This window comes from Pongo abelii, chromosome 1 (genome assembly GCF_028885655.2).
Source record: "Pongo abelii isolate AG06213 chromosome 1, NHGRI_mPonAbe1-v2.0_pri, whole genome shotgun sequence".
NCBI lineage: Eukaryota > Metazoa > Chordata > Mammalia > Primates > Hominidae > Pongo > Pongo abelii.
This window is the reverse complement of record NC_071985.2, coordinates 123,684,270-124,224,880: the sequence shown is the minus strand read 5'-3', so window position 1 is coordinate 124,224,880 and position 540,611 is coordinate 123,684,270. Positions and strand designations below refer to the sequence as shown.

At 40.3% G+C, this 540,611-nt stretch overlaps 10 protein-coding genes, 2 long non-coding RNA genes and 4 pseudogenes across 45 annotated transcripts; 8 read left to right on the top strand and 8 right to left on the bottom strand.

Moving 5' to 3' along the window:
• Nucleotides 1-18,788: 18,788 nt before the first annotated feature.
• On the bottom strand, nucleotides 18,789-46,598 carry LOC129049826 (uncharacterized). The gene is made up of 3 exons (XR_008513194.2): nucleotides 44,331-46,598; nucleotides 40,649-40,758; nucleotides 18,789-19,585 (listed from the first exon to the last, which is right to left on the bottom strand). It is a non-coding gene; the product is annotated as an uncharacterized LOC129049826 (long non-coding RNA).
• A 158-nt stretch (nucleotides 46,599-46,756) lies between these two features.
• On the top strand, nucleotides 46,757-128,465 carry EEIG2 (EEIG family member 2). 2 transcript variants are annotated; one of them, XM_024230753.3, is made up of 11 exons: nucleotides 46,757-47,245; nucleotides 83,259-83,379; nucleotides 88,957-88,986; nucleotides 94,911-95,027; nucleotides 99,312-99,358; nucleotides 107,240-107,343; nucleotides 110,788-110,883; nucleotides 111,016-111,205; nucleotides 111,298-111,425; nucleotides 112,206-112,275; nucleotides 117,764-122,006. In XM_024230753.3, exons 1-11 carry the CDS (start codon nucleotides 47,109-47,111, stop codon nucleotides 117,804-117,806), a joined length of 1,083 nt encoding a protein of 360 aa, XP_024086521.1. In that variant the 5' UTR covers nucleotides 46,757-47,108; the 3' UTR covers nucleotides 117,807-122,006. The 2 variants fall into 2 exon arrangements, with proteins under 2 accessions (XP_024086521.1, XP_024086529.1); XM_024230761.3 differs by lacking the exon at nucleotides 117,764-122,006 and adding an exon at nucleotides 128,075-128,465 and having other exon boundaries at nucleotides 47,002-47,245.
• LOC134760501 (tigger transposable element-derived protein 1-like) lies at nucleotides 61,463-65,699 on the top strand (annotated as a pseudogene).
• A 936-nt stretch (nucleotides 128,466-129,401) lies between the features above and the next one.
• Nucleotides 129,402-146,985, bottom strand: HENMT1 (HEN methyltransferase 1). The gene is made up of 8 exons (XM_054530426.2): nucleotides 146,536-146,985; nucleotides 145,705-145,803; nucleotides 143,448-143,576; nucleotides 141,584-141,696; nucleotides 140,712-140,846; nucleotides 132,142-132,321; nucleotides 131,323-131,500; nucleotides 129,402-130,103 (listed from the first exon to the last, which is right to left on the bottom strand). Exons 2-8 carry the CDS (start codon nucleotides 145,723-145,725, stop codon nucleotides 129,678-129,680), a joined length of 1,182 nt encoding a protein of 393 aa, XP_054386401.1. The 5' UTR covers nucleotides 145,726-145,803; nucleotides 146,536-146,985; the 3' UTR covers nucleotides 129,402-129,677.
• Nucleotides 146,986-175,989: 29,004 nt separating this feature from the next.
• Nucleotides 175,990-184,922, top strand: PRPF38B (pre-mRNA processing factor 38B). The gene is made up of 6 exons (XM_002810514.5): nucleotides 175,990-176,592; nucleotides 179,433-179,501; nucleotides 179,774-179,925; nucleotides 180,008-180,068; nucleotides 182,343-182,566; nucleotides 182,901-184,922. Exons 1-6 carry the CDS (start codon nucleotides 176,317-176,319, stop codon nucleotides 183,757-183,759), a joined length of 1,641 nt encoding a protein of 546 aa, XP_002810560.1. The 5' UTR covers nucleotides 175,990-176,316; the 3' UTR covers nucleotides 183,760-184,922.
• Nucleotides 184,923-196,655: 11,733 nt separating this feature from the next.
• On the top strand, nucleotides 196,656-226,606 carry FNDC7 (fibronectin type III domain containing 7). The gene is made up of 13 exons (XM_002810513.4): nucleotides 196,656-196,718; nucleotides 197,231-197,249; nucleotides 201,462-201,716; nucleotides 202,475-202,735; nucleotides 206,058-206,315; nucleotides 209,457-209,711; nucleotides 211,501-211,758; nucleotides 212,325-212,579; nucleotides 214,383-214,637; nucleotides 216,702-216,962; nucleotides 220,932-220,961; nucleotides 225,198-225,266; nucleotides 225,350-226,606. Exons 1-12 carry the CDS (start codon nucleotides 196,656-196,658, stop codon nucleotides 225,227-225,229), a joined length of 2,202 nt encoding a protein of 733 aa, XP_002810559.3. The 3' UTR covers nucleotides 225,230-225,266; nucleotides 225,350-226,606.
• Nucleotides 226,607-229,753: 3,147 nt separating this feature from the next.
• Nucleotides 229,754-298,022, top strand: STXBP3 (syntaxin binding protein 3). 2 transcript variants are annotated; one of them, XM_002810512.4, is made up of 19 exons: nucleotides 229,754-229,887; nucleotides 239,206-239,255; nucleotides 240,009-240,090; nucleotides 243,705-243,781; nucleotides 245,527-245,605; nucleotides 247,008-247,108; nucleotides 258,623-258,777; nucleotides 262,212-262,302; nucleotides 265,171-265,295; nucleotides 268,458-268,553; nucleotides 268,685-268,742; nucleotides 282,323-282,388; nucleotides 283,569-283,649; nucleotides 284,975-285,113; nucleotides 285,362-285,468; nucleotides 286,894-286,986; nucleotides 288,975-289,060; nucleotides 296,152-296,300; nucleotides 297,546-298,022. In XM_002810512.4, exons 1-19 carry the CDS (start codon nucleotides 229,839-229,841, stop codon nucleotides 297,638-297,640), a joined length of 1,779 nt encoding a protein of 592 aa, XP_002810558.3. In that variant the 5' UTR covers nucleotides 229,754-229,838; the 3' UTR covers nucleotides 297,641-298,022. The 2 variants fall into 2 exon arrangements, with proteins under 2 accessions (XP_002810558.3, XP_024101282.2); XM_024245514.3 differs by lacking the exon at nucleotides 296,152-296,300 and having other exon boundaries at nucleotides 229,756-229,887.
• On the bottom strand, nucleotides 253,933-254,677 carry LOC103891903 (N-acylneuraminate-9-phosphatase-like; annotated as a pseudogene).
• Nucleotides 298,023-304,661: 6,639 nt separating the features above from the next.
• On the bottom strand, nucleotides 304,662-347,348 carry AKNAD1 (AKNA domain containing 1). 15 transcript variants are annotated; one of them, XM_054530251.2, is made up of 16 exons: nucleotides 346,794-347,348; nucleotides 340,421-341,516; nucleotides 338,287-338,326; nucleotides 337,648-337,796; nucleotides 337,488-337,550; nucleotides 331,874-332,007; nucleotides 326,282-326,438; nucleotides 323,656-323,783; nucleotides 323,175-323,256; nucleotides 319,280-319,371; nucleotides 315,942-316,039; nucleotides 312,286-312,408; nucleotides 312,090-312,197; nucleotides 309,288-309,369; nucleotides 305,811-305,940; nucleotides 304,662-305,066 (listed from the first exon to the last, which is right to left on the bottom strand). In XM_054530251.2, the coding sequence occupies exons 2-16, from the start codon at nucleotides 341,411-341,413 to the stop codon at nucleotides 304,935-304,937; spliced, it is 2,511 nt and encodes an 836-aa protein (XP_054386226.1). In that variant the 5' UTR covers nucleotides 341,414-341,516; nucleotides 346,794-347,348; the 3' UTR covers nucleotides 304,662-304,934. The 15 variants fall into 15 exon arrangements, with proteins under 15 accessions (XP_054386226.1, XP_054386230.1, XP_024101245.2 ...); XM_054530255.2 differs by lacking the exon at nucleotides 346,794-347,348 and adding an exon at nucleotides 345,661-346,762 and having other exon boundaries at nucleotides 304,662-305,335; XM_024245477.3 differs by lacking the exon at nucleotides 346,794-347,348 and adding an exon at nucleotides 345,661-346,757.
• A 1,532-nt stretch (nucleotides 347,349-348,880) lies between these two features.
• LOC129049822 (uncharacterized) lies at nucleotides 348,881-365,769 on the bottom strand. Its single transcript, XR_008513184.2, has 4 exons — nucleotides 363,965-365,769; nucleotides 352,619-352,795; nucleotides 350,694-350,755; nucleotides 348,881-349,478 (listed from the first exon to the last, which is right to left on the bottom strand). It is a non-coding gene; the product is annotated as an uncharacterized LOC129049822 (long non-coding RNA).
• Nucleotides 365,770-365,789: 20 nt separating this feature from the next.
• Nucleotides 365,790-422,454, top strand: GPSM2 (G protein signaling modulator 2). 10 transcript variants are annotated; one of them, XM_054530329.2, is made up of 17 exons: nucleotides 365,790-366,051; nucleotides 374,120-374,423; nucleotides 374,927-375,020; nucleotides 385,759-385,980; nucleotides 386,389-386,524; nucleotides 386,846-386,988; nucleotides 387,524-387,647; nucleotides 387,761-387,876; nucleotides 390,689-390,844; nucleotides 392,024-392,132; nucleotides 393,023-393,152; nucleotides 403,485-403,555; nucleotides 407,762-407,938; nucleotides 411,571-411,730; nucleotides 413,138-413,352; nucleotides 420,155-420,428; nucleotides 421,762-422,454. In XM_054530329.2, exons 2-16 carry the CDS (start codon nucleotides 374,411-374,413, stop codon nucleotides 420,392-420,394), a joined length of 2,106 nt encoding a protein of 701 aa, XP_054386304.1. In that variant the 5' UTR covers nucleotides 365,790-366,051; nucleotides 374,120-374,410; the 3' UTR covers nucleotides 420,395-420,428; nucleotides 421,762-422,454. The 10 variants fall into 10 exon arrangements, with proteins under 10 accessions (XP_054386304.1, XP_054386310.1, XP_002810554.2 ...); XM_054530335.2 differs by lacking the exon at nucleotides 421,762-422,454 and having other exon boundaries at nucleotides 420,155-421,364; XM_054530345.2 differs by lacking the exon at nucleotides 374,927-375,020 and having other exon boundaries at nucleotides 365,809-366,051.
• Nucleotides 422,203-453,980, bottom strand: CLCC1 (chloride channel CLIC like 1). Of its 6 annotated transcripts, XM_054530397.1 has the most exons (13): nucleotides 453,842-453,931; nucleotides 452,800-452,960; nucleotides 440,344-440,483; nucleotides 439,854-439,955; nucleotides 437,650-437,757; nucleotides 433,879-434,100; nucleotides 433,519-433,659; nucleotides 431,451-431,544; nucleotides 430,055-430,152; nucleotides 429,646-429,792; nucleotides 427,105-427,446; nucleotides 424,676-424,999; nucleotides 422,203-422,845 (listed from the first exon to the last, which is right to left on the bottom strand). In XM_054530397.1, exons 3-12 carry the CDS (start codon nucleotides 440,470-440,472, stop codon nucleotides 424,721-424,723), a joined length of 1,662 nt encoding a protein of 553 aa, XP_054386372.1. In that variant the 5' UTR covers nucleotides 440,473-440,483; nucleotides 452,800-452,960; nucleotides 453,842-453,931; the 3' UTR covers nucleotides 422,203-422,845; nucleotides 424,676-424,720. The 6 variants fall into 6 exon arrangements, 4 of the variants coding, with proteins under 4 accessions (XP_054386372.1, XP_009245273.2, XP_009245276.2 ...); XR_002914668.3 differs by lacking the exon at nucleotides 452,800-452,960 and having other exon boundaries at nucleotides 424,671-424,999; nucleotides 453,842-453,973; XR_010138014.1 differs by lacking the exon at nucleotides 452,800-452,960 and having other exon boundaries at nucleotides 424,671-424,999; nucleotides 440,344-440,473; nucleotides 453,842-453,929.
• Nucleotides 453,981-460,645: 6,665 nt separating this feature from the next.
• WDR47 (WD repeat domain 47) lies at nucleotides 460,646-531,219 on the bottom strand. Of its 4 annotated transcripts, none has more exons than XM_024230989.3 (15): nucleotides 531,087-531,219; nucleotides 512,403-512,569; nucleotides 506,532-506,615; nucleotides 502,848-502,932; nucleotides 499,902-500,704; nucleotides 493,818-493,944; nucleotides 491,432-491,610; nucleotides 484,725-484,982; nucleotides 481,025-481,100; nucleotides 476,991-477,148; nucleotides 473,747-473,916; nucleotides 473,074-473,244; nucleotides 472,198-472,329; nucleotides 464,957-465,175; nucleotides 460,646-462,008 (listed from the first exon to the last, which is right to left on the bottom strand). In XM_024230989.3, exons 2-15 carry the CDS (start codon nucleotides 512,558-512,560, stop codon nucleotides 461,866-461,868), a joined length of 2,763 nt encoding a protein of 920 aa, XP_024086757.1. In that variant the 5' UTR covers nucleotides 512,561-512,569; nucleotides 531,087-531,219; the 3' UTR covers nucleotides 460,646-461,865. The 4 variants fall into 4 exon arrangements, with proteins under 4 accessions (XP_024086757.1, XP_024086759.1, XP_063574284.1 ...); XM_024230991.3 differs by having other exon boundaries at nucleotides 493,818-493,941; nucleotides 531,087-531,199; XM_063718214.1 differs by lacking the exon at nucleotides 531,087-531,219 and adding an exon at nucleotides 530,457-530,654 and having other exon boundaries at nucleotides 493,818-493,941.
• LOC129049818 (NADH dehydrogenase [ubiquinone] 1 beta subcomplex subunit 3-like) lies at nucleotides 477,160-478,676 on the bottom strand (annotated as a pseudogene).
• On the top strand, nucleotides 513,515-519,836 carry LOC112132568 (small ribosomal subunit protein eS27-like). The gene is made up of 2 exons (XM_054548986.2): nucleotides 513,515-513,519; nucleotides 519,488-519,836. The coding sequence occupies exons 1-2, from the start codon at nucleotides 513,515-513,517 to the stop codon at nucleotides 519,792-519,794; spliced, it is 312 nt and encodes a 103-aa protein (XP_054404961.1). The 3' UTR covers nucleotides 519,795-519,836.
• Nucleotides 531,220-536,392: 5,173 nt separating the features above from the next.
• LOC100436952 (GTP-binding nuclear protein Ran-like) lies at nucleotides 536,393-537,050 on the top strand (annotated as a pseudogene).
• Nucleotides 537,051-540,611: the final 3,561 nt, after the last annotated feature.

Here is a 540,611-nt window from a genome sequence, read left to right as displayed (position 1 = left end):
CTCTTACACTGTAATGAAACATTGTGAAATCAGATTACTTTAAAATGATGTATCACAAAGTCATGGGAAAAAAGCAGTTGTGAGTATGGAAGCCCAGGGCTTACATCCCAGCTCCCTCTTATACTAAATATGGGTACAATGTTTCCACTGTTTGTCTGTAAAATGGGAGCTAATATCCTCTAGCCTGTCTGTCTCACATGGTAATTAAAAGGATTAAGCAAAACAATAGTTTATAATTCATAATTCTATACAAATAAAAGATGTTATTATTTAAAAAATAAATCTTGAAGCTTGTAATCTGGTCTCTGGGGAAAAACTCATAAATCATAAAATACAAATTTGGTAACATTGAAAACACCTGTGCGTCAAAACACATCATTAAAAAGAAGAAAAATAAAAGCCACAGAACAAAATACAAACCTTAGAACTAACAAAAGATAGTATTCAGAGTATATAAGAAATCCTACCAATCAATAAGAAAAAGACAACGTAATGAATAAGCAAAGAATATGAAAAGGGACCCATAGGACCTATAACTTATTCATGTTTCCACATTATCACAGTCCTCACCTCATTGGGCTCTCATTTCTTTCCTTAGTCCCACTTAGATTCCGTGATCCATCAACTTAACCAATACCTTACATATCCCTTTACTCCCTGATGCCTCTTTTATTTCCCTTATTCATTTGGCAAAACCATAACCTTGAGTAAATCCCTGCAACTTCACCTCTGTGGCTGACTGGAGCTATAGGCACACTTCTTCCAATGCAGCTGAAAAACGGGTACAAATTCGGTTAAGAATTTGCAGATATGTTAGCGGAAAGATGAAGGAGGCCTATAAAATGGCTTCCATGTCTTCAGTGAAGAATGAAGCACTGTGGTAAAAGTGAGGATGTAAGGATGTGAGGGAGAGAGGATCAGAAAGACAGGATGTGAGGACCAGAAGTTTGAAGAGATTTGAAAAAGGTATAGCATCATTTTTATGGAGACAGGGAGACGATGTTACCAAAGAAACTGGGCACTATGAGTACCAATTTGCAATCATGATTTTTTAGGATATCAATTTGTGAAACTTGCAGTGCATCAAGTAGCTCACAATTGAGCACACTGACCTTATGTAGCTTTAGTGGACCACTATTTCAGAACCTTTTGTCAGAGTATATCAGCCTCCACTCTGCTATGACATGCAGTTATTCTAGTCTACACTCCAGAGGCTCTGTGCCGATCTATTCCTCTTAGTGTACAGAATTTAGGCATTATGGAGCTGAACAACAGAGGGAGCCAGGATCCTGATTACTATGGAAACTTCATGTCATCCTGGATTACACAGGTTTATGTGTGACAGAAATAAACTAGGATCGGAACTTAAGCCACTGGTATTTCAGGTTTTCTCCACCACCCCCAGCTGATTGTAAATCTAACCAACAAAAAGCTCCAATGAATAATGTACAACTATTCAGAATAACGGATCACCACAAAAATGCTCATGTTAAACCATAGTAAAAATGACTATCAATATAGGGTTTGAAACTGTTAATTATATTGAAGTCAAAATAACTTTCGCATTTATATGAAATCAAGAGATTAGAAATATCTGTTTTACTAACTTTTATAAATCCACATAGTAATGATATTTATGAAATAAAAAACTTTGTAAAAATGATAAATGAAAACAGCAATAATTGTGCAAATTGCCTCAACATTTCATTTAGCCAATATTTATGGAGTATATAAACGATGCTACACAGAATGTTGGCTGCTAGGGATATGAACATAAAATAGTCTTTAACTTCCATTAAGGAGCTAACAGAGACATAAACAGATAACTTTCTCTCTGTTTATCTTCAGTGTGATTTTTTATTTATGAACAAATTTTATAAACTTAGCAAATGGACAAAACATATTTTTTTAGCCTTGGAAAAGATACCAATTTTGGTGGGGAAAAAAGGCTAAATGTAATTTGGCTTACTGAGCAGTAGAGGGTGATAGAACATCAAAATGACAGCTTGAGAATGCCTTTAGACCACGTTGTATTTTTCTATAAACAATTCATTCAATTGATATTTTTCCACAAACTCAATGACATATTTAGCTATGAATATACAAGTGCATAAGGAAATTATAAATAAAATGCATTCATAATTTGGGAAAAGCAAGGGGAAAAAATTAGCAATTTTCAGTTATTCCTGTTTTATTTATTATTCTTTATTACATTTTTTCTTCCATGTTACAATATCAGGAAAGCTCATCAACCGAGGAAATACATTGCACCAGTTTTTTCTCATAAGTGTTACAAATACAGGTTGTCTTATTGGTATCTTTCATGTTAAGGGTCAAGTTAATGAAAGCCAATGTGATGGGTGCATGGCGACAGCAAAAGACAAAAGAATGATAAAATCTTTATATCTGTGGGTAGCAACTTTTTGAAGCATGAAATTTAATAACCCTGATTTACATCAGTTCTTTTGACAGTAATATGTCATATATAATATTCACATGATAAAACTCTTTAAAATGCAACTACAGCAAAGTGGCGTTTCCTCATCAGAATATATTTTGTTTAAAATTATTGTGAAAGTGCCTCTTATTTATGTTATTATAATGTATTTCCTACAAAAAGAGAAAGTGGCTTTTCTTCATCCGAATATATTTTGTTTACAATTATTGTGAAAGTGCTTCTTATTTATGTTATTATGGACAATTAACTCTCCCTTTTCAAGGGTATAAATGAGCAGTTATTTGTGGAGCACACACTAGGTGCTCAATTTATGTATGTTCAGAGGAAGAGATTTTTGAAACTTTGAGTTAGGCTAGAGTGCTGTTTTAGTTTCCTAGGACTGACTTAACAAATTGCTAGAAACTGGGTGGCTTAAAACAATAAAAATTTAGTTTCTCACAGTTCAGGAGGCCAGAAGACCAAAATCAAAGTGTTGGCAAGGTTGGTTCCTTCCAGAGGTTCTAAGGGAGAATCTGTTCCCTGCTTCATTCCTGGTTGCCAGCAATCCTTGGCATTCCTTGGCTTCTGGCTGCATCACTCTAGTCTCTGCCTCCACCATACATGGCATTCTCTGTGGGTGTCTGTGACTTTTTTTTTATATATACTTTAAGCTCTGGGATACATGTGCAGAACGTGCAAGTTTGTTACATAGGTATACATGTGCCATGGTGGTTTGCTGTACTTATCAACCCGTCATCTAAGTTTTAAGCCCCGCATGCATTAGGTATTTCTCCTAATGCTATCCCTCCCTTTGCCCCTACCTGCCAAAAGGCCCCAGTGTGTAATGTTCCCCTTCCTGTGTTCATGTGTTCTCATTGTTCAACTCCCGCTTATGAGTGAGAACATGTGGTGTTTTGTTTTCTGTTCCTATGTTAGTTTGCTGAGAATGATGGTTTCCAGCTTCATCCATGTCCCTGCAAAGAACATGAACTCATTCTTTTTTATGGCTACATAGTATTCCACAGTGTGTATGTGCCACATTTTCTTTATCCAGTCTGTCATTGATGGGCATTTGGGTTGGTTCCAAGTCTTTGCTATTGTAAATAGTGTTGCAATAAACATACATGTGCATGTGTCTTTATAATAGAATGATTTATAATCCTTTGGATATATACCTAGTAATGGGATTTCTGGGTCTAATGGGATTTCTGGTTCTAGATCCTAGAGGAATTGCCATACTGTCTTCCACAATGGTTGAACTAATTTACACTCCCACCAACAGTGTAAAAGCATTCTTATTGTTCACATCCTCTCCACCATCTGTTGTTTCCTCACTTTTTAATGATCACCATTCTAACTGGCATGAGATGGTATCTCATTGTGGTTTTGATTTGCATTTCTCTAATGACCAGGGATGATGACACTTTTTTCATATATTTGTTGGCCACATGAATGTCTTCTTTTGAGAAGTGTCTGTTCATATTCTTCGCCCACTTTTTGATGGGATTGTTTGTCTTTTTCTTGCAAATACGTTAAAGTTCTTTGTAGATTCTGGATATTAGCCCTTTGTCAGATGGGTAGATTGCAAAAATTTTCTCCCATTCTGTAGGTTGCCTGTTCACTTTGATGATAATTTCTTTTGCTGTGCAGAAGCTCTTTAGTTTAACTAATCCCATTTGTCAATTCTGGCTTTTGTTGCAATTGCCTTTGGTGTTTTAGTCATGAAGTCTTTGCCAGTGCCTATGTCCTGAATGGTATTGCCTAGGTTTTCTTCTAGAGTTTTCATGGTTTTAGGCCTTACATTTAAGTCTTAATCCATCCTGAGTTAATTTTTGTATAAGGTGTAAGGAAGGGGTCCAGTTTCAGTTTTCTTCATATGGCTAGCCAGTTTTCCCAACACCATTTATTAAATAGGGAATCCTTTTTTCCATTGCTTGTTTTTGTCAGGTTTGTCAAAGATCAAATGGTTGCAGATGTGTGGTGTTATTACTGAGGCCTCTGTTCTGTTCCATTGGTCTATATATCTGTTTTTGTACCAGTACCATGTAGCATAGTTTGAAGTCAGTTACTGTGATGCTTCCAGCTTTGTTCTTCTGACTAAGGTTTCTCTTGGCTATATGGGCTCCTTTTTGGTTCCATGTGAAATTTGAAGTAGTTTTTTCTAATTCTGTGAAGAAAGTCAATAATGGCTTGATGGGAACGGCATTGAATCTAGCTTGATAGGAACAGCATTGAACCTATATATTACCTTGGGAAGTATGGCCATTTTCACTATATTGATTCTTCCTATCCATAAGCATGGAATGTTTTTCCATTTGTTTATGTCCTCTCTTATTTTCTTGAGCAGTGGTTTGTAGTTCTCCTTAAAGAGGTCCTTCACATCCCTTGTAAGTTGGATTCCAAGGTATTTTATTCTCTTGGTAGCAATTGTGAATGGGAGTTCACTCATGATTTGGCTCTCTATTATTGGTGTATAGGCATGCTTGTGATTTTTGCACATTGATTTTCTATTCTGAGACTTTGCTGAACTTGCTTATCAGCTTTAAAAGATTTTGGGCTGAGACAATGGGGTTTTCTAAATATACAATCATGTCATCTGTAAACAGAGACAATTTGACTTCCTATCTTCCTATTTAAATACGCTTTATTTCTTTCTCTTGCCTGATTGCCCTGGCCAGAATTTCCAATACTATGTTGAATAGGAGTGGTGAGATAGGGCGTCCTTGTCTTCTGCTGGTTTTCAAAGGGAATGCTTCCAGTTTTTGCCCATTCAATATGATATTGGCTGTGGGCTTGTCATAAATAGTTCTTATTATTTTGAGGTGTGTTCCACCAATAACTAGTTTATTGAGTGCTTTTAGCATAGGGGGTTTTGAATTTTATCGAAGGCCTTTTCTGCATCTATTGAGATAATCATGTGGTTTTTGTCATTGGTTCTGTTTATATGATGGATTACGTTTATTGATTTGTGTATGTTGAACCAGCCTTGCATCCCAGTGATGAAGCTGATGAAGCTGACTTGATCGTGGTAGATAAGCTTTTTGATGTGCTGCTGGATTCAGTTTGCCAGTATTTTATTGAGGATTTTCACATCAATGTTCATCAGGGATATTGGCTTGAAATTTTCTTTTTTTGTTGTGTCTCTGCCAGGTTTTGGCATCAGGATGATGCTGGCCTCATAAAAATGAGTTAGGGACGAGTCCATCTTTTTCTGTTGTTTGGGATACTTTCAGAAGGAATGGTGTCAGCTCCTCTTTGTACCTCTGGTAGAATTTGGCTGTGAATCCGTCTGGTCCTGGACTTTTTTTGGTTGGTGGGCTATTAATTACTGCATCAATTTCAGAACTTGTTATTGGTCTATTCAGGGATTCGACTTCTTCCTAGTTTAGTCTTGGTAGGGTGTATGTGTCCAGGAATTTAACCATTTCTTCTAGATTTTCTAGTTTATTTGCACAGAGGTGTTTAGAGTATTCTCTGATGGTAGTTTGTATTTCTGTGGATGAGTGGTGACGTCCCCTTTATCATTTTTTATTGTGTCTATTTGATTATTCTGTCTTATATTCTTTATTAGCGTGGCTAGTGGTCTCTCTATTTTGTTAATCTTTTCAAAAAGCCAGCTGCTGGATTCATTGATTTTTTGAAGGGTTTTTCATGTTTCTATCTCCTTCAGTTCTGCTCTGATGTCAGTTATTTCTTGTCTTCTGCTAGCTTTTGAATTTGTTTACTCTTGCTTCTCTAGTTCTTTCAATTGTGATGTTAGGGTGTTGATTTTGGATCTTTCCTACTTTCTCTTGTGGGTATTTAGTTCTATAAATTTACCTCTAAACACTGCTTTAGCTGTGTCCCAGAGATTCTGGTACATTGTGTCTTTGTTCTCATTGGTTTCAAGGAACTTATTTATTTCTGCCTTAATTTCGTTATTTACCCAGTAGTCATTCAGGAGCAGGTTGTTCAGTTTCCATGTAGTTGTGTGGTTTTGAGTGAGTTTCTTAATCTCGATTTCTAATTTGATTGCACTGTGGTCTGAGAGACTGTTTGTTATGATTTCTGTTCCTTTAAATTTGCTGATGAGTGTTTTACTTCCAATTATGTGGTCACTTTTGGAATAAATGCTATGTGGTGCTGAGAAGAATATATATTCTGCTGATTTGGGGTGGAGAGTTCTGTAGACGTCTATTAGCTCTGCTTGGTCCAGAGCTGAGTTGAAGTCCTGAATATCCTTGTTAATTTTCTGTTTCATTGATCTGTCTAATATTGACAGTGGGATGTTAAAGTCTCCCACTATTATTGTGTGGGAGTCTAAGTCTCTTTGTATGTCTCTAAGAACTTGCCTTATGAAACTGGGTTGTGGGGAAAAGAGAGATCAGATTGTTACTGTGTCTGTGTAGAAAGAAGTAGACATAGGAGACTCCATTTTGTTCTGTACTAAGAAAAATTCTTCTGCCTTGAGATGCTGTTAATCTATAACCTTACCCCCAACCCCGTGCTCTCTGAAACATGTGCTGTGTCAACTCAGGTTAAATGGATTAAGGGCTGTGCAACATGTGCTTTGTTAAACAGATGCTTGAAGGCAGCATGCTCGTTAAGAGTCATCACCACTCCCTAATCTCAAGTACCCAGGGACACAAACACTGCGGAAGGCCGCAGGGACCTCTGCCTAGGAAAGCCAGGTATTGTCCAAGGTTTCTCCCCATGTGATAGTCTGAAATATGGCCTCGTGGGAAGGGAAAGACCTGACCGTCCCCTAGCCCAACACCCGTAAAGGGTCTGTGCTGAGGAGGACTAGTATAAGAGGAAGGAATGCCTCTTTGCAGCTGAGACAAGAGGAAGGCATCTGTCTCCTGCCCGTCCCTGGGCAATGGAATGTCTCGATATAAAACCCGATTGTATGTTCCATCTACTGAGATAGGGGAAAACCGCCTTAGGGCTGGAGATGGGACATGCGGGCAACAATACTGCTCTGTAAGGCATTGAGATGTTTATGTGTATGCATATCTAAAGCACAGCACTTAATTTTTTACATTGTCTATGATGCAGAGACATTTGTTCACGTGTTTATCTGCTGACCTTCTCTCCACTATTATCCTATGACCCTGACACATCCCCCTCTCCAAGAAACACCCAAGAATGATCAATAAATACCAAGGGAACTCAGAGGCTAGCAGGATCCTCCATATGCTGAACGCTGGTCCCCTGGGCCCCCTTATTTCTTTCTCTATACTTTGTCTCTGTGGTCTTTTTCTTTTCCAAGTCTCTCATTCCACCTAACGAGAAACACCCACAGGTGTGGAGGGGCAATCCACCCCTTCACTGGGTGCTCCTGTATTGGGTGAATATATATTTAGGGTAGTTAGCTCTTCTTGTTGCATTGATCCTCTTTACCATTATATAATGCCCTTCTTTGTTTTTTTTTAATCTTTGTTGGTTTAAAGTCTGTTTTATCAGAGACTAGGACTGCAACTCCTGCTTTTTTTTGCTTTCCATTTGCTTGGTAAATATTCTTCCATCCCTTTATTTTGAGCCTGTGTTTGTCTTGGCACGTGAGATGGGTCTCCAGAATACAACACACTGATGGATCTTGACCCTTTATCCGATTTTCCAGTCCGTGTCTTTAAATTGGAGCATTTAGCCCATTTACATTTAAGGTTAATGTTGTTATGTGTGAATTTGATTCTCTCAACATGATGCTAGCTGGCTATTTTGCACATCAGCTGATGCAATTTCTTCATAGTGTCATTAGTCTTTATATTTTCATATGTTTTTTAGCAGTGGCTGGTACCAATTTTTCCTTTCAATATTTAGTGCTTCCTTCAGGAGCTCTTGTAAGGTAGGCCTGGCAGTAATAAAATCCCTCAGCATTTGCTTGTCTGTAAAGGATTTTATTTCTCCTTTGCTTATGAAGCTTAGTTTGGCTGGATATGAAATTCTGGGTTGAAAATTCTTTTTTTAAGAATGTTGTATATTGGCCCCCCACTGTCTTCTGGCCTGTAAAGTTTCTGCCGAGAGATCTGCTGTTAGTCTGATGGGCTTCCCTTTGTAGGTAACCTGACCTTTCTCTCTGGCTGCTCTTAACGTTTTTTCCTTCATTTCAACCTTGGTGAATCTGATGATTACGTGTCTTGGAGTTGCTCTTCTTGAGGAGTATCTTAGTGGTGGTGTCTGTATTTCCTGAATTTGAATGTTGGCCTGTCTTGCTAGGTTGGGGAAGTTCTCCTGGATAATATCCTGAAGTGTTTTCCAACTTGGTCCCATTCTCCCTGTCAGTTTCAGGTACACCAATCAATCGTAGGTTTGGTCTTTTCACATAGTCCTATATTTCTTGGAGGCGTTGTTGGTTCCTTTTCAGTCTTTTTTCTCTAATCTTGTCTTCATGCTTTATTTCATTAAGTTGATCTTCAATCTCTGTTATGCTTTCTTCTGCTTGATCAGTTTGGCTATTGATACTTGTGTACGCTTCACGAAGTTCTCATGCTGTGTTTTCAGCCCCATCGGGTCATTTATGTTCTTCTCTAAACTGGTTATTCTAGTTAGCAGTTCCTGTAACCTCCTATCAAAGTCCTTAGCTTCCTTGCATTGGGTTAGAACATGCTCCTTTATCTCGGAGGAGTTTGCTATTACCCACCTTCTGAAGCCTCCTTCAGTCAATTCGTCAAACTCATTCTCTGTCCAGTTTTGTTCCCTTGCTGGCAAGGAGTTGTGATCCTTTGGAGGAGGAGAGGCATTCGGTTTTTGGAATTTTCAGCATTTTTGTGCTGGTTTTTCCTCATCTTCATGGATTTATCTACCTCTGATCTTTGATGCTGAGGACCATTGGATGGGGTTTTTGCTTGGGTGTCTTTTTTATTGATGTTGATATTATTGCTTTCTGTTTGTTAGTTTCCCTTTTAACAGCCAGGCCCCTCTTCTGCAGGTCTGCTGGAGTTTGCTGGAGGTCCACCCCAGACTCTGTTTGCCTTGGTATCACCAGCAGAAGCTGCAAAACAGCAAAGACTGCTGCCTGCTTCTTCCTCTGGAAGCTTCATTCCAGAGGGGCACCCACCAGGTGTCAGCCAGAGCTCTCCTGTATGACGTGTCTGTTGACCCTTGCTGGGAGGTGTCTCCCAGTCAGGAGGCACGAGGGTCAGGGACCCACTTGAGGAGGCAGTCTGTTCCTTATCAGAGCTCGAGCCCTGTGCTGGGAGATCCACTGCTCTCTTCAGAGCCTTCAGGCAGGAACATTTACGTCTTCTGAAACTACACACATAGCTTCCCCTTCCCCCAGGTGCTCCGTCCCAGGGAGAAGGGAGTTTTATCTATAAGGCCCTGACTGGGACTGCTGCCTTTCTTTCAGAGATGCCCAGAGAGGAGGAATCTAGAGAGGCAGTCTGGCTATAGCAGCTTTGCCACACTGCAGTGGGCTCTGCCTAGTCCGAACTTCCCAGCGGCTTTGTTTACACTGTGAGGAGAAAACCGCCTACTCAAGCATCAGTGATGGTGGATGCCCCTGCCCCCATCAAGCTTAAGTGTCCCAGGTTGACTTCAGATTGCTGTGCTGGCAGCAAGAATTTCCAGCCAGTGGATCTTAGCTTGCTGGGCTCCATGGGGGTGGGACCTGCTGAGCAAGACCACTTGGCTCCCTGGCTTCAGCCCCCTTTCCAGGGGAGTGAATGGATCCGTCTCACTGGTGTTCCAGGTGCCACTCAGGTACAAAAGAAAACTCCTGCAGCTAACTCAGTGTCTGCTCGAGTGGCCACCCAGTTTTGTGCATGAAACCCAGGACCCTGGTGGTGTAGGCACCTGAGGGAATCTCCTGGTCTGTGGGTTGTAAAAACTATGGGGAAAATGTAGTATCTGGACCGAATAGCACCAACCCTCATGGCACAGTCCGTCACTGCTTCCCTTGGATAGGGGAGGGAGTTCCTCAACCCCTTGTGCTTCCCGGGTGAGGCGACACCCCACCCTGCTTCAGCTCACCCTCCATGGGCTGCACTCACTGTCTAACCAGTCCCAGTGAGATGAACCAGGTACCTCAGTTGGAAATGCAGAAGTCACCCACCTTCTGCATTGGTCTCACCGGGAGCTGCAGACCAGACCTGTTTGTATTCAGCCATCTTGCCCAGAACCCCCATCTGTGTCTTTATATAGCCTTTTTATAAGTATACCAGTCATTGGATTTAGGGCCCACTCTAACCTAATATGACCTCATCTTAATGAATTATATCTGCAAAGACCCTATTTCCAAATAAGTTCACATTCTGAGGTTCCAGATGAATATGAATTTAGGGGGACATTATTCAACCCAGTACAAGTATAGTAATGCTATTTAGTATGTCTTCAAATAAATTGTAAAAGGGAAGAAAATTCCTTTATGGAAATATAATATGGATACTGAATATGTTATATTTAGAATAGACACATCCCAAAGTACATTCAACTGAGTCTTTTTATTTTACATTATTTTTATATTTATGTATATTTATATTTATACCTTGCCTTGTTCTATGAGGGTTTTGGGGTGTCTTACAATAAAAACACTTAGTTTATAATATGCACAGCATAAAATGTATGCTGCTTATTGTCAATAGTGTATAGTTTTTATTAACACTATAAAATTAGAGATTCAGTAATAAAAGAAGATATAGTAAAATCCTTACTATACGTGCAGTCCACAAAGTTTAATCACATAAAATCCATGGCTACATTATTGCAAAGTTAAAAAAAAAACTGCTCAGTCTTCCAGTTAATGTGTGCTTTATTTGTTTTCATTTATGAGCTGTGTAAGAAATAGACCAATTATTACAAAATATGTAGCATACACTGAGTTGAGAAAGCCCCAAATTATCACAAAGTAGTCACTTCCTGACTCTTCACTGTGCAAAAGATAATACCTTTAGCTGGTCTTCATTTGAGAATTGCACCCAGGAAAAGAATGGGAGCCAATTGCCAGTTGAATTCCATCTGAATTTACATTATCTCAGAAACATTATCACAGTTTTAACATAGTCAAGACCAGAGAATGCTGAAATACAGATGATAAAAGGAAACATAGTCTGTTGCACAATTCTCATTATCAGAAAAAAGAGAATGCATCAGCTCCTTTGGAAAAGCCAAGTTTTGCTATGAGTTGTTTAAAAATGTCTTGCTGAGTGATGAAGGGAGTAGATAATGTCCTTTTAAAATTGCTAAAGTAATTGCAAAATCAGCTTTATAAGGCTGCTTCTTATCAATTGTTTTGTTATAGTAGAGGCCATAATGCTAAAACATAACTCAGTCAAGGCAGTTATGGGAAGGGCCAAGATAATACAAGCCAATGATTCCAGCTTTTTCCAAGAATACAAGTTAAAGTAACTAGAATGTAACTAAAACAAACACCCTTCAAACTCACCTCCCCAAATATCACCTGGTCCCACCTAGCCTTTCGTTAGGTATGGGATAGTAGACTCTACCTTCCTGTGCTCACTGATGAGAACACAGAAAGCTAATATTCAGAGCTGTTAAATCTATACATGCTTTAAAAACAAGTGAACTGACAGATACATTACGTATTTCTTTAAATTTTACATTTGGGGGTACAAGTTCCAGTTTGTCACATGGATATATTATGTAGTGGTAATGTTTGGGTTTCTAATGAACCAACCAGCAGTAGTGAATATTGTACCCAATAGGTAATTTTTGAGCCCTCATCCTCCTCCCATTCTCCCCTTTTTTGGAGTCCTCGGTGTTATTTCCATCTTTATGTCCACGTGTTCCTATTGTTTAGTTCCCACTTACAAGTGAAAACATGCATAATTTGATTTCTGTTTCTGAGTTATTTCACTTATGGCCTCCAGCTCCATCCATGTTGCTGCAGAGGACATGATTTTATTCATTTTTATGGCTGTGTAGTATTCTAATATATATATATATACCAGATATATATATATGATATATATATATATATATGACATTTTCTTTACCCAGTCAACCACTGATGTACACTTAGGGTTGAACCTATGACTTTCCTATTGTGAATAGTGCTGTGATAAATACATGAGTGCAGGTCTTTTTGATATAACAATTTATTTTCCTTTGGGTAGCTTCCCTGTAGATTGCTGAGTTGAATGATAGTTCTATGTTTAGCTCTTTGAGAAATCTCTATACTGTTTTCCACAGGAGCTGTACTAATTTTTTTCCCCATCAATAGTGTATAAGCATTCCCTTTTCTCTGCATCCTTGCCAACATCTATTATTTTTTGACTTTTAAATAATAGCCATTCTGACTGATGTGACATGGTTTCTCATTGTTGTTTACTTTGCATTTCTGTGATGATTAATGATGTTGAGCATTTTTTCATGTTTGTTGGCTACTTGTATTTTAAGAAATGTCTGTTCTTGTCCTTTGCCCACTTTTTTATGGGTTTTTTTTTTCTCGTTGATTCATTTTAGTTCCTTATAGATTCTGGATATCAGTCCTTTTGTTGAATGCATAGTAAGTAAACATTTTCTCCCTGTATTAGTCTGTTCTCACACTGCTACAAAGAACTGCCTGAGACTGGGTAATTTATAAAGGAAACAGGTTCAATTGACTCACAGTTCCACATGACTGGGGAGGCCTCAGGAAACTTATAATCATGGCAGATGGGGAGGCAAACATGTCCTTCTGCACAAGGCAGCAGAAGAGAGAAGTGTGGAGCGAAGGAGGAAGAGCCCCTTATAAAACCATCGGACCTTGTGAGAACTCACTCACTATCATGAGAACAGCATGGGGGATACCACCCCCATGATCCAATCACCTCCCACCTGGTCCCTCCCTCAACACACGGGGATTATGGGGATTACAATTTGAGATGAGATTTGGGTGGGGACACAGAGCCAAACCATATCATTCCCATTCTGTAGGTTGTCTTAGTTTATTCTGTTGTTTCTTTTGCTGTGCAGAAGCTCATTCATTTAATTATTTGTCTATTTTTGTTTTCGTTGTATTTGCTTTTCAGTTCTTAGTCATAAATTCTTTGCCTAGGCCAATATCCAGAAGAGTTTTTCCTAAGTTTTCTGCTAGGATTTTTGTAGTTTCAGGTCTTACTTTTAAGCCTTTAATCCATCTTTTTTTGTATATAGTGAGAGATATATACAATTTTATATATAGTGAGAGATAAGGGTACAGTTTGATTCTTCTGCATGTGGTTAGTCAGTTTTCCCAGCACCATTTATTGAATAGGGAGTCCTTTCTCCATTGTTTATTTCTGTCAACTTTGTTCAAGATCAGATGGTTGTAGCTATATGGCTTTATTTCTGGGTTATCTATTCTGTTCCATTCATCTATGTCTATTTTTGCACCAGTATCATGTTGTTTTGGTTACTATAGCCTAGTAGTATAGTTTGAAGTCAGGTAATGTGATGTCTCCGGCTTTGTTCTTTTTGCTTAGGATGCTTTTGCTATGTGGGCTCTTTTTTGGTTCCATATGAATTTTAGAATTGTTTAGAAAAGTTACATTTCTAAGACAATGAAATATAAATGCAGCCTGGGCAACATAGTGAGATCCTGCCTCTACAAAAGAAAAATGAAGTAACTAGCTTGTCAAAATAGAACTCTAGACAAATACCTGAATGGTTCCTGCAGAGAAACTTGGGATTTCCTCAAGAAAAGGTTCTGGGGACTTCAAGTCCAATACAGTAGACCCAGCACAAAGCTTTTTCTTCTCTACCTTCTGAGACCTAATGATAACATAGAGGTTAACTCAGAACAGTAAATAGAACAGTAAGAGGGTCACCAGTGGATGAGAGTTTAAAACAATGGAAGACGGAAAGAGACTAGAAGCCTAAGGCTAGATAAGAGAGAACCAGCAGCCCAGAATGTGCAGGAAGGGATTTTAATGTCAGAGTGAGTCTGTCTCTATGGCAGAAACCCACAGAAGCCCAGGGCTGAGCTGGCAGGTGCCTCAGAGGGCAGGGGCAGAGGAGAGGTAAAATAGAAGGGTTAATTGAAAGCCTGCCTAGTGCACAGTCTACACCAGACACCTACCTACACTCCCAGCCGTCCTCTCCCACTCCTAAATACTCAGAATACCAACTAGTATGAAATCCTGACCATAAAAAAAAAAAAAAAAGTTTCTTTTCTTGAAAAATTGAGTAAACTGGCTGAGAAGAATCAGAAATGGTGAAAATGGATGCCAGTGCCCCAAGTAAAGCTCTCTCTATTCTTGCATTTTGTAACCCCATTCCTCCCCGCAAAAACTAAAAGTCTCCAGCATTCTAACCCTAAAGTGAACACAACTAGTGGATAGGTCTATTTTCAAAAGCAATGACTAGAACTGAGTGACAAAAATTTGTGTTCCTCATTCCTTACTGTGATGCCTCTTCTGGTAGGTGACTTCCAGGCCAGGGACTATATTTTCCAGCCTAGCTTGCATTCCAACGTAGTCATTTAACTACATGGGATATAAGTAGAAGTGATGTGTATCACTTCCAGGCCAGGGCTTTTAAGAAAGTAGGTGTGCCTTTGCACTTTCTTATTTACTCTTCTGCCAGCCAGAGGCAGAAGGCACCAAGGCCTGCAGAGATGCTAGTGGTGCCAGGGGAAAGAGCCTGGGTCTCTGAATCACCACATGCAAGAAGCCACCTGCCAATCAGGCATTGGACCACAATACAGATGACAAACAAACATCTATTATGTAAAGCCATTGAAATTTATATAACTAGCATTACCACAATCAATTATCGGCACCCCCCACCCCCCCACCCCAGCCCACTGCCCAGGTACACAGAGCTCCCAACTACTGGCAGATATTCCATGGGAAAACAGACTTATATACATCAGAGTAAGAAACTCCTAAAAGCTACTTAGAAGTCTCATTCTGAAATATGATGGACAACTAAAGATCACAAGAAAGAAAACAAGCAACATAAAAAAGAAAGGCCAAGATAAACAGTATTCATCCTAAGAAAAGAACAGAGATTATCTATGGAATAGAAAAAATTACATTTTTAATTACTGTTCTCAGAGACATTTGAAAAGATACTGCTTTCATGAAACTACGACTGGATACTCCCACACCCTACCCTGACTTCACACACACAAACCAAAATAAAAATCCAAAAGAAGAAAGAGTTCTTGGAAATTAAGCATATAATTGCTGACATTTTAAAAATCAGAAGGGTTGAAAGACAGCCTAGACCCTCTCCTAGAACATAAAGCAAAAGATGAAAAGAGAGAAAATGTCAGAAGAAAGATGAAACAAAGAGAATAAATCCAGAAGATCCTATATCCAGCAAATAGAAATTCCAAAAAGAAAAAAACAGGGAATGAAATCTCTTTTAAAGCTTTAGTATGTATGTGAGTACACACACACACACACACACACACACACACACACACACTATATATATATATATATATATGTCTCATCGAGAGTTAAAGAAAGATGTAACTATTCCTAGTGAAGGGTGTAAATGAGTGCCAGGCAAAATGAATGAAAAAAGATCAACCAGACATCATATTATGAAATTTTAGAAGATTAAATATTAAGAGATTTTTAAGTTAATTAATTTCTTTACTGTGGTAAGAACACATAAGACCTACCTTCTGAAAAAAATTTAAGTTTACAGTACTATTAACTGTAAACACAATGCTATACAGCAGATCTCTAGAACTTAATCATCTTGCATAACTGAACCTTTATATCCATTGGACAGCCCTCTCCGTTTCCCACTCCCTCAGCCCCTGGCAGCCACCATTCTACTCCCTGCCATAGAAATGAACAACTAGCTTATTTCACTTAGCGTAATGTCCTCCAGATTCATCTATGTTGTCACAAATGACTGGATTTCCTTTTTTATGACTGAATAATATTCCATTTTATGTATATACCAAAGTTTCTTGATCCATTTATCTATCAATGGAATGTAGGTTGTTTCCACATCTAGGCTATTGCGAATAGTGTTGCAATGAACATGGGAAGACTCTAGAGAGGAAGAGAAAAAAGATCACCTACCAAGGAACAATAATACACCAGCATCAAGCTGCTGCTTCTTTTCGCTTTTTCCTCCAAGACACAGTCTTGCTCACCTCAGCCTCCTGCGTAGCTGGGACTACAAGCATGAGCCACGACACCCAGCTAAGTTTTGGTATTTTTTGTAAAGACAGGATTTTGCCATGTTGCCCAGGCTGGTCATGAACTCCTGGGCTCAAGCGATCCTTTCACCTCAGTCTTCCAAAGTGCTGGGATTACAGGCATGAGCCACCGCGCCCGGCCCAAGCTTATTAGTAATACTCCACGCTAAAGACAGCGGAACAATTCCTTCACAGTTCTGAGGGGAAAAAATGTTTGAATATAGAATGCTGTACTCCACCTAACTATAAATCAATGTGAAGGCATACTAAAGACATTTTCAGATTTTCAAGTATTCAGAAATTTCATCTCCCATCTGTTTTTTCTGATGAAGATACTTTTGGAGATACTCCAGAGAAGTGAAGTGCAAACCAACAAAGAGGAAGATATGGAATACAAGAAAGAGTAGAACTCGCTCAGGAGTATAATGAAAAATCATTTCAGAGTGACAGCTGTGCATAGGGTTTACAAAACAATCTAAATCAGGAGAAGGAGTCAGTGGGTCCCAAGTATAACATTAATACTATCTTCAGGAAGAAAAATGAAATGTAGTTTACACAAAACATAGAATGACCATGAAAATAGATGATATCAGTGACATGGTGAAGAAAACATATGTTTCTTCTCTCAGCAAGATAAAAGAAGGATAACTGGGAATTCCAGGAAAAAAAAACAACAAGAATTATATAGAAAAGTCAAGATACAAATATGAAGCCAGCTAAAATGTAGCACAATTTTCAGCAATTTCTGTAACTATGAAAGAGAATTTATTTAATTTAGACTCTAAAATATCCTTCTTCAAAGAGACCAAAGGTCATGGTCTTGGACCTATAGAAAAGGAAATGTAATTTTTGCATATTATTTGCCTATGCAATGAATATTAATTAAATAGTCATAATAACATAAATTGGGGGGTTATGTTGATTTTTAACTCCCAGAATCAAACTGTAAGCAACAGTTTATAAAAGATGGCTTACAATAAAGAAAGAATTTGGCATTAACTCTGAAAACATAAAAACAAAAGTCTAGGCCAGACCCGATGGCTCATGCCTGGAATGCCAACACTTTGGGAGGCCAGGGTGGGTGGATCACTTGAACTCAGGAGTTCAAGACCAGCCTGGGAAACATGGTGAAATCTCATCTCTACAAAAAATACAAAAATTAGCCAGGCATGATGGAACTTGCCTATAGTCCCAGCTATTTGGGAAGCTGAGGCAGGAGGATTGCTTGAGCCCAGAAGGTGGAGGTTGCAGTAAGCCAAGATCACGCCACTGCACTCCAGCCTGGGTAACAGAGCAAGACCCTGTTTCAGAAGAAAAAAATAATAATAATATTCTTGACAGAATATTATGGTAGGTGGAAGGGTAGAAGGTGGAAGAAAGGAGAAAAGGGCCAATAGTCTCATCAGCATATCTCCAGAATGTGACCTCTTCTCACCAACTCCACAAGTATCTCCTGGTCAGCACTACCAGAATCTCTGTCTTGACGACTGTAAAAGCCTCCCGACTACTCCCCTGCCTCCCACTATGCCTTCCTACAGTTCTCAACATGGAAGCTATACATGTGTATATGCACAAGTCAGACCGTGTCACTCCTCTGCTCAAAACCTTGCAATGGCTTCTCATTGTACCCAAAGTAAAAGCAAAAATCCTTTATACTGATCCACATAGCCCTATATCATCTCACCCTGTTATCTCTCTGACCTCATCCTCCACCACGCTGCCCTTTGCTCACTCCATTCTAGCCCTACTAGCCACCTGTAATCCTTGAATGTGCCAGGCACACTCCTGCCTTGCAGCCTTTGCTGTTGCCTCTGCTTGGAACTCTCTTCCCTAAAATGCTTACATGAATAATATCCTCCCTGCCTTTATGTCTGCTCAAACATCATCTCTTAATGAAGTGAAATCTGACCACCCGATTTAAAATCATTATTCCCACTTTCCAGACTCCTGAACTATCTTTTCCTGTCTTACTTTTTTTTCTATTTTGAATGTATCAATGTCTACTATATAATTTCTGTATCTGAACACCCCTACCCCCAACTACCATGTAAGTGCCAATGAGCCTGAGAGCTCTGTTTTGTTCACTGAGCACTTAGAACAGTGCCTGTCGCCATAGTAAGTATCCAATAAATAATCATGATTATATAAATATAGCTTGGGAGCCAAGAGGTATTATATATGGCTAATGGGACAAAAACTAGAGGTTTAAGTGTTTTATTTAAAGGTATAAAAGCAACCAAGAATAAAACTATAATAATAGCTATCAAAAACTGGGAGAGAGTAGCTAAATCCTTGTTTTTATTATAGAGAATAAGTACAACACATAGAAATAAAGTCTTGAAAGATACACACCAAATTACTTTCAGTTGTAACTTTGCAGGAGGCAGTTTAAAGGAATAAAGGGATAAAAATCAGTGATTAAAAATTTTAATCTTGGCCAGGCACAGTGGCTCATACCTATAATCCCAGCACTTTGGGAGGCAGAAGTGGGAGGATCGCTTGAGCCCAGGAGTTCGAGACCAGCCTGGGCAACATAGTGAGACTCTGTCTCTACAAAAAATGAAAAAATTAGCCAGGCACGGGGGCACACACCTGTAGTCCCAGCTACCCAAGGGGCCGAGGTGGAAGCATCCACTAAGCTTGGAAGGTCAAGGCTATAGTGAGCCATGGTCACACTACTGCACTCCAGCCTAGGCAACAGAGTAAAACCCTGTCTCAAAAATATGTAATTTTTTTTTTATCAAAAAAGGGAGGCGGTTTTCCTCTGGAAAGTGGGACTGGGAAGTGTGGCAGACAGCTGTTGTTTTTCAGTATAAACTCCTCAGCACTACCTTATTTTTACTATGTATACATATTACTTTGATGAAAATTAAAAGACAATAATTTTTTTTTTTTTTTTTGCTAATCAGCTGACTTTAGAAAATACATTTTTAAGGAAGCAAAGGAATAAGCAGTTCTAGGTTCACTCTAGTACATAAACAAATATCCAACAGATTCCCCAAAGTACCATAATTCATGACTGAGATGATGTTGGCCTTGGAAATTTTCAAAGCGGATGTTACCAGCTGATCACTATGGCTCTAAAAATAAAAGGAGATATAACAACATTAAACATTTGGTTTTAGGCACTTTAACTTCCTGATATGTACCTGTATGGATTTCAAATTTTTCCTCTATTATCTAAGATAGTCACTGTTTGAAAGCCAAGGCCTCCTCTCCCATCCATCTGTTATCTGCTAGGGGATTAGTATAGCATTTTAACATTTGATCTTATTTTCTCCCTTCTGGATCATGTGGATTTGCTTCGCCACCATATGAGTTTGCCAAAAGCAAGAGTAACATTGCCAAACCAAACATCTGTCACTAAACTGCAGGAGGTTTATTATTTTTACCTAAAAGAATACTTGCTACATCAAGAATACTGTAGTCATTAAGCCAGATGAGGCCCCAGGCCAGGTGGATGGTGTGACCATGGACACCAAGGTCTCAGAGAACACCCTGCTCTTCCCACTCACAGAGCCCTGAAGGACTCAGCCTTTCCTAGTGGAGTGCTGTCAAGAAAGACAACTAAGAGGAAAGTTCTGATGACCCCTCATGCAAGTCTACAAAGTGTTATTCGAGTCACTTTTATAGTTCTTACAAAATTTAAAGACTGAGAATAAAAATGGCCCTCAGCCACTTGTTCACTGGTCAGCCCTAGCAACTAATATAAATGCTCTTCCACAACCCCTAGCAAGCCAGGACGGGGTAATAAAGACAGCTTTTGGCAAGACCTCAGGAGAAAGAGAAATTCTGATTCTCAACACTGTATCCCAGGAGGGTAGGGAAGAAAATAGAGAATTAATACCAAAGGACAGTATTTCTATACCTCCACAGCATATCTTTAGGATGGGAATCAGGCTGTTACCTAGTTTCAAAGATCAACTTCCAATAGCCAAGGTAAGGTGACAAGCCATTCAAGGTATTTAAAACATAAGCACTAAAATTTTATCCATGCATTTATGTGTGTGCTTTTGAAAAAAAAGGCCTGTCACTATATTGCAGTCCCCACTGGATAAATATATTTTTTACTGAGTTTATTAGACATATAACAATTTTAGAAGACATCTGTCAAAGACAGTAACTTTAGTTTTAGAACTGTTAATATTATGCCATTTATTTTCTAACAGTGTTTATTATGCAAGGACTGATTGCCTGTTGAGGTCATTCTTGGTTCTCAAAACAAAAACCATATTATTACATAATTACCTAGACTCCCCCCGCACCATTATCTAAAAGAGTGGGACAAAGGATCAGAAGGTGACCAAGCAAAACAAGTACTTTGTTTTAGAGCCTTTACACTTCAGAAAAATCACTCCCGTGATACTCAGAGCTTTCAATGCTATTAAACCACAGACTTTTGGCCAGGCACAGTGGCTCATGCCTGTAATTCCAACACTTTAGAAGGCCAAGGCAGGAGGATGGCTTGAGGCCAGAAGTTCAAGCCCAGCCTGGGCAACATAGTGAGAACCCATCTCTACAATTAAAAAAATGCAAAAATTAGCCAGACATGTGCACCCATCAGTAGTCCCAGCTACTCTAGAAGCGAGGTGGCAGGATCACTTGAGCCAAAGAGCTCGAGACTGCCGTGAACTATGATTGCATCACTGCACTCCAGCCCAGACAAGAGTGAGACCTTGTCTCTAAAAAATAAAATAAAATGCATACTTTTTAAAGCATCAGTAACCAGGAATCTCTATTAAGCTTGTATACCATTCTTGTCATCCTCAACCTCAGTCATCTCAATTCCAACCAGATGTCCAAACCAGAACCCTGGGAGCGATTCTTGTCCTCTCCCTCTGCCTCAGTCTCCATATGCAATCATCCCCCACAAAGCCCTGTTGAATATCATTCTAAAATACATCATGAGCTTTTTCACGCTCTCTGGTTAAAGGTAGTCCAAGTCAACACTGTCTTACATTGGGGCTGCTACAATCAGAATTTTTAAAATAAAAATAGTAGCAAACACCTTATAATCCTTACTATGGATCAGGTACCCCTCTAAGTGCTTTAAACGCATTAGCTGATTTATTCTTCTCAATAACCCTATAAAGCATTCTAGCACCACTTGAAGATGAAGAAACTGATGCAAAGAGAAGTTAACTGACTTTCCCAACATCACACAGCTAGGAAGTGGAGGAGCCAGCTGTCCCCTCCTCACTGACCCTTTGCATTCACACCTGCCATCCTCTGGTCTGATTTCCACACAGCAACCAGTGTGATTGTTTAAACAAGTAACTTTTATATAGAACCAGAAACCTTGAAGTGAGAACAGAAAACAACTTTATTCTTTTCTTCCCAACAGCCTGATCAAACCGGCTCTGCAAGACAGGTTCTTTCCTGGTGCCTGGGGCAAGTCCCTTGACTTTTTTTTGGTGCTCTCATACAAATTCTGTCTTTTAGTCTCAAAATGGTCTCATTGCAATAATACAAATGCCCAGTTCAGCGTGTTGGTTGAAACACTGAATTTCATTACAGTTAATGCTTCCTCCCCACCACCCACCCAAACCCCAAACCTGCTAGGGCTGGCGGTTTGGGGCTGGCTCCTCTCTCCTGGCCTCCTCCTCTTATTGTCTCAGCCGCTTCAGCCAGCCAAGGTTGGAGGGGCCAGGAAAGAGAGATAAGAAACAGAAAAGATCTTGTGTGACAGACACAGGCGTAATCTACCATTGACAGACTCTGGCCGTGGCAGGTGTTTAAAGCTGACTCTTGCTCTCAGGACTTTTTTTATTTTTTCGAGACGGAGTCTCGCTTTGTCGCCCAGGCTGGAGTGCGATGGCGCATCGGCTCACTGCAAGCTCCGCCTCCCGGGTTCACGCCATTCTCCTGCCTCAGCCTCCCGAGTAGCTGGGACTACAGGCGCCCGCAACCACGCCTGGCTAATTTTTTGTATTTTTTAGTAGAGACGGGGTTTCACCGTGTTAGCCAGGATGGTCTCGATCTCCTCTTTTTTTATTTATTTTTTATTTTTAAATGCACCCTAGATAGTCCTCTGTAAGTTCCTCTGATTGGAGCTCATTGAAATAGGCAAAGCCTCGACTTAGCTGGGTGCTTACATACCCACTCCAGCCCCACGTTCAGCTTCTGAATCTGAAGACACGTCTCCAGCCTCTGTCTGCTAAGGTTGTCTGGTGTGGACAGAAGGTCTCTTAAGCATGATCCCCTTTTAAATGACCGCATGTATATATTCCTCCCAAGGATTTCATACCTTGGGGCTGCCAATGCAAACTGTCAATACTAGTTAACTTTCCAAATGCAGTTCCTTACTTTGATGACAGTAAGCTATTTACCAGGTATTTGTGTGACCCATGGACTCCAGAGGCTACAGGTCAAACCTTCCATGTGGTCTCCTTGGAGCACCCCTCACTAGCACACCTGAGGCAAGGTAAAAATACCTGTCCTACCAATCTCTCATGGGGTTGTAGGGAAGACATGATGCATTGGAGATTCTTTAAATGGGAATTTCCAAATCTCAACTATCTCCTTGGCCTTTTCAATTTTAGTTCCTATATAGCCTTAAGATAGGCAGAGGGGTGAAGATCCACAGAAGTGGTTTCAGCACCTCTTTCATAATTCTGCCATAGATGATCTCAGTCACTGCACTTTGAAATGTGGGGTTAATTAGGCCCTCAGCTGCAGTGAATCAGGAAGAGTCCCATTTTAACATTCTGTTAGAAATACCACATCATGCCTTTCCATTGCTATTAGCATTAAATACTAAAAAACACTAATCATATTATGTCCTTCCACTGCTATTGCAATTAAATGCTAACTCTTTACCAATTCTATGGAGCACTGCATGATATGGGCCTTGCCTACCTGTCTAGCCTTGTTTCATAACTCTCTTTTCCAGGTTCAGCTGCATGGGTCTTCTTTCAGGTCCTTGGATTCTCTAAGCTCTTTCCTACCTCAGGACCTTCATACATGCCTAGAAGATTCTTCCTCCTACCACTCTTGTCCTCATTTGTTAGGTCTCAGCTTAAATATTATCTCATAGCAAAGGATTTTCCTGAAGTATTATAGCTCTCTGCCCCCAGCCAACTATTCTCATTCGTATATATTATTTTACTTTACAGCATATACCACAAATTGTAAATGTGTGATTGTGTATTTTCAAGTTTATGGCCATATGGCCAGAAACTGGTTAATGATTTACCAAATTATTTCTGTTTTCCCCCTGGACATACAGTTGAACTACATATCCCAGCCTCCCTTGCAGTTAGGTACAGCCATATGACTGTTGTAGTCAATGGAATGTAGGTAGAAAAAGAACACTTCCAGGCCTGGCCTGTAAAATCTTGCCACATCTGATCCCCCATTCTTTTTTTCCATTCACCACCTTAATAGAGAAGATTTCAAAGACCCAGAGGAAAGTGATCTGAGTTAGTGCGTAGAGGAGAGAGTCCAGTATAGTCAAGACATCAGCGGCAGCCTCACTGGACTATTGCTTGAGCAAAAAACAAACTTTTATTAGGTTAAGTCATTGAATTTTCTCTTACAGAAGTATTCCAGCAAGTAAATTGAAGAAAGAATGACAGAATTAGATTACCACTATATTAAACCCTAATGAATTCATGAATCTAGACAATGATCATCAATGGCTATTATTTGTGATGGGAAGAAGAAGCTTTGAGAATATTCACAGAATATTAAATATATTTCATTGCATCCTGGGCTCTCCTTTCTTTCTTTTGTTTTTCAATTTTTATTTTAGATTCCAGGGTACACATGCAGGTTTGTTAGAAAGGCATATTGCATGATGCTAGGGTTTGGAGTATGATTAAACCCACCACCCAGGAAGTGAGCATAGAACCCAATAGGTATTTTTTCAACTCTTGCCCCCCTTCCTTCCCACTCTTGTATTTCCAAGTGTCTATTGTTCTCCTCCTTATGTCCCTGTGTACCCCATGTTTAGCTCCCACTTATAAGTGAGAACACGTGTTATTTGATTTTCTGTTTCTTCATTACTTCAGCTGCATCCATGTTGCTGCAAAGAACATTGCTTCATTCTTTTTTATGGCTGTATAGTACTCCGTGGTATATAAGCATTAATACCACATTTTCTTTATCCAATCCACTGTTGATGGGCACCTGGGTGGGGTCCATGTCTTTGCTATTGTGAATAGTGCTGCAGTGAACATAGAGGTGCATGTGTCTTTTTAGTAGAATGATTTATTTTCCTTTGGGTATAAACTCAGTAATGTCATTGCTTGGTTGAATAGTAGTTCAATTCTTACTTCTTTGAGAAATCTCCAAACCGCTCTCCCCAGAGGCTGAACAAATTTGCATTCCCAGCAACAATGTATAAGCATTCCCTTTTCTCCACAGCCCCACCAACATCAGTTATTTTTTGGCATTTTAACAAAACCCATTCTGACAGGTGTGAGATGGTATCTCATTGTGGATTTGATTTGCATTTCTCTGATGATTAGTGATGAGCATTTTTTCATGTTCGTTGGCTGCTTGTATATCTTTTTTTAAGAAGTGTCTGTTCATGTCCTTTGCCCATTTTTAATAGGGTTATTTTATAATTAGGCCCTCAGCTGCAGTGAATCAGCTGAGTTCCTTATAGATTCTGAACATTAGACTTTTGTCAGATACATAGCTTGCAAATATTTTCTGCCATTCTCTAGGTCATCTATTTACTCCATTGATAGTTTCTCTTGCTATTCAGAAGCTCCTCAGTTTAATTATGTCCCACTTGTCAATTTTTGCTTTTATTGCAATTGCTTTTGAGGACTTAGTCATAAATTCTTTGCCAAGGCTGATGTTGAGAAGGATATTTCCTAGCTTTTCTTCTATTATAGTTTCAGGTCTTACATTTAAGTCTTTAATCCATCTTGAGTTAATCTTTGTATATGGTATGAGATAGGGGTCCAGATTCATTCTTCTGCATATGGACAGCCAGTTATCCCAACACCATTTATTGAATAGAGTCCTTTTCCCATTGCTTACTAGCGGTAGATGTGTGGCTTTATTTTTGGGTTCTCTATTCTGTTCCTTCCATTGGTGATTTTCTATTTTTGTACCAGTATCATGCTTTTTTTGGTTACCATAGCCTTGCAGTACAGTTTGAAGTCAGGTAATGTGATGTCTCTGACTTTGTTCTTTTTGCTTAGGATGCTTTGGCTATGTGAGCTCTTTTTTGGTTCCATACAAATTTTAGAATAGTTTTTTCTATTTCTGTGAAAAATGAAGTTAGTAGTTTGATAGGAATAGTGGGCTCTCTTTTCTATTTATATTCACCTCCAGATGATCACATTTGGTCCCAGCCTTTTCATACATCTAGCCATTGACAACTTCCACATTTTTATCTCCAGAGCTATTAATTCCAGTGAAGTTCTGGATTTCTATATTCAACTGCCTCCTCAAAGTCTCTACTTGGCTGTCTAAAAATTTCTTAAGTTTAACATGTACACAACAGAACACTTTATTTCTCTCCAAAAACCTCCTCCCACAGTCTTCCACATGTGAGCAGATGAATCTAAGCCTCCACCATATCTCATCCAGTGATAGCTGATGTCCATATAATGAGTTCTTCACACAACATCTAGGGTGAGTGAACTTTTCAAAATTCAAATCAGATAATGCCACTTCCCTGTTTGAAACCTTTGTACAGCTTTCCGATACACTCAAAAAAATTCAAACATTTTTTCATGGCCTCCTGCTTCTATGGCTGCTCTGACTTCATTTTCTACCACACTTTCCAATGCACACCCTTCTCAAATCTTCTTATTGTTCCTTGAAAGAAGCAAGCTCATTCCTGCCTCAGGGCTTTTGTATTTGCTATTCCCCTGCTTGGAACTCTGTTCTACCATCTACTTATGGCTTTGTCCTGCACTTCATTCAGACATCCTTGAGAAGGCTTGTCCAATCTATCAAAAATAGCACCTTGCATCCTCCCACTGTCCCTGCCCTGACTCTTACTCTATTTTATTTTTTTTCATTGAAGTTATTACTATTTGATATTACATATTTGCTCACTTGCCAGAATGGAAGCTTCATGAATGCAGGAATTTTGTTTGCCTTGTCCATTGCTGTTTCTTCAGTGCATAGAAGAGTCATTACCAATGAGTAGGAACTCAATACATATTTGTTAAATAAACAAATTGATTAATGGATTATTGTTGCGGGAAGTCAGGGACCCCAAACAGAGGGACCGGCTGAAGCCATGGCAGAAGAACGTGGATTGTGACGATTTCATGGACATTTATTAGTTCCCCAAATTAATACTTTTATAATTTCTTATGCCTGTCTTTACTGCAATCTCTAAACATAAACTGTAAAGATTTCATGGACACTTATCACTTCCTCAATCAATACCCTTGTGATTTCCTATGCCTGTCTTTACTTTAATCTCTTAATCCTGTCAGCTGAGGAGAATGTATATTGCCTCAGGACCCTGTAATAATTGCATTAACTACACAAATTGTACAGCATGTGTGTTTGAACAATATGAAATCTGGGCACCTTGAAAAAAGAACAGGGTAACAGCAATTGTTCAGGGAATAAGAGAGATAACCTTAAACTCTGACCACTGGTGAGCAGGGCGGAACAGAGCCATATTTCTCTTCTTTCAAAAGCAAATGGGAGAAATATCGCTGAATTCTTTTTCTTGGCAAGGAACATCCCTGGGAAAGAGAATACGTGCTGGGGGTATAGGCCTATAAACGGCCCCCCACGTGTGGTCGTCTTTTATGGTCTGTGGACTGTAGGGGTGAAATAGACCCCAGTCTCCCATAGCGCTCCCAGGCTTATTAGGAAGAGGAAATTCCCGCCTAATAATTTTGGTCAGACCGGTTGCTCTAAAAACCCTGTCTCCTGATAAGATGTTATCAATGACAATGGTGCCCAAAACTTCATTAGCAATTTTAATTTCGCCCCAGTCCTGTGGTCCTGTGATCTTGCCCTGCCTCCACTTGCCTTGTGATATTCTATTACCTTGTAAAGTACTTGATGTCTGTGACCCACACCTATTCACACACTCCATCTCCTTTTGAAAATCCCTAATAAAAACTTGCTGGTTCTGTGGCTTGGGGGGCATCACGGAACCTACCAACATGTGATGTCTCCCCTGGATGCCCAGCTTTAAAATTTCTCTCTTTTGTACTCTGTCCCTTTATTTTTCAAGCTGGCTGACACTTAAGGAAAATAGAAAAGAACCTATGTGACTATTGGGGCAGGTTCCCCAATAGATTATAAACAAGTGACCATAAAACCTTCCAAGTTTGACTCAATCACAGTTATGAGCCACATTTAGGAAACCCTGACATACAAGCATTCTGTCATTTATTGACTGGGTAACCTTAAGAGAGATGCCTGATCTCCCTGTGCCTCAGTTTTTTCATCCGTATAATGGAGGAATAATATCATCTGTTTCATAGAGTGCGAGGCTTAAATAAATGAATACATGAGGTTCTTAGTCTAGAACAATGCATAGCATAATACATAGTAGGTACTCAATAAATGTTTGCTGACATTATTATTATTACAGAATTCCAGATTTTCAGTGTTTAAATTAAGAAAATAGAGGAAAGGGCCATTTTTCACATTAAAGGAATGTTTAAAGTCATAGCCAATAAATAGGTATTGAGATTTACAAAGCAGGCCTTAACTGCGTGAGAGGTAAGAAGTAGCAGAGAAACTTAGAATGAAAGTATTAAAAATCGCTTCCAATTACAAATCAATATGAAATAAAAATAATTATGAAAATATGAGGTAGTCATTCAGATTTGATTAACAACCAAAATAAATCAGTTTATATACAACTTTTCAGGAATACACCTACAGGGTAAATTAAAGGACATCTGAATTATTCAATACTTAATGTCACCATAATCAGCAAAGACAGATGGAGCCCTTTCCTCCTGCCCTTTCCCCTCTATTCCACATAACCACTATATCCCTCTCTTACTAACAACTTCTATCTTGAAGGCAGCAATATGATTCATACTATAGCCCAGGCTTATCATATTAGGGCAAGACCAATATACTTAGCCTGAAAACAGGGTTCCACAAATGAAGGTGCTTGATTAGCTAAGCTACATGTTAAGAAATCACTTCTGCACTAAAAGTAAAGCCAAAAATTGAAGCCAAACCTGAATAATTTTGATAAAACTTGCTTTTAAGTAAGTTGTTTCTGCATTTATCTCAGCTTCATTTCCCACATGTCACTGAGGGGAATTTCTCCTCTTTTTATCATCCACAATTATTGTTCTGGCATTTTGTTGTTGTGTTGGCTTGTCTGTTCATTTGCTTTCTTGCTTTGCTTGCATCCTGATGGATTAAAACCATCAGGGTGAGATTCTGCTACAATCTTCTTCAGCCAAACTTACTTGCCAAGTATGCAGCAGTCTTCCTGTTCCCACATAGCAACCTCCCATTTTTTCTTAGTATTTTGAAGCATGCCAAAGAAAGAAAATGATACTGGGTGTCTCAACATACCTTAAGATTTGGCCCTCCTGTCCCTCAAACAACCTAACAAACAAAATATAGCCGTTTACAAAGCCCACCACAGCTCAGCAAGGCCTACTACCTCTGTTGACTCCACCTCTGGGGGCAGGGCATAGCTGAACAAAAGGCAGCAGAAGCTTCTGCAGACTTAAACGTCCCTGTCTGACAACTCTGAAGAGAGCAATGGTTCTCCCAGCATGGCATATCGGCTCTGAGAACGGACAGACTGCCTCCTCAAGTGGGTCCCTGACCCCGGTGTAGTCTAACTGGGAGATACGTCCCAGCAGGGGCTGACTGACACCTCATAAAGGCGGGTGCCCCTCTGGGACGAAGCTTCCAGACGAAGAATCAGGCAGCAATATTTGCTGTTCTGCAATATTTGTTGTTCTGTAGCCTCTGCTGGTGATATCCAGGCAAACAGGGTCTGGAGTGGACCTCCAGCAAACTCCAACAGACCTGCAGCTAAGGGACCTGATGGCTAGAAGGAAAACTAACAAACAGAAAGGAATAGCATCAACATCAACAAAAAGGGCATCCACACCAAAACCCCATCTGTAGGTCACCAATATCAAAGACCAAAGGTAGATAAAACCACAAAAATAGGGAGAAACCAGAGCAGAAAAGCTGCAAATTCTGAAAACCAGAGTGTCTCTTCTCCTCCAAAGGATCACAGCTCCTCCCCAGCAACAGAACAAAGCTGGACAGAGAATGACTTTGACAAGTTGACAGAAGTAGGCTGCAGAAGGTTGATAATAACAAACTTCTCTGAGCTAAAGGAGGATGTTCGAACCCATTGCAAGGAAGCTAAAAACCTTGAAAAAAAAGGTTAGATGAATGGCTAAGTAGAGTAAACAGTGTTGAGAAGACCTTAAATTACCTGATGGAGCTTAAAACCATGGCACAAGAACTACATGACTCATGCACAAGCTTCAGTAGCCGATTCAATCAAGTGGAAGAAAGGGTATCAGTGATTGAAGATCAAATTAATGAAATAAAGCAAGAAGACAAGTTTAGAGAAAAAAGAGTAAAAAGAAATGAATAAAGCCTCCAAGAAATATGCGACTATGTGAAAAGACAAAACCTACGTTTGATTGGTGTACCTGAAAGTGATGGGGAGAATGGAACCAAATTGGAAAACACTCTGCAGGATATTATCCAGGAGAAATTCCCCAACCTAGAAAGGCAGGCCAACATTCAAATTCAGGAAATACGGAGAACACCACAAAGATACTCCTCAAGAAGAGCAACCACAAGACATGTAATTGTCAGATTCACCAAGGTTGAAATGACGGAAAAAATGTTAAGGGCAGCCAGAGAGAAAGGTCGGGTTACCCACAAAGGAAAGCCCATCAGACTAACAGCAGATCTCCCAGCAGAAACTCTATAAGCCAGAAGAGAGTGGGGGCCAATATTCAACATTCTTAAAGAAAAGAATTTTCAACCCAGAATTTCATATCCAGCCAAACTAAGCTTCTTAAGTGACGGAGAAATAAAATCCTTTACAGACAAGCAAACGCTGACAGATTCTGTAACCACCAGGCCTGCCTTACAAGAGCGCCTGAAGGAAGCACTAAACATGGAAAGGAACAACCGGTACCAGCCACTGCAAAAACATGCCAAATTGTAAAGACCATTGATGCTAGGAAGAAACTGCATAAACTAACGGGCAAAATAACCAGCTAACATCATAATGTCAAGATCAAATTCACACATAACAATATTAACCTTAAATGTAAATGGGCTAAATGCCCCAATTAAAAGACACTGACCAGCAAATTGTATAAAGAGTCAAGATCCATCAGTGTGCTGTATTCTGGAGACCCATCTCACATGCAGAGACACACATAGGCTCAACATAAAGGGATAGAGGAAGATCTACCAAGCAAATGGAAAGCAAAAAAAAGCAGGAGTTGCAATTCCAGTCTCTGATAAAACAGACTTTAAACCAACAAAGATCAAAAGAGACAGAAAGGCCATTAAATAATGGTAAAGGGATCAATTCAACAAGAAGAGCTAACTATCCTAAATATATATGCACCCAGTACAGGAGCACCCAGATTCATAAAGCAAGTCCTTAGAGACCTACAAAGAGACTGAATTCCCACACAATAATAATGGGAGACTTTAACGCCCCACTGTCAACATTAGACAGATCAATGAGACTGAAGGTTAAGAAGGATATCCAGGACTTGAACTCAGCTCTGCACCAAGTGGACCTAATAGACATCTACAGAACTCTCCACCCCAAATCAACAGAATATACATTCTTCTCAGCACCACATCACACTTACTCCAAAATTGACCACATAGTTGGAAGTAAAACACTCCTCAGCAAATGTAAAAGAACAGAAATCACAACAAACTGTCTCTCAGACCACACTGCAATCAAATTAGAACTCAGGATTAAGAAACTCATTCAAAACTGCACAACTACATGGAAACCGAACAACCTGCTCCTGAATGACTACTGGGTACATAATGAAATTAAGGCAGAAATAAAGATGTTCTTTGAAACCAATGAGAACAAAGACACAATGTACCAGAATTTCTGGGACACATTTAAAGCAGTGTATAGACGGAAATTTATAGCACTAAATGCCCACAAGAGAAAGGCGGAAAGGTCTAAAATCAACACCCTAACATCACAATTAAAAGAACTAGAAAAGCAAGAGCAAACAAATTCAAAGGCTAGCAGAAGGCAAGAAATAACTAAGACCAGAGCAGAACTGAAGGAGATAGAGACACAAAAAACCCTTCAAAAAAATCAATGAATCCAGGAGCTGGTTTTTTGAAAAGGTCAACAAAATTGATAGATCACTAGCAAGACTGATAAATAAGAAAAGAGAGAAGAATCAAATAGATGCAATAAAAAATGAAAAGGGGATATCACCACCAATCCCACAGAAATACAAACTACCATCAGAGAATACTATAAACACCTCTACACAAATAAATTAGCAAATCTAGAAGAAATTGATAAATTCCTGGACACATACACCCTCCCAAGACTAAACAAGGAAGAAGCTGAATCTCTGAATAGACCAATAACAGGCTCTGAAATTGAGGCAATAATCAATAGCCTACCAACCAAAAAAAGTCCAGGATCAGATGGATTCACAGCCAAATTCTACCAGAGGTACAAAGAGGAGCTGGTACCATTCCTTCTGAAACTATTCTAATCAATAGCAAAAGAGGGAATCCTCCCTAACTCATTTTATGAGGTCAGCATCATCCTGATACCAAAGCCTGGCAGAGACACAACAAAAAAAGAGAATTTTAGACCAATATCCCTGATGAACATCAACGCGAAAATCCTCAATAAAATACTGGCAAACCGAATCCAGCAGCACACCAAAAAGCTTATCCACCACGATCCAGTCAGCTTCATCCCTGGGATGCAAATCTGGTTAAACATATGCAAACCAATAAAGGTAATCCATCACATAAACAGAACCAATGACAAAAACCACATGATTATCTCAATAGATGCAGAAAAGGCCTTCAGCAAAACTCAACAGCCTTTCATGATAAAAACTCTCAATAAACTAGGTATTGATGGAATGTACCTCAAAATAATAAGAGCTATTTATGACAAACCTACAGCCAATATCATACTGAATGGGCAAAAACTGTAACATTCCCTTTGAAAACTGGCACAAGACAGAGATGCCCTCTCTCACCACTCCTATTCAACATAGTGTTGGAAGCTCTGGCCAGGGCAATCAGGCAGGAGAAAGAAATAAAGGGTATTCAATTAGGAAAGGAGGAAGTCAAATTGTCCCTGTTTGCAGATGACATGATTGTATATTTAGAAAACCCCATCATCTCAGCCTCAAATCTCCTTAAGCTGATAAGAAACTTCAGCAAAGTCTCAGGATACAGAATCAATGTGCAAAAATCACAAGCATTCTTATACACCAATAACAGAGAGCTAAATCATGAGTGAACTCCCATTCATAATTGCTACAAAGATAATAGAATATCTAGGAATCTAACATACAAGGGATGTGAAGGACCTCTTCAAGGAGAACTACAAACCACTGCTCAATGAAATAAAGGAGGATACAAACAAATGGAAGAACATTCCATGCTCATGGGTAGGAAGAATCAATATCATGAAAATGGCCATACTGCTCAAGGTAATTTATAGATTCAATGCCATCCCCATCAAGCTACCAATGACTTTCTTCACAGAATTGGAAAAAACTACTTTAAAGTTCATATGGAACCAAAAAAGAGCCTGCACTGCCAAGACAATCCTAAGCAAAAAGAACAAAGCTGGAGGCATCACATTACCTGACTTCAAACTATACTACAAGGCTATAGTAACCAAAACAGCATGGTACTGGTTCCAAAACAGAGATATAGACCAATGGAACAGGACAGAGGCCTCAGAAATAACACCACACATCCACAACCATCTGATCTTTGACAAACCTGACAAAAATAAGAAATAGGGAAATGATTTCCTATTTAATAAATGGTGTTGGGAAAACTGGCTAGCCATATTTAGAAAGCTGAAACTGGATCCCTTCCATACACCTTATACAAAAATTAATTTGAGATGGATTAAAGACTTAAACACTAGACCTAAAACCATAAAAACCCTAGAAGAAAACTTAGGCAATACCATTCAGGACATAGGCATGGGCAAAGACTTCATGACTAAAACACCAAATGCAATGGCAACAGAAGCTAAAATAGACAAACGGGATCTAATTAAACTAAAGAGCTTCTGCACAGCAAAAGAAACTACCATCAGAGTGAACAGGCAACCTACAGAATGGGAGAAAATTTTTGCAATCTACCCATCTGACAAAGGGCTAATATCCAGAATCTACAAAGAACTCAAACAAATTTACAAGAAAAAAACAAACAACCCCATCAAAAAGTGGGCAAAGGATATGAACAGACACTTCTCAAAAGAAGACATTTATGCAGCCAACAGACACATGAAAAAATGCTCATCATCACTGGTCATCAGAGAAATGCAAATCAAAACCACAATGAGATATCATCTCACACCAGTTAGAATGGCGATCATTAAAAAGTCAGGAAACAACAGATGTTGGAGAGGTTGTGGAGAAATAGGAACGCTTTTACACTGTTGGTTGGAATGTAAACTAGTTCAACCATTGTGGAAGACAGTGTGGTGATTCCTCAAGGATCTAGAACTAGAAATACCATTTGACCCAGCCATCCCATTACTGGGTATATACCCAAAGTATTATAAATCATGCTACTATAAAGACACACGCACACATATGTTTATTGCAGCACTATTCACAAGAGCAAAGACTTGGAACCAACCTAAATGTCCATCAATGATAGACTGGATTAAGAAAATGTGGCACATATACACCATGGAATACTAAGCAGCCATAAAAAAGGATGAGTTCATGTCCTTTGTAGGGACATGGATGAAGCTGGAAACCATCTTTCTGAGCAAACTATCACAAGGACAGAAAACCAAACACCGCATGTTCTCACTCATAGGTGGAAATTGAACAATGAGAACACTTGGACACAGGGTGGGGAACATCACACACTGGGGCCTGTCATAGGGTGGGGCCTGGGGGAGGGATAGCATTAGGAGAAATACCTAATGTAAATGAAGAGTTAATGGGTGCAGCAAACCAACATGGCACGTGTATACCTGTGTAACAAACCTGCAGGATGTGCACATGTACCGTAGAACTTAAAAGTATATATATATAAAAAATAGCCTTTAAGAAAGATGGCTCTTAAGATATAAAGGAAAATTAAAAATTAGTAAAGTTAAATATGGCATTATGATTATCATACTAAACAGGCCTACTGCATATTCCTACTGTGATTCTTTTTAGATTGAAGATGAAAAACCATAGGTGTGGATTAAAGTACTGCTTGAGACATTATGTCTTTTAGGGACTCACTGGTAATAACATATCTTCCCTATCCACCTATTGGAGAAAATGCTCCAGTAAAACAACTGTTAAACCCTTAAAAAAATTGTTTAAACCAATTCTACTGAAACCTGAATGTTCCTTCTTAGAAAGGTTGAATAAAAATTATGCTTTCCAACTGAGAAATTATATTTCATTTTATGACAGTAATTGTCTGCAGGCTATTTGTTTTAAATATATTAACCATATCAGATTTAATCTGGAAAGCTCTTCAATTTAAGTGTTCAAAAAGCGTGTAAGCTAAAAGCTTAAATCAAGGCCATCCATGGATGGGAACTTTTTGTTGTTAAAGAGAAAGAGCTTTTGTGCTATTTTAAGAATCTCCTTGTTGAAAGATCTTGAATGCAGTAAGAAAATCTATAAACCTCGGACACTTGGCTAAACCAAGGTCAGGTTAAGGTTACGAGAGGGATTTATCCAACTCATCAGTCTGAGAACATAAATATACTTAAACAATAAAAGAAACAACATTGAATATAAGTAACCTAGCTACTCAGATTACTATCACAGCGCAAAAATTCAAGATATCTCCAGTGCACTTCACATTTTCATCACTAGCATCAGTTAAAGTTAGTTGAATATATACGTACATATTCAGCCAGAACGTAATACATTTTTCTTCCCTACAGAGTATATTTTCTACATCAATCTAAATGTTTCTCTTCCTCCTCTCTTATGAAGATGTATAATATTGGAGACATTTTTTACTTCTTCTTTTCCTTATCCTGTCACTGTATGCCGTAAGTTGCCAGGTCTTATTGATTCTACTTTTACAATAACCTCTCGTGAGCCCCCTCCTCTCTAATCTCCTGATAGTATCCTAATTCAGGGCCTCATAGCAACCTATCCTCTGCATGGCTGTAATAACTAGCCCAATAACTGGTCCCTGCATTTAGTCTCTCCCTACCCCAACATATCTTAAATACTTCTGTCAGATTAATTTTCCTAATGAATAACTCTGATTTTTCATCCCCTTGCCCAAATGCCTTACAATCTACAACATAAAGTCCAGACTCCCCAGCCTAGCATTTAAAAGCAGGATCTAGCCACAATCTATGTTTAAAATCGGATTTTCCTCTACTTTTTCACAGCTATTTTTTCCTTTGTTTTAACTCACATTCTTCTCCTCCCTAATTTTGTGCTTTCCTGACTCGGAAATGGCCTTTCCTTCCTTCTCTGCTGTTGCAGATTCTACACTTCCTTCAAGGCTCAAGGTCTAGCTCAGTGCCACATCCTCCACAAAGCCTTCTCTTAATGTCTCATTTGGAAGTAACTGCTTCCACCTCCAAAGTACTCTGAAGGACATTTTGAAAATGCCTCTTTCTCAACTTTCTTCTGTTTCTTATTTTCTTTATCAACTCCTTAAGAAGACAATCCAACTCTTATTTGTTTTTGTATTTTCCAATTGAATAGCACTATTTGCTATTCAACCAGCAATATTTGCATGCTGGTTGACTAAATAAATAATAGTTGAAGAAATAAATATGTGTCTATCCAAAAAATAAGAGGCAACATCACATCAGTTTTATGTAAAAGAAGACACGATCTAACACATAGAAAAATACTGTACTTGATACTGTAGCTAGACATCAGCAAAAAAGAAAAAAGTACATTGAAAAGGAATAAATATTTATATCTAGGTAAAAATATAAAAGAATCTTTTCTAAGAAAGATCTCAGAGTATTTACTTTAATCAATATATTTTATTGTAAAGCGTGTGCATAGTTTTTAATGGCCAGATATACCCAATTCTTTAATTTTCACTTTATTTATTACTAATACTAGGAAATGCTGATGATTTGGCTCTAGAAAGTTGAAATAACATTTGAAACACCATCAATTCTAAATATGGCCAAAGTGAACCCAGAATCTGGTAATTCATCTCCTGAAAAATAGAGTTAAAGTCGATGTTTCACTATGAATCTTTGAAATCACCATCAAATTCATTTTTCTAATGTGTGTCTAGTGAAGTGCTTGGTACATAAACACTCATAAACACTCACCAAATATTGAATGAATCAATCAATCAATCAACAAGAGTGCTGATAGTAGTTGTAGCTACTACCCTCTGAGTGATAATCCTGTACCAATACATTGAGCTGACAAACAGCTGCACAGAAAATAGGTGCTCAGTAAATATTTGTTGAGTTTAATTCATATAATTTTAGAGCTGGCCAGTCACAGTGGTTCATGCCTCTAATCCCAACACTTTGGGAGGCTGAGGCAGGAGAATCACTTGAGGCCCGGAGTTCAAAACCAGCCTGGGCGATATAGTAAGACCCCCTTCTCTAATTTTAAAAATAGACAGATAGATAGATGGATATCATGTACATAAATAGAGATTCATAAATACATAAATATTAAAATATATATTTGAATGTATAAATTTATATATTTAAATATACATATGAATGCATAAATTTATATATTTAAATATATAATTATATATATGAATATATATTCACAAATATATGGATATACCTCTGCTATCCACTATTTTAATATAGAAATATGTTTAAATATATGAATATATGAATATATAAATATAAATACATATAAAATATACAGAGATAGATACATATGAATATGTATATCTATGTATATATATTTAGATCTATCTAAATATATATCTATCTAATATATATAGATATAGATATACATAGATATGTATACATTTTAATATATATTTACATTTATATATTCATATATTTATATATTTAAATATATTTATATATTAGAATATTGGATAGCAGAGGTATATCCATATATATTTATGAATATATATCCATTTAGATCTAAGTATATATCTATCTAATATATATACATAGATATAGATATACATAGATAGATATGTGGATATATAGATGCATATATATCTATATTTATATAATTTTAGAGCTGAAGAGGACCTTAGAGATGATATACCTTCTGGTTATTGCTCTCTCCTCTATGAGTACACAGAGCTTTTTGCATATGCTTATTGAACCACATGTACTAGCAAAGTACTTAGTTTTCTTCAAGTTAACTCCTTGAAGACAAAGATGTTGTGATGACGCACCTTCCCCACCTATCCAGATGCTTGCTTGGCAAATTGTAGGCACTTGAATGCTTGCTAAGTGAGTGAATGAGAGTGAGTCTAGACCTCTGCTATCCAAAATAGCCATTAGCCACATGTGGCTATTTAAATTAATTAGAATTAAACAAAATTTAAAATTCAGTTATTTAGTCACACCTACTGCATTTAAAGTGTTCAGTCACCACATGTGGCTAGTGACTACCATATTGGACAGAGCAGAGAATATTTCCATTATTGCAGAAAGTTCTATTGGACGGTGTTGATCTAGAGTATTTCCCTCACTTTGCAGAACAGAATGAGCTCAGGGAAGTTGTCACTTGCTCAAAATTAAACCATCAGAAGCAGAACTGAGATTAAAACTGGGAACTCCTAGATCAATATCCGTTGTTGTTGAGTCATACCTCTGATTCATTTCAGAATTCTAACTGTATGGGTATGATATTAGGGGAAACATCGTCTTTGTGTTATGATTGTCATAGAAGCGATTTTATTTTTGTATTTTACTTGATCAATTTACATGTTTGATAAAAATATATATAACAGGTAAAAAAATGTACCTGGAAGTTCTGTACCTCTGGTATAAAAAGAAAAAATAATGCGAATTTTAAAAATACTTTCCAGGTATCTAGCTAAATAAAATATTATTGTATTCTGGTCTTGTGACAATTTACTTAGAAAATGCATAGCACAGGCTCTGGTTGAATGTGCTTTTTGCTTTGGTTTTTTAAAAGCATTCCTCTTTGGTTTATTAATTTTTGAAAATTATTTGGATCCAAATCAACAAGTTACTTTTTTCAAAAAACAAAGGGGATTTTTTAAATTTGAAAACAAAGGCCATATTTTAATACAACATCACCAGATATTGAGTGCGTACCAAAGAACTGCAAGAAAATTGGTCTTAAAAAAGAAAAAAGTACAATGACAGAAAACATGATATAGTGCACCTCTAAGGAGATGGGAACCAGACTAATTGGAAAAAAACACACACATTTCCCAAGCATTTCCACATACACATATGTACAGGTTATATAAGCAAAGTAAATCAACAAATTACTAAGATTTTCCAGATTTGGAATTTAAGGTGGGTTTGGTTTAAATTCTTAAAAGATTTTCGCAACTGTTTTAGAAAGCATCAGTATTTTCTAAAATGCTCTTTCTTAGAGAAAGAGCCTCATTTTCTACAACTTCCATAAATGTATGTGTTTATAAAATTAGTATTTAGTATTTCCCAGAAAGAGATATCCAGTTCTGCTTGGTGGGACAGGAATAATTATATGAGGTTAGGAAGCGATCATCCCTATAGCTATCCTAACATTAGAATGTCAAGGAGGCAAGGAAGTGGGGAGCAAAATTGGAGTTGAGATCACCGGCATGCTATCAGTCTAGAGTTCTTAGGGATATTACAGTTGCTCAAAGAACACTTTTTGATCCACTCTAGATATGTCTTGACTGGAAAGAAGTTATAGAACAAATATTGTGGTTTCTGATAGAAAAGCATATAATCTAGTGTTGCTTTTAAGAATTACAAAGGCAATTTGCCATCTTTCCATAGAAATTTGAAAATTAGATGAAAAAGAACTAGTTATGAAAGAGGTCAAGTTTTAGAATTAAAGGAGGTGCCTCAGAAAGTATCTGGTTCTTTCCTTGAAAGCCTTTATTCTCCTGTCAGACAGACTAGTAATCAAGATGACAAAATGTCAGTACTTAGGTATCAATAACATCCCTATTCAACCATAGGCCAAAGAGAGAAGTTTTTTTTGTTGCTGGTTTTTTTTATTTTAACTGTCAAATTTCCTTTGATGTAAACTAAAAAACTTTTTGCTTGCCTGGGAATGTAATTATTCAAGCTCCTATGTCATTATCTGATAATGAATCCTCAACAACTCTAGTCGAGTTTGGTTTTAGGCAATGGAAAATTAAAGCAAGTACTTGATTCAATTTTCTTAGAATATATGCTTTTTCAAACAACCCAATATAGCAGTTTTTCCCAAAAATAAATGATGTATGGGGTAAAAAGTCATGGACTCCTGATGTTGATTTAAATGATCATAATTATAATGTTACCTAAATGTATATTACACATAAAATTAAATATCTTATAACTTTTATATCATTATAAAACAATATAAATTTATAAATTAAATACAACATAATGTCTTAAACATATGTTTCAAATTAACAATATTTGAATGTTCACTTACTCAGCAAACATTTATTTGAGGATCTACTCTGTTCCAGGCACACAGTATGTAATTCTAGCTGTTATAACAAACACATTCCAAATTTCAGTGGCTTAAAAGATTAAATGTTTAAGTGAATAAGCCAGTTACAGAAGGACAAATATTGTCTTATTCCATTCATAGATATGCAAGGTAGAAGAGTGGTTTCCAGGTAATGGGGCGTTATTGTTAAATGGGTACAGAATCTCAGTTTTGCAAGATGAAAAGACTTCTGGAGAAGGATGGGGGTGATGGTTGCACAACTATGTGACTGTACTTAATGCCACACAACTGTGCACTTAAAAATGGTTAACATGGTCAATTTTATATCATATGTATTTTTCCACAATCTTTTAAAATAGTAATGTTTAAAATCACACACAGCAAATTAAATGCTAATTTCTCACTTACCTCACAGACCAATTTCCTGGTTATAAATTGCCAATAGGGACCCAGGCAGGTAGAGGCTTTTCTATCTTCCACATCTGGCTTCTAGCATCATCCTTGACGTCAACATCCAGCTATCAGATGGGAGAAGAGTGAAAGGGTCATATGCAAGAGGTTTTTATGGGCCAGGCCTAGAAGTTGCACACATTCCACTGGCTGGAACTCAGTCTTGCAGCAGCACCTAATTGCAAGGGAAACTGGAAAAGATAGTCAAACTGTGTACTCAAGAAAACAGGTTTGGTCATGACCTAGTAATCTATGCCATAGTACATCCATTTGATACCAAAAAAAAGCCATTTCACTCTTCTTCCCAAATAAATAATACATTCATTATTGTCACCAAATGAGATAACCTAAAATCCACCCAGTCACTGCATCAAGTTCAAAGTGCAGGATTTCCATGTAATGCACAGAATTCTCCGTCAGATCTGAATATAATTCCACATTGTCCTGTGACCCAGTTATTCTCAACTAAGAATGATTTTGTCCCCCAGGAGATATTAGGCAATGTCTGAAGATATTTTTGATTAACACAACTGGGAGTGAGGGGGATGATACTGGCAACCGATGGGTAGGGGCCAGGGAGGCTGCTAAACCTTGTACAATATACATGACAGCCCCACTGTAAAGAATTATCCAGTCTAACATTTCAATTAGAGCTGTGGCTTATGAACTAATAAAATATCTTCCCTCACTCACACCCAATATATACTGATAGAACAAATATAGTAAATACTTCCAGGTAGGAAAGGGGGAAAAGTGGGACCCTGGCCTATCACAAAAATGAAATTTTGCAGGGAGGCATTGTAATGGCTCTGAGCTGGCAGTGGGAGCTGTTTCTCAGCTAGACCCTGTTTCCATTATCTGTGAGGAATCTGCTTATCTGTTGTCCTCTGTGGTCCCTGGCTCTGCCCTCTGGAAATTTTTCCTCTAAGACCACATTTAAAATGAGTGTCGAGGAACATGACTTTCTTGAGGAGAGTACAACTTTTAACGCAGTCATGATTTCTTTAGCAATACAGTAATTCAAAAACTGAAAAGTGTTTGATCTTTTTGCTTCCAGTCAGTTCCATATGCCAGAAACACTGAGGTTTCCTAGAGATAATTCTCAATCCTGATTATTTCTTTGCTTCTTCACTCCTCTCTTCCTCTCAATTTAAGGAGGCTACTTTGAGAGCATCAGACTTAAATGTGAAGACCCCACCCTAAATATAATCTTTGTTTCACGGCTGAGTCTTAATGGGCCCTTGTTGCTCAAGAGCTTTTTCAATCTTATTTCCTATTCTTTGAGGTATGGAGCAGTTAGTTTTTCCCATCCCTTGAGGCTCCAAATTTCTGGACTCTTTATATTCCTTTTAATTTATGCTTGCAAACCTGCTAATTATTGCATGAGTTCACCTTATGTTTCCAATATCTTACTGAATGCAGCCATAAATATAACCTACTAACATTCCATTTTTCAACATCTTATAGAACTATGGGTTTCATAGATATCTTACTTTCTTACCAAATTATTGTAGGTATAAGGTTGATGGGAAAGCTTCCCCTCTGCCTTCTGAAGCTTTGCTGAAATGACTGACAATAGACAGATTAACAGGAGAAAAGGCATACAAATTTATTAATGCACATGGACAGAGTAGTCCTGCAAATATGAGACTCAAAGAAAGACCAGACGGTTGAGACTTAAATATCCTTTTTGTAGGGGAGAGGTAAAGGGGGAGTGTATGCATTTTTAAGGGGTAGTAAATGCTTTTCAAGGGAATTGAATAAACCTGTAAGAATTGTCACACCTCTGGCAGTAAGCAGTCTTAGCACATGTCTATTCACTCTATTGTTAGTTAGTTACCTGAGAGTTAAAACACTTAGATAGGTCTATAAATACAGATCATTTCAAGAAACATGTATTGAATACCCACTAGGTACTGGGCTATTTAGAAAAGATACAAAGATGATCAGCAAACCACCCCTGCCTTTGAGAAACTTGAATTATAAGTACTGGAGTAGATACTTAGCCTCAACATTCATTCCACCATCCTATCTGAAGAAGTTGGAAAGCTGAAAATTACATTTCTCAGACTCCCTTGCCAATCAATTTTTGGGTGCAAATAAGGCCTGCCAAATAAATTTCCTTATGAAAACACAGGTGCAAGTGAAATGGAGGCTCTCTTCTTGCTGCTATGTCACTTGCAAGCAAGGTGTGATGACATGCCTGTGGCATTCAGACTCCTCATAGTCTTGACGGGTGTGAGAGCCAGTGGTGGTGGCAGCAGCAGTAGCAGTGTTCTAGTGTCAGCTTCCCATCCCAGCTACAGTGTATGTTAGTCAGAATAAACTAGACTTATGCTGTAGTGACAAGCATCCCCCAAAATCTCAGTGGTTTCATATAATAAAAGTTGCTTTCTCACAGACAAAACGTTTCCTGCAGGTGTGGGCAGTTGCTCTCCATGTGCTGACTTCAGAAATCTGGACTGCTTCAATCTTGTGGCTGCTACATCTTAATCCAAGGTCTCCTCTATAACTATTGTGGCAGGGAAGAGGTAGTCTAGAGAACTGCTCAAAGGCTTTTCACTGTTTCATCCTGGAAGTGACATGTTACTTCTCACATTTTATTGGCTAGACCTCATCACAAGGCCCCACCTAACCGCAAGGGAATTGGGAACTGTAAACTCCCATATGCTCAGAAATCAAGGAGGACCAGATACTAGTGAACACTAGTAATGTTTACCACAAAGCATGTGACTTTGAATTCGACAGTCTGCTGTCGAACTCCTTCAGCCCTTCCACAGATTTCAGAAGCAGTGAAGTGCCTGGATGAAATCCCTTTGTTTTTTCGTTTTTTTTTTTTTTTTTTTTTTGAAATATCCAGAGTGGTTTCAGCTTCCTATGGTGAACCCTGACTGTATCATTTGTGTGCTAGTGGCTTTCCGTCCCCTTACCTCCACCCATTCTCTACCTTTCAGTGCCCTACTTTGTGCCCCAGGAGTCTGTCCTCTATGAACTGCATGTTCCGCGCCCCTCTACCCTCTGGCCTTGGTTGGTTTTGGATCATGGGAAGCACCACCAAGAGATCAGAAAGTAGGAGGTGAGAGAAATCAGGATATTTATCCCTTCTTCCTTTCAACCTCTCACCAGACTGTGGGTCCCTTACCCTGTCAACTCTGTGAAGAGTCCTTTCATGAAACTTTCCTCATTTAAACACATTGAATATGATATCTGTTTCCTGCCTTGACTATGACTCCTATCAGGGGTTTAATAATCAAACCATGAATCTAAAAAAGAGTAACAGACTGTCTCCTATCTTCCATTTTATAAAGTAGAAGAGCTTTACAAAATGTAAATCTGAATATATCATGCTTCTGCTTTAAAACTTCAATGGCTCTTTGTTAACCCTTGTCACTGTACCCGACTCTAAGTTGCAGCCAGACAGAACTAATTTCAGTTCCCTCTGCAACATGGTCTCTCTTCCTTTGAGCCTCTGCACAGGCACTACCTCCTTCCTGGAAACTGCTCCCCACCCATGCTCATTATTCAGGCCTCAGCTTAAAGGCCTGAATTCAGGCTTCACTTACCCTAGAAAGCATTCCATAAACCTACTACTTATCCCTGTTAGATGCTTTTATACTCTCCCATAGCAGTCTCCACTTACCATCATACACAGACAGCACTCAGTGTTACATTGTACTGCAACTGCCTGCTTACTTCTCTGTGTCCTCCAGTAGACCGTGAGATCTAAGACAGGGACTGCATCTCAAATCCATAGGACCTATTAAGGTGCTTGGCACCTAATAGACACTCATTAAATATTGGATAGTTCCTGAATGTTATTGAAAAAGCTTGAACTGTCCTCATCTGGTCACCATTCTCTCCCTCTTTTCATTCACTGACAAAAAAATCAGAAAAATATCAATAAAAATACAATTTTTATTTACCCACCTTACTTTGTCACTATCTTACTTTTCACTTACTTTGTCACTTTTCATCTTACTTTGTCACTATCTTTTAGATGACTTCTCTTGCCAAGATTACCAAAGACCTCCTAGACCTTCAATTCAGTAGCTTCTTTTCAGTCCAAATCCTCTGGGACTGCTCTGCAGCACTCTCTTGAAATGGTCCTCTGTCCTACATGGATCACAGATTGCTCTCTCTCTTTCTCTCTCTCTTCTCTCTCACACACACACATGCTCACATACACACACACACACACACACACACTTTAGTTGATTTGTTTGCATATCTCTGTTTTTCTCCATTCCTTTATAAGCCCCTATGTCTTATTCATTTGCATCTCTAGTACCCAGCATAGTGCCTGGCACACAACAGAACTTTGTAACTACGAATGTTACATGATTAAAACCCTCTGGGCCTCCAGGCCATCTCTTTCTTCATCTCCTTTTTCTCTTGACTGCTTGTTCTTAGGCACCCTCACAATCTCCTCTTTGTCTACCCTTTAAATATTCTTCAGAGTAACTCATCCTTATCCACCTTTTGGGCTTCAGCCATCAGCGATTACCTCAATTCCCAAATGTATATTTTCAATTCCCAATGCATTTCTATGAGCTAAGGCTGCCTCTCTCTCCCTAGATGTACTGCAAGCAGATCCCATAAAGACTCATTATCTCTTCCATTCCCAACCTGCCCTCCTCTTGCTTTCAATGTTCAGTCAATGAAATTAACATTCATCCAGTGCTCTAAATGACAAACCTCAAAGTCCCCAAATGTGTCTCACTGTCTTTGCCCCATATCCTCCAGGGTAAGAAGCTTTATCCATTACCAAATCCCCACCCCCGAACCTGCCTCTGAATCTTTATTTATTTTTTTTTATTTATTTCTCCTGGAACAACTTACCCCACTTTGTCCCAAATCATTTTCATCCTTTGAAATTCAGAAAACTGATTAACTTCAATTAATTGCTTCTCTGAGTTCTACATAGCTTGGTGCTAGGTTGTGTTTTTTTAATGACCTGTCTAAACATGTCTTCCTCACTAGATTGTAAAATTCTTGAGGGCAGTTATTGGCTTTTGGTTATGGGGTCTAGCCAATGATTGACATTTTAAGCAATTTTTTATATGAATGAATGAGTAAAGGAGTAAACTGAGAAAGAATATATTTTCAATTAAACCCTTTCAGAGATTACTGTGGCAGAATCTGAGTGAAAATGACAATAACTCAGTTTAAAAACACGAACATCACGTAACCAACTTTGTAACATTCATTGTAACAATATATGCATGATTATAGAAGGCAGGTAATTGTTATTCCCCTAGGGAGATTTTTTTAAAGCCTGTCCTGAAGATTTTGTTTTGTTTTTAAGACAGGGGCTCGTTCTGTTGCCCAGGCTAGAGTGCAGTGGCGCGATCTCCGATCACTGCAAGCTCCGCTTCCCCGGCTCAGGCTAACCTCCCTCCTCAGCCTCCCGAGTAGCTGGGATTACAGGCGCACGACACCATGCCAGGCTCCCTGCAGAATTTGATTTTAAGCATTTCGGTTCTCAGTATAGACAGACAAATTTTTAAAGGGAAGGTATTATTTTAACTGCTTCTTTGCTCTTTTATCTTTTGTCCTGGGTGACAGGAACTAGATAAGCTACACCCGAGAGAAAGCGCCTGCAGCAGTACGGTGCCTGGGCACTTGATAGGCCCTCAGCACATCATTTTCCTTTTTCCTACCTTATCTTCCTTTTATATTTGAAGGCTCGTGAATTTAGAGTACTTAAAGGAAATTTTAGTTTTAGGATTTCAATTTGACCAAAACAACGCTGATATTTTAATTGCCTCTATTAACCCATGGCTCTCAAACTCAAAGGAAAGAAACCACAGGAGGGGGTGGGGGAGAAAGGAGGCGGTGCAAAAACTGAAAAGAAAGGCGGAGAGGAAGCGGTAGAAGGAAGCTTTCTCTGTCGGATTTGTCTTTTTTTAACCCCAGAAAGGCGTGACGTGCTAACTGCCGTCGCGGGTTAGAGTCCGCGGCCAAGCCCGCGCCCGCCCACAAAGTCCCCGCCCTCCCTCCTGCTTCCGCCCGGCGGTGCGCTGCAGGCCGCGGCCGCTGGGGGCGCCCCCGACCCCCGAAGAGCTGAGGCGGCGGTTCCTCGAGCCTCGCCTCTCCCGACTCCCAGACTGGCGGCGGAGGCGGCGGCGGCAGCGAGCTGCGCACCAAAAGGGCGCTCACCTCCCCGGGCGAGCTGCAGCACGACCGCTCCCTGAGGGCGGTCGGGGTCCGCGCCGCAGCTGCCGCCGCGTTCCGGCCCAGGCTGCCGCGAGAGGCGGCGGCAGCGGCCCCGGCCGCGGCCGGCCTGCGGCGCCCCCCGGCCGCGCCCCCGCGCGCAGCTCGCGGCCCTGGCCATGGGGCTGGGCGGATCCAGGGCTCGGCCAAGCTGAAGCGGCGGCGCCCGGCCGTGCGCCCAGCTTGCAGGCGCCTGGCTCTCACGATGATGAAGAAGAAGAAGTTTAAGTTTAAGGTGGACTTCGAGCTCGAGGAGCTCTCCTCAGTGCCCTTCGTCAATGGGGTTCTCTTCTGCAAGATGCGGCTGCTGGACGGCGGCAGCTTCACCGCCGAGTCCTCCAGGTAACTCGCCTCCCGCGCCTCCTCGCCCCTGTCTGCTTGGCCAGGGCTTGTTGGATGGGCAGCATCTCTCCTTGGCCCGTTTGCTCGCCTTTCCCTAGGGACTGCTCTGAAATCAGTCGAATTTATTGATCTGCAAAGTGCTTTGCAAATGGGTTCTTCTCAGCTGGCCTTGACTCCTGCGCTCCTGACTCCAGATGGTGCCTGGTATCTGCTCTTCTCTCCCAAATCCTCTAGGAATGGGAGCAATGGCCAGAGAGGGAGGATGCTTCTGGTTTCTCTTAAGACATTTCCATATTTGTGAAATGCAAAGTAGAACTTGAGCTGTTAAAAACTAAAATAACCCAAACTGTTGGAGTTCCAAGAGCCCAGCTCTGAACAGAAACCTGTGCTTAGCACAATTCCTTCTCCCTTGTAGGTTACAAGGGGACTTGGCCACCCAGTCTGAGGTTGGGGTAGACCTGGCCAGGCTTGACTTGAGTCAAGTGCTTCTGGCAGACGAGACAACGGTCTGTGCCTCATCAGGGAGCGGCGTCTCCAGTTAGGCGCTAATGCTGGATGAATTAGTCTTGAAGTGGCCACTAGTAGGTCTCCTTGTGGAGGGCTTAGAGCCAGATGGGGAGCCCAGGCCCTGTCCTCATTTTAAAATGAGCCCCTGGGCACTCCCAGAGAGAGGCATTAGCAGGTTACAGAATGAAGCTATTAAATAATAGGTGTGGCATTAATAATAGGTGTGGCAGTGTTTCTTGAGTAATTTCAGAGCTACTCACAGGTTGACAGATGTACCCTAAGGTGCTTTCTTTAAAATATATACATAGAGAGAGAAAACAGTTTTTTTAAATGAACTTTTGAGTTCCTGAGATCAAGAAGGGTTAAAAGTTAATGTTATTCTGCCCGTATATACTGGTCTTAGACTTTATTTTTGCCCTAAAAATATTCTACTTAAAAAAATTCTGTCATTCCATTTATAGTATAAAGGAAATAATGTCACTGGATTGTGGAATTGGGGCTAGAAACTTGTCTTCTGGGGCAATATTGAAGCCTATGGAAGCCAGAAAATGTCTAGTTGGCTAAACCAAAGGATATATGAAATTAATAGCTTGCCGAAGACAGTTTTTAAAATTAAACTGTGGTGACACATCAGTGGATATTCAGCTAAGTATTTTAAACACCTGTAAGAGAAGAATGTAACCTATTTTGGTGCAAAAAAAATATTGGACCGTCTCTTACTTGTTGAAAAGCCTAAGCCGATTGGTGAAGGTCCTGTTGGTGCAGGTGACAGTCTTGCCCTGAGGCCTAGACTTTTGCTGCAGGGTCCCACCCCCGACGCCAGGTAGTTAGACTGGCGCTCCTGGGCCAGTGGTGACACCTGGTGGTCAGGGCACTTGTCTACGGGGCTTCCTTCCTACCTCAGTTATGTTTATTTGGCTTACTTCCCACAAGTCACTTGTTCTTTCGTTGTAGGCAGTCATTTATTCAGCAAATATGTGTTGGCTTCTAAATATATTATCTTATTTAATTCTCATAGCCAGTCTATAAGATAGGGGTCCCATTTTGTAGATAAATAAACTGAGGCTCAGAAAGCATAACTAACTTTCCTAAGGTCCCCTCAGCTGGTAAGTGCGATGCCGAGATTCTGATCAGGTCTGTGTAACTTCAAACAGGGTGGTGCCAGATAAAGGAATAAATCGTGTGCCATATATGAAAGTTTCTGAATAGGGAGCTTCCTAATGACTTTAATGAGCAAGGGGTATACTCCGCAAGACTTAGAAATGAAAAAGTTGAGTATCTTGGGCTAAACTCACCCCTTTTTCTTCCAATTAAAATTTGACTTTGATCAATTTGATTTTAAGTAAGATTAGGAAGAGTGCTCTGTATAGCCAAACCAAAAAGCCATATAGTATGGGGGAAATGACCATAATAAGGAGCCTGTGCCCTTGACATTAGATAGAGATAGTTGGTGTAAAGCTAAGAGCAAGGATTTGGAATGTTGTGAGTCTAAGCCTAAACCCCAGTTCCGCTGTGGTAAACCTGGATGGGTTACTTAGAGTCCCAAAACTTCTGTATGTAAAATAGAAACCATCACTGACATGTGGCGGTGTGAGGATTTAGTGAGGTGATGTGCCCAAAACACCTAAACAGTGCTTTAGCACCCAGTTGGCATTTAAAGAGGAGACCAGGAACTTGTCCAAGAAGGTCCATTTGCTTTAGATGTTATATTTGATTCCTTTATCCTAACAACTACAAAATTGTTGGTTTGAGAAAGAGACCTCATTTTACAAGGAAAAAAAAAGGAAAATCAGAAATATCTAAAGTAAGTGAATTATTTCAAAATCACAGAACTTTTAATTAGTGGGTGCCAGTCAAGGCAGTGCATCTCTAATTGAACACTAGATTTTAACTTTTAAAAAATTGCTGTATGTGCCCCTTAAAAGTCAGGTATAGTTAACACTGTAACATTTCTCCTGTAAAAATATGAAATGAATTACATAGAAAAGAGGTAACATAGCAGGCCCAAGACCGCTATTCTTAGAAAGGCCTATGTACAAGGCTGGCCCTTGGCTGGCATCTGGGAGCTGGAATGGTAAATGGTTCCAAACATGATACAAAACTTTACCTAAATGATACGACTGGCTCACTGTGCCTAGACTGTACAGAGTGGTTTATGCTAAATTCCATCTGGAATTTTGGTTCTTGCTAGGCAGCCTACGTGACCAGCCCTAATACAAATTTTGGGCATTGAGTCTCTAATGAGTTTCCCTGGTAGATAGCACATCACAATTTAATGCTAGAGAAATTAAGTGTGTGCTGATTCGACTTTGTATCTTTTCATTGTAATAAACTTTAGCCATGAGTAGGACTGTATGCTGAGTCCTGTGAGTCCTAATGAATCACCAAACTTAGGATTGGTCTTGGAGACTCCCTGATGGATGAACCTTTATAAAATAATACTCATCTTGCTACAGAAAAGCCTTAGAGGCACACAGAAAATTACATATATAGATATAAATAGAGAGACCCAAATATATATAGGTCATATGTGTTTGATATATATATTAATATATTTGGCTTTGTACAACAACTAAACATGCAGATCATTTATTGTTCACCAAATATTAGTTGAGCATTTACCAGGTTTCTATTAACTGCTCTCCATCTGGGATTGTGAGAAGTACAACAAATATAAGGATCCACAAGGGAATTACTTCTAATGAAATTAGATCATAGATGTATAATTGCTTGACAGTAGAAGACAGTGTGACTTAGTGCCCAATCAATGGATCAGACAATATATGAGTGTTGTTGAAATTCTAAAGCAAAAGAGTTTATTTACAACTGTAATGGTTACTGACAACCACATTGGCATTTCTGTGGAGCACTCTGGGAGGATGAATTTGCATTGACAAAGTGAGGGTGGGAGGACAGCTTGAGCAAGTCATCAATAGGAGTTAATAATACATCAGCCTGATTGCAGAGCGTTCATGTTGAACAGAAGCAGAAGATAAGATTAGAGAAAGACTTTGAATACTGTTGTAAAGAGTTTCTTTCTACTCTCTTTCTATAAATGAGAGTTGCTTTCTGCTGCTCATAGGGTAAAATTAAACCTAAGATTCTTGAACTGAGTTGTTGTGTGGTTAAAGTGGTGTTTCACCTGGCTGATAGGCTGATGCTATTTGTATTCAAGGTTGGGTGGGGGGGAAATTAGAGATGGGGAAACAAATTAGGAGGCTATTAAAATAACCCAGGCAGGAGCTAATGAGAACCCGAACTCCAAGTTGTCTCATGTAAGTGACTGATAAATGATAATATTATGACAGATGCCTTGATGCCACGACAGAAGTGAAGAAGTCAGGAAAATTATTTGTTTTGTTTAAGGGGAATATTGCATATGGTGGTGGAAGATATGGTGGGTTAAGTTGTATGCTTAGCACGCTACATTTGAGGTGACAGTGAGCCTGATGAGTAGTTGGAGGTATTTGTTGTGGTATGTAGATTTCTTAGATGTTGTCTATTGGAGCCATGTAGGCCTGCTTACTAAACTTATTTAGAATTTCCTTACATTGTTTTTACCCTTTTAAAGATTATTAGTGAAAAAAGGCCAGGCATAGTGGCTCATGCCTGTAAATCCCAGCACTTTGGGAGGCCGATGCAGGCAGATTGGTTGAGCTCAGGAGTTTGAGACCAGCCTGGGCAACGTGGCAAAACCCCATTTTTACAAAAAACATACCAAAAAATTAGCTAGATGTGGTGGTGGGCACCTGTAGTGCCAGCTACTCAGGAGGCTGAGGTAGGAGGATCGCTTGAACCCGGGAGGCAGAGGTTGCAGTGAGGTGAGATCACCGCCACTGCACTCCAGCCTGGGCAACAGAGTAAGACTCTGTCTCAAAAATAAATAAATAAAAATAAAGATTATTAGTGAAAATTAATTTTAGAATCCAGTTTTTCTTGGTATTGTTTTCAATGAAGAGACTGGAAAAATATAAAGACTAAAAGGTAATTATTTGTAATAAATGTTATTAAAATGGTCAGGGTAAATTGTCAGATTTTTACATGCCATAGTTAATAAAATATTTGGAAAATACATTGTACAATTATAGTGGTCTATTCAACTGAGGCTAAATTGTTGCCTAATAAAATACAGTCATGTATCCGTTAACAGTGAGGATCTGTTCTGAAGAGTGCATCCTTAGGCGATTTCATCATCGTGCAAAAGTCATAGAGTGTACTTACACAAACCTAGATGGTATAGCCTACTACGTGCTTAGACTATATCGTATAGCCTGTTGCTCTGACCACATTGTGTATTTGGTCTGTTGTTGACCAAAATGTCCTCATGCAGTACATGACTGTATTTCTGAAGATGTTTCAAAAGGACAATATTATTGTATTTAAATCTTTTCACAGTACTTCCTTTGCAAAAGCATTTAAATCACTTTTGAGGTTTATTAAAACTGGCAGGGCAGGTTTAATTCTGGCCTACTTAAATAAAAGAATAATAGGAAGAAATTTTTTCTATATCTTTTAGAATTCCCTAGTTTGCCTTATTTTGTTCATCTTTTTTTTTGTGCTGATAGCCAAATAGTTTTCTAAGTTTCACATGAGGCTGTGGCAGAAACACATGTGAATTTGGGGAGTGTCTGGGATGCTGATGAGCACATCTATGTATTGGACCTTTTACTCTGTAAACAAGCAGAAAGGATTTCTTTCTTTTGGCCAGAGTACATCCTTCTGTTTTCAAGATTTTAGTTCACTGCACATTGTGTATTTCTTTTTAGTAAACATTTCTTTATTGAAAAAGTAATACAGATTCATGTGGAAAACTTAGAAAATAGAAAGGCAGAAAGAAAGGAACAAAAATTGCCCATAAATGAACCACCCAGGGATAATCACTATTATAAATATTTTAGTATAGAAATTAGGAGCCTTTATTGATCCGTACACATACATGTATACCCACACTCCCCCACACAACTATCACGTACCCTCTTTAAGCCAAAATGAGATTATACTATGCTTAGTATGGTTTTTTACTTCATGTATCTTTTCATATCATTAAATATTCAATTACAAGATTATTTTAATAGATGCATATTATTCTATTGTATGAGTTTCCATGATTTATTGAACCAAATCACTTTTGAAAGTCTTTCTCCTTTCCTTTCTTTTTTATTAATAGTTTTATAAATAAACTACAATAAACATCCTTATAACCAAGCTTGGTATACATCCATTATTATTTATTTAGGATTAACACTTAGAAATGGAATTATAGAGTCACAGGGCATGCAGATTTTTAAGGGTTTTGATATATATTACCAACTTGCCCTTCAGTGCATTACATTGATTTTTTAAGATTAATAATCACTAATAAGCAGCAAATTATCAAAAGTTACTAGTAGTAGAAAGTACTATCTGACCATATGGCACAGAATTCTTTATACACTAGATCCAGCAACCCCACTTCTGGGTATACATTCGAAGGAACTGAAATCAGTGTGTTGAAGAGAATTCTGTACTCTCATTGTCTTTGCAGCATTATTTACAATAGCCAAGTTATTGAAACAACCTAAGTGTCTGTAAACAGATGAATGGATAAAGAAAATGTTGTATATACAATGGAAATTATTCGGCCTTTTAAAAAAAAAAGGAAATCCTGTCATTTGTGACAACGTGGATGAACCTGGCGGACTTTTGTTTAAAGTGAAATAAGCCAGGCACAGAAAGGCAAATACTGCATCATCTCACATATATGTGGGATATAAAAAAGGTGAACTCATAGTGGATGAGGGCACGGAGAGATGGGGAACTGTTGGTCATAGGGCACAAAGTTTCAATTAGGTGGGATGGATGTGTTCAGATCTGTTGTACAGAATGCTGACTACAGTTAATAATAATGTATTATACTTGAAAATTGCTAAGAGAATGGATCATAAGCATTCTCCAACAGCAAAAAAAATAAATATGTGAGTTGATGGCTATGTTAATTGGCTTGGTTTAGCAATTTCACAATATATACACATATCAAAACATTACATAGTACACAGTAAGTATATACAATTTTTATTTGTCAACTATATTTTAATATAGATAAGTAATTAAAATAAAAAATTTTTAATTAAAAAATTCCTTATACCCTGACCAGAAATGGAGTCATCAATTCACATTATTATAATACCTGTAATAATAGTAGCTGACATTTATTTGAGCACTTTCCCAGTGCATCAGGAACTTTTCTAAGCCTTTACATTTAATCTTCAAGATATTCCCGTGAGGAAGGTGCTATTATTACGTCATTACCATTATTAGTACCCTTGCCATTATTGCTGCTATTACTGTCATTTTATACCTGGGGAAACAGAAGCACAAAGAGATGCTAAAAGTTACTCAGCTAGTAAGTGGTAGAGCTAGGAGTCATTCTAGCTCCAAGGACCACTGTTAATCACTAAATTCTACTGCCTCTGAGGCTTTGTGTTGTATGCTGTCTCATTTTTATGTTTTATAAGAATGGTAGACAAATATATATAGTATAACTTTTTCTGAATGTCAGTTTCAGAAAACTGGTTCCAATATGTGACATCACTAAACAGATTACAAGACCTGGCCCCTTTAGATTTTCCCTGAGGCAATTGTATATGAAAGATAAGTAAAATGCAGCCAGGCATTTTTATGGGCTCATGCCTGTAACCCCAGCACTTTGGAAGACTGAAGCAGGAGGGTGACTTGAGCCCAGAAATTAAAGAACAGCCTGGGCAACATAGTGAGACCCTGCCTTTGAAGAAAATTTAAAAATTAGCTGGGTTTCATGGCATGCACCTGTGTTCCCAGCTACTCAGGGAGACTGAGGTGGGAGAATCGCTTGAGCTTGAGAGATTGAAGCTGCAACGAGCCATGATTACACCACTGCACTCCAGCCTGGGTGATGGAGCAGGACTCTGTCTCAAAAAAAGAAAAGAAAAGAAAAATGGTACTCATGCCACTTTTTTTTCAAGATGTGGCTTTGTACAACTAAGTTCACAAAATTTAGTCACATTATTGGATAGTCGTATCTTATAAAAATAGTATTAATGCCATTTTACACCAGTAAGTTAATATTCACCATTGTATCACTGAGCCTTACATAGCCAGCATTTTGTAAATATTGAAAGAAAGCAAATATTCAGAGAAAAGATCTGTTGTAGTTTTGCTAAAGATGACACACATACAGAGATCACTAAATTAAATATATGGGGAAGTATATCATGTTTTATCTACACAGCTTGTAAAAAATTATGTTCGGTTTGGGGTGTAGGCCTTTGAGGGTTATCAAATGGAGGTCCAAGGAAGATATTGGGATTCTTAAGAATCTTGAACTATGCTAATAACAGGAGACTGGGGTTAGTTTTGAGAAGATAATGGTCTTCAAATACTAAAAAATTGACTTGTATATATGTATATTTTACATTCCTAATTTTATTTGATTCTTACAAAACCGCTTTAATAGAAGTAGGAAACCATTGTCACCTGTTTTTGGTTTAGGATGAATGTCAGGTGCTATAACAAGGTATTTTTAAAAAATAACAAGTGGCTTAACCAAGATAGAAGTTTACTTCTCTTTCATATGAAGTCCAACCTAGTGTGGTAGCTGTGCTCTGTCCAGTTGTCAGGGGCCTGGACTCTTTTTGTCTTGTTGCCCTCAGGGTATTGTTCTCATCCACAGGGACTGACTTGGCTCACCCCACATCCGAATTCCAGCCACTGGGAAGGAGGAGAGGGGAAGGGGAGGTCCCTTGTGCTCACAGTCCATTGACCAGAACATCAGCACCATGCCACATCCAGCCCCAAGGTTGAGAAATTTAGTCTTTACTGGGTGCCTGTATGCCTAGTGAAACACTCAGTTAGAATAAAGGGAGGAGAGGACAGATATCAGGATAATTAGCCTCTGTCATACCACTCTTTTAGACATGAGAAAGTTGATCCTTAGAAAATAACTTGTTCAAAGTCACATATCAACTAATGAAAGATATTTGAAAAATTGTGCCATAAAGAGGGAATAGACTTATGCTGGGTGCAGCTGAGGACAGAACTAGGACCAGTGGGGAGATGTTAAAGAAGGCATGTTTCTATTCAGTATAACATTAAAACAAATAAGTTCTAATATTTAGGAGAGTACAATAGTGAGTAGGCTACCTCAGTACTACTAACAGTTGAATGACCTCATCCATTTGTCAGGAGTGTTATTCATCATTAGGAGGATGGGTCATCTAGATGATGATGCTGATTATTCTTTTTAGAGACAGTCTTACTCTGTTGCCCAGGCTAGACAGGCTTGAGTGCAGTGGCATGATCATAGCTCATTGCAGCCTTGAATTCCTGTGCTCGAGCGATCCTCTCTCCTCAGCCTCCCGAGTAGCTGGGGCTACAGGTGTGTGCCACATGAACATGCTAAATTTTCTATTTTTGTAGAGATGTGGTCTTGCTATGTTGCCCAGGCTGGCCTCAAATTCCTGGCCTCAAGCAATCCTCCTGCCTCAGCCACCTAAACTGCTGGGATTACAGGTGTGAGTCACTGTACCTAGCCTCACCTAAATGATTCTTAAGGACCTTTATAACTCCAAAATTCTATGATTAAGCTTTCAATTTTGTCTTTTAAACCTTTCATTATAGCTGGGACTGGACAGCTTATATCAGCCAATTATATGTGCATTTGTGTCTCCTTGATATCCTCTCCTTCACCCTTCTTTTAGTCAATCCACATTTCAGCCATTCTTTAAGATCTAAATCAGATATCTTCTCAGTTTTATACCCATACGTGTCCAACCTACAGTCCACCCACGGCTCCTAACATTACTATACATACTGTATCCTTAATTAATGTTAGTTATTTGTTGAATGAATGAAAACTTTTCTCACCATCCCACTGTGATTTCACTTGTCACTCAGTTCTTACAGTTCTTGTTGCTACAGTCATTTCACACCAAATTTACTCTTTTAATTACCTTCATGAAAAATTACCATACAGTGTACAATTTGCAGTAATAAAAATAAACTCAAGAATAGGTCGAAAGGAGAAAGTGTTTAAATGGGATTTTTTGTGGGGGTGAGGTCAGGGGAAGTGTCATGGAAGAGAGTTCCTTAGCAGGGTGTTTTTAAAAGTCTAGCTGGAGGAGAAAACGGAATGATAAAGGGAACAGAAGACACAGTGACATGAAGCAGCATGTTGTGTTGAGGGCACAGTGGGTAGAGTGGTGTATAACTGCTGCCACATAGAGGGAGAGAGAGGAAGTGGTCATTTCAAGGAGCCTAGACTTGGTTCTGTGCTGTAGTCTAGGGAACCAAAAGTAGGGAGTGATATGCAAAGTTAGTGGTTTGGTTTAAGGTTGGAATTGAAGAGAATTCTCATCTGACACATGACCTTAGCTTTCTCAGTAGCAACCAAGAAAGGTAGAATAAGGGATATGAGGATAATGATGAAAGATCAGAAAAGCTTCCACAAGGAATGGGAGAGGAAGCTGACCAAAGACAAGTCCAAAAGACCCAACTGAAATTTAAAAACATGAATTTTAGTGATGGCAGTATACGTGTTCATGCAGTTTTCTCCAGCAGTGCTTGTATGTCAGGGATAGGAGGCAATGGGTAGTAGAATTGATTCAGGTTTGGAAGTTTATGGGTATGTGGAAAGGCCTAAGGCAATTGGGAGTACTGGTGAGAAAGGAATCTAAAGAATCAGTAATGGGGTCCAGATTTCATATGGAGCAAAACCAGGCCAGGGAGATAAATAAGGAAAATATGGAACAGTTGGAGGATGAAGGCCTCAGTGATGTTAAAGGAAGATATGTGCAGAAGGAAAGACACTGTGCAGAATTAGTTGGTGGGGAGGGGCTGTACTCAGAGTGGGATATTAACGCTTGGGATTACTTCAGTAGAGCAGTCCACAGTTGGCAGGGTATGGATGTTGCTGAGATGGTGTGAAGAATGGCATAGGGCAAAGAACCCTGAGTCTAGGGCGTGTTGTTTGCATGGTATTAAGATAGCCAGAATGATTGCAGGTGTTGGAGTGAAGAGAGAAAAATTGCAAAACAGCTACTTCCCTGTCACATCAACCTGGAGGGGAGGAGTGTGACATAAGCCAGACATCACGTGCCTCAAGCTTTTAAACCCTAAGCTTGAAAGTAGAAGAGTTACAGCCTGCAAGTGTCAGTGAGAGTGCTGGCACTGCCTCTGGACCTGTGGAAGATGGGGGTGGAGAATAAACATCACCTCTGCTGTAGGGGTACAATACAGCTAGTGTCCTCGTGAGATAGCCAGGTTTCAGTTAGACAATGAGAGGAGTGTTCTATGAAGAGACTGAAAGTATGAGGGTTTGTTTAGTCCTAGAACAGAGGTTTCAGGTGGTGTCGTGGAATGAGTTGGGAGAGAGAGGAGCAACAGAATGAGTTGGAGTGAGGAAGAACAGAACAATAGGACAGAGAAGATTGAGGATTTAGGGAGAATAGGTGAGCAAGACTTTCATCTTAGATTTTTCCTACAGATTACAGGGATGAAAGGTATAATTTGAACTGACTGGCCTCAAAATTTTCAGTGTGGATATGAAATAATTTAGTGTCAAGTGATACAAGACAGTTTCTCTGGCTGCTACTTCTTGGAGTGTAAAAATGAGGTTGCGTTAGGTCCTGCCGCCCACTTCCTAGGAGGTCATGCCTTCTTTTATCATCCGTCCCTCCTCCTTACTGTCTCACACCCCTCTACTGACAAACTTAATCTTCATCCTCAGCAGTCTTTTCACTATTATTTCAGAGGATGAACTATTCTTCCTCCTGTTCCTCGCCATTTCTCTGTATCTTTGATCCTATCCTTGTTTACCTTCCTTCTCTATACAATTCTGATACAAACTTCATGAGAAAAATAACTACATTTCCTGTCTCTTAAGCATTCCTCCTCTCCCCTCAATCCTGCACTCTGACTGCTGCCCCAGCACTCAACTGAAACTGTTTTTGCTAATACCATCAGTCATCCCTGATTGCCATGTCTAATCAGTATTTTTTCATTTCTACCTTTGTACTGTGTTTGAAACACTCTGAAAATTACCTATTTCTTGAAACTTGACTATCTTGACTTCCATGAATCCTATTCTTCACATCTCTAATTCCTTCTCTGAATTGCTTGAAGGCACTTCTTCTGCCTGCCTTTTTTTATAGATTTTATTTTCAGAGCAAAATTGAATGGAAGATACACAGTTTCCATATACCCACTGCCTCCCACTCACATAGCCTCCCCCACTAGCAACATCCTGCCACACGGTCGTACATTTTTGCCAGTAGAGAACCTACATTGACACGTCATTATCACCCAAAGTTCACAGCTTACATTAGGGTTTACTCTTGGTGTTGTACATTCTAGGGGGTCTGCAAGTATCTAATAACATGTATTCACCAATCTAGTATCATACAGAATAGTTTCACTGCCCTAAAAATCTTGTCTGTTCCACCTTTTCATTCGTCTTTCTTCTCTAATCCTTGATTTATTTTATTTTTTTTATTTTTTTTTGAGACGGAGTCTCACCCTGTCGCCCAGGCTGGAGTGCAATGGTGCGATCTCGGCTCACTGCAACCTCCGCCTCCCGGGTTCAAGCAATTCTCCTGCCTCAGCCACCCAAGTAGCTGGGATTACAGGAGCACGCCACCACACCCGGCTAATTATTTTTGTATCTTTAGTACAGATGGGCTTTCACCATGGTTTTGCCTTTTCCAGAATGTCATATAGTTGGAATCATGCAGTATGTAACTTTTTCATATTGGCTTCTTTCACTTAGTAATATGCATTTAAGGTGCCTCTTCCTTCACGGCCTCGTAATTCATTTCTTTTTAGCACTGAATAATAGTAATTACCTGGATATACTATGCTTTACCCATTCATCTACATATTAGTTGCTTCCAAGTTTTGGCAATTATGAATAAAGGTGCCATACATTTGTGTGTGCATGTTTCTGTGTAGACATAAGCTTTCACCTCATTTGGTTAAACACTGAGGAGCATGACTGCTGGGTCATATCAGAAGAGTATTGCCCACCCGTCTTTAAAGGCTTCCACAGGATTTGTGAGGCAATGAGGGCAATTAGGATTCTAGTTTGCAAATAAATAAAGATCAGAAAAGGCAAATGATTTACCCAACATTATACTAGTAGTAAGTGATAGAGCAGGTCTAAAATTCAAGATTCCTGCCGATTCGTCCAAGACTTTTTCATTATCTTATGTGACCTCTTTATTACGTAACAGAGAAATAGAGTTTAGATTTCTCACCTGGAGGTCCAAGCCAAAAACTGCTACACAACCCTTGAAAAACTACAGTACCTCGTATAGCCTTGGCTGGGAAAGGGAATAGGCTGGAAAAGTAACTACAGTCTTTGTTAGGGCCTTTAGTGATGAGGATATTAGAGTCTCCAATAAATCCAAGAATTTGTTTATATTTACAATGTATTAGGCCAAGAGTGAAAAGGCAACTCATAGAATGGGAGAAAATATTTGCGAGTCATGTATTTCATAAGAGATTGATATCAAGAATAAGTAAAGAACTCCTACAACTCAACAACAACAAAAACACCAAACAACCCAATAAAAACTGGACAAAGGACTTGAATAGACATTTCTCCAAAGAAGTTATACAAATGGCCAGAAGCACAAGAAAAGGTACATAGCATCACTTATCATAAGGGAAATGCAAATCAAAACCACAGTGAGGTATCACCTCTTACTCATTAGGATGGCAACTATTAAAAACAAAAAACAAAAACAAAAAAATAACTAGTGTTGGCAATGATGTGGAGAAATTAGAACCCTTTTGAATTGTTGGGAATGTAAAATGGGTTTCCACTATGGAAAACAGTATGGTGGTCCCTCAAAAAACTTTAAACCAGCAATTCTTCTGGATGTATACCCAAAGAATTAAAAACAGGGACTTAAATATTTGGACACTCATGTTCATAGCAGCATTATTCTAAATAACTGAAAGGTGGAAGAAAACTAAGTGTCCATCACAGGATGAATGGATAAACAAAATGTGGTATATACATACAGTGGAATACTATTCAGCCTTAAAAAATGAAGGAAATGCCAATACATGCTATAACGTGGGTGAACGTTGAGGACGTTATGCTAAATAAGCCAATCACAAAAAAAAGACAAATACTTTATGGTTCTGCTTAAATGAGGTACCAAAAGTAGTCAGAGTCATAGAGATAGAAAGTAGAATGGTGGTTGCCAGGTGGTGGGGTAGGGAAAAATGAAGAGTTTAATGGATATGGAGTTTTGGTTTTGTGAGATAAAAAGAGTTCTTGACATTGGACCCTACTGAACTGTACACTTAAAAATGGTTAAGATGGGCCAGGTGTGGTGGCTCACGCCTGTAATCCCAGCACTTTGGGAGGCCAAGGCAGGCAGATCACCTGAGGTCAGGAGTTCAAGACCAGCCTGGCCAACATGGTGAAACCCCGTGTTTACTAAAAATACAGAAATTAGCTGGGTGTGGTGGCAGGTGCCTGTAATCCCAGCTACTCGGGAGGCTGAGGAGGAGAATCACTTGAACCCAGGAGGCGGAGTTTGCAGTGAGCCGAGATCGCGCCATTGCACTCCAGCCTGGACGCCAAGAGCTAGACTTCGTCTCAAAGAAAAGGGGGGGTTAGATGGTCAATTTTATGAGTATCTTACCACAATTTTTTAAATAAATAAATATTTCAGCCCCTCCAAATTTTTATTAGGCCAAACCAATTATTTGTACATTAGTATATTCAACTAATGTAGACTCCATTAAAAAAAAGTTTTCTCTTTTTTAAACTTCATAATTTAGGAACATTTCATTGTGAATTTTTCTGCAGTAGCAGTGATGAGTTCCTGCAATCATTCTATCAACTAATGTGATTTAGTAGAATATACACATATGGGCTTAAACAGTAATTGATTTTTATTTAACAGTTTTAGAAAAATCCCTCTGTCATATGATAACTGTTTAACATCAGAGGAATTGCCAGACTGTTTTTCAAAGAGGCTACACTGAAAAATGCTTTCCTGATGAAGATTCATTGTTGCTATAGCACTCTTTAAAGTGGTTTTTCACAATAAGCACAAGTCAAAATGTTATTAGAGTCAAAATGTCTGACATTCCATCATCCCATTTTTCCCCTTCCTGGTTAAATCCTACTAATCCTTTAATGCTTATAGATGCCACCTCTTCTAAGGAGTCTTCCCGAATTTCTCAGCTAAAATTAATAACTCCCTTCCTTCTGGGAACTTTCAGGGATTGGTAGGACTTAAACAGAAAAGGGAAACAGTTACCATATGACTCAGCAATTCCACTCCTAGGTAGAATGAAATTCAGTATTCAAGAGAAAAGAAAATACAATGTCACACAAAAATGTGTACATGAATTTTCTTAGCATCATTATTCATAACAGCCAAAAAGTTGAAGCAACCCCAGTGTCCATCAACTGGTGAAAGGATGAATGAAACCTGATGTATCCATAGCATGGAATATTACTCAGCAATAAGATGAAATGAAGTACTGCTAAATGTAGCAACATGGATGAAGCTTGAAAACATCATGCTCAGTAAAGAAGCTAGTCACAAAAAAACACATATTCTATGATTCAATTGATATAAAACATCTGGAATAAGCAAAATCTACAGAGACAGAAAGTAGGTTAGTGGTTGGCTAGGGCTGAGGGACTGGAGAGAAATGGGCAGTGACTGCTAGTGGATATGAGGTTTCTTTTGGAGGTGATGAAAATGTTCTAAAATTGACTGTGGCGATAGTTTCACAAACTGAATATACTAAAAGCTATGGATTTGTACACTTAAAATGAGATATGATATGTGTATGATATGATATGTGAATTATATCTCAATAAAGCAGGCTTTTCCATTTTAATGTTATTTGTTTTGTGTGTGTGTGAGATGCAGGTGTCACTGTTTGCCCAGGCTGTTCTCAAACTCTCAGGTTCAAGCAATCCGCTCACCTCAGCCTCCCAAGTAGCTGGGACCACAGGCACATACCACTGTGCCTGGCTCCTAATAAAGCTTTTTTAAAAAAGCATTTTCTGACAAAATTCCCCTAAACTAATATAATTCCTGGGCAAATTCATTTTTTAATTTAGCAAATACCTGCTTATGGTAATATCTTGTTTTATCTATTTCACTTTATTATGCTTTGCAGATACTGCATTTTTTTTAATTGAAGATTTGTGGCACCTCTACACCAAGCAAGTCTGTCAGTGCTGTTTTTCCTTGTTTTTTTTGGTGTGTGTGTGTGTGTGTGTCTGTGTGTGTGTGTGTGTGTGAGAGAGAGAGAGAGAGGGAGAATGAGAAAGAAAGAAACAGGGTCCCACTCTCTATCACCCAGGCTGCAGTGCGATGATGCATTCATGGTTCACTGCAGCCTTGAACTCCTAGGCTCAAGCAGTTATCCTGAGTAGCTGAGACTACAGGTGGATGCCACCACCCCCAGATAATTTTTAATTTTTCTGTAGAGACAAGGTCTTGCTATGTTGCCTGGGCTGGTCTCAAGCACTTGGCCTCAAGCCATCCTCTCACCTAAGCCTCCCAAAGTGCTGAGATTTCAAGTGTGAGCCACCGTGCCTGGCTCAGTGCTATTTTTCCAACAGCGTGAGCTCACTTCATATCTCTAGGTCACTTTTTGGTAGTTTTTGCAACATTTCAAACTTTTTCATTATTGTTATAGCTCTTATGATGATCTGTAATTAGGGATCTTTGAAGTTACTGTTGTAATTGTTTTGGGGAGCCATGAACTGCAGCCAGAGAAGGTGGCGAACTTAGTGTTGAGTGTGCTCTGACTGCTCTACTCACTGGCCATTCCCTCATCTCCCTTCCCCTTCTGGGACCTCCCTATTCCCAGAGACAAAACAATATTAAAATTAGGCTAATTAACCCTACAATGGCCTCTAAATGTTCAAGTGAAAGGAAGAGTTGCACGTCTCTCACTTTAAGTTAAAAGCTAGCAATGTTTAAGCTTAGTGAGGAAGGCATGTTGATAGCTGAGAAAGGCCAAAAGCTAGGCCTCTTGCACTGAACATTTAGCCAAGCTCTGAATGCAAAGGAAAAGTTGTAGAAGGAAATTAAAAGTGCTACTCCAGTGAACACATGAATGATAAGAAAGTGAAACAGCCTTATTGCTGATATGGAGAAAATTTTAGTGGTTGGACAGAAGGTCACTCCAGCCACAATATTCCCTTAAACCAAAGCCTACTCCCTAACTCTCCTCAGTTCTATGAAGTCTAAGAGGTGAGGGAAGTGCAAAAGAAAAGTTTGAAGCTAGTATAGGTTGATTCACAGGGTTTAAGGAAAGAAGCCATTTCCATAACATAAAAACCGCAAGGTGAAGCAGCAATTGCTAAAGTAAGAGCGCAGCAACTTATCCAGAAGATCTAGCTAAGATCATTGATGAAGGGGGCTATGCTAAACAACAGATTTTCAACGTAGACAAAACAACCTTCTATTGGAAGGAGATGCCATCTAAGACTTTCGTAGCTAGAGAGAAGTCAATGCCTGACTTCAGAACTTCAAATGACAGGCTCACTCTCTTGTTAGGAGCTAATGCAGCTAGTGACTTTCAGTTGAAGCCAGTGGTCACTTATCAATGTGAAAATCCTAGGGTCCTTAAGAGTGATGCTAAGTCTACTCTGCCTGTGCTCTATAAGTAGAAGAACAAAGCCTGGATGACAGCACATCTATTTACAGCATAGTTTACTGAATATTTTAAGCCCACTGTTGAGACCTACTGCTCAGAAAAAAAAAAGATTCCTTTCAAAATATTACTGCTCATTAGCAATACACCCAGTCCCCAAGAGCTCTAATGAACATGTACAAGATAAATATTGTTTTCATGCCTGCTAAAACAGCATTCATTCTGTACCTTGTGAATCAAAAAGTAATTTCGACTTTCAAGTCTTGTTATTTAAGAAATACGTTTTGTAAGGCTGTTGCTGCCTTAGATAGTGATTCCTCTGATGGACCTGAGTAAATTAAATTGAAAACCTTCTGGAAAGGATTTACCATTCTAGATGCCATTAAGCACGTTTGTGATTTATGGGAGGAGGTCAAAATACCAACATTAACAGGAGTTTGGAAGAAGTTGATTTCAGTCCTCATGGATGACTTTGAGGGAGTCAAGACTTCACTGGCTGCAGATGTGGTGAAAATAGCAAGGGAAAAAGAATTAGAAGTGGAGCCTGAAGATGTGACTGAGTTGCTGCAATCTCATGATTAAAATTCGAATGGACAATGAGGTGCTTCTCTACATATGAGCAAAAAAAGTGGTTTATTGAGATGGTATCTATTCCTAGTGAAGATACTGTGCAAATTGTTAAACTCACAGCAAAGGATTTAGAATAGTTCATAAACCATAAGCTTAATAAAGCAGCAGGGTTTGGGAGGATTTTTAATTTTGAAAGAAGTTCTACTGTGAGTAAAATGCTGTCAAACATCACATGCTACAGAGAAATATTTTATGAAAGGAAGAGCCTATTGATGCAGCAAACTTCCTTGTTCTCTTATTTTAAGAAATTGCCACAGCCACCCCAACCCTTAACAACCACCACCCTGTTAGTCAGCAACCATCAACATCAAGGTTTGCTACCAACAAAAAGATTACTACTCACTGAAAGCTGAGATGATTGTTGGCATTTTTTAGTAATAACATATTTTTAAATTAAGGTATATACATTTTTTAGACATAATGCCGTTATACACTTAATAGACTACAGTATAGTATAGACATAGCTTCTTTATGCACTGGGAAACCAGACATTGAATGTGACTCACTTTATTGTGATATTTGCTTCACTGTGGTGGTCTGGAAGTGAACCCATAATATCCCTGAGGTATGCCTGTATTCCAGGCCATTGAACTATTTATATTATTCTTCACTGTAATTTTTTTACATTATGAGATTATTTTTTAGTGTTTATTCTATTATCTGCACAAAGTATAAAGATTGTAATATCTATCTTAATTTGTATTCTGTCATAATATATATAGTGGCTGTAATTTTTATTAAATTCAGTTTTTCAGGACTAGATTTTACATATCTAAATTCTGTTAAGAATTCTTAACTTTTTTGTGGCAATTTATAATCAAGAGCAAATGCTATCATGTGTCATTTTAGCCAGTGAGTTTTATGTTTGTTATTACTACCAATAATAATCATCCTGGATTGGATAAAAGACTTAACAGAATTTTTTTCTTTCTTAAGCAAATCCAAGAGAGAATTTTGAGCATTGCCCTCCAGCTCTGTAGCAGGGTTCAGGCAGCAAAGATCTTCAGGGTAGAAATGTCCTGCTTTGGGGTAGGACAGAAACAGACTTGATAAGCACATGAACAGATACATTGCAGAGAATATGGTGGCTGAGTGGGGGAGCAGAGTAGAGCATATTTGAGGGATGCAGTGAAGGACAAGACTGGAAAGGTCCATTGGGAACCAGAATTTGGCAGGCCTTGGATGCCATCACATGAAGACTGGATTTTATTCTTTAGGTAATATGATTTGCCTGATAAGCTTTTTCCTGATAAGCATACAAAATGTGGAAAATATATAAAATTAGAAGAAAATGTTATCTATCAGAGGTAATCACTGCTAATATCTTAGAGTATAGCTTTCCAGTTTCGTCCATTTTGTGTTTTACACAGTTGAAACCAAATTACATACATAATTTTTTATCCTGCCCTTTTTTTTTTTTTTTTTTTTTTTTGAGACAGGGTCTCACTCTGTCATCCAGGCTGGCGTGCAGTGGCACAGTCATAGCTCACTGCACCCTTGACCTCCCCGGGCTTAGGTGATCCTCCTGAGTAGCTAGGACTACAGGTGCACACCACCACACCTGCTAATATTGTATTTTTTGGTAGAGATGGAGTTTCGCCACATTGTCCAGGCTGGTCTTGAACTCCTGAGCTCAAGCAGTCCACCTACCTCGACCTCCCAAAGTGCTGGGATAGGAATGAGCCATCGTGTCCAACCCTCCTGCTTTTTTTTTTTTTTTTAACTGAACATTGTAATATAAGCATGTCCCATGTTACTGAAAACTTTAGTATATTTATTTCAATAATACTATGCATATTCTTTAATGGATGGAGTGTAAATTAAGTAACAGTTCTTCTGTTTTGGTTATTACTGTTGTTTCCTATGTATTCCCTTTATTGCTAATTCTGAGCTGTTAAACATTTGAGTGTAAGAAGCAAGCAAGGTGTATATGACAGTATATGGTAAGTGGCTGAAAGTTTAAGTCTGAAAACAGACATGAACTGTTAGGATTGCAGAATAGTTAGGATCGCAGACCTAGATTTTGAGATAATCCACTGGTACAAGATAATAAAGCCAATGATAGTATGCAGAACAAAACACAAGGGCCAGAGGACAGAACCTTGGTAGAAAAAGACCTAACTGGGGCCAATGAGACCAAACATTGAGGAGGTATGTGGTATCACAGAAGCTAACTATGGAAAGTACATTAGAGGACAGGGTGTTCAGCTCTGCCATAGTGTGGAGAGATGCGGTAATATGAGAAATGCTCTGTTTATTTGGCAATCGGCAAGTCTTCAGTGAATTCTGAGAGAAAAGTTTCAATGGAGTGTAGGAACAGAAACCAGGTTTCAAGGGGTTAGAGAGCAAGCAGGTGGTGAAGGAGCAGAAGCGTGGAGTGTAACTTCTTTTAGAAGCCTTGTTAATGAAGAAAAGGAGAAAAATGCAGTTGGGTAAAAGAGACAAGAATAAACAGCAATATTTTATTTATTTTTAGGAGAGAGACTTCAACATGATTATACGTTGAGGCAAAGGATTAGTGTAAATGAAAATAGGGATACAAATATTAAAAACAAACTCATGATTGAGAGTCTGTATGCTTTCTTAAAAAATATTTTTTTTCTGTCTTAAAACCTGATTACTAGTTTAAGAAGAAATTCCCAGACTTTTCCTAATCAAATGCTGTTTCCAAGCATTGTGGCTTAAAAACTGGCTTATACCCAAGACTTATTTTATCTTACTGAAATGAGGAACTACCTATAGTATCGATTTTGGACTTTTGCATGTTTGCTTTGTTTTATTTAAGTGAGTCATCGCTAGCATAGCATGAGAATAAACGCATTTAGTGACATTTTATTTCTAGTTAACATTTTCTGTATTTCCTTGTTTGCAGATTACAACCACCTTTCAATGGCAATTTCTGAGAATTCTCTAGTGCTGGTGTCTAAACATGGTTATTAACATTTTGTCTGCTATTGTTACCTTTTTGAGGCCAGTTCAGGTTACCATAAGGTTTTGTATTGTTAAAGTATCACGTCTGTGTACCATCCCAGGCATCTTTGTGGTTAGGAAATGACTTACAGGAAGTGCACCTGAATATCTTATGTGGACAGTTCTGTGGGCATCACTATTTCCTTTATGTATGAGGCAGAAATACATAGAAATAGCTTTAGAAATAGCCTCAGGAAGTAGTTAGAAAAGATTATTCGTAGTCCTTCCAAAAAAAGGTAATTGGTTGCAAGATTTTGCTTTAAGCTAAATTAATAATCTTATAAGCAATCATAAATTACCTTTATGATTTCTGTTAATAGAAAAGTAAACAAAATCATCAAACTAGTAATACAGATAATGTGCATTTGTAATTATACACAGTTGAAAACTGTAACTTCTGTCATTGTGCTAATCAAGTGTAAGCCTTCCTGAAGCAACTAGGAACTCAGTAATAACTGCAATATTAGCTCTTACTGTTTGCTCATTCAAGAAACTGAAAATTATTACCAACTGGTAGTAAGTCAAAATGAATTTAAGAGCTATTTTTGCTAAGATAACTTATATAAACCCTAGCTGCCACATGACTCTCTGCTGGTACTGTATTGCCTTCAAAGGAACATCAATTGGCATTCAAAATAATTAAGAAGCTATTTTAACTGTTTGTTAGAGTTTCTCTAACTCACCTACCCTGCTCCCTCTGGAGTTTCCTTCTATGTGAGGAGTGGTGTCAGATAGGTCAAGTAACACAATATAAGGCATAAACATGAAGTCTGTTTACACTAGCTGTAATCAATATCAACAGGAGATACCACAGCAGGTCTGTGCCACTCAAGGAAGGTCCCAGCATGTATGCTCACTACAGTCCTTTTATATACAGCCATCTATAATCTCATCCTTTTACCAATGCATATGATCCCTTCCATCTCCTCCCCAGACCTTCCTTCAAAGTAGAGCTATATTAATAGTGGGCTCTGCTGCTGTGCCTTTGATTATAAGTTACTTCATCCGCATAAGTTCTGAATTATTGTAATATCATTAGTATAAGGATAAGCAAGACAACCAGAGCAGAGCCTTCATGGTACAGTTTGTAGTAACTCTTTGTGCTGTTTTTTCATACCCTGGCCATGTCGTTGGCTCATTTCTCTCTTGATCTCAAGAATGTAAACACCCTGCCATCTTCTTACCTATATTTCCAAGTATGTCTTGGTGACCCGAACATATTCTTTTGAACTTACTGCTTAATATTCCTGTTCCAGAAAACTGATACATTTTCCTCCTCTGATATTATAGAGTTCCCTTTTGATAATTATACTTGCGAAAATACCAGTGGAGGAATACTTTCATAATATGTAGCAATATTTTTCACAGTACTGGAGGATGGCAAAATTAATAATAATACATAGCAAAAATTTCATTAAACTCCTATTTCCCTTACTCTCAGTAGCTTTCATTTGCAAGGCAGCTACTCCAGACATGCATGCAGAAGACTCTAGGAGTTTATAGGAACCAGAGAATCATTTTACCCAAGGACTCAGGAAATGCATCATAGGAAAAGCTTTTGAGCAATGTCTTGAATTATAACACTTGGTGGTTTACGCAGAGGGGTGTGTGTGTGTGTGTGTGTGTAATGCCATTTAATTTAGTAAGTTTTTATAAGCATTTTAGATTCAGACAACATATGTTTACCAATTTGTACCTGACTGTAAAACATTTCATAAGAGGAAATTTATACAGAGGAAAATAATTACAGATTACTTTCAACATCCCTTCAGTGTTGAAATTAAACTTGAGCTCAGATCTGCTGAGTCTAAAATTTGTTCCCTCCTCTTTTTACCATGTGGGTGAGGCTGGATACTAGGAAAGGATAAGAAGACATTTGGGAGGGCATCCTAAAGGATGGGAAAACCACGAAGGCAGACATGCAGGTGCATAGTGCCAGAGCAGAAAATAGTGAAGAACTGTAGGGGCGCAAATTTGAGAGGTTGAAGGAAGAAGATTGAATACTAGCTGAAGAGTTTGGTTTTTCATGTACATACATAAGAAGCCATAAATTTATTGATCTGGAAACTGGCTGATTGGAGCTGTAATTGAAGAAACTGTTTACAACTATTATTTTCCCACATCTTTTTAGAATGTTTAGAAAGAATAAAAAGTCTTTTTGTTAAAAAGTAAAGTCTCTTTGGAAGAACAAGTAACCTACTAATTTGGTTTCTTGCCTTTTCTTGATTTGTTATTTAAATTTCCTACACAACACCAATGTACCTTTTCCTGTTTCTTAACATCTAACTTGTAATTCATTTTTCATTTCTTCAAGTGTTTTATTCAGAAAGGGTACCTGGGTGATAGTTTTTTGCCTAAGAGTTATCTTTCTTTCTCCTTCCTACACAGTGCTTAGTTTGGGCTGGGTGTAGAATCCATAGTTCATATCAACTTCTGGGTTTTGTGAAGTTATTTATTCCCTGTGTCCTTGTTTTTAAGAGTTGTGGAGAACATATTTTCATTTCTATGTGCATAATCTGATTTTGAATAGACTGTTTTTTAGAGCAGTTTTAGCATCACAGAGAAATTGAGTGGAAGGTACAGAAATGTCTCCTATACCTCCTGTCCCCACATACACACAGTATCCCCCAGCTATTAATATTCCTAACCAGAGTGGCGCATTTGTTACAGTTGATGAACCTTCCTTGACGCAGCATCATCTAAAGTACTTTAAAGTTTACATTAGGCTTCACACTTGGTGTTGTCCATTCTGTGTTTTGACAAATGTATAATGACATGTACCCACCATCATAGCATCATACAGAGAAGTTTCACTGCCCTAAAAATCCTCTGTGCTCCACTTGTTCATCCTTCCTACTCCCAACCCCTGGCAATCACTGATTCTTTTCTATCTGCACAGTTTTGCCTTTTCCAGTATGTCATAGTTCATAAGCTAATTTTAATTTCCTATATCCTTGCAGGATTTTTACCTTATCAGTAGGAAAATTTTGTGTAGCTTTCATCAAATTTCCCAGTCTATGATGTGTATTCTGAAATTTTCAGTATGAAGTCTTTCCTTAAATTAATCTAGGAATGTTTTTTTCTCCTGTTATTTCATTTTTACTGTGTCCTCTGCATCTGTATTGTTCTTTCTAGAAAGTGGAGAGGTGGTGCTATGTAGAATTTGCATAGTTAGAGCAAAATAAATTTTGTGAGTTTGACTTTTTTAGGTTCCACATGTAAGTGAGATTATGTGGTATTTGTCTTTCTGTGCTGGGGTTATTTCACTTAGCATAATATCCTCCAGGTTCATCTATGTTGTCACAAATGGCAGGATTTCCTTCTTTTTTAAGGCTGAATAATATTCCATTTATGTATATACACCCCACATTTTCTTTATCCATTCATCTGTTGATGGACATTTACATTGTTTCCATATTTTGTCTCTTGTGATTAATGATGAAATGAGCATGGGGGTGCAGATATCTCTTCAAAAACCTAATGTAATTTCCTTTGGATATATACCCAGTTGTGGAATTGCTGGGTTATATCATGGTTCTATTTTTTATTTTTTGAGGAATATCCATACTGTTTTCCAAACTGTACCAATTGACATTCTCACCAGCAGTGTGCAAGGGTTCCCTTTTCTCCATGTCCTCACCAACACTTTGTCTTTTGTCTTTTTGATAATATCCATTGTAATTGATAGGAGTGTTAACTCATTGCGGTTTTGATTTGCATTTCTCTGATGATTAATGATGTTGAGCATCTTTTCACATACTTCTTGGCCATTTGTATGTCTTCTTTTTTTATTGTAAATTGACAATTTGTAATTGTGTAAGTTTATGGTATAAAAAGAGATGTCATAATTTATGAATACAATGTGGAATAAACTAGTTAATGTATTCATCACCTCAGATACTTGATGTTTTTTGTGGTAACATTTGAAATTTATTCTCTTAGTGTTTGTCTTCTTTTGAGAAATCTCTATGTGGGTCCTTAGCCCATTTTTTAATCAGGTTATTTGATTTTTTTTTTTTTTTTTTTGCTATTGAGTTATATGAGTTTCTTACATATTTGGGATATTAACCCCTTATCAGCTATATGGTTTGTAAGATTTGTAAATATTTTCTCCCCTCTGTAGGGGACATACGTTCTTTAATGAAATTTTTCATCAAGACATCTGTCAGTCACTGAATAAAAATCCTGCATGAAGCTGTAAGACTTTTTGTAATATAGAAGATTATAAACAAGTATTCAGCAAGTATTCATTTGAGGACCTACTGTGTGCCAATTAGTGCTATGTTTTTATATGAAATTTCTCATTAGAACAGTTCTAGACAATGAACAGTTGTCTGCTGACAAAGTTCCCTGCATTAGAGCTCACTCTTTTCTTTTTGTCTCCTCATGGTGGAAGAGGAGCCTCTTCTCCTGTTCAGGGCCAGTCCCTCTAATTATCACCTGGATCCCATCCTCTGGCATTCTCAGGGATGGACCTCCTCTGGCACCATTATTCATACCCTCTCAAATCTTTTCTCCTCACTGTTAGTGCTGACAGATTCTTTACTATCAGCACTAAACCATGCTTAAGTCTCTTCTTGTATGTTAAAATGAAATCCTCACTTTATGCATATCCCCATTTGGCTGCCACCCTAATTTTCTCCACTTTATTACTAAAATATTTGAAATGTCTGTGTTCCCTGTCTCCACTCCTGATAGTAATCTGGCTTCCATCCCTCCTTTTACTGAAACTACACTCACTAGTGTTATTAGTGAATTCTTTATTGCTATTTTTTTTTTAGCCTTTATCTTACCTGACCTCTCTGCCACATTTGATAATTCAACAATTCTTTCTTTAAAGGTTTTCCCCTTGGCTTTGGTGACAGTGTAATATCCCTTGCTTCTCCCACTGTTCACGTGTTAGCCTCCTTTGCCTGTGCCCCTTCTTCTCCTATACCCTAAGTGTTCATGTTCCTTGGAGTTCCAAACTCTGCCCTCTTCCCTTTCTCCTCTCTCCTTGAATGGCCTTATCCATTCCCATAGCTTCAGTGACTATTTACATGCTGAGGTCTTTTGTCCTTTTTTTTTTTTTGAGACAAGATCTCGGTCTGTCACCCAGGCTGGAGTGCGGTGGTGCAGTCACGGCTCACTGCAGCCTCAAACTCCCAGGCTTAAGCAGTCCTCCCACCTCAGCCTCCCAAGAAGCTGGGATTATAGGTTTGAACCATCATGTACAGCCGGTCTTTTACATTTGTATTTTCAGCCCTTACCACCTTTGAGTTCTAGGTCTGTGTATCTGTCTGCCTCCTAGACATTTCCAAATAGGGGACCCACAGGCTCCTCAACCTCAAAATATCCAAAACTGGATTATCATTTCCCTCACTCCCTAATCCCACTAGCAAAATCAATGAGTGAATAAATAAGAAATAAATAAAACAAAATCTTCTTGTGTCCAGTTCTTCCCAATGAATTGATATTACTTTTCACCCATTTACTCAAGCCAAAAATATCTCTGATGTATGAGATGTTCATTTATCCTTAGTGTTGTAATTAAAAGTCACAATTTTATAGATCTCATTTATCCTTGGAGTATTAAAATACTTGTTTTTGCCTCTGTTCCCACAGGTTTCTTTTTTCTCAAGAGTCTGTATCTTTTAAGAAGTAGAAATCTTCATTAATATTGAAAAAAATCTTTCCTTATAAATTTGACCATTATTTCACTGTGGTGGGCAAATTGAGGTGGACTATATACATGCTTGATAATAACTTGTAACATTTATTATTGAGATACATTGTAAGCCAGGCACTGTTCTAAACTCTGTGTGTAATAATTCATTTGGTTTCCCCAAATTTCCATGAGTTGTAGAAATTGTTACATCCTGTTTCACAGAGGAGGAAATGCAGAATGCAGAGAGGTTAGGAACGTGTCCAACGTGACAGTTGGCAGGGAGCAGAGGCAGGATTTGAACACAAGCAGCCTGGCTCTGGATCCTTTAAGCTCTTAACCTCCATGCAATACTATCTGGCAAACAGTTTGCATTCTTCATAGCAGTTTCTTGTCACTGTTTTTTAAAAAGTTAAAAATACACTGAATTACCAAGACATGGCATAATTTTAAATGTGTACCTAGGGTATACATATGCAAGTTATTCTGAGAATAAGTAATGCATTTTGCTGGTACAGTAATTAGTCACAAAAAAATGGATCCATAATTTTCCTTTTATATTACTTTTATTTTTTAAAGACTTTCTAGATTTTCTTTGACTGGTTTGAAACACAAGGCCATAGCAACATTATCTTCTTCTGAGTCCTCTGCTTATTTTATGTCAGCAGCTGTATCACTTTATCTTAGAAATACTTGGGTTTTCACAGTATCAACACAAATCCTATTCTGTTGCTTTGTTTCTGGAAAGTGGTTAAGCAACTGTATAAAAGTCATAGGAAATTAATGACTCACATAACGGAAAGCATTTACTAATGTGACTTTTGTCTCAGATGCCAAGTAGTCTGAGTTTGTTTCCATGGTAACCCATCAGTATAACAAATGGTCGCAAACTAACTTTGCTACTTTTTTGGTTGTTTGTTTTGTTTGGACAGCTTTCTGACAGCTGTGTGTGTGCGTGTGTGTACACATTAAAGATTATCACACACACAAAAAAATCTGAGTAATTGCCTTAGTTGCACAAACAAAACCTTTTTTTAGAGAGATTGTTTGAGAATCCAAGGCTATTATTTTGATGTTACAAAACGAAAAAGATTACTTAACATATCTTTCTACTTCAATTCCTATTAAGAAAGGGCACAGTCATCAATTTTTAAGCCCATACATTTAAAAAATTCATTTATAATATTTGTTTATTTGAAATATATCAATCATAGGAGACTCTGCCAGAAACAAGGCAGAGAGAAAGGGAAATGAGGACGCTGTCTTGGGAGACTGAAGACTGAGTGAATGATGGAAGAAGTGGAGGCAGCCAGCTCTTCCCTGCCCCTCCCCGGGGGACAGTGCTCTAGGGTAGGGAAAAGAGGACACTGAGAAGGAAACCAAGGCAGGCCTGGTCATATGGGACACCGAGTTGCAGAGAGATTTCTAGAGGAGGTAATGACAAAACTAGATGCGTTAGAATTAAACTGGTGAGTGCAGGAAGTTGAAAGGAGAGTGGATGGAATAGAAGGGAAAGAAAAAATCATGAACAAAGGCATGCAAATGAGAAATAGTGTGAAGTAAATGGGAATGACAAACAGTATGAGACAGAAAGAAAGGGTCAAGAGATAAGACTAAAGACAGGCAGGGGCTTCATCATAAAGGGACCCCATTAAGGAGATTGAACCTAATCCTGTAAGAGGAAGCAGTGAAGGATTTTAAACAGAAATGACATTATCAAGTTTGTATTTTAAAAAGAGTTCTCTGGTAGCAATGAGGAAGATAGATCTAAGTGGGGACCATTAAGGAGGCTGTTGCCATGCTTCAGGAAAAAGATATTGAGAGTCTGAATTGTAGTGGTGCTAGACACAGGAAAGGGCTTGATTTACAAATAGTTAGGAAGTAACACAGGCAAGAATTGGTAGCTGGAACCAGTCATTTGTGGCCCATGCATGACTTCAGTTATTCGTTTGGTCAACAAATCTTTATTGTTTCCTGTGTCTGGCAAATAATGATTAGTGTTATGCTGTACTCTTTCCCACCTTCATCATTTCTGGATTTCTTCTCCATTAAGGATTCTTTGTTTGCACATCATGAGGTAATTAATAGACAGTTGACTTTGCACAGCTCTAGTTTATCCCAACATGATCTCTTGTCTTGGCTTATTTGACTTTCTTACTCACATAAGAACCTGTTTCAGAATCCTAGCACATTTGTCAGTCTACTACTTGGGAGGCAGTATCTATGTGTTTGGATAGGGGCTTATTGCCCAGGAAGTGAATCAGAGCTTATTTGTGTCTTCATTGGGTGGGACTCTACGGGTCATGAAAAATATGTACAATAGGTTCCAATGTATTTCGTCCGTATACTTAAATGAGGGGAACAGGACTCTGGGATAGACCACCTACAACAATGTAAATAACATTTGAACTTTGCAGATTCCTTGGACATGGTAAGACTTAGTCTGTGTCAGTTAGGATTTAGTTCAGCTGCATATAACAAAATCCAAAATAAGCATTTTAAGATTGAAGAAGTTTGGACTGGGTGTGGTGGCTTGGCCAGGCATGGTGGCTGACGCCTGTAATCCCAGCACTTTGAGAGGCCAAGGTGGGCGGGTCACTTGAGCCTAGGGGTTTGAGATGAACTGGCCAACATAGTGAAACCCTGTCTCTACAAAAAACACAAAAATTAGCCAGGCATGGTGGCACACACCTGTAGTCCCAGCTACTCAGAAGGCTAAGACAGGAAAATTGCTTGAACCTGAGAGGTAGAGTTTGCAGTGAGCTGAGATCACACCACTTAACTCAGCCTGCGTGACAGAGTGAGACTCTGTCTCCAGAAAAATAGAAAATAAATTTTTAAAAAAAGGAATTTGGTGGGAGACAGTCCAGGGCTACATGTTTCTTAGAGACCCACCTTCCTTCTGGCTCTGCACCATCATCACATGGCTTTTTCTTAGGGTAACCTCATGGTCCAAAATGACTGTTGAGAATCTGATCATCATCATGACAGTTTTCCAGGCAGAGGAAAGAATAAAAGGTAAAAGGGTACATTTCAACTATCGCTCTCTTACTCTGCCTTTCCAGAAGTTATACCCAATAACCTCCATTTATATCTCATTAGCTTGTACTTCATCCCATGCCTACCCTGTAGCTGCAAGGGAGGTCAGGAAAATGCAGTCTTTTAACTGGACATATTGCCAGTTTGAGTAAAATCAGTGTTCTCCTTTTAAGGTAGAAGAGAGACTGCATATTGGATAAGTAACTGAGTCTTTGCCACATACGTTCCTGGGCAAACCATTTGACTAGTCAAGCTGGTAGGTTACTTACTAGCCTGCTGGGAAGTACCATGATAAACAGATGTCAGAGACCTAAAGCCTTACCTAGAGGCTAGGACTACTAGGTGGGTTCACCAGTTAACATGTGTTGATATATGAATCTGAGGACTAAAGAAGAAGACTTAGTTTTGTTTGTTTGTTTTGTTTTGTTTATTTTTTTGTTTTTCAAGATAAAGCCTCGCTCTGTTGCCCAGGCTAGAGTGCAGTGGCGCAATTTCGGCTCACTACAGCCTCAACCTCCTGGGCTCAAGCAATCCTCCCACCTCAGCTGCCCAAGAAGTTGGGACTACAGGCGCACGCCACCACGCTCGACTAATTTTTATATTTTTTTGTAGAGATGAGGTTTCGCCATGTTGCCCAGGCTGGTCTCGAACTCCTGAGCTCAAGCAATATGCCTGACTTGGTCTCCCAAAGTGCTGGGATTACAGGCATGAGCCACCACGCCCAGCCTGAAGACTTAGATTTTTAAGTTCTCAGTACATGCATAATAGTTAAGTCCATCAGAGTAAAAAAATGAGAAAGCCAAGGATAGAAGCTTGGTGGACATCAACATTTTAAGGAGACAGAGGAACAAGAAACTGCAAAGAAATAGTCACATAAATAGCAAGGACAAGAATATTGTAAGAATGTATAAGAAAGGTCAAGTATGATACTAAAAAAATCACCAACTGGTGAGCAGTTTCAATGGAATCGTGGGGGGTAGAAGCCTGATTAAGAGGGACTGAAAAGTAACTGGAAGGTGAGGAGATGGAAAATGTCTATACTGTAGAGACAGTTCTTCAAATTTCAGTTCCAACCGTTCCTGCTGAGTGACCTTTGACAAGTCACATAATTTCTGTGTATCTTAGTTCCTTTATCTATAAAATGGAGTTAGTAGTACCCTCCGCATATAATTGCTTTGAGGATTTAGTAGTTAATATGTGTAATTTTTAATATGTATATTTACAACAATGCCTGTAATAATAAACACTCAGTAAGTGCTGTCATCGTTATCCTTAGTATCATCATCTTCAGGGAGCTTGGACCTGAAAGCAGAGTGATAGTAAGTAGATGAGGACATGGAATTGCAGGAAGTGTATTTTTTCCCTTAAGATTAAAAGACATGTCCTGTATGAAAACCAGTTCTCTATCTCTGTTTTACACTGTAATTCCAATTACCTGCCCGTATTTATAATGCTGTGCTGAAGTTTCTTAATCTCTTGTTTTTCCCCCAAGCCCATCAAACTTAATGTTGGCTTCCTCCACTCTCTAGCTAAACTAGATTAATATTTCTGCAAATACTTCTTTCCTGCTTGTCTGGTTTGTTTCTTAAAAAAAAATTCACATATAGAGTTTACTTGATTTCTTTGGTTTTTATTACTCAGGCCAAAGCTGCCCTCCATTTGTGCAAATAATAACATATATGATTAGGCATGTAAAAGCTACTACATTATAAGGGCATTTAAAGTATTTATATAATTAGTACTGCCAAGGAATTCCACTTATTTCACAAACAAATGAAAAGTGACAGTCATGCCACTGTACTTCAGCCTGGGCAACAGAGCAAGACCCCATCTCAAAAGAAAGGAAGGAAGGGAGGGAGGGATGGAGAGAGGGAGGGAAGGAATAAAGAGAAGGAAGGAGGAAGGGAGGGAGGGAGGGAAGGAAGGAAGGAAAATGTAGTAGCTTTTACAGAGGGAGAGGGAGGGAGGGAGGAAAGGAAGGAAGGAAGGAAGTTTCTTAAGAAACTTCAGCACAGCATTATAAATACGAGCAGGTAATTGGAATTACAGTGTAAAATAGAGATAGAGAACAGGAAGTAAGGGAGGGAGGGAGGGATTAGGACTTTGCTTTTTAAGATACCATCCAATTTTCATATATTAGACACTAAAGAAAATTCTTAGTGAGTTTTTTTTTTAGCAGTTAGGAAAAAAAGGCTTATACAGTTATATACTTCTGTTCCCATTTTTAGATTATTCAGTACTTGACCGTGTTTTTGAATTTGTTTTTATTTTAACAAAGTCATAAATACAAATAATTTAGAGTCTAAGTGCTACAAGGCATATTATGGAAAAGCACAGTCCCCAACAACCGACCTGTTTCTCACATGGCCCAACAGGGAAGGAGCCAGGAGAATAAATGCATCAGCTTCCCTCTCCTCCTGCCCTCTATCCTTGCAGTGTTTGTCACTTTAGCACAATCGGAGGTAGAGGGCAAGGGAGCTTGGTTGATGTAGTTCATAAGACTGGCCTCCTGGACCACAGAGAAGGGTAGAGTGAATCTGGAATGACAAAATGTGAAGCCCAGTAGTTTGGATTTCCATGAGCACTTTAATTCCCTGTATGCTTTTTTTTAAATATAGCATCCTATTCCTGTATGGTAGATGCAGTTTCTTTTTTATATCACTCAGAATTTTTTTCTTCTTCAAGCACAAGCTCTGTTTTGTTCAAGTTGCTATTTTTCTCTCTTTTTTTTTTTTTTTTTTTTTTTTTTTAAAGATTGTGTCTTGCTCTGTCACCCAGACTGGAGTGCAGTGGCACACTCATGGCTCACTATAGTGTTGAACTCTTGGGCTCAAGTGATCCTCCTGCCTCAACCTTTCAAGTAGCTGGGACTACAGGTGCACGCCACCATAAGTTTTAAATTTTTTGTTGAAACAGGGTCTCCTGTTGTTGCCCAGGCTGGTCTCAAACTCCTGGCTCAAGCAACCCTTCCACCTTAGCCTCCCCAAGTGCTGGGAATACTTGGCTGAGCCCCTGCAACCAGCCAAGTTAGTTTTTTTCTATTCATCTTGGTTTCTTTCATATTAAGAGACTTTCCTCACTTATCTGCACATATTTAACTGTGAAGCACTAAAAGTTAATTAGGAGCTTTGTGTATGTGGTGGGTGCTTGTCATCTCAGGTTTTTATTGTAGGCTGATTTGGCTAGCTGTGTCATTGGGAACCCTCAACATCCGTCTCATGAAATCTTTTCTTTGAGGCTGGTTGGATTCCCCAGAGAATAGTCTTCCCACATCTTGAAGAACAGGTGTCTGATTCTGGCATTGTGAGAAGCCAGGTTAGGGGAATAAAGTTGGAAGTCTCAGCATTAAGTCATCTTTCATTACCCCAGCCAGCATTCTTTTGTGCTGTTCGTGCTCTTTCTGATACCTGCCCTCACTTCAGGCTGTCCAGAGATCCTTCTGTTTCATCTTATCAGGAGACTACATCTCAGTCATCTGCAGGAGTCAGGGAAGGAGAGGTCTGCAGTCTGACTTATTTCTAAAACAGTTTTTGATCAATCCTCTGCTGTGTCCCTCCTTCATTCGACTTCAAAACCTGTTTAAGTTTCCTACTCTTGGCTTTTACTATTGCCAGCATGAGGTTCAAATTTCCTCAGTATGCTAAATTACTTACCACTTGTCTGTCTGTCCCTGGCCACTTATTTTTGTCTCTAGTTCTCTTTGTCCCTGTGAGATAATGCCTTTGCTTGTTTTTATTTAGTAGGTTTGAGGAGGGAGCAGAGGCTAATACATGCACTCAACCTGCCATGTTTAACTATAAATTTGTATATAATTTTGTAAGAAAAGTAAAAGAGTTTTATTGTAAATGTTATTTCTGGATCTCTGATCATGTATCAGTGGTCTCAGTGACAGCAACAACCAAGTGCCTTGATGCTCAGTGGACCCTGAAGGGTCCAGGACATCAGTGTTTCTATCTACATCTCCTTGTTGGGAGCTCCAGACACCACAGCTGATGCCTCCAGCAAGTCTTGAGGCCAAGAGATGTTGGGAGAGAAGCAAAAATAAAAAATTCTAGGCCGGACACAGTGGCTCACGTGTGTAATCCCAACAATTTGGGAGATCGAAGTGGCCAGATCGCTTGAGGCCAGGAGTTTGAGACCAGCCTGGCCAACATGGTGAAACCCCATCTCTACAAAAATACAAAAATTAGCCAGGCGTGCTGGTGCACACCTGTAATCCCAGCTACTATTCAGGAGGCTGAGGCATGGGAATTGCTTGAGCCCAGGAGGCGGAGGTTGCAGTGAGCCAAGATCACACCACTGCACTCCAGCCTGGGCGACAGAGCAAGACCCTGTATCCAAAAAAAAAAAATCTGGATTTTTTTTTTCTTGCTTATTTTTATTACTATTCACAGTTTTGTAAATGTATTTATTTTTTAGTGTACAGGTTAGCAACTGCCCTGCTTGCCAGGGGGTCCTCCAGCTGCCTGACAAGTACCTCCAGGTCCATCCTTTGTCAAATAACACTCATCTTGCCTGCATTGTGACCGTACCAATAAATTACACCCTGCCTGGATTTCAAGGGAGACTCCACTGTGAACCCACACATACATTCTTCATATCATGATTCATTAAATCTCTTAAGGGTTCCTAAGGAAAAAAAAATGGCCAAAGTTATCATAGTAGAACTGATGGTAAAATGCATGCCCTCCTCTCCCATTTGTGTGTCTGTTTAGAATATAAAAGTAAACACAAGTGCACATATGACACACAAATACATACTTGATTTTTAAATTGTGTTTGCTTTTTTTTGTAATTCCTGTTCTTGGATTCTGTGTATTGATGGAGAAATCAGAAAAACCAGGCCAGGTGGCTTACACCTGTAATCCTAGCACTCTGGGAGATTGAGACAAGAGTATTGTAATCCTGGCACTTTGGGAGACTGAGACAGGAGTATCACTTGAGCCCAGGAGTTTGAGACCAGCCTGGATAACAGAGAGAGACCCATCTTTACCAAAACTACAAAATTAGTCAAGTGTGGTAGTGTATGCCTATGGTCCCAGCTACTTGGGAGGCTGAGGTGGGAAGATCTCTTTGGCCTGAGAGGTCAAGGCTGCAGTGAGTTGTGACTGCACCACTGTACTCCAGCCTGGGTGACAGAATGAGACCCTGTCTCAAAAACAACAACAACAACAACAACAAATAACTGATAGATCATAATAAAAATCTATTTTATTCCCTGAGGCAGCTATAAGTTTGACTGCCTGTCACATTCACCACAGCGGTTTTCCTGTCTCTAAGCCTTTATCTAAATTTTCAACTCACCTACCAGTCCTATCACTCCATAGACATAACTTATTACTCCCCTAAGAAAATCAAAACTATTCAACCTGGGCTCTCTTGCCATTCTCTTTTGCTTTCTCTAGTTTTCTCTTTATTTCATCCATTATCTTTGTTTCCTTCCTATGTTAGAGGAATGGTTATCCTTTTCTAAGGCTGAGCACCCCCCTCCCCAATACCTACAAACGATAGCAGAGAGAACAGTATGTACAAAGTCCTGGGAGCTTGAAAGAGCAAAGTTGTGGAAAAATACAGATTCTCCTTTGTGGACAAGTGGGCTTTAGAGTTAAACAGGCCTAGTTTGAATGCTAGTTCTTCTCTATCACCTCCTACTTAAATGACCTTGAGTTCACTTCTCTCATCACGCTTCATTTTCCTTATCTTTAAAGTGACGAGGCTCACGCCTATAATCTCAGCACTTTGGGAGGCCGAGGCAGGTGGATTACTTGAGGTCAGGAGTTTGAGACCAGCCTAGACAACATAGCCAAACCCTGTCTCTTAAAAACACAAAAAAATTAGCCTGGCGTGGTGGCAGGCGCCTGTAATCCCAGCTACTCAGGAGGCTGAGTGAGGCAGGAAAATCGCTTGAATCCAGGAGGCGAAGGTTGCAGTGAGCGGAGATCATGCCACTGCACTCCAGCCTGGGTGACAGAGCAAGACTCCATCTCAAAATAAATAAATAAATAAAGTGAAGAAAATGCCAGCTACTTCACAAGGCTGTTGGGAGATTTCATAGCATATGGTAAGCTCTCAATAAATGGTAGCTGTTCTTGCTGTTATGGCTGGAGTAAAACTATGACAGTAGTTAATCTTAAAATAAGAATTTGCTTATTCCTAGAATAAGCATTTGTTCTTATTTATGCCTCTTGCATTAACTGTGAATATAATCCCTACAAGGTCAGGAACTCTGTCCTCGTCTTTATGTTTTAAACATGTATCACATGCACAACATATAAAGTAAATGTACATTATGTGTTGAATGAATGAATGGTGTAGCCTAATGTATATTTTGATTGAATTGATAAGTAAATTCAGTTTTTTTCCAGTTTCCTGTGGATAATTGAAACCTTCCAAAGATTTTCAGATCACATTTTTAGGAATTTGCTTCCTTCCTGTTACACTGTTTACAAATACTGGCTTTTAACACATTACTTCTGCATGTTAGACTTGAGTGAAAGTATGAATGTGCTTTTTAACATGTCATCAATAATAGTTAATTAATTGCTCTTTTTTCCTTTCCTTCAGGGAGGTGGTACAAGCAAACTGTGTTCACTGGAGAAAGAAGTTCTCATTTATGTGCAAAATGAGTGCAAGTGCTGCCACAGGCATCCTAGATCCTTGTATCTACAGAGTATCTGTGAGGAAGGTATAAAAATAGCCTATTACTTCTTCCCTTTCAGAAACCGTAATTAGTTCCATAGTCACTGGCTGGCTTTGTTTAACTCTGCTTTATCTGTTTCATTAGAACTGTATATGCATTTCACTTCACACTTGCTGCAGTAATTCAAATACCATGGCAAATATGATGAAGAATCCCAGGTTATACATTAAAATTATTATTAAAGAACCTTCATCTCACTGTCACTATACATATAAGTATTAATCTTATTTGTATTAGTTTGGGGACTATATATATCTATATCCACTATTTGTTAAATTCCTAGTTTTTATTAGGCATTGTTCTGGGAACTTTATGTGTAATATATCTAATAACCCTGAAATTAGGTGTTATTTTCTCCGTTATCAGGAAAACCAGGGCTCAGAGAAGTTACTTGCCCAAATTTACATAGTTTATAAATGGCAAAGTAGGGACTCAAACAGAGTTTTCCGATTCCAAGTCTGTTTTCTTTCCTGTATATTTTCTTTCCCAGTATTAGGTTGAAGCAAATTACCAATAATCTAAAAAAAAAAAATGGTAATTTCATATGGTTCAACTTTGTTTGTGTGTGTGTTGTGTGTGTGTGTGTGCATATGTTTTACTTACCAAAATAATACATATAATGGTCAAAAATTAAATAGAGAAGAAAGATTTAGAATGAAAGCAAGAGTCTCTGGCCTTGGTCTTTTCCACACCAGTTCTGCGTCCTTCTGTATCAGAATACCATTGCCATGGTATTTTAAGTATTATATAAAATATTTAATATAATATACTAAATAATATTTTAAGTATTATATAAAAGAAGCCATAAAAGAAAAATTAGTAAACTCAACTATATAAACATTTTATGCATTGCAAAATATAACATAAACAAAGTCTTAAATTAGGGGAAATAGTCACAAATTGTGACAAAGGACTACTTTCTTTAGTATAGAAAGAGCACCTTCAAATAAATTAATTTTAAAAATCAACAACCCTTTAGAAAAATAGGCAAAGGGCAAAATGAACACTTCACAAAAAAACTATAAATAGCTTTTAAACATAAAAATATGCTCAATCTGACACAAATTAAAACTACAAATAAGATACCATTTTTTACCTATAAAGTTGACAAAAATAAAAAAGTTTGATAGTGCGCTCTGTTGCCTAGGACACAGGGAAGCAATCAGTGACCAGCCAGCGGTACTATTCCAGGCACTGGGAGGACAGTGGTGAACTGGAATGAGTTCCTGCCCCCAAGGACTTTACTTTCTGGATGGAGTTGGGGGAAGTGTGATAGGAAAGACAGAGACCGTAAACTTGTAGCCAAATAAGATTATTTGAGGTCGTGATTAAGTTTTATGTGTAGGAAACAATTCAGTAATGGAGAATAGCTTAGGCAAAGGAGATTATTTTAGAGAACTGAGGCAGGAGTCAGTGAAGACTTCTCTGAAAGGTAACATTTGAAGAAGAGGCAACCATGTAAAGGTCTAGGGAAAGGCCATTTTAAAGGAGTAGGACCTGAAAGCAAAAAAGCCCCTGTATTAGTTTCCTAGGACTGCTATAACTAAATAGCACACTCTGGGTGGCTTTAAACAACAGAAACTTATTGTCTCAGTTATGGACGACAGAAATTCAAAGTCAAGGTGTCAGCAGGGCCATGCTCCCTCTGGAGGTGCTGTGGGAGAAACTCTAACACCTCTCGCCTAATGTCCAGCAGCCTCAGGCATTCTTTGACTTGTGGATACATTATTCCATTCACGTGATTGTTTTCTCCCTTTGTGTCTTCACATCATTTTCCCTCTGTGCATGTCTGTTTCTCTGTCAAAATTTCCTGTTTTTATAAGAATACCAGTCATATTGGATTAGGACCTCATTTTAACTTGAGTACCTATATGAAGACCCTATTTCTGGCCAGGCGTGGTGGCTCACGCCTGTAATCCTAGAAGTTTGGGAGGCTGAGGCAGGCAGATTTCTTGAGCCCAGGATTTTAAGACCAGCCTGGGTCACATGGAGAAACCCTATCTCCACAAAAAATACAAAAATTAGCCAGGTGTGGTGGCACGCACTTGTAGTCCCTGCTACTTGTGAGGCAGAGGTGGGAGGATCACCTGAGCCCAGAAGGCTGCAGTGAGCCACGATCATGCCACTGTACTCCAGCCTGGATGACAGAGCCATACCCTGTCTCAAAAAGAAAAAAAAAAAAAAGAAGAAGACCTTACTTCCAAATAAGGTAACATTCTGAGGTAAGGACTTCATGTCTTTTTTTGGTTGAGGGAGACAGGGGACATAATTCAACCTATAACAGGCCCTAAAGTATAATAAACATGGAGATTATTTTAATACTTCTGAAATTAATGGACTAGCTTGTTGCAGACCACTGCTCCCTCTGAGAACTATTAGAAAAGCTAGACATAATATCCAAAAGAGCTGCTTGAAGGCATCGGAAGCTACTGAGGTAGTAAGGACTTGAAAGGCTTAGGATCCATAGAGAAGGGAAGCATAGAGATAAGCCTGACATTTGGCATTGCTTTTACCCTCAAAGCATTTGCTGATTTGCAAGTAGTGGTGAAGAAACTGAGCACAAAAGAATGGCTGAGCAGCAAAGACACTGAGTTGAGATTGCAGCAGTCTTACGGGTCTAAAGGAACAAAAACTGGAATCTGGGGACCACCAAAGAGGAGGGGCCTTGATAAACACCTCAGGCTTTCGGTTGGGACTCACTCTCTGAGAGTTTCAACCTAGTAGGAAGAGTGTAATACATACAGATCAGCCTTACAAAGACTGAAACCCAGCCTCCAATCAGCTCAATCCCTTCTTGGATGAAGGTGATCTGCCTCTTCCTTACTACTTGCCAAAAGCAAATGTATGCCTTCTCCTATATCACATCACTCTGAACCTCAAATTATTTCTTCAAGTTTTCATACACAGTTATCAAGCATATGAAGAGACATGACTACATGACCAAAAATCAAAAGGAAAAGTATATGGTAAAAAGAGACCCATGGAAGATACAGATTTTGGAAAGATCAAAGACAAACTTTTACAATAACTATAATTAGTGAACAAGATGGAGAATTTCATCAGAGAACTAAAGTTGTTTTTAAAAAACAGCAAATTAAATTCTAAAACTGAAAAGTACATTAACTAAAATTTAAAGCTAAGTAAATGAATAAAACTTCAACAGATGGATTTAACAGCAGGTTTACCATAACTGAAGAGAGGATTGGTAAATTGGAAAATAAGACAGAAGAAAATATTCAGGCTAAATCACAGAGAGAACAAGGGTGGAATACACAAGACAGAAGGTAAGACATGTAGGAGACAGTAGAAAGGTCTAACTGTATAAGCCCTAGGAGGAGAGACAAGTGAGTGTGTCTGAGAATCTTCTAAAACCGATCAAAGATATCAAACCACAGATTCAGAAGTACTGTGAACCCTATGCAGTGTAAACAGCAAGTCTGGCATGTTTAAATGACAAGACCAGCCTGGCTGTGGCATGGGAAACAGAGAGGCAAAGTTCTTGGTAGTGGGATTGGATGCAGTAGATCAGGCCGGGCCTTATGAAGAGTTTAGATCTAATTATAATTGGAAGTATTGGAGGATTTTAATAAGGAGAGACATCACTTTCTGTAAGATCACTTTTGCTGCTGTGTTAGATGAATCACAGAGACCACTTAGGTGGTTTGTGATAGTTGAAGGGAGAAGTGCTTATGTTTTGAATAGAGTTACAACATATAAATGGTCATTATTGTGCAGCCAGATATCCAACTAAAAATAAAGGATTCTGTTACTGTGGAGGGGGGAAATGGATGATTGGGATATGACTAGCATTCTTTCTGCAGAGGTTGAATGAATAGGTCCAGCAAACGAGAGTGAGGAGTTACCAGTGAAGTAGGAATAAAACCAGGTAATTGTGGTACTGTGGAAGTTTAGCGAAGAAAATGATGCAACAAAGGAGGTGGAGTGGCCAAGCCTGTCACCTACTACTGAGATGTTGAATAAGATGAAGATCAGGAGCCTTTGGCTTTAACAAAATGAAGATCATTGGTAATCTGAAGAGCTATTATAAAGGGCCAAGTACAGTGGTTCACACCTAGAATCCCAGGAATTTGGGAGGCCGAGGAATGAGGACTGCTTAAGGATGGAAGTTTGAGACAAAACTAGGCAACATGGCAAGACCCCATCTCTCCAAAAAAAAAAAAGAAAAAAAAATTAGCTGGATGTGGTGGCATGCACCTGTAGTCTTAGCTACTCAGAAGGCTGAGGTGGGAGGATCTCCTGAGCCCAGGAGTTTGAGGTTTCGGTGAGCTATGGTCATCCCACTGCACTCCAGCCTGGTTGGTAGAGAGAGACCCTGTCTCTAAGAAATAAAATAAATAAAAAATGAAAAAGAACTATTGCAGAGGAAAAATAAGGATGAAACCCCAATTGGAGTGGGTTGAAGAGAGAGTAGGATATAGCAAATATAGATAAATCTTTTGATGAGTTTGGCTATAGAGGGGAGCAAAGAAAATAATTAGCTAGCAGAAACAAGGATCATCTGGAGAAAATTTTGTTTTCTTACGGAAGGGCACTATTAAGGAATATGACAGTGACCTAATGAAAATGTGATCATTCATAATGGGGTAGATGTGGTGGGATGGCCACACCTGAAATCACTGAAGCAGGGAAGGGGAGGAACAGCAGATATTCATGAATGATAATAGAGTTTATCATAGATTGTTCGTTAACATATTTGTATTCACTGCCTGAAAGATGGTCATAGATTGTTCCTTAACATATTTGTATTCACTGCTTGAAAGATGGAAATGATAGATAATGCATTATGTATCTGATTTAGCAAGAAAGATAGGAGACAACACCATCCAGCAGATGGCATTTTTAAAAGTAGGTAGGGAGTGGGGAGTTTTGGCCCTAATAATAATGACAAAGACATATATACAAACACATACCATGTGCTAGGTATTGTTCTGAGTGTTTTACACTTAATTCTCACAGCTGTATGAAAACAAATCTAAAGATTTGGCAAATTTATGTACAGTGACATATTTTAAGTTAAAAAAGACACCATCTATTATTTTTTATTATTTTCCACTTTGGCCAGCCTTTTCACGTTAGGTAAGAGGGTTTGTACTATACTAAATGTACACTTTTACATGCACAGAGTATCTCTTCAATGATTCATAAAAACTGGTTGTCCCTGGGGTGTGGTTTCAACTCCTGTTGAAATCTTTCTATATTATATTAGTATGCTTAACTGAGTAAATAATTTAACCTTTCTTTGGTGATTCAGGTTTTTGCAGTGAGTCCACACTTTTTGACCATTTCTTCTTCAGCAAATAGATAAAATATTAGCTTATATTCTCACCATTTGTCTCATTTAGATTAAAGTTAAATGCTAAATAAAAATTCTGGTCATTTGGGGGGCTTGTGGGAGTCTAAATAGTTGGATTTAAGATCGTCAGAATTTTACTGTCTGATATTTGCCAGCATATATATGTCTGCTTCAGAATTATTTGACATGCATTTAATTTTAAATCTTTCATTATATGATATCCTTATAGTATTTTCTGTCTTTGGCAGGAATTAAAAGGTGGAAAAGCTTATGCAAAGGTAAGCAGATGTTTTTTAACTGTTTTGGAACATGTAATGTTGCTTATTGCTACTTATAGGCTTAAAAATTAAATTGTTTACTCTTCTAATATCTGTTCAAGCTTGGCTCTTTTTGTATGCAACTTGGAGATTGAACAGTTGGATCCAACAGTAAATTATAGGCATATTCTTTCTAAATGCTGATTATGGGATATTATTCTTCAGATTCAGCCTCCCTGCTAGAGGATGATCTCTAGTTTGCATTAAGCCATAGCATGTGATAATTCAAAGGATCTCACCTGGGAAGTGTTGCCAGGCCCACCTCCCCCCACTGTAAGAGGACCTGTCCTTTATGCTGTCTTAGCACTCTGTGTATACATGATCAGTACTGCTCGTTTTTACTTTTACTAGCTATGTGGAATTACTAGTGAATGTGCTCACCTTTTTGCTGACTAGAAGGAATTAGTAACAACATTACCAGAAATTCACATAGTCCTTTTGTATTTCCAGTCTCTGTGAATAGTACCTCCATCAATCCAGTCACCTGAGCTGAGAGATTGTACACTAGTCTTTTTTTTTCCCGTAACTTTTTAAATTTTGTTTTTTATTTTTGTAGAGATGGGGTCTTGCTATGTTACCCAGGCTGGTCTCGAACTCCTGGCCTCAAGTGATCCTCCTGCTTTGGCCTCCCAAAGTGCTGAGATTACAGGCATTAACCACCATGCCTGGCCCCTGTACACTAGTTTTAACTTCCATATCTACCGAACACCCTAAATCTAGTTGGTTGCAATGCCAGGATGTTCTTTGTTAAAGTAATAGAAAACCTTCCTCAACTAGAGATTTTTCCAATGTTACAAAACAAGGAGATGTGAGATAGACTTGCTTAAAAACTGGTCAATCCACTGACTGAAGAACATCATCAAGAACTCATATTATTTTTCTCTTTCCATTCTGCCATTCTCTATGTGATGACTTTGTTCTTGGCCAGCTCCCCTCCTGGACACCAGGTGGCTGGCTGCTTAATTTTAAGTCAACACATTCACATATGACAAAAATCCAGCTGCTTCTCCCTGTATTACTTTGTTTTGAGTGAGGAAACATTTCTTAGATGGCCCTCAGAGGGTTTTCCCATACCTTTCATTGGCTGGAACTGGATTATATGCCCACCCTAAACTAGTTGTAGGCAATAAGAATGGATTGCCGTGGTTAGCTTAAACTAATCACAATCTAACAATGAGCTAGGGTTTGGGTTTCTTTCCTTGTACACATGGATGAACTGAGGCTGGACACCTGAATAAAACCAGGGTTTTGTGGCTGGGCGTGGTGGCTCATGCCTGTAATCCCAGCACTTTGGGAAGCTGTGGTGGGAGGATCACTTGAGCCCAGGCATTCGTGACCATCCTGGACAAGATGGTGAGACCCTGTCTCAGTAAATAAATAAATAAATAAAATAAATCAAGGCTTTGCTATCAAGGAATAGCAGGGCATTGATTCTGGGCTAGGCAAACAACAAGGTCTGCTGTAATTGACCAGTCCTCTTGATTTTTCACCTCTAAAAAGGTCTTGAAACCATACCTTCTCTCCATTCCCAGGGCCACTGCCTCAGGTTATGCCTTTGTTATTTTTTATTTACAGCCTGCACTGGCCTTCTAGAGTCTGTCTCTGTTATCTCCCTCCATCCTCCATATTATTGCCAAAGTAATCTTTCTAAAATTAAAACATGATCATATCATTCCCCCATTTTTAGTCCTTTAGCAGCTATTCATTGCTTATAAAGGAAAATGAAAATTTCTTAATTTACATGTGTCTGGCATGTAAGACACATCTTGTCATCTCTACTGTCATCTGCACATGAACACACACATAAACACTCATACACTCATCCTTATGCCTCACACATACCACCCTCACAAACCTCCTGGAGTATCCCATGCTATCTTAGCCTTTTGATTTGTAACTTGATGTTTTTTCCTGCCATGCTTATATTTCTCCCTCCTCTTGTCCTGTCAACTCATGTATCATTAAAGACTCAACTTAGGCATCCCTCCCCACTGAGAACTTTTCTTTTCCTCTCTTTCTTGTAACTGTGTCTTCCTCTATCACAGCACTTTCAAACGCATTAAAGATCTGTTCACTTTTCTGTCCTCCCCTATTAAAGAGTAGGAATGACTTCCATATTACCTGAAATGTGGATGCTGAAGATTATTTCATGAATGAATTAATATCTGGGACAAATACAGCTAGTGTTTATGTATATATGCCATTTCATGAGACAGTTACTCAGTGAAGCCAAAGAAAAAATCATAAGGAAACAGACTTTCTGGTTCTTCACTAGAATGGAAGCTCTTTCAAGGCAGAGTAGGTGTCCTGTTCATCACTGTTTCCCAGTGTCTACAACTGGGCCTGTCATATAAAAGATGCTTGATAATATTGACTTCACTCATTAGTAACTTTTAGCCTGAAATATCACATTGACATGCCCCACCTTTTAATATACTTTTTAATAGGGGCTGTCTTAGTTAGTTTGGGATGCTATAGCAGATTACCGTAGATTAGGTGATTTAAACAACATTTATTTCCCACAGTTCTGGAGGCTGGGAAGTCCAAGATCAAGGTGCTGGTGGATCCAGTCTGGTGAGGGCCTGCTTTCTGCTTTGCAGATGTCTGTCATCTCATGGTGTCCTCAAAAGAGCAGAGAAAAAGGAAGCAAGCTCTCTTGTGTCTTGTTAAAAGGGCATTAATCCATTCTTGAGGACTCCACTCTCATGACCTAATTACCTCTTATAGGCCCTGCCACCTAATACCACCCTTTTGGGGGTTAGGGTTTCAACATATGAATTTTGGGGGGACATAAACATGCAGGCATAAGAGGCGCTGATCAGATTCTCCCCTTTTTTAACTTATTGACATTGTAATATACCAACATTACAATAGTAGATGGTAAGCCAATGGGCTATTCTTTTATTCAACAAATGTGTATTAAGTGCCAGGCACTGTTCTTGGTACTATTCTAAGTACTGGAGATACAGCAGTGAACAAAACAGACAAATCCCCTGCATTTGTGGAGCTTACATGCTAATGGGAGCAGGGGTTGTTGGAGGGACAGACAATAAGCAAATATGAAATATGTGTGTACATGATGTGATGGTAACTACTAAGGAGAAAAATAGAGCAGGTAAGGGGTGGAAGGCGGTAACTACAGGGTAAGGGAGAGAAGAGGGATGTGATATAGGATGGTCAGGGAAGGCCCCTTTAGAGAGATGACTTTTAAACATTGACCTGAATGGAGTAAAAGAGAAAGCTATAAGAAAATCTGAGAGACAGCATTTCCCGCAAAAGAACAGTAAGTGCTAAAGGCCTTGAAGTGATCTTGGCATTTTCAAGAAAGAGGACATCGTGGCTGCCAGAGTAAATGAGGAGGAGGAGGAAATGAAGTTGGCCAGGTAGCCAGGCACAGAGGAATAGGAGACCGCAGAGAAAACTCTTTCAAGAGGAACGAGATCATGACCTTTTCAGGGACATGGATGGAGCTGGAATCCATTATCCTCAGCAAACTTATGCAGGAACAGAAAACCAAACGCTGCATGTTCTCACTTATAAGTGCAAGCTGAACAAATGTTGATCACATGGACACAGGGAGGGGATCAGCACACACTGGGGCCTGTCAGGAGGGGGCGGGGGGAGCAAGAGCATCAGGAAAAATAGCTATTGCATGCTGGGCTTAATACCTAGGCGATGGGTTGATAGGTGCAGTAAATCACCATAGCAAACTATGTGACAAACCTGCACGTCCTGCACATGCACCCCAGAACTTAAAATAAAATTTAAAAAAAAACTCTTACAAGAAATTTTGCTGTAAAGAGGGCCAGAAAAATGGTTCAATAGCCTGGAGAGAGACAAAGGGTGAGGTTTTGTTTTGTTTTCTTTTGTTCATTAAAGTAGGAGAAAATCCAGCATGTTTGTGTGGTTTTGGGAACGATCCAGCAGAGAAGGGAAATTTTAGAATGCACAAGAGCAGAAAGCATAACTGAAGTGATTAACTTGAGTGGGCGAGAGGAGAGTGGTTGGCCTCAGACAGTACTGTAAGTGGGAAAGCAAGCATGTGGGCACAGATGCAGGTAGGTGAGTGGATGTCACTGGCAGTAAAAGCTTATGGAAGTTAAGTGCTCTTTTGATTGCTTTAATTTTCCGATTGAAATAGGAAGTAAGGTCATCAGCAGAGAGTGAGGATGAGAAAGCGATGTTGGAGGGTCAACGAGAAGGATAATGTATGAATCATAATAGGGTGCACTGATAATGTGTGATCAGTCATGTAAGTATTCACATGCCCAGTTGGATATGGCTTTGTCCTGGACATATCCAAGCTTTTTCTGCTGATCTTTTGCCCCTCTAAGAGAGGCAATAAGACAGCTGGGTGCAGTGGCTCACACCTGTAATCCCAGCACTTTGGGAGACTAAGGCAGGCGGATCACGAGGTCAGGAGATCGAGACCATCCTGGCCAACACGGTGAAACCCCATCTCTACTAAAAATACAAAACAAAAATTAGCCGGGCGTGGTGGTGGGCACCTGTAGTCCCAGCTACTTGGGAGGCTGAGGCAGGAGAATGGCGTGAAGCCAGGAGGCAGAGCTTGCAGTGAGCCAGAGCTTGCAGTGAACCAAGATCGTGCCACTGCACTCCAGCCTGGGTGACAGAGCGAGACTCCATCTCAAAAAAAAAGAGAGGCAATAAGACAAGAGTAACCATGTGCAAATTAGGTGGATATTACTCCTGCCTGATGTGTGTCTGACTTATTGCATTTGGGGCTTGTGGCCCTTCAGCTGCTCTCTGGGTTCTTATTCTTCATTCTTTTTGTACCAATTAAAAGCTATTAAAATAATGCTCCAGCCTGCAATTAAAATATTCATCTTGAATGCCATTTATATGTGCCCACTGTGTGTTTTAAAACCCTAAGGGAAACAACTTAGAATCACAGCAGTTTTTGAAATGTATAATACTTTTTATTGTATATTTATGGAAATATGCTTAATAAGTTGCAACTCAATTCATTTTTTGTTAATAAAAAGACTGTATATAGACTTAGCTTGCTCAAAAAATGATATAATGATATAATGGGGTTGATTTGTTCTACCACATGGAAATGAGAGACAGGGTTGAGCAACAACAGAGGAAAGACTATAGGGCAACCTTTGGCAGCTGCAGAAAATGGGGACTGAACCTGGGCAGTAATAACAAGAAGGAACAGGTTTGAGCTGAACTTCTGACAGCAGCAGAGGGGATTGATGTGGGGCAGAGCTCTGAGAAAGGGAGGAATTAGGTTTCATAAAGAGAGATTCAGTTCAAGGATGATCAGCAAGGCAAACGTGGAAGGTAGTGAAAGAGAAGGCACTGGTACCAAAGAAAATAGGTGATTCACTGAAGTCACTCCAGTTCTTGCATGGGGAGTGAAAACTTAATAACCTGCAACTATCTGCCTTCACCAGTGGTTAACTTGGCATAGAACCGGACCCAGAATAGGGAGAGAAGAGTCTAATCATTCTTTTCTATGTGTATGCAAATTATCACTCTTGGTTTGCTAGTATTTCCCACAGGGTGATGTAAATACCACTACTTGCAATGATTTTAGCTGTTTGATGTACATTATTTTTACTTTAACAGTAATATATATTCTTTAATGTATATAGAAAAAATATATTTACCACATCAAATCTGATTTCAAAGATCCTGTTGCTGAACACAAGAGTAGAATAAATAAATTCATATAAAAGGTGAACCAATTTAAAAACACAAAGCAAATAATAGAACAGGTATTAAGATGTCAGAAATTGCAAATAAATGAAGTTGGAGAAAACCTGTCTAGGGTATGGGTTGAATATTTATTTTCAGGAGCATATGATAGAAGCCTACTAGATAGTCTATTAATATAATTCTCTTTCTTTTCATAGCTGGGCTTTGCAGATCTAAACCTGGCAGAGTTTGCTGGATCAGGAAATACCACTCGCCGCTGTTTACTGGAAGGCTATGATACCAAAAATACAAGACAGGATAATTCCATTCTTAAAGTAAGCACGTTTCAGGATTTACTTGTCAAGAATAAGATTATCTGCCTTTAAATAAGTAATAAAGACTTATTAAATAAGCCTTTAAATAATTAAAGGCTTATTATCTGCCTTTAAATAAGATTATCTGCCTTTAAATTTATATTTAAAATATAATAAAATTTATATTTAAAAAATATATAAATAAATTTTTTTATTTATATTTAAATAAAAAAAACTTTAAATAAGATTATCTGCCTTTAAATACTTGTCCACATATGCTTAGGACAAGATGTGAATCAATGCTGATATAGTAAACTGACCATACCACTGAAGTATTCGTCACTTAGGGAAAAACCCCATCTAAGTCACAAATGCAGTGAAAAGTAACAAATGTTCACCTTCATGGTCCTAAGGTGTTTTTCTTTGATGTTTTGAACATTCAGAGAATACATACACCACTGCAACATAAGAGCTCATTGGGAGGAAGGAGCATGATGAATTAAATGAATACCTTAAAATGTTTGTAGCTCCCATAAGGTGATGTACAGAGCAGCTGTGATAGGTACATAGAAGCCACTGGGTTCTCTTGTAAACTAGTGAAGTGACAGATGGAACCCACTTCTGGGCATCTGCCCGGCTTTTTCCAAGTACCGTCAGGAGCTATGTGCTCTAGTAATGAGTACAAATGTATACTTCATAGAGTTAATTGTAGTATTAAATGAGATTAATTGAGAAAATATTTGTAAAGTACTTTGCACCTGGGAAACCCCATTAGATAGACCTTTTGCAGTGTTTCAGTTAGGTTACCCCATGATGGTAAGTTATCTAATAAGAAAGGAAAATAATTCTGAGTAAAAACTGGTGTTCAAAAGTTAGTGAAGCAAAGAATTACCTTATACTCTACAGTTTTCAAACTTTTTTGCAACAAATCTTAAGCTCTGAACATACGAAAATGTGTAAAATGGTTATTATGGCCAGTCCAATGCATAAAGTGGTTTTTGTAACCCTCACACAAATTTAGCAGCTGGAAAGAAAGGTGGGACAGCGAGTTGATATGGGAAGGAAAATGTTCAGAAGACAAGGAAGAAATTAGAAAAGTATCACAATATAAACTTCTGTATACATCATTTGATTGCATAGTTTTGTGGTTTTATAATTCTAAAAAGTTTTCAAAGCACTTGCCCATATCTCCATGAGATGAACAGGATTAGACAGATGAGGATAGATTGTTATTCACATTTTATAGATGAAGAGCTGAAACTAAAGTATCTCACAAAAGTAGTCAGTGGCAGAGCTGGGACCACAGTGCATATCTTCTGCTGCCTGATCAGGGTTCTTATTTCCTCGTATTTCTTACATGAAAAGATGGATAATTCTTCTCAGAATGACAGTGTTATCATTGGAAGTTGAAATAACTTTTTAATTTCAGGCCCTCACTTTCGTAAGAGCCAACTCATGGAGTAGTTTCCTTCTGGCTTCCCATTCATCCTTCCACACTGTCTCTCCCACTTTGTCCTACAAAAAAAAAAAAAAAATGCTCTTTGAAGATCGTGCCATTCAGTCATAACACTCTCTCCTTTCCTAATCTGTGCCATCTCCTGACCCCTTAGGTACCTTCTCGCTCCTATCCATTGATGACTTAGCTCCTGGCTCACAGTTTTTCTCTATAGTTCTTCTCAGGTCATCATTTTTCCATAGCTTCACCATCTGTGCAGGCGAGCTAGCCCTGTGGACTATCTTATCTATATTTTCTCTCCTGATAGCTGATCTTCTATGAGTCTAAGGCTTCTCAGTTCCTTAAACTCCCTGTCTCCAGCAATATTTTCCTCCTCCTCATCTCAGTTCCTACTCCCATGGTCACACTCTAGAGTCTAGACCTTTTTACTCCTAGAAACTTCGCCCCCAAAAAAATTTCAATTTGAAGTTTTCTTCCTCCTACCACTATCCCTTATGTTTCCAGTCCTCTTAGTCTCCTACTCACTTAGCTATCTTTAACCTTACCACTTTCCCACTATCCATCAGCCCTGACTTGCTTCTGCTTCCCTGTCTATCCAGCTTAAATTTCATGGGTCCTTATATAAGGGCAGGAGTTCGAGACCAGTCTGGGCAACATAGTGAGAACCCCATCTCTAAAAAAAAAAAAAAAAAAATACTCCTGGCTCCTCTGTCCCTGTCTCCCTGCATTGTCTGAATAATCCCCAACTTTTGTTAACTCAGTTATTAAATATCTACCCTTGCATGCTGAGCATTGCTGAAGAGAATCATACAACCAGACTAGCTGCCGTTACTAAAGCCATGCTCACTGCCATCTGGCAGTCATACTCCACTTCCTTCATATGCTTCCTTTCTCAATTTTAGATATTCTGTCTCATACCTTTTTTCTCCTCGTATCCCAACACATTATTCTTGCTCTCAGATACTGACCTTGCCTTATCCTATTGAGAAAACAGAAGCCATTAAACTCAAATTCCTCATCTTCCCATCATAGACTTTACCTGCCTCTCCCGCCTTATCCTTTTTGTCTCCTGTTACAATGGATGGCATGTCCCCTCTCCTGTCAGAAGTCAGTCCTTCCTCTTGGCTTCTGGAATCCAAAGTTTGCCTAATCAAGAGCTTTACCCCTTAGATTATCCCCTCTTCTCATCATCTCTACCTCGAATGAACTATCCTCATCAACATATAAAGAAACAGCTCCACTGTCTCCCATATTTATAAAAAAAGACAAAAATTAACCTCTCATCTTCTCCAACTACTGTCCCACATCTCTGTTCTACTTAACTATTCAGTTCCTTAAAGCTGTATGTGCCGTCTCCATCTCCTTTTTGAGACATCCATGATATTCAAGAGTGCAGTTTTGATGGAGTTGGAAAGCAGACCTCAGGGTTCTATGAAAGAAGAGATGATGAGGAAATCAGTGCAGCAGGATAGATTTGGCATTTAAAGAGAAAAAATAGTCATGGAGGTGCTGGGATGAGGAGATAGGAATGAAATAAGGCTATATAAGATACATGTCATCCATTAGCTGCAGAACATACAACAATGTACATATTCTTGTATTCATTAAGACTATGAATTTTGCTATGTGCAGCCCTGGGATCACATCTCAGCTCTGCCCTTTACTAGTTATCTGGTTTTTAAAATATCACTTAATCTCCCTGAGGTTAAAATGAAAATAATTGCTCTCTCCTAGGAATACTGAAAATTAAAGGAAATAATGCATATTAAACACATAGCTTATGCCTGGCACATAATGAATTCTCAAATCATGATTGTTGTTAATGTTGTTGTTACTATTACCATTATCATTATTATTCCCATAAGAACATAAAGAGGTCCTATGACTGACTGTTAAAGGTAGTCAGCAACTAGAGAATAGCAGCATCTTAGAAAATATTTGAAAAGCTTTAAATCCTGGCTGGGCACAGTGACTCACACCTATAATCCTAGCACTTTGGGAGGCCAAGGCAGTAGGATCACTTGAGGCCAGGAGTTCAAGATCAGCTTGAACAACATAAGCAAGACCCCATCTCTGCAAAAAAAAAAAAAAAGAAAGAAAAAAAAAGAAAAAGCCAGGCATGGCGTCTTATAGTCCCAGCTACTCAGAAGGCTGAGACAGGAAGATCATGAACCCAGGAGTTTAAGACTGCAGTGATCTGTGATAGCACCACTGCACTTCAGCCTGGGTGACAAAGCAAGACCTTATCTCAAGAATTTAAAAAAAAAAAAAAAAAAAAAAAGCTTTAAATTCTGATCTAAAGCTGGAACAAAGGCCAGAAGCTTTTTACTCTTAGAAGCCACCAGCTGGCATCCCTTGAAACATCAACGTGGCAACTTGAAGGAAAACATTACCAGACACTTAGGTACCACAGGAATTTGGGAGTAAAGACAGATAGATTAGCACAGCCACACCCCCACAGGATTATTACTGGTGAACTATTATTGCTATTTGTTTCCATTATTTCCATTCTGATTTTTGCAGTTTTGAGGTTTTGAATGTTAAAAATGATTTTAATCTATATGGAGCAGTAATTGAATATTGAATAGAACCCACTTCTTTTTTTTTTTTTTAATAGATACAGGGTCTTGCTCTGTTGCCTAGCGGGAGTGCAGTGGCATGACCATAGCTCACTATAACCTCAAACTCCTTGGCTCAAACAGTCCTCCTGCCTCAGCCTCCCATGGATATAACCCAATTCAACAATCATTTTATTTAATGCTTTCCCAATAGAAAATATCGGACTAAGTGCTGTGAAGGAAGCATTTTATAATTTTTTATAATCGTGATATTTCTTTTTTTATGTTTAGGTTTTGATCAGTATGCAACTGATGTCTGGTGACCCATGTTTTAAAACGTAAGTTGATACCCAATAAATGGATTATGTATCTAAAAGTATAAGAAAGATTTATTTGTTTAAATTTTTACATTAATATTTTGTAGTGCTTATAGGAAAATACCAGTTAAGGGATAGTTTCTTCCCTGGGAGACTGACCTGACCCTCTTAGAAGTTATGTTTACCTATTACCAAATGAGTTCTCCATACTCTAAATTATTAATGCTATAGGTCTTTCATCATCTTCAGGTTTTGGGTAAAATTATATAAGCAAAAATTTTTAATATAGCTTCTGTGAACATATTCATTTCTTCAATAAACACCTATTAAGTGCCTTACCATGTGTTAGGCCATATTCTAGATACTAGAGAAACAGCTGTGAACAAAATAGATTAAGTCCCTGCCATCCTGGAGCTTATATTCAGGAAAATGGACAATAAGCTAACAAGTAAATATATAATATACAAACAGTCATAAGCACTTTGGAGAAAAAGGATGGGAGGGCCATCGTGAAGAGAAGTGTTGCTATTCTATATATAGTAGTCAGGGGAGGCCCCCCCCAGTAAAGATGATATTTGAGTAGAGACCTGAAGGAGGTGGGAAGCAAATCACACCGGCATTAGGGGAAAGAGTATTTGAGGTAGAGGAAACAAGGACAAAGACCTTGAGGGAGAAGTGTTCTTGGCACGTTCAAGTAGCTGCCTGGAGAGCAGCGGGTCTAAAGCAGAGTGAATGAAGAGGCGGGTGATAGGAGATGAGGTCAGATGATAAGGAGTCTTGTGGCCATTATAAAAAGGACTGCCACTCACACTCTGAGTGAGATAGAAAAGCTATTGGAGGTTTTGAGCAGAGGAGTAAAATTATCTGACTTGTGGCTGCTAGATAGGGAATAGACAATCTGTAGGAGTAACAAAGGGGACAGGGACACAAATAAGTAGATTAAAGGCTGTTTTCAGTAATCCAAGGTTTTGAGCCTGAGTAACTGGAAGAATGGTGCTCTCATTTGTTGAGATGAGAAAGACAAGAGGAACAAATTGGGAGCTTGGGTGTTAGACGTTTTAAATTGGAGATCCCTATTTAACATCCAGCGGGGCATGTCAAGTAGGCAGTTGGTGGATAGATCAACTAGAGTCCAGTGGGGAGATCTGGGCAGGAGATAGAAGTTTGGAAATTATTACATCATCAGCATACAGGTAGTAATTAAAGCCATGAAACTTGAATAAATAACTAGAGGGAACGAGTAGAAATGGAAAAGGACCAGAAACTGAGGTGGGGACACCCCAGCGTGTTAGAGGTCGGGAAGATTGGGAAGAAGAATGAGCAAAGAAACCACCAGTGTGATCAGAGGAGGAAAGCAAAGCAGAGTCCTGTCCTGAAAACCAAATGAAGAAACGGCCTTAGAAAGGCACGAATAAGCACCTGCGTCACACGCTGCTGGAGTGGGTCTCAGAAAATGAAGACTAAGGATTGACCCTTGGAATTTGCAGTATAGAGACCGTTGATGACTTTGGCAGGCACTTTGGTAGAATGCCCTTAGACTAAAGCCTTTTGAGCGTGGGTTAAAGAGAGTTTGGGAGGAGAAAAATTGGAGACAGTGAGTATAAACAATTCTTATGAGGGGTTTTGCTATAAAAAAGGAACAGAAAGATGGGGTCATAAGTAAAGAGAGGATTTGGAGTAGGGCAGGTTTTGTTCATTTTTAAGATGGAAGATGATATAGCATATTTGAGTACCGATAGTATTGGCTCAACAAGAGGGAAAAACTGATGATCCAGAAAAGGGACTGTTGCTAGAACAGCACCCTTGGATTGTTGGAGGGAGGAAGGCAGAGAACATGGCTACTGATGCAGGTAGAGGAGAAATGGAAGCATATAGAAGTTCTTTTCCAGTTGCTTCAGATTTCTTAGTGAAATAGGAAACAAAGTGCTCATTGAAAAGCAAGGACAGGGAAGATAGAGGAAGGGGTTTGAAGAAAGGAGAAGGTGTGCAGAAGTCCTCGCAGAGAGTGAGCGTGAAAGGAACAGGGAAACGCAGGATTGCCTGTCAGCAGCCTTGAGGACACTTAATGATTAAAAATGAAAGTTCATTGATATCATTGAAATATCTGAGAAAAATACACATAGAAAACTAAAGAAAACATTACCTCCCTATGTATCAACTTCATGTTTTTAAGAGCTGTAACTTAGAAAGCAACATCTGGCCAGGCGCGGTGGCTCACGCCTGTAATCCCAGTACTTTGGGAGGCTGAGGCAGGAGGATCACTCTACAAAAAATACAAAAATCAGGCGTGGTGATGCACACCTGTGGTTCCAGCTACTTGGGAGGCTAAGGGGAGGATTGCTTGAGCCTGGGAAGTGGAGGTTGCAGTGAGCCAAGATTGCACCACTATACTCCAGCCTGGGTGACAGAGCAAGCCCCTGTCTCAAAAAAAAAAAAAAAAAAAAAATCAATTCTTGATTAAAACCACACATCTTCCTATAACTTAGTCTTCCTGTGCTGTCTTCTCATAAACCATGGTTTCCTGACTCCTTTATTTTCTGCTTTCTTGGGATTAAACCAATATTGCTATACTATTTTTGGTGTCTCAGGTAACTGTTTTTCTAGTGGAGTAAGATTTAGGGTAAAATAAGAAAATGAGCAGCAAAACTTAGTAGAAGAAAATAAATTGATCATTCCTTCTCATAAACTTTTTATGGATATTCCCTTTGTTGCCCTTTCTCTTCCCTTTTCTGTCTACTTAAACTCACATATTGAAGAGCTTGAAAGTAGATCATGTAATGTTTTATATTATCTCCATAAATTTAATTCTGACAATCTGGAGTTTATATTTACAGAGAAAGACTTTTGTAATTCATAAAAATAAGCAGACATTACCTAATTCCAAATACATAAAAGTATTTTTCGAGAGAATCAAACCCTCAGTAGTTTTTCTTTTCTCTTTGAAATTGTTCAAATGTCATTGAAAAAGGGGAAATTCTAACACATTCATACACTTGCACATACTGAATATGTACTGAATAGAAAAACATTTTAACTACTGATGTAAAAAGTAAATTAGTTTTATCAAGTTATATTTAAATATATGTCAAATATGTAAAATCACATTACTTTAGAGCTGAAAAGAATGTTGGAAGTTGTCTAATCCAGTGATTGTTTTTTAGACTATTTAGCTACAAAATCCTTTGCTCACATATATTATGAAAGCCAGACACGGTGGCTTATGCCTGTAATCCCACACTTTGGGAGGCCAAGGCAGGTGGGTCACTTGAGCCCAGGAGTTCACGACCAGCCTGGGCAACATGGTGAAACCCCGTCTTTACCAAAAAATAAATTAAAAAATTAGCCAGGCGTGGTGGTGCGCCTGTAGTCCCAGCTACTCAGGAGTCTGAGTTGGGAGGATCCCTTAAGCCCAAGAAGCTGAGGTTGCAGTGAGCCAAGATCATGCCACTGCACTCCAGGCTGAGTGACAGAGCAAGACCTGTCTCAAAAATAAAGCAAATATATTATGAATCCTAGTATATAAAATTTTACTCTATATCCCCTCCAACTTAGGTAAGATAAGAGTAGATTTTCCATTGAGCACACTCCCCTACCTACTTCCAGAAGTCCCTAAAGGAGATCATGAAACCAGTTTTAAAAGTGTCGGTGTAATCCAAGTTCTCATTGTACAAATGAGGAAACCGAGTAACAGAGCAATTGCGTGACTTTGCTCAATATCTTTGTCCAGAACAAAGATGTAAATAACTGCTGGAGGGCTTCATTCTACTATTCTCTCCTTTTGTCTATCTTTAAATTTTTCATGATATAAATTGTTTTAAATTTACTTGAGAAACAAGAGTACAGCAGATCCTTAGTCTCAAGTTTAAATCCTAGTTTTAATATATTCTGAGCAGAAGATCTGTGACATAGATTGTATAATTCTTCTGAAGCACCAATTATATACTATAAGGCCAGAATTTATGAAGAAGACAGCTGGTAAGTCAGCCTAACCACCTACCCTAAACTTTATTGCATAGTTCTCTACAACCCATTAAATACCCACCAACTCTTGTAAAAGAATGAAACTCACTCTGAAAAGCGCTAATAAAGAAAAAAGATATTTTGAGAGAGAAAGTGTATACTCAGCTTGCATTTGGAAATCTGGTGGCAAAGCAGATCTAGGGGTGATATAAGTCTCTTGAATAGCAAGGTTCTGACGCGTTCATACTCCAAAAGGAAGGAAATTATCATTTGTGAAAATGATTTCACGAATGTTACTGTCTCTCAATTCTTAAAACAACTCTGTAATATAAATATTATCCATATTTTTGAGTGAGGACATTGAGACTAAGAGGTTAAGGAATTAATTCTTCCAGGGTCCCAGGATGCAGTCATTCATTCAGTACATGTGTATTGATTGCCTGCCACATGCCAAGACTTAACAAGCTAGAAAAGACCAGCCCCTGCTCTGAAGGGATTCACTGATTATGTGGGAGACAGGCACACAGCATACAATGTCACTGGGGCACACAGGATAGGATCCCTAGCCACAGTTCTTTCAAAGCCAGGGAAATCTTTACTGAGAAGGGGACACTGAGCTAAGTTTAGGGGATGACTAGGAATTTACTGAGCACAGGAGGTAGGTAGGGACACCCTAGGAGAGAAAACAGTGTGCACAAGTTTATGCCATCGTTACAGGGCATTGAGTATTTAAGAAATGTCAGGTAGGTAATGTTGTCATTTTATGAGGTCATTTTTCACATATTCTTAACATTACTATAAAGCAATCAAATTAAAGTAATCCCATCTCTTTTTCTATGCTTGATCCACATTAAGTGATTTCAGATGAGGGATGTAAAAGCGTTTTCAGAACAAAAGGGGTAATAGAACGGAAACTGGCACATGGCAAGCACTCAGTGATTATTTATTCAACAAGACTGAGTTGTCCAGGGAGGTAAGAGAGCTGCCAGCCCCATTAAAAGGGTAAGAATTTTTAGACATGCAGGCATGAGTCAGCCATCAGTGATTAATGACTATGACTATAGGCTCCATTCTTTGTGTTTCTTCTGTATATTAGTTTTTCCCATGAAATATTTAATGCAGGGTGTTTTTTTTTTTCCCCCACAAAGCTATTTTACATTATTTGAAAATACAGGCCAGGCGTGGTGGCTCACGCCTGTAATCCCAACACTTTGGGAGGCCAAGGTGGACGGATCACCTGAGGCCAGGAATTCAAGACCAGCCTGGCCAACATGGCGAAACCCTGTCTCTACTAAAAATACAAAAATTAGCCAGGCATGGTGACGGGCACCTATAATCCCAGCTACTCAGGAGGCTGAGGCAGGAGAATCGCTTGAACCTGGGAGGCGGAGGCTGCAGTGAGCTGAGAGCACGCCATTGCGCTCCAGCCTGGGAAACAAGAGCGAAACTCCATCTCAAAAAAGAAAAAAGAAAAAAGAAAATACAGCTGTTGGTAATTGAAGAGGCAGGTCTAGGCCAGACTGCAAATTCTAAGAGATTTGAGTTTTGTGCCGAAGGAGCTATGGAAAGGTTTTAAATAAGAGAGTAACATGTTCAGAAGCAAGTTTCAGAAAGACCACAGTGATGGTAACATGGAGTAGAGATTGGCAGACCAGCAAGGAGACCCTTGCAGTCAGCCAGGAGAAAGGTACAAAGGCCAAAACTCAAGTAATTAGTGGAGATGGAGAAGAGATGATGAATAGGAAAAATACTAAATGAGGATCTGAGATTTGGAAATTGATTGGACATGGGAAAATGTTATTAGGAAGGAGGCAGAGGTGATATCCATAATTCTAGTTTTGGTGACTTTGTGGATTGCAATGACATTTACAGAGAGAATACAAGAAGAAAACAGTTTTGGGAAAGATGAGTTTAGTTGGGGATATATTGAGTTTCATGTACCTGTAGGACAAATACTTGAAAGCGTCTCAATAGGATATGTAAGTCTAGAATTTAGGAGATCCTAGGCTGGAAATAGTCAATAAATGCAATAGATTTAATAGCAATCTTAAATGTCTCTATCCCCAAGAATCCGAGTAGTCTGAGAACTCCATTAAGAATAACAGGGTAAGAATTTAAGAATTGCCATAAAGCAGGTTAGCTGCCTGATTCCTTCAACCAGCTCCCTGTTTTATCTCTGGTCACCAAGGGATAGTTTCCAGGAAGATGTGGTTTTCCTCTGCAATATCAGCCTCAAAAGGTTAGGGATTGGCTGGGCATGGTGGCTCACACCTGTAATCCCAGCACTTCGGGAGGTCAAGGTGGAAGGATCACTTGAGACCAGGAGTTAGAGACCAGCCTGGGCAACATAATGACACCCTGTCTCTAAAAAAAAATGTTTTTAAAAGGTTAGGGATGTTTTCTAATAAAAATCCCTATGTTAAAAAGAAATCACAATGGGATCACTAGTCAACAATAATTTATTGTACATTTTGAAATAACTGAAAGAGTCTGGGCACCATGGCTCACATCTGTCATCCCAGCAGTTTGAGAGGCTGAGGCAGATGGATTGCTTGAACCCAGGAGTTCAAGACCAGCCTGGACAACATAGGGAGACCCCCATCTCTACAAAAAAAATTTAAAGTCTCTACTAAATGTGAAAAAAAGCCAGGCATGGTTCTGTGTGCCTATAGTCCCCGCTAACTGGGGGGGGCTAAGGCAGAAGGATTACTTGAGCTGGAGAAGTGGAAGCTGCAGTGAGCCATGATTGCGCCACTGCACTCCAACCTGGGTGACAAAGCGAGACCCTATCTCGAAATAAATAAGTAAAAAATAAGAGTATAATTGGACTGTTTGTAAGAAAGGATAAATGCTTGAGGTGATGGATACCCCATTTACCCTAATGTGATTATTATGCATTGCATGCCTGTATCAAAATATCTCATGTAACCCATAAATATATATACCTACTATGTATCTACAAAAATAAAAAAAAATTTTTTTTTTTTGAGACGGAGTCTCGCTCTGTCGCCCAGGCTGGAGTGCAATGGCGCGATCTCAGCTCACTGCAACCTCTGCCTCCCGGGTTCAAGTGATTCTCTTGCCTCAGCCTCCCACGTAGCTGGGACTACAGATGCATGCCACCACACCCGGCTAATTTTTGTATTTTTAGTAGAGACTGGGTTTCACCATGTTAGCCAGGCTGGTCTCGAATTCCTGACCTCAGGTGATCCACCCACCTTCGCCTCCCAAAGTGCTGAGATTACAGGCGTGAGCCACTGCACCCGGCCAAAAATTTTTAAAGAAAAAAAAACTGTTAGAAATTAAATTTACCCCTCCTTGCTTCACAGCTTTTATGTGGAATAGGAGTATGAATTAACCAATGAAAATAGGTCCATTACTACTCCCAGAGAATCCAATCCAAAAAACAAATCTAAACAACTGGGCCTCTCTGTAGACTCTCCCTGGGCAGGTGAACTGTTTACAGAGATGAAAGTAGAAGATAAAACCATGGATACTATTTAAGAAGTGAGTGGAGCCAGCCAGGGAGCACAGTCTCTGAAGCAGGAGGCACGAGGCATTCTCCTCCCAGCCTGATTCAAAAGGGCTTGGCACTGCCTTCCTCAGCTGAAAGGTGCCGTCCTGAGTTGACAGTTAGAGCAACCCTCCCTTGACCAGTGCTGGGTTCACACTGACAGAGGCCTCTCTTTTTAGGACTCTGTGGAGACAATGCCCTTTTCTTGTTATGTGTTAAAAAAAAAACACCTTTTTCTCTTATGAATTTTATTCAAGTTTTGAAAAGACGCTTATGCGTTATTTGCTGATCTTTATTACTTTCACCCTCAAAGGGTGACAACATCACCAAGCAGTTTATGCCAAGGCTTACTAAGCTCACCAATCAATAACAGTATTGTAAACTTTGAGGCTCCCCCACAACTCCAGTTCGTAAATGTTTATTTACAGGCCTCCCTCCACTTCAATGTCTATACCAATTGCTGGTGAATCTGAATCTTTGCAAGAAGATAGAAAAGGTGGAGAGACTCTCAAAGTGCATCTTGGAATAGCAGGTATGGATGTGTGGCTTACTGGTTTTTTAATTTCTGAGAGACTACTTGATGCCCTAAAAATTCCCAAAGCCCTTCCACATTTAAAATTGTGTGGGTATTTGACTTGAAACAGGCCAATAAGAATCAGCAGTTTTAATTTTGTAATTCTTGGCTGATCCAGTGCTTTATTTTGTCTAAAGTATTGTGCTCTGACAGATTAAAAACTAGATGTTACAATGACACTCCCCTCACTGTATGCATCTACTCCCCACAGGTACAACAGGTACTACAGGATTTTTTCCATTTTTCCCATTCCGTTACCCTGCAACTTCTGCCTCTCGGGTGTCGCTTCTCTTCCATGAATCGCTTTCCCTCTGTCAGTGGTTCTCAGGCCCTAGTGTGCATCAGAGTCACCTGTAGGGCTTGTGAAACCACAGGTTGCTGGCGGCAGCAGCCAGAGTGTTTGATTCAGTACATCTGGGTTAGAGCCTGAAGTTTTGTATTACTAAGGCATTCCCACAAGATGCTGATGCTGCTAGTCCCTGACCACACCTTGAGATCCACATTTCCAGACACACTTCTGGCAGCAGTCAGAATCTGCTCCGGAAGTAAAAACATGGTGGTGGGGATAATGTCAAGGTTGCAGGAGGAAAAGGACTTAGGAGCTTCCTTCTTTCGTCAGTATTATGTGAACAGGATGTATTGTTTGAAAGAAGGGAAAGGTGAAGTGATATAATTAACCCTTTCACTACCTTTTAAAATATGCAAATATTTGGTTTCTTATAAATAATGGTGACTGAAATTTCCTGTTTTGGGATCAGTGGATCTTTTGGGAACTTGTAACCATTCCATTAGCTCCTTCTCTTCAGCATGTAAATATTCTGAATTCTTTCTCGTATTGAACAAATGAAAACAAAAACTCCTTAGCCCTACATCCTTCTCTATCTACTGCACTTCCTTAGGCTCCAGCAGGCTGGCGCATGTGCTCATATGCTCTCTCTCTTCCCCCACTCCGCCCCAAATGTATAGAGAGACATCTGTCTCTCTCTCTGTGTGTGTGTGTGTGTGTGTGTGTGTGTGTGTGGAGAGAGAGAGAGAAAGAGATCAGCAAGAGATGATATATGTACCACACACTTCTTATAGCGAAACTTCTAGAAAGAATATACTGTCCATTTATTCCTAAACACATTAGCAATCTGGCTTCCATCATCTGCCCTCTCTTGCTGCTATCCCCAGATACATGATTGTCAAGTCCTGTGGACATTTGTTCTGGTCTTATCTGATGGCCAGTTATTCATTCTTGATGCTTTCTCTTCCCTTGGCTCCTACCTCTCTGACCTTTCCTTTTCTAGCTTCTTAGAGGCTTCTTCATCTTCCTCCAACTTCCCTTTACATATTGATGTTCCACAAGGTTTGGTCCCCTCACTTCCTTGAGCAATACCATCTATACCCTTGGCTTTATCTATCACATAAATGTAAATGTGATTGTGTGATGTAAATGTGATCAAATGCTTTGGGGAAAGGTCCACTTCATACCAAATGTAACACTGAAATCCATCTGTTTCTCTTTCTACCCAGCCAGAGTCTAACTAAGTTCTTCATGATCAGGTCTTATTTATCTCTGTATCCCGAGCAGAAGGCCCGGGACACAGTAGATGTTGAGTGACTGTTGAATAGGCATCCTCAGGTGTCTCTAATTCCACACATCTAGCACAAGTCTTCCTACCTTTTCCTCCTGTCTTTTCTACCTCAGTTTTCCTGACACAAACTTCTGCTTTCTTATTGAGTCCTGCTATTTGTGCCTATGAAACATCTCTCACTCTCAGCTGGATTATGAAAACCTTCACTCTTATGCCCCCTGTTTATCCTGTTGCCAAAGTGTTCTTCCCAAAATGTAGATTCGATCATGTCACACCCTTTCTTAAAGCCACTGAACTGTTTTCTTCTTTAAACTCATAGAAGGTTCTTCATCAACAGCCATCTACTCATCTTTCTGGCCTCTTTTCCCTCAGTTATTATACTCCACTACCCTATATGCCAACTTTTCCAAATGATCTGCTTCCCTACAAAGAAGGCATGCTCTTCCCGGTGCCTTTCCTTGCTCATCTAGCTCAGGAGTTCCCATACGTTGTTCAAGTCCTGGGGTTAACCTCCTCTGTGAGGTCTTTCCCCCATTACCAGGTTGTGTCAGATGCACTGTCCTTTGGAGCTCTTAATAGGTGCTTTTTGGTGCTTGTATTTTTGTACTTACCATATTGTATAAGTTTTGCTTCCACCTCTAAACTCTAAGCATGTATTTTGTCTTATTTATTTTGTACTTCCTATATCTTGTACAGCATTAGGCACCTGACTTGGTAAAATATTAATAAATATTGATTGAATGAATAAATTTTGGAAACCAGAAGATATGTGGATGACTTAAGATCTGGGCCAAACCCAGAAGTAAAGAGCGCTGCATAACTCGATATGAACCAACTTTTTGAGTTCAGATTTTGCTGAATGTTTGCGTTTGGAGCACTGTAGAGATGCTTGGGCCACTTATACTCTGTCCAGAAATGAGAAGCCTTTGCAGAAGGACCAGGTTACTCCAGTATTTTCCTTGTTTTGCAGCATTTGTTGGTCCAACTACATGCAGTATCATTTATAGAATAGCTGCTATAATAGCTATGTTACTCAGTTGCTTTCCTTCTGCTTCTAAGTTAAAAACAGTTCTTGTTTCCAAATATGATTGTGCCCTAGGGAAAATGGTCACAGTTCTGCATTCTCTGGAAGAAGCCTGGTTCTGAAAATATATGATTGGCACCTGGAACATACACATGATCAGAAACTATTAGAAATGGCTTTGACACTGCCTTTTGTACATTTACTTTGAATCTGAATACTATAATCACTTTCTTAAGAACTTTTATTCTCAGTGCTACATCCCATGCTGTGTTGATTTAAGCCACAGACATTGCCCAAATTATAGCCTAGCACTAGCAACACTAACATTAAAGTAATAGAGTACTCTTTAGCTTGCTGTTGTGATGGATTTTTAAGGAAGCAGTATTTCCTTAGAAACCACACTAAAACCTACCAATTTTGTGAACATTTATAAGAATACATCTGAGTCATTTTTATTAGAGAAATACTGAACACTAAAACTATAGCAGTTTTAAGATAGAGTGCTGTTAAATGTTTTGAAAAACAGGAGTTTATTGCACAGACTGAACTAATAAAGGACCGAAATAATTTTTTTAATGTTATGAAAAATATAATTCTTCAGCAAACTAAGGTATTTAAATACTTTGTATATCTTGCAATACAGTTGTTTCCATTGTACTGACTTAAAAGGATGTCCCTCATTTTGTAACTTATTGTTTTGATAATGAACTTGGCGGAGTTTATAAAGTCTGCAGATTAGAATACAAATTGACCATTAACTTTTTGGCAATAAGAATGACATCATGTTATGACATATTACAGATCTTTCAGCAAAGAGTGCCTCTGTTCCAGACGAACTTGGTGCCTGTGGACATTCTAGAACATCAAGCTATGCAAGCCAGCAGTCAAAAGTATCAGGTAGAGGCTAACAGTGAAGTTGAATTCCTTATTGTTCCAAAGGGACTTGAAACTTTTGTGATGTGGGGGAACGATGTCAGATTGCAGAGTGTTTGATATGTGTATTATATCCAAGGTGATTTTCTCTGACAGGGTATAGCACCTGTCACTCCCGGTCATCTAGTTTCTCTGAGCTCTGCCACAGGAGAAATACCTCAGTGGGAAGTACATCAACAGGAGTTGAAAGTATTCTAGAGCCATGTGATGAAATTGAGCAGAAAATTGCTGAGCCAAATCTTGATACAGCTGATAAAGAAGATACAGCTTCAGAAAAGCTCAGCAGGTATCCTTTTAGTTTAAAGAATAAATTTTAATTTTTAAAAAACTTTGTTTTCATAACATAATAAAAAGGAAAAAATGTAATTCTTTTCAAAGATGCCCAGTGAAACAAGATTCTGTAGAATCTCAGCTGAAGCGAGTTGATGACACCAGGGTGGATGCAGATGACATTGTAGAGAAAATATTACAAAGTCAAGACTTCAGCCTAGATTCCAGTGCGGAAGGTGTGTAGATAACTGTTAAGCATAGATTCCTGCAATCCAGGTTTTTGTAATCTGTGTAGTCAGCAGTAAAGAGGCTCAGAACATCATGATACTGACTGTTGCATATTTGTATAGTGAATTTCATGCCTGTAAAAATCTCAAGATAACTTTATAGCTCATTTATTAATGAGAATGAATATTGAATTTAGAAAAAGAACAAATTTTAGTTAAAAGTGATCAATTTTAAATAAAACATTTATTGTGTTTTTAATTATGCCTAGATGTCTACAACGTTCGTATACCTAATGATAGGTATCTACATCTGCTTTTGTTATAAGTGCTTTAAGCCACTGTTGTAATTTGGAGGTGGTCTTAGAACAATAGTGAATAATGGAATCCTTCATTCCCTCCTTAGAATTTTCACTGAAACTGAAAATTTGTATGCCACCAATTTGAAAGGTATAATTACTCATGTTGATGTGAATAGAAAGCACTTAACAATGGACTTATTTTCATTATATAGCTGGGTGTAAAGAGAAGTAATTAAACCTTACTTTGGAAATTTGTAGGAAGAGCTATCTCCATTACTCAGTTAAAAGAAAAAGAGCTTTGGAAACATTGATGAGAAATAACCTTTAGAGTATCTTTTAAATTGCCTATTTTAAAACATGTATGTAACTTTGGTTTTTAAGTTGTTTATTTATCTAATAAACTGAATTGTAAAATATTATTACAATATCAATACTATTTGACAACAGTCTAATAATTGTAATGTAACAACATTTTAAATGTGTATTGCAGAAGAAGGACTAAGGCTATTTGTGGGTCCTGGGGGAAGTACAACCTTTGGCAGTCATCATCTTCCAAATAGGTAAGTAGTACAAATAGTGTCTTATTAAAATATAGACTAATTTTTTTAAAAAAATCATGAGTAGAGGATGATGGTTGCAAAGTTTGTATTAGGCTGAAGCTAGGAAACACAGATAGTAGTAGTTACATGAGAAGAGTTACAGCTCTTAGTGTAGCTCTCAGTTTCCTTAATTCTGGGTATGTTTGACATTATATTTTATAAATTAGTTTTTAATTTCCTTAGAAGTATTTTTAAAGTGTATTAGTCAAGGACCAGTAGACCATTGGGAAAGTTGCAATATAAAAGGACATTTAGAAAAGAGTTCTTAGTCTTTTAAAACATTAATTTTTTATTAATTTATTTTCTAGAGACAGGGCTGTTGCCTAGGCTGGAGTGCAGTGGTGCAGTCATAGATCACTGTAGCCTCAAACTCCTGAGCTCAAGTGATCCTCCTGCCTTAGCCTCTTGAGTAGCTAGGACCATAGGCATGCGCCACTGTGCATCGCTAGTCTGATATTTTAGGAAGAGCAAAGCAAAATTACATTTTCAGTCAATGGTCTTATCTTTTCTGAGCAGTTACACAGCCACTGAGCAACTTAAGCTGCTGTTAACCTTTCTTGTACTCTCCTTCTCTCCACCCAACTGCCATACATGTTAAAACCATCATTCTCAGCAAACTATTGCAAGGACAAAAAACCAAACACCGCATGTTCTTACTCATAGGTGAGAATTGAACAATGAGAACACATGGAGACAGGAAGGGGAACATCACACACCGGGGCCTATTGTGGGGTGGGGGGAGGGGGGAGGGATAGCATTAGGAGATAAACCTGATGTTAAATGACGAGTTAATGGGTGCAGCACACCAACATGGCACATGTACATGTAACTAACCTGCACGTTGTGCACATGTACCCTAAAACTTAAAATATAATAATAAAAAAAAAGAAAAGTTCTGAAAAACCAAATACCATTTTGCTAGTTCAGATGCAGATGAAGAAAAGTCACCTGCCAAACTTACCACTGATTATCAGCACTGCAGCAGATAATAGGGAGCACAGACACCAAGGACAGTGTAGGAATTCTAATCACTCCCTTGCTGCTTAACAACCTGCTCCCCACACTTCTGTGCACTCCTAATTCCATTCCATGTCATATTTATGTAGAGTCTCTGCACAGCTACAGAGTGAGTCACAGTTGCAGGCGGGGAGCCCCTTGAACCAAGACAGTTACTGTATTCTCTCGTGGTCAAAACCTAAAAGGATTTTGCATTCATTTCTTTTACTAATACTCATTTTAATGAGTACCTCCCATTTGTCCAGCACATTACAAGGCTCAAAAATAGAGTAACAGGAAAAACCTACATCAACAATTAATTACAATCAGATATCATAAGTAGGTAAGAGAGAGACATATAAAGCTACTTTCAGGGAGTAATGTGAAAAAGGATTTACAGAAGATGTAACACTATTTAGATCTTTGATTGACTCATCTGCTTATTAAATTCAGTAACTGTTTCTTGGGCCAATTTGTGGGTAAGGATGCAAGTAGAAAAGACCCAGCTCTTACCCTCTGCTGGCTTATGGTCTAGCACATGGGGCTGGCAGGCTATATAGCCCGTAGGCCAAATTGGCCTACTGCCTGTATTTATAAAGTTTCATTGGAACACAACCATGCCTGTTTATTTGTATAGTGTTTACGGCTGCTTTGACGCTACAGTAGCAGAGCTGAGTGGTGCGGCAGAGACTCTGTGGCCCGCAAAGCCTAAAATATTTACTGACTCTTTTTTACAGATGAGATGGACAAACTAAAAGTCATAACATTATAATAAATACTGTAATAGAGAGAATTAGAGGGAAGTTTGAGAGAACAGAAACAGGACCTCAGAGTTCACACTTGAAGAGAGACTTTGGGAGAATAAAAAATAAGTGGGGGGCTTCCAAGGTGAATATGATGAATACAAATACTCCTGGTAACAAATAGAATGAGTTTATAAGTATAGTAATTATAATATATAATTATATCATAATAAACATATAGCAACTATAGGTAGCATTGAGCATTTATTAGTTATGTGCCAGGCACAGGTACATATATATTTTTTATTCAATTCTTATGTAGTAGTATCTTTCAGTGCTCACAACATACTACAATTAGTTTGGTGTTTTTTTAATGGAAACAAAGATACGAAGAAGTAATTTTAGGCTGGACCTGGTGGCTCACACCTGTAATCCCAGCACTTTGGGAGGCTGAGGCGGGTGGATCATTTGAGATCAGGAGTTCAAGACCAGCCTGGCCAACGTGGCAAACTCTCATCTCTACTAAAAATACAAAAATTAGCCGGGTGTGGTGGCGGGCGCCTGTAATCCCAGCTACTTGGGAGGCTGAGGCAGGAGAATCACTTGAACCCAGGAGGTGGAGGCTGCAGTGAGCCAAGATTGCACCGCTGCACTCCAGCCTGGGCGACCGAATGAGACTGTCTCAAAAAAAAAAAAAAACAGAAGAAGAAGAAGTAATTTGCCCAAGGCCTTAAAACTAGTAAGTGGTAAAACCAAGATTAAAACTCATGTCTTTTTGAGTCCAAATCCCATTGTACTTAACCAGTATATTTTACTGGCTCAATAATAATATAGTTCAGGTTCTTCTGAGGAGAGGGAGTTGTGAAAGGGTATTTAGGGCATGAGGTTGGCAAGCATCTCTGAGCTAGGTTGTAAAGGGCCTCACTTGCCATAACAAAGTTTCTTCTTCTCATGTGCACAGTGGGGAGCCATTGGCCATCTTTGCAGGGAAGTAACCTATCAGATTGGCATTTTAGAAAAATAACTGGCCATAATTTGAAGGGTAGATCAGAGCAAGGAAAGACCAGTAGCAGGGGGAACCAGCTAGAAAAGTAACATTTATGAGGACAGTGGTATGAATGATGGAGAGAACATGTGTTTTTGAGTTAGAGACTTGGGTTCACATCCTAGCCAGACCACTTTTGGGGCCTGAGTAAATCACTTAACTTCAATAGAACTTTAGTTACCTCTGCTGAAAAGTAGGAATAACCATGCCTATCTCATGGAGTAATTTTAAAGGGTAAATGACATAATATACTCAGTAAGCCCTGGCTTTATTAATTTAGGTAGAGGAACAGCAGAAAATATAGTTCCAACCAAATGGAATTTTTTTTTCTAAGAGATAGGGTCTCACCCTGTCACCCAGGCTGGAGTGCAGTGGCACAATCTCGGCTCACTGCAGCCTTCAACCCCGGGCTCAGCCTGCTGAGTAACTAGGACTACAGGCGTGCACCACCATGCCCAGCATTTTTTTTTTTTTTTTTTTTTTTTATAGAGACAGAGTCTCACTGTGTTGCCCAGGCTGGTCTTAAACTCCTGGCCTCAAGTGATCCTCCCACTCCAGCCTCTCAAAGTGCTGAGATTATAGGCATGAGCCATTGTGCCAAGCCTTCAGCCAAAAGGAATTTAAATAGTAAATGGTCAAAAGCATGGGCTGTCTTATCAGACTGCCTGGGGTCAAGTCCTAGCTCTTCCACTATTGATTGATACTATTGACCTCTGTAAGTCTCAGTTTCCTTGCCTATAAAATGAGAGTGATAAATAAGATACTGAACTCATAGGATGTGAGATTAAATTAGATGACTTATGTAACGTTTTTTGGTTTTCATTTTTGAAAGACGAGGTCTCACTCTGTTGCCCAGGCTGGAGCACAGTGATGTGATCACAGCTCACTGCAGTCTCCAATTCCTGCCCTCAAGCGAACCTTCTGCCTCAGCCCCTGAGTAGCTAGGACTACAGGTGTGAGCCACCATGCCCAGCTTTTCTTTTTTAACTTTTTGTGGAGACAAGGTCTTGCTGTGTTGCCCAGGATACAGCCTGGCCCACTTGGGTTTTCTTACTGGGACTGGCATGCACCTGCCTGCTTTCCTTTAGGGACGTTAAATTTTTTCTGACAAGAAGTCTGCCTGTATTTTTATTTTATTCTTCTGTATGTGATTTGTCTTTTATATCTGGCTGCTTTTAAGATTTTCTCTTTATTACTGGTTTTTAGCACTTTGGCTATGATGTGCCTTGATATGTTTTTCCCTGTGCTTATTCTGCCTGGGGTTCATCAAGCTTTTTGTGCTTATTCTGCCTGGGGTTCATCAAGCTTTTTGGATCTATGGGTTTACAGTTTTCATCAAATTTGGAATTCTCTAGCCATTATTTTCCCCAACCCCTCCTTGTGTTATTCTCATCTACAAATTCTAGTCCCTAGCCCCTCTGAGCTTTGATCTCTGACTCCTCCACTCAAAGAGACCAGCAGGCTGTGTTTGGGGTCTTCCTCTCTGCACTGCAGGTTTAGAAGATCCTGAAGGAAACTGCTTCAGGCAGCTAGCTGGGGCAGTTGTCGGGCTCTCTTCGTTTATTTCTTGTTTCTTGGGACCACAGTCCTGCACTGCCTGTTGTCTAGTATGTGCAAACTGTCATTTCACTTATTCTATCCAGTTTTCTAATTATATAAGGCAGGAGAGAAAGTCTGGTTCCTGTTACTTCATCATGGCCAGAGGCAGAACATATTTAAAAGGGCATCTAAAAGCCAGTGTGCCATGCTGCCCACCATGGTTTCTTCAAATTCTGATCTTCTGTAGGTATGAATGGGTGCTCACTGGCATTCTGTTGAGGAAGTTCCTATTTCTTCTGTAGAATGAATCTGTGAGAACAGGAGTTTCTGGGCAATCAACTGAGAAGTCCAGCCAAGTCCGTGGTGGGCTAGTAATCACTACCTTACTTCTGTTGTTTACAATTTCCTCTTAAAATGCCATTAAGGGGAGACACTAGTCATGGTGGTTGCTTCTGGGCTTACTAAACTCAGGCACACTTATGGTAAAATGACAAGTAGTAGGGTATACCCTAACACCTTGACAAATTGGGAAATGGGTACCTGGTGATAACTTCAGGCAGTAATGGGCCAGGCGTGGTGGCTCATGCCTGTAACCCAGCACTTTGGAAGGCTGAGTTAGGAGGATTGCTTGAGCCCAGGAGTTCTGGTTGCAGTGAGCTTCAGTCATGCCACTGCACTTCCGTCTGGGCAACAGAATGAAGACCCTGCCGTGAAAACGCCACAATATTATGACAGCTGAAGACCATCATCATTAACTCAGTGCAAGTTCTGATGCACTGCCAGAGTCAACATATGCTCTTGGATGAGACCTATTTTGGAATGAATAGATAAACATGTTCGAAGAGCATTTCTTGCCACCATTTGTCGATAGGTCAAGAATTGGGGAATTCTAATAGATTATTGTGGGAATAAGTGCAAGAGAATCAGGATCTAGGCTAATCCAATGTATTAATGGTAAACATTTAATATTTCACATAGTTTCTATCCGTGATGCCTTTAAACCTTGTGGAAATCAAATCTAGTAGAAAAATACCCAGTGCCCCATCTCTCCAGGGGCAAGGTTACTTGGAAAAGTTTCAAACACTACGGCTCAAAATTTTGAAGTTTTTTTCCACTGCTGTTTTAGGGTGGGGTCTGGAGCTTATGAACAAGTTGTGATCAAACGCTAGAAGTCAAGTTGGTGAAAACATTTCCTTGTGGATTTAAGATGTGAGTAGTTGATGTATCAAGGCATTTTATTCAGGCACTTAATAGAAAATGAACCTCAACTATCAAGAGGAAAGCCAATGCTGGTTTCTTCTCTGGAAAGACCCACCGCCATCCTGTACCAGCCACCAAAGGGGAACATCTGCATGGCAGTCTCCAGGCACTGTGCCACTGTGTGCCTTGGAAGCACCTGGCTTCTGTGGTCACTGCACATCATAATGAAAAGCCTGCTTTTTCTTTCAGAACACCCCAGTGGAGAAAACAGCATTATATACATCGGAGTATCATTTTAGGATTCAAGTGTAAAAATCTGTGATCAAGAGGCTCAATAGATTTGAGCTCTATGGTTTGGTTTTTTTAGTTTGAGAGACAGTACATGAATATAACTTAAACCCTATAGATTTTGTCAAGATAGTTATAATTCCTGTTCTGGAAATCTTCCCTATTACACTACCTACAGCATTGTATAAAGTGTGGGTGTTCATGCTTTGGGAAAATGTTAGACTACAATTTAAACATGTGATGTGCTTATTCATAATTCTCAGTGTATCAGTCATAAATGAAATAACAAGTGCATTTAAGTCTGAGATACGTGAATGGATGTAATGCCATTATTATGCAGTATGTATTTTTAATTGTCATTAATATTAGATGAGCTGCAGAACCACCCCCAAGCACTACATAAAAGACTCAAAATAAGTTTAACACTTACTGTGTTGGGCACCCTAACAGAAGAGCTATCTTAACTCATTGAATGTTAAGATCTGCTGGTTTCAGGAGTCAAAATGTAGAAAAAGAGGAGAATTGTAATATGGTCAGAAACAGAGAAGCCTTTTCTATGTAAATTCAGACTTATCTGAGGCTAACAGTTTTCCGAAGTGGTGGTGGGTAGCAGCATGACAGCTGCTTGCCATGACTGATGCAGACTGGTAGGTTTCCATTTTAGCTCTCTGTAGGTACTGTTTTCTTCCCCACTGTGTCGAAAGTGATTTGTGTTGAGGCAAGAGTAGAATATAACATATATCAAATATAGTTTTTAAAATAAGAATACCTGGTCTGGATCCAGTTGAGCAGCACAGCAGATAAACCTTAGAGTTTTTCTGTTCTTAAATGACAGTTTCCATGTGGAAAGATCTAAACTTTCGTGGAATCACTATTAGTGAAGAAAAATGTAGAATCTGTATAACAAGTAATTCCCCAATTCTTACTTTCAAAGTCATATCCAAGAAAGACAATATGTCAGAATAGAATGACTGTGGTCTAGGTGTTTTCACGTTGGCAAAAATAAGGAGGAAATTATATTATTTTAATATCCAAATTTAAAGGTTTGGAAAATTTTGAATAGTTAATATTAAGACTTTTGTTGCTGTTTTTTATATTTCAAGGATTGAGTATTCTGCATTAATCCAACAGTATTCTAACAAAGAGATTCTGGAAGTTTTTAAAAGATGATACCCTGTTTTATATTTTGAATGTAGAGAGACTCTGAGAGAATGTTCTGAGTTATTATACTTTTTATTTTTTAAGATTTATTTTTAAGAATAAAACATTGACCTGAACATTTTAGCCTAACCAAGGGACTTAAGTGGTAAAGGCTTGCATTGTGTCTTCATGTGAACTGATCCGTTCATTATATATTATGGGAAAAATCAAAGAAAGTTTTTTATAGAGATATGAAGATATTATTTAGAGAGATATTTATTGTGACATTTTTTAAAAACATATTTTTCTATTTTCAAAATATTATTTCTAGGCTATATTTTTATTGGTGCTGTGCAAATGATTTTGCAGTTTTGAAAATGATAAAACTAGATTGTAAGTGGGGTTCAGTGAGGACATTCATCAGACACGTAAGAGGTGCTGCAATCAGGGTGATGCCCATCTTACTCATCCTTGGGTGCCCTTGGTCCAACACCTCTCTATACAAGACTGGTTCTCAGTATTTTAAATGGTACGGAATTCTTTTTAAAAAGTAGAGAGATTTTGAAAAGCATAAAAATCATGCCTTTATAATCTTAGCAGCCATCAGATACACCTTGATTTATGTAGTAGTAAATATAACAAATATTTTAATAAATAGAAACACTGATAAGGAAGAAAAAAGAACTAATGTCTATGTCTTCTGTAGTCAGCAAAAGTCTGGATCCATTTTGTTCTATTTTGCGTTCCATTGGCACACTTTGTGTTCAAATTTCAGTGCAGTCCTTTCAAAATACTCGCTAAGGGTTGCCTAAGTGTCTGCCTTACTTTCTGATTTTCCTTTTCTGAGAGCATGGTTAAGAACATCTTAACCATATAGCTGTTGAAAAAATCTGTTTATTAAATAGCAAGTTCACTTCTGTTTATGTTTTGAGTTTAGAAAATTTGACTTGAAAATTTAGATTATTAATGAATTTATTTTTAAATATTAAAGTCAAATTTCAAATCACCCAGTGTTGAAGAATTTGCAGATGTATACAATACTTTTTCTAATTATATCTTTTCTATCTCCATGCCTGGCTTTTTCTAATTATATCCTAGAGAAAAAGACTAATGGTATTTCAAAGCTGTGTATTTGTGACGAGATAAAGAAGAGTCTTAAATATCTTGTTTGGGAGAATGCACAGGCCAGTCAGGAGACCCACCTCCTGTGCCCTGAGCTGCTGACTGAGACCCGACAGATCATGAAGTCTAGTAAAGGGCAGAGAAGGCCCTGAGCCATCAGTTTACACTCGAATGGTTGACTCCCCTTTGTGGTGTTTTTGAAGGCTGCTTATATCAACAGCTAATGTGGATTAGTGCATATGATCTTGAAAAAGTCTTGACCAAGAATCCTAAACTCCACCACTCCTCCCATTCCAGCTTAACACTATCAGAATAATATCCAAATTCCAGATTCTTTTTTCCTTTTTTCTTTTTTTTCTTCCCTTTTTAAGAGAGACAGGGTCTTGCTCAGTCACCTAGGCTGGAGTGTAGTGGCGCAATCGTTGCTCACTACAGCCTCCAACTCCCAGGCTCAAATGATCCTCCCACCTTGGCCTCCCAAAGTGCTAGGAGCACAGGCATGAGCCACTGTGCCCAGCCTAGTTTCTTTTCTGTATGCTTTTTTTACAAAACTGAGCCACAGAGGTTGACCACTTAGCCAATTTGTTGCTAGAAGGGAGAAAAAAATCTCCAACTAGCCTCCAGACAAAACATACTCAAATTCAAACAGCAGTTAGTTTTAATTAACATACCGAAGTAATTTTAGACTTTCAGATTTCTATGCTGACTAGAACACTTTGCAGGCTGAAGCTGACATTATTACCAAATACTTCATTTAAGTATTAAACGAAGTATTAAATGAAGTGTCAGGCTTCCAGTATATATAGCAACGCTCTGAGAGACAAACTGGGCTCATATGACGGGGTTGCATTTTATTTTCTTAACAGGTCTTTTAAATTGGGCAGTTCTGAAATTCTGTTTGGTCAGTTCTAGATGGTACGTCATGTGAATACAACCAAGCACTGTAGTTGAAATTGTGTTATGCCACTACTCATATGTTGTCTTAGGTACTATGCATAATGTTAATAGCTGAGATGTTAAAGAATTTGAAGTCTAAAATATAAAAGATGAATATACCCATATTAATCCTATGTTAAGATGCTCTGGAAATAAAGGCCTTATTCCCTTACATATGCGATTTTTGTAAGATAATATATACACAGTATATTTTAAATGTTTGTGTGGGTGGTCTATGTAGTTACTCCCCATACAACAAAGCTGACAAAATTTTTAATTTACACAATGTATTCTGCATTTTCAAATGTTTATCTTGTGTATATAGCAAAGAAATTATCTTACTGATATGCGTTGACCAAATCCCATGGAGAAAGGACATTTAGATACATCTCATTTGAGGCTCCCCTTCCTCTCATGTGTTTGATTTTTTGGAAGGTGATACAGTGTGTGGGTAACCATGCAAATGTTTATGAATAACTTTACTGAAGTGATTCCATCAGTATTCTGTTCTAATACTTGGAGAATGACCTTCATATTTATATATTTTATTTCTTTGTTTCAACTATACAGTGATAATTCAGGAAATGTTTCTTTTTTTTTTTTTACAAAAACCAATTTTTTATTTGTAAAATGTTTGTAATAATGTAAAGGTGAACATGTTCAATAAAAATCATATATTAAAAGTTTAGATGTTCTTTATCTTTTAAAATATCAGTTAAGATTCTATCAGAAAATTGTGCCAAGGTAAGAAAACAGAAATGAAAGAACCAAAATAACTTATCCCTGAGGGTTTCTTTATTTATTACCAGGGAGCATGGGACAGATTTGAACGCCCCCAGTGGCGGATTTGAACCCTTGGGCAGCCCATGCAGTGGCATGGACCTGGGCTTTGGGAGAGACAAACCTGAGTCTGAATACAAACTCCCCTCTGAACCTGGCCTCAAACTCCTGAGCTCAAGTGATCCTCCCACCTTGGCCTCCCAAAGTGCTAGGATTGCAGGTGTGAGCCCATGCACCTGGCCTGAACCTATTTTCTAATCTAGGATGGGCATAACACCAACACTCTATTGGGTTGTGATGAAAGACATGGGCATTATTGTTAAGAGTATGCTACTTTCTAGGCACTCGGTGGTCCATCAAGTCAAAATTTGCCTTCATATAGCATCTATACACATATACTAATTTCTAGTGTTGGACATACAGATGCTTATTAAATGTGCCACTATTAGTGTATACCCAAAAGAAAGGAAATAAGTACATTGAAGAGATATCTGCACTTCTTTTACATTTATTGCAGCACTATTCACAATACCCAAGGTTTGGAAGCAACCTAAGTGTCCATCAACACTTAGATGAATTCATAGAGAAAATGTGGTACATAAATGCAGTAGAGTACCATTCAGCAATAAAAAAGAATGAGATCCTGTCATTTGCAACAACATGGATGGAACTGGAGGCCATTATGTTAAGTAAAATAGGCCAGGCACAGAAAGACAGACTTCACATGTTCTTACTTATTTGTGGGAACTACAAATTAAAATAATTGAACTCATGGAGATAGACCAGAGGCTGGGAAGGGTAGTTAGGGGGTAGGGTGTGGGAGGTGGGCAAAAAAAAAGAATGAATAAGACGTAGTATTTGCTAGCAAAAAAGGGTAACTATAGTCAAAAATAATTTAATTGTACATTTTAAGAGTATAATTGGGGCAGGCGCAGTGGCTCACGCCTGTAATCCCAGCACTTTGGGAGGTCAAGGCAGGTGGGTCACTAGAGGTCAGGAGTTTGAGACCAGCCTGACCAACATGGTGAAACCCCATCTCTACTAAAAATACAAAATTAGTCGGGCGTGGTGGTGCACGCCTGTAATCCCAGCTACTCGGGAGGCTGAGGCAGGAGAATCGCTTGAACCCAGGAGACAGAGGTTGCAGTGAGCCGAGATCGCACCATTGTATTCCAGCCTGGGCGACAGACAGAGCAAGACTCCATCTCAAAAAAAAAAAAAAGTATAATTGGATTGTTTGTAACGCAAAGGATAAATGCTTGAAGTAACAGATACTGTTACTTCACATTATTAATGTTAATGTTAACTGTTAAAACACATTTACCCTGATGTGATTATTACACATTACATGCCTATATCAAAATATCTCATATACCCCCCATAAATATATACACCTACTATGTACCCACAAAAATTTTTTCACTATTACAGTTTAAGATCATCACTTAACAAATGGTATTTAGTGTCACCTATATCCTCGTACAGACTGTTCTATTCCTGTAGACCAGAATGTCCTCAGAGAGCAAAAACAATGCCAACAGTGTACCTCTGCTGATATTCAAATTATAATAGCAATTTAATATTAACAAAGAACTATGGTTTAATGTCAGTTTGAACCCAGCATCTTCTCTGCAGATTGTCAGGGCCTCCCTGGACAGTACAGATTTAAAAAGGTTATGTGACTAAAGAGAAAGCACCCTGTCTCTTGTCAGGACAGAGTAGGGTATGGACACTCTAGGGGAAACCCTCCACACTCCTCCCTAGTACAGAGGATCACCCAGAATAAGTGTACCAGATCACAGCAAAACCTGGTAGGATTCTGATCTGCCCCCTCAGACGCTGCCCACATCTCCAACATGGAATTCTCAGACCCAGCCTTCTTGTTTCGACTTGGTCCACCTTTCTTCAACACCTGGTGGTTTTCTTCCTCTTTCTCTGTCTGTCTTACCCTTTCTCTTTCACCTGTTTTCACTTCGCTTCCTGTACCTATGCATCACTTATCTGGTAGCAGCACATAATGAAATCTTTCCTTCCATTTGTATGATAGGTAGGAAATCACTGGTGGAATTAATCCATTCCACATTATACAAAATGTAACAAAAAATTAAGAAACCTAGGCTGGGCGCAGTGGCTCACGCCTGTAATCCCAGCACTTTGGGAGGCCAAGGTGGGTGGATCATCTGAGGTCAGGAGTTTGTGGCCAGTCTGACCAACATGGTGAAACCCCGTCTCTACTAAAAATACAAAAAAATTAGCTGGGCGTGGTGGCGGGTGCCTGTAATCCCAGCTACTTGGGAGGCTGAGGCAGGAGAATCACTTGAACCTGGGAGGTGGAAGTTGCAGTGAGCTGAGATCATGCCATTGCACTCCAGCCTGGGCGACAGTGAGACTCTCTCTAAAAAAAAAAAAAAAAGAAACCTAAACAGGCATAAATTTAGACATTCCCTGGGTCAGTGATCTCTATTCCATGTGAACCTATTTAATAGGAAATGTCAGAAAATTTCCCAAATGAATGTTTAGACCTCCTTCCCATGCATTTATAACCCAGCTAGGTTGAGGTATTACCTCAACCATTTCTTAAGAGATTGACTTCACCGCAGATCTTCAAACCATTTCAACACTGTTTTTTCTTAGTGTATGCATTGCAGAAAACCTCAAACCTCTGCAGAAAGTTGGCATGCTAAGCTTTTTCGGCATCTTGCTTTTTGAATCTTATATTGGGGAATCCTTAAAGGGAGTATGTGCAGCTACTTAAAATAGGAAAAGTGTGCCACCTTCTGGCCTTGAACGTCTGTTGATTCAGTTCAAGTCTACCTGTCTCAAGTGATCCTATCTGCTCCTATTTCACATATATTTCATGACATTTAGACCAAAGGAAAAACACATTTTTTATCTTGTCAGTAATTTTTAAAATTTGAAATAATTTCAACAGACTTTGAAGCATTGCACATTTTGCTTAAAGTAAAATTGTTTCCTTTGGTGTAGGATTAATGAAAAATTCTGTAAGTACAGTTCCATGAAGATTTCTACCCAAAAGCACTGCTTGGGCAGCATGGTAAAGAACATATGTACAGGGCCAGGTGGGACACAGCAGTGAGAACACACAGAGCCTGTTCAGTGAAAGCAAAGGCTCTGATGGGTCAAGGGTGATGTGTGGGAGCAGGGAGTCGTGTTGTTGGGTAAGACAATACAATCAGATCACAGTTTAATCTGACTAATTCTAGCTTGAGTCTAGCATGCAGGATGAAGTGGAGCAGGTAGAAAGAAATAAGATTGTTGCAGCAATACAGGCAAAAGTGTGCAGGCAGAGTACATACAATTCAGCAGGAACATTAAGAACCCAACAGAGAAATAGAGGACATGAATTGTTAACTTTCAAGATAAAAGGTATTAACACATACTGCTGGCTTCAAAAGCTAGTATTTAACATTTACTATACACGTTTCCGACTTCCAGCTCCTAGCAGCTTGTTTGCTAGACCTCAGCAATATTCCCAGCTGTCCCCTTTTTCTAGTTATCGCCAAGGATGTGCATGATATATGTGAAAGGAAAATATCTTGGACCCCTAAAATAACTAAGCTGAAAGGAAAATTCAACCTGGAAACTACTCAGAGCAAACCTACCTCCCATTCTATTCAAAGTCATCCCTCTGCTCACTGAGATAGATGCATATCTGGCTGCCTCCTTTGGAAAAGCTTATCAGAAACTCAAAAAAATGCAACCATTTGTCTCTCCTCTACCAGTGCCCTGGAAGCCCCCTCCTTGCTTTGAGTTGTCCCCACCTTTCTGGATGGAACCAATGTACTTCTTACATATATTGATTAATGTCTCATGTCTCCCTAAAATGTACAAAACCAAGATGTGCCCCGACCACCTTGGGTACATGTCGTCAGGACCTCCTGGGACTGTGTCATGGGAGCGTGTCCTCAACCTTGGGAAAATAAACTTTCTAAATTAGCTGAGACCTGTCTCAAATTTTCGAGGTTCACAAATGTAATAAGCCATGTTTGCTGTAGTTAGCACCTAGCATCCTTCATGAAGGCAGAAACCCAGAGTTCTCAGTCTTCAAAAGACCACATTGCCACTGCTGACGCTGCTCAGTCCCTGACTTCCTGTCAACTGCTTGACACACAGTCTCCACAGGACCAGGCATAACGAGATAAAGATTTAATGTTCTTGGCACCCAAACTCTAGTTGAGGAAATTGCCTTTATTTGGAGTTCTCCCTTGATAACCACTGGCAGAACTGAGGGCTGAGAACACTTGAAGGGAGCTGAACTGCTGGGCGTGCCGTGGGGCGGCAGGTTGGCAGTCACAGGAAAGGAGGGGAGAGGGTGGGGCAAGCGAGGGGAGCTGGGGAAGGTGAGATGGGAGCTGCTGCCAGGTGAGGAGGAGGGTAAGGTGGGACGTGTTTGAGGACCCTCGTGGCAGCATAGAAGGGACTGAGATTCACATCTCAGTTGTATGGAACTGAACTTGAAGGCAGGCAGTGCTGTGATAACTTAAGCTTTTAGGAAATCATAGAAGTCTCAGAGTTTTGGAGTTACCCAGACTATGGAAATAGGAGTTGGCGGCAAATTGTATTCAGATCTCAAGGACCAGGGAGGTTTCAATACCTGGTAGTGCAGATTTCACATCTAGTCTGGGAGGTGGGCAGTGGCAGTGAGAACCTTCTCTCAAAGAAGACTGCAGATTAAATTCTGTCTCCTGCTCAGCCCACTTGTTTTCACATTGTCTGTGGTAGCTTTGACTCAAGCAGAGTTGAATAGTTGTGATAGAGACTGGATCACCTGCAAAGATTTACTATCTAGCCCCAAAAGCACGTCTGGCAACCCCTGACCTCGAGTATCAATGAGCCTTTCAGTGTGCAAAGAAAGGCCTGTATCCAGGTTGGGGGAAAGACAAACTTCTCAAGAAGAACGTAGGTACAGAAGCTGCAGAGAGCAGGAAGGCTATGGGAAAGAGTGGCTCCAGCCCCCATGGCAGTCATGAGCATTTAAAATGTTTCCACGTGGGGGCTCCAGTGATTAGGCTCGAACAAAGTTAACTGATTAATTTTCAAGAAAGATCAGAGAAAGGGCTGGTCTTGGCTAGAAACCTTGGCTCTACCACAGAAGAGCAATGATGAGAAGGGAACTCTAGAGTGAAAACTGCAGAGGCCTAGAAAGGTGAGGACAGAGGGCCTTTGAGAGCAGGAATAGGGTGGGGCTACAAATCTCTTGTTCATGTGCACCTTTGAGCATTCATGGGGGAAGTCTGATAGCAGTATTAGAAATTCAAGGAAAAAACAGCTGGTTTACCAATGGAATGTGATTAAAAGACGGTTCTCATCAGAATCCCTTAATTCTCTCCCCCCTCACCAAATCCCCTTCCCATCTGCTTAATTATTAACCCTTGGAAACTCAGCTCGAGAATTACTCCCCCCAGCCCTCTCCCAGGCACCAACTCTGCATCTGCATAGCCCCCATTCCAGACCGGTCAGGATGTCCTAGCTGTGGCACAGATGGTTATTTGCCACAGTGTTCCTTCTCCCCTTGTTCCTTGGCAGACCAAGTGGACACATGACCTCCCAGAATAAAAACTACATTTCTCAGCTGATACGGTTTGGATCTGTGTCCCCATTCAAATTTCATGTCAAACTGTAATCCCTGATGTTGAAGGTGGGGCCTGGTGGGAAGTGATCATGGGAGTGGATCCTTTGTGAATGGTTTAGCACCATCCCCTTGGTGCTGTTCTCCTGATAGAGTCCTCCCAAGATCTGTTTAAGTGTTTAGCACCACCCCCTCGCTCTATCTTGCTCCTGCTCCCACCATGTGAGATGCCTCGCCCCGCCCCAACCCTTTGCCTTCTGCCATTACTGGAAGTTTCCTGAGGCCTCCCCAGAAGCAGAAGCTGCTATGCTTCCTGTACAGTCTTTGGAACCATGAGCCAATAAACCTCTTTATTACCCAGTCTCTGCTATTTCTTTACAGCAATGCAAGAACAGACTAATACATCAGCTTCCCTTTGTGTGGCCTGAAGACTTCATTCTGATCAACAGGAAGTAAGCAGTCGTGTTGCGTAACAACCCACAGCAAGCCTTACCAGACAGCTTGTGTGTGCCCTTTGTCCCTTCTCTTCTTTCTGCTGTTTCAGAATATGAAAGTAGTAGCCAGAGCTCAAATCTCTCTCTCTGTCCCTGGGTGGCATGCTAAGTAGCCACAACATGCAGGATGGACGTCTGGGTCCCTAAAGTGGCAGAGCTCCCATGCCTGGGACTTACCTCTGGATTCCTGTGCCTAAGAAATGCCTCTCATTTAAACTACTGTTTTCCCCCATGAGGTGAAGCCATGTTTCTTTCTCCCGTTAGTACTACCACCCCAATTCCATCCTGAGAAGAGGGTGCTCAAAAAACAATCCCAGCACTTTGGGAAGCTGAGACAGGAGGATCACTTGAGCCCAGAAGTTCAAGACCAGTCTGGGCAATATAGTGAGACCCTATCTCTACAAATTTTTAATTAGCTGATGGTGGTACATGCCGGTAGTTCAAGCTACTGGTGGGGAGGAGGTGAGGTGGGAGGATTATTTTAGCCCAGAGTCTGAGGCTACAGTGAGCCATGATTGTGCCACTGCACTCCAGCCTGGGTAACAGAACAAGACTCTGTCTCAAAAAAAGAACAACAACAAAAAAAACATGGACAGCAATTACGTCATGAAGAGGCTTCTATGCCCTCCAACCACCTCCATTCCTGTTTTATTGATGTTCTAGACTAAATATTACACAGGTTAGAATTTGGCATTAAGGAGATGGAGAATCCCAGAAAAATTTTAAAGCTACTCTTACCCCAAGGAAAAGGTTTTGAACACTATTTGATAACTTTCTCTTAAATTTTTAATATCACAATTGATATGGTTTGTATTTCTGTCCTTGCCCAAATCTCATGTCAAATTGTAATCCCCAATGTTGGAGGAGGGGGCTGGTGGGAGGTGATTGGGTTATGAGGGCGGATTTGCCCCTTGCTATTCTTGTTATTAAACCTGGTTGTTTAAAAGTGTGTAGACCTCCCCAGGCTCTCTTCCTCCGGCTCTAGCTATATAAGACGTGCCTGCTTCCCCTTCGCTTTCCACAAAGACTGTAAGTTTCCTGGGGCCTCCCCGGCTTCCTGCATGCTTCCTGTGCAGCCTGCAGAACTGTAAGTCAATTAAACCTCTTTTCTTTATAAATTACCCAGTCTCAGGTAGTTCTTCACAGCAATGTGAGAACAGACTAACAACAATCAACTCACGGCTCTAACACAAAAAATATAGGTAAGTTCAAAATTAACATATTACCACATCCAACTTCTTTATTCTTGAGAAAACAAAAAAGTCCAAGATCAAAGGAAAGCACCTGTTTTTAGTTAAACCCTAATATCTTTCTCAGGGCTCACTACAGTCTGGCCATATGTCAAGCAGGTCTGTCCAATGGCTTGGAACATAGACTTTTGCAGTGAAACTTTAAAAACATGACTTGAATTAGGATTACACAAAAAAACCTAAATTCTAAGTGAGCACAACTATCACTGAGACCCTGAAATTTCAGGAAATAAACATGGTTCAAAACTCAAACTGTTCATCAAAATAATTACGCAGGTCAGCCACCACTGCAGAACCATCACTGCTCAGAGGAATTGAGTCAGCAATGACCGATCTCATCATCTCTTCATTAGCACATAAACGGTTCAACTTGGGATACGCAAGGAGTCTCTGCAGAGGTACGAAAAATTTATCTCCAACACAGAAGGGTGTAGGAGAGTTCTCAATCTTGGCCTTCTCAACCTCTGTGAAGACTGGTCCAAAGCATGGGACAGGGGCCTTTGAGCCGCCAATGTCTTTGGGCTTATCACCCCGTTCCCCAGCCTGTTCTTTCCGCCTTGGCAGGTGGCTCACTCTTAAGCTTTCCACTTGTTGGGACACCTCATTAACCAACACAAGTTTAAAGAACCTTTCCTGCTGTAAGCTCGGGTATGAGGTGGTAAAAACCTGAAGGGAAAAAACAAAACACTTATTATTATAAGTGTATAATAATATAAATATATATAAATTTTCAAAGCCATCAATAACTTTTTTGCCATGTAAGAACAAACGTACATATTGAATATATGTCAGATCCTACTAATCGTAAATGCCTCAATTATAATGGGAATCAAATCATTGGCACATAGAAATTAACTATCTGATTTGCTTTCTAATGCTAATGCCCAATATCTCCCAGCCAGGCTTCTACCAAGTCACATGAACCCAGTATTTCTACTTGATATTACAGGGGCAAGGGCAAAAAAAATGAAAAATGGTTCAGTTAAAAGGGAAAATGTGGGTAAGGGCAGTGGCTTACAACCTGTAATCTCAGCATTTTAGGAAGGTGGGGCAGGAGGATTGCTTGAGGATGGAAGTTCAAGACCAGCCTGGGCAACATAGTGAGACCCTGTCTCTACGGGAAGAAAAAAAAATGCTGAGCATGGTGGTGCACGCCTGTAGTCCTAGCTACTCAGGAGGCTCAAGTGGGAGGATCGTTTGTGCCCAGGAATTCAAGGTTACAGTGGGCCATGATTGTGCCAATGCACTCCAGCCTGGGTGACAGAACAAGACCCTGTCCCTAATTAAATAAATTTTTTAAAGATGGGGAGGATGGGGAGGATGTGTTTCTTCTTCTTCTCTCTTTAAACCAAAAGGGTCTGAGAAGTTTGTAGGCTCAAAGAGTAATGTCCTAAGCCAAGCTGGGGAGAAACTGCTGCTGGCTTTCCTTTTTACTACGGATAATCCTAACAGATTACAAAAAGAGGTTGCTCAACTATTGCTTTGAAGTATTCTGGGTGTTTTTTTGTAGAGATGGAGATCTCACTACATTGTCCAGGCTGCACTCGAACTCCTGGGTTCAGGCAATCTTTCTACCTTGGCCTCCCAACATGCTAGGATCACAGGTGTGAGCCACTGTACCCAGCTACTTTGAAGTATTCTAAGACAACCCCAACAGATCATTCCCTTTAACATGCCTTGAAACACACCAAAAGGCCAGGCAGTCTCAAAGGACACCATAGGCTAAGTCGGACAGTAGTCATGGGGCCTGAAGAATTCTCCTAGAGTGAACCACAAAGCAAGGTCATTTACACTCATCTCTACTTTGGGGATTCTTACTCCCCAAAAAAGTTAACCATCCTAATGTACCTCTAGCCCTGATAGATATCTCACAAAGAATACTCACAGCTTTATAAACATGCTGATCATGCTGCTCTGAAAGACATGATTCTGTTGCCTTTCCTTCATTTTTCCGGAAGATTCCTATCTGGGTACAGTATCCAACATTCTCAGCTCCAGCTGGTGGTTCCCCTACACCAGTAAACTCCACAGAGTAATCATAGCGATTTGCCACATATAAAGCCCTGAAACCAAAACAAGGACAGCAATCATTTTTCTAAATGTAGAGCTACTGTTAAATAAGGAACCATTTCTGGTCAGCAGTAAAATAGAACATGAAAAATACAATGAACATAAATACTTCTAAGTTACAAATTCCTAACCACCTGTGTATTTATTTCTAAAACAAGTCAAGGCAAGGATATAGTGTCAGTTTCCAATTTACCCTAAGAATATGGAAGAGGAAAGGAACATTATGGGCAGGGTGTAGGGGTGGACAAGGAGGCCACAAGGGCTCAACCCAACTACCCATTTGGGTTTGCAATTACACCAGAAAACATGACTAAGCCTCAGGAGATACCCCAGGGAGGGGCATGAGGCTCATTCTCACTGTCCCAAACATTCCCTCTGATTTGTTCCTCATCTCCATGCCAGTACTACAGATGCCTTCACATAAAAGGTGCCCAGTGACCACACCCCCTTTCCACACTTGCCCAAATGCAATGGTTCCTTTGTGATCTTATTACATACTAAGTCACACATTGGAATCAATTTTATTGGAAGAAAGTACAAAACAATTTAGGTAATGTATGTATATCAATATTTATTTCCTAAGATTTTAAACTCCAAAAGGATCCCAAATAAACAAAAACCCTTCTGAACTTACCAGGTCTGAAACTCCATTCTGGTCCACTCAAATTTATGATCGGAATCTCTTAAGGTCACTGATGGAAACAGGGGATTGAATTCAGAGTTTGGTGTGCTGATGACAATCATGGATGGAGACAGGTACCCAAATACCACTTCAGGAAATCTGGCCAGATCACCTGAATCCAAATGTTCTATTCTAAAATGGTTAATGAGAAAGACATAATAAAATCTAGCTTCACTTGCACCTATTTTTCTAATTTATCAAAAACAATTTCCATCTGTATATCAATTTCTCCCTTCTTTGAATATGTAATAATGCTTATATGACCTAGGAACAATTATTCGGGCCAGGCACAGTGGCTCACGCCTGTAATCCCAACACTTTGGGAGGCCAAGGTGGATGGATCACCCAAGGTCAAGAGTTAAAGACCAGCCCGGCCAACATGATGGAACCTTGTCTCTACTAAAAATACAAAATTTTGCTGGGTGTGGTGGTGCATGCCTGTAATCCCAGCTACTTGGGAGGCTGAGGTGGGAGAATCGCTTGAACCCAGGAGGCAGAGGTTGCAGCAAGCCAAGATTGCACCATTGCTCTCCAGCCTGGGTGACAAGCAAAACTCAGTCAAGAAAGATAGAAAGAAAAAGAAAGAAGGAAGGAAGGAAAGAAAAGAAAAGAAAAGAGAGAGGAAAGAAAGAGAGAGAAAGAGAGACAGAAAGAGAGAGAGAGAGAGAGAAGAGAGGAGAGAAGAGAGGGGAAGGGAAGGGAGGGGAGGGGGAAAAAGAACAACTATTCATATATTCTCATCCTTTCCTACCCCTCAACTCCATCTATGATGCTCCCTTACCCAACTAAGGTCCTTTGCTGTGCTCTATGGCCTCATTATCAATACCTCTAAAAAAAAGTCTCTGAGCTTATACCTCCCTGATATAATGCATCAAGGAGGACAAAATCACTTCTATGATATTCTTGTCAAAAATGCATGCCCTGAATCTAATAATGAGGAGACACTCAGATAGAGGGACATTCTAGAAAATAGCACATATTCTTCAGAAATATCAAGGGCAAACAGGACCAGGCAGAAAGGCTGCACAGACCTGCTTCAGATTAAAGGAGCCCAGGCAAACATGACAAATGCATTGTGTGATCTTGGGCCATTTTAAATTATGGCTAAATTTTAAAATAGCTATAGAAAGACATTACTGGAACAAATGATGAATGCTAATGTGGACTTAGATTAGGTAATCGTACTGTATCAATGTTCAATTTCCTGATAGAGTTACATGGTTATGGTAAGAAGTCTTTGTTCTTAGAATATATATACCAAGGTATCTAGGGGTAACAGGACACAGTGTATCCAACCTACTCTGAGATGGTTCAGATAAAAAATACACATAGAAAATTATATTTAGGGAAAAAGACAAAGTAAATAGGACAAATATAAACAAGTGGTAAATCTAGGTAAAGAACAGATGAGAATTCCTTGGACCATGCCTGCAACTTCTGTAAATTTGCAATTATATAACAATTAAATGTTACCAAAACCGGGTCTGACAAAGTCTTGCTGCCATCCCATCTAAGTCAGTGTGTCCTAAGGAAACTAGACATTGACAAAAATGCTTCACACAGGCCTGAGCTTCTATGCAATTCACAAGAAAATTGTGAGCCAGCCAGGCACAGTGGCTCACGCCTGTAATCCCAGCACTTTGGGAGGCCAAGGTGGGCAGATCACAAGGTCAGGGGTTCAAGACCAGCCTGGCCAACAGGGTGAAACCCCATCTCTACTAAAAATACAAAAAATTAGCCAGGTATGGTGGCAGGCGCCTGTAGTCCCAGCTGCTCGGGAGGCTGAAGCAAAAGAATCGCTTGAACCCAGGAGGCAGAGGTTGCAGTGAGCCGAGATCACGCCACTGCACTCCAGCCCAGGCGACAGTGCAAGAATCCGTCTCAAAAAAAAAAAAAAAAAAGAAAATTAGGAGCCATATTGAGTAAGCTGTAGAGAGACAATCTCCTTCCCCAGGCTGCAAGGACATCCCCATATCACCACTGGGCCTCTATTTCTCAGCAGGATGGTGATGGGCAGAAGCATCATGACCTTCCATCCAGTTACAGGGAGAAGCACTGAAGGTGAACTGATGACCTGTTTCACTAGTCAGTAACGGTCTCCAAGCTGCCAAATCTAGCCATTTCTTGAGTCTTCTTATTCTACTTGGCTTCTTTGCATCACCAGTGCAAATACTACCTATCATAACCACAACTTGTGGTTACAACATAGAGGGAAAGTTATTGCTTTACCACACACTAGAAAATAAGAAAAGCTGAAAGTAAATGAGCTGAGTATTTATTTCAAGAAGTTAGGAAAACACAGCAAATGAAACGCAAAATGAGCAGATGCAAGGAAATATAGAGGACATTTTTTTTTCTTTTTTGAGACGGAGTCTTGCTCTTGTCGCCCAGGCTGGAGTACAATAGCATGATTTCGGCTCACTGCAACCTCCACCTCCTGGATTCAAGTGATTCTCCTGCCTCAGCCTCCTGAGTCCCTGGGATTACAGGCACTCACCACCACCCCTAGCTAATTTTTTGTATTTTTAGTAGAGACGGGGTTTCATCATGTTGGCCAGGCTAGTCTTCAACTCCTGACCTCAGCTGATCTGCCCACCTCAGCCTCCCAAAGTTCTGGGATTAGAGGTGTGAGCCACCATGCCCAGGTCAGAGGGAAATTTGTAAAAGCAAAACATACACACACTCTTAAACCTATGACCTACCCAGTAATCCCACTCACAAATGAAGAGAAATTTATCTTTGCACAAAACCTATATGTGAATGTTTATAATCATTCTATTCATAATCACCCCAAGCTGGAAACAATCCAAATATCTTTAAATGGATAAAGAATAAAAGGTGGCACTTCCATACAATGGACTACTACTCAGAAATTGTGAGGGACCAACTACTGACACACAGAAGAACTTAGATAACTCTCAAAGCCATCACAAAGTGAATGAAGATTGTCTCAAAGGTTACAAACTGTGGCCAGGTGCAGTGGCTCACGCCTATAATCCCAGCACTTTGGGAAGCCGAGGTGGGTGGATCATGAGGTCAGGAGTTCAAGACCAGCCTGGCCAACATGGTGAAACCCCGTCTCTACTCAAAATACAAAAGTTAGCCAGGCGTAGTGGCACACTTCTGTAATCCCAGCTACTCGGGAGGCTGAGGCTGGAGAATGGCTTGAACCTGGGAGGCGGAGGTTGTGGTGAGCCGAGGTTGCGCCACTGCACTCCATGCACTCCAGCCTGGGCGATAGAGACTGCATCTCAAAAAAAAAAAAAAAAAAAAAAGTTACAAACTGTATGATTCTATTGTCATATATTCTCAAAAGGACAAAACCATAGTGATGGAAAATAGAAGAAGATGACCGCAAAGGAGTAGTACAAAATAGATGTTTGGGGTGATGGGCTGTTCTGTACCCTGACCATAGTAATGGGTACATTAAACTATGTGTGTTCAAATTCACACAACTATACCCCCTAAAAATCATCAACTTTACATGTTATTTTTTTAAGTCATTAAAAATAAAGTCAAAATACAAAGTAGGGGTAAGTATCTGCTATGTGTATCATAGTTACCAGGATAATTCCCCTAACATAAAAAGAAAGCATATGAATTAGTAAGAAAAATACTAACAATCCAATAAGAAAAATTAATAAAAAACACATAGTTCAGAGAAGTGCTCTGAACTCTGGAACAGGTGAAAATGTAATACAGGAAAAATATAAGTTGAAACTACACTGAGATTACTTTCCTCCTATCAGACTGTCAAAGATCAAGTAGGATAAGACAACACTGGAAAAGTCACATGGTGAAGGGGTAGGAAAATAAACCCTCCTACATGAGCAATAGGCATGTGAATCAGTACAACTTCTAAGGAGGGCAGTTTGGCAAGGACTTCTGTGGTGGATGCTGCTAACTGTCCACCAAACTCTACCCTATTCTCCCTCCATAGTAAGAGTTGTCACAGGCATATGGCTGCCCAGTTACAAGATCCATTTCCAGCCTCCTTTGCAGCCAGGTGTGACCACAAGCCTAAGTTCTCACAAACAGAGGATGAATGGAAGAGATGTTTTCCCCTTCTGGGTCTTAAAATAGTTAGCATACATGCCTCTGTGATTTTCCCCTCTCCTATTAACTGGGAGAATATGTCTGTGACCCAGCTATGACCACAGATAGGTTTAACACTCCAGGGGACTGTAGAACAAGACACAGGAATTTGGTTCCTAGTGACTTCAAGGAGCCAAGCCACTGCCATTCATGGACCAGTCAGTGGTTGGTCCATAATGTGAATGTGAAATGGTGCAGCTGTTACAGAAAACAATATAAAACAGTATGGTAGTTTCTCAAAAAATTAAAAATAGAATTACCATATGATCCAGCATTTCCATTTCTGGATATATACCCAAAATAATTGAAAGCAGAGCACAAATGGATATTTGTATACCATGTTCAGAATGGCATTTTTTACAATAGCCAAAAAGTGGAAGCAACCCAAGTGTCTATCAACAGATAAATACAAAAACAGCCTATGGTATATACATATACCATGGATGATTCAGCCCTAAAAAGAAGGAATTTCTGACACATGCTACAGCATATGGGTGAACCTTGAAGATATTATGAGAGGCGGCATAAGCCAGTCACAAAAGGACAAATAATGCCTGATTCCACTGATAGAGACAGAAAATAGAACAGTGGCTACTGGGAGGCAGGAACCAGGAGTTGTTAACAGGTTGGTAATTGTTTTGGTTTTGCAAGACAAAAAGTTCTGTGGATGGATGGTAGTGTGGCAGCACAACAATGTTAATGTATTTAATGCCACTGAACTGTACACTTAAAATGGCTGACATGGAAAATTCTGTTATGTGTATTTTACCACAATAAAAATAAAAATAATAGAAGAGGTACACGGGAAACCGAAACACTAACTTTAAGGAGGACAAACTGGATATATTTAAGTATGAATGATGAGACCAAAATACCTATGAGTAGATTTTCTCATTGCCAGTGTTGCTGTTCTAAACTTGATATATGGCTCTTTTGTTCTTCATTCAATTTTGTTTCCTATAACTAATATGTTCCAGGCAATAGAAAATACAAAAAAATACAAAGTAAACTCTCTGCTTTGGAAGAGCAGTACATATTACCAAAAATTAGAAATCAGGCCAGGCACAGTGGCTCACGCCTGTAATCCCAGCACTTGGGGAGGCCGAGGCAGGCAGATCACATGAGGCCAGGAGTTTGAGACCAGTCTGGCCAACATAGCGAAACCTCATCTCTACTAAAAATACAAAAATTAGCTGGGCATGGTGGCGCGTGCCTGTAATCCCAGCTACTCAGGTGACTGAGGCAAGAGAATCACTTGAACCTGGGAGGTGGAGGGTGTAGTGAGCCAAGATCGTGCCACTACACTCCAGCCTGGGTGACAGAGTGAGACCCTGTCTCAAAATACATAAATGCATACATACAAGCATAAATACATACATAAATAAAAACGAGAAATCAACCTGAACACACAACCAGGCAAACTGACCACGGAGCAAGCCCCTTAACTATTAAAAGTCATTAAGAAGCACCTATCTTGGGTTCCTAAATATCAATCCCCATTTAAAAGAAACAGAGCTCTTTTGAGAAGTAAGTTATTCCAGGACCAGAGAAGGAAAATTAGGAGAGGCCTGGCACATCTGGGATGTCAGAGAGTACTCACAAAAATGAGAACTATCTCAAGACTCATGAGCCAGCTCAATGGGGCCCCCACTAGCCAACCCTGGGACAATTTGAAGAAGAAAGTAAGTGCAGTAATAAATCACAAACCATCAAAAAGTAAAAATTCATTAGTTCACTTACTGATAAATAAATAAGTAAGTGGGGAGAGGGAGGGCTCCTACTCCTGGTAGAATGCCAAGGGTTGGCTGGTCAATGTCCAGAGGTGGCACTGGAATCACAGTAAACATCATTTGCCGCCACTGTCATAAACATTGGGTCAGACAAGAATCACTGATGATGCTAAATCTGGGGGGAAATACGAATGTGTGACAATGTATCTGCATGGCCTCAGTATGTCTCCCTATTAGTCGTGAGAGAAAAAGGCAAAATCAAAACAGTAATTACACAGCGGAGCAAACACCTTGACCAGGGGGCAGGAGAGGGGGAATCAAAATTAATATTATCAAGGAGGGACAGATAGACATTATGTGCTTCCAGATGGGAGGCCACGAGAAGGACCCAAATAACTTCTGTGGCATTCCGCAGTATTCCAAAGATGCAGAAGCTGAATCTAATCAATGGGAGCCCAAAATGAAAAAATATTCTTATTAAAAAACGGGGGACAGGGAACTGGTTACATAATACCCCTTGCCTTGGAAATAAGCTGAAATGTACATATTTACAGGATGCAGAGTGATAGTTTGATACATGTAGACAATGGGTAATGATCAAGTCACAGTAATGAGGATCTCCATCGCCTCAAACATTTATCATTTCTTCATGCTAAGAACATTCAAAATCCTCTTCTAGCTCTTTGAAAATACACAACTGTTAACTATATTCACCCTACAGTGCTATAGAACAATAAAACTGTATCTAGCTGTAATTTTATATCCATTAACCAATCACTCCCTATCCTCTCCTCCTTGCTACCCTTCCCAGCCAATAATAATTCTTCTCTCTACTTAAATTTAAGCTAATTTTTTAGGCTCCCAGATATGAGAACATGTGGTATTTATCTTTCTGTGCCTGACTTATTTCACTTAATGCCCTCCAGGTTCATCCATGACAATTTCATTCCTTTTTAGGGCTAAATAGTATTCCATTGTGCATGTATATCACTTTTTTTTTTTTTTTTTTTTTGAGACAGAGTTTTGCTTGTTGCCCAGGCTGGAGTGCAATGGTGCGATCTTGGCTTACTGCAACCCCCGCCTCCCAGGTTCAAGTGATTCTCTTGCCTCAGCCTCCCAAGTAACTGGGATTACAGGGGCCCACCATCACGCCCAGCTATTTTTTTTGTATTTTTACTAGAGACGGGGTTTCACCATGTTGGCCAGGCTGGTCTTGAACTCCTGACCTCAGGTGATCCACCTGCCTCGGCCTCCCAAAGTGCTGGGATTACAGGTGTGAGCCACCACGTCCAGCCTAAATACCACATTTTCTTTATCCATTCATCTACTGATGGACATTTAGGTAGATTCCATATCCTGGCTACTGTGCTGTAATAAACATTGGGGTGCAGATCTCTCTTCAATATAACTGATTTCTTTCCTTTGGATAAATACCCAGTAGTGGAATTGCTAGATCACATGGCAGTTCTATTTTCAGTTTTTTGAAAAACCTCCACACTGTTTTCCGTAACGGCTGTACTAATTTACATTCACACCAATTTATATGAGTTCCCTTTCTCTGCATCCTTGCCAGCATTTACTGTCTTTTTAATAACAGCCATTCTAAATGGGGTGAGATATCTCACTGTGGTTGAGTCGCATTTCCCTGATGACTAGTGATGTTGAGCATTTTTTCATCTACTTGTTAACCATCTGTATGTCTTTTGAGAAATATCTATTCAGGTCCTTTGCCCATTTTTTAATTATTTGGGGTTTTTTTGCTGTTGAGATTCTTGTATATTCTAGATATTAATCCCTTGATGAATACTTTGCAAGTATTTTCTCCCATTCTATAGGTTCTGTTCACTCTATTCTTTGCTGCGCAGAAACCTTTCAGTTTCATATATTCCCATTTGTGTATTTCTGTTTGTAGCCTGTGCTTTTGTAGTCTTACTCAAAATCTTTGCCTAGACCAATGTCCTGAAGCATTTCCTGTTTTCTTCCAGTACTTTCATAGCTTTAGGTCTGCAATTAACTCTTTAATCCATCTTGAGTTGACGCTTGTATACAGTGAGAGATAGGAATCTAATTTCATTCTGCATATGGATATGCAGTTTTCCCAGTACCATTTATTGAAGAGGGTGTCCTTTTGCCAATGTATGTTCTTGGTGTCTTTGTTGAAATCAGTTGGCTGTAAATGCATGGATTTATTTCTGGGTTCTCTCTATTCTGTTCTATTGGTCTATGTCTCTGTTTTTATACCAGAACCACGATGTTTTTATTACTACTGCTTTGTAGTACATTTTCAAGTCAAGTAGTGTGAGGCCTCCAACTTTTAAACTGAATTTTTTAGTAGAGGCAAAGGGCCATGTGTATACCCTTAATTGATTCAGAAAAAAAAATAACTCTAAAGGGAGATGGAGGAGGGGTGAACAGGAGAGGGAGGGTGCAATGCACAAATGATTTAAAAAGTGAGATGTTAACATCTGGATAAAGGGGGGTATAGGTATTCTTGGTACTATGTATTTATGGCAATTTATCTGTATACTTGAAATTTCTAAGTAAAATGTTGGAAAAGCAGAGTAAAAAGATATTCCCAACCAATGAGCAGTTTTCCTTACAATAATCAAGACCTAAATATTTAGGACACTAAGATCACTGAGACTTATTCAGGTTTTTCAAATGAACAGTTATACAGTATATCAGTTTAAAACTTACAATTCAATACATGTTATCAAGTCAAATCCAAGCAAACGAGAGTCTCTCTCCACAACGGAGCCATGATACAATGTGATGGTCAAATTCAGATCCCGAGGTTTCAGAAAATCTCCCATGAAAGGAGCTAACGAATCCCTGCAAAATAATTATTGAAGAAACTTTCTGAACACGATCTATTTAAAAATTCTCACCAGCTACAGAACTCAGATCCTCCGATAATTATCTTCTACCTCTATTGATATAAGTCTGACATGGCCTGTTTTCCTTGTCTTGATATATTAAACACCAGGTCATGGGGAAACTTCCTCTCACAGTGGGAAGTTACTGGCCAATGAAAAAAAGACTTTGAATATTTAATATTGTTATATTGTTTTCATTTGTAATATTTTTGGTTTTCCAGCTTACTTTGATTCAGTGATTTTGAGATTTTTGTTCTTTAGAAAAAGAATATTCTTGAAGCAATCTGTGGAAATCTAATGTATATATACTATATACACAAGAGATAGGAGAAATGCTATGGTTCAAAATGGAGGCGGTGGCCTGGCGCCTTGGCCTCAGTGTTCTGGGGCATTTTAAATCCTCTGCTATAAATTATCATAATGTCCAGCATTAAAGTGATGAGATTTTGCTATCTGGATTTTAATTTGCAATGCTTTTACTATTATAATCATTTAATTGAGGCTATTCTTTAAGTTGGTAGCAATAAAATGCAGGTATTTTTAGTGTTATGGCAAAGCCTGATTATTCAGTGAGTTGAAGATCCCTAATAGCCCCAATCTTTTAAAACAAATATAAAATCAACACTTTCTCTAAACTCAATAATGCCATTAGTTTTAGATTAATGCATAATTCTTTCAGAAACTAAGTATTACCCTCTCCATCGTAATTTATCCTCATTAATATCTACTCCAACAAGCAATTCAATGCATGGATTGACTTTTAGCAGCCTTAAGAGTGAAGTATCACCACATCCCAGGTCTGCAACCTGTAGATGAGATAGAATGTTATTTCAAAGACATTTATAGCCAGAGAAGTATGATCAAAAACTTTTTTTTGAGGAGAGTGTAGTATATATCAGTAATAAAATAATAAAAGTATTATATGGAAGGATCTTTTTGGCAGAAGATTCTACACACACACACACACACACACACACACACACACACACACAAACAAATTAACCTGAGACTTTATAAGCCCACAGGCAAATTTCTATTTGATCATAGTAAAATAGAAAGGTCCATTCCTATTCCAGAACAACTGTTATTGTCTATATTGAACTAATGAGAAACAATTACGTACACACAGTTTTCCCATTCAGAATCAGAATCTGAAGTCAAATATTCTCAGCATATTTCAGCAAACAAAGCTTTCTAAAACTTAGCTTTCACCCCTCACACATTCATTTAATTAAACAATTACCTCAAACCATCTGAAATTCCATACTGAACTTTGAGCTGCCAAAAAGCCAATTTTAGATGCTTTACCTGAATACACATGCCTAGATGGCTACAAAGATATAAACTAATACCTGCACCTTTGTGTTCAACTGTAGAAACAGTAGTGGTGCAGTTAAGGGCAACCTTCACACACAGCAATCTTCACTGAGTCTTCAACATCAAGCAGAAAAAGAAAGCTTTCATCTAGAAATTCACCTTACCAGCATCAAATTCACATCCAATCCATTAGTATAGTAACCAGGTATGGATGGATGGATGTAGATTGTATGCAATTATGACTTTACTCTGAAGTTAACCGAGTAGGCTCACTATGATCTAATTTTCTTTTTGAGACGGGATCTTGCTCTGTTGCCCAGGCTGGAGTGCAGGTGATAACAGCTCACTGCAGCCTCAACTTCCTGGGCTCAAGGGATCCTCCCACCTCAGCCTCCTGAGTAGCTGGGACTATAGGCACGCACCACCATGCCCAGCTAATTTTATTTTTTGTAGACACAGGGTCTCACTATGGTGCCAGGCTGGTCTCAAGCTATCCACCTGCCTCAGCCTCCCAAAGTGCCGGAATTGCAGGTGTAAACCATCACACCCGGCCCATTAGCATCTAATTTTAAAAGAACCACAATACCTGTGGCTACAATACCAGTTTGTCCGATATTCTAACTAAATGCTCTAGAAATACGGTACCTACAAGATCACATCCAACTACAAAATCTTAAGATTTTCTTCACATTTGAACCTGACAATGCTGAATTCTGTCTGAGCCCTGTGTTTCTGGCATCTGCTAAAGGAATCCACCTGTGCTTTGTGTTCCAGGAAAGGGCTCACTGCAAAAAACCACCCTCCTCCATAAAACTTAGATAAGATTCCTTGTGTTTCCATTCTTTGCCTCAAATGATTATCATGAATACTTGTCCCCACTGATCAATGGGAAGAAAATTCCTTTTTTAACCGTACTTTATTCAAACTTTTCTTCTTCCCCCAGGGGCCTGCACTGTAGCCTGAGAAAACAGCCCCCTCCTTAAGGCTCCCCATTCTACTGTCCTTTCAAACCACCCTTTCATCCCACCTCCCTAGTTTCTAGCTTTGTTCACTTCTCCAGTAAAAGAAAAACCCCTTTTGCTTAACTCTTGAGACACTTGCAGATCTTGTGGTTATGGCATTCTCCCTATCGCAATAACCCCTGTGAAAAGTCTCTCCATACTAATCCATTTGACAAAACACCTCATAAGACTAGTCTACTAGTCTTAATAATTAAATGTTTGGAAAGAGAAATACCTACCTTCTTAGGCTCATGTTGATCCACTAAATTTTTAACAAACTGGTACCGCTGTCTGTATAGTGGAGGTTTAAACTGAATTGCCGTCTCCCTGGGAACTTCTTCAAAATTACCGTCAACCACACTACTGCACTGAAGTTCACAAACAAAAAAAGACAGGTTCTAAATCATGCACGACTTCAGAAATTAAATAAGGGGCAAAAAAAAAAAAAACCTTTATTTCCCCCAATCACTTTGAAAAACACACTGGCCTTCACATACCCTTTGTCCTAAAATCATTAGGTAGCACTGCATTTCCTCCACAGTTCATGTAAGCATCCTCTCATGCCTTTTAACGAGTGAGAATCTAGCTGTATAATCCCTATAGCTTAGTTTCAGCTGAAGGGAACATTACTAATGAATGTATTCAATGAAAACAATTAGATGACTCCTAACCGTAAGGGACCTTTTGTGGAGTGAGTTGCCAAAGCCTGTGGTCCAAGTAGGCAGGAGGCTGGAAAATATTTATAATGACTGACTATATATATATATATATATACATTTTTTTTTCCCAAGACGGAGTCTTGCTCTGTCACCCAGGCTGGAGTGCAGTGGCACGATCTCAGCTCACTGCAACCTCCGCCTCCCTCAATTCAAGCAATTCTCCTGCCTCAGCCTCCCAAGTAGCTGGGATTACATTACAGGCATGCACCACCATGCCTGGCTAATTTTTGTATTTAGTAGTGATGGGTTTCACCATGTTGGCCAGGCTCTTCTTGAACCCCTGACCTCGTGATCCACCCGCCTCGGCCTCCCAAAGTGCTGGGATTACAGGCATGAGCCACCACACCCGGCCAACACTCTCTTTTTAAGAGAGATAGGATCTCGCTATATTGCCCTGGCTGGTTTAAAATTCCTGGGCTCAAGCAATCCCCCTGCCTCGGCCTCCTGAGTAGTTGGGCATCTGTAGGAACATTCCACCATGCCAGCAAAAGACTCTCTCCCTGACCAAACTTCAGTCAGGTTCCTCTGAGCCATCTTCTTGAATAGACCTCAACTCTGGCCCCAATCCTATCTGTGGGCTGCCTAGCCCAGTTTTAATAAGAATACTTCTAAGTCAGTTTAGACAGAATCTTCTACCCCTGATATCTGATCACCCTATCTGGTCAAATTCTTCATCTTTGCAATGTTCTTACTGCAACAGTCCTCAATAAAGTCAGACTAATTTTTTCTTTAACATGACCCCAAGAAAAAACAATTTATAAGATTAATCTGTAATAGCTGTTACTATTCCTATACAGCAGTATTATAAAAGTAGTCCAAAAGGTATTTGATATCTGGTGTAGCACTGTCCAATAGATAAAATACAAGTAGGCAACTTTCTTGTAGCCCAAGGATTGAAATTATAATTGGAATTAGAATATTTAACCCAATATATCGAAAATATAATTTCTACATAAAATCAATATAAGAGATTTTAGATTCTTGTTTTTCACATTAAGTCTTCAAAATCCAGTGTGCTACGGATTTTGTACTTCTGTATCTCAGTTCCAAAACTTTCATCAGAAATACTTGTCTGTATTGGATTTTAAAACTTTACATTTAAAATATACATTCACATACCCAAGTTATTCCAAACATACTTTTTTCCAATAATGTAATCAAATATCCAATTTTAAACTTAAAATTAAAAATGAAGTTATGAGCCCAGGTGGTCAGCACTGCAGTTAACCGTGACTGGGCCAGTGCATTCCAGCCTGGGCAACAGAGCAAGACCCTGTCTAAAAAAAAAAGTTAAAGTTCAGTTCCTCAGTTCCACTAGCCACATTTCAAGTGCCCACTTGCCATGTGTAGCTATTGGACAGCAGGGAGCTACACCCTAGACACTCCCAATGTGGTTTCCAAACCAGTGGCATCTTCACCTAGAAACTTTAGAAACACAAAAGCTTGGGCCTCACCCTAGACCTCCTTAAACAGAATCTGCAGCTTAACAAAATCCCCAGGTGATCCATACGCACGACCACATTGGGGAACACTACTTAAGAGTGTTTTTAAAATAGATTTTGCTACTTTAAAATCTAGTGATAAAAGTAAAAACATTTATTTCACTTATGTACACCAAATGTGACTCTTTCATCTATGTATACCCTTGTTTACCTCAACCAACACCACAGGAAATGCTAGGACCTAAATGTGATCAATTTTGCTTGCAATTATCTCACAATACACCCAGGTGATAATTCTTAAGAGTCAAATACGCAGCTAAAAAGGGTGGCATTACCTGTAGATTATTTTCTTCCATTTTGTTTCCAAGTTTTGTTGAAACAAAAATGAAGATTTATCCTTCAGGCTCTATTTGAGAGAATCAGCACTGACTCAGCTGTAATAAATACAAAACCGTTTTTGTAAAGCAATGCCTGAAGGAAATAGCTGCCTAGTTCAGTAGGGAAGAACGAAAGCCTCTTTCTTACTCCTTACTACAGTATATAATTTAAATAGAACGCTTAAAAGTAAATAATGAATTCACCTCTGGGTACTCAAAAAAAAAAAAAACAAAAAAACACGAAAGCAGGACTCGAACAGACATTTATACACCGAAGTTCATAGCATTATTCACAGTGGCCAGTCTGTGGATTAAATGTGGACTACCATTTAATCCACAGAATGTATCCAGTGTTTTTTCAGACATTCGCAAACAGGCTCAGAAAGCGTAACTTTTCACTACGTCAAACCCTACTAAGAGCGAAAACAGCCATCCTTTCCCTTTACCATCATGAATAGTTCAATTAGATACAAACGGAGCAATCTTAGGAGTTCTGCTGATTTCATTGCTAAGACCCTCAACTTCAAATTTTTTCAAAAATGTTTCCACACATCGTCAAAATGAAATTTCGAGGGGGAAAAAGTGTCCTTGATAAACTAGAGATGCTCCAACATCTATCCAATTCACTCACGAACTTGAATTTAAATTTTGGTTCTCTATCGCACGAGTCTCCAACAACTAGACTTTAGTCTGGAATCTAGGCAACATGTTAGTCACCAACTTGTATTACGCAACCCTGCTCACTGAAACCAACGCTTCTGTCTTTGTACAGGCCGTCGCTTCCATCACCTTGCGGCAAGAAGTATGCCCAACCGAAAAAGCAAAGCTCGTCGCGGAGCCGCCGGCGTCCTCAACTCAGCACCGCCCTCACGCCCTCGTACGCACGGCCTCGCTGCGTGACGCTACCGCCGCGGCTACGCTGGCGCCATCACCTGCGCCTGGGCTTCCTCGCGACGCTCGCCAACCTCGTGCGCTCTCACTGTCGGCCTTGGGCCGCGGGAGCCTCATGGTGCGCCGAGCTCCGTCTCTCTAGGCTCTCGGCTCCGAGGCGTCGGTTCTGCGTCTCGTAACGGCCGCTGTGGCGCATGCCCGGAAGCCATTTTCAAGGTCCTCGTCCGAACCTTGGCGAGGACCCCTGCGCCTGCCGCGCCGTTGACTCCGCTAGCGTGCGGCTGCGACCCCGCACGGTACGGCAGCTGTTGGCGGAGGCCGCCGACTCCGAGCGCGTCCGCAGACCGCGAGCCGGCGGGCGGCTTGGGCGGCTGTTGGGTTCATGGCGCTCCCGAGGCATGGCAAAGGCCTAAAAACGGTCCTGGCCAGCGGAAGGCAGCAAGAGGAGCAGCAAGGCTCCACGCGAGGCGGCCGGCGGCTGGAGTCCCAGTCAGTCTCTGCTTTCATCCCAGAGCAGTCCACGGGAGCCTTAAAGGAATGTAGGCTGGGTGAAGTTGGCCCAGTGACACCTGCGCTCAGAAAAACGTTCTTTCCGCTCCCACCGCCCCCTCTCCACCGCCACCCGACCCCCGAAATAGTTTTCCCCGAGTGTTGTGGATAGAACTGTCAGATCTCTTGGAAAAGTTATTGTATCCTGCCATCCTTCCCTCTGGAGACTCTACTTAATGTGTATAAGTACTTTCTTTCCTGTGTATGATGGAAGAGTATTAGGGGAGTGAGGGGAGGGACGAAGCTGCCTTCTTTAGGGAAAAAAGATTGACATATTTTAAAAGATGCAAAAGCTGGTGTTTTTGCTACTGAATTAATAGCCTATTAATATGCCATAAATGATATATTGGAACTGTATTTTCAAACATTTAACACCTACTATATGCAAAGCACTATGCTAACAGCTTAAGGGTAACACAATGATAAATTACACCAATCTTGTTTTTAGCATTTTGGGGAGTCTAGTGTCATAGGTAAAGAAGTACATAACTAACAATAAGCTTCAAAAATTCGATTATAAGGCCCGGCGCCGTGGTTCCCGCCTGTAATCCTAGCACTTTGGGGGATCACTTGAGCCCAGGAGTGTGAGACCCCGTCTCTACCAAAAAAAAGAAATTAGCTGGGCATGGTGGTGCCTGCCTGTGGTCCCAACTGTTTGGGAGGCTGAGGCCGGAGGATCACTTGAGCCCAGGAATCTGAGCCTGCAGTGAGCTATGATTGCACCACTGCACTCCAGTCTGGGCGACAGAACCAGACCATGTCTAAAAAGAAAAAGCACTCAATGATAAATTCACATTACAGTTTGAGAGGTTCCTGTTGACTTGGGGAAACTAGTTTTAGCAGACTTCATTAAAGGAGTGTACACCTTACTACAGGATGTAATTTAAAATAGAATGTTTAAGAGTAAATAATAAATTCACTTCTGGGTATATACTCAAAGCAGGAATTCAAACAGGTATTTGTACACCAAAGTTCGTAACAGCATAATTCACAGTAGCCAAATTGTGGAAACAACCCGAATGTCCATTAAAGGATGAATAAACAAAATGTGATATACATACAATGGAATGTTCAGCTTTTATTTTTCCAGAGTTTCAGGAAAATCAACCTTTAAAAGGAGTGAAATTCTAACATTTGCTGCCATATGGATGAATCTTGATGACATTATGCTGAGTGATATATAATCAGTCACAGAAGGACGAATACTGCATGATTCAATTTATATCAGGTACCTAGAGTAGCCAAATTCATAGAGACAAAGTAGAATGTTGGTTGCTACGGGCTGAGAGGAGGAGGGAATTCAGAGTTGTTTAATGGGTGATGGAGAAGTTTTGTAGATAGGATGGTTGCACTGAATGCCACTGAACTTAAAAATTGTTAAAGTGGTTTTATGTATATTTACCACAGTTTCAAAAATTTTAAGGAAAATGTAAAAGCTATTATCTATACAGCATTCCTGGATCTAGGGTTTTTGCCTCCCCTGCTGGTTAGCCCATTTATCAACTTCAGCTCCTCATGTCCAGTTCCCTCTCCAAATTTGCCTATTTCATCATTCTCCTGGCCTCCTACTCTTATTAGAGTCTGAAAAATCATCCTTGGCTCTATCCACTTCTGTCCTTCCCACACTTGGACAATCACCAAATTTTGACCTCTTCAAGCTGTCATCTACCATCTGTTCCTTCCCACAGCTAATAGCTTAGCCTTTGTCATCTCATTTTGTCAATATAACTCATCTTTCCTTCGTACACAAAGTACGAAGGAAAGGTATAGACCATGTAACGTGTTTTAGAGTGGATTTTAAGTCAAATAGGCCTTAAATCCTGATTTTACTATTACTGCATAACCTTTGGAACTTGACATCCTCTCTGAGTGTTAGGGGTTTTTTTTAAGTTAAAAAATGAGAAATGATTACTTATTTGGTAAATGTGTATAGAGTATTTATTGTGGATCAAGTACTTGTTTGAATTAAAAAGACAGATAAAGATCCTTTCATAGCTTTTACAGTCCAGCAGGTGTAGGTGTCTGGCACACAATAGGTAATCAAGAGTTATCCTGGGCTGAGTGAGGTGGCTCATGACTGTAATCCCAACAGTTTGGGAGGCTGAGGCAGGAGGATGGCTTGAGGCTAGGAGTTCAAAACCAGCCTGGGCAACATAGCAAGACCTGTCTCTACAAAGAAAAAAAACATTATCTGGCCATGCTGGCAGGCGCCTGTACTCCTAGGTACTCAGGAGGCTGAGGCAGGAGGATCGCTTGAGCCTGGGAATTTGAGGCTGCAGTGAGCTGTGATCATGTCACTGCACTCCCTGGGCAACAGAGTGAGACCATGTCTTAAAAAAATTAATTTCAAAATTTAAAATATTTTTTAATATTTTAAAACGGAGTCTAGTTCTGTCACCCAGGCTGGAGTGCAGTGGCGTGATCTCGGCTCACTGCAACCTCCACTTCCCAGGTTCAAGCGATTCTCCTGCCTCAGCCTCATGAGCAGCTGGGATTACAGTCACGCACTACCATGCCCAGCTAGTTTTTGTATTTTTAGTAGAGACAGGGTTTCACTATGTTGGCCAGGCTGGTCTCGAACTCCTGACCGCAAGTGATCCGCCCGCCTCGGCCTCCCAAAGTGCTGGGATTGCAGGCATGAGCCATCGTGCCTGACAAAATTTTTTAAGTTATTCTGGATGCCAGCTTGAGCCTGATGCTTAACAGGATGGAATATTTGGAGGTCTTGAGAAGAGGGTGATTGTATATTCCATGTAAGAGGAATGTAAATAGTTTGTGTCTAGAAGGAAGATTGTAACAGATTAAGATGTACGAATTCCTTCTCACCTATTGAGAGAAACGGGGTCTATTTCTTTTCCTTTTGAATCTGTACGGGTTTTGTGATTTCACCAATGAATAGAATACCTCTGCCAGTTTCTGGGCCTAGGACTTAAGAAACTGGCAGCTTCTACTTTGTTTTTTAACGCATCCACTCTTGGAACCCAAATGACAATCTGTGAAGACGACTAAGGGGCCCCACGGAGAGGCCCACATGGAGAAAACTCAATCCCCCCTCACCCCCTATCCCAGGCTGTCAGCCAGCACCACCTTGTCTTGCCAGCCATGTGAGTGAGCCATGTTGGAAGTGAATCCTCCAGGCCCGGTGAGCCATTTAAACTGACTGAAGACAGCAGCTCTGTCCATGTGCACAGAGTGGGAAGTGCCTGAAAATTTATATTTTCCTAGGTAGTGCTTTGCTAATGACTGACCGGTGTGGATGTATAAAAGTCCAGCTCCGTGATCTCACACTTCTGGCCTCCTGAACTGTAAGAAAATAATTTTTTGTTGTTTAAGCCATCTAGTCTGTGGTATTTTGTTACAGCCACCCAAGCTGACTGGTAACACTGAATTATGTACATAACTGAATAACCACCTATGGAGCAATAAGAGCACATTTGGAGCATCTTCTCTACCAAGCAAGAAACAAAAACGTTCTCACCTTATCAATATTCTACGAGTTAACCTCTAACTTCTCAGGGTTGTTAACTGTTTGGACTCTCTTGTTTGTAGGGAGTGACTCAGAGAAAGTTACAATCCCCAAGAGAGCCATATGCCTGTGAGACAGGCTTAATTCTCTGGCATGTTACTAAAATGTCAGCCATGTGCAGTGGCTCATGCCTGTAATCCCAGCTCTTTGGGAAGCTGAGGCAGGAGGATCACTTGAGGCCAAGAGTTTGAGACTAGCCTGGGCACGACCGTTGTCTCCAAAATTAAAAATAAATTTTTTTTGGAAAATGTTAAATACTGTGAAATAATCTATTTCCAAGTGTTGGGTATTTTTTCTGCACAGTAGTGAAATTATTGCTGGCTGTCTCAGTGTAAGAATGGCCATTGAGCTGCCTCACATCCTGATGGGAAGGTGCAGGGCCAGAAGTTGAATCACACTATGAGTGTGTTTTATGGGCCAGCTCTGAACCTATGAGAGTAGCAAAGAAGAAATAAGATTTGAAATGCATGATTCCAAAAGAGTCTGGAAAATTCTTCCAGTTGTCAGACATGCAAAGTTGTAATTTCATATCCATAATTTATGCTTTTTCTTATAGCAGGCCCTGACATTGTATAAGCTTCAGGCCCCACAAAACCTGTATCTGCCCTGCCAGGATCAGCATCTAGAGGAAAACTACTACTTCCACAATAGCACAACCAATCTGATCATCCCTGCATCAGTCAGCATTCTCCAGAGAAACAGAGCCAACAGGATATGTGTATACATGTGAAGAAAGATTTATTTTAAGGAGTTGGCTCATTCAATTATGGAGATGCAAGTCCAAAATCTGTAGGGCAGGCAGATGGGCAGACTGGAGACCCAGAGAAGAGTTGCAGTTCAAGTCCAAAGTCGGTTGGAAGAATTCCCTCTTGCTGGGTAAGACTGGGGAAGTAGGAGTAGATGGAAAGGGGAGGTGTCAGGCTTTGCTCTACCAAGGACTTCAACTGATTGGATGAGGCCCAGTAACATTATGGAGGGAAACCTGCTTTGCTCAGAGTTTACTGATTTAAATATTAATCTCATCCACAAAAAAATAAATAACTTTCACAGAAACATTTAGAACATTTGACCAAATATCTAAGTCCCATGGCTCAGACGACTTAACACATAAAATTATCCATCACAATTCCATTCTCCCAATACAGGTCGGCAGGGCCTTGGGCAGGTGGTAACCTCAGCCCTGGAGTCTACAGCAATACTCTCACACTTACCAGATGTAGTTCTGTGGGTCCAGGTCCCACTTCTCAAGAGAGAATCTGATGGGCTAATTTCGACCAAGTCTCCTTTCCTAGTTCAATCACATGTAAGGGTTAGGGAAAGGGTTGGGCTCACAAAGGACTTAGGGCTGCCTCTCTGGACTTGGGAGAGCAGGACTTCTCAGAGATAAATGGTTAGAGAGTAATATAATTTGGATATTTGTCCCCTATAAATCTCATGTTGAAATTTGATGTTCAGTGTTGAGGGCAGGTCTGGGACCTCCCTCCCTGCTTTTGCTCCCCCTCTCGCCATATGGCACAACTGCTCCCTTCACCTTCTGCTGTGAATGGAAACTTCCTGAGGACTTCACCAAAAGCAGAGGCTAGTACCATGCTTCACGCACAGCCTGCAGAATCATGAGCCAAATAAACTACTTTTCTTTATAAATCATCCAGTTTCAGGTATTCGTTTATAGCAACACAAAATGGACTAATAGAGAGAGGAAATATGTTGAGCACATTGAAGGCCCCAAAGTATTGAGCTTTTTTTTTTAACCTATATAGTACTTTTCTTGCATCTCAGTTTTCTTATCTATAGAATGAGGATTAATAAGACCTACCAACTTCAGGGGGTCATTCTGGTGAGATAAGTGAAAAATTAAAATTTGTAAAGAAGTGTATAAATTTAACATTGTTTTTTAAAACTAAAATGATCTCTAACACTAAGTTGATGATCTGATCACAAAGATGGGGTAGATGAAGTGAAGAGGAAAGGTTTCTGACATTTGTATACTTAGAAATGTATCCAGGCTGGGCATGGTGGCCCATACCTGTAATCCCAGCACTTTGAGAGGCCAACGCAGGAGGGTCACTTGAGGCCAGGAGTTCAAAACCAGCCTGGCCACATTGAGAGGTGACAGTGTGCTGGCAGTCCTCACAGCCCTCGCTGGCTCTTGGCGCCTCCTCTGCCTGGGCTCCCACTTTGGCAGCACTTGAGGAGCTCTTCAGCCCACCGCTGCACTGTGGGAGCCCCTTTCTGGGCTGGCCAAGGCCAGAGCCGGCTCCCTCAGCTTGCAGGGAAGTGTGGAGGGAGAGGCGGGAGCTGGAACCGGGGCTGCACGCGGGGCTTGCGGGCCAGCTGGAGTTCGGGTGGGCGTGGGCTTGGCGGGGACCGCACTCAGAGCAGCCGGCGGGCCCTGCCGGCCCCGGCCAATGAGGGGCTTAGCACCCGGGCCAGTGGCTGCGGAGGGTGTACTGGGTCCCCCAGCAGTGCCGGGTCCCCCAGCAGTGCCAGCCCACTGGCGCTGCGCTCGATTTCTTGCCCAGCCTTAGCTGCCTTCCTGCGGGGCAGAGCTCGGGACCTGCAGCCTGCCATGCCTGAGCCTCCCACCCCCTCCGTGGGCTCCTGTGCAGCCCAAGCCTCCCCAATGAGCGCTGCCCACGCTCCACGGCGCCCAGTCCCATCGACCACCCAAGGGCTGAGGAGTGCGGGTGCAAGGCACGAGACTAGCAGGCAGCTCCACCTGCAGCCCCAGTGCAGGATCCACTGGGTGAAGCCAGCTGGGCTTGAGTCTGGTGGGGAGTGGAGAACCTTTATGTCTAGCTCAGGGATTGTAAATACTCCAATCCGCACTCTGTATCTAGCTTAAGGTTTGTAAACACACCAATCAGCACCCTGTGTCTAGCTCAGGGTTTGTGAATGCACCAATCGACACTCTGTATCTAGCTACTCTGGTGAGGCCTTGGAGAACCTTTGCCTCCACACTCTATATCTAGCTAATCTGGTGGGGACGTGGAGAACCTTTGTGTCTAGCTCAGGGATTGTGAACGCACCAATCAGCACCCTGTCAAAACAGACCACCGGGCTCTACCAATCAGCAGGATGTGGGTGGGGCCAGATAAGAATAAAAGCAGGCTGCCTGAGCCAGCAGTGGCAACCTGCTCAGGTCCCCTTCCACACTGTGGAAGCTTTGTTCTTTTGCTGTTTGCAATAAATCTTGCTACTGCTCACTCTTTGGGTCCACACTGCCTTTATGAGCTATAATACTCCGAAGGTCTGCAGCTTCACCCCTGAAGCCAGCGAGACCACGAGCCCACCAGGAGGAACGAACAACTCCAGACGCGCCACCTTAAGAGCTGTAACACTCACCGCGAAGGTCTGCAGCTTCACTCCTGAGCCAGTGAGACCACGAACCCACCAGAAGGAAGAAACCCCGAACACATCTGAACATCAGAAGGAACAAACTCTGGACACACTGCCTTTAAGAACTGTAACACTCACCGCGAGGGTCCGTGGCTTCATTCTTGAAGTCAGTGAGACCAAGAACCCACCAATTCCGGACACAACATGACGAGACCCCATCTCTACAAAAAATTTAAAAATTGGCCAGTGTGGTCGTCCATGCCTATAGTCCCAGCTACATGGGAGGCTGAGGTGGGAGAATCAATCACTTGAGCTCAGGATTTCAAGGCTGCAGTGAACTATGATCACACCACTGCACTCCAGCCTGGATAACTTGTGTCAGAAAAAGATAAAAATGAGAGAGAGGGAGGAAGAGAGACAAAGAAAGAAGGGAGGGAAGAGGAAAGGAAGGGAAAGAAGGGAGGGAGGGAAGAAGGAAGAAAGAAAGGAGGGGAAAGAAAGAAGGAAGGGAAGAAGGAAGGGAGGGAGGGAGGGGAGAAGAAGTATGTATTCAGTCAAGGTTCTTAATTGCAGACAATGGAATGCACTCAGGCTGGTTTAAGTAGAAAAGTAGTTTTTTTTAAGATGGAGTTTCACTCTTGTTGCCCAGGCTGGAGTGCAATGGTGAGATCTTGGCTCACTGAAGCCTCTGCCTCCCAGGTTCAAGCAGTTCTCTTCCCTCAGCCTCCCAAGTAGCTGGGATTACAGGCGCTTGCCATCATGCCCAGCTAATTGTTGCATTTTTAGTAGAGATGGGGTTTAGCCATGTTGACCAGGCTGTTCTCGAACTCCTGACCTCAGGTGATCCACCCGCCTCAGCCTTCCAAAGTGGGGATTACAGGCATGAGCCACCACACCCAGCCGAAAAGTAATTTATTATTGAACTCTCACCCAATCTCTTAGACAACTAAAGAACCCTACTCATTATTTTATTTTTTAAATTGAGATAATGTTTTGCTATGTTGCCCAGCCTGGTCTCAAACTCCTGAGATCAAGCAATCCTGCCTCAGCCTCTCAAGTAGCTGGGATTACAGATGCATACCACCATGACTGGCTTCTGAGTCTAATTCTCAAATCCACGTATCTAATGGATTGAGCCTAGGTTATTTCCAGCTTCAAGGGTCTTGGGTTGTAAAATGTTTTAGGTGGTGGAGACGGGGCTTCCACTTGGGTAAGATGAATATCATTATGTGGGAAACTACCCAAATGTAGGGACAGTGTTCAAGTCTACAAATAACAAATTTCTACCTCAGAAAAGTACACGTTGAGCATCCCTAATTTGAAAAATACAAAATCTGAAACTTCTGAGCACCTGAAACGATGGCACAAGTGGAAAATTCCACACCTGACCTCATATGATGAGTCACAGCCAAAACGCAGTTAAAACTTTGTTTCAAGCACATTATTTAAAATATTGTATAAGAAAGGGGAGTAAGATGGTGGAACAGAAGCCTACACTGTTTGTCCCCTGCCCATTGGCAGGAACACCAAATTTTAACAACTATCTATACACAGAAAAGCACCATCACAAGAACCAAAACTTAGATGAGCTATCACAGTACCTGATTTTAACTTCCTATCACTGAAAAGGCATTGAAGAGGGTCAGAGAGACAGTCCTGAACCGCCAACACCACCCCTCCCTCATCCCCTGTCACAGAGAGTCTATGCACTTGGGGGAGGGAGAGCACAGTGACTGGGGGACTTTGTATTGAACTCAGTGCTGCCCTGTCACAGTGGAGAGGAGAGCAAAGCTGTGCTGCAATCAGGCAGTGCCTGCGCATGGAAGGAACATTTGGACCATACCTAGCCAGTGGGGAATCACCCATCCCAGTGGTCAGAACTTGAGTTTTTTCGGCAAGCCTCCCCACTGCAAGTCAAAGTGCTCTGGGGTCCTAGTAAAGTTGAAAGGCAGTCTAGGATAGAAAGACTGCAATTCCTAGGCAATTCCTAATTGCTGGGCTGGGCTCTGAGCCAGTGGGCTAGGATGGTATGTGACCTAGAGAGACACCAGGCAGGATGGCTGAAGGAGTGCTTCCACAACCCCAGGCAGTGCAGTTCACAGTGGCAAAAGTGACTCTTTCCTTCTGCTTAAGGAGAAGAGAGTGAAGAGTAAGGAGGACTTTGTCTTGCATACCAGCTCAGCTGCAATAGGATAGGGCACTGAACAGAGTCATAAGGCCCCCATTAAAGGCCCTCGCTCAAGGATGACATTTCTAGACGTACCTTGGGCCAAAAGGGAACCCACTGCCTTGAAGGGAAGGGCCCAGTCCTGGCAGGATTCATCACCTGCTCACTAAAGAGCCGTTGGGCCCTGTATAACCAGCAATGATACCCAGGCAGTAGGCCATGGACCTTGGGCTCTGAGATGTGCTGACTTCAGGTGAGACACAGTACGTTCCCAGCTGTGGTGGCTATGGTGACAGACTCCATCTGATTAAGAAAAGCAGAGGGAAAGGTAAAGGGGACTTTGTCTTGCCCCTTGGATACAAGCTTGGCCACAGTTGGGTAGAGCAACAAACAGGCTCTTGCAGTTCCCAAGTCTAGACATAGGCTCTTGGACAGCATTTCTGGACCTGCATTGGGCCAGAGGGGAGCCCACTGCCCTGAAAGTTGAGTCCCAGGCCTTTCAGCATTCACTACAAGCTGACTGAAGAGCCCTTGGGCTTTAAGTGAAAATCAAGAGTGGCCTGGCAGAACCCCGCTCTGGGCTGGTGGTGGCCACAGGCAGAGGCTCTTCTGCCTAAGTAAAGTGGAGAGGGGAACAGGAAGGACTTTGTATTGTGGTTTCAGTGCCAGCTTAGCCACAGTTGACTAGAATATCAGATAAATGTATCAGGTTTTTGACTCCAATCCCTGGCTCATCTCTGGACCTGCCTAGGGGAACTTGCTGCTCTGAAGGGAAGGACACAAACCTGGCTGGCTTTGTCACCTGCTGATTGTACAGCCCTAGGGCCTTAAGTGAACATAGGTAGTAGCCAGGTAGTGGTTACAGCAGGCCTTGGGCAAGACCCAGAGCTGTGCTGGCTTCAGGTCTGACCCAGTGCAGTCTCAGTGGTGGTGACCACAGGGGTGCTTGCATCACTACATCCCCAGTTTCAGGTGGCTCAGGACAGGGAGAGACTCTGTTTGGGAGAAAGTAAGGGAAGAGAACAAGAGTCTCTGCCTGGTAATCCAGAAAATTCTTCCAGATCTTATCAAAGACCACCAAGGCAGTACCTCTGTAAGTATGCAAGAAATAAGGCTTTATTGGGCTTGGGGCCCAAGTCCCTTCAAATACCTGGAAAGCCTTCTCAAGAAGGATGGGCACAAACAAGCCCAGACTGCAAACATTACAATAGATACCTAACTCTTTAATGCCCAGACACTGACAAACATCTACAAGCATCAAGATCATTCAGGAAAACATGACTTCACCAAACAAACTAAATAAGGCACTAGGGACCAATTCTAGAGAGACAGGGATATGTTAACCTTCAGACAGAAAATTCAAAATAGCTGTTTTGAGGAAACTCAAATTCAAGATGACACCGAGAAGGAATTATGAATTCTATCCAATAAATATAACAAAGAGATTAAAATAATTTTTAAAAATCAAGCGTAAATTCTAGAGTTGAAAAGTGCAATTGACATACTGAAGAGTGCATCAGTCTCTTAATAGCAGAATTGATCAAGTAGAAGAAAAAATTAGTGAGCTTGAAGACAGGATATTTGAAAATACACAGTCAGAGAAGACAAAATAAAAAAGAATGAAACATGCCTACAAGATCTAGAAAATAGCCTCAAAAGGGGAAATCTAAGGGTTAATGGCCTTAAAGAAGAGGTAGAGAAAGAGATAGGGGTAGAAAGTTTATTCAAAGCAATAGTATCAGAGAGCATCCCAAACCTAGAGAAAGTTATCAACATTCAAGTACAAGATTATAGAATACCAAGCAGATTTAACCCGAAGAAGACTACCTCAAGGCATTTAATAATCAAATCCCAAAATTAAGGATAAAGAAAGGATTCTAAAAGCAGCAAGAGAAAAAAACCAACAAACATTGGAGCTCCAATACATCTGGCAGCAAGCAGACTTTTCAGTGGGAACCTCACAGGCCAAAAGAGAATGGCATGACATATTTAAAATGCTGAAGGAAAAAAACTTTTACCCTGGAATAATATATTCAGCAAAAATATTCTTCAAGCATGAAGGAGAAAAAAAGACCTTCCCAGACAAACAAAAGCTGAGAGATTTCATCAATACCAGACCTGTCCTGTGAGAAATGCTAAAGTGAATTTTTCAGTCTGAAAGAAAAGGATGTTAATGAGCAAGAGGAAACCATCTGAAGGTACAAAACTCACTGGCAAGGGTAAGAACACAGAATAGTATAACACTAATTGTGGTGTGTAAACTTCTCTTGACTTAAGTAGAAAGACTAAATAATGAACAAATAAAAAATAATAACTACAACAACTTTTCAAGACGTAGACAATACAATAAGACATAAAGAGAACCAAAGCTAAAAAGCAGGGGGATGAAGTCAAAGTGTAGAATTTTTGTTAGTTTTTTGTGTGTGTTTGTTATGCAATCATTGTTAACTTGTCATCAGTTTAAAATAATGGGTTACAAGATAGTGTTTGCAAGCCTCATGGTAACTGCAAATCAAAAATCATACAACACATACACAAGAAATTAAATCATACCACCAGAGAAAATCACCTTCACTAAAAGAAAGACAGGAATAAAGGAAAAAAAAGAGAAGACTGCAAAACAACCAGAAAACAAATAACAAAATGGCAGGAGTGAGTCCCTCCTCACCAATAATAACATTGAATGTAACTGGACTAAACTCTCCAATAAAAAGGCTGAATGGATGAAAAAAACAAGACCCACTGATCTGCTGCCTACGAGAAAGACACTTCATCTATAAAGATACACACAGACTGAATATAAAAGGATCGAAAAGGATATCCCATGCCAATGGAAACCAAAACACAGCAGGAGTTGCTGTACTTATATCAGACAAAATATATTTCAAGATAAAAACTGTAAGGTGAGACAAAGAAGGTCACCATATAATAATAAAAGGGTCAATTCAGCAAAAGGATATAACCATTGTAAACATACATGCACCCAACACTGGAGCACCCAGATATATAAAGCAAATATTATTAGAACTAAAGAGAGAGATAGACCTCAATAGGATAATAGCTGGAGACTCTAACACCCCACTTTCAGCATTGGACAAGTCTCCCTTACAGAAATTCAACAAAGAAACATTGGACTTAATCTGCCCTAAAGAACGAATAGACATAATAGATATTAAAAGAACATTTCATCCACTAGCTGCAGAATACACATTCTTCTCTTTAGCATATGGACCATTCTCAAGGATAGACCATATGTTAGGTCACAAAACAAATACTAAAACATTCAAAAAAACTGAAATAATTTCAAGCATTTTCTCTGACCACAAAGGAATAAAACTAGAAATCAATAACAAGAGGAATTTTGGAAACAATACAAACACATAGAAATTTAAACAATATGCTCCTGAATGACTAGTGAGTCAATGAAGAAATTAAGACGGAAACTGAAAAATTTCTTGAAACAAATAATAGAAACACAATGGGCTGAGCGCAGTGGCTCATGCCTATAATCCCAGCACTTTGGGAGGCCGAGGAGGGCGGATCACAAGATCAGGTGATTGAGACCATCCTGGCTAACACGATGGAACCCCGTCTCTACTAAAAATACAAAAAAAAAAAAATTAGCCAGGCTTGATGGTGGGTGCCTATAGTCCCAGCTACTCGGGAGGCTGAGGCAAGAGAATGGCGTGAACCTGGGAGGCGGAGCTTGCAGTGAGCCGAGATCGCGCCACTGCACTCCAGCCTGGGCAACAGAGGGAGACTCTGTCTCAAAAAATAAATAAATAAATAAAAATAGAAACACAACATACCCAAACCCATAGGATACAGCGAAAGCAGTACTAAGAAAAATTTATAGCTATAAAAGCCTACATCAAAAAAAAGGAAAAACTTCAAATAATAACCTAACAGTGCATGCATCTAAAAGAACTAGGAAAGCAAGAGCAAACCAAACTTACAATTAGTAGAAGGAAAGAAATAGCAAAGATCAGAGCAGAAATAAGTGAATCTGAAATGAAGAAAACAATACAAAAGATAAACTAAACCAAAAGTTGGGTTCTTTTTTTTGAAAAGATAAACAAAATTGGCAAACCTTTCGCCAGACTAACAGAAAAAAGGGAGAAGACCCAAATAAATAAAATCAGAGACAAAAAAGGAGACATTACCACTGATACCACAGAAATTCAAAGGATCATTAGTGGCTACTATTAGCAACTATATGCCAATAAACTAGAGAATCTAGAGGTATGGATAATTCCTAGACACAACTCACCAAGATTGAACCATGAAGAAATCCAAATCCTGAATAGATCAATAACAAGTAATGAGAGCGAAGATGTAATAAGTTTCCCAATAAAGAAAAGCCCAGGACCTGCTGGCTTCACTGCTGAATTCCACCAAATATTTAAAGAACTAATACTATGTACATTTTAAAATAATTAAGAGTATAAATGGACGGCTGGGCATGGTGGCTTATGCCTGTAATCCTAGCACTTTGAGAGGCCAAGGCGGGAAGATCACTTGAGGTCAGGAGTTCGAGATCAGCCTGGCCAATACAGCAAAGCCCCATCTCTACTAAAAATACAAAAATTAGCCAGATGTGGTGGCACACACCTGTAATTCCTGCTACTCGGGAAGCTGAGGCACAAGAATCACTTGAGCCCAGGAGGCAGAGGTTGCAATAAGCTGAGATCATGTCACTGCACTCCAGCCTGGGTGACGGAGTCCGACTCTGTCTCAATGAATAAATAAATAAATAAATAAATAGTTTGTAACATAAAGGATAAACGCTTGAAGGGATGGATATCCCATTTTCTATAATGTGATTATTATGCATTACATGCCTGTGTCAAAATATCTCATGTACTCCATAAATATATACACCTTCTAGGTATTCATAAAAATTAAAAATTAAAAAATTTTAAAATAAAATATTGTATAAAATTGCCTTCAGGTTATGTGTATAAGGTGTATATGAAATACAAATGAATTTCATGTTTAGGTTTGGGTCCTAGCCCCAAGATATCTCATTATGTATATGCAAATATTTCAAAATCTGAAATCTAAAACACTTCTGGCACCAAAAATTTTAGATAAGGGATGCTTAACCTGTGTGCCTTCATGTCTCAAGCCACAAAATCCACAGGAAGAGTCCAGAAGAGCTGGATTACAGTCAATAATGACATAATAATTTTTAAAAATTAGTACTTTATCGTAACTTTTTAAATTTTAGAGAAGGGGTCTGTATGTTGCTCAGGCTGGATTTGAACTCCTGGGCTAAACAATCCTCCTGCCTCAGCCTCCTGAGTAGCTGGGACTACAGGTGCATACTACCACACCCAGCTTTACGATAACTGACCTTTTGTAACCAACTACTCTGCGTACATCGTGGTACTAGATATTTTACATACATTAATCATTTAATCCTCATAAAAACTTGCAAGCTGAGTATCATTAATTCCTTTTTTCATTTAGAAATGGGATCTCACTATGTTGTCCAGGCTGGGGTGCAGTGGCTATTTGCAGTGTTTGTTTGTTTGTTTGTTTGTTGAGACAAGGTCTCACTCTGTCACCCAGGATTGTGCCACTGGAGTGCAGTGGCACAATCTTGGCTTGCTGCAGCCTCAACCTCCCAGGCTCAAGCAATCCTCCCACCTCACCCTCCCGAGTAGCTGGAACTACAGGCACACACCACTGTGCCCAGCTAATTTTGTTTATTTTTTGTGGAGATGAAGTCTCACTATGTTGCCCAGGCTGGTCTCAAACTCCTGGACTCAATCAATCTTACCACCTTGGCCTCCCAAAGTGTTGGGATTACAGGCGTTAGCTACCATCCCTGGCCCTATTCACAGTCTTGATCATATCTGTTGACCTTAAGAAAGAAACAGAGTCAAAATTAATATAGAGAGTTTATTTGGGCCAAGGTTCAGGACAACTACCAAGGAAATACCTCCAAGAGGCTCAAGTTTTTTTAAAGAAAAAAGGACAAATCAGGAGAGGGACAATTACAAAAGTTGTTTGCCAGGAATTTTCATTGGTATACAGAAATAACATTGATTGGTGATTGGCTATACATTTTTTAACCATAGGGTATGAGTTATGGTGTCCAGAGTATGACTTCATTAGATTAATTTATGGCTATTGGTGTTGACAGTCTGAAGTCCATATAGCAGGCAGATTACTTAGCTCAAAGTGGGGTGTGGGACATGACTTTCGATGGCTCTCTGGGTCTTATAATTTAAAGGGGCTTGTATTCCTCAGATAAGTTTATTTTCTTTTTCCCAGAGTTTTTTCTACAGCCTCAAACTCCTGGGCTCAAGTGATCCTCCCGCTTCAACCTCCCTAGTAGCTGGGACTACAGGCACGTGCCACTGCAGCTGACTCTATTGATTCCATCTTACAAATGAGGAACTGAGATTTATAGTTACTCAAGATTATAAATTCCATAAGCACCAGAGCTGGACTGAGAGGTCAGGTCAGTTTGGCTCTCATCATGCTCTGGTTGGAGCTGGGAACTGATATTTTCTCCCTTGGTGAGGAAATACCCTCCAAGTGCTACGCACAATTTATATACAGGAGTGCAAAAAGGCTGGGATTTTCAGGTTACCTAATCTGACCCTCCCAACCTACATGTCTGCTACTTTTTACCTCTACTTTCTCTTTCATAAAACTTTTTTAGAATAAGGAAGAGTGAAGAACAATTACCTACAGTTGGTCCTCCATATCTGCAGGTTCTGCATCCACAGATTCAAATAACAGTGAATTGAAAATATTTGGGAAAGAAGCAAGAAATAAGATACAACAGTCAAAATAATATATTAAAAAATACAGCATAATTGTTTACAAAGTATTTACATTGCATTAAGTATTATAAGTAATCTAGAGATAAGGCTGGGACAGTGGCTCATGCCTGTAATCCCACACTTTGGGAGGCTGAGCTGGCAGATTGCTTGAGCCTAGGAGTTCAAGACCAGCCTGGGCAACATGGTGAAACCCCACCTTTACAAAAAATAAATAAATAAGTAATCTAGAGATGATTTAAAGTATATAGGAGGTTATATGCAAATACTACATCATTTTATACAAGGGACTTGAGTATCTGAGGATTTTGGTATCCCTGGGGGGGGGGGGTCCTGGAACCAGTCCCCCAGGGATATCAAGGGATGACTGTACATAAGTGTTCCTCGCCTCTCAAAAACCTGCTCTTTCCTTTTTGTATTGCCATAATAGGTTTTAACAATGATGCTTCAGGTCTGATATTGCCAGACATTGCCAGCAGGCTTTGGCTATTGTTGCCATTGGTCACATGTCTTTCTGACCTAAGGAAAGGAAGTGCCCCCTTCGCAAAACAACAGATCCTTTAACCCTATTTTGGGTATATTAGATGTTAGGTGTTTGACAGGGCTTGAATTCAGAATCAACAGACAGCTAACTCAGACAAATGGAGATTAAAATGTCATCTTTGTTACTGACAAAAGCTGAACTGGACGTGTTAACCCATTTCCTGTTTAGGAAAAAAAAAGTGCAACTCCACAGCCAGTGCTCATTTCTCAGGGCAAACAGGAAATGGGTTAGGAAAAATTATCAGGCTGGGTATCGTAGCTCACACCTGTAATCCCAGCATTTTGGAAGGACAAGGTAGGAAGATTGCTTGAGCGCAGGAGTTTGAGACCAGTCTGGGCGACATAATGATACCCTGTCTTTACAAAAAATAAAAATAAAAAATTAGCCACATATGGTGGTGCCAGCCTGTAGTCCCAGCTTCTTGGGAGGCTGAGGTGGGAGGATTGCTTGATCTTGGGAGGTCATGGCTACAGTGAGCTGTGATCACACCACTGCACTTCAGCCTGGGCAACAGAGTGAGACCCTGTCTCAAAAAAAGAAAGAAAAAAATAATATCAAGCCTTAAAAATAAAGTAGGGGCCAGGCGTGGTGGCTCACGCCTGTAATCCCAGCACTTTGGGAGGCCAAGGCAGGTGGATCACGAGGTCAGGAGATCGAGACCATCCTGGCTAACACAGTGAAACCCTGTCTCTACTAAAAATACAAAAAATTAGCCGGGCGTGGTGGCATGCGCTTGTAGTCCCAGCTACTCTGGAGGCTGAGGCAGGAGAATGGTGTGAACCTGGGAGGCGGACCTTGCAGTGAGCTGAGATGGTGCCACTGCACTCCAGCCTGGGCAACAGAGCGAGACTTTGTCTCAAAAATAAATAAATAAATAAATAAATAAATAAATACATACATACATACATACATACATATAAAAATAAAAAATAAAGTAGGATGACTGCATGTCCTTTCATTGTCAAACAATTTGAAAACCAATAGATAAATGTTTTTATCAGTCAATTCTTTCATCTCCACCTGAATAAGGTGCTTCAACTTTGTTAATGGTTAAGAAAAAAATTGTAAAATTATATGCCAGTTCTTCTCCAAGATTTCTTCAACAAGCTTATTTCAAGTTTCATTGCCTTTCTTGCTGTGTTGACCTGCTTATATAAAGGCTCGGCAAATTGCTTTCCCTCAGCCTCCCCAGTAGCTGAGACTACAGGCGTGTGCCACCATGCCCAGCTTTTGAACATCTTTTCATATGCCTATTTGCCACCTGTGTATCTTCTTTGGTGAGGTGTTGTTTAGGTCTTTTCCCCAATTTTTAATTGAGTTCTTTTCTTATTGTTGAGTGTTAAGAGTTCTTTGTGGCCAGGCGCGGTGGCTCATGCCTGTAATCCCAGCACTCTGGGAGGCTGAGGTGGGCAGATCACAAGGTCAAGAGATCGAGACCATCCTGGGAAGGTGAAACCCCATCTCTCCTAAAAATACAAAAATCAGCAGGGCGTGGTGGTGCGCACCTGTAGTCCCAGCTACTTGGGTGGCTGAGGCAGGAGAATCACTTGAACCTGGGAGGCAGAGGTTGCAGTGAGCCAAGATCGCACCACTGCACTCCAGCCTGGAGACAGAGCAAGACTCCATCTCAAAAAAAAAAAAAAAAGAGTTCTTTGTGTATTTTGAATAAAAGTCCTTTATTACATGTGTCTTTATGAAATACCTCTTAGCCATCTTTAAATTAATATCTAAATTTTTTCATCCAAAGTTTAAGTAGAAGACACGGAGATCGTTGAGGGAGTTCATTCCACCTTTGAGTCTTTACCCAGAGGAGACCCAGTCCACGTGCATGTGTGATATGATGAGGTTTCTCTTCAAATAATCTGATCAATCCTTTATCCCCCTCCCACTTTTTCCTTTTTCTCCTCTTTTCCTTTTTGCCTTTGTTAAATGCCCAGGCACGCCACAGTACTAGGCGTTATCAGTACCAGCTCACATTCCTTTCCTTATTTGGAAAGAGGACTAACTTTACAGCTCATTACAGACACCCCTTCCCTTCCTCTCTACTTCCTTTTACAGGCCCATCTTATCTAAAAAAAATCAAATGTTTAGCCAACCGGGATTAGTTTAGATTGTATGACCCGACCCTGGCCAATGGGGAAAGGGTACAGGGGCAGGAATTGCGTCAGGAATAAAAGCTCTCGTGCCCCTTTGTTCAGGTGTGCTCTCATGGCGACTGGCCAAGGAGGCACCCCTCTGCACAGAAGTAAAATTGCTTGCTAAGAATCCTTTGTTCGAGTGTTCAATTTCCTTAGGATTTTAAGCGTTATTCCTAACACATGGTTTAGTTCCTGATCCCCCAGATTATGCTGCGTTTTAGGGAAGAATAATAACTGACTCTTGAGGGCTATGTGTGGAGGCTGCTTGGGGAGGCGTAGGAAGCTCTGAGAGATCCCTCAACGTGGGGTGCTGAGGTTCCATACTGGGATTAGTGAGACCTTTAGAAGGTGGTGACCTGCTTTGTGTTCGCCTAGGGACTTTTCTGAAGAAAAGAGATCTATTTGATCCTAGACTTGGAAATGTTAAGCGTTACTAGTCCAGGCTCCTTTTTTTAGATGGTAGGAATAGCTGGTCCAGAGAGGGGATTTCCTGAAAGTTACATGCTAGTTTGGACAGATTTGGGGATGAGGACTCAGTGTTCTTTTCCCTGTATCCCTTAGTTGTAACCTGGAATATCTAGGTCCAGACACGGGAACCTTCAAGTTTCAGATGGCAAATGGCCCTTGCATGGACACTCCACTGCTCTATTCCCCTCAAACAAATAAGAGAAAATCCACAGTTAGACTCACTACCTGTGAGTTTACTAACCCAGAGTCAGGCTGGCTTAAACTGAAATGCCTCACTTAGAAGAAAAGCTTCTTATGGCCTGGACAGGACAGTGAGACTACCCAGACTCTACAGATGACCCAGAAGTGATTGTTTTCTTCTACGGTTGATTATATATCTTATATTTGCTTGTAAGGGGGGCCTTCCTGCCTTGGTAGTTTAGCCAGTTAGAGCTTTAGCCAATTACAGCCTCAGCCTTTATACACTGACAACTTAAGGTATGATTATTGAGCTCTATAGGCAGGTCATTGCACAGCTTCTATAAATTATCCATTCTTTTTGTTTCTTAATTTGTTTTTTAATCGTAGTTCTTTAGTTTTGCCACTTTGGTATGATTGCTTAAGGGAGAGGTAATGCAAACCCCTTCCTTTAATCACCTGAACAAAGCCCCTTTGACTATCCCCAACATTTATGAAAGCTTAGAAAATGTCATTTTACAGTTAATATGAATCAAATAAACTGGTCAGCCTGAAAGATTATAAATAGCACTGAGTTATTGATTATTGATTAAATTATTTGATTATTTCCTCCCCTATCTTTTTATGAGCTCCCATTATTCAGAGGTCAGTCCTCTAATTTTCATGCTTTTTTTCTACATGAGATCTTCACTCTTAAATGGGCCTGGTGTCCTCCAAGCTGGAGAATCTATGTTTTACCCTCTTCCAAAGCTAAATCTCTGGGCTTCTGCTATGATAGGGAAGGAATCTGAGCATCTCACTGATTTTTTTTTTTTTTTTTTTTTTGAGATGGAGTCTTGCTTTGTCACCCAGGCTGGAGTGCAGTGGCACGATATTGGCTCACTGCAACCTCAGCCTCCTGGGTTCAAGCGATTCTTCTGCCTCCGCCTCCCAAGTAGCTGGGACTACAGGCACACACCACCACGCCCAGCTAATTTCTGTATTTTTAATATAGACAGGGTTTCACCATATTGGCCAGGCTGGTCTTGAACTCCTGACCTCCTCGTGATCTGCCCGCCTTGGCCTCCCATAGTGGTGGGATTACAGGCATGAGCCACCATGCCCGGCCGCATCTCAGTGATTCTTATAACAGACTTTCTACCATTCCTTATATTTTTAGGCCATCATGCTCTCTTCTAGGGTTATCTGGTGCTCCCAATTCCTGAGCCTTGTGCAGGGTTTAGCTGTGTAAATCAGATGGCTCCAAAGCCTGCTAAGATTCCTGTTTCTCAAGTCTGCTCAGGTAACGGCCACTTGACTCATCTACTTTGCAGCTTTTCAATATTTTGTTGCTATTTTTATAAGGCAGAAAAAGAAGTGCAAATCAATTATAAGCATGTGAACAAATATTCAACATCACTCAAAATGTAAATTAAAATAAACAATGAAATACCATTTTTCATCTATCAGTGACTGGAAAGGAAGGAGTTAAGTAGAAGATCTATAATCCATCATCTCTCTTTATAGAGAAATATTCCCAGGAAAGCAAGCAAACATGTGATTCTTATAAATATTGCAATTACAGACCTCCTGGCAAACTAATGGTATCTGCTAGCAAGAAAGTCCCTATCTGGATATGGAGTGGATAAAATTTTATCCTAGTGACAAATATTTTTATGTTCAGACATCTCCTATTGGTCACATTATTATATAAAACTGCCTATGTTTTAAAAATGTTTCATTTCCAATAAGGCTGTTAAGTTCTGAAATTTTTTTCTTCTGTTTGACTGTTTAAACAGTTACTATTAGGACACAACTGATATCAAAATAACATAGATATAAATATTGATAAGTAATTACTAAACACAAAAAGTAGCATTTTATTGTAACTATATCTTTTGATGAGACGATATGTCTTTTTAGCAATTACTTCATATAGCTGTTTATGAATATTACTGATTTAAAAAATGAGACAGTTTAGCATCAATACTATCCCTTTTTTTAATTAGATGTGTTGAGAAACCTCATTTATGTAAATAAGTAAATGGATCTCAAAGTTTTGTTATAGCAGTGTGACAATTCTTTGAAAAATTTCCAAGTTACATGCTGAAATGACTTGGTGAGCTTTCATCAAAAATTATGGTTAATGACCAGGTGCAGTGACTCACATCTGTAATCCCAGCACTTTGGGAAGCCAAGGTGGGAAGATCACTTAAGCCCAGGTATTCAACACGGGCCTGGGCAACATGGCAAGACCCCCATCTTTACAAAAAAACAAAAATAATTAGCTGGGCATGATAGCACATGCCTGCAGTCCCAGCTACTTGGGAGGCTGAGGTGGGAGGATAGTTCGAGCCCAGAAAGCAGAAGCTGCTGCACCCCAGCCTGGGCAAGACCCTGTCTCAAAAAATATATATATGTTTAATGATCTCTCAGTGGACAATTTGGTTAGGTCCTTCACCTATTTTGTTGAAAGCAGCACATTGGAAACCACCAGACTTGCAAAAGGAAGTTTTACCTGGTCTTTCCAACACCATTTTTTTAAAATGGCACTTTGGTACCTTGAGGTTTTTATACCTCAGGACAATGCACTATTGTAAGATTTGGATGAGTGAGATGTGTACCTTTCTTTTGCAGCATGGAAGAGGAGGAGGCAGGAAAAGAGAACCCATATTACATCATCACTTTTAGATACAAATATAGCATAGAAGTTGAGGACCTGGAAAGTGAAAAAGTGAATCCCTTAAAACAATCCGAATGTCCATGTATACAGGAGAACCTCAGAAAACTATGTTATTGTACTACTTGTAAGTTATTTAAGAAATTTTTAAAGGGTAATATTGATTATGCTACATTTTCATAGTATACTGACTAGAGAACTTAATCTTTTCTCCACTTCATAGCGCCTGCTTATTTTGTTTACTCAGAACCTGGGTATGAACCTGAATGTTTTCTTCCCTATCTCATTCCATTCTTTCTTTTAGTGCCTACTGCTAACTGCTTGATTCTGTTCCCCATTCAAATTCCTACAAGGATCTGGAAACCTTAGATCAATTCACAAGAGAATTGATCTATATAACACGTGACTGGCTAGCATGTAGATTAGTGCCACGGGTGGTCCAACTGGCTGTGGTGAGAGAGTCAGGGTCGCTTTGTATAAATCATGGCCACATAAGTTTGCCCTGTGAATGAGACAATTTCACTTACAAGGAGCAATGGGTTTACAAAGGCCAAATAAAGAAGGGACCAGTCAGAACTCTTCAAACCTGACTTCATTTTGCAGCAAAAGCAATTAACAAAAGGATAAAAAAAGGTTTGGAATCCATTACCTAATCTCATTTGGGCCCGGGTGTGACAATCACCCATTCAGTCCAGTACTCTGTCTCTGATCAGACATACAAAGAATTGTCTTGTAAAAGATAGGCTGGGCCAGGTGCAGTGGCTCACGCCTGTAATCCCAGCACTTTTTGGGAGGCCGAGGTGGATAGATCACCTGAGGTCAGGGGGTTCGAGACCAGCCTGGCCAACATGGTGAAATCCCATCTCTACTAAAAATACAAAAAAATTAGCCAGGCTTGGTGGTGGGGGCCTGTAATCCCAGCTACTCAGGGGGCTGAGGCAGAAGAATCGCTTGAACCCGAGAGGCGGAGGTTGCAGTGAGCCGAGATCGCACCACTGCACTCCAGCCTGGGTGACGAGAGCGAGACTCCGTCTCAAAAAAAAAAAAAAAAAAGGGCTAGGTGCAGTAGCTCACACCTCTAATCCCAGCACTTTGGGAGGCTGAGGCAGGAGAGTCACTTGAGGCCAGAAGTTCGAGACCAGCCTGGCCAACATACCAAAACCCCATCTCTACTATAAATATAAAAACTAGCTGGGCCTGGTGACAGGCACCTGTAGTCCCAGCTACTCAGGAGGCTGAGACAGAAGAATCACTTGAACCCAGGAAGTGGAGGTTGCAGTGAGCCAAGATCCCACCACTGCTCTCCAGCCTGGGTAACAGAGAGTAAGACTCCATCTCAAAAAAAAGATAGTGACAGTTATCCCCCCTTGTGTAATTTTTCCAAAGCTTTGGGATATAACCTCTGAATATTTCTTATTTCTTATCAGCAGCTTAAAATGAATCCAGTATCAACAAATTTATGACCCATCTGCTGAGCAGATCACTTCCATCTGTAACCCTGGCCATGCTACACAGTTGGCAGCCACACAAAAATATCCCTGGCAAACTCTGTATCAGAATTTAGATTCCTCATGGGAATTAAAGTTAACTGTTAGATTTTTTAAAATAAGACTACTATAACATTTTCAAGGTGAATTTAAATAACTTCAATAATTTTCACGTAAAGTTTTCTAAAATATATAACCCCATGCCATAATCAAATGACCATAATTTAAATAATTCAGGTTTATTCTTATGTTATCTTACGTTGGAATAGTCCTCCCTTGAATAAAACTGCTGCATCTTTGAGATGTATATCTTCTTTCCCCTGACATGGCTTTAACTGACTTCCTGGACTGTTCTCACATTCATTAAAGGCTTTGGATCAGTCTTACTTTCCAGCCACGTAGAACCAATAATTCTTTCATTTATTTGTTATCTCAATAAATAAATATTTACTTAGTACCTACTATATGTCAATCACTGTGTGCCTGGGGCCTGGAATGATTAGATGAAAGGCATAGACCCTTCCTCTGGTGGCCGGAGATGACAAGCAGATATTCAGCCCCATTCTTCAGCAAGTATGCGTTTGTATGAACCACTAGTTTTTATTTTTATTTTTTTTGAGACAGAGTCTCACTCTGTTGCCCAGGCTGGAGTGTAGTGGCACGATTTTGGCTCACTGCAACCTATGCCTTCCAGGTTCAAGAAATTCTCATGACTCAGCTTCCCAAGAAGCTGGGATTACAGGCATGAGCCATCACACCCAGCTAATTTTGGGGTTTTTTTTTTTTTTGGTAGAAAAGGGGTTTCGCCATGTTGGCCAGGCTGGTCTCGAACTCCTGACCTCAAGTGATCCACCGGCCTTAGCCTCCCAAAGTGCTAGGATTACAGGCATGAGCCTGGTTTTTAATTTGTCCCTGAAAAAATAGCCAAGTGCCTTAATAGTGACAACCCATTCCAAACACATCATCTGTTCTTTCGTGCCTCAGAGCCTTTGCACAGATTTGCCTTACCTAGAATATCTGTTCCCCTTTATTCACCTAGTTAACTCCAAGTAATTCTTAACTCTCAATTCATAACTCATCTGATTCAGTGTTTTGAAGTAATAACCAAGGAGATGGGTAGTTTTGTCCAACACCCTTGATTCTTCAACACAAACCACCAATTGCTTCAGATTTTTAGTTCTTGCGTACTTTAGTCAATGGCTTCTTATGTTACTCTAGATTTGTGTTGTTCTGAACAATGAAATGTTCAGTTTCTGTTATTTTAGTTACACATGGTCATCATTTTAATCATTTATTCAAGAATGATACATGTTCACTGAGCACCAATACATATCAATATGCCAGGCTTTTTTTTTAATTGATGGACATATAAAGGACCTAGAGTAACCAAAGAGACTTTTAAAGGGAAGAATCAAGTTGGAATAATTACTCCACCTGATTCCAAAACTTATTGTAAGCGATAGTAGTTACGATAGTTTTGTATCAGTGAAAAGATAAACACAAAGATTGATGGAACACAGCCAGAAGTAGACCTACACATGGTAGGGTTGATTGATTTTTGACAAAGTGTTAAAGCAATTCCAAAGGGAAAGGAAAGTCTTTTCAACAAATTGTGCTGGATCAACTCAGGACCTATGGGGGGAAAAAATGAACATCAACCCTACCTCACACCATAGGCAAAAATTAATTCAAACTGGATCTGAGACCTAGATGTAAAAATCCAAACTATACCTTTTTAGAAAACATAGGAGAATATTACAGTCTCCTGTGTGGTTGAGATTGGTAGTTCTTAGAACACAAAAAGCAGGAATCACATAAACAAAACAAAAAATGGATAAATTGAACTTGATTAAAAAAAAAACTGCTCTTTGAAGGACATCATTAAGAAAATGAAAAGGCAACCCAGCACAGGGGCTCACACTTGTAATCCCAGCATTTGGGGAAGCTGAGAAGGGAGGATTGCTTGAGACCAGGAGTTTGAGACCAGCCTGGGCAACATAGTGAGATCCTGTCTCTACCAAAAAATATATAATTAGCTGGGTATGGTGGCACATGCCTGTACTCCTTAGTTACTCGGGAGGCTGAGGCAGGAGGATTGTGTGAGCCCAGGAGTTTGAGGTTACAGTGAGTTATGATCACACCACTGCTCTCCAGCCAGGGTGACAGAAAGAGACTCTGTCTCCAAAAAAAGAAAAAGAAGATAATTCAATAGCAAGCCAAAGACTGTGCAAAAATACTTGAAACACATATATACACAAAAGACTTACATACAGATCATGTAACCAGCCCTTGCCACTCAACAATAAGACAAACAAAATAACAAAACGGGCAAATTATTTGAAGTTACTTCACAGCAGAAAATATATAAATGACAATAAGCACCTGAAAAAATGTTCAACATCATTAGTGGCAAGGGAAATGTAAATTAAAGTCACAATGAGATACCACCTTATACCCATTACAACGGCTAAAAAAAAATGTTCTATTTTCCTTTTTAGAGACAAGATTTCTTTGTCACCCAGACCAGAGTGCAGTGTTGGGATCATGGCTAACTGCAGTCTCAAACTCCTGGGCCCTAGCGATCCTCCCTCTTGCGCCCCTGAGTAGCCGGATCTACAAGCAAGCACCACTATACCTGGCTAGTTTTTTAATTTTTTTGTAGAGATGGGTATTACTACATTGGTCCGGGTGGTCTCAAATTCCTGGCTTCAACGGATCCTCCCTCTTCAGCCTCCCAAAGCACTGGGATTACAGGTGTGAGCCACTTCTCCCAGCCAGAATAGCTAAAACTAAAATATATATATATATATATATATATATATATATATATGAAGTGTTGGTGAGGTTATGGAGCAACTGGAACTGTCATACACTGCTGATGGGAATGAAAAATGTACAACCATCTCCGCAAACAGTTTGGCTATTTCATAAGTGGCGGGTGAGGTGTCAGAGCCCCAGCATTAGAAAGCAGTCAACTCACAGGTTGCTAAGAATTTACAGACAACAGTATAGGTTTAAAAAGGAAGCTTCTATTAAATAGAATGCTGCAGAAGAATGCAGCGGGGTGCCTCAGCAAGAGAGGACAGAGCGTGCCGGTGAATTTTTCCTTAGGGATATTTATGGACCTCAAAGAGGGAGCTTACGGGCAATTTGGACCATATTAGCCATGTAGGTCATGATAAGTGATTACATTTGTAGACATTCTGGTACCTTAATGTCAGCAAGGGTCACACAATGAGTTTTGATATGCATGCATTCAAGAGACGTATAGAAATTCTAGTTACTTATAAATTTTGGGGAAAAAAAACTGGAACCAGATGCCTGTGTTAGGTAACAGGGAAGTCTAATTACTTCTGAATTCCTCAGATAAGAAGTTTTTGTCTCCAGGGCCTGCTGGATGGTCACCAGGTAATTTTGCTCTGGTCATTTTCCCCTGACAAATATTTTGGTCAAATCTTGGACCCTTTATATTCCCCCATGCTCAAGTCAGCCTGCTGCATATCATGGTCTCAAGAAAGAGAAAATAGCATAGTGAAGAGGGGTGTCAAGTCTATCTGGCTACTTCCTGCTGAAAGAGGGCACTCCAGCCTGGGCGACAGAGTGGGACTCTGTCTCAAAAAAAAAAAAAAAAAAAAAAAAAAAAGTCCAGACAGTCTAGTCACAAATGTTCACAGCATTTTCAACAACAATTTGTGTTGTTTCTAATTTGGGGCTATTACAAATAAAAATGTTGTTCCCATCAATGATTAGATAAACAAAATAGTGATAAATCCATATAACTGAATACTAATCAGTAATTAAAACAAAACACAACCTGCTGATACATGCAATGAGGCAAAAAAAAAAGAGAACACTGTGTGGAGATAATGATTTCATTTATTTAAGATTCAAGAAAATGCAAACTAGTCTCTACTGACAAAAAGTGATTGCTTCGGTATGAGGTTGGAAAGAGAGATGGATTACAAAGGGCACAAGAAAACTTTTGGGAATGACAGAAGATTATGTTTATTGTAGTGGTGGTTTAATGGGTATACATATATGTCAAAACTGATCAAACCAAACTTAGGGCTTTATATATGTGCAGTGTATAGGTCTTCAATTACAACTGAATAAAGTTTTTTTAAAAAAATGGGGATAAAAATAACATCTTCAGCATGTTGTAGAGATTCATTGAATATGTTAAAGCACTTTATCATAATACCTGGCTCCGAGTTTGATGCCACTGACACTTAGATATCAAACTCAACCTCTCTACCAAGCTCTTCATCCAAAGAGACTAGGGGTAAAGACTGTCTAAGACTATACAGAAAGATCATGTATCTGAGGAATTAAAAATAAGGCATAAGATTTGGCAATGCGTCACTCGGTAAACTCAATAAACTAGTATTATCAAGGCAAAAAATATATACACAAAAAGTAAGAACTGGGTTAAAAAATTTTTTTCTATGGACTTTTAACGTGGTAACTCATGACACAGGGGTTAGGATCTTCAGTTTTCCTTTGGAAGTTAATAAAAACCACTATAGAGAAAAACAAGATTTGCTAGTAAGAAGGTGAAAACTGCTTCTCCTCTCAGGGTTCTAGTTCTCTTGCAATCTAAAACGAAGGAACCAGACAGGATAACCACTTTTGTACCGTACAGCTCCAAACATTAATCAATCACTCCATTCACTTATCTTTTCTATTTCCTTGTATTCTGTCAAACAACTGTCTCTTGGTTTAAATACTTTTCTGCTTGTCTTCGCTCTCTCTCTCTCCTCCTGGTTTATTTTCATCCAGATGTGGATTTTCCCCAAAGTTTCCATCTTATTCTTTTCTCCTCTTCTGTGTATGCGCCACTGAAGTTAAGATTGCCACATTCAAACTCCCCACACATTCACACACCCACTCCCAATATACAGTATCTCGCCCAATGTGTATCACTCCGGATACATTCCTAGAATCCAAAGATCTGGAGCAGGGAGAAAAAGAAAAGGCGCTTACCAGATGCCTGGAACAGTCTACTGGGCGATACAAGTACATTAGCTCTTTCAATGCTCACAACAGCCCAGCCAGATGTTATCTCAATCTTACGGTTGAATAAATTTAAGATCTCTGGCTTCACACTAGAGGCTGGCGAAGTACGTGACCTTTGATCAGAATCTCCTGGAGGAGTGGGGTCCCTGACCATTGTCTCTTCCAGAGAACCTTAAAACTGAGATCCCAGGAGACCCCTCTCGGATACTCTGCAGAAGTCAAGAGTCACGATATTAGCAAGCACACCGCAGCCATGCGAACCCTTCCTGGCTCAGCTCTCGACAAAAGAAATCACGCCCCCAGTCAAAATACAACAACAACGGATTAGGCCTACAACCCTCTCCCCCGGACCCCAAATTCTCAGGGGAAATCCCCTAAGAGTCAAGTAAGGAGGTCACTGCAGCGACTTCAGGGTGCATAGAACGCGGGGAACTAGGAAGAGGACGCGCCAGCCCACCTGGGCGTCTCTGATTGGCTGCCAGCTCAGCTTGGAACGCTGGGGTGCGTGGCGTCATATCCGCCGGGCCCGCCATCTTGTTCCCAGGGGCAGTTGGCGGAAGAGATCGAGCTCACTGGCCGCCGGCTCGCTTTCTGCGTGGAGTTCTCGCGGTCTGGGTTTCGCTGTCTGCTCTCGGCCCGGAGTCCTTTTGTCGGCGTCCTGGGTGCCCTCTCTTGCCCAGCTGGGGCACAGCGAGGCGGCCCCTTCTCCCGACGACGTTCCATGGAGTAGGGTCCCAGACCGTTGTCCCGAAGAGCGAGATCGAGCTTGGCCCCCTCCCCCCCCTTCCCTCCCTCCTTCCTGCCGCCGCAACATGGCTAACAACAGCCCCGCGCTGACAGGCAACTCGCAGCCGCAGCACCAGGCGGCTGCTGCTGCGGCTCAGCAACAGCAGCAGTGCGGCGGCGGCGGCGCTACCAAGCCGGCGGTCTCCGGCAAGCAGGGCAATGTGCTCCCGCTCTGGGGCAACGAGAAGACCATGAACCTCAACCCCATGATCCTGACCAACATCCTGTCGTCGCCTTACTTCAAAGTACAGCTCTACGAGCTCAAGACCTACCACGAGGTGGTGGACGAGATCTACTTTAAGGTACGAAGCGTGTAGGCCTTGGCTTTGGGGGTAAGTTCGGAAGAGGGGGTATGGAGGAAATGGGCGAAGGCGGCCCCCGAAATCTGAAGATTTGTGGGTGGGGGAAGGTGGTTCGGCGGAGGGGGAGCTGCGGCCTGTAGTCTTATCTGGGAGGGGTCGGACTGGGGCCGCCCTCTCGTTTCCATTTTAGATTTTTAGGGCCGGGAGAGCCCGCCACTTTGATCTCTCTCCTCCCCCAACCTCCTGCCCACCCCTGGGGGGAGTTGGGCGAGAGGGATGGGGGAGAGGAGGAAAGAGTAACAGAAGCCTTTCCAGTTTACAGCTTTAAAATTATTCCTTTTGACGTGGATCTACTGAGCGCCAACTTGTTGGTGCTTCTCCCGCTCACCCCTGGCCAGGGCGTGTAATGACTTCAGTATTGGCCTCGTGTTGTTGGTACTCACTATCCGATCCAGACAGGGAAATGGTCAGTGCGTGTGTGTCGGGTGGGGTGGGGGGATGAGGGTGGAGAGGTGCCATTTCAAGAGGTGTACAGAAGGCCTGGAAATTTTCCCAGCAGGAAGTCAGGAGTAAGAGGTCTCAGCCACCTGTGCATTGGGCTAATTTAGAATTATCTGGGCCCTGGGCTTCTGCGGCAGGGTCGGTGCTGGCTTGGCTGTGCTGGGGAGCTCACCTGGCGCCTCCTCACTGCACTCTTGTCTCAGTTCTTGTTTCGTTAGCAGGATTGACTCAGTCTTGCAGCGAGGCTCGGAGCAGCCCAGGGTCGCAGGTAGAGGTATGCATTATTAATCATGCTCAATCGCCATAAATGCATTTCCCTGGTTAAATGAACGATTAATTAGATTTTTTTTTTTTTTTTGGCCATTGCTTTTGGTCCTTCACCAATTAGGTAGGCTTTTTCCACTTCCCTGCAAATTATGTAGTATAAAAAATACCTTCCAGGCCTCCGAAGGTTAATTTCTATTTTAAAGAATATTAATAATAATAGCCTTAGTGGTCTTTAGAAATTTTATCCGGAGCATCTAATACACAATCCATTTTTATCTATATTGACTCTTAAAAACTTGATAGACCACACAAAGTGTTTTCTATCATTTGAACGTATGTGTAGAGATGGTAACAAAAGGACATTCTCTTTTGTTTTGCCCACCTTTTCCCCCAGTTGAGTAATTAGGTTATTGAAGGATTTTGAGAGATTAGTTGCTTTTTATAGAAAACATATCTTGAGGAATACAGTTCAACATTGGGTTGATAAAGTACACAAGTAAATTTGGAATCCTCTTACGAGAGTAGGTCTGATTGTAATTCTATGAATTAGTTTTTTTAGCTTTTAAAAGGTAAGACCTTTTTAGCATGGATACAGTATGGTGAATAACATTTAATCCTTAGCTTTATTTATGCAGTAAACTTTAAACAGTTGAAAATTGGGTTCCTGCTCTTTTTGCGGCAGGTTCTGTTTTCTAACATAGGCAAAATGTTAATGTAATAGAGGAAAGTCTCGTTTTTAAGTTTCAAATGTGTTTTGAAACAAGATTCTACCAGGAATTGTTTTTAAATTCCGTGAAAAAACTAAAGACCCAGCTTTTTACTAATATTATCAAGACTTAAGACGTTCAGATCAAATACTCACTGAAATATGTAAGTTTCCAACTTTGTAATTTTATTTTGTATGCATCCAGCCCTGACTTTGGCTAGCTTTTAAGGAATTGAAACATCTTTTACATAGCAATCTGTGGGGAGGAAAGGAAACGTTAAAGCACTGCAAAATAGTGTAGTGCTTAAACTTACATGCATGCTTTTCTATCTAATGCCATTGTTCAGGACTACAAAATTTACCATGTGTGGGTGGAAATAGAATTTTAGAAATAAGCAGTGAAAAAACAGGATTTTTTTGTATGTTTTTAAAAAAAAACAAAGATGGGTCTTCTCAAAAGACCTTTTTGGATTCTATTTTAGAGCTAATATTCTTTTGTTGTTGTTGTTGTTGTTGCTATTTTTGGATAAGGAATAGATTTTGTAAGATGTTCCTCTTAGCAAATGTGATATCATCTTTGATGATATTTAGTATATGCTAGTGACTATTCACACACAGTTTTTGACACAATTTATATTCTGGGGAATAATTGGATTGGTTCACACATAATTAGGCTGAAGCTTAATTACAACAATGATCTCTGTAAGTGTGGCCTTTTGTAATTTTATCTTTAATCAGGAATAAACCTGACCCTGGTGGAAAAAATGTACAAATAAAAAGTTCATAATTTTGCGTCACAAGTAACTCGTTACTGTTTTAGAAAATTTTCTTCAAGTAATTTTCCTTAATTTTATAATGTAGATTTTAAATTACAATAAAATTGAACTATTGAAGGTATTTTGAAGTTTTTAAATTAATGCTTAAACTTCGTTAATACTTTTTGCTTTAAATTGGAGACTTAAATCCATTTTTAAAGGAAAATGTTTTAAAAGCAACTCATAAGTTAAATTATCAAATATTATCAAAGTTAAAATATTACCAAATAGTTTTTGCAAACAAGTGAGACTATACAAATTTTCTGACTCCCAGATATAGATATCAGCTCTTTATAAAGCTAGTTTAGTGGGATTTCTCCTCTGCAAAGCTATTAAGGTTTTGTTAAACCCTAGTAGCTTTATGGGTGCCGTTTAAATGTCTAAGCAGTTTTTCCAAAAATGATTTACATACTTAATATCAGTAAACATATACTTAATGCCAAAATAATTTTGGAAGAGCTGCTCTGTTATGGACTTGGGTTTACTTTTACCAGGCTTTTAAACAAATTCAAAGTATGAATGTTTGTTGTGTTCCTCTTTTCTATTTTCAGGTCACGCACGTTGAACCATGGGAGAAAGGCAGCAGGAAAACAGCGGGCCAGACAGGGATGTGCGGAGGGGTAAGTAGAAGTACGTGCATTTTTCAGTTTTTCTGTGTCTAATAACTAAGTTTATATTTAGAGAACTAGAGGCCTGTCAGTTATACACTTGAGTGACAATTTTTTTAATCCAAATTCAAGTGTTCAGTGAAATAGGGTTAGAAAAGTGTTACTTTTTAATGCTCCTTAGTTCTGGATTATGGCTTGTTATTGATACCTAACAGGATTAATCAGTTGGTGTTAAGAGTCCGTTAATTATTTTACTACTTTTTCTTAACTTGTTTCCCCTAAAGGTTCGAGGTGTTGGAACAGGAGGAATTGTTTCTACAGCGTTTTGCCTGTTATACAAATTATTTACCCTGAAGTTAACTCGAAAGCAAGTGATGGGTCTTATAACACACACAGACTCTCCATATATTAGAGCACTTGGATTTATGTATATAAGGTGAGCGTGCATTTATGTACATTTCCAGTAAATATCTCCTTTTAATTCACATATGTTTAATAATAGTCTTTTGTAATTCTAGATATACACAGCCCCCTACAGATCTATGGGACTGGTTTGAATCCTTCCTTGATGATGAAGAGGTATGTCAACAAGGGTAATAATTTGTTTTCTTCTGATTACTCTCATATTTTTATTATCTTTTATTTATTGGTGGTTTAACGTCTTCAAGAACTTCCTGTAGTTAAATTTATTTCAGTGAGATACTTTTGGAATTAATGTCCTTTTACTGAGACCTGATGGCTTTTATATATTTTAGGGTAAATTTCTGAAATTTTATTTTCTTGTTTTAAAATTGTTTAAATGTGTTTGGTAACTATTGGAAAGTTTTCTCTTCTTAATTATGTTCTGTGTATTGTATTGATCCTGAATTGTATAGTTAATAGTGACTTTTCAAGATGGGGCATGCTCAAGATCGAGGTGATAATAAAAGACATGCACATAGAATACTAATTGTAGCTTTTTTTTCTTCTGGAACATTTCAGTTCTTCACCCTCTAACTTCTTCCAAATATCAGTATTCCCACTTGCATAGAAGTGCAGAATTGAAGAGCTGGGTGTTACATAAATAGGCTAAGTGTTTGGATGACTTGTTCAAGGTGACAAAATTTTAATTCCAGCTTTCTGACTCCTAGTACACCACACATACCTTTAAAAAAGAAATTTTTTTAAATTGTAATTTGAGTCTCCCTAATTTGAAATCTGAAATACTAAGTTAGATTTAAATCGTGTATGAATTGGCTGGGCGTGTGGCTCACACTTGTAATCCCAACACTTTGAGAGTTCAAGACCAGCCTGAGCAATATAGTGAGACCTCATCTCTACAAAAAAAAGTTTAAAAATTAGCTGAGCATAGAGGTATGCATCTTAGTCCCACCTACTTGGGAGGCTGGGGTGGGAGGATCACTTGAGCCCAGGAGATAGAATTTGCTGTGAGCCAAGATCATTGCCACTGCATTCCAGCCTGGGTAACAGAGTAAGACCCTTTCTCAAAACAAAACAAAATATCATATATGCATTAATTTACTTACATGGTGAAGTCCAACATCTCAAAAATGAAATGATGAGCTGTATTGTCCGTATGTCTACCCACTCTGCTACTTTGTGTTTTAAGGTTCATAAAGAAGACTTTTTGAGTGCTATGTATCAGTAGTCTATTTACAGAGTTCATCCAAAGAATCTATTGAATTAAAGGATGGTTCTAATGGAAATCTATTGTGTTTTGTTATTACATGCACACCTAAAAAAAAATCTCATTTAGACATGGAGAATTTTTATTTTTCTCTGCCTTTTTTTTTTTTTTTTTTTTTTTTTGCCTGTTAACTGAGTTACTTAACTCAGAAGAAGCAAAACGTGTTTTAAATCACCATCTTTAAGGTCTTTTTATCTTTAGATGAGTTTTTCAGACTGAAGCACTTCTCCCTTCTGTCTTTAAAAAAGCATGTTCCTTTTCATAATTGGTGTTGTATTGGTTTTGTTTCTGGATGCCTCTATTTTATGGTTTTTATTGTGTTTACAAATCTGAGGTCCTCTATTTAAGCTAACGTATTGTTTTCTTCCTTAGATATCTGCAGCGATTATATTTGGAAATACTGTATATCTGAACACTTAAATGTGTGTGAGTGCAAGCAGTTTTACCTTTAGCTCTTGTTTTCCTGTTTAGATAACAAATCTCACTTTCCTTGTGTGCTTGCACTATAGGTTTGGGACTGACAATAGCTGACTAACATGTCCTGAGCTGTGAGAGGGCATAGCAAGAAGGCCTTCATGCGGTAATGACCCTTTTCAGAGACAATGGTCATCATGGATTATGCGTTTCCAATTATTTGTTCATTTATTTATTTTCTACATAACTAAATTAGAAACCTCACTGCTTCATGGCAGTTGGTTTGCTATTGCTTCCAGTTTTATTAGGGCTTCATTTTATATTAGAGCTGTTAAAAGATAACGTTTAGACAGGAATTATCTAAAGTAGATCATATGTAGCTAGGTTATGGTGCAAGGTATATGATGTGTGCAAATATGTCCACAGAAATAAATACATAGTAGGTATGTGGAATGTAAATTTAAGTCAATCGTTCCACATAGTTTAGAAATGTAAGGGGCTTTTTCATATTGTTAACTGAGTGAGATCAGTTCCCCTTATGCCTGTGAGGCTGCAGGGTTTGTTCTCACCTGCATGCACACACTAAGCCCAAATATTTCTGTTCATTCATTGTCAGATTAGGATATGAAAATAAAATTTTTCTGTTAGTTGTTTTTGTATTGAGATTCCAAAGATGGTAATATTTTTATAGTATTCATGTATATATGGAAATACTTTTTTTGACGGCTAGGGTATCTTTTGTGTTTCTGTAGGACCTAGATGTGAAGGCTGGTGGAGGCTGTGTAATGACCATTGGAGAAATGCTACGGTCTTTTCTCACAAAACTGGAGTGGTTTTCTACCTTGTTTCCAAGAATTCCAGTTCCAGTTCAAAAGAATATTGATCAACAGATTAAAACCCGACCTAGAAAAATCAAGAAAGATGGGAAGGAAGGTGCTGAGGAAATAGACAGACATGTTGAACGCAGACGTTCAAGGTAACGTCACTCTTGAATTATGCTTATTTTTTATATATGCTTTATATAAAGTTAATGGTTCTGAGAAATAGCAAGTTCTTAGAAATTTGTTTTTACTGTTCATTTTATTAGTTTGTCGCTTTTACCCCCCAAAGATTGTTTTCTTCCTTTCAGGGCTTTTTCTATAAAATTATGCATCTGTAAATGAGAACAATAAAATTTTTTGCTTTAATGATTCTTGACATGGACTTAAGCTTGAGGACATGAATAAATAATGCTGTTGAAAGTTTTACTGTGAAAAGAATTTCGTATGTTTTATTCATTGAAATTTTCTTTCTCCCTCTGCCTTCCTTAGGTCTCCAAGGAGATCTCTGAGTCCACGGAGGTCCCCAAGAAGATCAAGAAGTAGAAGTCATCATCGGGAGGGCCATGGGTCTTCTAGTTTTGACAGAGAATTAGAAAGAGAGAAAGAACGCCAGCGACTAGAGCGTGAAGCCAAAGAAAGGGAGAAAGAACGGCGAAGATCCCGAAGTATTGACCGGGGGTTAGAACGCAGGCGCAGCAGAAGTAGGGAAAGGCATAGAAGTCGCAGTCGAAGTCGTGATAGGAAAGGGGATAGAAGGGACAGGGATCGAGAAAGAGAGAAAGAAAATGAGAGAGGTAGAAGACGAGATCGTGACTATGATAAGGAAAGAGGAAATGAACGAGAAAAAGAGAGAGCGCGTTCAAGAGAAAGGTCCAAGGAACAGAGAAGTAGGGGAGAGGTAGAAGAGAAGAAACATAAAGAAGACAAAGATGATAGGCGGCACAGAGATGACAAAAGAGATTCCAAGAAAGAGAAAAAACACAGTAGAAGCAGAAGCAGAGAAAGGAAACACAGAAGTAGGAGTCGAAGTAGAAATGCAGGGAAACGAAGTAGAAGTAGAAGCAAAGAGAAATCAAGTAAACATAAAAATGAAAGTAAAGAAAAATCAAATAAACGAAGTCGAAGTGGCAGTCAAGGAAGAACTGACAGTGTTGAAAAATCAAAAAAACGGGAACATAGTCCCAGCAAAGAAAAATCTAGAAAGCGTAGTGGAAGCAAAGAACGTTCCCACAAACGAGATCACAGTGATAGTAAGGACCAGTCAGACAAACATGATCGTCGAAGGAGCCAAAGTATAGAACAAGAGAGCCAAGAAAAACAGCATAAAAACAAAGATGAGACTGTGTGAAAATATTTTGTAAAAGTGGATCACATTGAATCCTATAAATGATTAAATCTGCTTTTTTTCCCCCAAGTTGAGATTGTGCAGTAGTTCGCACTCCTCAAGCTCTCCCTGTAGGCTGCATTTTCATTTCCTCTTTTGTGTAGGGAAGTGCCTTTGTAATTCCATTTATTGCATTGGTGTTTTCACCCAATTGTTAAGTTTGATACATGATGCACAGATTGTTCTTGCATTTTTATTGTTTGTTTTTGAAATGTACAGTCTGTACATATGTCCTGAAAATGTTTTAATTCCTTTGGCATGGTTGCCATGTTGGTTAAATTTGTATAAGGCAATAAACTGCCACTAATCTATTTTTGTTTTGTAGGTGTGGGATTATGGTTTGTGTACTGAAGTTAGCATGGCTGTGCTTTTCGTAATAGAATGCTAAAGACTTTGAGAATGGATCTTGGATGTCTATTATAGGAGAAGTATGTGCTGCCAGTGTACATGAAGGCAGCATTGTAGGATTAACATTCTTGTCCACTGTATATTATCTTGGAAGGCTCTTGTTAATATGTTACACTTAATATTCTCCACAGTTACCTTTAGAGAGAATTTATGAGAAGTTAGTTTCTGATGCAGAGGTTTTTAGGCTGTGATTTCATCAAAAGTCCTTTTAGCATTCTACCTCAAAGGGACACTTAGTATGCCTAAAATTTATTCATTTCGTTTTCCTTTTTTATTTGAAAAAATACATGACATGTAATGTTTTTTTCTTGAATTCTTTCTCAGATTTTAAAGTACTATATTAAAGACAAAAATTAATGTCTAAAGCCTAGCATTCTTGCAGAACCCTATACTAACATGTAATTGGGAGAGGGTGGGGCAGATGAGAAACAGATTCAAGCCTCAAGCTTCCAAAGCATTTTTATAAATGGAAAATCCTTAAATTATGAAGCAGCTTGATATAGTGTCCTTTTTTTAAAATTCAGAACTTTTTTTATTGATAATGGAGATTGCTGTTTGAGTTTTTAAACTTAATCTAGAACAGAGGAGTATTAAAAGTAATGCTGTGCTGCATTATTTAAGACTATCAGCAAATTATTTGATAGATTGTTCTTATGACTTGTATTCTGATTACAGAGAACCATCATGAGTGTGGAATAAATACTGGATTAAATCCTTTATCCTGGGTCTTGGCTTTTCCCCCATTTGTTAACTTTTTTTTAACATATTTATATTGTGGAAATTGATGAAACGTCAGTAGAGTCACACTTTGTGTACGGGGATGTCTTAGTGCCCAGATGACAAGTGAATTTTAAAGAAACGCATAGACTGGGATTGGGCATGTGGTAACCAATAATCTTTATTAGAATTCTTGATAATGGCAGTTCCCTTTGTCAGTGGTTGTTACATGTGTCACTTGATTAATTCCATGTCAGAGATGTTTATTGGGATACCTTTTACTTGGACGATAAGTTAGCATTTTTTAAAATTTGGACTTGAAGGAAATTCTTTAAGATAATTCACCCAATTCTTTTTAGAAAAGAAAATAGAGGCCCAAAGTAATGATGTCAGTGCTAGGGCTAAAACTGAGGATTCTGACAGTGTAGTGAACCTGGCACGCACATTGACGTTTGTTTTATCTCACTGGTTATACTGGCCAACTAATGCACACTCAGAAGCCACCTTGCAAAAGTGTTAAATGGAGCAAACGAGTACACTTGCAAGAGTCCTCCATATGTGGGCTTAACATTTGTACCACTCCATTTTAGAAAAATCTCATTAAATGAATTCTTCTAAAAAGGATATGCTTTTTTCTTTTTTAAGAAAATTCCTTTGTCTTTTAAATTGAGCATCAAGTGAATTAGTACTATAGACACCCAGAAGTTAGAAAAACTTATTGTATAATATGAAAGCCACTAAATTTGTCTTGTGTTGAAAATCTACTTTTAGCATACCTAAATTATGGAGCTACTACTTTGGATATGGTTCCATGTGAAATGTTTATCTGACTGTATTTTAGGTAAAATGTGGAAAGTAAATTACTTCAAATGGAGGTGAAAGAACTATCACCTTGATTGATAGTTTGATGATAGTCACTACATTTGATTTCTTGTGGGTTTTTTGTTTGTTTTTGTTTTGAGACGGGCCTGGCTCTGTCACCCAGACTGGAGTGCAGTGGTGCAATCTCTGCTCACTGCAACCTCCACTTCCCTGGCTCAAGTGATCCTTCAAACTTAGCCTCCTAAGTAGCTGGGACCACAGGTGCATGCTACCACACCCGGCTAATTTGTATTTTTGGTAGGGTTGGGGTTTCACCATGTTGCCCAGGCTGGTCTTGAACTCCTGGCCTCAAGTGATCCACCCACTTCAGCCTCCCAAAGCGCTGCGATTACAGGTGTGAGCCACCACTCCCGTCCCTTCTTATGATTTTTAAATATGTTTGCTTTTGAGGAAAATTATGGTAGGTGTGAGAACATGTCAATTGTGCTAGTTATTGCTATATATATGCATGATTTATTTGGAGAGTGGCTTCCTAAGAAACTGGGAAAACAAGTGGCTATGAAAGACATCTCACATTTCTTGAAACGAGAACATTTGGACACGAGGAACATCACACACCGGGGCCTGTCGTGGGGTGGGGGGCTAGGGGAGGGATAATATTAGGAGAAATACCTAATGTAGATGACAGGTTGATGGGTGCAGCTCACCACCAAGGTACGTGGATATCTAGGTAACAAACCGGCACGTTCTGCACATGTATCTGAACTTAAAATTATTATTTAAAAAAAATTTTAATACAGCTTAATTAGCATCCCCCATCCAGTTTTTGTACTCACTGAAATGATTTCACCTTTCCATGTATTAATATCTTTTGCCTGTTTTTAATGTTCAATTTGCAATTAAATTCTATACATGGGCTAGTATATCATCAATGTTAAACTTTTAATATAAAGTGTTCATTTTAATGTTGCCCTGTTTTTATCTCTTACTCTGATTTAGTTCCTCAGTTCCTCTAAGGCAATGGTTCTTTTGAGTTCTGGGCCCACTTTTTAGTAATCTGATGAAAGCTAGCATCCTGTCTAAAAAAAAGTACCCCATTAGGTGCAGTGGCTCACACCTGTAATCCCAGCACTATGGGAGTCCGAGGCCAGTAGATCACCTGAGGTCAGGAGTTTGAGACCAGCCTGGCCAACATGCTGAAACCCCATGTCTACTAAAAAATGGAAAATACGGGCCGGGTGCGGTGGCTCATGCCTGTAATCCCAGCACTTCGGGAGGCCAAGGTGGGCAGATCACAAGGTCAGGAGTTCGAAACCAGCCTGGCTAACACAGTAAAACCCCGTTTCTACTGAAAATACAAAAATCAGCCGGGTGTGGTGGTATGCCTGTAGTCTCAGCTACTTGGGAAGCTGAGGTAGGAGAATCCCTTGAAACCAGGAGACAGAGGTTGCAGTGAGCTGAGACCACGCCACTGCACTCCAGCCTGGTTGACAGAGCACGACTCTGTCTCGAAAAATCAAAATACAAAATACAAAATACGCCGGGTGTGGTGGTGCGTACCTGTAATTCGAGCTACTCCGGAGGCTGAGGCAGCAGAATCGCTTAGAACCTGGGAGGCGGAAGTTGCGGTGAGCCGAGATCTCACCACTGCACTCCAGCCTGGGTGAGAGAAGGAGACTGTGTCTCAAAAATAAAAAGTACCCTAAAATTTGTGTGTAATTTCAAAGGAACTCACAACTGCCCTAGGACTTTGGTTCTGTTCATTAACTGATTTTTTTTAAGCTATGCTTAGATGTACAGTGTTTGGGAATTAATAAACCAGAAACTTAAGTTCCTAAGTGTACTTAGGCAGTTAGTTCCAAAGGCAGTATCTGTTTTGTAATTTTACTTAGAGGTGCAGAGGAAGAAAAAATGACAATGGTATTCACTTAATTCTCTTCCCTAAAAGTTGTCCTTTATGAATATAAAGTTTTTGGTTAGTGGAGATGAGGTCCCACCACTGGCAGTTTATACATCTTTCAACTGATGCCAACGTGCAACCTCAAACACTGACTAGTTGACCAATTCTCAGGTGATATTGGCCAACTGATGGGCGTTGATTCTGGCCCTAGTTTGATTCTATTACGTAAATGCTGAAATCAGCCTTGAATGACTAAATTATAGGACCTCTAAGTAGAGATGATTTTATGTGGCAGGAAATGCTTCTTGGTAGTGTCACTCTGAAATTCCCCCTCCGTCATTCCATCCTATAAAGTCCCACAGCACTTTGCAAGTACCTCTGAAATGGCATTTATTGGGACCATTGTCACAACTGGAAAATGTTAGCATCATGGCTGACTTAAAATCCGTTATTTGATTTCTCAGAGTATTGATATTCAAAGCATTTCTATTTACATAATCATGATCCACAATGTGTAGCACAGATATGTATCCAGATGTGTGTGTTAGGGGGCGGGGGGTGCCTTTTCAGCCTATTGCATAAACAGAGAACTGATCTTACAGCATTTCATGTAAGCCCTGAGGTTTTGCCACAAGGATTGGAAAAAGAACTACTTATTGTAAAGAAATCCTCACATAAGCTTCCCTGATCTGCAGGTACTTAAAGTCCACCAATCTTCAGTTGGTTTTCCTTGGCTGATTCTTGTTCTGGCCATTCTGAAGCTGTATTATTTCTGTTTCTTGAGTCAGTGCAATTAGTCACACACATCCCTGACCCCACCCTCCAACAAATTCCATCAGCTGTGAACCCCTGACATCCAAAATAAACATATAATCTAAGTGAAAACAAGCAGTGCTTGCTGAGCAAATGCAAGGGAAAATCTCTTGTCTTCTCCTTCCCTCTTATTTAGAAATTTTGAAGTCAATGTCCTGGATATTCGACTATACCAATAGAGGGAAAGTCTTAAATGCAACATTCATCCAGCCAATCCAGGTACTGGTTCGGTGAACATTTCCTGAATGAAGTGTTCCATGGGTTATGCCGAAACGTGCAGGGACAGTCAGTGATTTGTGGATGTGCCAGTTATTTATACATTTTCTAGCTCCACATCCACCTTTTATTTCCCTGCTTCGTGATTCTGGAGCTGGGCCTTTTAAACATTTTTCCATTGCTGGCTGGCATAATGTTAAGCTTGTCAGTGGAGCATGCTGGAGGGAGCTGCGGCAGAGAGGTGTGTTTTCTTTTTTCTTTTTTGCTTCTCCATTGTGTAGGGGCCAGTGGCATGTAGAGCACCCAGCAATACATATCCCCCAGCAAATTTCAGTACCATCTCATTGAGAGAAGTGGGAGTTCCCCGCAAGTCGAGTCCCTCTGCCAGTTTCCCAGCAAGTTTGCTAGTGCTCCAGCAGGCAGCTGCTCAGGAGTTTCAGCAGGACCTTACAGGTTTCCCAGTAAGTCTCAGTGGCACCCCAGTGGGTGGCCTCTTAGCTACTTTTGTTGACACCTCTGCTCTCCAGCTCCAACCTTCAGCTTCTCAGCATTTGCTGAGAAGCCACAACTGCACCCTCGCCAACAAGGTCTGAATCTCAGTCTTGCAAGGGAACGTCTCCTAATGTTTTCATTTTTTGTTTTTGTTTGTTTGTTTTGTTTTGTTTTGGTTGTTATTGTTGTTTTAGACAGAGCCTTGCTCTGTCACCCAGGCTGGAGTGCAGTGGCACAATCATAGCTCGCTGCAGATTCAACCAGGCCTCAAGCAATCCTCCAGCCTCAGCCTCCTGAGTGGTTAGGAAGGATTATGGGCAGGTGCCCCTACAACTGGCTGATTTTTATTTTTCTTCATAGGGGCTGGTCTTACTGTGTTTCCCCAGCTGGTCTCAAACTCCTGGCCTCAAGCAATCCTCCCTCCTTGGCCTCCCACAGTGCTGAGATTATAGATGTGAGCCACTGTGCCCGGGCACTTCCATCACATTTGTTCTTTTCTTGGGTCCTCTGCCTCAGCACTAGAGGTAATGGCTGCTCCCTATATCCACTATTACTGTATTTTTTTAGCCTTCTCTTTACCTTTAGTAGTTAATAATTCTTTGTATCAAACTTTCCCTCTTGGAATTATTGTGTGTTTTGTCTCTGGACTGGACCCTGAATGGTGCAATGTATTAAAATGATGCCAGTCATATGGATGCTCCCTCCTTTGCCTGGCTGATGAAGTAGTCTAGTATAAAGGGCTCAGCCCAAGAAATTTGTTGAGAATTATGTAAGTGAATCAGACAGGCTTCTTTCAGAATTTTGACAGAAAACTAAGAATTGGCCAGTCCTTAGAAGAGTGGACAAGATGCATAGTTGTCTTACAACAGTGACCATGTAAAAGAGTCACCGGACCCTGAAGCTGCCTCACTTCCTGCTGGCTTTCTAGTTTTTTCCCTGTCTGGTCAGTGGATATCCTTGCAATTTCTCTGTTTTCCTTCAGGTGGCCTGAGTTTCTCTTCCCTGGAATCCAGGAACCTAACTCTGGTTTCTTTTATCGTAATAACCAGGAATCCCTGAACAGTAAGGATCTTCCTGATATTTTCTAACATTGAGTTTTTAATCTGTTTATCCTCGTTAGTACCAGCAAGAAAATATCACTACTTAATTTGAGCGAAGAAGAAAAAAAAGTGGGGTTTGTGACAAAAAGTGGGGTTTGTTTGTTTGAGACATGGTCTTGCTCTGTTGCCCAGGCTGGAGTACAGTGGCATGATCGCAGCTCACTGTAGTCTCAACCTCCCAAACTCAAGTGATCCTCCTACCTCAGCCTCCCAAGTAGCTGAGACTATAGGCACACACCACCACGCCTGGCTAATTTTTTATAGAGATGGGGTCTCACTGTATTGCCCAGGCTGGTCTGGAACTCTTAAGCTCAAGTAACCCTCCCACCTTAGCCTACCCAACATGCTGGGATTATAGGTATGAGATACCATGCCTGGCCCAAAAAGGAAGTTTTATACGATTCCTTTTTTTTTTTTTTTTGGTGGAAATGGTCTGCCTTTGGCCGAAGGGGGATGTAAGGGCATGGTGGAAGACTACATTATGGATCAGGGCCACTAAAAATCTTGCAGTTTCCAAAGTTTTCGTAGAGTTAATCCTACTCTATATTCCTTCTATATCCCTAAATATTTCTTTTTTGTATCCCCTACAATGGCCACTTCAAATCTTTACTAGTTTCTGAAGTTCCTACTCCATCTCCATATTCATTTCATATTCATATTTACTGCAGCCTTGACCTCCCTGGGCTCAAGCACTCCTCCCACCTCAGCCTCCCGAGTAGCTGGGGCTACAGGCACATGCCACCACACCTGGATACTTTTTTATATTTTTGGTAGAGATGGGGTCTCTCTGTGTTGCCCAGGCTGCTCTCAAACTCCTAGGCTCAAGTGATCCACCTGCCTTGGCCTCCCAAAGTGTTGGGATTATGGGCGTGAACCAATGCACCTGGCCACCTCTCTCTGTATCTTTCTGTTACATGTCTTAAATTCTGCCCTTGGCTAATCTACCTATGCACCAGATCACATTTATTTATTCATTCATTTGTGTGGTAGACTGCCAATTGTTGCCCAATAGAGATTACTGGAATGTATCGTTAGTCTCTTCTGTCTCCTCTCACTGAATTCTGCTGCTTAGAACTTTAAAGTGATAGCTGGAACTTTATCTTGGACCAAGAAGGAGGGCCTCCTCCTAGGGATGGCAGACTAGAGAGGAAAAAGGAGCCTGGGTCTCTCAAGACTCCATGGAATAGAATTGCCATGCCACTCCTGGAGGTTTTGCCTCTACTATTTTATATCAGGAAGAAACCTCTGGTTAAGCCACTGTTATAGGTTTTCTGTCCACTCTCAGCAAAACCTAATCCTGACTAATCACAGTTTTGACATCTGGAAGTGCACACCAAGTAACAGAAGCTAAAATAGTGTGCATGAGCTTGGTGAAGGAGGTTGGGTGTCAGGAAGCATCGACACAGGCATGTGCGGGCTGGAAAGCGGATGATTCTTGTGTGGAGCATCCTCACATTTTCTCCCTCTTCCATTCCAGACTCTTATCTTTATCTTTTATTTTCAGTCCCTCTCCTGGCCTTTGCATTATTTACTAATCTTAAATTTCCTGGTATTACCTTATTAGTACACTAATAATGTTTAAATAGACTTACTCTTGTAGCTTTTCCCCTCTTGGTTGTCTTAGCTCCATTCCCTTCAGTATCAAAATTCGTGCATTCACTGCTTTGCAGAATCTCATTCCTGAAGGGAGAATTTCAGACAGCTGGTAAATTTAGTCATTCAAAGCTTTAAAGTAAATTCATATTACAAAAGCAACCGCTTTATTTGCATTGTTTCCCAATGGAACAGTTCAGTGATAACACTCATTACCTATTTTGACAACCAAGAAGTTGACATTAGCCAGAGATGGTTGCTAACACAGTAATTATCTTTCCTAACTCATTTCTTTAAAATCATTGTACTTCCAGACCATTGTTTCTCTCTCTTTCCTGAATCCCCGAGGTCCTATAAAACACGTTATCAGATTACGCCATCTACTGTCCCTCAGTTGTGTATATCATCCATACCCAAAAGATGCTCCCCTAATATTTTAATACTTATAGAGTTCAATAGATGGCTCAATACCTCTTTCACCACTCTTGCCATAATTCTTAGTGATTCCAATATCCACTGAACAATCTTTCCAATACTCAGACCTCTCAATTTTTTGACCTCCTGACCTCCAATGATTTTTTTTCCTCCATCTGACCTCAGCTGCCAGCTCCCATGGTTACATCATAGACCTGGCCATCATCAATAACTGGCACTTCTCCATGGTTTCCATTTCAAGCATCCCATTCTCTAATCACCAACTCCTATATTTCCTGCTTACTTTCTCTAAGATACTCTCCAACAATTCTTTAACTCCCTTGGGTCCTCCATTCTATTGCTCCTGCCAACTTTTCATTCCATTGCAGCCCCTTTAGCCTCCATTGCAGTGAGGTATTACAAGCCACAGTTCCTTGCTTACCCAGCTTAGTTTCCACTGTACAATATTATAAATCACATCCTTGAAAACACTCTTAACTCCCTTGCTGTGGTCTCCATCACACTTGTCTAGTAATACCCCAATCCAAGTTAGATACAACTCTCTGTCTACTCTGTACCTGCACGCAAGTGACTGAACATGACTGGTCCTGTTTGCCATCACTCCCAGTGACCCACTTGAGGGGTTTGTGCTGCCCCCCTCTGGAACTCTGGGCTTCAGCGAACTGGAGAGTGGTTGTTCTTTAAATGTTGCATGCAAGGTGCCTCCATTGCCCTGGTGGACACCATGGTGTACCATCCAGATCTCCCCTCCAGAGTTGTCCTGAATCCGGGCCAGGAGCACTAACATTCCTTTATCCACCAATCATTGGATGTAGGTGGCCCAGGGAGCAGGTATGACTTTGAGCCAGGCAGCTCTCATGAGCCAAGGGCAAGTCTGCGAGAGACTGAGCGGGAGCTGTCAACCACCAACACTCCCTGCTACTGGGGGCATAAGTGCACAGGCTGTTCTAACCAAGCTGCTCCCTCCTCAGGGCCTTTGCACTTCCTCTTCCTTCTGCCTGGATGTTCTTTTCCTAAGTTTCCAAAGGATGCAATCCTTCACTTCCTTTAGGCCTATGCTCAAGCATCTGGTTGCCAGAGAGGTCTTCCCTAACAGCTGTATTCTCTCCTATCACTCCACTTTTTCTTCATAAAATTTAGCAGCACTCGACATATTTTATTACTTTAGCTGCTTGGTTTGGCCTTCCTTTGCTAGAGTGCATGCTCCAAGAGGACAGGGTTCTGGTTTGTTTGTATCTCCCATGTCCTGAATAGTTCCTGGTCTTCATTAGGTCCTCAATATGTCAACATATATTTGATGGGTGCACAAATTGAAATGCCTTAAATTCATAGTAGTCAGCTCATAAGGCAGAGTGGTTTAGTGCAAGGAGCTTAGGGTTTTGGAGTTAGACTGATTCTTGAAACACCTTTATTTAGGTATAAGTAGCATTTAATAAATTGCACATATTTAAGACATAAACTCAATACAGTTTGACATATGTATACACTCATAAATTCACCACCACAGTTCACATAATGAACATGTTCTTCACCCCCAAGAGTTTCCTCTTGCACTTTTGTAATCCCTCCTTCCTGCCATTCTCCATCCCCAGGCAGCCACTGATTTGCTTTCTGTTTTTAAGGGTAGTTTGCATTTTCTAGAAATCTGTATGATTGGATCAAACCATCTGTATTCTTTTCTTGTGTCTGACTTTTTTTGAGATTCATCCATGTATTTGTGTGTTCCTTTTTTTGCTGGGAAATATTTCATTTGTTTATTACTTATTTTGGCTGACAGACATTTGGTTTGCGTATAGTTTGGGGATTGTTAAAAATAATGCTACTGTGAATATTCCTGTATGTTTTTACATGGACATATGCTTTCATTTTTTTTTGAGTCAATACCTAGGAGTGAAATGGTGAGGTATGTGTTTAACTTTTTAAGAAACAGCTAAATTATTTTCCAAAATGATCGTACCATTTTTCATTCTTACCAGGTATGAGATTTCTGATTGTTCCACATCCTTGCCAGCACTTAGTATACGCAGTCTTTCTAATTTTATTATTTATTTATTTATTATTTGAGACAGGGTCTCATTCTATTGCTCAGGCTGGAGTGTGGTGGTGTGATCATGGCTCACTGCAGGATTGACCTCCTGAGTTCAAGTGATCCTCCCACCTCAGCCTCCCAAGTAGCTGGCACTACAGGCACATGTCACCACATCCAGCTAACTTTTAAAAATGTTTTGTACAGACAGGGTCCCACGATGTTGCCTAGGCTGTTCTCAAAACTCCTGGCCTCAAGTGATCCTCTTGCTTTGGTCTCTCAAAGTGCTGGGATTACAGGAATAGCCACAATGACCAGCTTCTAATTTTAGACATCCAATAAGTATGTAGTGGTATCTCACTGTGGTTTTAATTTGCATTCTGTGGGCCCAGCACAATGGCTCACGCTTATAATCCCAGCACTTTGGGAGGCCAAGGTGGGCAGATGGCTTGAGCCCAGGAGTTTGAGACCAGCCTGGGCAACATGGTGAAACCCCATCTCTACAAATAATACAAAAATTAGCCAGGTGTGGTGGTGCACACCTGTGGTCCCAGCTACTCAGGAGGCTGAAGTGGGAGGATCATTAGAGCCTGGGAGGTCAAGACTGCAGTGAGCTGTGATTGTGCCACTACATTCCAGGTTGGGTGACAGAATGAGACCCTGTCTCCAAAAAAAAAAAAAAAAAAAAAAAAACCTTTTCTGCATTCTGCTAATGACTAGTGATGTTGAGGATTTTTTCCATGCCTTTATTTTCCATGAGTATGTCTTCTTCTGTGAAGTGTTTGTTCATATCTTTTGCCCATTTTGTATTGAGTTTTCCTATTACTGTGTTTTGAGAATACACATACACACAGAATACAAGTCCTTTATAAGAGATATATTTCCCCCCAGTCTGTGGCTTATCTTTTCATTCCCTTAATAGTGCAGAAATTCTTCATTTTCATGAAGTCCAATTTATCAAATTTTAAAAATGGATTACGCTTTTAGTGTTGTATATAAGAAATCTTTGCCTAACGCAACATCACAAAGATATTCTTTTGTGTTTTTTTTTCTGGACATTTTATAGTTTCAGGTGCTACATTTAGATCTATGATCCATTTTGAGTTCATTTTTTAATATGGTGTGAGGTATGAATCAAAGTTTATGTTTTCTGCATATGGTTATCCAGTTGTTCCAGCACCATCTGTTGAAAAGTCTATTCTTTCTCCTTTGGATTGCCTTGTATCTTTGTTGAAAATCAATTATATATATATGCGTGGGTTTATTTTTGGACTCTCTGTCCCATTGATCTATTTATCTATCTTCATGCCAATACCACCCAGTCTGTATTTTATTTTAGCTTTATGGTAAATCTTAAAGTCAGGGACGGTAAATGCAGTTCTTTTCCCTTTTTTGTAATCCTATCTTGGTTGAAAGTAGAAATCAGACTGACGCATTTTAACTCTAGTTTGATCATTTAATTCTTGTGTGATTTCAGGTAAGCCAATTAATTATGTTTATTATTCATTTATGTATCTGTTCATTGTTAAAATTATACATTGTAATTCTTAAATTAAATGCTGATTATTATTAAGAGTGTGAACTAGGAAGACAGCTCTGGAAATAAAAGGAACTAGCCAGGCACAGTGGTGCATGCCTGTAGTCTCAGCTACTCAGGAGGCAGAGGTGGGAGGATTGCTTGAGCCCAGGAGTTGGAGGCTGCTTGGCAAAATAGCAAGACCCTGTCTCTAAAAAAATGAAAAAAAAAAAGGTACTGGAACTGCAGGGTGGTACGGTGGATGGGTAAATGTAATGTGCTCACCAGGGACCTCTCACTATCTTTCTCAGTACAGGGACATGCTCCTGCCCTTTCATATTCCATGTTGAAGTTTTGCAACAAATTCTTCCTGACAGTAGGACCGATCACTTTGAACTAAAAGAACAACAACAAATAAAGGTGAAAAAGAAAAATAAAACTGGTCAGCATCCCCGAGTTTAAAATAATTATTCTACCACATCAACAACTTTCTGTGCAGCTTTCTAAAATTTTTATTCAGACAGAAATGGTTTTAAAAAGAAGGTTACTTTGAAACCAAGGTTACAGTAGCTTTTTGGCCCGCTTGCCGTGGCTTTCTCCAACTCTCTTCTTCTTTTCAGTCTTTGCAATACCTGTCCCTGCCGGTCTCCAAGTGCCCCTGGTTACAGGTCAGCTCCACACTGAAGGGGAGGAGCTACTTCCTAGGGTCTCTTCCCAGCATCACAGCCCTACATCCCAGCGACCAACGGTGTTATACTCCTGGGGGCCAAAGAGGACCCTGATTGCTTTGTTTTGTGCCATGTGAGTACTATGTCCAACAGGATGGCTGGTGGACGAGAGATATGTTTGACTTTGATTGGATTCATTCTCATCTGTCTTAAAATGGTGAGTTCATCATTCCAACTACCCACAACTATTTAGGGGAAAAAAGAAAGACACATTATTTTTCTCTGCTTTTTTTTTTGAGGAGTTGGGGAATAGGGAGGTAGAAATCAGAATACTTTTGGTTTGTACCGAGGTTGTATATGTTTGCGTGTTTGAAATTTAATGCCATATACTAGAGAAAGAAAACAAGATTATCATTATATTTTAAGAACAAAGATTTCTGAAAAATCTGTCAGCAGCTACTGACTTAGTTCAATAGGCAGATTCAAAGGGGGAAAAAATGAAATAGTAATGGAATCTGCCTCCAGCCTCTAAATTCTATTTAGAGTTGCTTTGTGGTAGATTTGGGTGCTGGGAAATGATTTGTGTGGAGAAATACTTGTATGGATTCAAAGACTGCTCACATTATGTATAAAAATGTGATTAAATTATTACCGCTTTTATTCATGTTTTACGTTTGTTCAAGTTGTGTTTTTCTGTGTGGTTCTAATTTTCCAAACTTTCCTTTTCAGGTTGCTTCAGCAAAATCAGGTACAATTTTCTGACCTGCAAGTTTTTCCTTCTCGTATTTGATTTTAATTTCCATTGTTAATTCACGGGCTACCCTGAAATATAAAGGCTATATGAGAAAAAAAATTCAATATTTTCTGAGCACTCACACTGGGTGCTAAGCACTATATTGGGTCCTGGGGAGATGATAACTGGTAAGAGAAATAAATGGATTGAACTTGAAAGACAAATCTTCATAAAGTGTTCTTGCTGAGGACTATCATGTACAGAGTCATGTAGGCATGCATTTTCTCATATACGGTTAGCCATGTGTGAAATATTACAATGATCATCATTCTAATTAAGATATTGTACAGAGTCTAATTTATACAAATGTTCTTGTTTATCTTCTGGGGAATTAGAGGGAAAATGAGAAATGTTATATTTGATTAAATTATCAATATTCCCTACTTTAAAAAGGACTTTATACTTCTAATATTGCGTATTTGAAATATAGACAATAGTCACTCAGGGCTGAAAGGGGACCCTCTTTTAAAAATAGTTGATCTCCATCTTTCTTGAGTAGATAACTAAAGGCAAAAATAATTTATCTAGAAGCCCCTCCTAGCTCATTTGTGCTAGAAATCTAAGTACCTGAAATGGAAATTTATTTTTAGGATGGTTTAGCTTATCTGTAGGAACCGCATAATATCAACCATATCACCGATAAATCCTCATAGTGATTCGACATAAATTAGAAAAATTTTTATTTATTATTTTGTCTACACCACAGAGAAGGAAGTGAAATTAAGACAGTTAAAAAATTTGATATAGATATATGTCTGAGCCATGAAATTTCATAAAATTCATGCATATACAGTAAGTTTTTAAAAATTTCTATTTCCTGGGCAGGTACCAAGGCTCACGCCTATAATCTCAGCACTTTGGGAAGCCAAGATGGGAGGACTGCTTGAGCCCAGGATTTCAATACCAGCCTGGGCAACATAGCAACACCCCATCTCTTGCTTTATTCTTATTTACTTGTCTTATTCTTGAGAGATCTTTAGGATTAGCCAGGAAACTATAGGAAGGACTGCTTGGCCATATATAAAGTGGCTTTTTTTTTTTTTTTTTTGAGACAGAGTCTCTGTCGCCCAGGCTGGAGTGCAGTGGCGCGATCTCGGTTCACTGCAAGCTCCGCCTCCCGGGTTCAGGCCATTCTCCTGCCTCAGCCTCTCCGAGTAGCTGGGACTACAGGCGCCCGCCACCACGCCCGGCTAATTTTTTGTATTTTTAGTAGAGACGGGGTTTCACCGTGGTCTCGATCTCCTGACCTCGTGATTCACCCGCCTCGGCCTCCCAAAGTGCTGGGATTACAAGCGTGAGCCACCGCGGCCGGCCGTCTTTTTAAATCGGTGGCCTTTGGGTAGACGGAATCTAACTCTGCCCTCTCTTACAAGGTCCTAGCACACCCAGGACAGACGAAGCCCTCAGAACAGGCCCCTTTTTGGTGTTTATAGCATCTGTACTATTCTAGAGAAACGGTGGGTCAGGCTAAGCTACTGATGCTGCTGCTAATTGACTCAATTGCTAATTGAGTCTTGGCTTTTCAATAGATGGAATGTGTATTAGCTACACTGTATAGAAAGTTTCATTTTGGTTGTGTATATTTTGATTCTCTTTGGGCTCTGGTATTGCTGTGTATCTGTGTCTGGTCACCGGGGCCTCGTGGGCTAATTTAGATCTCTTTGAGCTGGTGGAATGCACAGATGCTGAGAATCAAAGGGTTCATTTTTGACTGATCAGAGTGGTTGGTTGCACATCTAGGGAATAAAGTTTTCTCTTTCGTCAGTCCAGTCAGTGGGCTAAACATAGAAGTAAGAAAGAGTAAGGAACTGCTGCTACTTTATGGACTTTACACTCCAGCTTCTCATCTATTAAAGGGCAACATACTACATAGGTGTTGATCTTCTTTCATTGTTGATGCTGGTCAGAGCCTGCCCTAAAACCAGGTGTAAAACAGACAATCTGTCTCTCCAGCCTGCGTTTGCCACACACTCCTCAGAATCCCACTTTCACAGGACCCCTCCATGGCAGCGCCATATGGCCTGGCTTTTCTGAACCCATCAAAATTTACTTCTCTTGGCTCATACACAAACGTGCGCGTGCGCGCGCACACACACACACACACACACACTTTCCAAGTGCCCTAACATACATTATTTCACTTATTCTTTACAACAGTCCTAAAATGCAGGTATTTTAAATTTCAAAGTAAATCCTAATATGTGGGTATTAATAATCCGTATTTGTCGAGGAAGGTAACAAGTCTAGAAGAGGTACAATGACTTGCATGCCTTCACACACAAAAGTAAATAGCAGGGCCAGGGCTCAAACCCAGAGCTCCTGAATCCAAACCCTTTTCTATTTTCCCACCACACAACCCCGAGTTTCATTCTGCGATACTGGCTTCCTGCATTATGACTTCCAAGCAAATGTGCCTCTCCTAGATCAATTCCATGAGGCCAGTTTTGTGGAGCCCTGGGGCCCCATGACAGGCCCGTGGGGAGAGGGTCTGTGTCATGCTAGCCTTTTAGATGCCTTTCAAACCGCTCCGTGAATGCACGATCCGGCCTCCTGTGTCTGTGGCCAGTTTGGTTGTCATTTTCCCAGGAAGTTAGTTCATTCCAATGAACAGAACTGGTAACATAGGAGATAAAATTAACTCTGGGGACAGAGGAAACAGAAGGCGTTGAGAGACACCAGAAAATTAGAGGAAAGAAGGCATATAGCATAGGATCATTAGCTGGGGGAGCAGAAGAGCAGTGTGTGTGTGTGTGTGTGTGTGTGTTTGTTGGAAGAGGGAGCCCCTGCTGGGGCTTTCTATTCTGTAGGGGAGAGAGGGAGCGAAGCCCTTTCCTACAGAATTGGCTTCCACTGGCAAGTGGCTACGACAAGCAGGCCTGAGACTTTCCCCTAGCGTATATAACTGTCATAATTTTCTTTCAATGGCAAAAGAGACTATCCTGGGTGATGTTCAAGGAATGTCTGGCCAGGGCACAGAGGAGACTTTGTTCATTTTTGCAGCATGGTTATTTCTGAGATGCTGCCAAAGCTAACTCTCTGGGCTATTGGTACAGAAAGAGAAAGTTGTCTGTATCATGCACATAGGGACTTGGCTCTGGGAGAAGAGGAGTTGATGCTGGAGAATCACCTATCTGTCTTTACTCCTTCTCCCTCTTTGCCCTATAGTTCTGCTTGTTTGTCTTCCCTTTAGTTTTGAATTTGACATATAGTGATTTTACCCAGCAAGTGGAGTACATTAAACCTGAAAGGCCAAGTGCCAGTTTCAAATAAAACTCAGCTATTTTTGTTTGACCTTTTCTTCCACTTAGATCTCCTATATCCAAGGCATTTTTGCATCTATGGAATTTTGTAAAGTAGTAAATCTGATTACTGTGCTGTATCTCCTACTCCATACTCCTGAGTGTAGGAATGCTTTGTGTAAGCCCATGACATAAGCATTCACATCTCCTTGGCAAACCATAGCCCGGCTCATCGCATTCTTATGCTGAGGCAGATATTGTGATAGAGAAAGGGAGAATAAAGTTTGCTTTTATTTTGTATGGAAGACTCTGAGAATTATTCCACTCTGATAATATGAAAGAAAGTGCTATGGAGTAATTATAACAAAGAACTCAATCCTCCCTCCTTGCTCCATTGGATTAAAGGTTATCTGGAAAACGTGCAAAGCGCATGAGAGAGTGACCACAGCCACGGGGCGGAGGCAGGAGGAATGGAGATGGGTCCAGCTGGAGGCAGTGGGATGGCTGTGGGACCAGGAGGGGAGATCAATGGCAAAGCAGCCTGCAAAATTCACAGAATGCCCAACTGGAGTAGAATCCTCTAGAAGAAAGCCTTTCAATTATTCTCTCTCTCTTCCCAGAGTTCTTTCCCGTAATTACTTCTCATTCTTATTTAGCTCTTTTAAAAGTACAAAAAGTGCAAATTACCCCACAGGCAACTGGGGAAAACTTTGAAATCCCATCCCTGAATGAGAGGTTTGAGCTTTCTGGATCTCTTCTGGAGAGTAGCTTTGTCTTTCTTTTTCTGTTTTTCCTTGATCTGAATAATAAGGGCAAAACTTATGTCTGAAGGCAGGCATGAGACTGATTTAGCTTGAAGAGTAAAATGATGAAAGAAGTCATCTTTGTAGGTATCTTGGCTAATGTACAACTCTAAAACCTCTTTCAGCTCCTGAAATACCCACTATTGATCAGGCATATTCAAAACTCAGCAACAGTATCACTGTAGAATGGGCTACAGTGCCGGGTGCCACCAGTTACCTCCTCACGGCTGAAGATGGGGACACAGTCATTGAAACCATGGTGGCCAATTCCCCAGGCACTGTGATGGGACTAAAGGCTGCAACCTTGTACGAAATCACCATCAGATCCATCAGCGCTGCTGGGAGAAGCCAGGCATCACCTCCAAAGCAGGCAAAGACAGGTGGCTGGATGGATGCTCATCCTCCGTTGAGTGTTTGCTTGTGACTTGGATCAGTTATTCTGGTGCTGCAAATGCAGAATGTGATTTGGTGTCACATGAGTGCCTACAATTCAAGGCCCAGAAGTGAAAGCTACGCAAATGATGCTGTTTGAGAATTCAGCTATCTGTGGAGGAGGTGGCATTTAAATGCCAGATGCTTTGCTTTGGAAAATAAAGCCCATTTCTGGGCATCTTTAAAAGCATCCCAGCTTTTAAATCTCTGAAATAGGGATTTCTGGTTTTAACATGCCAAATGAAGAACACAGAGAAGGGATTTTGCTGCACTCTGACCATATGGCATATATGTTAACAAAACAAATAAAAGCATTTGGAGTTTGTCATCAGCATTACTGAAATTGATTTGATAAAGTTGTACCTAGGCATATTTCTGAAAAGTTACGTGCACATTAAAATAGTGTAACCCCTCATTTTCCCATTGATTTATATTATGATTATAGGAATGTTTTATCTAATTTCTGACTAACTTCATTTAAAAGTAGTGCCTGATATTTAGCGTTTCTCTGTTTTCCATTCCTCTGCCAAGTCATTTATGATTAGTATACACTTAAATAGCAATTATTTAATGAAACTTTGTTGTGAATGCTGTTATAAAGCAAATAATTTTTGTATATTATGGACATCAATTTACTTGCTTCTAAATTTGAATTATCCTCTATTGGACTTTGGTAACACAAATGCATGTGTTTTTATTTTTTTAGTGTTGGCTGCACCAATTCTAGAAGTAAGCTCTCCAAGTTCAGACTCCATTCTTGTGCAGTGGGAAGCTGTATATATGGCAATTGGATTCTCTGTGTCCATTATGCGAGCCAATGGCTTGGGGAGTATATGGAAAGAGAATACTACAAACACCTCCTTGACATTCACCAGTTTAGAAGCCGGGACTCTCTACACCATAAAGGCCTATGCCTGGAATGCCAATGGAATCCCTGGGGATGACTCCACCTGCAATCAGAGAACAAGTAAGAACTTCTCAGCTCAGCCTCGAACAATTCTACTTTTGATTAATGAGGGGGGCTGTGTGTTGCAGCCATCAAGGGCAGTGTTACATGACAAGTACAGAGCAGCTGGCAGCAGCTATTTAAATTTATTATGAAGTTATTTATAGTGCCTTGTCTATTCCTCCTCGGTAGTTTAAACGCTTTCTGCATGGATAAAGAAATGCTATTCAGAATGCACACAGCATGGCTCCGCCCTCTAATATCCAACTCAATTTCAGCATTCACATTCGACCTCACACAGAAGAAGATGATTCTTGTTAGGTTTACCCATCACCCCTTGTCCCTTTCTGGGTTCAGGCCAATTAGTATAAGAATTGGGCCAAATAGGAATTCATTTGTTCAGCAGATACTGAGGGAGTGTGTGCCAACTTTGAGCTGGCATTGTTCTAGAGATACAGCAGTAAGCAAAGCAAGGTTTCTGCAGGCACAGTGCTTGATGCTGCAGTGGAATTAGTGTTTCAGATCTGTTTCCCAAAGGCCTCAGCTTGGGTCTGAAGTCAGCATGGGGCTTCCCACTATTGCTCCTCCAGCTGTGGGGAGAAGCTGAAGCTTGGTGTGCATTTTCTCACCATCCCACCTAGAGGTCCCCCGAGCAAAGGACTCTGCAGCATTACAACTGGAGGTCCAAATTGAGCTGCTGGAGTGAGCCAAGCAAATGAGAGAGAGAGAGAGAGAGAACGAGAGGGGGTGTTTTTTCTTTCCTTGAGGCAGAGTAAGCCATCCACTGGCAATGTAACCTAAATAGATACGAGACTCTCACCAACCAGATTAGCTGTTTCTCCACTTGGGGAGGACACAGGAAAGGATGGAAAGAAACCAGAAATGTTCTCTCCAACTTTCCCTAAGTTTGGAGGGGAATGGAAGCCCCATAGTGTATGGGCCAAGGCAGAATGTAGGGAGAAGAGAGGGGTTTGCCTTCTATACTATTTCCCTAGGGAGGTAGTATAATCATAGCCCTGAGGTGATTCATGACAGGCTTGGTGAGTCAGGATGTCTGTGACAAGTCAGTCTCCCTGGGCCTTTTCCTAGGCTGGCTGGCTTGCTTTCTTCCCTCCTTCCCTTATCTTCCCCTCCTGTCCTTCCCTTTCCTTTCCCTTTCACACTGCTTTTTTCTTTCCACATTTGTTGAGGGCCCACTGTGTGCTGGGCATAGGTTAGCTGATGGAAATACAAAAGCAAATAAAGCATGATCCCTCCATTCAAAGAATGGACTATGTCAAAGGAGAGACCAATGGTGAGTCAGCGTTTCCAGTTTCACCTGACCATGCTTTGGCAGAAGGCTGCAGACACAGTGAGGCACAGGAGGGAGCATCTTCATTAGGCTGGGGCACTGAGACAGCATCCCCTAGAATAATTTGTTTCTTAAAGACTTCCCCTTCATAGGTTTCCCCATGTTTTACAAAGCTTTACAGAGTTTAGATTTCGCTTTACAGAGTTTTACAAAGCTTTACAGAGTTTAGATTTCGCTTTACAGAGTTTAGATTAGTTTCCTAAGGATGCTGGAACCACAAACTGGATGACTTGAACAATAGAAATGTTTGGTTTCATGGTTCTGGAGGCTACGAAGTCTGAAATCAAGGTGTTGGCTAGGTTGGTTCCTTCTGAGGGATGTGAGGAAGAATCTGTTCCAGGCCTTTCTCCTTGGCTTGTAGATGGTTATCTTCACATTCACATGGAATTTTCCCTATATATGTTTATCAGTGTCCAAATTTATTCTTTTTATGAGGAAATCAGCCATATTGGATGAGGGCCCACCCTAATGATCTCATCTTACCTGATTACATCTGCTATGACCCTATTTCTAAATAAGGCTACATTCTGAGAGTACTAGGGGTAAGAACTTCAACATATGGACTTGGAGGGAACCCAAGTCAACCCATAACAGGCTCTCACTACTCTACCTATTTTTCCTAGTTCTCCCATGCTCCATGTGGGAAAAGCAAGTTGCCCTAAAACACTGCAGGCTACCTTTACCAGCCCTGGGCCCAGCACTTCCCTAAAGCAGAAATGCCTCTGCAGACAAGCTGACCATGCAGTGGGAAGGGGCCTGTCAAGATGGCCCACGGGAAAAACATGGCAGGTGCTTGCCTTACAGAGAATGAGTTAGGTCCTCATGTCCTCAAAGAGGCCATCCTGGCCAGGCGCGGTGGCTCACGCCTATAATCCCATCACTTTGGGAGGCCGAGGCGGGTGGATCACGAGGTCAGGAGATCAAGACATCCTGGCTAACATGGTGAAACCCCGTCTCTACTAAAAATACAAAAAATTAGCAGGGCATGGTGCTGGGCGCCTGTAGTCCCAGCTACTCAAGAGGCTGAGGCAGGAGAATGGCATGAACCCCGGAGGTGGAGTTTGCAGTGAGCCAAAATTGCGCCACTGCACTCCAGCCTGGGCGATAGAGCGAGGCTCCGTCTCAAAAAAAAAAAAAAAAAAAAAAAGCCTTCTCTGTTTGCCCCAGACATGTCCAGAGGATGCTGGTCTCTGCTCACAGACTGTTTAAGCAGTTTCCTAAGGCCTGCTGCGTGGGCGTTATTACAGTACAGATTCCAAAGAACTGAGGCCAATTTCTCCCCTCCCCAGGCCAGGACACCTTCTTACGCTTTTTTAATGTGGTAACTCTTAAGAAAGGAAGGTATATTTACAAGAATGTAGGGTTAAGTGTTTTGGAGACACTAAAAGACTGCCTTAATATGTATGCATCACACTTGATACCTTCCTTCCTTCCTTTTGACAATGAATAGAAAGAAAATCTGCTCCTCTAAAACAATTATGACCGAAAAGCTATTGCAGTAAAAGTTGTAGCAGATGTCAAAAGTAACGAAGGGATATGTTTAATTTCATTGATCAATAACAGAAAATATTTGACCTATCACTTAATAATAACATACCCACATAGCCCTTTTAGTTCTCCCCATTTATAATTTCATTTAACTATTTTAACTACTTATTAAATAATGCATTAATTCATTCAAAATATGTCTTTTGGCACCTATAGGTCTTAGGCATGGATCTTATTAGATCTATTTACATATGAGAAAAAATTAAATAACAAAAAAGATAAATAATATGGGGTCAAGATCACACAGTTTATTATGAGTTTGCATAATAGCAGATGAATTACCAGTTCCCAGGCATCATCCTAAATCCCAATTTTATGCTTTGAACACTTGTAATTATCCAACTATTGGGTACCTTATCCTCCAGGCTCTGAAACATTGTTATGCCAACTCTTACTTAGTTTGTAAGGCTACTACAAAATCTTAATTGTTTCTCAAAAATGTAGGTCCTCGGGCCCCTGCCAACATTCAAGTCTCTTTCGATAGTGGAGCTCTGAAGGCATCTTTTTCCTGGGCACTGGCAGAAGGAGCTTTCAATTATACTGTGATGGCTTTGAGTGACTCTTCAGAGCTGACCTGCAGTACAACTTTCAGTTCCTGCACCATCTCTTCCCTCCAGTGTGGAACTGAATACTCGATTTCAGTTTTAGCAAGTAATGATGCTGGATCTAGCAAATCATCTTCAGCAGTGACCTTGAAAACTGGTATGTAAACAAGAGTGAGACTGGCTTGCAGCAGTGACTGCTGTAAAGGAGACGTTCACTGACAATGTTTCTGAATACTCTGGAAAAAATGAAAATGAAAGCCTGGTCTAAATGAAAGCATTGATTTAGACATTCTCATGAGTTTGAATAATATTGATAGTGAAGAGAGATATTGTGTATTGCAAAAAGCACTTTTTGGAAAATTAGGAGGCCTGGTTTCTATTCCAGATCTTTCATTAATTAGTTTTTTATTTTTCCTTTCTAAAGCCGTGAAAATTCTAAGATGTGGTTTGAGTTGTACACAGCTCTAACTGTGCATACAGATAACTGTGTCTTCTTTACATCATGTCTCATGTCCTAGGCTTGGTGGGAGCAGCCATTTTTTAAGAAAAAGATAGGATATTTCTAGTTCTGAACATGTGTTTAGATATTTTTCCATTTTCATTCTTATCAGAGAGATAATCACATACACATGTGGAAGTTGACTCCTCTATTTAGAAATATCTATGTGTCTTGGGGATGGAAACTAACACTTAATGAAACTAACACTTAATGAAGACGTACTATGTCTCTGGCACTATAAGTATATTAATTCATTTAAATCTTATGACAACTCAGTGAGGTGGGTTCTATTATCTCTTTTTTTAGATAAGAAAATTGAAGCTCAGAAAAGTTAAATAATTTTCCCAAGGGCACACCGATAATAAGCGGTAGAGCTGAGATTCAAGCTGCTCAAGTTTCCCTAATTCCAATGCTTAAAGCCAAAGAAAGTGTTGACAATTACAATAATATCTACTTTATCTAACAGTCAGTTATGTCATCCTAAGTTTAAAAAGCTTCTGAACAGAAAGAAAACAAGCTGTCACCAAGTTGATGCACTCCATTCCACAGGAAAAAAAAATAAAGCTATTCTTTCAGGCCCGCACTCTGTTATAGTTATGTTAAATTAAGGTCAATGATAACAAACTTGATGATTTGGCTTCTCTTTTGACAACTGTGATTTAATGTGAATGGTACATTAGAAGTGATTATGAGGACAAAATAGCTGAGAGTGGGAGAAGAGAGAAAAAACACTTTCAAAAGCATAGCAGTTCTGAGTTACGCAGCTAGGCATTTAATGCAGGGGAGAACCATGCAGAGTTTTTTAATCTTGGACACACATTAAGAGCATCTGGGGAGCTTTTATAAAATCCCAATACCCAGGTCCCACTTAAGACCAACTGGAGTTGCTGGGAATAGAATTTGGATATGAATAGTTTGTAAAAGCTCCTCAGTTGATTCTACTATGGAGTCAGGGTTAAGTGCCATTGAAATAGTCCTTCACACTTACAGGTCCAGGATGTTCTAAGGCAGTTTGTGTATAACACAGTCATGATCATGGGGATGACCTTGACTTATTAATAAAAGAACTATGTTTACAAAGTACTATGTGTCTCCTGGGGCCCAGAAGTGTGTAATATATTTTGGGAAGATTTCCACTAGAGAAAACTAAAATTTTAAAAGCTTAGCACTTGAATGAACAAACTTTACTTGAATTCATTCTTTCAGAAGATTTTGTTCCATCAATAAATGAGGCATTATGTGGATAAATGAGGTATTGCCTTAACACAGAGAAACAGTCAATATTAACCAAATCAATACATGCCTGCTTTTGACATAGTCTAGCATTTATTGTGTGAGATAAATTTTAGGACATCTGAGAATGTCTCCTGGGTTTGTACTGAGTTATACATACTATTTGATTTGTTCCTTATTCGTAGCATCTAGTATCTTAACTCTATGCTTAAGATGCTCCCTGGAGGACGTAATGGGCATGAGAATGTATTCTGTCATTCAGTGCATGAGAGGCTGCAGTTAGAAAAACTTTCCAGGTTGCACACGGAGGCTCATGCCTGTAATCTCAACACTTTAGGAGACCGAGATGGGTGGACTGCTTGAGTCCAGGAGTTCAAGACCAGCCTGGGCAACATGGCTAGACCCCGTCTCTACAAAAAATACAAAAATTAGCTGCTCATGGTGGCATGCACCTGTAGTTCCAGCCACTCACGAGGCTGAGGTGGGAGGATCACCTTAGCCTGGGGGGCAGAGGTTGCAGTGAGCTGAGATCGCACCACTGCACTCCAGCCTGGGTGACAGAGTGAGACCTTGTCTCCAAAAATTAATTAATTAATTAATTAAAAAATAAATTTAGGCTGGGCGCATTGGCTCATGCCTGTAATCCCAGCACTTTGGGAGGCTGAGGGGGGAGGATCACTTGAAGTCAGGAGTTCAAGACCAGCCTGGCCAACATGGTGAAACTTCGTCTCTACTAAAAGTACAAAAATTAGTTGGGCATGGTGGTGCACACCTGTAGTCCCAGATACTCGGGGGGCTGAGGCAGGAGAATCACTTCAGCCCGGGAGGTGGAGTTTGCAGTGAGCCGAGATCACATCACTGCGCTCCAGCCTGGGCAACTGAGTGAGACTCTGTCTCAAAAAAATAAATAAATAAAATAAAAAATAAATTTAAAAAAATAGTTTTTTTTAAAAAAGAACTTTCCATGCTATGGAGGCTTTACAGATAAGCCCCCAGAAAGACCCAGCTCCATTCCTTCCTGCTTATGTTATCTTAGACAACTTACCAACCTCTATAAGCCTCAGTTTCCTCAATTGTAAAATGATGATAGTTGCTGGAAGAATTAGAGAACATATTAATATAAAACACAATGAATGATGTCTGTATTTTAATCTCTAAAACAGGTAACTTCTGGGATATTCATTATTCCACTCAAGCCAGACTAGCTTCATCTCTGGATGAAGTTAAATATTTCAACAAATAATCTAACAATGAAAATTTGTATGTCTTAAGATGACTATGAATCTCTGATGGCTCATTATTTCAAACAATATTTCATATAACAAGAGAATGTAAGAGGTCATTAAAATTTGTTGTAGTGGTTTGGGGCCTATAACATAGCCTTTGGTCCTATAAAGAAAATCTTCTAATGCTTCCAGTGCACAGTTTTGCATTTTGTGTACCAAATTCAATCTGTCACAAAGCTCAGAGTTGCTGATTTGGGTTGTACTGAAATCTTGGATAATTGCAAAGATGTGAAGAAAATCTCCTGCAGTAGTCTCATGTTTATTATTGATCATTTCCTAGTTGCTTGTGCACCTGGAAGAGTGACGATCCAAGAAGATCCCCCTGGCCACCTGTCTGTGGCTTGGTCCAATGTAGATCTGGGTGACTACTATGTGGTCTTTGTGAAGAGTGATGACGGCTTGGAAGTACACTGCAACACATCTCTCACTCAGTGCAACTTCTTATCTGAGTGTGGCTTCACTTATTTTATTAGTGTTTTTGCCTATAACAAGGCAGGGCAAAGTCCTTTGGGTGACATATTCAATTATACCACAGGTAAGTCCCATTTGATGTTTGTCAAGGGAGTTCTGAGATCGCTAACCTCAGCAGCAGAATGGATCACCTATTTCACTTATTGACTTACCACCTGGGAGTCATTCTAGAGCCAAGAACAGAAAGTAATCTCTTATCTCACATTCTTTCCAGACTAGGGAATTTTGGCTTTGTGGACCTAAGCATAACTAGACTGCAAGGTTTGGGAGTGAAAAGAGTAGAAAGAATGTAGTTGTTCAACCTTGCTCTGAAAGATTGAACTCTCCACAAAGATGTACTCAGTGAGTGTTCTAGCATGTGCTGTTGCCAAAGAGAAGGCAGTGCCTCTGTTTCAGGAGGTCACTCTTTCCCTGAGACCAAGACAGACATACAATGGCCAAGATGCTACATGGTGTGGAGGGCTTTGGAGTAGGACACCTGGGTTTACACCCTAACTTGACCACTAATTCATTCCTTCAGTGAGGATAATGATGCCCACCTTGCTAGTTCCTTAGTATCCTCCACTGCAAAATGGGACGAATCATGGGAACATGAATGTAAAAAGGTCTTGTGTGTGACAAGGCATGATGCAAATATTTTTATTATTAGCATCACCGTTGCTGTTGCTATTATTCTCCTCCACTAGGCTTGCATCTTGTACAAGGCAGGAATTATGTCTTATTTATCTCTTCATCCTCAGTGCTTATAATAGTGTGATCAGCATATAGGAGATGCTCAAGTTTTGAAGAATGAGTGGAGTGATTTGAAATTAAATAACTACATTACAAATAAGAATACTCAAACATAATTATGTAAAAGTCTAGTTGAATTACAGTAAATTTTGACAGGATGAGGGATCTAAATCATTGGTGCCTTTGGAATGTGGAAAAAGAGGCTATCAATAAGGTCCTAACACGAGAGGGCCCTCCAGAGTGGCCTTGAACTGGATCTTGAAGGATGAATGGGAATGTAGGTGGGGCAAGAGCATCCCAGGGAAACTCCAAGCTGAGTCAGACATTTGCCAGTGGGGTTCTTTAGGGTCTCTTAAGACCTACCTATATATGGCCGGGCACAGTGGTTCACGCCTGTAATCCCAACACTTTGGGAAGCCGAGGCAGACAGATCACTTGAGATCAGGAGTTGAGACCAGCCTGGGCAACATGGAGAAACTCTGTCTCTGCTAAAAATACAAAAATTAGCTGGATGTGATGGTATGTGCCTGTAATTCCAGCTACTCCAGATGCTAAGGCCTGAAAATCATTTGAACCCAGGAAGCAGAGGTTGCTGTGAGCTGAGATCATACCACTGCACTCCAGCCTGGGTGGCAGAGCAAGACCCTGTCTCTTAAAAAAAAAAAAAAAAATCTTCTTATATTACTATGACCCCTACCCCCCAGTCTTATTTGGTTTAGTGTCTGGAAAGGCTGACAGGATCTGAGAAGGTGGACTGCATATGATTTTACCAGGCAGAAGAGGGGAATGACTTTCCAGTGGAGGGGTCAGCAATCTTCTCTGCATAGAGAACAAGGGCGCACGTGGTGTGGGGGAATTGAGGAGTCTGGTGTGGCAGGGAGTGGGGGGAGTACAGCTGAACCTTATAGCTTGTAATGACCTTCAATGTCATGCTGAGGATTTACCCTCTATGTGGTGACAATTAGGCCAAGATTGGACCTTGACAGACCTATAGGGAGTCACTGTAATCATTAGGGAGGGCAGTGACAGAGGCTCTGGGCATGGGAGGTCAGGACTCAGTGTCCCCCCTGGCTGCATTGCTCTTGATGGGACTGCCATTTTCCCTCTGCTCCTGCTTTCAGCTCCCTGTTGCCCTAGTGACATTAACCCCGTGTTGGTGTCCAGTGACAGAGTTGAGATTGTCTGGTCTCCTGTCCGTGGTGCCGAACTGTATGAAACCAAGGCTGTAGATGGGTACAACATGGTTGAGTGCAATGACACTGCTCCCGCGTGCACCCTTTCGGCTCTAGAGTGTGACACCAAGTACAACATCACGGTGTATTCATTCAGTGAAGTCCGAGGCAGCAATATGTCATGTACTCCCCAGTTCATAACCACAGGTAAGGCACAGCTATCATTCCACTCACTGGTGTCTGAATGATTCACCCCAGCTGTGAGCCTCAGGGTGGGCATTCAGTGAGACCAATAAAAAGGTTAAATCCCATTAATCAATCTTAGTGGAGACCAAGACAGCCCCCGTTGTACGAAGGAGAGGCAGAGGAGAAGGCAGAAGAGGAAAGTGGAAAAAATGAAAACAAAAAGGGAGACCGTGGGGAGAGTAGAAGGTTTTGCCCATGATTACTTCAGCCATTCAGTTCCTCCTATCTTTGAGGGGCCTGCCTGTACTCACACCATGAAGGTGTGTAAATATATTTCTTACTTACTTTTGCTTTTGGAGTTCACAATGCCCTTAAACATTTTCCAGCTAGTCCAGTACTCTATGAACCCAATGCCCTGTGTTAATGTCAACAGTTTTCCATGCATAGGCACTATGAATTTGGCCTACATGCATGACGTGGTTGAAAACTATGATGATCTCACTGGGGGCAAAATCAATTTTAGACCAAATGGCACATGTGATATTTTTGACTCATGCTGTTTCAATTAATACTGTAAAATCTCTTAGCTCCTTGCAGTCCTGAAATAAAAAATGTTTCAAGGGATGCATTCTCCATGATTAATGTGCACTGGCGATCCACTAATGATGACGCTACTTACACGGTGACTGCCCAGGGGGAGAAAGGACTGTATCAGTGCAGCAGCATGGGAGAGTCCTGTACCATGTGGGGCTTGCCCTGTGGCTCAGTGTTCTCTGTCACTGCTGTGGCAGAAACACAGGCAGGACGGAGCCTGCCCAGCTACAGTGTGCCCCTGGAAACAGGTATGTAGCAACCACTAGCCTGAATGTTCACTTCAGTGGGGTCCTTAGAAAGTGTTTCAAGACATGAACTTCCTTATTTAATCTACCCTCAGGGCAACAGAAATACACTAAACTCAGAGACATTTCAAAGAGTCCTGGTCATAGAAAATAAAATTTTCAATATTTTACAAGTTCTGTAAAAATATCCTCAAGACTAGTATATCCATTCACTGGCATCAGAGAAGGAATACTTACTCATTCTGCAAAACAATTATTTGAATTCATATTCCCCTATGATATAATCTATTGAAACAGCTAACAAATGAGTAGCCAAATGAGCTGGGTTGTTACTTATTTCTTTGGCTAAGCCCTTTCAAATTTTTCTCTTTAAAAAATGCTTTCTGGCTGGCGCAGTGGCTCACACCTGTAATCCCAGCACTTTGGGAGGCCGAGGCGGGCGGATCACGAGGTCAGGAGGTCGAGACCATCCTGGCTAACACGGTGAAACCCCGTCTCTACTAAAAACACAAAAAATTAGCCGGGCGGGGTGGCGGGCGCCTGTAGTCCTGGCTACTCAGGAGGCTGAGGCAGGAGAATGGCGTGAACCCGAGAGGTGGAGCTTGCAGTGAGCTGAGATAGCACCACTGCACTCCAGCCTGGGCAACAGAGCGAGATTCCGTCACAAAAAAAAAAAAAAATTCTGACTTTCAGTTTCCTGATAGGTAAAGGGGAGATAATGGCCTCATAGGGTGGCTATGAGTATTAAGTTGACTAACGCTGCAAAGCACTTAGCGTAGAGCCTGATGCACAGCAAGAGCTCCATAAGAGAAAACTACTATTACAGCGTAGCATTGTGTATGAATGAAACATGGCAAATCACTTCAAGCCTGTGGACATTAGTTTTTCTTATATACAGTGATAGATGGCACTTTGGACTATAAAAGTTGAGATACCTAAAAAAAAGAAGCCAGCAGTAAGATAGAGACCATACAAAATACTGCATACATGAAGATGTTAGGTATCCTATATTCTGGGTAATGAGTCCCTGAAAAATCAAGGTGGTTGTGGTATTTTAGGCAGCTAAGAAATCAAGCTTTTATATCAGTGATGTACTATGAAATTTTCAAGAAAGCCAAATTATACTTAATTGCTAATGCTATGAAATGTTCTATTGGGAGAAGTGAATGCAACCATTACTTTGAAATTTGCAGTTAGAATTGTTGAAGATGGGCCGGGCGTGGTGGCTCACACCTGTAATCCCACCACTTTGGAAGGCTGAGGCAGGCAGATCATGAGGTCAAGAGATCGAGACCATCCTGGCCAACATGGTGAAACCCTGTCTCTACTGAAAATACAAAAATTAGCTGGGCATGGTGGCACGCACCTGTAGTCCCAGCTACTCGGGAGGCTGAGGCAGGAGAATCGCTTGAACCCAAGAGGTGGAGGTTGCAGTGAGCTGAGATTGCACCACTGCACTCCAGCCTGGCAATAGAGTCAGACTCCATCTCCATCTCAAAAAAAAAAAAAATTGTTGAAGATGGGGGCAACAAAGGATTTCTTTCTTATTCTGAAAAAAAAAATGGTGGAAACCTTCAACACCCAGTTGGTGCAGTGCATTCTTGGGGAAAGCACCCACTATATACAGTGAATGTTACATGATGCATCAGAGGGAATGAACAAAAGGAATTTTTTTATTAACAATGGAAAGTTGGGGAATGTAGGATATTGAGTGAAACACAGGCAAAATACCATTCTTTGTCATTTTTCACAAATAACCTTCAGTGGAAATAAATCTCCAATTCTTTTTCTTTTATCCCATTTAAGTGCCGTGCTGTCCAACTGGTCTGACAGTAACTCAAATCACCCAGTCAGTAATCAACGTGAGCTGGACTATTGGGAGAGTGGCTCAAACCCATGTTGCAGTTCTGAAGTCACACACTGGACAGTCTAAGTGTCACACTCATCAAAACCACTGCCTCCTGGGATGCATCATATGTGGCATCAATTACACAGTGACATTAAAAGCAATTAGTGCCACTGGGTTGACTGCAGATTGCTCCTACCAAAGTTATTTCTCTGGTAAGTGAACTCTAGCTCCAGAATAGCAGTAAGGACTTGACTATTATAAGCCTTTCCTCCTCACTTAAAAAGATGCTGCATCTCCACCTAGTTTGCATTATAAACTCAGATGACTTTCTAAAATGGTTATACTTTCCCTTTGACTTAGAACCTCAAAGCTTCAGAGGCTTCTGTTGGTAGTTGGTGAATTAACTCCCCTAGTAACAATGTTCATGTAGGCTTTTTCTGAAGGGACCATGTATCTTTATATGACACAGCTACTTGCAACACAGAGTAACGCAGCCTGGCAGAGTTTTCTGAAAGCTAAATCACACATTCTGTTTGGTTTGCATTTTTTCCTTCTCATTATTATTGTGCTGCTACCTCTCTTTTCTAAGCTTCTTCAGCTCCTTCAATGGTTTCTTATTTCAACAGGCTAAGAGAGCAAAGGCATCTGTCTACTGACAGTATTGTACCTTGTTCTTCACAAAGACCACACCATTAGGGAATAGCAGGGGAAGGTAAAAACAGTGCAAGGTTACCAAATCTCTTGCATGATTCTAATCCACTGAAGTGGCTGCTTGTAGCATGGTTTTCCTAAAACTCGTGAGGATGCTTCCTAGGCTTAAGGAGAAAGAGCACAATGATAAGTTACATCTGCCTGGGGCATGGGATGGAAGAGTTGGAATAAAATTTTGGCATCCTAGAGGCAGTAGAAAGAGTCTTAACTCGGAGTCAAAATTAGACATGGCTTCTTACAAGCTGTGTTGCCTAATCTTCCCTGATTCTGTCTCCTCATTGAAAAAGACAGGAATAGTAATATTTTCCTTCGAAGTTGTTTTGAGAATCAAAATAAATCATAATGTGAGAACATTCAGAACATGCTCCATATATGTCAGCTGGTGTGTACTTTCTTTTGACCCATTATCTTGTATTAGATTTACTGCCTAAGTTCTCACCTTGATATCCAGTTCTCAGAATATGACCCATTGCTTATTCTTTTAAGAATAAATCAAGCAAGCTTGATTATAATAACTTTTAAAAATTATACAGTAGGATCTTTAACTTACTTACTAAGGAATCCATTTGATGCCCTTATTGGCACCTAATGTGTGGCTTGCTCAAGGTATTTAGAAAAGGAAAAAAGTACTAATCAGCTACCATGGATGAAGTGTGGACCAGCAAACTTGGTCACTGGCATGTTGTATAAATGGCTGCACCCAAAGTGTCATGCTACTCATCTCGGCAAAATTGGTTCTTCAATTAAGGCTGAATGCAGTTAATTATATTTAAGTTTAATTCCACCAAAATCAAATAAAACTAGGGCATTATGAGGGATCTTGACAAGGATTCTGTGCCTTTGACTCACAGTTTGAATCATGTACAATATGTATCTGCCAATTTTTGGACCTTTCTGACTCATCATTGTTCTATATTAAAAATTCATACTGCACACCACCTTCACACATGGACTTCTCTCTCTCTCTTTCTTTCTTTCTCTCTCTCTCTTTCTTTCCCTCCCTCTCTCTCTTTTCTCTTTCTTTCTTTCTTTCTGTCCGTCTGTCGGTCTTTCTTTCTTTCTTTCTCTTTCTTTTTTTTAGACAGGATCTAGCTCTGTCACCTAGGCTGGAGTGAGTGCTGTGGCACAATCATAGCTCACCACAGCCTTGAACTCCTGGCCTTAAGCCATCCTCCTGCCTCATCCTCCCAAGGGGACCACAGGTGTGCACCACCACAACTGGCTAATTTTTTTTTTTTTTTTTTTTTTGTAGAGTCAGGATCTCCCTGTGTTGCCTAGGCTGGTCTCAAACTCCTCGGCTTAAGCGATCCTCCTGCCTTGGCCTCCCAAAGTGCTCGGATTATAGGCATGAGCCATCATGCCCAGCCACCCATGGATTTCTGATTATGTGGCCCACCATGGAAATAACTTGAGTACCCCTTCAAATCTTGCTCTGATCTAACCAGTAATTAATCCTGTTACTTAGACTAGTTTGCTTATATTTTTTCCCTGCAGTAATCAAGGCCATTTTTGGATGATGGTGGAATAAAACAAGTGATTTTGTGTTTGTTATTTTTATTGCCTAGGTGCCTGCTGCCCTTTGGGGGTGAAATTATATAGGCTGGGCCCTAATGGCATCCGGATCTACTGGCAAGCCTCCAGGGGCTCTGCCAATTACAGCACTGACCTCTATGGCTCCAAAGGCATTTTCACGTGCACCCCCAATGCTGGCCTCAGTTTCTGTGATGTCACTGAGATACCCTGTGGGGATGTATACACTGTGATGGTCTCACCAGTTACTGAAACAGGATTGAAGCTTACTTTCTGTCCAAAAAAAATATATTCAGGTAAAGCAAGTTATGACAGTTTATCTAAAACTAACCCTGAACTCGTATCTGTGAATTAAGATGCAATCAAACTTCTTTACTATGTATGAAGGGCACAGGGGGTATAAAATTTCTTTCTTTCTTTTTTTTTTTTTTTCTGAGACAGAGTCTCACTCTGTCGCCCAGGCTGGAGTTCAATGGCACGATCTTGGCTCACTGCAACCTCCGCCTCCCAGGGTCAAGTGATTCTCCTGCCTCAGCCTCCCTAGTAGCTGCGATTACAGGCACCCGCCATCATGCCTGAGTAATTTTTGTATTTTTGTAGAGATGGGGCTTCAGCATATTGGCCAGGCTGGTCTTGAACTCCTGACCTCAGGTGATCCACCTGCCTCAGCCTCCCAAAGTGCTGGGATTACAGGCATGAACCACTGCACCCAGTCGAGGGTATAAAATTTCTACACAGCACAGGCAGATTCTGGCTGTGGAAGACCCCAAGATTCTTTGGAATTGTGATGCTTTATTATTATTTAATTTAGAGATTATCTTCTCTGTCCCACTCTTCCCCTTCCTAAAAAGGACTAGATGCTTGGTGCTTAACTAGTAAAGCAAATTTAAGATAATTTTCTGCTTTGAGATTTAGGGATAGATTTTTTAACATAGTCTTACTAATAATGATAGACATCCTGGGATGTTGGAAATTAGGAAACTTGAACTTTTATTTGCACAGACTGAGAATTATGACTGAGGAAAAGTTAGAGGATCAGAAAAAATGAATTTTTTAAATCACAAGCTAGGCTTGGCAATATGAGTGGGCAGACAGTCTGTGATCACAAAACATGGCTGTCAGCAACTACCATCTCACCAGAGCTGGCAGGAAAACACTAGCAATTCTCAGCTCTGTGTTCCAGCACCTTCTGCTATCTTGCCCAGGGCACAGTCATATATTTTTCATATATTCCTAGAAGAAAAGAGATGATGAAGCCCTAGAATTTTGCAGGTGAACACAGAAAAAAGAATAAATATTGGCTCACAAGCCCTTACTGATAGCCAGAATCTAAAATTTCGAATGATATGTAGGTGACAGGAGGTTCAGGATGGCCCTTGGTGATGGAAGGAGGACAGTTCCTCCCAAGGGGCTGTTCTCATTGTCCCTGGCTGTCATGCTCTGATTCCTTGTTTTTCCATTATTTGGTCCACAGGACAAGCTGGCCCAAAGCATAGTCCTATGGGAAGGGACAGGAATAAGTTCCTGGAGTAAGGATGAGCTCTTAGGAAAATGAGTCTACAGCTCAATAACAATACTGCATCATAACTGCATAATATTTTATAATTTATCCAGTGGTTTCATATTACAAATCTCATCGAATGCTCAAAATATGCTATGCTGTAGGCTCAACATATTTCATTATCTCCACTTTATAAATGAGAAAACTGAAGCTCAGAGGCTCCCAGATCTCTGTCTACAACTCTTCTCTTCTCCTGACCCCTGAATCCATATTCAAATTTGATACCTCCACCTGGAGGTGCCCAGGCATTTCAAACCCCTCAGGGGCAAAAGGAACTCCTGATCCTCTGCTGTTTCTGATCTTCCTCCTATTGTCCTTGTTTCAGGTACATTAGCTAAAAACCCTGGAGTCAGCTTCTGTCTCCCTCACCCTCCATATCTAAGTAATCTTGAATTCTCGTCCTGGTCACCTTCATAATGGTTCCTAAATCCAGAGTCTTCTCTTCATTTCCACAGCTACTGCTATGCCTCAGGCCCTCACCACCTCTCGCCTAGACTACTGCACCAGTCCCATCTCCCTGTCCTTACTCCAGCCTCTGTAATGTTACCAGAGTTATCATTCCAGGACACTGGTCCAATTGTGTTACTTTTACGCTGCCACATCTTCAAAACTTTTCCATTTCCCCATAAGATAACATTCAATCCTCTGGGCATGGTGTTCACAGTCCCTTATAATCTGTCCCCTGTCTACTTATACCTGCACTGTTCAATAGAAATTTAATATGTGCCATGTATGAAAAATTAAATTTTCTAGTAGCCATATTAAAAAAGTAAAAAGAGGTGAAATTAATTTCATAATATATTTTAGTTAATCCAATATATCCAAAATATTATCATTTCAACATCTAATCAATATAAAAATTATTAATAGATATTTTGTATATTTTTCATACTGTCTTTGAAATCTGGTGTATCTTTTGTACTTATAGTACATTTAGTTCAAACTAGCCACATGTTCAATAGCTACTTCAGTGTCCACTGTACTGGACAGAGAAATTGTTTTTTTTGTGAGGTTTTTTTGTTTGTTTTTTAATTGAGAAAGGGCCTTGTTTTGTTGTCCAGGCTAGAATTCAGTGGTGCAATCACAGCTCACTGCAGCCTTGACCTCCTGGGCTCAAGCAATACTCCTGCCTCAGCCTCCCAAGTAGCTGGGACTATAGGCATGCCCCACCATGCTTGGCTAATTTTTAAAATTTTTTTGTAGAGGCAAGGTCTTGCTTTGTTGCCCAGGCTGGTCTCGAACTCCTGGGCTCAAGCAATCCTCTTGCCGCAGCCTCCCAAAGAGCTGAGATTATAGGCATAAGCCACTGTCCCCGGCCTGAAAAGAGAAATTCTAGGCTCATTCCACAACATCTGTCCTGAGAGGACTCTATTCTGTAGTCTAGGCGTCTGGCATCATTCACGGGTGCCTGCTCCTGCCACACACACCTCCTATTCTATGTCACGTTCTGGAGCTACTGCAGTGCTCTTCTCTTTGCCCAGAATTCCACCCCACTTCCACCAAGAGAACTCTACCAGCCCCAATTTTCCTTGTCTGTGAAGCCTTCTCCAATTACCATAAGCAGAGTTAGCCCTCTCTCTCCCTCCTTTATGACCCCACAGCACCCTTATCTGTACTGCAACATATTACTGTGAATTGAATGTGTGTTATTTCTCCTAATAAATGATTATCTATTTGACTCCCAGTACGTAGCACATAACTGTTGCCTGATATATTTTAAATTTAAAAAAGAATGAATCAATGAATTTTTGCGCCTATGATCATACAGCTAAGTGAGTGATGGAAGTCTTTTGTTCTTTCTCCTGCTCCATGCCCACAATTTCACCCTTAGAGAGTCATTCCTCTGAAGGCTGGTTAGCCACCAGAAGTCCTCGTGAGTTAGAACTCAAGTTCTTTGATGGGACGCCATCTCAAGCCTGTAGCCATTTCAGCTTACTAATGTTAGGTATCTAGACTCAAGTTAGGAAATCCTCCTTTGCTCAGTGTCCCTGGTAAAAGCCATACATTTGGGAGATGTTTTTTGTTTTTGTTTGTTTGCAGTATCAGTGATGTCTTAATCTGATAATCAGGACAATATTGTAAATGACAATAACGACTAATATTTATTGAATGCCATGTGCCAGGCACTGTTCTAAGGGGTTTACATGTATTAACTCAGTCCTTATAACAAACCTATCAGCTTGGCATTCTTTTTTTTTTTGAAATGGAGCCTTGCTCTATCACCCAGGCTGGAGTGCAATGGCGCTATCTCGGCTCACTGCAACCTCCGCCTCCTGGGTTCAAGTGATTCTCCTGCCTCAGCCTCCTGAGTAGCTGGGATTACAGGTGTGCACAACCATGCCCGGCTAATTTTTGTATCTTTTGGTAGAGATGGGGTTTCACCATGTTGGCCAGGCCGGTCTCAAACTCCTGACCTCAGGTGATCTGCCCGCCTGGGCCTCCCAAAGCGCTGGGATTACAGGTGTGAGCCACTGCGCCCAGCTGAGCTTGGTATGCTTATTCTTACTGCTTTTCAGATAAATTGAGGCACAGTGAAGTGACTTGTCCAGGTCATACTGCTAGTAGTATCTCCTCTTATCACCCAAGTTCATTCTTGTTCATTTTTTGGTTTACTTTCCTTTTATTCTTTCTTAAGTTAAATCTTCACTATCTTAAATACATAAATGAATAGATTTTATTTTAAATGCTTCTGTTTTTATTACAGTAACTTGCTCTGGAAGTACACTTGGAATGGGTAAGTCATTTTTCTAGTGGACTAAACAGAACAGGATTTTTGTTGCTCCATTTTGGGGTTACTTAATGAAGTCAGCTGACTTTTCAATTAGAAAGCAAATGCTTTCTTTCTTTGATACCAGGGGCTCCTGCTCTCTTATCCCATAACTTTTTCTCCCCATTATAGTGCCTCCTCTCAGATTCCACCAGTTGAGATGAATTTCTTTGAATTCTAAAGTCTTTTTAGTATTCTAGGATCCTACAGGAAAATGTAAATAGTTTTGGGAGGGGCAGCGGCTTCATCCCTCACACTTCAGAAAGTGATTCCCAGCTCAGCTGTACACTGGAGTCACCTAGAGAGCTTAAAATTAACTGATGTCTGGTTCTGTCCCCAGAAAGTTTGATTTAATGGGTCTGGGGTGAGAGCTGGGCATCAGGAGTTGTAAAAGCTCCTCAGGTGATTCTGAAGTATAGCCAAGGCTAAGAACTGCTACTTTAGAGCCATGCTTCTCAAACTTTATTGTGCACACACATCACCTGGGGCCTCGTTAAAGCCAGATTCTGATTTGGTCAGTGTAGGAAGCGTCTGAGACTGTATTTCCACAAGGTCCAGGTGATGCTGGCGATGCCGAGGCTGCTGGTCTGACCACACATGGAGTAGCCAGGAGTTAGAGAGAATCTGTTAACGGCCTGCAGAGAGCTACGATGTTTGCTCCTGGTTTGCATGAGTGGGTATACCCCGTGGAGAGAGAGGGTGCTGAAAGGGCAGCTGGAATAAAGAGAACCCTCACTGCCTCCTCGGTTTTGCTCGGGGATGAACTTGTCTAGGCTATTTTGGTTGCCCCCACAGAGATGATTCTTGGCAGGGCAGTGGAGATGAGCAAATGGAGCCATGAGTGCTGACCCAGTAAGCAGTGTACACTGCCTCGTGAGGAGTCCTTGCAACAGCCTTTTAGGGGACAGCTTGGTCTGGGACCTTAGGAAAAAATCCCCTGGGAATATTATCAACCCCAAACGACAGAACTTCTCTCCTGCCCCACCCCACCCCTCCCCATTCAGACATGGCTGATTTCAAACAGTGTGAGTGTAAATGAAGCCTTCCTGCCCATAAACCCCACTGGACAGCCTTCCAGTTGGGGCCGGCTCCCCACCCACACCCCCTTCCACTGGCAGGAACTGGGTCTAGAGTCTCCACTCCCTATTCTCTGCCTGGGCTCCCTTCCTCTCCTAGTCTATTGCTTCTCTGAGCACAGCAGGATACACACTTTTCAATTCCTGTCCCACCTGCAGGTCTGAAATAAGCACAATCCTTATTAATTTTTTCAAGAGTTTTTGTTTTCTATGACTACAAAAAGGAACAGATTTGGCTTACTGAAAACAAACTGTGAGGACACTTCTAATTATAAAAAAGTCTCCCAAAGTACTAGAGACCATAAGCCCTGGTCTTCAGTGAAAGGTACATGGACCTAGGTCTACAATCTTTAATCAGTATCTCCCTGAGACATAGAGGTGTGGTAGAAGTGTCCTAGGTCCCCAGGGGAGAGGAGTGGTGTATGGTATGTTGGCCTTGCCTATGATTTTGTTAAAGGAAGAGTTTCAAATAAAAACAAAAAAATAAAAATTTAAAAATATTAAAAAAAATTAAAAAATGTTTGAAAAGAAAGAATGTCTATGTTTTAACAAAAAACACAAAAGGTGGGGTGGCAAGGAGAGCAGGCATGGTGGCTCATGCCCGTAATCTCAGCACTTTGGGAGACGAAAGCAGGATTGCTTGAGCCCAGGAGTTGGAGACCAGCCTGGCTAACAAAACGAGACCTTGTCTCTACAAAGTGTAAATAAAGTAGCCAGGCATGGTGGCATGTGCCTGTAGTTCCCCTGTAGTCCCAGCTACTTGGGAGGGTGAAGTGAGAGGATTGCTTGAGCCTGGGAGTTCAAGGCTGCAGTGAGCTATGATAGCACCACTGCACTCCAGCCTGGGTGACAGAGTGAGACACCAGCATCACCAGAGAGCTTTTTAGAAATGTACAGTCTTGGGCCCCATCCTGACCTACTAAATCTCCAGGTGATTCGCGCGTGTATTCAAGTTTGAGTAGCACTGCTTAGGTACTGCTCTCAAACTCTGCTGTGTATTAGAATCTCCTGGACAGTTAATGATGAATGCAGAGGCCCAGGCCCTGGCCCAGTGAAGTGCCTCTATATTTCCATCAGGTTGCCAGGTGATTTTGATACACGTGAAGTTTGAGGAGCACTGCTTTAGGTCACTAATGTCCTCTTTTCTGTCCTTCTAGGCTTCAGCTTATTTCACCATTCCCTTCCTTAGCCAGGGCTCAGTCTTTAGCCTGAAATCTGCCACTCTCTTGAAGTAGATACTTGTAGAAATCCTGTAGGAGCCAGGCACAGTGTCACACACCTGTAGTTCCAGCTATTCAGGAGGCTAAGGTAGAGAATCACTTGAGCCCAGATGTTTGAGGCCAACCTTGGCAACAAAGTGAGAGCTCCCCCTGCTCTCAACGCCATCTCTCTAAAAAAAAAAAAGAAAAAAAAAAAATCCTGCAAGGCTCTCAAAAAACAAGAGTAAGCCAGATTATCTGAGGGTTTCTAAGGTCATGTGGAAGTCATTATATCTAGGGGGAAATTCTAAATTGCTGTATTCAATTTCAGCATTTCCCCTCCCCAAACACAGGGCAAGTCCAATCAGGTCCCTGGGCTGACATTGGAGCCTCTGGATATGCTAAGGGGAGCCATGGGAATCTTGCTGGTCTAAGACTTTGGGTTTTCTTTGACTCTTGGAGTATCCTAAAGCTTTTCAAACTTTTTTTTTTTTTTTTTGAGATGGAGTTTTGCTCTGTCATCCAGGCTGGAGTGCAGTGGTGCAATCTCAGCTCACTGCAACCTCCACCTCTGGGATTCAAGCGATTCTCACGCCTCAGCCACTTTAGTAGCTGGGATTACAGATGTGCGCCACCACACCTGGCTAATTTTTATATTTCTAGCAGAGATGGGGTTTCACCATGTTGCCCAGGCAGGTCTCGAACTCCTAGACTCATGTGATCCACCTGCCTTGGCCTCCCAAAGTGCTGGGATTACAGGCGTGAGCCACCGCACCGGCCATAAACAGACTTTTTAAGAGAGATCTGGATTCAAATCCTGCCACCATCACTTGCTCTTAGTCAAGTTGTGTAAATTCTCTCTAAGCCTAGGTTTCCTCATCTGAAAATTGGAGTAAATAATAATCCCTCATAAAAGAAAATAAGGATTAAATGAGAATGTAAATTATTGGACACAATAATAGGCTCATAACAACGACTTAATAAATGGTAGTTGTTAATTCATATTCAGTTTAAGCTCATATCACATTCTATTATGTACCAATTATTAACGTTTTAATGTGCTACTTCTAATGAAGATATTTGCATTTTAACCTTGGTCCTCATAATACTCTTCCTCATTGATTCTCTGAGTGTGATCCTGGGGCCAAAAGCGTCAGCATCAGCTGGGAACCTCTTAGAAATGCAATTTTTCAGACTCTTCCACAGACCTATTGAATCAGAAATTCTGGGGCTAGGGCCCACCCTTCTTTGTTTTAACAAGCCCTTAAAGTACTTCTGATGCATCCTAAAGTACAAAAAGCATGGCTTTAATTCAAGAAAGCTATTTTAATGCTGGAAATTTGATGCAAGTTGGAAGGGAAAGGAAAAAAAAAAACCTATTTGAGGTGATAGGGGCTCTAACAAGAGGTAGACAGATGGGAGGGGTTTGTGCCTGACATCACACCGTGAGCAGGGGCTGGGGGTGTTCCTTCATCTTTAGGACCCAACATGTTTCAGTGTCACCTGTACATCCTGGGCAACTTTGAGGAAGTTTCCTCTCTGTGACGTACTTAGCAGCTAAACAGGTTTATGTTCTCCATATAAAACTCCCTGAGTCATTAAAAATTTTGGAGTTCCCTGAGGAGCACAGCAAGTTGGTCTGGGGGTGAAAAGGAAAGTTCTTTTGTTTTGAACCAGCGGTCTGGGATTAAAGAGACTCTGGGAGGGTTCATTTGGTGAAGCAGGAGAGAGATTGCTCTGGTTAGAAACTGCTGATCAGTTTGAACACTTTGTCAGTTGTCATAGTTTCATGTTTACTTGCCATGAAGTGCTGCAAAAATAGCATTTCAAATCAACATACACATAAAATCTCAGATACTGGTGCTTTTTAAGAAAATGTCTGCATATTGAATGCATCTTTTACTGCTTCCCTTCCTTACCCTTTTCAGTGATTTATAGAGGGAAGAGAAATGAAGAATGACAAAGTGAGCCCCAGATAAAAACAAAAACTTGACCAAGTGAGTAATGTAAATTGATTTTGTGTGATTTTATGGCAAAGTTTTTTGTCTTTGTTTAAAATGTTTTCCCATTTGTCTTGCAGAGTTGTCTCATTTGTTAGTGATTAGAGATGGAAACGATCTACTAGAATTTAGAATAAAAATGCCTCTAGGATAGGAAAAGCTCCTTTGGCCTTTAGAAGAACAACTCTGACTCTGCTTCCTGAGGGCAAGGTCAGGTGTGTCCTCACCTGCACAGCAGTTGGAGATCTGCTATGTGAGGACTCTGGAGAGAAATGAATCCAGAAAGTCCCCTGGACGGCTGCTAGCCTGAGTTGGCACACTGTGAGAACCCTGGAAACAAGAAAGGTCTGCTTAGCAGAAATTCTGAGATTTCACATCCAGACACACCACAGACTTCAACACATCCACTTCATGAGTGTTTTATTGACAACAGCACTTGCCTGCAGCCCCCTCAAGGGCTGGAAATGTTCACTCCCAGAAAGTCAAGCCACCCACATGCAGACAGCACTTATCCCAAGACAAACCTCCAGCAGGACTTCAGTATAGGTTGGAAAGCAGTAGCTGCCAGGGCAACCTGAGATAACAAACGCCCTCATCGCAAGTTAGGAGCAAAGCTGAGCTGTTTGCAGGGTTCACTGAGCCAAAGCATCAGGTGGCGTGACATCCATGGGAGCATCTGGGAAAGCAGAGCTGCCAGCCTGTTGCTAGAAGGATTGCAGTTATGCTTTCTGCATGAGAGAAGATGTCAAATGGAGAGCCTCAAACTGTGGCCGACTGACATACATGCATCTTTTGGGGGGAGGACCATCAGTCTTACTGGCCGTATCCCCGACTCATACTGTAATTACTTTTTTCATCTTTGGAGGGGGAAGGCAATGAAATATAACATAAATCTCTCATACCTAAAAAAGTTTGTCCTTCAAATATCAGTAACCTAATTTAAAAAATGTGAGTAGACTTGTATAACACACACACGCACATGCACACACATAGTTCCAGTGCTTGCTCCCCAAACACATGGCTACGGAGCCAAGAATGTCTGTAGTTAGGAACAACCATAAAACTCTGCCCAGGGGGAATTGGACCATGGAATTAGGCTTGAACTGAGCTTGGAAGAAAGAACAAACTTCCCTTTCTGTTCTCTCAACTTCCTATCAATGTGCGCTGCCAGAGAGAACTGATATGCTTTCTCTATGAGACTGATCAGAGATACGTAAAGGGTCACTAATAAGAGATCTTCCCCAGAACATCTGTACATGAATGGAGACAAGCCAAAGGTATATATCTCTAAAAATGGAGTTGGAAGCATCAGAGAGCACACCTAATACCCTACAAATACCAAGGCACAGAAAGTGAAATAGCCATCTGCCTAGCTAGGCACCTAAGGCTGAATTGTTTTGGTCAGAATGCCATAGAAGAAAATGTGATCCACAGTGAGTAAAGATAAAATCAGGTTATTTAATGTGTATATAGCACAAACTACCGGCTTGTAAGTGCTCTCCATATGCTCGTTTTATTCTCATAACAACCCTACAAGCTAAGTAGTAACATTATCTCCTTTATACAGGTAGGGAAAAACAGGCCCGGAAAGGTCAAGTAGCCCACCCATGTTCACATGGCTAATCAGTTCAAACACAAAGTTTCAGGGAGAGAAGTAAGTAGCATTGATTAGACCTGCTAATTCATGCTATCTTTTAGTTAAAATTTTAATTTTAATTCTTATGGGTACATAATAGTTGTATATATTTATGGGGTACATGTGACATTTTGATACAGGTATACAACATGTAATGATCAAATCAGGGTAATTGGGGCATCCATTACCTCAAGCATTTATCATATCTTTATGTTAGGTACCCATGATATCTTTATGGAAAATATTTCTCTAGATTATTATGGATAAGTGATCACTTATTAGAGGAGATCTGGGAATAGGATAGAGAGTGAGTGATCTGCCCTAACTGAAGTGCGTGTACATTCAACCCTCGGTTATTTTGGCCATTTACCTGCTCTGAATTATACAAAGCAGCTTTTCATCCCTGGCCGGTGTTAGCAGATTTTACCTTCTACTTTGCTGTATCACGTTTAGGGAATCCAAGTTCATTTTTCAATTTGTTTAGGCAAGCAAACTAGAGGAGACGTAGAGAAACTGCTTAGGGAGCTTATACAAAACTAGGGGAGCCTGGGAGGATAGGCAATTTGGTACACTAGAAAGAGCAATGGCCTTGGAGCCAGATGGATCCAGATCCTAGCTCATTTTGAGATTTTTCATGATTTATTTAACCTCCCTGAGCCTCAGTTTTCTCATACGTAAAATGGCAATGGTCATCTTGCTGGGCTGTTGTGAGGTTTGAGATAATATATTCATATTCAGCACACAAGTGCAATGAAATTGAGGTGTTTGAGGTCACACTGCTAGTAAGAGGCAGATCCAGATTTTGTAGGATGTAAACCTATGCCTACATGCAGTTAAAGACCATGCTTGCTCCACTATTCCGCAGTGCCACCAAGGACTCTGGCCTTCAGGAGCATGAGCCAGAGCTGCACCCCATGTGACCAGAGTCAAACTTCCAACCCAGAGGGACTTTGTATTATTCCCTGGCATTTGGTCATTCTCCTGAAGGGTAAGAGATGGAGGCACCTTATCCATCTCACTCTTCCCTCTTGGTTTGGCTCTTCAGAGCAAGGGGCTTCACCTCAGAAGGGTGAATCTTCCCTGGCACATATTTTTCTTATGGATTGGGGCTTCACCCTGCTAAACTAAGCAGAACCTAACTTAAAATGAAAAGGGAGAGGGAAATCATATGTGCACTTGTTTAAAAAATTGAGCAACTGAATCAATTTAGAGTAGGTTTAAAGGAGGTCAGGGCTCCAGCTTCTATTCTCATATAAGCCTTAAACAGAAAAACCACTCATGCCATAGGTTGTACCAGAACCCATTTTATGGCCGTTTTTATTGTTAGAGACAGGGTCTCATTCTGTTGCCCAAACTGGAGAACAGTTGCATGATCATAGCTAACTGCAGCCTGGAACTCCCGGGCTCAAGCAGTCGTCCTACCTCAGCCTCGCAAGTAGCTACAACTCCTCAGCTTGCAGGTGGCATGTGCCATCATGCCCAGCTAACTTTTTTATTAATTTTTTTTTTTTTTTTTTTGGTGGAGACAGCAGTCTTGCTATGTTGCCCAGGCTGGTCTTAAACTCCTGGCCTCTATCAGTCCTCCTGCCTAGGCCTCCCAAAGTGCTGGGATTACAGGTGTGAGCCACCACGCCCAGCCTGTTCTTAATTCTTCATTCTCCGTTTCTCTCCTAAAAATTGCAGGTTACCCCACAGACTACTCTATTGCTTTCCATGTAGGCCAAGCCTGATCTTTGTTCCCACTCCACCACTAAGTGCATCCTTGGCAAGTTACTTAACTTCATTAAGCCTCAGTTTCCTTGTTGTAAGTGTTGCTTTGAGGATCAGTGAGGTAATCTACTTAGCATGGTGCCTGGCATATGGTAAGTAAGCACTCAGTAAATATTAGACATTAGTAGTAGTAGTAGTATCTAACCACTTCTACTTCCCTGTGTGACCAATTTGAATCTTTACAGCCACTGGTTCTTTGCAAATCCTTCTAGGAAAGCCTACTTTCTGCCAATGTCATATGGTTATCTCACAGTTAGGGCTCTTAGCAACTAAACTGATCTCACTTACGTTTGATGACTTTGATTTAAAGTCCCAAAGGAACCATCTCAGTAAACAGATCTCTGCCTAAACTTTCTGAGCTCAGATCTCCTCTGTGAATCAACTTTCAACAATAATTTTAGATTCTGAAGCATTAAGAGGCCCTCTCTACATTTGTTGCATAAATTTGTTAATAAGTGATTATTGTTTTGTTGGTTCATTTATGTATATCTTATCATTAAGGCACTCAATTTTTAAACTAAGTTTTAACTACCTGCAGCATTCCAGGAATTGTGCTCTTTAATTAGATTACAAATTCTTCAGGGGAAAGAGTCGATCTCTCATTTCTTTGAGCTTCCTAAAAGTCCAGCACAGTTCTTGGCACACTGGAGGGTACCTCACAGTTCTACGCAATTACTGTGTCCTTGAAAAAATGAATGAAATAAACATTTGGGGACAGTACATTTTCCATTGGGTAGCTGGGCTGGCTACTGAGTGAAGTCTATTATGAATCGCCCTGCGAAGTGAAGAGTTCTTCTGTAAAGGGGAGGATCCTCCAGTCTTCGTGTATGTGTGAACTCGGAATTTCATAGACGGCCTTGGCTCACGATCGGTTTGGCACTTCGCGTTCCTAGGCCACAGGACGTCGAACCTCGGGCGACAGCAGCCTCCCGCGAGGGGGCGCCCGACTTCCCACGGAGGTTCCACCTGTACTGCGCAGCCTCCGTCCGGGAGTGGGCGGAAATTCCCTTGCTGACGCGCGTGACGACACCGGAGGGCGAGGTCTGCTAGAGGGGGTGGGGCATTCCCCTGCAGCAAGGGGCGGGGCCACCCCAACGCCGCTTTTGCGGCCAAAGTAGGTTGGGAGTGGAAGGTGGTGGCTGCTGCTCCGCAGTGTCGGGAAGATGGCGCCGCCGGTGGCAGAGAGGGGGCTAAAGAGCGTCGTGTGGCAGAGTGAGTGCGGTGGGGTAGGGGTTGAGAGAGGGAAGGCCGGGAGGCTGCCGTGCCGGGCCTCGTTTTGCAGCCCCAACCCAGCGGTCTGATGAGGAGCCGCCGCGAGCACTTGTTGCTTTGGGACCTGTGTGAGGACTTCTTCCTGCTTTCCTGCCCTGCCTTGTTCCTTGCCAGCACCAGGGATGGGCGGGGTGCGACGGGACGCGGCCTTCTCGTTGGCGTCCGGCACCCCCTCGCCTCGGCCGCGCTCTGGCCGCGAAGCTCCGCCCCGGGTGAGCCGCCTGGTCCGGCTTTCCCTGCCGCGGAGCCCGTGAGTGTCCTCGCCCGCGCTCCCCACTCTTCTCCGCTCCCGGCTGCGCTCCACCAGTTGGGGATGTCTCTCCATCCGAGACAATCCGGGCGTTGTTTATTCCGCCCCCATCTCCACCCCACACTGGAGTTTGCAAGGACTGTTTATTCTGCTTATTCGTGTTAGTATCAACCCGTGCTTTTCAAAAAACCTCACTGTTTAACAGACTCCTCTTCCCCTATTCCGAGAGGAGCCTATTTTCTGAAAAGTTCTTGAGAAGGGACCATTGGAATGACCGGTGTCCAGCCGTGACATCTTCCTGCGTAGCCTGGGGAAGAGCCGCTCCTTCCCTTTTCCCTACACTCTCGGGGGCCCCTCCCTACTGTTAGGACCCGACTCATTGGTTACTGATGTTCTGCGGTATCATCCACAGCTTTCATAAACATCGCTCCAAACCTAGGTCTGGCAGGTTAGAGAAAGAATGAAACCACCCAACAGGAATAACCATCATTGTTTGGCATCTCTGAGTTCAAAATAATTATGGCCTAGTAGTGGAAAAGGGAGTAGCATCTAATTAGTATTTCTTAGTCCAACTTGTTGAACAAAAAACAAATGATTTAGTCAGCAGAATTCTGGGAGTTAGAGTTCCTTGTCTAAAATTAAAAATCCAAATCAGTAACTGGGATAGTGCTTAACATATAGCAGGCACTAAGCAAATGTATAAATAGGTGAAAAATATGAAATTATCTTTTAAAAGATTAGATAATTTTAAGGTTGGCATTTGCTTTTTCAAGATTTACGTGGCCGACTTAAGATTTGAGTTGTTTTAAAACAATGATATTTAAATACATTTATGTGAAAATGGGTAACAAATTGTGTTGTATAAATAATTTCCAAGATATATATGTGATTAACATCCGCATGTATGTATTTAAGCCAGTTCTTTACATATTGAATCATAAGCTTTTTCCCTTTTTCACGTTTTCCTTCTGATCCTCATACAGATAAAGACATTGTTTTTATTATCTGTCATTCTGTGACTTCCTTTTTTTTAAACAACTGACATTGACTCAACATTTTTCATGTTGCTTCACAATCTCGTAATTAACATTTTAAATTGCTTTTTAAATACCTTGAGGTGGCAAAAAATTTTGATAGCAGAAAAGAAAAAATTATGGCCAGGTGCGGTGGTTCACGCCTGTAATCCCAGCACTTCGGGAGGCCGGGGCAAGATGATCACCTGAGCCTAGGAGTTCATAGACCAGCCTGGGCAACATAGTGAGATCCTGTCTTAAAAAAAAAACAACAACTTAAAATTAGATGTAAAAAGTTTTAAATAAAAATAAAATTAATCTTCCAACCTTCCTCTCCAGAGACAATCACTCTTAGGTTTCTTATAAATCCTTCCACAAGTTTTTTTATGCAAATACAAGCATGCATAGAATCATATGTTTTTGTTTTATTCATTTATGTTTGTTTTATGTCTTTTTTCATTCAGGTTGCTTTCTCTTTTATTTTGTTGGGCAAAATTTTCTTTTTTTAATTTTTGGGTATTTACACAGTCTTTATTTAAATCAGTGTTGAGTATGTACTCTGTTCTTTGGTTTCCTAGAATTGACAATTGAGTGGGAGAAGACAGGTGCACAAGTACTTAATGACTGCTGTATTAGCAGTATGAAATTTTGGAAGAAGAGAGGAAAAAGGAATTATTTCCTCTATGGGAGGAGGTCAGGGAAGGCTCAAGAGGAAGTGACATATAAGATGTTTCTTGAAAGGTAGTAGGATTTTGACAGGCAGAGGGAAATCTACGTCAAACCCTAAAGGTGACAAAGTAAGTGGTTGATTATGGAAGAGGGAACAATTCCTTTTGATCAAGTATAGGGTATTCATTGCAAGGGATAGGCAGACATAGACCAAAAGGTAGGTTGGAGCCAGATTATGAAGGGCCTGGTTGCTGTATTATTTAGACATTCTGTAGGCAGTGGGGAACCATTAAAAATGATTTTTTCTCCTCCTTTTTCAAAGAGCAGTCACTGGCATTTCTGGCATTCATTAGACAGTGCTGAGAGGAAGCAATTTTCTTGTTCCTATTTTGAAGATAAATTACTCTTAAGATTTAATTAAGTATGCCAGGCACGATGGCTCTCGCCTGTAATTCCAGCTCTTTGGGAGGCCGAGGTGGGCAGATCACAAGGTCATGAGATCGAGACCATCCTGGCCAACATGGTGAAACCCCATCTCTACTAAAAATACAAAAATTAGCTGGGCATGGTGGCACGTGCCTGTAGTCCCAGCTGTTCGGGAGGCTGAGGCAGGAGAATCGCTTGAACCTGGGAGGCGGAGGTTGCAGTGAGCCGAGATTGCGCCACTGCACTCCAGCCTGGGCAACAGAGTGAGACTCTGTCTCAAAAAAATATATATATTTAATTAAACGTAATGTTAGTGTGAAGTGTACTAGTGATAAGTGCACAGCTGGATGAGTTTTTACCCATGTAACTACCATCCAGATCAAGATAAAAGAATGTTTCCAAGCACCCTATGACTGACCTTTCCCAGTTCAAGCTCCACCCTCTCTCCTAGAGTAACCAGTATTCTGACTTTTATCACCACCAAATACTTTTATAATGGTGCCTTTTTACCCTTACACTGTTATGTTTACAAGAAATCCTCCATGCCCTTTACTGTAGTGTTTTCTTTAATAATGAATGGTGTGTGCCTATAGTCCCAACTCCTTGGGAGGCCGAGGTAGGAGGATCGCTTGAACCCGGGAGGTGGAGGTTGCAGTGAGCTGAGATTGCGCCACTGCACTCCAGCCTGGGCGACAGAGTGAGCTCCTGTCTCAAAAAAAAAAAAAAAGAATAAATATTCAATTTACTACATTTCTACCTAGAAATAATTGCTTTAGTATTTACTTTTGTTTATATTTAGTTGGTCATACAGTAGTCCTTCTTTTTTTGTGTGTGTGTGTGTGTGTTTTGTTTTGTTTTGTTTTTTTTTGTTTTTGAGTAGCTGGGATTACAGGCACGCGCCACCACTCCCAGCAAATTTTTGTATTTTTGGTACAGATGAGGTTTCACCATGTTGGCCAGGATGGTCTCGATCTCTTGACCTCGTGATCCACCCACCTCAGCCTCCCAAAGTGCTGGGATTACAGGCGTGAGTCACCGCGCCCAGCCAGTTCTTAGTTTGTATATATTCTGCTTTCATACAATTTTTGATCATTATATCTTGAAAGCCCCTGGGTGGTCTTTCCCATTCACAGTTAGTCTGTTTTTGTTCAGCTGACTCGTGATGATTATTGCTTTGGTTTCCTGCCTCAGGCCCCTGGGTTTGCTTTTATAAAGATTCTTACCTGTTCACTGAATAATTTGGGCCAGAGGCAGAATCTGTTGGAATCATAATTAGGAATTTAATAACATGTTTTAGTTTTCTTTTTTTTTTTGAGACAGAGTCTTGCTCTGTTGCCAGGCTGGAATGCAGTGGTGCGATCTACACTCACTGCAACTTCTGCTTCCCTGGTTCAAGCAATTCTCCTGCCTCAGCCTCCCAAGTAGCTGGGATTACAGGCATGCGCCACCACGCGCAGCTAATTTTTGTATTTTTGGTAGAGACAGGGTTTCACCGTGTTGGCCAGGATGGTCTCGATCTCCTGACCTCATGATTTGCCCGTCTCGGCCTCCCAAAGTGCTGGGATTATAGGCGTGAGCCACCGCACCCGGCCTTTTTTTTATTTTTTATTTTTTGAGATGGAGTCTCACTCTGTTGTCCAGGCTGGAGTGCAATGGCATGATTTCTGCTCACTGCAACCTCTGCCTCCTGGGTTCAAGTTTAGCATAAGCCCGGGCACAGTGGCTCACGCCTGTAATTGCAGCACTTTGGGAGGCCAAAGCAGGTGGATCGCTTGAGCTCAGGAGTTTGAGATCAGCCTGAGCAACATGGTGAAACTCTATCTCTATCAAAAATACAAAAAGTAGCCAGGTGTGGTAATGCACACCTGTGGTCCCAGCTACTTGGGAGGCTGAAGTGGGAGGATCGCTGGAGCCTGGGAAGTTGAGGCTGCAGTGAGCAGTGATCATGCCACTCAATTCAGCCTGGGTGGCAGAGCATAACTCAGTCTCAAAACACAAAAACAAAAATTATTTGGGTAACTTTTGGACTAGTGGAAGTCCAACCTCTGCCTCCTGGGTTCAAGTTATTCTCCTGCCTCAGCTTCCTGAGTAGCTGGGACTACAGATGAGCGCCACCACTTCCAGCTAATTTTTGTATTATTAATAGAGACGGGGTTTCACCATGTTGGCCAGGCTGGTCTCGAACTCCTGACCGCATGATCTGCCTGCCTCTGCCTCACAAAGTGCTGGGATTACAGGCGTGAGCCACCACGCCCAGCCATGTTTTAGTTTTCTGAGAATATAAATTCCCTTATGACCTACAAATCTGATTTTTTTGCTTTTGCTATTTGATTTTCAAAAACATTGTCATTATGCACTATTTATAAAAGCATGGTTTGTTATTTCTCCATACTGAACTAGTCATTGCAAGACTTGGTTTCTACTCTAGGTTATACTTCTGTTTCCTAACTTAAACCATGAGGGGTTTGGACTACATTTTCTTCAACATGTTTTCTTCAGCTTGAATTCTCCATGATTCCATTTTTTAGATCTTCACTTTGTTATATTTTCTTTATTTCTGCTTGCATTCCTGATAGTTTTCTCTTATGTCATAGTTTTCTTTTATGTTGTTTTGTTTGGGACATAAATATTTACTATTAGGTTTTCATTTAAGACTTTTTGCCTGACGTCTTTTTTTTTTTTTTAATTGTGCTTTCTTGCTCTTCTTTTATATACTTGGGCATGATCTTAGTCCATCTCCAGCAAATTTTTAAAATTCATATATATTAAAGATCTAAGATATAAAAAGTAAGGCAATAAAATGTGGAGCAAATATAGGATAGTATGGGTTAGACTTTAAAAAATTAACTGGTAACTCAGATGCCATAAAAAAGATTGTATAAAAATTATAAGCCAGGTACCATGGCTCATGCCTGTAATCCTAGTACTTTGAGAGTCCGAGGTGGGATGATCCCTTGAGCCCAGGAGCTCGAGACCAACCTGGGCAACAAAGTGAGACCCCCATCTCTACAAAAAAAATTTAAAATTAACCATGTTTGGTGGCATGCACCTGTGTTCCCAGCTACATGGGAGGCTGAGGCAGGAGGATCCCTTCAGCCCAGGAGGCTGAGCTGCAGTGGACATTGATTGTGCCACCGCACTCCAGCCTGGGTGACAGAGCAAGACCCTGAGTCTAAATAAATAAATAAATAGCTAGCATAAGCCCGGGCACAGTGGCTCACGCCTGTAATTGCAGCACTTTGGGAGGCCAAAGCAGGTGGATCGCTTGAGCTCAGGAGTTTGAGATCAGCCTGAGCAACATGGTGAAACTCTATCTCTATCAAAAATACGAAAATTAGCCAGGTGTGGTAATGCAAACCTGTGGTCCCAGCTACTTGGGAGGCTGAAGTGGGAGGATCGCTGGAGCCTGGGAAGTTGAGGCTGCAGTGAGCAGTGATCATGCCACTCAATTCAGCCTGGGTGGCAGAGCATTAACTCAGTCTCAAAAAACAAAAACAAAAATTATTTGGGTAACTTTTGGACTAGTGGAAGATTAATTTAGAGATTAGATAGAAGCCAGTCAGTGGAGGATGTTAAATAGTAGAGTTTAGATTTTATTCTGTAGGCAAGAGTGAGCATTTGAGGGAATTTCGAGGTGTGTATTAATATAAACAAAGGGTTGTATTTCAGGAAGGTGACTCTGACAGCAGTGTGAAAAATGGATTGAAATAGCAAAGGTGTTGGAGGTGGAAAGCAGGAAATCCAGATAGGATTCTATTGCAGTAGTTCAGTGAGAGAGAAGAATCAAGTCGATGCTGGGTGACAGTAGCAATGAAAAATAATAGCTACCAGGGAGAACAATCAATATGCCTAGTAGGTGGGTGTGGGGAAAGGAGGAAATAGACAAAGACAATGACTAAGAAAATGACAATAATACTTAGAGAAATAAATCTAGAGTAGTTTTCAGGGTGCTGTAATCTCAACTTGAGACATGTAGCTGCTTGTATCTGTATTGCATAGTTGAATGAAGTTCAAAGAGAAAGGCTGTAAGATTGTGGAAAATCGAAAGATTAATATCATAGATGAAACTTTGATGATGAATATGGTCTCTGAGGAGACCAGCCATGGGAGCAGATTCTCTTACCTTTGCTCTGAGAACAAGCAGAGCAAAAGTAAGAGAATTGAGTCTTGAGGTATATCCATATTTAGGATGCTAGAGAAACGGATATAAGGTCAAATGATTTTCATTAGTATTTAGAGGAAATACCTCCTTAGTTCTATAGTATTTGTTGATATGATTTCCTTTGACTCCTCTCTAAACATACCTACCTGTGACTGTGTCACTTTTTATGAATGCCCTTACTATCTCCATAAAACTAGTTCTTTCTTTTAGACAATAACACTGACTCTCTAGGTATCTTCAGATTTTTTTTTTTTCCTCTGGCAGACACAGATAGATCCAAGTATCTTCAGATTCCAAGACAGTTCTATCATTAGAAATTTAAAGCAAGCTACATATGTAATTTTAAATTTTCTAGTAGTCACATAAAAAGGTAAAAAGGTAAAATTAATATATTATATTTGACCTAATAAGTTTGTTACATTCTTTTTTTGTACTAAGGTTTTTGAAGTCTCACATGTATTCTATACTTACAGGATATCTCAGTTCAGACTAGCCACATTTCAGGTGCTCAATAGCCAGATATGGCTGGTTTCCACCATCTAGGACAATGCAGTTCTAAGGTTTCAAAGACTGTAATGAGATGACTTCTGCTTGGGGAGCTTTTCTCCAGTCTGCTCCATCATAAATTCCATGAGCATTCATTTCTTAAGAGAAAGACACAAATACATCTGATAAAAACAAGCAAATGTCTTCAATTTTCAGCTTGTTTGAGGTATAAGGAATGACGCTAGCTTTGAAAGGAAAAGCAACATAATATTTCTGTATCTGAGCTCTACCTGAGAAAATCCTTTATTTTTGCCTGTAGGGTTCTAGAAGCCAGCACTTTTGGCTTAAATTATGGTTAAATATTTCAGACTTTCACCATAATTCTCATATAACGCTATAATCCTCCTAGCAAACAATATATAATTATCTCAATTGATATTTCATAACACTTCCAAATCTTCTCAATCACAATACAACCTTCCAGATCACAATTCTGAAAATGACTATAAATAACTGAATTGCTTTTACTAACAACATTTCTGACACCAAATATGTGTTTTATTCCCCCCTCACACCAACCAGTTCTCCAACTCTGGACACCAACTGTATTAGTGTCAGAATTGAAATGAATTGTAGGATATCCAGTTAGTTAGGAACTAGTTAGCTAGGAACAGTTAGTGTCAGACTCCACAGGTTTAAGGGCTCAGTCTCACAATACTGCCTTCACTTCAAATGCCAGTACCAAGTCCCTAGGTTACCCACACTTCTGTCTGTCTTGGCTACAAAGTCAGGAATTCCTACAACCCCCCTTCCCTTTCAGGTTCATTAATTTGCTGGAATGGCTCACAGAACTTCAGAAAACACTTAACTTACTATTACCAGTTTATTACAAAAGATACAAATGAACAGCCAGGTTGGAGAGGTACACAGGGTAAGGTCAAAAAAGGTCCTAAGCATAGGTGCTTCTATCCACATGGAGTTGGGTGTCTCACCCTCCTGGCACATGGTTTGTTCACCACCTTGGAAGCTCTCCAAACTCTCTTACGGAGTTTTTATGGAGGCTTCATTGTGTAAGCATGAATGATTACATCACTGGTGATTGAACTCAATCTCCAGTTCCTTTTCTTTCCCAGAGGTCCTGGGGTGGGGCTGAAAGTTCCATCCCTCTAAACATGGCTTGGTCTGGTGACCAGCCCTCAGTCTAAAGCTATGTAGGGGCCCCTCACCCAAGAGTCATTTCATTTGCAGACGGAAGAGATGCTATCACTCAGGAGATTCCAAGGGCTTTAGGGGCTCTGTGCCAGGAACAGGGGGTAAAAACCAAATATTTTTTATTGTACCACAGTAACTGTTATTATTTATACCCTCTGATAGAAGAGCCGTCATTTTTTAACATGACTTCTTACCAAAAATTTGTTGATAAATTTCCCAAAAGCATTAACTTAAATATAAATTAGGAAATGGAAAAGCTTAAGTTAATGAAATAACCATCTCATTAACAAGAATTAATGAAAAACAGGTTACTATAATTTATATTTTAATTATATTTTATGTATTACTATGTATTACTACCGATTTTAAAATCAATTGAACATTAATAAAACATAGTGTGGGAAATTGTTTTATTCAGTAGAACAGATATTTGTATAAATTGTCCACATAAATTATTTAATACATAATGGAAAATGTTTTTAAATCAGTGAACTAATTTTTAAAACATATTTAGATAATTTTGAAAATCGTTGTAAGGAACATATTTATTGATTATAAATCAAGACTGAATATTGGTATCCAAATTCTGTGATACGTATTGTTGAAAAGCATAATTTAGTAAATCAGTATGAAAAATGTTTATGCAGATTTGGTCATCAGATATAATTTAGCAATGGGCAACTTAAGGATGTTCCCGTGGGTTTTTTTGTTTTCATCTTGTTTTACTTGGGATTTAAGTAGAATAGGAAAAACCAAATCAGGTAATAATTTTAGAAATATTTTCTCGGTATGTTCATGTACTTAAATATATTAACCCTTTTTATAATACCTTTTAAAGTTAAAAAATTGATTACAGTTTAAATGTACTGTATAGGCTAGGTATTAGAATTGGATTTTTCCATAAGGTTTAACAAATGTGTATGCTTTTTATGTAGTTTAACAAATTTCAAATTGGATTTTTCCTTAGCCATTTTGGACCCTTTGGATTACTATGTTTCTGTTTATTTAATTCCTAAGTAATTCCTTTCTTTTTTAAACAGAGATAAAAGCAACAGTGTTTGATGACTGCAGGAAAGAAGGCGAATGGAAGGTAGAGTTTGCATACCTTGCTCTTATAAAAAATAATACAAACTTTAAAAACAATACAGTGTAAAAACTACGTAGTATTTACATGGTATTAGGTATTCTAGTATAAGTAATCTAAAGATGATTTGACGTATGGGAGGATGTGTGTAGGTTACATGCAAATACACTATTTTATATAAGAGATTTGAGCATCCATGGATTTTTGGTATACATAGGGGTCCTCGAACCCCCATGGATACCGAGGGATGACTATATAGGGTCTGGAATCACACTGCTTGGCTCCAAATACTAACTTCACCACTTAATAGCTGTGGCTCCTTGCACAAGTTACTTGACCTCTCTCTGCCCCGTTTCCTTGTTTATAAAAATGGTGATGGTAATACCTCATATGGTAATTGTAAATATGAGGTGAATTAATCCATGGAAATTACTTAAAACCGTGCTTTGTGCAATAATTGTTCTACAAGTGGCAATTGTAATTTTAAGAAAATTTGATGTTAAACATAGTGTCATTTAAAATGAATAAGCTCTATGCTTCAAATTAGAAGTATTTCTGTTTGCTTACTTATGTACGATACTATATGCATGTATATTGAGAAAATCTCTAGCTCATGCAAGATAAAAGATGAGATCATTTTGCCTACTGTCCTGATATTTTATGTTATAAAAGGCTTATAAAGTTTAATGGATAAAATTCTTTTTTTCATTCTTGGTAATAGGATGCTTACAGTATTTTTAAATTTGTGTTTGTTTTAAGATAATGCTTTTAGATGAATTTACCACTAAGCTTTTGGCATCGTGTTGCAAAATGACAGATCTTCTAGAAGAAGGTATTACTGGTAAGTGTTATTCTTGGCATGAACACTTTTTAATTGTAATTGGGGGAGATCTGAGGTATTAAATTTTAGTTAGTAATTGTGTTTCAAAGGAACTTATTTTTTTAAATTACTGTAGCCATAACGATTAGATTTAACATTCTTTTCTCTGAATCTTCTGTCAGTTTTTTTTTCCCTCAGCTGAGACATATAATTAAGACCTCTAACCAAGCCTAACTCAATTGCTTTGTTGAGGTTGTTCTTTAAATGTTTTACTCATATATATATATATATATGAGTATATATATATATATATATGAGTATATATATATATATATGAGTATATATATATATATATGAGTATATATATATATAAAACAATTTTGTATATTGATACACAAGCTTTACTTCAGTATTTTGATTTAGTTTATGGTTTCATATATCACTTTAAAATGGATATCAAGATTTATGTCATAAAATCAACTGTTGTACATGTTTACAAATGCATAATGCTGACTTCGTAAATTTATCTTTATTACCAGAAATGAGACAAATAATTATAAGTTTAAATCAGTTTTAGTATGAAAATTTGAAATACTTACAGATTCTGAAAAAAAATCATAATGTCATAAGAAGTTATCTTCCTCTAAGCGGGATTCTGTTATTGAGATATTAATCTGTATTACCTATTGAGGAAAATACCAATATCTTGTAACATGCATAATCATGTTATTCTTAATTCATCATCCTTTAACTCACTTATTAAAATTTGATCTTCATAATAACCCTATGAAGACAGATAAATACTCTCATTTGTAATGAGGAATCTGAGGCTCCAAGTGAAATATAATTCATTTATATTTTGGATCCTAATGTAGTTTATGTACCGTCCGTTACTCCTAATTTAATGAAGTTCAAAAGCATACCCAGTATTCTCAAGAAAGTCTGACCATATAATATTTATGTTTTGATGATTATACATAAAATAATCTTTTTTTTTTTTTTTGAGACAGGATCTCACTCTGTCACCCAGGCTGGAGTGCAGTGGTGCGATTTTGGCTCACTGCAGCCTCCTCCTCCCGGGTTCAAACAATCCTCCCATCTCAGTCTCCCAAGTAGCTGGGACTACAGGCACACACTACCACACCCAGCTAATTTGTATATTTTCTTGGCTAGAAACAGGGTTTCACCATGTTGCCCAGGATGGTGTCAAACTCCTGGGTTCAAGTAATCCACTTGCCTTGGCCTCCCAAAGTGCTGGCTGGGATTACAGGTGTAAGCCACCATGCCCAGCCATAAAGTAACCTTTATTGTTGATTACATATTCAACTGTGGTCTTCCTGACCCTCAATGTAAAAAGCTCTAAACTAGAAATTAGAAAATTGAAGCCTTGATTTTTCTACTACTGGATAAGTGAAATATTGATTAAGCCACTTAAGTTTTTTAAGTTCTGAAAGGTCATTCTGATGTGAAACTAGGGTGAGAACCATTTGATAATACATAAAGGTTCTGTGGAACTGCAGAGCCATTATGCACTGTAGGGAGGTTTTATTGCATTTTGTAGACCATTGTTTCTTACTGTATGCTCATTATTAACAGATATTCTTCAAGGAAGGGATTCTGTGGCCAGTACGTTTAGGAAACAGTATTAAACAGAGCTCAACAGCTTTCTTTAGGACTTCAGAGTCTTTATATGCCAAGGTATAAGTGGATCCCGTGGGTAAAATGATAGTATTCAGTTTTCTAAACTTATTTGGCCACAGAAAGCTATTTTTGAGAAGCATTTCATAGGACTGTATATCATAGAGCTCGCTGCTGTGGGATACCTTTGATATCCTCCAGAACCACCTAAGTTTGCTATGGTTTAATTGTAGTCATATCTTCTAACTTAAACTCAAAACTGTCCTTTTGAGTTCCACATTAGCTCTCCTGAAAATCCCTCTATGAAACTGGGCATTGGCAGGTTCAGCAGTCAGACTTTCTGTTGTCATTCAGGTGATTCATGAAAATATTTAGTAGTGTCTTGGGATTAAAAGAAAATCAGGAAAAAAAATGCCCTGTCAGGATTTGCTACTTGAGTGGAGAATAAAGTCAAGTGTAAAACCTTAAAAAAAATAAACTGAAGCTGGGTACAATGACTCATGCCTGTAATCCCAGCACTTCGGGAGGCTGAGGCAGGAAGATCACTTGAGCTCATGAGTTCAAGACCAGCCTGGGCAACATAGTGAGACTTTGTCTCTAGAAAAATCCAAAAAAATTAACCAAGCATGGTGGCACATACCTGTAATCCCAGCTACTTGGAGAACTGAGGCAGGAGGATTGCTTGAGCCAGGGAAGTCAAGGCTGCAGTAAACCCTGATTGTGCCACTACACTCCAGCCTGGGTGACAAAACGAGACCTTATTTCAAAAAAATAAATAAAAAGTAAAAAACAGACTGGGAATTAGATTATTCTTTTTCACTATTAAAGACCTTTCTCTTTGTTTTTTTAGTTGTATGATAGATGTGTATTTTTCAGTGAATGGAGAAGTGGCACTTTCTGTTATTAATAAAGAGATTTCAGAATATTTTCAGAGCCTGAGCCCTAAATCATATCTGTCACAGTATTTTCAGTGTTTTAACATGTACATTATTCACCAAACAAAATAATATGTATAACATGACTGTAAGACACTCCATTTTGAGCATTAAACAATTGAAATAAATGAAAACAGATTAAACCTTAATTTTTTCAAGTAAAACTATAATAGTTGAGAATGAAGATAAAAAGATTAAATTTGTCCTTGGAAATATTATTTGGTTGTCTAGTAGTAGTTATGATAAACCTATACATTACTAATATACATTTAGGAATGAGAAAAGGAAATCACCATATTTAAAAGAGAAGTCCAGCAGTAACCTCTCTTGCCAGTCACATTAATGTTAATTCTTTCTAGGCCCTTTGTCAACATGAATCTTGAAAGATGGTTCTCTGGATTTGTTGAAGGATACTTTAAATTAGTTTTAAGAAATATATATGTAGCTTTAAATAGTTAATTTGACAAAGTTTATTGACTTTATATTCACTTTGCTTTAGCTAATCTTATAAACTGCTTAATTCCATAATAAAAAATATAATTGACTAAATTCTAGTGACGTTCTGTTGTTGAAAAAATAAATATGTGTGGTTTTGAAAGAATAGGAGTTAATCGGCATTTTATTTAAACAGCATTGTGGCAGGTAAAAACTTGGGCTCTGGAGTCACATCTGGGTTAGAAGCCTGCCTGTTCCACTTCCTAACTGTGTGATTGGATAAGTTACTTCTTTAAGCCTCAGTTTCCTCATTTGTAAAATACTTGCAAGGTTATTATAATTTTAATGAATAATTCATGTAAGAAAATGAATTATTCATTTAAGAAATGAATAATTTCTTACATTATTCATATAAGAAAATGAATTTTCATTTTTCATTTTTCAGGATTTTAAAATGTATCTAGTGAAGACAAAGAAAATGTTAAACCCAGTAAATGTTTTTGTTTTCATATTATTTGTAAATGTATTTTCATATTATTATAAATGGAAAGTACAGTAAAGTTTATTTAAAAATTATTTTAAGTATATAAATATTTGGTTATATAAAATGACCTTTTTTCTTGTTAGTTGTAGAGAATATTTATAAGAATCGTGAACCTGTCAGACAAATGAAAGCTCTTTATTTCATCACTCCGACATCAAAGGTGAGTATTTTGAGGCCTTAAAAAGCAGGTTCATCAATATTTCACCATTGTTATGGTTTACTAACAGAAAATTCATAGTAATAAAGTACCCTTTAGTAGAAAAATATTGCCATAAACTAGTTTGCTTAGGAAAGTTTTTTTCTGTGTTAGAAGATTATTTGCATTCTTCCCAATGAGAATGTATAAGTAAAAGGATTCCTTTTTTCCCCATATATGAAAGCAGAATTAAATTGTATAAAATAACATTTCTTTGCATGTTCTGTTTTTCATGCAGTTCCTATTGAACTATATACCTTTTAGGGGAATGGTAATGTAGGTAAAAGAAATAATCTATAGTCTTGGATTACTTCTTTATCTCAGTGACTTTCCTTTAGCATATTTGTATGTATATATGAAGATGGGTATGTATCTGTGTATATATATATTTTATGTGAAAGGAAATTCTTTAGTTTATAATCTGACTCTATGACCTAACTCATACTTGATACCAATCTTTTAGAGCCAAATTATCAGATTTCTTTATTCTGTACAATATCTGAGAATGCATTTTTGAAAACCTGATCTCTCACTTATTCCCATGTAGAACATTAATTTGGCAGTCCCTGTTTCATTTCACTTCTAAAAAACTCCAGCAGACATTTAAAAAAAAAACAAAAAGATACACACTTTTTAGTCTCTACGTGTTGGCTGCTAGTGGGTTTTAATGACATTTTATATCTTATCTGTAATATAATTCCATAAGATAAAAATTCATGATTGGAAAAAAAAATGCAACTTAAAAGCACCATTTTTCACCTAGCAAATTGGCAGAGGGATTTAAAATATATATATGGGTGTGTATGTGTGTGTGCATTTTGGCTATTCTGGTTATCAGTGGATAATGGAGCAGAAACTACCATATACTGCTAGTGGGAGTATAGATTGATATAGCCTTTTTGGAAAATAGTTTGTAATTTTTTATCAAGAACCTTAAAAATGTTTTATATTTTAGAGTTTATTGTTAGGAAATAAATGGTTTAGCTAAGTTTCTGGTAGTAAATAAATCTAATTAAATTTTAGCATTAATAAATAATAGACCATATGATGATATCTGAATGAAATATATGAATAAAATGATAAATAAATGAAAACCCATGTGGCCATTAAAAATAATTTTTCTAGGGGTTGTCAGTGACCTAGATAAATGGTCATTTTGAATGTTAAGTGACAAAAGCAAGATATAAAATTGTATATTCCTCATTCTTGCAGTCACCTACCAAGCTTTGGGTCTTTCTAATCACTTGATAGTTTAAGCTTCTCACTCACTGTGTCTCACTTCAACACTTCTCCAGTCATAAGTCTTGGTGGTTCGTTATCCATGTAGATGATACTTATAGTATGTTGGTTTCTAGTTCCTTAATCTGTTATATTCCAATAGTCTTGTCTTTTATGTTGTTTCAGTTTTCCTAGACCTCTTCATTGCCAATAAGAGCATCCTGTTCATACATATTACCTTACTCTTTTTTTTTTTTTTTTTTTTCAAAACCAAAACTGGTTAATATTACCTTACTCTTTTTACCTTACTACCTTATTAGCTATCACTGGCTGGAGAATGTAGCATCTTAAAAAATCAGTTTACAAATTAAACTTTTAGCCAGTAAAGTTTTATTTTATCACTGAAATAAAATAATCTTAGTCATTTCAGAAGGTAACATATTTAAATTAATATTTAATAAAATGTGTATTAACATCTAACCTTTTTTAAGTCTGTAGATTGTTTCTTGCATGATTTTGCAAGTAAATCGGAGAACAAGTATAAAGCAGCATATATTTACTTCACTGACTGTAAGTCTTTTAAAAAGTTATTGCTTCATTGTTCAAAATCCCATTGGTTTTAAACTGTCGACTTTTAAAAAATCAGCCCAAAATGTCATTAAAGTATCTACTTTTTATAATATTATTTCAGTCCTGGTGATTTTCTATTTATCATTTATTCTAATTAGGCTAGAAAGAATCTAAAAATGTAAGATTATATCTATCCTAATTCATATTAAGGTGATAGAAAATTAAAAGAAACTATTCCCAACTGCTTTCAAAAGACAATCATTTTGCTGGGATGCCGGGATGTGAGGGATGGGTAGAGAGGGCTAGCCCTCAAATCCTGTGCTGCTGACAGGAAGAAATATTTTTAATCAGCGTTTCAGTTAGGGATTTGATTCTCTTGTGAAAAACAAAGACCTTTTGAGAGGGCACTGAAGAAAACAGCCATCTGTTTGGCAAATATAAAGGGAGAAAATCAGTCACATTTATCTTACTCTGCCGTATGATCACATAGAAAACTGGTAACTAAAGAATCACAGAGAAGTCCAAAGACACATACAATACTGTCTTATGTTATATGTTATATAATATACTTCAAAATAAAAATATCATTTATCTAAGTTAAGTCTTGGTCTCTGCTATTAGAGGTTCCTCACTTTAAGTAAGTAGTATATCATTTTTCTTATAAATTTTTATCTCATGCCTAATAGTTTGCATTTTAAAAAATGTCACACCATAAGTATTTGTAATGTAACCTTGTTATACAGAGCATCATGTTTATGGAATTGATGAAATTTAATGAATGTGAACCCTCTTTTAACTTAAGGAATCTTAAGGCTAAAGGATATCATGTTAAAAGATACTAGGAGCCAGTGGTTGATATTCCAACCTAGATCTAATGGAATGATAAACTTTTTGATGAAAGGGGAAAAACACTGGCTCTGAGTTCCAGAACTTAGTATTATAGAGTCTTAGAATTTTCTAATGTTAGAAAGCTGCCTTTAATTGAAGGAAAAATTAATGATTTGTGTTGTATGATTGTAGTATGGATCACTTAGTGGCAATTTGGAAAAGTAGTATGAATTTCTAAGATGTCCTGAAAGTGCTGCTGTTTGTTAAGTCATAAGTTTGGACGTGATTTTTCTTCCTAACAATTTCAGTTTGCTCTGTTAGCAGATCTTTAAGGAAATACATCTGAGGTTATGGTGGATGTGAATGGGAAAGATGGAATTTCTGTTATAGTCCTTTTCACTAGAATATATCTTTTGTAAAGCAAATAACAATATTTATATATTATTTATGTCCTCATAATAACTCTGTGAAAGCCAGTAGTTATGTATAACTATTCTTGGATGTTAGAATTATTTATTTAAAAGGAATAAAGATCTAGATGTAACTATATGCTTTGTTTTTTTTTTCCCCTCAGTTTGCCCTGATAATCTCTTTAACAAAATTAAGGCTTCTTGCTCCAAGTCAATAAGAAGATGTAAAGAAATAAATATTTCCTTCATTCCACATGAATCTCAGGTACTTTCTATTTTTATTTTTTAGTTCGTGACAGGTTTCAAATTTGGTTTGATGGCTTATTGTTAATAAAGTATATTCTGAAGATATTTTTTATATGTATTTGGTGAATTTTGAACCTAATCCACAAATAGACATTTCCCATGATGGAGTCAGAAGCGTGAGCAATAAATTGGAATTAAAAAGGAATAGCAGGGCTTAAATTTCATATCTGCCACCAAGTCCTGTGTTTGTCAAATTACAGAACTACCAGGTTATGAAATCAAGAGAGTTTTGAGCACAGTCTTTGTTAGATGACTCCAAAAAAAGTGTTTCATTTAGCTTGTGTAACCTTTTGTGATATTAAAACAAATGCTCTTTAATAAACTTTTTATATAATATTATGTAAATTATTTTAATTTATAAAGTGAAGGGATTTTTTGACTTGTTTTGCCTTTGGAACATTGAGCCTTCAATTAATAATAGTAATGATTGTAACGATATAACCAAACACTCATATAATACTCCCTATGTGTCATATACTTTCCTGAGTGCTTTACATAAATTTATTCATTTAATCCTCTCAATAGCCATAGGAATAGATTGTACTTCTCCATTTTGAAGATCAAGAAATCAAAGACGTTAAGTAACTTGCCTCAAATCACACAGCTAATGAATTGTTAAGGTTTGTTTTGCTCTGTTCTCTGTGTTTGGATTCTAGCATTTTATAGAATTGAAATAGTTGGCTGTTGTTTGGAACTATGATCAATATTTTAAGGGATAGACAAGTCCTAGATAAGGGATTTCTACGATATTACTTTTAAGATACTGCTGGGTTTTTTGTTTTTGTTTTTTTCTTTTTTTGAGACAGAGTTTCGCTTTTGTCACCCATGCTGGAGTGCAATGGCGCAATCTCGGCCCACTGCAACCTCCACCTCCCAAGTTCAAGCGATTCTCCTGCCTCAGCCTCCCAAGTAGTTGAGATTACAGGCATGCGTCACCACAACTGGCTAATTTTTTTGTATTTTTAGAAGAGATGGGGTTTCGTCATGTTGGTCAGGCTGGTCTCGAACTCCTGGACCTCAGGTGATCCACTAGCCTCGGCCTCCCCAAGTGCTGGGATTACGGGTGTGAGCCACCATGCCCAGCTGATACTGCTGTTTTTGATAAAGAAAGATAATAATCCAAAGTATAAGATTTTAACATATCTGCTTAACATTAAACTGTTTTCCAAAAGTTTCCTTTAAACTTATTATTTTAATATGTAAGTTTAGTATAGGGTGAAAATGAGCTTCTGAAAATGATGTAGGATTTAAGTGGTAGTGTGAGAAATATTACAAAGATTTCTAGAACATCTCGCTTCACAGAAGATAAATATAATTTTAGCCCCAGAATTTATTAAAATTCTGCAGTTGCTGTATTTGAAGGAATGATTTGTGTAGATATCTGAATAATTTGATGGTGAATAGAAATAACCTGTCTTTGCATGTCTAGAGAATGCCCTTGAGAAGTTTCTACTTATCAGTCTTTACAAAATATTGTGATTATGTAAGGTCCCATCTGTGAATGGTTTTCCTATAAGAATTTTTTTCTTTTAATTTACTTACTTGCAAAGAGTCTTAGGAGGGTATACTTGACCAGGCACAGTGGCTTACGCCTGTAATCCCAACACTTTGGGAGGCCGAGGTGGGCAGATTATGAGGTCAGGAGTTCAAGACCAGCCTGGCCAACATAGTAAAACCCCGTCTCTACTAAAAATACAAAAAAAATTAGCTGGGCATGGTGGTTAGCACCTGTAGTCCCAGCTACTTGGGAGCCTGAGGCAGGAGAATCATTTGAACTGGGGAAGCGAAGGTTGCAGTGAGCCGAGATGGCACCACTGCACTCCAGTCTGGGCAAGAGAGTGAGACTCCATCTCCAAAAAAAAAAGAGGGTCTGCTTAATAAATCTAACTGTTTTGGAGAAATTACATTGAAAATATTTTGGATTTTTGATTGTTTGCAAGTGAAAATATAAATGAAATACTACTAGGTGCTTTGAGCTATGAGCAAAGGCCTACTGAGCATTTATCAAGATTATGTTCAGTGGATGTTGTTGGTTAAATGCAAAGCAGTCTGCTGTGAAAAGATGAGCAAAATATATGTCCTACCCTCATTTGAATACTATAAAGAGATTAAAAAGTATTAGACATCTTCAAAAACTATTTCAGTCATGGTTAAATCAAGTAGGACTAGGCTCAACTAATTAAAAGAAAACTCTGGACTTTCAATGTATTACACAACATGGAAATTTATTTCTTCCTAATATACAAGAAATCAGGAATAGGCTATATAAGGGTGATAATGCTAGCTCTGTGAAATTGTCAGGGGTCTAGTCTCCTAGGCATGGCCCTTATGATCTAAGATGATTGTAAATTTTTTTTTTTTTTGCTGTTATATCTTTTTTTAATTTTAAGGAATATTATTTTAAAACAACATTATAAAAATCATAGGCTTATTTCAATATTTTAAAATATCTTCTGTAACATTCCACTCAGAAGGTAGATAACAAAATTCTTCCCATAGGAAGGGTGCCAATGGAATGTGATATTATATTATTCAGTTATTCCATTTTTTCTTCCTACCTCATTTTTGCTGAAGAACTGCTCATTTAACATCCTGGGAGTGATCTTGTTGAAATTTGCCACCCTCATGTTGGAGCGATGAACCTTCACCAATAGTATAATGAATGTGACACTGCTTATATCTATCCTGTGGGACGGCTGAAAGGGCAAGACCTCAGCATCACATGCCAACCAGTCTGTTAGAGCAATCACACACATAACTACTTTTGCCAAAATCCTCCAACTTAATTTTTAAATAGCTAAAATATAGTCAAGGCCATATGGGTACTGTACCTGGAACTACAAACATACCCTTTTCACACACATTCAGTGTTAACAGCAATAGCATCCTGGGACAGGTTAGGACACAGTCACATTTTTAAAAATCAAGAGTAAGAAGTAAACATAAAAGAATATTTTCACAGGGCACAGAATCCTGTTTCTTGGTAATAGATAGAAAACAACTGGCTAAAGAAATAGGTTTACAGATAGATACAATCTAGAATTTGATTCTTTGAGTATTAAACTTGGAGACATAACTACATACATTCCAACATACAATCTAATATTTTACATTAGTAGTTTCTTATTCAATATTTAAAAGAAAAACCTACCAAAAACCAACCTAAATTATATTTATTAACCATTGGATAACCCCTTTTGTCCTTTATCAACCACTTTACTCCAGGTTTGATTAGTGTAATCATGAGATTGTCTAGCCTAATGGTCTAGGGAAAATTCTGTGGTTGTAAGATGATGCCTTGCTGTGGAACCATTATTTATTAAGCTCCGAGTGAACTGAAGCAGATATTTATAAAATGATGATAGATTTCCAAAAATATGAAAAACAGATAAGGCAGATGGTAACTCTAATAAGAGTCACTGAAGTATTATAATGGCACTCTGGAAATGGCTCATAGCAAAACCGAACTTTTTTTTTTTTTTGAGATGGAGTTTCACGCTTGTTACCCAGGCTGGGGTGCAATGGCGCGATCTCAGCTCACTGCAACCTCCACTTCCTGAGTTCAAGCGATTCTCCTGCCTCAGCCTCCCGAGTAGCTGGGATTACAGGCATGTGCCACCACGCCCAGCTAATTTTGTATTTTTTTTTTTTTTTTTTTAGTAGAGACGGGTTTTCTCCATGTTGCTCAGGGTGGTCTTGAACTCCCGACCTCAAGTGATCCACCCACCTCAGCCTCCCAAAGTGCTGGGATCACAGGCATGAGCCACTGCGTCTGGCCCTAACTTTTTTTGTTAACTTTTAGGTTTGGAGTACATGTGCCGGTTTGTTATAGGTAAACTCATGTCAAGGGGGTTTGTTACACAGATTATTTCATCACCCAGGTACTAAGCCTAGTACCCAATAGTTATTTTTTCTATTCCTTTCCCTCCTCCCACCCTCTACCCTCAAGTAGGCCTAGTGCCTATTGTTCCTCTCTTTGTGTCCATGTATCCTCATCATTTAGCTCCTACTTGTAAGTGAAAACATGCAGTATTTGGTTTTCTGTTCCTGCATTAGTTTGCTAAGGATAATGACCTCTAGCTCCATCCATGTTCCTGCTAAAGACATAATCTCATTCTTTTTTATGGCTGCTTAGTATTCTGTGGTACATATATATATATAGAGAGAGAGACCACATTTTTTTTTAATCCAGTCTCCCACTGATGGGCATTTAGGTTGATTCCATGTCTTTGCTATTGTGAATAGTGCTGCAGTGAACATATATGTGCATGTGTCCTTATGATAGACTTATATTCTTTTGGGTATATACCTAGTAATGGGATTGCTGGGGCAAATGGTAGTTCTGTTTTTTAGGTCTTTGAAGAATCACCACACTGTCTTCCACAATGGTTCAACTAATGTACATTCCCACCAACGGAATGTTTGAGTTCCCTTTTCCCTGCGGCCTCACCAGCATATATTATTTTTTGACTTTTTAAAAATAGCCATTCTGACTGGTGTGAGATAGTATCTCATTGTGGTTTTGATTTGCATTTCTTTAATGATCAGTGATTTTGAGCCATTTTTCATATGCTTGTGGGTCACCTGTATGTCTTTTGGAAAGTGTTGATATCCTTTGCCCACTTTTTAATGGGTTTTTTTCTTGTAAATTTAAGTTCCTTATAGATGCTGAATATTAGACCTTTGTCAGATGCATAGTTTGCAAATACTTTCTCCCATTGTATAGGTTGTCTGTTTACTCCGTTGATAGTTCCTTTTGTTGCACAGAAGCTCTTCGGTTTAATTAGATTTCATTTGTCAGTTGTTGCTTTTGTTGCAATGTCTTTTGGCGTCTTTGTCTTGAAATCTTTGCCAGTTCCTACGTCCAGAATGGTACTGCCTAGGCTGTCTTCCAGGGTTTTTATAGTTTTGGGTTTTACCTTTAAGTCTTTAATCCATCTCGAGTTGATTTTTGTATATGGTATATGGAAGGGGTCCAGTTTCAGTCTTCTGCATGTAGCTGGCCAGTTATCCCAGCACCATTTATTGATTCGGGAGTCCTTTCCACATTGTTCTTGTCAGCTTTGTCGACGATCAGATGGTTTTAGGTATGCGGCCTTATATATGGGCTCTCTGTTCTGTTTCATTGATCTGAGTGTCTGTTTTTGTACCAGTGTCATGCTGCAAAACCTTCTTTTCTGTTAGGTTCATCACATGGGTGAAACCATTGTCAGTAGAAAACAAACAGGAGCCTCCATGGGTAGGCCTACGCCAAGGGAATTTTCCTCTTATGGATCCACAGAAGAAAAATAATTTTTGGTGCCATGTGGCTTGTACTTATCTCCAGCAAGATAGTCTAGTTCCCTCAACCCCATTGTGTGTCTGGGAAAAGACAGTGAAAATATTTCCACAAGAGGCAAAGACTATAAGAAAGCTACAAGCTCACTGTGCAAAGGTGTGAAAATGTCATGGTAAAAAGCACCACATGCTGATTTTTTTTTTTTTTTTTTTTTTTTTTGAGACAGAGTCTCATTCCATCGTCCAGGCTGGAGTGCAGTGGTGCAATCTCGTCTCACTGCAACCTCCATCTCCCAGGTTCAAGTATTTTTCTTGCCTCAGCCTCCGGAGTAGCTGGGATTACAGACACGTACCCCCACGCGGGGCTAATGTTTGTACTTTTAGTAGAGATGAGATTTCACCATGTTGACCAGGCTGGTCTCAAACTCCTGACCTCAAGTGATCCAACCCTCTTGGCCTCCCAAAGTGCTGGGATTACAGGTGTCAAGGTGTCAGCCACTGCTCCTGGCGTTTTTTTTTTTTTTTTTTTTTTTTTGGAGACAGAGTCTCACTCTGTTACCAGGCTGGAGTGCAGTGGTGCGATCTTGGCTCACTTCAGCCTCTGTCTACTGGGCTCAAGCGATTTTCCTGATTCAGCCTGCCGAGTAGCTGGGATTACAGGCATGTGCCACCAAGCCCAGCTAATTTTTTGTATTTTTAGTAGAGACTGGGTTTCACTATGTTGGCCAGGTTAGTCTCAAACTCCTGACCTCAAATGATCTGTCCGCCTTGGCCTACCAAAGTGCTGGGATTACAGTCATAAGCCACCGTGCCCAGCTGATTTTAACAGCTTTTTTTTAACTGGAGACATCTATTTGTTATGTACACACCACAGAAAAATTGCCCCCGCCCCTGAAAAAAAAAAAAGGTCATGCAAGAAAATCAGATTCATAATATAAAAAATGTATATATCTAAAGTAGGCAAAAATATGGTTTATGTTTTAAAAAGAAAATATGTAAAATTTCACTATGAAATGCTTTGATTTGCATGTGACTTAGTACTTATTTCATATTAACCATATCCAGTTGCTATGATAAGTCTCTATGTTTTAGAATAGGTATTCTTTAAAAATATCTATTTTTAAGCCAGAACATATACGTTACATTTGTGCATCCATGTGTAAGCTGTCCTGCTTGGTATGGAACCAAGATACTAAAAGATTAATAAAATAAGTTTTAAAATCTTCAGTCACAGACTAGCAAAGAATATATTTCCTCAAGTTTTCTGGGCCACACTGCTGACTTGTATTAATGCAATCTGAATTTTCAGATGTAAATACCAGTCAGAGGTTGGTTGTCAAAACTTAAAAGCAGTTGAGTTAGGAGGACCTTCACAATATCGGCTCTTAAATCATAAGTAAAATTATTCTTAGAACTGGACCATAGTAAGCAGAAAGGCTTAAGTTTTCTTAGCTCAAACCCTCCAAATTGACTCTTAACATTCATAATCATGCCCTTTTAGGTGCTTTAAGAGGGCATACTGACTTTGCGGTCTATACTTTGTAAGAGAGCAGGTAACTCTAGCACAAAAGAAACTGTAATATGGAACTGGGGAGGACTTCAGTGGCACTATTCCAATTTTATTGATCCATACTGTTGCTTTCAACCCTGCTTTGAGACCTCCTTGTGTGTCGCTTTCTAACATGTCACCAACCATCACACAGTCCACAGGTTGTACTCCAAGGAGATTGCAGCAGTAATAAAGTATGGAAGGTGCTGGCTTCTCCTCCCTCTGCTGTTCACCTACAACAGCTTGGACATAGGACTGACAGACACAAGCCTCATCTTCTCCCTCTGGGTCTGTCTGACCCCATTCATTACTAAAAGTAGGCAGACCTCCTTTCTAATTTCAATGAGCATAGCTTTGACATCTCACTGACCTTAGTGTCATGTGCTGTAAATGTGTAGTTTTCCAAAGGAGGTAACGTTCTTCAGCCAATTTCCTATTGGCTGCACCATGTTTTGTTTCCTGGATTGCTTCCTCCCAATGTGAAGTCCTTAGATCAGTAATGCATGTATTGTAATGGTGAAAACATTCCTTCTTGAGTTTATCTTGAGCTTAATCACAGGTGAATTCAGCCTCCTGTTTATAATGGTATTTTGATTGTAAGAGCTTTATCACCTCCAACATGCCTCTCCTGCTTGTCACACCTGTGTCGATGAGTGTGTTGTCCAGGTCAAAGAAAATGGCCTGCACATGGCTCAGCCCCATAGCACCTGTGCCCTGCTGCAACCTGCCTCGTTGCTGCCTGCACATGTGCAAGGTGGGCGGCCCAATTTTGTTTTTTTCTTTGAGAGAGGGTCTCGCTCAAACAGTCCTCCCGCCTCAGCCTCCCAAGTAGCTGGGACCACAGATGCATGCCACCGCGCCCAGCTAATTTTTTCTTCATTTATAGTAGAGATGAGGTCTTGCTATGTTGCCCAGGATGATCTAGAACTCCTGAGCTCAAGCAATCCTCCTACCTCAGCCTCCCAAAGTGCTGGGACAGGCATGAGCCACTGCTCCCAGCCATACTGTAGAATTATTACATCATCATTTGAGGATATACAAAAGAATGAGAGAATAATTTTCGTTTTTATCTCATTAGCTAAAATTGAGTCACATGGCTACACATAAGTGCATGGGAAACTGAGAAAATTTTTTAGCTGGGCATATATGGCTATTCTTCACAAAGAACTGAAATGCAGTTACTGAAAAGGGGAGGATGTTTGTTGGGGAAGCATCTTGTAGTCGGCCACAAAAGGAGGGAGATTCTTTTTTTAAATATTTATTTATTTGACACATTGTAATTATACCTATTTATGGGATACAATTTGATATTTGGATACATATCTATGTTGTATAATGATACAAGGAATGTATCCATCATCTCATGCATTTAGGAGCGAGGTTTTGTTAGGTTTTGTTTGTATTTTTAGTGGAGATGGGGTTTCACCATGTTGCCCAGTCTGGTCTCGAACTCCTGGGTTCAAGCAGTTCGCCTGCCTCGGCTTCCCAAAGTGCTGGGATTACAGGAATGAGCCACTGCACCAGCATTAAGAGAGGCTAATTCTTACTGGGAGATTGGGAAAATATTTGAAGAATGGATATATTTTTATAAGATAGTAATGAAGAGGGAAAGAACCTAGGAGGTAAAACTAATCTAGATGTAAAGATACAGAATCAGAAGAGTGCAGGAGAACAGCAGGAATGTGGCTTATAAGAGGTGAAAGAATGAAAGATAGGCTCTCTGTAGGTAGGTTGGGACTGTATTGTATGTAGGAGGCTCCTGGTTCCACCAAAAATAATGACAGAAAATTAGCTGGTGCAGAAAACTGTGGAACTGGTCGTAAAGTCCTTAACAAAAAGTAGAGTCCTAGAAGTCAGGAGATCATTGCAGAGAGATTGGTAAAGTCAGATATGACAGTGCTTCAGAGAAATAAAGCTGGACATCAACACATTTAGAAATTACATGGAGAGGAAGATTAACTCACTCATGGTGATTCCATGAGTCAAAGGGATTAAAGGAAGATCTTTCTTTCCCTTTCAGAGGATTTAAAGTAAGTGATGCTGTCACATATATAATAAGGCAAGTAGAGTTGATCCTTGAATAACATAGGGGTTAGGGGCACCAACCCCCTGTGCAGTTGAAAAATTTGTGTATAACTTTAAACTCGCCAAAAGCTTAACTACCAATAGCCTGCTGTTGAGTGGAAGCCTTCCTGATAACATAAACAATAGAATAACACATATTTTGTCTATTGTATTTACTATATTCTAACAAAGTAAGCTAGAGAAAAGAAAATATTATTAAGAAAATCAAAAGGAAGAGAAAATATACTTAATATTAAATAGAAGTGGATTATTATGAAGGTCTTCATTCTTGTCATTTTCAAGTTGAGTAGGCAGAGGTGGAGGAAGAGGAGGGACTGATCTTGCTGTCTCATGGGGTGGCAGCGGCAGAGGAGGTGGCAGGGGAGGCAGGCACACTCTTTGTAACTTTTATTGAAAAAAATCTGCATATAAGTGGACCTGTGTAGTTCAAGCCCTTGTTGTTCAAGGGTCAGACAAACATAGAAAGCATTCAAGAATATGAGTGAGTTTGTTTACAGTGAACCTTAGTGAGTACAGAGAGTCTGGTACAGTTAGTAGAGAGGATACTAGAAGGGATCTGGAGAGATAGAAACAAGCTAGCTGTAGATTAGCATGAAGAGTAGATGGAAGACAGGATCTGTATTTAAGGAGCTGATTATGGGTTTATAAAGATGAAGAAAGCACGTGGCAGTAGTCTTAAAAAACTTTTAATGATGGTGATGGAAAGTGGGGAGGAGTTAGAGGAGGAGGGAAATGGAGGAAATGTGAGTATAGAATGAGAACCAGCCCCCAGATTATCTTTGGTACATTGGGGTATTAGATAGCTTAGATTAATTTGTGGTAGGAACCCCCCAGATCTCAGTGCATTACTACAACAAAGGTTTATTTCTCATTTGTGTTGTCCATTGTTGTTTGGCTGGGGCTTTGCTCTACATCCTCTACATTCTAGTACTGAGGCCGAAGGGCTAGTCTGGGACATAGCCAAGGGAAAAGAGAAAATAGTGGAGCCACACAATGGCTTTTAAAGCTTCTGCTGGAAAGTGGCATGTGTATCTTCTACATACATTCCAGGCTGAGCACAGTGGCTCACGTCTGTAATCCCAGCCCTTTAGGAGGCCGAGGCGGAAGGATTGCTTGAGCCCAGGAGTACTAGACCAGCCTGGGTGACAAAGTGAGACCTTGTCTCTACAAAGAAACTTAAAAAAGGAATTAACCAGGTGTGGTGGCACATACCTGTGGTCCTAGCTATGTGGGAGGGTGAAATGGGAGGATTGCTTGGGCCCAGGACCTCAAGGCCTCAGTCAGCCATAACCACGCCACTGCACTCCAGCCTGGGTGACAGAGTGAGTCCCCATCTTAAAAAACAAAGACAAAAACAAACCTACACATGACCGTGGCTAAATCTGGTATCAGTGAGTGGGAGGGAGAAGCCTTGGGTGCTGTGCAGTAAATGTTTTTAAACGAATAATGTTATCTCCTGCTGTGGGATATTATACTATGAGGAAGCCACAGTTCAAGTGTAGGGTGCTTGTTGACAATTAATACAGCATCCTAGCCTTTGAGCAGGAAAGAGATAAGTGGATGAGCCACAGCTAAATTTTCATCTATGTTCAGGCTGCTGTTGTTGGTGCTGGGTTATGTCCAGAGAAATGAATAACTGTGTAAAAGGAAATGCAAGAAGTTTATTCATAATTCATTACTTAACCTATAATGTTTATTACTTGCCTACTTTCACTTACAATAAATTTTCATAGTTTAAGATAAATTATCGTTGTTTAAAAAACAACAAAATTTAGTTTAGCGGGGAACTCTCAATACCATTTAGGGAGCTCCTGCTTTTGTATCCTCCAAATCCTCTAATCCAGTTCTTTGTACATAAGTAAATTATTTTGTTAATTGAATAAATGAATGTATCTGTGAGGTTTTGCTGTACGTACATATAGTAAGATTTATATTATGTCTGGCACAATGCCATGTCTTTTGGGGAAGTATGTCTCTTATTTTAAGGACATGAAGAGTATAAGCTAAAGAACTGAAGACACGTACTAACTATGGGAGATTTTTGGGTTACTCTCTAATGGGTTAGGGTTTATAATTTATGTCTGAGATATAGGCCGATTTTGGTAATGTTGTGTTTCTCTGTGCTAGGAGTTAGATTTTTATTTTAGTCTGACTATCTCAGATTCCTTCATCTGTTGCACTGGTAGTAAAAAGCAGATAGTACAATCTGTATATGAAACAAGAATTGAAGGAGAGAGGTAGACTAAGCAGGAGAGGAGAGTGAGAAAAGAAATAAAGGATGAAATCAAGATGACAGAGAAAATGAAATTTGATTAAGGTAAAGACACAGTTGTTTCAGGAAACAGCATGGTTAGTGCAAGTATTTTTTTAACTGCCCCAAATAGTTGCTGCATTTTCTTGATATATATCTATATATATAATATCATATATAGATATATATCATGTATATCCTATATATGATATATATATAATATATACATTATATATAACATAAATATAAATGTATATATATTTTTAAATCAGGTCTCCAGATTAACAATGAGTTTTTTTGTCTTAACTTAGGTGTATACTCTTGATGTACCAGATGCATTCTACTACTGTTATAGTCCAGACCCTGGTAATGCAAAGGGAAAAGATGCCATTATGGAAGCAATGGCTGACCAGATAGTTACAGTGTGTGCCACCTTGGATGAAAATCCCGGAGTAAGATATAAAAGGTGAGACACTGAGCATCTGCACATGTTATACTTCCTGTTTACCATTCATTATAGAGGTAAGTAATGTCTCTGTACCTTTGCATATTGGTTTGCAAAATTTATTTTCTTTGTGTAATTACCATGCTCTACATATAGGAGATTTAAAGCTTGTGGTTTAAATTTCAAAATAGCAAATAGCTTCTGTTACTGAATTTCAGAGCCTAAATTTGGTACAATTTACAGACAGTTTTTCATCAGTTTAAAGAATGCTTAGAGGAAATGTCTTTATTGTCACATAGGGAATACAGTGTTACAGTTAATGTTTTTCATTAAATCACCAGCAAATTTAAATGACCATATTCTATGGATACCTGTTACAATGTCTAAGTATCTATAGTATCTAATCTCTGTGCCTATTCTAAATAAATTTTGGGGTTTTCTTAAGGGGTAAAATTTAACTTTAGTACTATATACCTTGACTTATATACTTCTTTTTAAAAATGAAGTTTACTATAAAGTGCCTAAATTGTCTATACAGTAAGTCCTCACTTAATGTTGTTGATGGGTTCTCGTAAACTGACAAAACCAGTTTTACCATAGGCTAATTGATATAAACAAGAATTAAGTTGCTTGGTTATGTAATGTCACCAGACTTCTACATAAAGACCTGAAACACTTCTAATATTAAACATTGAAAGAAATGTGACTATATGTACATTTAAGAAAGATTAATAAAAACAGGATCATTTTTTGCCCGGTTATTCTAGTTCAGGCTCATTAGAAGGATGGCCAGAGCTCACCCCAGCAGCTCATGGCACAAGGCAGAAACCCACCCAGATTAGGATACCATCCCATTGCAGGGCACACTACACACACATCCACACTCACTCGGACTGGGACAATTTAGACATGCCAGTTAACCAAACATGCTGCACATCTTTGGGATGTGGGAGGAAACCAGAATACCGGGAGAAAACCCATGCAGACGTGGAGGAATCATGCAAACGCCACACAGACAGTGGCCAGCCAGGAATCTTTTTTTCTTTTTCCTCAGCATTATATTGAGATGACGAACAAAATGACATTGTTTGAGGACGTGCTAGATATGGCGTGTTAATTCATTCCAAAATGAACATATCCATCTAACCCTACCAAGGTCAAAAAAATAGAACATTAACAGCATCTCAGAGGACTCTCCCGTGATCCCTCCCAGCTCTCCCGTCCCTTTTCTTCCCTAGAGATGACTACCATCTGACTTTTAACACATAGTTTAATTTTGCCTGATTTTGAACTGGTATAAATGGAACCACATGATATTTTTTGTTTTTGACTTCTTTGCTCAACTTTATTTTCTGAGAGTCATCCATGTTGTTTGTTGTGTGTGCCAGGCAGTTTTAGTTTTAATTTTGGTCTGCTAGTTCATGTGTGACCCTCTCGCCTCAGTTTCCTTATCTACGAAATAAGAATGATAATAATACCTACCATATACAGTTGTTTTGAGAATTAAATGAATTAATATCTGTAAAGCATTCAGCACTAATAAATATGGTAGTAAATATATTGCACTACTCGTAGTAAGTATTACTCATTTGTCTTTTTAAAAGTCCTTTAATTTGAACATTGGCATTTGTCAAGTTAGCTGGCTGAACTGTTTAATTTTAAATTCATGCAGTACTTTAAGTCACATTACTCTTCACTTACCATTTAAAAATTCCACTATTAGTACTTAGAAAAAGTATAGTGATCTCCTTGGAGATTAAGTTATCTCCTTAATTCAGGTATTACCAGACAAGCTCTTTATTCATACCTTGGGTATTAGAAACATTCTTTTTCTTTCTTTCTTTCCTTTTTTTTTTTGAGATGGGGGTCTCTCTATGTTGCCCAGGCTGGTTTCAAACTCCTGGGGCTCAAGCAATCCGCCTGCCTCTGCCTCCGAAAGTGCTGGGATTACCTTTTTCTTATAAGAGATGTGCTAATTGCATTCTGGACTCAGTGGAGCTGAGCTAAGTGGTTTGGCTCCTGTTAAGAGTTTAGTAACTGTTGAAGCTTCTACTGTTGGTGATTGGTTATGTTCGGGGAAATGAGTAAATATAGCCAATTTATAATTTTATCGCTCACATAGGGGCTAGTTTTGAGTGATGCTAATAAATAATCTGTAATCCTGTCTTTTAAAATTCTACCTGTTTTCACAAAATATTCCTTTATGCTTTATAGACTTTAAAGTATAATTTTAAAATGAAGTTTCTTTCTTTTGAAAATATTGTACAAAGAGTTTAATGAATTACCCTTTATAGATGTTACATTATTTATTTTTATGGTATAAAACCTAAAGATTCTGTAAAACTTTGAAGCCCTCACAATGAGACCTCCCATTTTTGAGGTTGTTGTGCTGGTGAAGAGCCTTTTTCTTTCTCTCTCTTTTTTCTTAAGTAATTTTTGTGGATACATAGTAGGTGTATATATTTATGGGGTACATGACATATTTTGATACAGACATACAATGCATAATAGTCACATCAGGGTAAACAGGATATCTATCACCTCAAGCATTTATCCTTTCTTTGTGATAAAAACAATCCAATTATACGCTTAGTTATTTTTAAATGTACTGTAGTCACCCTGTTGTGCTATCAAATACTAGATCTTACTCATTCTACCTATATTTTTGTACCCATTACCCATCCCCACTAAATCATCACCCACCACTCCTGCACCTTTCCAGCCTCTGGTAACCATCTTTCTACTTTCTCCATGAGTTTAATTGTTTTCATTTTTAGCTCCCGGAAGCAAGTGAGAACATGCGAAATGTTCTTTCAGTGCCTGGCTTATTTCGCTTAACATGGTGACCGCCAGTTCCATCCATGTTGTTGTAAATGTCAAGATCCATTCTTTTTTATGGCTGAAACATTTGTTTCAGTATTTGTAATAGTGTAATAAGAATGACTCATATGTCCATCTTTAGAGGAATTGATACATAGAATCCAATATAATCATGATGGAATACTATATAGGAGATAAAATGAATAAATCTGATATGTGTGTCAATGTCAATGTAGATAAATCTCAAACACACACACACATATGAAACAGAAATGACTGGAGGGAGAATACACGTGAAATTAATTATAATGGTTGCCTTGGTTTGAGGCAGGGGTATGGGAGAGGACCAGGACTTAGGAGCGGAATAAAAAGAACTGCAACTTTACATGTAATATTTTATTTCCTTTATATTAAAAAATCTGAAGCAGATATAATAAGGTTTTTCCTTGTAAATTCCAAATATATCGATATAACATTATTTGATATATTATCTGAACTTTTAGATGTTTATAAAATAATTTTTCATTTTGTAAACATTTTTAAAATTCCGGTTTAATTTTAGAATTAAACTTCATGATATTATAAAGTATACACTGAAAGAAAGATAATTGTTTGATCCTTTTTTCCATTTCTAGTAAACCTCTAGATAATGCCAGTAAGCTTGCACAGCTTGTTGAAAAAAAGCTTGACGACTACTACAAGATTGATGAAAAGAGCCTAATAAAGGTAATGTATGCAAGGCAAGTAAAATGACTATGCATAAAGTCTGTTTTATTTCTTTATAAGCCAAAGAAACTTGCTCATTCATTTTCTAGTATTGATTTGGGAGTCATTAACATAGATCTCCAATACTGATTTGAGAATCATTAACATACACAATTGTGCAAACCTTAATAGATGGTATGGTTTAGAGGGGAATCTATTAACTAACAGATTTTGAAGTCAGCATTGTGTCCAAATCTAGTTCTGCCGTTTAATTCATAGTTGATGTCTATTTGGGCAAATTATGTAACTTCTATGTAACTACATTTTCTTTTCTATAAAATGGGGATAATAAAAGAATACCTATTTTAAAAGTTATGATTAAATGAGTTAATACATGCAGAGTCCTTAGAATAATGCTTGCCAATGAGTAAACATTTAATAAATGTAGGAATTCCTATTATCACTAGTTCTGTGACCTTGAGTTTGTTTTTCCATCTATGAAATAGATGAAATAATATATACCTTGCTAGGCGGTATGAGGATTAAGTTAGCATGTAAGTATTTGGCACCAATGGGAATTTAATAAATGGCAGCCATTGTTATCCTATGGAAATAATATAATCAAAGACTAAGGTTGAAATCTGGGAAATACCAGCATTTACATGTGGGTGACAGAATGAAGAGCTTGAGGAGACTGACAGAGGTGGTGCCAGAGGCCTAGGAAGCCATATTACAGTAGCTGGAGAATGAAGAAAAGGAGCTGTTGCTAGTTTAGAAGAGGAGTTGTGCCAAGAAACCACCAATTACAATACTGTGTAATAAGTGGAATGAGAGAAGAATACACAGAGTATAATGGGAATATAGTCCCGGGCTTATCTTCTAAACTGGAGTGTTGGAAGGCATCCCAAGAAGAAGAGGCCCTTTAGCTTGAAGAATGAGGTAACATGATAAAGAGGGAGTTCATTGCATGGAAAACAGTGTTCTTCAGGTAGAGGCAATAGAGAAAAAGGCAAAATCCATAATTAATGTGGCTGGAATGGAAGATATAAACTTAGATGTTAGGTTAGTTACCTTAAAATTACCTGTTTTTGGTTTAGAGGCCTAGTGAAGGCTGTTATTCTTGTTGTAGTTTTGAAGACAGAATGGCTTAGTACACATCGAAGATAGTGAATAAATGTTTGTTGAATGAAGAGATATACAATCAAATATGTTTTTAGTCCTTCATGTTTTCAGTGGAAAAAGAGCAAAATCCACAAAAATTAAACTTGTCCTTTCCACTCTTTCTGCCTGGAAAATTAATCATCCTTCAAATACTTGATACCTTTCCTTTATTCAGGGACACTTGATAAAGTGATAAAGTGTCACCTCATTTTTGAAGCCTTTCCTGACTCTTCAGGCCAAGTGTTGCTTCCTCCCACATGCTATCATAAGCCCTAAGCCTGCTATAGAACTTATATTGCACTTTTTCCTGTTTATATTTCTGAAGATTCATAGCTCACATTTTTGAGGGCTTATTGTGCTGTGTTTCATGGTATGATTATATTTAACCTTTTCAGTAATCTTATAAGGCAAAGATTCCATAATTGTGTTTCATTTTACAAGAGAATACTGCCATGTAAACAGGATAAGCATTTTGCCAAACTTGTACTGCAAGATTGTGGTCAAGGCTGGACTCAGATTCACACCTAGCTGATTCCCAAGGCTGTGCTCTGAACCACCATATCATACTGTCTCAAAATTTAATTAAATTAATGTGCTTAATTGTAAAATATTTTAAAAATCTAGCCTATAAAATTTAGCTGTTATGTGTAAATAAATAGAAAATGTTTGTATAATGATCTGTAGTTATCTGTTATTGCTTTGAATACTAATCCAAAGAATTTATTACTTTTTAAAATGAAATATGAAAGATACTGACATTAACAATAAATGTTTCCAGCACTGTTATTCACTGTTTAGTGATTAGCAATGTTTGCGAATTAATGATAACAAGGCTTTCATTGTGATTTATCATCTTAGTTGGTATCAGTACAGTCTTTTAAAATAGCATAACAGTTAAGAGCACAGACGTTGGAGCAAACCTGCATTTGAATCTCCATTCTGCCTCTTACTACCTGTGTGATTTGTGCAAGTTAGTTCATTTCAGGCCGCAATGCCCTCATGGTCAACTGGAGATGATAATGCCTGTCTCACAGGATTACTAAAAGAATTAAATGAAATAATCCATGTATTTTTGTTTAGTAAAATGTCTAATACTTAGAGTTCAAATAGTAGCTACTATTCATAATTTATATCAGTTTTAGTGCTTTTGGAACTCAATTCATAAGAAAATAGATATAGTGCAAACAAAATGTTACTTTTTTAAAAGGAATTTTCAGGCTATTATATAGTTGTCCCTTGGTAAACACAGAGGAGGGTTGGTTCCAGGACCTCCTGTGTATACCAAAATCCACGCATACTCAAGTCCTGCATCAGCCCAACAGAACCTACATATCTGGAAAGTCAGCCCTTCATACATGCAGGTTTCACATCCTGCGAATACTGTATTTTCTATCTGTTATTTAGTTGAAAAAACTCTTGAGTATAAGTGTATCCACACAGTTCAAACCCATGTTATTAAATGTACCCTCTTACTCTAATTACAAAAGTAATTAGATTTTAGTTATGTAGTCTTCATTTTTTCTCTCCTGTGCTACTCAGATTTTTCTTTGTTTTATTATAACTTCACATTCTTAAGACAATTAACCATTTGTTTTGTTTTGTTGTATGTTTTTGGTGGGGAAAAGGGACAGAACTTAGGAAAAGGGTGCTTTGTATTCTAAGATATTAAAACTATGTTCACACTAAGAAATTGAAGCTGCTTAAGATGATTTTATCTTGTTATTCTAGGGTAAAACTCATTCACAGCTCTTAATAATTGATCGTGGCTTTGATCCTGTGTCCACTGTCCTGCATGAACTGACCTTTCAGGCAATGGCATATGATCTACTACCAATTGAGAATGATACATACAAGCAAGTATAACTTGAAGGGCATATAAAGGGCATATACAAACAGGATAGAATATGAACATTTAATGATTTATATAGGCACCAGAAATCTGAAAGCCCCTGTAACCTTTTCTATTCAGAGACTTTATCCTTCTCTTATTCCTACAGTTATAGTCTTTGACAGATATGTTGACCTTGTAAATTAAAGCGTAATTTGATTGCTTTGGAGCATTTTTGGTGTGTTTGCTTCGTTAACTGTGTGTACAGTAGAGCTACATTTAAACACATGGAGTTTGGCCCTTTTGCTTTGAAAAGTAAATACCAGGCTCACTATCATATTTATTGAAGGAGAAACCATATTCAAAATTGTTAGGCTATAATTGTTCTGAATCATACATTCAAAAGTGTATGTGTCTTATCAACATAATGTATTTTAAAAGATTGGAACACTAGAAAACTAAATAGGATGGCTATTGAGGACAACAGGCATAGTTTTACCATTTTGGTACCTTCTACTGAGTTAATCCTGGTATAAACATATTTACTTTAAAAGTAATGTCAAATAAAAACCTAAATGGAAAATGAAATAGTTTTCTATCAAGGAATCATCTTACTGTATCTCTATCATTTATGGTGTATGTGTTACATACATTACAAATGTTATTTGATATCATGATTTCTGAATCCAAACTGGTATTTGTCAGGTACGATTTACTGCTTGAGTACAATAATAAAAATGAAAATTAGTTTTCTGAAATTTTATGGTTAAACTAATTTGTTAGTTTTAAGATACAGACACTTTTGATAGTTATGATACTGTTTTTTTCTTAAATATTGTTAAAATTTGTATTTTCTATTGTATTTTTATTTGCATTCTGGTCAAATCTTGGTTTCTGAGTTTTTCTCTGTATTATCTGTATTAATGTTAGATAACATAGCTATTTTTCTAATATAAAAGTTATTTTAAGCAGTTTATTCAGAGGGGATATTATTTACCTCTGTTACCCTGTAGGTCTCTAAACCTGCATTACTCAAGAGGTTTAGAAGAGAATTAATAAACCAATGGATGGTAAAGGATTTAGTTCCAGACCGTAGATATAAATTTTAGACATTTCTAACCTAATATTTAAAATATGTATCTCTTTAGGTTTGCTGGCAAGCAAAGCAAGGTTTAATTTTTTTTAAGTAGAGACTTATTTTTTAAAAAGCTACTATACACCCTTCTTTCTGAATCAAAAACATTCAGAGATAAGAATTAGTTGGGAGTAAAGCTCCCTGTGGTTTCCGCTCCATCACAATTTTTTTTTTTTTTTTTTAGTAGAGGCGGGGTTTCCCCGTGTTGGCCAGGCTAGTCTTGAACTCCTGACCTCAGGTGATCCGCCTGCCTCGGCCTCCCAAAGTGCTGGGATTACAGGGGTGAGCCACCACGCCCAGCCTTCATCACAATTTTTTATGGAAACAGAATACAAAGCAGCAGGAAGCTCTAAGTGTCCAGATTCAAGTTTTCATGTTGGTGACTTCTTTAAATTTACTTTTTTTTTTTCTTTTTTTGAGACGGAGTCGTACTCTGTCGCCCAGGCTGGAGTGCAGTGGCGCGATCTCGGCTCATTGCAGCCTTCGTCTCCTGAGTTCAAATGATTCCCGGCCTCAGCCTCCCAAGTAGCTGGGACTACAAGTGTGCATCACTGCGCCCGGCTCATTTTTGTGTTTTTAGTAGAAATGGGGTTTTGCTATGTTGGCCAGGCTGGTCTCGAACTCCTGGCCTCAAATGATCCACCCACCTCGGCCTCCCAACTAAATTTACTTTTAAAACGGGATATTCATCACCTGAGTATTGTCAGGCTTGTTACTCTTATCTTTGTTTACAAATCACTTATAAGTCAAAGGTATTGTATAAGAACAAAGTGGTATTTTAAATGACAAAAGGGCTTTCATCCTTAGTGCAGCCTTATATAATTGAGCACAGTGATTCTGTCTTTGGACATCTGTAATCCACACGGGTGGATGGTTTTATAGACTGATGTGTAATTTGTGGGGGTTATAGAAACGATTATATTCATATAGCGAAGTCTATATGTATTATTTGTAGTTCAGAGCTAGGAAAACTCAATGCAGTCCTTCCTGATCTTGACTCAGGAAATCAGTAGTTCCAAGGATGATTCAGTCTTGTCTAGTTCCACAAATGGAAGGAGGGTATCTGCATAAAAAGATAAGGGGAATCAGTCAGGAAGCCCATTTTGAATAGCTTCATGAATCCCTTAAATTGTTGCTCACTTCAGCAGAACTCATTAAAGCTATCACAATTTTTATGGCTTACATTAATTTTTTTTTCTCTCATTTTCTTTCTCATCCTGTAAAGGAGATGTGGTTATAGGGTTGGGGGAGAATAAAGAAACAGATGATAAATGTTTGTGAATTTTGTACCAATTCTGAAACACCTTCAATATTTAATAGGTTATATTGGGGAGGATATTCCTGTTTTGTTTTGTTTGAGTCAGAGTCTTGTGCTGTCACTCAGGCTGGAGTGCAGTGGTGCGATCTCTGCTCACTGCAAACTCCGCCCCCCAGGTTCAAGTGATTCTCCTGCCTTAGCCTCCAGAGTAACCGGGATTACAGGCGTGTGTCACTATACCCTGCTAAATTTTTGTATTTTTTTTTAGAGACAGGGTTTCACCCTGTTAGCCAGGCTGGTTTTGAACTCGTGACCTCAAGTGATCCGCCCACCTCGGCCTCCGAAAGTGCTAGAATTACAGGCGTGAGCCACTGCACCTGGCCGATATTCCTGTTCTTAATGGAGATTTGATAATTGTACTGTGGGTTATTAGCACATCAAAACAGTGTTGTAGGGAATTAGAACACAAAGCATTAGTATATTCAGTCTTGTTCTTAAAGTTAATTGTAGGATGTTGAATTTTTTTTATAAGGTACAATTTTGCTGAACTAAAACTCTAATAATGACACCTAAACTGAATATTTGAAAATGTCTTGGTAGGCTTAGGACTTATTTTTAATGTAAGGATAGCAACGTGCCTTAGTTTTGAGTAGGTATTCATTACCCCCCTAAAAGAGTGGATTTTACTTTTCAGTTTCTTGAGTTGTGTCTTGAAATTATTGTTTGTGAAAATGTTTCTTTTGATTTTGGAGGGAAAAAAATCAAAAAGTTTTAGTGCTTCTGTCTACTTGTAGATATAAAACAGATGGAAAAGAAAAGGAGGCCATCCTTGAAGAAGAAGATGACCTCTGGGTTAGAATTCGACATCGACATATCGCAGTTGTGTTAGAGTATGTGAACTCATTTTAATTTTTGTTCCATAATTTTTAGACACTATGTGATAGTACATTTTGTAACCTTAAAATAGTTCTGTAAAGAATTACATCTTAGAAATTTAAAGAATTCTCTCACAATTTGACAGGGAAATTCCCAAGCTTATGAAAGAAATTTCATCAACAAAGAAAGCAACAGAAGGAAAGGTAAGAGTCTTACTTAACTTTCAAAGTAATAGTGAAGGTGAATTTTAAAGTTTGTTTAAAATCTTTATTTTATTTCTTTAACTTTTTATTTTTGGAAAGTTCTAACACAGAGGTAGAGAATGAACTCCTGCATACCCATTGCCTAGTTTCAATAGTTAACAACATTTTTGTCTGTCCTGCTTCATTAAAATTTTTTAATTTTATTTTATTTTTTGAGACAGAGTCTCACTCTGCCACGCAGGCTGGAGTGCAGTTGCACCATCTCAGCTCACTGCAGTCTCCACCTCCCAGGCTCAAGTGATTCTTTTGCCTCAGCCACTCAAGTAGCTGGGATTACTGGTGTGCACCACCACACCTGGCTAATTTTTGTATTTTTAGTAGTGACAAGGTTTTGCCATGTTGGCCAGGCTGGTCTCAAACTCCTGGCCTCAAGTGATCTGCCCACTTTGGTGCTGGGATTACAGGTGTGAGCCACTGTGCCTGGCCATAAAGTTGATTTTAAGGCCATTTAGTCAATTTTATCAATGCATTATTGGGATTTTATATTCAGATATAATTTATAAGTAAAGCACACAAATCTTAAGTTTATACTGGATAACTTTTACTTATATATACGCTTGAAACCACCACTTTAAATCAAGATACAGAACATTTTCATCATTCCAGAATATTCCCTCTTGTCCTTTCCCTGTCAGTACCCATCCTGACAGAGGTAAACTCTATTCTAATTTTCATCACCATAGGTCGTGTTCTTGAACTTCACATAATGAGATTCACCTGTGTTACGTATTTTAGTAATTCATTTTTTTCATTCGTGTATAGTAGTAATACCATTATGTAAATATACAACAATTTGTTCATCTTGTCTCCTTTTGATGAACATTTAGTTTGTTTCCAGTTTGGGATTATTATGAACAAAGCTGCTATGGATTTTTTTGTACATGTCATTTGGTGGACATACACACTCTTTCTCTTGGGTATATTAAGAGTAAAATTATTGGGTTATAGGGTAGGATTGTGTTAAGCTTTAATAGGTAATGCCAAAAGTTTTGCAAAGTGTTTGAACTGATTTACATCCCCATCAGCAATAATTGAGTGTTCTAGTTGCTTCATATTGCCACCAACACTTGATACATTCTTGCCTTTATTTTCAATTAAAATTTCATTGCATGAGGTGGTATATTATTGTGGTTTTAATTTCAATTTCTCTAATGTTCTTGTGCATATTGGCCATTAGGATATTCTGTTTTGTGAAGTGCCCATTGAAGGTCTTTTGCCCATTTTTAATTGAGTTGTCTGTTTTTCTTACTGATTTCTAGAAGTTATTTTCTGGATATGAGTCCTATACATGTATTTATGTATGTATGTATCTTTTGATGAACAGAAGATCTCAATTTTAATGAAATCTAATTTATCAATTTATTTCTTTTATACTTTCTCTGTGTCCTTAGAAGTCTTGGCTTACCCTGAGGTCATTAATATATTCTTCTGTTTTCTTCAGTAAGGCTGATCATTTTAGCTTTTACATTTAAGTCTATAATTCACTATATTAGTCCATTCTCATGCTGCCATGAATAAATAGCTGAGACTGGGTAATTTATAAAGAAAAGAGGTTTAATTGACTCACAGTTCCACATGGCTGGGGAGGCCTCAGGAAACTTAACAATCATGGCAGAAGCCACCACGTCACAGGGCAGCAGGAGGGAGAACGAGTGCCAAGCAAAGGGGTAAGCCCCTTATAAAACCATCAGATTTTGTGTGAACGCACTATCACAAGAACAGCATGGGGCAAACCGCCCCCATGATTCAGTTATCTCTACCTGGTCCTGCCCTTGACATGTGGAGATATTACAGTTCAAGGTGAGATTTGGGTAGGGAAACAGAGCCAAACTGTATCATTCTGCCCCTGGTACCTCCCATATCTCATGTCCTCACATTTCAAAACACAATCATGCCCTTCCAACAGTCCCCTAGAGTCTTAACTCATTCCAGCATTAACCCAAAAGTCCAAGTCCAAAGTTTCATCTGAGATAAGGCAAGTCCCTTCTGCCTATGAGCCTATAAAATCAAAAACAAGTTAGTTACTTCCTAGATAGAATGGAGATACAGGCATTGGGTAGATACACCTGTTCCAAATGGGAGAAATTGGCCATAACAGAGGGGCTTACAGGCCTCATGCAGGTCCAAAATCCAATAGGGCAGTCATTAAATCTTAAAGTTCCAAAAGGCTCTCTTTTGACTCCATGTCTCACATCCGGGTCATGTTGATGCAAAAGGTGGGTTCCCATGGTCCTAGGCAGCTCTGCCCCTGTGGCTTTGCAGGATATAGCCCCTCTCCCAGCTGCTTTCCTGGGCTGGTGTTGAGTGTATGCAGCTTTTCTAGGCACATGTTGCAAGCTGTTGGTGGATCTACTATTCTGGGATCTGGAGGATGGTGACCCACTTCTCACAGTTCACTAGGCAGTGCCCCAGTGGCAGCTGTGTGTGGAGGTTCCAACCCCACATTTCCCTTCTGCACTACCCTAGCAGAGGTTCTCCATGAGGGCTCCACCCCTGCAGCAAACTCCGGCCTGGACATCCAGACATATCCGTACATTCTCTGAAATCTAAGCAGAGGTTCCCAAACCTCAATTCTTGACTTCTACGCACCCCGTAAGCCCAACACCACATGTAAGCCACCGGCTTGCGCCATCTGAAACAATAACCTGAGTTCTACTTTGGCCCCTTTTAGCCACAGCTGGGATGCAGGATACCAAATCCCAAGACCACACAAAGCAGCAAGGCGCTGAGCCTGACCCACGAAACCATTTTTTCCTCCTAGGCCTCTGGACCTGTGATGGGAGGGGCTACCACAAAGATCTCTGACATGCCCTGGAGACATTTTCCCCATTGTTTTGGTGATTAACATTTGGCTCCTTGTTTCTTATGCAGATTTCAGCAGCCAGCTTGAATTTCTCCCCCGAAAATGGGTTTTTCTTTTCTATCACATCGTCAGGCTGCAGATTTTTCAAACTTTTATGTTCTGTCACCTCTTGAATAAATGGCTGCTAAGAAATTTATTCTGCCAGATAACCCTAAATCATCTCTCGAGACCAAAGTTCCCCAGATCTCTAGGGCAAGGGCAAAATGCCACTAATCTCTTTGCTAAAGCATAGCAAGAGTCACCTTTGCTCTAGTTCCCAAGAAGTTTCTTATCTCCATCTGATACCACCCAAGCCTGGACTTGATTCTCCATATCACTGTCAGCATTTTGGCCAAAATCACTCAAGTTCCTAGGAAGTTCCAAACTTTCCCACATTTTCCTGTCTTCTTCTGAGCCCTCCAAACTGTTCCAACCTCTGCCTGTTACCCAGTTCCAAAGTTGCTTCCACATTTTCAGGTGTCTTCACAGCAGCACCCCACTCCTGGTACCAAAACTGTATTAGTCCATTCTCACACTTTTATGAAGAAATACCTGAGACTGGGTAATTTATAAAGAGATTCAGTTGACTCACAGTTCCATATGGCTGCAGAGGCCTCAGGAAACTTACAGTCATGGTGGAAGGCACTTCTTCACAGGATGGCAGGGGAGAGAAAGAAGGCCGAGTGAAGGAGGAAGCCCCTTATAAGACCATCAGATCTCATGAGAACTCACTATCACAAGAACAGCATGGGGGAAACTGCCCCCATTATTCAGTTATCTCCACCTGGTCCTGCCCTTGACACATGGGGATCATTACAATTCAAGGTGAGATTTGGGTGGAGACACAGAGCCAAACCATGCCATTCACTCAAATTAATTTTGATTTATGCTGTGAGGTAAGGGTCTAGCTTCATTTTATTTCGATATACATATCTGATTACTCAAGCACTATTTATTGTAAAGACCATCCTTTCACCATTGAGTGGCAGTAATGCATTTGTTGTAAATCAAATGACCATAAATGTGTGGGTCTGTGGACTCCATGTCCTTTTCCGTGGTCAATTTGTCTATCCTTGTAACAAGACTACACTGTCTTAACTAGTGTACCTTTGTAATAGTTTTGAAATTTGGTAGTATAAGTCTTCCAGCTTTGTTCTTCAAGATTGTCTCAGCTGTTACAACCTTTGTCTTTTAATACACATTTTAGATTCTGCTTGACAATTTCAACGGAAACATTTAACTGAAATTTTGATTGGGATTACATGAATCTGTACACTAATTTGGGAAGAACTAACAAAAATATTGCATCTTCTGATCCAAGAACATAGAATATAGCTCCATTTATGTAGATAGTTTATCTCAGCCACATTTTACAATTTTCATTTTAGTGGTATTGCACATTTTTTCTTTGATTATGTCTACGTATTTGATTTTTTGGTATTATAAATGGTATTTTTTAAATTCCATTTTACTTTATTAGTATATAAAATGTGAATGATTTTTGAATATTTACCTTGGATCTGGTGACCTTGCTAAATTTATTTTTTAATTCTAGTACTTTGTTTATAGATTGGCTTTTTTATTTTTAACAGATCGGAACTCTGTTGGCCAGGCTAGTCTCAAAGTTCTGAGTTCAAGCAATCCTCCCACCCTTGCCTCCCGAGTAGCTGGGACTACAGGCAGGTACCAGTGCGCCTAGCTGGATTTTTATATACACAGTAATATAATCTGTGAATAAAGGAAGTTTAGTCTCTTCCTTTCTAAATTAATCTTCCAGAGGTGTCCAAAGGAGAGAATGCAGTCATGGGTTCTTAGTTTCTGTTTCGGCTGGTAAAGTCCCTTCCTTATACCCTCTTTTCCACTTATCACTAGAGACAGAAACTAAAAACCATGGCTTCAGGCTGCAAAAAGCCTAAAACAAAACAGAACAACAACAACTACAAAATAAGGTGGGTTAGACAAGCTTGTCATACGTCTTAAATTTTTTTTTTAGTAGTTAATATCTCCTGGTCCTGGCTGATACCTCCAGTATAACATGAAATCAAACTGGTGATGATGAATGTCCTTGTCTCATTACCAGCTTTATGGGAAATGAGTTCAATATTTCATCATTAAGTATTATGTTAGTTTTAGGTAGTTTTATCAGATTAAGGATGTTCCTTTCTATTCTTAGTTTGCCAACAGGTTTTTTTGTGTTTCTGTTTTTTGTTTTTTTCTTTTTTCTTTTTTTTTTTTTTTAAGAGACAGTGTCTTGTTCTGTCACCCAGGCTGGAGTGCAGTGGTGCAATCTCAACTGACTGCAGCCTCAACCTCCTGGGCTCAAACGATCCTCCCACCTCAGGCTCCCAAGCAGCTGGGATTACAGGTGTGCACCACCACGCCCAGCTAATTTTTGTGTGTTTTTAGTAGAGACAGAATTTCACCATATTGCTTAGGCTGGTCTCGAACTCCTGAGCTCAGGCAATCCTCCTGCCTCAGCCTCTCGAAATGCTGAGATTACAGGTGTGAGCCACCACACCCAGCCTGTTTCTGTTTTCTTTTAATCAGGAAATTTCGATTTTGGATTTCATCAAAGGCATTTTGATATTGTCTTTTTTTCCCCTTTATTCTGTTAATGTGATGAATTACATTTATTGACTTACTAACATAAAAGTAACCATTTCTAGAATAAACTCCACTTGATCATGATGCATTATCCTTTTCCTCTATCACTGGATTTTGTTTGCTAATATTTTGTTGTAGGATATTTGCTTCTATATTTATGAGAAATACTTTTCTGTAATAGTCCTTTTTTGTTATGTTCTTGTCAGGTTTTAGCAGCAAGATTATTTTGGTCTTATGAAATGAATTGTGATGCACACTTTATCATTCCATTCTCTGAAAGAGTTTGTGTAAGATTGTTACTGCTTGTTCTATTGCTGCTTGAAAGAATTCACCATTGAAGCAGTTCAGGCATGGAGACTTCTTTTTGGGGAGGTCTTTCATTATAATTAATGATAAGTTATTTAATAGATATAGAACCATTTAGTTTTTTACTTTTTCTTGCATTAGTTTTGGGATATCGCATTTTTCAGGGAATTTGTCTATTATATCTAAATTTTGAAATGTCCTCTTATCCTTTCAATATGTGTATAATCTATAGTTAGATTTTATTTACTAATCTTGCTATTGTTAATTTATTTATTCCCCTATATATTATTAATATCCCCTGTAGTCCGGGTGCGGTGGCTCACGTCTGTAATCCCAGCACTTGGGGAGGCCAAGGCAGACGGATCACCTGAGGTCAGGAGTTTGAGACCAGTCTGGCCAACATGGTGAAACCCTGTCTCTACTAAAAAAAAATACAAAAATTAGCCGGGCTTGGTGGTGCATACCTGTATCCCAGCTACTCGGGAAGCTGAGGCAGGAGAATTGCTTGAACCTGGGAGACGGAGGTTGCAGTGAGCTGAGATAGCGCCACTGCCCTTCAGCCTGGAGAAAAGAGTGAGACTCCATGTAAAAAAAATAAAATAAAATCCGCTGCATGTTATTGATATTTCAAAGAACCAACATTTGTCTTTGTTGATTTTCACTCTTGTATGTTTTATATTAGCTGATTTTTACTCAGTTTTATTTCCTTCCTTCAGCTTACTTTGTTTTAAATCAAGCTTGTCCAACCTGTGGCCCACGGGCCACATACAGCCCAGGACGGCTTTGAATGTGGCCCAACACAAATTTGTAAACTTTCTTAAAACATTATGAGATGTTTTTGTGATTTTTTTTAACCTCATCAGCTATTGTTAGTGTATTTTATATGTGGCCCAAGACAGTTCTTCTTCCAGTGTGGCCCAGGGAAGCCAAAATATTGGACACCCCTGGTTTAAATTTTTTCTTCTAGCTTCCTGAGTTGGAGTTTTAGAACATTGATTTCCAACCTTTCTTCTGTCCTATTGTATATATTTTATAGTTATTTCCATCTCAAACTTAGCTGCATCCCAGGAGTTTTGGAATAACTTATTTTCATTTAGTTCAAAACATTTTCTAACCCTTATTGTGATTTCTTCTTTGACCCATGTGTTATATAGGGAATATGTTTTTAAATTTCAAAGCATTTGGGAATTTTCTAGTTATCTTTCTGTTACTGAGTTGTAATTTAATTATACAGTGGTCAGAGAATGTGCACTGTATGACATCAGTCTTTTAAAATATGTTAAGACTTGATTTATGGGGCTGGGCATGGTGGCTCATGCCTGTAATCCCAGCACTTTGAGTGGCCAAGGCAGGCGAATCACATGTGGCTAGGAGTTCAAGACCAGTGTGGCCAACATGGTGAAACCCCATCTCTACTAAAAATACAAAAATTAGCCATGTGTGATGGCACACACCTGTGGCTCCAGCTGCTCAGGATGCTGGGCAACAGAGTGAGACTCTGTCTCAAAAAAAAAAAAATTGATTTCTGACCTAGCATATATTATCATAAGTGCCCTATGTGTACTTGAAAGGAATGTAAATTCTGTATGTGTCCATTAAATCAAGATGGTTAATCATGTTCAAATCTTCTATTTCTTTTCTGATTTTTTTTGACCTGCTCTGTCAGTTACTAGAAGTGGTATATTAAAAACTCTGATCATGACTGTGAATTAGTTTGTTTTTCTTTAGTCCTTTCAACTTTTGAAGTTATATTAACTGATAAAGCTATGTTAAGTTCATTATACATTTAAGATAGCTATCTTTCTGTTGAATTTGGCCTTTTATCATCATAAAATGTCCCTTTTATTACTTGCAGTATTTCTTGTCTTAAGGTCTACTTTGATGTTAATACCACTATATCTTCTTTCTTTTGTTAGTGTTTACATAGTGTATCTTTTCCCATCCTTTACTTTCAACTACCTGTGTCTTGATATTTAAAGTGTGCTTCTTAAAAAGAGCTTGTAGTTGAATTTTGTTTTTTTGTTTTTGTTTTTGTTTTTTTTAATTTTTTATTTATTTTTTATTTTATTTCATTTTATTATATTATTATTATACTTCAAGTTTTAGGGTACATGTGCACAATGTGCAGGTTAGTTACATATGTATATATGTGCCATGCTGGTGTGCTGCACCCATTAACTTGTCATTTAGCATTAGGTATATCTCCTAAAGCTATCCCTACCCCCTCCCCCCACCCCACAACAGTCCCCAGAGTGTGATGTTCCCCTTCCTGTGTCCATGTGTTCTCATTGTTCAGTTCCCACCTATGAGTGAGAATATGCAGTGTTTGGTTTTTTGTTCTTGTGGTAGTTTACTGAAAATGATGATTTCCAATTTCATCCATGTCCCTACAAAGGACATGAACTCATCATTTTTTATGGCTGCATAGTATTCCATGGTGTATATGTGCCACATTTTCTTAATCCAGTCTATCATTGTTGGACATTTGGGTTGGTTCCAAGTCTTTGCTATTGTGAATAGTGCCGCAGTAAACATATGTGTGCATGTGTCTTTATAGCAGCATGATTTATAGTCCTTTGGGTATATACCCAGTAATGGGATGGCTGGGTCAAATGGTATTTCTAGTTCTAGATCCCTGAGGAATCGCCACACTGACTTCCACAATGGTTGAACTAGTTTACAGTCCCACCAGTGGTGTAAAAGTGTTCCTATTTCTCCACATCCTCTCCAGCACCTGTTGTTTCCTGACTTTTTAATGATTGCCATTCTAACTGGTGTGAGATGGCATCTCATTGTGGTTTTGATTTGCATTTTTCTGATGGCCAGTGTTGGTGAGCATTTTTTCGTGTGTTTTTTGGCTACATAAATGTCTTCTTTTGAGAAGTGTCTGTTCATGTCCTTCACCCACTTTTTGATGGTGTTGTTTGTTTTTTTCTTGTAAATTTGTTTGAGTTCATTGTAGATTCTGGATATTAGCCCTTTGTCAGATGAGTAGGTTGCGAAAATTTTCTCCCATTTTGTAGGTTGCCTGTTCACTCTGATGGTAGTTTCTTTTGCTGTGCAGAAGCTCTTTAGTTTAATTAGATCCCATTTGTCAATTTTGGCTTTTGTTGCCATTGCTTTTGGTGTTTTAGACATGAAGTCCTTGCCCAGGCCTATGTCCTGAATGGTAATGCCTAGGTTTTCTTCTAGGGTTTTTATGGTTTTGGGTCTAACGTTTAAGTCTTTAATCCATCTTGAATTGATTTTTGTATAAGGTGTAAGAAAGGGATCCAGTTTCAGCTTTCTACATATGGCTAGCCAGTTTTCCCAGCACCATTTATTAAATAGGGAATCCTTTCCCCATTGCTTGTTTTTCTCAGGTTTGTCAAAGATCAGATAGTTGTAGATATGCGGCGTTATTTCTGAGGGCTCTGTTCTGTTCCATTGATCTATATCTCTGTTTTGGTACCAGTACCATGCTGTTTTGGTTACTGTAGCCTTGTAGTATAGTTTGAAGTCAGGTAGCGTGATGCCTCCAGCTTTGTTCTTTTGGCTTAGGATTGACTTGGCAATGCGGGCTCTTTTTTGGTTCCATATGAACTTTAAAGTAGTTTTTTCCAATTCTGTGAAGAAAGTCATTGGTAGCTTGATGGGGATGGCATTGAATCTATAAATCACCTTGGGCAGTATGGCCATTTTCATGATATTGATTCTTCCTACCCATGAGCATGGAATGTCCTTCCATTTGTTTGTATCCTCTTTTATTTCCTTGAGCAGTGGTTTGTAGTTCTCCTTGAGGAGGTCCTTCACATCCCTTGTAAGTTGGATTTCTAGGTATTTTATTCTCTTTGAAGCAATTGTGAATGGCAGTTCACTCATGATTTGACTCTCTGTTTTTCTGTTGTTGGTGTATAAGAATGCTTGTGATTTTTGTACATTGATTTTGTATCCTGAGACTTTGCTGAAGTTGTTTATCAGCTTAAGGAGATTTTGGGCTGAGACGATGGGGTTTTCTAGATATACAATCATGTCGTCTGCAAACGGACAATTTGACTTCGTCTTTTCCTAATTGAATACCCATTATTTCCTTCTCCTACCTAATTGCCCTGCCCAGAACTTCCAACACTATGTTGAATAGGAGTGGTGAGAGAGGGCATCCCTGTCTTGTGCCAGTTTTCAAAGGGAATGCTTCCAGTTTTTGCCCATTCAGTATGATATTAGCTGTGGGTTTGTCATAGATAGCTCTTATTATTTTGAGATACATCCCATCAATACCTAATTTATTGAGAGTTTTTAGCATGAAGGTTGTTGAATTTTGTCAAAGGCCTTTTCTGCATCTATTGAGATAATCATGTGGTTTTTGTCTTTGGTTCTGTTTATATGCTGGATTACATTTATTGATTTGCGTATATTGAACCAGCCTTGTATCCCAGGGATGAAGCCCACTTGATCATGGTGGATAAGCTTTTTGATGTGCTGCTGGATTCGGTTTGCCAGTATTTTATTGAGGATTTTTGCATCAATGTTCATCAGGGGTATTGGTCTAAAATTCTCTTTTTTGGTTAAATTTTGTTTTTTTATCCAGCCCAAAAATATTTTAATTAGAATGCTTGTTTAGTTCATATATATTTCATGTAATTATTGATATAGTTAAATTTATGTCTAGTTTCTTGTTTTCTCTTCATTATCAAGTCTTTTTTATCAAGTCTTTTTGTAAAATAAATTCCATTTAATCTCCAATATAACCATTTGTGTTTTGCCTTTAGCCCTTCCTTTAGTTATTATACTGGAAATTTAAAAATGTATTCCTACCCTAGTTTAATAGTATGTCCTGAATATGTCATGTCCTGAATAATTCAGGAATCTTATAATAGTTTAATTTCATTTATCCACTTTCTCTTTTGTGCAGTTGTTTCATGTATTTTACTTCAAAGTATGTTATAAACTCAAGGTGTTATTTTTTTCAGAAAGAAAAACCCAAAAAATAAAAGCAAGATGTTATTTTGTTATAAACACTCAGTAGACTTTTATTATTACCCACATATTTATACAATCTGGTACTGTTTATTTCTTACTGCTCTTCAGTTTTTCCAACTGGGTTAGATTGAATTCTCCCAGCTTTCTTTTCGTCTGAGGACATCTTTGTTTTGCAATTTTTTCTAAGATACTTTTGCTGGATTTGGAATTCAAAGTTGGCAATTTTTTTCCTTTCAGCAATTTAAAGCTTTCAATACATCACCTTCTGGCTACCATAATTTGTGCTGAAAAAAGGCAGCTGTTAAGTGTTATTGTTTTCCTGAAGATAAACTGTGTTTATTAATATTTTTTCTGTATCTTTGATTTTTAGCAATTTGACCATGATATGCCTTACTATAATGTGGTTTGCTTGCTATTTATCCTCCATGGGGTTTGCTGAGCTTCTTGAGTCACTCGGTTGATAACTTTCATGATGTTTGTAAAATTCTTGGTCATTATCTCCTCACTTCTTCATTTTGTCCCATTCTCTGTCTTCTCTCTTTCTGGGACCCCAGTCAACATGTTTTTTAGATCTCTTGACTGTATTCTATATCTCTTACATTCTGTTACCTTTTTTTTTTAACCTCTCCACATTGCAATTGAATGTTCTCTATTAACCTGACTTTGAGTCCCCTACTTCTGTCTTCTGTTGTATTCAGTCTGCTATTAAACCCTTTCATTGTATCCTTTTGAAAACTGAGGTATAAAGTAAAATTTCCCCTTTATAGTATACAGTTTTGTGAGTTTTGACAAATGCACACTCTCATATAACCACTACCACAATCAAGATAGAGAATAATGTCATCACCCCCAAAAATGTCCTAATGCCCCTTTGCGGATAACCCCTTAACTCAGTCCCCATCCCCTGACAACTACTAATCTGTTTTCTGACCCTGTAGTTTTGCCTTTTCCAGAATGTCCAATGAATGGAATAATACACTATGGCTCTTTTCATTTAGCATAATGCATTTGAGATTCATTCATGCTGCATGCAAGAGTAGTTTCATTACTTTTTATTGCTGAGTAATATTCCATCATATGGATGTACCACAATTTGTTTATCAATTTACCAGTTTCAGAACATTTTAGTTTTTCCAATTGTTGGCAATTATGAATAAAGCTACTATAAATATTCACCTTCTTCATATCAGACATTCATGTCTATGAACAGATGTTATCATTTGCTTGGGAGGATGCTTAAGAGTGGGATTGCAGGATCAATAATAAATGTATGTTTAAGTTTATAAGAAACTTTCAAATTATTTTTCCAAAGTGGCTGTACTATGTTACAGTCCCACTGGCAATGTATGAAAGTCGTTCATTGTACTTTTAACTTAAAGTCTTATATTTAACTCTAGGACATTCATTGGATTTTTAGAAAATAAATTCTAGTTCTCTGTTAAAATACCCCATCTTTTGATCCATGTAGTCCATCTTTTCCTCTGTTTCCACTTTAACATAAATGTGTTACTTTGAAGTCTTTTTCTGCCAACTCCATCTTAGGTCTACTTTTTGGGCGTTTCTTTGTTTTTACATTTTGAGGTGTTCTTTTCTTAGCTTTTTTATTGATGCATAGTAACTGTACATATTTATGAGGCATGTAATATGTTTATACATGCATACAGTGTGTAATGATCAAATCATTGTATTTAGAATACCCATCACCTTGAACATTTATTATTTCTTTGTGTTGGGGACATTTCCAATCTTCTCCTCTAGCTATTTTGAAATACAAAATATATGTTAACTATAGTCACCATTGCGATATCAAACACTAGAACTTATTCCTTATCTTGGGTCTACTTTTATTGACTGTCTTATCACTTGAGTATCAATCACTTTCCTGTTTCACCTATTAATGTTTTATTGTGCTAGACATGGTGGATGATACATTGCAGAGGTTCTAGATGATGCTGTGTCTACATAGAATGTTGAGTTTTGTTCTGGCAGGCAGTTAAGTTGCTGAGGAATAATCGTGATTCTGTTGTAACTTCATGTTAGACAATGTTATGGTAAGTTTATTTCACTTTTGCACTGAGTCCTAAGGCATAGTCCCAGGACTGAATGTATAGGATGTTCACTTAGGTCTCTTTACTTTGTCTAGATCAGGAGATGCTAGTATATTTTTAGCACTAAGACCCCTCTGAAATCTCTGTCCAACATTTAACCACCCAGAAGTTGTTCTTTATTACACCTTTGAGGATTATGCCCTGTACATGTGCAGCTTAGGGGTTCAAGGACAATCTCTTTACACATTTTTGGGTTATGTTCTGCCTAGCTCCTTTCTCTTTAGCACCCTGCTTCCCAAAATCTACCTCACAACCCCAACCTCTTATCTCCATTTTTTTTTCTTTTTTCTTTTTTTTTTTTTTTGCACCCAGGGAGATAATTGCTCTCTACTTGAACTGTATTTCCTTTCAGTGGTGTTTGGAAAACAACTTTAGGGAAAGGGAGGGTGCTTGCAGGGATCACCTTTGGTGCTTTCCTTCACTCAGCTGTCTCAGCTGTGAGCTATTTTTATCCATTACTTGAAAGCTATTGTTTTATTTATTTGTCCAATCTTATTTATTTATGAAGGGAGAGTAATGTTGATATCAGCTACGTTATTGTGAGTGAAACCAGAAGCCTCCTAAATTCTTCTTTAAAAAAAATTGTCAAATATTCAGTAAATTAACTAGATTTGATAATTTGTAAAACTCTAGGATTTCAAAGTTGTAATATGGAATAACTGAATCATAGGTTTGCCTAAAAAAAGTTTGATTTTTCCTAGACATCACTTAGTGCTCTTACCCAGCTGATGAAAAAGATGCCCCATTTCCGAAAACAGATTACTAAGGTAAGCAGTATTGTATATGAGATACCTAATTAGTTTTAGTTTATATTCAGTTTATGTTCAGTTCTGTAGTTCGATTTAGCAGTGGGTTTCATGGAATACTTGGTGTTAGTTGTCCTCTAAAACCTTACTATAGGTCTGAGAAATATCCCATATATCTAAGCTTCTTCATAACTTCTCTATATGTATAACCTAGATTTATCTGAATCCAGCTTAAAGTTTTCTATATCTTTGTCTTGAATAGCCTAACAGAGTAATATTTATCAACCTTATAAGAAATTCAGCAGTAGATTGACTAGTGGATGTTATTCTACATGTTTCTTTAAAGTAATAGTTACATATTAGTAGATTTAAGAGCATTTAAGCTGTTTAGTCAGGTAAACTATTTTTTTGCTCCTTACAAATACTATCAGAATAATCTTAACATTTTTGTCATGTTGCACCCTAGTCAACCAATGATTTTTGTGTGTGTTAAAATACTTGAAACATTTAGAAAGATAAGGAGAATATGAACTTGAAGAACTTCTGGGTATTTTTCTCATGTTATTTTTCATTACTGTCAAACTCAACACAAATTCAACAGTTCAACACTTCCATCCCATTTATGCTGTCTGTTGATTGCCTCCTGTTGTATTAGTCTGTTCTCACATTGCTATAAGGGAATACCCAAGACTGAGTAATTTATAAAGGAAAGAGGTCTAATTAACTCACAGTTCTACATGGCTGGGAAGGCCTTAGGAAACTTACAATCATGGCAGAAAGCAAAGGGGAAGCCAGCCACCTTCTTCACAAAGCCACAGGAGGGAGAAGTACAAGCAGGGCACATGCCAGACACTTGTAAAACCATCATATCTCATGAGAACTCACTTACTATTACGAGAACAGCATGGGGGAAATCACTTCCATCATCCCATGTTCCAAACACTTCCCATCAGGTCCCTCTCACAACACATGGGGATTATGGGAACTACAAGATGAGATTTGGGTGGGGACATAGCCAAACCATTTCACCTGTAAATCACCTTCTCATTTACTTCCTTTCTTGAGCTGTTCCCTTGCTTACATGTTACCTTCTTTCACCTCAGCCCATACTTTCTTTCAGGCCTGTCTCAAAAGTTTAATATTACCAGTTGCACAAAAGTCATTAAAATCCTTTAAATGATTGATTTATTCTGTTTTTCAGCAAGTTGTCCATCTTAACTTAGCAGAAGATTGCATGAATAAGTTCAAGCTTAATATAGAAAAGCTCTGCAAAACTGAACAGGTATGTGCAGAGTCAGAAATGCCTCTGTTCATAACAAATTTCCAGGATAAACTTTGTAAGTTAAAACCTAACTTTTTGCTTGATACGGTGGTTGGTTTTTACAGAATCACAGACTCTCTCTTATCAGGGGAGCCACCTAGGCAGTATTTAATATGTCATTCCCCACTAACATTAACAAGTAGCTGTAGAGTATCTTAGTAAACAGTCCCTCCTAATATATTGTATATTTTTTGTTTAATGGAATGATTTAAATTTTGGGAGCATGATTTCAGGGTGGCATTGTTGGCAGGACCTTCTCAGTACAGCATTTAATATAGCATCCAGCAGAGCTCATTTTACAAGGGGCCTTTTATATCATGCTTCAACTGTTTAGACCATTGCCCCTCATAGAATACTAGCTGCATGTAATTTTAATTATTCTAATAGCCATATTAATGAAGGTTAAAAATTAAAAAGTGCAATTAATTTTACGAATAAGTTGGGTGCAGTGGTGTGTGCTTATAGTCCCAGCTATTCAGGAGGCTGAGGTGGGAGGATTGCTTGAGCCCAGGAGTTTGAGGGCAGCCTGGGCAAGACCCTGTCTCTTTAAAAAAAAAAAAAAAATTTGACAACCTGATGTATTCAAAATATTATTTCAACATATGATCGGTATAAAAAGTTATTAATTAGATAATTTTGCATTATATTACTTCAAGTCTCCTGGTGTTTTGTACCTACAGCACATCTTAATTCAGACTGATCCCATTTCAAGTGTTCAGTAGTCATGTGTGGCTAGTGGCCATAGTACTGGATAGCATAGGTTTAGATTAATGATTTTTATCTTCTCTGATTTATTTTTTGACCTTTAGTATTTTGTATAAACAGTAGTTTACAAGTGATGTTCATATTTTCTTGTGTAATGTCATCAGTGTTCCATTAAAATTTGACAAGATTTAATAATAGATTTTATTTGTTTTTTGTCTTTTGTTTTTTTGAGACGGAGTTTCACTCTTGTTGCCCAGGCTAGAATACAATGGCCTGATCATGGCTCACTGCAACCTCTGCCCCACCAGGTTCAAATGAGTTGCCTGCCTCAGCCTCCCGAGTAGCTGGGATTATAGGCACCTGCCACCACGCCCGGCTGGTTTTTTGTATTTTTGGTACAGATGGGGTTTTACCATGTTGGCCAGACTGGTCTCCAACTCCTGACCTCAGGTGATCCGCCTTGGCCTCCCAAAGTGCTGGGATTACAGGCGTGAGCCACTGTACCCGGCCAATAATAGATGTTTTTAACTAAAAAATGAATTTTGGTTATAGATCACTGACAATATTTTATTTTCATTAAGGACCTGGCACTTGGAACTGATGCAGAAGGACAGAAGGTGAAAGATTCCATGCGAGTACTTCTTCCAGTTCTACTCAACAAAAATCATGATAATTGTGATAAAATAAGAGCAATTCTACTTTATATCTTCAGTATTAATGGTAATGGAGATAATCACTTTTTAATAAGTATTTTACTATTGATCATAAAAGAATCTTTGAAAACCGAAAGATAGTTGCTGAACTTGGTTAAGATAAAAGGGAAAATATGAAATTGAGAGAAGACTGAAGGAGATATAATTTGGACTGTTTTTTATTTTAAAAGCTTCATTCATGGGTACTGCCTAAAACCTTGAAATTATTTTGGTAGCAATTATGTGACTGTGCACTCATATTTTTGCCTATTTAAGGAACTACGGAAGAAAATTTGGACAGGTTGATCCAGAATGTAAAGATAGAAAATGAGAGTGACATGATTCGTAACTGGAGTTACCTTGGTGTTCCCATTGTTCCCCAAGTAAGAAGTCTTATGTTGTGTATATACTTTATATATATGTGTATGTATGGTTGTATGTATTAACTGTTTTTTTTTAATGTGGACAATCTTCTTAAGTTCACTCTATAGATTTAGAATAAGCAATTAAAGATTTTGTTCTCTTTTCCATATGTAATTTGGGCAAATGTAGTTTTCTAGCAAATTTGTATTTTATGGCTTCTGTCATAATTCACTACTTATACTTTTGTCTTTATGATTCATGTATAACAATTGTCAATTTTAGTTAAATGTGTAACCTTTAACTATAATATGGCAGAGAAAATAAGCATATATTTTCTTGATTAAAAAAATTTAGGCTCGCTAGGTATGGTGGCTCACACCTGTAATCCCAACACTTTGGGAGATGCTGAGGCAGGAGGATTTCTTGAGCCCAGGAGTTCGAGACCAGCCTGGGCATCATAGTAAGACCTCACCTCTACAAAAAACAAAAAAATATCCAGGTGTGTCGGTGTGTACCTGTAGTCCCAGCTACTCAGGAGGCTGAGGATCTCGTAAGCCCAGGAGGTCAAGGCTGCAGTGGGCCAAAATCACACCACTGTACTCCAGCACAAAGCGAGACTCTGTCTCAAAAAAAAAAAAAAAAAAAAAAAAAAAAACAAGGCTCAAAGTCAAATTTTGAAGAGCTCTATTTAGAATCTCACTCCTTCCCATCTTTTTTTTTTTTTTTTTTTTTTTTTTGAGACAGAGGCTCTCTCTGTAGCACAGGCTGGAGTGCAGTGGCATGACCTCGGCTCATGGCAACCTCTGCCTCCCAGGTTCAAGCAGCTTTCCTGCCTCAGCCTCCCACCTGGGATTACAGGCGCCTGCCATCCGCCCAGCTAATTTTTGTATTTTTAGTAGAGACAGAGTTTCACTCTGTTGGCCAGGCTGGTCTCGAACTCCTGACCTCAGGTGATCTGCCCGCCTCAGCCTCCCAAAGTTCTGGGATTACAGGTGTGAGCCACTGCATCCAGCCCGATCAAGTTTGTGTGTGTGTGTGTATGTGTGTGTGTTTTTGAGACGTAGTCTCACTCTGTCACCCAGGCTGGAGTGCAGTGGCTTGATCTCGGCTCACTGCAAGCTCTGCCTCCTGGGTTCATGCCATTCTCCTGCCTCAGCCTCCCTAGTAGCTGGGACTACAGCCATCAAGTTTTATAATACTTTTTTTTAAATAGACATATGTTCTGATATGATTATAAATAAATTTTAGCATTAAAGCACAAAATACTGTTCAGTGGAGTTATGTGACCACACTCAGATTTTTTAAAGTAGGCATCTCCACTCTTAGTTTTAAGTCAAATACAATATAGTATTTACTGGTAAATTAAATATCTTTGTTAGGAAACATAAGAGTATTATATCTGAATAGAATTACTGGTTTTTAATTTTTTCCTCTAATTGTATTAGTCTCAACAAGGCAAACCGTTAAGAAAGGATCGGTCTACAGAAGAAACTTTTCAGCTCTCTCGATGGACACCTTTTATCAAAGATATTATGGAGGTAAAAATCCTTAAAATTTTTTTTTTGTACCTGAGTGCCCTCTTTAGAGTATTCTTTACTTTTTGTAGTTTATGTCAGTCTGAGTATATGTATTGGGCAGGAAGTTTCTGCAGTGGTTGGAGGCTTCACAAAAAAGCCTGTATCTGGGGTCAAGGGAGGAGAGGAAACTCTTGAAGATTCTTCTTTTTTTTTTTTCTTTTTGAGACAGTCTCACTCTGTCACCCAGGCTGGAGTGCAGTGGCACAGTCTTGGCTCACTGCAGTCTCTGCCTCCCAGGTTCCAGCAATTCTCTTGCCTCAGCCACCTGAGTAGCTGGGACTACAGGCATACGCCACCACGCCTGGCTAATTTTTGTATTTTTAGTGGAGACAGGGTTTCACTATGTTGGCCAGGCTGGTCTCGAACTCCTGACGTCATGATCCACCCACCTTGGCCTCCCAAAGTGCTGGGATTACAGGTGTGAGCCACTGCGCCTGGCTGAAGATTCTTTTCTTAAAGACCTCAGACAAACTCACACCACTGACTGTTTCAAAATAAAAAAAAATAAACACATATATGCTTTATGAAAAATACTGCTTTGTTTTAATAACTGTATGTGGCAAAATATAATTTATTTGAATGAAAGTTCAACAAAATAACATTTGTATGTGGACCACTATTAGAAAGTGTTAGATGCCAATATTCTTGGAAATGTTTTTGGATTAAAATGTAAACTTCATTATAGTTTGCTGTCAGATGAATCATGCCTTTAATACTGTTTACACTTAGAGAACATTATTCAATTATAGGAAATTATAAAATGAGCTAATTTTAAAATTACTTGATGAGCTTAATAAAATCATGACACTGATTCTTCGGTCATGATCATATAGTTTTTATTCCCCTTTTCCTTTGACTTAAACCCCAGTTTACACTTTCTTTTGGGAGCTAATTTGGTACAGTGCATAGCTATGATTTCTCTGTTTTGCTTGGCTAATTTTATGTTATTCACACATGCTTAAACATATATGAAAAATCTAAAGAATTTAGACTTTGTTTTCTCTAACATAAGAATTTTTTTTCCTTTCTCACAAGGATGATGTAGAACTAAGTAGTTTGTTATGGCTAGTTTTTTTTTTTTTTTTTAAACATATTCCTAATCAGTTTACCATGGCTAGTATTTGTAAAATAAGAAATGACTTTCTTGAACCCCTTAACAAAGATTTGCATGTTAAATTCAGAAAATACACATTTGGATCCATGACAGTCCTAGGCCTTTAGAATTTCTCCTGAAACTTGATTTCCTCTCTTCTTGCAGTCTTACTGAAATATTCTTGGACTACTGAGTACTTTGTGCCCAATCCATGTGCCCACTTGTTAATACTACTTGTACTACCATGCTGTAAAGCAGTGGTCTCCATACTTTTCAGTTCATGCACACCTAACCATAAAAAAAATGTGAGCATGAACCTATTTACTTATAAGTTAAGCATTACTGTAATAAAAAATATATAATCTATGTATACACTATATTTATATACATACATATATCATAAAATCTAACACTGAAAAAAGGGAAAATTTTAAAGAATAAAATGAAAAGGAAAACTTCCCATATCCCATTGGATTGTCTTGAGTACCCCTAGGCCATAGCAGTAGTAGCTATGAAGGGCAAAGCTTTAGAAGTGTGTCATGACTGGAATAATGATTAGAGACCCCCAGCACCATAGAACTAAAGGCTCTGATAAGGTGCCTGGAATCCTTATAACAGCATGGGGACCCTCCAAATGAAGAAAGGGAGTCATGCAGCAAATATTGGTTTAATAAGTAAATGATTTCACTAATTTTTGAAGGAAATAAGGTTTATGAGTTTCAAAGAAAAGGCTAATCTTATGCTAAATATTTATGTCTACGGTTCCTCAATTGCAAATCCAAGTTTTGACCTTTATGCCAAACAAAGTCCTGCAATTTACAATTTTATTGATGGAATTAACTCTTTCCTTCCTTAGGATGCTATTGATAATAGATTAGATTCAAAAGAATGGCCATATTGTTCCCAGTGTCCAGCAGTATGGAATGGTTCAGGAGCTGTAAGGTAAATTCTATAAGTGAAAATCAATGAAATTTTCATTCTACGGACTAATAATTTAAAATGGTACACAGATACTCATATTTGGCAACTTTCTTTCAAGTATATAATCCTGTATTTTTTCTTTATCTGTAACTTGTTTTAAATGAATCCAGATAAGCAATATGAAAATGTACTTTATTATAAAAAATATTTTCATGAAACAAGAAGTATTTCCTTCCCCACCTCCTCTTCCTTCACATAGCAGAGACCTTAATCCTTTGTGATAATTATTTTTGTGTTGAGGTACTTTAAACATTTAAAAAGATATAGAGAATGTTACAATGCATACCCTTATGCCCAGTGCCCAGCTTATTAACTAAATCATTATAAGCATAATTCAAGCTTCCTGTATATCACACTCTGGTTTTATTATTTTCTGTCCTGAATTTGGTGTTTATTGCCTGTATGTCTTTATACTTTTTCTACATATGTTTGTATCCTAAACAGTGTCTTGAGTTATATCTTGCAGGATTTCCTCTTGATGTTTGGCTTTCAGCCGTTTAACTGTGTTGTGTCTAGGTATAGTTCTCTTTGTGTTTATTCTACCTGAGGATTGTTGAGTTTCTTAAATCTGCAAGTTAATAATTTTCATCAAATTTGGGAAGTTTTCAGGCATTATTTTTTTCAAATATTTTTCTGCTCCTTTCTCTCTCCTTCCTCTCTTTCTGAAACTCCTGTTACACATTAGTTGGAGGGTTTGACATTGTCCTGTGAGTTACCGAGGCTCTTTTCTTTCACTTTTTAAAATTTGTTATTGTATTTTTACATGTAGAATTTCCATTTGATTTTTTTTTATTTCCACTTCTTCTGTTGAGATTCCCTGTTGTTAACTTGTTAGCATATTTTTCTTTTTAATTCTTTGGATCATATTTATAACTGCTTGGAAGTCCCTAACATCTGAGTCTACTCAGGGTTAATTCCTATTGAATGTTTTTTTTTTCCCGCAAGTATGAGTCACACATTCCTTTTTCTTTGTGTATCTACTAATTTTTGGTTGAAAATTGGACCTTTTAGATAATGTATTATAGCAACTCCAAATTGTTTTAGTAATTTGTGTGGACTTCAACTATGGAATCTTTCTCTCTTGCTCTCTTGTAGCCACTGATGTCCTTGTTGAGTTTTTAAAATTTTTAAATTTTTTATCTTAGCTTCTAGTGGTTGCCCCTATGTCTGTGTAGTTTAGAGGTCAGTCAGTTATCTGTTCAGACACTTCAAGACTGTATGGCTTCCATCCTCTACTGATCAAGCTGAGTGTGGGTTACGGGTTACATTCCAAAATAGGCAGTTCTTAAGTCTCCCTCCTTTTTTTAATTTTTTTTTTTTTTTTTTTTTTTTTAATAGAGGCAGGGCCTCTCTCTGTTGCCCACACTGGAGTGCAGGAGTGCAGTGGCATGATCGTAGCTTATTATAAACTCAAACTCATGGGCTCAGGTGAGCCTCCCACCTCAGCCTCCCAGGTAGCTAGGGTTCCAGGTATGTGCCACCACACCCAGCTAATTTTTAAATGTCTTGTAGAGACAGGGTCTCACTATGTTGCCCAGGCTGATCTTGAACTCCTGGGCTCAAGCGACCTTCCTGCCTCAGCCTCCCAAAGCACTGGGATTATAGATGTGAGACACTGCACCCAGCCCTTTTTTCCCTCATTTTTTTTCCTGGACTTTCTCAGGTTTTCCCCACACATGCATAGTTTAGCAGTCAACTAATGATGTGTAGAGAGCTTATCTTTTTTCTTTGGCTTCTTTACTTCTGGGATTTCCTTATTTAATTTCTACCTGGCCGGGTGCGGTGGCTCATGTCTGTAATCCCAGCACTTTGGGAGGCCGAGGCGGGCAGATCACTTGAGGTCAGGAGTTCAAGACCAGCCTGACCAACATAGTGAAACCCCATCTCTACTAAAAATACAAAAATTAGCCGGGCATAGTGGCGCACTCCTGTAATCCCAGCTATTCAGGAAGCTGAGGCAGGAGAATCGCTTGAACTTGGGAGGTGGAGGTTGCAGTGAGCCAAGATCATGCCACTGCACTCCAGCCTAGGTGACAGAGCGAGACTCCACCTCAAATTTATTTATTTATTTATTTGTTTATTTATTTATTTATTTGTTTGTACCTGATTGGCTGCCCATCCTAAGTTGAGACCACACCTAGCAAAGCTGCAGGATTTTGTACTCGCCTCACTGCCCCACCTTGAATCAAGTCTTCCACCAATACAGTAAAGCTATAATTTTTATCTGACTGAGCTGGGAGAGCAGTGAGGGTTAGATGCAGCCCAGGCTAGAAGGTTACATGTTCACCACCACCATTCTTACCAGATATGTTAGCAGATATTCAAGATTAAATGCTTCTCAATTTGTTGTCTGCCTGTGGTTTCCAGTTAACCTGAAATGTTTTGTTTTGTTTTCCCCACAATTTCATCCAGGTGTATACTTGTTTTCTTAGAGGGGAATCTCCTGACCACCTTATTCTGCCATGACCACAAGTGCTATCTTATGTTTTTAAACTTAATATAGTGTCATATTGTGTGTCCTCCTGCAGCCTGCTTTTTTTTGTTTCTGTCACATTATGTTTGTGAAATTTATCCCAGACTGATACATGCATAAATTTTGACTGCTAGTTGGTATATAGTTATATGAGTATAGCAATTTATTCATCTGTTTTCCACGTGATAGAAATTTAGGCTGTCTCAAAACTGGCATTATTACAAACAGTATGCAGTGAGCATTCTTGTACTTTTACGTATATCTGGATAGGGTGCTTCCCTTGGACTGAGGACTTTTCTTTACTTTTGTTTTATTTTTTCCTTTTCTACAAAAGGTTTGGAGGTTATGTTATCTATTTTTATTCTTGTAGCAGTTTATTACTAAGCATATTTGACTCAACAAAGTCTAAGATTAATTAGTATCTCTGCCCTCTTCTTGAACAATACAAGAACCTTAGACCAACTGGATGTAAACCATGCACCCCTTAAATGTTATACTACTTCATTTGTGTTCACTTTATATCTTTTTTACCCCCCATATTACTAAGCAGCATTATTGGTTTTTTAAAATTCAGTTGTACATGCATGTGAACCTGTTAAATCGCCCACCACCCCTTTCGTGTGGGCTCAGTTTCTTTCTTTCTGAAGTGTATCCTTTGATGTGGGTCTGTTGCTGGTAGTCTTTTTTATTTTTTATTTTTTTCCAAGACAGAGTCTTGCTCTGTCACCCAGGCCGCAGTGCGGTGGCACGATCTCGGCTCACTACAACCTCTGCCTCCTGGGCTCAAGCAGTTCTCGTGTCTCAACCGCCTGACTAGCTGGGATTACAGATGTGCACCACCACGCCCTGCTGATTTTTGTATTTTTAGCAGAGACAGGGTTTCACCATGTTGTCCAGGCTGGTCTCAAACTCCTGACCTTTGATCCACCCACCTCGGCCTCCCAAAGTGCTGGGATTACAGGTGTGCGCCACTGCGCCTGGCCAGTGGTGGTAGTCTTTACAGTTTTATTCGTTTCTTCATTTGGTCATTGTTCTTAGCCAGCTATGAATTTCTAAGAGCTGAGGTATGTTCAGTCAACACTTGTAGAAAATATTCTACTGTTTCCAGGGTTCTACTTTAGCTCTTGGGAAGGTGGAGGGAGTTGTGTTTTCTGTCAGTCTTGTACCTTTGTGAATAATTAACCTTTTTTCTCTGGTTGTTTTTTGTCCTCGGTTCTGTATATTCCCTGTGCTATGTGTATCTGAGGATTTATTTTTGTTTCTTTCTTTGGAATTCATTTATGTTTCCTGAATCTGAGGATTTACATCTTTCATAAATTCTTCAAATATTGCCACTTCTGTAGTCTTGGTTTTGTTAGAACATCTTATTCTGTCATAATGTCTCTTAATTTCTTACACTTTTTTATTTCTTCTGCTGGTGTTTCATTCTAGAAATTTTTCTTCAGATTTAGTTTTCAGTTCTTCAGGTCTCTCTTACACTGTGTCTCATCTGCTGTATAAGCTATTTTTTCTTTTTCTATTTTCAGTGACTTTATTTTTCTGTTTTAGAAGTTCTCATGTTTCTTTTTTAAACATGCTTGGACTTTTTGTTATTTCTTATTTTGTCATACTCTATCCTCCTTTTTTGTCTATTGTCATTTTAAACATACCTAATGTGTAGTCTATATCTAATAAATTCACTAATTTACACTCTTTGGGTTCAATTCTGTTGCCTTTTATTTCTGCAGACTCATAGTTACTTATTTCAATATGTGTCTTGTAATTTTGAATGCTGAGTTTATTTCGGTAGCCAGCATTGAGAGCAGGTCCCTTCAGGCAGGTTTTGCATGTGCTTTTGCCAGATTAGAGGTTTTTTCTTTTTTGTGTTAATTTCTCAGTTTGGGGTTCCTCAGACCATGAAGGTAGTATGATTAATACCTAAGACTCTATGTGACAGGCCTGTGGCTAAATTATCAGAGGAGAAGCTTCCTTGCATCTCCCCTTGCCTTTGAGGTTGTCCTGACCTTATGCAGGGTGTCAGCTCCCAATCTGTACCTTGCACAGTACCCAGGGCTCGGCCCCTTGTTTGCTAAGATCAGAAAATACTCCACAAGGCAGACAAAGCCTCACCTCAGTTTACCATTCTAGTATTTAGCTTCCTTTTTACCAATAGCCCTGGAGATTTCTCTGACTTGTTTACTCTCAGCTATGCTTTAAAAACATGTTTGCTTTTAATCAGTGCTCCTTGGTGCTATTTAGAGGGAAGTTTTCAGGATCTAGGGATTTAATTATCTTTATATCTCTCAGTCTTCACATGTATGTGAAACAAATTAAATATAATCCCGTTACTCTAAAATTGCTATTCAGAAGCTTAGAAATTGTTAGAATTGTTTTGAGCAGTGTTGTCTCCTTTTCTTTTGCCTTCTTACTCTATTTCTCTCTGTTGAAACAGTTCTTAAGCCAAAGTTATTAATACGTCCTTGACTTTGTATGGGAGCAAGAGTGGGTCTTGTTCCTGTTTCACCTTTCAAAAGGAAAGGAAATTTTTAATTTTAATTTTTAAAATTTGTTTCCTGTTGTTGACTGCCTCATTCTTTAAGGTAATGAATGGAAGCGATCATCTGAAAGGCTAGATTCAGATTTTTTTTTTTTTTTTTTGAGACGGAGTCTTGCTCTGTCACCCAGGCTAGAGTCCAGTGGTGTGATCTTGGCTCACTGCAACCTCCACCTCCCAGGTTCAAGCGATTCTTCTGCCTCAGTCTCCTGAGTAACTGAGACTACAGGCATGCGCCACCATGCCCAGCTAATTTTTGTATTTTTAGTAGAGATGGGGTTTCACCATGTTGGCCAGAATGGTCTCGATCTCTTGACTTCATGATCCGCCCACCTTGGCCTCCCAAAGTGCTGGGATTACAGACGTGAGCCACCACGCCCAGCTAAGAACATTATTAAAAGTTTGCTATGGGGCTGGGTGCAGTGGTGCACCCCTGTAAGTCCACCTACTTGAGGCTGAGGTGGGAGGATTGCTTGAGCCTAAGAGTTCGAGGCTGTAGTGCCCTGTGATGATGCTGGTCCGCAGCTGCTGCATTGTAGCCTAGGCAACATAGCAAGACCCCATCTCTACCAAAACAAAAATTTGCTATGAGATCCTATACTGCAAGGCATTCTAGGTCATCTACTCTCAAAGTAGATAACAAAATGAACGATTGGGTACTTATTTTTACCTAAAAAAGAAGAAATTAAGTTTTACTAATATATACTAGTACACATATGTCATTTACACATTAATATATTTGTTTATAAATGAATGTTTATTTTGAAATATTTACTTTTCAAATAAAAGCTAAAAATTTTTACCAGTGGAGCTTGTGAACAAAAAAAGTAATTCCTATGCTCTAGAGCAGTGCTAGCCAATAGAACTTTCTGCAGTGATAGAAAGGTTCTGTATTGGCACTGTCCAGTATGACAGCCACTAGCTACATGTGGCTCTTGAGTACTGGATATGTGGCTAAGTATGGATGAAGAACTGAATTTCTAATTTCATTTAATTTTAACTAATTTAAATTTAAATAGCCTCATGTGGCTAGTGGCTACTATATGAGACTCTGGGGATCTAGAGCAATCTGGAGGAGGAATGGTAAAAGTAATGACTACTATTTATTGAGTACTTACCCAACACCAGATTCTGTACTTAATGTGTTCTGTACATTGTTTCATTTCATCTTTGTAACAGCCTTTGAGGTTTAGAGAGAAGTTAAGTAATTTGCTGAAAGTCATACTGAATCAAAAACAAGCAGAATAAAAATCGAAACACAGGTCTAATTCTTAACAGCCAACCTCCTACCATCGTAGGTTCCTGAATTCCATTCCAGCAAGGAACAACCTAATACCACATCAGCTCCAAAGTATTACTTGCCCCTTTCCCCTTCACATCTTCAAAACCTTTTTCAGTGCCACTCTCTAATTTTTTTTTAATTTCAAGAAGCTGCAGACTTCTCAGGTACATTATTTCTTCTTATGAAATAATAAGGGAGGATGTTAGCTCTACTCTGTAGGTTAAAATGCCAAGCCAGATTAGGCATGATTTGTTAGAATTGTTTTTGAAATGTGGCTGTCCTGCTTAACTCTTGGTTAGTCATACTATGGTTAAGTCATTTCCTTAAAAATCAATGTAATTGGGCCGGGCGCGGTGGCTCACGCCTGTTATCCCAGCACTTTGGGAGGCCAAGGAAGGCAGATCACGAGGTCAGGAGTTCAAGACCAGCCTGGCCAACATGGTGAAACCCTGTCTCTACTAAAAATACAAAAAATAGCAGGGCATGGTGGCGCATGCCTGTAATCCTAGCTACTCGGGAGGCTGAGACAGGAGAATTGCTTGAACCGTGACCCGGGAGGCGGAGGTTGCAGTGAACCAAGATCGCTCCACTGCACTCCAGCCTGGGCTGCAAAGTGAGACTCCATCTCAAAAAAAAAAAAAAAAAAATCAATGTAATTGGTAGCAAGTTTGAGTTTGGTTGAGTTAGGTTTTTTAAGTCTACAAGCATTATGGCTTTGGAAATGTTTATAACATGTTTACTTTTTTTTTTTAATTACTTTTTAGTGCTCGCCAGAAACCCAGAGCTAATTATTTAGAAGACCGAAAAAATGGGTCAAAGCTGATTGTTTTTGTAATTGGAGGGATTACATACTCTGAAATGCGTTGTGCTTATGAAGTTTCTCAGGCACATAAATCCTGTGAAGTTATTATTGGTAAGACTTTCCTTTTCTTCTTTTCTGGTTTTTTTTTTTTTTTTTTTTTTTTTTGAGACTAAGTCTCGCTCTTGTCCCCCAGGCTAGAGTGCAATGGCGCAATCTTGGCTCACCGCAACCTCCGCCTCCCGGGTTCAAGCGATTCTTCTGCCTCAGCCTCCTGAATAGCTGGAATTACAGGCATCTGCCACCACGCCTGGCTAATTTTTGTATTTTTAGTAGAGACAGGGTTTCACCATGTTGGCCAGGCTAGTCTCAAACTCCTGACCTTAGGTGATCTGCCTGCCTCGGCCTCCCAAAGTGCTGGGATTACAGGCATGAGCCACCGTACCCAGCCTTCTTTTCTGTTTTTAAACAAACTCTAAATGCAAAAGTATACATGTAAAATGTTATCTTGTGTTACACATTTGAAACTAAATTTAATGCAAAAAAATTGTTAACCATAGAATGTGTTTTGTCTGATGTGCTGGAGTTTTTTCCTAGTTGACTTTTTGATAGTTTTATTTTAAAATGTGCTTATTTGAGGAAAAGGAGCTTGCTCCTTTAAAATAGTATGTTCTGTACGTTTGTTTAACCGTTAAATAGTTTTTGATGCACAAATACATTTCTACTTCAAAAATATTTTGAATTTTTTGTGGATATGGACATGACATTGGCAAGGCCTGTGTGGAATTAAGTTTTAAGAATTTCAGGCCAGGCTAGTGGCTCAGGCCTGTAATTCCAGCACTTTGGGAAGCCAAGGCAGAAGGGTCACTTGAGGCCAGGAGTTTGAAACCAGCCTGGACAATAAAGCAAAACTCCGTCTCTACAAAAAATTAAAAAATAAGAATTTCAGTCAAAGCCAATGATAGGTAAACTCTCCTGACCCATGAAGGCGCTGGATCTGTGTGTTAAGCCTTGACCTGCAGCACTACTTAGTGGATCTCTATTATTGAACAATAACTGTTATAGTGCTGAGGATAGGATAATCCCCAGTTTTGCCCTTCATTGTACCAATGTATAGCACAAAGTAGACAAAGCACTAGGAATGGCCACTGTTTCTGAAAAGTTACTGAACATGCTCAGTGGTGAAGAAGGATTGAAATATTGCAGCATAGGCAGATTTCAGGAAGATGTCTTACAGAAATTTTGTTACATTACCCCAGGCTACTGCACTTTACATATTTGAAGGACAACACATTATATTAAGCGAAGGAAAATTGATTTAACTGCTGGCCTCTGAAAAATTCTCTTTTCTCCTACCAGGTTCTACACATGTTTTAACACCCAAAAAGCTGTTGGATGATATAAAGATGCTGAATAAACCCAAGGATAAAGTCTCCTTTATTAAAGATGAATAGCGTTTCTTTTTGGGGGGTTTAGAGATTCTTACTAATATGTTGAACTAAAATAGAAAATGTTGCTGTCATGTAATTTAAACAATGTAAATATTTTATGGAATAATGGCTTTTCAAATACATTTCTTAAGGAACTGTTTATGATTATGTATTACTGGATTTGTCATTTTTGATAATTTAAATATTGCTGCTGCTTTGTAGATGATGAGAAGAAATGTTAAAATGCTTTCTAAAAGGAAATTTTTTCACCTTTGGAGGAGAATATATTAGAGTTGTGGGTAATTTTTCACAGCCACCTCTGTATATACTAATTACCCATTGGATACTTATATCTAAAAGTCTCATGCTGAAGTATAGTTTTTGGGAAAGAATTATTTTAAATAAAGAGATAGTAAAAGTAAAAAACTGTAAATGTATATGTATGATAGAATTGTTTCCTCTAAGTGTAGTTTTTCTTTCAACTAAAATTCAGTTTATTTGTAAAATAATTCAGTCATTAATAGAAATGGAGTGATTTCACAGTGTATACTGTTTTGCCACATACTTCTAAAGAACACAATTTTATATAATTTTGAAGTCATGTATGTTTAAATTAGAAAACCAAAAATCATGAACATTCTAAGAGAAAATAAATATAGAATTTAAAAAATTATTCTGGTTTGTGTTTTCTGTAGGGGAGAGGGGAAAGTTAGAAATTTTAAAAGTTCTAAATTAGAGTAACAAAGAAGAAAAGGAATCTACCGTAATATTCCCACCAAGATAACTCCTAATGACTTTTTCAAAAATAATGTAATCTCTATATAGGGTTAGATAATATATGTCTGCAGATGTGTTTTGTTAAACAAAGGGAACATCTTTGTTTCAAATCTCTTCTTTTACTTGCCCTCATAGTGTTCTGTCATACAGCAGACCATAGTTTTATTGATTCAGAGTTTTGCTCTTATAAATAATGCTGCATTGTTTGGGTACATACCTTTGCAGACTTACACAAACATTTCCATAATGTAAATTCCTAGCAGTGGTCAAGGGATTTGTGCATTTAAATATTGATGGATATCCATTTTTAATTTTTATGTAAGTAAATCCATCGCTTTTCCATTTTGGCTTCTGAATTTCACATGCTACTTAGAAATACCTTCCACACTCCAGGATTATAAATTTTTGATAGATTCATTCTATTTTTTTACAGGTAACTCACCCATCTGGAATTGATTTTAGTGTAAGAATGTGTGCTAGATATTGTCTCTTAGCACTTGGCATGGTGTCCCATGCCTCCTTACCCCATACCACAGGGGATGAAAGGCTAAACATGAAGTTTTTCAGATTCTAAGATAAGTAAGGTCTGAACAGTTTATATTCTACCAATGATGTGTACTTGGTCAAGATTTGGAGGCAGAGGCCATCAACTATGCCAGTAAACAATCTCCTGCAGGCAGGAATTGTTTGTAGCAACCAGACTCCACATTTTAGCGTCTTGTCACCTGCTTCGTGGGTATGAGTTAATGCTGTGGCAGCAGCACTAGCGTCCTGTCCTTTGGGTCACAGATGGTAAAATGATCGTGGGTCTCCAGTTTCTGCTCCTACTGCTTTTTCAATGATTTTTGTAACGACCTAATTCTCTGTATTAAATGCCTTTCTGCTTGAAATAGCTAGAGAAGTTTGTTTCCTGCACAGAACCCTGACTTGATAAGAGTATTTCATAGTGGTCCAGCTTCACTCCTTTCTAAACAGCCAGATGTTATACCAGATCCTATTGGGTAATCTCTCTTTCCCCAACTAATCTGAAATACCACCATTATCATAGACTAAATTTCCATTTGTATTGTGGTCTATTTCTGGATTCTCTTTTAATGACCTACAGTTTGTTTTGTATTTCTTTTTCCCTATTTCAATTCATGGTATGTTTCAATACATAGTGGAAGAAGTTCCTATTCCATCCACCTAAATTACTATTATTTTTCAGAAATTTTCTATCAGATTTTTCTAGATGAATTCTAGTATCATTTTGTTGAGTTCCCAAAAAAAGTCATTTTGGTATTTTCATAGGATTTGCATTGTTTCTAGGTTAATTTAGGAAAAATCGACATCTTTTGTAATATTGAAACTTTGATATTCAGGAATGTGAAATGTCTTTTCATTTAAATCTTTATAACCTTCAGAATCTTCATTTTCTTCATATAGTTACTGCACATTGTCAAAATATTCTTGTAGTTCCATTGTGGGTTGAATCTTCTATTATTTTCAAATGGGTTTTTTACATATAGAAATTTATTTATTTATTTATTTTTTAAATAGAGACAGGGTGTTGCTATGTCACCCAGGCTGGAGTGCAGTCATGTGATCATAGCTCGCTGGAATTTTGAACTCCTGGGCCATAGTGATCTTCCTGCCACAGCCTCCCAAGTAGCCAGGACTACAGGTATGGGCCACCACATCGGGCTAATTTTTGGGTTTTTTTGTTTTTGTTTTTGTTTTTTCGTATAGACAGTTTCACTGTGTTGCCCTGGCTGGTCTCAAACTCCTGGGCTTAAGCAATCCTCCTTCTCAGCCTCCCAAAGTGTGGGGATTACAGGTGTGAGCAGCCACTGTGCCTGGCCAACTTTTGATATGTTAATCTTACAACTTTACTAAGTATTGATAATAAAGTAATAATACACAAATGCTTACTTACTGCTTTCTATTATTAATTCATTCCATCTTTTCATGTATTCCTGTGAGCATAGGTACTGTGATTATCTTTATTTTAAAGCTGAGGAAACCGAGACACAAAGAGATATATGTAACTTGGTGTGGATGAGTGCATGGAAAGGAAGGGCTTGGCACAATAAACAGCCTTCTTTGCAAACTACGCATGAAAACAATATATCTCCAGTGAGAGGATTAGTTTTTGGTGTCTGCATTTTATCTGAGATCTTTGTATGCCTCAGTAACTCCCTCTCCAGGGTTAGGTCATGTGTAGAATAGGTATTTAGATTAATCCAATGGCCTGGAACAAATAGAACTAAGAGTGTGATGACAGCAAACACTGGACTGTTTATTCATTTGATCACTTGACATCTCAGTGACCACTTTACCCCGATCACACTGATATTGGATGTTTTGGGTCCTATATTTCACATATATGTTAAGCTTTGAATTGCAGAGACCCTTTGTTTACTAAATCTCTTATGAATTTGAAGCCGTAAGACGTCATCTCACATAAATTCCTAATATAAGCTGATTTTTTTTCCCCCATAGAATTAGCAATTACAGGCCAAAGCAGGAGGATCACTTGAGCCCAGGAGTTTGAGACGAGCCTGGGCAACATAGTGAGACCAGATCTTTTTTTTTTTTTTCGTTCTATGAAGATTCCAAAAGTAGTGAGACCACATCTTTACAAAAAAAGGAAAAAAAAAAAGCTGGGTGTGGTGACATGTACCTGTGATCCCAGCTACTACTCAAGAGGCTGAGGCAGGAGGATTGCTTGAACCAAGGAGGTGGAGGCTGCAGTGAACTGTGATCACACCACTGCGCTTCAGCCTGGGCGAGAGTCAGTCCCTGTCTGAAAAAAAAAAAATTACAGGTTTTGATTTCAAGACCCAGAAAAAGACTTTTTTGTTGTTGCAACCAACGGAAACCATTTATTCACTGTCTCTGAAACACAGCTTTGCTTCCTGTTGAAATGTGCTTTATTTATAAAGTACGGTGGATTCACATTCTTCAATATTAGTAAATAAATAAGGATATCTTTATTAATCCTGTTATCCTGGTTCCTAGACCCTTAGCCTTTACTGCTCCAGGATCACAACAGGAGTTCACAAGGTCTCAAAAGTCTTGGATTTGAGCCCCAAAGGGCCTGACCCCACAGTTTATTGTGTAAGATACGACACCTCTATAACTCAGTTCTTCCCTAGATATTTTGTACCCATTGTAAGTCCTATTGGGATGCAAGCAGATTTCTTCTAAAATCAAAGGAGCAAGAAATGTCTTCCTCCTATAGGAAAATTTTTACCACCAAAACAATGTTTTGTCTATTAAATATAAACACATATTCGTATTTAGTACAAATTAGGCGTATTTTATATAATTCATTAACAGCAAGATTATAATAGAAAGGATAAAAAGATAAGATTTCTTTTGCAAACTCTAATAGTTAACTAAAGGGGATGGCTAGAACTTTCTCTTAAAGATGATAGGCCGGGCGCAGTGGCTCACACCTGTGATCCCAGCACTTTGGAAGGCCGAGGCAGGCGGATCACCTGAGGTCAGGGATTGGAGACCAGCCTGACCAACATGGAGAAATCTCACCTCTACTAAAAATACAAAAATTAGCTGGGTGTGGTGGTGGGCGCCTGTAATCCCTCGGGAGGCTGAGGCAGGAGAACCACTTGAACCTGGGAGGCAGAGATTGCAGTGAGCCGAGATCCCGCAATTGCACTCCAGCCTGGGTGACAGAGTGAGACTCCGTCTCAAAAAAAATAAAAATAAAACAATAAAAAGATGATAAAAAGCCCTCTATAGACAGTCCCATTGCATCCTGCTGGCAGCTTCAAGCAGCCAGAGCACAGCTAGACCTTGGAGTAAATACTAAGAGGCCTGTGCACCCTGGAGACTGCCAGGTGTTTGTTTACAGCCCTCAGGCAATGCTGAGCACCTTGACCCCAGCATTAGGGGTACCATTACTTTTACTTCACAAGCTTGTTTTTCTGGTTTATTACTTGAACAGAATTAGAAGAGAGGTCATTAGAATTGACACAAGAATTGCATGGAGGAGGAGATGGCCAAGACTACAGAATCAGTAAGTATAAAATTATCCTTGTAAATCAGAGCCTAGTGTCTTTCTAGAACTCCTTACGGGCATTGCCTGCCCTTTTTTGCTATTTCTTAGATTAGTCGTGTTGCAGTGATTGCTCATAATGACCCCTAATCTTCAAGGAAATGGAAAATTACATTTAGAATATGGTTTGATAAAGCAGAAATGGGCCATATTTTTAAATGAAAAATGATTATAATTACCAATTTCTATAAATGTTAATTTGAGGGATTTAGAAATATTCGTTAATGGTAGACGTTTCTAACCAAGGTTCCATGGATTTGTTTCATGGTGTCCATGAACTTTTAAAAATGTATTCTTTTCCACGAGAAGGCAGAGCGTGGGGGAAGGGAGACTCCATAGCTTTCACCAGATTCTCAAAAAATGAGCCCAAAAAAGGTTAAGAACTAATGAATCACATAAGAACACTTCAAGCCAGAGAAGTATATGATTTTAAACTTGGGGATGAGATAGTGGTACTAACATACAAAACAGATTAGCAAGTTGTGATTAAATTTAGATATGTGATGATGCTGGAAGCCTCTTGGAACTGCCAAAAACCAAAATGTCAACAAATTCAGTCTAATGACCTAATTGGCTTTTATTAGCAATTTATGAATCAGGCAGCATCCCATCTATGAAACAGAAAGGCTGAGCACAGGAGTGGGTTTTATAGGCAGAAAAAGCAGAAGAAAATGGAAACAAGGAACAAAAGGTGTCTTTATATGGGTTAAAGCAGAGGGGACTTCCTTATGCCAGCTCAGGTTGACGGGGCCCCTTCTAATGGGATACTGTGAATGTTCTGGGTCTTTTTTTTTTTTTAACTGACCTATTTTAAAGTTCAGTTTGATTACATGGCACCTAGCATGAGTGACTCCATTCTAGTTTGGTCTGGTCTGTTGGGGTCTCCTGTAGGAGCTTAGTCCAAAAAAATGACCTCCCACAAGTTTTATTTAATAGAACATACACAGTTTAAGCTCTGTTTTTTCTAATACCAGCCACAGTTCCTTGCTATCTTCCTTACAGTGCCACAGCCTGAAGTAAATTTGGCCATAAAGTCAGAGGTATTTTCAGACTGACCCTCTGCTTTATCTCTTCCAGGGCACCCTAAACCAATTTACAAACCCCAAAGTTAAAAACAATCCATTCTCCAGCCAGCTAGACAAATACCAACTGCCCACATTGGCACGAAAATCTAAAGTGGGAATAGATTCAACTCCCTCCTGACCACTGAGCCAAACTCTGGGAGCTGGGAAACCACTTGTTGAATGTCTAGGGTGAATGAAAATCAGAAGTTTCAGGGAAGGGGGAAAGAGCCAATACCCTGCTGTGCTGTCACTAAGGAGGTAATAAATCACTCTTAAAGAAGGAAAGCAAAAGCTTGCTCTGGAAGGGAAAAAAAAAAGCCTGCTCTGGTCTGCATGAAAATGTACTTAATCTCTGGTACACAGTTTTAATGAATTGTCTTTTCCAAAATTTCATTAAGGCTATTATTTTCACATATTTCTGACTTCAAGCGATCTTTAAACAAATAATTTTGACTTATAAGATATTGTGAGAATTTCATATAGTACAGAAAAGAAGGTAAAAACCCCTTTCTCCCCCAAAACTCCCAGTTTCCTTTACTAGAGGTTCACTTCAGATTTTTAGGTATCTTTCCTGAAAATATGTATGCCCTTTAAAAAAAAAAATACACAAATGAAGAGCCAGGCACAGTGCTGTGTGCCTGTAGTCCCAGCCACTAGTAGGCTAAGGCGGGAGGATTGTTTGAAGTTCAAGTCCGGCCTGGGCAACATAGCAAGACCCCAGAGGTTACAACTCTCTCTATATATGCTTAGGCATCTTGCTTCTTTCACTGACTTTTGCGGATAATCCAACCTCATTCTTTTCGGTAGCTACAAAGTATTGTCATTTATGAATCATCACAGGAGGTATTTAGATTAGTTCCCCCTTGGGGTTGTTACCATCAGTGCTCCAGTGCCCTTCCCTGTACATATATCATGCCACATTGTGTGGCTTATATATAAAAGAAATTCCTAGTAGTGGAATTGCTGCTCTGAAGGTACATGATTTGGAATTTGTGGAACTTGGTAGATATTACCAAATAGTCTTCCAAAAAGGTTGCATTTCCGCCAACAGCATATGAGAGTACCAGTTTCCCTCCACCCTCACTGACACAGGGTTTCTTCAAACTTTAATCTTGTTTCAGACTAATAGATAAAAGGAAATTCATTGTTTTGTTTTGATTTCTTTTATTATGAGTTAAGAAGAACATAGATTTATTTTAAAATAAATACTTGTTGGTTGCTTTTGATTTTAAGAATCAGAAGTCCTTTCTTTTTTCTTTTTCCTTTAAGTACTTTGTGTTACCCATGTCTTATGGTTTCTGTGTTTTCTCTAGAAAGTCATCTTCCTAAATTGTGTAGTAAGTAAAATACATTTTGGGGGAAGATCAAGTTTTCTTTGCATTTTTTTCTTTTGAATCCTTGGTTGCCTAGCGTTGAACTAGTATTTCAGTCGATTCCTCCACCTCTGTGCTTTAGCAAGGTCTTCTGCAATCATTTTAATCATTTGATCTGTAGTTTCTTTCAAAATGGTTGCTGTCCTTAGGGCATGATCCAAAGCCGAGTTTAAAATCTACAGAGGAAAAGTCCACACATTTTAATTACATAAACTAACTGCTGTTTCTGTTCTTTGGGTTCTTTCATTATTAAACATTACAAGGTGGAATTTTCAGAGTATTCCTGTTTTCCTCTTGGTCTATTTCTGGTTTTGAGGGTTGGTTTCCTAGGAGACCAATCTGAGATGGAATATATTTGTTAGGGAAAGGGACTGAAAAAAAGACCAGCACGTGACTGATGAGCATGAATCAGAGGGTGAGGTCAGCCGCCAGCTGGGCTGTTTCCCTGCGGCAGAGAAAGAGAAAAAAAGAACAGCTCTTAGGGGCCATTGATGGGGATTTGGGGGCCATAACCACTGAGAGGGTATTCAGGGATACAGCACATGCATATGGAAACATTTGAAAGTGGCCGGGGGATTCGAGTTGGTGATTTGAAATAGGAAACTGTTGGCAACTCTGATCACAGTGTCACTGGAACAGACCCAGTGCCTTCAACCCCCGGCCGGGAAATCCTGTAGCTGAGGCACCACCCACAAATCACTTTCTCCAGGAAATTTCCCTTGGAACCAATTTAGAATAATACAAACCATGCGGCTGCTGAGGCTGTGTGTCTTTAGCTTAGTGCTGAGCACAAAATTGTCTTTAGCAGAGCATTTTCTGAAGCTCTGATACTGTAATAACTTAAGAGCTGCCAGTTCTGTGGGCATCAAGATCAAACTTACGAGCTGCAAGACTTCTTGAATGATTTTCTAAGTCCTCACCTCAGATTTTATTTCTTCAGTGCTATCAAAGTCACATAAGGATTTGCTTCCAGAAATCCTGCAGGAGTAGAAATGGGGTGAGGGTGTTGCAGGGTCTGAGCTGTAGGTCATGAAAGCCTGAAGTTTTTTTCTGGAAGACAAAAGCACATTGATACTTGTGTCAAGCACCACCCTCAATCACACTCCTGTTCACGTCAGCTCTGTGGTCGATAATGGCTCTATGTGTGTGGTTTGGGTGTGGGTGGATTCGTGCACCCGCTGCCCTCCTAGCTCTCATACTCCCATGTGGCTGACCGCAGCTGGGCTTCAGAAAAAGGTTGTTGCCATGACCATGCGGGTATTTTCTCCCGGAATTGATCTCCTTTTCCTCTAGTACAGAAAGAGGCAAGACTCTAAAGACATTTTTTATTCCATTTTCATTCTTTTGGGGCCAACTTTTTTTTTTTTTTTTTGATACAGAGTCTCGCTCAGTCACCCAGGCTGGAGTGCAGCGGTGTGATCTCTGCTCGCTGCAAGCTCCGCCTCCCGGGTTTACACCATTCTTCTGCCTCAGCCTCCCGAGTAGCTGGGACTACAGGCGCCCGCCACCACGCCCGGCTAATTTTTTGTATTTTTTTTAGTAGAGACGGGGTTTCACCGTGTTAGCCAGAATGGTCTCGATCTCCTGACCTCGTGATCTGCCCGCCTCGGCCTCCCAAAGTGCTGGGATTACAGGCGTGAGCCACCGCGCCCAGCCTTTTGGGGCCAACTTTCTACCTTGCATTTTTATAAAACAAATACACAAAACTGCCAATTGCAGGTACCTTGGGTTGAGTTCATTCCGGCACCAGTGAGCTTTCACCCCAAGGAGACAGAAGCAGTCAAAAAATAAAAGCAGCTCCTTTTGAAGTAAACAGGCTCCCCTTGCCTACTACACTGTGATTGGTTCTCTCTCAGGGATGGGCCAGAAGTCTGCACTAGGTGAGTGAGGGGTGCAGGGCCACTGGGCTGTTCAGGTTGTGCAGAGCATGGCTCTAGGGGGTTATTTGCATAGTCTGTGAAGGGCACTGCCTGGAGTTAGGCTTTTCTCAAGCATGAGCAGTGGCCCTGAGGGATGCCATGAGAACTTGCCTGTTGACAGAGCTGTCATAGAGCCACCCTCACAGCTTCCTCCGGCTTTAGGTTTCCTCTGTTAAGCATTACTTTGGTACATAAAACACTTGTGAGCAATATCATCTCCAGAAAATATCCTTTCATCCCTCTCCCCTACCATATGAGCATCAATTGGTTCTGCAAGTTATTTTAACACATTGGATTGATCCTCCAGGCAAGAGGTGATCCAGCATCCGGGGCCCCTAACTAATGAAATACTCTGGGCAGGGGATGGCAGAGTGGTGCAGAGTCCTCTCTCTCCCCATATCCCATCAGTCTCCGCAGTCAACAGTATAACAGCCATCACTTGCTGAGTACTTATTATGAGCCTGGTACCATTCTAAGTGCTTTATATGTATGGACTCAGTCCTCAATGAGTTTGGCACTATTATGATTCCCACTTTACATGTGGGGAAATGGAAGTACACATAGGTCAAGGAACCTGCCCAAGGACACAGAACCAAGACAAACCCAAGAAGTCGGCCAGGCATGGTGGCTAACGCCTGTAATCCTAGCACTTTGGGAGGCCGAGGCGGTTGAATCACCTGAGGTCAAGAGTTGGAGACCAGCCTGGTCAACATAGCGAAACCCCCTCTCTACTAAAAATACAAAAATTAGCCAGGCATGGTGGTGGGTGCCTATAATCCCAGCTACTCAGGAGGCTGAGGCAGGAGACTCACTTGAACCCGGTGGGGCAGAGGTTGTGGTGAGCCATGATCGTGCCACTTCACTCCAGCCTGGGCGAAAGAGTGAAACTCCATCTCAAAAAAAAAAAAACCCAAGAAGTCTCCAAAGGTCACGTTCTTAAACACTGTGCTAGACTGTGGTAGAGGGTAGTAGGTTCAGACTGAGTGGCTCTGAGTGCAGAGCCTGAATTGTTAGACACTCTGCTGCGTTATTGGTTCTGTCTCTTAAATAGCTCTTGAATGAATACACAGACTTTTCTCTTTCCATCTCCACCACCCTTGGTCAAGCTGCATCATCTCACCTGAATTATTGCACTGCCCTCGTATTTGGCCTTTGTCCTCCAGTCTTCACTCCTCTAATTCATTTCCACTCCTTCAGTAGCTAGACTAACCCTTTAAAACACTAAGAAACTTTTTAAATTCCCTGATTAAAAAACTTAATTGGGTGGGCCTGCCACACTGGCTCATGCCTGTAATCCCAGTGCTTTGGGTGACTGAGGTAGGAGGATTGCTGAGGCTAGGAGTTCAAGATCAGCCTGGGAAACATAGTAAGACCCCATCTCTACTAAAAAAAAAAGTAGCTAGCTGTGGTATCACATGCCTGTACTCCCAGCTACCCAGGAAGCTGTGCCAGGAGGATCACTTGAGCCGAGGAGGTCAAGGCTGCAGTGAGCCAAGATTGCACTCCAGCCTGGGCAACAGAGCAAGACCCTGCCTCAAAAAAAAATTATTTTTTTAACTTCACCGGGGGGCCAGACACCTGTAATTCCAGTGCTTTGGGTGACCAAGGTGGGAAGATCACTTGAGGTCAGGAGTTCGAGACTAGCCTGGGCAACATAACAAGACTCCGTCTCTACAATTTTTTTTTTTTTAAATGTGCACCTATTATCCTATCTACTCAGGAGGCTGAGGTGGGAGGATGACTTGAGCCCAGGAGTTCAAGGCTGCAGTGAGATATGATCACCACTGTACTCCATCCTGGGTGACAGAGGGAGACCCTATCTCTAAAAATAAAAATGAATTAACAGCAAAAAAAAAAAAAAAGAAAAAAAAAATACCCTAATTGGCTTCCTTTTGCTCCTAAGATTCTGAAATACTTCCTGGAGCTGAAAAGTCTCTGTACGGTCTGGCCCTGACAATTCCACCAACCTTCCCTCATCAGCCTCATCTTGCTCCACTGCCGCTCCCTCTTTTGGGTTCCAGCCACATCATTCCTGAACTTGCCAACTGCCTTCTCACAACAGGAAGCTTTCCTAGACTGCAATGTTCTTCACTGCCCCCAGATCCCCTTGCTAGTTCATTCATACTTATCCTTCGAAGCTCAGCTTCCCTGAACCCCCAAATTAGATCAATAGGACTTTGTATGTCCCCTTCTTGGCACTTACAAAGACTGTGCGGCTTCTCTGCCAAAAAAGTAAGCTCTGTGAGGGCAGGGACAGTGGCTGACTTTGTCCTGTGTTCTCAGTACCTAGCACGATGACTTGGTTTATTGAATAAACGAATGAATGATTGAAGGATTAGATAGGTTTAGGTTTGAATCCTGGCTCTACTCCTAATGATCTATGTTATCTTGGGGTAGGTAGCTAATGCACTATCAAGTACACTGTATCCACCCAACCAATGAGAAATGTTTTGTTAGTAATAATGAAATAATACTTACTTTCCTGGTGTGGGCTCATGTTCACCTTTAAAGGATTTTGAATTCACTCTCTGAGAACAGATCTGTTTGGGTTTTAAAAAAGCTGAAAAATGTTAGCTATCATTAAATTCAGAGTATCAAAAATGAGCCCCAACTGGTGCCTATGTATCATTCCTTGAACTTTTTGTATGAATGAAATATTTCATAAAATTTTAATAAATCAGAAAACTGGGAAACATAGACAACAAACAACTTTTGCTGGGCGCGGTGGCTCATGCCTGTAATCCCAGTGCTTTGGGAGGCTGAGGTGGGAGGATTGTTTGAGGCCAGGAGTTTGCGACCAGTCTTCCCTGTCTCTCCAAAAAAAAAAAAAAAAAAATTCATAAACCCCTTCCATACTAACTATAAATTTTTTGTTAAGTTATCTGGGCATGGTGGCATGTGCCTACAGTTTTGTAGCTACTTAGGAGGCTAAGGCAGGAGGCTCGCTAGAACCCAGAAGTTCAAGGAAGCATTGAGCTATGATCACATCACTGCCCTCCAGCCTGGGCGACAGAGCTAGACCCTGTCTCTAAGAATAAAATTTTTAATAGAGAACTTTCTATGAAGTATTCTGAACTTAGGAAAAGAAATTCAATTTTAAAAGGAGTTTTAGGCCAGGCGCGGTGGCTCATGTTTTTAATCCCAGCACTTTGGGAGGCCGAGGTGGGCAGATCACCTGAGGTCAGGAGTTCGAGACCAGCCCTGTCTCTACTAAAAATACAAAAATTAGCCAGGTGTGGTGGTGGGTGCCTGTAATCCCAGCTACTTGGGAGACTGAGGCAGGAGAGTCACTTGAACCCGGGAGGTGGAGGTTGCAGTGAGCCAAGATAGTGCCACTGCAATCCAGCCTGGGTGATAGAGCAAGACTCTGTCTCAAAAAAAAAAAAAAAAGATTTTTATTAGCAGATAGAAACCAGGAGTTTAGGTTCCCTGGGTGCTTGCTGTGTGATCTGTGCATGACATCTGACTTCTCTGGGTTTAACAACCACATCTGATAAATGGAGGAATAATATCTTCCAAGAGATTGGACCAAATGGATTTCTGAAATCCTCTTCAATTTTAGGAGTTAAGATTCTAGGAGTAGAAATTAATGATTATGTTACAAAGACAATTCCAGAAAATAGAGTCTAAACAGAGAAGGAAAATGTGGAAAAGTCACCATGGAAGACAAGAAGAAAGACAGATAAAGGAAAAGAGACGAGTCAGTGGCCAACAAATCTGCCTTCTCTGTCACCAAGGCTCTCTTCTCCCCTTCCCTTTCCCTCTTCTTCTCTCTGTCTTCCCCTCATTCTCCCTCCAGGTCTCCTGTCTCATTCATTGGTGTCAAGTAGCCAGGCTTCACTCACCCTCCGGAGGGTCCCGTTGGACAAAGGACGCTGGGAGAGATTGTCCCTCAGACATGCAAGGCAGGGCAGAAGCCAGAAACCAAGATTGAGTCATGCTGACCACCTAGACTTGGGACATGATGAAGAGGCACTAATGAGCTCAATCTTGATTCTTTGGTAGTCTCCAAATGTAATTTTGGATTTTACTGGAAACTCAGAGTTAGTAAGCACCACAGTGTCACCTGGTCCAGTTCTAGTCCAGTGTACAGATCTACAGCTTCCAGACAAAGTCCATTGCCTTCCGGTCCACAGATGAGCTCACAACCGCCTGCCTCAGCCCCCTCCATTTTCTGTCTGCTCCAACTGCTGTAAGGGTCTTTGTAACCTAGAGGGAAAGCTGCCTCCTTATGACTTCTACCCCCTTAGTTAGCTAATGGAGTTCAAGATCACATTGTGGATGAATCCACTGCAGCCCTCGTTCGTATACTGGCATGACTAGTGTCACAGGCTGTAGACCTCAAGACCAAGGAGATAGTGAAGAAATCTGCCCTGTGGCTTCTCCAGTCTTAGTGACTGTCACTTCAAAAGAATACATGCAATTGGAGGATGTGGCAGCTGGAGGTGGGGAGGGGAGACACAGCTGAGGTCAGTCAGGTAAATGACATTCTTAAGTCTTGGGCACCGGCCATCATGAAAAACAAGAAACATTCTCCCTGGTGCCCTCTCCCAGAGAAGGAGAGGAAGAGCTCTGAAGGTATGAGGGCAAGGATGTAGCACCTCTCAGAGAATCAGGTATAGCTGTCGTTGAGGAGTAAAACTAGGAGTATTTCCTTCCCTCCTTCCTGTTCCCTTGGCACACTTTGCCCTGCTTTTAGAACTTACCCCATTTTGCTTTGAGCTTTCCTTATTTGGGTATGAGTTCCTTTCTTTCAAGAGCCTGGGAAAGAGCAGTCATGCCGTTCATCTTTTGAAATATGTGTTTGTAGGGTTTTAATTTTTTTTCAAAGACAGCAAATTTTTGCATTGGAAGTTAGCAACATGATGTCTATGGAGTGTAAAAATAGTCTACTTCTCTACATGCTGTCTTTTAGTAGGGATATATGTAAAGCATTAGCCACCTCTGAATAGCAACAATAATAGTAGTGATTATCCAGTAAGTCATTTATTTGTTCAGCAAACATTTATGGGTTGCTACCAATTTGCACTGGTGTAGCCCTTAATTACTTTCAAAGTCCTTGGTCACTGCGATTTCATATTTTCCAGCCCCAGCTCAGCCTCTTGCCATCCAGGTGTAGGGCTGGATTTGGAAGTGTCAGATGAGTGCACAAGACCTGGGCAGCAGAATGGAGAGGCCAGGGCTTCCCAGATGGAAGCAGTGGCCAGTGTCATGTGAATGTCCCATACCTGGGACATTAGGTTGTTGATATGGATGGGGTCATGCAGGAGATGTACTTACAGGGTGAAGAGTTTTTACTTTCATCTAAAGAATGGGGCTGGACAAAGGCACCTCTTTTGCTATGATTTGAGTAATTCTGTCCTGGAGTGTTGTACCTATAATGAAATTCTGGAAAGAAAAGATTAAAAATACAGTTCATTGCCTGGGAACAGTGGCTGTCCCCACTCGCCTTTCTGAGGCCCCAGGTGAGTGTTACCTTTAGTTGGTTCTTTCCTGCAGGCTCTTTGGGAGGCAGGAATCTTAGTGCCACAGTCCTGACATTTGTTACTCTGCATTTCAGTGCCAGAATCAGAACAGAAGCTGTGTCCTGTATCAGAATCTGAAAAAGCCCAAGTTGCATGAATGAAGGGTAAGTGTCTTGATTATAGTCATAAAATATGGTGTGGAGAGCAGAGCTGTAACTGTGCAGGGTATGTGTTTGGCACCAAAGTGCTTAACATCCCGGCTGTGTCACCAAGGGGAGTTGCCAGCCTGGGGTAACATTTGGAATTCCCTTCTGACAACTGAGAAATGTTTTGATAATTAACATTTCTTGTATGAAAATCTCAAGATGTAGCATACATATTTAGGCTTAGTAAAGTTTTGCTGAATGAATGGATCTGCGGCAATTTGGCCCACTGAACTATCAGACAACCTTGTATTTGTATTTGTTTTTCCATAGTAGACCTGATACATCCACATTCTTTCTCTCAGACCCTGCTGTGGCCAAGAGCTTGTATTTTGTCATCCAGACCACTGGAAAGATGGGTTTCTTCTATGTGACATTCATAAGCCTATAAGGGAACCTGAATCATGACTTTGCTCTCTTAGCCTCAGAGAAGCTAGTAGCAGACAGCATGTGTATCTGGTGCAGGTCTAGAACCTGTCTTGCAGGCTGTGGACAGAGCAGCACTCCAGGTAAGGCCAGAGTATGAAAGCCTGGGGCCAGGCGGGTGAGCATGTCAGGACTGGATGTCCAAGCAACATCTTGCTGCAGGACAGATGCTGCAGTGACAAAGCCTCTTCCAATGCTTCTTGCCTTACTGAACTCATGGTTAGACTCATTTTTAACATTATCTTTCAAAGTATGTTAAAGTGAAGTCATCCCTGGCTGACATCTTGACTTTTAACATATTATACAATATATAGTAACTTCGTTGTATAATAACAAATCCATTTCATATTAACAAATGGAATGAGTTTGAAGGCCCAGGGTTGAAGCCTGGCTCTGCTACTTATTAGCTATGATGGTTGAAAATATGTTTACAAATTCTTTAACGTGCTATTTTTATTTTTTTGAGCCAAGGTTTCATTCTGTTGCTCCCAGGCTGAAATGCAGTGGCTCAATCATAAGCCTCAACCTTCTGTGTTTTTTTGTTTTGTTTTGCTTTTATGTTTAAATATTGGGTCCCTATGTTGTCCAGCCTGGTCTTGAACTCCTGGGCTCAAACAATCCGGGTTCAGCCTCCCAAAGTGCTGGGATTACAGACGTAAGCCACCACACCCAACTGAACTGACACTCTTTAAAAGGTAGAGCCTAATTCCTCTCTCCTTGAGTATAGGCTGGGTTTAGTGACTCACTTCTAACAAATAAAATAGAGCAGTAGTGATGGCATGTAACTTCCAAAACTAGGCCATGAAAGACACTGAAGCTTCCATCTTGGTATTTCTCTCTTGGATCACTTGCTCTGGGGGAAGCTGGCTGCCATGTCATAATGACACTCAAGCAGCCTATTGGAGAGGCCCACATGTTGGGGAACTGAGACCTCCTGCCAAGGCTCATGTGAGTGAGCCATCTTGGAAGCAGATCTTCCAGCCCCAGTCAAGCCCTCAGATGACGGCATCCTTGGCTGACATCTTGACCAAACCTCATAAGAGACCCTGAGCCTGAACCACCCAGCTAAAGTGCTCCCAAATTCCTGACCCACAGAAACTCTAAGATGATAAATGTTTGTTGTTTTGAGCCTTAAATTCTGGGATACTTTGTTACACAGCTATAGATAACTAATACACTCACACTCACTCTTTGGTCCTGTCAAGTCACTTAATTTCTCTGAGCCTCTAGTTCCTTATCTATAAAATAAAGATAATCATTCCTGCATTACAGGGATGTTGTGAGAGTTATGTGATATACAGTGGCAACAGTTTTCAAACTTTTGATTCCAGAACACTTTTACACTCTTAAAATTGAGGACCCTAAACAGCCTTTGTTTCTGTGGTTTTAATCTACCATAAAATGATAATATATACCATTTTATATGCCTGAGGTGAAAATCCCCCCTCATTGGAGAACAGCTATCATTCAACATTCAGTCCACTGCAGATGGATTGGTAGAGAACTACTAATGTATAGATTACTAGTCATTTTTTGCTTGTGCGAATCATTTAGATTTCCCAAAACTAAATGAGCAGTTCCAGGGCGCTTTTTTTTAGAATTTTAAACTGAGATGTTTAAAAGATAATTTTATTTATTATGGCACTTAAAAAGTAATAACTCCATTTCATATTAACAAAATAGCAGTTTTTTAATGAAAATAACTATTTCCAAAAAATTTAGTGAGAAGAGTGGCATCATTTTACATTTTGGCAAATATCTTGAATATCTGGCTTAATAAAAGGCAACTGGATTCCATAGCTGCATCTCCATCAGTTGCCTGTAATACTAGCGTTGCACAGCTATATGGCTGGTAAAGGAAGGACCTGGTGGCCCCCCGAAAGGGTTTCAGGAAACCCCAGGGACACTCCGATTACACCTGGAAAACACCTACTTTGTTATACCATCTGGCATAATAAGTCTTCAATCAATGAACCCTATTATTATTTGGAAATGTGTCATCTACAGAGAAGCCAATGCAGAACTAAATGTGACATAACAGAAGGCAGAGCTGGAGGCATGGCTCTGGGCCACAGGCAGCGCGGATGTAAGAAAGCCTGGGTAGCTCTCCAGTGCAGCTTCCTGGTGTGTAAGCTGGGGAGACAAGCTGGGTAGGTAGGTTAGGCTCAGAGGTGATTTTTAAGCTGAGAGGCTGCCTGAGCAGAGGCCTCCAGCCTCAGCTCTTCTCCCAGGGCAGTTCTGCTAGATGTTTCTCTCCTTAAACTATCTTTGAAGAAAGGATCTTATGACTAAAAGCCATTGAATTGCATGTACTCGGGCACCTCCCAGCTCCAACTTCCTTTGCTTCTATGAAATGCATTATATCCAAGGCAGCAGCAACTCTCACGTAGCCAGTAACCTTACCAGGTACAGTTATGGGTCATGTGGGAAGGATGAGGTTGGACAGACTGAAAGACATCTTGTGATTGGGTCCATGGAGTCCTTCATTTTCAGCTAGAAACAGGTGTTCGTGCTTTACTCTACTTAACCACATCTTATTGAAAGTGATTCTTTTTTTCTTTTCTTTTCTTTCTTTTTTTTTTTTTTTTTTTTGAAACAGGGTCCTACTCTGTCGCCCAGGCTGGACTACAGTGGCATGATCATGGCTCACTGCAGCCTCAACCTCCCGGACTCAAGCAATCTTCGCACCTTAGTCTCCCAAGTAGCTGGGACTACAGGCGTGAGCCACCACACCTGGCTAATTTTTGTATTTTTTTGTGCAGATGGAATATCACCATGTTGGCCAGGCTGGTCTTGAACTCCTGAGCTCAAGTGATCCACCCACCTCAGCCTCCCAAAGTGCTGGAATTACAGGCATGAGCCCCCATGCCCAGCCTATTAATTCTTTACATTTTGCAAATAAATAAATACAACATGCAACATCCTAGTGTAGGGAAATGCTCTTGGAGTGGCAGATGGCAAGCTGGTGCCTACTGTGAGCAGACCCCATGGGGAGGGACGCTGAAGAATGAGCACCCAGCCCAAGCCCATCAACTTACTGGGAGTTGAATCTGAGTGTGGTGCCTTTTCATGAAGGACAATTGAAAATCTTCCACAGTTGATCCTTCTGTGGCCCTTTTTCTCCACTTTTTGCTTCCTAAAAAAAAGGTGCATAAGATCCTGTAAACTTTTAGTGCATTTCCAATAGAGATAGGGAAAGTTTTGGTAAAGTTGAAACGTTAAATTTTGTTATATCAGAGCCTGGAACAGTGTAGGAGGGGTTTGTCATCCTCCACACAGAGCTCTCCTCTGCCTGCCTGTTTGAGAGCTTTTCTACAAGAAATTGCACCCCGGCACAATTTGGCCTGATAAGAAAATGTATACAAGACAGGCTGGGCGCAGTGGCTCACGCCTGTAATCCCAGCACTTTGGGAGGCTGAGGCGGGCAGATCACGAGGTCAGGAGATCGAGACCATCCTGGCTAACACGTGAAACCCCGTCTCTACTAGAAATACAAAAAATTAGCCGGGCGCGGTGGCGGGCGCCTATAGTCCCAGCTACTCGGGAGGCTGAGGCAGGAGAATGGCATGAACCCGGGAGACGGAGCTTGCAGTGAGCCGAGATAGCGCCACTGCACTCCAGCCTAGGTGAAAGAGCGAGTCTCCGTCTCAAAAAAAAAAAAAAAAAAAAAAAAGAAAATGTATACAAGACGTGAAAAATAAATGTTTTGTTCTGCCGAGGTTAATATCTAATCATCATATACACATTTACAAAACACATTTGAAGTATGGAATTATAAAATTTGGAGTTTTCCTCATGCATCAAAATCCATTCCAGGCTGGGTATGGTGGCTCATGCCTGTAATCCCAGCACTTTGGGAGGCCAAGGAGGGTGAATGGCTTGAGACTAGGAGTTCAAGACCAGCCAGGGCAACATGGCAAAACCTCATCTCAAAAACAAACAAACAGTTCCTACCAGGGGAAGAAACTATGCTATACATCAGTAATGGGTCACGTAGCTTTGGCCCTGGAAGTACAAGCTGATTACATCCAACAACTCCAGCAAAGTGGGATTTGTCGGGTGTCTGTGGGACTAAAGGCTGTGGGAGCATGTGGAGGTGATTTTAGTTGCACATGGCCACCAGGTGGCGTCAGAAAGAAGCAACTGCAATGGACATTCTTCAGGAGCCTTCCTGTGGCCCACCTGCAGCTTCCTCCCTCCTCCTCAGAAATCGCAACTCCTCCAAAGGAATTCGAATTAATAACAGTTCTGAACAAAACTCTTGCTCAGCTCCTGGGATACAGTCATAGCCCCCAGTGAAAGTTGTTCATTCTTAGTATGGAAGGCACCGTGCCCGAAACATCCTGGCATGAATGAGGCAGATTGCCCAGGGCTAGGGTTTGAGCCCAAGGCATTGCTGGGCAAACACATGCTCGCCGCGCTGTGCCCTGGCCTGCTGTTGGTGGAGAAGGGATGGGGCTGCGGGTTCGTGGGGCTGAGAAGCCAGGCCCTTTCTCTTCTCTTGGAAAAACATGCTGTCCTCTTGAGTCACATATTTTCTCACACCTCATTTTCTGTCTCCACCCTTCTCCTCTGGGGCATTTGAACATCTGCTCTCCGAAGTGGGAAACTTGGATCTCACTCAAGTGCGTGCAGTCCAACACAGGACTTTTTCTGCTGTTAAACTCCTTTGTGTACTCAAATCTTCTGGCCAAACATAATTCCACTGGAGAAGACAGTTTTTCAACAAGACAAAGCGGCTAAAGTACACACTTAAATCCAAAGTTTTGCATCAGAAATAACATAAAGGGATAAGCATATTTTACATTTTATACATATATAATTTATCCACTTATATATAAACAATTTACAAATATCCTGAAAACAGTATGTACTTCAGCAAGCTTCATAAAGGACAAGTCCCATCAGAGACAGATTTAATCTTCTAACAGAAAGAATATATAGCCCTCCCTTCAATCAATAATTCCTCAGGGATTATGTAAATTACCAAGATTTTAATTCATAAGTCGTGTATCTCCTCATCACTCCCCAGCAGTGGATTCACTGTGAGATTTGATTTTACACTTGGTTGTGCTTGTCTTTCCAGCTTGTCTATCATAAAAAAGTATTATTTAGTCTGGAACATTGGTCCCTGTCTTGGTACTTAATGTACTTCTGTAGGGTCTAGACTAGGAATTTAGAAGAGAGAAATTTAGTACTTTGAATGCTTAATAAAAATGGTTTTTAAATGTCAAAATACTTTCATTATACTTAGTAAAACCTTTAAAAATCCAAAATTAGACTTTAATTCAATAAATAAAAATAGTAGGCCTGGGATGACTCAGTGAGTAAGCTTCATGAGTTCCCCTTGGATTAAAGGGCGCTCAAAGCTGATGACTGACATGGTGGTTTAATGACCCACACACGATGACACATGACCATTTTTAGCACAAGCTTCATGCAGTTTCTTTTTTCAGGGGTGGACACTCATTAGAACTCTTAAGGCAGGTGCCCATTCCCACAATGGAATGCTTTCTAACAGGAAGCCTCAGTCTTTCAGACCCTGTCATCTGCTTCTATTAGAGTCCATTATGTACATATAATAGTGGTTGCTAAACACCTGCTGCCTCCCTGACTCTTGACCTTCCAAAGGTCAATGAGCCAAGCTTTGGCCGGAGTCCACGGTGAGCTTAGAGGTAACATCCCTCGCTACCTGAAAGAAGCTTCAAATAAATGATGCTGAATCGACACAGATTAATAGTTGCACCAATGGGTGTTTCAAAAACAAAGGATTTCTCCTGAGGATTTTACATGATTTACAGCTTGTTAGCTCTGGAAGATTTCATCCTTAGGAATGGGAAGAAGTCAGCCCTGAGAAGAGGAATGAGGCTTGTTCCTGGGACTGGGGGGCTCAGGTGAAACCCAACAGAGAAGACTTTTGCTCATCATAAGGAGAGAGTAGGGATGGTGGGAGCTGTTTGTTATACAAGATAAGAATCCCCCACGTAGGCAATGTTAAAAAGCCTACAGGACCACCCTCCATGAGCTGTAACCATGATTCTTAACCAAGGGGGCTTATCAGAATCACCTGGGGAGATTTAAAAGCAATATTCCTACCAGAGCCCCACCGCTGGCCATGCTGAGACAGTAGGTGGGATGGAGGCATGTGCATGATTGTAAAATCTCCCATGGTGATTTTGATGTTCTCCCCAGTTGAGGACCACTGCTAGAGGATCTGTAGGGTGCGAGGGAGGCTGGGCTCTGTGCCCAGGCCTGAGATCTGTGACTCTATAACTCAGCCAGTGGCCTCAGTTAGTTGCCGCCCACTCTCGCTGGAGTTACTATGCCAGGACCGACTCCAACCCACCCTGGGAATGTAGCTGCAAGAAGCCCTCACCATTCAAGGAGCCTGCGACAGAAGGCACAGCTCGGACTGGGTGCCGTCGTCTCTGCACAATCCTGCCTTCCTGGAGTGCCCTTGGGGTCCTCCTGCGCCACAAAGCACACAGATGGAGATGTGATAGAAGATGTGACTCACGCTGCGGCTGCACACGCATAGCCCAGCAAGCAGCTGAGGTCCGGCTGAACTTGCCACGTCAGGCGGAGAGACAGACTCGCCAAACCTCTCCTCCAGATGGGGAAATGGAGGTGCAGGGGGACAGGAGGAAAAGAAGAAAGAGCCCATCCTTAGTTCTGATGTGTCACTCAGTCGGGGCTGCGCCTTTAATGGCCTGGGCTGAAGAATGGAAGTTTCCACCCTGGTTTGCTTCTTTCCTCCTCTAAACAGATTTTAAAATCTGGTGTACAGATGACAGAATACTTTCTCCCTTTTTAGCTTTCCCTTAGTTTCAAATTACTCCAAGCTTCACCAGAGAATGAACAGATTTAGGAACATAATTTTTAGATCTATTAATCTGACCGCTGGCTAGTAGAGCTCTAAAAGCCTTTCCAAATAAATATATTCAACTATGAATTAAAACAGGGTTTAGGGACTGTCTGGGGGCCTAAATGATTGGTTATACGTCCCTCTTTAACACAAAACAATTACTCCACTGACCTGTGAGGGCTGATACCACCCACTGTGTATTTTTTTACTATGGTCTTACCCTTTATGTAAGTAAAAAATAAATGTACTTTTCCCATCATTATAAACAATGGCAGAAGCATCATTGTACACCTAGCTTTTTCCACATCCTGGATTACTTCCCAAGGAAATGTCTGGGCCAAAGGTTGTGAACATGTTTGTGTGATGACCCATATTGCCAAATTACTTCCCACAAAACTTGTACAGATTTCACAGCCACCAACAATGTGGATGGCTCAGTTTCACCACACCTTCCTCTGCATCAGGAATTATCACTTGATAATTGAAGGGGGGGTGTCACCTTTTGTGTTAATTTGCATTTCCTCTGTGACTAAAGGAAATAAGTCTGTTACTGTATGCTGATTTATTGGTTGTATTTCCTACCTGCAACTTTTTTTTTTTTTTTTGAGACGGAGTCTCACTCTGTTGCCCAGGCTGGAATGCAGTGGCCCAATCTCAGCTCACTGCAACCTCCGCCTCCAGGGTTCAAGCAATTCTCCTGGCTCAGCCTCCCAAGTAGCTGGGATTACAGGCGCCCACCACCACCCCCAGCTAATTTTTTGTATTTTTAGTGGAGACAGAGTTTCACCATGTTGGCCAGGCTGGTCTCGAGCTCCTGACCTCATGATTCGCCCGCCTCGGCCTCCCAAAGTACTGGGATTACTTTAATTGTGAGTAATTGCGTGAGCCACTGCGCCCAGCCTTACTTGTGACTTTTTAGCTCATGTCCTTTGTCCATTAATTTTCTTGGAGGGTTTCAGTGTTTTCCTGTTACCATTTGTTAGTTGTTCATGATGTACCAGGTGCTTCTCTTATAGTCTCTTTAATACTTCCAACCATCCTGGCACGTTGTCTCCACTTTAATGGTGAGTAATCTGAGCCTTGGAGGATTTAAGCAACTTGGTGAGGTCGCATCATGAGTAAGTGGGAAAGCAGGGATTTGAACTTTTACCTATCTGACTGGTATGCTGTGTTCTTTTTTTTTTTTTTTTTTTTTTTTTAAGATGGAGTTTCTCTGTGTTGCCCAGGCTCTGGAGTGCAGTGGCGCAATCTTGGCTTACCGCAACCTCCGCCTCCCTCCCAATTTCAAGTGATTCTCCCACCTCAGCCTCCCTTCCAAGTAGCTGGGACTACAGGCACACACCACCACATCCAGCTAATTTTTGTTTGTCTTAGTAGAAATAGAGTTTCACCATGTTGGTCAGGCTGGTCTTGAACTCCTGACCTCAAGTGATCCACCCTTTTGGCCTACCAAAGTGCTGGGATTACAGGCGCAAGCCACCGCGTCTGGCCAGTATGCTTGTGTTCTTAATCACAGTTCTGCTCCTTGGGTAATTTGTCACAGCATTTGATATAATGAAGTTCTCAACAATGAACATTATTTGCTCTTAATATTTTGTCAGTTGTCTATCTACATTTTTTTTAATTGATGGTGGTTTCAGTTTTGTAAGCAACTTAAAATATCAATATTGTCAAGGAGGAGGTGCGAGTGGCCAAGAAACACATGAAAATAGGTTGAATTTCAAAAATAGCAAGATTATAATAATGAGATATCAGTTTTCACTTATGCATTTAGCAAAAGTTGGAAAAAAATGTCTGGAGTAGGCTCAAAGTGGGGACACCAACATTCCCATGCACTGCCCTCAGCCTATAAACCCCCACGGCCTTCCTAAAGGCCAGATTATCAGAATTTTCAGCATGTACCATTTGAACCATTAACTGCAATCCTAGGGTTTTATTCTAAGGAAATGATCAACTACAAAAGTTTGCATGTCAAATGATGTTACCTGAAGCAGTGTTTATAATATAAAAGAACTGGAAAAAACTAAATCTCCATCAATAAGAGATTGTCTAAATGTGTCAGAGTACATTAGTATAATGAAATATAGTGCAGTCATCAAAAATGAAGTGATAGGTTTATTCTAAGTGATGTGGAGAGCTGCTGAAAATATAACATTAAATGAAAAGCATAAAACAATATATATATAGTAAAATCCTATTTTGGCCAAAATGTATATATAGGAGAAAAAAGACTGGAAGGATATACATTAAAATATTAGCAATGGGCCAGGCGCAGTGGCTCATGCCTGTAATCCCAGCACTTTGGGAGGCTGAGGTGGGTGGATCACCTGAGGTCAGGAGTTCTAGACCAGTATGGGCAACATGGTGAAACCCCGTCTCTACTAAAAATACAAAAATTAGCTGCACGTGGTGGCACATGCCTGTAATCCCAGCTACTCAGGAGGCTGAAGCAGGAGAATCACTGGAACCCAGGAGGCAGAGGTTGCAGTGAGCCGGGATCGCACCATTGTACTCCAGCCTGGACAACAGAGCAAGAGTGTCTCAAAAAAAAAAAAAAATAGATTAATTTTCCTCTCAGTGGAAGTTTCTTCTTTATACTTTTCTTTATTTTCTCATTTCTCTTGTAATAAGCATGTATCAGTTTCATAATTTTAAAAAAAAGGGTTTTTTAATCCATTTTTCCCATTTTTTTTTTTAATTTTTATATTTTATCACTGCTAAGCTTACAGGGTTACTCCTCCACCGACATTTAAGGCAGATTTACATTAGCAGAATGCAGGGAGGTGCCCCTCCACCTGAGTTGGAGACCTGGGCTTTAATATCGCCTATCATTTACCCTGAACAAATCTCACCTTTCTAAACTACTCTTCCTCTGCAAAAAGACTTTGCAAACTGTAAAGCTCTGAGCCAACATAATTATTACATCATCGTTTACTGCTTATTGTCATATTGCTATCATTTAAGACCCCGGGGTTGTTAATCCCAGCATTTCCAATTCATTCAAAATGAAATAATCTCTAGACTCTCGGAATTTAAAGTGTGGTCCCCAGACCAGAACCAGCAGCTTTGGCATCACCTGGGGCTTGTTAGCAACGCAGAATTGCAGGCTCACCCCAAACTTACTGATTCAGAGCCAGCATTTTAACAAGATCTGCAGCTGATTCACAGGCTCGGAGAAGTTGGAGAAGCTCTGGTCTAGGTACGCCTGCCAAGATTCTCAGGAGTGCTGAAAGTGGGAAAGCGTCAGCAGTACCAGCCATCACTAGCACTGACACCCAGGATGCCATTAGGAAGAGGTAGGTGATCTTGTTTATGCCAATTTCACAGTCACATTCAGCAACACTGGTTTTAGTTAAAGAGCCAACAATGAGAAGAACCCAGCCAGGCCCCGGCTGCAGGACATTACCCCAGAGTTAGAAGACAGCCTCATGGCCACTTGGTCTGGCTTGTTCTGGGCAGCTGCATCTCCATAATGACTGTTTAGGTAACTAATTAAAAAAAAAAAAAGCAGTTTGAATTTTAGAATCAGTTCTTGAGCTACCTGGGAGCTCCACTATTGGGAATCATTTGGCAGCATCCCTGGGACAGTGGGAGTGAGCAACCTAAGGCAGAGAGTGCTGTGGGCCTCGTGCGGCCACTTGACCTTCACTTCTCCCTGTGTCCCCCAGCCCCAGCCGTCCTGTCCCTCAGATCTCTGCCCAGAGGGTTGCAGAGGCTGACCAGGCCCTGCTGGTGGGGCAGGTGAGGAGCCCGGCTACCAGGCTTTGTAACTTGTGGTCTAAGACTGCTTTTCCTGTGGGAGCCCCATGGGCCCCCCTGGAGGCTGCATGAGGAAGGGGCCTCTTTCTGTGTCCTGTGTCTTCTGGGGCTCCAGGGCGAGGACTCACGTCTGCAGAGCCAGCTCACAGAGATCCTCATTGGGGACCTCCTGCGGCCCTCCTTGGGGTGTCCCTGTTGCCTCACTCCCACCTGAGCCTCGAGGCCCAGAAGGGTGGCCAGGGTGCTCCTTGGGAATCTGGGGGAGCCACACAAAAGGACTTGAATTAGAGCCACAGTCCCACTGGAGGTGACTCAAAATCAGTTCAGCATCCCTACAGCACCCCTAAGGCACCATAACATCCTGCCTGACGTCCCCACCCCTGTCTCCCCCAGCTCCTTATCTAGCTGCCTTCTCATCCTCCAAGACTCAGTCCAAATCTCACCTTCTCTGAAAAACCTTCTCCCTTAGTAATTCAAACCTTCTGCATTTACTTACTTTTGGTCATATCCCATTACTTAATAGTCATGATAGCTAACACCCAGGAGTAATGTACTTACTGTGAGCCAGGCCCTATTTTCAGTATATTACTTATATTAACTCATTTAAACATCATAACAGCCGTGTGAGGTAAGTATTATTATCCCCATTTTACAGAAGAGAGAACTGAGGCACAGAGAGGTTGCATAACTTTCCTAAGATCACAAAGCTAATAAGTGACAGAGCCAGTATGTGAACCCAGATAGTCTGGCTTCAGAGTCACGTGGAATGTATTATTATTTTCTGCACCGTGCTTTTAACATTTCATAATTATATGTTAATTTTTTTTTTTTTTTTTTTTTTTGAGATGGAGTCTTGCCCTGTCACCCAGACTGGAGTTCAATGGCACAATCTCGGCTCACTGCAACCTCTGCCTCCCAGGTTCAAGAAATTCTCCTGCCTCAGCCTCCTGAGTAGCTGGGATTACAGGTGCCCACCACCATGCCCGGCTAATTTTTTGTATCTTTAGTAGAGACAGGGTTTCACCATGTTGGCTAGGCTGGTCTTGATCTCCTGACCTCGTGATCCGCCTGCCTCAGCCTCCCAAAGTGCTGGAATTACAGGTGTGAGCCACCGCACCCGGCTTAATTTGTTAAGTATGTATATATCTCTCTCACAGAAATGTAAGCATCTTGAGGGCAGGTGATTTGTCTGTTGTTCATGTTTTATCCCCAATACCTAGAAAAGTGCTAGCATATAGCAATACATACTGCTGAGTGAATGAAGGATGCCAGCACTAGACTCTTTCCAGAACCACTTCCCACAAAGTTATTTAGAGAGTTCTCATCATTTCACAACAGTAGCTGTAAACTTGGGACCAAGTAAAGAAGAGCAGATCCAGACCCCAGGGAGCTGCCAGGTAGAGGGCAGGGCCAACCCTGAGGTGGCCTCACAAAGACTTGTGACTCCTTCAGGTCCAAGACTAGCAGGGCAGCCGCTGTGAGCCTAGAGACTGCTTGCGTGCCTTGAGATGGGCTGTTACATCCACAGTGGCTCAGGGATTCCTCTATGAAGCATCGACTCTCCTGGGCTTTCAGCTGGACATTCAGGATTCAAAGATGAGTGTAGAGTCACAGAGACAAACGAGACCCAGTGCTGCGGGGACACAGAGGCCAGGACCAAGAATTCCTCCAGGTGCGGGGGATCGGGAGGCTTGGGGGTGAGGAGGATGGCTGACTAAGGGTGCATAAATGACCTGACGCTAGAGCTGGGCCTTGAATGAGTGAGATTTTGCCAGGCAGGTAAGTGCTTTGAGGAGGCAAACACTTCTTCGGAAGGGCTAATGTTGACATAATCTTTGTCACTTTGTCCTTCACTCTGACAAAATCCTCATTCAAGTTTGAATATCAGCCCCAGGCTGTGGCTTCAAATACTGTATGAAACTAAAGAGTCAATTTAAGGTATTTATTTAAATGATTCTGTTTCTCAGAATTTTAATTTTAGTCTGAATGTTCTGATAGTTGAGGCTACAAAGGCAAAAAATGTAGAAAGACAGTGGTGGTTGATTTGAATTCCCAATCTTGCATATGTAGAAATCCAAAAGAATTTAACTTGAGAGAAGGAAAATGCAGAAGTGGATTCATGAGAAATAATTATTTCACTGAGTGCGCTATTCTTTATTTTCAGGTGGCTCATGCCTGTAATCCCAACACTTGGGAAGGCCAAGCGGGCGGATCACTTGAGGCCAGGAGTTTGAGACCAGCCTGGCCAACATGGTGAAACCCCATCTCTACCAAAAATATAAAAAATTAGCCAGGCGGTGGTGGCATGCACCTGTAATCTCAGCTGCTTGGGAGGCTGAGGCAGGAGAATCACTTGAGCCCAGCAGACAGAGGTTGCAATGAGCTGAGATCGTGCCACCATACTCCAGCCTGGGTGAGTACAAAACTATGAAGAAAAAAAATTATTTCTTCCAGGCTTGATCTACAAAAATTTTCTTATTAATTTGGAAGAAATAGCTCTTCAGTGGTTTAATGGATTTAAACAGCATTGTTACATCCTAAACTATAAAGATGTTTCAAAAATTAACACTTGAAATAGCTTCTAATCTTTAAAAGCTGGTTCCATTTAAAATAATATAATTCATGGGTCTTTGGAAAGTTAAATTTTCATGAGATATTAAAAATGGAATTCAGTGAATCCATGAATTAGGAGTCTATAAATGCAAAAACACCATTTTTCCTGGCACAAAATTAGACTGTATATTGCTGTATTACCTCATTTGAGAGTGAAGAGGAGGTGGAGGCCAAGTCATCCAGGGTAACTGGAGAACTCACAGGAAGGGCAGGAGCTGAAGTATATTTGCTTTCATCCATTTTCTCTTTAACATCTTCAAGTAGCATCTCCAACTTGAAGATTTCACCTTCCACTTTTCTAAGTAAACATAAACACACAGGCATCTTCTGGGCTATGTGGTTGGCATTCTAATTAATAATGACAGTTCTTGAATACAGCATTGATTTATATTATTAATGTTGCCTGTCTTCTGTCACAAAGGATAATGGGAGCCCGCATGACTGTTCATAGTTTCTCTGACAGCCTGGGCTCTGATCTTCACCTGCTGTCCATTAGCTGCGTATCCTTGTATAAATCACTTAGTATTTCTGGGCCTCCAATGTCTCACTTATAACCTGGGATAACAATACTGTACCTTACTTATCTGGATTTGATGATTTTGATGATCCCTTACAAGGGATTCTAAGAACTGTGATTCTATGGAATTACTTGTTATGCTAATATAAAAAGAGGAAGAATATTAGATATCTGAATAATTTAATTAACAAGTTCTAATCCATATGAATATATGTGTATGTGTATATAAATATATATTTTACCCAACAAAGAGAATCCATTTTCTTCAAATCCATTACATTTATAAAAATTTACCTCGTAACAGTCCACAAAGAAAAATTTCAAGAAAATCCAATATTAAAAATTATACTACCTACATTCTCTTATCACTAGACATTAACAACAAAAAGATAGCCCCCCCAAAAAAAAACCCTATTTAATTAGAAATTTTAATACCTAAATAGCTTTGGATTAAGTAGGAAATAAAAATGAATGTTAGGCATAACTTACAAGTCAATGACAAATGAGAGAATAACATAGGAAAACCAATGTAATGCAGTTAAAGCAGTACTCTGAGGAAAACTTCTAGTCTTAAATGCATTATTGGGGGAAAAAAATCAAAAATCAATAAACTATTTAAAATAGGAAGATAGAAAAGGGAATATAAAATAAACCACAGAAAATGATTCATAAAATTACTAGAAATAAATGAGACTTAAAAGAATTTGATCAATAAGATAAAACATGTTTTCTTCCAAAATATCTATGGAACAAACCACTGGAAGTCTGAAAAACAAATAACATTAAGAATGAGAAAGGAAAAATAAGAAAAATTTTAAATCAAAAGGCATTGAAAAATCCCTATCAACACCATTTAAAATTTAGGTGAACTGGGCAAGTTTCTAGGATAATATAATTTATTAAAATTCACCTTAAAAAGGTAGAAAATATGAAAAGACTAGTAACCAGAGAAAAATGGAAAGTGTTAAAAATCTACTCCACGAAAGGCATGAAGAGTGGGATGATGGGTGAGTTCTACCAAGCCTTTTAAAAATTTTTCAATGTCTTTAATATGTTAACTTTTATGTATTACGTAGTTTAAAATGTAATTTATTACAGTTTGAAAGTATATATATTTCAACATATATTTTTAAAGGAGAAATTTAAATCAAGTATATGCAGACCCCGAAGCACGTGTATAGAACCTTAGAGTTCACTAAACATAATTCTACCAAGACTTTTAAGCAACAGATAAGTCCTATATTATTAGACTCTTCCAGAACATGAAAAGAAAAGGGGCCAGGCGCGGTGGCTCACGCCTGTAATCCCAGCACTTTGGAAGGCCGAGATGGGTGGATCTCGAGGTCAGGAGATCGAGACCATACTGGCTAACATGGTGAAACCCCGTCTCTACTAAAAATACAAAAAACTTGGCGGATGCCTGTAGTCCCAGCTGCTCAGGAGGCTGAGGCAGGAGAATGGCGTGAAGCCGGGAGGCGGAGCTTGCAGTGAGACAAGATCGCGCCACTACACTCCAGCCTGGAGGACAGAGCGAGACTCCATCTCAATAAAAAAAAAAAAAGGGAAAATTGCCCAACTCATTCTGTGGTTCAACATTTGTATATTTATTAATATATTCCACTAAATTAATAGATTAAAGGAGAAAAACTCGATTTCTAAATCCCATTTGATTAAACGTTTTCTTAAATTAAATAACAACAAAAGCCCTAATTCTAGAAAGCTAGGAATAGAAGAAAACTCTGTTGATGAAGCTTATCTATTTGAATCATACTTGGGAGAATTCTCATTATTAGTAGTAACGTGACAAGAATGCTGTCTTTTATGGCTCACGCTGGTAATCCTGACACTCTCGGAGGCCGCAGCGTGGGAGTATCACTTGAGCCCAGGAGTTCGAGACTAGCCTGGAAAACATAGGGAGACCATGTCTCTACAAAAAAAAAAAATTTAATTAGCTGGGAGTGGTGGCATGCACCTGTAGTCCCTGCTACTCAGGAGGCTGAGGTGGGAGGATCCCAGAGTCCAGGAGTTTGAGGTTGCAATGAGCTATGATTGTGCCACTGCATTCCAGCCTGGACAAGAGTGAGACTTTGTCTAAAAAAAAAAAATGCTGTCTTTCACCAATATTAATTATCCAATATTGTTCTGGAAAACCTAGCAAATGAAATAAAGAAAAAGAAATGAGATAGATAAGAATTGGAGAGAAAAGAAAGTACAATACAAATATTCTGGAGTAAAAAGCTTATTAATATTTTCAGATGCTATGGATTGTCATACTTAAAAATTAAGACAATCAACTAAAAAATCAACAAAACGCTAAGAACAGAATTGCATAAGGTAGCCCAGTACAAGTTAAATATACAATATAGAAATACTTCCTATAATATCAGTTAGAGAAAACATCTGTCAACAATACTCAGAAAAACTATAAAATAGCTAGTAATAAACTTAACAAAAAAATGCATAAAATCTGCGTGAAGAAAACATGCCCCTGGATGGGAATACTCACTACAAAGATTTCAATTCTTCCCAACCTAACCTATAAATTCAATACAATCCTAAGCAAAATCCTCATAAAATTTTATTAAGAAACTTGGTAAGCTGATTATAAAGTTTATTAGTAACAGGAGTGTATAAGAATAGCTAAAAGAAAATTTTAAAAAGAAGAAACATTTCTAAATATACACTAACCTATAATAGTTTAAAACTATGTGGATAATGTAGAAATAGACACATAGATCAATGAGATGGAATAGAAACAGTTCTGTATACACGTGGAGGTTTTGTATCTGATATAAGGGGCTTTTTCAACCAGTGGGGAAAGGCTGCCCTATTCAATAAGTGGTGGGACAAAGATCTAAGCATGAAAAAAACAAAGTGATAATTGAATAAAATATAGGAAAATATGTTGTGATCTTGCAGGCAGAAGAGAATGAAACAGGGGACAAGGAGAGACTGAAAGTTTAAAAGAAATGAGCCTGCGTACGGTGGCTCATGCCTGTAATCCCAGCATTTTGGGAGGCCAAGGTGGCCAGATCACTTTAGGTCAGGAGTTCAAGACCAGCCTGGCCAACCTGGTGAAACCCCATCTTTACTAAAAATATGAAAAAATTAGTCAGGCATGGTGGCACGCACCTTTAATCCCAGCTACTCTGGAGGCTAAGGCAGGAGAATCTCTTGAACCTGGGAGGTGGAGGTTGCAGTGAGCTGAGATCGTGCCACTGCACTCCAGCCTGGACAACAGAGCAAGACTCCATCTGAAATCATAATAATAGTAATAATAAAAATAATAATAATAAAAGAAATGAAATGATGGAGCAAGACCTCAAGGAAGTAGAAAGGGATGGGTTCAAGGACCGTGGCTAGAGAGGTTGGAGAGCAAATTAAGGAAGGGAGAGGAGGTGAAAACATGGGGATTTGGAGACGTAAGAGACATTTTTGAGGGAAGTTGTGATCTTTTCTTTAAAGCAGAAGATAAGATTTTATGCTGAGACTCTGAGGGAGAAGTGGCTGATGAAGGTAGAACCCCATTTCTTGAATTCTTGGCTTCTGATGTTAATATGTGAAAGAATCAAATTACTATTGGACTACATTCTGACAAGCAAGATGCATGAAATCCAAGCAAATATTTTTGCGTATTACCTTGTAAAGGTAATAATGAGAAGGCTTTAATAAGAGCACAGCAGGTGATGTAAACAAAGGACTAGTCAATGAATTTGCAGAATTCTTGCCCCTCCAGAAAGCCCTCTACATTAGCCTTTGGACTCAACACTTACAAGGTTCTCAACATATCAAGAACCCAAGGGTTGTATGGGATTCTGTTCCTTGTCACATTATGCCCATTTGAGAACAAGGGGACTATTCTGGAGCTGATCAGTCTTTGCCTGTCCTGAGGTGACTTTAGCTGAGATTTGAGAAAGGCCGGGTCCCTCCCTTGCCCCAGTGTTGAAAGCTTCTCCCATATATGGAATGTAATTGCAGTTGAAGCTCTTTTTATTTATACTCACACCAGGCACAGTGTGGTTGTAACTAGGATATAAATAAGACATTGAATAACTTTGGTCTTAATGTGCACAGAAACCTGTCTTTAAAATGACTGCCCAAACAGAAGATTCCTTGGAAAATAAATATCCTTACTCTATTAATTTTAAATAGCAGAAGCATGCAGAGTTCTTTCTTCCCCTACCCCCAAAAAAAGCCTTTGGGAAAAAATCAATATTAAAACCTCATCCTTACTGTCTAATTACTCAGTATTGAAATAAAGGTAGACAGAGGTTCCATTAATTTTGGAAAAGTAAAACCATACCTTGGGGAAAAAAATACCACAGAACGCTAGGGCTGAAATGTAAACCATTAAAAAATTTGGCAACAACAATTCCATGTTAAAATGCTATGAATAGAAAGGGCTGAACTTACAAATATTAAGCCTACTAAATAGTTTATTTTAATTTATGCCAGGAAATTATAGGGAAAGAATCCTCTCCTTGAGTCCTGGAATACAGCTTAAAATTATTTGGAATGGAGAAAGGAGAATACAGTGCCATAAAAACCACCAGTTAGAAACTTCAGTTTGGAGTGTGTGTTCAAGGTTCTAATGTGAATTAACTCTGAAATCATTTAACTTTAAGCTTTAACACTTTTCCTTTATCAGGATTTGTAGGTCCCTCACCCTGACACCAATTAACTTTACAATGACCCCCTCCTGCCCAGTGCGCCTTGGAATTATCAGTAAATGGGAAAGAAAAGGGGAAAGAGAGGGACAGAAGAGAGAACCAGGCAAGGACAATAAAGACAGGTGTGGGGAGAGATAGATAAGAGAGGAAAAAGCTGAGAGGGAGAGGAGAGGAGGAACTTGAGAAGAGGCCCACTGTGGTTATCATGTGAGCCTTTCTAGGGTTTTCTTAGGCTCCTCTGGGTCTCCAAACCAATTATAATGATATTCAACAAATTGCAAAATTTTGGTACAATGCCTCTGCCCCAGGAAGCATTTGTTCATTTTGGGTGTTCCATCTGAGTCAATGTCCAGCACAGCACCTTACACTCAACAGGTCCTCCATGCTGTCTGTGGCATGAGGTGACACTTTGTTCATTGGTGACACGGTTTCTGCTGACTCTAGACCAGTGGCTCTCCAAGCACTAAGACAGCAGCCACATCAGAATCCCACCTGAAGGAGATCACCTTTGACCCTTCCACCTTACACAGTTGGTTTAAACCTGACCTTTCTGGATCAAAGTCACCAACGATTGTTGATTCGTGCTTGTGGACTTGCTGCTGCAAAGTCAGATGCTTGTCCTTGGTGGCCAGAAAGTTCTGCTCCAACAGTTCAAGGTGTCCCTGCAGTTTCTCCAGGACCTGCAGCGGTGAAGTCACTGGAATCATTCACATGCAAGACTGTGTGTATAATTGTTTTCCCAAAAACACAAAGCAGGCGTACCCTACAGTAGTGTCAAAACAAAGCTGCCATCCTTCTCCCAGCAGCATGAATTGTTTTGTCTCAGAGTCTGACATCTAAACTATAGACAACCCAAGGGTCATCTCAACATTCACAAACCCTCACAGCACATAGCTCAAAAGTACAATTACTTCTGATTTCTCTCTCAGAACCCACTCAGAAGCCTCTGGCCTTCCTTAGTGGGACATTCATAATCCTGTATATTTGCACAATGGTTTTTAGCTTACAAAGCATTTTTCCATTCCTCATCTTATTTAATCAACACATCAATGTTGTAAATGTGGTAAAGTAAATTTTATTATCCCAGTTTTACAAAGGAGGAAATTGGAACTCTAGCAATATGTCTGAAGGCGCACAGATCTTAAAAAGGAACTGTAGTTACATGGCCTGGGTTTCAGTCTGTGGGGAGCTAGAGGATGAGATGGGGAAGGAACAGCAGGAAGATTTAGCCAAAACTGTGAATGGGTCTTCCAGATGTCACTACGTGCAGCTTCAGGCAGATGAATGTTTAAACTGTGCGGGTTAGGGGCATGTTGAAGATGCATGGAGGCTTCAGTCCCACATCCCCAGTCACTAAACATTCCCTGAGCACTGCCTATTTCTGGCCCTGGGCCAGAAGTGTGAGATTAAAAAATTGTATCAGGCACAGTCCCTGGTCTTAGAGACGTTATTCCATTGAGAAAAGAGACTGTGGCTTAGAGTACTTAGCCAAAGGCCGGGCGCAGTGGCTCATGCCTATTATCCCAGCACTTTGGGAGGCCGAAGTGGGCAGATCATTTTAGGTCATTAGTTCAAGACCGGCCTGACCAACATGGTGAAACCCCATCTCTATTAAAAATACAAAAATTATCCGGGCATGGTGGTGCGTCCTGTAATCCCAGCTACCCGGGAGGTTGAGGCAGGAAAATCACTTGAGCCCAGGAGGCAGAGGTTGCAGTGAACCGAGATTGCACCACTGCACTCCAGCCTGGGCAACAGAGCAAGACTCCATCTCTTTCTCTCTCTCTCTCTCTCTCTCTCCATATATATATATATATCTATCAAAGCCAGAGCTCTGGAGTGCATATCTATATATGTATATATAGATATAGATAGAGAGAGAGAGACCTTTGCCAAGGCCCAGTGGAAGGAGTGCAACTTAAATCAGGCATAAAGGATGCTCTGGAGGGCTGGACCAAGCAGTATCCACGAAAATGGAGAGGAAGGGATGAATTGGACAGAGGTTGCCCAGGACAGAAACATAGCTCGGTGAGGTTATAGGATCAGACACAGCTGGGTGCAAGTTTAGACTCTGTCACTTACTCATTGTATGATTTTAGTAAACTTGAACCTCTAAGCTTCAGTTTCTACATCTGTAAAATTAAGGTAATACTCCTTGCCTCATATTATAAAAACTAAATGAGATAATGTGTTGTGCCGGGACTATAGTACATACTTGACAGATTATTAATTCTTATTATTATTTTTTTAATTTAAGACAGTCACTCGCTCTGTCACCCAGGCTGGAGTGGAGTGGTGCAATTTCAGCACACTGTAACTTCTACCTCCCAGATTCAAGCAATTCTCCTGCCTCAGCCTCCCAAGTAGCTGAGATTACAGGCATGCACCACCACGCCTGGCTAATTTTTGTATTTTTAGTAGAGATGTGGTTTCACCATGTTGGCCAGGCTGGTCTCAAACTCCTGACCTCAGGTGATCCACCCACCTTGGCCTCCCAAAGTACTGGGATTACAGGCATGAGCCACCACTCCCAGCCAATTCTTATTAATATTAAAAATGAATAAACAAGAATTTGGAAACATATTGGCTAAAGGGTATATAAAAAGCGGCAGGTGTGGCAGATGTTTTACATTTCTCCGCAGGTTCATCCTCTGTCTTTCTCTGTGCTGACCTTTAATGGACTGCACCACAGGCTCCCCTGAGCCCTGGCTTTGGTTGGTTTTAGTCAATGGAAGGCAACAGCAGGAGAGAGGAGTTGGAGGATGAGATGGGAGTCTTTTCTTTCTCCCTGTGCCATCATGGAGTTGACTCTGTCCCTCCACCAAAAGCCACAGGGCTTGTCAGCTAGTCCCACAGTGACAGCTGCTCTCTTTAGGCTCTAGGACCTGCTTTTCCTCTGCTCCTTCAGGCCAAAGGGGAGCTCCCCACGGGTCCTTCCAGGAGATGCTTTTCCATCCCTTATTGGTTTCCCTTAGCCTGGCCCACACTGTTGTAAAATAATGCCTTTGTTAAACTCTCCTCCGTTGCCCCATTTGAGTAACCATCTGGTCCCTGCCAGAACCCTGAGTGACACTGTAAATCTCACAGACAGTGCTTGAGTTTCTCAGCTTGGGAAGTGAGAAGCATGTGGTAGACCTGACTAAACTGGGGAATTTGGAAAGGCTAACAGGCTCGAAGATATTGATGTTGGACAAGGTAGAGTTTGCAGTGAGGGTGGGATATCCGAAGTGAAGAGAGACACAAACATTTAGAGCTATCGATGAGAAGTCAGGACAAGTGACTCAGGAACTGGAAGCCTGAAGATGGCAGCTGAGTCCATGAGGAAGAATTATGTGTTCAAGGGAAAGAGGGTAATGAGGAAAGAGATAAAAGCTAATCATGAATTATAATTCAGGATCTTGGAATTTAAATTGCATTATGTTGCAGAAGATAGGGCACAATTTTCTAGGCAGAAATGTGCCTCACTGAATTCTCATAACAACTCTGAAAGTGAAGACATGCTGTAACATGTCTACAGTTGTGTAACCAATAAGTAGAGGCACGACATCCGCTCCAAAATCCAAATGCTTTCTGCTGTGTGGTGCTGCTCAGGCTGAGGCAGTTGCTTGTAGCCCTGTCTGGCTTCTTTCAAGGCTGAACCACCTGGGCCTGGAAGTCCCAGACCGCAGGCTGATACTGTCAGGAGCCACCTTTACTCTCCCCTCGGTCAGCAGGGATCCTCGCATACCCCATAACATCAGGAAGAAACCTCCCTCATCCAGGCTTCCAAAGGCTCCTGATAGAACCAGTTTTCTCTGCTCAGCCCTTTAAAATTCTGTGTTCTTCCAATTCCTGAAATCCTAGCTTTCTGGAGATCTTGTTTATCGTTGTTTCTTCCATAATCCCTGCAATCTGGCTTCCAGATCCACCACTTCAATCAAAACCAGGCTGGCCAAAGACCCTTATAACATCTTGATTGCCAAATCCAATGCACTTCTTATTTGGGCCCACTCCCCTCTCCTTCAAACCCTCTTTTCTCTTGGCTTCTCCGCCTCTGCTCCTCCCCAGCTGCCATTTCCCTCGAGTCTCTCCTGGGCCCTCTTCGCTTCTCACCCTGTGTATTTTGCCTGGCCCGTCTCATCCACTCCAGCGTCAACCCACAACTATGCCCAGATCTACATTTCTCACCCAAACAGCTTTGCAGGCCAGATCCACTGGTCTAACTGCCTACTGGAGCCCTCTACTTAGATGTCCCAAAGGTAGCTCAAACTCGAAATGCCCCAAACTAGACCTGACATCTTGCCTCCTGCTTGCCTTCCACACCCATTCTAAATGGGATCCTCTACTTTTATTCCTGACCTTGGTTACCCAAGCCAGAAGTCTGGAGCTCATCCAAGCCTCTTCCCTTCCTCTATTCAGCCCTTTCCATCTGCCACCATTTCCCTAAACCCCCAGATTTGTCCCCATCTCCAGCCTCATTGCCAGCCTTCGTTCAGGCCCTCCTGACTTGTTACCTGGATTCTGGCTTCCAAACCAATCTCTGTGCCTTCAGCCTTGCCCCCATGGTGCTTCCCATTCGTCAGCTTGAAAACCTTCAATGCAGAGGCGCAGCGGCTCACGCCTGTAATCCCAGCACTTTGGGAGACCGAGGCAGGTGGATCACCCTGAAGTCAGGAGTTCAAGACCAGCCCAGCCAACATGGTGAAACCCTGTCTCTACTAAAAATACAAAAATTAGCCAGGCACGATGGTGCACACCTGTAACTCCAGCTACTTGGGAGGCTGAGGCAGGAGAATCACTTGAACTTGGGGAGTGGAGGTTGCAGTGAGCTGAGATCATGCCACTGCACTCTAGTATGAGTGACAGAATGAGGCCGTGTCTCAAAAAACAAAAAACAAAACAAAAAAACCTTCAATGCTGCCCAATTACTCAGCCTCAGGCATGGCTTAAAGGCCTTCATGATGTACCCCTGTCCACCTCTCCCGTCTCCTCCCCCACCCCCATGTCACCATGTGCTCCCAAGTGCTGTATGGTAAATCACAGTGCCCACAGCTCCTCACACTGGCAGCACTTCCTCACCCCTGTGCCATTGCACCTGCTGTTTCCTTTTTCTAGAATACCCCTTGGCCTCCTGCCAAGCTCATCCCTATTCCTTCTGCAACACCCAGCTCAGAAGTGACTTCCAGGAAGCCTTCCAAATGTCCCCTCACTGGCAAAGTTGAGCCTCTTCTAGGATGCCATTAGCATTCTCTGTAACATTTCTCCAGCTGCATTTTAGCTGCCTGTTTACCAGTCCACTGTTCCTAAGAGACTATAAACCACTTGAAAAAGAAATTGTTTATTCATCTTGAATTCCTAGTGCCTGGTACAGGGTCTGGGACACAGAAAGTGCCTGACAAATGTTTGTTGAATGAATGATTTAATTAACAGTATGAATGAGAGAATAATCAACTGTGTCTTTTAGCATTTGTGTCCCCTGGTTTTTGTCCATGCTGCTGGGTTTCTGAAGCACAGCCCTCCCTAAACCTTGCTTGTGCCTACATCAGAACTTCTGACCTTATCCCTTGTTGATGAGCCGATGGCCTCAACGACATCTTCAATGTCAGCATGCTTCTGGTTCTCCCAGCCTTACCCTTCACCCCATTGCTCCACCCCACTTCCCATGATCCTGGCACTGACAACATGACTGCTGTGGCGATGACATAAATTAATGGTTTGATTAAATGCAGCAACTAGCAAGGATGTGAAAGGAAAAGATTTTGACCTGAAAAACGTTACTTCAAGGTTGATTTTATGAGTATTCAAAGTCATATTTAATTTCCAGGTAATGGCAATTTTTATAACCTGAATCCACCAGTACCCATCAACTGTGGACAGTCCCACCCTTTATAACTGATTACAGTTCTTCTCTTGAACCTCCCATGGTGTCAGATTAATTATGAGTAACTGGCAAGGAGTAATAGCCATAAGTAATAGATCCCCTGAGAAAGAAAGATGGCTAAATAGATAGAGAAACAGAATTCTAAGCTCTTTTAGCCAACATAAACAAAGATGGTTTAATCTTTAGCAAAACATTTCCACTCCCACCACTGTAGAGAAAACATGGCACTTTAAAGTTATTTGTCTTTATCCAAGCCAAATTCTCTCGTCAAGATTTTAAAAACGGGATAAAATTCATTACCAGCTTCTCGTCTTGCAAATGATAAGGAGAGTCCTGTTTTATTCTTTCGGAAAATTCTTGTACCTACAGTGAAAAAATTACAATCTCTCATTAATGGCATGGTTTCTCATGTATGAATTTGGTTGCTTATACTGTTTATAACAAGCTTTAAAAGTATTACTTTAGTCTTCAGTTGATCAGTCTGTTCTTTTAACTTCTGACACATCTGTTTCCCTTGGGATATCTTTTGAAATATGTAAGAAGAACTTGAGGAAGTGACTTTCTGAGAGGTTGGTGACAACTTAGAGAGACTTGCCTCAGATTCTATTCCTATACAAGAAAGAACACATTTAGGCTACCATTCATCTCAACTCATCACAGTTTTATTAAGTACTGAAAACAGAAAGCTGTTGCAGTCACAACCACTTACTATTTTTAAAAAATTATTTTTTTCAAAATACATATCTAGGCCAGGCACAGTGGCTCACACCTGTAATCCCAGCACTTTGGGAGGCCAAAGCAGGGGGATCACTTGCAGCCAGGAGTTCAAGACCATCCTCAGCAACAAAGTGAGACCCCACCTCTACAAAAAAACAAAAAAAATTATCTAGGTGTGGTGGCATGCACCTGTAATCCCAGCTACTCGGGAGGATGAGGTGGGAGGATCATTTGAGCCCCAGAGGTCAAGGCTGCAATGAACCAAGATTGTGCTGCTGCACTCCAGCCTGGGTGACAGAGTGAGACCCTGTCTCAAAAAGACAAAAACAAAACATATATATATATATATATATATCTCAAAGAAGTTTTAAAACATTAGTACCTGTGAGAAGTTCTTGGTGGATATGTACTGTGGGCTCCATCTGCACAATTAAAGGGTAAGAAAACATTACTGTCGATATTGATCAATGACACCACCGTTCAGAATGACCCAACATGTTCTGTCATCATAGAGGCAGTCCAGGTTTGCAGTCAAGAGCCAGGGCCGTGATGCCAAGGTTGAATTCCACTCTGACACTTACTTGCTGGGCAGCCCAAGTAATTGTCTTATCACTTATAAGCCTGCAATTCCTTGGCAGGAAAATGGGGATAGTAAGTGAACCTACCTCAGGGGGGTTGTTATGAGGATGAAATGTTAAATATCTACCATAGTATCAGGCAGGTGGTAAGCATTTAACAATACGTGTTATCTGTTATCACCATTGTGTTTGATACTGGTATGTGAAATGCTGAAACATTTCTCCTAAAACTAGACTGTAAGTTTCACGAGGGTAGGGATCATGGCTGGTCTTGTCACCAGCTCTGTTGCTGGTGCTGTCACTAACACAAAACACATGGTAGCCACACTCTAGAGAATAACAGAGGATGCATTAAGTTCCAAACTGTGTGTCAAGATAGTGATGGTTTTCTACCCATCACAGGCTAATTGAACAGTTTAAATTCCAGAGTGATTCACCTTGGGGGGTCTTCCCTTTGTTCCCAACACATGAAGCTCAGAAACGTGCTAGTGCCAGAGAGCTGGTCAAAATAGACTGTGGTCTTTCTAGACATCTCAACTATATGATGGATATGAAACCTGCAGGGTCCAATTCTCCAATCTGAATTGACAGGACTGGAAAAAATCAGATACCTGACCTCGAACCCCCATACCAGAGGGAGATGAGCCTGATATCCATCTGCTCCTGCTAATCACGGGGCACTGAGAACTGGACACAAGGAGGATGTTCTCCTGCAACCAGAACAAGGAACCCCAACACTTCCCAATACCACGGGGGTGTAGGTTTCTCTCAGAGAGCATCCCAGTCATGGCCAGGTGGCCTGTTGGCTTAGGTTTGGATGTAGGGGTTTCTGCTCAAACTCCCCAGGCATTCAGTTGAAAGAGAGGGGAGCTGAAGCGTGAAAATGGAAATGGAAATTAAAAAAAGAGAGAGAGAAAAATCACTTCCAAGGTTAGGTTATAGAAAAAAAGAGAGAGAGAATGGAAATGGAAACAGGCAGTGTGGTTCAGTCCAGAACACCTTCATATAAAGCTCAAAAGAAAGATCATGCACTCTAGGCAAATTGCCCAAGAACTAAAATGTTTATTTTGATTCTTAATATGGATTTACCTTACTATTGGCCTCAAAAATCAATGAGCTCATGAGCCTCAGCATGTTGGGAAGTTGGTGTGGGAGTGTAAGAAGATGGGGTAAGGGAAAGGGGGAAATAGCATAAATTAAGCATTAACAAAGTTTTATACCAAATGATTACCAAGATAACAAGCTTGAAATCCATTACTAACGATCTTAATTCCATTCAACTTAGCATTAATAACTAAGGGCATAATGTACATAAGACACGAGGCCAGGCCTCTGGGGGAAGTTAGGCAATGGAAAGGCGAAGATAAGGTTGCTGCCCTCCAGAGCCTTAGAATCTAGTGGAGGAAGCAGATGCTTCTGCTATTATGATCCAAAGCAGGCTGAGATACACACTCTGATGGAAGGACTAAACAAACAAGTGTGGGAAATATTGTGACTTGGGAGACCTGAAAATTTATGTGGCCCAAGGGGGAATTGAAGGAGGCCATGAAAACAAGCAGGTCTTTGGCAAGTCAAGATGGGATGTGCCACGCAAGGCAGGAACTCAGAGAGCTCAGGGCCTGGGAAGAGGTTCTGGACCAGCCAGGTAACTGCAGATGACTCCTGAAGGAGGGCAGCTAAGTTTAAGTGAGGAGAGCCAAATTCCAACTTGCAGAATTTGGATTTTATTCTCTTATATGTTTTTGTCAGCATAGCCCTTGATGCTTCTTATGGGGACACTGAGAGTCTGAGTGGCCACATCACTCATCCAGGGTGACCCAGGGTGCTGAATGAAACTTTGGAACTAGAACCAAGCTCTATTCACCCTCCAAAAACCCACACTGAAAGAGATAAGCAGTGGTCCCAATTAATGTGTTTACAGGAGACCGTTTCGTTTACCTGGATTTGTTGTGAAGGTTCAGAGATTTTCCCTTTCTGCTCTTGATGTTGTTTTTCAACACAGTTTGACTCAGACGTGGTTTCTAAAATATCTTGCACAAGAGCGGGTTTATCTCTCAACTTGGAAGAAAAGCTGGCTTGTTTAGCTATTGCAAGTGGTTTATTAGTTATGTTATTTTTAGGAATTTTCACTTTGGGAGCAATCTTAGAGAAATCAGGGAGCTGGTAATGAACTTGACCTTGGCCATATTTGAACCTGTTGCCCGAACTTGCTTTTTCAGTCTGCTGTTTCTGGGATGCCTGCCCTTGATAACTTTTTTGTTTATCACCTGGACCCTTGGTTTTAGTTAGAACATTTACATTTTCTTGATGGCTGCTATCTCCAGCAGCCACTGGCTCTTCTAAATCAGAGGTATTTTCCTCTGTCGTGGTGGGAGAACCAGGCTTATTGCTGTTTTCACCATCCCTTTTGGGGCTGAGTTGGTCAGTGAGTTCTGGGGTTTGTTCTTTTGGCCAAGAATTCTTATTATAACATGAAATAATACTTTTAACAATAGCTTCCTCTTCAAAACTGTCAGCATTTGAGATCTCTGGGAGGGTTTCACAATCAATGCCTTGACCTCTTAAGAATGGCTCTTTGGAAAGATGATGAAGTAAAATATCAGAAATGCTTGACTTAGAAGCGCCTCCTTCATTTGCTGGAATATGAAGAGCTGCAGTGCATTGTTTCTCTTTCTCGTCTTTTTTGTTGGCAGCATTTTCAGTAATTTTACCCAGGGGTATGGTCATAGCTGTATTTCCACAAGTCTCATTATGCGTAGCCTTCTCTTGAGGGTCATCTGCTATGAAAATAATTTGATTTAAGACTTCAAGGCCATCCTTTTTTGAGGTAAAACTGTAATCATTGCATATCTCAATCTGAGAGAAGTCCCCATCATAAGGCAAATCCTCCTGCTTATAAGTTGTGTGTTCTGAAAAATCAGCCTCATCCATGTGTGTGCAGCCCGATCGCTCTCGTCCTCTGCCTCCTGAGCTGGCTGCTGTCAGTTGTAACAATAGCTCTGGTTCTCACTGACTGTCTTCACTGTATGCTATTCTGTGTGAAATGAGAACAGCCTCATTGTTAAATATATTGGAATAATGTATACAACTATGCCAGAACAAAGTGGATATTTTTTAATTCAAAAAATTCAGTTACAAACAGGAAGGCAGGAAGCTCAGCCACAAGCTGACCCAACCTCAATCCACACTATGTTAACACAATCAGTAGTATAACAGCAAGGTATGGGGAAAAAAAAAAAAAAAAAAAAGGAGAGTGTTACATTTTTCATTTATTAAATTTTGAGGATGACATTAGTCTACAGTTAATAGCCAAATATTTATCAACCTCCCTTAGCAGATACTATTTGGAGTTTATTCTCCCAAAGTAGGAACTTGGGATGCAAGTAAAGGATTGATTTTTTTTCTTTTTTCTTTTTTTTTTTTTTTTTGAGACAGAGTCTCGCTCTGTCGCCCAGGCTGAAGTGCAGTGGCACAATCTCGGCTCACTGCAAGCTCTGCCTCCCAGGTTCACTCCATTCTCCTGCCTCAGCCTCCCGAGCTGCCCGCCACCACGCCCAACTAATTTTTTGTATTTTTAGTAGAGATGGGGTTTCACCATGTTAGCCAGGATGGTCTCGATCTCCTGACCTCGTGATCCACCTGCCTCGGCCTCCCAAAGTGCTGGGATTACAGGCGTGAGCCACCGCGCCCGGCCTGATTTTTTTTTTTTTGTAACTACCAGAGCCACGCCTTGTCCACATGTCACTGACAGTCTTCTAAGCCATGTGGCGATGGAAGCCGGCCTAGCTCACATGTAACACCCACCTTCTCCATTCTGGTGCTTTTTCACCTGTTCCTCCAGACCTTCTGGTCCCCTTCTCCTGACTTTCCCTTGCATGTCTGAGAATGGCAGAGAAGGACTTACAGAAATATGGCCAAGGGGCCGGGCGCGGTGCCTCACACCTGTAATCCCAGCACTTTGGGAGGCTGAGGCAAGCGGATCACCTGAGGTCAGGAGTTCGAGACCAGCCTGGCCAACATGGCGAAACCCCTGTCTGTACTAAAAATACAAAAAGTTAGTCAGGTGTAGTGGCGTGCCCCTGTAGTCCCAGCTACTCGGGAGGCTGAGGCAGGAGAATTGCTTGAACCTGGGAGGCAGAGGTTGCAGTGAGCCGAGATCAAGCCACTGCACTCCAGCCTGGGTGACAGAGAGAGACTCCGTCTCAAAAAAAGAAAAAAAAAGAAATGTGACCAAGGGACAAATAGGCTTTCAAACACCTGGAGGCCAGTCTGCAGCCAAATGTCCCTTTTCTAATTTGGACTCAGGCAGGAACCTAGTCAGAGAGGCTGCCTTCCCTGAACAACCCCTGCCAGCCACGACAGCCCAGGCGGCAGTCTGGTGGTACCAGAGTCTTTGGGGATATTCCTGAAAATGGCTGGAGTAAAACCAGCTGCCATTTGGTATGAGTCCTATTTTCTCTTTTTTAAACAAAATTCAAAGCACACATTCAGATATCTCTTCCTGATTTGTGAACTTTTTGGATGATTCCTCAGAAGTAGTAAAATGATCTCAAATTTTAGGTGGAGTAACTGAGATTCCCTCTCCCCTGGAGTACTAGCCCAGAGTGACCACAGCTGCTGGCAGCCTCCCTTGCCCATACAATGATTAGGTTGGGTGAGCAGATCTCTGAGGTTCTCTCTCCAACCAAATTTTTATGAGTCTATAAACTGGTGATTTATTAGGTAACCTCAAAAGCTAAAATCATATGTTTGACCAAAATAATTTTTTTTGAACTACGTCGTCCAAGAAAAAAGGAGTACAAACTAAATGTGGTAAAAGCATCCGTGAGACATTGTACAAAAATCTTAATTTATAGACACATGCCAATGTTAGAGAACCCAAATTAAACAGATGCTCTGTTTAGAGAGATGGAGAGAAAGGAGAATATCACTGCAGGATTATTTTAAATCATTTAAAGAGGGTGACATTTAGTATAAAGTGAGGCACGTCTTCATGAGAAGAATTACAGGCTACTCTAACCCAAGTTGAAGAACAAGGGAAAAGGCTTCCCAAGAAAGTGAAAGGCACAGTGGGAAAGCAGAAGCGGAGAGGCATGGATCTGAATTCTCTGGCTTCTCTGCTTTCTAGCTGTGTGTCATTTGGCAAGTTATTTAACTCTTGTGAGTCTCGGTTGCCTCTTCTGAGAAATAGGACTAGCAATACCTGAGATAAGGCACTAAAGTACCCAGCATAGGGCTTGGCGCAGAGTAAGAATTCCATACATTGTTGTTGGAAAATGAAAAAACAGAATCAGTCTCAGTATTGGAATACTGAAGAATGCCCAGGTCCAGAGGTGAGGCACTCCTTATCCATGGGGATATTTAAAGGATAAAGGAAGGAATTGCATATGTAAAACATAATCTCGGCCAAGCAAGGTGGCTCATGCCTGTAATCCCAGCACTTTGGGTGGCCGAGGCAGGTGGATCAGGAGGTCAAGAGATGGAGACCATCCTGGCCAACATGGTGAAAACCCCGTCTCTACTAAAAATACAAAAAATTAGCTGGACGTGGCGGCGCACACCTGTAGTCCCAGCTACTCTGGAGGCTGAGGCAGGAGAATCACTTGAACCCGGGAGGCAGAGGTTGCAGTGAGCCAAGATCGCACCACTGCACTCCAGCCTGGTGACAGAGTGAGACTTCGTCTCAAAACAAAAAAGACATAATCTGTACAAGAACTTTAAGACCATTTTAAAACTTAATCTGTAAATAAATATATTTGAAGGTAAAAAAAAAAATTAGGCCGGGTGAGGTGACTCACGCCTGTAATCCCAGCACTTTGGGAGGCTGAGGCAGGTGGATCACTTGAGCTCAGTAGTTCAAGACCAGCCTGGCCAATGTGGCGAAACCCATTTCTACTAAAAATACAAAAATTAGTCGGGCATGGTGGTGCACCCCTATAGTCCCAGCTACTTGGGAGGCTGAGGCAGGAGAATCACTTGAACCTGGGAGGCAGAGGTTGCAGTGAGCCAAGATTGTGCCGCTGCACTCCAGCCTGAGCAACAGCAAGACTCTGTCTCAAAAAAATAAAAAATCATAAATAAATAAATCACTAAGCAAGTTTAAACAAAATATTGTCTAATTTTTTAGAACAAAAAAAAAACAGAGAGAGTGTCTTTGTTTTTTTAGACAAGGTCTCACTCTATCACCCAGGCTGGAGTGTAGTGACACCACCATGGCTTAATTGATCTTCCTCCCTTAGCCTCCTGAGTAGCTGGGACTACAGGAGCATACCACCACACCTGACTAATTTTTAATTTTTTTTGTAGAGATGGAGTTTCACCATGTTATTCAGGACGGTCTCAAACTCCTGGGCTCAAGTAACCCACCTGCCTCAGCCTCCCAAAGTGCTGGGATTACAGGCATGAGCCACTGTGCCTGGCCTGAGAGTATGTTTAAATGCCTACAGAGAGAACGGAAGAAGAAGAAAACAAATTCTAGTTTTGCAAGACTTTTAATGACCCAAGTATCAGTCCCAAAGTTATCCTCATGCTTTCTTTACATTTTCAGGAGCTCATTGCCAAACTCCATACCCTTCTTGTATAGAAAGGAAAGATACTTTGTTGGCCAAATTCCCACTTTTAAAATATAATTCCATTAAAACTGATAAAATTTGAATTTTGCTCTGGCTCTTAAGAAAAAGAAAAAAAGTCCAGGCACGGTGGCTCATGCCTGTAATCTCAGCACTTTGGGAGGCCAAAACAGAAGGATTGCTTGAGGACAGGAGTTTGAGAACAGCTTGGGCAACAAAGCAAGACCCTGTCTCTACAAAAAAAAAAAATTAAAAATTAGCCAGGAGTGGTGGTATGTGCCTGTAGTCCCAGCAACTTGGGAGCCTGAGATGGAGGATCAATTGAGCCCAGGAGGTCAAGGCTGCAGTGAGCAGAGATCATGCCACTGCACTCCAGCCTGGGTGACAGAGCAAGACCCTGTCTCTCTCTCTCTCTCACACACACACACACACACACACACACACAAAGAAAGAAAGGAAAAGAAAAAGAGTGAGATACCATTAAGATAAACCAGAAACCTGAGGAATACTCTCATTACACACAGGAAAACAGCTTCTGTTGTTATTATTATTTGCATGTGTGCATGCAAAATATCAAGAGGATTTTTTCTGGAAAAGGACAGTCCATACCCTTAGCAAGGTAATGAGCTTCTTTGAGATAACTGGAGGAACCGGAGCATCTTCCCACGTCAACACTTGGCTCAATCTTGAAATCCAAAGGCACATCCAAAGAGGTTCCGGTCAGAATCCAACAGAACCTTTCTGTAGAATCCAATTTGATTTTCTGAAGTCAGGTGACTACATTTGGGGCCACGCCTGCTTATGCAGCTATCCTGACCATTATGTGCTCAGCAATACCTCACAAGTCACTCTGAGATGAACACTTTGAGCAAACAGGGCCAGGACATCACAGTGACCCAGGCTGTGAAAACACTTCAGGCCAGTCCCTGAGTAGGAATGAACAACAAGGTGGTCACCATGCTGACAGCTATTCCCTGTGTGATTTACTTTATCATGAAGTCTAAATTTGATGCTGAAGTGCTAGCCTAAGCTCATTAACCTGCCAACTTAGAGAAGAAGGTAACCATGGCTAGGATGACTGGGAATCTGATGGACTCACTTAAGAATTTCTACAGATGGGAAAACCAAAACTCCTTAGTGGCAAGAGGCCAAAGATGGTCAGCTAATCGTTGTTTCTGGCTGGTAGGTGACATTTCTTCTATTCACTAAGCCCATTTTGTGATAACACAGTTTTCCATATTGACAGGATTGTTTTCATCACCAAAGGAAAACCATGGGGCCATGTTCCTGTGACAATCTCTTTATCTCATTCCCAACACCCTCTGTTCTGTGTTTAAACCTGTACAAACCAGGCAAACTGGGGACTATGTGTAGGACCCAGACATGGAAGAGAAAGCAGGCATTGTTTCTACTCACCGTCTCTGCCCCTCCACTAAAGTACCAGTTAGCACAACCATGTAACACTCGCAAGTCCTACACTTCTAAGATCACCCCTATTGACTTTGTCACGGTAAGAGTTGGCTGTTGGAGACAATGATTCAACAACCAAAATCCTGATTATTCCTTTTCGTATCTGTCATTTAGAATGTGAATAGTGTACACCTAAAAGCTTTAAGTACATTATCCATCAATAATTTGTACTGCACAAAGCAATATGCTGCTCTGTCTTCAAACAACACAATGCTACAGTCAACACAAAGAGGCAAAACCATGGCAATATAGCAATTGCAACAGAAACTCACCAACATCTTGGAGTCTCTGGATATCACAGGGTGAACAAGTTGAAGGGCCTTGCGACACAGACAAGCAATCCTTTAATTCTAAATCATCTTTTTTTCAACAGTTGGAAGTTGACTGCAGTTGAATAATAGAACAAAAACGGAGCTTCAAAATAATGGCGTGCCTGCTTCTTCTGGGTTCTTTTAACTGCAAGAAATCAGCTTTGAAGAGCACATAGGGAACTTCTGATGTGATACAAACTTTTGTCTTTTTTTTTTTTTTGTCTTTTAAGAGCATTCAAAAACACTTGGTCTGGCTGTTTCAATTTTTCTTTCTCTCCTTCTATTCCTAGCTCAAGAATACTATTTACATATGAAAGAAAATAGGAGATGGCTCAGAATAATATGTCCAAGGCCACGCCCAGGGGTCAGGGATTCATGAATTTTGTATCCAGTGTATGATGTTTCTAGATTAAAATATTTTCAAAGGTAACATGATATAGGCTCCCTCTGTAATGACTGCATTTGATTATGCTCTGGTAATTCTATCAGCTAACTTTATCTCAGAAATGTGGGGTACCCACAATGCAGTGCCTCAACTGTAACAATATACCATTCAATGAGGCCGTCTAGCTTCACCCTGTCATTGTGGGGTGGCAGAAGGGAGACACTGTGATGGGCAACAAGTCAATCCAATACTCCTACAAGAACCAGATGGATGTATTATTTATAGTCAGTCTTAGGGCTGTCGTCCTTTTGGGAGTGTGCATGAATTTGATGACCAGCTGTTACAAATTTGTTATCCTGAAACTATTTTAGAAGTTGGGGGGAAGGGAGGAAAGCCTTTTAAAAGTGTGAGTAAAGCAGTATTTGGAGAAACTTCCTGCCTGTGTTTTACCAGAAAACTTCGCTGGTTTTCCTTGCTCTTTGGTGAGGTTAGCCCTGTCTTTTTATCCAGTTTTCCCATTGACATAGCGTAGTGTGTGCTGTAAACCATGGACCTTTGCTGTGCTTTGGGAACATTTAGAAAACTTACCAGTTGATTTTCTGAAAATAATTCCAGTGGTAAACTTTAAAACACATTGATTTAAAGAAGTAAAATTTCATTTTTTTTTTTTTTTTTTTTTTGAGACAGAGTCTCACTCTGTCGCCAGGCTGGAGTACAGTGGCGCAATCTCGGCTCACTGCAACATCTGCCTCCCAGGTTCACACCATCTCCCACCTCAGCCTCCCGAGTAGCTGGGACTACAGGCACGCGCCACCAAGCCCAGCTAATTTTTATATTTTTAGTAGAGACAGGGTTTCACCATGTTGGCCAGGATGGTCTTGATTTCCTGACCTCGTGATCCACCTGCCTTGGCCTCCCAAAGTGCTGGGATTACAGGCATGAGCCACCACGCCTAGCCAAAGTATAATTTTTAAATTTTATTTATTTATTTATTTTGTAAAGATAGAGTCTTGTGTCCCAGGCTGGAGTACAGTGGCATGATTATGGCTCACCACAGACTCTACCTCCTGGGTTCAAGCAATCCTCCCGTCTCAGCCTCCCGAGTAGCTGGGACCACAGGCACATACCATCACACCTGGCTAATTTTTTTTTTTTTTTTTTTTTTTTTTGTAGAGACAGGATCATGCTATGTTGCCCAGGCTCATCTCGAACTCTTGGGTTCAAGCGATCCTCCTCCTCGGCCTCCAAAAGTGATGTGATTACAGGCATGAGCCACCATACCCAGCCTCGAATAAGTATAATTTGTTTTTAATCTTGTCCCTGAAACTTCTCTGCCCTTCCCTAAACTTTCAAACTTAAGTTTTGCAACCTCTGCCTGGAGATAAGAAGGGCCAGAATATTTTAGGAAAACCCTTCCTCCCTTAACCAAAGACTTATGCCTCTCTCCTCTGCCCTCCTCCGCCTGCCTAAAGGAAGAAGATTGACTTGCAATTATAATTTTTTAAAATAATGAATACAAGGTTAAATTTATTGCACATTGATACCTAATCTATGCTCCTCAAAATGATTTCAAAAAGTTAAGATTTTGATTAAAAGTCTATTTTTATATTAGAAGAAATATCTATAGAATGAATCTCAAAACATGTGGTAGGATTACAGGTAACTTTTATTTTCCCGTTAGAACTGTTCCTTCATTTATTAAACAAATATTTATTGGGTGTACCTGTTAGGCACACAGTACCATGTAGGTCCTGGAATCAAAAGGAAGTATAGAGAACAGTTAGGTTATGGACTTCGGTGCCAGACTGAGTTTGTAGTTAGGCTCTGCTGCTCACTACTGTGCTATCTTAGAGAAGTTGCTTAACTTCTCTGTTCCTTAGTTTGTTCATCTGTAAAATGGGGGTATTAATAGCACTACCACATAGGATTGTTGTGAAGAGCATGTGAGTTGTTTAAATCAACACTTACGTAGCACAATGCACCTGATGCTATTCTAATCACTTTCCAAATATTCATTAACTGAGTGCAAAGGATTTAACACATTGTATATTATTATAAATGGTGATAAGTGCTATGAATGATAGGAAGAGACTGCTGGAAGAAAGAATGTAAGAAAGGAAGGAAAACCTTTCTCGAGATCGGATAGGCAGGAAAGGGCTCTCCAAGGCCATGCATTTCAACTGGAGCCTGAAGGACACAAACCAATGACGCAGAGAGTCGGGGCAGAGTGTTCTGGGCTGAGGGGACATGTGTGCAAAGACCTGAGGATGGAAAATAACATTGTTTATTGGGAAAGCTGAAAGGAACTAGCATGGTGGTGGCAGAGATTAAACAAGTTGATGTGTTCAAGACATAAGACATTTTTGAGTAACAATCAACAAAACCTGGCAATGTGCTTGTGAAGGCAGGGGAGAATTTAATCAGTACCCCTTGTCATGCTTTCTTGTATTTTTCCAAGTATTTTAGAATAAAGGTCACTCAAATCAATAAAAAAAAAAAAATGATCCCAAAGAACAATGGACATGAATTAAGAGAAAAAAGATATACAAATATACATGACACTTAAATGTATAAAAAGATGATTACCTTTGTTAGGGCATGTTCTACGTTTTAAACATATTTGTAAGCCGGGTGTGGTGGCTCATGCCTATAATCCCAGCACTTTGGGAGGCTGAGGTGGGCAGATCCTTTGAGGCCAGGAGTTCAAGACCAGCCTGGCCAACATGATGAGACCCCGTCTTTACTAAAAATGCAGAAACTAGCCGGCATGGTGACGCGTGCCTGTAATCCCAACTACTTGGGAGGCTGATGCACGAGAATCACTTGAACTTATTTGTTTATTTATTTATTTTTGAGACAGGGTCTTCCTTTGTCGCCCAGGCTGGAGTACAGTGCCATGACTGTAGCTCACTGCAGCTTCAACCTCCAGTGCTCAAGTGATCCTCCTGCCTTAACCTCCCAAGTAGCTGGGACTACAGGTTCCTGCCAGTGCACCCAGCTAATTTTTTTTTTTTTTTTTTTTTTTTTTTTTTTTTTTTTTGTGGAGGCGGGGGTCTCAGTTTGTTTGCCAGGCTGGCCTTGAACTCCTGCGCTCCAGCAATCCTCCTGCCTCGGCCTCCCAAAGTGCTGGAATTACAGATGTGAGCCACCGCACTCAGCCTATGCCTACTTTAGCTTTAATGCATGCATAAGGTTTAGAACAGTGCCTGACACATAATGTCTTGATACATGCTAGCTTTAAAAACTTATTAACCATTATGTAAAATACCTCTCTCAGTATTTAACAATTTTAGCTTTTTTAGTCAGTTTGTATGGTTTTATATGAGATGAGGATTTGAAATGTAAATCTGTTATAAGTTGTTCCATGGTAGAAAAAAAATAGCTATCAATACTTCCCTAACCCCTTGTAAAAAGCACAAAGCTCTTTGCATAGTCATAAGTTAGAGCCCCCAACACAACTATGAAGTAAATATTACCTGATCCAATGCTGCAATGCCAATTTTTACTAGACAGTGTTGAGATACCAGAAGTGACAACCCTATGAAAGGTAAATAATCAACGTTTAGCCTTTTATGATAGGCTTGTGTAGGCTTCAAAAGCATTAATTAACTATTACTCACAACACCTAGGTGAGGTATTTCTTTACCCTCTCAAGCAATGTCATTATCTCAGAGAAGGAAACTCAGTACCAGGTTAAACAACTTAGGAGAGGAAACAATTATCTGCTCAAAAATAACAGCACTTTGCCTCTAAATAACACTTTTCAACCAACAGTATCCAGTCACATTGCAAACTCTAATTAAACACTCTCGGGGACTTAAGTATCTCCCTTTAACCTTGTGGAACAGATTGAAGAAGAGGAGGCAGTTTAGCTAAAATTACACAGCAGGCCAGGAGCAGCCAGGATTTAATCCCTTGGAATCAGATGTGAGGTGGGACTAAAAGCCTACTGTGTGGTAGGTGCTTTGCGTATATCTCTTCAGTCCTTTCCACGGCCCCTGAAGTAAATATCGTTGCTTCTTTAAGATGGGAACTGAGGACGCCGTGGCTCATGCCTGTAATTCCAGCTCTTTGGGAGGAAAAGGCGGGCAGATCACTTGAGGACAAAAGTTTGAGACCAGCCTGGCCAACATGGTGAAACACTGTCTCTACTAAAAATACAAAAAAAAAAAAAATTAGCCAGGCATGGGGCATGGTGGCATGCACCTGTGGTCCCAGCTGCTCGGGAGGCTGAGGCACAATAATCACTTGAGCCTGGGAGGCAGAGGTTGCAGTGAGCTGAGAGCATGCCACTGTACTCCAGCCTGGGTGACAGAGTGAGACCCTGTCTCCAAAAAAAAAAAAAAAAGATAACCAAGCTCAGAGGGACAGAGCTAGGATAGGTCATCCAAAGCCAACGTGCTTCTACTCCTGTAAGACCACATGTCACAAACAGGAAGAAGAAATAGAAGCAGTCAGACTCATCAGTGTTGTTGTTGTTTTTAATAAGATTGGTTATTGTTTTAGTTTCCTATTGCTTCTATAACAAATTGTTAAGGAACAAAATTTCAACAAATTGATTTCAAAGATCTAATTGGCTTTTGTTGGCACTTCATGAATCAGGCAGCATCCCATCTATGAAACAGAAAGGCTCTTCAATGAGCTGAGCAGCGAGGATGCGCTTTACAGGCAGAAAAGGCTGAAGTAAGCAGAAATAAGGAACAAGGAACAATAAACAGATTGGTTGTTTCAAAGTGACTTCAAGCAGAGGGGATTTCCTTATCATGCCTGATCAAATTGACTGGGCCCCATTAGGTTGGTTGCTATGAGTTTCCTGTTTTTTGGAAAACTGACCCATTTCTAAGTTCAGTTTGGTTATGTGGCCCCTAGCACAAGTGACTCCATTCTAGTTTGGTCTGGTCTGTTGGGGCCTAGTGCAGGAGCTCAGTCAACCAATGACCTCTCATAAATTTTATTTCACAAAGTTATCACAAATGTAGTGTAAAACTACACAAATTGATTAAGTTCTGGAGGTCAATGTCTGAAAATAATTTCACTGGACTGAAATAAAGGTGTAGGCAGGGCTGCATTCCTTCTGGAGGCTTGACAGGAGAATCAAGTTTCTTGCCTTTTCCAGCTTCTAGAAACCATTTGCATTCCTTGGCCCATGGACCCTTTCTTCATCTTCAAAAGCAACATCACAACATCTTCAAATCTCCTCTGACTGTGATACTCCTCCCTCAGTCTTTCACTTACAAGGACCCTTGTGATTACACTGGGCTCACCCGGATAACCTAGGATAATCATCTCAAGACCCTTAATTTAATTGCATCTGCAAAATCCCTTTGACATGTAAGGTAACACATTTGCAGATTCCAGGGATTAGTACTTAGACATCTTTTGGGGCCATTGTTTTGCTTACCATAGTACTCTTTTGGAAGATTCTTAGAAAACTAGGATCTATGCCTCATCATTTCATCCCCAAGCAGCATTTATTGTATCTCCAGGGGGTACTACTACCCCAAAGTCCCTCTTGATGTGAAGCTTTTTTATCCCGTGGAACAATTGTAATTTATTGAGATACAGCAGGAGGGCATACCTTCAAAATTGGAAAGTTTAAAAAAAATTAAAAATGATAACTATTGATACGTGCAACTGTAATATATGGATGAATCTCAAAATACAGTTATGTGTCACTGAACACCAGATATACATTCTGAGAAATGCATCATAGAGTGTACTTACACAAACTAGATGGTATGGCCTGCTACACACCTAGGCTATATCGTATAGCCTATTGCTTTTAGGCTACAAACCCATACAGCACGTTACCATACTAAATTATGTAGGCAATTGTAACACAATAGTAAGTATTTGTGTACCTAAACATAGAAAAGGTTCAGTAAAAATATGATAATATAACCTTACGGGACCACTATCATAGATGTAATCTGTCATTGACCAAAATGCTATTATGTGGTGCATGACTGTAATTTAGCTGTTTGAAGGAAGCCAGGTTACACACACACACACACACACACACACATACACACACACACAGAGGGTATATATTGTATAATTCCATTTATATAAAATTGTGAAAAATGCAAAGCGATATATAATAATAGAAAGTAGATCAGTGGTTGCCTGAGTTGGGTGGAGGTTGAGAAGGGAGATGGGGTGACCAAGAGACATGAGGAAATTTTTAGAAGTGATAGATATGTTGATTGTGGTGATTTTTTTTCAGAACTTCACAAATCGTGCCCTTTGAATATGTCCTGTTGATTGTATGTCAGCTATAGCTCAAGAAAGCTGTTAAAAATAATATATGATCCCAGTGTTTTGGGAGGCTGAGGCAGATAGATAACTTGAGGTCAGGAGTTTGAGACCAGCCTGGCCAACATGGTGGAACCCTGTCTCTACTAAAAATACAAAAATTAGCTGGGCGTGGTGGTGCACACCTGTAGTCCCAGCTACTTGGGAGGCTGAGGTGGGAGGATCACTTGAATCCAGGAGGCAGAGTTTGCAGTGAGCTGAGATCATGCCACTGCACTCCACCCTGGGTGACAGAGCCAGATCCTGTCTCAAAATAATAATAATAATAATAATACATGAGCAGGCCTTGGTAGCTCACACCTGTAATCCCAGCACTTTGGGAGTCTGAGGGTGGAGGATCACTTGAGGCTAGGAGTTTAAAACCAGCTGGGCAACATAGCAAGACCCTGTCTTTAAAACACACACACACACACACACACACACACACACACACACACACACGCAAGAGCTGGGCATGGTGATAGAAACTCACAAGCTTGTAGTCCTAGCTACTCAGGAGGCTGAGGCAGAAGGGATCGCTTGAACCCAGGAGTTGGAGACTGCAGTGAGCTATGATCACGCCACTGCCCTCTAGCCTGGATAACAGAGGGAGGCCCTGTCTCAAAAACATAATAATAATAGAAAAGAGACTTTAAAGTCCTCCAAGGCACACAGGAACTTCATAAAATGAGATTATAGAGCCAGGGAGAAAATTGTATCAAACAGCAGTAACCTTATCTATATAGCTCTTCAGAAAATTTTTAATGACCTCATTCAGATGTTATCATTTTAGGATGATTGCAGGTTTGCAAGTGTAACACATCTGGCAGTTTGTTTTGCATACTGTCTAAGCTCCACATGGCCCCTGAGGCCCTTTGTGAACTGTGGCAGCCTACCTCTCCAACCTGTCTTCCTACCACACCTTGCCTTGAAATTCATGCTTCAACAATCCCAAGCTATTTATAGCTTCCCAAGCTCACCTGGTGTTTTATGTCCCCAAGTCTTTGAAGAAGACACGCCTGGAATGCCCTTCCTCTCTGGCCTCCTTGGCCAGGAGAGGTCATCCCTTCATCTTTTGCCAATTCATGTCCTGTACAAGGTTCCTCGGTTACACTTTCCCCACTATCTTGTAATTAATTGTTTCGTATCTGTCCTGTCACTAGCCTATCTGTACTCCCAACCAGGGCATATGGCAAGGATGGCAGGGTCTCAACATTTATTTCATGGAACTGGAAATTCTCCCAGTGTGTCGTGGTGGTATACATGAGAACCATTAGGATGTCTACAGGGAAGAAGATCCACCAAAAGAGGAGTTTGGATGTTGCCGGATGAAGGGATAAAGCATGGTCCTGAAGTTGATGGCAGTGACACTCCTGCAGCCTGAACTAGAGCAGTTGGTTCTCAATAGGATGGCAGGACCCCTCGGGGGCTTTTAGAAATGGAGGGGGAGTGCAGCTGGCATTTAGTACTTAGGGGCCACAGTGGAAATAAAGTCCTGTTCAAAGAAGAATGCTCTCGTCCAAAACGCCAATAGGGTCCCCAGTTAGAAACACTACTCAAGGATAAAATGTGTTTTCTCTGTGAAGACTGCAAATGGGCTGGGCGCGGTGACTCATGCCTGTAATCCCAGCACTTTGGGAGCCCGAGGCGGGCGGATCACGAGGTCAGGAGTTCGAGCCTGGCCAACATGGTGAAACCCCGTCCCTACTAAAGATACAAAAAATTAGCCAGATGTGGTGGCACGCGCCTGTAATCCCAGCTAGTCGGGAGGCTGAGGCAGGGGAATCGCTTAAACCTGGGAGGCAGAGGGTACAGTGAGCCGAGATCGCGCCACTGCACTCCAGCCTGGGTGACAGAGCGAGACTCTGTCTCAAAAAAAAAAAAATAAAAGACTGCAAATAATCCTCTTCCTTAGTGCTTCATGTGAGTGGGATGTGCAGCTAGTGATAAGGACTGGAATCCTCTCCCTGAAGCGCTCACTCTCTGCACTTACTCCTTGCCCCCTGGGGGTCCCCTGTCCCCTGAACTTCTTTTGCTCCTCAAATACACTGCCTCCTGCCTACCTTAGACCTTCCCTTCATCTGTTCACGGGGCTTGAAGTATCCACCCCAACTTCCTCCTGCCTTTCTACCTGGCTATTTCTTACTCAACTCTTAGCATGCCACTTCCTCCAGAACCTTCTTTCATTCCTACAGTAGGCCAGGGTCCCCTGATATAAGCCTCCAGAGTACTCCATGTATCTCTTAGTAGCATTTATCACAATAATAAAATACTGGTGGAAGGAGGGAGGGGAGACAGTGAGAAAAGGGAAGGCAGACAGGGAGGAGGTAAGGAAGGGAAGAAGACCAATTTGGCTGCTTGAGGAGAGTGGAAAAGCACAAGTTGTTTAAAAACTGAGTTTGGGCCGGGCACGGTGGCTCACGCCTGTAATCCCAGCACTTTGGAAGGCCGAGGAGGGCGGATAACCTGAGATCGGGAGTTCAAGACAAGCCTGAGCAACATGGAGAAACCCTGTCTCTACTAAAAATACAAAATTAGCCGGGCATGGTGGCCCATGCCTGTAATCCTAGCTACTAGGGAGGCTGAGGCAGGAGAATCGCTTGAACCCAGGAGGCAGAGGTTACGATGAGCTGAGATTGCACCTCTGCACTCCAGCCTGGGCAACAAGAACGAAACTCCATCTCAAAAACAAACAGAATGAGTTTGACCCTTAGCTCTGCTCCTTAATAATTGAGGACCTTGGATAAGTTATCTAAGTGATCTGAACCTCAGTCCCCACATCCACAAAATGGAGATAAAGGGTGCTCATGGCAATTAAATTAGATAAGTATATGGAAGTGCCTTGCTCAGTGTCTGACACATGGTAGGTGCTCAAAAAATGTCAAATCTTTTTACCTTCTCTCCTTCTCCCTCTCCCCCAAATGGAAGGGCAAGTAAGGGGTGAAAATTTAACTGAGAAAGGTGGACTGAAAAAGCCTTTGTACCTAGCTTGCTAGAGAGAACATCTATAATCCTCCTAAATGGGTTTGAGAGGCTCTGTGAACACAAAAATGTCTGAAAAGAAGCCTGTGGTCAGAGGATGAACAGTCATAATTGGTGAGAGTGGAAGCAATGGATAGAATTCATAGACATTGGCATGGTCATGTCGCTCAAATATTCATAAAAGGTTTACCCTTTTCTGCACAATCCCTCCACATGCTAGCAAGTATCTATAGGATGACTATACTTGGTTTCTTGGAAAGAATGTGACCCAATGGGGAAGTGAGACACTGCTAAAAATTTACTTAGTTTTTGTGCCTAGTGTTCCATTATTGGGACGCTAAGCATGTGGGAATTATTTATATCCTACTGCTCAAGGTCATCTTAGCATCCTACTGCTAAGCATCTTAGCTTCCTACTGCTAAGGTCTGATTGCAAAAATTCAAAAAAATGCAACCTCAGGCATAAATGGGTTAATGTCTCTGAGACCAGAGACCTACCAAAGTTCTGTTCTACTAATGCAAAACACAATGGTTTGGGAAGGGTCAGTGACAACTATCTGAGGTGGAGTCTAGCCACTAAGGTAGAAATAATTCCAAATGATGACAATTTGGATTGTTATGATTTGCCTAAACCTCTGGGCACATTTGCAATCCCATTATTAAAACTGATAATAACATCATAAAACAATGTCATTATCTTCAGAGGAGAACATCTGAGCAAGCATGTTACCCTAAAGGCAAACAGATTCTTAGAAGTTAGGTACATGGAAGACTTCTAGGGTCATCATAAGAGTCTTGCTTCCTTTCTTAGCAAGCCACCCTACTGAGTTTTTGAACAGTATGGTAGTAATGAAGTTTTACCAGTCAACTTCTTTGCAACTTCCTTTACACCTGACACAATGTAAATTAAAAGCACTTGATTGCTTTGCTGGCAAAGCAAAGGCAGCCTCTAGATCTGCTGTTAACCAGTGATAGTGCCCACCTCAACTTTAGTGAACCCTAAGAGGTATTAATATATCTTCACCAACCCTGTAAAGAAAGAGAGGTGTCTCCTGGTTAAAGCCCTAAGCTACTTACTTGCTTCTCTTTCTCAGACAGGCTTCTTAAACCTACCATCTTTGTTTGATCTACAAGTCCCAAAGGGTTTCCATGCTATTGCCTTTGCCAACTCCTCAAGGTTTTAAAATTGGAAGTCCCTCATCCTGGGGCCCTCTTAGTCTTGGGATGATTGGTCACCCCAGCTCAGGACAGATTCTCTCCACTCCACCCAACCACTAACATCTGTATTATCCACCTCCCCCAAGCACTTACTCTCTTTTCATACTTTTTTTTTTTTTTAATAGAAAAAGATGCCAGAAGGAAGTGATAGAGAGAGGCACGTGAGGGAAATATGTACAAATTCACAGTGTTTTTTCTTAGTTTTCAACTTTTTTTTTTTTTTGAGACAGGGTCTCACTCTGTCACCCAGGCTGGGGTACAGTAACATGATCTCAGCTCACTGCACTCTCTGCCTCCGAGGCTCAAGTTATCCTCCAACTTCAGCCCCCCAAGTAGCTGGGATTACAGGCACGTGCCACCACTCCCTGCTAATTTTTGTATTTTTAGTAGAGATGGTGTTTTGCCATGTTGGCCAGACTGGTCTTGAACTCTTGGACTCAAGCAATCCACCCACCTCAGCCTCCCAAAGTCCTGGGGTGACAAGCGTGAACCACCATGCCCAGCCAGTTTTTAACTTTTTTATATTTTATATTTATCTGCTTATTGTAGAAAATGTGAAAAATCGAGGAAAGTATAGAAAGACAATGCTTCAGCATAATTGTTTCTAGTGTTACGAGGTCATAATATATAAAAAATTTTATACAATTTTTTTTTCACCTAATGTCAAGAACATTTCCCCACCTTATTAAAAACTTTGAAATGAAAACTTGTTTTTAATAGTTATATCCACTACATGGCTATACTATAATCATTTCCCTAATGACAGACATTTAGGGTATATCCAAGTTTTCAACATTTTCTTTTTTTGTTTTTGAGATAGGTTCTTGCTCTATCACCCAGGCTGGAGTACAGCGGCACAATAACAGCTCAAGCCATCCTCTCACCTCAGCCTCCCGAGTAGCTGGGACTACAGGCGTGTGCCACTACACCCAGCTAATTTTTAAATTTTTTGGTAGAGATGGAGTCTTGCCATGTTGCCCAGTCTGGTCTCAAACTCTTGGACTCAAGCAATCCTCCTACCTCAGCCTCTCAAAGTGCTGGGATTACAGGAGTGAGCTACTGTACCTGGCCTCAATATTTTAAAATAACACAACAGTAAAACATCCTTGTCTGTATTTCTAATTATTTCTTTAGGATAGATTCTTAGGTGGGAAAGTATTAGGACAGAGTGTAGTACTTTAATGCTCTTAATATAAAAACAAAATTGATTACAAGCATATATTCATCAACAGTGTGGGAATAATATATTGATATGCTCTCTGCAATACTAAATTGTAATATTTTAAACATCTTTGTTAATTAAAAAAGACATTTTAGTGTTTTAATTTGTAGTACTTCAATAATTCATGAAGTTGGACATTTTTCATGTTTATTGTCCATTTTTATTTCTTCATTTGTGAATTATCTCTGTCCTTTACATATTTAGCTATTATCTACAATATAACTGTTTTTAAATTACAAGTAATACATGTTCATTGTAAAACATATTAGAAAACATTAATACTTACAGCACTTTATAACCTGCTCCTAAAAGAACTGAATCCAATACATTGTGAATACCTTTCCATGTCAACCAATATGCATCTTAGCTAGCAAATAAATTCAATTGCTGCAAAATATTCCACTGTATGGATGACTTGATTGTTTTTACTAGTCTTTTGGACATGTAAGTGGTTTCAAATATTTGAATATTAAAAGTGATTGTGTGATAAGCATCCTGGTGCATTTGTTTTGCACACTTGCCTGATTGTTTATGTAGGTAAAGTCCTAAAAAAAAGGAATTGTTTGGTCAAGAGGTACTAAGGCTTTTGACACATATTACAAAATCTCCCTCCAAAATGGCCATACTTAGTTGCAGCTCCAACCTCAGCTTATGAGAGGATTCGTTTCATCACATCCTCAGCAACAATGGGTAACATAATTTTTTAAAATCTGAAGTCTGATGGGCAAAAAAGGAGTCCCATTGCTGTTCTAGTTTGCATTTATTTAAATAATAATGAAGCTGAAGTTCATAAGTGAGCTCATTGTGGTCACTTAAGTGCTGGTCCTTGTCCTTTGCCCTATTGGGTTGTTGTCTTTTTTTCTTTGAGGTTATTTCATTGTAAGAGGTTAGACTGTAAGGTAATTTCATTTAAATACTAAGTATTTAGTATTAACTCTTTATCAGTAACATAGGTCTCCATTTGTCATTTTCCTTTTGAATTTTTAAAAGTCAGTATATATAGAGAGAGTAAAAGCATGGCTCCTGAGAGAGACTGGTTCTACCATTTACTAGCCTTGGTGGATGCTATGTTAGGTGCCCTGTTTGGATACCCTTTACTGGCCAGTACACCTGTCTCTCCACTGTTGTGAGGTTGGCTGCTAGAGCTCACAGGTGCCTTTTTCTCTGGAGAGTCTACACTAGGGAAGGCAGCCACACTTGTAGGGGGGGTTATGCCCCACTATATCCTGATACAAAGGTACAAACACCTTTGTGTAAGATGGGGGCTAATTCTGCAGTTTGGTTTATGCTCTAGATTCCAGAGCCCTCCCTCAATGGAGCAGATCAAGGCTAGGATTTCCTAAGATCCGTTTTTCTTGGATGTTACCCCTTCCCTATCCTGTTTCACTCTCTCCCTTATGGGTTCCTCCTAAAGAGCCCTCCCTCGATAAATTACAGGGATCTAAATCCCATCTCGGGATCGGCTTCTAGGGAAACCAGCCTAAGATACTGTAAAATGGGGATGATGTTAGTACCTACTTCATAGGGTTGCTGTGGAGATTAAATAATAGTTAAAATAGTAATAATAGCAAAATTTAGCACTTATATGTGCTAGGCCCTGTTCTAAACACTTTATATGTATTAATTCATTTCGTCTTTACATCAGTCAATATCCAGGTATAATCCTCAAACATGAAAAAAGTTTGGAATAGTGCTTGGCATATATTTAGCACCAATAAATCTTAGCTATTATTATTGACTGATTTACTCTAGATTTCACATGAGAGATTAGGCATGTTAGCAGGCTGTTTCCCTGCATTTTGAAGTCTCCTTCCCATTCTCTTTTTCTTAGCTGTTCCTTTGGAAAGCTCTTACTCACTCACCTACTCCGCACTCTCATTTTTTCCTTCTTTTATTCTATTTTTATTTTATATATATATATGTACACATACACCTATATATGTGTATATACGTACATACATATATAGACACATATGTATGTGTGTATATATATATGTACACACATATACATATCTACACACATATTTTTTTTGAGACAAGGCCTTGCTCTGTTGCCCAGGCTGGAGTGCAGTGGTGCAATCACAGCTCACTGCAGTATTGACCTCCCGGGCTCAAGTGATCCTCCCACCTCAGCCTCTCAAGCAGCTGGGACCACAGGTACATGACACCACACCAGGCTAATTTTTAATTTTTTGTAAAAACAAGGTATCACTATGTTGCCCAGGCTGGTCTCCAACTTCCGGGCTCATGCGATCCTCCCACCTCAGCCTCCTGAAGTGCTGGGATCAAAGGCATCAGCCACCACACTGGATCTCCTTTTATTCTAAAAGGTGGAGTTATCAAGTCCACATTCTTGCTGAGGAAACGACGCAACCAGTCTTCTAACTTTCTTTTAGTCAAGGGAGCACTGTTACTCTGATAGATTTTGTTGGGGGAGGGAAGCAACAAATGTTTACTTGGTTATTCAAGTTTACCTTGACTCAGTGTGGTCGTTTATAATTCATGGAAGTCTAGCCACCCTGGTTTCATCTTAAAGCAAAGCTTGGCCTATCCTAACAACCCCACATGTTGTGAGGCTATGTACATTCTCAGTGCTCTCCCCCTACTCCAACACACTGGAAAATGGTCGCGGAAGCCTGTCAGCAGTGTGAGCACCAGGGGGTTTCATCTAGTACTGTGGAAGTGATGCGGTAAAAACTTCATTGTTGTGTTCCCAGCATCCAGCAAAGTGCCTGGCATAAAATAGGCATTTAAACATAAATGTTATGGAGCAGATCACAATATGTTTTTAAACAGATCCCTTCCCCTCTCTCTCTCTCTCTCTCTCTCTCTCTCTCTCTCTGATCCAGGATCTCCAGCAAGACTAATGTGCCTTTTTGTTTTTCATGACATTGACATTTATAAAGAGTCTGGGCTAGTTGTAGAATGTCTCAAATTCTGGATTTGTTCCAGAGTGCTTTTTTAAAAATATAAATCAGGACCAGGCACGGTGGCTCACACCTGTAATCCCAGAACTTTGGGAGGCCGAGGCAGGCGGATCACCTGACGTCAGGAGTTCAAGACCAGCCTGACCAACATGGTGAAACCCTGTCTACTAAAAATACAAAATTAGCTGAGTATGGTGGCACATGCCTGTAGTCCCAGCTAATCAGGTGGCTGAGGCAGGAGAATTGCTTGAACCCTGGAGGTAGAGATTGCAGTCAGCTGAGATTGCACCACTGCACTCCAGCCTGGGCAACAAGAGCAAAATTTCATCTCAAAAAAAAAAAAAGATATATATATATATGTGCGTGTATATATATATACATATATACATACATATATATGTATATATATACACACGCACATATATCTATATATAGATATAGATATATAAATCAGATGAAGTTATTCCCATGTTTAAAACCTTCCACAGGCTTCCTATAATATTTAGAAAATAAAGTCCAAACTCACTACCCTGGCTTACAAAGGCCTACATTGCCTTTTGTATGTTTTCTTCTTTCTCACTTCAGCCACAGTGGCCTTCCTCCAGTTTCTCAAGTCCACAAAGCTCTCAAATCCTGCAAAATCCTCGCAGGACTTTGCACTGGCTGTTGCTTTTGCCTAATGTGCTTTTCCCTGAAGTTTGCTTGAAGGCTGGCTCCTTCTCATAATTCAAATCCCAGTTTGAATGCCATTTTCTCAGAGAGGACTTCCTTATCTTGGCCCCTAATCTAAAGTAGTCACTTACTCACTCTCACATCACCCTTCTTTTAACTCTCTGCATGGTACCTATCATAACCTGATATTTTTCTTTTTCTTTCTTTTTCCTTTCTTGAAGCAGGGTCTGGCTCTGTCCCAGGCTAGAGTGCAGTGGCTGGATCATAGCTCCCTGGAGCCTTGAACTCTTGGGCCTCAGCCTCAGCCTCCCGAGTAGCTGAGACTACAGGTGCGTGCCACCACACCAGCCTAATACAAAAAAATTATTTTTGTAGAGATAGGGTCTCACCGTGTTGCCCAGGCTGGTCTCAAACTCCTGGCCTCAAGCAGTCCTCCCACCTCAGCTTCCCAAAGTGCTGCAATTACAAGTGTGAGCACACCCAGTCCTGATATTTTTCTTGTTGTTTATTTTTGTTGAGCTCCAAGAGATCAGGGGCTGTGTTCTGTTGTGCTCACTACTATATTCCCTGTACCTAGAAAAGTTCCTGACACACAGCAGAAACTTAATACATACTTGCTGAATACTGTAATGAATAAGCTGAGAGCTGAGGATGAAAAGAAGCCAAGCATTTAAAGAGCTTGGGGAAAATCTAGGCAGGGAGGAGGTCCTGAGAGAACCTTGAGGCTTAGTCCATTCTAGGGCATGAAGAATGCCCTGTGTACTTGGACGAAAGTGAGGCAGCAGGAGGAAAAAATAGGAGAGAAGAGAGAAATTGGCAGGGGAAAGATGGCTTAAGGCCTTTTTCCCCCATAGGAAGTTTGGATTTTATTTTAAATTAAATAGGAAATCACTAAAGGTTTACAAGTACGAGAGTGACATAATCTGACTTATGCCATTTAAAAGATATTTTTCAATTTGAGTGATTAGGAAGATGGAAGTAACTAATATCAGAGATAGAAATCACATATGTAAGAGAAGATTTGCAGGGGGTAAATAACTTTGGACATGTTGAATGTAATGTTGTACTTCCAGCTGGGTGAGGGGGCTCACGCCTATAATCTCAGCACTTTGGGAGGCCGAGGCAGGAGGATCCTTTGAGCCCAGGAGTTCAAGACCAGCCTGGGCAACATAGTGAGACCTTTTCTCTACTGAAAAAATAAAATTAGCCAGACAGTGTCAAGCTCCTGTGGTCCCAGCTACTGCGGTGTAGGGGTGGGGTGAGATTGGAGGATCACTTGGACCTGGGAGGTTGAGGCTGCTGAGCAGTGATCTCCAGCCTGGGTGACAGAGGGAGGTCCTGTCTCTCTCTCTATATATATAAAACTTCCTTTGTGGCTTTCACAGTATCCATACTTTAAAAGAATTTATGATTAAGAAGGAATTAATACCTACCTCTGAAACAGTACAGCCAACCAATTCCATTGTTATTTACAAGAACCTGATATTAAAGATGGTTGTTGATAATAACGATAATAGGTATCAAGTATGGAGCAGTTTCTATGTGTCAGGCCCTGTGTCAACCACTTAACAACCTTACCTCACAGAAGCATCATAGCAACCCTTATTAGAAGAGGCTTTATTATGTTTTACAGCTGGGGAAGCTAAGACTAAAGAAGATAACTCATTCAAGGTCAATCAGCCAGTAAGTAGCAGAATTGGAACTCAAACCCAGGTCTAGTTTGATGACAAAGCTGTTCCTTTAAGCAATTTGCCATAACATGCACCTAATGGGAAATGTTGCTTGGATCACTGGTTATGGCCATCATTCACAGAGATACTGAACCCAGAGTTTTCTTTAACATAGCCTTTACCCTGTAGAAACATTTAAACTTCATTTCAGAAGAGAAATATCTATTTGAAAAATAATCTAAGTAAATTCATCAGATGCTTTACCCCAGAGAGACTCTGGTCTTGGTATTTTGGTTTTTGTTGTTGTTTGAGACGGAGTCTCGCTCTGTCGCCGAGGCTGGAGTGCAGTGGCGTGATCTCGGCTCACTGCAACCTCCGCCTCCTGGGTTCAAGCAATTCTCCTGCCTCAGCCTCCCGAATAGCTGGGATTGCAGGCGCCCGCCACCAGGCACGGCTAATTTTTGTATTTTTAGTAGAGACGGGTTTTCACCATTTTGACCAGGCTGGTCTCCAACTCAGGTGATCCGCCCGCCTCGGCCTCCCAAAGTGCTGATATTACAGATGTGAACCACCGCGCCCGGCCGGTATTTTGTGAAGAACAAACTACAAGGTGACTACTATTTTGGGGTCACCTCGACATGGAGGAGAGGTGAATGGAAATAAAACTTATTCTTCCCAGTGTCTTTAGAATGTAGGCGCTGAAACTGAGTAAAACTGCCACCCAATTTTCCTGGGAACAAGCGATTCTGTAGTCAACAGAAGTTTGCTTTTTCAACAGCTGGAAACGCCAGGGTTGTGGCACAGCCTTAAGAACTGAGGCTGCCTTGTTTAGACTTTCACACGGTCCCTCTGTTCCTTCCACAGAGGCCTCTTTTTCTTCTACATCCCGCATCTGCCGCTTGGGACACTGATTCTGTAGCGCAGCACCAAGTCTTCCAAAAAGGTGGCGCTGGTTTTGCGCTCCTTTTTTAAAGGGATCTAGGCCGGCCTCTATCTGAACTCTGTACGATGTTTTTTGTTTGTTTTGTTTTGTTTTTGAGATGGAATTTCGCTCTCGTTGCCCAGGCTGGAGTGCAATGGTGCGATCTCGGCTCACGGCAACCTCCGCCTCCCGGATTCAAGCGATTCTCCTGCCTCAGCCTCCTGAGTAGCTGGGATTAAAGGCATGCGCCACCACTCCCGGCTAATTTTGTATTTTTAGTAGAGACGGGGTTTCTCCATGTTGGACAGGCTGGTCTCGAACTCCCGACCTCAGGTGATCCGCCCGCCTCGGCCTCCCAAAGTGCTGGGATTACAGCCGTCAGCCACTGCGCCCGGCCAACTCTAAACAATATTTATTGCTCTACTTTTTAGTGTCTGAAGAAGAAAGAAGAGGACAGGAAAGAAACCTCAAACTGAGGGTTGAGGACACGTCCCGGAGCAGAGAAGGACCAAGCTGCCAAGTCCCCCGTCACCTCGACACGCAGACGGTTCGCCAGGACTGCGAAGAGGGGGGCAACCAGCGCCCCGCCCCGCCCCGCCCCGCTGCGCCGCCCGCCATTGGCCGGTCCGAAAGACGCGGGGCGTTGTCAGTTTGAATGAGAGCGCCTGGAGCCGGGGCGCAGGCGCAGAGGAGGGCGGCGTTGAGGCCGACGGAGCGGTGGGACCCCTAGGTGGCGGAGGGACGCTCCGGCGAAGCGAGGGGCGCTACGAGCTCTGGCCCACGTGACCTGCCGGGGGCGGGAACAGGGGGCGCGCCGGCCTCTTGGGGTGCCCCTGCCTTGGGGAGGGGCCGTGACCACCCGCCTGTCGCCCGAGGCGGCCGCCGCTGCACCTTCACCGCGTACCCGGGACCCGCCCGCCCGCGGGAGGTGAGCGCTTCCGCGACGCGGGGTCTGAGGTGTTTGAGGGGCTCTCGGAGGGAGGTGACAGGGAGGGGTGCGTGTGCGTGTGTGTGGGGCTTCTGTGTCCAGAGGTCTGGGGGTGACGTCCTTTGTTTTGGGCAGGAGGCGGGCGGGGGGCTTGCGGGACCTGTGGGCGCTGCGGGAACGCGGCGTCGATGCTCAAGAAACCAGAAACTCGGCTTGAGGAGTTGCTGCTTTTTTGTTGTAAAGTCTTAAAATGAGAGTAAAGCGTAAGAGCCTCACTCCCGAGCCTTTTTTTTTTTTTTTTAAGATAAAAAGTATACTAGGGTCCAGCGACTTCTTACCACTCTGAATGTGAGTAACAAATTGTGAATTAAAGCCCGAATCCCCGTGGAATTCAATCCGAGGCTGATTGCAATCACTTGGAGTCGGGCGCTTCCTACCTAAACCAGGCAGTTTATGGCAAATACCTGCCTTGACCGTGTTTAAATTAGTGAACTTTTGGGCACCAACTGGTCGATTTACCATAGAAATTGGTAGTTGCTGCAAAAAGAGTAAGTAAACATAAAACGTTAAGAAAACCCTTCCCTGAAATCTATAGAATACCTTCAAATAAAAAAATGAAAAAAATCTGTAATTTCCTTGTTTTAATAGTAACCAATTAGAGCATTTGAACTAGTAGCATTTGAACTCTGTTAAAGAAAACGAGTAAGGATGGAAATTTTATTTGCTTTAATGCATAATTTAACCACACCGTAGAATTAAACGAAGTAGGTTCTTGGCTTTCCTTTCTATCGGGTTTGCATTGGAGCGTTCGTGGGGTGTGTTGGAAGTTAACAGGACCAACCGAGCTGAGTTTTCAAGCTGCCACTTTAGAAGGGTGTACCGAAGATTTCTGGCCTGATAATAGCCGGTGTGATTGCTTCTGATAAATACCACTTTTGCTTGGGTTCTCACTGTTCAGGAGCAGCTTTAGTTGATTGTTTAGAAGTGAATAAACAACATTAAAAAGGGTAGATCACTGTTGGTTGACATGGTGTGTGTAAGGAGAGGGGGGCCTCAGGGATTAGGGGTGGTCTCACACCTACTCCTCTTTACAACTACCACGGAGTCGTTTTCGCAAGCTATTTCCCAGGCTATTACTTATAATTTAAGTATTGGAGCGGTTTCAAAGTAAAAAGTTGTGTGATGTTGTTGTAGAGGCATGTCTCCAAAATCCTCTCTGGCCAGGTAAGCAGTTTAGTTGTATTTTCTTACATTCTTAAATCAGATATTCGGTGTTACAAACATATTTTAATATAGATCTGAGACTTGGTTACTAGACTAATTAAAACAGTGATAAGATATAGTAGTTTTAAAAATGACTTTTTCATAAACATAAAATATTTCTAAGATCTATCTTTAGAAATTTGTAATTAGTTCTCTGGAATTTTAAAATTGAAAATCTGACATAGATTTAGGTTATTCTAAATTTATTTGAATATATATTAAATATGTCTATTTTATAATAACAGTTACTGTTATTAATACAGCACTATGTTGAGTACTTTTATTATTTATCAGAGCCAGGTGCTGGGTCTGTAATTATAAATCATGTCTGTAATTATCACAGCACATTTTAGGTAAGTGTCATTATGCCCACACCAACTGAGAGTTTAGCGTAAGATCATATAACTAGTAAGTCACTGTGCCGAGATTCCAATCATGGCCTGATCCCAAAGCACATGCTGTATTGCTTCTGTGTGTCTTTTTAAATCTCTGCTGTGTCTCTGGATTCCATTTGCAGGGACAAGTTCTACTTTAAAGATGCCTTTAGGTGCTGTGTCTTGTTGTAGCTTCGCAGAAATATTTCCATCTTTCTGTTGGAACTATCTTGCTTCATTATTTTATAAATCATCATATAAATCACATTATATTTTCAATATCCTCTTAATCATCTTTATACAAAACATAAGTGAAGAGTAAGACTTTTCTGAGTTTCTTACATGAATATGAATACAACCTTTACTGTGGAGAAGAAATGTATTACAGTCTGGTTTTCTCACTATTATAGGATTCTTTGGCCTCGTCATACTTCCTATCTTCTTCCCAGACAAGAAATAAAAGTTTGTTGGGCCTCTCTTATGTGCAAAGCAATGTCTTTGGTGTTGTGAGATGACAAGAAAATGCTTCCTATTCAGTAGTTGTTTCTGGAGTTTTTGTAGTATTTTTCTTTCCTCCCCATTCCTGCCTTATATGTTGCTGCTGGTTTATCTTCCTAGCAGAGATCCAACTTGGCTATTCCTTTGTGGGGAAAAAATACCAGCAAGGTTCCCCTTGTGTAAATAAAAGGCTGAGGCCGGGTACGGTGGCTCACACCTGTAATCCCAGCCCTTTGGGAGGCCGAGGTGGGCAGATCATGAGGTCAGGAGTTCGACACCAGCCTGACCAACATGGTTGAAACCCCTTCTCTACTAAAAATACAATAATTAGCCCAGTGTGGTGGCACACGCCTGTAATCCAAGCTACTCAGGAGGCTGAGGCAGGAGAATCGCTTGAACCCCGGAGGCGGAGGTTGCAGTGAGCTGAGATCGCGCCACTGCACTCCAGCCTGGGTGACAGAGCAAGACTCCATCTCAAAAAAAAAAAAAGGCTGAATATGAATATATGCTTCTGCCACATATTCAGAGTCCCTCACAATTTGTTACTGTTGTACCTTCTCAGCCTTCTCTTTCACTACTCTGAATACTGTGTGCTTATCCTGGAACACATTCTGTGCATTTCTACCTCTCCCTTTTTCTTGAGCCATTCTTTTCCCTTGACTGGAATGCCTTTCCTTCATTTGGCTAATAAGATCTACCCATCCTTCAAGGTGCTGTACAAACTTCCTTGCTTCCAAAAAGTTTTCCCTGGTCCTTTTTAGTTAGAATTATTATTCCCATATTATCTCAAAACATTATTGAATAGAAACATTTATTTTCCCACAGAATGGTGATAACTTTTGGGAAGAGAAGACAAAATCATGTTTAATATATTTTCCTATGGAGAATTCTAAACTCAAGCTCTCCAGGGACCGTTTCTAAGCATTTATAGTATTTCTGCATTTGGGATTTACTTCTGCTTTAAAATGTGTTTGGGTCAGGCTCAGTGGCTCACACCTGTAATCTCAGCGTTTTGAGGGGCCCAGGTGGGCGGATCACTTGAGACCAGGAGTTGAGACCAGCCTGCCCAACATGACGAAACCCTGTCTCTACTAAAAATACAAAAATTAGCCAGGCGTGGTGCTGGGCACCTGTGGGAGGCTGAGACAGGAGAATCACTTGAACCCAGGACGTGGAGGTTGCAGTGAGCTAAGATGGCGCCACTGCACTCCAGCCTGGGCAACAGAGTGAGACTCCGTCTCAAAAAAAAAAAAAAAAAAAACCATGGTTAGTGGAAAGGACCATTTCTTTTCTATTTCACTATTGAGCTTTTAAATTATGTATATGTATTAATTGATTGAAGCTGATGACTGACCATCGTTGGTAATAATAAATGGCTGTGCTTACCAAAAAGGTTCATATATTGTTCAGATGATCTAACCTGGAGGCAAGAAAAGTAAATTATATTTATTGTCTGATGAATGTTACCAGTTTGTATAGATCCATGGATGGAAGCAGACCAAAAACAAACAAAGAAACAGACCAAAAGTTATTGGCATTTAAGTGGCAGTCAGGATCAGATAGTTTAGATAAATTCGAAGAAGCACAAAATGTAACCTGGTTTGCAAACTTTTTACTGCCAGTGGAGTAAAGCAGGGCTAGGATCTCTTTGATAAAGAGCTAGCCTTTCTTGTCTGCTCTGATTGCATACCTTGGACAGTGCCTGGAAGTCCACCTAGCTGTCTAAAGGGAGTCTGTCTATTTTGACTTCCTAATCAGATAATTAAATGTGAGGCAGTTAGAGTTATGTACTAGTTGATCTTTCTATATGTTTCTGTCAATTCCCGGGATATGGAAAAAATGATTGCCTTTTCTTTATGGTTAGATGCTGTGATCTAGTAATTTTGTTAATTTTGAGGTTTTTGGAGCATTGCTTGGAAGATGCTATTAAGAGACAGATTTGTTCCTTGCAGATTGTTAGTTGTAAATAGTAATGGAGGTTGGAGGTTGAACTTGATGACTTCTCAATATCCTTTCAAACCTATAATTTATTTTCCAATTCTTGGTCCTGTGACTAAATTTTCTTATCCTGATGAACAAATTTGTAATTTAATATTTGTTGCAAATTTTACTAGTCTTACACTATATACACACACATTGTATCTAGGAAGTAGGTTTGTTAACTCCATGTAATGAGGAACATGAGTGAACACATTATTGCTAAATTGGCTAGAGAGTTCTTAAAACATGAATCATGAGTCAAGAATTGCTTGTTCAGTGAATATTTTTTTTGTGTGAAGTGCTACCTAATTGTTATGGAGATTGTAATGTAAGAGGCACTTTTAAAGATATTCTTCCCTTGAGAATAGTAAGACTATATTATAAATTGCTCTTACTGAAATAGTGAATAGCATTCTGTTTTCTTCCTTATTTTAATGGTCTTAGAAATGGTTCTTTCTATGTGCAGTTTTCATCAAGTAAAATATTTTGCAACTTTATATTCATTTACTTATTCGTTAATTTGTTAAACATGTAAATGCTACATGTTTACATCTTAAGGAGTATGAAATTAACATTTTATAATTGCGAAATTTAGAATTTCATTAAGAACTCATGGATGAGAAAAATATTTTATTTTATTTTTTTAGAGACAGGATCTCACTCTGTGGCCCAGACTGGAGTGCAGTGGTGCAATCATCGATTACTATAACCTCCAACTCCTGGGCTCAAGCAATCCTCCTGCCTCATCCTCCCAAGTAGCTGGGACTATAGGCACAGGCCACCACACCTGGCAGATTTTTTAATTTTTTGTAGAAACGGGGTCTTGTACGTTGCCTGGGCTGGTCTTGAACTGCTGGTCTCAAGTGATCCTTCCACCTTGGTCTCCCAGAGCACTGGGATTACAGATGTGAGCCACCAGGCCTACCTGAGAAAAATATTTAAATTTAATATCAGTATCTGTGGGGAATTGGTTCCAGGACCCCCTGAGGATACCAAAATCCATGGATGCTCAAGTTCCTTATATAACATGGTATAGTATTTGCATATAACCTATACACATCTTCCCACAAACTTTTAATCCTCTCTAGCTTATTATGATACCTAGTACGATGTAAATGCTATGTAAATAGTTGTTATACGGTATTGTTTAGGGAATAATGCCAAGGAAAAAAGTCTGTACATGTTCAGTAGAGACACAACTTTTCATTTTCTTTCCTGAATATTTTTGATACGTGGTTGGTTGAATCCACTATGCAGAACCCACAGATCTGGAGGGCCTGCTATAATTTAATTTAATTCTAAGGTAAATTAATTCTAATACCTCTCTTTCTGCTCCATTTTATAAATAATAGCCCAAACCTCATAGTGGATAACGGGAGAGAATTTCATTGCCAGTTTAGCTATTTGTGTAATCTAGATGCACTTTGGAGCTATTGCAATGAGTATCCACACTGATTCCCTTTATTAATTTTTTTATTAAGGAAAAAAGAGGCACAGTGGAATTCTGAACAAAAGGAAAAGAGATTTGATGTGTTGATAACTGCTATTTGATGTGTTGATAGCTGCTACCTTTTTGTTCTTTCTTAAAATACTGCTCCCTAGTCCATGCTGTGGCATGCACCTGTAGTCCCAGCTACTTGGGAGGTTGAAGCGAGAGGATCACCAAGAGTTCCAGGCTGCAGTGTGCTATGCTTGTGATGTGAATAGCCACTGTACTCCAACCTGGGCAACATAGCAAGACCCCATCTCTAAAAAAAACAAAACAACAACAAAAGATAGTGCTTCGTTTTTTGGCCAAGGGAAGGGATAAGAGGAGTAATATTTTGTGTTTCTTGCATGCTAAACTTATTATTGATATGAGAACCTCATATCCTCTAGGAAACTTCGTCAGTATTCCCAAGGCTGTTTCTTTCTACCTTCCCTCCTTTCACCTTACTGCTCTGTTCCCTATTAACTTCTAGCTGTTCTTAATTAACAGAGCAGTGAGTATTCATTAGAGTCTGGTTTATGATATAGCTGAAATACTTAAAAGGATGTTATATAGAAGAGGAATTAGGCTTTATTGTATATGGCAGCAGAAGGAAGAAGTAGAACAAATGGGTAGAAATGGAAGGATTGCTCAAAGTATGGAACAATTTTCTTATAGGAATATTCAAAATTAAGATTCACTGCTTCATGACCTATGTAGGAATGCTATAGTAAAATAGTGGACTAACTGACCTCTAGGATTGTTTATAACACCGAGATTCCAGGACTTTATGATTGTATATCTACCAATTTATCTCATATATGTATATGTATATCCTTCTTTGTCTTTCTCAACTGTTACCTCAGAGGTTATAGTTTGTATCTGATGTGCTGTAGCTCTCTCTAGTGTATCGGTATGGATTCATTTTTATTTAAAAATTCTGTCTTTATCACTGAAGATTTTGCCTTTATTCCTCTATTTTTCTTTCTCACCCTCCTATTAGATATATTATAGAGCTGCTCATTTTGTCCTCCTTTTCTCAGAACTTCTCTTTATTATTTTTCATCTGCTTATTCTCTCTTTAGCTGCTTAACTAGTACATTGAGGGTTTGTTGTTGTTGTTGTTGTTTTGGTGGGGGGAGACAGAGTTGCACTGTGTTGCCTGGGCTGGAGTGCAATGGCATGATCTTGGCTCACTGCAACCTCTGCCTCCCGGATTCAGGCTCACTGCAGCCTCCGCCTCCCAGGTTCAACTGATTCTCATGCCTCAGCCTCCCGAGTAGCTGGGATTACAGGCTTGCATCACCACACCTGGCTAATTTTTGTATTTTTAGTAGAGACAGGGTTTCATCATGTTGGCTAGGCTGGTCTTGAACTCCTGGCCTCAAGTGATCACCTGCGTCTGCCTCCCAAAGTGCTGGGATTACAGGCATGAGCCATTGCACCTGGCCTTAACTAGTACATTGAGTTATTAATATCAGTGTTCATGGTAGTTTTTTGTTTCATTGTGTTTTGGGGCAGGGTCTTGCTCTGTCACCCAGGCTGGAGTGCAGTGGCATGAATATTAATATTTTTAGTAACAGCAATCCAAAAAACTATAATCCAAATGTCCATCAACAGCAGAATGAAAAATACATTTGGTATGCAATGGAATATACATGCAAGTTGTAGCTATGCACAACAATTGAGAAAAATCTCAGAAGCAATGTTCAGCAAAATCATACAAAACTAAATGGTATCTTATTTAGGACTATACTGACATTTGTGGTAAAGTTGTAAAGACAAGCAAAGGAATAAGGAACAAAATCCAATTTAGAAATCACCTTAGAGGGAAAAGGAAGGAGATGGGTTAGGTTGGACCCAGGAGACTTTAAAGGCAGTGGTAATGTTCTTATTTTAAACTGAATGGTGTTATATAAATATTTGTTGTGTCATTCTTTTTACCATATACATATTTCCCAAATGTCTTTTGTACCTACCCAATATTACTAAAAAACATTTTAAAGACCTTAAAGAGTTTAAGTAGAATATATTTTGAAAGCAAAGGAATCCAACTATAACATAAGTATCAGTGTGATATCTTCTTTGAGGAAATAAATTTACTGAGTTTGGAGTTGACTATTTCAAGTAATTATTGAATTTTCATTTGATTTGTTAATAGTTTTTAAAAGTTTGAAGCAGCAATTTTGTTTTTAGATGCTAATATGATACATACTGTTCTTTTTTGTTTATAGCAGAAAATATTACATAAAAGTATTAAATTTCAAATGTATTTTAAAAATTAAAGTACAGTTCTCAAATCTCATCTATTCCCACCCCTATTTAGAAACTCCGTGATGACAGTTAAGCCCTGTGCTGTCTTCTGTAGTGATTGACATGACAGCAGTCTGCAGAGTTAGCTTGTGATTATGTACAGCTCAGGGTTACTGTAGGTTATTCTTTGAAAATAGGACTTCAAGCAAAGCATCTTGTATTCCTTTTGCAGAAACGTTGCTGAAGTGCTGCTGAAAGGGCCAGAGATGCAAGGATTTGGGACACATTTTGAACCTTTAAGCTGTCTGACATTGACTTCCTTTCTTTATTAATAAAGAAGCAGCAGGAGCTTAGGATGTATTAACACCAACTCATTAATATACTAACCGGACAATGTTCTACAAACAATTCTACATTGTAAAGGACTGGATTGGCACAAAATAAAATAATTTTATTTTATTCAGCTTATAATATGACTCGATGGAGGAAAATTTGATAAGCATGAGGGAAGACCATTCTTTTCATGTTCGTTACAGGTAAGACTATTGCTGTCTTAATGGATGACTTTTAATCCTTATTTTAAAATGTTTTTAACTCTGATGACCATTTCAAGTTTCAGTTGAAAATGCTCAAATATACCAGCCATAGTATTGTCTGTAGACAATACTTTCTTTTTGTTTTAAGTTTTTGTGTCCTTTCTGTAGGAAAATGGTAGTAGAGACCAATTATGTGCTATGGTTTGTTTAATGTTCTCTGGAAGAGTTTATGAATAATTTCTTTATAATTTGTAACTATTTTATAATGCAAATATGTAAATGAAATATGTTTGAAAATCTTTGGAGCTAAAAGATGGATTTTTAAAAAATGTGGTCAGCTGAAGGACCTAACCTTTGCATTATAATTTAATGTGATCTTTTAGACGTGAACTTTTAATTTTTGATTTATTTTCATTTTTTGTAGTGTATTGTTTTGATTCCCTTCTCATTTCCTTTTTTGTGTATTTTTTATTTTATTAATTTTACTTTTTCTATATTATTAGAGATGGGAGTCTCACTATATTGCCCAGGCAAGTCTCAAACTACTGGGCTCAAGCAATCCTCCTGCCTCAGCCTCCAGAGTAGCAGGAACTACAGGTGTGTGCCACTGCACCTGGCTTTTTATTTTATCTTTAAAGGAAATTTTATTTCACCACCATTAGTACATTTTAAATATGTACCTAATCCACATTAATATAAATACATTATTATTAAAATACAAACAAGCACTGTTCAAAAGAAATGTCATTTTTAAGCTTAATGTCTAGTGACATTTTGTGTTATTTTGCTGATTTAATACATAAGACCACATTTTTACATGAAGTAGTGGTTTGCTAATCCCTAATTTACTCCAGAAAGCAAGTCAGGCTGAGGAAAGGCACCCACATTCTCTCACAAGCTTCACGGGCCCTGGGGAAATGGTCTGGTTCCTCTAGGACTTAACGGTGTTCCCTTGGATGCCCAAATGGATTGTCTACATTCCTGGTAGAAGGTTGCAGATTGTAAGGACCAGTCAGTGTTCCCACCTTTGTTCTGCATCCACAAGTATCTTTCACAAATACAACACACTCCCCTTGGCTGCACCTTATATATAATATGTTATGCACATGTATGTGTGTTGGTGGTGGGGGATGCTTCCCACTGATCTAGATCAGGATCCAAATCAGACATACACATCAGGAAAGGAGTGAAGATAGCCAGGAAGTGATAGCTGGGCAGAATGAAGGTACAGAGTGGGCAGGTCTTCCTGATTTTTCAGAAGAGCCCAGGAAATCTGAAAATCTGAAGTGTGTGTGTGTGTGTGTGTGTGTGTGTGTGTGTTTTTTTTTTTTTTTTTTTTTTGAGACAGTCTCACTCTGACATCCAGGCTGGAGTGTGCAGTGGCACGAGTTTGGCTCACTGTAACCTCTGCCTCCCATGTTAAAGCGATTCTCTTGTCTCAGCTTCCCGAGTAGCTGGGATTATAGGCGTGTGTCACCACACCCAGCTAATTTTTTGTATATTTAGTAAATACAGGGTTTTGCCATATTGACCAGGCTGGTCTTGAACTCCTGGCCTCAAGTGATCTGCCTGCCTCGGCCTCCCAAAGTGCTGGGATTATAGGCATGAGCCACCAAGCCTGGCCGGAAATCTAAATTTTTATTGTGCTGTCTCCAAATTCTGAAATGTTGGCAGCTAATGCAAATTTTTTTTTAAATGTGGGTTGAGCATTTTAAGGAGGAGAAAAAGGTCTGTAACAGACACAACTCTCTAAAAAACCACACAGGCAGCTGGGGGAGGTAGAGCTCGAGGTTTTGATGAAAGCTTCTCTCCAGGACGTAACATGCACTTACCCTGGGACTCCAAGGCTGTAACCCTCCTGCACCTCGAGGCCCAGAGCACCAAGTGCAAAGTCCCCATCTCCTGGCCTTGCCCACCTTATTGCCCTCCATACCTCCTCATCACACCTTCCATTCCCCAAGCCCCATAGGTTTCTCTGCCTCCCAGACTTTGCTCCTTATTCCTTGCGTGGCCTAGAATGCCATTACCTGCCATCCTCCCAGGCACTGCCTGTTGCAAGCCAGGCTCCCATTCTCATTCCTCACTCCTAGAGGGTTGCATGTAGACCTTCCTATTGCATCCTTCTAGATGGGCTGCTTAGGTCAGTGTCACCCACAGACACCAGGCACCCAGTGAAAGTCTGTGAGAGCATGCAGCCCACCGCCATCTGTGTGTGGAGCTCAGCCTTCATAAATGAGCATTTTGAAGGAATGGGTATTAAATAAAGTCAGAATAGGTGGGTACTTTGTAAACATGATAACCGATAGCCAGTTTAATATTTAGTGATAAAATATTAATGACATCTCTAATGCAATTAGGAACAAAACAAGGCTATCTGCACTATGATTATTAATATTCTGGAAGTTCTGGTAATTGCACTAAATGATAAAATAAACGCAAACTTAAATATTATAATCATTTAATAAGGTGATTAGGGAATTTTTTTTTTTTTTTTTTTTTTTTTGAGATGGAGTATCACTCTGTCACCCAGGCTGGAGTGCAGTGGTATGCAATCTCAGTTCACTGCAACCTCTGCCTCTCAGGTTCAAGCAATTCTCCTGCCTCAGCCTCCTGAGTAGGTGGGACTACAGGTGTGCACCACCATGCCCAGCTAATTTTTGTATTTTTAGTAGAGATGGGGTTTTGCCATGTTGGCCAGGCTGGTCTTGAACTCCTGACCTTGGGTGATCCACCCGCCTCGGCCTCCCAAAGTGCTGGGATTATAGGCGTGAGCCACCGCACTTGGCCTTTTTTTCCCCCTTGAGACAGAGTCTTGTTCTGTTTCCCAGACTGGAGTGCAGTGGCATGATGACAGCTCACTGCAGCCTCCACCTCTCAGGCTCAAGCAATCCTCCCACCTCAGATTCCTGAGTAGCTGGGACTACAGCCATGCCTGGCTAATTTTTAAAATCTTTTTGTGGAGATGCAATCTCACTCTGTTGCCTAGGCTGGTCTCGAACTCCTGGGCTCAAGCAGTCCACCTACCTTGGCCTCCTAAAGTGCTGGGATTACAGGAATGAGCTGCCGTGCCCAGCTGGTAATAGATTCTTTATCAAAACTGTTACAAGTTAATTATTAGATGAACATCAGAATATCGTAGCAATTAATAGAATTCAAAATCTCAGAAGGAGGGTGTACCAAATTTTAGATGTCTTAACATATTTAGGAAATAGGAGATTTATCATCCTGTAGAGTAAATGGTTCACGTTAGGAAGGTTCATGCCAAGGAAGTTAACATAGGTAAGATGAGGCCATTTCTATTAAAAAAGAGATTCAAGTAAAATAAAATGGAAGACATTTAAGATAATTAAGATGAGCTTTTAATATATGAAATGCTGTCATCCTACCCTTTACATAAATTTCCAGAAACCTGGGAATTACATACTTTTTTCCTTTTTCATTCTGTATCCAGCATGAAGTATTGCTGGTTTCATCTCCTAAATGTTTCTCAGATTCATCTACTCATGTGCATCCTCCCAGTTGTTTGAAAGGCTTGTTCCCCGGTGCTGTAAAGAAATAGCACTTGAACATAAATTTAATTTATTTAGTAAGGCCATTTTTACTTCCTGCAGAAGGGGTACTCTTGCCAGCAGTTTTGCCTCAAGAGTACACTGAACAAAGGAGACAGGGTCATTTATAACCTGACGCGTCCACCCTACTGCTGTGTCTGGTTTCCATTGGCTGGAACGGGAACTCACATTGTGTATTTGTCCTGATAGGCTAGCACTTAGAACTTTTTAAAAGAGGCAAAGGTAGAGGGGAACAAAGGAAGGAGGAAGTAACTTGTGGAATGTTGAGAAAGGTAAAAACACTTTTAAATAAGGAAGAGGAACAGGCTATGACCTAATGCTTTCTTGGACCAGTATAAGCATGCTAGGGCAAATACTTAGGCTAAATTGTGGGAGCTAAAAGCATAAAGTACATTGATTTCCTTATTACGGCTAGCAGATATTTAAGAATGTTAGCCCAGGTCTTTGAATAAATTTTGCGTCTAAGGAATAAATACTATTTATTCCTAATTAGATGGGGAGGAAAGTCTTTGAAGAGGAACCTCTACTTTACTTTTTACATCACCATAGCTATAATTGAGATCCTCAGGATCTTCCTTCCAGACTCCCTCCATTCTTCACTTCTTGGAACCCATCGTTTTGACTTGTCACTAGTGGGCTCAGTCTCAAAACACAGAGCTAACCATGCAACCTCTCTGCTTAATACCTAGGGTGGCTCCTAGTGGCTCCTAGTCACCGAGCCAAGCTGAACATAGAACACAAGATCTTCATTATCTGGCTTCTGCCTATTCCTGGGACCTTACTTCCTGCCATTCTTCACCTTGCACTTTGAGCTCTGGTTTCCTGCATGTCATGCTGTTTTATGTCTCAGTGTCTTTGCTCATGCTATACCCTATGTTGAATTCCCTTCCCACTTTCTTTGTTTAGCTAATTCTACTCAATATCTAAGATACAGCTCAGAGATTATCTCCTCCTGGAAACCATTTCTAAGCTCCATAATTAGGCTCTGTAGCCTCCGTGTGCTCATATTACAATCTGTGCGTTTTTCTTTCTTAGCACCAACAGTATTAAAATTAAGTGAATCTGTTTTTTATGGTGCTCTCTTCCTCCTCGCCTCTCCCTTTGAGCATTAGCTCCTCAGCTATGGTTGCTCCTCAGCAGCTATGATAATTAGCGTGTTGTCTGGCACATATTGAACTTCAACGGAATATGAGCGTAATAAGATATTTATCTGTCTTGCTGAATGTTTTGAATAGTATTGTGCTTTCTAATATGGTAAGAGCAGTAGATAAGTAGGAATGGCTTGTACCTCTGCCTGTTGGAAGATCTTAGAATTGTCCTTTTTCCATGATACAGTCTAGATCAAACATGGTTGCACTTTGCTATAGAACTTCACCAAGGGAAACTTAAAAATCTATACTGTCTGTAATAGGACTATACCAAACAAATCCCTGGCTTTATCAGTGCTTTAAGACCAGCATTCTGTATATTGATTGGATTGCCGTATAATTGGGGGTAATGATTTGAACTCTTTATGTTAGGCCATAGGCTGGTATAAGTTATTCTTCTGCTGTAGTAAATACTTATGAAATGTTTTATCCATCTGGTTCTTCCATTGCGGAGGTCCTCCTCTATCCCTGGAGGAGTTTCTGTGGCACAATGAATTTGTAATTTTGAAATGGAATGTTTCTTGGAACACTAAGTAACCTCCTAAGGGGACATCAGAATGCTTTATGAAATATTTTGCACCTATTTCAGAAGGTGGAGACTGATAGCAAAGTACAATTTATTTCTAAGTTTAAAAAAAATTATATGGTTGATTTTTAAGGAGTTATTAATTTTTTATGTGTGATAATGGTATTGTGATTATATTTTTTGAAAAATTTTAATCTTTTAAAGATACATACTAAGGTTTTTACAAATGAAATAATATGCTTTCCAGAATGTACTTCAGACCAATCTGGGGTTGGAAGAGTAACGATCAGAGTAGAGATGAATAAATAATATATTGATTATATATGTGTAATTATTGAAGTTGAAAGATGGATACATTGGGTTTGTTACACTAGTTCCTCTGGTTTTGTGTTTCTTTGGGAAATGTCATTTATACTTCTTACTGTGAATAATAAACAATACTTTAATATTGTAAAAGTTAGATTCTTGCATGTAAGTTGTGAAGGAATACAGATATGGTGTTGAATTCTTTAATTTTGTTAGCTCAATGTAGTTGTTCATGTGCTTTCTTGAGTAGTTTAAGGTAACATGGAGTGATGGAAAGACCACTGGATTTGGAGACAAAGATAAATTTTCATATCTCAGCTTTGCCATCCCATGTCCTTAAGCAAGTCATTTAACCTGTCTCAGCATCACTTTCTCCTTCTGTAGCAATACCTATCTTAGAAGGTTATTTTTATTTTATTTTATTTGAGATAGGGTCTGGCTCTGTCACCCATGCTGGATTGCAGAGGTGTGATCTTAGCTCTCTGCACCCTCTGCCTACTGGGCTCAAGCTATCCTCCCACCTCAGCCTCCCGAGTAGCTGGGACTACTACAGGTGCATGCCACCACAGCCAGCTAATTTTTTTTTTTTTTTTTTTTTGGTAGAGATGGGGTTTCACCGTGTTGCCCAGGCTGGTCTCGAACTCCTGAGCTCAAGTGATCCACCCCTCTTAGCCTCCCAAAGTGCTGGGATTACAGGTATGAGCCACTGCACCCAGCCTCAGAGGGTTATTTTGAGAATTAAGTTTGATAAAGGTTAAAATCACTTTTAAAACTAAATTACTATACAAATTTTTGTTTTTTAATCATTTTCTTCCTTCTTATTCTATGTTATTAATCATCTAACCATACAAAATGTAAACAATTGAGCACTACTTTTCTTTTTACAAAATAAACGAGAACAGCTAGATACATGTGATAAATTGAATGGATGAAATTTGTTTATTGGGGCTAGCACTGGTGATGGAAAAGGTTCATGCCCAATTAGAATACAGAGGAAGGTAGAGCTAGGACTTATGAAAGAAGATTCCACAGAAATGGAAAGCATAATAGAGAAAATGGAAAGTAGTCTTGTTTTGGCTCTTAAGTCCTGAATTCTATCATTTAAATAGTATGTAAGCCCTTTGAAGCAAGAGTCAAATCTGGACAAAATTGATGTTATTAAGTCTTTTAGAAAGATGTAGCATCATGGTTTTATCTTCTGCATTCACTGACGTACTGTGAACACAAAACAAAATTAAGGAGGTAAAGAGGATAATAGTCAAGTGCAAAATCTAGTGTGGAAGAAAAGTTAAAAATTAAAAAAAAATTGAAATGACATGAGTTAGCACAGAAAATGAGAAATTCTAGCTAAAATGTTCACTCTATTAGCAAAAATGAGAACACGTCAGTTAAGGATAGTAGTACTGTGTCTATTTGAAGTTTATTAGAAACATATTTTCTTTGATTATACAACTAGATAGGCTCTCAGAAGCATAAAAAAAACTTTATATGTGGGATGTATTTTAATGGAGGGGTATTTTCTTGGTTTTTCTTCTACATGTGGGTATGTTCTTTGTTTTCAACCCCAACTGGTAAACAAAGGAAGTAATTCTATTCTCTCATGGCGACAGAGCGGATATGAAATTACTTTCTCTGTTACTATTTAATGATCTTCTAAAAAATTTATAAACCAAGCTGCCCTATTTTGCAGGCATAAACCTATATTTGATTCAGGTGTTAGAGATTTTTGCCAGAATATTAACTTATTTTCTAATAAAATACACCAGAGCCCAAATCTATCTAAGAATTAATCATAAACTAGAGAGTTTGGGACATTATTTCAGGTATTAGTCACTGGAATAACTTTTCTAAGATAGTCTCTCCTGTAGGGCATTCTCACTACGTGGACTTCAAGGACAGCCATGTAGCCAGCAAGCTTCCAGTTTGCTATCATTGTTTCTTATGACAATTATGTAAAATGCCTTTTTAAAAATGTGTAACACTTACGATGCCATTCAACCTATAGCTAAGTTTTGTGGGATGCCACATCATTTGGATCAATGGTTCCAGTAAAATGTTCTGTAAACTTAAATCCAGAAGATCAGTCATTTCTGGGGAAGTTATTTATTTGAAGAAGATAATTCTCAGCTTTATATGAATACAGGCAAACACTTTTTTATACTTCCAATTTTTAAATGTTGTTCACATGAATAGCCAGTTCTGCCTTATTCCTAATTTCCTGGCCAGCAGCCCAGTCATCCTGAACTGATGGTGCTGTCATGTGTGACCATTTCCCCACCTCTCCCTCAGTGAAATGATGCGCCATTATTAGTATTCCATTGTATAGTGGCATGTAATTTTTTTTACCCAGTACTCTATTGGTGGACATTTAATTCATTTGTGGTTTTTTTGCTGCTGTGAATATCCTTTCATATATATCTTCTTAAATTTGTATAAGTATACCTTAAGATCAATTCTTAGCACTGAAAATGCTTGAGATATAATTTTTTAACATAATTTAGAATGCTTAAAAACTTTTTGTAGGAAAAGAATTATTTTACATATGAAAATATCTTTTCCATTTTTTTAAATAATATTTCTTAGAAGTTCATTGGTTTCAGTTTTTGACAAATAAAGACAACCAGTTCAGGTACTTCATCTAGCAAAATAATCCTTTAATAAAAATCACATTTTGACCGGGCACAGTGGCTCACACCTGTAATCCCAGCACTTTGGGAGGCCGAGGCAGGCGGATCTCCTGAGGTCAGGAGTTGGAGACCAGCCTGGCCAACACGATGAAACCCCATCTCTACTAAAAATACAAAAATTAGCTGGGCACAGTGGCGCACGCCTGTAATCCCAGCTACTCAGGAGGCTGAGGCAGGAGAATTGCTTGAACCCAGGAGGCGGAGGTTGCAGTGAGCCATTGCAGTCCAGCCTGGGTGACAGAGCGAGACTTCATCTCAAGAAAAAAAAATCACATTTTTACATATCTTTTGTTGACTTATTTATCTTTATGCATAGAATATGACAATAACTTCATAAAATCTTAAACAGATATACTCAATTTTTTCTTTTATGAAATCTCTCATTTTCAGAAATGCAATTCTAAAGGGCAATTTTCGTTTTGGAAGACAAAAATAGGCTTTATTAATTGTGAAGTGACATATAAAGGAACATAAATATAGCTGTTTAAGGTTTCTGATTTAACTGCTTATCTTACTACGTATTTTAGATCTTCTCTCCTGTATCTAATTGGCTTGTAGTCTAATGTTGTAGCAAAATGTTGGAGGTTTACCTGCATTATTTTGCATAGATCCATAAAATGAAGATGGGGCCAGCCATGGTGGCTCACACCTGTAATCCCAGCACTTTGGGAGGCCAAGGTGGGTGGATTGCTTGAGGTCAGGAGATTGAGACCAGCCTGGCCAACATGGCAAAACCCTGTCTCTACTAAAATTACAAAAATTAGCCAGGCATGATGGCGCACGACTGTAATCCCAGCTGCTCAGGAGACTGAGGCACAAGAATCACTTGAACCCAGGAGGCAGAGGTTGCAGTTAGCCGAGATTGTACTGCTGCACTCCAGCCTGAGTGACAGTGCGAGACTGTGTCTCAAAAAAAAAGTGAAGATGAGCAAGCAGTAGCCATTGGCTAAGTCATTTGAATTCTAAAAAAAAAAAAAAAAGATACCTAGATAGAAAACTTGAAAATTACCTATTGGAATTGGCTACTTATATCTGCTTGTTCTAAACCAGAAGTCTGCTTCGAACCTTTACAATTGGCTCAGTTAATCTTTGTCCAGGCTTTTAGCTTGAATCATCAGATATATTTTCTACTTTACAATCCCATTTTAATTTATGGCTCTAAGGACCCTTCAAATTTTACAGACTGAAAAACAGCACTCACAAAAACATGTTAATTGATCTACCACTAGATATACAGAGTATAATCATATTTGAATGGTATTAGGGTGGGTGGTGGTTTAATTCACATTTCTTATAAAAGCACTGATTCTCAACCCTAACTCGTACTTTAGAATTACCTGGGGCTTTAAAAAAATACAGGTGGCCAGACATCACCCAGAGAGTGGAGTTCAGCGTTAGGAGTTTTAGAAAGTGCTCCAGGTGAGCTCTGCTGTTGTATAGCCAGCATTAAGAACAACTGCTCTATTGGAGTGGCTCAAAGCTCATTCTAGTAAGGAGTAACTTAGTGCTGTTCCAAAAATTAAAACATTTGATGAGCTTAATCAGAGCTTTTCAAAGAGTGATATGTATGCCACTGGTGGTACATAAGGTAACTTTACCCACTTTTAGATTTTAATAATTACGTATTTGTTTAATGTGTGTTAGAACAGGGGTTCCCAACCCCTGGGCCACAGACCATTACTGTTGTAGCCTGTTAGGAGGTAAGCTGCAGGTGGGCGGGGCGAGTGAGCATTTTCACCTGAGCTCCGCCTCCTGTCAGATCAGCAGTAGCATCAGATTCTCATAGGAGTGAGTGCAAACCCTATTGTGAACTGCACATTCGAGGGATCCAGATTGCACATTCCTTTTGAAAGTTTAATGCCTGATGATCTGTCACTGTCTCCAGTCACACCCAGATGAGACCATCTAGTTGCAGGAAAACAAGCTCAGGGCTCCCACTGATTGTACATTATGGTGTATGTGTAGTAACAAGAGGAATGAAGTACACAATAAATGTAATGTGCTTGAATCATCCCAAAACCATCCCCTGCCACCCATCCATGGAAAAATTGTCTTCCACAAAACCGGCCCCTAGTGCCAAAAAGGTTGGAGACCGCTGTATTAGACTATAAATATAGGTATCATATCAAATTCACAGTTTCATGAGTACTGCTTTGGATGAAGCTCCATTTTTTTAAAATGATAAGTTACAGATAGTGTGCCAATTTAAAGGAAATTTGCCAAATTACAGAAGTAATTAAACGAATAGGTAGTTCATACATATGGCAGAAATCATGAAGATGCTGAAGAAACACAATGGCAACTTTGGTGAGGGGCACCCTCTAAAATTTAGGATTTGAATCCGAAGTATCAGTGTTTTTTTCTCCCAGATATGTTTACAGTGACTTAATCCTTCTTTTTCAATTCAGGGACAGACTTTCAAAATTAGTATTTCTGCAGATTTTTGAATCATTGTTTTCTAACTTAGTTTCTTGACACTTAGTTCTCTTGTGCAAATGTGCCTTACAGATCAAGAATATTTTGTTCCTCTATTTTTCTAGGGTATAAGTGGTCATGTGGTGGTAAGAAGAGGAAGGAGAGTGAGTGTGTGTTGTGTGTGTATGAGAGAGAGAGCGAGGGATGGATGGCTGGATGGTCAGAGGGACTGATGAACAGGTGACTAGATTACTTGGATACCTGGGTAGAGAACAATATTAATAATTGTAGGGCCTCACTTTCCCACATACTCATCTCCTCAGACTCTAAGGAAGTCCAGAGGTCTGTTACAACTCAGAATTGTTTGGGAAATACTGCTTTAGGTTCTTTCACTAGTAACGTGGATTGCTCTGGGCCAGTTAAAATGAGCTCCACATAAAGATATTTAGCTATCCTGACCTCTCTGAGCAGGCTCAAAGAAATTTGAATACGCAAATTATCTCTTGCTACAAATAACTGTTTTACTGTTTTATCAGGAATGTATATAGACTTCAGTTATAGAGGCAGCTGCCCTGAACAAGAGTAGCCACATAGTCTACATTTAAATTATATTACTGGAAGTTAAAAATACTGTGATGCAGCTGTAATGTTATGTTTAAATGTCTGTCCTGTATAATTTTGTAGAATGGAAGCTTCTTGCCTAGAGCTGGCCTTGGAAGGGGAACGTCTATGTAAATCAGGAGACTGCCGCGCTGGCGTGTCATTCTTTGAAGCTGCAGTTCAAGTTGGAACTGAAGACCTAAAAACACTTAGCGCTATTTACAGCCAGTTGGGCAATGCTTATTTCTATTTGCATGATTATGCCAAAGCATTAGAATATCACCATCATGATTTAACTCTTGCAAGGTAATTAATTTAAGCTTTTAAATATTCTTCCTTCTGAAATTAGCTATTACTTTAAGAAATATTTCTATTCAGTTAACAAAAACTAACTTAATACATTTAATGAGTTCTACTTCAGTAGCATCGCTTTTTAAAACTAACCTTTAGGCTGAACACAGTTTAATTGAATGAATAGTAGTGAAATGACCCCAGAGTTTAATTAAATGGATGAAAACTAATTACATTCAAATCCAGAAATGTAAGTTTTAAATATTTATTTAAAGTAGGTTTCAAAGCCAATGGGTTTTTCTTACCTTAAACATGTCAGTTTGTCCTCTTGGAAAACTGTACTCTGGCTGCTTTATATTTTAACACCATTTGTATTTTAATACCATTTGGTTTTTTGGTTTTTTGGTTTTTTGTTTTTTTCAGGACTATTGGAGACCAGTTGGGGGAAGCGAAAGCTAGTGGTAATCTGGGAAACACCTTAAAAGTTCTTGGGAATTTTGATGAAGCCATAGTTTGTTGTCAGCGACACCTAGATATTTCCAGAGAGCTTAATGACAAGGTAATACCACAGCATTAGATGGTAGGCCTAATATTTTCGTTCAAAGGGCTTTGCATTTTAATACTATAGTTTATTTTAAAATTAATACCAAAAAAGAAAACATTTATAGACTAATAGAAGTAAAAGAAAAAAATTTAATGGAGAAAAAGAAGGAAATAGTGAGAGGTCTTTCTTTCATAAGTAATTGTTTGATTGGTTCTGTATGGAGAGCCAATATAAAAATTTTTTTCCCTTGTCCATAATACTAAGGATATTACAAATATATATGATAAACCTGACCTCTGTTTTCAAAATGTAAACTTTGCTGATGTCTTCATTTAGGTGGGAGAAGCAAGAGCACTTTACAATCTTGGGAATGTGTATCATGCCAAAGGGAAAAGTTTTGGTTGCCCTGGTTCCCAGGATGTAGGAGAATTTCCAGAAGAAGTGAGAGATGCTCTGCAGGCAGCCGTGGATTTTTATGAGTGAGTAGGGGCTGATATGGGCAGTCGTGTAGGCCCATCTAAGCCATGGATCTGCTATACGTTCTTTATTCAGTAGTAAATTTTTAAGTTTGGCAAAGGTTTTAAAGTTATGAACTAGCAAAATCATCAATTCGGTTGCTTAAATGTTACAGTGTTATATTAGTAGTAATCTGCAGCTTTCATTTAAATTGCAGACCAGTGCCACTTAGTGGCAAAAACAAGAAATGTCAATAGTTGATCTGTTATTTAGAGTAATTTAGTCTTTTACTAATAGAATTTCATAGAACTACTTAACTATAGGGGTTCCAAGATTAACTCTGTGCTTGACCCTGGGCAGAAACCTATCTGAATAGTTTAATAAAGTGTTCCCAGCTATTTCCTATAATTGCTCTTCGTCATAGATGTCATCCTTAAAATGTTGCACATTATGGCTGAAGCTTCCTTACATTTTTTTCTGATAAAAAGAATTAGATATATGTAAATCACATAAATAAAATTGTTTTGCAAACTTATTTTTTCATCACTTTTCCCTTAGGGAAAACCTATCATTAGTGACGGCTTTGGGTGACCGAGCGGCACAAGGACGTGCCTTTGGAAATCTTGGAAACACACATTACCTCCTTGGCAACTTCAGGGATGCAGTTATAGCTCATGAGCAGGTACAATGGAAGGCCTTGGAGCCAGATCATTTCCTCCATCAAAGTTCTGAACAGTGATTAGATCATTCTTCAGTTTTATTTTAGCTACATCTAATTAAAATTTTTTGTTTCAGCGTCTCCTTATTGCAAAAGAATTTGGAGATAAAGCGGCTGAAAGAAGAGCATATAGCAACCTTGGAAATGCATATATATTTCTTGGTGAATTTGAAACTGCCTCGGAATACTACAAGTTAGTCTAATATTTCTGTAGATAAATGTAAAATGAATAGTTACTCAATCCCATTAATTCATAGGCTTTAGGTTTAAAATCTGATTGCAGCAGGACTTTTGGCATCTAAGCCTCAATTTCCTTATCTGTAACAGAATATATCAATACTTCATTTTGGGGAATGCTGTGAGGATTGAATGAAATAATATATTAAACACTTAGCACAGTACCTGGTACACAGTGCTCAATAAATATTGTACGTAAGATTTAATAGCAGCAGTATGGCTCATTTATAATATTGGTTTTTATCTTTAAAAGTAATTGTTTTTAAATGAAGTTTTCAACCTTTAATATCTTTTAAACCTGTTTAGCATATGTGGTGTATATTGTGTATATGCTTTATTTCACTCAATTATGGGTTAAAAGAGAGGCCAAAAGAAAGCCTGGTAACAAAAATATTTATAGTCTCTACCAGTGATCACTGAATTTTTTTCTCTACCTTCCCACCCTCTTATTGAGCAGTTCTCCCTTTACCCTCTTTCTGCCCATATTTGACTGTCACTGTAAGCTGAGTCCCCATTCACTTACCTGAAGAGTTTGCAATCCCAGCTTCTTCTGTGGCAGGATCTCTCTTACCAGTAGATTTGAGACATAGATGATAGAAAGTTTAGACAGCTTCAAGTTGCCTGATCTGTGCTTTCTAGATTGAGTTTTCCCTAGTTAGTGGGGATTGAAGCCTCTTATAGATTTTGGGTAGAAGCCAGTTTGACTAAACCGAAGACACAGTGATTGATTTGTATTTTGTTAAAGAATCCAATACGAGAGAGTTCTGGATAATTTGTCATCTTCATAAAAAAGGTAAAATTGTTTTAGGCCTATCTAAAAATATTGAATAGCATTCCACTTTGCTTTAAACATCAACTAATGGTTAATATTTGTTGGTTGGTTCGGTTAATTAGATATGAAATAGCCTCCCAAATAAAATATGTCACTATGTACTATGTGAAGGAGTATATATTTTGATTTTAAATATAAAAATTTCTTATATTTTAAAGCCAAGGGATATAGAGAAGTCTTAATTATTAAATGGTGTACTTGTGTTAAATACTGAAAGGTTCTATTATAAAATGGATAGTGGTTATTTGACTAAAGAAGCATGAATATAAAGTAATGAAACTTACTTTTTTTCCTCCCAATAAGCAGGCTAGAACTCAGAACTTTGTATGTATTCCAAGTCGTTGGTTAGAAATATTTTCAGAACTCTTCTTTAGACTTTTTTTTTTTTTTAAATAAAGACAGAGTTTCACTCTTGTCACCCAGGCTGGAGTGCAATGGCACAATCTTGGTGCACTGCAACCTCAGCCTCCCAGGTTCAAGCGATTCTCCTGCCTCAGCTTCCCGAGCAGCTGGGATTACAGGCGTCTGCCACCACACCCAGCTAATTTTTGTGTTTTTAGTAGAGACGGGGTTTCGCCATATTGGCCAGGCTAGTCTTGAACTCCTGACCTCAAGTGATCCGCCCACCTCGGCCTCCCAAAGTGCTGGGATTACAGGCGTGAACCACCGTACCCAGCCTGGAATTGTTATCAGGGCCAAACAAGAAGGCTAACATAATGTAGATCCATATCCTTCCAGATACAAAGCAGTAGTTTGGTAAACCTATGTTAGTAATTGAATTTGGTTCCAGAAAGATTTCTGATCATTTACAAATCAACTGTACCATCAAAGAATAATGGTATGCCAGAAAGCATTATGCCACAGGATCTGAAAGCAATTCCAAAAGTCTTTCAAAAATATTTGAAAAGACAGGCAACATTAGAATAAGTAGGTAGCCTCCCAAGACGACAGATTTGAAGTTATCATCATTAAATATGTAATTTTAGATTTGTTTGCTTAAAAAAAAGCTATCACGTTACCATATAGTAATTTGTCATATAGTTATAAGTGATATGAAGTAATTATACTATTTGACAGAAATGATAGAGTCATTTAAATTACTGAATCCAAAAGCATCTCTAGGTTTAAGCACTGATAATAATAACACATTAACATTTATACAGCGTCTACTATGCACAAGATGCTATTCTAAGCACTTTATATCTATACATATTAATTTAATCCTCACAAAAATCCTTCGAGATATTTCCCCCATTTTATATATGAAGAGACTAGTATACAGAGAGATTGAGTAACTTTGCCCTTAGCTTAGTAATTGGCAAAGTTGGGATTTAAACCCAGTCTAGCTCCAAGATCTATGCTCTTAACTGCTACGCTAGCTTCTCACTGACAATACCACAGGTAGAATTTGGGTAATGTTTGGATGCAGTATTCAGTATTTTTCATGAGTTGGTAACTAATGCCCTATACATAAGAATTTTACCTAAGTGGTGACTAATAGCCTACATATAAGAATTTTACCTAAATATTTTAAATTTTGATAATACAAAGGTGATGGTATGATTGAAAACAGATGTCACGTGGAAAAAAGCCTCTTTTAGCTATTGCCAATACTAAAGGGAAAGTTTTTTTAAATGTTAAAGTTATGTTAAATCTCTAGAACCTCTTGATTTCATGTTTCAATACTCCTTTACTTTGGTGAATTGTTAGGATTCTCAAATTTATTCTAAAAGTCTTGAATCTTCTTTCTGTGTTTCAAAAACGTCTTTTCATTTTGTCTAAAAGTAATGGAGAAAGTACGGGATATGAATATTAGGCTCTCAGAGATCTAAAGGCAGCAGAAAGCAGCAGAGAGGAAAAATGAGAGGTTTTTTTTGTGATTCTTAAAGCCCAAACTGAGAATGATCATTATGTAAGAATTAATTTCTTCTTGTAGGAAGACACTACTGTTGGCTCGACAGCTTAAAGACCGAGCTGTAGAAGCACAGTCTTGTTACAGTCTTGGAAATACATATACTTTACTTCAAGACTATGAAAAGGCCATTGATTATCATCTGAAGCACTTAGCGATTGCTCAAGAGCTGAATGATAGGTATGTTTTACGTCTTTTTACCATAACTAAGGTAAAATATAGATGCATTATTGAATCCCTAGAATTTTTCCTTTGTTTCCTTTGTTTTCCTTAAAATCCCTTTTAAGGAATTTTCTCTTTCAGTGATATCCTCTGTATATCGTTGTATGAAGGGCTAGTCTATGATAGAGGATTAGTCTCGTTCCATATGCCCTTGACCCAAGATCAATGACTAGGTCCCAAACTCAGTTACCTCTTCAGAAGCCTTCCTGGTGAAACCCCGTATCTACTAAAAATACAAAAATTAGCCAGGTGTGGTGGCACATGCCTATAATCCCAGCTACTCGGGAGGCTGAGGCAGGAGAATTGCTTGAACCCAGGAGGTGGAGGTTGCAGTGAGCTGAGATCACGCCACTGCATTCCAGCCTGGCGACAGAGCGAGACTGCATCTCAAAAAAAAAAAAAAAAAAAGTCTTCCTAACTACGTAAGTGTGGGAATTGTGGTGAACTTAGAGATAATGCCCAGTGTGAAGGGGGCAACTGCTACCCAACTCCAACTAATTGTTGCCAGGCAGGAATGAAAATCCATTATGTCCACATCTTCCTGTTTTTTAAAGGGAAGCTGGAAGTGCTGAGTTTTATATGAAATCTGATTTTTAAATGTTAGTGGCTAATTCAGTTGTTTTGTTTTACTGTATTAAGAAAACAATATTTGCCAGCGTTTAGTCTGTGATGTTTGCTTTAGAAGATCGATTTTGTTTTTACCTCAGTATGAGAGAGAACTTTTCAATGCAGTTGTTCAAAATGAAGTATGCTACCTCAAAAGGTAGTGAGTTCTCTCTCCCTGCTGCTCAAACACACACTGAATAATTACCTGGTAGGGCTGTTATAGAAGGAAAACGGGGTAGTGGACCAGAATACCTATCCTTGAGATTTATTACTTTATAATGTATTTCGTATTTTAAAAGAATGTTTTCTATGTTGTAATACTTGACTATGAGTTTAGTATTATGTGGGTATTCTTTTTTTTAATCTGGGTATTCTAGTATGTCTATAATATCATGATAGTATATTCTTTATATGAAAGACCAAATCAATCCAAAGCATTCTTTATACCTTTAGTTCCTGCTAGATAGCTTTTATTCTACACATAGGACCTCTTTTCAAATAACTGCATGTTCGCTTTGAATAATGTTTTAGAATTGGTGAAGGAAGAGCATGTTGGAGCTTAGGAAATGCATACACAGCACTAGGAAATCATGATCAAGCAATGCATTTTGCTGAAAAGCACTTGGAAATTTCAAGAGAGGTATGAAACTAAAAAAAATGCTGTCTGTGCTATTGTAATTTACAAATTAGAGGTTGGGGGAGGGAACCCTATTATTTCTCTAGATTGATCATGTGGCTGAATAATAAATTTGATTATATATCATTCTCTTGGCATAAGAACCCCAGAAAGCATTTTGAGGTACAGATCACAGTTATATTTGTATTGGCTTTGATGTAGGAAGACAGGAAAGTAAGGCCAGGCATGGGGAAGTGGAAGGAGAGTACTAAAATATGCCCCTACTCTTCCCGCATCTCTACATGGAGAAGTAGCATGGTATTGAAGGAGAAGCATGGTTCTTAGAATTAAGGACTGCTTCCTGTTGTAGTTCTGCCACTTACTGGCTATTTGAGCTTGGAAACCTTTTCTGAGCCTCAGTTTCTCTCATCTGCAAAATGGGAATAATAATATCTACCTTGCAAAGTGTTATAACGATTAGAGCTAATGTATATTAAAAGTGCCTAGCAAAATGTCTGATGCTGGCTTAATAAACATTATTATACTATGGAAATAAAATATTCTAAGGAAATTTTATTCGTATACCAAGTTAATGTGTCCAGGATAATCTACATTATTACTTAGTATGATCCCAGAGAACAAGAGCAATCTAATGTTTAGAGAACTAAAGAATTAAAAGAATACAATTAGCTGTCCTATTGTGATATTTTAGAAGCTTGCTTTTTCTTTCTATATTCTTTAAGACAACTATTAATGGAAAAAAATTTTCATTCATTCGTAGTCTCATAATTCTAATAAAACTATTTTCATTTCTCTATATTTTCTTCCAGTTTTAGATTCACTACATTTACAAATAATCTTCACCATTCTTTGTCTTTAAATACTACTCTGAAATATAAATATTTGTGTTGTAGGTTGGGGATAAAAGTGGTGAACTAACAGCACGACTGAATCTCTCAGACCTTCAAATGGTTCTTGGTCTGAGCTACAGCACAAATAACTCCATAATGTCTGAAAATACTGAAGTTGATAGCAGTTTGAATGGTAAGTAATAGGACTTTTAAAACCCAATTTTTTTATCCTCAATATTTAGATTAAAGTTATTTATCACAAATTTGGCATATTCAGAGAGAATAACATAGGAAGTTCAACTTGTTACACTTTTTTTGCTCTGTTAATTTGTAAATATATATAATTATATATAATATATAATTTATAAACATAAAACAATATTTTATAGTTTTTATCGTGAATTTAGGAATGGTGATGGTATTGTTCTTTTCTTTTGTAAAAATACATTTTAATTCGCTATCTCTAAGCTCATTCAAAAATTTATAAATGTGGGCCGGGCGCAGTGGCTCACGCCTGTAATCCCAGCACTTTGGGAGGCCAAGGCGGGCAGATCATGAGGTCAGGAGATCGAGACCATCCTGGCTAACATGGTGAAACCCTGTCTCTACTAAAAACACAAAAAATTAGCTGGGCGTGGTGGCAGGTACCTGTAGTCCCAGCTACTCAGGAGGCTGAGGCAGGATAATGGCGTGAACCCGGGAGGTGAAGGTTGCAGTGAGCTGAGACTGCATCACTGCACTTCAGCCTGGGCGACAGAGTGAGACTCTGTCCCAAAAAAAAGAAAAAAAATTTATAAATGTGAAGGTGCCAAAATTTTAAAATGTTATTGTTTATCCTTTTTATCTCATATAGTTTTACATATCTGATTTGTGTTTAGTTCTTTTTCTTCCATTTCATTTCCAAGGTGAATTTTCTTAGGACTTTCTATTTTAAATTCAGAAAATCTAAAATACTCTCTTTATTTTTCTTTCTTTTTTTTTGGTGGCAAAACCTATTTTTAGGAAACCTTCCTTAGGTGCCAATTTGTTTGACATTTCTATAGCGAGGAATCTTGCTATAATGTCTCTTTTTGAGTGAAAGAAAGTCTACTTTTAAAGAAATAAAAGGGATAAGATTAGGATCACATTTTTTAATTTCATCAGTATGTGATTCTGTATGAGATCATTTTCCTAAGCTTGAGAAATTCTCAGTCTAAAAAGAACTACTGACAAATATTTTGAATTTTAAAGTCAGTGATAAATCTACCTTTACTTTTTCCAGTTTTTTTCTTTAAACTCATGAAAAAGGAAAAGAAATTAGTGGCTAGTCATCTGATTTAGACTTTCAAAGAACATTTAGTGAGAAGTTCTGAAGTGTGAGCTGTATAATTGTGACTGCATACTTTGTGGTTGAATGATGGGCTAAGACGTTTTTCTGTGTTGAACTTTCAAATAGGTTATGCCATAAGAGCTCTCATCTTTAAAAAGCAAAAACAGTCACTTGTCTTCATGGACCCTTCTAGCTATAGAGCTGTTCCTTTGTTCACTTTTATAACAAAACCTCAAAAGACACTAATATTCATTGTCTTTACTTCCTTGCCTCCCTTTCTCTCTTCAACCCATTCCCGTTGGGTTTTGCCCTCACCATGACTCTGAAACCTCAATTTTACCAAATATGTCATTCAATTTTCACATGTCAGCTTACTTGATTTTTCTCAGCAATATTTCCTACAGCCAATCATTCCCTTCTGAGAAGACTTTCTTCATTCAGCCTCCAGGATTACTCTGCTTTTCTGGTTTGCCACTCTCGTCCTTATTGTCTTCTCTCCTCTTCTTCATCTTTCCTCTACGTTTGTAGTGCTCAGGGTTCAGTTCTTGGAACTCTTCTTCCTACCTTCTTTCCCTCCCTATTTTCCATCTCTCTCTCCTTCCTTCTTACTGATTTTATCCTTTTTCCTTCTATTCTGTGCTTTAAGTCAGTGCTTCCAACAGAACTTTTTTGTGATGATAAAAACGTTTTACATCTGCCATCCAATATAAAAGCCGCTAGCTACATGTGGCTGTTGATCACTTGCAATGTGGCTACTACAAGAGGGAGTGAATTTTTAATATTACTTAACTTTGCTTAATTAAAATGTAGAGAGCCGCATGTGGCTACTGGCTATTGGACAGCACAGCTCTAGATAATCTCATCTGGTTACTTGGCTTTTATATTGTCTATATACTGATTATTTTCAGATTTATATTTCCAGCCAAAATTTCTCTCATGAGTTTGAGACTCATTTGTTTAACATTTTCCATTGTCATGCCATATCTAATTGGCATCTAAAACTTAGCATGTCTAAAATGTTTTCTCTTAAATATGTTCTTCCTGTACCCCACCCTATCTCAGGAAATAGTATCACCATTCACTCAAGTAAGCAGGTCAAAAAACTGGAGGTCATACTTGTTCCCTTTCTTTTATTTTTATTTATTTATTTTTTTTTAAAGACAGGCTCTCACTCTGTTGCCCGAGCTGGTCTCGAACTCTTGTCCTCAAGAGATCTTCCCACCTCAGCTTCTCAAGTAGCTGGACTTGTTCCCTTTCACTCACTTCTACATCAAACCTATCAGAAACCCTGCCTTCAAAATATAGCCCTAATCTCTCCTACAGTGTACTCTGCAACAATCTTAGTATAAGCTACCAACAGCTCCCAGCAGAGTCCTAGCCTACCAATAATTTCTCTTACTTCGATTCTGCATCTCTCACACTTAACTTTTCCACACAGGAGCCAGAGTCCTTTTTTTTTTTTTTTTAAATTAAAAAAATATTTTGGCCAGGCACAGTGGCTTACGCCTGTAATCCCCAACACTTCAGGAGGCTGAGGCAGGTGGATCACCTGAGGTCAGGAGTTCGAGACCAGCCTGGCCAACATGGCAAAACCCTATCTCTACTAAAGATACAAAAATTAGCCGGGCATGGTGGTGCAGACCTGTAGTCCCAGCTACTCAGGAGGCTGAGGCAGGAGAATTGCTTGAACCTGAGAGGTGGGTTTTGAGACGGAATCTCGCTCTGTCGCCCAGGCTGGAGTGCAGTGATGGAACTGTAGGCATGACCTCCTAGGCTGAAGTGATCCTCCCACCTCAGCCTCTCAAAGTGCTGGGATTACAGGCATGAACCATCATGGCTGGCCTCAGAGTGCTCCTTTAGAACATATGTCGTTCCTCTGTTCAAAACCCTCCAGTTAGTTCCCATCACACCTAGAACCAAATCCTCAGTCCTCACCATGGTTGAAAGGCCCTATGTAATCTGAACCTGCCTATCTCTTCAGCCTCTTTTCCTGCCACTCCACCTCTTGCTCACTGTGGCTCTATGAGGACAGGTGTTTTTTGGTCTCTTTTGTTCATTGCTATATCCCCAGTGTGAGGAGAAAGGATTTGTAAGAAAACTTGTCTATTTCTTGGTGTTGGCTCAAGGTAGAAAAAAGGAGCCTTTGCTAAAAATCTTAATTCATGAATTCATAAGCCTCCCTATGTAGTGGTTTGGAATTTGATTTATACCATCTGCACAGTCTAAGAAACCCTAATCCATTAAAGCACTTTTGGGTTAGAGGTGTTCCTAGAGACTTAGCAGAAGTAAGACCAAATAGTTTCTGGGGGAAAGGCATCCTTGATTCCAGGTCATAAGGGTTTCACAACAAAAAAATTACCAAATATGTAAAGAAAGAAGCCAAGATACTAAGGAAAAAAATAACAAAATTAGGTCATCAAGATCTTCAGATGTTAAAATTATCAGATACAGAAAATAAAATGACTATGGTTAAACGTTTACAGAAATAACAAGGAAGTGAAAACAAGAGAATAACAAAAATGTTAGGTAGACTGAAAAAAAAAAAAAAGCTAACATTTATTGAGTGCTTATGATGTGCCAGGCACTGATTTAAGTCCTTTACATGTTTTAACTCATTTAATTGTAACAATTCTAGTAGTTAAGTTTCTCTTATCTTTAATTTACAGATGGGGAAATGGAGGCAAGATAAGTTAGGTAAATTTCCCAGGGTTACCTGTGTAGTAAGTGGTAGAGATGGGAGTTAAACTTAGTCACTCTGGCTCCAGAATCCGTCTTATGTGATAGTTACGTCTTAATGTGATGTTAACACACCTCAATAATTGATAAAAATCAGTCAGGAGTCAGACATCAGTAATAAAGTTGAGATTTGACCAACACAATTAATAGGCTTCATCTAATGCAATATTTTACAAACTTTGTGTCTGACCCATTCATGAGTTATAAAATGAGTCTCATGAGTTGCAGTTAGCATTAAAAATACACATACAGGGCCGGGCGCCATGGCTCACGCCTGTAATTCCAGCACTTTGGGAGGCCGAGGCGAGCGGATCATGAGGTCAGGAGATCAAGACCATCCTGCCTAACATGGTGAAACCCCAACTCCACTAAAAATACAAAAAATTAGCCGGGCATGGTGGCAGGCACCTGTAGTCGCAGCTACTGGGGAGGCTGAGGCAGGAGAATGGCGTGAACCTGGGAGGCAGAGCTTGCAGTGAGCCGAGATCGCTCCACTGCATTCCAGCCTGGGCAACAGAGCGAGACTCCGTCTCAAAAAAACAAAACAAAAAACACATACAGGAGGCCAGGCGCGGTGGCTCACACCTGTAATTCCAGCACTTTGGGAGGCCGAGGCGGGCGGATCACGAGGTCAGGAGATCGAGACCATCCTGGCTAACACGGTGAAACACCGTCTATACTAAAAAATACAAAAAATTAGCTGGGCGTGGTGGCGGGCACCTATAGTCCCAGCTACTCGGGAGGCTGAGGCAGGAGAATGGCGTGAACCTGGGGGTCGGAGCTTGCAGTGAGCCGAGATCAGGCTACTGCACTCCAGCCGACAGAGGGAGACTCCGTCTCAAAACACACACACACAGCCGACAGAGCGAGACTTCGTCTCAAAACACACACACACACACACACACACACACACACACACACACACACAGAGCGAGACTTCGTCTCAAAACACACACACACACACACACACACACACACACACACACACACACACACACACACACACACACACACACACACACACACACACACACGCGCGCCAGGGCAGTGGCTCATGCCTGTAATCCCAGCTCTTGGGAGGATCACTTGAGCCCAGGAGTTTAGACCGACCTGGGCACACAGGGAGACTGCCATCTCTCTAAAAAATTTTTTTAATTAGCCATGCATGGTGGCATGAGCCTGTGATCCCAGCTACTTGGGAAGCTGAGGTGGGAGGATCGCTTGAGCCCAGGAAGTCGAAGCTGCAGTAAGCCATGATCATGCCGTTGCACTCCAGCCTGGGCAACAGAAAAACCAAAAAACTACACGCATATGTGTATGTGTGTATATAAAACTGTTGTGTGAAGATTTTATTGTATGTTTCTGTATGTTCTAGGTATATATGTGTATTTTTTAATATGGGGTCACAACTTAAAAGTGAAAACTACTGATTTAATGGAAATATATTGACCTAACTGGTCAATTTCCATTATTTTTAATTATTCATGAAACATTTACAGAAAACTGACAATAAAGCAAATCTCAACAAATTTAAAAGGATTTGTATCACATCTGTATCACACATGCCCTGAGCATGGTGCATTTAATTTAGAAATTAATAAGATAATATATAAAACATTCATCTGAAAACATAACACACTTCTCAGTAACTTACAGGTTGAAAAAGAAATCTTAAAGTTAGAAAGTAACTTAGGACTGAATTATAAAAATATTGTTTCAATTTTGTGGCACCTGACTTACATTGGTACTTAGAGCAAAATTTATGTTGTATTTAAAAAGGAAAAAGCTGGCCGGGGCGTGGTGGCTCACGCCTGTAATCCCAGCACTTTGGGAGGCCCAGGCAAGCAGATCACAAGGTCAAGAGATCAAGACCATCCTGGCCAACATGGTGAAACCCTGTCTATACTAAAAATATAAAAATTATCTGGGCGTGGTGGCATGCACCTGTAGTCCCAGTTACTCAGGAGACTGATGCAGGAGAATTGCTTGAACCCAGGAGGCGGAGGCTGCAGTGAGCCGAGATCACACCACTGCACTCCAGCCTGGTGACAGAGCAAGACTCCGTCTCCAAAAAAAAAAAAAAAAAAGGAAAAAGGCTGAAAGTGAGCTAAATATCATCTAGCTTAACAAGTAAAAAAAAAACAAAACACTGAAAGAAGGCAAAAATTTAAAAAGAGCAGAATTTAATAAAATTAAAACAGAGGGTTTTCTTTAAGTCAAAATTTGGTTCCAAATTGTTTAGTTTAATTTTTACCAAGTCTACAGCAAGAGGGCATAATAAATATGCAGAGATTAAAAAGAGATTCTGAATAACATTATGACAAAATATTTGAAAATCTAGGAGAAATGGGCAATTTCTGGAAAAACAAGTTACCAAAACTGATCCAATGGTAAAATGTAATGTGAATGGTATGCTAAAGGCTAAAATTATAAAGAAATTCGATCAGTAGTTTAAAATCTTCCCACTGGGAAAATACCTGGCCCAGATGATTGTACAAGTGAGGTAAACCAGCCACTTAAGAAAACTAATTATAATACCTTACACAAAAATTTTATAGGCAACTGAATAAGTGGACATACTTTTATCAGTCTTTCTGAGAACCATAACCTTGATATCCAAACTAGACAAGAACAATACAAGAAAAGTAAATTACCGGCCAGCCTTACTCATGAACATAAGATATAAAAATCTTTACAAAATATTAGCAAAGCAAATCCAGCAATGTATTTTAAAACAAACAGGGAGCCGGGCGCAGTGGCTCACCCCTGTAATCCCAGTACTTTGGGAGGCTGAGGCGGGCGGATCATGAGGTCAGGAGTTTGAGACCAGGCCGACCAACGTGGTGAAACCCCGTCTCTACCAAAAATACAAAAATTAGCCGGGGTGGTGGTTGCGTGCCTGTAATCCCAGCTACTCAGGAGGCTGAGGCAGGAGAATCACTTGAACCCAGGAGGCAGAGGTTGCAGTGAGCTGAGATAGCACCACTGCACTCCAGCCTAGGCGACAGAGAGAGACTCCGTCTCAAAAAAAAAAATTCAAGTGGACTCAACATTAGAAAATCAATTAATGTAATTCACCAATGAACATAGTAAAGAGAAAATCACCCAAATATCCAAATCTATTAAATCTATTTCATATAGAACTAATGAAATAGTTCTATTTCATTAGAACTATTAAATGAAAATGTTCCATTTATAAGACACAGTAGCAGATTGGAGAAAGAATAAAATCCAACTACACACTACTTGCAAGAGAAATATCTAATATAAGGATATAATAAACCTGAAAGTAAAAGAATAGAAGATTCACCATGCAAAAACTAACCAAAAGTCAGTCAGTACAGCTATGTTAATAGATAAAATGTACTTTAAGGCAAAGGGTCTTACTAGAAATGAAGAAGGTTGGCTGAGTGTGGTAGGTCACGCCTGTAATCCCAGCACTTTGGGAGGCTGAGGCTGGTGGATCACTTGAGATCAGGAGTTCGAGATCAGTCTGGCCAACATGGTGAGACCCCGTCTCTACTAAAAATACAAACATTAGCTGGGAGTGGTGGCAGGGCCCTGTAATCCAATCCCATCTGCTCAGGAGGCTGAGGCGGAAGAATGTCTTGAACCCAGGAGGTGGAAGTTGCAGTGAGCCAAGATCACACCACTGCACTCTAGCCTGGGCAACATAGCGAAACTCCATCTCAGAAAAACAAAAACAAACAAAAACCAAAGTAAATAAAGAAGGTCACTTTACGGTGGTACTTACCAGTGATTAACAGTTCAATTCACCAGGAAGATGAATGCATTAAATGTGTCTGGGTGTAATAGGCCTTTATAACAAGGCCTCAATGTACATAAAGCAAAATTGACCAAAGAAATAGGAAAATCTACAATCATAATGGGAAATTTTAATACATCTCTTTTAGTACTTGATGGATGATAAATCATACTCAAGTGGGAAGGCAATTTTTTTTTTTTTTTTTTTTTAAAGACAGGCTCTTACTCTGTCACCAGGCGGGAGTGCAGTGGAGTCATCTCAGCTTACTGCAGCCTCTACCTCCCAGGCTCAAGCAATCTGCCCACCTCAGCCTCTTGAGTAGCTGGGACTGTAGGCACATGCCACCATGTCTGGCTGATTTTTATATTTTTTTGCAGAGATGGGGTTTTGCCATGTTGCCCAGGCTAGTCTCAAACTTAATGAGTTCAAGGGATCTGCCCACCTCAGTCTCCCAAAGTGCTGGGATTACAGGCATGCACCACCATGCCCGGCTGACAAAATTTTATAAAAGATTTCAGTTCTTCTCAAATTGATAAAAATTAAGTGCACTGCCAAACACATCACAATTATTTTGTGGAACTTCATGAAGTTATTCATAAGTTTATATGAAACAAAAAAGTTCTGAGAAATACCAAAACATCCCTAAGAACATGAGAAGTGCTTTCTTTACAGATATAAGTAATAAGACAGTGTGCTGTTGGCATAAAGACAAACAAATAGACCAGTGGAATCGAGTAGAGAGCCTATATTCCTCACATATATGGAAAATAATCTCACATAAAAATGAATTATTGATGGATTAAGGATTTCAATGTGAAAGACAGATTTAGAGCAGTAATAGTGATGATGCAGGAGAGGTGCAGTGGCCCACGCCTGTAATCCCAGCACTTTGGGAAGTTGAGGCAGGAGGATTGCTTGCATCCAGCAGTCAAGACCAGCCTGGGCAACATAGGACCCCTGTCTGTATCAAAAAAAAAAAAAAAAGTTGGACATGGTGTTGCATGCCTATAGCCCCAGCTGCTTGGTAGGCTGAGGTGGGAGGACCACTTGAGCCCAAGAGGTCAAAAGCTGCAGTGAGCTGTGATTGTGCCACTGTACTCCAGCCTGGGCAACAGGGCAAGACCTCTTCTCAAAAAAAGAGATCAGGGGCTGGCCAGGCATGGTGGCTTACGCAAGTAATCCCAACACTTTGGGAGTTGAGGTGGGCAGATCACTTGAGGTCAGGAGTTCGAGACCAGCCTGGCCAACATGGTGAAACTCTGTCTCTACTTTAAAAAAAAAAGGGTGGGGGGGACACGGAGGGGTGCAAAAGCGATGAACAGTACACAAATAGCCCATAAATATATGAGAAGATATTTAACTTCATCTCATCAGCAAAAATCACAGTGGAGTACTATTAGAAACTTAGGTAAACAAAAATTACTACCAGTATTAAAATGATGCAGGGTAATGGAAACTCTTACGTGGTATTGATGGGATAGAAATTGGTATACCTTGAAGTACAATCCAGCAACATTCTGATGAAGTTAAAGATGCACCAACTGTATGATCCAGCTGTTCCACTCCTGTTCTGCTCCCAGTTATATACTCCTGATATCCACCAAACTAGAAGAAATGCTTGTTCATGAACACTGAAACACATTTCCAAGAATATCTGTAGTGTGCTTATCACAGCAAAAAAATTGGAAGCAACCCAAATATCTGTCACTAGTAAAATGGATGATTCCTAGTCCACTCTACAGTCTTTTTTGAGACTGTGTGGATAGTATAAACCAGTTATTATAAAAAGCCTTTGCCAAAAACAGCAATGAAAATGAATTAAGGTATACATGGCAACTTGGATGAATCTCACAAACATAAGGTTTCTCAAAGCTGGTTGCAGAATACATACAGTATGATACCATTTATAAATGTTTCAAAACCAATATAGCTTCAAAACCAATATAGTTTCAAAAGCAATATAGCACATGCTATATTGCTAAGAAATACATACATTTGTAATGAAAATGCATAAAAGCGCAGGGAAGACAAGGGAAATTATTAGTGGAGTTATACAAGGGGAGTTTAATGTGTTTGTAATGTTTCATTTTTTTAAGCTGGGTATTAGGTATTTCTTATGCCTTTTAAAATATTGCCTAATATTTTAAAACATTGAATGGATATGGAAATTCTCTGTATTTAATAACTTTATTGAAAAAAGTTTAAGGCCTTGTTTACTTGTTTTCTGACTGGCAGTAAGTCTGTCATCTAATGAGATCTTAAAATAGAAAGGGGTAACCTAGAAAGGAGTAACAGCATAGTAGTGGGGATGCTATTTTGATTCTTTTCACACAATTGAAGGCCTACAGCCTTTTCCTTCTGTTATAAGGAATAAACTGCTCTACAGTTTGTTATTTTTGAAACTGTGTGGATAGTATAAAACCAGTTGTTATAAAATGCCTTTTTCAAATTAAGGGGTAATGTAGTAACCAGTGTTAGTTTCCAACCAAAATGTAACTTCCTTACATCAAAGCATTTTAGAGGGGAATGTATTGTTCTATTTTTGTGTAGCTGGTATGGAAAATTATTATTCTTGGAAGAATACATATTTGTATAGGTTTTCTCCTTTCATATGGGTTTGTGTATCAGATTTTAGAATTGAATAATGTAATGATGCTGAACTTGTACTCTTAAAGGCTCCCTGGTTTATTTGAATTAATTTTTTTTAAACAAAGGTGTACGCCCCAAGTTGGGACGCCGGCACAGTATGGAAAATATGGAACTTATGAAGTTAACACCAGAAAAGGTGGGTGGCAGGTTTTATGTTTTAAATTTCATGAACTATTATAAAATGTTTTAGTAATTTTTAATTTAATGAAATAATTTAAATAAGGCTTGCCCTATATAGGTATCACTTTAAAATTTGCCTGTAAAAAAAAATCAGAAAAAGTATAGTGCAAAAAGAATGAGTATCGTATGCTGCCATCTGTTTAAGAAAAATACACGCATATATTTCCTTTGTAGATTCCTAAAACATTTCTGGAATAAGATATAAGAAACGGGCTAACAATGATTTCTTCTGGGAAGAGGACTGAGTGTCTGGGTTAGGCTAGAAATACTTTATATACCAGTTTGAACTGTTTGAACCATTTACTATGCAAATGTATTACTTTTAGTTAATAGAAGATCAGGAAGATCAAAAGGACAAGCTTTTTTTCCCAACTACATAGCAACATTATTGCCAAGATAAATGAAATTTATGATCAAGAGGAGAGTTGTTTTTCTAGCTGCATTCTTGAAAAGCATTTTTTTTTTAACAAGTACTTTGTATTGAAGATACATCTTCCCTAGGCTTTTTCTTGCGGGAGAGGGGTGCATAGTAAAAGGGAAGGGACTTCATAATTAGAAACAGGTTATTGAAGAACACATCAAGGCTACTTTCTTCCATTTCCTTTGAACTGAGTATTACATTGTCAAAATAGGCTCTCGGCCGGGTGTGGTGGCTCATGCCTGTAATCCCAGCACTTTGGGAGGCCGAGGTGGGCATATCACGAGGTCAGGAGATCGAGACCATCCTGGCCAACACAGTGAAACCCTGTCTTTACTAAAAATACAAAAATTCACTGGGTGTGGTGGTGTCTGCCTGTAGTCCCAGCTACTCGGGAGGCTGAGGCAGGAGAATCGCTTGAACCTGGGAGGTGGAGGTTGCAGTGAGCTGAGATCGCGCCACTGCACTCCAGCCTGGCAACAGAGCAAGACTTGTCTCAAAAAAAAAAAAAAAAAAAAAAGGTTCTCATTCTTTTATGTATATTTTTATTTCTTTTTTTTTTTTTTTTTTTTTTTTTTTGAGACGGAGTCTCGCTCTGTGGCCAGGCGGAAGTGCAGTGGCACGATCTCAGCTCACTGCAACCTCCACCTCCCGGGTTCACGCCATTTCCTGCCTCAGCCTCCCGGGTAGCTGGGACTACAGGCAGGTACCACCACACCCAGCTAATGTTTGTATTTTTAGTAAAGACGGTTTCACCGTGTTGGCCAGGATGGTCTCGATCTCCTGACCTCGTGTTCCACCCACCTCTGCCTCTCAAAGTGCTGGGATTACAGGCGTGAGGCACCACTCCTGGCCTTTATTTCTTTATTTTACTTATTTATTTTATTTAGCCACTGTGGTATATTTTTAAAAATACTTTTTATAAAATACCTTCATTACAGCAACTTTAGAAAATTTGAACACAGCAATCAAGATAATCAGTAATCCTGCCTCCTGATGGTAGCTGCAGTTATTTTGGCATCTATTCATCTGGCATTTTCATATGGATATTATAGACACTATTTTCTAATATGTAGTAATCTATCAAGAACATCTTTCCAGCTGGACGCAGTGGCTCATGTCTGTAATCCTAGCACTTTGGGAGGCTGAGGCAGGCAGATCACTTGAACCCCAGAGTTTGAGACCAGCCTGGGCAACATGGCGAAAACCCGTCTCTACCAAAAAAAAAAAAAAAGATAGAAAAATTAGCTGGGCCTGGTGTCGCATGCCATGCCTGTAGTCCCAGCTACTTGGGAGGCTGAGGCAGGAGTATTGTTTGAGCCTGGGATGCAGAGGTTGCAATAAGCCATGATTGTGGCACTGCACTCCAGCCTGGGTGACAGAGTGAGACCCTGTCTCTGAAAAAAAAAAGAAAAAGAAAAAGGAACATCTTTCCATGTCATTAAATATTATTCTGCCCTGTCATTATAACAATAACATGATTTTTCAATAGTGATAGTTTATGTGTGAATAGTCTTCAAAAAACCAAAATCTAATTGTGTGAGAATCATATCCAAGATATTTTTATTCCAGCCATTCACAGACTTATTTGGAAACTCTAGTAATTTTTAAAGGACTTTGTGATTTTCCCAAAATGTCCAGCTCTTCTCTGTGAGTGGTTCTCAAATATAAGTTTGTTAAATCCACAAATTATTTTTAAAAGCTTTTAAAAAGGCAATTTTTGTCTACTTTCTTCTTTTAGGAACATACTAATAAGTAGCAAAATTAATTTGCTATCTTCTGCCTACCTATGTAGTGGTACTAACAGTGTTATGTAAGAAGCTGACCAGATTCAACCTTGTAATTCTCCAAGAGCCAAGTGATAAAATTCTATCCTTAATGTAAAATATGTTTAAGTGTAATTAGTTCTTTGTATTGGTTTCTTTTCCTCATAATAAAGCTGTCAAAGAATGCATTATTTCATTCTCAACGTAGTAAAGAAGCATATATAAGGAAAATGGGAGACTTCTAGGTTAAGAGGCTTCCTGGGAGAGTGTGCAGTGGGAGGGAACTTTTAAGACTTGGATGCCTGAACTTGGATATTTGAAAATGTCTTTACTAACCTCACATTTGATAATTTTGCTGACTTTAGAATTCTTGGTTAGAAATAATTTTTCTTCACAGTTTTTAAGACATTGCTTCACCCTGTATTCTTGTTTTCAGTATTGTTGAGAAGATCAAATAAATATATAAGGAACATTTTTAATTTTTCTTCTTGGGTTTTGGGTGCAGTTTTATGTTCTCACATCAAGGACCATTTTCCTTTTCTCTAAACAATAGACCACGAAATCCACTGTAGTAAATAATTTCCCCTTATAACCTGTATGTGAAAAGGAATCAATGGCTTGGTTCACTTACTAGCTATATGTTTTAAAAACAGCAACAAGGCCGGGCGCAGTGGCTCACGCCTGTAATCCCAGCACTTTGGGAGGCCAAGATGGGTGGATCACGAGGTCAAGAGATCGAGACCATCCTGGCCAACATGGTGAAACCCCGTCTCTACTAAAAATACAAAAAATTAGCCGGGCATGGTGGTGGGCGCCTGTAGTCCCAGCTGCTCAGGAGGCTGAGGCAGGAGAATCACTTGAACCTGGGAGGCAGAGGTTGCAGTGAGCCGAGATCGTGCCACTGCACTCCAGCCTGGCGACAGAGTGAGACTCCGTCTCAAAAAAATAAAAAAAAAGCAACAAATGTATATATATACATACACACACACATATACACACACACACACACATACACACACATATATATATAAAAATGAGTTCTCACTATGTTGTCCAGGCTAGCCTCAAATTCCTGGGCTCAAGCAATCCTCCTGCCTCAGCCTCCTGAGTAGCTGGGATTACAAGTGTGAGCCACCATCCCCAGCTACATGTCTCACTCCCCTGTACATTTATTGCAATTTGTGCCTCATGGGGCACTTTTCTGGATTGGTGGAAATGTTCTATGTATTGATTGGAGTAGGGTTTATATGGCTTCCAATCATAGACTTAAAATCTGTGCATTTGACTGTAATTTTACCTACGAAAAAATGTGTGTCACTAAAATTATTACATAGCATGAACCTTTAGACTTACTTGTAAACATTTAAGACTGAATGTTAAAGCTGCAAATGTCAGAGCTATTGTATGTAGTGCATATTTTTCCACTGTATTCAATAAATGTTATTTTGTTATTTGTAGGCTGTCATGTATTTAAACCAGATCTAGACCTTTATAAATTGATTTTGCCTATTGAGAATTTAGTATGGTATTAGTAAAAACAGTACCGTTTTATTTTTAAAAAATTACTGCTATGTTTTAGATGTTAATTTTTATGTTTAAAAATTCTACATACATCCAAAAATTCCAGTTGTAACAGATTTTTAAGTAAGTCACGTCTGGAGTAAAACTTTGGCTCCTTCTCTGACCGTACATATTTTATTTTTATAGAGTTTTGGTAAACCTTGCTTTCTTATTCGTAGGTTCTTAAAAACCAGCATTTTAATGTTTTGATAATGAGAAATCCACAGTATGCGTTTGGTACAAGATCTTGAAAATAGTGCAGTATACTAAAAAAGATATTTTTAAAGAGATCTAAAATTCTTCCTCTTTCCCCCAATAGTAAATAAGTGAGTATGTCAGGTTAATATTATGGGAAACCAGAAGAGAGCTGGGGATTTGGGGGTGTTTATTCACCTGCCTTCCATTTATAATTTTGTAGGTACAGAACTGGAACAGTGAAATTCTTGCTAAGCAAAAACCTCTTATTGCCAAACCTTCTGCAAAGCTACTCTTTGTCAACAGACTGAAGGGGAAAAAATACAAAACGAATTCCTCCACTAGAGTTCTCCAAGATGCCGGTAATTCTATTGACCACCGAATTCCAAATTCTCAGAGGGTACGTTTAAACTAAGTTTTTAAGTATTGTGTTTTGAGTACCGACATTTGGGTTTTCTTGTATTCATACTGAATTTTTAGTAATTTAAATTAGACATTTAATATAAAATATGTTTGTATTCATATTTCCCTATCTTTTCTATCTTCTTCAAAATTAGAAATGGTATTTACTGTCCTAGTAGATAAGTTGCTCCCTTGTATTGGACAATAATTATTTCTTTTTCTTTTTTTTTTTTTTTTCTCGAGATGGAATCTTGCTCTGTCACCCAGGCTGGAGTTCAGTGGCGCAATCTCAGCTCACTGTGACCTCTGCCTCCCAGGTTCAAGCGATTCTCCTGCCTCAGCCTCCCAAGTAGCTGCGATTACAGGTGCACACCACCATGCCCGGCTAATTTTTGTATTTTTGGTAGAGACGGGGTTTCACCACGTTGGCCAGGCTGGTGTCGAACTCCTGAACTCAAATGATTTGCCTGCCTTGGCCTCCCAAAGTGCTGGGATTACAGGTGTGAGGCACTGCACCTGGCCAATAATTATTTATTTGAGTCACTATTGTTTGCAAAAATACTACCAGTTATTTCACTGCATTGTCTCCCAGTAAAACCACCCTCTACTCAGCTCAGAAGGCAGAACAAATTAAATTCAGATGCTCAAGGATTTCTAAATATTAATTTAGAATGAAAAGTGTCTGTTAGCATTTACTTGTATTAATCACATTATTGAAACTGCAATGATAGAATTACAAACTTTTGATGAAAAATGAGCCTGGGCAACATGATGAAACTCTGTCTCTACCAAAAAATAAAAAGTTAGCCGGGTATGTTGGTATATGCCTATGGTCCCAGAGCCTAGGAGGTGGAGGTTGCAGTGAGCTGAGATCATGCCACTACACTCCAGCCTGGGCAACAGAGCAAGACCCTGTCTCAAAAAAAAGAGAAAAATGATCATAGCAGTCAGTTTATTTAATTTATTTAGAAATAAAAGTACCGTGGGTTTACTGATAATCAGTATCAGGGAAATCTCAAATCCAGCTACCCTATAATCTGGTAAAAGGATCAAAGTAAATTACAAAGAAGGTACTTCATATTATCAAATCCATTTATCTGCCAGGTGCAGTGGCTCATGCCTGTAATCCCAGCACTTTGAGAGGCAAAGGTGGGTAGATCTCCTGAATTTAGGAGTTTGAAATCAGCCTAGCCAACGTGGTAAAACCCCGTCTCTACCAAAAATACAAAAAATTACCTGGGTGTGGTGGCACACACCTGTGGTCCCAGCTACTCAGGAGACTGGGGTGGGAGGACTGCTTGAGCTTGGGAGGCAGAGGTTGCAGTGAGCTCAGATTGTGCCACTGCACTCCAACCTGGGTGACAGAGTGAAACCCCATCTCAAAAAAAATAAAAAATAAAATAAAATTGCCTGGGCACAGTGGCTCATACCTGTAATCCCAGCACTTTGGGAGGCCAAGGCAGGCGGATCACTTGAATTCAGGAGTTCAAGAGCAACCTGGCCAACATGGCAAAACCCTGTATCTACTAAAAATACAAAAATTAGCTGGGCGTGTTGGCACATGCCCGTAATTCCAGCTACTCGGGAGGCTGAGGCAGGAGAATCGCTTCAACCTGGGAGGTGGAGGTTGCAGTGAGCCAAGATCGCGCCACTGTACTCCAGCCTGGGTGACAGAGTGAGACTCTGTCTTAAAAAGAGTAAAATAAATAAAATTCATTTTTCCAGCAATGAGAGCCTTTGCAAAATAAAGCCTTTTTTTTTTTTTTAATTAGAGATTTCTTTTGTCAGCATTTCATTTATACCTACACCTTTGTAGTGTCTTTTGTCTCGATTTCTTTCCCCCCAGTCTGTGGTATTGTTATAGAATGCCTCGATTTTTATCAGTGGTTTCTTACATAGCGTTTCTGGGGTAGCTATAACTAATAAAAGGAAAAATTATGGGGTATACAGAAATTCAGGGATATTTTTGTAGGTCTAGAGCAGGACTGGAATTCAAGGAAGCCATGCCTTTGTTCAAGGTTTGGGGTCTTAACTAAGCTCACTTAGCTCAACTGAAAATGCCCATACTTTTGGAGCCATATGTGTTTTCACATTCAGAGTTTTGAATTCTAGGCTTTTTTGCCCCTAGGAAAAAGTCTTTTGTTGGTAATTAACACATTTGACTGTAGCTTATGTATGTATCATTCCCAAACCTCAAATTTAACATGTTAAAAACTTCTTTCAATCACTCCTGTTTTCCTTATCCCAGTTAAAGGAATACCATTTACTCTGTCCCTAAGCCAGGAATCCCAGTGTCATGCAAGATTCCGTCTTTCACTAACCACATCAAATCCACTGTGTCCCTCAGATCTGCTCTCACTCCTTTTAAAAAATATCTGCTACCCCAGCACTTTGGGAGGCCAAAGCAGGCAGGTCACCTGAGGTCGGGAGTTTGAGACCAGCTTGGCCAACACGGTGAAACCCTTACTGTACAAAAAATACAAAAATTAGCCAGGTGTGGTGGCACGCACCTATAGTCCCAGCTACTCAGGAGGCTGAGGCAGGAGAATTGCTTGAACCTGGGAGGCAGAGGTTGCAGTGAGTCAAGATCATACCACTGCACTTCAGTCTGGATGACAGAGCGACACTCCTCAAAAAAAAAAAAATCTGCTACCATGTCTTAGCCTAGTACTTACTCTCTTACCTAGACTTCAATAGGTACCTGAACTGATCTCCCTGCCTTCATTTATTATCTCTAAACAAAACTGCTTAAAATTGACTATTGCCAGTGCTCATCTTATTTCACATAGGATAAAGTCTACATTTGTTAGTATTACATACAAAGGCCTCTTCCCTCCTCTATACCTACCCCTACCCTTCAGTTCATCATCAGTTGAATACTAAAAACTTTTTGTATTGCATATTAACCAGTATGAAACATCTCTCACCTCCAAATGCCTTTTCATTCTTAAGGAGCCAACACAAATACATGCTATGAAATTTTCCCTATTTCTCCTAAAAATTAGTTCCTCTCTCCTCCTCAGGCCCATAACATTTTTGTATATGTGCCTCTATTATAATACATCATGATGAAAAAATTAAAATAATTACTTTATTAAACATTACATTCATCATTTCATTTTTGAAGCCTTCCAAATGAAGTATGTAGTTCTTGCTCTCCTCACAAATATTTATTTGAAGTTTGTATTTTTTCAGGATCTTCAAACCTAAGTATAATAAAAAGACCTTAGAAATCACTATGGTAGGAAAATACACTTGTTTTCTTTCTTAGACAGCTCTTACAAAGAGATAAGTGTACCTAAATTCCCCTGCAGAATGTTTAGAACTGAATGTAGAGCCTGAAGTACAGGCCTGTATCACCAGTGTTTGCATAATTCAGTATCTGTAGTGGTTCTGTTAAGTCTGTTTCTTTAGCCTTAGAAATACAGGAATTAAAAACTACAAGTGCTTTTTGTTGGATTAAAATAACATTTTATTACCAATATTTGCCATCTTGTATTCTTTTTCAAAATGTCAATTTTTAATCCTCATCCTTTACCTTTTGCATTTGAATGCATCATGATGTTCATTGATGATCTAAAGATAATACTGGAATATTCAAACGAACTAGACTTCCTCTCAATATTTTAGAAAATCAGTGCAGATACTATTGGAGACGAAGGGTTCTTTGACTTATTAAGCCGATTTCAAAGCAATAGGATGGATGATCAGAGATGTTGCTTACAAGAAAAGAACTGCCATACAGCTTCAACAACAACTTCTTCCACTCCCCCCAAAATGATGCTAAAAAGTAAGTCATCTCTGTTTCTCCTCCGATTTTAATAGTTCTCTTTGATACTCTTGTGGCTTATTTCTGAGAATTGAATTCCCATCATAAGAGATATAATAAATGAGCCTGAATCCAGGTATATCTGAAATGCTGGTATTTATACAGTTCAAACAAGGTTTTTTCAGTTCCCTTACGTATATCTGTGTTTTTAGTGCAGTGTGCTTTCTACTAACTATATTATACTACCTCCCTAGTTTTCTTTGAAAAATCTGTTATGGAAAATGTGACTGTGAGCCAGGTGTGGTGGTGCATGCCTGTAATCTCAGCTACTTGGGAGGCTGAAGTGGGAGGATCGCTTGAGGTCAGGAGTTTGAGGCTATAGTGTGCAACGATTGCGTTTGTGAATAGCCACTGCGCTCCAGCCTGGGCAACATAGTTAGACCCTATGTCTAAAAAATATATACAAATAAAATCTGATTTTATTTATTTGAGATGAGATCTTGCTGTTAGCCAAGCTGGAGTGCCAGGCCATGATCATAGTCAGTGCAGCCTTGTCCTCTACTCTTGGGCTCAAGCGATCCTCCTACCTCAGCCTCCCAAGTAACTAGGACTACAGGAACACACCACCATGCCCGGCTAATTATTTTTATTTTTTGTGGAGATGAGGTCTTGCTGTGTTGTCCAGGCTGGTCTCAAGCTCCTGGCCTCAAGTGATCCTCCTGCCTTAGCCTCCCAAAGTGCTGGTATTCCAGGCATGAGCTACTGTGCCCAGCCTAAATATAACTTTTAAAAATAAAAATGAGGAAGAAAGTAACATACCTTATGATTATATATAAAATGTCAATGCTTCATATCTGGATTAAAAAAGAAAAACGAAGACAGACTGAAGAGAAACTTATGGCTAAGGCTGAGGCTAAGGCCTGGCTGAGTTAGAAAGGACTAAAATAGGTTACTTATATTTTTCTATTTCAGCTACCAAAAGACTTCTGGTACCATAGACCAAGCCTTGCCAGCAGCACTTAACTGTTAGTTTACTAAATGATTTGTATCCAGGGCCTGGAATAAAAAACACTGTCCTACACAACCTGGTCTGAGAAATTATGTAAGAAAAACAGTTTGTTCACTTTCTGAAATCTGGTCACATATCTTATAGTTACATTTTGAGTGAGCATTAAATAGAGAAATATAGTCAAATCTGAATAACCTCCAAGTGGGTCATCTGAAGTACTCTGGGGTTCATTCTTCCCTCCCGCCAATAAAAACCACACCCATCTAGCCAAAGCCCATCAGTGTCAGCACCATAGCAGGAGGGCAGGGCGGGTCTTGGGACTGGCAAGGCTGAAGAGATCTAGGTATATAATAAATGTGCCTGGGTTTTTTTTTTTTGTTTTTTTTTTTTAATCTTTGGCTTTCTTCTTCTGTTCTTAGCACCATCTGTTCCTGTGGTATCCCCCAACACGGATGAGTTTTTAGATCTTCTTGCCAGCTCACAGAGTCGCCGTCTGGATGACCAGAGGGCTAGTTTCAGTAATTTGCCAGGGCTTCGTCTAACACAAAACAGCCAGTCGGTACTTAGCCACCTGATGACTAATGACAACAAAGAAGCTGATGAAGATTTCTTTGACATCCTTGTAAAATGTCAAGTATGTCTGTATATTTTTTTCATTCTGCATACAGCTCAGATACCACTGAGAACATTGGCAGTGTTATAATTCTCATTCAGGAAGGGCTTATTTTGTATTAGTTATTATTGTCCATCATTCAGTAAAAAAATTATTGAACACCAATTATATTTCAGCTGCTATTCTAGGCATCGAGGACACACTTGATTTTTAAAGGATCTTACATTTTAGGAGAGACGTGTGTGTGTGTGTGTGTGTGCATATAGAGAGAGAGTATATGTGTGTTGTATTAGGTAATTATACTTGCTATGAAGAACTTTAAAGGAGGATAAAGGGGTAGTGGGTAAGCAAAGGTGTTGGTGGTAGGGGGAATGTCTGTTTTAGGTAGGGTGGTTAGAGAAGACCTTTCTGGATTGTCATTTGAACAGAGACCTGAATGCAGTGAAGCAGTCAGCCATGTGAGTATCTAGAGAAAGAGTATTCCATGCAGGGGCAGCAAGTCCCCTCTTGGATATAAAACTTAGCCAGTTCAAGGAGTGGCAAATGTGACTGGCGTGGGATGAGTAGGGGAAAGGAAGAGTTGTACAAAATGAGGACGGAGAAGTAATCAGGGCCTAGATCATCTAGGCTTTTGGAGGCCATCATGATAAAGTCTTGTGTTTTAGATGTATGAGGAAGGTACTGGGAGTGTCCTCAAAGAGGATCCTGGCTACTGATGGAAGAATGTAGAGTGGCAAGGGTGTTAGTATGAAAACCAGCTAGAAAGATTGTATGGTGATGCAGGCAAAAAATATTGGTGATGTGGACTAGAGTGGTAACAGTGAGAAGTAGTTAGCATAGGGCTACATTATTAGTTATTATATCAGTTACATATTATGGTTAGTTGACAGGACCTCTTAATAAATTGGGTAGAGGGTTTCAGGGAAAGAGAATCAAGGATGACTTATACCTTGAATAACTGGGAAATGAATGGTTCTATTCACTGAAATGGAGATAACTAGAGGAAAAGCAAATTTGGAGAGAAAAAGCAAGAGTTCTGTTTTAGACATGTTAAATTTGGTAAACTGTTAGCCAGTTCATGGAATGGCAAGTGTGACTGGTATAGACAATTAAGTAGAGGTGTTAAATAGGCAATTTGATGTAAAGTCTGGAGCCCAAGGGAGAAGTAAATTTGGGAGACATCAGCATATAGCTGGTATTAAAGCCCTGGGAAGAAAGTACCTAAAGAATAGGACAGGAAGACTAAGCCCTGAGCATTTCAAAATCTACTAGTTAGATGGAGGAAGACGAGCTGGCAAAGAAGCAACAGCCAGAGAGTTGGAAGGATACCCCGAGGGTAGGCTGGGGAGGGGTGGGGTGTGGTGTGGTGGAAATCAAGTAAAGAGTGTATCTTAAGCAGTGCTCAACTGTGGCAAATGTTGCTAAGAACCTGAGTCAGATGATGAGGGAACTACTAGATTTGATAACATGGAGATTATGAATAATTTTGAAAGATACTGTTTCAGTGGCATGGTGGGGACAAAGGATTGAGTGGGGTGAGAAAATGGAAAGTGTGAAAGGGGAGATAGTAAATATAGAAAACTTTAATGGGTTAAATGGACCATTAGCTAGAAAATAAATATAAGGCAAATGTGGTTTTTTTTTTTCTTTTTGGGGGTGATAACATAGTTTATCTACAGACGGAAATGGTCAAGTAGAGAAGAGTTAGTGATGTAGGTAAGTCTGGGGTAACTGAAGAACACAGTTTTTGTGTAGGTGAGAGAGGGAAAGCAGAGTACAGATTTGGAGTTGGGAGCAAGTAGGAATTCTCTCGGGCAGCTTTTATTTTCTCACCAAAGAAAGAAGTAGTCATTAGTTAAGACTGGAGTTGGGGAGCACTATAAATTTGAAGAGAAAGGAAGTGGGAAATAGTTGACTTAGAGAAACTGAAACTAGAGGGAAAGTATTAAGAATACTGTGCTGTGCTAAGAACCCACCTGAGGTTCAGTCACTGGAAGTAAAACTAGTGAGGGCAATTGTGTATTTTATCCAGTCATAACTAGCTGCTTGAGGCAGAGAGATAAATCAAGACTGATATTTTGTCAGGAGAATGGGATTTAGGGGAGAGAATGGTAGTTTAAGACATGTGCCAGGAAGTGATTTTAATAATGGACTTAAGAATCTAGGCTGTAAGAAGGGAAATAAAGAAATGAAAGGTGTGAAAGTAAAAAGTAGCAGTGGTCCCAGTAGATTCAAGGAATGCTAAAGATACGTAACAAACCATCAAGATATATGAAGCAAAAATTAACAGAATTGAAGGGAGAAATGGACAGTTCTACAAAAATAGTTGAATTCAATATCCTGTGCTCATTAGGATAGGACAACTAGAAGAAGGTAAGTCAGGAAATGGAGGACTTGAACACACAGTAAACCAACTATATTTAACGTGCATATATAGCACACTTTACCCAACAACAGCCGTGTGCACATTCTTCTTAAGTGCACAATGGAACATTTTTCAGGTCGGTCTATATGTTAGGCCACAAATTCTCAACATATTTAAAAGATAACTGTCATATAAAGTACCTTCTCTGACCCCATAGGATAAAATAAGCAATAACAGAAGGAAAACAGGGTAAACTCACAAATTTGTGGAAATTAAACACTCCTAAACGACTAATCCGTCAAAGAAGAAATCACAATGGAAATTGTAAAATAGAGACAAATAAAAATAAACATACGAAAATGTATGGGACACAGCAAAGGCAATGTCAAGGGGGAAATTCATAGCTGTAAATGTTTACACTAAAAAACGAAAGATCTCAACAACCTAACTTTACAACTTAAGGAACTAGAAAAAGAAGAACAAACAAAACCCTAAACTAGCAGAAGGAAAGAAAAATAAAGATTATAGCAGCAATAAATAAAATACAGAACCGAAAAAAAATAGAGAAAATCAGTGAAGCCAAGACGTTTTGAAAATCAATTAACAAAACTGACAAACTTTTAGCTAGACAGACTAATTTTAAAAAGATTCAAATTACTAGAAACACAAATTTACCAAGAACAAATGATGAAGAAACAGAAAATACACCCATTGTAAGGAGATTGCATCAGTAATCAAAAACCTCCTGATAAAAGCCCTGGACCTGATAGTTTTACTGATGCATTCTATCAAACATTTAAAGAACTAACACTATGCCTTCTCAAACTGTTCCTTCCAAAAACTGAAAGTAAAGGAACACTTCATAACTCATTCTGTGAGGCCAGTATTGCCAATACCAAAGCCAGACAGACACTACAAGAAAAGTACAGACCAATATCCTTCATGAATCCAGATGCAAAATCAACAAAATACTACAATCCAAATTCAGCAGCACCCCTGTTGTAAAGGATTTTATACCATGACCAAGTGGGATTTATTCCTAGGACGCAAGGATTGATTGTTCAACATGTGAAAATCAATCAGTGTAACACATAATATAAACAGAATAAAGGGAAAAAACACATACAGGAAAAAAATGACAAAATTCAAAACTCTTTCATGATAAAAACTTAAAAATTAGCAACAGTAGGAAACTACCAGAACATAGTAAAAGCCATATACGAAACATGCACTGCTGACATCATACTCAATGGTGACAGACTGAAAGCTTTCCTCCAAGATCAGGAACAAGATCAGAATGCAGGTTTTTGCCACTTCTATTCAATGTAGTACTAGAAATTCTAGCTGGAGCAATTAGGCAAAAAAAGAAAAAAAGACATTCACATTGGAAAGGACAAAGTGTCAATAAAATTGACAGAGGTAATCAACAAGTTCAGCAAAGTAGCATGATACAAAATCAACACAAAAATCTGTTGTGTGTTTATACACTAACAATGAACAATTGGAAAAGAAATTTAAAATTCCATTTAAAATAGCATCAAAAAGAACAAAATACTTAGGAATTAATCACTGAGCCAAAAGACTTGTATAATGAAAACCACAAAACATTGCTGAAAGAGATGAAAGAAAACAAATGGAACAATATCCCATGTTCATGGATTAGAAGACTTAATAATGTTAAAATTTCGATACTATCCAAAGTGACCTACAAATTCAATGCAATCCCTGTAAAAATCCAAATGGAGGCCGGGCACAGTGGCTCATGCCTATAATCCCAGCACTTTGGGAGGCCGAGGTGGGTGGATTACCTGAGGTCAGGAGTTCAAGACCAGCCTGACCAACAAGGTGAAACCCCATCTCTACTAAAAATAGAAAAATTAGCTGGGCGTGGTGGCACACCCCTGTAATCCCAGCTACTCGGGAGGCTGAGGCAGGAGAATTGCTTGAGCCCGGGAGGCAGAGGTTGCAGTGAGTCGAGATCATGCCACTGCACTCCAGCCTGGCTGACTGAGTGAGACTCTGTCTCAAAAAAAAAAAAATTCCAAATGGCTTTTTCCTCCTACAGAAATAGAAAATATAGCCTAAAATTCATATGGAACCTCAAGGGATCCCCAAATATCCGAAACAATCTTGAGAATAAAGCTTTAGGGCTCACATTTTTTTATTTCAGGTTATTACAAAGCTACACTAATCAAAGCAGTGCAGTACTGGCATAAAGACAGACACATAGACCAATGGAATAGAATACAGATCCCAGAAATAAACCCTTGCATGTGTGGTCAAATGATACACAACAGGGGTGCCAAGACCATTCAGTGGGGGAAAAGACAGTCTTATCAACAAATGGTTCTGGGTAGAGAGCCACATACAAAAAGAATGAAGTTGGACCCTTACCTAATACCATATACAAAACTCAAAGTGGATCAAAGACCTAAGCATCAGAACTAAAACTATAAAACTCAAGAGGAGCATGTGGTGGCTCACACCTGTAATCCCAGCACTTTGGGAGGCCAAGGTGGGAGGATTGCTTGAGCCCAGGAGTTCAAGACTAGACTGGACAGCATAGTGAGACCCCATTTCTATAAAAAAATTTTTTAGATTAATGGCACACACCTGTAGTCCCAGCTACACAGGAGGCTGAGGTGGGAGGATCACTTGAGCCTAGGAGTTCAAGGCTGCAGTGAGCCATGATCACGTCACTGTGCTCCAGCTTAGGCCACAGAGTGAGACCCTGTCTCTAAAGGGAAAAAAAGGAAAGCCTCACGGCATTGGGTTTGGCAGTGATTTCTTGGTTATAAAACCAAAAGAGCAGGGAACAACAACAACAACATAGACAAATTGGACTTCAAAATTAAAAACTTGTGCATCAAAGGACATTATCAACAGTAAAAAGGCAACCCAACATAAAATACTTGGAAATCACATATCTGATAAAGGATTAATATCCAAAATATATAGAAAACTCCTAAAACTCAACGAAAACCAACCTGATTCAAAAATGGGCAGAGAACCAGAAGAGGCATTTCTATAGAGGTAACAAGAGGCTAGAATATGACCATGGGAGCCAAATGGCTAAGGCTGAAGTGAAGGATGAGAACATTCAATCAGAGGAAGTCTAGGAACTAAGTGCCCAAGTGTTGGGTTAATTGGAGGACATTGAAATTATCAATTTATGACAGGAGAAATGAGTGAGCCAGGTATGTGTGGAGGTGGCACTCACTTAGGAGGGCAGTAAATAACTGCACCCTCTGAGGGTTGTGGGCTTAAATGTTCAAGGATCTATGTCTTATCATAGTCCGTAACAATGTAGTGGGTATTCAAATATCAGCTATCACACTTCTATTCTTACTCTTGAGCTACAGTGCCAGAAACTATGGTGTATATGGTGCATGTATTTTTTGACAAGTAGCACGTCTAATATAAGAATCATAATACTCAAACTTGAAAGAAAAATTCAGAGACCAGGTGTGGTGGCTCATGCCTATAATCCCAGCATTTTGGGAGGCCAAGGTGGGTGGATCACTTGAGGTCAAGAGTTCGAGACCAGCCTGGCCAACATGGTGAAACCCCCATCTCTACTAAAAATACAAAAATTAGCCGGGTGTGGTGACACATGCCTGTAGTCCCAGCTACTGGAAGGCTGAGGCAGAAGAATCACTTGAACCTGAAAGATGGAGGTTGCAGTGAGCCAGGATCACACCACTGCACTCCTGCCTGGATGACAAAGCAAGACTCTGTCTCAAAAAAAAAAAAAAAAATTCAGTCTGGGCTATTTCTTAACAGATTTAACAGCCTAAGACAGAGGCAGGCAAACTTTTTCTGTAAAAGGCCAGATAGAAAATATTTTAGGCTTTGCCGCCCATATGGTCTCTGTTGCAACTGCCCAACTCTGCCATTTAGTAGGGAAGCAGCCATACAGATAGTATATAAACAAATGTATTGATGGAAAAATGAAAATGACTTCATTTACAGAAGCAGGCACTGGGTTACAGTTTGCTGTCCCCTAGCCTAAGACGTGATTTTTTTAAGAGTTCCTCATGGAGTTTGTACATATTTCTAAAGATTTGTTAAGTTACACTGTTGATGCCTGTTAGATTATAACCTTGAACTGTCATACTTAGATAGTTGACCTTGTATTTTATCTCAGATTATTCCTTGTGACCAATTATAATTAAAACAGTATGACTTAACATAATGCACGTACTAAACCAATGAAGCAGCTATACCTATATAAGCCATTTTAAAGGAAAAATTTTATGCAGTTTCAGGTTTAAAGATTATTTCTTTCAGAAATCAGGCTGGGAACTAAATAGAACAGTATAAAAACAAAGATTAATTTCTGAGAAGCCCCAAATAAAAGTTTACAACTGCGTTTTCTTGTTATGACTGAGAGATATAACATAGCTTGGTGCTTTCTTTCCCACAGTATGTCTTTTAATCTCTCTCATAAACTTTTAGGGAGCCAGATTAGATGATCAAAGATGTGCTCCACCACCTGCTACCACAAAGGGTCCGACAGTACCAGATGAAGACTTTTTCAGCCTTATTTTACGGTCCCAGGCAAAGAGAATGGATGAACAGAGAGTTCTTTTACAAAGAGATCAAAACAGAGACACTGACATTGGGCTAAAGGACTTTTTGCAAAGTAATGCTTTGTTGGAGTTTAAAAATTCAGAGAAAAAATCAGCAGACCATTAGTTACTATGGATATACTTTTTTCCTTTCAAACACGGTAAGGAAACAACCTATTACTTTTTTCCTTAAAAGGAGAATTTATAGCACTGTAATACAGCTTAAAATATTTTTAGAATGATGTAAATAGTTAACCTTCAGTAGTCTATTAAGACATTAATACTTCTCTGGACACGTGCGTTTGAGGGTGGAGGTGTCCTGTAAGGTGCTTCATCATCTGTGATTACTACTTGGGATGTGTTCTTTGGCAGCTTGTTAGATTACTTTACCTAGTGTTTGTAAAGTAGGAAGTTAAGTGAATCACAGATTAGAATTTAATCCTTTTATGGAAATAATTTTTTAAAATCTTGACAATGGCTTTTTTTATACATAACCATGGATGTAGTGGGAAACAATGTTGTTTAGTAAAAATAATGTACTTGATCAATGTAAAAAAGTATATAAAATAGTCTTATTAAAAATCTAGGTTTTTTTTTTCCTCCATGAAAATCTGTTTTTTTAGGCCAAAGTCAGTATAAAAGAAACTCTTACTTCTTGGGCTGGGCATGGTGGCTCATTCCTGTAATCCCAGCACGTTGGGAGGCTGAGGCAGGAGGATCGCTTGAGGCTAGGAGTTCAAGACCAACCTGGGCAACATAGTAAGACCCCTGTGTCTTTGAAAAATAAATCAGCAGCCAGGTGCAGTGGCTCACGCCTGTAAACCTAGCACTTTGGGAGGCCGAAGTGGGCGGATCACTTGGTCAGGAGTTTGAGACCAGCCTGGCCAACATAGTGAAACCCTGTCTCTACTAAAAATACAAAAATTAGCTGGGCATGGTGGCATGCGCCTGTAGTTTCAGCTACTTGGGAGGCTCAGGCAGAAGAATCACTTGAACCCCTGGGAGACAGAGATTGCAATGAGCCGAGACCAAGCCACTGGACTCCAGCCTGGGTGACAGAGCAAGACTCTATCTCAAAAAAAAAAAAAAAAGAAAAATAGCAAGCATGCTGGCACACACCTGTAGTCCCAACTACTTAAGAGGCTGAGGAGGACCACTTGAGCCCAGGAGGTGGAGGCTGCACTGAGCTATGATCGTGCCACTGCACTCCAGCCTGGGTGACAGAGCAAGACCCTGTCTCTAGAAAACAAGTATCTTTTGTGTGTTTTGGGCTGTTTAAAAAAATTATTTAAAATGGTCTCTTCTGTTCCATAATACTGCTGTAAAACAAACTTTTCTAAGTTCTAATATAAAAATAAAAAAAAAAAACCCATGTGGTTAGGTCAAGAACCTAGGACACATAAATAGAAAACAGATGAAAACTCACGAAAATTAAATATGAAAGATGTCAGCTAGAACCTTAGTTGTCATTAAGCTTTGTCTTCCTTATCCCAGATATTGAAGGCAGTTTACAAGGGGATGATAACAAAGTAACTGTAGCAAAAGACAAGTATGGGACAGACCGGGTCCTGGAGTAACACTGGATCACAGACTGCAAAAAAAAGCCCACGCTTGGAACAAGCTGCCAACTTGTTCCACTCTGCTTGCTTCTGATTGTGCACAGCTGGGATGGGATCGACCCCTATTCTTTCAAAAAGTCATTCACGTGATTTGGATGGGCAAATAGAACTATTTCTCTAAATGGCCAATGTTTTTTAAGAGTCATAATCTGGAATTACATTAAGTGCTCAGCTAAAAAAAAAAAGTACTAAATTAAAACCTGGATTACATTATGTTTCATGTATACTATAAGGTATGATGTCCTGGATAGCATTTTAAAAACTCAGGTAAGTAAGTTTCATGGGGTTCTTATAAGAAAATTCAGTTAAGACAGTATACCAAACCACAACGTAAAAAGTTTATTTTGTGTATACAGTAGTTCTTACAGCCTATAAACATTCAACATTATTCCATTTAAACATTGTTTTTAACAGCTGTCTACCCTGTTCTGATTTTCCTAAAAGCTTCACACTATATAGGCTGGGCACAATGGCTCACGCCTGTAATCCCAGCACTTTGGGAGGCCGACAAGGGCGGATCACTTGAGGTCAGGAGTTCGAGACCAGCCTGACCGACATGGTGAAACCCCATCTCTACTAAAAATACAAAAATTAGCCAGGCATGGTGACGCACATCTGTAATCCTAGCTACTTGGGAGGCTGAGGCAGGAGAACCGCTTGAACCTGGGAGGTGGAGGTTGCAGTGAGCCGAGATTGTACCACCTCACTCCAGCCTTGGTGACAGAGCAAAACTCTCAAAAAAAAGTAAAATTTCAAAAAAGCTTCACAATATAAACCTTAATTTTAATGACATATTGGCTAGTCAATAAACAAGTCATCTCTTTTCTGATAATAAACTGGCCCTGATGTCTTCAATTTGCTTTCATATTTAAGTCTTTCCTGAATTGCTGTCATCATTCAACAGCAGTTGCACGTTGCCTTGCTAGCTGTCAAAGTAGACTTCATCCCCAAATGGATATCTGTAATGAAAGAATACAAAGGTGAAATTTTATTTAAAAATTTTTTAAAAGCATTTGGTTTTGGATTAAAAGGCATGCAAGCAGCATTAATTCCACTCACAGTTACAGTCTATCACCTGGGGCATTCACTACTTTTCAGAGTCAGATCACAGTTCAAAAGACAGCTCTCACCTTGGGGGCATATTCCCCAAGTCAGTGTGAACATGTTTTGTCCCAAGAGGACACTTTATACGCATGGATGTTCACAAATTTATTCTAAACTGCAGGTGTCTGTCAGGATTCATTTGTTACATGTCCTCTGTGTTAAAAATCCTAAAATCCTTTTGCACTTCTTAGAAAAAATAACCTTTCTGATGAAATTTTAAAGATGTTTACAATATTAAACTAGAATATATTAACATGTATAATTTTGAGACAAGGTCTTGCTCTGTCACCCAGGCTGGAGTACAGTGGCTCGATCATAACTCACTGCCACCTCGCGATCCTCTTGCCTCAGCCCTCCAAGTAGCTGGGACTACAGGCGTATACCACCACGCCTGGCTAGTTTTATTTTTAGTACATAGCCTTGAACTCCTGAGCTTAAGCGATCATCCTCCCTCAACCTCCCAAGGTGCTAGGATTGTAAACATGAGCCACTGCACCTGGCCTAAAATTAAATTGTTACAGGCACGTAGTAACACTTCCTGGATCCAAACATGTGTATTCTGCATTTCATATTAAAATGAAAAAGCAAGTGCTTGGGATACAAATATCTGCATGAAAATTTAAAGACTTTATTCCTGACTGGTATCACTTTTAGTAAGCAGTTGAACATAACTTGTAGTATGAAATATGGTTAAAACAAAGGACACCTGATGTCTGTGAAGTCTGCTAAGGACAGGTACAACATTTATGCATTGCTTTTTAAAAAGTTTAAAATGAGGAATGCTTTTGATAATCAGACTAATGTGAAGTGCTGATTGAAGTTCTGTCTGCAGTTAAGGAAGACACCCAACTCTCTTCTTCCTCATCATGGTATTCTCTGTGTATAGATCTCTAAAAATGCAAACTTCCTATGGACAAGACAATATGATTTGCTATAATATGAATTAAGATATGGTAATATCTAATAGTATCCACTGGTAGGATTCTGAGTAACACAAAAAATAGGTCTTATAAAAAGCCCATGCACTTCAGTTGGTGGGGGAAAAGAATAAAGTCATTTTCAGTCGACTGACTCTGTAAAACAGATTACCAATATAACAAGCTATGTTATCTAAATTGCCCTGGCAGTCTTCAGTTTTCTCTAAGTAAACATAAAGTAAAAGGGACAATAAGGATGCAGGCGTAGTAATAGCTGTGGAAAAGATGAAACTACAAAGCCACAATGACCTGTGGGCAGCCTATGTAGAGATTAAGCTGAGGTGTCAGACTGATCCTGGTAACGATACTTCATGGCTGCATGAAGATGCTGGAGGCATCAAGTGGGTGGCCTTAACTCTAGTGGATTCCACTAGGCAATGTAAATTGGTTAGTGGGTTCCTGTAAGTGCCTGTAACGATAAAATTTCTTTTTCAATGTCCCCAATTCAAACTGGCCTCCTTAACTATCCAGAATCAGTGATGCCTGTCATCTGTTCATCTTAAAATAAACACTTCTTACTTTATGGGATGTAAATATCAAAGAGAAGATGAAATTAAAAGCTTTTACAATATATAACATGTGTTTGTTAATTCTAATTGTCAGTAAAAATGTGAATGTTGAAGTTGAAATGTGAATGTTGAAGTTGGCACCTTTGTAGTAATCAGAATTCTTGCAGAGAAGAGAAAGAAAGTGAAGAGTATACTTTACAAAGCTCGAAGGAGACTTGAGGCTGTTGTTTGTGCTGGTGTTCCTCTAGCCACAGGGGCTGCTGACCGGATCCTGTCCACGTGGTCCAGCCACACCTCTTGCGGGGCTGTATGTGCTGCCTTGGTCTGGGCTGCCTGCGGCTTCAGACTTGAGCTGGACCTTTTCCGCTGCGGGTGAACCTTCTGTATTCCCTGATGTGTCTTGGCCTTGGCCAGAGACAGGCTTGACCGACTGGCTGCTTTCAGTACTGCTTTCTTTCGGTGTGCCTTCCCCCAGGATTCCACCTATCTCCTTGGGCTTTGTATCCAAAACAGGTGATTTATGCTATAAAGTACAAAATTACATTTTAACTGTTTAATGTAATGTGAAGTCTTAGTAATCAAACATATCTAAAAAGTTCCCACCCAAATCCGTTGTAGCAAGCTCCAAACTCTTTCAAATCCAGGGTCCGGTGCTGGGTTATAATTATATAAATGTTATTATACCTCACCAAACTCCACAGTACACTCACGGAGCAGTGGGAACGCTTAGGGCATATACTGGGTGGTCTAGTGGCCCAGCTTAGAAGGGGTCAAGAGAATTGTTCATCAGTATTGTCAACTTCTCTTGCCTGGTGAGAATAATTCATTTGACAAATATTTCTTGAGCATATATTAAGTTCTAGGTGTTAGGGATACAGCAGGAACAAAATACATAAAACTGTTCTCACTGGAACTTATATTTAGGTTAGAAGAAAATCACAAGTATGATATGTTGAATTAAAGAGGCTATGTAAAAAAAGCAGAGAAGAGATGAGTGCTGAATGTGGGTGGGCTGGTAGGGTCAAATTACAGTTTAAATTAGGGTGGTCTGAAAAAGTGATATGGTTAGGCATGGTGGCTCACACCTGTAATCCCATAACTTTGGGAGGCCAAGGTGAGAAGACTGCTTGAGGCCAGGAGTTTGAGACCAGCCTGGGTAATAGCAAGACCCCATCTCCACAAAAAATAAAAAATATTAGCCAGGCATGGTCGTATATGCCTATAGTCCTAGTTACTCGAAGGCTGAGGCAAAAAAATCGGTTGAGCCCAGGATTTTGAGGCTGCAATGAGCTACGATCACTGCACCCCAGCCTTGACCACAGAGTGAGACCTTGTCTCCAAAAATAATAAAAATGAGTAAAGGCCTGAAGAAAGTAACCATATGATATATAAATGAAGACTGTAGAGAGAATGAACAGCAGGTACAAAGGCTCTCAAGTTCAAGGAACAGTCAGGAGCCCTTATGGCTAAAGTAGAGTGAGTATGGAGGGAGAAGAGGTGACCAGAGGGGAAGGGGAGACCAAGGAGGCTTCTAGGCCACTGTGATACTGGCTTTCCCCTCAAGTGAGATACGAAGTCACTGGAAGACTTCTGAGATAGGCGACAGGTAATTACTAACTATAAAAGCTGGAAGGACCATCTTAAGTTTTTGTTTTGTTTGTTTTTGAGACGATGTCTCACTCTGTCACCCAGGCTGGAGTGCAATGGCACGATCTTGGCTCACTGCAACCTCCGCCCCCTGGAATCAAGCAATTCTCCTGTCTCAGCCTCCCAAGTAGCTGGGATTACAGGTGCGTACCACATCATGCCTGGCTAATTTTTTTGTATTTTTAGTAGAGATGGGGTTTTGCCATGTTGGCCGGGCTAGTCTTGAACTTCAGACCTCCAGTGATCCGCCTGCCTTGGCCTCCCAAAGTGCTGGGATTACAGGCGTGAGCCACCGTGCCTGGTCCATCTTTCTAGATACATGTAGATATGTTTTATTTATATGAAACTATGGGAAGGGATTCTATAATTTCCCAGATTCTGTTATGCTCATAACTATTTCAAAGGTTTACCAGCTGCAATTTAAACATTTCAAATGACAATACAAATTCCTCTCTCAAACAGAAATGGAAATGTCCCTTTAAAAGACTGATAATGGTGAAAAACTTCTCACCATTCTACAGGTAAAAAGTATAGTCTAGCCAGCCAATGACACCGAAGATTTGGGGAAGCAATGTTTTTGATCCCTGGCCCCAGCCCACTCTTCCATCCAGCTAATCCTTTAGGGCTCTACTGCACCTTCCCTAGAGCTCCGGGCCTTCAGTGCTGCCTTCTCTCTGATCTCTTCAAAGATAGAAATTTCTGTCATCTCATATGCTGGCTTCCCATGAAGGTTCATGTGAATTACCATCTGCTCTAACAGACTACTGTTATATTGTATTTTACATAAAAGTTAAATCTAATTTTATTTCTTCTGAGGAAGCTGAACTAACTTTTGACCAGAAAGGGGAGAGAGTGAGTGACTATATCACTCATGATATAATTAAGGGTGAGGGGTAAAAGAGTAAAAACAATCAGAACTCTTCCAGAAGCATTTAGAACCAGTAATGAAGGGACAGCAGAATAAAAAAGTTGCTGACTTACACTGGGTACCACCGTGGGATGCTCTCGTGCCTCGGCGTCTGGTACATCAAATGCCCGGAGCACTTCAGGGCTCTTGTTGCCAGTCTGAAATCTCAAGTCAACATCTCTCTCTCTCAAAATCTCTCTTCTACCCTCATAAGTTTTAGCATAAGGGCCTTGCTCACTGGGGCCAATTTGGCCCCTATAATGGAAATCTGCATCACCTGCTCCACCATCAGGTCTATAATCAATTTCCTCCTGCCGTCTTCTATCCCGTGGCCGAAGTGCCTGGGGAGGTTCTCTCTCAGGACCGCCTATATGTCTCAGCACATGAACTGATTTTCCAGCACCATAGCAGAAACTCTATAAGGAAAAGAAATACATTTTCCTGAGGACTCAATGGCTAACTTACAAAAGTTATGAGGCATTTTATTCAGAGTGCTAACAAAGTTATGTAATTTAACTTACTTGTGGCATTTATAGACATAAACATGTTAATTTGACTTTTTTTCATTAGAGACCTCTTTAGATTAATACAAGGCCAGAGTGGCCAATAAAACTTAATAAATCTGTCAGTAGACATTTTAATCAGCTAGACACATTTCGACTGAACTATAACAATGGCAGGCTGAAGCCTAGATATTTAAATTAGAAGGTTCTAGTCTGATAATTATTCATGTTTCTAGATTCATGCCCATCATATAAGGTAAATGCTGAAAATATTTAAAGTTGTATATCATTATGTAAACAATCTCCTGTACATTTTCTTTTTACAAATATAAACTAGGCTTAAGTTACAGCTAAAATTCAGCAGGTTTTGATTCACATTCCATGGGAAAAAGTAGGCAGCAGTTCCTTAGAGTGTGGCCCAGGGACCCCCGGGGGATACCTGAGACTTTCAGGAGATCTATGAGATCAAAACTTTTCATAATACAAAGACATTATTATTTGTCTTTTTCACTGTCCCCTCCTGAGTGTACAACGGAGCGTTCCAGATGCTAGAGTGACAGCCTCACTCAGACTCAGGGGATGCGTGCTTGCGTGTACAGTACTCATATGTTTTAAATTTGTTTTAACTCCTAATATGTAAGTATCAATAAATATAATCACCTTAAGTAAGAGCTGTTTGTGGGCTTCAATTTTTAAGACTGCAAAGAGGTCCTGAGAACAGAAACTTTAAAAATTTCTGTACTGGTTTTTCAAACACTACTATTTGAAGACAGAAGCAGCAAAAGTCAAAGAGCATAACTTTCCTTAGGGAACACATGAAACAAAAACAGATGGTGAAGACTCTGCTGATAATTTCAGTTTCAGAGACTAAACTATGACGATAGAACTAATGTCACCTAACAAAAAAATACCCGTCAACCACATAATCCTGTAATCACAAGTCAAAAAACAAAACCAAAAAAGAAACGATTTCAAAGTGAACAGAGATAGTGAATCTTGTATCCTTAGGGAAGAGAATTTCCCTTGGCACATCTGAGTTCTTTTTGTTTTATGCGACAACTGCTTTACTTGGGTAATAGCTAAAAAATCGATAACAAAAAACACTGAATAGACCATGGATGGTTGACGAGTAATATTTCTTCTTAATGTCTGCTCCTGGATCCCCAAACTGTTTCTCAGCATACCCATGTTCTTCCACATCCCTTTCTGGTTCTGTGTCAAACTCAATGCTCTATCCTTCTCACTGCTGCAAAAACTCAGACTAGAAATAAGAAGGCCCCCTTTCTGGGAGACAGAAATCAACTTCCTATTTCCTGTGTATTAATTTACCAAGGTTAAAGAACACATTTAAAAAGAGGTTATTATTCTAAATCACTGCTACGACATATGCAATCAAACTAGAGAACTACTTTCTTGATTATAAAAATATACAAGTAAGTATAATATATCTGTATCATTTAGAGGGGCAGAGGGGAGAAAAAAAATCTGTATCACTTAAAAATCACCTTCTCATTAAGCGTGACTTAGCCTGATTTACAACATCAAAGAAGCCCAATAATTTTAGCATTGCCTTTTTTTCTGTAAATCTTGCTAAATATTGACAGTGCTAATATTTAATACTAACCAGTATTACTAATATTAATACTAAGATTTAATATAAATCTTGCTAAATACTGACAGTGCATATATATATACACACATATATATACACATATATATATACACATATATATATATATATATACACACACACACACACACATATATATATATATATATATATTTTTTTTTTTTTTTTTGAGACGGAGTCTTGCTCTGTTGCCCAGGCTGGAGTGCAGTGGTGCGATCTCGGCTCACTGCAAGCTCCGCCTCCCAGGTTCACCCCATTCTCCTGCCTCAGCCTCCCGAGTAGCTGGGACTACAGGCGCCCGCCACCACGCCCGGCTAATTTATTTATTTTTTTTTTTAGTAGAGACGGGGTTTCACCGTGTTAGCCAGGATGGTCGCAATCTCCTGACCTGGTGATCCGCCTGCCTAGGCCTCCCAAAGTGCTGGGATTACAGGCATGAGCCACCACGCCTGGCCCAACAGTGCTAATATATTAATACTAACCAGGATGGCTAATGCCATAATTATCAGCACTGGAAGATGAAGCAGTGCTGGAATTTCCTTCATGAGTGCTTTAATAAATTCCCCAGTTCCTTTTCCAATATGCTTCAATGGCTCTGTTACAAATGTGGTGAATGTAACTGCAAGTGCCTAAAATGAGAGAAAAGCAACTTAATTTTCTCCTCACAGGACTAAAGTACAGAATGCATCAAAATTCATTGTGTACTGATGCTGAAAGTATGTTACATAAGTTAAAATGCTGTTGTGCCATTTTTAATGTGAAAATCACTGTGCAAAAGTATTTTCTCTTGGACAAACGCTTATTAGCAAAATGACTCAAACACTAAATTTCTTTAAAATACAAGGGATTTCTGACTTACTTTAAGTAATTTTTACAAAATATATGCTATACCTTTGTTGGTGGGACCAACCAAATAGGGTTGACTAGTAAGAGCTCATAGTATTTTTGGCATGGGTCATCCTTATAGGTCCACGAACTTCTAAACCATTCTGTTTAGAGAAACAGACAAAACACTGATCATTTCTTTTAATGTTGCATTTCATTCCCAAACAAGACATTACTTTGGTTTTGACCCTCCCTGACCACCCACCAATGAGTTTTAAATTATCTTAAGTTTTAAGTAGACTCCCTGTAATGCTGATTTTTAAATTTTTCATCTTATGTCCGAAATCATGTTTTAAAAATCCATTCAAATTATACATGTTTTATGCAGATAAAAAATTGTATTTTATAAAAATGTCTAAAAGGTAAACACTTTAAAAGCAATGCTTCACAAACACAAATGAGTACAGGTAAAATGGGAAGTCGAAATAAGACTGGTAGATAAAAAAAAAAAAAAAAAGAAATAAGACTGGTGGATTGTATCAAAGTCAATATCCTGGCTCTGATATTGTACTATTAAAGCTGTGCAAGATGGTTACCACTGGAGGAAAATGGGGAAAGAGTACGTGGGCTCTCTCTCTAGTATTTCTTACTGTGTGAATCCACAATTACCTCAGTAAATTTTTAATTTAAAAAGTCAGTTCTTTATGGAGTTTACAAAATAAAGTGGAATATTAGTTCTGATTTTTCCAAATCAGGCTTATATACGTTGGGAAACTAGCCTGAGCTAGAGGAGGCATTTCACTGTCCACTGAAGCCAGGAAGCAAGGCCGAATTGGTTTAGTTCCCACAACTTTTTAAGAAACATTTATTTTGGAACCCATCTGCAGAATTCTGTGTCAGTCATGGACTTGCATTTATAAAATGCCTTGGAACATTATTAAACCATCCCCATTGCTAGATACATACAACCAAAGGTAGTGGACATTCATGAGAATGTTTATAAAATGTGAAAGAATAAAAAAACTAATTTTTCCCGTAGTTAAAAAAGAGTAAAGCTACAACATAAAATTTCACAAGTCAATATAAGGCCATTAAATTTAAGATGGATATTAATTCATATATACATTCATTCACTTGTTTAATAAACTTCTATTAAGAATATGCCAGACACTGTGCAAAGGACGAGATGAACAAAAGCGAGCATAGGATCCTTCACACAGTCTTATGAAGGAAGACATAATATCAGAGCCAACATATATACAACTTCTATTCCTTCCCTGTGACTTTAGATGAGCACAAAAAGTCACTGGTTTTAAATCTAAAATGCTTCTTGCATGTTCTTCTGATATTAAAGATTCAGTCATGGAAAGCCTCCTCTGTTATTTTATCATTCTCTTTGTTCTATGTTCTCTCATTCTCAGAATTTCTATTCAAAATAAGGACAAGTGCACAAACACCTTACCCCAGATACTTCCAGTCCAGTCCATCTTCTCGGCACACACATTGTTTAATGGCTCCATCTTGGCAACTTCAGCCTGATGCTGTGCAAAAGCTAGCTGACCAACACCAAAAGGGAACCAGGAGAGGCCGTTACCAATGAAGGTTAGGCCTACACATGCAAAAGACCTTCATTCAAAGAGTGTCTTTACCATTCATCCAAACCAGACTGTTATAAAAGTTTTAATTAAAAAAATACATATTACTATTTTTTCTCTTTTTTTTCCTGAGACGGAGTCTCGCCCTGTCCCCCAGGCTGGAGTGCAGTGGCACAATCTCGGCTCACTGCAACCACCACCTCCCGGGTTCAAGCGATTCTCCTGCCTCAGCTTCCCGAGTAGCTGGGATTAAAGGTGCCTGCTACCATGCCCAGCTAATTTTTGTAATTTTAGTAGAGACGGGGTTTCATCATGTTGGCCAGGCTGGTCTTGAACTCCTGACCTCAAGTAATCTGCCCGCCTCAGCCTCCCAAAGTGCTAGGATTATAGGAAAACATATTATTTGTAAAGAGTAGTTATTTCCAGTTCATGGAAAAGTACAGCCTTAATGCAACAAGTAAGCATAAAGTACTAACTACAATTGCCTTCTCTGTAAGTAATTATAATGAAAAAGGAAAACTTTACTAAAAATATTGTTTTTAAAAATTAGTTCAGCCGGGCGTGATGGCACGGCCCTGTAGTCCCAGATACTCGGGAGGCTGAGGCAAGAGAATCGCTTGAACCTGGGAGGCGGAGGTTGCACTGAGCCGAGATTTCACTACTGCACTCTAGCCTGGGGGACAGAGTGAGACTGTCTCAAAAACAACAGCAACAACAACAACAATTAGTTCTAGCCATACAAATTAAATGACTACTTATTTTCTTTTATAGTTGATGATATCCTATTTTGCACTGGATAATTTCCAGTACAATGACCAATATACAATCATTGAGGTGACAATACTCAAGCAACTTTCCTTCCACACAGAATCTGCGTTTAATTTGTAAATAATTAGTTCTAAATACTATAATACTTAGAGCAAAAGGTTAAGGAAATGTCACAATGCTTTAACCAGATGAAATCATTGAAAATACTTGGCTACTTGACTCATTCTGCTAGAAAGATCTAAAATTTTCTTTCAATAATTATTATTTATGCTATGTTAATGGGAACAGTAGTGGTCCTTTCCAATTTCTATATACCGTATGATCCCAACTTTGAAAGATAATTAAAATCTAGAAAAATCTAGAAAGAAATACCTCAAACTATTGACAGATTTTCTCTAGGTGATAAAATTATAGGTGATTTTAAAAATTAATTTCTTTGTATCTGTCTTTTCTAAATTCTCTGCCATGAATATACCACTTATTCAAAAAATAACCTAATTTTTAAAAAATAATATTTTGGTATCATTTCTAGCAAAGACATAGAATGACATACCCTAAATTACCTACGTGATAATTTTTAAATGTATCCACGTAGCTTTATTCTTTTTTTTTTCTTCCTTGTTTTTGAGACGGACCTCACTCTGTGGTCCAGGCTGGAGTGCAGCGGCGCGATCTTGGCTCACTGCAACCTCCCAAGGTTCAAGCAATTCTCCTGCCTCAGCCTGCTGAGTAGCTGGGACTACAGATGCACACCACCAGGCCCGGCTAATTTTTGTATTTTTAGTAGAGACAGGGTTTCACCATGTTGGCCAGGCTAGTCTTGACCTCCTGACCAAGTGATCTGCCCACCTCAGCCTCCCAAAGTGCTGGGATTACAGGCATTAGCCACCATACCCAACCCACCTGGCTTTATTCTGACTTAGATGCCGAAATGTTAACAGTAACTGGGTTATGAAAATTAGGACTGAACTTTTTTACCCACTAACTGGTCAAGGAATCAAAAAACAGTCAGCTAAGAATTGTCCATTTAATTCCTCTCCAGCGTGGGCCACCTCGAATCACTGCCTCCAACACACATCCAAGGCAAGATTGCTCTCAATGGATTAGAGTCTTCTTTCATTGTGAATAAATGTGTTAAAATTGTAATACCCTCCATCCATGTAATACCTTATATAAATACATCCAATTCCATCCCAAACTGAACAGAAAGCTGATGATTAAAACACGTCTCAACTGAGTGTACCAACGTACATATGTCCACAGCTCGGTAGCCACTAAAACCACGATGCAGAGCAGACAAAGTAGTACCTTAAAACAGAGAGAAGCAGAAATCAGCCACCAAAAACACTCAGGGCAGCTAAAAAGAACTGGACTCAAAGCACAAAATCATTTCTACCATTTTGTGGCTTGTTCATCAATACGGTATGAGTGACCTAGTATAGGTTCTTAACATAATTATGGTGGAGTTTGGAAAGTATTTTAAAAAGGAAACTTAATGACGTTGCCCTTGCCCTCATCCCATCTTACCATTAACACATTATATGGATCCACTCCAAAGGAATCTTCGAATCGCCACTTCCATGTTTCAAAATCATGAAACTTAAAATTAATTAAAATATCACTTAGTGCATCATCCAAGGCACCTGGTTTCCAGTCTTCTCCATTGAGAAACTTCTGTATTTCTAACAAAGTTTCTCTTTTAAGGATAATCTCAGCATCATAATGCATATCGCCTTTGTTTTCATCAGGCTAAATTAAATTGACCAAAAAACAAACAATAGAAAAAGAATTTGATTACTACTTGGTGAACCATTTTAAGACAAAAGCCCATTTGGAACTAAATATTAGTTTGCAGTATTTCATATGTATAAGAATAATAGCCTGGGCGAGGCAGCTCACACCTATAATCCTAGTGCTTTGACAGGCCAAGGTGGGAGGACAGCTTGAAGCCAGGACTTCAAGACCAGCCTGGGCAACAAAGCGAGACCCCATCTCTACAGAAAATTCTAACAACTAGCTGTGTGCAGTGGTGTGCACCTGGCTCCTGCCTACTCAGCAGGCTGAGGCAAAGAATTGTCTGTGCCCGGGATTCAAGGCTGCAGTAAGCTATGAGCACACCACTGCACTCCAGCATAGGAGACAGAGTAAGACCCTGTCTCTAAAAAAAAAAAATAATATCCACCTGTCTTCACAGGCCAACATGAAAACCAAAGATAATACATGTGAAAAACATTTAAAAATTCTAGAACTCTACGCAAAAAAGATACTGTAAATTTCACTAAAATACAGTTGATTCTTGCTATTCGCAGTGGTTATCTTTTTTTTTTTTTTGAGACGGAGTCTCGCTCTGTCACCCAGGCTGGCGTGCAGTGGCGCAATCTCGGCTCACTGCAAGCTCCGCCTCCTGGGTTCACGTCATTCTCCTGCCTCAGCCTCCCGTGTAGCTGGGACTACAGGTTCCTGCCACTACGCCTGGCTAATTTTTTCTATTTTTAGTAGAGACGGGGTTTCACCACATTAGCCAGGACGGTCTCGATCTCCTGGCCTCGTGATCTGCCCGCCATGGCCTCCAAAAGTGCTGGGATTACAGGCATGAGCCACTGCGCCTGGCCTCACAGTAGTTATCTTCTATAAAGTCACCTCAAACACCAATTAGCAAGTACTGAACCATTACTCCTATAATAAATATAGGGTTTGGTTCGTGCAAACCTGTCATAACATTTTTATCAATTGATCAGTACATAACCTTGTTTTATGTGTGTTTCTGTACATTCCTGTTTATGGACACCTTATTTAATATACATATCGTTCATTCACTAACATTGAACACATGGACAACTGTCCTATACCTTACGCTTGACTGAAGCCTACCTAATACACACCTTTTCCTTTTCTCTGTAAGTACATCATGGCCTTCTTGCACTTAGAAACACTAGACCTCAGCTCAGCACTACATCAGAGGGCCATTTTAAACAACGAAATCATGCTGTTTAATGATTGGTCTCAAAATAAAAAAAAAAAAAAAAAAACCCTCTCCCCTCAAAAAAGCATGAAAAAATATACCACTAAATAGACCACAAAAAAAGACACTTGTTTGCAGTAAGAGCTGAAACAAGAAAACAGTTTTGATTGCCTTGTTCCATCTCAGCTGGGAATGCCTGCAACAGGCAACCCAAATTTTTTACCACTCTTCACAGTGTCCCAGAGTAACCACAAAACACCTCAATTATTGACTTTGGGGTTACACAGACTTAATGAGGTCAATTCATAAATACAGAATCTATGAAGAATGAGGATCAACTGTGCATCTTCATTTTATGATTCACTGCATGACTTTTCATTTCCAGACAGTTTTCAGATAGCCTAAAATCTGTATTAGTGCAAACAAGAAAAACAAGAAGGATCTCAAAAGAGCAACAAAATAATGGGTTTCCATAAAATACATATTTATAACTACCTTTTTTAGTGTGAGTTCAGCTTAGCAAAATCACTGTAAACAAATTTTGCATTAATTAGCCAGTTGATACAAATAAAATTCCTTTTTCTTTTATAAACAGTAAATACAAGGTGGGACATGGTGGCTCACACCTGTAATCTCAGCACTTTGGGAGGCCGAGGCGGTCAGATCACTTGAGGTCAGGAGTTTGAGACCAGCCTGGCCAACATGGTGAAATCCTGTCTCTACTGAAAACACAAAAATATTAGCTGGACATGCCCGGGCGCGGTGGCTCATGCCTATAATCCCAGCACTTTTGGGAGGCCGAGACGGGCGGATCACAAGGTCAGGAGATCGAGACCATCCTGGCTAACACAGTGAAACCCCGTCTCTACTGAAAATACAAAAAATTAGCCGGGCATGGTGGTGGGCGCCTGTAGTCCCAGCTACTTGGGAGGCTGAGGCAGGAGAATGGTGTAAACCCAGGAGGCGGAGCTTGCAGTGAGCCGAGACTGCGCCACTGCACTCCAACATGGGCGACAGAGCGAGACTCCGTCTCAAAAAAAAAAAAAATCAGAAACTAAATATTTTCCAGCATTTCCATCTTAAGTATTTTTGGTTCCATCTGTTTCCTTATCTAGGTTCTGTTCCACCCTGTACATAGCTGTAAGACTCAAATTACAGACTGTACGTATGAGAACGCATCTGCTTCTACAATTCCAGAATAAGGTGGCATTGTTATTCATCTAACACTCCTTTTTCTTTTGGTCACTTCTTACTGTACCAGGAAGATGGAGTATATGGCAAGTTCTGCCAGCCGACACTGTGCTGATGCAAGGGCCTTTCATTTTCAGGGATCTGCCTGTGACCACTTCTGGTAGGTGGGGCTAATGGCCAGATCAAGACCAAAGGCTGGTCTCTGACTCTCTAAATCAATTCTGGTGGCACACACAATAGGAAAAAAAAAGTCTATGAGCTTTTAAATGAGCTTTCTAAATGTTATAAGTTATTAAATTTAAGTTTTCTTGATGTTTTCACTTTGGTAAGTGAATTAAAACTAAATTAATGCATTAAGTCTGGGAAGTTTTCACTTCCCAAAGTGAAAACAGTGACTTCTTAAAAACAGAAATTTTGGCCGGGCACAGTGGCTCCCACCTGTAACCCCAGCACTTTGGGAGGCCAAGGCAAGCAGATCACCTGAGGTCAGGAGTTTAAGACAGCTTGGACAACATGGCAAAACCCCATCTCTACTAAAAATACAAAAATTAGCTGGGCATGGTGGCAGGTGCCTGTAATCCAGCTACTCGGGAGGCTGAATCAGGGAGAATTGCTGGAACCCGGGAGGCAGAGGTTGTAGTGAGCCAAGATTGCACCACGGCACTCCAGCCTGGACAACAGAGCGAGACTCTGTCTCAAAAAAAAAAAGGACATTTTAACAATAATTATGAACAATATGTCTATAAAGCAGCACTCACCACAGTAAACAACAAGGACAAAAACTACATAAAACACATTTTTCTTTTTCTCAGCATATATTGAGAGAAAACAAGGAGTAGGATCAGGACAGAATTATCACCCCACCTCCTCACCTCCATTAACTGGTGGAGCAGTGCACAGAGCTGAGTAAGTAAATCCATACAAACTAGAGGAGAAAGAGCGGTCTGCACTGCTCATCTTCCACCAGACCACTGCAAAGCAGTATAGTAGTGCCTTTAATCCTGAATGAATAGCTGCTGGTTAAAGAGTCAGTCAGGTGGTCTCTGTTAAAAAGCATCATGATGCTTTCACTTCTTCCTATTATTTGAAATTAATAAATAAAAATATATACTATATGGATTAGTATCACACCATCAAATACTCACAAGTCCAAGCTTTCCAGCTTCAATTAAAATCTTATTTAAGTATCTCCTAAAAACAGGATTGCTTTGACTTTCATAGTCTTCCCTCTTTTTCTTTTCACACTCATCAATCTGCAACCATAAAATCAATTCAACATTAGTTAGAGTCAACGTATAATATAAGGGTTAAGTTTCTAGCCTAGTGCTGCCATCGGAATCGAGGTAAGGAGCTAGTTGTTTTGATCAAGCTTGCATTTATCAGCTATAACACATTACAGTGCAGAGCTGGCCTGCTTCCCCATGTTATCTTTGCAAAGGGCAAGTAGGCAACAAATAAGGAGCACAGATCCCGTACTTAGCCCTAACCTGGCAGTTTTTCTGCTGACTTTCAGCAACTTTAAAGCTAAAGTCCAGGAGGCAGAGATCCACAAGCAGAGCATCTGGACCAATCTGCCCCTTTCTACTTCCAAAGCAACAATTTAACAAGAGAAAGAAGGAAGGAAGGGCAGCAGGGAAGAGCAGAATAAATACACAGAGAGAGACAAAGGGACAGAGAAACAGACAAGATGAAGCCAGAAGATGAAATGAAGGACACAACAGAATATTTCTTCAATGTGCATATGACTTTTGGCCTTTTATTAATGTTTTAATTAGCAATTAATCATCCCATGCTGTATGGAATGCTCAGGAAGGCAGGAACTGCAGCTTCTACAGGGTACCATCCACATTGCAACCCTTCAGCACACAATTCTACACTGAAGCAGACTTCCTATGAACTTAGCTCTGCCACCAGCAACCCAGCAGGCAAGTCGCTGAGGGTAGTGGATAGCTTTCAAACACTAACATAACTTTGTGATCATCAACTTGCATTTTTTAACTGAGTGTGGACCATGAGTCGAGCACTGAAATGCACGTCAGTGGATAAACATGACAATAATTGAGCAGCACACAGACTTAAAATAAGGACACTGAGCAGAGAAGGACATAGAAGGACACAGCAATTTCCTTTGCCCTCAGGCAAGGTTTGTAAAACCAGTTTATTTTCTAAACCTTAAAGAAACAACTTAGGGAAAAAAAAAAATTCAAGATTCCATTTTACTAATCATGTTCCTTACAATGTTTAAACCAGTCGCAATGGAATAAAAAAATTCTGCAAAAAGGTATTTCTGCATTTTTGCTATGCAATCAAACTTTCGTATAGCTCACTATACAGTAATAATACACAAAATGAAGCAATTTTTTTCCTTTTCTTTTCTTGTGGCTTCCTCAAGTCATGGGAGTGAAGCAAATTTTATCCAAGCACGTCTTCTCAAGCACTCAGGTGACATAATATTTGCATTTAATAAGAATCACAAGCAGGTGGGTATAGATCTTATTGGGCTATATCTGGATCTCAATTAACAAACTCTCCGAGTCTCTCAAGCTGGGACTCATTCACTCTAGCTCTTCCCTATCCCTTATCCCCACTACTTCCCTAAGCCATCAACATTTGCCTATTCTACCTCATAAAAGTTTAATATCTGCCTCTTATCTTCAACCCATCACTGCCTCATTTCAGACCTTCAGCATTGCTGGACCTCTGCAGCTTCCACTGATCTCATTGACATCCCCCTTCTCCATTCCAGGCCTTCCTCCTTACCTCCACACTGCTACCAGTTCACCCTACCTAAGCAGCCAACTGAGGGTGGCTCCCACAGCAAATAACGACTACATTCACATCCTTTGACTTATTTATTTTTGTGTAAACTCTTCTTCAGCTACATTTTTTAAGAGGATTGGATAAATGAAGGAATGAATAGCTATTACACACTAAATTATGATAATCCTTCTTAAGAGTAACTCTTATGCTTATAAGCTGGTAATAGACACATTTCTTCATTTGCCACATTTGTTGAGAGTTTACTATGCCTCAGCCCTGCGACAGGTGATAGAGAATTAAGATGAATGAAACAAATTCCTTGCACCAAGAAGTTTGCAGTCTGGTAAAGAAATACTTAACAACACAGAGATGTCAATGTTATTACAGGAAAACACAAGGTACTATTAGAAAAACCAAGGCTAGAATAACTAATGAGAAACCAAGGTTAGAGTATCCAAAGAAAAATTTGACATATAAAAATCATACGGTACACGGAAACACTAGAAATACAAGTTTATCAGCAGAGACAAGAATATAGAGCGATTGAACATAATATAAAAATATAAAATTTATGAATAAAAAAACTAACCTTATAAGTTAAAGAATCAAGTTTGTGATAACATTCTGATATTTCATCAGCATATGACAAGTCAGGACTGACATCCTTTTCCCCTGAAATACCATATTTTGCCTAAAAGAGAGTATAGAAACATTTTATTTCTTTATAGTTTAGTTACAAAAATAGCCTTTGGTTAATGAAGACTAAGATTCTGACTTCATCATTTCTATGACTCTGCATGTTATATTCTGAAATTGTACTGAACCACAAAAAAAGTTTCAAATGTACACACTAAGAACTAAAATCATATTATTTTGCTACTTCAAGGGCTTTACATTCAAATTCAATACCAGGTATGTTTGAAATAATTTTAGATTAACAGTGTCAGGAAAATATTCTGCATAACTGCTAATCATGGATCCATGACCCTCATAGCTCTGTGCAAAACAACAGAGCTAGACTATTTCCATCATGGGACTGATAAGGTCTCACACACACATGCACGAATTTTTTTTAATACCTGAGATTTTCTCATTGTTCCTGAAGCAGCGTCATAGTTAAGCATGTCTGTGGGGTCAATCCAGTCATCATCATGAGCATAACCAGCTACCAGCAACAGACATTCACAAAGGAGCAAAGAACACAGCATCCTGTATAAGGCTAAAACAATTTTTAATATATATAATGAAACAGAATTATTTTTAAAATAAATTGGGTTTTGGGTTTATTATTATTATTATTATTATTATTATTATTATTATTATTTTTAGAGACAGGGTCTTGCTCTGTTGCCCAGGCTGGAGTACAGTGATACAATCATAGCTCAGTGCATCCTCCAATTCCTGGGCTCAAGAGCTCCTCCTGGCTAGCTGGGACTACAGGCGTGTGCCACCACACCTGGATAATTTTTTTTTTAATTAGTAGAGACAGGGTCTCACTATGTTATCCAGGCTGGTCTCAAACTCCTGGCCTCAACTGATCCTCCCACCCTGGCCTCCCAAAGTGCTAGGATTATAGGCATGAGCCATTGCACCCAGCCAGATTGTTTTGTAATGAAAACTACTTCCTTCTAGAGTTAACACTTTCTGAACAGTAAGGAAGAAGGTACCCAAAATAAAAATAAATTGGTGTTCATATATAAAAAACATGCATATATGCATAATATGCTCATTGATATAAGAAAACAGGTATTTTTCCATGTGGCCCAGCAATTCCATTCCTAGGTATATACCCAAAAGAAATGAAAATATATGTCCACACAAAAACTTACACATGAATGTTTAGAGCCACATTTTTCGTCATAGCCAAAAGGTGGGAAAAACCCAAATTTCCATCAACGGGGCCAAGTGTGGTGGCTGACACATGTAATCCCAGCACTTTGGGTAGGTGGATCACTTGAGCTCAGGAGTTCAAGACCAGGCTAGGTAATGAAAAAAATAACCAAAAAATTAGCCAGGCGTGGTAGCGCAAGCCAGTGATCCCAGCCCCTTAGGAGGCTGAGGCAGGTGGATCACTTGAGCCTGGGAGGCAGAGGTTGCAGTGAGCCAAGATCACACCACTGCACCCCAACCTGGGTGACAGAGTGGGACCCCCATCACAGAAAAAACAACAAACAAATTTCCATTAACTGATAAATAAAACGTGGTATAGCCATGCAATGGAATATTATTGAGCCATAAAGACGGATGAAGTACTGACACCATGCTATAACACAGTTGAACCCTGAAAATGCTACATTATATGAAAAAAAACAGATATGAAAGACCACACATTATATGAGTACATATGTATGAAATGTCCAGAATAGGCAAATCTATTAAGACAGAAAGTAGATTAACAGGTGGTTAAGGCTGAAGGTTTGGGAGTATAGTAGCTAAAGGGTACAGGGTTTCCTTTTGAGGTAATGAAAAATGTTCTAAAATTATGATAATGGTTGCAAATACATGCAAATATACCCAAAACCGTTGAATTGTATACTTTTTTTTTTTTTTGAGACACAGTCTCTCCCTCTGTTGCCCAGGCCGGAATGCAGTGGCACAATACCAGCTTACTGCAGCCTCAACCTCCCAGACTCAAGTGATCTGCCTACCTCAGCCTCCTGAGTAGCTGGGACTACAAGCTTACACCACCACACCTGGCTAATTTTTAAAAATTAATTAACTTTTTTGTAGAGATAGGGTCTCACTATATTGCCCAGGCTGGTCTCAAACTCCTAGGCTCAAGCTATCCTCCCCACCTCGGCCTCCCAAAGTGCTGAGATTACAGGCATGAGCCACTGCACCTGGTGGAACTCGACAATTTAAATGGGTGGATTATATAGTATGTGATTTATAGCTCAATAAAGTCAATTTAAAAACAGGCATTTTAATAAACTTCCCCCCTATTTTTTCGGGTTTTTTTTTTTTTTGAGACAGAGTTTTGCTCTTGTTGCCCAGGCTAGAGTGCAATGGCGCAATCTCGGCTCACTGCAATCCCTGCCTCCCAGGTTCAAGCGATTCTCCTTCCTCAGCTTCCCAAGTGGCTGGGATTATAGGCATGTGCCACCATACTTGGCTAATTTTGTATTTTTAGTAGAGATGGGATTTCTCCATGTTGGTCAGGCTGGTCTCGAACTCCTGACCTCCACCCCGCCTTGGCCTCCCAAAGTACTGGGATTACAGGCGTGAGCCACAGCGCTTGGCCCCCTCTGTTTTTTTTTAACAAATGAGAAATAAGAAAAGTGGGAAACTACCAGGTGCAGTGCCTCACGCCTGTAATCCCAGCACTCTGGGAGGCCAAGCTGGGCGGATCACTTGAGGCCAGGAGTTCGAGAGCAGCCTGGCCAACAAGTTGAAACCCCATCTCTACTAAAAATACAAAAACTCAGCCAGGCATGGTGGTGTGTGCCTGTAATCCCAGCTACTCAGAAGGCTGAAGTGGGAGAATCGCTTGAACCCAGGAGGCAGAGGTTGCAGTGAGCTGAGGTCGCACCACTACACTCCAGGCTTGGGTGACAGAGTGAGACTCCGCCTTTAAAAAAAAAAAAAAAAGAAAGGTGGGAATTTACGATTCAAATGCAGTGACTAAACTTCAAAACCATTCAGAGAAAATAACCTGCCTTACCTAAGCCCCTGCATAAACAGTCAAATAATTTAAACACTTAATAACTCCTCTATGTAGCTATTTATTTAAAATTAAATAAAATTTAAAATTCAGTTCCTTATTCCCCCTAGCTACATTTCAAGAACTCAATAGTCACATATGGGTAGTGGCTACCATATTGGACAGGGTGGATACAGAACATTTGAACATTTTTATCATCGAAGAAAGTTCTGTTGGGCAGCCTATCTTATACCTACTACATATAAGAATCAGGCAAGAGAACCCCAAGATGACAAAGCCCTGGGCCCTGCCCATAAACAGCTTACAGTCTAGTTGTACAATAAAAATCACTCTAGGCTAAATTAAATACTCCTGTTCCCCATGTGCCCTGTATATTCCTCTGGCATTGGAAGCAATGAAATTAGCCATTTATCGGTCTGTCTCTTCCATTAGCACAATGGCTCTCAACCTTGGCTCCATATTAGAATCACCTGAGGAGCTTCTAAAACTCCCAATGTTTCGGCCATATCCCAAAACCATTAAATCAGAATCTCTGGGATTAGGACCCAGGCACTGGGATTTTTTTAAGCTCCCCAAGCGATTCTAATCTGTAGCCAAGATAGAAAACCACTGTTAATGTGAACTTCTCTAGGGAAAGGTAATATCTTACCTAAATCTGAAGTCACCTTCCCACTAGCCTCTCTATCTTGTCCCTCCATCTCCCCAACCTCAACACCCAGCCCAGTGGTTGGCACGTGAAAGACATTCAGTAAATGTTTGTTAAGCAGCAAATGCAAATAAAGCCATAGCAAGGACTCAAGGATTTTAGAGGTTCAAAGGATAAAGAAAGCACATCTGGCCGGGCACAGTAGCGCACGCCTGTGATCCCAGCACTTCGGGAGGCCGAGGCGGGCGGATCACCTGAGGTCAGGAGTTCGAGACCAGCCTGACCAACATGGAGAAACCCCATCTCTACTAAAAATACAAAATTAGCTGGGTGTGGTGGTGCATGCCTGTAATCCCAGCTACTCGGGAGGCTGAGGCAGGAGAATAACTCGAACCTGGGAAGCAGAAGTTGCAGTGAGCCAAGATCACGCCATTGCACTCCAGCCTAGGCAACCAGAGTGAAACTCCGACTCAAAAAAAAAAAAAAAAAAGAAAGAAAGCACATCCGACTGGAGAAACTAGAAAGTGGAAAGACTGCACAAGAATGGGAATCCGAGGTATGGGTAACATCTTAAGTGCTCAAGATGGGAGAGGCAGAGGGCAAAGTGTATGCTTCAGCAATTGCAATTGCAAGGATGGATACGGTGAGAGGTAGAGGTGGGTGGGTGGTGACGACACTGCTGAGGAAAAAAGCTTACGACTAACTCCCAGCACTTTGGGAGGCCGAGGCAGGCAGATCATGAGGTCAGGAGATCGAGACCATCCTGGCTAACATGGTGAAACCCAGTCACTAATAGAACCACAACAACAACAAAAATTAGCCAGGCATGGTGGCACACACCTGTAAATCCCAGCTACTTGGGAGGCTGAGGCAGGAGAATTGCTTGAACCTGGGTGGGGGACAGAAGCTGCAGTGAGCCGAGATCGTGCCATTTCACTCCAGCCTAAGTGAAAGAGTAAAACTCGGTCTAAAACAACAACAACAACAACAACAACTAGCACTAAGCGCACAGGAGGAGGAAAACCTGGATTCATTATCCAACAAAGAGGCTGAAGCAGAAAAAGGATGTGGGACTTGACCTAAAAGAGTGGTGGCAACAAAACCAGAAAGAACACACGTGGCACACTCTGAAGATCAATTCTACAGACCTTGGCCTACCAGCAACAAAAATAGTGATGTTAATTTTAAAAAGAAATTCATAATGAGAATATGGTTGTGGAAGGAGTTCAGCATTCATTTGTTCAACATTTACCAAATACCTACTGTATACTGGGGTGTGTGTGTGTGTGTGTGTGTGTGTGTCGGAGTTTCGCTCTTGTCACCCAGGCTGGAGTGCAATGGCGCGATCTTGGCTCACTGCAACCTCTGCCTCGTGTGTGTGTGTGTGTGTGTGTGTGTGTGTGTGTGTGTGTGTGTGTGTGTGTGTGTGTGTGTGTGTGTGTGTGTGTGTGTGTGTGTGTGTGTGTGTGTGTGTGTGTGTGTGTGTCGGAGTTTCGCTCTTGTCACCCAGGCTGGAGTGCAATGGCGCGATCTTGGCTCACTGCAAACTCTGCCTCCTGGGTTCAAAAACTCTCCTGCCTAAGCCTCCCAAGTAGCTGGGATTACAGGCATGTGTCACCATACCCAGCTAATTTTTTGTATTTTTAGTAGAGAAGGGATTTCTCCATGTTGGTCAGGGATTTCTCCATGTTGGTCAGGGATTTCTCCATGTTGGTCTTGAACTCCTGACCTCAGGTGATCCACCCGCCTCAGCCTCCCAAAGTGCTGCAGTTACAGGCATGAGCCACCGTGCTGGGCACTGTCTTAAGTGACAGGGATACCAGGAATCTACACAGACAAAGGTCTTCTTCAGGAAGCTTACATTCTAGGGGGGAAGGACAGTAAGTTGGCAAAAAACAAAAACAAAAACATGTAACTCAAGATAGTGATAAATCCTAAGAAGACAAAGCAAGACAGTGGTACATATGGATTAGGCGATGCTGGGTATTTCAGGGTAGGCCCCTAAGATCTAAGACAGTCACAAATGCTTTTGTCACTCTCCCCACAGAAAGATGGAGTGTATTTCCCCCTCTCCTGAATCTAGGCTGGTCCTGTGACTACTGAACCAAAATCCTTTGGTTGAAGTGGGGCTACAATGGTTCTAGGCCTAGGCTTCAAGAGGGTCACCTGCTTCTACTTCACTTTGGAACATGTGATGGTTAATTTTAAGTGTCAACTTGACTGAACTAAGGAATACCTAGAGAACTGCAAAGCATTCCTTCTGATGTGTCTGAAGGAGTTTCCAGGGAAGACTGGTTTGTGAGTCAGTTGACTGAGTGTGGAAGATCCACCCTCTGTAGGGGCGAGCACCAGTCAGTCAGCTGGGGACCCTAATAGAACAAAAAAGAGAAAAGGAATATCTTTTCTCTCCTGGAGCAGGGACACTCTTCTTCTCCTGTCACTGGACATCAGAACTCCAGGTTCTCCAGGCTTTGGACTCCCAGACTTATACCAACAGCCCCTAGGTTCTCAGGCCTTCAGCCTCAGACTGAAAATTACACCATAAGCTTCCCTGGTTTTAAGGTTTTCACACCTGGACTGAGCCAGGCTACTGGCCTTCCAGGGTCTCCAGCTTGTAGACAGCCTATCATGGTACTTCTCGGTACCCATAATCATGTGAGCTAATTCCCCTAATGAATCCCCTCTCATCCATCCATCCTCCCACCTTCATTGGTTCTGTCTCTCTGGAGAATCCTAAGACAGAACATATTTTGTGGGAACACACCCCTCTTGGAAACCAGCTGCCACCTTGTAAGAAGGCCAAGTCACACGAAGAGGTGCAGGGGCACACTGAGCTCCCAGCCTGCAGCCAATGTCAATGGCCAGCCATGTGGGTGAGCCATCTTGGTGGTTCCAGTCCAACCTCTGGTGACTGACTTGGTGACCCAGCCAACATCATGTAGAATAAAAGAACTATCCAGCTGAGCCCAATCATACCCCATAAAACCACAACATCACCAGCAGTAATAAAAGTGTTGTTTAAAGCCATTACACACTTTGCCAGGCACGGTGGCTCACACCTGTAATCCCAGCACTTGGGAGGCTGAGGCAGGCGGACCACAAGGTCAGGAGATCGAGACCATCCTGGCTAACACAGTGAAACCCCGTCTCTACTAAAAATACAAAAAATTAGCCGGGCATGGTGGCACGCGCCTGTAGTCCCAGCTACTCGGGAGGCTGAGGCAGAAGAATCGCTTGAACCTGGGAGGCGGAAGTTGCAGTGAGCCAAGATCGCGCCACTGCACTCCAGCCTGGGTGACAGAGCGAGACTCCGTCTCAAAAAAAAAAAAAAAAAGGCATTACACTTTAGAGTGGTTTGTTACATGCAAGTAGATAACCACAAGAACATTTAAGGAGAAAAATAAGATAATCTTAGGAAGATTTGGAGAACATCCAGAGAGAAGACACAGCAAGTATAGAGGCCCTGAGTGGAGAAGAAGCTGAAGCAGTCAAGGAACAGAAAGGAGGCCAGAACAGCTGGGTCTTGGGAATGAGCTGGGAGGCAGGGAGGTGGGGAGGGAGGGAGTGGTAAACCACAGTAAAGAGTGTGGTTTTCACTCTACGTGTAACAGGAAGCCACTTGAGGCTTTTAAATAGGGGCGTGATAGAATCTGGTTTACATTCTAAAAGAAATTACTATGGGTACTATGTAGAGATTAGAATGGAAGATTATCAGGAGGTTAGGAGGATCTGTAGTCATCCAGTTCAGAGATGAAGGTGACATGAGCTAAAGACAGCAGCAAAGGTGACGACAAATGGTCAGATTTTAAAAATCTGTAGGTAGACCCTACTGCATCTGGCAAAATGACCAGCTAATAGGTCACTAGGCATATTTCTTCTTCCTTCTGGACAAATGATGACTGTATGTCTCAGCCTCTCTGTGAAGTATGGCCACGTAATAGTTAAGTTCCAGCCAATGCAACGGGTAGAAGGGATACGCACCACATCCAAGTCTGGCCCATGAAAACCTCCCAGCTGCCCTCTCCCAACCAGGGAATGCCCAGGACACTGAGCCCTGGAGGAGGGCAGCCAAACTATGCAGGCGCCTGGGGCCCTAAATGACCACCTGGAAGGCCACTAAGTGGGAATATAGCTTTTCACTTTCATGTGAGCAAAAATCAATCTCCTTTATGGCATATCCTGAAATATAGGGGTTTATTTCTTATAACATCTCTTGCTACTCTAATACAGAAATACACTATAGAAATTGCTGAAAATTTGGATGTAGGTAAGGACAAGTGAAGATTTGGGACGATTTCTATGTTTGTGGCCAGGGCAACTGGGAGAAGGGAAAAGACTGAGGAAGACTGCAAGTTCTGAAAGATCAAGAGTTTTGTTTGGATGTAGTAAATCTGAGGTGTCCACTGATGTCCAAGTAGAGATTGTAAATATGCAGGATGAAGCTAAGGAGAGCAGTGGGACTGCATTTGAGAACCATCAGGATGTAGATAGGGTTTAAAAGAGATGATCTGGGTAAGATCACCAGAAGATCTATTATGAGGACAAAAGACTGGGCAAGCCAACATTCGGGGATCAGAAAGAAAAGGAGGAACCAGCAAGAGATACTTCTAGTGAGTGCTATCAGGCAGGAAGAAAACCAAGAGAGGCTGGAATTCCAGAAGCCAAGTGAAGAAAGGAGAGAACAGACAAATATGTTGAATGCTGCTAAGAGGTCAGGCGGTCAGAGGGCAGCAAACTGACCCCTGGATTTGGTACAGCAGCTTTAACAGAGAAAGCGTAGCGGGAATGGTTAAAGGAATCATTCAGGTAAAGGTTTTGGATCAAGGTGACACAGTAACTCTACAGTGGTACCCCCATCTATGGTTTTGCTTTCTGAGGTTTCAGTTACCCACAGTCAACTGCAGTCTGAAAATATTAAATGGAAAATTCCAGAAGTAAACAGTTCCTAAGTTTTCAATTATGCGCAGCTCTGGGTAGTGTGAGGAACTCTCTTGCTGTCCTGTTCCATCGCACCTGGGACAATGTCCACACTGTAGATGTCACACTCCAGTCACTTAGTATCCATCTGGGTTGTCAAATCGACTGCTGTGGTATCTCAGTGTGTGTGTTCAAGGAAATCTATACTTAATAATGGCCCTAAAGCACAGGATTAACGATGCTGGCAATTCAGATATGTCAAAGAGAAGCCATGTGAAAGTTCTCAACTTAATAAAGGGCTGGCGTGGTGGCTCATGCCTGTAATCCCAGCACTTTGGGAGGCCAAGCAGGCGGATCACTTGAGCCCAGGAGTTCAAGACCAGCGTGGCCAACATGGCAAAACCCCGTCTCTACTAAAAATACAAAAATTAGCCAGGCATGGTGGTGAGCACCTGTAGTCCCGGCTACTCAGGAGGCTGAGGCAGGAGACTTGCTTAAACCCAGGAGGCGGAGGTTGTAGTGAGCCAAGATTACACCACTGCACTCTAGCCAGGGCGACAGAGTGAGTGAGACTCCATCTCAAAAAATAAATAGGCCAGGCACAGTGGCTCATGCCTATAATCCCAGCACTTTGGGAGGCCGAGGTGGGCGGATCACCTGAGATCGGGAGTTCGAGATCAGCCTGACCAACATGGAGAAATCCCATCTCTACAAAAAAATACAAAATTAGCCGAGCACGTGATGGCACATGCCTGTAATCCCAGCTACTCGGAAGGCTGAGGCAGGAGAATCACTTGAACCCAGGAGGCGGAGGTTGAGGTGAGCCGAGATGGCGCCATTGCACTCTAGCTTGGGCAACAACAGTGAAACACCATCTCAAAATAAATAAATAAATAAATATATGAAAATTAGCCGGGTATGGTGGCACACACTTGTAATGCCAGCTACTTGAAAGGCTGAGACACAAAAATCGCTTGAGCCTGGCAGATGGAGGTTGCAGAGAGCTGAGAACACACCACTGTACTCCAGCCTGGGTGACAGAGTGAGAATCCAACTCAAAAGAAAAAAAAAATTAAAGAAAAAAAGCTCATATGATGAGGTTGCTAAGATCTATGTTAAGAACAAAACTTGTATCCATGAAATTGTACAGGAGGAGAAAGAAATTCATGCTAGTTTTGCTGTCGCACCTCAAGTGAAAAAATTCCAGCCACAGTACATAACTTATTATTGTGTATTGTTATAATTTTTCTACTTTATTAGTTATTGCTGTTAATCTCTTACTGTGCCTAACTGATAAATTAAACTTTAGCAGAGGAGTAGATGTATAGGAAATAACATAGAATGTATACAAGGTTCAGTACTATCTGAAGTTTCAGGCATCTACTAGGATCTCAGAATGTATCCCCCAAGGGTAAAGGGGGGACTCTCTACTCCAACACACTTCCCCAACTCCTACTTCTGGCCAAGATGGGGTAACAGCGACCAGATTTACCCTCCTGCCTGAACAATCAAAGCTCTGCACAAAGTATACAGAACAATAGTTTCTGGCCGGTTGTGGCGACTCACGCCTGTAATCCCAGCACTTTGGGAAGCCAAGGCAGAAGGATCACTTGAGCCCAGGAGTTTGACACCAGCCTGGGCAACTTAGGGAGATTACCATCTCTACAAAACTTAAAACAAAATTTAGCTGGGTGTGGTGGCACACGTCTATATTCCCAGCTACTTGGAGAGGCTGAGGTGGGAGGATCACTTGAGCCGGAGAGGTTGAAGCTGCATTGAGCCGTGATCACGCCACTGCTCTCCACCATGGGTGACAGAGCAAGACCCTGACTCAATTAAAAAACAAACAAACAAACAAAAAACACTAAAATCGCTGTTATGCTCTGGAGATACTTAGAAATACTGAATAACTGGGAAGAAATTAAGAGTTCAACTAAGGAAGAAAGCCATGGAAGAAGCAAATACCAGAGAGGAGAGTGAAGGCTAATCAGGGCAATAGAAGGCAAGCCAAAAAATGCAATGGGCAAAAACCAAGGAGGGACTTAATTTCAAGAAAGTAGTATCAAGCATATTCAATACTTCAGAGAAGGCCGGCTGCGGTGGCTCACGCCTGTAATCCCAGCACTTTGGGAGGCCGAGGCGGGCAGATCATGAGGTCAGGAGATCGAGTCCATCCTGGCTAACACAGTGAAACCCCGTCTCTACTAAAAAATACAAAAAAAATTAGCCGGGCGTGATGGCAGGTGCCTGTAGTCCCAGCTACTCGGGAGGCTGAGGCAGGAGAATGGCGTGAACCCGGGAGGCGGAGCTTGCAGTGAGCCGAGTTCACGCCACTGCACTCCAGCCTGGGCAACAGAGCGAGACTCCGTCTCAAAAAAAAAAAAAAAAAAAACACTTCAGAGAAGTGGAGAGGAATAAAGTCTGGAAAAAAAGCCATTGGATTGGTTAATTAGTTGGCCATTTATGACCTTTCAGAGAATGACAGTGAGAAGCCTAATTCTCTAAGTGGTTAAGAAGTAGGTGACAAAGGGAGTGTGTAAACTGGAGAGAGGCTCCAAGATGGGAGTGCATGAAATTAAGATTACGGGAAGGGTTCTTCAGAGGCAATGAGGTTATACACTCCATAAATAGAAATGAATGAAGAGGGATAAAGACAAAATTTCTAAAGTAAAGAGAAACTGACAGATTTCATATTATAATATGATATCAAGTGGACAGAGAAATTACTAAGAGTAATTTGCATTTCTAACACTGTATGTGAGGAAGTTAAGATGGGGGAAATGGAGATTTGGAGGGGTAAAAAAGTACTACAGAAGGCATTATAAAAGGGAAGTGAATGAAAAGCCTGTCAAGCAGATGAGATTTTTTTTTCTTTTTTATAGAGACAGGGTCTTGCTATGTTGCCCAGGCTGGTCCCTAACTCCTGAGCTCAAAGGATCCCCCCACACCCCGCCTTGTCTTCCCAAAGTGCTGGGATTACAGGTGAGCCACCGTGCCAGCCAGGCAGTTGAGTTTTGACTGTGACATCCACAAAGTCATACTATTGGCAACTATGTTACTTTCTACAGTAATGACCAAGCAGTTCCATAGATTTCTCCAGGGATAGAGATTAGCAATGCAGAAATGATGGAAGACAGGAGGGTAAGACAGAATAGGAGAATCAGCTAGAAATTCAAGCCCTCCTGCCAGATCCCCATGGTCACTGATTGAAGGCTGGAACTCCTTGAGAAATCCTAAAACGAATCTCACACTTCCTCCAAACAAAGCTGCACCTAAACCTGCTGAAGAGCTTGTTAAAAAAAAAAACAAACGATTCTGATTCAGTAAATCTGAGGTGGGTCTGAGATTCTCCACTTCTAACAAGCTCCTGGTGATGCCGCAGACCACACTTTTGAGTAGCAAAGTGTTAATCAAAAGTAACCATCCTAGCTAGTTTCGTTTAATGGTGGCACCTATGTCATTCTAGTACTTGTCAGGGGACACTACTCTTTCTCTCTCCCGCAGTCCCTACTATTTTTACCATTTCTCTCCTGTCTCAGGCTTCGGTACTAATAACTTTTAAATTATAATATATATAATAGCAGCTAAAGGCCGGGCACGGTGGCTCATGCTTGTAATCCCAGCACCTTGGGAGGTCAAGGCGGGCGCATCACCTGAGGTTGGGAGCTCCAGCCCAGCCTGACCACCATGGAGAAACCCTGTCTCTACTAAAAACACAAAAGTAGCAGGGAGTGGTGGCGCATGCCTGTAATCCCAGCTACTCGGGAGGCTGGGGCAGGAGAATCGCTTGAACCCAGAGAGTGCAGGTTGCGGTGAGCGGAGATCGCGCCATTGCACTCCAGCCTGGGCAACAAGAGCAAAACTCCGTCTAAAAAAAAAAGTAGCTAATATTTTGTTACTATGTGCTAAGCACTGCTACACTAATTTAATCCTCCCAAAACTACTGGAAGTAGTACTCTTATCTTCACTCATCTTCATTTTACAGATCACACAAAGTAACTTGCCTAAGACCACTAGGCTAGTAAAACCCAGACTGGCTCTACCTAAACTGCCTCTCCAGGGCAAAAGTACTAATGGCTCTCAGGGGCTTCTCTGAGAGGATACGGTCTTACAGTGGAGAGGACCTGTTGGAACGACATCTCTACAGAGCGGGAAATAGGGAGAGTAGTTTATAGTAGCTACTAGACTGGAGAACTACCAGGAAACACAGATCGTCGTGCAGACGGCCAGGCAGTGAGTAAAAATGGGCACAAAAGAAAAAGTCTTTGGTTTCAACGAATGCACATGAGTAATGGGAAAGGTAAGACTAACCTGGATTAGTAGAGTCAAACCCTGTATTAGGCTAGAAGTACCAGGGCATAAGTCGGGAGGCTGCAACTTAGTTCGTGTGTTTATGCAGTTTCTTGGAACCATGGCTCTCAAACTTGTGAATTTGCATTTTTAACAATTTCCCAGATGACGATAAAGCTAGTCTGGGAAGAACACTTCATAATCACTATTATAAATAAAACCTGAATTGTTTTTCACCACCCAGTTATAAACCTACAGCTTATGGTGTGGCTAACTTTTTACACTCAAATCAGATTTGGAGCCAGGCGCGATGGCTCACGCCTGTAATCCCAGCACTTTGTGAGGCCAAGATGGGAAGATCCTTTGAGCCCAGGAGTTAGAGACAAGCCTGGACAACACAGGGAGACCCCTTCTCTACAAATAAAATTTACAAATTAGCCGGGCGTGGTGGCGCGCACCTGTGGTCCCATCTACTCAGGTGGCTGAGGCAGGAGAATCGCTGGAACCCGGAAGGCGGAGGTTGCAGTGAGCAGAGATAGCGCCACCGCACTCCAGCCTGGGTGACACAGCAATACTCCGTCTCAAAAAAAAAAAATCCAATTTGGAGGTTGTTTTGTGTCCGTTTTTGTTGTTGTTGTTAACTGTGTTAATTCACAGATTTGAAATTTTAGAAAATTAACTACAACTAAATCCGACCTATTCTGCTGACAGCATTTATTCAAATTATGCTTAAAGTTTTCAGAGATAACCAAAGCCAACAGACTTCAACGTGCGCCCGGGTCTCGCTTTGCCCTCGCTGTGCCTTCTCCGTAGGCCGCTCTCTGGGCCGAGCACCTCCCCAGAATGCGCGCAACCGCGGCGGACAGGCAGCCGCCGGCGCGGGAGCTGAGGGAGGAGCCCGGGGCACCCACAGGCCAGAGCGGACGCAGCGCAGCCAGCACGGTCCCCGCCCCAGGTCGCGCCTGCGGCCTCTCCAGCGTCCGCGCCGCGAGTCCGCGGGACCCGCCAGGGCGTAACGCCCCGCCCCACACGCCGCACAACACACCCAACTGCACGGACTCACGTCTCGGATCCCCTGCCTGCCTCTCGAGGAAGACACCTGCCCAGGCCGGCCGCAGAAGAGGTCGCACAGCTTGCCGCCGCTCAGCGTTTCAGCGCGCTTCCTGAGCCTCGTCATCGAATTGCTCGGCTGACGGCTGCGTGTCCCTTCCCCGTTGCGGGCCGCTGATTGGCCTCGTTGATTGGGCGGGGCTAGTAGCGGGACCGGCCTCTGCGCGCGGGTTATTTTCGCCGCGGATTTTCTTTTACAGGAACTCTTTCTGCGAAGGAAATCTCGCCTGGAACTCAAATATATACAACGGATAGGAAACATATTTTCTTACTATTAATATATTTGATAAGTTTGAATGTGTAACATTCGCCATGAAACACAAACATGATTTTTTTTTTTTTTGAGGCAGAGTCTCACAGTGTTGCCCAGGCTGGAGTGCAGTGGCGCAATCTCGGCTCACTGCAACCTCTGCCTCCCGGGTTCAAGCAATTCTCCTCTCTCAGCCTCCCGAGCAGCTGGGACTACAAGCGCGCACCATCATATCCAGCTAATTTGTATTTTTAGCAGAGACAGGGTTTCACCATGTTGGCTAGGCTGGTCTCGAACTCCTGACCTCAGGTGATCCGCCCGCCTCGGCCTCCCAAAATGCTGGGATTACAGGTATAAGCCACCGCGCCTGGCCACAAGCATAATTTTTTAAAGGGAGGATCACGAATGACAAATGTAGTTCTACTCAGGGCAGGACAAGTGAAAGGTCTGCACACTGTAGGGCAGTTGGAAATAGTTTTGTCTTTAACTGCTGGCCTTGCAATCTCGGGAAACCGTGAAGATGGTAAAATTTACCATCTTAACCATTTTTAAAGGTACAATTCAGTGGTATTAGATACATTCACATTGTTATGCAACCATTACCACCATCCATCTCCAGCACTCATCTTGCAAAACTGAAACTCTGTACCCAGTAAGTGGTAACTCCTCATTCTTCCCCTCCCTCTTTCCCAGCAACTACCATTATTCTTTCTGTCTTTTATGAATTTGACTACCCTAGGTATTTCATATAAAGACTCATACAGCATTTGTCTTTTTGTAAGTGATTTCACTTACCATAATGTCCTCAAGTTTCACCCATGTGGTAACGTGTCAGAATTTCTTTTAAGGCTGAATAATATTCCATTTTATGTATATACCAGTTCATTCAGTCATCTGTTAATGGATAACAGGTTGTTTCCACTTCTGGCTACCGTGAAATAATACTGTAAACATGGATATACAAATATCTGTTTTTTAACCCTTTTGGGTATACATACAGATGTTCAAATATCTGTTGCTTTCAACTCCTGAGTATATATACAGAAGTGGAATTGCTGGATTATGTAGTAATTCTATTTTTAATTTTTTGAGGAACTGCCGTACTCTTTTTTTTTTTTTGAGATGGAATTTCACTCTTGTTGCCCAGGCTGGAGTGCAGTAGTATGATCTCGGCTCACCACAACCTCTGCCTCCCGGGTTCAAGCGTCTCCTGCCTCAGCCTCTTGAGTAGCTGTGACTACAGGCGTGTGCCACCATGCCTGGCTAATTTTTGTATTTTTAGTAGAGATGGGGTTTCACTATGTTGACCAGGCTGGTCTCGAACTCCTGACCTCGTGATCCACCCGCCTCGACCTCCCAAAGTGCTGGGATTACACGCATGAGCCACTGCGCCCAGCGGAACTGCCATTCTCTTTTCCATAGTGGCTGCAACATTTTACATTCCTTCCAAGAGTGCACAAGAGTTCCAATTTCCCCACATTTCCGCTGACATCTTTTTATTTTTGTATAGTGGCCATCTTAATAGGTGTATCTCATTGTGGTCTTGATATGCCTTTTGCTAATGACCAGTGATGTTGAGCATCTTTTCATGTGCTTATTGGCCATGCCATTTGTATATGTTTGTTGGAGAAATGTCTATTCAAGTACTTTACCTGTTTGTTTTGTTTTGTTTTGTTAAGAGGCAGGGACTCGCTTTGTCACCCAGGCTGAAGTGCAGTGTCATGATCATGGCCCACTGCAGCCTTGAACTCCTGGCTTTGCCCATTTTTTAATGGGTTTTTGTTGTGTTTTGGTTCCCTATATATTCTGGATATTAACCACCTTATCAGATAGGATTTGCAAATATCTTCTCCCACTTTTTCTTTTCTTTTCTTTTTTTTTAGAGACAGGGTCTCCCTGTATTGCCCAGGCTGGTGTCAAACTCCTGGGTTCAAGTGATCCTCCTGCCACAGCCTTCCAAAGTGGTGGGATTACAGGCATGAGCCACCATGCCCGGCCCCATCTTCTCCCTCTTAGTGGGTTGCCTTTTCACTCTTTTGTGTCCTTTGGCTTCTTACTATAAAACAAAAATAAAATTCTAAGCCCCCCAACCAACTGAATAGACCCATCCTCTCAGCCAAGGGCATTCTAAAGTAAACCTGAGGCCAGTTGCGGTGGCTCATGCCTGTAATCTCAGCCCTTTGGGAGGCCAAGGCAGGTGAATCACTTAAGGGCAGGAGTTCAAGACCAGCCTGGCCAATATGGTGAAACCCTGTCTCTAGTAAAATCACAAAAACCAGCCAGGCATAGCAGTGGGCCCGTAATGCCAGCTACTTGGGAGGCTGAGGCAGGAGAATCGCTTGAACCTGGGAGGTGGGTGTTGCAGTGAGCTGAGATCATGCCATTGCACTCCAGCCTGGGTGACAAAGCAAGACTCTGTCTCAGGAAAAAAAACAAAACAAAAACAAAAACCAGAGACCTTAACACTGACACACTTTGTAGCAGTAAGATACCAATGTGACAGCAGGTCCATCCCCCAACCCCTACCTCTGAGTTGTCCCATCTTTCTGGACTGAACCAATGTACATTTAACATGTATTGATTGATGTCTTATGCTCCCCAAAATGTATATAAAACCATGCTGTAGCCCAGACACCTTGGGCACATCTTCTCAGGATCTCCTGAGGCTGTGTCATGGGCCATGGTCACTTACATTTGGCTCAGAATAAATCTCTTCAAATATTTTACAGAGTTTGACTCCGTCGACATTACAATTTTGGAAAAGTAAACATTTTAAAAATAAAATTTGGGGGCAGATGTGGTGTCTCATGCCTGTAATGCTAGCATTTTGGGTGACCAAGATGGGAGGATTGTTAAGAGGCCAGGAGTTTGAGACCAGCCTAGGCAACATAGTGAGGCACCCATCTCTATAAAAAAAATTAGCCCCACATTGTGGCATGTGCGTGTAGTCCTAGCTACTCGGGAGGCTGAGTGAGGCAGGAGGATCATTTGAGCACAGGAGTTCTAGGCTATAGTGAGCAAGACTTTGTCAATATAACACAATGCAATAAAAAAATTAAACATTTTAAAAATAGAAATAATCTCTCAACTTGAGGCAAAACACACACACACACAAATAAAATTGGAACAGACCTCTAAAAGTCCTCCCTGGGAATAATTAAGAACCTCTGCACTACCCATCCACCCCAATTCCCCGTCCTTGCACTGCCAAATGAGATGGACCCCAAGAGTATAGATACTTCAGTCCTCTCATTTTCTCTTTTATGTGAACCTCAAAGAACCTAGTCACCCCATGCAGAAGACATGTGGAGACAAACAAAAAAGGACATATGTAACCAGCTATTTATTGAAGCAAATATAACAATTTCTGGTGCTTATTATTTTGAGAGGGAGTCTTGCTCTGTCGCCCAGGCTGGAGTGCAGTGGCACAATCTTGACTCACTGCAACCTCCACCTCCCGCATTCAAGCGATTCTCTGGCCTCAGCCTCTCGAGTAACTGAGATTACAGGTACACGCCACCACACCCAGCTAATTTTTTTTTTTTTTTTTTTTGAGTAGAGACAGGGTTGCACCATTGTTGACTAAAAGAGTCAAACTCTGTAAAATATTTGAAGAGATTTATTCTGAGCCAAATATGAGTGACCATGGCCCGTGATACAGCCCTCAGGGGCTCCTGAGAACATGTGCCCAAGGTGGTCAGGGTACAGATTAGTTTTACATATTTTAGGGAGGCATGAGACATCAATCAAATACATTTAACAAATACATTGGTTTGGCTTAGAAAGCCAGGACAACTCAAAGCAGGGGCTTCCAGGCTATAGGTAAATTTAAACATTTTCTGGTTGACAATTGGTTGAGTTTGTCTGAAGACCTGGGATCAAAGGGAATGTTCAGGTTAAGATAAAAGATTGTGGAGACGGAGTTTTATTGGGCAGAGGAAGCGCTCAGATAAAAGACTTCAGAGAGAGCAGGTTGTAAAATGTTTCTTACAGGAATTAAAAAGGTGCCTGGTTCTTAGTTGATTATCTCCTGGATCTGGAAAGGAAGGAAGGAAAACAAAGGGAAAAGGGATTCTCTATAGGATGTGCATTTTTCCCACAAAAGACTTTGCAGGGCAATTTCAAGGTATGGCAAGGAAATGTATTTTGGGGTAAAACATTTTGATTTTCTTGTTATGCCAGAGTCAGATTGGAAAGTAAATCACGATATACATGATTAAATAAAACCCATCTGATGAGAATTCATGGTTTGTAAGGCATGACTCCCCAGACCCCTTAGATAGGAAGATTAAAAAAAAAAAAAAATCAGAGCTTAGTCCTCACCATGTTGGCCAGGCTGGTCTCGAACTCCTGACCTCAAGTGATCCACCCCCCTCAGCCTCCCAAAGTCCTGGGATTACAGGCGTGAGCCACCACACCCAGCCTTGATGCTTATTATCTAATGTACTGCAGTAAAAGAAATGAATTCCATACCTCATGTCCAGGAGAATCTCTTCTCCCTGACAGTGATGAAGGTGGAATACACAATTTTATGAATATTTTTAACCATGAACTTGAACTGGTCTCTAAGAAATAGCTTATTTTCCTAGTTTTAAACTTAACAAAACTTATCTAATAGATATCTAAAATGTGTGAAATTCAACATGAAAGTAAACTAAAGAAGAGACTGGGCCGGGCATGGTGGCTCATGTCTGTATTCCCAGCACTTTGGGAGGCCAAGGCGGGCAGATCACCTGAGGTCAGGAGTTCGAGACCAGCCTGGCCAACATGGCGAAACTCTGTCTCTACTGAAAATAAAAAAATTAGCCAGGAGTGGTGGCCAGCACCTGTAATCCCAGCTACTCGGGAGGCTGAGGCAGGATAATCACTTGAACCTGGGAGGTGGAGGTTGCAGTGAGCCAAGGTCATGCCATTGCACTCCAGCCTAGGGACAAGAGCAAGAGACTTCATCTGAAAAAAAAAAAAAGACTGTGGCCTACTTTTAGCAGAATTCCCTTCTGCACGCCTGAAAGGTAGAAAATTTGTGTACCTATGGAATACCCACAAGCTAGCTGTATTTTATTTCTTCCTAAGTTGAAATTGCAAAATTATAACTGAGACAGTGAAAGAGATCTGACCTCACCAACTCCATCTTGCTTCCAAGCTGTCCTTGTTCATTCCTGGGCGTGGGCCAAACTAACTTTGGGAGGAACTTATAGTTTATAGTTTGAAACAAAAATAACAGCTCTGGCCAGGCACGGTGGCTCACGCCTGTAATTCCAGCACTTTGGGAGGCCAAGGCAGGCAGATCACTTGAGGTCAGGAGTTCAAGACCAGCCTGGCCAACATGGCGAAACCCCATCTCTACTAAAAATACAAAAATTAGCTGGGCGTCGTGGTGCGCACCTGTAATCCCAGCTACTTGGGAGGCTGAGGCAGGAGAATTGCTAGAGGTGGAGGTTGCAGTGAGCCTGAGATCACACCACTGCACTCCAGTCTGGGCGACAGAGCAAGACTCTGTCTCAAAAAAAAAAAAAAAGGTAATAGCTCTTTCCCAAAACAAACCCCCTTCTTGCCTGGGGACTAGACTGCCTCCTTTGTAGGACTAACAAATTAGCCACAAGATTAGAAATTACAGTTTAAGAGTCATAGAACTGGAGGCTACGAGATTCTGACCCTCCCCATATTGCTCCTGGGCATAACATCATTATTGTAAAACCTAAGATCAGAGATTGAGATTTTCCCAGACTCTGCACTTGATGGATCAGCTGCATCTGCCATATCGGTAAACTGGCTCATCTTGTGGCCCCACCCAGGAACTGACTCAAGAAGACAGATTTGACTCCCTATGATTTCATCTCCAACTCAACCCATCAGCACTCCCAATTTACTAGAAGTGAACCCACCCACCAAATTATCCTTAAAAACTCTGATCCCGGAATGCTCAGGGAGAATGATTTGAGTGATAAAACTCCAGTCTTTTGCACCGCTGGCTCTGCATGAATAACTCTTTCTCTATTGCAATTCCCTTGTCTTGAATAAATTGGCTCTATCTAGGCAGAGGGCATGGTGAACCTATTGGGTGATTACCTAATTTGACATATTCATACTCTTGAGTTCGAATTTATACATATTGTTAGGCTTTTATTAGTCAACTTTCACAATATATTAAGGATAGAAAGTTCTCTAAATCTTGGATAAAAGAGACAGAAGACACACAAAAGTTATACAGGCCAGGCACAATGGCTCACGCCTGTAATCCCAACACTTGAGGAGGTTGACTCAGGAGAATCACTTGAGGCCAAGAGTTCAAGACCAACCTGGACAAAGCAAGACCCATTTTTAGAAAAATTATTTTTTGTTAATAAGTTATACAGTTGCCAAGGATTAAAAAGCAAATTAGTAGAAGAACTTTAGAAAGAAATCTAAGAAACTGATTATGGACTTCATCCATTGGACCTCACTTTCTCCAAGTAAACTGAAAAAATAACATTCTTTTGAAAGCCAAAGACTGAGGAACAGAAACAGTTTTAAATGTCAAGAGGTCTTTATTGAAATAATAGCACAGTTACACTTCTAATACCCTTTCCACTTGTATACAACAGATGAAAAATGCTTGCTACATACAGTGCACAGACAGTTCAATAATGAGAATACAACTGCATTTGAAATAAATAAAATTGCCTATTTAAATAATTTAAAGTAAAATTACTGTACAATATGAAAATAAAGATACATAAATGTTAGAATCTACAAAGCTGTAGAAATAAAATCATTATTCTGCATTACACAAAACAGTGCAAGAAAAAAATCCAAATAAGCTTTTGGAGTGCAAAGGTTAAATCTTCCATTTTAAATTATCATGCAGACATAGCATTTCAAGCCATGCTATGGTCTATGTCAAGGATTTTAATTTTTAAGGAGAAAAATGCTAGCCAGTAAATTTAGTGTACCATCAAGTGTTGCATCACGTAACTGCTGCTGCTCTGCTTCTACAGTTCAGTTTGGAAGGGAGGTATCCTGTTGCATTCAAAAAACTGTAGTTAACAAGTTTCTGAAGCAAACACATTTACCTTTTAGCCTGAAACAAAATTATATGACAAAATAATCATATCCCTGGGTTTAAGAAAAAAGAAAGGGCCTATACCATGTAGTGAACTAAGAAGCAGTTTTTCATTCATCTTTAAACTCCATAATGATCCTTAAGTGAAAGCAACCATGTAACTTTTGAGTGACATATATTATGGAATTCTGACCTCTAGAAGACAAGTGATAATACAATATGGGATCGTGAGAAGAGCAAAAGTAATTCTGAACACCTGGGAAGTTTAATCTGGGAGGAACTTGGTTGCATTACATTTAATAATATAGTTGAAGTATAATTCCATTTCAATGTGCATATAAAACTGTTATTTAGGCAAAGACCAAGGAATGCATTTAATACTAAACCGTAAACACATTGTCCATCTTGACTTGGAGTGCACACCAACAACGGAAGAGCTCTTCTGCAGACTTTGGCAACGAGACTACATATAGCAGGTCACAGCAGCACGAGCTCACATGGAAGACTGAAAGCACTGCGGAATAACACCACCCAACACCTCCTATCAGTGGGATACATGGTAATACGGGGCCTCTTCGTGCTAAACCACTTTCCTGGACACTATGCTCTTCAGATTTGTAATTTTCACAACTCAGTAGTCTTAAGTCTCTGTGCTTTTGCTGCATAGACTGACATGCGGTGTGCTCTACCCATTGTAAGTCCAGAGGGTGACAGTTCTATCTGCAGAGGATGACAGGAAGGAAAGATCCTGGGTGTGCCATCTGCACTGAATCACTTTGTCCTTGTGCTCCCCCACCACCATGATAGGAAGCTGCTTGGTGAGGTCCCCTAAATTAGAAAAGAGATGTTGATTTACAATGCAAAATAAGTATATGTATGGATTTTATAGACTTCCTGTTACTTTAAGACATTACAGTATAAAAAATCTTAAACTACATTAATATAATACATTGAAAGGTTTATACAGGGATAAATTACTAACTACCTAATTATGCTATTAGTATTTGGTAACATATACCCACACAGCAACATTTGACAAGTTGCCTCTCTCTCTCTCTCTCAGAAATTCTCTCAACTTGATTTCTCCCTGATTTCAGTGCCACTCCATCTTTCACTAGTTTCCCTTTTCTTCTTGACTTAAAGCTTGGTGAATCCCAGGAGTCAACCCTCAGATTTCTTCTGTTCTCTCTGTACCTAACTTCCTAAAAAATTTCATCTAGCAACATGGCCATTTATATATTTACAATTCATACATATTTTATCTCCAATCTTGGTTCTCACCTGAGCTCCAGACTAGTATCCAGATAGTCATTCAACATCTCACTTGATTGTCTGATAGTCATCCTAATTTAAACTTGTCTAAAACCAAACTCTTGGTTTTCTTGCCTAAACCTGTTCCTCCCCTCACCTGCCTCCCTTATCTCAATGGCACCATCTGGTTGCTCATGACAAAAACCTAGGAATCGTCATTGATTCCTTTTCCCCTCACTCCCCAAATCTAATCCAAACAAAATATATCTCAAATTTAGTCATTTCTTACTACCTTCACCTCCACCACCCTAGTCCAAGCCACCATCATCTCACCTGAACTATTCCAACAGCCTCCTCACTGACATTTATATTTCTACTCTTGCCCCCTTACAATCTACTCTCCCTACAGAACCCCAAATTCTCTAAAAATATAATTCAGCTCCTATCCCTTCCATTTAAAATCTTCCAAAGGCTTCATGTTATACTTTTTAAAATGCTTATAGCCCACCAACTATAATAAATGTACCACTGTGGAAGGGGATAGTGATAATGGGGGAGGCAGGCTATGCACGTGTGAGTCAGGAGTATATGGGAAATCTCTGTATCTCTCAATTTTGCTGTTAACCTATAACTGCTATTAAAAATAAAGCCCTTAAAAAAAATGTCTATAGGCCGGGCACGGTGGCTTACGCCTGTAATCCCAGCACTTTGGGAGGCCAAGGCGGGCAGATCACGAGGTCAGGAGATCGAGATCGAGGCTAACACGGTGAAACTCTGTCTCTACTAAAAATACAAAAAATTAGCCGGGTGTGGTGGCGGGCGCCTGTAGTTCCAGCTACTCAGGAGGCTGAGGCAGGAGAATGGCATGAACCTGGGAGGCGGAGCTTGCAGTGAGCCGAGATCGCGCCACTGCGCTCCAGCCTGGGCGACAGAGCAAGACTCCGTCTCAAAAAAAAAAAAAAAAAAAAGTCTATAAAACCCTGCCTCTGATTTATTCTTCTGTGTCTCTAAGTTCCGGCCACATTGGCTTCTTGTAGTGTCATGAACGTGCTAAGCTGGTTCCTACTTCAGCATCTTTATACTTGCTATGTGCTTCTCCTAGGGTCCTGGCCTGGCTTGTTCCTCCTCATCATTCTGGTCTCTATGCAAATGGCATCTCCTTGGAGAGACCTACTCCAATTATCCTATTTAAAATAGCCTTCCCCCTGCAGCGAGCTGAGATGCACCACTGCACTCCAGCCTGGGCAACAGAACAAGACTCTGTCTCAAAATAAATAAATAAATAAATAGCCTTCCCCTATTCACCCTAGTCACTATCTCCCTACCATACTAATTTTTTAAACAGCACTAATACCTAAAATTACATTGTTTATTGTTTTACTTTTTATTGACCTCTAAAATATAAGCTCCATCAGGGAGGGAATTAACTGTCTTATTCTCATCTGTCAGTCCCTAATTGATATACAATAAATATTTGCTTGATGAATGTTTAAAACTAAAACTAGATACTAAGACCTAATTACAAAGATTGTATGCTAATGATTTTTTAATGTAGAAGCTAACAACAGTACACAAATCCATGATTTATCTCAGAATGAGTCACTATGAATAAATGTTGATTTTAAAAAATATCTTAAGCAGAGGCAGGAGGATCATTTGAGGCCTGGAATTCAAGACCAGCCTGGGCAACATGGCAAGATCCCATCTTTACAAAAAAATTTTAAAAATTTGCCATCCATGGTGATGCACAGATGTAGTTCCAGCTGTTTGGAGGCTGAGGCAGAAGGATCGCTTGAACCCAGGAGGTCAAGGGTGTAGTGAGCAGTAATCGTGCCACTGCATTCCAGCCTGGGTGAAAGAGTGAGACCCTGCCTCAAAAAAAAAATAAAAAACTAACAATAAGGTTGGGCATGATGGCTTACACCTATAATCCCAGTACTCTGGGAGGCCAATGCAGGCAGATCGCTTGAGCTCAGAAGTTCGAGACCAGCCTGCGCAACATGGCGAAACTTTGTCTCTACAAAAGATATAAATATTAGCCAGGTGTGGTGGCATGCACCTGTAGTCCTAGCTACTTGCAGGGCTGAGGTGGGAGGATCACTTGAGCAGGGGAGATAGAGGATACAGTGAGCTAAGATCACACCACTGCACTCCAGCCTGGGCGACAGAGCGAGACCCTGTCTCAAAAACAAAAACAGGCTGGGCATGGTGGCTCACGCCTGTAATCCCAGCACTTTGGGAGAGGAAGGCAGATGGATCACTTGAGCCCAGGAGTTCTAGACCAGCCTGGGCAACATAGTGAGCCCCTGCCTCTATAAAAACAAAAACAAAACCTAACAATAAGACTATTCACTGCTTATTTAATAATTTGCTATTATATATCTTAATACAGTCTCAGAATTTGCTCAATAAATACTATAAAATAATTGAAAATATTATATAATCAACCACATCACATTAACAAAAAACCAAAGGTCCCGAATAGAACAGGAAAGACTAAAAACAGAGAAGTCGATCTCAATCACCTTGTAGGTCTGTCACCTTTATTTTCATATCATAAGAGCCTGTTAGCAAGTAGTGAGCTCCAGGGGAGAATCGAACAGAGCGAACATCACTGGAATGAGGATGATAACTTTGTACCATTCTTCCTCCTCTTATGTCATACAACATGCAGCTAGAATCTTCTTGACCTGTGGCTAAGAGACGACCACTGGGATCTACAGCTACAGATGCCACTGCACTGCCTGTAGTGGTAGGAATGAAAGTTTAAATACAGAAAATCAATATACCCAAATGGCAACACAGCTAATTATGTCCATTGAACCATATACTAACGATTTAATGTAGTTTATCAATACTGTTCAGCTATGAAAAACTCCAAATTAACAGTTAACCAATAAACACTTGTGTCCTTTTAAGGCCCAAAGCCTAATCAAATTTTTTAAGAAACGAGAAAGTCCATTTTTTGTCATTTGAGAGAACTGTGTGCAACAGCATCACCTATAGTGCAATAGATGAGCCATGCTACAGAAACCACTTTTCTCAATCCAGTGTTTTCACTACTGAGTAAGTGTCTAGAAATGCTCCTATACCCAGCTAAGAGTGTAGTTAAAGAGACAAGAAATTCAGTAACAAAACGTATTTTAGGACAACAGTATAGGAAATATACTAAAGCAACACATGATTACTGCCAATAGGAACTGTGAACAGAAAATAAGCTCTTGGGGGCATATATTCAGGGCAACTTGAATCCCTGTCTCCCAGAAATAAATAATTTTATTTTATAAATTATAATTAATAATTATTTTGTTAATTAATTATACGGGCTGGGCGCGGTGGCTCATGCCTGTAATCCAGCACTTTGGGAGACCGAGGCAGGCGGATCACAAGGTCAGGAGATCGAGACCAGCCTGGCCAACATGGTGAAACCCCATCTCTACTAAAAATACAAAAGTTAGCCGAGCGTAGTGGCACGTGCCTGTAATCCCAGCTACTCACAATGCTGAGGCAGGAGAATCACTTCAACCTGGGAGGCGGAGGTTGCAGTGAGCTGAGATTGCGCCACTGCACTCCAACCTGGGCGACAGAGCGAGACTCCATCTCAAAAAAATAAATAAATAAATTTTTTTGAGACAGAGTGAGACCCTGTCTCAAAAAAATAAATTAAAAAAAAAAAAGTTTGAGTAACACTGCTCTAGACCAAAGTGGTCTAGGAAGACTTCATAAAAAAATGGGACACAAGTTAGACCTTGAAAAACAATAAACAGCATAAATAAGAGTATGTATGTATGTATACACAGGTGAACACATACATTTGTATGTAATAAAGAATAATCTTTTCTTGAAATATTGAAAGAGAAGAGGGCTATTACGATCAGGAAGAATTACATGAGAAAAAGTTTAGAGGAAAAGTATAAAACAGCTTACAGGAAGATAGATCAGTTTGGCTGGAGTTAAAAGTTTAACTTTTAATAAAAGTTAACATGAAAGGCAGCTTGAAACTGAAATGCAAAAGGTAGGTTAAGGCCAGGCCGTTAAGCACCTAAATCTCAAACTGCAGAGTTTTGAACTTGTCTCTGTAAACGGTAAAGCAACATTGTAGGTTTCTAAGCAAGAGAATTACATGATTCGAGCAGTACTTTGAGTAGATTAATCTAAGTGAAAATGTGTATCAAATTAAAGTGGAAAGATTGTAGAACAAAAGAGGCCACTAGAAGACAAGAAAGATTTCAGGAACAAAACCTGAATAAACAGTCAACAGTCTTGGAAATTAACTGCCTGAGTGGGGCAGTTAATTAAAATAAAGCAAACATGAGTCCCAGATTTCAAATCTAGTTGCATGAGAAAATAAGAGAACCATTATCAAAACTAGGGAAGATGAAAAAAAAAACAGTAAGGAAGGTGGGAAGAATAACTGATTTAGAGGAGAAATACAAAGAGTTTAGTTTTACACATACAAAGTTTATAGTGTCAACAAAAATCTTCATTCATTTACTCAAAAAAGTTATTAAATCACTACTCCCTTAGGCCAGGCACTATGGTAGGTGCTAAATCTCTTCTGAAAATAAAACAGGTATCATTGCTGCCTTGATGAAACTTAAAATCTATTGGAGGAGGTAAGCACTAAACAAGTAAACGAGTACATAATTTTAAATAGTGATAAGAGTTCAATAATAGGAAATAATGGTGAGGTCCCAATTAGGTAAGTCAAAGAAGGCCTCTCTGGCTAGGTGGCATTGAAGTTAAGACCTAAAGACAAGAAGGGCCTAACCATGAGAAGACAAGAAGAGGAACATTTCCAACTAAGGAAACAGCATATGGCTTTACTGGACATGGGAGGAGCTTGGCATGTTCCAGGAATTGAAAAGAAAAAAGTAAGTGATCTGTGATGAGACTAGAAGGGTAAAAATGCCAAATCAAGCAGGCTCCTGTAGGTCGTGATAACAAGTGTGTACTTTAAGATTTAAAGTCACTGAAGGTGTGAGGTGACCAGGTTTATTTTTTCAAAAGCATACTTTGACTGCTAAGGGGATCGCAGACTAAAGGGAGCACAAGTGAAAGTGTATGGTAAGGAAGCTATTGCAGTGGTTCAGTTGAGAGATGATGGTGGTTTATCCTATTTATCCTAGAGTGGTAGCAATAAAGAGGAAGATAGGTAACTGGGTTTTTTTGTTGTTTTTTTTTTTTTGAGACAGAGTCTCACTCTGTCGCCCAGGCTGGAGTGCAGTGGCATGATCTCGGCTCACTACAACCTCCGCCTCCCAGGTTCAAGCGATTCTCCTGCCTCAGCCTCCCCAGTAGCTGGGATTACAGGTGCCCACCACCACACCCAGCTAATTTTTTTGTATTTTTAGTAGAGGCAGGGTTTCACCATGTTGGCCAGACTGGTCTCGAGCTCCTGACCTCAGGAAATCCACCCACCTCAGCCTCCCAAAGTGCTGGAATTACAGGTATGAGCCACCACACCCGGCCAGGTGTGACTCCTGGAACATTTAACTTTTAGATCATGTAGCTGAGGCATAAAGTTGTTATATACCATGTTTGGTATAAGTTTGTCTTACTGTTTCTCTACTAAGAACCCTTTTTAAGGCCAGGCGCGGTGGCTCACACCTATAATCCCAGCACTTTGGGAGGCCAATGCGGGCAGATCACCTGAGGTCAGAAGTTCGAGACCAGCCTGGCTAATAAGGTGAAACCTCGCCTCCACTAAAAATACAAAAATGAGCTAGGCGTGGTGGTGCCTGGCTGAGGCATGAAAATCACTTGAACCCAGGAGGCAGAGGTTGCAGTGAGCTGAGATTACACCATGGCACTCCACCCTGGGCGACAAAGTAAGACTCTCAAAAACAAAAACAAAAATGAGCTGGGCGTGGTGGCACGCACCTGTAGTCCTAGCTACTTGGGAGGCTGAGGCAGGAGAATCACTTGAACCTAGGAGACGGAAGTTGCAGTGGGCAGAGATTGTGTCACTGCATTCCAGTCTGGGCGACAAAAGCGAAACTCTCTCTCAAAAAAAAAAATAAATAAAAGAAACTCTTTTTAAATGTGGCTTGTTATTGCAGCACTTTTTACACTGAAACTATACTTGAACAATTCCAAGCTGTATATACTATATGAAGCTTGTCCTCTGAATGTGTTTTAATTTCTACATGAAATTTCATATCTTACAGTGTCCCATAAATAAAGATTAAAGTCCATCCTTTTCTTTAATTTAAAAAAAAAAAAAAAAAAAAAAAGGCCAGGCGCGGTAGCTCCCACCTGTAATTCCAGCACTCTGGAAGGCCGAGGCAGGTGGATCACGAGGTCAGGAGATCGAGACCATCCTGGCTAACATGGTGAAACCCCGTCTCTACTAAAAAATATACAAAAAAATTAGCCGGGCATGGTAGCAGGCGCCTGTAGTCCCAGCTACTCGGGAGGCTGAGGCAGGAGAATGGCGTGAACCCGGGAGGTAGAGCTTGCAGTGAGCCGAGATCACGCCACTGCACTCCAGCCTGGGCAACCTGGGTGACAGAGCGAGACTCCATCTCAAAAGAAAAAAATAAAAAAGAATTTTATGAGCCTAGCACACAGAATAGGTTTCAGCTAGAGATTAAAATATAAGTCTTTCAGCATATGAGTTACACTTAAAGCCGGGGAAATGGATGCAATCATCTAGAGAAAGAAAAGAGACTAAAGTCCTGAGCCCTAGGGAATGCCAGAATTTAGAATGTGAGCAAAGAGAAAGAGCCAGCAAAGGAATAATTACCCAGAAAGGTAAGAGAATAGCAGAAAGCCCAAAAGAAAAGTGGAAGAAGTCAACTGTGTTGCATGACACTGAGAGCTGAAGCAAAATTAGGATATAAAAGTGATTTGACAACCGGAAGTTTGTTGGTGATCTTGAAAAAGACAGCATTCATTATAATGGTTGCAGCAGGAACCAGATTAGAATAAGTTAAAGACTGAGGGTAAGGAAATGGCTAACAGTATATATAGGCAAGACTTTTGAGATATCTGAGTAAAAAAGGAAGCAAAAATTGAGGGTAAGAGCTGGAAGGGGGATAAGGAGATCAAGAGATGAATTTTTGGCATTGCCAATTCTAAAAAATGTTTGTATGTGCATGATAGAGAAGCAGAGGAGGAGAGATACAGTAAGAGGAAGACATTAATGTTATCAGAGAGAGGAGACGACCAAAAACTAGAAGTCCCTGAAATGGAGAAAAAGGGCCTGAAAATAATGTAGAAAGCTAGAGTTTAAAAATAAATTAGTGGTAAGTGTATAGAAACTACACAAATAAACAAACAAACAAACACAATTATTAACCCCAAGGAAAATATACACAGGAAAAAAAATAAGCTATGAATGGCATCGTCCTGGTTAAAATAATGTAAACAATGACTAACTGAGCTAACCAAAATTGATATATCAAAAAGATGCAGAGGGGCTGGGCAGGGTGGTGTGTACCTATGGTCCCAGCCACTCGGGAAGCTAAGGCGGGAGGATGGCTTGAACCTGGAAGTCAAAACTGCAGTAAGCCATGACTGCAACACTGCATTCCAGACTAGGTGACAGAACAAGACCCTGTCTCAGAACAAAAAAAAACAAAAGATGCAGAGAGGGGAAAAATATATGTGAATGTGGGATGATGGGAGTTGGAAAGGCACATGAAAAAGTTATATCTTAATCTTCTATGGTAGGAAGTCAATAAATAGTCCTAAAGATAAGAAAATAAATAAATACGAATATTTCCCTTATTCACATACAAATTCTTCCTCTCTCCACATCTTTTCAATATAGTTATATCAGTTGTGGTTAGATCAGTAGTCACTGTTTACATTATTTTAACCAGGGCAATGCTGTTTTTCTTAATAAGCCTTATTGAATTGCTTGATTTCTTAAACCAGGGGTCCCCAAGCCCCAGGTCACTGACTGATAGCAGTCTATGGCCTGTTAGGCACCGGGCCACACAGCACGAGGTGAGCGACAAGTGAGTGAGCATTACCACCTGAGCTCCGCCTCCTGTCAGATCAGTGGTGGCATTAGATGCTCATAGGAGCGGGAATCCTATTGTGAACTGCGCATGTAAGGTATCTAGGTTGCGTGCTCCTTATGAGAATCTAATGCCTGATGATCTGCAGTGGTTTCATCCCTAAACCATCCCTACCCCTTCCCACCCCACCCATGGAAAAATTGTCTTCCACGAAACTGATTCCTGGTGGGTGCCAAAAAGGTTGCGGACTGCTGGGGGACTGCTGCCTTAAACTATGTCATATATTAATTTTGAAAATGATACAAACTAAATTTTAACGAATCAATGATCATGGACTCAAATGTGCTGTAAAACATCATATCTGGTTTGAATCAAAGTGCAAAAAAAAGTCCATGAAACTCAAAAGAATAAACAAGGCATTAAAAAAAAACACCAAAAATTTAGAATACAAGGCAGACCTTTTCACCTGGAATAGTACCATAGAATTCTCTTCTAATTCTGCTATTAAAAACTACAAAGGACCAGGCGTGGTAGCTCACACCTGTAATCCCAGCACTTTGGGAGGCCGAGGCAGGTAGATCACCTGAGGTCAGGAGTTTGAGACTAGCCTGGCCAATATGGTGAAACCCAATCTCTACTAAAAATACCAAAATTAGCCTGGTGTGGTGGTGGGCGCCTGTAGTCCCAGCTACTCAGGAGGCTGAGACAGGAGAATCACCTGAACCTGGGAGGCAGAGGTTGCAGTGAGCCAAGATTGTGCCACTGCACTCCAGCCTGGGTGACAGAGGGAGATTGTCTCAACAACAACAACAACAACAACAACAAAACTACAAAGGCAGAAAAGGTACTTTAGAATAAAATAAAGATAATGGCAGAATATTGTGTCACTCTTAGATACCATGCTTAAAAGGTGGTACAACGCAGCTGGGAGTGGTGGCTCATGCCTGTAATCCCAGCACTTTGGGAGGCTGAGGCAAGCAGATCATGAGGATAGGAGATCGAGACCATCCTGGCCAACATGGTGAAACCCCGTCTCTACTAAAAAATGCAAAAAATTAGCTGGGCATGGTGGCGGCCTCCTGTAGTCCCAGCTACTCGGGAGGCTGAGGCAGGAGAATGGCGTGAACCCGGGAGGCGGAGCTTGCAGTGAGCCGAGATCGCACCACTGCACTCCAGCCTGGGCGACAGTGTGAGACTCCATCTCAAAAAAAAAACTAAAAGGTGGTACAATGCAAAGAACAGTACATGGAACAATCCAAGACATACTGTTAAGTTTAGAAAGAGAAATTTGTAGTGCATGCTACCATTTCTCTGTGTGTGTGTGTGCGCATTTGTGTTTACAGGAGAAGGGAGATTAGGGTACATACAAACTTTCTGGTTATATGTTTATAGAATATTTCTGGAAGAATAAATAAGAAATTGGTCCTTTAGTGAAAGAGAGACCAAGAAATAGGAATGAAAAGAAAATAGTACACTCTTTTGTTCAATTTCACTTTTTGCCATGTGCATGCATTTTAAAAAATGTTTCTAAAGGTCTGAGTTCTAAAATGGCCCTGCTAACAGACAATCTGGGACATTATATTTAATCTCCCTGGGCCTTGGTTCCCTAAGCTGAATATTATTTTTACAAATAAGGTAACAAATGAAAGTATTTTGAAAGAACTGAAAGTAACTAATAAAATATCAAGTATTTATTTCACAATTTTTTCTATTTTTTATATTGCAGGGAGGAGGAAGTAGGCTAGTGTAATTTACAAAGTTTTTTTCTCATATATATCATTTAAAGAAAAACCTACCAGTTCCATGAAATGTTGTGCCAACAACACGAACACAACTTGGTACTCGAAGATCCCAAAATCTAACGGTCTTATCTTGGGAACCAGATGCAATCATCCAGCCACTCCAGGTATAAAGTGCTAAAATATGCCCTATAAAAGATCATATACTCAATTATTAAGGTGGGAGAGTATCTTTCCATAACATATTCAAAGCTAAGCACTCTAGAGTTGGGCAAGGTGGCTCATGCCTATAATCCCAGCTACTCAGGAGGCTGAGGCAGGAGGACTGCTGGAGGCCAGGAGTTCGAGGCTGCAGTGAGCTATGATCAAGCCACTGCATTCCAGCCTGGGCAACAGTGCAAGACCCTGTCTCTAAAAAAAAAGAAAAAGCTAAGTACTCCTTATTTACAGGGCAAGTGGTGGTCTGGTGAGTCAAATATACTATGTGATAGAGATTTTTCACATTTATCAAATAGATTGACAATTTTAAAAATAAAATAAAACTCAGTAAAATGCACAACATCAAAACCATACTAGGCCAGGCATAGTGGCTCATGCCTGTAATCCCAACACTTTGGGAGGCCGAGACAGGATGATTGCTTGAGCCCAGGAGTTCAAGACCAGTCTGGGCAACATAGTGAGACCCCATATCTACAAAAAAATTTTAAACTAGCCAGGCATAGTAGCACGTGCCTATAGTCTCAGCTACTCAGGAGGCTGGGTGGGAGGATCACTTGAGCTCAGGAGGGTGAGGCTGCAGTGAGCTGTGATTGTGCCACTGCACTCTGGACAGTAAGAGCAAGACCCTGTCTCCTAGAAAAGAAAATGCAGAGAGGAAAAAAAAGCACAGATTGAACAAAAAGAAAAACAGCACTTGAAACTGATATTACATACCAGTATGTCCACTCAAAGCATGGAGGCCCTGTCCTCTTTGACAATCTGTTGTATAAATGTTACAATCCCCTGCTCCAGCACTTATTAAAATAGCTCCTCCGCTTTCTGGGCCTTCCATAAATGCCAAGTCTCTAATTGTTCCATCATGCATACTAAATTCCAGATCTGGTCCTGAAACAGTAGTAAGAATTAAAAAAAAAAAATGCTGCTCAACTTACTGTGATAACTTGAGATTGCTAAACTACCTCAAAACTGGTCAAGAATAATGGTTTAGAAATATGGTTTGTATTTTCATTTAGGGATTGGTATTATAAGCAGTTTCACTTTACTGAGCAAAGAATTTTATCAAAATAGCTATTACCATAGGGTTATCTTGTCTCTTATCCCAAAGAAAAAGAAGACAGGTGATTTTTAGAAAACATCTGGTAGCTATTTAAAAGTTATTTTTCTAATAATAATTTTATAAAACTCAAACACCACCTAGACACCTGTAAGAATTTACTAAGAAAGAGTAATACCTCATGAATGTAACTAAACAATTAGAATTATTTAAAAAATTCTTCTTTAAGATTATATTCTTGGATTTCATTAAAGACAATACAGAAATACAACATGGAGAAAATAAAACGTATACACTGGTAAGCTAGCTACTGCTTACATACTTGGGCCCTACCTGTTGCGTTACAAGTCTCTGCATTGAAGGGCAGCACTTTGACGTATTTGTCATTTGATCCTGTTGCTAATAACTGCCCACAAGGACTCCAGGCCACACAGTAAATGGATCCTTTATGATGTTTATTCCTTTTAAAACGTACCACCGGCTGCTTAGGAGTCTCATGTGCACTGAAAAGAAAAATTACAGAAATATATTTCAATTTCTTGCTTGCTACAATCAGTTATTATGAGGTTCCATATTATAGTTGTTCTTGAAGGAAGGAGAAAAAGCGTGTCAGACAACAGCTTATTAATAGTTTTCAAAATCATAGAAGAAATAAAATTAGAAGCATACTTAACACCCAAAAAGTAAAATTATAAACCAAATCACACTAAACTAACTCTCATTTCAGATGACAAAGGAAACAGGATATACGACTTTAAAAAAAAAAATCTCCATTTCTCATATTTTTCATGGATTTTAAACTCAGAAACAAAAAAGAAAATTAAAAAAGCTAACAATGCTTCCAAATTTAAAAAAAATGCAATAAGCATGTAATAAACATATAATAAACACATAATAAACATGTAATAAACATATAATGTGAGCAATGTGCAAGAGTTCTGTCCAGAGTTTAAAATCTGGTACAGGTAGATATTGTCATGAGACTACCCATATACAGTAAGGCAAGTATAAGTTGTTATATAGTCCAGTATAAAGCACTGGGCCTTAAAGGATAAGGCAAATTTTTACAGAAAAAGAAGAAGGCAGGAGAACCACTTTAGTGACAATAAAATATAGTAGGGAAAGTACTGGCTGAGCATGCAGCAATGGAAAGAGTCTGTGGGGCTAGCAGTGAAAAGCATGAGGTATTTAGTAGAGTGAGCAGGAGTGATGTGGTGGGTGAGGCACTGCAGGCTCAGCTGTGGAGAGTTCCAAATGCCATGCTCCTCAAGAGTTTGTCCTTTAATGACAGTCGAACATTGGCTTAGTGGGGTAACAGCATTTTATCTACACTTTGAAACACGGACTAATATGACACTAAAGATTTCTAAATCAGGTATAATGATAAAATCAAGTCTATGTAAGAAAATGTACATGTTTCTGGAGATTCATCCTGAAGGACGAAAGGGTTAAATGACATATCTAAGATTTAAATACTTTAGCAAACGAACAAAAAAAGATGAATAAAGCAAATGTGACAAAAATCTTGACAACTATTGCATTTCAGCATACTAGTCTACTTTTGAGTCTTTGAAAATGTTCATAATTAAGAAATTTTTAAAAAACAAACAAGAAGACTGACAAATCTCTAATACCTAAAAAGTGTTTAATATTGATCTAGGCAGGGTGTGATGGCTCAGGCCTGTAATCCCAGCACTATGGGAGGCTGAGGAGGGCAGATCAAGAGGTCAGGAAATCAAGACCATCCTGGCCAACATGGTGAAACCCTGTCACTACTAAAAATACAAAAATCAGCTAGGCATGGTGGCGCATGCCTGTAGTCCCAGCTACTCAGGAGGCTGAAGCAGGAGAATCACTTGAACCCAGGAGGTGGAGGTTACAGTGAGCTGATGTCGTGCCAAAGCACTCCAGCCTGGCGACAGAGTGAGACGCTGCCTCAAAACAAAAACAAAAACAAAACCCAAAAAACTGATCTAGAGAACAGACCAGATAAAAAGATTTTATTTTCAGCTGCACAACCAATTATCACCAAGTCCCACTGATTCCTTCCTTAAATGGATTATACCTCTCAAATCCACCCACTTTGCTCCACCTCCATTGCCATCAAATACAAACAGCTTCCTCCCTCCCTCCCAGTGTCTCCTCTTATTGCCATCCAATCACAGGCAGAGTGATCATCTCAAAATACATTTACACTTCATCTGCTACTTTCAGTGGTGTCCCACTGCTCTCAGCGTAAAATATAAAATGGCTAGAAAGCTCTGCCTCATTTAGTTCATGTCTATGTCTGCGGCCTTATCAAAATCAAGCTCATAATTTTCCAACCAATCTGAATTTATTTCAGTTCCTAAAAAAAGCCAAGCCCTTTCTCACCTCACGTTCCCTCTATATTATTCTCTTCTCCCTTCTCTTTATATAGCTAGGTTCTACTCCTCCTTAGATCTCAACTTTAGTGCCTCTTCCTCAAAGAAGTCTTTCTCTGACTCGCCAGTTTGCACCCTACCCCATCCCCATTTTATTCTCTCACAGCACATTGTAACCTTTCTTCATAACATTTACCAAAATGTATATTTGTGTTCATTTGCATTATATCCATCTTCCCCACTAAACGAGAAGTTCCATGAAGCCAATAAACATGTTTGTTTTACGTACAACTATAGTACCTAGCACACAGGAGCCCAAAATATATATTTGCTAAATAAATGTATTCATTTTCAAATCAGTTTCTTCATAGCCTATGAAACATCTGTGTCTGCATAAGAAATACAAAAGATGAGAAACAGTTACCTTAAGTTCAAGTTAACCCTAAACATACAAGTCTTTGGTTCTACCTCCATAATTATTGCTATTTCTCACTCCCTTATAGAGAATTCTGCCATTCTTTCTTAAGTATTTCAACTTAAATAATGCAGTGAGCACCAGTAAATTATAATACTATCAATTAACATGGGCCTTATTATATTCCCTTTCCCAATCATTGAATGCTACCACAGTCCAAAAGCCTAAATTATTGGTTTCAGACATAAAGATAGCAAAAAAAAAAAATGCAAATAAATGAAAAATCCCACCCCTCTGTTTCTCAAACTAGGGTTATAATTAAAAAGTCTTAAGAGGTGTAAAAGAGTAAGAGTTATATGTAAATTACATACATAATTTATAAATAGGTGTGTATGAATAGGAAAAAACACAGTATACGTAGGGTTCAGTAGAGCCAAGGTTTCAGGAATCCACTGGGGTTCTTAAAATGTATCCCTTGCAAATAAGGGGGGTCTACTATATAAAGACTTTTCAGATAAAAAACAAAATACAAAAGCCATGGAAATAAAGAAGTCTAAAGCAATAAATGAGCAATGTTGTAATCAAAAACATTTTATGAAAAAATTATGAAGTTAATGACTTAAGTATATTTCCTAAGCACTGAAAGTAAAAACAGTTATTTTATAACAGAAAATAAAGTTTAATCAAAGGAAAGAAAGTAAGATTTGAAACACTACTGAATGGCAATTCTGGCAAAGGAACCTATAAGGCTAAATTAAAAACTAAGGTAAGAATGGCAGTACAAATCATTGATCCTTACCTTGGATCAATTACGTCTGGATAGGCACATACTCTCAGAGTTTTTGAATTTGAACCAACAGCATATAAACCTCCAGCTGGATGAAAAGCCACTGCTCTAACAGCTTGTGTGTCTTCTAGGATATTAATACAAACAAACTGCTTTTTTGATTTGTCATCCTATGGAAAGAATGAATATTAAAGTCATCCTATTAAAAAATGAATTTGAAAGAATTCCTCTTTCTCCAATTTTAAATTCATTTGAACTTTATTATTCTTTTTGGATCATGTTAGGTTTACTACCAATAACCATATATTCTTTTCTCTATGTTTTTCTTACTTTATTAAATCTTACTAACATCCTTTAAGAGGCAAACACACAGACAAGTAGGCTACAGTGAAGAAATCTTATTTTGGAGAGTTAAGAAATCACTAAGATACTTCCAGGTATTATCTTCAGTGATGCTTCTTATCTTTACTCTGGGACACCAGGTAATATTGAACCCCTACAGCTACCACAAATGCAGCAAATCTTTGAATCCTTTTAATAATGCACCATCAGAGGAAACATTGTTTGCAAAGTCACCCATGTTTCTCTAAGCTTCATTACAGCCCCATACATCCCTTAGCCCTCCTGCAGCCAGCTTCTCCTGGATAGTTTCTAATGGTGTTCCTTCTATCTTCCATTGTTTATAATCTGAAAATTCCATTTTACTATGTTCATGTTAACGTCCATGTCCATGGGCCATTTCTGCATTCTTTAGATGATTCTTTTAAAATGCAATATTATTGCTTTCCTTTTTTAAAAAGTTTTAATTTTTTTAATTAAAAAAAAAATAGAGATGGAGTTTTGCCATGTTGCCCAGGCTGGTCTTGAACTTCTGGGCTCAAGCAATTTGCCCACCACGGCCTCTCGAAGTGCTGGTGCTGGGATTACAGGTGTGAAACACCGCACCCAGCCAATTGTTTGTTTTGTTTTGTTTTGTTTGTTTTTGAGATGCAGTCTTGCTCTGCTGCCCAGGCTGTAGTGCAGTGGCGTGATCTTGGCTCACTGCAACTTCTGCCTCCCAGGTTCAAGTGATTCTCCTGCCTCAGCCTCCTGAGCAGCTGTGATTACAGGTGCCCACCACCACGCTTGACTAATTTTTGAATTTTTAGTAGAGACAGGGTTTCACTGTGTTGGCCAGGTTGGTCTCAAACTCCTAACCTGAAGTGATCTGCTTGCCTCAGTCTCCCAAAGTGCTGGGATTACAGGCATGAGCCACCGCACCTGGTTCCAGCCAATTGTTTTTAAATACATATGATTACATGAAGTTTTTCTGACAGCAGTCTCCATATATTAAGTAGCAAATTCAAATTCCCTAATTTTTCTATTTTTCATTACTCATTGCTAAACTAAGCTCAATTCATAAACACTCAAGTTTTTCTTCAATTATTAAGACAAAATGTAAGAATAAATATGGGCCAGGCACGGTGGCTCATGCCTATAATCCCAGCACTTTGTGAGTCCGAGTTGGGCATATTGCTTGAGCCCAGGAGTTTGAAACCAGGCTGTGCAACATGGCGAAACTCCATCTCTATAAAAATGAAAAAAAAAAAAAAATTTGTATGTGGTGGTATGCACCTGTAGTCTCAGCTACTTGGGAGGCTGAGGTGGGAGGATCGATTGAGTCTGGGAGGTTGAGGCTATAGTGAGCCTGGGCAACACCTGTCAGGGAGGGGGATGGGGGGAGGGGGGAGGGGCGGGGCACGAAGAAGGAAGGAAAGAAGTATGCATTCCTATATTGAAAGAAGAAGTATGCATTCCTATATTAAGTTCTCTTTAACTATTAAGAAAAAAAGAGCCCACTAGAAGTTCTAACAAATAGAGTATCATTTGTGTTTCTAAATGAAGGAAGTATAAAGGATTATTAATCTGCTTAAGAAAAAATGTTTACGATTATCTCTAGCAATGAATATTTCAGTATTTCAAGCTGAAATTATAAAATATCCCTTTAACAGCCTGGGCAACATGATGAAAACCCATCTCTACAAAAAAAGAGAAAAAAAATACAAAAATTAGCCGGGTGTGGTGGCGCATGCCTGTAGTCACAGCTACTCAGGGCGCTCTAGGACCCATAATGACTATAGCAACGAAAAGACTATGCCTTTCTCTACCTAAGTCTTTATTCATGCAATATATCCTCCTTGCAGGAATAGGGGGCAAACCTGATGTGTTACGCTATGTACGTCCTATGTAAGTGAATTGAATTCTGATATTATTTGTATGAATTTGACTAGAAATGTTGCATTTTCCAATAATCCATACACAGGGAATGTGACCGTTTGCAAAATTATATAATAGCATGGGGTAGATAAGAGAAAAAGGGAGGAAAAACGACTAACTAACTAAATGGCCTATAGCAGCACATCAATAATTACTAAAGATTGCTTTATAGCAAAAGCCCCACAAACTGATTTTATTTGCTGTCCTCCAGTGTGTTTTAAATTTTTGAGACAGAGTTTTGCTCTTGTTGCCTAGGCTGGAGTGAAATGGCATAATCTTGGCTCATTGCAACCTCAGCCTCCCAGGTTCAAGCGATTCTCCTGCCTCAGCCTCCCAAGTAGCTGGGATTACAGGCACCCGCCATCACACCCAGCTAATTTTTTGTATTTTTAGAAGAGATTGGGTTTCGCCGTGTTGGCCAGGCTGGTCTCAAACTCCTGACCTCAGGTGATCCACCTGCCTTGACCTCCCAAAGTGCTGGGATTACAGGAGTGAGCCACTGCATCCAGCCTTAAAATTTTTTTAAATTTGTTGTCATTTAAAAAACTAGGCGATTTCACATAAAAATCTAGATTTCTAGCTTTTCTTGAAAATCAGGTCAGGTGCAGTGCCTCGCACCTGTAATCCCGGCATTTTGGGAGGTCGAGGTGGGAGGATTGCTTGAGCCAGGAATTCGAGACCAGCCTGGGCAACGTAGTCAGACCATGTCTCTATTAATATATATACATACATACATTTTTTGGAGACAGAGTCTTGCTCTGTCCCCCAGGCTGGAGTACAATGGCGCGATCTTGGCTCACTGCAACCTCTGCCTCCCGGGTTAAAGCAATTCTCGTGCCTCAGCCTCCCAAGTGGCTGGCATTACAGGCGTGAGCCACTATGCCCAGCTAATTTTTGTATTTTTAGTAGAGACGGGGTTTTGCCATGTTGGCCAGGTTGGTCTTGAGCTCCCGACCTCAGATGATCCGCCTGCCTCGGCCTCCCAAAGTGCTGGGATTACAGGTGTGAGCCACCATGCCTGGCCTAACATTTTTTTTTAAATCAAAGGAATTGGAAACACTGGACTTGCATATTTCTAATGCAAGGGACAAATATTCCTTTGTGCTTATCATAAAAATGGTCAATTTTATTAATTTATATTATCTATTTCATCCCCAAAAGCATCTCAAATTAACACCTTTGTTTATGAAGTTAAAATCTGAACTAGGAAAATTAAGACAGAGTGAAGCTGTATACTGGCTAGGAAAGGATGTTTGCTTCCAAAGCAAAAAAACAGGTGTACCGATGAGAAGCCCAAAGAGATACCAATAATGAAATTAACCATAGGGTTCAGAGAATAACACAGAGCCTCAATTCATGTCCCAAGGCCACTACTAAGCCATTAATATGAACACTCCCACATGTCCAACTGTGCTTTCTAAGGCTCCCTCTTCAGTTACACCACTGAGAGCTCAACTGCCTTGAGCCTCGAGATAAATACCAACATTAGCAGTAATAACTACTTTTTAAAAAGTTTGTGGGTTTTTTTTGTTTTGTTTTGTTTTGTTTTTTAAGATGCGAGGTCTCACTCTGTTGCCCAGGTTGGAGTGGTGCAGCAGCTATCCACAGGTGCGATTCTAGTACTCTACAATCTCAAACTTCTGGGCTCAAGACATTCTTCTGCCTCGGCCTCCTGGGTACTGTACACCACCACGTCTGACTAAAATGGTTCTTCCTTTGAATTGAGAATTTCTTAGCAAAATTTACAGATGCATATGAAAACAATAAAACTTCCTTCCCCAAAGTATTACCTCTTCCCCTTTCGACCTTGATAGACTCCCTGGAGAATCTCCAAGAGGTGGCTTAATGACCGAATGTTCTGATGAGCTGTGGGAGTAGAAATTCAAGTACAGTTTACTCCATGTATCAAAATAGAAACTAAATTAATTTACCCTTTCAAACACTAATTTTTCTTTTTAGCAAACAATCCTAGCTGACTCCAAAGTTACTCTCTGGAGACATTTATTAAAATAGGCTCTGGATTCAGTGGCACCAATGACAGTTGTAAGGAGGAGATGAAAAGCCATTCTGGAAAGAAAATTAAGTCAAAGTCCACATATTTTATAGTGAGATGTCAAGTACCCTTCCCTTGCTTAGTTCCAGAATCCTGTTTGCTATGCTTAAATCCAACCCCAGACAGGACACTGGAGAATGCTCTTCAGGAAAATTATCTGGCCCAAGAGAAAAAAATATCAGAAACTTACAGTTTAGGGTACCTTAGTAAAACTATGTTTCCTCTTTATCAATTTTTGTGAGGCCAACAGGCAGACAGATCCACCCACATATGTAGCCCTTCCTTCCAATCAGCTTTTAAAATGTTTATTTAATATTATAAAATATAACAGAGACGGGGTCTCCCTATGTTGCCCAGGCTGCTCTCGAACTCCTGGGCTCAAGCAATCCTCCCACCTCAACCTCCCAGATTGCTGGGATTACAGGTGTGAGTCACCACACCCAGCCAGCTTTTGTTTTAATGTCTCACTGTTTACAGCCAGCCAAAGCTTTCTAGATACCTGAAAAAAGCCGAGATAAAAGGTAGAGACTAAAATCAACAGAAAAATGAACTTGGGAGAAGAGAGGCAATTTAGGGAACAAAAGCTACAAAAATATAATTTAAATCCTTAAATATAAGAAGATATAATGGATTAATAAGGAAACAAGAGCAAGATCTATTTTTTAAAAAGGAAAAGAAATGAGATAATAAGAAAGACCTATTACAAAATTAAAATATGATGGTAGAAAAAAGTAAATCCATAGAAAACAGAGGTGAGGAAATTGCTAAATAATTTTTTTTAATTTCCTAGAACTTAAGTTTCCAACTTAAAAGGGCCCACGAAATACCCAGAAGAATGAGGAAAAATAGAATCACTCTAAGGTCTATTTTCTATATCATCATGAAGTTTCAGACTGTCAGGGAAGAGAAGAACCTGAAAAATTCCAGAGTAGAAGGAGCAACAGGCCTCACCCAAAGAATGAGGAATCAAACAGCCTCGCCAACATGGTAAACATGGTGAAACTCCATCTCTACTAAAAATACAAAAATTAGTTGGGTGTGGTGGTATGTACCTGTAGTCCCAGCTACTAAGGTAGCTTAGGCACAAGAATCACTTGAACCCAGGAGGCCAGGGGTTGCAGTGAGCCAAGACTGCGCCACTGCACTCCAGCCCGGGAGCCAAAGCGAGACACCGTCTCAAAAAAAAAAAAAGACAATAAGGAATCAAAATGGCATCAGACTTTTTAATCAGAACACTAAAACTGGAAGATCATGTAGCAATGCTTTTGAAATACTGAGGAATGATTTTCATCCTAGAATTCTATACCCAGCTATACTAACAAAAAAAGGTGAAAAATAAAGCAAACACATTTTTAGACATGCAAGCTCTCAGAAACTTCATGTCTAATGTACCCCTTTTCAGGAAACTGTGAGATGCTAAAAACAGGGAATCTAATAAAGAGATGAGGCAAAGGAAATCCCAGGAGAACAGTGAGGAAAGTCTCAGGATTCTATCTAGACCTACATAAAGTGATCAAAAAACAGTAAATATAAAGTGAAGCAGGAGTGATCCTGGAGGGACATCTCCCAAGGGGAAAAAATGGAAGAGAAATTTCTGATACTTTTTACAATAATGAGAGAAGTTTTATGATTTTATAATTCTGTCAAAGCACTTACAGATAATTTAGTGATAAATATTAAGAAAACTAATCATGTACAGACACATGTACACCAACTTGAGGCAATTACTATCTCCAGGAAAAACAAGAAGCTATATGAAAAAGAAATATAATCATATGGCACTACATGACCCAGTTGTAAATAACATTTACAAGGTCATAGTAATGTGATACTGATTTAAACAAAATCACACTGATACTGATTTAAACAAAAATTGATATATACTGAAAATAAGGGATAGACAAAGTGAGGGTGCTATGTATGAGGAGTATGGTAGAGAAACAACAGAGAGCAAAAACAGTAATAGAGGCCGGGTGTGGTGGCTCATGCCTATAATTCCAGCACTTTGGGAGGCTGAGGTGAGTGAATCATGAAGTCAGGAGTTCGAGACCAGCCTAGCCAACATGGTGAAACCCTGTCTCTACCAAAAATACAAAACATTAGCTGGACATGGTGGCACATGCCTGTAATCCCAGCTACTCGGGAGGCTGAGGCAGAATTGCTTGAACCTGGGAGGCAGAGGTTGCAGTGAGCCGAGATTGTGCCACTGCATTCCAGCCCAGGCAACAAGAGCAAAACTCCATCTCAAAAAAACAAAACAAAACAAAACAGTAATAGAAGTATGTTTTTCAGAAATGTGGAAATATATAGCAAAAGGCTGGGTGCAGTGGTTCACTCCTGTAATCCCAGGACTTTGGGAGGCTGAGGTAGGAGGATCACTTAAGCCCAGGAATTTGAGACCAGCCTAGGCAACATAATGAGATCCCATCTTAAAAAAAAATTGTATGTATATATATCAAAAGAAACAGCCAAATGGGTTGAAAATGGCAGCCAATAAGAAATAAAACCATGGACAAAGATGGGTTTTATTTTAAGCCTTGAAGTACTATTTGTCTTTTGAAACCATGTATATATATTACATGGACAAAAACAAAAATTAAATTTTAAAATTTGGGTTCTTGTTTTGAAAGTACTCAAAACAACTATTATGAAAGCTGTAATAAAAAAGCAAATATTAAAAAAATAAAAATTCAGAAAAGAAGCAAAAATTGAATTTATGCTCTGAAATAAAACTAGGTTTTTGACACTAATTATTTATAAAGTGAATTCCTATAAGCATCCAAGTGCCAAAAGCAAGTTATACATTTTTGTACTTAATCTCAGCCAAAAAGCTGGGAATCTCATCTTATACATTTTTTAATGAACCACCCTGAAAAGTGTTTTATGCTAAGAATATAGAAAATGCTCCTTAACTAGTCCCATTGCATAAATTAACACTTGTATACTAATGATGGCAAGATAAAAATTTTCCCTGAATAGTGAAAATGTAAATATGCAGTCTTCCACTGCTGTAATTGCCAAAGCGGCCAACACTGCAGCTGCAATCATTCCACCAGATTGTAAAACATCTTTCTATGCCCTGAAAGTCTGAATTTTAAGATTATTTGTTCAAAGATGCCAATTGAAGAAAAAAGAAAATCAAGAAGATTTAGAGATCCTAAAACTGTAGGTTCTTTGAGTAGGATGGCTTATAAAAAATATAATTGCCTTGGTGGTAGTGAGGAAGCAAAAAGAAAAATAGAAGGAAAATGAAAACTATAAAGAGACTTAGAAGTTGGTAGAAGAGAATATAGACGAATGAAGGCAGATTAGGAAGAAAATATTGGTAGGCAGTAAGCTCTAAAAACCTTTATTTACAAGGCTCCAAAGACAAGTTCAACCTTCTATCCATTAGTAGTAAGTTAATATTTCCAAGTTTTACAAAGTCAAGCACTTACATTTGGCTTCCACAAGGTGATTCCTCCAGAAAAGGTATGTGATTTGTTGATCCAGGATTACGAGGAGTGCTTGTATGAATATTTGAAGCATCATGTGTTAATCTCTGACTAGAGTCTTGGGGTGGTGTAGTAAAACTAGTCACAGAAGAACCATTAGATTCATTGCCTTTGCTCCCATTACATTGCTGGTTGAGTGTTGATACCTCATTACCAAGGCCATCCATTCCAATATTTAATTCACCAAGCTTTTGAATAGACCTGTAAAATTAAACAATGTAATCATTTTAAAATAAAAACTTAATTGCATTCCTAATATATACAAGATTAAAAGTGTGAAAAGGTAAAAATATGCACATTTAATATATAATCTATGGCAAATTTAGTGTTAAAAATTACCACCATCAACTTAAGACATAACCAAGATACTGAAAGAAGATCCACATTTTCCCATAGTATAACACTACAGAAGATAGGCATAATGGGCATTATAGACTTTTCTTTCTTTTTTTTTTTGAGTCAGGGTCTCACTCTGTTGCCCAGGCTGAAGTGCAGTGGCATGATCGTGGCTCACTGCAGCCCTGGGCTCAAGCAATCCTTCCACCTCCCACACATACCTGGGACAACAGGTGCATACCATCATGACCAGCTAACTTTTTAAATTTTTTGTAGAGACAGAGTCTCCCTATATGGCCTAGACTGTTCATCAACTCCTGGGTTCAAGCTATCCTCCTGCCTTCCGCCCAAAGTGCTGGGATTACAGGCGTGAACCACTGTGCCCAGCCAGTATCACAGACTTTTTAAAGGCAGCTTTTACAATAAAAACAGAAAAAAAATTCTGTTTCTTCCCCAATATAACTTTGGTTTAATTTTCCATTTAAAACTTAACTTTCAGAAAGAGTCAATAACAATATCACCACTACCAAAATTGCTCATCAACAAAACAAGCCATTTTCATTCCATCTGTCTTGAGTAGTATCAAGTAGGAAATGGATGACTTGAGCAGGCCATGATGAGTAAAAAGTCAAATGGCATCCCTAATACTCCACATGTACTTATTCACTCATTAATTCATTCTACAAATACTATTGGCCAGTCTCTGATCTAGACAATAGGGAGATAAAACAGGAAGCAAAACAAGTTAGCCTCAGAGCCTTGCCCTCAACAAATAGTCTCTCCATTGCTGTAGCCTGACTCCTCATATTGAGATCAGGGCTACAAAGGGCACAAACAGGAAGCTACATTGCTCTTTTAAGATTTAGACTCATGGGCCAGGTGCGGTGACTCATATCTGTAATCCCAGCACTTTGGGAGGCTGAGGTGGGCGCATCACTTGAGGTCAGGAGTTCGAGACCAGCCTGGCCAACATGGTGAAACCCCATCTCTACTAAAAATACAAGAATTAGCCAAGCATGGTGGCAGACACCTGTAATCCCAGCTACTTGGGAGGCTGACCTGTAATCCCAGCTACTTGGGAGGCTGAAGCAGGAGAATCACTTGAACCCGGGAAGCAGAGGCTGCAGTGAGCCAACATCACACCACTGCACTCCAGCCTGGGCGACAGAGCAAGACTCCATCTCCAAAAAAAAAGATTTAGACCCATGGCCAGCAGCAGTGGCTCACGCCTATAATCCCAGCACTTTGGGAGGCCAAGGCAGAAGGACTGCTTGAGCCTGGGAGTTTGAGACTAGCCTGGGCAACAGAGGGAGCCCCTGTCTCTACCAAAAAAAAAAGAAAAAGAAAAAGAAAAACTTAGCCAGACATGGTGGTGTAGGCCTATGATCCTAGCTACTTGGAAGGCTGAGGTGGAAGGATTGCCTGGGCCCAGGAGGTCAAGGCTGCAATGGGCCATGATCCTGCCTGGGCAACAAAGTGAGATCCCAGCTCAGAAAAAAAAAAAGAAAAAGAAATAAAAGGAAAGAAAGAAGGAAGGCCGGGCGCGGTGGGTCACGCCTGTAATCCCAGTACTTTGGGAGGCCCAGGCGGGCTGATCACGAGGTCAGGAGATCGAGACCATCCTGGCTAACATGGTGAAACCCCGTCTCTACTAAAAATACAAAAAAAAAAAAAAATTAGCCAGGCGTGGTGGCGGGCGCCTGTAGTCCCAGCTTCTCGGGAGGCTAAGGCAGGAGAATGGCGTGAACCTGGGAGGCGGAGCTTGCAGTGAGCCGAGATAGTGCCACTGCACGCCAGCCTGGGCAACAGAGCGAGACTCCAACTCAAAAAAAAAAAAAAAAAGAAAGAAAGAAAGAAAGAAGGAAGGACAGGAAAGGGGAAAGGGGAGGAAGGGAGGGAGGGAGGAAAGAAGATTTAGACCCAAAACTAACCCAGCATCAGTTTCTCCAGCTGAGATTCAATATAAGAAAGGACTAACACAGGGAGTACAATTATTGAGAGGTGTTGTGGCTTATGGTATTTTTTAATTTTCCTACATTAAACATTGTTTATTTATATGTTTAGGGTTTAAAAAATACTTCCAAAAAAGCAGCTCAATATTATTAGAGGAACTGTTAGCCTTTACTAAATATTTATCAGTTAAAAATTATAATTAAGTAGCATTTCTCAAATTGTGTTCTGTGAAACACATTTCTTGTGAAATGTACATATATCTTTTTTTATACTCCCCATAAAAAAGGATATGAGGTCAAATAAATTTGGGAAAAATGCAAAGTATAAAAAGCATTTAAAATGCTAATACAGGCCAGGCACAGTGGCTCATGTCTGTAATCCTAGCACTTTGGGAGGCCAAGGCAGGCAGATCACCTGAGGTAGGGAGTTTGAGACCAGCCTGGCCAGCATGGTGAAACCGTGTCTTTACTAAAAATACAAAAATTAGCCAGGCATGGTGGTGGACACTTGTAGTCCCTGCTACCTGGGAGGCTGAGATGGTGAATCGCTTGAACCTGGGAGGAAGAGGTTGCAGTGAGCCAAGGTCACGCCACTGCACTCCAGCCTAGGCAACAGAGCAAGACTCCGCCTCAAAAAACAAAAAAAATGCTAATATAGCATTTTAACTCTCTTAAAATGGGCTGGGATGGGGAAGAGGCTGAATATGCCTATTAATTGTCAAATCCATGGTGCCAATTATTAGTATTAATAAAAACAAAAGATCAAGAGGTATAAAGTAATGATACAGTACTATTAATAAAATTCCTATCATGCTATAATTTTTTTCAATAAGATCTAATTGTATAACACAACTTATTTCTCTCCTTTCTATGTCCCTCAGAAGGAAGAAGTAAAATTTAAATCTAGAAATAATGACCTGCGAGAGTGATTTGGAAGAATAAAACATTGAGAAGAAAAAGTACATTTTAATTTATAGATTCTATCTCCATTCAATTTGTCCTTGATTTTACGTATCTTAAAGCCCTAGTACAGGCTCAAATATATAAAACTAAAGAGTCTAGAAAAAATAATTAAACAAAAACATTGGGCCAGGCATGAACCTGTAATCCCAGCACTTTGGGAGGCCAAGGCAGGTGGATCACCTGAGGTCAGGAGTTCGAGACCAGCCTGACCAACATGGTGAAACCCTGTCTCTACTAAAAATACAAAAAATTAGCTGGGCATAGTGGCAGTGCCTGTAATTCCAGCTACTTGGGAGGCTGAGGCAGGAGAATCGCTTAAACCTGGGAGGCAGAGGTTTCAGTGAGCTGAGATCATGCCACTGCACTCCAGCCTGGGCAACAAGAGCAAGACTCTGTCCCAAAAAAAAAAAATTATATTAAAGGGTTGGAACAGAATAGATAAGAAAAGATTAAGAGAATGACAGAAAATTTATGGGAAACTAATATATAAAAATTTAGGATGGGCCGGGCACGGTAGCTCCATGTCAAAAACAAAAACAAAACAATAAATACACTCTAAACAAACCTAAATTACAAGACAGAATTTAAATTCTAGGCCGCATGGTGGTTCTCGCCTGTAATCCCAGCACTTTAGGAGGTCGAGGCAGGAGGATTGCCTGAGCTCAGGAATTCAAGATCAGTCTGGGCAACATGGTGAAACTTCATCTCTACAAAAAATATAAAAATTAGCTGCTTGTGGTGGCTGGAGGATCGCTTTAGCCCCAGAGACAGAAGGTTGAGGCTGCAGTGAGCCATGACCACACTGCTGCACTCCAGACTGGGCAACAGAGTGAGACCCTGTCACAAATTTAAAAAAAAAAAAAGAATTTAAATTCTATTTATGATTGTCTTTAAAGGAAAGATGAACCTTCCCGAATAGTTTAGCTTTTTTTCTGAGGACGTACATCACTAACCACTATTGGGGAGGAGGGTCACAGAACTTTGCCATTTCATCTTCTCACTGCTAGATATCTGCTCTCACTGCAAAATAAGTTGGTCAGAAATTCAAATTACATCCACGACTTTCATGGCTATGAAGAAAACATCCAAAAACCAGAAATGGCAATTCATCAAATAAGAATAATTCTGACAAGCCACTCACTTGAACAGAGGTGATAAGAAAATGATACCCAAACTCGATGTTCAGAGGCCTATTTAGACTCTTGAGACCACCAGTCTAAACAATCCTTGTGTGAGCCGGCTACGATGACTCATGCCTGTAATCTCAGAGCTTTGGGAGGCTGAGGCAGGAGGACTACTTGAGCCCAGGAGTTCAAGGTTACAGTGAGCTATGATCATACCACTGCACTCCAGCCTAGGATGACAGAGCAAGACTCTATCTCCATTTAAAAAACAAAAAGGGCAGGCGCAGTGGCTTACACCTGTAATCCCAGCACTTTGGGAGGCTGAGGCGGGCAGATCACCAGGTCAGGAGATCGAGACCAGCCTGACCAACATGGTGAAATCCCGCCTCCACTAAAAATACAAAAATTAGCCAGGCATGGTGGTGCGTACCTGTAATCCCAGCTACTCAGGGAGCTGAGGCAGGAGAATCGCTTGAACCTGGGAGGCGGAGGTTGCAGTGAGCCAAGATCGCACCACTGCACTTCAGCCTGGGCGACAGAGCTAGACTCCATCTCAAAAAAAAAAAAAAAAAAAATGGCCAGGCATGGTGGCTCACACCTGTAATCCCTGCACTTTGGGAGGTTGAGATGGGAGAATCCCTTCAGCCAGGGTAGTAGAGGCTGCAGCGAGCCATGATCAGATCGCGCTACTGCACTCCAGCCTGGGCGACAGAGTGAGACTCCAGCTCAAAAAAGAACAAACAAAAAACAAAACAAAACAAAACCACTCCCTTTGTGAAGGTTTGAAGACGGGATCAATTTCAGGCTCACTGACTTACACAACACTCAGAGTTGTCAAGCAGATTACTTCCAATATTGTTGAATCAAGTGAAGAGCTAACAGTCACCATTACAGTTACCTAATTGTAATCATGACAATAGCCAACATTTATAGGATACTTCCTATGTGCCAGAACTGTTGTAAGCACATTTGCATATATTAATTCACTTAATCTTCCAACAATCATTGCTTATTTAAATATATATTATTTTATTGAATTCTAAACACACACACATAAGACCGGGTGTGGTGGCTCACGCCTGTAATCCCAGCACTTTGGGAGTGGGCGGATCACTTGAGCCCAGGAGTTCAAGACTAGCCTGGCCAACACAATGAAACCCCATCTCTACTAAAAAAATACAAAATCAGCCAGGTGTGGTGGCACACGCCTATAAATCCCAGCTACTCGGGAAGCTGAGGCAGGAGAATTGCTTGAACTCAGGAGGCAGAGGTTGCAGTAAGCGAAGATCGCGCCACTGTACTCCAGCCTGGGTGACAGAGTAAAACTCCATCCCAAGAACGAATAAATCAATAAATTAATTAATTAAATAAAATAATAAAAAATAAAAACACACACATGTGTGTATATATTTCTCTTATAATTGAAAACAATAAATGTAGTTCATATTGTTTTGGCAGAAATTATAAGAATCATTTTAATACAGCAAATCAAAAAAATCTGTAGGTTTAAGCACTTTAGTAACAATAAAAATAGCAGCTAACAACATAGTGTTTACAGTATGCCAGGTACTGTTCTAAGCACTTTACACAGATTAACTCTATTTATCCTCATGGTAACCTTGTAAGAAGGTTAGAAGAAATAAGAAGTAGATAAGGGCCAGCACCGCGGCTCATGCCTGTAATCCCTGCACTTTGGGAGGTCAAGGTGGATGGATCGCTTGAGGCCAGGAGTTTGAGACCAGCCTGGGCAACAAGGCAAAACCCCATCTCTACAAAAAAATACAAAAATTAGCTGGGTGTGGTGGTATGTGCTGTAGTGCCAGCTACGCAGGAGGCTGAGGCAGGAGGACCACTTGAGCCCAGGAAGTTGAAGCTGCAGCGAGCCAAGATCGCGCCTCTGCACTCCAGACTGGGCGACAGAGTGAGAGCCTTGCCTCAAAAAAACAAAAAAAAAAGCAGCAGATAAAGAGATAAAAAGAACTAGATTAACTTCCCCTAGATCCTCAGTTACCCTGGGACAGCTGGATCCACCTGGCTGTCGGCTGTTCAGTGCACTGAACCTCTGCACTCTTCTGCTCTAGTTGCTTAGGGAATAAGGACAAAACTAGATGAGCCCTCAGAATGCTTTGACTAGAAAGCAATATGTAACTCCACATTACTTGAAATGCTTAAAAAGCCTTAAAATGTCAAACTATACATAGAAAGTAGCAATTATTGCATGTTTTAAATAGCTTTCAAATAACTCCATATTTTAAAAAGTGACTAGAAGACCAACCTATTAAGGAACTGTTCAGTAAGATTCTGCTGCTGATCAGGACCATCCTCCTGATTCACGCCTCCTTCAAGCAACATCTGTTGGTATATCTGCCGCTGTTGCTCCTTCTGTTCTAAATGCTGTTGATAGCGTAATCTTTGCCTATAATATTCTTGAAATTGTTCTGTTGAATCTCGAAGCTTAAAAACATTAGAAAAAATACATATATTTGAGCAAACTATGACAGAATATGTCTTAACAGTACCTTTTATAAATGCTGAATAAAATATACAATTAGCTACGTTTAACAATCACAAAATACTTAATCTATTGCTCTTTGAAAAACAGTATGAGTCTTAATACTCAAGTGGATCAGTTAATTTGCTTTATTCCACGGAAATAGACTGACCGAGATGAATGGTTGCCTTGGTTCCCTGACTAACCCAAAATAAAAATACAAATTATAATGGTTACAAGGGGGCTATTATCAGAGAAAATGAATGTAGATAAAGACTAATACAAATCTGGCATTTCTTTAAAAATATCCATACTGAGGGACTGCATTAATATTTAATAAACATAATGAGATACCAACTTACCCCAGCCAGAATGGCCATCACTAAAAAACAATAGATGTTGGAACGGATGGGGTAAAAAGGGAATGTTTACACACTGCTGGAGGGAATATAAATTAGTACAGTCTCTATGGAAAAAAACAGTATGGTGATTTCTCAAAGAACTAAAAGTAGATCTACCATTCAATCCAGCAATCCCACTGAGTATCCACCTAGAGGAAAATAAGTCATCATATCAAAAAGACACCTGCAAGTGTATGTTTATTGCAGCACAATTCCCAGTAGCCCTAACATATAGTACTAAAAAATGTTCCATGTACACTTGAGAAGGATACGTATTCTGCTGTTGTTGAGTGGAGTGTTTTATACATGTCTGTCAGGTCTAGTCGGTTTACAGTATTGTTCAAGTCCTCTATATCCTTATTGATCTTCTACTTGGATGTTTCATCCATTATTCTAAGTAGGGTATTGAAGTCTCCAACTACTATTGCAAAACTATTTCTCCCTTCAGCTCTCTCAGTATTTGCATCATATTTTAAAGCTCTGTTGTTTGGTGCATATCCATGTACTTTTAATACTAATTTTTCTACTTCATTCTTTTTTTTAATTTTAATTTTTTTCTTGCATTGCTATAAAGAAATATATTCTTAATATTTAGTTGAAAACAAAAAACATATTCAACTTATTAAAACCACTTAACCCCTTCAAAGTGGCATGCTGTATAAACCTGTTTGTTTGTTTGTTTGTTTGTTTGTGACAGAGTCTCACTCTGTCACCCAGGCTGGGGTGCAGTGTGGTACACAATGTTGGCTCACTGCAACCTCCACCTCCCAGGTCCAAGCGATTCTCCCGCCTCAGCCTCCCGAGTAGCTGGGACTACAGGTAGCTGTGACACCACGCCTGGCTAATGTTTTGTATTTTTAGTAGAGATGGGGTTTCACCATGTTGCCTAGGCTGGTCTTGAACTCCTGAGCTCAGGTGATCCACCTGTCTCAGCTTCCCAAAGTGCTAGGACTACAGGCATGAGCCGCCATATCCAGCCTATATAAAACTTATACCCTATTTCACAATACAATTTCCTCACAAAAACACCAAAGAAAAATAATCTAAAACCCTGGATTTGGATAAAAGTTTTATTCTATATTTAAAATGTCTAATTTCTTATTCTTAAATCTAATTAGTAAAATATAGGCCATATATCTTAAAAATGTAAACTAGCCGGCCAGGTGCAGTGGCTCAAGCCGGTAATCCCAGCACTCTGGGAGGCCGAGGTGGGCGGATCACGAGGTCAGGAGATCGAGACCATCCTGGCTAACATGGTGAAACCCCGTCTCTACTAAAAATACAAAAAAATTATCCAGGTGTGGTGGCGGGCGCCTGTGGTCCCAGCTACTCGGGAGGCTGAGGCACGAGAGTGGCACAAACCCAGGAGGCGGAGCTTGCAGTGAGCCAATATCGCACCACTGCACTCCAGCCTGGGCGATAGAACAAGACTCCGTCTCAAAAAAAAAAAAAAAAAAACGTAAACTAGCCATGTTTAATGTAAGCGCAATTACTTGAGTCACAAAGCATGTAAAACATGCAATGTCACCGGTAATATTTTAGATTGTTAGTAAATTCACCTGTTAAAATTGCTCCAGAATACACAATGGCAACTAAATATGCCACATATTCGTTGAAGAGAGGAGAGAAAATAAGCTAATAATAAGAAAATCTATGTGTATTCTTTCCTACTCCCAAATATCAGAAAATTCTTTTTACATTCTAAGTAAATTCTATTACTTCTTACAAAGAGAATAACTCTGAAAAACACTAGGTTTAGTAAATATTACCTCATTTTTTTCTTGTTTAGCTGGTCCTGGATTCTGTGCTCCATTTGCAGGCTCTTTTTCTGAAACTGAACTCTGGCCCAAGATTTCACTGCCGATAGGCCTCTGTGCATCAACAGGTGTATCACTTCTTCCAGAAATGTGCAAAAAAACAAAAAGGCAGAGGGGGGAGTAAAGGAAAATATATTTTAGTTAGAGAAATTTTATTATTATTATTTTTGAGATGGAGTCTCTCTCTGTAGCCCCAACTGGAGAGTAGTGACGCAATCTCCGCTCACTGCAACCTCCACCTCCCAGGTTCAAGCAATTCTCCTGCCTCAGCCTCCAGAGCAGTTGGGATTACAAGTGCCTGCCACCACACCCGCCTAATTTTTTGTATTTTTAGTAGAGACGGAGTTTCACCATGTTAGCCAGGCTGGTCTCAAACTCCTGACCTCAAGCGATCCACACTCCCCAGTCTCCCAAAGTGCTGAGATTACAGGCATGAGCCACCACGCCCAGCCAAGAAATTTTAATTTTAAAAAATGACACGGTGGCTCACTCCTGTAATCCCAGCACTTTGGGAGGCCAAGGCAGGCAGCTCGCTTGAGCTAAGAAGTTCGAGACCAGCCTGGGTAACATGGCGAAGCCTAGTCTCTTAAAAAAAAAAAAATTACTTGGGTGTGGTGGGGCGCCTGTGGTCCCCAGCTACTTGGGAGGCTGAAGTGGGAGGATCACCTGATCCCAGGAGGTAGAGGTTACAGTGAGCCAAGATCACGCCACTGCACTCCAGCCTGGGTGACAGAGTGAGACCTTGTCTCAAAAAATAAGAATATTTAGCCTGTTTATAAACTGTACACAGATCGATTTTTTATTTTCCTTTCTTCTAACACCACCAAAAGGGTTTTAAAAAATAGGAAGGTCTTAATGGAGGAGTACCGGGTTATTAGGCAGGGAGAGTGAGAGCAGGGACTACAGTTTAAAATCAGTTGGGTAGGCCGGGCACAGTGGCTTACGCCTGTAATCCCAGCACTTTAGGAGGCCGAGGCAGGCAGATCACGAGGTCAGGAGATCGAGACCATCTGGCCAACATGGTGAAAACCCGTCTCTACTAAAAACACAAAAATTAGCTGGCCGTGGTATGCGCCTGTAGTCCCAGCTACTTGGGAGGCTGAGACTAGAGGACCACTTGAACCAGCGAGGCAGAGGTTACAACGAGCCAAGATCACGCCACTGCACTCCAGCCCGGTGACAGAGTGAAACTCCACCTCAAAAAAATAAAAATAAAAATAAATTAAAAATAAAATCAGTTGTGTGGCCTTGGGACAGTCACTTATATTCTCTGTGGCTCAGCTTAAAATAAGCTGATGAATACAAATAATAGGTTGGATAATACAATGCCTAAATTATCTTTATAAAATATAAACTTAGAGTTTTGTTATCTAAACATTATTTCCTCCATATGTTTCTACACAATTTTAAGAATTTTTGAGATTTTATTAGAAGACTTTCTTTGGGCCAGGCACAGTGGCTCACATCTGTAATCCCAGCACTTTGGGAGGCCGAGGGTGGCGGATCACCTGAGGTCGGGAGTATGAGACCAGCCTGACCAACATGGAAAAATCCCATCTCCACTAAAAATACAAAATTAGCCGGCATGGTGGAGCATGCCTGTAATCCTAGCTACTCGAGAGGCTGAGGCAGGAGAATCACTTGAACCCGGGAGGCAGAGGTTGTGGTGAGCTGAGATCGCGCCATTGCAGTCCAGCCTGGGCAATAAGAGCTAGACTCCGTTTCAAAAAAAAAAGACTGAGGAGGAGTTTTTTGGCTACCAGACTGTGCTATGAATTACTAATGGCCACAAGAAGTCCCCTTTTATGTCCACAAAGAAGAATTTATAAGAGCTATTAACTGTATAAAGAATAAAATAACCTTCAAAATGTAACATTTCATTTAATTTTGCAACGTATACAGAACTTCCATATATGCATTATCTCATTTAACTTGCACAATAACCTGTGAAACAGGTTATAAGACCCATTTCACAGAGAGGTAACAGACTCAAAAAACAAGTCATTTTCCTAAGATTGCATAGCTAGAAAATAGAGCTTGAACTTGAACTCAGGTCATCAGACTCCAATTCCAGTGCTAGTCCATGCCTGAAATACATGCATTTCAAGCTTACATATTTCAAATGATTTTTCTCCATTTTAAGTGTCTCTGTTCAAGTGGAAAGATATCCTTTTAAAATATTGCACACTCCCTTTCTTTCATGTTTTATCTTCTTGTTCACCATAGTAGTTCAATCATATTGTAGCATGGTGTTAGCACATAGTAATCACTGAAAAAAAAATATTTTTTTTGAGATAGGATATCTTGTTGTCACCCAGGCTGGAGTACAGTGGTGCAATCAAGGCTCACTGCAGCCTCAACTTCCTGGGCTCAATTGATCCTCCCACCTCAGCCTCCCAAGTAGCTGTGACTACAGGCACACGCCACCATGCTTGGCTAATATTTTTGTATTTTTCTGTAGAGACAAGTTTTCAACATGTTGTCCAGGATGGTCCTAAACTCCTGGGTTTCAGTAATCCACCGTGCCCAGCCTGAAATATATTTTAAATGTATACTCACTTAAAAAAAAAAAAAAGATACTGACTTCAAGTATTTCAAGTAGTACTCTTCATGTTGCATACTTAGCATAATTGGTCTAGTTGAGCTTCTCTCTATATATATATTTAAAAAAACAATAAATAGAGACGGGGTCTCACTCTATTGCCCAAGCGGGTCTCAAACTCCTAGCCTCAAGCAATCCTCCCACCTCAGCCTCCCAAAGTCCTGGGATTACAGGTGTGAGTCACCATACCAGTCCCAATATTTTTAAAATTACATCTAAAATATATTTAAAAATAGGTACATTTGTTCCAAAGTAAATTTTTATACTTTATCCATAGGACAGTAACTCTCACAGCATTTCATTAGTAGTCCTTTTTGACACACTGTCCTTACCAAAGCCATGAGCTCTGAAAGGAAGAAATTTATATTCACTGAGTACCAATCACATGCTTGCCACTCTACTAGAAGCTTTACCTCATTTTGCAAGTCAACGCTTTATTATATAGAGAAGATAACTGAGGCTCAGAGAGATTAAATAACTTTCCCAAGGTCACACAGCCAGTAAATGGCAAAGCTATTGTTCAGACCTATGTCTGACTTTAAAGACTATGTTCAGGCCGGGTGCAGTGGCTCATGCCTGTAATCCCAGCACTTTGGGAGGCCGAGGTGGGCAGATCATGAGGTCAGGAGTTCGAGACCAGCCTGGCCAAGATGGTGAAACCCCGGCTCTACTAAAAATACAAAAATTAGCCAGGCGCAGTGGCGGGCGCCTGTAATCCCAGCTACTTGAGAGGCTGAGGCAGGAGAGTCGCTTGAACCCAGGAGTCAGATGTTGCAGTGAGCTGAGATTGCGCCACTGCACTCTAGCCTGCGCAACAGAGCGAGACTCCGTCTCAAAAAAAAGAAAAAAAAAAGTTAACCTACCCTTTAGGAAGTCCCTCACTTAACTGATTCAAGTTAGATTCTCCTCTCTAAAGAACATGAAAGAAAATATCACAGCCCTCTCCTCTATAATCTCAGAGCAACTTAATAGAAAAGGCTTCCCTATACATTCATCCTATACTTCTTTTTTTTTGGAGTGAGATGGAGTCTTACTCTGTCGCCTAGGCTGGAGTGCAATGGTGCAATCTCTGCTCACTACAACCTCTGCTTCCCAGGCTCAAGTGATTCTCCTGCCTCGGCCTCCCAAGTAGCTGGGATTATAGGCATGTACCAGCTAATTTTTTTGTATTTTTAGTAGAGATGGGGTTTCACCATGTTGGCCAGGCTGGTCTCAAACTTCTGACCTCAGGTGATCCACCACCCATCTCGGCTTCCCAAAGTGCTGGGATTACAGGCTTGAGCCACCGCGCCCGGCCTCATCCTGTATTTCTTATGCCTTAACTAAGGATCTCCACTTGCTCTAATTATTATAATTTTTTGAGACAGAATCTCACTCTGTTACCCAGGCTGGAGTGCAGTGGTGCGATCTAGGCTCACTGCAACCTCCACTTCCGAGGTTCAAGCGATTCTCCTACGTCAGCCTCCTGAGTAGCTGGGACTACAGGCATGTGCCACCATGCCCAACTAATTTTTGTATTTTTAGTACAGACGGGGTTTCCCCATGTTGGACAGGCTAGTCTTGAACTCCTGACCTCAAGTGATCCACCTGCCTCGGCCTCCCAAAGTGCTGGGATTACAGGCCTGAGCCACCGCACCCAGCTCACCTGCTCTAATTAGAAACAGAAATTCTGAGCCCACTGCTCCTTCCTCTGCAAAGAATGGCTCCAACTATCCTATGTAATGTGAAAAGGTTTCATTTTTATCTCTTTCATGAAATAAATTTATTGAAGTCAACACTAATATTTAACAGAAAACCATCTATACATCCTCATGGGTTTCCTGGAAAAATGAAGCAGAAAGTTTCCTAACCCTGAAATAAATAACTGCTGATCAGGAGTTTATTATTTCATGCCAGGTTTGAAGGAAAAACTGAATGGTGGCTTTAACACTTATTTCCTTCATATGTATAAGAATCACTAAAGTAAAGTAAGTGGAAATAATTAGAGTTTTAAGTTCTAGTTGTTCACCACACTACTATGTACAGGAGAAAAAAAGTAGAAACAACCTGGTATCCTACAATAAGGAGTTAAATTTGTGATATAGTCATACAATGAAATACTGCATATACTTATGATTAATCATTGATATCAAGAAATGTTTAAGAATATGGAAAATAGTCATGGTCTTTCAAGTGGAAAAAGCAGATTACATGAAAATCTATGTAATACATTCCCAGTTTTAAAAAATGTATTCATATAGCCAGGCGCAATGGCTCACGCCTGTAATCCTAGCACTCTGGGAGGCCGAGGCGGGTGGATCAGCTGAGATCAGGAGTTCATGACCAGCCTGGCCAACATGGTAAAACCTTATCACTACTAAAAATACAAAAATTAGTTGGGCGTGGTGGCAGATGCCTGCAATCCCAGCTACTCAGGAGGCTGAGGCAGGAGAATTGCTTGAACCCAGGAGACGGAGGTTGCAGTGAGCCGAGACCATGCCACTGCACTCCAGCCTGAGTGACAAAAGGAAAACTCCATCTCAAAAAAAAAAAAAAAAAAAGTACTCATAGAAAAAAAGACTGGTCCATCTAAGTATGAGATTGTGTGGGATTTTAATTCTCATACTATTATTCTTCTATATTTTCCAAATTTTCTTCACAGCACATGTATTATATCTATAACCAGCAAAAGAATAAGATATAAAAATAAAGATTTTTCTCATATAATTTTAATTATCAAAAATTTTAAACCCTTACTAAAGTATTAACGACTAACTTTCAACTAAAAGGACCTGAACATTAAGAAAACATACACACTCCTGGGCATGGTGGTTCACACCTATAATCCCAGAACTTTGAGAGGCCAAGGCAGGATGATTGCTTCGCTTGAGTCCAGGAGTTGGAGACCTGGGCAACACTGCAAAACCCCGTCTCTATCAAATATACAAAAATTAGCTGAGTATGGTGGTGTGTGCCGGTAGTCCCAGCTACTCAGGAGGCTGATTTTAACCTGGGAGATTGTTCCACTGCACTCCAGCCTGGGTGACAGAGCCAGATCCTGTCTCAAAGAAAACATATACACACTATAATTACATGATCTCAAACTTCTGAAGATTTCCTAATTTTTTTTTTTTTTTTTTAAGACGGAGTCTCACTCTGTGGCCCAGGCCAGAGTGCAATGGCGTGATCTCAGCTCACTGCAAGCTCCCCCTCCTGGGTTCACGCCATTCTCCTGCCTCAGCCTCCTGAATAGCTAGGACTACAGGCACCCGCCACCACACCCAGCTAATTTTTTGTATTTTTAGTAGAGACAGGGTTTCACCGTGTTAGCCAGGATGGTCTCGATCTCCTGACCTTGTGATCCACCCACCTCGGCCTCCCAAAGTGCTGGGACTACAGGCATGGGCCACCGCACCCGGCCTAAGATTTCCTAATTTGTATAACCAAATGCTTACCGCTCAGGGGATTCTTCGTAAATACTGTGACATTCTGTATTCTCAAGCATGAGACTTCTACTGAGGTTTTGTACCCCTGGATAATGGAAGTTAGCAAAGGAGTGTGACATTGGAGAAGTTTTGTTTCCAAGGTCTGAAATTCTCTTATCATGACTGGTTAGTCCACAGGTGAGGCCATCTAAAGCAGGATTCAGAGAGCGGGTCATATAGGCATCAGCTGATTGAGGTCTTCTCATTGGGGATGATGGATAGGGAGAGAGTTTGCTGATAAGAGGAGTCAAAAGATCAGCATATGCAGCTTTTGTAGGTTTCAGAAGTTTGTCAACATGAATATTAAGCATTTTCTGTTCAAAAGCACAAGAGAAGACAGAAGATGGAAGATTCTGAAGCCATGACAGTAAACTCAGATCCAAATCATCACAACCATTACCACATAAGAGGTCGATGCCAAGAAGCACTTCACTTTCTGTAATTTCTTCTCCAGTTGCTTTACTCTGACAAAATTCTACACAGCATTCATAAAGTAGGCCTTTCATTACAAGCTGAAATAAACGATTGTTACTAGCTTTAAAACCAGCTTCACTTAGCTTCCTATCAGCAGGGATGAATTCTGCAACCATGACACAAGCCTCTTCAAAACAGTGAACTCGTGCGGTGCTGGGATTCCAGTCCTTAAACTCGGCATGATTGGTCAGACGAGGCAAAGTCAAAAGCAAACAGAGCTTACTATAGTCATCTTTAGAAGGACAGTATTCTTCTAGAGCATGTAAACATTGCACAGCTTCTTGCATGGTAAATTCCAGCTGTAAGAAAAATATAAATGATCAAATAATCACTATAAAAAACATGCTGTGAAATATGAAAATGACAAGAGTACAAAGAATAAATTATATTGCCACAGAATACTCATATAATTTGTAGGATATGCAACAGCTTTCAAGATAGGAACAAAATGTTTTCACAACTAAAATAAAAATAATAAAAAACTTGGTTAATTAGTACATTAAACTTTTATCTATAAAAACACTGTTCTATTATAATTCAGGCTTAAGACAGGATCTCACTCTGCTGCCCACGCTGGAGTGCAGGGGTTATTCATACACACAAATATAGTGCACTACAGCCTTGAACTCCTGGCCTCAAGTGATCCTCAGCCTCTAAAGTAGCTGGGACCACAGGTGTGCCACACTGTGCCCAGCTCTCAAATATATAATTTTTTAAGGGCAAGAATAATTTTTCTAGAAATGAAAATTGAAGCATGCCAATGTTCAATTGTTTATAAACCTTGCTATTATTCCAGCTTACCCAAAAGGCAAAAGAGCCATTCTGTCAGTCCAAACTTACCTTAGAGCAAAATTGTGTGGGGATACAAAGTCAAGAAAAGGGAGCCAAGTTTGGTGGCTCACACCTGTAATCCCAGCACTTTGGTAGGCCGAGGTGGGCAAATCATGAGGTCAGGAGTTCGAGACCAGCCCGGCCAACATAGTGAAACCCCATCTCTAACAAAAATACAAAAAATTAGCCAGGCACAGTGGCGGGCGCCTGTAATCCCAGCTACTTGAGAGGCTGAGGCAGGAGAATTGCCTGAACCTGGGAGGCAGAGGTTGCAGTGAGCCGAGATCGCACCATTGCACTCCAGCCTGGGTGACAGTGCGAGACTCTGTCTCAAAAAAAAAAAAAAAACAAAAACAGAAAGGGAACACCTAAAGTTGACTTACTACAAAACAATCCAGACAGATCAAAAAGGAAGCTTAGCTGAGAGACAAATTATAATAATTTGTATAGTGAATATTGTCTTTGAATCATAAGCTTTTAATGATGTAAGGAACTTCAGCACTCACCTAGTCCAGCCTCCATATCTTACATATGGGAAAAGTCAGGGTACACATTTACCAAGGTAATTCAGTTGATTAGTGGCAAAGACAGAATAAAAAATAGGTCTCCTAACGCATGTTCCAGTGTTCTTTTCACTTTTGAACATCATTATCTGGCAAATATTTCTGTATCTGAAAGTCCCCACTGTAAAATCCTTTGGTTTTTGCCTCAGTCTGAATGTTTGTGCCTCCCTAAAATTCCTATGTTGAAATCCTAACCCCACAAGGTAATGGTATTGGAAAAGTAGGGCCTTTGGGAGGTGACTAGGTCATAAGTGCTCAGCCCTCATGAATTAGATTAGTGCCCATATAAGAGATCCCAGAGAGCTAGCTAGCCTCTTTAACCAACTGAAAACACAGCTAGAAGGCACCATCCATGAACCAGAGCACAGGCCCTCACCAGACAATGAATCTGCTGGTACCTTGATCTTGGACTTTCCAGCTACCAGAACTGAAGAAATAAACTTCTATTGTTTACTAGCCCCCTAGTTTATGATATTTTGTTATAGCAGCTCAAATGGACTAAGACACTTTACTTCAGTTAACAGTTACCAGAACTTAATACAAGTTTTCTCGGTTTTAGTATTACACTGAATCTTTAAAAGTCTCTTTACTAATCAAAATTAATTTAATTTCATTAAATTTAAATAGTCATGAAGACAAACATTTCAGCAAAAAAAAAAAAACTATCTCTGGATCAAAGAAAACACAGAAAAGACAGAGAAAAAGGAAATAAATATAACCAACCCACTTCTGGGATTAAAAAAAAAGAAGAAACGATGAAGATTCATCAAGTCAAACTTTCTCTATTGCTGACTTACCTTAAACAAGAGAGAGGCACACACTCTTCAACTAGCCAGCTATTTATACATCTTGGCTTAAACCATGGAACAAGTTTAGAAGCGCTATAGACTGAAAATACTACACCTGGAAAACACCAGATCAGATCTTGCCCCATCCCAGCTCATAAAAACTTTGAAAACTTGTGATGCTAATCCTTCGTTTTAGTGACTAAAATACTTATGACTGAAAACAAGACTAGGGCGCAAACCTTCAGGAATAAAAATCTTACATGCTGGGGCTCATCTTCTGCTGACATCGCATTGTTAACACATAAAGCTTCTAAAAACTTCTGCTTCAGGATAATATAACGAAACCTGTGGAAAAAAATGAAGCATTAATTTTTCCAATGTCTGATGTCAAATATACTTAGAAGTTACTATATAAGTACTTTTGCTTTAGGAAAATTATTCAAATAATTTACTAGGCTTCTTATCACTTTGAAGCCATAACTGAAGAAAGTTCAGTCACAAGTAATCACAATTTAACACTAAGAGAATGAATTTATATTTCCAATATTAATTGTAAACAAAAATCCAATTTTTATGGAAGATATCAAATGTTACCTAATATTAAATCAAAAGTCTTATACCCAAAATGTTTTGTTTACCTTACATCCTGTTTTATCTTTATTAAAAAAATTTTCATTAACAAATAATAGTATATATTTATGGGGTATGTTACATTTTTATATACATATACATTGTAGAAAGATTAAATCAAATATTTTCTTTTTAAATATGAGAAAAGTCTAATAAAAAATGGGGCTGAAAGGGTAGGAGAAAATGAACATTTCTAAAACATTACAAAATAACTAGAGACTTAAAGCTTTTTTTCTTGTTTTTCTTTTTTTTTTTAGAGACAGAGTCTTCTGTTCTGTCACCCAAGCTGGAGTACAGTGGCATGATCACAGCTCACTACAGCCTCAAACTTTGGCCCAAGCAGTCCTCCTGCCTCAGCCTCCCAAGCAGCTAGGACTACAACTGTGTGCCACAGCACCCGGCCAATTTTTAAAATTGTTTTGTAGACACCGGGTCTCACTTTGTTGCTCAGACTGATCTCAAATTCCTGGCTTCAAGCAATTCTCCTGCCTCAGCCTCTCAAAGTGCTTGGATTACAAGTGTGAACCACTGCACCTGGTCCCAACTTAAAGCTTTTTAACAAGAATTTTTCAGTGAGGGGAAGGGATAGCAAAGAGTCTACCTAACTTGTCTAAGAATCAAAAACTTTATTGCCTGAAGCAATTTATAGAAAAAGTGTTTCCAAGTCTGGAAAGAAAAAAATAATGAACCTTCAGTCATTCTTTCAGCCACTGTTGTAGTAGCAAATTGTGTCCATTAAAACAAAATCCCTGCCTTCAAAAAGAGGGTCACCTAATAAATTATATGAAATTTTCACAGAGTTCAGCAAGGCCTCAAAGAAGTATGAAACCAATTGTACAAAAGAGGTGGAAAGTTAACAAAAAAAAGACATAACAACTGACTCTCAGAAGACAATCAGAAGTGTACCAGGTAAAGGCAGGAGATGGTGAAGGGATTAATATTCTAGGTAAGTGAAGAATGTACAAACGCAAAGAAATATCAAGCAGCATGGTCTGAATAGCAAATCAAAAAATAACAAGAGGTTCAACTTCTGATAATGATAGAGTAACTTGTATCTGGCTAACCTTTCTGCATATTAACAACAATAAATCTTACATAAAATACAAAAAAGAGGCTATTTATTTGTTTATTGATTGACTGAGACAGAGTCCTGCTCTGTCACCCAGGCTGGAGTACAGTGGCACAATCTCGGCTCACTGCAACCTCTGCCTCCCACTTTCAAGTGATTCTCCTGCCTCAGCCTCCCAAGTAGCCGGGATTACAGGCACGTGCCACCACACCCAGCCAATTTTTTTTCGTATTTTCAGTAGAGACAGGATTTCGCCATGTTGGCCAGGCTGGTCTCCAACTCCTGACCTCAGGTGATCCGCCTGCCTCGGCCTCCCAAAGTGCTGGGATTACAGGTGTGAGCCACCACGCCTGGCCTCAAAAAATGACTATTTTGAATGCATTTGAAAAGCTGCCACAACTACAGGGAAGTCAATCCTTAAAAAAAAGAAATTTGCCAGGCGCTTGGCTCAAGCCTGTAATCCCAGCACTTTGGGAGGCCAAAGCGGGTGGATCACGAGGTCAGGAGCTCGAGACCAGCCTGGCCAACATGGTGAAACCCCATTTCTAACAATACAAAAATTAGCTGGGCACAGTGGTGCATGCCTGTAGTCCCAGCTGCTCGGGAGGCTGAGGCAGGAGAATCGCTTGAACCTGGGAAGCGGAGGTTGCAGTAAGCCAAGATCGCACCACTGCATTCCAGTTTGGGCGACACAGTGAGACTTCATCTCAAAAAAAAAAAAAAAAACCCAGAAATTTAAGGGGTCAGATTCAAGCGCATAATGCTTTCCAGCTGAGGGCACTCCCCAGTTCACACAGTGTGAGCTAGAACTCAAAACAGAAGGCTGTGGCTTGAAGAGTCTGGTACTGACTGAGCACAGTGGCTCACACTTGTAATCCTAGCACTTTGAGAGGCCAAGGCAAGAGGATTATTTGAGCCCAGAAGTTCGAGACCAGCCTGGGCAACAAAGTGAGACCTGGTCTCTACAAAAAATTTAAAAATTAGCCTAGCGGGGTGGCACACACCTGTAGTCCCAGCTACATAGGAGTCTGAAGCAGGCAAATCACTTGAGCCCAGGAGGTAAGGCTACAGTGAGCTGTGTTCACACCACTGCACTCCAGCCTGGGCAACAGAATGAGACCTTGTCTCAAAAAAAAAGTTTGGTACTGCCAGAGCAGCTAAAAAATGAGAGGAAGATCCAAAAAAAAAGGACGGAGTCACAGTAGGAAACATACCAAAATCTATTGTATAAACTTAGGTACCCAAATCCCTGGCTATCCCCTAAACTGTGAAGATGCAAGGGAGACACCAAGGAGCCTGGAGAAAACAGATGAAAGGCCAAAGAACTGAGCAGAGATTTTGGCACAAATCTCTGGTATCCACAAGAGGGGAGAAAGAGTTTGCATTTTGAGGCTACCTAAGTTAAATAATTGCCTGTATAAAAATCAAACTTTTTATGTAGGAAGAGAACAGAATTCAGAGCCTCAAGAGTGAAGCTGCAATGTGCAGATTACATTTACAAAATAATTAGATATAGTTAAAAAAAAAACAAAAAGTGACTCCCAGTTAGGAGAAAAGGCAATCATTAGAAACTGAGCCTGATATAAGCAAGCACAAGGCCAAATTACCAAAAAAGGACTACACTAGCAAACAAGCAGCTACCCTCAGTATGTTGAAGGACCTAAAGAAAAATATAATCATAATGAATGAACAGATGGAAAAATCTTACAAAAAAATTATACAAATTTGAAAATGAAAAGTATAATATTCAAAATGAAAAATTCACTGTTGAATTTGAAGCTGCAGTGCCACATACATGCCACACTACACATCAGCCTGGTGGTAGAACAAGAACCTGTTTTTAAAAATTCACAATTTATCAACAGATTGCTAATAGCAAAAGAAAGGGTCAGTGAACATTAAATCAACTTAAAATAATCCAAATGAACACAGGGGAAGCCTGGGCAACATGGTGAAACCCTAACTCTAAAAAAAATACAAAATTAGCTAGGCTGATGGTACACGCCTGTAGTCGCAGCTACTTGAGAGGCTGAAGTGGGAGGATTGCTTGAGCCCAGGAGACCAAGGCTGCAGTGAGCTGTGATCATGCCACCACACTCCAGCCTGGGTGACAGAGAGAGATCAATTTGTTTACTCTCTGCTCAAGGCCAGTGGAGAAAGAAAAATAAAAATGAAAATTTTTGTTCATTGTTTTGCTAAGCTTCTACCAATGATGAGACACTAAAAACTTTAGATAAAATCTTACCTTTTTTTGTCAAATTTTTCCATACATTCTAGAGGCTGAATGAACTGAAGAACTTCATCCCATTGACCATCAAGTATTAGCTGCCTAAATAAAAAATTTAAAAAAACCAGCATGTCACCAAATTCAGGTTATACTAATTAAAAGCAGAATAGATGACAAAATAGCATTCAAACTTCATAAAGCACATAATGAGATTAACATTTTATCTGATTCCTCAAATAAATTTTTCATAATTTTTTTTTTTTTTTTTTGAGACGGAGTGTCGCTCTGTTGCCCAGGCTGGAGTGCAATGGCACAATCTCGGCTCACTGCATCCTCCGACTCCTGTGTTCGAGCGATTCTCCTGCCTCAGCCACCCGAGGAGCTGGGACTATGGGCTCGCACCACTACGCCCCACTAATTTTTTTCTATTTTTAGTAGACACAGGGTTTCACCATGTTGGCCAGGCTGGTCTCAAGCTCCTGACCTCAGGTGATCCACCCACCTCGGCCTCTCAAAGTGCTGGGATTACAGGCCTGAGTCACCTCACCTGGCCTAAATTTTTCTTAACTTATTTGTAACAACATACACTGTATGAGAAGAATTTGTGAATCTGCAACCACTCATACTAACCATATATATGTGGGTTTTGACCTATGTAAAAACATTGGACACGCGAGGCGTGGTGGCTCACACCTGTAATCCCAGCACTTTGGGAGGCCAAGGTGGGCAGATCACCTGAGGTCAGAAGTTTGAGACCACCCTGGCCAACATGGCGAAACCCCGTCTCTACTAAAAGTACGAAAATTAGCTGGCCATGTTGGCGGGCGCCTGTAATCCCAGCTACTCAGGAGGCTAAGGCAGGAGAAGCTTGAACCTGGGCGGCAGAGGTTGCAGTGAGCCAAGATCACGCCACTGCACTCTAGCCTGGGCAACAAAAGAGAGACTCTGTCAAAAAAAAAAAAAAAAAAAAAATTGGACTAAGCTTAAAAGTTCTTATATTTCCATATTCATCTTACAGTTTTAAAGCTATTATATATTATTTTAAGAACAAGTGGCTGGGTGCAGTGGCTCATGTCTGTGGTCCCAGCACTTTAGGAAGCTAAGGTAAGCAATTCACTTGAGCTCAAGAGTTCGAAACCAGCCTGGGAAACATGGCGAAACCCTGTCTCTACAAAAAATACAAAAATTAGCCAGGCATAGTGGTGCATGCCTGTGGTCCCAGCTACTCGGGAGGCTGAGGTGGGAGGATCACTTGAGCCCAGATGTCAAGGCTGCAGTGAGCTGAGATTGTGCCACTGCACTCCAGCCTGGGCAACAGAGTGAGGCCCTGTCTCAAAAAAACACACACAAAAAAGAAAGAACAGGTGATCACTTGAGCCCAGCAGTTCAAGACTAGCCTGGGCAACATGCAAAACCCCATCTCTACAAAAAATTTAAAAATTAGCTGGGCATGGTGGTACATGCCTGTAGTCCCAGCTATTCAGAAGGCTGAGGTGGGATAATCGCTTGAGTCAAGAAGGTCATGGCTGCAGTGACCATAGTCATGCCACTCCACTCTAGCCTGGCAGCCTAGGTGACATAGCAAGACCCTGTTTCAAAAAAAAAAGTAAAAAGAATTTTAAAAGCTTGGAGTGGGCCAGGCATGGTGGCTGTCAGCATTTTTGGAGGCCGAGGAGGACAGATCACCTGAGGTCAGGAGTTCAAGACCAGCCTGGCCAACACAGCGAAACCCCATCTCTACTAAAAATACAAAAATTAGCCAGGCATGGTGGCAGGTGCCTGTAATCCCAGCTTACTCAGGAAGCTGAGGCAGGGAGAATCTCTTGAACCTAGAAGGTACAAGTTACAGTGAGCCGAAGTCCCGCCACTGCAGTCCAGCCTGGGCGACAGAGTGAGAGGAGTCTCAAAAAAAAAAAAAGCTGGGAGTGGTGGCTCATACCTGTAATCTCAACGTGTTAGGAGGCTGAGGCAACATGGTGAAAACCCATCTCAACTGGGGGTGATTTTGCATTCTGTCAGGACATTTGGCAACATCTAAAGACATTTTTGGTAGTCACAACTGGGGATACTACTGGGATCTAGTGGGTGGATCTACTGGGATCTAGTTGGGGATGCCGTTAACATCCCACAACAAAGGACAACCCTCCACAACAAAGAATAATCTGGCCCAGATTCTAGCAGTGCCAAGGCTGAGAAACTCTGCTCTACATTGTGAATTCTATGTGAAATCTACAGCTTTGAGAATACAGTTTACACTGAGAATGAAAACAGCAAGGAATAAGAACAAGTTTCATCCTACTTTAAATGGTCTATGGGAATATCCAAAAGTTACAAGGCATTCTTACATCTTTTCTTTCACAACAGCAATTTCCCTATTTTTGAATGTTTTAGAACAGAGAAATTTTAAATGGGAAGGATGGGCAGGAAGACCTACATAGGATTAACAATATGCTGCGAAGAAGAAATATTAATAAAAGCAAGATGGGCACAGTGGCTCATGCCTGTAAATCCCAGCACTTTGGGAGGTCAAGGTGGGAGAATCATTTGAGGCCAGGAGTTCAAGACCAGCCAAGGGCAATATAGCAAGATCCCATCTTTACAAAAAAAAATTAAAATAAAGAAATTTTTTAAATAAAAATAAGGCAATCACTGTATATCATAATCATTTTATAAAGGTGCATTTCAATATCTAAAATGTAAGAAAGGACACAATTTCAAAGGCAAGCCCTTTAAGATGAACATATTTAGTTGTTTTTTTTTTTTTTTTTTTTTTTTGAGACAAGAGTCTTGCGCTGTTGCCCAGGCTGGAATGCAGTGGCACGATCTCAGCTCACTGCAAGCTCACGATCTCGGCTCACTGCAAGCTCTGCCTCCCGGGTTCACACCATTCTCCTGCCTCAGCCTCCCAAGTAGCTAGGACTACAGGCACCCGCCACCACGCCTGGATAATTTTTTGTATTTTTAGTAGAGACAGGGTTTCACTGCGTTAGCCAGGATGGTCTCGATCTCCTGACCTCGTGATCTGCCCACCTTGGCCTCCCAAAGTGCTGAGATTACAGGCGTGAGCCACTGTGCCTGGCCGAACATATTTAGTTTAATGAAAAACCTACTATTTTATTATTCTTTGCATTTCACCTCAGACCAGTAAAATTTCATCATAAATCAAGCAGGAGGGTACTTGAGAGCTGCCGCTGTTAACTTCTAGGAGTATTAATGCTTGATAGTGCTTAAAAAAATACTACACTATTAACTAAGCTCCCTGGGGCTGGATGATATTCATAACACAAAATATAGAGAAGTGCAACAAGTTTAAATAGACTCCCCTAATATAATAAAGCTTTGTTGTTGCTGTTGTTGTTGAATGGTTCCTTTTCATAAGCTAGGAACACTTCATTTTTTTTTTTTTCTGAGATGGAGTTTCCTTCTTGTCGCCCAGGCTAGAATGCAAGGGTATGATCTCAGCTCACTGAAACCTCCGCCTCCTGGGAGGAACGCTTCATTTCTTGAGGCTTTCCAAGTCACAAAATGCCACATGTCCAAGAATCTGTACTTCTTGTCAAGGATATTTGGTATCTCATAAAAATAGAATATATTTCTGCCTGCGAATTTGGGATTTTCCGTTTCTATCCAATTCAGACTAGAATATATTTAGCTTTCCATTTTGGTAAACATGTTACTTCACTTTGCCTTGCAATTCCACCTCTAAGAATCTTGTACTAAGGAAATAATCCAATATATAGAAAAAGTCTCAGCCAGGTACAGTGGCTCACGTCTGTAATCCCAGCACTTTGGGAGACTGAGGCAGGCAGATCACCTGAAGTCAGGAGTTCGAGACCAGCCTTGCCAACATGGTGAAACCTTGCCTCTACTAAAAATACAAAAATTAGCCGAACGTGGTGGTGTGCACCTGTAGTCCCAGCTACCTGGGAGGCTAAGGCGAGAGAATCACTTGAACCCAGGAGGTGGAGGTTGCAGTGAGCTGAGATCATGCCACTGCACCCCAGCCTGGGTGACAAAGCAAGCCTCTATCTCAAAAAAAAAAAAAAAAAAAAAAGGCTCAAGTATAAAAGACGTTCTGTAGAGCAATTATTTAAGATAAATTGGGAACAATTGTGTAAAATTAGGGGAACCATTAGGAAATTAAGTAAAGTGAAAATTTTTATTTGTAGCTGGAATTACAGGCGTGCACCACTATGCCCAGCTGATTTTAGTATTTTTAATAGAGACGGGGTTTCACCACGTTGGCCAGGCTGGTCTCGAACTCCTGACCTTAGGTGATCCACCCGCCTCGGCCTCCCAAAGTGCTGGGATTACAGGCGTAAGCCACCACGCCTGGCCTTTTTAAATTTATTATTTATTTATTTATTTAGTCTTGCTCTGTCACCCAGGCTGGAGTACAGTGGCACCATCATGGCTCACTGCAACCTCTGCCTCTGGGGCTCAAGTGATTTTCCTGCCTTACCCTCCCGAGTAGCTGGGACTAGAGGCATGCACCACCACACCCAGCTAATTTTTGTATTTTTAATAGAGACGGGGTTTCACTACGTTGGCCAGTCTGGTCTCAAACTCCTGACCTCAGGTGATCCGCCTGCCTTGGACTCCCAAATGGCTAGGATTACAGGTGTGAGCCACCATGCCCAGCCTGAAAATTTTTTAAATATAAGTTTGTAATCACACAGAGAAACCTTGTGATGTTAATAGCTAAGGCATGATTCTAAATTATAAACACAACAGAATTGTTATTTTTAATAGATGCAAAAAAAAGATGCACAGAAATTACACTCTAAGAATGAAAACAGCAAGGAATAAGAACAATATTATGTCTGTGTGGTGGGGTAATTTTTCTTTTATTTATCTTTCTATATTTTCTATAATGAACACATTTTATTTCTATGGCCAAAAAATGGTATTTCAGAAACATTTTCTTTACCTTTTCAAAGTCTCCGATTTTCTTAGTCAAATATCTTTTATTATGATACCACAACCACAATGAAGTGGTGACTCTTGTTCTTTTTAACAGACCTCTGGGTCTTACTACTGAAAACATTCTACAGAAAGCATTATTTTATAAATGTTCCTTTTTTTCATTTTTGTATTTTTGAGACGGAGTCTCACTCTGCTGCCCAGGCTGGAGTGCAATGGCGCGATCTCAACTCACTGCAACCTCTGGCTCCCTCCCGAGGCGTTCAACGCCTCCTGAGAATCGTTCAAACGATTCTCCTGCCTCAGCCTCCCGAGTAGCTGGGATTACAGGCATGTGCCACCATGCCCGGTTAATTTTTATATTTTTAGTAGAGGCGGGATTTCACCATGTTGGCCAGGCTGGTCTCAAAACTCCTGACCTCAAGTGATCTGCCTGCCTCAGCCTCCCAAACTGCTGGGATTACAGGCGTGAGCCACCACGCCCGGCCTATTTTGTAAATGTTCTATTTTTAAAATATTTTTTTAGGCCGGGCGCGGTGGCTCACGCCTGTAATCCCAGCATTTTGGGAGGCCAAGGTGGGCAGATCACAAGGTCAGGAGATCGAGACCATCCTGGCTAACACGGTTAAACTCCGTCTCTACTAAAAATACAAAAATTAGCTGGGTGTGGTGACGGGCGCCTGTAGTCCCAGCTACGTGGGAGGCTGAGGCAGGAGAATGGCGTGAACCCGGGAGGCGGAGCTTGCAGTGAGCCAATTATCTCGCCACTGCACTCCAGCCTAGGCGACAGAGCGAGACTCCGTCTCAAAAAAAAATAAAATAAAATAAAATAAAGTATTTTTTAAAATTATACTTACATAGCCTTTTCATGATTATAAAGTTCTATCTGTATTATATATATTACCTTATTAATACTTAACATTTCTTTGAAGGAGCTACAAACTTCACAGTATAATGAAATCATACCTCAGGAAAAGCATATCATCTGAAAACAGGCCATTTATGACTCCACTTTCCTTCTCCAGGGCCAGCATACTAATGTGAAGCTTCTTTGAATTCAGGAAGTCCAAAATTAGCTTAATGATTTCAACCTCTTTTACATTCACTGTTTCTTCAGCCGTCATATTGATAGCCTAAATATGAAACAGAAAAACAATAAAGCTAGTCCTATTGATTTATTTCTAAGTTTAACTGCCTGGAAACTACACATAACAGGTTTACTGGGAATCTTTAGTACACATACTCTGAAGTGAAGTTAACTTAGTATTTATCAAAACCAAGTCATTCTTTAATATGTGACAATGGTATGGCCATGATTTTTTAAATTCCTTATCTTTGAGATACATATTGGAATAATTACAGATTAAATGATATAAAGTTTGTGATTTACATGAAAATAATAGAAGAGAAGAGTGGGAAGAGATAAAGATGAAACAAGAATGATTATGGTTACTGAATCAGGGTGATAGGTAAATGAGGGTTTATTATATAATCCTGTCTACTCCTACATGTTTAAAATTTTCCATAATAGCTAAATGACGAGTTAATGGGTGCAGCACACCAGCATGGCACATGTATACATACGTAACTAACCTGCACATTGTGCACATGTACCCTAAAGCTTAAAGTATAATAATAATAAAATTAAAAAAATTTTCCATAATAGAGAATATTTTTTGAAGTCATTAATAACCAAACCATGTTTAGCTATGTTCCAAATACATTGTCCCAAATACATTGTCCCAGGTATGCTCTAATACATTCACTCAGTAAGTACTTAATGCCTTTTCTCTGTGACAGACATGATTCTGTACTCAGGAGACATTGGCCTTGCTTTAAGAAGCTTTAGTCTAGCAGCAATACCTAAATGATGACCTGGTCAGTACAGTGGAGCCAAACCAAACAAGGTTAGTTAAGATGTGCAACTTTAGGCCAGGTGTAGTGGTGTACGCCTGTAATCCCAGTACTTTGGGAGGCCAAAGTTGGGGGATTGCTTGAGCTCAGGAGTTCAAGACCAGCCTGGGAACCATGGCAAAACCACATCTGTACAAAAAAAGTAAAAAAATTAGCAGGGCAAGATGGTGTGCGTCTATAGTCCCAGCACTCCGGAGGCCGAGGTGGGAGGATTGCTTGAGCCCAGGAGATCAAGGCTGCAGTGAGCAAAGATCGTGCCACTGCACTACAGCCTGAGCAACAGAATTAGACTCCGTCTCAAAAAAAAAAAAGAAAAAAGTGCAACTTTAGTCATATGGATAATATCAGTGATATTTCAATACTCTCTAAGCTTCCTTCTAACTCTTACCTGTAGGTCTGCTACAACTGAGCACATAATGCTCAGGTTATGAATCCATAAAGATTTAGACCTGGGAGGACTAAAAGATCATTTGTTCAACATCCTAATTTTACCAGTGAAGCCACACAAGTTAAATGGCCTAAACTGTTGCAGTCTTCAAATGTTAAGCCTCAGAGCAATGCAAAATACCACCACACTAGGGGAGTAGCCACAAAGAAACTTCATCAGATGAAACAGACTATAAGCATATCTTTCTCACAGGACCAACTTACTCTAACCAAGCTTGCAGAAACATAAACATACACATGTGGACTGGTGTAGTGACTCACACCTGTAGTCCCAGCACTTTGGGAGGCTGAGGCAGGAGGATCACTTGAGCCCAGAAGTTAGAAGTTACATACAGTGAGCTATGACCACACCACTGCACACCTCTGAACAACAGAGGAAGACTATGTCTCTAAACAAAACAAAACAAAAAATATATGTAGGCCCACAGGTTAGTGTTGTTTCCATTTCTTTACTTTTGGGTTGATTTATTTGTTCATAACAAGAAATACAAATGTCTAGCAGACTAGAATGCTCTCATCAGTAGATGAGTACATTTTCTCCCTCAGCTAGAGGCCTGGGCACGGTGGCTCACACCTGTAGTTCCAGCACTTTGAGAGGTCGAGGTGGGAGGATCACATGAGCCCAGGAGTGCGAGACAAGCCTGGGCAACATGGCGAAACATGGTCTCTACAAAAAATATAAAAATTAGCCAGCATGTGTGCCTGTAGTTCCAGTTACTCAGGAGGCTGTGGTGGAAAGATCACTGGAGCCCCAGAAGTTGAGGCTACAGTGAGCAGTGATCATACCACTGCACTCCAGCCTGGGCGGTAGCGTGAGACTCTGTCTCAAAAAAAAAAAGGCTGGGCACAGTGGCTCACACCTGTAATCCCAGCACTTTGGGAGGCTGAGATGGGTGGATTACGAGATCAGGAGTTTGAGGCCAGCCTGGCCAACATGGTGAAACCCTGCCTCTACTAAAAATACAAAAATTAGCTGAGCGTGGTGGTGCGCACCTGTAATCCCAGCTACTTGGGAGGCTGAGGCAGGAGAATTGCTTGAACCCAGGAGGCAGAGGTTGCAGTGAGCCAAGATTGTGCCACTGCACTCCAGCCTGGGCAATAGAGCCAGACTCCATCACAGAAAAAGAAAAAAACAAACAAACAAACAAAAAAAAAAGGTGCTAGGGTAAACAAGGGACAAACCACAGAAAAATAATTATATGACTGACTCAAATATTTAATGACATCAGACTACACAAATCCCTCTGCAGAGTAAGAATATGTCTGTCTCAGGAAACAGTAAATCACAAACTTATCTCCCAACACACCAGCTACCCAACTCCGCATGCTTTAGGTTTCCCTTTGCTATCTTCTGAGCTGACCACCATCCTCCTGTTCATAGACTTCGTCCAAAAGAGGATACGATAAAATGAGTAAGATTTCCACTCACTATATATTTTTTTTTTTTTAAAGACAGGGTCTTGCTCTGTCACCTAGGCTAGAATGCAGTTGCATGACCATGGCTCACTGCAGCCTTGACCTCCCAGGCTCAAGTGATCCTCCCGCTTCAGCCTTCCAAGTACCTGGGATGACAAGTGTGTGCCACCATACCCATCTAATTTTTTATTTTATTTTTTGTAGAGACGGGATCTATCTATGTTGCCCAGGCTGCTCTCGAACTCCTAGGCTCAAGCAATCCTCTCGCCTCGGCCTCCCAAAGTATTGGGATTACAGGGATGAGCCACAATCCCTACCTTTTTTTTTTTTTTAGGTTATCTGTAGAAACTACTCATTAAATTCTGATCATATCAGAACTGTCTCCCTAATATTATTCTTAGAGCATACTGATTAGTGATTTTAGCATTCCTCAAATCTTTAGACAATTCTTTTTTTTATTTTTACTGCTCCTTGCAGAGCAGGCTACCCAATAGGCAGTGTGCCCAGAGTAGCCCTTCAGGTAATTCTTACTAGCAAAAAAACGGCTTTTACTAATTTAACTCTCAGAAAAAAATATTCCCTCCTCTGTAGGCTCTTAGAGGGCACATCACATATATCTCCATGTACCAACCACACAAACTTAATGCACAATTGGGACTATAATTTTCTAATACAGCTCAATATACCAATGATACTAAACATTGTACAGGCTTCATATTCAACATTCAATCTAAATATCAGTCCACATATAAAGTTACTCTGAATGGAATTTATGGCAATAGTCCCACTTTAAATAATAACTACAAGTTAAATGCTGCAGTCATTTTTGGTTAATAAAGCCTAAGAGAACTACATTCTTACAAATACATATTTTATACTGATAGTTGAAGGTAACAGAAAATATATCCTAATTAACTTAAAATTGGTTCAAGTTTTTTTTTTTTTAAAAAAAACTAATTAAAAAAAGACAAGTTTCAATTCTATACCTTGAAATTCCCAGTAGAATAATGTATTTTAATCACCCAACACAGAATTTTTTTTTTTTTTTTAAGGCAGAGTCTCTCTCTGTTGCCCAGGCTGGAGTGCAGTGGCAATCTCGGCTGGCTGCAACCTCCGCTTCCCAGGTTCAAGCAATTCTCTTGCCTCAGCCTCCTGGGTAGCTGGGATTACAGGTGTGCACTTGCATAACTGGCTAATTTTTTGTATTTTTAGTAGAGACGGGGTTTCGCCATGTTTGCCAGGCTGGTCTCAAACTCCTGACCTCAGGTGATCCGCCCACCTCGGCCTCCCAAAGTGCTGGGATTAAAGGCGTGAGCCACCAAGCCTGGCCCAGAATTTTAATTCTTATAAGCTTCACTGTTGCTGAATGCAGTATAAATATAGGCATAGGCACATGCTTGATGACTATATCTTAGAATTATTCTCTTCTAACTCCCTTGTATTACTGAAACATTTATACAGGCTCCCAAAATCTTACCTCTATAAGTGATATATACTGCATAGTTGTTTTTTTTTCCCAGATGGAGTCTCGCTGTGTCACCCAGGCGAGAGTGCAGCTGCGCAATCTTGGTTTATTGCAACCTCCGCCTCCCGGGTTCAAGTGATTCTCCTTCCTCAGCCTCTCAAGCAGCTGGGATCACAGGCGCCTGCCACCGCACCCGGCTAATTTTTGTATTTTTAGTAGAGATGGGGTTTCACCATCTTGGCAGGGCTGATCTTGAACTCCTGACCTCATGATCCACCCGCCTCAGCCTCCCAAAATGCTGGGATTACAGGCATGAGCCACCATGCCCAGCTATATACATATTTTAAACATCTATTTCCTGTAATCCTAGCTACTTTGGAAGGCTGAGGTGGGCAACATAGTGAGACCTTATCTCAAATAAATAAATAAATAAATAAATAACTATTCACCACAAAGTTAGAACTTTTCTCTAATTCAGAGAACTAGAATTCAATAATAATTGCTTCTTCCCCTCTCCTCTGGGGGAGCTATAAATCTGCAAGATTTTAACAAGTTCAGGAACTACTAAAATTATCTTTTAAAATGAGATGCACACATAATCATAATATGTGTTCAATAAATAAATATTAGCTGAATTAACTTGAGATGTAAAAAGTCACTGAAGAAATGTCTCTACAAAAGTATAGAACAGGTGACTATGGTTTTGTTTTTTTGTTTGTTTGTTTTAGACAGGGTCTTACTCTGAGGCCCAGGCAAGAGTGCAGTGGCTGAATCATGCATGGCTCACTACAGCCTCGGCCTTCTAGGCTCAAGCAATCCTCCCACCTCAGCCTCCCAAGTAGCTGGGACCACAGGCATGTGCCACTGGGCCCAGCTAATTTTTGTTTTTTTTTTGTTGTTTTTTTCTTTTTGTAGAGATTGGGTTTCGCCATGTTGCCAAAGCTTAGTCTGACTGCTTGAACTCCTGAGCTCAAGCAATCCACCCATCTCGACCTCCACAGTGCTGGGATTACAGGCATGAGCCATCATGCCTGGCCCAGAGGACTTTGTTTTTAATTGTTTTCAAAAACTCACTGAAAAGGATGGAGCTGTGACTGAAGCAATCCAGCTATTTAGCCTAAGCACGTGCCAACACGCCCAGCTAATTTTTTGTATCTTTAGTAGAGATGGGGTTTCACCATGTTGGCCAAGATGGTCTCGATCTCCTGATCTCGTCATCCGCCCGCCTCAGCTTCCCAAAGTGCTGGGATTACAGGCATGAGCCAACGTGCCTGGCCTTAAATAACTTTTTTTAAAAAACATTTTTGAGGTTAATTTTAATTAATTTAATATGTATTTAATAATACATATATAATTTACCATCTTCACCATTTTTATGTGTACAGTTCAATGGTAATAAATAAATCTATATTCCATCCTTGCCTTCCCTCTTTCCCTTCTGGCCTCTGGTTAAAATCACAAAAATGTAATTGTGAATTTTCCTTTAAAAAGTAAATTTTACGCCGGGCGCGGTGGCTCACGCCTGTAATCCCAGCACTTTGGGAGGCCAAGGCGGACGGATCACAAGGTCAGGAGATCGAGACCATCCTGCCTAACACGGTGAAACCCTGTCTCTACCAAAAATACAAAAAATTAGCCAGGCATGGTGGTGGGCGCCTGTAGTCCCAGCTACTCGGGAGGCTGAGGCAGGAGAATGGCATGAACCCGGGAGGCAGAGCTTGCAGTGAGCCGAGATCGCGCCACTGCACTCCAGCCCGGGCGACAGAGCGAGACTCTGTCTCAAAAAAAAAAAAAGTAAATTTTACTTATATCCAATATCCAGACTAGGTAAAGAAATAAGAGTGTTCTTTAAATATAAGTATGTCTGGAAGCCAGCTAGAAGGTATTTAGTATTTTAGTCCTTAGATACAATTAACATATACTGCAATTAATTCCAGATAGGGTCTCTATGTGCACGCCTATTGATTACTATCTTAGTAAAACAAGATTAGAAGGATGTATTAAAGAGTTAGAAATAAAATTATTTTTAGAAATCAAAGATTAAAGGTAAAATGTTAATAATACATAAGAAATCGCCGGGCGCGGTGGCTCATGGCTGTAATCCCAACACTTTGGGAGGTCGAGGCAGGTGGATCACGAGGTCAGGAGTTCAAGACCAGCCTGGCCAAGATGCTGAAACCCCGTCTCTACCAAAAATACAAACAAATTGGCCAGGCGCAGTGGCTCATGCCTATAATCCCAGCACTTTGGAAGGCTGAGGCTGGTGGATAACCTGAGGTCAGGAGTTCGAAACCAGCCTGGCCAACATGATAAAACCCTGTCTCTACTGAAAATACAAAAATTAGCTGGGCGTGGTGGTGCATGCCTGTGGCCCCAGCTACTCAGGAAGCTAAGGCAGGAGAAATCACTTGATTCTCACTTGAACCTGGGAGGCAGAGTTTGCAGTGAACCAAGGTTGCGCCACTGTACTCCAGCCTGGGTGACAGAGCAAGACTCTGTCTCTAAATAAATAAATAAATAAATAAAATTTTAAAAAAATTACCCGGGCGCGGTGGCAGGCACCTCTAATCCTAGCCACTCGAGAGGCTGAGGCAAAGAATTGCTTGAACCTGGGAAGTGGAGGCTGCAGTGAGCCGAGATCACACCACTGCACTCCAGCCTGGGCAACAGAGAAAGACTTTGTCTCAAAAAAAAAAAGAAAAAGAAAATATTCTAGTAATAAAATAATACTCTGTGTATTTCGATACAAAGATATGGAAAAACTTCATGAAAAAATATCACTGGTAGCTTTCTAACCAAATATAAGTAGATATGATTTAATTAAATGTCCCTTTCCGGTGGTGACGACCTACCCACACGAGAACACGCCTCTCGCAAAAGATCTCCTTCATCCCTCCCCAGAAGAAAAGAAGAAACACAAGAAGAAACGCCTGGTGCAGAGCCCCAATTCCTACTTCATGGATGTGAAATGCCCAGGATGCTATAAAATCACCACGGTCTTTAGCCATGCACAAATGGTAGTTTTGTGTGTTGGCTGCTCCACTGTCCTCTGCCAGCCTACAGGAGGAAAAGCAAGGCTTACAGAAGGATGTTCCTTCAGGAGGAAGCAGCACTGAAAGCACTCTGAATCAAGATGAGTGGGAAACCATCTCAATAAACACATTTTTGATAAAAATAAAAAATAAAATAAAAATTAAATGTTCATTTGCAATGCAGTTACTTAAACACACATTATGAAGGAAAAAAAATCACAACAGGCCAAGAATTATTATAAATATAAGGTTTTTCATATATATATAGGGCACAGTCATTATAAACCTTATAGTCATGACAAAAGTGCTTAAGGCTCCATTAATCTGCAATTCCATCTCACACAATAAAAACTGCTCTCTTTAATCTTCCAAGTATTACAGAGTGCCTAACATGGAACCATAGTGCTTTACAACAGAACTTCACAAGCAAAAATGCAGACAAGAAGATGAAGTATCATGAAGCTTTTCAATAAAATACCAAACTGCAACACAGGACTACTGCATCTTTTCTTTTTTTTTTTTTAAAAAAAAAAGGAGAAAAAAACTGCTAGCTGTTTTTAATAACATGGCATTCAAAAAACTTTATGTTGCTGCCAGGTCATTTAATTTTAAATGTCCAGACCTGCAGGAATATATATGTGATGTTGCATGGGCCTCAATTTCTTCATTCATAAAGTAAGGGGATTAGTTTGTCTAATTTCTATGATTTCCCTTCAAGTTTTATAATTTGCTTTAACTTACATTTCAATATCAGAAAGTACATATTCTTGGTAAACATCAAGAATATATAGAAAATATCAAGTCTGGGATAATCAGAAGCCTGTAATTAATAAAGTCTGCTTAATAAGAAACAAAATAGATTTGCATTAGATCACTTAAGCAAACAAACAAAAGAAAAGCTCTTCTAACCAAAGCTCTGTCATGTCTGCTAATCACCTAACACTTGTAACATGGGTGCAGCACGTGCCCCTGCTTACTGTTGACAGCTGTTCTCAATTTATCAATTACTTTAATTTACTTTCTGGAACTGTGAATGATTTTTGGCCAGAAGAAATAAATTATGTTTAAAGCAGGTGCAACTTTATATGACTATAAAAAGAAAAGAAACTAATATAAACTGTATGTTGTATACATGCATAAAATATCTCTGGAAAAAAATATAAGAAATTGGTGATACTGGTTGTATCCTAGAAGGAAAACTAGATAATTAAAGAATAGAAATGGAATCTGTACAACAAAGCAGCCCTGTAACATGAGTTTACCTATATAACAAACCTGTACATGTACCCCTGAACCTAAAATAAAAGTTTAAAAAAAAAAAAGAATAGGAATGGGAAGATCACTATATACCCTTTTGAATTTTGTACCATGGACAAATATTACCTATTCAAAAAATTAAAAATAATAAAACATAAATAACAAATTTACATTTGCACACTACTAGAAGGAACTAGTAAACTAATGCATATAATGAAGTAATAACATTTCAAAGGAATTTGTATTTCTTCCCCATAACCCAAGACCTCTTCTCAGATCTGATTTAAATGTCATTTCAATCTTTCTTTCTTTTTTTTTTTTTTAAGACAGGGTCTTGCTCTCGATACCAGGCTGAAGTGCAGTGGCACGATCTTAGCTCACTGCAGCCTTGACCTCCTGAGCTGAAGAGATCCTCCTGCCTCAGCATTCCCAGTAATTGGGACTACAGGCATGCACCACCATACCTGGCTAATTTTTGTGTTTTTTGTAGAGACAGGATTTCACCATGTTGCTCAGGCTGGTCTCCCACTCCTAGGCTTGAGGTATCTGCCAGCCTCAGCCTCCCAAAGTGCTGAGATTGCAGGCATAAGCAACTGCACCTGGCCTCAATCTTTCTTTATGAGACTAAGGACTAAGGTATGTGTGTTCTTTCCATATTCAAACCCAGAAATTTTTAAACAAGTATGTTTAAAATTACTGAAGTACTAAAAATTCACATGATAAAAACAATTTTCTGGCCAGGCGCAGTGGCTCATGCCTGTAATCTCAGCACTTTGGGAGGCGGAGGCAGGTGGATCACGAGGTCAGATCGAGACCATCCTGGCTAACACAGTAAAACCCCATCTCTACTAAAAATACAAAAGATTAGCCGGGTGTGGTGACGGGCACCTGTAGTCCCAGCTACTCGGGAGGCTGAGGCAGGAGAATGGCATGAACCCGGGAGGTGGAGCTTGCAGTGAGCCGAGAACGCACACTGCACTCCAGCCTGGGCGACAGAGCGAGACTGTCTCAAAAAAAAAAAAAAAAAAAAAAAAAAGATTTTCTTACTCAAGCTGCTTAATTAAGTCATGTAATGCAGAAAAGGTAAAGAAAAAAAAATTGTCAACTTTGACACTAAAAATGTAAAATGTAGACCAGGCATGGTGGTTCACACCTGTAATCCCAGCACTTTGGGAGGCCAGGTGGGTGGATCACTTGAGGTCAGGAGTTCAAGACCAGCCTGGCCAACGTGGCAAAACCCTGTCTCTACCAAAAATACAAAAATTAACCAGGCATGGTGGCATGTGCCTATAATCCCAGCTATTCAGGAGGGTGAGGCAGGAATATTGCTTGAACCCGGGAGGCAGAGGTTGCAGTGAGCTGAGATTGCACCACTGCACTCCAGCCTGGGTGACAGAGTGAGACTCTGTCCAAAAAAAAATTATAAAATGTAAATCTTCCATTCAACAGAAACTTGCCGCAATTATGTTAAAAGACAAGGCACAAAGTAGGACTAAGTAAAACACACATAAAGAGTTAAATGGGGCTGGGCGCAGTGGCTCACGCCTGTAATCCCAGCACTTTGGGAGGCCAAGGCAGGTGGATCATGAGGTCAGGAGTTCAAGACCAGCCTGGCCAAGATGGTAAAACCCCGTCTCCACTAAAAATACAAAAAGTAGCTGGGCACAGTGGCAGGCACCTGTAATCCCAGGTACTCGGGAGGCTGAGGCAGGAGAATCATTTGAACCCAGGGGGGTAGAGGTGGCAGTGAGTCGAGATCACACCACTACACTCCAGCCTGGGCGACAGAGTGAGACTCTGCCTCAAAAAGAAAAAAAAAAAAAAAAGCTAAATGGTTATTATCTAGAGCATATAAATAGCATCTTCAAATCAACACCCTCAAAATTCCAGATGAAAAATGAGCAAAAAATATAGACAATTCACAAAAGAACTATGAATACCAATATATTTGTGAAAAGATGCTCAACCTCAATAATAGTTTTATAACAAGGTACCAACATGCTCACTTCCACACACAGTAAAACGAGTTACCCATTTATGGCCTACCAGTTTTGAAAAAGAAAAAAGAAGACCCGATAATATCTAGTTTTGGCAAGAGTGTGGGCAAATGCCTTCATATACTGTTGTTAAGAATGTAAACTGGGGACCAGACGTGGTGGCTCACGCCTGTAATCCCAGCACTTTGGGAGTCCAAGGCAGGCAGATCACGAGGTCAGGAGATGGAGACCATTCTGGCCAACATGGTGAAACCCTGTCTCTACTAAAAACACAAAAATTAGCTGGGCATGATGGCACATGCCTGTAATCCCAGCTACTCAGGAGGCTGAGGCAGGAGAATTGCTTGAACCAGGGAGTCGGAGGTTGCAGTGAGCCGAGATCTGCGCCACTGCACTCCAGCCTGGCGACAGAGTGAGACTCTGTGTCAAAAAAATAAAAATAAAAGAAGAATGTAAACTGGGACTGACTTTTTTGAGAGAATTTGACAGCATGAAATTTTTACCTACAAAAATGTTGGTGAAGCATGATGGCTCATGCCAGTAATCCCAGCATTTTGGGAGGCTGAAGTGGGTGGATCACCTGAGGGCAGGAGTTTGAGATCAGCCTGACCAACATGGTAAAACCCCATCTCTACTAAAAATACAAAATTAGCCAGGCATCGTGGCACATGCCTGGAATCCCAGCTACTGGTGAGGCTGAGGCAGTAGAATCACTTGAACCCGGGAGGCGGAGGTTGCAGTGAGCTGGGATCACGCCATTGCCCTCTGGCCTAGGCAACAAAAGTGAAACTCCATCTCAGATAAATAAACTTAAATGTAGTCTACCCAATTCCAATTCTTATAGAAACCTAGCCTGCAAAAATACTTGCAAATAAAAAATGTTCCCTGAAAATTTATTTGTAATAGAGAAAAATTAGAAATAAACTGAACTGTCCTTAACAGCAGAATTGGTAAATAAATTATGGTAAATTCATACTATAAAACAGGGGTCCCCAACCCCCAGGCCACAGACCAATACTGATCCACGGCCTGTTAGGAACCGAGCTGCACAGCAGGAGGTGAGCTGCAGACAAGGGAGCATTACTGCCTGAGCTCCCGTTCCTGTTAGATCAGCAGTGGCATTAGATTCTCATAGAAGCACAGACCCTACATATGAGAGATCTAAACTGCAGTCTCCTTATGTGAATCTAATGCCTGTTGATCTGAGGTAGAATGGTTTCCACCTCGCCCCTGGTCTGTGGAAAAATTTTCTTCTAGGAAGCCAGTAAACCAACCAGTACCTGGTGCCAAAAAGCTGAGGACTGCTGCTGTAGAATACTAACACAGTGACGTATATCTATACATCCTAAAAAGGAAACGTGCATCACAGAATAGTATAGCTATCAATAAATATTTGTTGAATGAATGAATATAAACAGGCCCATTTATTTAAAAGGAGAGAGGCATAATATCTCTGTGTTTAAATAAATATACAAAGGTCTGAGACCGGGCACAGTGGCTCATGCCTATAATCCCAGCACTTTGGGAGGCTGAGATTGGAGGATAGCTTGAGCTCAGGAGTTCAAGGCAACATGGCGAAATCTTGTCTCTCCAAAAAAAAAAAAAAAAAAAATTAGCCAGGCGTGGTGGTGCACGCCTGAGGTCCCAGCTACTCAGGAGGCTGAGGTAGGAGAATTGTTTGAGTCTGGGTGGTTGAGGCTGCAGTGAGCCAACATTGCACTACTGCACTCCAGCCTGGGCAAAAGAGTAAGACCCTGTCTCAGAAAAAAAAAAAAAAAACCCACACACACAAAAAGAAAGGTTTGGAATGATGCATGCCAAACTGTTCAGTGTGATTATCTCTGAAGAAAGGAATGGGATTGGGATGGAGGGCAGGGATCTAGGAGAAGAAAAGGGTTGAAGGAGACTTTTTTATTTTTTACTCTTTGTAGTTTATCTGAAGAGTTAACAACCAATATATATTCATGCATTACTTGTATGTTAATACATGCATATCTCATATGAATACAATTTTTAAATTTTTTTTTTTTGAGACGGAGTCTTACTCTGTCGCCCAGGCTGGAGTGCAGTGGCGCAATCTGGGCTCACTGCAATCTCTGCCTCCTGGGCGCTAGTGATTCTCCTGCCTTGGCCTCCCGAGTAGCTGGGATTACAGGCGCCCGCCACCATACTCAGCTATTTTGTATTTTTAGTAGAGACGGGGTTTCACCATGTTGGCCAGGCTAGTCTCAAACTCCCGACCTCAGGTGATCCGCCCACCTCGGCCTCCCAAAATGCTGGGATTACAGGCATGAGCCACTGTGCCCAGCCAATTTTTAATTTTGTATCTTTTTTTTTTAAGAGAAGGAGTCTTTACTATGTTGCCCAGACTAGAGTGTAGTTGCTATTGCCAGGCCTGTTCATAGCACACTACAGCCTCAAACTCCTGCGCTCAAGCAATTCTTCTGCCTCAGCCTCTTGAGTAGCTAAGACTATAGACATATGCCAACTCGCCTGGCTCAATTTTTAATTTTAAAGCAAAAAAGAACTATGAAAATGAAAAACATATACGTATTAAAGGATTAGATCTCAAAGGTTCTAATCTATAAAGGTACCAACTAAAGTACAATCCCCAAAACAGGATTAACTGCTTTGTTTACAACGCAAAAACTACTGGGTACTATTTTAGGATCTTACATTCATTGTTTAAGTGATCCTTACAAAAACCATTCTTCTCCAGAAGGTAGCTTCTAGATCCCCTCCCACTCCTGTCATCCTCCTCTAAATATCTGTTAATCCCCCTCTTAAAGAACCCAAAATAGGCCAGGCGAGGTGGCTCACGTCTGTAATCCCAGCACTATAGGAGCCTGAGGCAGGTGGATCACGAAGTCAGGAGATCCAGACCATCCTGGTGAAATCCCGTCTCTACTAAGAATACAGAAATTAGCCGGGCGTGGTAGTGTGCGCCTGTAGTCCCAGGAGGAGGCGAAGGTTGCAGTGAGCCGAGATCATGCCACTGCACTACAGCCTGGGGCGACAGAGTTAGACTCCGTCTCAAAAAAATAAATAAATAAATAATAAAGCACAACACTCCAGGCGTGGTCTGATCAAGAACTATACACAGTAAAACTAACACATCCCATCATCTAGGCTCTTTACAATGAATACACCTAAAATTTCTTTATATCATCATCTATTTGTGAAATGCTGTTTTTGCACTTCCCGGAATTTCATTTCCAAAGCTTTTCTTAAATTTTCAAAGAAAACTGCCAGGTGTGGTGGCTCACACCTATAATCCCAGCACTTTGGGAGGCCGAGGCGGGCAGATCACCTGAGGTTGGGAGTTCGAGACCAGCCTGACCAACATGGAGAAACCCCATCTCTACTAAAAATACAAAATTAGCCAGGCGTGGTGGCACATGCCTGTAATCCCAGCTACTAGGGAGGCTGAGGCAGGAGAATCACTTAAACCTGGGAGGCAGAGGTTGCGGTGAGCTGAGATCACGCCATCACACTCCAACCTGGGCAACAAGAGCAAAACTCCGTCTAAAAACAAAAAACAAAAAACAAAACAAGGCTGGGCACGGTGGCTCACGCTTGTAATCCCAGCACTTTGGGAGGCTGAAGCGGGCAGATCACGAGGTCAGGAGATCGAGACCACGGTGAAACCCTGTCTCTACTAAAAATATAAAAAATTAGCCGGGCATGGTGGCGGGCGCCTGTAATCCCAGCTACTCAGAGAGGCTGAGGCAGAAGAATGGGGTGAACCTGGGAGGCGGAGCTTGCAGTGAGCTGAGATAGCACCACTGCACTCCAGCCTGGGGGACAGAGCAAGACTCTGTCTCAAAAAAAAAAAAAAAACCAACCCAATTCTATTTCCCAGCTTTCAAAATACAATGTACAAAAAAAATTTTTTTAATGAACATGAAGGTTCTAATTTTAGCTCAGGTTTATAAAATTTTCTCAAAAGATTTTATAAAAGGTTCCATTTTCTTTTTCATCTCATCAACAAGTCACAAAACATGGTACTTAGCCATAGGAAAAAAACATTATTTGAGTTACATATGTCAAGCGTACTACATAACTAGTAATTATAAATAGTATAGAATTTTTATGTCTTTTTGCATGTAGTACTATTTTTTTCTTTCTTTCTCTTTGAGACTGGGTCTCACTGTCTCCCAGGCTGGTAGAGCCTTGTCCACCTAGGCTCAAGTGATTCTCTCACCTCAGCCTCCCCAGTAGCTAGGACCACAGGTGTGCGCCACCATACTCAGCTAGCATTTTTTTTTTTAATTGTTTGTAGACATGAGGTCTCACTATGTTGCCCAGGCTGGTCTGAAACGTCTGGGCTCAAGCAATCCTCACACCTCATCCTCCCAAAATGCTCGGATTACAGGTATAAGCCACCTCGCCCAGCCCAGTACTATTTCTCTGTTAAAATAGGATGTTGACTTGTAAAATGAGAACAAGCTCCTAGCAGAGTGGCAAGCATGCAACTGGTGCTCAATAAATGTAAATTTCTTCCCTTCAGAGCTCCTAGCCTTGGTAAGGACAATGTGTCAAAAGGACTGCTAATGAATTGCTGCGGGAGAGCTACTGCACTGTTAAGTATAAAAATTTACTTTGGAATAAGCTTACTTATTTTTGAAAATATTTCAGTAATTTAAAAAATATCGAACCAGGTGCGGTGGCTCATGCCTGTAATCCCAGCACTTTGGGAAGCCAAGGCGGGCAGGTCACTTGAGCCCAGGAGTTCAACACCAGCCTGGGCAACATGGCAAAACCCTATCTCTACAAAAAATACAAAAATTAGCCGGGTGTGGTGGCAAGCACCTGTAGTCCTAGCTACTCAGGAGGCTGAGGTAGGAGGATCACTTGAGCCCAGGAGTTTGAGGCTCCAGTGAGCTATCATCACGCCACTGTACTGCAGCCTGAATGATAAAGGGAGACTCTGTCTCAAAAAATAAATAAATAGGCCAGGTACAGTGGCTCACATCTGTAATCACAACACTTTGAGAGGCCGAACTGGGTGGATCACTTGAGGTCAGGCATTCAAGACCAGCCTAGCCAACATGGTGAAACCCTGTCTCTACTAAAAATACAAAAATTAGTCAAGTGTGGAGATATGTGCACCTGCAATCCCAGCTACTTGGGAGGCTGAGGCAGGAGAATCACTTGAACTTGGGAGGCGGAGGTTGCAGTGAGCCAAGATCACGCCACTGCACTCCAGCCTAGGCAACAGAGCGAGACCCCAACTCAAATAATAACAATAATAATAATAAATAAATAAATAAATAAATAAATATTGGAAAGTTCATTGAGATCAATTATGTTAAACATACCATATGAAGAAACTCCTACTTGTGATAATATTCATCTGAAGCCATTTAAACAGGAGAAATTCAGGTGGGTAATGAGTGATGAGTATTTACTAGTATTAACAACATGCTACAAACAGGGAAACAATGATTGAGCTATTACAGTGAAGACTATAGAACACAAAAGAAAGGTTTTAAGGGAGTGTGTGGTATAAATCCTTTTTTTTTTTTTTTTTTGAGGCGGAGTCTCGCTTTGTCGCCCAGGCTGGAGTGAAGTGGTATGCATGATCTTGGCTCACTGCAACCTCCGCCTCCTGGGTTCAAGCGATTCTCCTACCTCAGCCTCCCAAATAGCTGGGATTACAGGCACACGCCACCATGCCCAGTTAATTTTTATACTTTTGATAAAGACAGGGTTTCACCATGTTACCCAGGCTGGTCTCAAACTCCTGACCTCGCGTGATCCGCCCGTTTCGGCCTCCCAAAGTGCTGAGATTACAGGCACAAGCTACCACACCCAGCTGGTATAAACCCTTTTTTAAGGATATCTTTTCACTTGAACAGAAACAAACTCAACATAGAGAAAAATTAGTTGAAATATGCAAGCTTTGGCTGTTCGGTGTAATAGTCTCAAAACTGAAGTATCCTCAGGTGTGGGCCAGCATTGGATTTGGAGTCTGAAGACCTGGGTTCAAGTCTTCTGTTCAAAAATCATATACAGGGTCAGACACAGTGGCTCACGCTTGTAATCCCAACATTGTGAGCCCAAGGCGGGTGGATCACCTGAGGCTAGGAGTTCGAGACCAGCCTAGCCGTCATGGTGAAACCCCATCTCTACTAAAAATACAAAAATTAGCCGGGCGTGGTGGCAGGCACCTGTAATCCCAGCTACTTGGGAGGCTGAGGCAGGAGAATCGCTTGAACCCAGGAGGCGGAGGCTGCAGTGAGCCAAGATCATGCCACTGAACTCCAGCCTGGATGACAGAGTGAGACTCCGTCTCAAAAAAAAAAAAAAGGTAATCAACAGATGCCTTCCAAAGTGCTTTCAGCTCAGAGCCCATTCTCAGACTAAAACAATAGCAAGCACTATCACCACTTTACAGAATGAGAAATCAGTCAGTGTTAGGCTTAGTAGCTCTTACAAGAATGCAATCAGTAGCAAAAGAAAGCTTAAATACAGGTAATCTGATTTTTCAGCTTACTGATCTACTAAGGAAAACTTCACATCTTTTCATAACTAAAGCGTTTCTGAAACTGCAGCATACATTAAGCATTTCATATGCCGCCCATTAAATAACTAATAAACTCTATTTCACAAACAGGAAAAGAGGTTGAACACCATTATGTAAGTAGTAACATAGGATAGTACCCCTGTTCTCTTATGACACATTCTTAACAGTACTGGTTTTTAAGACGAGGGAGAAAACCAGGAAGTGGACCAGTTGGAGATAAACACAGGTTAAAATCCCGTCCAAAAAAAAAAAAAAAAAAATTTACATCTTCATAATGGCATCCAAATTCAAGTGTTTGGGTTTTGGCTTTTTTACCTAACAATATACTGTTGTGACTTGACTTTTCCATTACCGTGTAATAATGTCTCTTTCCTATTGGAAGCAATCTCTCCTAATCTCCCAAACCTAAGGTAGAATTATTCATTTCATCTTCTTCCTAAATGAGAACTCGAAAATATGCCATATAAAGGAAAATGGGCTCTTAGGCGTTTCTCCTTAGTAAAATGCCAATGCAACATATGCCAACACTGGAGACAAAAAAATTCTACTTGAATTTACTGTGAAAAAAGATTTATAGCATTTTTTAAACCTACATGTTCATTTCTGTGCCATTAACTTTTTGAGGCATTCTACAGTCTCCAACAAAGAGAGAAATAAGTATTAGGATCACAACCTACGAATCTGGGTGGAACAAAGACGTCTCCTTTCATTATGCAGAGAAAACCAAGTTGCCAAAAAAAAAGAAAAAAAAAAAACGGTCCCCTCAGATACCATGCACGGTTACTAACTGCACGTCTGGGTACAAAGAAGGAAAAATCATCTGGTCAAAAGCCCAAATGCCGCCCCGGCCTACCCTCGCCCCCCGCCCCCGCCCCCTTTGCCCATGGCCTCGCCCCAGAGCTAGAGTTCCAATATTTTTCTCCCCAATAAAGGGAAGCGGTTTAACCCTTTGAGCTCCACAACCTTGCGTTCTTCTACGCAGGCGCCCCTCCAGCGCAATCCCAGTTCTAAATCGAGTCGCTGCCCCTTTCCGCGACCACACCCAGACCCCCAAAGGCCTGCTCCCATCGACCATTGATGTAAGAAAGGCCAAACCCGGCCCCAGCGGGGCTCCCAGCCCCGCCGCTCCCTCTCTTCCTCCGGGCCAAGGCGTACCCAGAAAGGGACGCGAGAGCGCCCCTCAGTTCTCGCACGGGCTCGACCAAGGGGCGAGGAAGGAAGAATCGGCGCAGCGGCGAGATGGGCACGAACCTCGCGCTCACTTGCTGCTCAGTGCCAGGGCGAGGGGCGTCGCTCTGCCCCCAGAATCTAACCGGTAATGTGGGAAAGGTGTGGTCCAGGACCGGTGACCTCGAACCGGGGCCCAGCAGTTCGCAGGTCCTCATCCCGCGATGCTGGGGCCTCACCCACGACCCCAGCCCCCTCCCAGTCGGCACCCAAGCCCACTAAAGACCCCTCTCCGGGGCCGCAAACACAGTCCTCGGGGCCGCCCGGTCGGAGCCGTGTCAGGTGGTGACAGGAGGCGACGGGTGACCATGACAACCCGAGGTGTGCAGCGGACCGACCCAGCCTCCGACTCCCGGAGTCACTCACCTGAGGGCTCCAGGGCAAGCCCGGAGGAGCGGCGGAGGAGAACGCGGCTGGGAGGCCGGCGGCCAGGGCCCCGAAGCGGCCGGCTCCGGGCTGCGGCAGGAGCACGAGGGCGGCGGTCTGGGTTTGGCGTCGGTCCTCCCTCCTGCCGCCCGCGCGTCAATCCATCAGTTCGTCAATCCGTCCTTCTCACGTCCGCCCCTCCCGGCCCAGCGACTCCTCAGCTCAGCCTCTTGCAGACTGCGGTTGTCAAGTGCCGGGGAGCCGAGTTCTACCCGCGAGCGGCAGCCAATCGCCGCGCTTCCCCGAGGCGCCTCAGGACCCCGCCGCGCGGGGCGGCCAGGCAGGTGCCTGAGCCGAAGGGCCAGTCGGCGGGGCGGGGCGGGGCGGGGCGGGGCGGGGCGGGGCGGGGCGGGCCCAAAGCTGGGGCGGGGAGGGGCGGGGAGGGGCGGGGAGGGGCGGGGAGGGGCGGGGAGGGGCGGGGCGGACCAAAGCCTGGGCGGGGCGGACCAAAGCCTGGGCGGGGCGGGCGGGGCGGGGCGGGGAGGGGAGGGGCGGGGCGGGGCGGGGCGGGCGGGGCGGGGCGGGGCGGGGCGGGCGGGGCGGGGCGGGCGGGGCGGGGCGGGGCGGGCGGGGCGGGGCGGGGCGGGGCGGGGCGGGGCGGGGCGGGGCGGGGCGGGCGGGGCGGGGCGGGGCGGGGCGGGCGGGGCGGGCGGGGCTCGGGCTCGGAGGGACCGGCTAGGGGCCTGGGGTACTAGCAGAACGGGCGGGGCAATAGCGTGAGACTGGTGGCAGAGACGTAGACCCGTAGCTGGCCGGTGACCCCATGTCCCAAAATAGCACGAACAGGATTGTCGCCTCCAAATGGAGAAGACTCTGCGCATTAGGATTGACTTTTCATACTCCTCCCCGATAATTAATAAAGGTTAATGAAATTAATGTTGCCTTCTACCCTTCTCTCGCTGCTTTCCTAGGTCCCACTTCGTCCCAGAAAACTCCAGTAGTTTGTTTGTCCCCTTCCTGGTTTCTCATTTTGCAAAGCTGATCTGCCTTGAAAGCATTTTTCAGTTACTTAACATTTAACATGTTCAGGTTTTGTCTACTACTGTTGGTTGTAAGCCACTTATTCCACAAATATACGTGATGCTCAGCCGAGCTGAATTAAGCATCCGGGAAATATAACCATAAGGAAGAATACAATTACACAAACCTGTAAGAACATCATCCTCGGCCAAGCGCGGGGGCTCACGCCTGCAATCCCAGCAGTTTAGGAGGCCGAGGCGGGCGGATCACCTGAGGTCAGGAGTTTGAGACCAGCCTGGCCAACATGGTGAAACCCCGTCTCTACTAAAAATACAAAAATTAGCCGGGTGTGGTGGCAAGCCTCCTGTAATCACAGCTACTCGGTAGGCTGAGGCAGGAGAATCGCTTGAACCTGGGAAACGGAGGTTGCAGTGAGCCGAGATCATGCCACTGCACTCCGGCCTGGGTGACAGAGCGAGAGACCCCGTCTCACAAAAAAAAGAACATCATCCTCACGGAGGCGAAAGTCCAGAGTGAGTTGGACCTCCCAAAAGGGGAAAATGGGGTAACAGTCTGGTAAAGAGAATAAACATCAAAAATATTTCTGGCACTCCCATGCTTATTGCAGTACTATTCACAATAGCCAAAATACGGAATCAACCTATGTCAATCAACAGACAAATGGATAAAGAAAATGTGGTACATATACACAATGCAATCTTTTATTTTTATTTATTTATTTTTTTTTTTTGAGACGGAGTCTCGCTCTGTCGCTCAGGCTGGAGTGCAGTGGCGCCATCTTGTCTCACTGCAAGCCCCGCCTCCCGGTTTCATGCCATTCTCCTGCCTCAGCCTCCCGCGTAGCTGGGACTACAGGCGCCCGCCACCACGCCTGGCTAATTTTTTTTTTTTTTTTTTGGGGGGGTATTTTTATTAGAGACGGGGTTTCACCGTGTTAGCCAGGATGGTCTTGATCTCCTGACCTCGTGATCCACCCGCTTCGGCCTCCCAAAGTTCTGGGATCACAGGCGTGAGCCACCGCTCCCGGACACACAATACAATCTTATTCACCCATAAAAAAAGAATGAAATCCTGTCATTTGCAGCAACATGGATGGGACGGGAGGACATTATGTTAAGTGAAACAAGCCAAGCACAAAAAGACAAATATTGCACGTTCTCACACATATGTGGGAACTAAAAGAATTGATCTCATGGAGGTAGTGAATAGAATGGTGGTTACCAGAGGCTGGAAAGTGTAGTGGAGGGCAAAGGGGGGATAAAGAGGTTAATGGGTACAAAAATACAGTTACATAGCAGGAATAAATTCTAGTGCTCAATAGCATAATTGTGTGACTATAGTTAACAATAATCTATTCTATATTTCCAAATAGCTAGAAGAGAAGATTCAGAATGTTCCCAACACAAAGAAATAGTTAATGGCAGGCCAAGTATGGTGGCTCACGCCTGTAACTCCACCACTTTGGGAGGCCGAGGCGGACAGATCATGAGGTCAAGAGGTCAAGAGATCAAGACCATCCTGGCCAACATGGTGAAACCCTGTCTCTACTAAAAATACAAAAATTAGCTGGGTGTGGTGGCGTGCGCCTGTAGTCCCAGCTACTCAGGAGTCTGAGGCAGGAGAATCACTTGAACCCAGGAGGCGGAGGTTGCAGTGAGCCGAGATTGGGCCACTGCACTCCAGCCTGGTGATAGAACAAGACTCCATCTCAAAAAAAAAAGAAAAGAAATAATAAATGGCTGGGCACAGTGGCTCATGCCTGAAATCCCAGCACTTTGGGAGGCTTAGGCCAGAGGCTCACATGAGGCCACAAGTTAGAGACTAGCCTAGGCAACATAGTGAGACTCCCTCTCTACAAAAACAAGAATAAAAAATTAGACACGGTGAGACATACCTGCAGTCCTAGCTACTTGAGAGGCTGAAGTGAGAAGATAGTTTGAGCTCAAAGTTCGAGGCTACCATGAGCTATAATCACACTACCGCACTCCAGCCTGGGTGACTGAGTGAGACCCTGTGTCTTAATAATAATAACGCATTTTTAAGGTGATAGATATCCCAATTACCCAGATTTGATCATTACACATTGTATTTACTCCAGAAATATCTACAACTATTATGTAACTATAAAAATTAAAAATAAACAAAATTTAAACCATATTTCTGGGAATACAAAATCTTGTCCAATTCAAGATAAAAGAAGCGGGAGCTTGAAGATACACATTTCTTTTTTTTTTCTTTTCTTCTTTTCGTTTTTTTTTTTTTTTTTTTTTTTGAGATGGGGTCTCACTGTGTCGCCCAGGCTGGTGTGCGAGTGCAGTGGTGCAATCTCGGCACTCTGAACCTCCTCCTCCTGGGTTCAAATGACTCTCCTGCATCAGCCCCCAGAGTAGCTGGGACTACAGCATGCACCACCACGCCCAGCTAGTTTTTGTATTTTTAGTAGAGACAGGGTTTCACCATGTTGGTCAGGCTGGTCTCGAACTCCTGATCTTGTGATCCGCCTGCCTCGGCCTCCCAAAGTCCTGGGGATTACAGGCACAAGCCACTGTGCCTGGCTTTCTTCTATTTTTTTTTTTTTTTTTTTTTTTGAGACGGAGTCACTCTGTCACCCAGGCTGGAGTACATGGCGCAATCTCAGCTTACAGCAACCTCTGCCTCCTGGGTTCAAGCAATTCTGCCTCAGCCCCCTGAGTAGCTGAGATTACAGGCACGTGCCACCACACTCAGCTAATTTGTGTGCCACCACACTTGGCTAATTTTTGTATTTTTAGTAGAGACGAAGTTTCACCATGTTGGCCAGGCTGGTCTCAAACCCCTGACCTCAAGTGATCCTCCCGCCATGGCCTCCCAAAATGCTGGGATTACAGGCATGAGCTACTGCACCCAGCCAAGGAAATATTTCTAAGAAAAATACTTATGCATTCAGAGAAAACAACACACAAAAGCTGAACTACAAAATTTCAATTGCCTAGTCAATAACTCCTGGAAGAAAGTCTTCATTATGAACCCTCTTAATGATAAGTGACAGGCAAATAAATAGAAACATAATTGAATGTTACCCAGGATATTGATATTGAAAACAAAACAAGCAAACAAACAACGCATTACAGAGTGTTTAAATTGAAAAAATAGGCAGATACGTTTTTCCTGATAGTATCTCAATTATTTTGCTAGTATAGTTCATCTAAGAAACCACTTCTAAATCTTTATGCTCAAACAAGAAGTTTTGAGAACCAGTATCCTTTTTTTTTATTTCATTTTTTATCCCATTTCCAACAGTTTTATCAGTTAGAACCTTTTCCCCATGGACCCATATTCTGAAACTTTAGGAATTAATTATATTTTCTTTCTTTTTTTTTTTTTTTGAGACAGTATTGCTCTGTCGCCCAGGCTGGAGTGCAGTGGGGCGATCTCGGCTCACTGCAACCTCTGCCTCCCGAGTTCAAGCAATTCTCCTTTCTCAGCCTCCCAAATAGATGGGATTACAGGCCCATGCCACCACACCCAACTAATTTTTGTATTTTTAGTAGAGAATGGGTATAACCATGTTGACTGGGTTGGTCTCAAACTCCTGACCTCAAGTGATCCATCCACCTCAGTCTCCCAAAGTGCTGGGATTACAGACGTAAGCCACCGTGCCCAGCTAGGAATTAATTACATTTATTAACAAATTGTTAGTAATTAATTATTGGATCAGAATCATAGACTTCTAGAGGGTTTTTGTTTGTTTGTTTTTAATAATTAATTATTGGGTCAGAATCCTAGAATTCTAGAGGGGTTTTTTTGTTTGTTTGTTGGTTTTTTGTGACAGTGTCTCACTCTGTCGCCCAGGCTGGAGTGTAGTGGGGCAGTCATGGCTCTCTGCAGCCTAGACCTCCTGGGCTCAAGCGATCCTTCCACCTCAGCTTCCCCAGCCCAGTAGCTGAGACTACAGGTGCAAGCCACCATGCCCGGCTAATTTTTTTTTTTTTTTTTTTTTTTTTTTCTGTAGAGACAGCGTTTTGCCTTGTTGCCCAGGCTGGTCTTAAAGTCCTGGGCTAAAATGATCCTTTCCCCTTGGCCTCCCAAAGAGCTGGGATTACAGGCATGAGCCACCGTGCCCAGCCCAGTATCCTTTAAATATTTAAATCTTCTACTAGCTCTAGAAAGAGTAACTAATCAGGGACAATCTGACAAACAACCGATCACCTGCTAGGAGAGTGCTTGAAAAGTAGAAGAACCACTCAGTCCAACGGGCAGGAGACACTTCTGGAAGGAACACCATGATGGCTGTCCAGGGAGAGCCCCAGGTCTAGTTCAAACTTGTATTGGTTGGTGGTGATGGTACTGGAAAAACTACTTTCATGAAACATCATTTGACTGGTGAATTTGAGAGGTATGTAGCCACATTTGAGAGGTATGGGTGCTGAGGTTCATCACCCAAGTGTTCCACACCAACAGAGGACGTATTAAGTTCAATAAATGGGATACAGCCGGCCAGGAGAAATGTGGTGAACAGAGATGGTTATTATATCGAACCCATAGCCCAGTGTGCCATCATAATGTTTGATGTAACATCAAGAGTTACATACAAGAATGTGCCTAACTGGCATGGAGATTTGGTGCCAATGTGTGAAATCATCACCATGGTGTTGTGCGGCAACAAAGTGGATATTAAGGACAGGAAAGTGAAGGCAAAATCTATTGTCTTCCACTGAAAGAAGAATCTTCAGTACTATGACATTACTGCCAGAAGTAACTACAACTTTGAAAAGCCCTTTCTCTGGCTTGCTAGGAAGCTCATTGGAGGCCCTAACTTGGGGTTTGCTACCCTGTGCTCCCCTACCTGAGGTTGTCATGGACCCAGCTTTGACAGAGCACTATGAGCATGAGTTAGAGTTTGCTCAGACAGCTGCTCTCCTGGATGAGGATGATTATCTGTGAGAACAAAGCTGGAGCCCAGTATCAGAAGTATAGTTTTATAGACAGCTTTCCTGTGACATCAGCAGTGCAAAGTGTGCCTCACCTTGTTATCTAGCTAAGCGGAACACGTGCTTCATCTGTGGGATGCTGAAGGAGATGAATGGGCTTCGGAGTGAATGTGGCAGTTTAAAAAATACCTGCGCTGGGCGCAGTGGCTCACGCCTGTAATCCCAACGCTTTGGGAGGCCGAGGTGGGCGGATCACGAGGTCAGGAGTTTGAAACCAGCCTGACCAACATGGTGAAATCCTGTCTCTACTAATAATACAAAAATTAGCCACGCGTGGTGTTAGGTGCCTGTAATCCCAGCTACTCAGGATGCTGAGGCAGGAGAATCGCTTGAACCCGGGAGGCGGAGGTTGCAGTGAGCCGAGATTGCGCCGCTGCGCTCCAGTTTGGGCAACACAGAGAGACTCTGTCTCAATAATAATAATAATAATGATAATAATAATAATAATAATACCTTCATGGCCAGGCGTCATGGCTCACACCTGTAATCCCAGCACTTTGGGAGGCTTAGGTGGGTGGATCATTTGAGATCAGGAGTTCAAGACCAGCTTGGCCAACATGATGAGACCCCATCTCTACTAAAAATACAAAAATTAGCTGGGAGTGGTGGCGGGCGCCTGTAATACCAGCTACTCAGAAGCCTGAGGTAGGAGAATCGCTTGAACCTGGGAGGCAAAGATTGCAGCAGTGAGCCGAGATCGTACCACTGCACTCAGACTCTGTCTTAAAACAAACAAATAAACAAACAAAACCTTTGTTGGGTGACCTGCATATTTAGCTGTTTTGGAACACAGTTGATTCCTTCTTGAGTTGCAAATATAAGACTGCTACAGTTACATCAGAAGGAAGGAGGAAGGAAGGGAGGGAGGGAAGGAGGGAAAGAAAAGGAAGGAAGGAAGGAAAGAAGGAAAGAAGGAAAGAAGGGAGGGAGGGATGGAGGGGGGAAGGAAGGGAAAGAAAAGGAAGGAAGGAAGGAAAGAAGGAAGGGAAAGAAAAGAAAGGAAGGAAGGAAGGAAGGAAAACCCCAATGAAGTATTAGATTGGCTTTGGCATTCACTGAACACAAAATGAAATGCTTTGCTTATGTTCTCATTTAAACCTCATAATCTCCCTTAAAACACCTATTAATTATTCCCATTTGAGTGATTAAAGAAAATAACTTGCCCAAGGTCACACAGCTAGTATGTAGCAGAGACATTCTGACTCTTAAAACTTTCTTTTTCTATTCTACCACATTATTATTATTTCTTATTTTTGAGAGGGAGTCTCACCTAGACTGAAGTGCAGTGGTGCAATCTCACCTCACTTCGAGCTCTCCTTCCCTGGTTCAAGCGATTCTCCTGCCTCAGCCTCCCGAGTAGCTAGGATTACAGGCATGCACCACCACACCCAGCTAATTTTTTGTATTTTTAGTAGAGACGGGGTCTCACCATGTTGGCCAGGCTGGTCTCAAACTCCTGACCTCAAGTGATCTGCCAGCCTCAGCCTCCAAAGTGCTGGGATTAGAGGCGTGAGCCGCCGTGCCCTGCCTCATTCTACATTATATTAACTGGAAATTTTATTTTAGTATTTATTTATTTAAGAGACAGAGTCTCACTTTCTCACCCAGGCTAAAGTGTCACATAGGCTGGAGTATAGTGGTGTGATTACAGCTCACCACAGTCTCAAACTCCTGGGCTCAAACTATCCTCTAACCTCAGCTTCCTGAGTAGCCTAGATTACAGGCATGAGCCACCTTGCCTGGCTAATTGTTCTAAGAAATCTTGGGCCAGACGGCCGGGCACGGTGGCTCATGCCTGTAATCCCAGCACTTTGGGAGGCCGAGGCCGGTGGATCACAAGGTCAGGAGCTTAAGACCAACCTGGCTAACGTGGTGAAACCCCGTCTTTACTAAAAATACAAAAAATTAGCCGGGCATGGTGGCAGGTGCCTGTAGTCCCAGCTACTCGGGAGGCTGAGGCAGGAGAATGGTGTGAACCCGGGAGGCGGCGGAGCCTGCAGTGAGCCGAGATGGCACCACTGCACTCCAGCCTGGGCAACAGGGCGAGACTCCGTCTCAAAAAAAAAAAAGAAATTTTGGGCCAAACACAGTGGCTCATGCCTGTAATCCCAGCACTTTGGGAGGCCAAGATGGGAGGATCCCTTGAGCCCAGGAGTTCGTGACCAGCCTGGGCAACATAGTGGGACCCCATCTCAACTAAAAATAAAAAATAAAAAAAATAGCCTGCCATGGTAACACATTATCCCAACTACTGGAGAGACTGAGGCAGGAGGATCGCTTGAGTCTGGAAGGTCGAGGATTGCAGTGACCCATGATTGTGTCACTGCACTCCCTCTCAAAGTGCTGAGATTATAGGCTTAAGCCACCATGCTCAGCCAGAAATTTTAGCTTGAATAAAATGGACCCTATTCTGACAAGGTAGAGTAGATAAGAGGACTTATTAATGTTTATATTCTCCATAACCTATAGCATAGTGCTATTTGCATATGCATTTTCAATGAATAGGAAGCAAATATACCACGATTATATTTCTGGAAAAACGAAGGTGGAAGGAGAGAAAGAAAGAGGCACTGAAACACAAGACATCTGGTACATCTTATCACTTGCACACTTATAAATGCATTGACTGTATATTTGTTTCTTAATGTAACATCAAAGTTTACACTACAATCTTAATAGCTGGTAGCCTAAGGTATCACCTTTCCTTCTATACTCAGCCACACTGGTTAAGATTAGATCTTCCTGTCTTTCATTCTAGTTGCTGCAATAGCAGTCAATTGTTCAAAGAGGGCAAGGCTTGCTTAGATGAAGGACTGTCCTCAGATCCCAAGGTACTGCCTCAATCATTCACCAAATATTAACTGAATGCCAGTTCTGGGTCAGGAACTAGGTTAGGCATCATTTGGAAATGCAGGTTCTTACATGACAGAATGATTCATGGTGCCTTGTGACTTAAATGCCTATAGGCTGAGGTGGACCTCTTTTAATGTGATTCTTAAATGTTATCTCTGAAAAGGAGAATAGGAGTTTTTGGTTTTCCCCAAATAGGAGAAAGGAGTCTGAGTACAAGCCCAAGCTAGGAAACTTTGCCTCAAGGAATTCAGGGGAAGTTTGTGGAGCTAAGAGAACGTGTTTTAGAAGCTCCACTCCCATTACTAGAACACGCACATACATACACACATCAAAGAGCTTTGTGCTTCAGAGCCAGTAGCACCTAACCAAGATATGGAATTAACCTAAGTGAGGCTTTAGGAGAACAAAGCACCACCACTGCTGCTTCTCCTTTAAACAGATTCAAGGGCCAGGCATGGCGGCTCACGCCTGTAATCCCAACACTTTGGGAAGCTGAGAGGGGCAGATCACCTGAGGTCAGGAGTTCGAGACCAGCCTGGCCAACATGGAGAAACCCTGTCTCTACTGAAAAATGCAAAAATTAGCAGGGCGTGGTGGCGCACGTTTGAACCCAAGAGGCAGAGGTTGGAGTGAGCCGAGATCGCGCCACTGCACTCCAGTC

Excerpts from the sequence above, each read along its gene's own strand:
- HENMT1 (XM_054530426.2), bottom strand. The coding sequence starts at position 145,725 with ATGGAAGAAAATAATCTACAG. Across the intron at positions 143,577-145,704 it reads TGGAAGAAAATAATCTACAG|TGCAGTAGTGTGGTTGACGG; the intron begins GTAATGCCACCC and ends TGTGAACTTCAG. Across the intron at positions 140,847-141,583 it reads GATAAATTACGATGGAGAGG|GGATTCGTTAGCTCCTTTCA; the intron begins GTAATACTTAGT and ends ATTATTTTGCAG.
- FNDC7 (XM_002810513.4), top strand. The coding sequence starts at position 196,656 with ATGGCTGGTGGACGAGAGATATGTTTGACTTTGATTGGATTCATTCTC. Across the intron at positions 216,963-220,931 it reads TCCAAAAAAAATATATTCAG|TAACTTGCTCTGGAAGTACA; the intron begins GTAAAGCAAGTT and ends TTTTTATTACAG. Across the intron at positions 220,962-225,197 it reads TGGAAGTACACTTGGAATGG|TGATTTATAGAGGGAAGAGA; the intron begins GTAAGTCATTTT and ends TACCCTTTTCAG.
- STXBP3 (XM_002810512.4), top strand. The coding sequence starts at position 229,839 with ATGGCGCCGCCGGTGGCAGAGAGGGGGCTAAAGAGCGTCGTGTGGCAG. Across the intron at positions 243,782-245,526 it reads TCATCACTCCGACATCAAAG|TCTGTAGATTGTTTCTTGCA; the intron begins GTGAGTATTTTG and ends ACCTTTTTTAAG. Across the intron at positions 289,061-296,151 it reads AATGGTTCAGGAGCTGTAAG|TGCTCGCCAGAAACCCAGAG; the intron begins GTAAATTCTATA and ends ATTACTTTTTAG.
- GPSM2 (XM_054530329.2), top strand. Across the intron at positions 385,981-386,388 it reads CATGATTTAACTCTTGCAAG|GACTATTGGAGACCAGTTGG; the intron begins GTAATTAATTTA and ends TGTTTTTTTCAG. Across the intron at positions 386,525-386,845 it reads CCAGAGAGCTTAATGACAAG|GTGGGAGAAGCAAGAGCACT; the intron begins GTAATACCACAG and ends GTCTTCATTTAG.
- CLCC1 (XM_009246998.4), bottom strand. The coding sequence starts at position 440,472 with ATGCTGTGTTCTTTGCTCCTTTGTGAATGTCTGTTGCTGGTAGCTGGT. Across the intron at positions 434,101-437,649 it reads AAGCTGGAAAGCTTGGACTT|CCTGATGAAAACAAAGGCGA; the intron begins GTGAGTATTTGA and ends AATTTAATTTAG. Across the intron at positions 427,447-429,645 it reads TTATGGCATTAGCCATCCTG|AGTTTCTGCTATGGTGCTGG; the intron begins GTTAGTATTAAT and ends TTTTCCTTATAG.
- WDR47 (XM_063718213.1), bottom strand. The coding sequence starts at position 530,561 with ATGGGAGCAGGCCTTTGGGGGTCTGGGTGTGGTCGCGGAAAGGGGCAG. Across the intron at positions 473,917-476,990 it reads CCAGACGTAATTGATCCAAG|TGCACATGAGACTCCTAAGC; the intron begins GTAAGGATCAAT and ends TTTTCTTTTCAG. Across the intron at positions 473,245-473,746 it reads AGAGACTTGTAACGCAACAG|GACCAGATCTGGAATTTAGT; the intron begins GTAGGGCCCAAG and ends CTACTGTTTCAG.
- AKNAD1 (XM_054530251.2), bottom strand. The coding sequence starts at position 341,413 with ATGGATGAGGCTGATTTTTCAGAACACACAACTTATAAGCAGGAGGAT. Across the intron at positions 338,327-340,420 it reads AACCTTCACAACAAATCCAG|ATGGAGCCCACAGTACATAT; the intron begins GTAAACGAAACG and ends TTAATTGTGCAG. Across the intron at positions 305,067-305,810 it reads CTGAAGAAATAAAATCTGAG|ATTTTAAACTCGGCTTTGGA; the intron begins GTGAGGACTTAG and ends TTTCCTCTGTAG.
- EEIG2 (XM_024230753.3), top strand. The coding sequence starts at position 47,109 with ATGATGAAGAAGAAGAAGTTTAAGTTTAAGGTGGACTTCGAGCTCGAG. Across the intron at positions 107,344-110,787 it reads AGTGCATCTTGGAATAGCAG|ATCTTTCAGCAAAGAGTGCC; the intron begins GTATGGATGTGT and ends GACATATTACAG. Across the intron at positions 110,884-111,015 it reads CCAGCAGTCAAAAGTATCAG|GGTATAGCACCTGTCACTCC; the intron begins GTAGAGGCTAAC and ends TTTCTCTGACAG.
- PRPF38B (XM_002810514.5), top strand. The coding sequence starts at position 176,317 with ATGGCTAACAACAGCCCCGCGCTGACAGGCAACTCGCAGCCGCAGCAC. Across the intron at positions 176,593-179,432 it reads TGGACGAGATCTACTTTAAG|GTCACGCACGTTGAACCATG; the intron begins GTACGAAGCGTG and ends TTCTATTTTCAG. Across the intron at positions 180,069-182,342 it reads CCTTCCTTGATGATGAAGAG|GACCTAGATGTGAAGGCTGG; the intron begins GTATGTCAACAA and ends GTGTTTCTGTAG.